We start from the raw sequence: 576716 nt of genomic DNA, 5'->3' as shown, positions 1-576716 counted from the left end.
CAAAGCAAAGAGTTTGGTTATACACTCTGGCAAAGAATGTTGCAATTTGGGTACTTCTAGGAGAAATGCACCTGTAAGAGCATTAAAAATGATCTGTTCCACACTCTCTGTTTACTAATGTGGCAGCCAGCGCTCCTAGTTTAAATGACTTTACCATGTTCACAACTGGATGGTGGAAATCAAGTCTCCAGGCTTACCAGTTTTAACCACCATGTTTATTTTTACTTTATCAATAGTTGAGAAGTTATGCACAAAGGCCATTTACTGTTTCACTTGCTGTTTATCTTTGATTTTGAATTTTTTCATTCAATGAATGTGCATGGTAAGTGCTAGGAATTCAGGAGATGGACATGTTTGGCTAATGAGTTATACTTAACCTAATTACAATGTTTGTCATTAACTTCCAAGGCCCAATAGCCTGATAATGTTGCCAAAAACATAGCATGGTGGGAATTTACTTATCTTTCTAGGTCTGAGGTGTGATAACAAATTTTTGATCTGCGTGTGTGCTTATGCGTGTGTGCTTATGCGTGTGTCTCTGAGAGATATTTTTAATTAATTAACTTATCAAATAGAGAATACATTCTTAGAATTCAAAAAGCTCAAAAGGTACACAGTGAAAATCCTCCTTTGTGTCTCCCACCTACTCAGTTCCCTTGCCCAATGGGCAATCCATGTTACCAAGTTTTTGTGTGTCCTTTTAGAGATATTTTATGCATATATAAGCAAATACACATACTCCCCTCTCCATTTTTACACCAATAGAACACTAAACATCCTGCTCTGCATCTTTTTTTAAAATATATATATCATGTTAATAGGTATTTATAGTATTTCTGGACCTCTCCTGTCATCTATTTCATTTTCCTGCAATGGTTACAGAGAAGAAATTTCTATGCAGGAGAGTCCTCATTTTAAAACTTCATGATATCCCATTGTTGTTTAAACCATTATTTATTTAACCAGTCTTCTACTGATAGACATTTAGGTAGTAGCTAATCTTTTACTATTACGAAATTGTGATGCATTGCCATTTCACATGTGTGCAGGTATATATATAAGTAAATAAGTAAATTCATAGAATTGGACTTACTAGGTCAAGGGGTATGTGTATATTATTTTAATGGATCTTAGAAAATTACATCCCATAGATTTTATGCCAGTTTTCACTCCCACCAACAATGTACAGAAAACCTTGTTTTGCCATATCTCCACAAATACATCATATTATCAATAATTTTGGAGTTTTGACAATGTATTCAGTGTAAAATTGTATCTCAGTGAGGATTTAATTTGTATTTCTTACTGTGAGTGAGATTGCTTTTATATGTTTAAAAATCATTTTATTTCTTTTCCTCTGAACTATTTTCTTGTTTCCCATTAGGTTATTGTACTTTTATACATTGATTTATAGAAGCTTTTCATACATTATATAAATTAGCAATTTGTTTATGATATGAATTATAAAATTTCCAGGTCTGTCATATCTCTTACTTTGATAAGGATGATTTTTACCATACAGAAATGTGTTTTGATTTTAACATAATGAAGTTGTGAATCCTTATATTATGACTTCTGGAGTTTGTGCCGTATTTAGGAAGGACTTTTCTCACTCCCATATTATTTTTGTTATTCTCTCATTATTTCTTCTCATAATTTTGTGCTTTTATTTGTATATTTTTAATTCATCTGGAATTAATTTTGGTGCATTTGTTGGGTACTGTCCCAACACTATTTTTCCCTTACTGAGCAAATGTCATTTCTCTTTATTCCTACAGTATAACTTGAATCAAAATAGTGCTCCAAATATCCAAATGAAATCAATATTGACTGAATTCCTATTGTGTGCAAGAGCATACTTTCATAATGTTTTCTTTTTAATTTTCCCTTTTTCAAAACAAGATTTTATTTAATTATTTGTGAGAGAAGGGGAGAGAGAGAGAGAGACATGAGCAGGGGGTGGGGCAGAGAGAGAAAGAGACTCCCCACTGAACAGGGAGATCAGGGTGGGCTCGATCACAGGATTGGAAGCAGACCCTTAACTGACTGAGCCACACAGATGCCCCTTTAATTTTCCTTTTTAAAAAGAAAGGAGACAAAATTTTAAGTCTTGAGATCCAGGAACTTATTTTAGTAGAGAAAACAAACAAACAAACAAATCTTCATTCAACAATTTCCATCTCTTGCTATCAGTATGAACTGTTTATAATCATATTCAGGGAGACAACAAGCTAGTTCAAGCTGCAAACAAAGAAAACACAAATGGTTCTTTTTAGGTATGAGACCTCCTCTGTAACCAGGGCAGGGAAATGAACTAGATGACAGGAGAGATCTTACATACCACAATATCTACAAAAGTGAGACGCTGCTGTATAAAGGTAGCAGTGATAGACACCATGTAAACATTCACTTGAAATAATGCTTATGGGCTCAAAATGGATCAGTACTAAGAGATTTTAAAATAAGGCATTATCTTTTTTTTTTTAATTCCAATGTAGTTAACATAGAGTGCTATACTTATTTCAGGTGTAGAGTATAGTGATCCAGTAGTTCCATGCATTTACTCAGTGCTCATCAAGACAAGTGCATTCCTAATCCCCTTAACCTATTTAATCCACCTCACCACCACCTCCCCTCTGTTAACCATCTGTTTGTTCTCTGTAGTTAAGAATCTGTTTTTTGGTTTGGCTCTCTCTTTTTTCTTTTTCTTTTCTTTCTTTCTTTCTTTTTTTTTTTTTTTTTACCTTTGATCGTTTGTTTTATTTCTTAAATTCCCACATATAAGTGAAGTCGTGTGCTATTTGTCTTTCTCTGACTGGTTTATTTTGCTTAGCACTATACTCTCTAGCTCCATTATTCATCTTGTTGCAAATGGCAAGAGTTCCTTCTTTTTTATGACTGAATAATATTGCATTTTGTGTGTGTGTGTGTGTGTCACATCTTCTTTATCACTGTCAATGGACACCTGGGATGCTTCCATAATTTGGCTATTGTAAATAGTGCTACAATAAACATAGGGGTGCCTGTATCCCTTCTCGTTAGTGTTTTTGTATTTTTAAGGTAAATACCCAGGAGTGTGATTACTGGATTGTAGGGTAGAGCATTGTCTTTAAAATATACTTTCCTTGAAGAGTAAATGAAACAAGTTGGGATTGGGAGGGAGACAAACCATAAGTGACTCTTAATCTCACAAAACAAACTGAGGGTTGCTGGGCAGAGGGGGGTTGGGGGGGGGTTATGGACATTGGGTAGGGTATGTGCTATGGTGAGTGCTGTGAAGTTTGTAAACGTGGAGATTCACAGACCTGTACCCCTGGGGGAAAAAAAATATATATATATATGTTTATAAAAAATAAAATTATAAAAAAAAATATATATACTTTCCTTTAGTATAAGAAAGAACACCATAAAGACTGCAAACCTCAAACCTCAAAAAATTCCAGTTATATAACTATTAATAGGAACTCTATGATTGTGATAGCTATTGATGAACTGTTCCTCCAGCCTTCCTTTACTATAGTCTGGAATCACTGGTTATATTACTATTTGACCTAACAGCCATCATACTATTAGCCTGAACCTACTAATCGTTTGATTTTGGGAACATTGTTAGGATTCATACCCTGGGAAAGGCTCTATTAATACTCTATATTGTAGATTCATAATATACGTGTGTGTGTGTGTGTGTGTGACTAATCCTCATAGAATATTAAAGAAATATTTCTGATGGGGGAAGGAACAGGAATAAAAGAGCTAGTGGGTATGAGTCATTGGCAAGGGAGAGAACAAAATACAATTACCAAATATAGGGATACCTACTCTTTATTTATTTTATTTAAATTCAATTAATTAACATATAGTTTATTATTAATTTCAGAGGTAGAGTTGAGTGATTTGTCAGCTGCATATAATTCCCAGTTCTCATTGCATCAAGTGCCCTCCTTAATTTCCATCAACTCATTACCCTGTTTCCCCCATGCACCTCCCCTCCAGCACCCTCATTTTGTTTCCTATGATTAAAAGTCTATTATGGTTTGTCTCCCTCTCTGATTTCATCATATTTTATTTTTTCCTCCCTTCCCTTTTGATCCTTTGTTTCTTAAATTCCACATATGAGCAAAATCGTATGATAATTATCTTTCTCTGGTTGACTTATTTCACTTAACATAACACCCTCTAGTGCCATCCATGTCATTACAGATGGTAAGATTTCATTTTTTGATGGTTGAGTAATATTCCTGTGTGTGTGTGTGTGTGTGTGTGTGTGTGCTCGCATGTGCGCATACATGCCTCTTCTTCTTTATTCATTCATCTGTCAGTGGACATTTGGGCTCTTTCCATATTTTCACTATTGTGGATATTGCCGCTATAAACATTGGGGTGCAAGTGCCCCTTCAAGTCACCATGTTTTTATCCTTTGGAAAAATACCTAATAGTGCAATTGGTGGGTCATAGAGTAGCTCTATTTTTAATTTTTTGAGGAACTTCCATATTGTTTTCTGGAGTGGCTATACTAGCTTACATTCCCACCAACAGTGTGAGAGAGTTCCCCTTTCCCTGCATCCTCACCAACATCTGTTGTTTCCTGACTTGTTCATTTTAGCCATTCTGATCAGTGTGATGTGGCATCTCATTGTAGTTTTGATTTGAATTTCCACGATGCCAAGTGATGTTGAGCATTTTTTCATGTGTCTCTTGGACATTTGTATGTCTTCTTTGGAGAAATGTCTGTTCATGTCTTCTGCCCAATTCTTGACTGGACTTTTTGTTTTTTGGGTGTTGAATTTGATAAGTTCTTAATAGATTTTGGATACTCCCCTTTATCTGTTATGTCATTTGCAAATATCTTCTCCCATTCTGTAGTTTGCCTTTTAGTTTTGTTGATTGTTTCCTTTGCTGTGCAGAAGCTTTTTATCCTGAGAAGTCCCAATAACTCATTTTTGGTTTGTTTCCCTTGCCTTTGGAGACATGTCTAACAAGAAGTTGCTGCAGCCAAGGACAAAGTGGTTGCTGCCTGTGTTCTCCACTAGGATTTTGATGGATTCCTGTCTCACATTTAGGTCTTTCATCAATTTTGAGATTATTTTTCTGTATGGTATAAGAACATGGTCCAGTTTCATTCTTCTGTGTGTGGCTGTCTCATTTTCCCAATACCATTTGTTAAAGAGACTGTCTTTTTCTATTGGACATTCTTTCCTGCTTTGTCGAAGATTGGTTGACCATAGAGTTGAGAGTCCATTTCTGGGTTCTCTATTCTGTTCCATAGATCTATGTGTCTGTTTTTGTGCCAGTACCATACTGTCTTGATGATCACAGCTTTGTAATAGAGCTTGAAGTCCAGAACTGTGATGCCACCAGCTTTGATTTTCTTTATTAACATTCTTTTGGCAATTTGGGGTCTTTTCTGGCTCCATACAAATTTTAGGATTATTTCTTCAAGCTCTGTGAGAAGTGTTGATGGTATTTTGATAGGGGTTTTATTGAATGTGATATCTACTTTTTTTAAAGAACGTACAGAAACTGATGGTGAAGAGGAAAGGGAGTAATTTACAGTTTGATACTTCCCATCTATAGAAGCTTGAATAATGTCCCCCACAAAAATCATATCCACCCAGAATCCCAGAATCCCAAGATCTTATTTGGAAATAGGGTCTTTGCAGATGTAATTAGTAAAGTTGAGGCCATACTGGATTAATCTGGGCCCTAAACCCATGACTGCTGTCCTTCCTTATAAGAAGAGGAGATAACACACAGACTCAGAGGGAAGGTCGTGTGAAGACAAAGGCAGGTATTGGAGCCAAGAAATGCCAAGGATTGCCAGGAGCCACAAGAGGCTGGAAGAGGCAAGGAAGAGTCCTCCCCTAGAGATTTCAGAAAAAGCATGGCCCTGCCAATACCTTGATTTTACACTTCTAGCTTCTCATATTGTGAGAGAATAGATTTCTGCTGTTTTTAGGCCACCCAGTTTATGGTAACTTGTTATAACAGCTCTAGGAAATGAACACATCACCCTATTGGAACTTAATTCAGCACCCTAAACAAAAGTTTTTCCTCTGTGCATCCCATCTACCATTTTTCAAAGTATGCTATAAAAGAAAATATTCTCTTAAGGTGGATCTTTGGGTTTTCAGGTTTACCAGACCATGTCATAACTTGATACTCCCTAGCTATCATGTCTCTAACATTTTTTTTTAATCTGTAAAATGCAGAGAATAATACTTGTTTCCTTCATGTAGTTGTTATTTTTAAAAGATGAGTTAATATGTGCAAAAGTATTATTTATACTAGAAAATACTATGTAAATGTACACTTGATTATTATGATTGCACATTTTTAAATAGTAATTCCAAATAGGCACCAGCCCAGACTTTTTATTTTTATAAGCTTAATTTCACCCCCAACAATATTCCAAATAAAAAATTATCTGTCCTGATTTCCCTATATAAATTATTATCTGCCTTGAGAAAATTCTCAAAAGACTTCCTTTCCAAGGCTGACTTATTAATAATAACTTTTCTTAGTCATTGAGTATCTCATTTCCTCTATCTTAGAAGATCATGGGTGTCAATGAAGATGCAAAACTCATTTATTCCTTCTTTTAAATATTAATAATGTTTATATGCCATGCACTGTGCTTGGTAATTGAGATTCAGTGTCCAAAAACAAGATAGCAAAACAGGGTAAGGTGATGAGGAGTGACCTCTGAGGTGAGTGGTCTCCAGGAAGGTGATTTTGAGCCAATACCTAGAGGAATAGGAGGAGCAGCCATGTAAAGATCTGGTGACAGAATCTTCCAGGCAAAGAAGAGCACTGAGTGCCCAGCCTGCAAGGTATCAGGGCATCTTAGCATCAGCATGCTACTAAATCAGTAGTATCTGATTTAATTTGTAAAAGATTGTTTTGGCAACTGATCCCAAGTTGTAAAAGAAGAGGCAGGCATGCCCATTAAGAGTTTTCTGGGGATAACAGGGTGGTGGCTTGGACAAAAATGACTGTGGGGTACCAGTGTGGACAGACCTGGACACATCTGAAGGGACAAGCAGCACACCTCATGGATAGATGAAATATTTGGCTGAGGGAAAAGAAAAGAACTCAGAAAACCTGACTCTTTTCATCATAAACAGCCCTGATTGAAAGCAGCCCCACCAGTACATCAAATTCTATAAATCACTGTTGTTCAAATATCTTTCTCCCGTTGGAGTAAATCTGCATTTGCTACTGGAAAAGAGAGACCAATGTAGTTGCGCTCAGTTGTCTCATTTAGGCTGCTCAGAACACAACTTTCTTTAATGGTACACAAAGAAAGAAGTTGTCTATGAGCCCCTGCTCTTTTTAGCGCCATGAATGGCTTTGCCTCTATCTAAATCTGCTAAGGAAGGCTTAAGGGTATTTATCCTACCTCCAATTTTGGTATAGGATAAGACAATTTGGATTATTGTGTTTTTCTGTGTCTGTCATCTGAGAAATGGAGACATTAATGCCCACCCTGCAGAGGTTATCTGACAATTAAATGGAATAACACATGGCTTGGCAACTAGCTGAACTTAGGTAAAAACTACCAATGGTAGTGATGGTGATCAGTGTCTCAGGAGATTAGAAGTAGGTGAAATGGACCCGATCCCACCATCTTGGGATCATCTTATTCCCTCAAAGTCTCTCCACTACTGAAAACTCTTTTTTTTTTTTTAAGATTTTATTCATTTATTTGACAGAGAGAGAGATCACAAGTAGGCAGAGAGGCAGGCAGAGAGAGAAGGGGAAGCAGGCTCCCTGCTGAACAGAGAGCCTGAGATCATGACCTGAGCTGAAGGCAGAGGCTTAACCCACTGAGCCACCCAGGCACCCCTGAAAACTCTTATTATGACTTGAACCTGGGTCTATAAAGGAATATCCTGGGATTTGTAAAGCAATATTGGTTCTTCCACAGCACCAACTCAGGCTGGCCAGGTAACCTCTTGATGTCATTATCTTACTTATTACTAGTTCTTTTTTGAGGTATCGGAATAATTTTTGAAACAGTAGCAAGAAAAAAAAAGTGTTTCCTATAAAATAATGAGCCTTTCTTATTTTGAGCTCTCCTTTGATGCTTGCCACCTCCCTCCCATTATGGCTCTTTGTCCACCATTGAAAAGGCCAGTGTCCTCAATTTGTGCCCAGCTGGAAAGAGCCCATTGAGCTAAAGAGTGCAAAGAAGCAAAGAAATCACACTGAGATGATATTTTCCTTTATGAGACACTTCAATAATCTTAACAGAGAATGCCTTATGAGGTGACCATCAGTTTTAAACATGAAAAATATTTCCTGGCTTTGGGGCAGTCATTATGCCCTTATATTTTAGATGTCACTAACAAAGCAAGTGGGAGGTTTGTCTTATATAAATAACATACTTAATATAAGGAGCAAAAGAGAAAGATAAAAATCACTGCTTCCTAAGTCCTGATAGGTACCGACTCCAGCACATTAGGCAAGAAGGTTGCATTCTTGATCCTGATGCATTACTCATATGACCTCTCTCCAGTTTATTCTATTTTCTCATAATGCCTCGTGATTTTTGTATAATTTTGATACCTTCTTTCATGTTTTTAATCACTTTAAACACACTTACTCTGCAGCCTCTACTAGACTGCTCTATCATCTGAAATTCTCAGAGCTCTAAATAGGCTGTTTTCTTTGTCTACTACTCTCACTCTAGTTTTGTAACATGTGGCTATATCTTCAGCAACACTTTCTCTGTGAAAACCCCAGGTGACCGAAATGAAGCTGTGGCCCTCCAGTGTATTTTGGGGTTTACTCTTGCCAAATGCCATGGGGATGTTACTAGCCCAAGACCAATTTTGATTTTAATTTTTCAGCTTAGAGGTCTCTGAACTTGGTGAATAGTAAAGATAAATCCTCAAACCTGTAAGGCATAGTCACAAATTCTTAAGGGAGACTTTTTCTCACCCATGGGCCAGGAGAAGTCAAGCATCCTTGGAACAACAGATGGTTGTGTCCCCCCACCCCCACCCCAGGTCATCCTTTTAAGGGTCTCAGTTTTATATGGGCATATCAGTTCCAACTTCCTAACTTGCATGGGCCCCTATCCCTGCATGAGTGTTAAAAGCTAATCCCTGCAGTCACTGAGACTGGGGAGTACTCCTCAAGGCAGATTCATGTTCCATGGCTTACTACTCTCATTTCAGTTCCCTCTTTGTGCCTGGCATTTCAGGAGTTGTGTCCTTGCAAGCTTAGCCATTTATTTAAAAGAACATGTGTTCTATTTTCTTTGGAATATCTTAACATTTTTTTATGAAAAGAGCATTTCTGTTCTACCATATGGCTGGAAATGGAAATACTAATTCATTCTTCATAATCTGCAAGGCCCTGAATGAAACTTACCTACTTCCCCATCCTCGTGTTTCACCATTTCCCTTCTCATCTGTGTCCTACTCACACGAGGGTTCTTTCAGTTCTTAGAATATACCTCACTCCTTCTTACCATAGCAACTTTGCTAGTTCTATTCCCTACTGCTAGAATACCCTCACGTCTTCCCAGTTCACTTTGACTTCAGATCTCAACATAATTGTGCAATGGCAGTCATCTAAGTAACTTTCCTCTGATATATGTGTATATTGGCTCAGATATGCCCTCTCCCTATTATACTTATCACTGTTGTGCTTTTACATTTATTTTTGAAATTGTTTTTTTTAATATCTCTTTTACCTACTGGACTGCAAGCTTTGTGAAGGCAGGTGCTATGTCTATTCTTATTTAACATTTTTATTAGTAAGAGTAACACTAACTGCTACACTGATGCTAACACAAAAACCTCCTCAGTAACTTAACAACGTAAGAGTTATTCTTCATACCATAGTCCAGTGTGGGTCAGGCAAGTCTCTTCCAACGGGATCCCAGAGACATAGGTTGCACCACTGTCTTCAAAATATTGCCGTCCAAGTTGCAATGGAAGGGAAAATATAAACAATAAGATGGAAGGTTCTTATGAGCCAGGCCACGCCTGCCTCACTTCCACCACATTCTCTTGGCCTGAACTCAGTCACAGGCCCTATAAATTACCCAGGAAGAAGAAGAGAAAATGGTTATCAGCAAGCACTCAAGTCTCTGCCACCCCACTGTATTTTTAGTAAAGGACAGTCCCATACAATAGGAAGTTCTCAACAAGCACAGATTGAATGAATCAACAAATGGATAAACAGACAGATGCAGAGTGGATAGATGGTTTTGTTGACAATGTGTAGCTCACTGATTCAGCTAGTCTGTAAATTCTTTGAGTATAGAGACCATATCAGTATTGCCCATCATGGAAGAGAAGTTTGGGGCACGTAGGAGAAGCTCACACAAGAATAAATGATCACCACTACTTGTAGGATTTCAGGGAGGAGATGGACTGCTAGTAGATCATCCAAATAGCGTATGGAATGAAATTGGAAAAGCAACTTAAGTGAATTTGTAAAGGCATAGAATGAATGGGGGGAAAAAGTAGAAGAAATGACAAAGAAATGTCAGTATGTGTGTAGCTAAGAGTAACAAGGAAAGGAATCAATGGAGAAACTAGCAGGAATCGCGCCTCCCCTGGCTAGTGTAGCAAAATACTGCATCTGCCGAATCCCAGACTCCATCGTTTTCTCTTTCGAGGTATTACAGACTTACACCTAGGAATAAGGATGCCTCTTTAGTGAGATTGCACCTTTTCCCTTCCTATTTTGACCCTTAGTGTTTAAAATGCATAAAATGTGCCCAGGAAGTATGTGTTTGGCTTGGCCAGAAGTTAGTGCTCCGGGAGGCTTTTTGCCCCTGACCATGCAGAATGGTAAACCACACTAGTTCCAGCCCCAGCTGTCAGGCCAGGATTTCTCCCTAGCCCTTCTCCAATCAATACACAGAGCTGCCTGGTGCCGTCGGGAGGGAGCTGTATTTTTTAAAAAATGAATGAAGTAGAACAGCCAAAATCTTTCCGTTCTTTCTGGTCTTCTCTGCAGCTTTCTGCCCATGGAGAGGGACCACTGTGAGAGCTGCAGAGGAGCAGCATGAGGGTGCCACCCTCCCCTGCCCGGAGAAAGGGCCAGGGTTACAAAAGTAGCCAGCCCTACATTACGGGCTTCTGAAATGCACTGTCGGAGTTAGTGACCGGGGAGCTGCTCTACCTCTGGGGCTACAGCAGTGCAGTGAGCTTTAGTGGATCAATACTTTAGTCTTGTCATGCTAATTGCTCATTGGTTGACATTCATGATCCTTCCTTGCTCCCTCCCTATGTAAACTCTTTACAGCTGGAACAGCGAGATGCAAAAATCCTGAACCTTCAAAGCCAGCTCCTGCAGAAGAGAGAGGGCCTGGCAGCTGAGGTATGGTGCTCCCTCATTTTTTGCCCCCCTTTAAAAAGCTTCATGTGTGTCTGCATGTGATCGTATGATAGGGAGACGCACGAAGAGATGCCTGGGGTAACTCTTTGCAACACATAAATGATACTACCTTTTCAGAACAAAACAATATCTCCTCCCCTTTCACTCCTCCCCCTCCCCCTTAAAAACCCCAGAAACAGAAAAATACACGCCCCTTCTATGAGTTTGGTTGCAACCGTTCTTCTGCTTTGGTGAATGTGACACCCTCCACCAGCTCACAATGAACATGTACCTGCACAGTCCTCTTTGCTCCCAGACTAGGGCAGGTCAGACTGAGCTGCCATGTGTGTGTGCTTGTGCATGTGTGTGGGTTTGTATGTGTGATCACGCCTACCATATTGGCTTCCTGTCCCTGGGACATCAGCTTTTCCAGCTAGCTGAGCCTGTCCCCACAACCAGTTGCCACCGAGACCACCCCAATTCCTACCCTGTGATCTTCAGGCCTGTGCTATGCAGGGTTTTGTTAAGCCGTTTAGTATTAATTGATTTTTTTCCCCATTTTTTTCTTTCTTTCCCTGGGCGGGTCAATAGCTGGATGCTTCAGGAGCAGAGGATCTATCAACGGCAGACCAAGCAAGCCTAGGGAGACGCGGGCAGACTTGGAACGAAACCCAGCCAGCTCCAGCCGCTCCGACAGTACTTGGTGGCCAGAGAGTCGGCAGCAGGAAGCATGAGGCAGGAAATTACCCAATCCTTGAGGTCTGGTAAGTTTCCTCACTTTTGGGAAGTGAGGCAAATGATAACCAAGTCTTTCTTTCCTTACTCAAAAGAGTCAGCAGCATTTTTGCTGATTTCAGTTAATAAGCTAAACATAAAATTGGGACATCCCCAGCAGAACTGGGAAGATGGAGGGGTTGTGAGGGAGTTTGCAGGGTAGATGAGGGCTCACCAAACTCCGGTCCTAAGGTGAGCCACTGTGGCCAAGCAGACGTCCTGGGTATTGATCCCTGCCTCCTGATATTGATTTCCTCTTGGGGCCAAGAATGGGGTGGACCTACAGAGGACGAGAGGAGAACCCACGCCCTCCCAGAGGCCCAGGCAGCCCTAATCGGTGATAACAGTGTTAAGTGGTCAGCCTGGAGATGAGGTTTGCTCAGATCTATTGATCTGCACTCCCCTGGGACATAAATCCTTCTGAATTTGCTTCCATGACATAAATATTTATAATTAAAATAGCTTAGGAGCCTCTTCCAGGCCCAGGGAGAGTGGCCTATCCCAGGGTGGGTGTGATATCAGTCTCTGCCATCTCTGTACTTTGTACGCTCTTCCCACTCTCCTATCTGTTTACTTATCTCTGCTTTCTCTTCTGAACCCTATTTCGCTCACACTCTGAGTGACAGGTACAATGTCTCAGACTATCAGAAGCCAGGAAAAATCTATTCTTTCTGAATGCTGCCTCCAGCTGAGTAGGGAGTGCTGCTCCCCCCAGCCAACGCTACACAGTTTCATGTGCATTCAGGAGCCTGGACTCAGAAAGGAATGGGCTGTTTTGGGGGGAGTAAGAGAAGGACTTCTTTAGTTGTCGCTTTGTTCTTGCTTTCCTTGGGGTAACAGATCGGATACAGTAACAAACAGCTTTTAACCAATGCCAAGACCCTGTGTTGGCTCACTTGCAGTTAAATCTAGAAGAAAAATTTGAAGGGCCTCATGCTCCTATTTCTCAGCACCTCATAAATCTAAGCTCACATGAAGTGACCAGAGCATCCCTTACCCTTGATAATGGGGGGGAAAGGATGCTGAGGACTTATTTGGAGGCAGAGCCCTTGAAGCCAGCTGGAGAGACCAAGACCATTGACCAAAGCTTTGTCCAGTGCAAGGACAACCTTATAAAGGGTTGAAACCATTTGACTTTAATTTTTTTTAAATTTGAGTAGTACGGAAAATGGTTTTCAAAGTCATTTGCTGTGCTTCCTAAACCCATTATCGCTTCAGTGTCCAGGATACAAATCTGTTCACCCTGAATCCATCATTTGTTTGATATCCAGGGTATAATCTTTTCAGTTCTGGAACTTCTGACTTTCTATCAGGTGTCTGTCTTGCTTCAGTGCTTATATTTTGAACTGTGTATCTTTGTGTGTCTGCCCTTAGCAGGTTTCATTAATTTGTAATTGATGCCGGGGCGCCTGGGTGGCTCAGTGGGTTAAGCCGCTGCCTTCGGCTCGGGTCATGATCTCAGGGTCCTGGGATCGAGCCCCGCATCGGGCTCTCTGCTCAGCAGGGAGCCTGCTTCCTCCTCTCTCTCTGCCTGCCTCTCTGCCTGCTTTGTGATCTCTCTCTGTCAAATAAATAAATAAAATCTTTAAAAAAAAATTTGTAATTGATGCTTATAAAACTGTTTAAGGACTTCTGGATCTTATTCGTGTTGAGGAGGTATGTTGGTGGGTGTGTACACACTGTGTAGGATATGGGGAGAATGCATTGGGTTTTATTTCTCCTCATTTCAGAATGTTTAGTCACTCCAGTCCATTTGTGTTGAGTTAATAAGTGTATGTCTGTGTATCTCTGCGCAGGTGTCTGTACTTGGAGGGCAATGAGTATAAGCAGGTTAGAGTGGTGTCCCACATTTCTCTTGCATTTGCATTAACTATATCTTTCCCAAATGCATATTAACCTTTACTCTTTTTTTTTCTTTTTATTCAGAGATGGTAGTTTCAGAACTCAGATCTAGCTCATTTGTCTCTTTTAGCAAATGATTGAGGGTGAGGGACTATTCCAATTGGCAGGCAGGGTCTGTATTTTGGACTCCATTTGGCTTAGATAATTTATACAAAATACAAGTCTAACAGGTATAATCACAACAGGCTTGACTTGAGAATGTTTCCAAGCATACTTGAGGTTGAAAAATACTTCAAGCTAAAAATGGAAGAATGTTCTGGTTTGTAACTTGTATGCCTCTGTGGTAATGGAGAGAATTGGAATGCAGTTCTCTTTGTTTGATTTATATGGCGAGACTCAGAATGTGAAAGGTGTATTTTACTGTAGAAATAAACTTTCAACCTTGACCTAAAGAATAGAAGACTCAAGCCAGTACTTAAATCCTTCTCTGCTAGGTTACAATGAAAAGCATAATTAATAAGAGTAGATTTATTTTTAGACAGAAAAATCCTGAGATTTGTGTCTTTCTCCCATTGTTTGCGATATTTGTCAATATGTGCTTTCTTGATTCCTCTGAAGCACAAGCTTATTTGAAGAAAGTGATCTAAATTTTAGAACTGAATGCACTCCACTAATTAAATGTGTTTCTGTGTGATCTTAGTGCCACGAAATCTAAATAGCACATACATAAATTCATTGCTGTCTTGTGCTACTGTTCCTACAGGTCATATCTGAAAGCTTGTTACCAGCCATAGGGAAATAATTATTATTATGGAATAATCCAGTGGCTTAGGAGACCAAGCTTCCGTGTCTTCAGTCTTATAAGAATTCAACTCTTATGTTACAGATATATGTCATATGCTACATCTGCCTTTTATATTTCATATATATAGATATGTTTTTCAATCCCATTTGTCTTAAAGGTTGTATATTCAAGTACTTTTAATGCAAGGATAGAAACATTTCACTGTTATTTCTACATTCATAACATAAAATGTCATGATATTGATATTTCACTATTATTTCTATTCAAAAATGTATGTATTATGTTTCAAGCCTTTCTGAGTATCTTGATGTACTCATTTGACCCTTAGAGCAAACTTATGAAATAAGTTAGAGCAGAGCCATTACCACCATTTTACCAATAATAAAATGCACAAGGTGACACAGATATGAGTATCAGACTGGGGTCAATTACCTGAGGGTATGGACCCCTGATCAAGTGCTCTTTCCTAAGTTACCAGCTGTCTCCACTAATATTTGATAAAATTTTAGCTTATTCTGTACTCCTAGCACCTATCACAAGCATTGAAATGTATATAAGGCAAACATTGGTTGATATTAAATGATTGCTAACGTTCTGCTTAGGCAAGAAAAAGTAGTAAATAAGTACTTCAGGCATCTTTCTTTGGCCCTTATCAAACCACAGTTGGCTACAGAGTCTGACGCCATGACAGACCTTTCTTGTTAGACTCAGAATTTCTGCGAGTTATTAATATGCCTAATCAAAAGTTTTGCTCCCCAGGAACATGTCCCTATGAAAACACAGTGAGTATTTATTACTCAGTTCACAGAACTGACATGCACATATTTAGTCTTCATACTACCAGTACTTGCTTTTAAAGAAACATAATGTATAATTTGAAATATCAAGACTAAGTACTTAAAATCAACCATAAACTTTTCATCTTACCAAAATAACCACTGTCCCTTTCCCCAACCTTCTTACTTATTCAGGGGTTCTTAATCTTTTCTGTGTCATGGACCCTATTTCCAGACTGCCATAGCCTTGAAGACTATGGACCTCTCCTCAGAATAATACTTTTGAATGTATGAAATAAAATGTATAGAATTACAAGGAAACCAATTTATACTGAGATTAAGTTATCAAAAGATTAAAATCATTTAATTGATTTCCAATATCACTGTATGTGTACTTTTTATTAAAATGTTGATATGGTCTAGTTGTAGATCTATTACTGTAATTTTGGGATGAATAAGATCCAGTGGTGGAGCTACTGCTGTAATTTTAAGGTAGTGATGAATATTAGGGATATTTTGAAATTACCCAAAATATGTAATATGGATATGATATGAAAATAGCTGTGATTTCTGTTGGTGACATTGTCACTGGTATTATTAATATTATTTTAGTGTTTCCTACAGTTATAACTAAAGGAGATGCTAAATATGGTTCACTATTAGTGAAAATAAAGGTGTGATTTTTTTTTTTGTCTTATCTAAGTTTATAGACCTACTGAGCTCTATCCATGGATTTATTAGGAATCAGAGGATGTCAGGTCAAGAATCCCTACTTTAGGGGCGCCTGGGTGGCTCAGTGGCTTAAGCGTCTGCCTTCAGTTCAGGTCATGATCTCAGGGTCCTGGAATCGAGCCCCGCATCGGCTCTCTGCTCAGCAGAAAGCCCAATTCCTCCTCTCTCTCTGCCTGCTTCTCTGCCTACTTGTGATCTCTCTCTCTGTCAAATGAATAATAATAAAAAAAAAGAACCCCTACTTTAGCTACTTTCTACTCATTTTTCAAAACTCAACTGAAGCATCATCTCTTCTAAACAATTTCACCAGCCTTCCCCCAGGAAGAATAAACTGCCACTTTTCTATGCCTTAAGAGCACCCACAACCTCTCTAACTAACACTTAGCACATCACAAGATTCACATCAATTTACTTCTCTGTCCCTCCTAAAGAGGCCACATTCCTGAGGGCATGGCCCAAGGCTTACTACCACCACCTACCACGAATTCTGGAACATAGCAGGGGTGCACTAGATATTAAAAAGGAGGAGGAAGGAAAATTCAAAGACAAGGGAGCCATGTATCACAGAAAATTAAAATTAATAGAAAATTAAAGTCAGTAGGTTGAATGTTTGCTTGAGCCAGATTTTCCATCAGTGACACCTTTATATCCCAAGCAGTAAAGATGGCCATAGGGACCCTGTTCTACTTCCCTTTTAGTGCAACTCTTGATTTATAGCTTCCTAAAATATAATAATCCTATATTAAGAATATAATAATGATAACATCCTAGTTTCAGACCCATTTTTTAGCTTTTTGTTAGTACAGACAAGGGAAAGTCGGGATGGGCGTGAAGATAGAGGGCTTTCTTCACATCCTGAGATTTTAGGGCTTTCTCAGTCAAATGTAAAAAGCCAGGGAAAAAGGTTTTGATTTTAAGGTACAGATACAAATGAATAAATTCCCCCTAAAACTCTATGTATTAGAAAATGATTATGAAAATTTCCTTGGAACCTAGAGCATTAGTAATAAAAGCCTCTTAAGTCCTCAACACAAATGCTTTGTGTAGAATAAGCATAGATGTTTATACATAGAAAGGTACACTTTCAGACATGCACTCAACTTCTTAATATTAATGTCACATAAAAATCAGAATTTATTCATGCATATTGACACAATTTTGTATGCACCTCTTGCTTTCCCATAATAAATACTTGCTATTTCTACCCAAATGAATGGGTATTCACATATCACTGTGAGGCTGCATATTTCTTGGGTCCAAGTTGATTTTTATCGACAATGGACTTGTTTATTACAGGAGGAAGAAGATAGAAATCAAAATGAAGATAAAATTGGAAGACAATTTATAGCCATTTTTATTATCTAGTCTTCCATTCAATATTCTTGTGCATGAGCGCGTGTTGTACCTGAGTCATTGGTTAACAGTTCAATGGCTTTCAATACCCCTCTATAGAATATCTTACTGAAATATACTAGCTAACCACAAATTTAGATTACAAAATTTAATCTGATTTAATATAAAGTACTAAGATCTTATCTTGGGTAAACCTCATTTCACCCCATCATTTAATAAGACACTGATCCATGTGCATTCCACGTATCCTACAAGTGGTATCTTATCAGGGTCAGTGGTGAGTGTCTATGGAACAGACACCTAAATATCCTGTGGACCTGACCCTTGTTTCAGTATTCACTTACCTTCACCCACTGAAGCAGAAAGTTGAAAAAGCAGTATTGAGTCCTCCATTCTTAAACAGAGTGTTGGTAGAGCAAAGAAGAAAGACTGGCCAATGACTATGGTGATAGATAGGGAGAAGTAGCTTGCCTTGGAACTGTGGGTCAAAGAACTAATCTCAATTCATCAATCCCTATTTGAGTCTCCTCACCTTTTGAAAGGAATTCCCCACAAAGCCTTAATTGATATTCTTGTCACTAGCTTTCCAAAGGTCCATTGCTTATAGCATGCTTTTTTACCTGTTACATACCAGCTTCTCCCTGATTCTATCATTCTTCTCTTTTGTTATTATTATTCTGCTCTCCTGTTCTCCTTACTCTTTCGAAATATCTTATATTTTTAGTTCACTGTTGCTCCAAATTTACTGATTTGGCATATAACCCTTAAGTTCTTCAGAAGGGAAGTCTACATAAATCTAAAAGGTGAGGAATATTTTTAGCAGGCAGACAAATGAATCTAGATACACATTAAAAAAAAACAGGCCAGGGGCGCCTGGGTGGCTCAGTGGGTTAAAGCCTCTGCCTTCGGCTCAGGTCATGATCCCAGGTCTGGGATCGAGCCCCGCATCGGGCACTCTGCTCGGCAGGGAGCCTGCATCCCCCTCTCTCTCTGCCTGCCTCTCTGCCTACTTGTGATCTCTGTCTGTCAAATAAATAAATAAAAATCTTAAAAAAAAAATAGGCTAGACTTACTTTGCAAATAAATACAGGCATTCATAGTTGATATGATTATGTTAGAATTACAGCAAGAATTTAATATTTATAATCACCCTTAGTTAATGCAACACAGTAGATATCTTTCCTAGGTAGAAATGAAAATATGGTTCTGGAAACACAATTCAAACAAGCAGAACAGGAAAGACAGCTTAAATACTATACCATATAACAAAAAAACTTCCGTTATAAAAAAAAAAAGGACCTAGGCCAAGAGATTGTTAACAGAATCATATCTTGAGATAAAGAGATTGCATAAAGCAATTTGCTTAGGAATTTGACAATCAATAGAGATTATTTTCAATAATCCTCACTTTAAAGATTTGAATATTTTAACTATTTTCAAAACAGAAAAAAAAGGTGTTCTTAGTAATTATCAACTATTAAAATGTAACCTCTGTGCCTAATAATATAATGACTCAAATGCAAAGAGAGAAGAGCTGAAAGGATATAGGGGATAATGGAGCCAAGAGCAAGAGGCAGCTTTAAGGATGGATAAAAGACAAATCATTCCAGACAAATGTGATCACTCTTTTAAGTCGCATTACGAGATTAATGGATGAAGGGAATGCACTAGAGGTAATATATATGGATTTTACTAAAGCATTTGATACACTGCTCCATGAATTTCCACTTGCAAAATTAATTCAAATTGGGTAGAATATGTGCATGGTCACATAGATTGAAAATTGGCTGAAGGACCATAAACAAGGAGTAATGACAAATGGTGGTTCCTCACGTTTAGGTGGGAGACAGTGTCCAGTGTATCTCTGAGGACTGATGCCCACTTTGGTATAATAGAACCACCTCACTAATGATCCTGAGAAGGGGAAGGAAATTACAGAATTCACAGATTTTGACATAGGAAGTATCATAAACCAAGACACAATTAGAGCACAAAAATAAATAAATAAATAAATAAAAATAAAGAGTAAAGTCAAATAGAGGTGATACTTAACCTCTTTCCATGACTTAATAAAGGATTGCTAAGAAAATAGTTATATACAATTTTCATTTTCATTGTTAAAATGCTGATTGGGGAAAGTGTATTTCCTGTCATTAAATAAGATAGTCCTTTATTCAGTGAGAATCTGAAATCCGTTCTCCTGTGTTCTCCAAATTTTAATTCATCTAAAGAATTCTTAGAAATGGTGAAGGAGCAGGGAGCCTCAGTGGTGCTGGTAAGTTCCGACATTGCAGTAAGCAAGGCTCAGGTCATTATCTCAGGGTTGTGAGATCAAACCCCACAGCAGGCTTTGTGCTCAGTGCCTGGTCTGCTTGAGATTTTCTGCCTCTGCCCCTCCGCCCACTCACACACACAAAGGCACATGCACTCTCTCCTACTCACAAATAAATAAAATCTTAAAAAAAAAAAAAAAAGAAATGGTGAAGGGACAAAAGAGGTAGATTTCTAAAGAAAGAACTTAATTATGTTGACTTATGTGCCTAAACATTGGGACATTAGTAATTTTCCCAAATATGTGATAAGTACAGGGCAAATAATCACCTTGAAAAAACCTTCAACTTATTATAAGATTCTTTCTGACACAAATGTTCCCAAGTACCTCCTTGATAACCGTCAGGACAATCTTATTGTTGTTTCTGATGTTGTTGTTGGAATTAAAACCATATAAAATGTCATCGTTTAGTAGCAGAATGAACTCTTAAAAAGTGAACTGGATAAAATTTGATTTTCCTTTTATGGATAGCAGGGTCTTAATTATAATTAAAGCCCTTTTATGTTTACCGTTTCATCAAATCCTCTTGGCCACCCCAGAAGGGAGGTATTATAATCTCCAATTTACTGATGTGGGAACTGAGGCCCAGAGAGGATAAATGACTTGTCTAAGGCTATGCCATTAACAAATAACAGAGTCAGTACCAAAGCCTCAGTTTTATGGACAGCTAGTCTTGCAGTCTTTCTACAGTTTCCCATGTTTATGCCATGGAAGAGACCATCTCAGAAACCATACACCAGGGTATATGGTGACTTTAACTATTCATCCTGTGATAAATCAGATCATGTGATGAAAATGACCAAGCATGGAGTCTGGGACATGAAAGTCACTTAATAATGTATAGCTCCTTTTCTTTGCTTTTCACCCTACTTACAGTGTCTTTATCCAGCAAGCAGTTATCAAACTCCTAGTGAGGGTGGGCACTGTCGGGCTGTGCACATCTTAATCCTTCTTCTTAGCCAACTTAATTCTTCCTCTGAAGCTCAGGTCTCCCAAGTGAGACCAAAAGTTCCATGAGAGAAGACCATGTGTCTGTCCATTCACTGCAGTGTCCCCAATATCTGGCCCATAATGAGGGAGACTTCCTGAGCTAGAGAGAAAACACCCTGCCTCACCCTTCTGAAGTTCCCCTGAACTTTGGTCAGGCTCACATGTCTGCATAGCTTCATCATGTACCATGAAGTAAAATGGCCTATGACCCCCAGCCCACACTTAAAGAAAAGTCTTGGGTAGGAGATTGAGGAAGCTGGACTACGAATGCACTTGTGAAGTTGTTTTTATTTCTCTTCTGCCATATCATCTCTGTGGCCTTTATAGTCAAGTCTGACAAGTTAATCACCAGCAGCTGACTACTGGAACACCCTTTGCTGAAGGGTGGAGACAGATATTCTGCTTCTGTACCCATTGTTCAGCCTCTCCACAGAAAGCTCTATTGAGGAGTAACAACAGCCCACAGCTTTGCAGCTTCCGGACAGTCTGCTTTCCTGCAAATTTGGAAGGAGAATAGAGTATTATAGAAAGCTTGGTGTTCATTTGATGAATAGGCCAATTGTAAGGACAGGTCAAGGGGTATGTAGCTTAGGTAGTAATGCACAACATGGATGTCCCCATGCTTAAGACTGTGGCCAGGGTAAGGACCTAACCAGGGCCACCCTGTCTAGCTGTGTACATGACTGTCACATCCCCACATCCACTCAGTTACTGCCCTTAACCCAACCCTGCCTGGAAATGTACTACATCACAGATATTTCCACATACAATTGAATTAGTTATATTATATTCAAAAAGAATACCTTTGTCATTCCCAACACTCTTCTTCCACATTAGGCTTATTGCAGTTGGGGAGTACACCTGAAGTCTTCATTGAGGTGTCAGGCATAATTTAGCACTGGGAAATGAATTATGGGATTGCCCTTTAGGAAAAGGCTGGAAGCTCAGCCCTGCCTGTCAAATAGGTCCCTGCCTTATAGCGAACTCTGCAGGTGAATGAATCAGTATTTGGCATATCAGCATTTCATAGAGCCTCCATGCTAATGTCTTTTTGAAATGAAACCGAGAAAGCTGTTAACCTCAGTTAGCCGAGTGTCCCCTCTGTGACCGGGATAAATCATCAATGTAGAGGCTGAGAACTCTGTTCTCACTGCTTTGGGGAATGAGAGCCAGGGCTGTGGAGAGGCCGATGAAAGGAGCCTCTGGATCTCAGAAAACTAAGTAAAAAGTCTTTCTCCCTTAAAAAGAGAAAGAAATATTACTTCTCCTTACCTCCTGATTTAGTTATTCTAAAAGGATTTTTTAATACTTTGATTCAATTAGATAGCATACCCTTACTTATCCTTTTTTCCAAACTTTTGATCTCTTCTTCAGTGAAGTCCCCCCAAAATATTGATATTTCATTATAGCATATATGCATAGCTATATAGATAAATATATATGAAAATATAACACAAAACGATATATAATTTTATAATAGCATAATAATATATTTAATATATTACATATATATTAAGTATGTATATTAACTCCTGGACTGTCTCACAACTGAAAACCTAGTCTTAACTGCCAGAGTTGCTATGGTCAGCTGCCTATTCCCTCCTATTCTGACTATTCTATACTACTTCTTGAATATTTTCCCAGAGTTCAGATTCAAAACATCTATACACAATCCTCCCATCAACCTGTGAAGCCATTAGCTCTGCTTTTACATTTGAAGAAACTGGGGTGCAGAGAAGTTAAGGGATCACACCCAGAACTTCTGTTACTAACTTCTTTGCAACCAACAGTGGCCAGATGAACTGCCAGAATACTCTTTAACAAGCCAGCGCAAACAAAAGGTTCGTGACATGGGCTTTCAGGCCCCTTTTTGCCCTGAGGCCTCCTGACTGCTTCCTCCTCCAGATGTCCCAAAGGGAAGGCTGTTTGATTACCACATGCATCTTCAACCCTTAATATTTACAATCAACTGTACAATTGTTTTTATTAGTTGCAGGGTGCATGTTATTCTCATTTTCACTTTTCCTCCCTGACTTGTATCTGAATTAGAAGAAGGAAAGATGCCTAAAGTTAAGTAAGGCCTGTGACGTTGAGTGTTCAAGAGGAGCATGGGGCAAGATGCTAGAAGGATTCTCAATCAGCAAGAAAACAACATCGGTTAAGTGGACTGCAAGATTTTCAGAACACTAATGATTCACAATAAATTACACTCGAAAATTTCTTACATCCTAGGAAAAAAAGTTAAAAACATCAATTGTAAACATGGCAATAGAATGCCCACAGTATTTAATGTTAGGGTTGGAAAGGAAGCTTGCTTCTTTGCTCCTACCAGTCTTTGGCAGGAGGGGGAAGGGATCAGAGTGGGAAGGAAACTGGCTTGTATTGACAAGTTCAATAATTGATGGGATATGAGATACAAAAGTTTGAGGAGCACCATAAGATACAACTTTGTCATTTTACTTCCAGAAGTTCATTTAAAAAAAAAGAAGGAAAGCCAATGAATCACTTAAGAAGCAGTTAGTAAAAGTTTATTGTGCACACATCAAAAAGACAGTTTGTAAACCAGGAGCACTCAAACCAAAACGTGGAATGAGGCTCAGAGGTATATTGTTAGAGAGCAACTTGTATAGTAGGAAGTCAGTGAGTGTTTATTCTTTATGTGATTGGTTACAATATTAGAATTTTCTTAAATGAAAGGGAATTGGTCAATGATTACCTCATATCAATTGGGGGGAACTTTTTAAGTTTCACTTAGGATTTTTAGAGGCATAAGTAAGAAGTGACGCTGGTTAAGTCAACCTCACTTTTCTTTGCCAAATAAACTAAATTGAGCTTTTCTTGTAAAGCTCACTGGTTTCGTCTGCTCAGGGTATTTTCAAATTTGGTTGGTCTTTGTGTTTGATTTTGACAGTTCCCCTCTTCTGGTCGTGGTCTCTGAGAGCAGTAGCATTACTTCCGGTTACCACTGTTGATGTAGTCAACTCAGGTCTAGGAATCACTTACTTATTCTCTGTTTCCTTCAGAATAGTTGCCAGGCTGGAGGGACTTGCAGTCTTCATTGTTTAAGCAATTATTGTTGATTTCATGCAGTTGCCTGATCCTTATGGATACCACTTACTATACAAGTGGCTGCCAAAAGATACTTAACAATGCTAGAAAGTATACAACTCACTAGCAGGAATAATATGATGGCTATAAGGAGAACAATAGCCAAGGACTGAATAGTTCTTCAGAGAAGAGATTCCCAAGAGCCAAGTTTTAACCAACAAAACAGGTCCATGAAGAAGGTGTCACTTATTTGATGAAAAAAAAATTTTTTTTTTAAAGATTTTATTTATTTGACAGAGAGAGATCACAAGTAGGCATACAGACAGGCAGAGATGGGAGGGAAGCAGGCTCCCTACTGAGCAGAGAGCATGATGTGGGGCTTGATTCCAGGACCCTGAGATCATGACCTGAGCTGAAGGCAGAGGCTTAACACATGTAGCCACCCAGGCACCCTAATGAAAAATTTTTATCTGGTCTTTTAGATCCTTTAGATTTGGGGTAATAATGCCTAATATGTCAACATAAAAATAACATTTTTTTCTCCAATTATAGCACATGCACCTCCTTGTTGAGCAATCAGGGCATCGGGGACTCTATTTTTAAAAAATTCTTTATTTTTATTAACATATAATGTATTATTTGCCCCAGGGGTACAGGTCTGTGAATCGCCAGGTTTACACACTTCACAGCACTCACCATAGCACATACCTTCCCCAATATCCATAACCCCACCACCCTCTCGCTACCCTCCTCCCTGCTGGCAACCCTAAATTTGTTTTGTGAGATTAAGGGTCTCTTCTGGTTTGTGGGGACTCCTATTTTAGAGTACCACTGAAAATAAACTATTTATTTCAGTTTGTACTGCTTGAAGAACATTTAGAGCATCATTAAAGCTTTTCTCAAAGTTGCAGAAATATTAACAGGTGATTTTTCTAACTCATTAACTCCCAATTGAGGAAAAAACATTCCAACAAACATATGAAAACCAGAGCTTTTTTGAACAGTAGGATTTGGAAACTCACAGGAAGCTTGTTACTTCATATATATATATATATCATTTGAAATTTAAAATCTGGCTAGCATTCAAGGAGTCATATTTAGTCCTTTGGGTACAAGATTATCCTAAACCACAGTATCCATAACATTTCAGTGGGAAAGCTTTGTATATCTTATTACCACAGAGGATGAATAAACCAATAATATTAAGAGAGTTAGGGTAGATCCTTTGACCCACCAATTAGGTAGGCATCATGATTATTCCTTGCCATGAAGCAGGACCACATGCCCATCTTGAATGGCTGTGGTTTACATTTAGATAGGAACAAAAAACATTCCTATGAATTTCATTTAGCAGTCCATGTATCATATCATGGATGATAAATGATTGATTTCTTTTTCCATTGGTGCCCTGAATATTGGTCTATCCAATAAGTGAAACCATTATTTGCTTTACATTATGGGATTGTGGAGGCATTCCATTTCCCTACTTATTTTTCACTGAACCAATGTACAAAGTTCAGTCATTTCCTTGATGATATAATTAAGGGTATTGTTATCATTATCTAATTTTAATTCTGTATTAATATATGTAGAAGTCCACTCTTCCTCATCTAAATCAAATACAGTGAGTCTGGAATATTCCCGCAAATGAAGTCTAGTACAATTTTCTATGCATAGTGAAAGGTTGCCAGCAATTAAGTTTACAGTGGTCATGAGCCAGGCCTTGGCTCTCAAGCTTTTTCCCAATGCCCTATTAATTGGCCATAAGTATTAGCTGAGTGGCCAAGGGAAGAATACCAGACTTTTGCATAAAGCCATTTTCCTTAATCAGTCAATCTAGGAATGTATAGCAGCTGGTTCTAATATTAACTGGGTGTCTTCCTGAGCATTTAAATGGCTAAGTAACTTGGATGCCTGGGTGGCTCTGTTGGTTAAGCATCCAACTCTTGACTTTGGCTCAGGTAGTGATCTCAGAGTGTGAGATCCAGCCCCAACTCAGCTCCACATTGGGCATGGAATCTGCTTGGGATTCTCTCTCTCTCTCTCTCCCTCTACCCCTCCCACCACCCCCCCACTCATGTGCACTCTCTCTTAAAAAATGGCTAGACAACCAAAAATAATTTTGGTTAGTAAAAGAAGTTATTTGCTGGATGTTAGACTTTAGTGAGTGTTCAGTCTAGGTGAGGAAAATTCCCAACATAAAGAGAACCATAAGTTTAAACATTTTTTAAATTGACATATAATGTATTATTTACCCCAGAGGTACAGGTCTGTGAATCATCAGGCCTACACATTTCACAGTACTCACCACAGCACATACCCTCCCCAATGTCCATAACCCAGCCACCGAATCCCTACTGCCCCACCCCCCATCAACCCTCAGTTTGCTGCATGAGATTAAGAGTCTCTTATGGTTTGTCTCCCTCCCAATCCCATTTTGTTTCATTTTTTCCCTCCCTAGCTCCCATGACCTCCTGCCCTGCCTCTCAAATCCCTCATATCAGAGAGATCATATGATAATTGTCTTTCTCTGATTGACTTATTTCACTTAGCATTATATCTGCTAGTTCCATCCACGTCTTTGCAAATGGCAAGATTTCTTTTCTTTTGATGGCTGCATAATATTCCATTGTGTATATATACCACATCTTCTTTGTCCGTTTATCTGTTGATGGACATCTAAGTTCTTTCCATAGTTTAGCTATTGTGGACATTGCTGCTATAAACGTTCAGGTGCACGTGTCCCTTTGGATCACTACATTTATATCTTTAGAGTAAATACCCAGTACGTGATTGCTGGGTCGTAGGGTAGCTTTATTTTCAACTCTTTGAGGAACCTCCATACTGTTTTCCAGAGTGGCTGCAGCAGCTTGCATTCCCACCGACAGTATAGGAAGGTTCCCCTTAAGTTTAAACATTTTGAGTTAGTTTGCAAGACACTAATCACAAAACAATTGTTCTAAAACTAAGTCTTGAAAATAAATAGGAATTCTGCATATATTGTTTTGTGATGTTGGGCAGAAGTTGTCTATATCATGCTATCATCTACTTCAGGGAAAGACTTCTCCCTGGAAATCTTTAATTTTAAGTCAGTTGGCAAGCCAAAAAGTCTGGGGAGCTCTCTTTATTTATTTTTTTAATTTAATTTCTTTTCAGTGTAACAGAATTCATTGTTTATGCAACGCACCCAGTGCTCCATGCAATACGTACCCTTCATAATACCCACGACCAGGCTTGGGGAGCTCTCTTTAAATGAGAAACATGGACCCAAGGTTCAACACCCTATAATTTAGTTACTGTGTAAAAAATGAAAAGAACTTATGATAGCCCTTTCCATCAAGTTTCAAGTGCCATTTTTCTCTGATGTTCCTTCCAGAATACCCAGTCTCCATGTTCCAATATATGGGATACATCAAGCTATTGCAAATACGTTTTTGAATATTGTTTTAGTGTTTTAGAGCATTTAGTCATGTCAGAATTTATAAAGGCAAAATATGCATGGGGTTCTATCTTAAATGGCATAGGTTACCCAGTGATGATTTCATAAAGTGTCAATTTATGTTTCCCAAAAGGTGTTGATCTTAAAATCATAAGAGTGAAGGATAACACTGTAAGCCATGTTAATCTTGTGATTTCAGTGAGTTTTGCCATTTTCAATTCCTGAGTACCATTGGTATGTTCAACCTTCCCTGAAGACTGAGGATGATAGGAACAATGATAGCGCCACAATGTTTGAATAACCTTGTTTAATTGTTTTATAACCTGTCCAGTAAGTTAATCCCTTAATCACTTGAAACTTCATCTGGATCTCCTCATACTAGGAAAACATGTTCTAATAATTTCTTTGCCACAGTAGCTACAACAGCTTTCCAGCAGGGGCAAGCTTCTACCCATCTAGAAAACAAATATACCATTACAAATACATATTGATAACTCATAGAAAGAGGCAATTGAATGAAGTTCAGTTGTAAATGTGCCAATGGTCTGGATGGTAGGGGAGCAACCCCTCAAGCTACTTTAATAATTTTCACTGGGTTATATGATTGACAAATTAAACATTGACTATAAATCTGTCGTGACAATTTAGGACAATCACTCCACCAAAATTTTTTCATAATTTGTGTCATTTTATCAATTCCATGATGGGAAGTTGTGTGAAGTACTCGTAAGAGTGGCAATTTGAGAGATTCAGGAAGTGTCAGAAGACCATTTGGACTTGCTCAGAATCTGTTGTTGTTGTTGTTAAATTTACATCCTTCTTGGTGCCGTTTTTGTTTTTCAGTGTTTGACACAATTTTTATATGTTACACAAGTTGTCGTAAGTAACCAGATTTGGATCTATCTTACAAAACTCATTTAAAGTACAGAATTTGGTTACATTAGGAATTTCTTGAGTAACAGCCTTAGCGTGAACATCAGCCATGGCATTTCCTTTATACTCAGAGTCTGATCAGCAGTTATGAACTTCGATTTTGCTTATAGCTATTTGTGAAAATAATAACAGCAGAGAGATCAGCAATCTGAGGACTATTTCTTATGGGCATACCATTAGATATTAAAAATCTCGTTTCTAGAGCATGCCAAATGCAAGAGACCACTCCAAAAAACATGCCTGCTCTCTGTAAATATTTGCAGTTTTTCCTTTTGCTAGTTCACATGCTTGAATGAGGACAAATAATTCTGCTGGTTAGGCTGAGTTAAACTGAGAAAGGACTCTTCTTTATAATACATATTGTATAGTTACAGCATACCCACCTTGATATTTCCCTTCAGAATTTTGACTTAAGAACCATTAACATACCATACTGAGTCCAGATTTGGAGTTTCTTGTAAATCTAATCTAGGAGTCAGATCTTGAAAGACCTTTGTCAGGTAAGGGTAAAGGGTAGCAGGGTTTAAGGATTTGCAGCAAAGAATATGCAGATCTGAAGGAGACAGGAGTAGAATGTCATGATACTCGAGTAACAGAATTGCTGAGTATGTTCAGTGTTTAACAAACTCTATAGCATGAGGAACTTTCAGATATAATACACTTCCTTGAATAAGTTCTAAATAGGATTCTACAATTTTAGCAGCTACAATAACTACCCTTAAGCCATTTGGTTATGCCCTGCCTACCATGTCCAATTATAAACCATAATAAGTTATAGGACTTTTTTTCCCCCATGTTCTTGTGTAAGGATTCCCAGTGCCTGCCTATTACATTCATAAACAAAGAGCGTCAAGTGTATAATCAGGAAGCCCCAAAGCAGGAGGATTTTGTAAGGCTTGTTTGATTTCAGTAAAGGCTTTCTCATATTTTGTTTCCCAAGAACAGTTTTTCCTAAATGTTACTTTTAGTCAGTTCATAGAGTGGAAAAACCATAAGGAAAAATTAGGGACCCTAAATTGGCAATGTCCTGCAAACCCAAAGAATCTTCTAAGTTCTCTCTTAGTCCTAGGTCTGGGGTAACTTTGGATGGTACTTATTCTTTCTGGAGGCAGAATGATTCCTTTTGCTGTTAAATCATGATAAAGGTAATGTACTTTTTCCTTGTGAAAACTGAAGTTTATCTCAAGGGGCCTTATGGTGTTTATAAGGTAGCTGTTGCAATACATATTTTGAGTCAATTTCTGAGTTCTCTCTGGATGAGGAACAAAGAAGTAAGTCATCTACGTATTGAATCAAGGTAGAATTTCTGGAAAATTGTGGTGTACTTAAACTCCAATGTTGAACTTGGGATAAATATGAAGGGGCTTCAGTAAATCCTTGAGTGAATATACTATCCAAGTATACTGTTGATTTTTCCAGTGAAAGCTAACAAATACTAACTTTCCTTATCTACTGGGATGCTAAAGAAGGCAAAACAGAGCTACAACTGTAAACCATTTACATTCAGTTGGAATATTTGACAACAGAGTGTTTGGGTTGGGTGCCACAGGAAACTTTGGAATACAGTTTTATTTATAGTCCTAGCATCTTGTACAAATCTCCACTCTCAACCATGGGGCTATTTTTATGGGTAGATAGGAGTGTTGCAAGGACTACTGCAGGGAATAATTAGTCCCTGACTTATTAAATCTTCTGTTATAGGGATGAGCCCTTGTATGGCTCCAGGTTTTAAAGAGTCTTGGGGCAATTTTGGAAGCAGTTTAGAAGGATGAATCTGAATTTTGTTTAAGTTTGTACCAAAATATATTCAAATAATCTCTCATCTGTTTCTGGTTTATCATCATTTCTTTTTCTTTTCTTTCTTTTTTTTTATAAATTGAAGTGCAGTTGAGACACAGTGTTACATTGGTTTCATGTATCCAACGAGGTGATCTGAAACTCTATAGGTTATGCTATGCTCACCACAAACGTAGCTACCATCTGTCACCATACAACACTATTACAATACCATTGACTATATTCTCTATGCAGTATCTTTAATCCCTGGGACATATTCATTCCAAAACTAGAAACCTGTATCTCTCATTCCCCTTCACCCATTTTGCCCATCCCTCCAGCTACCTCACATCTGGCAATCATCAATTAGTTTGTTCTCTATATTTATGGGTCAATTTCTACTTTTTGTTTATTTGTTTGTTCATTAGCTTTTTTCTTTAGACTCCATATGCAAGTTGAATGAATCATATGGTATTTGGCTTTCTCTGACTATTTCATTTAACATAAAACTCTCTAGGTCTATCTATATTGTCACAAATGGCAAAAATCTCTTTATTTTTTATGCCTGAGTAATATTCCGGTGTGTGTGTGTGTGTGTGTGTGTGTGTGTGTGTGTGTGTATACACACCCCATCTTTTTTAACCCATTCATCTATTGATGGACACTTGCTTCCATATCTTGGCTATTGTAAATAATGGACTAACATAGGATGCATGTATGCTACAATAAACATAGGGGTGCTTGTATCTTTTTAAGTTAGTGTTTTCAATTTATTTTGGGAAAATACCCAGTTGTAGAATTATTGGATCATATGGTATTTCTCTTTTTAGTTTTTTTTTTTTTTATTTTTTTAAAGGTTTTATTTCTTTATTTGACAGAGAGAGATCACAAGTAGGCAGAGAGACAGGCAGAGAGAGAGGGGGAAGCTGGCTTCCTACTGAGCAGAAAGCCCGATGCGGGACTTGATCCCAGGACCCTGAGATCATGACCTGAGCTGAAGGCAGAGGCTTAACCCACTGAGCCACCCAGGTGACCTCTTTATAGTTTTTTGAGGTATCTCCACACTGTCCTCCTGATCTGAATTTTAATAGTTCAGCACTCTTAATTTTTCCCATATCTGTGAAAGAAGAGGCCCATGAGAATGTTAGGGAATTTGGAGAGGTATACACTATTTATGTTATTAAGGGGTTTGTTATCCTCTTCAGAATAATCAATTTGGACTTGTAGAGCACATAATGTTTCAGGATCTATTGAGTCTGGAAATTCCAAGGTTATTTCTCCTGGGGCAAAAATTTATTTGGCCTCCAAATTTGGAAAGTAAAGCTCTTCTTAGGAGATTTATAGGAGCTGTGTCACATAACAGAAAGACAAGGCTTGCAGAGGAGAGGCCAAGGGTAACAGTTGGGCTCTGCTAAAAGAACCCTTTGATTTTGATTGGACACACCCATCACTGAAACATTTTTATTAATCCAGGGAAGTTCTTGATGTATCATGCTGGGGTTTAAAGTCACTCTGGTATCTACTAGTACGGTACGATTTCTCCATTTATTTTACGTTCTATTTCACCCTTATGATTTGTAGGCATTACTAGGATAGCTTACTGAGTAATTCCTCCAAGACCTGTCAGTATTGATAATCATCTTGGAGATCTGATGGTATGTTCCCACTAGTTGGATAATTATGTTGTTTGAAGATACAATCCCTTTTCTATTGTCCCTTCTGTCTGCAGTATCTACAGGTATCTTTGTCAATAGGGGCAAAATTAGTTCTAAAATTTGATTGAGGCCCCTATAGTTGCTATAATTGTAGGGTCATGAGCTTATTTGCTTGATGACCTCCACTGTCTAAAAATTATTTCAAAATACTCAGCAAGATGTTGGAGCTTAGAAAGGGGAGTGATCTCCCATTCTAATTTATGCTTCTTTAATAAATCATTAAGCTCAGGGCGAAGCCCATTAACAAAATGAGCAGACAAGACAATATTAGCTTTAGAGTCCCTGAGACCAGAATGCTGTCTAAATATTTTTTCTAAGCAAATTTGGAAGTCTGCAACGGATTCATCCCTTTTGTGTTTATAGGATTGTATCATAGCCCAATCAATTCTCTCACAGGAAAAACTCTCATATAGCTTCATGGAGCAATTAATCTAACTTTCTTTCTCTTTTTATTCCATCTTTAGAGGCATGCTTTGTGGGGTCCTCAAAGTCTCTAGAGGAGTCCTAATATGCTGCATGAAGCCATCTTTGGGCATCTCTTGGACTTACCACCATGTGAACAAATTGGTACAAATCAGGGAGCCCAGGGTCATAAGCTCCAAAAAGAATCCTAAATTCTTCTATAAATTTAGTTTGATCCTTCTTTGGTTCTTGAAAATCCTTTATAATGGCTTGGAGTTCAACTCAATATCATAGCTTAAGTTCTGCTATTGCTGGGACTCCCAGTTCATGGGAAACTCTTACACTCAGGGCCATCAAATAGTTAAATTGATTATTTCCTTTCCTCCATATCAAAGACCTTATGTCCAGGCAGGAACTTCAAAGCCTTATCTAAAGAAATTCCCAAGGATCCCTCAACATGGCATAGTTGAGAAAAGAGTTGGGGACAGGGTAGGTTGATGCTATGGGTGAATGGCTGAACAAGAATGCTTCAAACACAGATGACATCTGTCCTATTTGCTGACCACATGGTTCTAATTAGATTGGTACAGAGTGAATTTATGACTCATCTTAGAGGCAGGTTTTACCTTGGACATTTGTGTTGAGTTTAAAAGTGTTTGTTCCATTTCTTTCTACATTACATAGCAATGTAAAAACACCTGCATGTTAATAAGCGTTAAATATTAAACAAGTCCCCTTAAATATAGCAATAAAAAATATGATAGAGTTGTAACATTCAGGTTGAGCTCATTTCATTTACCTATGAAATCATAAATAAATCTTTAATTTTTCTTACTTTACTACTTATAAAGCTATGTATTTGTGATGTATATTCACAATTTACTTGTAATAGAGAACATCAAGAATGGAAGAGTTGTAAGTTTAAAACACATTGCATCTGTACTATCTTAGAGACTTAATGCCACTGTTACAACCATACCACTTTCATCTTGTCCTCCATTAACTTACTAGATGTGACCAGTTATTGCCTCCTAAACAACCAGAAGACAGCTCTACAAGGATTTAAGATTACCAGAAGAGGGGTGCCTGGGTGGCTCAGTTGGTTAAGCTCTGCCTTTGGCTCAGGTGATGATCCCAGGGTCCTGGGATCCAGCTCCACTTCTGGCTCCCTGTTCAGTGGGGAGCCTGCTTCTCCCTCTCCCTCTACCCCTCTCTCCACTCCCTCTCTCTCTGCCCCTCCCACTAGTGTTCTCTCTCACTTGCTCTGCTCTCTCTCTCTCAAAAAAAAAAAAAAATTAGAGATTACCAGGAAAATTTTTCCATGATTCTATTAGGATTAAAAAAAAAAGGGGGGGGGGGTTGCTTCTTTTTCAATGTCTAACCAGGAAAACAAAGCACTTCAAGTATTTACAAGAGGGAATTTAATGCAAGGATTTACATGGGGGAGCTGAGACACCAGTGGGGGTAGGGCAGTTAACAACAGCAGGAAGCCACTACCCTACTACAGAGACAAGAGGAGGAGGTGGTGCTATCAGTGTTCAGGGACTGGAATCGTGTCAGGCCTATGGGGTAGAGCTGGAGCTACAGAGGAGACACAGTTGCTGCTGGAGATCCATCCCAAAGCAGAAAGGAAAGGGAAATGTGCTTAGTTCCTCCCTCCCACACTACGTTCTCCTTCCAGCTTCTCTCATTGGCCAAACCTAGCTGGTAACCAATTGACTTTAGGGCCTAGAAATACATTCTGCAGGGAGTTCTCCTCCCAGCTACACAGAGCAGAACAAGGGAAGAATGAGAAATGGAAGTGAACAGTAGGAAATAATCTAGAAGCAAAAGAGAAGCCTCTCTATAGATGAAGACCTGCACTTTGGTCTTTAGTAATTATTAAGTTGTGTCTCTCAGCTATCAGGCTTGAGTTCCTTCCAGTGTTGGTTAGGATGGGTCTATACATTAGCCATCCTTACTGCATATCAATGCATGATAAACATTATTAGACTCTGCAGGACAAATAAAGAAAGAGAACACAGCATCCCTGATTAGATGTAATTTACTCTTATATCTTCCTCCCTGAAAGAGGTAAATCCTAAAAGAGTAGGTAAAATGTTTCCCAGAGAGGAGATAAGAAGAGTGTTTTAGGTAGAAGGAATAGCCTAAAGAAGTGGTAAAAATATCTTGCATGGCACGCAAATCTCCTTAGGTGGAATCAATTCTGAATGGACTTAGGTGACAGAGAAGTGAGTAGAAAACTTTGGAGGACTTTAAATTTGATCAATAGAGAACACAGTAAACTTTCCATATGAAAAATGTATTGAGTTTTGCTGATATCAGAAAGAATACTAGGAAGCTCTTGGCATATCTAGTCACAAGGCAGAGAACCAAATGGTTGACTGTGAAGAGGCATCCTACTGCGGTATTTAAGAGCATAGGTGCTGAAGCAAGAATTCCTGGGTTCAAATCTCAGTTTTACCACTTACTAACTCCTTCTCTGAGAGACAAAGATATAATCGTACTTACCTTGCAGGGTTCCAAGCATCAATTTTGTACTTGACACATGATAAATGTTAGCTATTATTGAAATCACATTAGAGGATGAGCTTACCAAGGAAGGAAGGGAGAAAGAGTAAAATGCCCTTCAGGCAGCTCCAATGTATATTTGGAACCTTTTGCAATCTAAATTGTGGTTGAAATCACTATGAATGCATAAACTTACTGCACGAGTGAGTCTAGAGAAAGGAAAAACAGAGGGCCCAGGACAGACAGAGAAAACAATAGAAAACTCAGTCAGAGAAATAATAAGAGAATTCTGTGGACCAGCATATTAAAACCTCAGAGAATAATAAAGCCTCACAAAACAATGGCCGCTCAGCAGGATGTTGAAAACCCTGGATGGATGTCTTCTCTTGAGTTTGCTAATTGCTTCTCTGCTTGCTCTGTCCTAGGCATTACCATCATTTCTGCACATTGCAGCATTTTAAACAGGATTACTGGACTAAGAGCCAATCACAATATTGTATAAGTGTCTATCACCAGTGAGCATTAGAAAACTGAAACATTTTTTTGTCCACAGAGAGTGAGTGTACGTCTCTAAATCTTCCAAGGGGATTAATTTGGCAATGACAAGAGGACACTTTTCATGGGGTACAAGATTCACCTTGACTGGTACCAGTTTCCCTGCTTCCCACTGGAGGCTGAAGACAGTAAGGAGAGATGGCTCACAATATGAAACCATTTCCAAGAGCCACAAGGCAGCCAACATTATTGCACATGGCCTGGCATCAGCCTGATAGCAGCTCTAGCTGAGGCTGCATATCCATATAGCAGGTGGTCATTATGCCTGATTTGGAAGAAATAATGGAGTGCTCATTTGGGGGTGGAGGTAAGGAAAGGAGATAAGAAAGAGAGAGATGGGAGGGCAAATTCACTGTAGAGTTTTGGTGGTTCAATGTCCATTACTGCTTAAAGAATGGGTGTGTAGAAATCCAATTGGTAGCAACTTGGAGAATGCAAGAAAAGTATGACCTCATTGTTTCTTTCTGTGTTTCTCTTTTAACTCCTTCAGCAGTAGTGTTAAAGTGCTTAGAGGAACAGAGGCCACTAGGAATAGGAGAGGGGCTATGATCTTACCAAAGGGGTCAAAGAAGCTGGGTTTTGCAGGCTATGAGGCTGTGCATCATAGCAAGAGATAGCCATTTCATTTATTTTCCTTAAATGACTTTCAGTTCTTTGTCTATATCCATCACATAAGCCAATAATTATTTGTTTGAAGAAAAGCCCAGCAATTGTTTAATTTCTCTTATAATTGGGGGAACTATGTACTTTATCCTTCAAACCTTCTATTGAAAGGGGTTACAATGGATATTTTCACTGGGACAGTAACCATCAAGTGGGTCTTCCCAAACTGATTGGAATATGTAATCCTTCTACTTATAACCCATTTCAAAATCTTTTTAATTCAAATAGCATTGTCATTAAGGGCACAGACTTGAGCCAGACTCACTAAGTTCAAATCCTGGCTCTGCTGGCAACTAACTAACCATGTGACCTTGACAAGTCACTTAACTCCTCTACAGTTCAATACCCTCATCAGTGAAATTAGACAAAATAATTGGGTCTAAGTACCAACTGGTTAATATGTGGATAGGCACTTAAGGTGACTCCTGATGGACAATGTGAGTTGAGTGTTTATTGTTCTTGTTGGTTTTGGTTTTGGGGTTTTTTGGGTTATTTTGGTTGGATTTTGTTGTTGTTGTTATTTTAGACTCTTAAGGATAAGGAACCTAATCTACAGACCTGATACCTGCCTTCTTTCTCCATGCCTTGACATGGATGGACATTTGGCAAGTATATTGAATGAATAAAGGAGAGAAAAGAAGGAATGTGTAACGGAAGAAAGGAACATAATTTTTATCCTTTACTTTCCTTTTTTCTTGATTCTTTATCACTATTTTTAGGTTACTTTGAAGCACAAGGACACTGATACCCACTCAAAAATTCTTTCAAATGCCTATTCTAGCCTTTACTATATCCTTGGGTTTGAGCTTTCCTGTCATTATCTCGCTCATAACCAGCACTGGTCTCACCCTACCATCTGCTTTTCCACCTGCCTATCTCTCCCATGCTGTTAAAACTTAAAGGAAGAAGTTATATCGGATATTAATTAATTAAAATTAATTTTGTCAATTAATACTATTGCTACCACCTCAAGTAGGCTTATTAGCAATCCTTTTATTCACTCTCTATCATATTCCCCAAAGATATCATCTTTCCTAACCCTTAAACTTGCAACCCTCTCAGCCACACCTCTCTCTCAGGAGGTGACCTGCTTTCTGCTTTATGGAGATGAGACTCATGAACTCCTTCAAATTCCCTCATTCCACATCCAAATGATTTATAATCCTTCCCATTATCATTTTGCCTACCTCAGAGGGGAAATTATCCCAAGTCCTTTCCAAGGCTAATTCTTCTCTCTCTATCTGGATCCCATTCCATCCCTCTTCCTTCCAGAGCTCTGATCTACCAGTTATCCTGCTCTGTTTTGTTTTTTTTACAACTCTCCCAAATTCTCGATTTCTTCCCCTTTGGATATTCATATGCTCATTTATTTTTCTACCTTAAAACAGAAAGGACAACACAAATCCTCTTATCTTTCTCCTAGTATTCATTACCAAACCTGTCAAAGAATAATCTATCTGGGGGCACCTGGATGGCTCAGTGGGTTAAGCCTCTGCCTTCAGCTCAGGTCATGATCTCAGGTCCTGGGCTGGAGCCCCGCATCGGGCTCTCTGCTCAGTGGGGAGCCTGTTTCCCCTCTCTCTCTGCCTGCCTCTCTGCCTACTTGTGATCTCTGTCTGTCAGATAAATAAATAAAATCTTTAAAAAAAAAAAAAAAAGAATAATCTATCTGTCAAAAGAATTTTAGCTTCTTTCACCTATTCATCATTCCTAAACCTTTCCAAAAGGATCTATCACACCACTAGCTTGAAATTACCCTCTCTTAAGTTACCCTTGACATTTTAATCCCTATAACCAATGACTCTTTCTGGGTCCTTGTCCTACTCAGGACAAGGTGTCTTATATTGCGGATCACCCTCCCCTTCATGCATTACATTCTCTGGATTCCCTGACTTGGGTTGATCTTGGTTACACTCTGTCTCTCTAACTTCTTTGCCTCTTCCATTTCCTACCCCTCAATACAGATGCTCCCCCAATACTCAGCTCTTTCCTTTACGCTCATCCATCTTCTTTGGTGATGTCAACCATTTCCAGGACTTTGACTATCTCCTCAGTGCAGATGGCCCCAGACCTCTATTTCCAGCCCAACACACCTCTCAGGCTGCAAGTCCACAATTCCAGCATTCTGCTGGACTTCTCTGTTTGCTAAAACCCAGAATCTTTTTCTCAACATATTCTTCCAAACCTATTTTACCTCCTGGGTTTCCTGCCTCTGATATTGGCATCTCTATCCCCCCATCTCATCCTCTAGACTTCAAAGTTCAAATTATTTTCATGCCTCCTGCACCTAAATAGTCTCCAGATGCCATCAATTCTACCTCAGCCTCTCAAATCCATAGCTTTCTTTTCATAACCACTGCCACCATCCAGATGTCACTTCTCATCTCAAATATCGCAACAGCCTGTTAGCTGTTCACTTCTTCCCTGGTCTATTCTTCCAGCTCATCCTGAATCTTCCATCACTCCCTTTCCCAATAATGCTTTATAGACTACAGATAGTGGCCTAAACTCCACAATCTGGGCCTTCTTATTTTCCAAAGTGTAACTCCTACTGTTGATCTTTATACACACTTTATACACACTGCTCTCCAGCCAATCCAAACTTCACCTTTCCCACTGCTAAGCCACATCTTCTTTCTTCTTGTATTAGTTTCCTAAGGCTGCCATAACAAAGCATACAATAGGTGGTTTAAAATAATGGAAATGTATTCTCTTACAGTTTTGGAGACTCAAAGTCTGAAATCAAGTTGGCAGCAGGGCTATGTTCCCTCTGAAGGCTCTAGGGGAAGAATCCTTCCTTGCCTCTCCTAACCTCTGGCAGTTGCTGGCAATCCTTGGTGTTCCTTTAGCTTATGAATGCATCACTCCAGTCTCTTTCTGCCTCCATCTTTATGTGGCCTTCTCCCTTACCCAGGAGAGAGTCCAAATATTCCTCTTCTTATATCGACACTGATCATTGAATTAGGACCAACCCTCATCCAATTAGACTTCAACTTAACTCGGTTATATTAACAAACTCTATTTCCAAATAAGATCATGTTCACAACTTCTGGTGAATAGAACTTCAACAATATCTTTTTGGGGGACACAATTCGACTCATAACACTTCTCTGCAGAGATGGATTTCTCCCTTCATCCAATTCCGTCTGTCAAATCCTATTGCTTCAGAGTCTGGTTGATTTTCATCTCTGCCATGTGGTTGCTCATAATTCCCCTTCACCCCCTCCCTATAAATAACATGGTATTTTCCCCCTTTAATAGCATAGCTATTTATGCACATTTTCTCTCTGCTGCTAAATTCTAAAGCTCTCAAGACATAGGACACATACGTCATTCATCTCTGTAGCCCTCAAAATGCCTAGCAGAGTGCCTTTTGTTTATGAACTCACCCAGTTAAATAAAATAAATTTCCTTATACATATGAAGTAGTGACTGTTCTGTATTTTTTGCCACTTAAAGTAGTTTTTCACTTTCATCATTAAATCTAAATGTTGGCCAGGCCCAAAGAATTTCAATTTAGACTTACTTTTGCATTAAAATATTTCAACATTAGTAACATATCTCTCTCTTATTTAACTTGATGCATCTTTATTTTTTCTATGCATCAATCTATTCCTTGGACTATTTCGAAGTTAATATTGCAGGTGCCATGAATTCTGTTGGAATCTAATCATCTAGCATTCAGAAGATATATTGGGGAGTGGTCTTGGGAGCCTAGCTTGTACATTCAACTTCAGCCTTATAGGCAATATGTTGAGAATTGAATCAGCATGGTGAAACACAGGTTCCTTCTGGCCCAATTTATATGTTTAAATATATAAATAACTCTTTGGGGTGCCTGGGTGGCTCAGTGGGTTAAGCCGCTGCCTTCAGCTCAGGTCATGATCTCAGGGTCCTGGGATCGAGTCCCGTGTCGGGCTCTCTGCTCAGCAGGGATCCTGCTTCCCTCATTCTCTCTCTCTCTCTGCCTGCCTCTCCATCTACTTGTGATCTCTCTCTGTCAAATAAATAAATAAAATCTTAAAAAATAAATAAATAAATATATAAATAACTCTTTAAGTTTGTTATAACCAGTATGCTATTCCTAATCCCATAATACTTTATTTTTGCTTCCTTCAGATTTTAACTTGGAGAAGAGTGGAATAATTCATGAATGCTCTTATATCTTAATCAGAGCATATATATATCCTAGTTTTTTTTCTGGAGTTGCTGCATAATATATATGGCTTCCTCTCTGTGTGTAGATATGTGTGTGTGTGTGTGTATCTGTGTTTCTGTGTACCTATGTGTCTGTGTATATTTGTATATATATATTCGCAGAATGGCTGGAATCTGATTAATCTTCTAAATAAGCTGAGCACAAATGCAGTGAGCGCATTCTGATTCAGCTTCATTCGAGGAGGACATGGTTCTCTTTTTAATGCATATTTGGGACTGACAGAATTACTAAGTATCAGCAGTCATGGGGAGAAAGGGAGAAACAAGTGAAATGGTAGATTGAAATGGTGTTTAAGGGCCAGTTTCTCTGCATGTGCTCACTCTACAGAAAGGGTCCTAGGGGCTATGGGGAAATAGGCAGCCTCTGGGCTGTGAGCTAATGTGGCACTGCTGCTGTTTGCATAGCTGCAGAGCCCTAGGAAGACCTGGGAAAGCTAGCTCAAATTCCAATGAATATTTACAATTACACTGCTCCAGAGCCGAATGCAATCACAGCGCTCCAGTCTACAGGTTTTATGCATCAAAAGAAAATGAGAGGAGAGCTGCAAAAATGGAGTTGCCTTTGGAGAGACTTATAAACACAGATCTCACTGCTTATGGCAGAACTAAAATGCCTTATTTCTGATAGGAGCAATTTATTCTTCGGGCACCTTCCTTGATAGTAGAAAGCGCCTGACTGGGTTTTGAAGTGAGAAAGTCTTCAGTAGATGATTTTTAATTCCAAGCAAGAGAAAGGGATGGAAGGAATCATATTACATAATTTTGATTTTGTTTTCTAACAGAAGACCCTAGAGAGGAGTGAGAAAATCCCTAAGCTGGTCACAAATTCCATCTTCTTTCAGTTTGTGTTTTTATTCTATTCTCATAGCTTGTCCTTTATTCATAGAGCAGCCCTGGGAAAAGCTGCCATCATTTTGTGCCCCCAGTTTAAAACCTTGAGTAATTGATTGCCAGTAATGCATGCAGCCCCTTGCTCATTTTTTCTCATAAGATTTTGATCCACACCAAAGATCTGGAGAGAACTGAGTGGGAAAAATTAGTCAGAACCATTTGGACCCAGTGAGGCAATTTTTAACTTTCAGAGGCACTGGGGTGGATGAAATTGAATGTTTTAAAAGGACTCCATCAGAACCTGGTTTTGTGGTTCAGCTGACTAATCTTTTAGACTATTAAGATTTATATTGGATTACTATTTGCTAGCAGCCAGGGTTGTTGCACTAAACAGAAGTCTTCTCTACTACCCATCCATAGTTTTACCCACTTATCAGTCCATTTTCTCCCATCAAGATGCTACTGTCTCTCATCCATTTATTGGCTTGCTTACTCCTACTACTAATCCACATAGCCTTTCACATATCTATCCATCAGTTTACTTGTATATATCCATGCTTGGAGCAAAGGGAGGGAAGAGTGGTGTGCCTATATTAGTGTGATTAGCCATTGGTAAATCTGAGAAAGCATGTTTCCTTCTCCAATTATAGTTGCTTAGATTCTTAGTTGCTTACAGACACTAGGGGAAAGGAGAAGCTTTAGATTCCCATGACCCTCACTAGCCTTCCCTATTCTTTGTTGTAAATTAATAATATTTTGATAGTCATATATAACTGTTAAGCAAATACAGCCTTAGGGTACTCTGCCTTCCAGTTAGACTGCTGCCTCTAAACCTTTCCTTCAAGGAAATTCTGTAGCCACTAGAGTTATTTAGTAAGTCCCTACTATATGCAAAGCAGTATACGGTCTATGAATGTGCAACAGGTGTAAAAATATTTGTAGTAAAAACCCATGGATGTTGTAGTACTGAGTGTAGGTTGAAGAATCATCTTAAAGTGATGTGATTGATTGAGTTGTTACTCCTATGATCAAAGTTGTATTACAAGTTTGTTTAGTGACCCCAAGAGACTATGCATTTGTTCCAACAGTGCTACTATTGCCCAAAATATTTGGGTCTTCTCTTCTGGAAAAGTCCATTACAAATTTTAAAGTAGGCAATAAAACTGAATAGGCTTTTTTTCCCAAAGGAAGTCCACAAATAGCCAAGAAGTACATGAAAGAAATGCTCAACATTATTAGCCTTTAGAGAAAGACATACTAAAACCACAATGAGATACTACTTCAGACCCACAAGGATGGTCATAATTTTTCAAAAAGGGGGAAAATAATAAGTTTTGGCAAACTTATAGGGAAATTGGAACCCTCAGACACCACTAGTGGGAATGTAAACTTGTGTAGATTTTAGGGAAAAGGTTGATAGTTCTTCAAAAAGTTAAAGATAGAATTGCCATATGGCCCAGCAATTCTACTTCTAGGTGTATGCACAAAAGAATGTGAAACAGGTATTCAGGGGCACCTGGGTGGCTCAGTCAGTTAAGCATCTGCCTTCAGCTCGTGTCTGATCCCAGGGTCCTGGGATCAAGCCCACATTGGGCTCCCCGATCGGCGAGGAGTCTCCTTCTCCCTCTGCCCCTCCCCCAGCTCGTCTTCACTCTCTCAAATAAGTAAAATCTTTAATTAAATAAATAAATAAATAAATAAGACAAATATTTGAACAAAAAGTTGTATGTAAATAGTGATACCATCTCCATTCACAATAGCCAAAAGGTGGAAACAACCCAAATGCCCATCAAGAGATGAAAGAATGACAAAATGTGGTATATCCATATACTGAAATATTATTCATTCATAACAAGGAATGATACATGCTGTAATATTAATGAAACTTAACATATTATGTTAAGAAGACAGTCGCCAAGACAACATATTATTCCATTTATATTAAGTTTCCAGAGTAGACAAATCTATAGAAATAGAAAGTTAATTTCATGGTTGCTTAGGGCTAGGGAGAATGGGAATGGAGGTGTAGGAAAATAGAGAGGTGATGGCTAAAACGTACAGGGTTTTTCTTTGTAGACATGAAAATATTTCAAAATTATATGTGATGTTTGCAAATATCCGTGCATATACTAAAAAATAATTGAATTTTACACTTTAAATGAGTGAATTATATGGTATGTGAATTATTTCCCAATGAATCCAGTTTGTTTGTCTTTTTAAGGAATCTCGATCCTCAACATGCCTCTCAAACTCACAACCCCCAAATCAAGAGTTGCATGTTCTACCAACTAAACCAGCAGGTGCCCCAAATATGCTTTAATTTTAAAAAGCAATTTGTAATTCATATGAAAAAAAGTATTAACCCGTTACTTTATGGTAATATTGGTCCTGCCCAATATTTTTGGATAAAGAATAGTATTATCCATCTTGTTCATTTACTTATTTCAGATGTTTGTTTCCAACTGACTTTTAGCTATTTTTAGACATCCAATCTACTATCAAGTGGTACACATTTGCTGACAATGATAATATCCAAATTAATGAGCAGAGGTCAGGAAAGAACTGCCCAGAGGGAAGTTCCTGAAGTTTCCACTTTCATCTGAGAAATAAATGGATTATCTCTTTAAATGACTTCAGAAAGAGCAACTGTCATTTGGAGCTATAAATTCTGGTGTGTGTGCTTTTTAAAAAAGTTCAGACTTCACATATGTATGTGTATGTTAGTATACCCATATTCTTTGTAATAGGTAAAATATATAGTATGTGTGTCCAGTCTTCAGTTTGTATCAGAGCAAGGAGAAGGAAAAAGTAGGGTGTTTTTTTTTTACCACTTATTCATTCAATAGATGTTTATTGGACTCCATTTATTTGGTACAAAAATCGTAAGACAAATTTTTCAGGAAAAGCCCTTAGCTGATTAGGTGGAGATAGTCCATACTTTTTATAAACTCCAGAATTCAGACCAAAGGATAGAGACCAAATAATAATTTAGTGCTTAAGAGCAAACTTTGTAGGATAGTCAACAGAGGCTAATGTTCCCCTGGAGAAGTTCTTTGGCAAATATTTTTTAAAGCTCCTAGAAATGCCTTTGACCAGCAGAATATCCAAAGGTGGTATAACTAACTGTCTCAGCATTAACTTCTGTATAGTTGCTGTTGACCTACAAAGAAGATTCCATCTTTTTAGGCCCATAGTTTTAGGCCCTCCGACACTAGTACCCTGTAACTTTTATGAAAATGGTTCCTGTTGACCCTATTAACTGATAACTTATTTATAATACAACAGGAGAGGATGTTATAGGTGTTGGTAGAGTCTTTGAAATCCTCTCCACTGTGCTAATGATCTATGGGTAAAAAAAAGTCACTTGTATATTTCTATAGAATTATTTTAGGTTTTTGTCATTTTTCTTTCTGCTAAAAATATACTAAGTAAGTCATAATAACTAGCTAACTAATTGCCTCCCCTACTGATGTCCAACTTCTATAGCAACTGGGTTTGAGTGGAAACTTAGCCAGAAAATGATTTCTGTGAACTCAGGTGAAACTCTAATGATACCACCACATGAGAGAAAAACTGCCACCATCATACAAAAAAAGTTAGCGCAGAGCAAATTGATATCTAAGAGAGGCCCTTTCAACCTTGCAGGGAATGGTGTTTTCAAAAGTTTGGAAGCGACTATTTTATCTGGTATTGTTTGAATGTTCAGATGCCCCCCAGAAGGACTGACAGCATTTTTTCTAACCTTGAAATAGACACTCAATGGAAATAGGAAATAATGAGATTTGCCTGTACATCTCTGCTAATATACCAGTACTCACTAATGGCTAATACATCCAAGATTTAGTTCCTTGGTTGACTTGAATCCTCAACCCACCTATTAGTTTGTATTGGTGATACAGATTTTATTAGGGGATAGTGTGACTTTTATTGTTTTGGGGAAAAATTGTTATTTATTTACAAAGTTAAAACCTACTTGGATTCCCACCTCTTGATAACTATTGGTCAGTTACCTCACCCTGTTATGTTTATATGTACATTTATAAAATAGATATAAAAGACATAAAATGATACCCAGAGGAATAAAGGAACCAACATTTGTTGCAAACATACCACATGCCAGACACTATGCTTGTTACTTCATTTTAATCCTCAAAATAATGGTACAGTCAATAAGATTCCCATTTTCACAGACAAGCAAATGGAAGTTCAGAGTCATTCAATCTGTGACCTTTGAGAAATGTGGTACAAAGATTCATACCAGAGTGGAAAGCCAAAATCCTTTTAAGTTTCAAGATCCTACATGCCCACCCCCTTCCCACTCCTTACGTTTTGGATCTCATTAGCTCTATTTTTTCACTCTCCTCCAGCCCTGCAAGCCTGCTCCTATGTCAGGGCCTTTGCAATAACTGCTCCTCTAGAAGGCCCTGACCCATGTCTAAGTGGCTTATCCCTTCACCTTCTCATGTCTTGACCCAAATGCCACCTTCTCAGTAAGGTTTCTCCTGATCATCCCACTCACTCTCTACTCCCTATTCCCAATCTTTCTTACCCTGCTGTTTTCTTTTCCCGTAATCTTTTCCTATAATGTTATCTTCATTGTCTGTTCCCTTCACTACAATGTATGGTCCACTAAGACATCGATTTTTTTGATAACAGTTGACGACACACAGTGTTGTATTAGCTTCAGGTGTACAACAGAGTTATTCAACAAGTTTATACAGTGTGCTATGTTCACCACATATATATCAGTACCATCTGTACTGATACATTGCTATTGGAATATCATTGACTATATCCCCTATGTGTCTTTCATTCTCATGACTTATTTATTCTACAACTCAAAGCCTGTATCTTCCAGTTCCCTCCACCCATTTTGCACTTCACCTCCATCCCCTCTGGCAACCATTTGTTTGTTCTCTGTATTTATAGGTCTGATATGCTTTTTGTTTGTTTATTCTTTCATCATTTTGTTTTGTTTTTTAGATTCCACTTAAGAATGAAATCATATGGTATTTATCTTTCTCAATCTAACTTATTTCACTTAGCAAAACACCTTCTAAGTCCTCCGTCCATGTTGTCTCAAATGACATGACTTCATCCCTTTTTTATGACTATGTTATATTCCTGTGTGGGGTGTGTGTGTGTGTGTGTGTGTGTGTGTGTGTGTGTGAAGGGGAATGATAACCCTTTTTGCTAGTCACCCACAGGCTTGGTGAGTGATCTGTGGTACTGGGCAAGCATGGAAACAGAAGGCCCAGGAGGAAGGAAAAGAGCTCTTACCTCCTCTGCGCACTTGCGACTTTGTAGGCCCAAAGAAGAGGCCCATGCTCTATTTGGAATTTATAGTCTTGAGGGATGAAAAATAAATCTAAGCTTGGCTTACATTTCTAGATGGTTAAAATTCAGAATTTCATAATGAATAGTCACAAGGCTTAATGGATTTTGTGCTATGCTCCTACTGTTGGATATTTGTTGAAATTCAGTGTGGAACTAATTCATCTCTGAAACCCATCTTAAACTTTCTAATAACCCATAAGCCTGTTGGAAGAAAGCAATGACAGAAAACAGGTTCTTATCATTTCATTGGTATAGTTCTTCATAGGCCTGAAATGAACTCACTTTTTTCACTTTATTAAAAATCTTTTTTTGGCTGACTCAGTATATAGTAAAGAAAAGTAGCTAGATACAAAACCTTGAAAATAGTTAAACAAATTTTTTAATGCACAAGCTATCTAACTGCTTCTAGACTTTTTTCAATGTGTGTATGTGTGTGTGCATGTTTGTATGATTATATACTAGAATGAAAATCGGTAAAGTTGTTATTTCTAAATTGTAAGATCCAGGATGATTTTTATTTTTTTAATGTCTGGATATTTTTCAAATTCTCTACCACAAATGTGTATTGTTTTTATAACCACAAGAATAATTAATTTTATCAGTAATTTTTAGAAATTTTACATCATTTTCTTTGAAGATCCATACAAAGTATTCCCTATATTCACTATATTTCTTTGAATCTATTTCCTTTTTCTTAAACCCTGCCATGATTCTAGCAGCTGAAGTGTTTTACTAATTGTAAAGATTTTTCCACATCAAAAAAAAAAATTTAAACCACAAAACCATTTATTCAGTGATTTTTTTTCCTCCAAAAACTAATGAAAATGCGTATCCACATACCCAGTATATTTTTTTAAGCTTTGGAGAATTGATCCATAACAAATACTCCCTCCCTCTATCTCCCTCCTCCCCATATATTTATCTACTCTATGACTTTTTAAAATTTCTTCAAGTATTTACCAAAGGTTTCGAAGTAACATCTAAACTACTTGTCTCCTTAACTTACAGTAGAAACAAAGAATACAAAGACCAGCTGGGAGAGAATGAAATGGATGCACCTACTTTCAAGCCCAGGCCTTCAGAGAGGTAAAACACATACTCAGTCCTTCCAGTAGATTCCAGAAAGAATGTGGATAACACTTCTCTTGATCTTTTTTTTTCTTACACAAATTTAATACTTTGATCGCTTATAACCAAAAAGCAGTATTTAAAGAAATAGCACAGGTCACCTTTATTATAGATAGCACAGTTAGCAAGATACTACCTTGAGTAGCTGTTTAAAGAGATCACACTTCAAAAGATAATTGACCTAAATTCTCCTTCCTGATCTGCACTCTGGTGAGTTTTGCCCATGTGCAGCCCTCCCAAGCATCTCACACAAGGAAGAGATACAGTAGGGTCCTAGGAGGCATGAGAATATAGGCCACTGTGATTAAAACTAATTCAAATATTATTTTAATCCCTGTGTTTAGTTTTCTAAAAATTCTCAACCTCAGTGGGTGTGTAAGGGCTGACAGCTCCACTATGGAAGGTATCAGAAGTTGGTTTATAGAGAAGAACACTTTAAAGTGATTACACCTGTTCTGGTCCCATTTGGTTGGGGTGTGATGAAACGGAATTCTCTGTCTCTACTTTCAGAGTATTTGTTATGATGTGAATTATGGGCAACAGTATAAAATACACATACCTAAAGGAAGAAATTTTACCAAGAGAAGCCTAATGTTACCTAATCTTTTTTTGTGAATCTCATAAAGATCACCAGCCTAAAAACTTTCTTTTGGCAGATGTTCACTAATTCAGTCATGTTATCTGGCAATGTTGACATTCCAAGTGCATTTTGTTGCTTTGCCCCCTTGGTGTATTTTAACTTATCAATTTAAAGGATATCTACTAGGAATATTCTTAGGATAGTTATGCAGTTGGTTCTTTACAATCTACAAGAACACCAATTTAAAGTTTCATTGAACATGCAACATATTTACCGGTTGTAGAAATCCTATCAACATCAACTACCCATTGTTCCAAACATCTCTGGAACAAACTGGAATCAACAAACATCTTGAGTACATGATCTTCCTGGAGTTGTTTTTGTGGCTTTCTCCCATTATTTTGGGAAATAATCTTGTTGCTATCATTTAATACTTCCAGAAACAGACTTGGCATTGAAGTTCTGATTCATTTATAAAGTTCTGACCATATGTCATGAATCATAACTTCCTGCTTCTTACATGGAGGACCAACACAGATGTTAATTTGGAAGATGTTTTTATTACCTAAGTCTGTGTGTTAGCAAAGAAAGGCATGAGAACCAGATTCCTAACACGTATTCATATTTCTGACAGGTGTCCTTGTATTTGCAAGTGTTCCCATTGTGTCTTTCTCAAACAAAACCTTAGCCATTCTCCTTAAATTTATAAAATTAAACAGAATAAAAAATAGAAAGAGATATACACTAAACCCCTGATACCTAAAGAGTGGAGAAGCCAAAACAAAGGTGAAATGGGGAAACGGCTGAGGAAAGGAAATAAAATCAAGCTCCTGGAGCCTAATATTGTATGAATATGAGCAAAAACCTATATGAAGTCACTTAATAATGAGGTCAAGAATGCTGAATAATTTAACATACCCTTGGATCTTGATTTGTGATTGTCCAAAACTAATATTTCACAGGCCACATTGCACCCTGTCACAGACTCCTATTTCTCCTTCAAGATAATGCCCAACTTTTAATAGACCCAATCTGGTGGAAATTACCTAATTGGCCACAGTCACTTCAACTTGAACGTGACACTTCGGACATTCTATAGTCACAAGGATAAGTTAGGAGCGTGGGCAGCAGACTTGCTCTTTGTGGTAATTGTAGCTGAAGCTTGTGCTATCACTGAAGCTTATTATTTTGCAAGTTGTACACTCAGCTCTTTGTAAAAATTGTACTGTAAGGAAAAATCCCTGAGGAGGCTTCTTTTCTCTACTAGTTCTTCTAACATCCCGGATGAGGATGACCAAACAAAATGCTATGTGATTGTGTTTAAGTGCACATAACTACATGCCACCTGATATAATATCTTAGTACTATGGATTAAACAGTTCCTTAAGTCTCTGTATTCTTTCAGTTTTGTGTTTATTCAGCTAACCAAATTATTGCTGGTGAATGACATTATTTAAGAGAATTCATCCTGTGTCTTGGGAAAAATTTGTGTACCTACCCCTTCATCAAGCAGGTAAATGAGGAATGAGAGGTCTGTTTCTTTTTTTTTTTTTTTTTTTTTATTTGACAGACAGAGATCACAAGTAAGCAGAGAGGCAGACAGAGAGAGAGGAGGAAGCATGCCCCCCACTGAGCAGAGAGCCTGATGCGGGGCTCAGTGCAGGGCTCAATGCGGGGCTTGATGCAAGGCTCAATCCCAGGACCTTGAGATCATGACCTAAGCTGAAGGCAGAGGCTTTAACCCAGTGAGCCACCCAGGCTCCCCAAGAGGTCTGCTTCTAACTAGCATTGTCATTGGCCTCCATTCTTTGCTTAAGCATCGTGCCTATGAAGACAATAAGCTCATTCCTACACAGTATGAGTGCATCAAACAGTAGACATCTTTCTCTGGTTAGTAATTCTTTGTATTTTCATAACGTTTTACAATTTCAGAAGGGTACATCTTCCCTCTCTCCTTCTCTTCCTTGCCCCCTTCCTTCTGTGTTCATTGAGTGAATAAGATGATCTAGGTCCTATGCTGGGCACTGAAGATACACAAATAAATGAAATATAGTCTCTGTCTTCAAGGAACTCCCTGCCTAGGAAGAGTAAAAGTAAGAATAACCAATTAATTATAGTCTTATGCAATGAGTGCTCTAACCATGTGTACTACAGAAAATGCCAAGAAGTCAGGATGCTGCACAGAGAAAGTAACTTTGGGACAAGATCTTGAAGGATGAACAGATGTTTACAACTGAAGAAGGGATGATGTTGAAAGGGAATTGGGGAAGTTGTTGCCTGAAGCAGAAGGGACAGTAGCTGTGAGGACATCAAGCTGTGAAATACATGGCTAAAATGGCAAGTGAGGCCGGATCAGAATGAATTTTATGAGGTTTTTCGAAATAACAGAAAAAATACGTACACCAGTCTCTGCTCCTGGTTCCTGGCACAGAGTTCCTAAATCCCCTGAGATTTCCTAGACAGAAGGAATGTCTTTTGTTCTAAAGAGGTGACTCTTGGTGGGCTCATGGATAACTTCAGATTGGGAGCTGTTCACTAGAGAGACCAAACCTTGATTAGGAGTTTGGGACTCTCAGACCCACCTCCAATCCTCCAGGAAATGGAGTTAATGATTGATCTAGCATATGTGATGAAACCACCATTAAAAGTCCCAAAAGTAAAAAATAAAATAAAATAAAATTTAAAAAAGTCCCAAAAGTATGGGGTTCACAGAGCTTCCAGGTGGGAGACCACATACCAACTTCATGGGAACAGAAGTTCCTGTACTCAAGACATTTCCAGACCTCACCCTGTATATCTCTTCATCTGCCTGTCCATCTGTATTCTTCATCATATTCCTTATAATATAATAAAAGAGTAGAGGTAAGTAAGTGTTTATCAAAGTTCTGTGAGGTGTTCTAGCAAATGATTGGACCTACGGAAGGGGTATAGGAGCCTTCAACTTGTAGCCATGTTGGATAGAAATTGTAAGTAACCTAGGGACTCACTACTTGCAGTTGGTGTCAGGAAGGGGAACAGTCTTATGGGAATGAGCCCTTAACCTGTGGAGCCTGTGCTAACTTTGGCTAGTGTAAGAATTGAATTGAATTATAGGACAGTCATCTAGTGTTGGGGAATTGTTTGGTGTGAAAACCCCACATATCTAGTGACAGAAGTGTTTGAGAAGTGTTGTAAGTGTGAAAAAAGGAAAACACAGAAGAGTTCTAGACACACTTATCCAGGTGTTTGAACAAGTCAACAAGCTCCTTTGGGTACAGAGTACACATAGTCTATTTAACAGTTCTGTATGCAGCAATAATTTTATATTAATGCTATTCTCCTTTTAGCAACAATAGTCCATTTGCCACATACCGTGAATATATTTTTCCCAGTCACTGGGTGCTATTAGCCAATGAAAGCTAATATGACAGACTGTAGTCTCCTCTCTCAACCAATGAGCAGCAGTGTAACACTCTGCAGCTGTTCTTACCCAATGAGTGCTCTACCATACTATCGCCAGGTGAGTGTTTTCCCCACCCGTGGTTTTTTGTCTGCCATGATTTCTCTTTTTGTGATTTATTTCTGCTCTGAGAAGCAATTTTGATCCATGTGGCTGATAGGAGATGTGCAAGTGCTAGTGCTAGAGCAAAGAAATAGAGTATCGTGCTGGGTGTTCAAATACAAGTGTAATAACAGCTCAAGTGAATTTCAAGGAAATGGAGAGAGAGTAAGAATCAGCAGACAGTTGCAGACTGGTGGCCAATTTTGAGATGGGCAGCATATAGGGTAGGGCATCTTGGGAGGACTACAGGACACCTGCACAAAACCTGGCTGGCGGGACCATGTGACCTCAAGGAATTTGGAGGGAACAAAGTCGCTCTTATCAGCCATTGCCTTGATACTGGGAACACCTCTTTAGGGTCTATGCTTTCAGGACCATGTGCAGCACTAATTCAGGTAGTGCACCCCCACCCCCAACCCAGTGCAAATGAAAATCAATGAGGAGTTCATAGCTTACTAGGTATTCCTCTAGAGCCAGGCTATCTGGGTTTGAAACAGCTCTACCATTTTTATCAGCTATATCACCTTGGATATTTAAACTTGCTGACTTCAGTTTCCCTCTCTGTAAAATGGGAGTAAAAATACTACCTACCAAATGAGGCTGTTCTGAAAGTGGAATAATATTTCTAAAGCACTAAGAATAGTGCCTGGCACATAGTAAATGCTTGAAAATATTTGTTATTATTGTTATTATTACCACTATTTTCTGTCTATAAAATGAGGAAAAATGACTAAATGATCCCTGAAGTCCCTCCCAATTCTAACATTGCCTGAATTTGCCAATCTCTTTTATCCTAGGAGAAAATTGTAACTCAGAGGGTTTGACTACCCACCCCTGTGCCCACCGAGGTTACATTGGGAATAAGGAGTAAGCTGTAAAATCAGAATTGGAACCCAAGTCTTACAGCCCCTAATGCTATGCCTTTTGTGTCCTTCCCTGTACCAAAAACTAAATAAAGCATCACCCAGCTGGATGTCTCACTGCTTAATCTCTCCCACTCTTGGAGTTGCATCACCTCAAGCTACTCTGTTTTGTTGTAGTGTTAATTGTTTGTTTTTGTTTTTGTTTTTTTTTATTCCAACCTCTTCCATCCCTCTGCAGATCAGGAAAAGAAGTGACATTCTTGGGAAACAAAAAGGGATTTGTTGCATTAGAAGAAATAAAACTGAGCACGATGTTAAAATGTTCCTCTCAGCATTTACAGCTCAAGCACCTGCTGTTGGTCTCCACCATTAGGAGACTTATCATGCTTGCAAGGCAAGTGGTCCATTTTCCATTCACCACTGCACTCAGTTTTTAGAAAAGCCAAGTCCCTGGATGTGGCCCTTTGTCTTACTACCTATTGTTCTTGTTCTATATGGATGGAATTCTAGTCATATTTTTTAACATTTCTGGTACAATTTTGGCAATGCTGCAAGGACTGAGTAGAGAAGGGAGAGAGAGGGAAGAAGGGGGAGGTGGAAAGAGAGATGATGACAGGACACATTCCCAGCAAACTGACCTATCTAGTGTCAATCTTGTTAATTTGTGCTTCTGTATTTTGTCCTACAGTTTTGAAACCCATTTACAATGTACCCAGGACTCTGGTCTCTCATTCCTAGGAATGAAGTGTTCTTTTGTTTATCATCTTTTTTTTCCTTGTCTCTGTCCACTCAAATATTAGAATAGTCATCATTCTTTTAACAGCTAAAATATCTGTGCAGGTTTTTAAAAAATAAGTATTTTTCATTTGACTGAACTGATTTCATCAGAAAAGGTTAATGTGATCATTTTGATTTGCAAAATTTCCCCCTCTTTTTATTTCTTCCACATTTGATTTTGAGCACACATTTAATAATTTCTGGTAGTTTGTGTAGGTTCAGCTAGATATGCAGAGTAGGTTCTCAACAGTCACAGAATTTTATTATGACCAAGGAACCACTATTCTATAAACACGGAAAATTGGAAATTATCTCTAGAGCTGTTTGTTAACGAAGTCGAAGGCTAACCTTTAGGGCTCATTAAAATTCCACTGATGAAAACTCTCTCTCTTTCATGAATCCATCCCTCTGTTACGAGTGCTGGTGTGTGGAAATTGGTCTGGGCCCTCCCCTTTTGCCCTCCCCTTTAATCTCTTGGTCAGGTTTAGGCAGAGATTTTTAAAGCTTATAGATTTCTCTTTCTCCTTCTCAGAGTATGTGTTGTGAATCCAAACAAACACGAATGAGTCTCTGAATGTGTAACTGTTACCGAGTCCTACTGACCAGGCAGGCAGTCCTGAATCTGCCATCCTCCATCAATAAAGGAATGAAGTCATTTAGGGATAATTAACAGGGGCAAAAAGAGGGATATGTTCTCTGTACCAGATGGTAGAAATAAATGTGAAAACAAACCTCCAAATATAATGCACAATTGATGAAATGCATTGAGTTTTTTTGTTTTTTTTTTAATGAATCTATTTTAAAAATGACAGTCAGTTAAAATGCAGTCTTATCAAGAGATCCCTGCCCGGTAACAGCAGCCACTCTCCTGTCCTGCTGGCGGATAAGACCCTACAAATCCTCCCAAAGTGCTGCAGCATCTATGTGCAGAAGAGCATTTGAATTCACTTGGTACCTCTCTGTATACGGAGGATTCTATTGATGCCACATAGCATCACTACTACTGTTGATAAACAGATGGAAAATAATTGTTTATGGAATTTTTGTTTTAATCGCATTACGTGTTTGGCAGGGAGATCCACCTAAGTACACAATGTAAAGCCTGCCTTTGATCTAGGCCCCTTTGGGGCATTTTCCACGACTGATAAACTGCTTCTCTGAGTTCATAGGCAAATGATAAAAATGATAAAAAGAAAGAAAAGGGAAAAAGAAGAAGAAAGCCAGGCACCAACCTCCCATTTGAGTATTTGTCTCCTTGGAGCTAGCCAGGCTTGCAGTCATGCTGACGACTCAGCACACATCTCACCCAGTTATACACCCACACAGGGCGCAACATGAATGCCCTCAGCTCTCACCCCCCCTTTTTCCAGTTCCCTCCTACCCTTTGCACACAAACACACACATGCTCAATGCAAGAATTCATATGCTCTATCTTTTCAGACATTCCTACTGCCTTTAAATGTGGCCTCATTTAGATCCTTACATTTATCAATAACAGCCCTTACACATATTTTCCTTTTACCTTCACGCATTTCTTAGTTAGCATTAATTATATTGTGGTCTGATAGAAATCAGAAGCTTTCTTGTAATGAAAATGAGTGTTCTAATTGTGAAATATTTTGTCTACTAAATATTCTGCTGTAAATTAGCCCGAGTAAGCCAAAGGCAGAACAAACTAGATTCTATACAGAATCTAGTATAGAAAATTTAATAGCCACTGAAAGAAAGACTTCTATAGATTCCCATTTCCAAAGCACAATCCCCACCTTGCCTTCTCTTGAGATGGTTGATCAGACACTTCCCTCCCTTCTTAGGAGAAAGAGATCTGAGGAGGTTTTAAATTCTTGGATGGATTTTTTTGTTTGTTTGTTTGGTGGATTTTTTTCTTCTCATTCTTTCTCCTCTGCAGAATACAACTAGTAAATGATTGGATCTTTGACAGAACAAAGGTATTTTTGATGGGCTCTGTAATCTAGTGCGCTAATGCGCCCAGTCCCCTCATTGTCTTGCTGTCTGATCCCATCCCTTCTGCCAGACAGTCACTGCGGGATGAGTCACTTTTAATGTCTGATAATCAAGGTGAATTTTCAAAAAGCTGCCATTTTGGAATTATGCACTATATCACAGTGTCAGGGACGAGAGGAGGAGGAAGGATGAAGGAAAGGCTAAGATAGACACCTACTGTACATTGAAAGAACTGCAGTACAGAGCCAGCACTGTGCCAGACAAGATGTGTCTGGAGGGGCTAAGTCGATCAAGGCGTCCATAATGAGAAGGAAACTATGTTAATTATAAATTAAAAATAACTTCTATGATAATGAAGATTATATGCACAGGAGAAAACGTCTTAGTTAAAACAGACTGCAGGGATGGAATTAAGCACCAGCCATTTGGGGGCATGGATTCTGTACCTACTGAATCTATTGCAGTCCATTAAATAACCTAATACAAACTTACATTGGAAAAAGAATAGAAGTGAATTGTGGCTGTCTCCGTGGATGCTGTATTGTCTGCCATCCTTATTTAAAGCAACATCAGCTAAGGGAGGTACCTAGCAAATGAACACAGCCTCCCTGCATCTTGGGAGACTGGATATTTCTGGAATCATTTAAAGGACCTGAACATTTTTCCCCATGAAATAGCAAGGGAGATATTGGAAACCCCTGGTAAACAAAGGCCAATCAAAACATTCTTGCAAGACTTCGGCTATTATATACATTGGTCACTGTCTTCTCTAAGGTAATTAACTAAACCCACTGTTACGTATTATGATTCTGAAATATTTTAAAATTGTTGTCATTGTATTAAATGGTAGGATAGTTGAAGGAAAAGGATATCAGAATAGCCTGCTATTTCTGTTTATTATTCAGATAAGCGAATGCCTATAAATAGAACCAGAAAGTTTTGACTAGGGAAATGCTGTCCTCGTTACAGCTGGGAGGTGCTGGGGCGATTTAAAGCTGAAGCTTCAAAGCCTTGTCCTGCTTTATAAAAGCATGAGGGTTTTCATGGCTGTTTCAGTGACCAGTCAAAGTCTGCAGGTGCTTTATCTGTCCTGGGGCAGGGAGAGAATGACATTTCTGAGAATGCTATTTTATAACTATGATGAACACTTACATATTTCCTCTAACAGAGGTATTTAAATACCTGCATATCTTCTTCAACACAAGTTATGTTTACAGATTATTACACCTTGTTATTGTCTACCAAGGTTAACTAGTCCATTCTCTCCCCATTCTCCACTTCTACCATCATACATACACATGTACACACACACATACACACACACAATACCTTAACAGATGGCTGAAAAAAAATATTTAGCTACCATGCTATTTTCATATATACAAAAGATTAGATATACAGAAAATATATGAGATAAAAGTGACCCCTTAGAGATATTTGGGTACAACCCTAATTGTACTAAAACTACAGAGAAGTGACTTGTCCAAGGACACTCAACCAGAGAATGGCAGATGCCAGGCTAGCATCCAGGCGGCTAACTTGAAAGCTGGCATGCTTTCCACAGCAGCATGCTCTCTTTCCATTAAAAGAATCAGGTCTCTGCAGCTTGGCTAAACAGTGATTAATGCACAGATGTCACAATGAAAAAAGAAAAACCTGAGGAAGAGATAAGAATCATATACATTTTCAACCATGATACAAAGGAATAAAATGGAAAATGGTATGAAATGAAGAAAGGCAAAATGTTAATAGAACATCTATCTAACAAAACGATCTGCCTAGTCAGGAATTCTATTAGAAGGCAGAATTGTCCTTTAAGGAAAGTGGTAGAGACATTTGAAACTAGCCAAGAAAGCAAACGTCGCTTGCAAAAGTCACACTGCTCTATTTCTCTCTATATATTTTCATCTGAAATATTAGAACAATTCAGTCATATTCAAGCATGGTTTCTCACTGTAGTCACTGAGATCCTGCCTAGGTTCTGTCAATTAGGGACAGCTAAACCAGCGTATTCTTTTCTTCTCTAAAATCTAGATCCTTAGAATGTACAACCTACCTTGCTCTCTGAGGAAAGATCAACCTGAAATGACCTAATAGGGATTTTTGCATCTATAATTTCCCTTTTGCCATGTTCTGTCTCCTGTTAAACTAATCTCTGTCTGAAACATTCTGCACACTTTTATTAAAATACCTCACTGGTGTTTGGGGGCTCTAAGGTCCTGAGCATGAAACCCCTGCCCCTACAAGCATGATGTCCCCTATTTTAATGTGAAACCTGACAGATTCCTTCACAAACACTGTATAACAATAGGAACATTATCAGAGATGCTAGATAATAATAATGATAAACCAGACATAACTATAAATGAGGACAGGACCTCCCAGTAGCTCTGGTTATCCTTCTACAAGGAGCTAAAGAAGGCTGTGCTAAGAATTAAAAAAAAAAAGAAATCCACCTCAATGAAGAATGTGTTTTAACACAATGAACAATCTTTGGTAGCTAAAGGAAGGGATCAAAAGATTATCTGGGAAAAAATCTTAAATAAGATGGAGGATGGAGATGTGATGGTCAATAGACAATGGAAGTTTAGAAAACAAACTGTGATTCCTTCAAGTATCAAAACAAGTAGGCTTTCATAGTCTCTCTGTTCCTACTTTTTGATTCTGGAGAAGAAAAAAATGAAGAACGTAGATCTGGCTGGTGGGGTAAACACAGAAACATGTTATCTGTTTTTGCTCTGAAGAGGTATCAGGAGTATTAATGGGACTTCTGTTTCAACGGCACTGTTAGGAATAAGGTTTCTCAACTTCAGCCCTATTAACATTTGGGGCTGAATAATACTTTATTGGGGAGACAGAGAGGCAAGAAAGGGGATGTCCTGTGCATTTTAGAATGTTTAACACCCTCGCTCCCTTCTACCCACTAGATGCCAGTGACATCGCCCGGTTATGACAACTAAAATGTCTCTAGACATTGCCAAATGTCCCCTCAGGAGCAAAATCACCCCTGCTTGAAACCACTGAGCTAAAGGGAATGGGTCTTATTTTTACAAATAGACTCAGCTATCCCATGTTTTGGAGACAATCTTTATTTGTACAACAAAACTCATGTTTCTGATATGTTCAAAACATGGCAGGCACTTCATGGTCTCTGATATTGCCCATGGGTTGACTAATTATTGGTTTTCCCACAGAACTCAGAGCTCAAGATACCTGTAATCAAGTCTAGAGGGAGGCAGTTCTCAAAAAGAATTGAACATTTGATTTTTGACATATAGAGTCACCTAGGATCAAATAGATACAAAGCCAACTACATTTTGAAAAAGATTACAAACAAAATAGTTTGAAAGAAATTAAAGACCTAAATAAATGGGAAGCGATCCCATGGTCATGGATTGGAAGATTTAATATTGTTAAGACTGCAACACTTCCCAAAGAGCCCCCACCTTGGGTTTTTTATTTATTTGTTTGTTGATTGTTTTGTTTTTGAAATAACAATTATGACAAAAATGACTTTGAAGTTCCCAGACATCTGTAGAAAACAGGCCAAGCCACAGTAGAAAGCATATTCTTTGGGATAATGGGAGGAAGGGACCTCCCAGAACCATGGAGAACAATGAACTAGGAAGCTCCTCCAGGAAGCAGAACAAGAGCCCAAGTAAAGAACAGTCCCTACCCCTAAGGGTACTTCACAATGTCCCCTCACAAAAATCTCAAAATTGTTGAGAATCAGTGACAGCTCTATGATTTCTGTTCCTTCCCTTTTTAAATGGGAATATTTATTTTACTTACCCTGTCTCTCCCTCTTCCACCACTATGTACTGGGCATGTGAAAGCAAGTAATTTGGCTTATTAGTTCACAAGTGTCTGGACCAAGAGGATCCATATGAGATCCAGTGCTTTGAGTTTTGAAATGTGATTGACTGAGACTTTGAGTGTTTTCTTTAAAGAAAAGAGGAAAGTATGTTGCATGTAAAAGAGAGAGCAAGTGTTTGTCACCAAAAGAACAAGCATATTTTACTACTCTTCTCAATTATTTTCTGCCCTTCCCTATGAAATGATTATAAATACTCATTTGCATTTCATTTTCTCTTTCATTTTCAGAGTTTTAGCACTTATACATATGGGTGACCATGTCTTTGACATTAGGGTCGGACATAAGACTTTCTTTTGCCAAGGAAATGTGGATAGCAGTGATGCATACAACTTCCCAGGAGAAGCGTAGCCATTTTATGGCTCAATTATCACTTCTTTTCCTTTGTCACTTTGTCCAACATGAAAGAATTGAATGGGCATCACCAACTCAGGTCAGAAATTTCAACGGAGGGAATGATGGCCATGATCTTGATAATGATAAGGACTTGCAGGTGAGGCTTTTTAAAAATCCATCTTGTTGCTCAAAGAATTTCCTGATTTCATTTTTGCTAGTTGGAAATTAAAAACTAGTTGAAAAATTGAAAAATAGTATTTTTCAATACTATTTACAAGCCACCAAGTTCTTTCTTGGGCCCCCTCTTTCTTGTATTGCCTTGTTAAATGTAGAAAATAGAAACTAAATCATACTAGTAACTTTCTTTTTTTTTTAATTTTTTAAATTTTTATTTATTTATTTATTTATTTTTATATACTAGTAAGTTTCTGTTTCTTATCCTCTTCCCCTGAATCCACAAACCAGGTAGGTAGATGATCTGCCTTCCTAGAAAAGTCAGACTTAAGCAATGCAGTTTTTTTTAAATTAAAAAACAGAGAACTGGCAGAAAATGCATTTGATGAAACCCTATGACTAATATCATACTAAGTGGCTAAACACTAAGTGCTTTCCCCTTAAGATCAGGAACAAGACAAGGGTGTCTGCTCTCACCACTTTTATTCAACATTGTATTGGAGGTTCTGAAATCCAGGGCAAGTAGGCAAGAAAAAGAGATAAGAGGCACCAAGTTTGGAAAGGAAAAAGTAAAACTATTATCATTTTCAGATGATATGATCTTGTACATAGAAAATCCTAAGCAATTCACAAAAAAAGCAACTATTACAACAGTAAACAAGTTCAACAGTGTTGCAGGATGCAAGATCAATATACAAAAATCAATTGTATTGATATACACTAGCAATGAAAAATCCAAAAATGAAATTACAAAAAAAAATTCCATTTATAATAACCCCTGAAGGTTTAAGTCAAATAGAGCTCATTCTTTTCATCCATTATTGTTTGCCTTTTTTGTGGATCCCTCCAGTGCTCATTTAAAATGGTTTTACTTAAATAAGAGTTTTGCTGGGTAGTTTGGATTGGGGGATAGGGAGGTTGGCATGTATATGTATGGTTTTGGTGGAGGGTGATTATCTTAATGTAGAGTTTTTAACCTATATCTTTATAAGTAGAGGGTTGTGTGCATACCTGATTTGTAAATTAGACCTCATATTTCCCTTTCGCAAGTTCTAGAAATGGTTTACCCTAACATTTTGGGAGTCAGTTTACCAATATAAATTACTTTGTAATCTTTTATATTTTGTTACAAGTCCACCTGGTAGGGTTAATCACTGTCTTCTGTACAACGTCTGTACCTTCTACAAACTCCTATTTCTGCATATCCCCACCATTTTGTAATTATTTGTATATGTGTCTGTTTCTGACACCAGACCTCTGAAAACAAACACAGCATTTTAACTTTGCATCCCCAATGCCTAGAACACATTCAGTGCATGCTTGCCATCCTGACCTCCCACTTCCATAGGATTTCTATGTTTCACCTGCTTGAAGGCTGTCTTCCTGAAGTCTTCTGTCCTCCAAACTCTGTATGTCAGTCCCCTCATATTACAGGTTGATATATAAATTTATACACATCCTCTCCATGTATTATATCCATTTCCTTATTTCTGAACTTATCACTAACCATCATTTCACCATTGGTCATAATGAAAACAGCCCATGAGAGTCATGTTAGATGTGTCTAGTAATGGGATTTAAAGCCACAGTATGAGAATAGCTTATCTGTGAACAAGATTTTCAAGGTAAGAAGTAAAAATCTCTGTCCATCCTTTCACTATCCTAGCCTCATCAATATTTCTTAGCCCCTTTAACCTAAAACAATAGTGGAACAGAGAAGCTGAGATCTTCCATCTGCTGTTAAGCACAGACTATACATGTCTTTTCAGAGAGAGACAGCTGCCCTTGTATTTAGAATAAGGACAGAAAGAAGCCAGCATACAGCTCATGCTTGATGGATATTTATTGTTCAATATAGTCTAAAGGAACCTGCCCTACCACTAGTGTTTCTATCAACTGTGACTATCAGCCTATCAAATCAGACATCATTATAATTGATTGAGATCTGGGTGGGATAGGAAGACATTCTTAATGGTTGATTGACTGAAAAATCCATCACTAAACAATGTACAGTCAATGTTATAGTCACAGCTTATATATTCTCTGATGAGAGTTTTTAATCCACATAGCCATTGTTTTTCTAGAGGTTGACTTGAGGCTCACTGGTTTGATAGGTATTTTCTCATAGAGATGGTCTCAACTTGACCTGATGAGAGATGGAAGTTTTTAAAGACCCACACAGCCGAATGTTTCAGTCTTTGAAAGAACGATACATGAATATTAATTAACAGATTAGTGTCTTCCCATCAGTATATCTTTGTGAGAAAAGTCTTTGCCATTTATCTTGAGTAAATCCTTTGAAACAGTGCTACTCGACATGTGGTCCATAGACCAGTGCCAGTCTAACAACTGTTTGTTACTGGCTCATGATAAGATAAATACAAAAATTAAGAATGAGCATTTAGAAAATGTTCTAACAGCTTGACAGCATAATTTTATGTCTGGATAAAAAGCAAGCCAGGTATTTTGTATTTCTTTTACATTTAAATTTTTCAGTATTAATTTTATCATGGCTTATGAAAATATTAGTCCATGTTGTTTTGTATATTTTTTTAAAAAATGATCTTTACCATGATAGTTTGGGAAACACTAATTAAAATACCATGTCTCATCTCTGCTTGTTTGCTAGCCTTATTTGCTTTATTTTAATCTCCAGACTTTATATGATTTTATACTCTCTGCCATTTTCTCTGAACATACAAAACTTAGACCATCTTCTCCTCTTTAACCTGCAGATAATAGGCATATTAAAGAAGTTTCGGTAACACCTTTATTTGAAGCCCTTAGTATCTGGGGGTTTATTTGTAGTCATGAAGTTTTCTAACCATTTTAACAATTTATTTATAATTTAGGGGGTAGAAAATTTTGTCCCTGTTGATTATAACTTTGGCTCCTGGAATTATCAAGCTAGAATAGACTTTAGTAAGTGAATCTTTCTCTGACAGGTTCACAGAGACCAGGTGGTCCTTGGAATGCTAGAGAAGTTCTTCTTAACCCACCATGCCCTTCTAGCATTACTAACTTCTGCATCATCTCTGCACAATCCAATAAATGTCGGTTCTCCATGAGTATTATTTCAAGTGAACTGATATATTGTTCATTGTTATATTTCATTTGGTTCTTGTGCTGAGCAGTCAACCTGTCTCCAGGAGAACTATGTTTAACTGATTATGTCTTAACCTATGACATCATATTTTTTTAAAGAACATAATTTGAAGACATTGATATCTATTGCCATTTACAGCTTCTTTTCATCCAGATTGATTATATGCTTATGACAGGGATGTGAGGGATGGAATGGAGAGAGCAAGACCAAAATCAGGAAGACCAGTTAGGAGGTTACTGCATCCAGACAAGAAATAATGAGGGGCTGGTCCAGAATAATGACAGTGCTGATGGAGAAGAAAGGATGAGTGTGAGAAATATTTAGGCATTAAAACAACAGGATTTGGTGACTAATTAGATGTGGAGAGTAAGAACAAAAAGTTGATGATGACTCCCAAATTTTTGGCTTGGGATAAGTAGGTAGTGATGAGATGGGAAGATATGAGGAAGAACAAGTCTGGGGAAGTAGGCAGAGAGAGGAGGTGATGGATTCAGCTTTGAGTACACTGAGTTCACCAACACACCAGCCAGGCAGTTGGATATATGAGTCTGAAACTCAGGAGAACAACCTGGCTACAGATCCAGATTTTTGAACTCATGGATGATTAACTAATTAAAACCATAGAATTGAATGAGAACACCGAGATATGTAATATTTTAAAGTGTCTTAGAACTATTTCAATTTATTCAACTCCCTATTAAAGTTTACAAATTTTACAGTTACGGTTTCTCTATCTTCTCTGTGATAGAATAGAATAATCTAGCTATATCCTAATAGTTTGCACATGGGAATTTTAGGATTCTATGAAAAGTGAAGCCCATCAGAGAGATCAGTTGAAATGTTTCCTAAACTTGGAACTCTGTCTTCTGGTGTAGCACAGATTACCCAACTCTCCTCCTTGTCCAGCACTCATTAACAGATAGTAAAAATACACAAATGTATATATTAGAATTTTAGGTGTTTGCCTGTTTGATTCAATGTAATCACCACATGACCCCCTAAGAGATATCATGAAACTCATTTACAGATGAGAAAAATCAACTCAAAGAAACTACAAGGATGACAAGTGATGAAAGTTGCCGTATTTCAGCATTGTATCTCCAGCTATCTAGTAACACATGCCTTTGGACAACATCATATTTAGGGCCCCACTCTATACTGGTCACTCCAACTGCTGATACCTCTGTCTGCCTCAACCAAATCAGGGACCCCCAAAACCAATTTTTATGGTTCAAAAATTGGCTTTTGTGCTGGACCCTCGAAACACAAATAGCAAACACTAATGGACACAGGAGAGAGAGTCATATTTTAAATGAAGTTTCTTTGTATGTTTGTTTGGTTTTGCCATAAATCTTACTAAGAGAGCATCAAGGAGGCTGGAAATGTTTATCCTTTTTCACCCAGTAATCCTGCTTCTACAAAATTCTCCTACAGAATAGTCAGAGAGGTATCACAAAATTCATTCATAAAGTTTTTTTTTAATTTAACAAATATTTTTAGTGAGCATCTACCAGAGCCAGATACTATGCTATCCATAAGACAGTCTCTGCCCTCTAAGTGTTCCCAGTCCAAAGCATCATGGGAATGCAGTACCCACAGTGACAGAGAATTTGACTGGGTGTCATGGAAACAGGAAAGAGGAGGATCTCACCAACCTGGGGCAGAGAAGGCTTTCTAGAGGAAGTGGTGCATAAGTCTGAGTTGGTTGTATGACTTAGCCTTGGGAAGATGGGAAATAAAGATATTCTAGACAGAAACAACAACATAAGCAAAGTGGTAGGAAAAGATACTACTTCAGGGTCTTTCAGAAATGGACAGTTTGAAGATGTCATGTACCATGTTCTGGGGCCTCATTTTTACTCTGTACGCTTAAAGTACTACCAGTGTGTTCAGGTAGCCCTAATGTTTCTCAGAGAAATTTTAAGGGCCTTTGTCAACATGGCGGGGGTTGGGGCTGGGAATTGGTCCAGCCTCTGAACCCCACCCTGTCACAACACAAGGTCCCCAGGAAGTTTTACTTAAGATATTTTAAAGAAGGTTTCCACTGTTGAAATTTTAAAAACCTTTGATGGGGAATTAAGAGATATCTTTAAACAAGGAACTGACCAGAACAGACGTGCATTTCACGTAGATTACATGGCTAACCACTGGAGGATACTTCTCCCAGTATTATAACTGGAAACAACTAAATGTCCAATAATAAGAGTGTGATAAAATAATAACAATAGTAAGTAGCTGCCATTTATTGAATGTTTATTGTGTGCAGGCACACTGCTAAGCACATATATACTTTACACCATTTAACCTTGATAGAAATCCCATGAGGTGAGTATTAACAATATTTTGTGGATGTGAGAATTGAGGCTTAATGAGTTTGAGTGGCCAGTTTTACATTACCCAGCTGTTAAAGGGTGGGACTGGAATTCCATCCCAAATTTGTCTGACTTTTAAGGGCATGCCATTCTGTCTCCTGAGCCATGATAAATCCATGTGGGGGAATGTTCTTCAAATCTTTGGAATCATTTTTTTTCAAAAACCACTTTAAATTATCTATAGAACAATATAAAATGAAAGCAAAATTCAAATACAAAAAATACATAGAATCATCCCAATTTTATTAAACAATTAAAATGTTAAAAGTATTTATCACTGAATGATTTGACTACATGTAATTATAATTTTTATTGTTACAGCTTTCATCCAAATTTTCTAGAATGAATATATTCTTTAATCAGTGAAAACATAACAAAAATTTATATATACATAAATATATAAGTATATATATTTATACATATACACATATATAAATATATATATGTGTGTGTGTATATATATATATTTAACTTATTCAAGCTGAATTGCTGTTGTCAGTCATCCTCACCTTAGACTCAAGAGGAGGGAGGGGTGAAAAATACATTTTTCAGAACAACAGTGCAAACTATCATGTGTGCAGGGTGTAAGAAAAATCAGTCTGTGCTAATTACTAATCATATAACTTTGAAGTTAAATTCTCTGGATCTCAGCTTCTTTGCCTAGGAAATGAGAAAATTAAGCTAAAGAGTCTTTACAATTCTGAAAAACACTAAATTTTTAAAGACATTTTTTTCTTTTTAGTACAAATGAAATCAGGTAGGAGGCATAAAAGAAATGTATTAAATTTTTCTTGTCGTAGATTTTTATGGGCATTTAAGGTGGATTTTTGATTAGCGTGGCTATTGGTAATATGATAATATGCTCAGGTGCATTCAACATCTCAGCACTGCTTGATGCTTTCACAAAAATTTTTCTCATCTCATCTTCACTTAAACCTTTAGGGGTGAGCATTATTATCCCTATTTTTGCTGATGCAGACCAAAGAGTTCAGGAACTCATCAAAGGTCTTTCATGATATGTTGTGGCCAGATTCAAACCTGAAGGCTCCTTTATGAATTTGTAGAATACTGTTAGTTCAGATATGGAATTATTTGTTTGCTTGTTTGTTTTGTCATTTCAACTACCTACTGTACTGGTTATTAAAAAAAAACATAGTTTCTGTCTTCAAATATTTTGTATTCTGAGAGATAAGTTTCTTTTAAAGAAACAATTGTGAAATTAAAATTAAGAACAATATGTAATAGGGACAAATGGAGGCTTTCGGCAATGTCCCTGTATCCTTTAGTGAGAAGCAAACAAAAGGACATTATTATAAAATTGCAAATGGGGGCAGAAGCAGTCACTTGTCATTAGTGTCAGGGTCATTTTAATGAAAATTAACCCCAGAAATGCTTGACTAAGCAGTGAAAACCTCAGCATCATTTGGACCTTGACAGAACCAGGGCAGTTAAGTCTTTCTTACCTGCATATGAGCTTAAGAGAATAAATCAGTCCAAAGCCACTGGTCATGGTAATTGCTCTAATTATTATTGCAGGAAACACTAGAAAATACCTATGAGGTATCAAAAGATAGCCATAGCCCAGAATAATCTTGTAACCGAAGAATTCCCAGAGGAATGTTCAGACAGTGCTCACAAAGCCTGCATCTGCCCAGCTGGATAACAAAGCATAAAAAAAAAATATGTAGTTTGCCCGAGAGGATGGATTCCATAGCATAGGATGTGGTCTCCTTCTGGGGATGACCCTACTCAGCAGAAATACAGCACAGACAGGAAGAAATTAGGCAGGGCATCTGTGTGCAGGCATCACATTTATTGTGTGATGCCTGCACACAATAAACATCTCAAAGAGTCATTATTGCTAGCTTAGAGACATTTTGGCTCCTGAAGATTTCTACTCCTGGTGTGTGTGTATATGCACATGCACATATGTGCACGTGGCCTTCAGGTGAAAGAACAGTGTGGTGATTTGTTCATCCGTAACCCAGCCTTATTTCTTGAAATGTGACTATCCACCTAGCATTATGGACTATGCAAAGAAGATTATGTCTAAATAAGAGTTCCTAGGATTTTTTTGAGAGGCTTTCAACTTCTAAAATCTCCCACTGTCTTGAGATGAAAGGTGACCCAAGGTGGTAAGCTTGATCTCAGATGGTAAGAGGAAACCAAGTGTTTTGTGCATTGTCAACACTGATCTATCGTCTGTGCATTGTTTGAGGCGTGGTGAAGGGTACATGGTTTATCCTGCTTAAACATTTCTTCTCCAGCAGACTATCTTCTTCTAGGTAGTTAAAGACGTAACTACCTTGAAGTGCTCTAGTTTCTGAGGAGTACTGATATGGGGATAAAGTATGGTAGATGAAGAACCCTGGGCCAGAAATTAGGAAAATGGCTGCAAGCTCTGCCCCTGTGCCTCATGAGAAAACTAATCTACAGGTGCCATTAATTCTCCATTATCAAAAGCAGAATTGTATGTTTATTTACACAAGTAACCAGAACAAGTGAAATAATGTGCCCAAGCACTTATATTTCATTCTAAGTAAAATATAACAAAATTTAAGGAGCCTTTGCTGTGTGCAAGGTACAGGTTCTATGGGAGATATAAACAAGGCATGGTTCATATCTTTAGGGAGCTTGGAATATTGTGAGGTGACAGACCAATGCACCTATTAAAACCAACTGAGGTGTAACCGACATTGTGATAATTGCTGTGAGAAAGTTTATTCAGTCATTCAATAAGTATTGGCAGGCACTGTGAAAACTCTAAAAGCAAATTACTTCTCTCTGAGGTGGGGGAGGGATCATGAAGCTTCACGGAAATGAGCATTTGGGGTGGGTTTTGAAGAAGAGGTAAAAATTTGCTAGGCTGGGATGAATTGAGACAGGTATGTTGAAAGTAATGGAGGTGTAAAAGGCCTGGGGACATATTGGGTGTGCTTAGGCAGCAGTGAGCCATCTGGCTGGGCAAGAGTGCAAAATGTGGAATTAGAAGAGAAGGAATTAGTGAGGGTCACGTCGGAAAAGATCACTTTCAGCCAGATTCAAGGTTGCTTAGTTGAGAACTTGGACTTCATCATGTAGATATCCAAAGGCTTGGGGCAGAGGAGTGATGTGATTACATCTATGCTGTAGGACAAGTCTGTCAGTGGAGTAAAGAGAAGAGAATGGAGGAAAGGAAACTCGGTAAGGGATCTATAAGAGCCCAGACAAGACAGAGTCAAGCTCTTTCAGAAGGGGATGGAAAAAGAAATGAACACACGAGATATGAAGGATGTAGAATCCACAGAAGGTGGCAACTCTTTGGTTATGAAGCCAAGTGGAGGAGAGAGTTGAAGTTGATCTTTCCCACGTGTTGCCATCAGCAGCCCCGCCCTGGGCAAAATATTGGCTTTATTTTCGCAGCTTCGGAGAGTTCAGCACAGTACCCCCTCTTCTGCTGTCAGGCCCATGAGCTCTTATTTCCTTTCCACAGTCAAAGTCTGTCATCTGGAAGGGTGTGAAATTCATCCTGTCTGGTTAAGAGCTTGCAATGTAACCCTTCCCAAGGATTTGCCCTTCAACAGATTTCTAAGCTTTAAGGTAGAGATAGAAACTTTTTAAAAGGAAATTTTGAATATTAGCTAAAAATTTTCCAATGTGTTTTTCTTCGTATATTGTATGCCTTTCACAATAAGCTTTGAAGCTATAGGAGGTAATTCCTTTAACCCCATCCTCTGATAGTTTTCCTATTGCCTCTATCCATCTGGCAGCCCTCCCTCGGCATGTCTTTTGTAGGTCCACTCTTTCCTTTTCTGTCCAGCGTACTCACCAGGTCCTGCTTCTTGGCTCCCACTTGTGATTTGGGCAACTGACCTACAAAGGAGGAATTATTTTATTCTCAAACTTCAAATATTTTCAACTTTGCTTTGGTCCAGCCTTGTTTAATGGCAGGAGTGATATTCAAAATACTGAATAAGTCCTTAAAGCACAATCACTCACCAGTCATAAGAAGCACCAATAGCAAACAACTGTTAGGGTCATATGGGAACATCCAGCTGAGTTTCAGCTTGGAATTGGGCATCTTCCGGGTTATTACACCCTTACAAATAAGAATGGGCCAACAGACCTGTAGTTAAGACTTCCACCCAGTCTTTTGAAAATTGGATTAAGACAAAGTAGGAAAAACAAACTATAATCTATTTCACTACCACTGAATTTCCAAAGGCTACTGTTGCCAGTCTGCAACTGATCCCTGACTATTTCCTAGGCAAGGTAGGAAGGAATTGTGAAAATTCTGTGATGTGATATACCTCCTCAACCTGAATGTTTCTCCTTTGTGCATGGAGTTTTCCTGCTGTGCCTGAGATGCTCTGGAGAGAAAGGAGGCAAAGCTGCTACCAGTTCCTTGCCTTGCTGCATCCCACTCCCATTCACAGTCTAGGCAGCCAGACCTTTGCCCCACTGAGGCTGAGTGGCCTTGCAGGCTGGCCTGTGTCTCATTATCCACTCAAGATTATTCACTCCCTCTTCTATCTGAAAGATCCAAATAATTTTAAATACCTCCCCTCAGGCTGCAGCTGTCTCCAGAAATGAAGTTCTGATTAAATTCCTACTGCTCCTTTAAGGGCCAACCTAAATGTCACCTTTAAATAATAACAACTGACATTTACTCAGTGCTACTCTGAACCAGGCCCTTTGCTAAGGGCATCTAGTGGATTTTCTCCTTTCATCCTCAAAACAGACCTCTGAGGTAAGTACTAGTATTATTCCCATACTACAGATATGGAAACTGAGAGGTTAACTTACCCAAGGTCTTCCTAACTAGTAAGCAGGAGAGCCAGTTGTCCAATGTCTGGGTCTTCACTGCTCATATATAGCAGGCATTCAGTGTATGACCCAAAAGATGGGCACAGTCTCTGCCTCCCTTTTGCAGAGTGCTCTGATCATGTCCTTTACAGCAGCCTGCACATTTTCACGGATTTACCCAGTGCTATCCTTCCAAACTCAACAAGGCCATCATTATGCGCACCACCGCCCCCCAGACCTGGTACTGTGCCTGGCATAGTGTGGGTATGCAATAAATATTTGCAGAAGGAAAATATCAAGGGACAAAGGAAGAGAAGAACAAAAAGGCTTTCTAGTTTGGGGATAGAACAATACAGTGACCCAATATATACTTTTGAATGAATAGAAGCTGTGTCACTGAGATTTAAAACACCAGGGTTGCAATCCCAACTCTGCCATTTACTGGCCCAGCAGCTCCCATGCATATCACTTTCCTTTGAGCCTCACCATTGGTTGTGTTGTTGAGTAAGAGATACACAGAAGGGATTGACATATTTCACATCGTATAGAGGAACAGGTAGTCATTACGGATACATAACATATTGCAGAGGACCAATAACCGTTTTTGAGTGATTAGGCCAAATGGTTGTATGTCTAAACAGTAAAATATGATACATGCAAGTATCATCAGAAACATCTATTTTATGTCTCGATGCCGTCTTTACGGAGATGTGCATCTGTTTATATTTCAAATGCAAATGCATTTTGCTATTCCTGGTCAGAATAGTTCAAATGTCTCTTCTTTTGTCGCCCCCGCCCTTCCTGCCTCCCCAGCCTATGTATTCCTTCCCCACGCTCTCCCTCCAACACCCTTCATCTGCCTGTCACTTTTCAAAGACAAGCTCCTCAAGAATGAAATCTCTGCTTTCTTTGTTTTCCTGGTTTCCATTTTGTATCCTAAAATATTCACTTGAAGTTCCGCTTGACAGACGTCCCTAATCTAATCTCCACGTCTGCTTTCTAATTTTCACAGTCAGGATAAAACAAATAGGTTGGAGTTAATTGCCGGAGCAGCGGGCCGGAGCTCTGAGCTGTGATTTATGAGCTGAGTGCAGGCGCTCTGCAACACATTTTTCTTAATTTATTTTTAATGAGTCTCTCAATTAATTTTCTTGGAAACATCTTAATGATATTGGAGGCGGGTGTTAATGAGGTCTGCACCAGCTCCTAATTTTGCATATTTTAAAGTGCCTAATGTCATCTTGCACCCTTTCTTTCCATTTTAAGAAGAGTTGAGAGACGAGGGAGATTATTGTTGAATGGAGAATTTTCACTCTTCATGCTTCAGTCTTTGCATAACCTTTCAGACTTTATGGGCTTATGGTGTGTCTCAGAGCAATCGCATGCTTCTTGCCACCCTCCCCTACCTGCTCTGGGCTCTTGGAGTCTCAGAAGCTGCTGCTAGAAGGGGAGAAAAGACACAATTCCCAGAAACTTCGAGTTCTGGGGAGCAGTTAGTAGCCCTGAGTGACAATGCCCAGAAAGTACTTTTGCAAGGTGGCCTGACATTCCCTAAAGCAGTCAGTGAAGAGAGGAAAATAACAGTGGAAGAAACAACTCAAGGGGTGTCTTAGCATCTGGCCATTTGTTCAGAGACCCTGCTCCCCTCAATGTGTCTACAGAGTTCAGGACAAAGTGCTGGAGCACGGTTGGTCTCTGAGCCCTCTCTGAGCCCTTTCAATTCCAAAGACAGCCTCCACTAAGTCATCATTAGTCTTCATTCTGTATTTGCTAGTTAGAGTTTATTTTCCTGATTAAATAGTCATTAAATGCTTATGATAGAAAATTTGGGAAATGCAAAAGAATGGATCAAATGAGGGAAAAACAGTTTCTAGTGCCTGAAAACAGCCACTATTAAAACTGTGGTGTTTCCTACTAGACATTGTTCACTTTCTACTCATGGCTTTTGGTTTTATTTTTACAATTGTGGTATGCTGAAGATCATTTTTTCTCATTTAATATTATAAGTAGCAAACTTCTTTCAAGCACTTTTAAAGGCTGTTTAATATTCCATCTAACATATCTGTCATCATTTACTGTACCATTCCACTGTAAGCATGCAAGCTAATTCTCAAACTATTAACACGAATACTATTGTGATGAACATCTTTGCACAGAAAGCTTTTTTTAAATAGGGAAAATTAATTAATTAATTAATTAATTAAAAAATTTGAGACTGTTTCTTTGGAAGAGCCTGAGGAATTACAGATTTAAAGAGTATAATCCTTTGTAAGGCTCTTGATATAGTTAGTTTCCAAAGAGTTATGCCAGTTTACTTCCAACAGTAATACATGAGTATGTCTATTTATTCAAACTTACATTAGCATGAAGTGGTACAATTATAAAAAATCTTAAGTAATCTGGCAGATTTGATTGCATTTCTCTTAATTCCTCTACTAAGTCCCTTCTTTGGGTAAGGTTCCAGTGAAACCAAAAGCTGATTTTACTAGGGAACCTCCTGAATCATGAACTTGATGTGGCCAAGACCCAGATTCCTCTCTTGGCGTGTAGTAGAGACTCAACAAATATGTATTAAATTGACTTAAACACAAAAAGGAAAGCTGAGGATATATCTCTGAGTGTCCTATTTCCATCTGAATCTGCCCAATGACCCCTCCATCTCAGTGTCCCCAAAACTGAGTGCATGTCTCCACACCTCACCTTTCCCATCTTGAGTGAAGTTGCCCCCATTGAGCAGACCCCGGAGGCTCCAGACATGGGAGTCGTCTGCAAAGCAGCCCTGTCCTCACAGCTCCCAACACAGGTACTTTAAGTCAGTCAGCAACTCCTGTGGGTATATTTTCCCCCATCTTCATGGCTACCTCTTCTGTTCCATTCCCACAGTCCCATTTCAGACACCTGTCTCTCACCTAGACTAGTGCAAAAGCCTCCCAGTTGTCTTCTGCCTACAATATTTGCCACTGCCCTTTAGCTCTTTAAATTGCCAGGGCGCTGTCTTTCTAACACAAGCAAAAACCCTATAGTGATTCCTTTCTTGTATGCAAATCTTAGACTAAAATCCTCAGTATGTCATCATATAATTTGACCCCTGATACATTACTCATTTCTCAAATATGCGATGTACTCTGTTCAAGCCATTTGCTAAGCTCGGGATGCCCTTTTTCCAGCTCCCATAGAGCAATTCCATGCCACTTACTCCATGAAGCTTATTTACCACTATGGCTTCTGCTTGGTGCATATCTCACACATGGTAGATGCTTAGTGAACATCTGGTGTAGGGACAAGACAACTATAGAAATGTGTTTCCTTCAAAGCCTTTACCTACTGCACTTTCTGGATTGTTTTACCCTCTAAGTTAGATGTTTATATTTGAAATTTTAAAGAACCCTTTAAACCTGGGGGTTAGATATTTATATTAAAAATTTTTAAGAATATTTCAGCCTGGGAGAAAATAGTTTTTCAAGGCACTTCTGTTTTCTGGTAGACTCTTTTGATTTATTGTTGGACATTTCTTAATTTCTGTTAAAGTGTCTTTTGAGTGTGTTTCCCACTGATTCCTTATGCTTAGTTTAAGTGTTGTCAGAATATTCCCTGAGAAAAGACCACAGATTCTAGCTTTAGGGGATAATTGGTTCAGATAAGATACTGTACCCAGATGCAGACCTTAAAATCTAGTGGCCTTAACAGTTAAAACAGGATCTTTCAAGCATTATGTTAAAGCTGAAGGATTTTTTTTAAAGCTTTCTGACAAATAGCAATAATTTACCTACAACCATGAGACTCTGGTCTCTGACCCCAAATATTTATCAAATAAATTAATAAACTATAAGTGAAGCTCTGACATCAGAAGCATTGCTTTTGAGATACTTTTAAAGCCTCAGATTTATACAGGGAGAGAACAGAGCTCACCAGTGGATGAAAGCCAAGATGAGCAGGCAATATCAATAGTTTTAGATATGATGTTGAAGATGGCTTGACATTGAATATGTTATCATAACATTATTATTATTTCTAATATTGGCCTCTATATTTGAGTTAATAATATAATTATATAAATCCTTCATTTTATTTTTAATGTTTAAGATTTTCTAGCAATGTATATTAGTCATGATAGATTTTGTTATAACAAACAACCTCCAATTTCAGACATATGATGCAACAAACATTTTTATTTTGCTCACATAATGTTTAAGGTAGACATTTTTAGTAGAATAGTACTTCCAGGTTATCTCCTTAGTGACTCAGAGATCCAGGTTCTGCTGTCCCCTAGGGCATTCCTGGAGTCCTTCTCCAGGTCCTCTGCACTGAGCTGGCCAGTGAGTAAAGAGAGGTCGTATGAAGGGTTATGTTGCGCATTTCAGAGGTCAGGTACATTAGTGGCATACCTCATCCCTGTGGTGTGCCAGAGCCAGCCCATGACAGCTCTCAAAAGAGCTACCTATTAAATTTTCAGTCATTTTGCGAGCTGGTTGTTAAACACAAACATTGGATTTAAAATGAAATTACATAAACAAATTTTAAAAACAAATTAAATGAAAATCAAAGGTAATAATTATTCAAACTTCCTATTTTTCTACATTTTACTATTATTTATGCTTGAGATTATTTACGTCTCTGGTATCTAAAATTGGGAAGTGCTGTAGAATACTACAGAATGGTTCATCTCTTCCTGACTCCATGTTCAATGCCATCATGTTGGGTGTTTGAAATAGACAATGGTAGGGATACTTACACCACAAAAATTGGCAAACCCTAGAAATTAGGGTTTGGCTACTATTTTGTTCATTATCTAGAGACTTTAAGAAGTCATAGAGAAAAAATTAAAATCCAGATTAATTAAAATCATTTTGTATCTCTAGTCATTACATTATGAACAGCACAAAATACTGAAGAAATATTCTTCTAGTATTTGATAACTATTAACCGATTCATCAAAGAAGTTGCCCACATTACTGATGAACAAGTAAATTCTGACATATGTCTTCATTATTTCACTTACTCAATAATGGGAAAGAAGATAACCAATATTCATGTTGGTTACACTACATTCATCAATTGTAACCATAGGTTGGCTACAATAAAAGAGTTCGGTAGAAGTCAACGAAAGCATTCAAGAGAATCAATTGGCTATATGGAAATTACAGTAGATTACTGTATAATTTTTAAATGTAATTGTTATATTATTAATAGTAAGCAATGTGCTATACATCCTTTATATCAACAATTTATAATAAACTCAAGTACCTATGCACATCCTGTATTATGGAGAGCCCATTGTTAAACATTTACCACTGCCTCTACCTAAACTCTATTGACCAGAACTCCACGGCATGGTTTCACCTAGATACAGGGATTGCAGAGTAACTAGCATAGCTACATGTCCAGGAAGAAGAGAACTGGATATTCATGAGCACTAGCAGTCTCTTTCACAGTCTATTCTTCTGGTCACAAAGTATCAATTCCTTTCTTCTTCCAGCATGGAGAACACACTCACCCAAGGGGGACAACCCCAAGTCCCATCCAATAACTACATTCCAGCTCAAAGTCCAGCATCTCTCAATGATCCAAATTCCTCTTTCAGGTCAGATGTAACTCTTCTTGGCCTGGCAACCAATGAACTAAAAGCAGTTATCTTCTCTCCCTACCTCCCAACCCCACCCCACATACTCTAGTGAAGCAGGGCAAGAACTATAATTAAAAATTCCTGTCAGAAAATGAACACAAAGGGGGTATGCTACAATCACTCATTCTTAATAAATACTAGAAACTTATGGGGCTGGCATTGTGAAGGCCTTTTATCCTGACAAGGACCCAATTCTGCTTCATGGGAGGAAATCTCTTGGTCTGTAGGGTTCTGCTTTCTGCTTTGCTGGGGAAACTAAAGATGTTTTGTGTCTTGAGCTTCTTTAATCTAGACTCCTGTTTTATTTAACAGTAAAATGCTTTCAAAAACTAGTATAGGATTCTGATCTCTTTTGCTTCCCAGTCACTTGAGTGAGACAATAAATCACAACCAACATTATTTCCTAGAGATGATTTCAAAACTGCCTCATTTTTTTTTTGCTTCTTTGTCCTCATGCCAGTCTCTCTCAATTTAATGGCAACTGGCTTGAAGCCATCTGGAACCACTTATGGGAAGATCAGACCTTCAGTCTGGTCTTTGCCACAAGCTGTGTTGCACTGAGAGGTGTCACCAGGCCTTTGTCATACATCCTCTACTGTTTGGGATAGAGGAGCAGTGAGCTTTTTCAACTCTTTGACTTTGCAAATGCCTGGGCTCTTTTTAATCCCATTTATTTTTGCTTTACAGACCTGCTAATTCTCTCTTGGGTTCACCTCCTTCTTATAACGATAGCTTAGCAAAGGCAACCAATAAAAGTCAAAACCATTACAAATAGTCTGTTTTCTAGACTCTTCTTCTAGAGTTTCCAGCTTAGGAGAACTTATGACTACTAGGTTGCCACCAGTGACAGTTTTATCATGTTTTACCGCTATTTACCATGGGTTTCATCTTTCTGGTCATTTGTAACAGCATCCTTGTCACTCACTGCTTGACCACTAAGCCAGTGCTACATGCTTTAGTTTTTTATCAGCGCAGCAGCTCACTTCAAGAAACCAACTTCTATTTTAGTCAAAAAAGGACAGGCTAAACTATGGTACAATATCCTAGCCCCTTAACACAATAAAATTTGTTCTGCCTAATGGAAAGTTCATGCAGGTTTTTGTAATAGGGCAGCTCTCTTGCAGGTACCAATTCTGGGATACCAATTCTTCAATCTGGTGGCCCGATGTCCCCTGAGATTCCCTGGGAATCCTCAGCACCGTATACTCTGTACTCTGCTCACCAAGAAGGAAAGAAAGAGTGTGGAGGACACTGTGGGTGATTTTAAGGGTCAGGCTTTCAAGAGAGATATATATATTAATCACTTCCACACCTCCTCCAAGCCACTCAATCACATGCTTTTACCTAGATGCAAACAAATACTGTAAACAATATCATCTATATTATTATTATCTTTATCCACCTCCTGACCAAAACAAAGATCTTAAGATGCCTTAAATACCTTCCTACTTTCTTCCACCCTTCTTCCCTGTTAGGGGGTTTTGTTGGTTGGTTGGTTGGTTGGTTGGTTGGTTGGTTTTTGTTTGTTTATGTAGTTAGTATTTATTTAGTTTACCAGCATGTTTCACTATTTTTTGCTCACTGTTGCTTTCTGCATCCTCTTCTCTTCTGGTTTAATCTACCTTCTTGAAACAATTTTCTTTATTTGTTCGTCCAGCAGGGTCTAAGGCAAATAAATTCTTACTCTTTATATGTCTGGAAATGTCTTTATCTCACCTTGCTTTTTGAATGATAATAAGTCGGGTAGAACATTCAAAGTTGTCAATTATTTTTCCCTAAGCATTTTGATGGTGGTCCTATTATCTTCAGTTTTTTTGCTCTTTCTTCTGATAGTTACCTCCATATTTATAAAGAGTGTGTTTAATGACACTTTGTACTTGCAGTGTTAGAAATTAACCAGGGGTGCCTGAGTGACTCAGTCAGTTAAGCGTTCAAATCTTGGTTTCAGCTCGGGTCATGATCTCAGGGTCATGGGATCAAGACCCATGTCGGGCTCTGTGCTGGGTGTGCAGACTGCTTATGATTCTCTCTCTCCCTCTCCCTGTGCCTCTCCTCCCTTCTCTAAAAAGAAAAAGAAAAAGAAAACAAAAAAGAAAAGGAAATTAACCAGATACTTCATATTATGATAAATAAGAATTTACTTCTCTTATTCCACCTTATATCACTCCTATTTTTAATTATGTATTTAATATTTACAACAGTGTGCTTATGTTAATACTGTTCACTGTTAAGCCAAATAGTAAACTATGATCACATTTAAATTGAACTATGATCCAAGTTCTAGTACTGGGGTATCTGGGTGGCTCAGTCAGTCCTGGGACCAAGCCCCACTTTGGGCTCCCTGCTCAGCAGGGAGCCTGCTTCTCCCTCTCCTCCTTGCTCCTGCTATCTCTGTCTCTGTCTCTGTCTCTCTCTCTCTCAAATAAATAAATAAAATCTTTTTTTTAAGATTTTATTTATTTATTTGATAGACATGGATTACAAGTAGTCAGAGAGGCAGGCAGGGAGAGAGGAGGAAGCAGGTTCCCTGCTGAGCAGAGAGCCCAGTGCGGGGCTTGATCCCAGGACCCTGAGACCAGGATCTGAGCTGAAGGCAGAGGCTTTAACCCACTGAGCCACCCAGGCGCCCCAGATAAATAAAATCTTAAAAAAAAAAAAAATTCCAATGCAACTTTGGGATTTTCTGATAATTTCTGTTTGCTCTTTATTTATATGCACAGTTGGCCACCTACTTATCATTGACCTTTCCCCTCAAATGCTTTATATTAGGTTTGCATTCAACTCCCTCGCATTAGTATCTATGGCTGTGTGGCAAATTGCCCCAAAACTTTGTGACTTAACACAAGCAATTTCTTATCTCAAATTTCTGTGGGAAAGGAATCAGACTTGATTCCTTTGGCTCAGGATTACTCATAAGGTTGCAACTAAGGTGTCAGCCAGGACTGATGACTATTTCAAGGTTCAACTAGAAGATGATCTGTTTCCAAACTCATTCAAGTGGTTGTTAGCAGGATTCAGTTCCTCATGGGTTTTGGCAAAGACCATTCCCCAGTTTCTTGCCATTCTCCATTGTGCAATTTACAACATGGCACCTTGCTTTCATCAGAGAAAGAGATGGAGAATAAGATGGAAACCAGTATCTTTTTATACCCTCATCATGAAAGTAACATTCCCTCACTTTTATTATATTCTATTTATTAGAAGCACATCACTAAGTCTAGCCCATCCTAAGAGGGGAGAGTTTTACAAGGGCATGACTACCAGAAATCTGAGATCATTAAAAATCATTTTGGAAGCTATCCATCATACCCTTTTATTTTTTTTCATGGAGTTCTCTTTCTCCTTCTTCCTCTAATCTAGACCAGCCAATCTCTAGTCTTGCTCTCAGCCAACATCCTGAGAGTTCCCTTTACCATTTTTCTGTAATGGATTCTTTGTTTCCTAGATCCCACCATCTCCTTTCTTGGTTGACTTTTTCTTATTTTAGGAGAGCATATCTACAACTACAGATCCCTAACAAAGGCACTGAGAAGGTAAATTTTCTAAGTTTGTTCATATGTGAAATGTATTTGTATTAATTATATCTACTATTTAGTCAGATATAGAATTCAAATTTAAAAATCAGGATTTATAAGACCTTACTTATTTTTCTTCTAGCATCAGTATTGCTGTTAAGCAGTCTTATCTCTCATCTCTCTGTAAGTGACCAGTTCTTTTATCTTCTCTGAAAATTTTCCAGATCTTCTCTTTATCCCCAATGTTCTGAAATTTTATAGTGATATTCTCTAGTAAAGCCCTAGTCTTCATTTATTATTCTGAATACTCTGTGCACCTTTTCAACCTGAGACTCATGTAATTTTGGAGAATTTTCCTTGTATAATTTCTCTGATGAGTTCCTATTTCCATATTCTCTCTTCTTTTTCTAGAATTCCTATTCTATTCTAGTTGTCCTTCTAGATCAGGGGTCAGCAAATGTTTTTTGTAGATGGTCAGGTAGTAAACATTTTAGGCTTTGGATGCCATATATGGCCTCTATCACATATTCTTCTTTTTCTTATATATATAATCTTTTACAAATTTAAAAAGCATTCTTAGATTAAGGGACCTACAATAATAGGCTATCACTATATTTGGTCTGTGGGCCATTAGTTGCCAAGCTCTTCTAGATAGACATAACCTATGTTTCTTATCTGTTCTCTCATATTTTCTATTACTTCTTCCTATAATTTCTGGGTGATTTTCTTGGTGTTACATTCCAACTCTCCACCACATTTTTTTATTTCAGAAATTCTATTTTTAAACTCAAAGAACTCTTTCTTATTGTGCAAATGCTCCCTTGTATAATAACATCTTTGCTATGGATATAAACTAGAGGTTGTTTCTTTCTTTTTAAATTTTTTTTTCTGTTCCCTACATTATCTCTATTTCCTTCATGTTCATGTTTCTGTTTGTCTATTTTTGTCTCTTTCTTTCCATTTAGGGGTTTTCTTAAAAAAAAAAAAATAAGTCCTTGCCTGTTCTATTGAAATGTGAGATTCTAAACAGAAGGAGGACTCTATTTAGGAATGGGAGCAAGGCAACCAAAGGATTTTACTTTTGGGTTACCAGATACAGAATGCTAGTGTGAGGAAGTCTAGTCTCTAGGGCCATTTAGTTTATCCAGAGAAAAGATTTCTGATCTCTTGCTTAAAGGAGAGATGTGTTGCTGCTGGTGTTCTATACATTGAGACTAGGGGGTGGGAGGAAGATTAACTCTTCTACTCCTTGATTTTATTCAATACCTGTGCTAAATCCCTTTATCCAAATCACCCTTGAAATTAAGTTTAGACTATGGCTTCTTTTATTCGATAAATGAGTCATCTCATTTAGTCATCTGCCTCCTAACTTCCAAAAATCATTTAATTTTCTTATTTGTTGGGTCACATCTTTCATTGTCTTCCTATAGTGGATTTATATCTTTTTTTGGATTTATATCTTTTTAAAAATCCCTCTATCATCATTTTAATAAGGTCTTAGATGTAAGCAAAGATAAACACACATAGTTAATCCACCTTATTTAATCAGGAGTCCAATATATCTTATTTTAGGATTTTAAGACTACCTTGGTTGAGTGAAATGTCATTTACTGAGATCTAGAAGCCTGAGAATTCTTTAGAATAAGAGATCTGAGTATTGATATCCACTAGGTGAGAGTGGTTCCTCATTGTCGGGCAAAACATTTACTGTATTATGTGACACAATACAGAACATTTTTCACTTACCACTCAGACTGTCATGAGCAGAAAATACTGATTATGACCTAACCTACTTTATACTTGAATTTTCTGTAGTCCACTTCTGTCACATAGGTTGATTTCACATGTACTTTAGATCCCACCTTTAATGTTAGAGCAAGTGAGTATTTTTTCATTGAGTTTGTTTTGCAGGGAGATTTATGTTCAATATTACCACCACTTTCATAAAGCACATTTTTAGAAGATTGGATGGAATATTTAGATATTTCATGGTAACCTCTATTCAAAAACTTTAGTGAGAATCAAAATATTGAACCCTTCAGCCTTTAAGAGAAAGGAAATTCTGACACATGCTGTAACACGATTGAAACTTGAGGACATATGCTATGTGAAATAAGCCAGTCACAAAAAAGAAAAATATGTGTGGTTCCACTTATATGAGTATGTACCATAGCCAAAATAATAGAAACAGAAAGTAGGATAGGTCAGGGCTAGAGGGAGAAGGAACAGGTAATTATTGTTTAATGGGTATAGAGGTTCATTTTCACAAGATTAAAAGACTTTTGGAGATGGATGGTGGTATAGGTAGCATAAAATAATGAATTTATTTAACAACACTGACTTATACACTTAAAAATAATTAAGATGGCAAATTTTATGTTCTATGTATTTTACCACAAAAATAACTTAAAAATAACACTGAGTTTTATATCATATCATTATTAAATTCATCAATAAATACTAATTGAGTACCTCCTATGTACTAGGCAGTGTTACACGTATTGAAGAGTCAACAATTAACAAACTAGACACAATCTCTTCCCTCCTAGAGCCAATACTCTAGTTGGGAAAGGTAAATAATAAATTACTAAGTATATAACATAAAGTAGGGTAAAGGAAGATGAATGACAAGCATGCTATTTCTTCGTATGATCAGGGAAGCCCTCTCTGATTAAGCAGCACTTTAGCAGAGAGAACTGACTGGTTTTCATATCTTATTCCATTTCCAAAGAAAATTTATAATTGTGAGTTAACCAAATACCCACCCCACCCCCCCCACACACATATACACACAAAAGAGCTACATTTGGTCAAAGCTCTTAAATTTCAGTTACTCATTGTTCTTATGGTTGGTATTATCACTACTTGAGTATTCATCTATGCATTCTCTTCTGCTTTTAGCCCACGTTATTTCATTATTTCTATTCACATTAACAAATATTTCCTGACATAGACTGAACTTCCCATCCAAAGAAATTCATCTGCTTAAGTTGATTATCATTCACCTATAAGGATTAGGCATTGTTTTCATTTTCTAATTGAGGAAACTGAGGCACAGAGACTTTCGCACACGAGATTTTTCTGGAGAAACCACATGCAAACTTCAGCCACCTAGCTCAAAGTCTTCTCTGTTCCATAGAACCTAAGTCACCACACTGCTGTGGGGACTGATTAGGACAACTTCTCTGAAAGCACTTAACATATCCTTAAGCACATTGTAGAAGTTCTTTTCTCGTCAGCTCCTCTTACGAATAACTGACCCTTAGGGTGATAAAACCACCCCTTGCCTCCCTTCCTATTTTTTAGAATGATTTACCTAGCAAAGGATCCTTGGCAGACATTTTCCCTTCTTCTTTGATTTCTAGACCCCAGCACATGGTAGTAGGTATCTTGGGATTTGGGGCACTGAGAGCAGTTGGCCACTGAATCATTTAAGTGAGAACGGCCATGAGGCCAACCTAATGTATCCTTCGTCCTATGAACTCCTGGATAACATTGCTCTTGCTCTAGTCGGAAACACTTCACCTTCTCAACACTCTGTTTTGTTCTGTGTCACCATTGGGAGACTCAGTAGCCATGGAGGTGAAATTGACCCTGTTTTCATGCTCCTTAAATCAGAATCCAAAAATGGATTCTTTTTCATCCCTAGTCAAACATGACGCTCTTTCATTTCAATTAGCAAAGCTTGAAAAAGAATATTAAGCCAGGAGTAATTAAAGCAGAAAGGATTCCTTGCTTACCTCCAGTCCTCCTCCTAATTGAGGATCTGCCATGTCCCCCAGCAGGGCTGTGAAGTTTGGGTTCTTGGGAATTCTGATGCCTGGGGCTTTGATGTAGCTCTCTTTTTAAACAAGTGACAGTTCAGGAAGCATAAGCTTCCAGGAAGGATTTATTTAACTTTTTAGAGTCTAAAAATTAGCTGCACAAATCAGACTTGTCTATGCCCAACACCCAACTTGTTCACTTCAAACCCTTGCTTTTTTCTCTCTGTAAGTGGCTTTCAAAGCTCCTCCTTCCCTCCTACTGGGGAAGGCCACCCCCCTTCTCCTCTATGAAACAAGTATTTGTTCTGGCTGATGTGCTAGAATCTCTACCAAGAAGCAAAGCAACCCCCTACCTGCAACTTCTTAAGTGTCATTGCATCAGTCAGGGTCCTGGCAGGAAACAGATTCCACTCCCAATGGTACAGATGAAAAGGATTTAAGGTAGGGGCTACTGAGAGAGGAAGGGACAGGATTAAGAGAACAGGCAAGGAAAGGTGAGATGCCCCGGGACTGGCAATAGCAGGAAATTATTACCACCTCTGGAACAGAAGGAACAAGAGACAGACATAGTGTTACCAGAGCCAGCAAGAAGTGGCAGTGACCCAACAGAAACTGTCATCATGGAACGAAGTGACCCTCCCAGAAAGTCTAAAGCAGGGAAGAAATGCCCCCCTGTCTCCCAGGCTCCTGCATGTGCTTCCATGGCCCACCCAGACAGGGCAGTTAATTGTCACTGCTTGTGTGTGGGTCTTGTTTCCCCACTTTGTGTGTAGTCTACCTGAAAGCCAGTAGTATGTCTTCTATTTGTTTTGTATCTCATGGGTCTTACCCTAATAACCTAATAGGTCTTAACCTAGTAAATGCTCTTGTTAGATTTTTTAATATAATTAGATTGTTATAACATAAAAATATAATTTAGAAAAGATTTCACTAGGTATTATTATCATATCATATGTGTAATATATAGGGAAATCTCTTCTTTGGGGGGATTTTATATTTTTTTATTATTGAGATTTATTTGATATATAACATTGTGCAAGTTTAATATGTAATGTATCAATTTGATTCATTTATGGATTGCAATATGATTACCGCTTTAGCATTAGTTAACACCTCCATTGTGTCCCATATTTTTGTATGTGGTAAGAACATTTAAGATCTAATTTCTTAGTGACTTTGAAGTATGTAATAGAGTAGTTAACTATAATTTTTTCTTCAATTATATTTTTATACTATAAGAATTAATTATACTCAAATAATCTAATAAGAGCATTATATTGAGCACTTTTATTGCACTTTGCTTTATTGAGCTTCACAGATAGTGCATTTTTTACAAATTGAAGATTTGTGGCAAGCATTGAGCACATCTTTCAGTGTCATTTTTTCAAAATTTGCTCACTTCATGTCCCTCTGTCACATTGTGGTAATTCTCACAATATTTCAAACCTTTTCATTATTACTATATTATTTTTGTGGGGTTCTGTTTTGTTTTTAGAGAGGGAAAGATGGGGGGACAGGAAGGGGCAAAGGGAGAGGGAGAGAGAGAGAATCTTAAGCAGGCTCCACACCCAGCAAGGAGCCTGACTTCGGGCTCCATGTCACAACCCTGAGATCATGACTTGAGCTAAAATCAGAAGGTGGGTGCATAACCAACTAAGCCACCCAGGTGCCCCTTGCTAATAAATATAGAGTGATAACCCTGAGAATATGTGTGGGGCATCATTGTAAGTCAGTGAGTGGAAATAGAGCAGACCCTTTGTTGAAGAAAAGTAAAGAAACAGCACAGCCACTGAGAAATGACAGTTAATGGGCATGTTTGGCCAGGTACAATATGCACATGACTTTCTGGACACAAGCACTGTTTAGAGAGGTATTTGCATGGCCTGTTTTAAAAGGTTAAGTGAGGAGGGGTGCCTGGGTGGTACAGTGAGTTAGGCTAAGCATCTGATTCTTGGTTTCGGCTCAGGTCATGATCTCAGGGTCATGAGATCAAGCCCCGTGTCTGACTCTGCACACAGTGCAGAGTCTGATTAAGACTCTCTCTCCCTTTCCACCTTCCACCCTCTTTCTGTCTAAAATAAATAAATAGATCTTTAAAAAAAAAAAAAAAGTTTAAGTGAGGAGAGGAGAGAAATGTCATTTCCAAGAAGAAGGCTGACCAGAACTGAGTGCCCAGGCCCAGCTGGCTCTGTGGAATCTATTTAAGAACAGAGATGTGTGAGAGAAAAGAGACAGCACTGATGAAACATGGAACTAGGACTCTAGCAAATGGTCTGTGACTCAAAAAGGATTTTGTTACTATTTACCTTTAACGTTTTGCAGTCTGGATTCCTGGGTTGTAAGCATTGCTCTCTCACTTTGGGGCAGGGACACGTCACTGTGCCATGGCTGGCTTGCCGCTTAGTCCAGCCAACCAAAGTGTAGGACCCTTCAGTGCTTCTGACCCATCTGGCATGAAGGTTTGAAAGGTCTATTCCCTTGTATTTAAGAAAATGCTAAGGCATGTCAACACATGCTGGCAAAAAACACTAGATCCCTTCTGCATCAATGACAAAAAGCCACAAGTAACATAGAACAATTAACTTTGATTATCTTTATAAGCAGTGTACGCTTTTATCCACAACGCATTTTGGATTGTAGGCTTGATTTTTCCTTTGCCCCAGATCCTTTCGCAGCCATCTTTCCCTGCCAATGGTTGGCATGCCTACCAGAAATGCAAACTAACTTAAACTTACCTTTGGGCAAACACAGTTAGATTGGAAATTGTATATTCAATTCAATAACCTTTCGGGAAAAAAAGATTAAATGAACGTCTGTATGGATTAGCAAAGGAGAATCAAGTCTAAAGGTCTCCTCTATCATTTAAAGAAATCTTGGTTGACCCTGCTGCCCCTTCAGTTTCGCATGTGATTTTTCTCCTTCTTTTGGCTGCCAACATTCTCAAGTAGGTGGCTACATCTTCCTGCCTCCTCTTCCTCACCACGCTTTCCTTATTTAGTCCCCAAAAAGCTGACTTTGTGGCACTTGCGAGGGTTAAATTTATGTGTCAATTTGACTGGGTCATGGGCTGCTCAGACATTTGGTCAGACATTCCGGGCATGTCTAGAAGGGTGTTTCTGGATGAGGTTAAGATTTGAATTGGTAGACTGAGCCAAGCAGATCACCCTCAGTGTAGGTTGACCTCAACCAATCAACTGAAGATCTAAAGAGAACAAAAATACTAAGCAAGAGGGAACTTCTCTTGCCTGAGCTGGGACATTGGTCTTTTCCAGACTTTAGACTCAGACAGAAATGTCTGCCCTGCTTGGGTCTTAAGCGGGTTGGCTTTTGAATTGGAATGTATGCCATTAACTCTCCTGATTCTTAGGTTTTTGGACTTAAACTTACATATCAGCTCTTCTGTGTCTCCAGCTTGCCACCTGCAGGTATTGGAACTTCTTAGTCTCCATAAATGTGTGAGTCAATTCCTTATAACAGATCATATGTATATAATATATACATTATATATAATAAACCATATCTATAAATATGTATTTATATACATATGTATGTGTGTGTGTGTGTGTGTGTGTATAATTGATTGTTTCCCTGAAGAACCCTGACTAATACAGCACCACTGAAGCTGTACTCTAAAATGTCACCAGTGGCCTTCTAGTCAGGTTCTATGGGCTGATCTCTACCTTTCTCTTTGTTGATGTTGACATTCACTGCTCTGCCCACCTCTCAGGGGCTCCTTCTTCCTCTCCCCATTTCTTGGTTCTCAGTCCTGCTCTCACAACCTTTTCCAATTCTCACCACTGCAGCTCCCATTTCTCTACTAAATCCTAACTCTGAGTTTCCTCTACCTTCCAGCCCAGTATCTCTTGCCACCTATTAGCCACTGCTCTTTAATATTTCCATCTCACCTAAAATTCAGTGTGTCTATCTTCTTTCTCCCAAAATCATCTCTTCCTGTGCCTGAAAACTTGTGTCTGCTTCCCCTACCCCAGGATCCAATTAATAATCACCAAGTCCGGTTGGTTTTTCCTTTCATTTCCAGACACCCCCTTCTTTTCATTTCTTGTGTTTCAATCCTATATGTGCTGTCATTCCCGCAATAAGCTTTCATTGGCCCCATGCCTTCAGCCTCTCTTCTCCTTCCCCACTGCCAGATTAACAGTGGCAGACATTACTTCATTATGTCTGTCCCCTCCTCAATCACCTCTAGTGACTCAAGACAAATCCCAGACTTCTTTGCTGAGCCCCTAAGCCTCTCTGCCATCTGACCTACCATTGCAGATTGACTATCAGGACAAAATCATACTCCAGGTAATTGGAGACATACTGCATAGGATTGCCTTCCTGACATGCCTTATATTCCTTCCAACCCTGAAAATTATAGAGGTGCAAAGAACTTGTATTTCCCCACTTAAAACCCCCTTCCTACATATATTTTTAAAAATTTTGATGTCACATGTGTTCTGGGTGAAAACTGATTGACATGAAGTTTACTATAAAATTTTAAGGAGCCATTTAAAGGAGCTAAACATTTCTTAGCCAGCTTTGTGTTTGTTCCTATTATCTACAGTGACCATTGCAATAGCCAGTTAGCGAAGAGCAGTACTTTGGGAGATGGTGCTTAATAGTGTGGGCTCTCAAACACCCTAGGTTTGAATCCTAGTTCTACCACATATAGGCTGTGTGGACTTGGGCAAATCCCTTAACCTCTTGGGGCCTCAGTTTCATCATCTGCAAGATGGAAATGACAGTAGTCTCCAAAGGACTATCATAAGGCTTTACAGAAAATGGTTAGACCAGTGTAAGTGCTCATCATACACATTCTCTGAGTTTCAGTCATTATTGCATTGTTACTAATGGTGAGCTGCCAATGCGGTATTGGAATTACCCTATGGAGCTGCCCTTCTAGAATATTAATATCACAGCTACGAGTGAGTGGGCATCCTGCTGCTCCCCTGGCCTTGGCTCACCTCCAACAAAAGTTGTAAATAGATGTAGGTCATGGAGACCCCTTACCTGGAGGCACTTCTGGTTCTGCCTATTTGCCAGCCACTCTATAAGAACTTTTATCTTATATTAACTATTACCTATTATCTATTAAGTATAATAGATCTACTATCTATTAACTATTATCATATAAGAACCTTATCTCATTTCAGCCTTTCAACTACCCATAAAATAAAACTGAGGCTCTGAGAGACTAAGGAATTTTCCTAAGGCTACATAGACAGAATTTGAACTCAGATCTAGCTGTGTTTTTTCTCTTGTGCCTCCAGATTTGTTCCATCTCTGCCATACCCTCCACTCACTCTTCACTTACTTCCTCAGAACTCCGCTCCATCTTCCAATAGTGAGCAGTTATCTAGTGAGGACATTCATTCATTTTTGGTTGATTGGAACTGAGGCAACGTGAAGCTGTGAAATTTCTTTTCTGACTCAATGATTGTTGTCACTACACCTTCCACCTTCACAAGCAGTCACCCTAGAACAGTGGAAAAGGAAGAGATTCAGGTCCTCAGAGTACCTGATGCTTCTAAAGTTCACCTGCCATGGGACATCAAGGATGATAGACAGGGCTAAGCTGTGATGATTCCTGCCTATCTTGAGCGAAAGAGGCTCAGAGAAGATAGACCACAAAGACATCATGGGACTTAAGTGTTAAGTTACCAGTCTGAGGACAGTCTTCCTGGTTGTACAAATGTTAAGTGAAGTCACCACCATGGCCAAATAGTGGATATGACTTCTGCACCTACGATTTGTACTTGTGTTTCTTACAGCTCAAATGTATGATTAACCCAACATTAGCTAATGGGAAAGGTTTATAATTACTCTACACAGTGTCACTAGGATATGCAATGCAGTTTGTGAAGCCGTTTCTTATGTGCCTTCAGTGATTCTATTGTCATTACTGAGTCAGTCAGGACAAGATCAACAAAGCTGAGGTAATAAACCCTGAAATCTACTACCTTAACACAACAAAAGCTTTCTTCTTGTTCATGCAAAGTCTGAAATTGGGGGTCCTCCATGCAAGTGCCTCAGGGACCCTGTCCCACTTTGTGGAGACATTGCCATCTCAACAGGAGGTCCCTAGAGTGAACATGGCAGTGAATAAGAGAGCATAGAGGAGGCACATTGACTCTTAAAGGCCTCAGCCTGGAAGTGACATACATGATTTCCACGCATACTTCAGTGGCTAGAACTAGTTACATAGCTCTACTTAATTGCAGGGGGCAGAGGAATGTCATCTTCCTCAGTGAGGAAGAAGAAGAGGAGAACCAGATGTACAAGCATACTAGTAATCTCTGCCATCATATTTACATAAGAAACCACCAAAACATAAAATCAGAGCTCCTCAAACGTGTGATGAGAACTCTTTTTTATTAACTGTTTTTACCTATAAAAGTAATACATCTTCATAATAAAAATAATTCAAAATCTACAGGAAGGTATTAGGTGAAAAAGGGAATTCCCCTCCTGTCTTATTCTTACCTCCTCCCTTCTGGTCCTTCCCAAAAGTTTTCTGTATATTCTTCCTTTTCTGTATATTGTTTTTACTCAATAATGACTTAGGTAGCTTTTCATATCAAAGCACATAGAGCTACCAGCTTTTTTTTTTTTAAGATTTTATTACTTATTGACAGACAGAGATCACAAGTAGGCAGAGAAGCAGGCAGAGAGGGCGGGGGTGGAGGGGGGTGGCCGCCCCTAACAAGCTCCCTGCTGAGCAAAGAGCCTGATGGGATGTGGGGCTCAATCCCAGAACCCTGAGATCATGACCTGAGCTGAAGGCAGAGGCTTAACCCACTGAGCCACCCAGGCCCCACTTCCAGCTTCTTTTAATTGCCTAGTATAATCAACCCTGGTTAATGAACATTTAGGTTGCTTTCCATTTTGAACTATCATAAATCATATCTCTGCATAGTTCAGTGGATGTAATATATGCTAAGGCAAATTTCTACGTGGTAGAACACAGAGTCAAAGGGTGTAGACATTTTATATCTTGAAATCTACTGCCTAACTGCACTCTCAAAAGGCAATAAGTAGCAATTTTTACTTAACAAAAAATGATGAGCCCGCATTTAAATATTGATGACAGCAAGGAATTTTTGTGACTTTTTCTGGGCATGACAATGATATTTTTTAAGTTTTTATCTGTTAGGGATAACTACTGAATTATTTCTAGGAGAAATAATACAATGACTTCGATTTGCTTTAAAAAAAATTGAGCAAAGAAGTAGATGTGGGATGGATGAAGCAAAAATGGCAAACTATTGATCATTGTTGAAGTGGATGATTCATTATACTCTTCTCTCAACCTTTGTATGTATTTGATATTTTCCATAATAAAAAGTTAATTCCTGGGTCACCCGAGTGGCTTAGTTGCTAAGTGTCTATCCACCTTCAGCTCAGGTCATGATCCTGGGGTTCTACGTGGGGCTCCCTGCTCGGCAGAAAGCCTACTTCTCCCTCTTCCTCTGCCGTTCCCCTGTTTGTGCTCATTCTCTCTCTCTCAAATAAATTTTAAAAAGTTTTTAAGTTAATTCTTTTTTTTTAAAGATTATTTATTTATTTATTTGACAGACAGAGATCACAAGTAGGCAGAGAGGCAGGCAGAGAGAGAGAGGAGGAAGGAAGCAGGCTCCCTGTGGAGCAGAGAGCCCGCCCAATGTGGGGCTCGATCCCAGGACCTCAGGACCCCAGAACCCCGGGGGTCGTGACCTGAGCTGAAGGCAGAGGCTTTAACCCACTGAGCCATCCAGGCATGACTTTAAGTTAATTCTTATGTTTATTCTAAGAGGAGATGTCTGAGAGGCTTGTTACAGTCCAATATAAACTTCCTGATTAAAGTCAGAGGAGCCCTGTGTGAGAGCAAGTCTCTCCTGGTTAGCCAGGAGGAGCTAGAGAGAGATGGGGATTTAGGATGAGGAAAAAAATAAGAGTTCTAGAACAAAGAGAAGGAGGACCTTGCAGAAGGAGAAGAAGGAGAGAGATTGCCAGTCCTATCCATCACCCCCTCCCTCCATATGAACCACACAGAAACTCTTGCTTTGAAGGGTGGAATTGCCCCCTGGACATGTAAGACTATACACACTGGGGGCTGGTAGATGACAGGGAGTAAAGAGGGGGAAGCAAAGGGGTAGGAGAAAGAGAAAGGGAAGTTTTCCTACTGAACACGCAGCAGCACCTCCCTCAGTGAAGCCATTTAGCATGCCAGGGAGCACCTGAACTTTATATTCAAATTCCAGGTTCAGATCCCTTCCCAGGCCAAGCAGGTGTGCTTATCTTCCCACTAGTCCACCCAAGACTGTTCAGAAATCAACCGGAATCAAGCTGATATTTCGATGATTCCCCTAGTGTTATTAAATTCTACATTCACAAGTTAGGACCATGTATGTATGATTTTTGTCTATGGGTAAATCTATATGCCCAGCAGGAAAAAAAAATAATTTCTATATGTGAGAGAATTCTCTGTTTTGAAGTAAGAATATGAGCACTTAGCATAGTGAACCCAAGTACGGTTGGTGATTATATCCTCCTATGGCAGATTTATTACAGAAATGACTAAATCCAAGGACTATCTTCTCTTAGCGTCTGAAATGCTGATCTCTAAGAATTCTATGAAAGAGATACTATAAATAAAAGAGTCCTGCACATACATTTTCAGAACGTCATGAAAAGAGGCCACTTTGCAGCCAGGTGACCACAGACGTGTGCTCATCATCTGTGCTATACTCTGCATTTCCAGCATTGATCCCAGCCCTGGAATTGCATCATGCCTTTTTGTATGTGTAATAAGAGCCAACAAAGTGGCCAAGGCAAGAATGTGTTGGGTTCAATCTACCCACAGCCATCCAGGATGCCCACAGGGGTGTGTTTTCATCCTTAACATCTAGTGAAATTGGACACACACTTGCAGTTACTGTAGGAGACGCTACAGAGCCAGGGTTGGGGGGGGATGTCTTGATGGGAAACTGATTATCTTTTCCAAAAGGAGTCATCCGTTCAATGCTGATCCATGGTGGGGGATCCACTCAACATGTGGCCAAACAATTCTTCCAGTGACATTCGGCCTCTGTGCTACCACAGTGCTGTACTTCAGTGGTACAAGAAGTAGGAAATGTCATTCATTTCTAAAGAGTCAGATCACTTTTAAAAATTAGAGAAAAGAGTATTTGAAAGCTAATCTCCTGTTTGTCATCTCCCCGTGAAGCTTTCCACTTCTCTTTCTCCTCAGCTTTAAGCCCTGGTCCTGGGCCAGAAAGGCAAATTCTCAGCCCATAAACACTGAAAATGACATCTAGACAGTCCTGGCCCGTATGCCTGTCAAAGTAGTATGTACTCTAGTTTGCTCTCCAATATGGCGGCCACTAGCCACTATGGCTCCATAAATTCAAATTAATTAAAATTAAGCAAAATTTTAAAATTCAGTTCTTCAGTTACACCAGCCACATTTCAAGTGTCTAATAATCACCTGTGCCTCAGGCTACCCTGCTGTACAGAGTAGATCTAGAAGATTTTCACTATCACAGAAAGTTCTACTGGGCAGTACTGCTGCTCTGATGTCATTTAAACTGGTATGATGTCTTTGAAAGGCCCCAAAATCCATTTGAAGGGAAATGATGGAAAATGGTAGATCAGGCTGTAGTCTGGGAGCATAGCTATGTATACACCCTCTCCTCTTTTATTCCTGTCAAATTTTATCAGGCTTATACATACATCATCTCAGAAGAGAAGTGTCCTGAGCGTTCATAGAGTTCAGAGAAGCAAAAACTACTTCCACGTTGGGAAAAGGAGTGAATCTCAAAGGAGGAGGAATATAGTGGTGGAGGCAAGACTATCTCAAGCAGAAGGAAGGGCCTGGGCAGAGGCACAGAGATAAATAGTTTCTTCCTTGGAGGACAGTGCTTCTCCTCTCTCCCAGCCACCTGTCCTAGGCTCTCGCCCTGCCAGCTGGCTGATTACCTCAGTGCACTGTGCCAAGTAGTGGGGGATGAATGTCTACACCAGTTGTCCTCAGTGGTGATTAAGGGTCAGTCATAGAGAAGAGAATTCACTTTAACAAGTTAAAGTGGGATATCAAATGACTTACAAAATTACAAGAAAACCTGAAGAGACAAATGCTAGGTGGAGCTGTCAAGAGTGACTCCAAGCAAAAGACCACCAAGGAGACTGCTGCTTGGTTTGTGACCAGGAAGCTGCCATGATCAGAAAGCAGTACAGTCAGTAAGCGACCACCATTGAAAATCCCAACACAGCCATAAAGGTGCTGTCAGAGAAACAACAGCCCCAGAAAACATGGGCACTGCCCCATGTCATCTTCCACAATTCATGCTGGTATATCTAACGAGCAGAACTTAAATCACATCCAGAACCCTAGGTGCCTTTGCACCTAGTGAATAAAAGGGAGTATGGAAAATGACAATTGCTAGCATAACATAGCAAAACAGGAAGGAATGTTAGAAGTGGGAATCTGTTCTCCACCAACCTACCATACCCTCATACCCCCATAATTATCACAGATTAAACTCCAGGATAGTTACAGCAAATTTCAAAGGTCAAAACCTGAGACCTATGGGAAGACTGCTAAAAGTAGAAAGCAGGAAATAATACTCCTGTAGCCACATTAACAAGAAAGAAAAATCTGGAAAATATTTTAAGGGTCCTGGGTATTCTTTAGAAATCAAGAGTTCCAGAACTATGCAGCCTCTTTGCTGGGATGCAGTCATTGAGATTCCCAGCTTTCTGCAAAGCACTGCAATGATCAGTGGGGTTGTACAGCATCCCACCCAGCCACACACTGATGAGGACTGAGGCAGGCTATTTTTAGGGTGAATTTCCAAGTCTGAAAAACACTAGTAGGAAGTTGGCCCCCAGCCCCTGGTTTTGTTTGTCATATCAGTCCCCGCTGAGGAAAGCAAACAGCAGGTAACTGTAGAACACACCTGTCTATTGCAGCTGTTTGATGTTAGCAGGCTTTGATTGTCAACCAAGCAATTTGCGTAGGATTTGGAAACAAAGGAAGGAGATTGTCAAGAGCCAGAGGAGCAGGTGACCTGCAGCATGCCTATGTGCTCCCAGCAGTCAGGAGGAGAATGCGTGAGTGAGAGATTGGCACCAGAGGTAGTGCACTTTGGAGAAGTGACAGCTTCCTACAGGGAAGTAATGGGGGTCTCCGCAATGAAGTGCCAACTCCCTATCCCAACGAAGGCTTGATGTCACCAAAGTCCATGCTACTTGTAAACAATTCTAAGGAGTATCAGGGTGGGGCCTAGAGGAGAAAAAAAAAATGCAGGGTTCTTAGCATGGCTAGTGAAAAACTTCAGTAAGGATTCCAGCTGGATGCTAGCCAGATGGTTTCTAATCTATAATGACCAATTTATTATTTATTTATTACTGCCCGTCCTTCAAGATCCAGCTCAAATCCCATATCAACTCATTCATTTACTAATTTGTTCCTTTGTTGATTTGTTGGTTTAAGTGTCTCTACTCAGCCTACTCTATCTCCTAAGTACAAGGGCCTAGTCAAGGCTTCCACAGCAAGATGAGTGAAAGAGATGATCTTCTCTCCAAAAGGAAGATAAAACATGAATAAATTGTATTAGGTATTGGGTATCTAGTACTAGAAACAAAGTGGTGTGAAAATTCCAGGATAGGAGAATTAACTTTAGTTTGGTGAAGGAAAATGAAGAAAAGGATTTGGGAGACCTTACTGGAGGAAGCCAGCTCTGTGAAAACCTTCATTAGCGCCTCAATCTTGGGATTCTGTCTCTCTGAACTACCAGGGTATTTTGCCACTCAGCCATGACCTGCTTTGTAGAGTTAGTGGCCTTTCAATATATCTAGTCATTTAATTTATATCTGACCAAAAATAATGAGCTTTGGAAAGTATTTTTTGGGCTCTACACTGGACATGGAAGCTGTTTAGGATTCTTTCTCCTCCTTTCCCTCTGCCCCTCATTGTTCATGCTCATGCTCTCTCTCCCATTCTAAAAATTTTAAAAAAAAAGTCTTTTTTAATGAATTGAGATAAGGTATACAAACATATAGTGGGTAATTGATAATATTAGCCCTTTCCTGGGATGGAAATAACCCCAGAGGTAAAAGTAAATAAAATTCAAGACAATCCGTTGACTGAATTCATTGTTAAAGGATTGGTTTTGGCAACTTTGCTTGTGTCCTTTATTATTATTTATTTTAGAGCCAGGCCCTTGTGTATTCCAGAAAAGTGTTTGTTATCATGTTGGAGATTATTTTTCTAACAATCATTATTTGTTCTTAACTATCATATTCAGAGGAAGCACACACTATTCTAACAGAATTAGAAACCAGATGTTAAGTGGGAAGTGTTAGAGATCTCTTGAACAACTGTTGGGAATGAGGAGTATCTATAATGAAAATGTGGACATAGTTCCTCTAACTTTCACACCTCTCAAACTCCAATTTAAATTTAAATCCAAAATGCATTGTTCTAAGGGTAACTGTTCAGCATAAAATTATGATCTCAAATTAGTATCTCATCACCCTCTCAAGGTAAAGTCTGTGAACTGAGAAGACAGAGCCAAATGTCAGCTTTACACCAGACATTTCCAGGCCAGTACAGAAGCTGCGCTGGGTAAAGAGCTGGAAAAGCAATGACGGACTTACAAATGAGGATTCTATGGCAATCTGGGGAGCTCTGTAAATCCATCCCATGGGTGGGATGGGAACAAGGAGTTATTCAGACTGTGAAACAATAAAAAAGCAATAAGTATATAGTTAGCAGACAGAGAACCATAACCCAGCTAAAGCACCCAGGGACCCCACAAAGGACAGTCTCTGTGTATATCACCAGCAGCATACAGAATTGGGACCCACAGGCTGCTCCTCTTTTCCTCAGACAGTATGCTGTGACCCAAGGCCTGAAAGAGAATGCCCAACTAAGACATGTGCTGATTCCTCCCAGCAGAGCCCATCACTAGTGGACAGTTGTCTTGCCTTCCCCAATGCAAAAGATGGGGAATAGAATACCAGATATGGTAAATTCTAGATGTACATTAACTCTTCATAGGTATTCCATGGAAGACAAACTGCTGCGCTGCCACACAACAAAGAATTATCTGGCCCAAAATTGCAGCTGTGCCAAGGTTGAGAAAACCTGGTCTAGATGTACCATGCGTGAACTTCACTCTGAAGTCTTGCCCCTTATGTAGACATATTGTCAGGTCTCAGGGAGCAAGTCCATTCTTCAGCCAGAACTCACAGACATTTCTCTACTTCTCCCCTTCCTCTTCTCTCTGCTCCCCTTTCACTCTTCCCAGCTATGAGGAAATCTCTCTTGGGTGCTGGGAATCCATCTGCCTTTATGTTTCTTCAAGACACTAGGCTTGTGCTCCCAAATCCCCTCTCCAAAATTGACAACAGACCACCATGGGCATTTGGTATAGGACAGCTCCCGTCCATTCATTATTGACACTTAGCATCTCTAGCCCCTAGAGAATAAAATGAGGACAGTACCTTCCATTCATTTAAGCTACCAATAAAACTCATGACATGCATTTCCAAAGCCCTTTTTAGGGATGCTAATACCCCCATTGGAACATTTTCCCTAAGAACTTAAGCTTTAGTAATATGCAAGCCACAAAGACTTTCACCTGCCTCGTGACATGTCTCCCCGAAGGCAATGACCAATCAAATTACTTGTTTGTAGGAAAAGAGGAAAAGAAAGACAAAATAGATTAATATATTTAAGTAGTATCCAGCCACATTCTGGTTACTTTCTGCAATAGAGGTTCATAGGATCCATAGAAACTTAGAGCAGTACATGTGTTAAAACTCTGGGGGCTTTTTTTTTTTTTTAATCACAAAGTAATGTATCCATCAGACTCTGAACCCATTTTTGGCTCCATCCCGTACCACCAAGGACAAGGTAGGGAAGAGGTTCTGAATGTGGGAGGCACAGCAGAGGGTAAGGATATCTGATACTTCCATTACCCCAGAGAGCTGAAGATGCAATGGTTTATATTTTGGAAGAGTCAACTTGACAACATCAAAACCTCAAATGGCACCTTCACTCTGAGGCCCACTGATTCTTAGGAAGATTTGTATAGCAGGCTTCCTGCAAAGGGGAACTAGACCTACCTTCTCATTTGCCACCAGGATCCACGATTCCCAAGAGAGAAGATGAATTGGGTTGGGTTCCCTCTGTCTGATCTGAAAAATTCTAGTGAATAGAATCCACACTTGTGAACAGAATCAGAGGCACTTGTACTCTTCATGCTCAACCTAGAGATGGTTATCCTCTGCTCAAACACCAACCCCATCCATTCATCTATGGGCCGGTTCTTTCCTAAGATACAACCATAGCAAATTGTATAGAAAGGAGGCATTTGGGGCCATTTTCCTCAGAAAAGGCAGCACTCTTGCCCTGAGCCTGTCCATGGTGTGGAAAGAGTACTGCACCAAATATCCTGAGATCTAGATCTTATCCTTACTCTGTATGATTTTGTCCTAATCCCAACTTTTCTACATCCTAATTTCTTATCCGTAAAATATGCCCCACCTGTATCATAGGGTTGCTGTGCAGTTCAAATGAGCTAATAGTTATGGAAGTACTTTGGAAAGCTGTAAGAGCTATAATAATGTTATTCCTTGACTACAGATTAACGAACATAATAAAATTGCTATTGCAGGTATTAGCATAATAGCACAGATTGCCCTTCCCTTTAATGAAATTCTTCAAGGATAGAATTCTTGGACTTTTTCCTGATGTTCTCACACCATCTTTCTTCAATAGGAGGCCATGAAGCTCACTGGTCCCAGGATACCTGTGTATGGGTAGAGGGTCCAGAAGCCACTCTGCCTAAAGAGACATTGCTCGGATACAGATCAAATATCCTCCTGGAACCTTTCAAGGTTCTAACTGCTTGAACAGCTCTAGCAAGAGAGGCAGCAAATATTTTAAACTGATAAGTGGGGAAGTGATGCTCTAGAATAAATCAAACCCATTTTGATTAGAAAACATGTTCAGTTTTGTGAATACCAGCAAAGTTTGCCAGTTACAAGGACAGGGCTTCCCCTCCTAGCCAGGGAGAGTTCAGGCTAGTGTAAAGTCCCTGATTAAAGCTAAAGGGTTGGCTCTCTCTGAGGACATCCCACCCCCTTGCCCTATGGGCAGGCAGGTGTGGGGTGAAGGTGTTTGGCAAAGACCTTCTAAAGGCTCCGGCACAACAAGACAGGCGTAAAGCCATGTGTGCGACCAACAACTTGGCATGTGGTTTTCTCTCTCCAGATCTAAATGTCACCTTGCTGATATAAAATCCATTGCAGTAGCTCTCTTCATTTCCTCTCTGGCTATTTTTCTCTTGCAGGCTCCATGAAGATTCTCCATAGCCACCAAGCCCTCTGCGTAGAGTCAACAATGACCACCAGCAGGCTGTCCTAATTCCATGCTGCCATTCCCTCTCTGCTCAACTTCTCAGCAAGTTTCCTGTGGCAGCACAGCATTAGAACAGTGTTACTAGCTAAGTAAGTGATTTCCAATTACATTTTCACCCCCTTATTAGAGTAAACCACCCCCTTAAAGGAAGCAACTGCAGAAACTATGTCCCCCTCCTTTTTTTTTTTTTTTTTTTTTTTTTTTCATATGATCCCTATGGTTTTAAGTTTCCTTTTGCTTGACCTTCAGCATTGGGCTTTCTAAGGGCTGGATGCTGCTTTGTCTTCATTTGGCTATTAAAGCAGGTTTTATGTCTTTTTTAAAGTAACATTCGTAAAAATGGGGCAGTCATTGGAGAGTAGGACCATGCAAAGTCTCAGCCAGGGAGGACACCACCTTGTGTCTCAGAACATAGGCAGACCACTGACAACACCTGAACAGACAGGGAGAGGTGACCTTGGGTCGGAAACAAAGAACTGGGCCCCGGAAGCATGCTTCTTAACTCCCCACAACAACACAGCAACTCACCCTGGGAAGAGCAAGAGCACAGAAAACAAAGGCTCATTTGGCATCTCTGATATCATCTTTGGAAGTGAATAAGACAAATAACTTAAAAGGGGCAGGGGAGATCGATGACGCTGCTAACTTGAGACCGTCCATATGAGAGACTCTGATTTATCAACCTTCATAAGAGCGGATAAGCTCTGAAATGAGTGTTCTGTGATCGGCCGTTGTACCTCCTGCTAATCTGTGTTGTTCTCCTGGTTGTGGGGGTGGGTAAGGTGTATGTGTGGAGGGGGAAGGGACTGTGCAAGGACAGAAAATACCCACTTTGATTCTATTATTCACGGATCCACCAGTTTGCCCTCTTACGATGGGGCTGTTCATTGTGCCATTCCAAGGTGCAGCCCAGAGCCGGTGGGAATTCTATTTCAGAACGGGTTTGGGGTTGGGGGGGCAGCTATTCCTGAGAGTGGAGCCCGGTCATTTTTTTTTCACCAGTATTATTATGAACCTGTGCTCCTTGTATTAGCAGAATGGAGTCAGAGAAACCGTGCAGCCATTCGGAAAGGAGGAGGGGAGTTCTCCCCAGGGCAGGGGGACGCTCGGGATCCAGCAGGGAGAGGAAAGCTATCATTAAAAATAAGAATAAGAAAATAGAGCTGTAAAGTGGGCGAGTAGCCGGGCTGAATATTGGTGCGGAACAGTGTCTGAGCACTGGCTGGGGCTGCCTGAGTAAGATTAAAATCTGCAGGGAAATTTTGTTCCTTAGCACTGGCAGAAATTAGGAATAAATTCAATTGCATTCTGCACAATAGCTGGAAGCGATTGAGGTTAAGTGGCCTTGCTCTCTGATGTGTTAGTGTTACTGAGCGCACTCTGCCCATGTGACTCTGTGCAATCTGCTCTTGGAACACGTCGCCATGGCAACTGATGATTTCTATTACAGTACATTCAAGTTCACATTCTAGGCCTGTCATATGCTTGGAAATTTCCAGTTAAAATATTTATTTATGAAAAAGGCAAAAAAAAAAAAAAAAGCCACCCCCCAGACTCTTTTCAGGGATAGAAAACAAAAAGGTAGACCCCAGTGCAGAATGATTTATCTGCAGATGGAAAGAGATTACTACATTTTCACTTAGCTGTTGCCACCAAACAAAAAACTCCCCATGGGGTGGCCAACTTAGTTGCGGAGGGGGCAAGTTGGAATCTTACCTACTGTGGTTTGTGTGCAGGTGTGATGTCTGAGTGCAAAGCGAAAGAGTCTAAGAATCAAAGTTTCCACTTCTCTGAGGCTCATGGTTCCAGCTGCAGCTTCCCACTAAGGTTTGCACTGCTTTATCTTAGTCAACCCTCGGCCGGGAAAAAGCTGCACTCACCCCTCAGCCATGAGGAAGGGGTAAGGAGCTCTCTTCATTGGGTGGGTCATATTCTGGGGGGCCCAGATATTCTCAAGCTGACCCCAGGAGAGGAGAGGGCAGCCTGGGACATACCATAGCAGACTGCTCTCTCATAGAAGCCATAACCGTGTTCCCCAATGGAGATCTGTGAAGATTTCTGTGTATACCTCCCAGGCACTGCCCACGGGGCCGCAGGGACCCCCAGCCCTTTCATGAAGGCTGTTTAGGCTTGTATACGCCCCCTGGCTTCTCCCCAGAGAAAGACAGTCAAGGGTTAAACTAAACCCTTCCTGAGAAAGCAAGCATTGTTCCTTTGCCATGCCACTATGTGGGGAGAGGTTGCTAACAAGCCCTCCTGGCTTCCTCTACTTTTTCCCCTTAGTCAAGCATATTAAATATGTTAATAAAAGATTCCTTAGTGCTTTTACTATCAGAAGTTTCCAGGTGGCTGTGATGACCCTAGGTGCCCAATTACCTGGTGAGGGCATCCCATGACTCACAGATGGTTCTCTCTCGAGCTATTAAAATCTCCAGATTTTTTTTTCTTACATTGTGGCTTCTGCTGTGTCTGACTGGAATTGAATCATGATTCATAGCTAGAACCCACTTTGTCAGTGGGGCATGGTTTTCTGAATTTTCCTGATCCTAAGAATCACTGGGTTACTTGTTTAAAATACATATTCTCAAGGGTATTCCCCAGACCTACTCAGTCAGAATCTCCAGGAAATGGGCCTGGGAATCTGTGTTCTTACAATCAAGCAAACTTGAGCGGCGCTGTACTTGGACTGTGACCCTATTAACGATATTAGGGCTATTTTTCAAAAATTATCCCACTGGCATACTCCTAATGTCTCTGTATAAGGCACGGAGCCAGAAGTCTTCTGGGAAATCCTTAACCATTACTGATGTCAAATGTGACCAAAAAAAAAAAAAAAAAAAAAAAAAGGCAATATTAGAGAAACATAAAGAATGGATTGATGGCTGTAGTTCTGGAGACTCCCCAGTGGAAACATGGATGAATTCAGTCCTCTGAATATGAAAGTGTTTTCTATGCCACGAAATAGTCATCCCATGTATAAGAAAATAACTTCTTAAAACTCAGCTTCACTAATGCGCCAACCTAACAGCTCTAAGAAAGTAGGGTTGTGCCTGAAAAACAGATGAAACTGTTCAGGGCTGGGGTGGAGGCAAATCAAAGGGTTAAATATGTGTCCCACTCAGCAGCTTTGTCTATGAGGATTTACAAGGCAGGTGTGATGTTTACAGATTGCTGACTGTGCACATAAACAGGTAGCGGAGAGGCAGAATAAAAGATGGCAGCAGCGAAGCCGGAATGCTAACCAGCCAGGCGTGTGTGCTACCTTCAGCAGAGAAGGCACCAAGCATAGATGTGGCCCCTGAGCCCCCTGCTCCTAGCAGAAGTGAGTGGTGCCTCGATGTGCAACTCTGTTGAGGAACTCTAGGTAAAGACGTTGGTGTCAACACCACTCAGATTGAGGGTTCTCCCAGATCTGGAGGCAGGGATTGAAGAACTTTCAGTTGATCTGTTGATCCAAAGGGTGAGTGGTCAAATCTGAAGGTGGGCACTTGGAGAAACTAGAGCAGCCATGGTTAGTTGCTGAATCAAGTCAAGAGTTCCAGAGAGCTCCTTCACACACACATACACCAGATTCTGTAAGCTCTGAGAGAAAGAGACAGAGGGAGATTTAACATGCTCTTCTGGAGCCTGGTTTCTTGGATCCAGAAATCACTTTTTCAGATTCCGTACTGAATTACAGACCTGTAGGCCCCTATTCAGCCAAGTAAACAACAGGACCCAGAGCCCAGAATGGTTCTGGCCAAGCCTAGCTCAGGCTGTGGCCTTTGTGTAGGGTAGCAGCGTCACCTAGTGATCCTGTGGTTTAAGTACAAGTTCTTTCCCTGAGAATTGTCCAACTTGATCCAACTATAAAGAGATCAATTACCCGTATTAATGAGTGAGAATCATAGTATATATAATCCCTGACTGGTGATGACCGCCCCCCATTCTGTATTTGTTTAGCTTGACATGCATTCTGTGGTTGTGTAGCACTTGGGTTTTCCATCAAGTAACATAAAAAAGAGGATGACTAAGCTCCTGCCAGGCCAGCTGGGTGGAGGAGGAGGAGGGTTTAGCAAGGTTAAAGGGGCCTGGGTCCTTGTATCAGTTCAGGTCCTCCAAGAAGCAGATGCCGAAATAAAGTTAGAAACAAGACACTTAGTGCGGTTACCATCCGTGAAAGATAAAGGGGAAAGGGAGTGGGAGTAGGCAGGGAGAGACTTCAGGCCACAATGCAGGTCAGACATCTGTGAAAAGAAGGGGAAGGAAAGAAGATGGGGTAGGAAGAGCTTCAGAGTGCTGTGCTGCTGGAGAAGGGCTTGGCCAGCCAAACAGGGCAATCTGGTGCAAAGATTATCTGCAAAGGAGTCCTGTACTGGCCAGAAAAGGTGGGCCCTGGTACCAGTACTGTGCCTGGTCCCTGGCCAGGAGCTTCCCTGGAGATGCTCACAGATAGAGGCTGTCAGCTCACTGCATTCCTTATGGCAGGTTCTCTCTTGAAAGGAGACCTGAGCAGCATGACTCTATGGCTGCTACAAACTCAAAGGGAAGCTGTCTCAAAATCAGATATTTGCCAGCAGATCCCCATGTCTACAAATGGACACTATCGAAAATGGAGTGAAGGAACACTGTGGAGTGGTGCATCTAAATTGATGAGTGTAAAAATCAACAAATGTTCTCATCGCATTAACAAATGTAAACTAGAAAGAGAAACTCTTAGCAGCATTTATTAATCTTGCCTTTCTAAACAGCAAACTGCCGGACATCCATGGTGTGTTCTCTGCCTAGGAAACCAAGATCAATGTCAACAACCTGGAATACAAACAGCACTTTCGCTTCTTTGTTGAGGATGGATTTGGGTCTGAAAATGTCTATATCCTGCCCAAGGCATGAACAATGACCTCACATCCATGCTGACTCTCTCCCTCCTGTCAATGGTCTTTGATGATGTTGACCGTGAGACGCCACTGCCCTGGCAATATGACCTGATCTCTGTATTTAAAAACATTAAGGAACTTGTTCAAGTTCAAGGATTTTCAGAAATCCAATTTGGGTGAATTAGGAAATCCAGATAGCACTACAGGCAAGGGCACAAAGTTTTCAAATCACAGTTAAGCCACAAAGGGCCAGGATGCCTTGAATAAAAAATGCAAGGAGCCCCTTGACAAAGAACCTTGAAAAGATCTAAGGTCGGAAGAATGCCCACTGTGGAAATAGAGAAAGGTTGAAGAAGAGCCCAAAAAAAAAAAAAAAAAGTGAATGCACAAACTCTTTCTAAGGACTGTCAAGAAAAGAAAGGTAAGAGCAGCAGAGAAGACAGAATGAGTTAATACCACCAAAGAGGTTAAAGACAAGGAAAACGGGCTAGGAAGGGAAAAGCGTGGGCAATGAAGTGGCTGGACTAATGAATGAGAAGGCGAGTGAAATTAATGATGACTGTGAGTGGCAGAGATACCAAGCTGCTCTATTAAATTGGTCTTTAAAAAGAAAAATAAAGGAAGGGAGCATAGATAATTAGGAAGTAATGAAGACTTTAAATATGGATGTTGAAATAAACCAGGTAAGGGAATACTTGGAATCATGGTACAATATGTAAATCAGCAGGTCCAGATAGCACACATTCCCCAGTCTTAAGGGAATTAGTTAATGAACTTGCTGAACTACTGGCCATTATTTTCAAAGATTCCAAGAGACCAGGGATTTTAAAATGAAAATATCTGACCAGTCTTATACCAAATTAAAAAAAAAAAAAGGCAGCTTTGATCATTTTTTTTCAAATTTTTATTCAAATTCTAGTTAGTATATAGTATAATGTTGTTTTCAAGAGTAGAGGCCTTGATAATTATTATACCTGCTGCTGTATACTCTCCCCACTTTATGAGGATGTTGTAATGACAAATGGGATTAGAAATATTAAACTACCCGGAGGAGAACCTGGGGTACGTGGGGGTAGCCGGTATTAGTTTTATGATCCAGGCTGATGGACTGGAGCTGGGATATATGATCAAGTACAATACAGATATTTGACCTTTTGTTCATGGAATGCATATGGGGGTTGTATGATTATATTTTTGTTTTTTAAAGCTGATATAAAATCAGTTTACATCTCCAGAGAAAAAGAGAAAGAAAGCCTTCATGCTAGTGGCCCATCTATGATGCAAAAATCTCTAAGGAGGGGCGCCTGGGTGGCTCAGTCTGTTGAGCATCAGTCTTCTGCTCAGGTCATGATCCGGGGGTCCTGGGATCAAGCCCCGCCTCAGGCTCCCTGCTTCTCCCTCTCCCACTCCCCCTGCTTGTGTTCATTCTCTCTCTCCCTCTCTCTTTCAAATAAGTAAATAAATAGATGGATAATGGAGTACAGGCAGTATCAAAAGTCTCCACACTTTCTCTTTAATAAATAGACTGCAACACATTATTCTTTAATTTAATCAAAATAATTAATACATTATTCTTGTAGAAGAAAACAAACAATAGATAAGCAATAATAATAATCACCTCAAATCCTGCCACGGCTCTAAGTTGGATGTATTTGCATCCATAATTTTTCCCGTAGAAATAAATATAAAAGTTATTTTTTTTTATTTTGTTTTTTAGAGAGAGAGAAAGTGAGAGCATGTGAGGAAGGGAGGAGTAGGGGGTGTGGAGGGGATAAAGAGAGAATCCCAAGCAGGCTCCATACTCAGTGCAGAGCCCAACGCTCTGAGATCATGACCCTGAGATCATGGCATGAGCCAAAGTCAAGAGTCAAACACTCAACCAGTTGAGCCACCCAGGCATCCCAATATAGAAGTTATTTTTATAAAAACTGAATGGGTCATGTATGTAGGATGGCCTATATAAATAAAATATAATTGGGTTTTTTCCCACACACTATAATACACACATGCTTCCATTATCTCAAATTGCTGCATAGTTGTTTAACCAACAACTTCTGGACATTTAGATTATTTCTCCCTTCTCTTTGCTATCAGTAACTCTGCAGTTAACATCCTTAAGCAAACATCTGCATATATGTACTCTTTTCTTCCATTAGAATAAAATCCCATAAGGGGAATTGCCAAGTCAATTGTCCTTTTTTTAGGACTTTTGTTCCATACTGCTAAATTACCTTCAAGAAAGAAGGCAGTTAACACTCCACAAACAATAAGTGAAAATGCCAGTTTCCCCAGTGTGCACACCAACTGGATTTAACAAATATTTTAATCTTTCAATTCAATAACATTTTAAACATCTTATAATAGTTTAATTTGGATCATTAGATAGAAAAAAACACCTGAGGAAATGTGTATATTTTCTATCCTGGCCTTAAACAGGGTTTAAGTTTGGAGGAATTCTCTTTTCTCTCCCCTTCTCTTCTTTCCTCCTGCCTGCCTGCCCACCTGTGACTCCCTTTCTTTTTGAATCATACCCGCATTGACACATTTTTCATAAAGTTGGGTAAGAAATTCAAACTATTGAGAATAACAGCACAGCACTATCTTATCAAGTTAAACTTTCACAAGCCCATGAACCAAGCATTTACATTAGAGAAACACTTGCATAAGCACCGGAGAATGCCCAAGAATGCACACAGCAGCCCAGCTCCACGGTAACTAAGGACCCAACAACAACTAACTGTACATCTCCAGCAACAAGGATAAATAAACTGTGCCACAGCCCCACAATAGACTGTCATAGGGCAGTGAAATGTATGAACCACAGCTCAATAAAACCACACGAATGAATCTGTCAAGCAACTTTGAGTGAAAAGAGCCAGTTGCAAAAGGGTCAACACAGTATGATCAAATTTTTATAAGGCTCAAAAGCCAATAAACTTAAATAACATATTGCTGGGGGGCACCTACATATATGATAAAAGCATTTTTTTTTTACCAGATAAATAATAATCATGAAGTTTAGGAAGTGGCTATCTCTGAGGGGGAAGGCGGGGTCAGAAGAACAAAACAGAGGCAACTCTTGGATGCCACACTGGAAATGTTTCAGATCCCGATGGGATCACGTATAGCACTTGATTGTTCTGTTTCATAACTTGCATAGATGTACTAAGCATCAAATGTGTCAAGCACAGAGAGGTGATTATGTATTGCACACTTACTCGTTAGCAAATTTTATTAGCTAATATGTCAAATAGTCCTCTGATGTCCCCAAAGAGCACAAGCAATTTCTCACTGCTAAAACTGGGCCCCATACTTTACTGGCTGGGTTCCTGCCCCTGAAAATACAGGACAGAGCCTCTCCTGAGGATTCCACCATCCCCCAGAGAAGGGGATGTGTCCTCCCACCTCAAAAGGAAAATTCCCTCCATTCTGGAGAATCAGGAAGGGAGAAAAATGAACCAGAATGTACAATGGACACAACTTCTAGAGGAATTCCCTAAGGCTTAGGGCTATGACCTTACCCATCTTTTCTAAAAATAGATCCCGAATTCTGGTAAATGGTGAGAGGAAAATAGCCTATTTTTAAAGGAGATGTCCTAAATAGCAATGTCATTTTGCTTAAGCAATGAGCCAAGTCGCTTCTAATGAGGTTGTGGCATTACTGGAAATAAGAGATATATTTAAATAAATAGTCCATACATTACCCCAATAAATCACTTGAAAAATATTCTCAAATGTACTAAATGTATTTTTAGTGGCACATGCCTGACCTTTCGGGAAAAAGAAAGACAATGCTGGAACATTTTGAGAATAAACATTTATCCAAATTAGTAGTCAAGACACCAGCAAAATTGTTTTACATTTTCTTAACACCTTTAACTATGCCCTATGCTTCAAGAACAATTTATTTTTCCTACCTTTATTAAAATACATATTCTGTCTGTAAAGTAGCAGGAATATGAGATCAGAAACTTTTTTGATGACCCAATGAGAAATCCTATAATGGTCCTATCACTGCAAGGCCTCAGGCAGGATGAATATATGTATTTGCAACATTTCATAAAATGACTTGCAGTCCATAAAATGTTAGTTTTTATGACTGTGTTTCCGAGTGTTTTAAAATCAGTGCCATATTCTTTTTCTATAATATTCACAATAAAAATGTAAATAAAACCCATTTATTCATTCAACAAACACATTCTGAGAACCAGCTCTCTGCCTGGCACTCTGCTGGGGACACGAAAGTCTTCTCTCAAAGTCCTTGTAGCTTAGGATGTTTTATAAAGCCCCCTGTGTTAAATCGCATCTGACCGTCTATATGTTATGTTCCACTGCCTGAAAAATCATAATAATTAATAATAATAAAGTAGCAATTAATAATAATAATTAATTAAAATAATAATAGAATAAGTTGTTCTCCAGCCACAATTTCAGGTTTAGGTTTGGGGGAAGAAATTCCAAACCTCAAACTTACTCATCCCCCATGCTTCTCCTACCCCACCTCCCTCTCACCCCTCCCTCTCTGCTTTTCCATTCTCTGATCCTTAGCTAAGCTCTCTGGCTTCCCTTCTGTTCCCTTTCTTCTCTCCCTCCCCTCTTTCCTTTACTATAAAACTTGTAGAAAAACATTCACACCACTCTCACCTCCTAGAAACCTCTGGTCAGCTGTGGGCAATTTCAGTCCTTAATTCTAGCCACAAGGTCACAGAGGTCAGCAATGGCCTCCTCATCTCCAAAATAATGGCCTGATTTTCTCATCTTACTTCAACTTCTGTAGCAGCTAGCTACACCATGGACCCCACTGTCATTTCTCTGCCTTCTCCCCTTTAGAGAGATCTTTTTACTGGCTTTCTTTCTGCAAGACCCTTCTCAGCCCTCCTAGCCAGTTCCCTTCTCTTCCCATCCCTCGAGTGTTGGCACTTACACCCCAAACAGCACCCTCACTTACCCTGCTATCCTAACCCCTGGAAGTTCTTCTCATGTGCCACATGGAATCAGACAGAGAGGATCTTGGACAAGCTTTTCCCTTTGTCTGGAATGCTGACCCTAGAATACTTATATCACACATTCCCCCCTCTCATCTTCCTAAATCCCACTCATCTTCCAGGGTCTAGGCTTAAAAGGAAGGCAACATGTAGTGATGGAGGGCATGGAATCTGGAGCCAGACAATGGGGGTTCAAATCTTGACTCTGCACTGATGAGCCATGCAACCTTGGGCAAGTTACTCCTTAACTTCTTCAACTATAGCATAAGATAATAGTAGCTGCATCCAAAAATTATTATGAGAATTAATGAATTAATTTTTTTAAAGATTTATTCATTTATTTGAGAGGGAGAGGGAATGAGAGAAACTAAACAGGCTCCCCCGCTGGGCGCAGAGCCCAATGCTGTGCTCCCTCCTACCACCCTGAGATCATAACCTGAGCTCAAATCAAAAGTCAGACGCTTAATCAACTGAGCCACCCAGGTGCACCAATGAGTTAATATTTTTAAAGTCTTTAGAGCAGTGCGTGAAACATAGTACCATGTATGTTTGGAGGAGAAAAGTCAACTCTAAAAATATTTTCCAAATGCTGAAGCCTTTAATCACCCATTACCAGTCTACTTATCACTATATATTGTTTTTGGATAAGTGTTTCCTTATACTCTGAGCTCCCTTGGTTAGGGATCCTGTCCCAGTCACTTTTGGATTCCAGCCTAGCACAAGGCAGCTCTCAGCAAATATTTGTTGAATAAGCGGAAGATCAGAAACGATGAGTTTTCCACAGCTACCGATCTTTATAGCAACTCAGAGATCATGAGCCTAGAATTTCCTTGGGAGGAATTTTGGCAGGGGTGAGGGTGGGGTATTATTAGGCACGAGCACTTTCCATTCCCCCAGTTTCTTCAGCCCTGTAAAATGATCAGGTGACAGGAGGCATAGTAGTGCCAAGCCGGATTAATCCAAACCAGAATGGCACACACAGTCCTTTTCTGTATCACATCAGTTGAGTTTTATTTTCCATCCTTCATACCTGTTTCCTCCTCTGTGTGTAGTTAATGAACTTTACATTTAAAACAAGAAAATCCGGGGCGCCTGGGTGGCTCAGTGGGTTAAGCCTCTGCCTTCAGCTCAGGTCCTGATCCCACGGTCTTGGGATCGAGCCCCACATCGGGCTGTCTGCTCTGCAGGGAGTCTGCTTCCTCTTCTCTCTCTCTCTCTGCCAGCCTCTCTGCCTACTTGTGATCTCTGTCTGTCAAATAAATAAATAAAATCTTAAAAAAATAAAATAAAATAAAATAAAATAAAACAAGAAAATCCAATAAAACACAAAAATCACAAATCAACAGTGCTTTGTTCAAGAATATCCTATTTAATCAAGAAAATTCCCCCAAGTAATACACTCAGTTCAGCCCCCAGGGGCCAGGTGGTGCTGGGTGCTGTAGGGGGAGGGTCAGGGAGAATGTAGGAGAGAAAAGCTGTGCTCCCTTCCCTTGAGGCTCACAATGCCATGTAAGATAGAATACACCATCCCCCTCTAGGCAAGCATCTTTAGAAATCAAAGATGTTCCCATAACCTACTAATGCATCTGTGCCTTTAATTAGCCCAATCGAGCATATAACTCGGTAAAAATCTCTCACCTCTTCTGTTCCTTTCAACTAATTTCTGAACATTCCATTTTCTAGTAAGCTTTCACTGCATAACAAGCAGTAATGAAATGACCGATATTAACCCATTGTTAGATTAAACAAAGTACATCATTGGCTGATAGCATTCTATATTATTGGGGTTTGAAATGGGTCCCATCCTATGTTGCAAACATTTGGTATTTGCCTAATGAGACCATTCTTGTACCTACAAAGGAAAAAAAGACATTGTATTAAAACATTTCATATTAATGACAGCATGTTCAGTACTTTCCGCTCACAGCCACATCTGTGGGTGAGGCAGGTTTCTTGATATTAAATGCTGCAGTTGGGCCCATATTCTTAGCAAGATGTCTGATTGGCTACTCCCCAAATATACCTTAAATTGGCTTAAAATAGAACAATCACATGCTAACCTGGTAGCATTAGCAACTCTATTAACAGCCAATTTCACATCCACACCAGAGGGAGTAAAAGGTAATTTGCTCATTATCAACACCCTCTGGCAGTGGAAGGAAATGACTGTTCATTAAACAGTATTTTCCAACATAACAATAGCAGCGCCCCTATGTAACCACCTCACTCTCCCTTCTCTCCACAACTGGATTTCGGGAGAATGGCTACAGGAAAAAGACCAAAATACAAATGGGTTTGATACAAGTAGTCTACCTGCCAACTCCCTACTCCCCCCCCCCATCCAAAATCAGCCCTACCTTCACCACACTTCAACCCTTTAGGGTTATAAGTGAAATGTTGGGCAAATAATCCTACAGGGTACAGGATGGATCCACTACAACAGAAGTTGTGTAGATCGAAAAGTTATCCAACTCTCCATTACTTAACTAGTATCTCAAACTACTTTAACCTAACCCAGTAGAGTGTGGACAGTTCTTGGAGCCTACTATAAGCAGATCTAATCTGTAGACTCACCCAGTGACTGAAAAAAATAAACCACTCAAGAAATACAGTATTGTCCCAATGGCGCAATTTTAAATCTCACCCTTGGCCAGGCTTCATTTAGTAAACATTTCTTTAGAAATGAAGTTCTTTTATTTGTTTGCTTTTATTGGTGTTTAATAAACTCCAGTATGATGTGTTTATATATTTGGGTATAATATTATACTATTGTAGTGACAAATTACAGAAACAGATTTCATATCTATCACCTCTGTTCAGCTGGCTCTTTTTATTTGAGAATAGTCATCTCCTGATTCTTGTCTAGCTCTCTGGGCCTTCTCTTCTTCATACCTTTGTCCACCCTATCTCCTGTACACAGAGGCCAGGCTAATCTGCCTGAAGCAATTCTTGAGATGTTACTCCCCTACTCAAAATTGCCTCCCTGTTGCTCCCTGTTGCCTCCCCATTGTTTCTAAATAAATTCCAGACTGCATTCTAGCATCTGAAGCTTTTCACAACACTGCCCTCCCGCTTTTCTAGCTCTAGTTAGAAGTTCTCATTTCTCCCCGGTATCCCAGAATACAGCCCATCTGCCCTTATCAGAGTTAAAGGTAAGACCAAACATACCACCTCCAGAAAGTCTTCTTGGATTGTTCCAAAGGAAAGTGATCAAGTACACCTCTGAATTACAGTAACCCTTTGGGATAGTCTGACAATTCAGAGTGGATTACAAGGGGGCTTCCCCTGGAACTTGTAAATGAGAGAAAGATTGTTCTAAAAGAGCTTGAACCATACCCAGAGTCACCTTAGAGAGACAGATTAGTTCTGATGACCTGACTGTACCAGAGTATCCTACTTAAGGAAAGAGTTATCAATCTCATGATGCAGAAGGGGGAGAAAAACATAGTCCCAGAGGGAATGATGTCTGGACCCCTCCAGATGTTTAGGAGGGATGTCTAGGACATAGGGAACTTAGGTCAACAGATTGACAGTACCAGTCCCATTGGTACTGGAGACAGTTACTATCTGTCTTTGCTATCTGAGACGTTTACATGATGTTGTCCTGGCCAGTTGCCATTCAACACTATACTCTTGAAGTGTCCTTAGTTCTGATTCTGTCACCCCAAACCTATTTGGTTTCTGATGTTTCTGATGTTAGTCAGAGAGGGTATGTATGTACGTCCATACATGTATGGACTGCAAGTGCTCCAGCTCCCATGATAGTGAATTCTCACTATAAAGTAGTTAGTTGGCTCTTTATTCTTTCAGTAAATATTACTGAGCATCTACTCTGTGCCAGGTATTTGTCTACTCACTTGAGTTAAGATGGTAAACAAGAAAAATACAGTCTCTTGACCCTTGGAGTTTATAGTATAGAAGGAAATACAGACAAGTACACTTAAAATTCTAATATTGTGTAATGGCTGCCTTGTTAGGGATGTTCAGGGGCTAAGAGTGGGACCACATGCTTGGAGAAAACACCTAGGCTTTGGGAACCAGAAAAGGCTTTGTAGATAAAATTATATTTACCCTGAGTCTTGAGGCACCAGCTGAAGTTAGCCCAAAGTTGATGGGAGGAGAGAAATATAATGATACATATAACTCAAGCAGATGGGCAAAAGATTTAGGGTATGTCTGAGAAACTAAGCATAGGTCAACAAAGCTATAGTGGGGAATACAAAGAAGGGCACGGAGGGTCAGGAAAGCAGGACACAGGTCAAGGAGGGCCTTATAAACCATTTTAAGAATCTTCCTATCATGAGAACAGTGGAGAATTATTGAAAGGTTTTAGGCAAGTAAATGACATGATCATATCTCTAATTGCTGGGGAATAGGCAGGGTCATTGGGGATGAAGAGAAGAGGGCCAATTAAGATTTATTTAAAAGATACAACAGGTAGGACTTGGTGAGTGGTAGGATGAGAGAGCTGGGAGTTGGTAAGAGAGAGGGGGGGAAAAAAGGAGGGAAGGAGAGAGAGAAGATTCAAGATGGTGCTTGCATTTCTGGGCTTGAACAGATGGAATGAGTTGTGGTACCTTTCACTGAGGCAACTTGTAACAGTGGTTCAGAGCACAGACTCCAGGTACTGCAGAGTTGGATTACCTGGGTTTGAATCCCTGCTTTACCCCTTACTGCTGTGTAGCCTTGGGTAAGTTACTTAGTCTCTCTGTGCCTCATTTTCTTATCTATAATGAAGATAACCAGAATACCTATCCATAGAATCATCATGCAGATTACCTGAGTTAATGGTAATGTGCTCATAATAAACGCCTTATATGTTTGTTAAGTAAATAAAATAGGTGACACAGGAGGAGTAACAGGTTTGGAGTAGAGGATTATAAGCTTAGTTTTGGAGATGTTGAACTGTGGAAATCTGTGGAATAATCAAGAATAGCTCTCTAGACAGCAGTTGCATATATAGGTCTGGAGCTCCAAATGGAGATCTGTGCTAGAGATTTTGTTCTGGGAGCAATTTCGTATAAACAGTAACTGATATCAGGACAAGGGAGAGAACAGATCAGAGAGGATATGAGAACGAGAAGGACAAGACAAGGGAGAGTCTTGAGGACAATTTCAGGGCATAAGAAGTACTTTACTTGCGAAAAAAATTGAGGAGCAGTCAGAAAAGCAGTTCTCAGAAAACTAAGAGGTTCTCAGAAACCAAGGACAGAAAGTGTTTCTAGAAGCTGGAAGTAGCCACTGGTGTCAAGTTTGTCAAATACAATTAAGACACAAAAAAAGCCCACTGGATCTGACAAGTTTGACCTCAGCCAGTCAGAGTTGCTGCCACTAGGTGGGGATGGAGGTAGGAGAAGGGGGTGGAGGAAAAATAAAGAGACAGCAAATGCGAACAATTTATTCATCGTGGGGAGTGGGGAGTAATGGGGGGAGGAGAGAGCAGACAATAGGTGGAGGTCAGCAGAGGGTTGTTGGTTTTTGTTTTTGTTTTTGTTTTTGTTTTTAGCATAATAGAAGATACTTGAGCATATTTAAATGCTGTTATGGGTTGAATTGTGTCCCCCAAAATTCATATGTTGAAGTCCTAAGCCCCAGTATCTGATAATGTCACCTTATTTGGAAATAGGGTCATTGCAGATGTAATTAGTTAAGATGAGGTCGTACTGGAGTAGGATGGGCCCCTAATCCAATATGACTGGTGTTCTTATAAAAGGGGAATTTGGAGACGGACATGCACACAGAGAGAGCACCATATGAAAATGAAGTCTGAGATGGGAGGGGTGTAGGCAAACCTCCAGAAGCTAGGTGAGAGACACAGAACAGATTCTCCCTTCCAGTCTTTCTCAGAAGGAACCAACTGTACCCACACCTTGATCTCAGACTCCCAGCCTTCAGAACTATGAGACAATTAATTTCTACTATTAGCACCTATTTTCTAGTACTTTGTTACACCAAACCTAGGAAATTAATACGACTAAGTCTCCAGCTAATGGGACATTCCACTGTTTACTTAATCAGGGTCCCAGCAAGAAGCAGATGGCATGCTCAAATTGAGTAATTAGTGGAATGTTTTATCAGGGAACCATATATAAAGGCATGGACAGAGTATAAGGAAGCTACATGTTATCATACAACGCCCAGGCAGAGTAAGAGCGGGCCTTGACCATCCCCAGACCTCAAGGGCCAAGGATGGAGCAAACCTAAACTGAAATGGGCAACGGAGCAGCTGTTTAGAAGGACCCTGACAGAAGTGTGACTCCAGACTCAGTCACTGCTGGGGAGATACCAGGGCCAGATCTGAGGTCATATGTGCAAATATGGCATAGCCTTCCCTCCCTCTGATCCCCTTGCTGGTGCTCCATATCCACCAAACCAACCAGAGGCCAGAGGGCAAGTGAGCAGCTTGATAGGCCCACAGGTGCACCTCACTGGGCCAAAGCAGAAGAGGTAGAGTCTAGAAGAGGCAGGGGTGCCTGGGTGTCTCAGTAGGTTAAGCATCTGATTCTTGACTTTACTCCAGGCCATGATCTCAGGGTTGTGAGATCAGGCTCTGCACTGGGTGTGAAAGCCTGCTTAAGACTCTCTCTCTGTCCCTCTCCCACTGTCCCTCCCACCTCCCTTCGAAGAAGAAGAAGAAGGAGAAGGAGAAGAAGGAGAGGAGGAGGAGGGGGAAGGAAGGGAAAAGGAGAAAGAGGAAGAAGAAGAAGAAGTAGTAGTAGTAGTAGTAGTAGTAGTAGTAGTAGTAGTAGTAAGGGGCAAATGGAAACCCAGACCAATCCCTTTTCACACCTTGGAACCGCTTGACTACATTATATATTCAAATGCTTAAACTTTTAAAATGCTAATAAGAAGAATCATTAGAAAGGGAGAGGTTGCAGTCACTGGGCCCCTCACTGCGTGAAGCCCCTATGGGAGGGAAGGGGGCTATTTTATGGTTCCAGTACTCTTGTAGTTACATTTGTCATTGCTCATTTCTGCTTCACCTAATGCATACTGGCTTCTTTGCACTTTTTAATTACTGAATAAATTAATATTTATAGTCTCTATTTCTCTTAGAAATATCCGTTGAGAGGAACTTTTTCTACTACTCACCTTTTGCCTATGTGAAGTGACTGAGGTGTATCTCTCTCTCCTAGGATACCTTTGAGATATGCCAGTGAATGTACCTGTAACCAGAACAGGTCTGGTTTAAAATATGGGCTCATAAAAGACAGCAAGTGACTCCAGAGAAGCTTCTGTTTATAACACAATCGGTAAGAATCATTTCTTTTATCTATGATTATAGACATTTATTTAACTAAACCTACTACAAAAGACTATATTATCTAAACTAGTACAGGTTGACTTGCTATGGCTTTTATATGCCTCTATAACCAATGCTTTGTTTCAAGGGGAATCTTAATTCATTGCAGAAATTAATGCAATAATCATAAGAATAGTAAGTCTTTTTGTAACAAAGGCTGATGTACACATGTTCATAACAGTTCATCTTTGGGTTTTACAACATGAATAATTTTTAATTCCACAAAGTAGCACCAGATATGTGGCAGGCTTTGAGTCCTTCGCTTGGCTTTTCCAGGTAAAATTAAGGAACTGCTTTGTGACAACCCACTTCAGCAGTCTTCAGCTTCTCATACCATAATTACAGCAGCAATCTTCTGGTTACCTGCTTCTTGAAGCAGAAGAACCAGATTTGGAAGTCACTCTTACAACTAAACTATCCACATGAATATCTTCACACTGTATTGTCTCTGGTGGGGGAAAAAGGATGTAATAAAATACAGAAACTGTCATAGTGGGAGGAGAAGTTGCTCGTGGGGAAATCATTTGAGGAAAATCAGAACTGAGCTTTGACCCAGTTTCTCTCTCTCATGAATAATGGGATTAAGAGGATGAGCTAGAATAGGCCTCAGAGATCACTGAGGACAAAGGAGGCAACCAGGTGAGTGGAAGAAATGACCTCTGGCAGAAATTCAGCCTTCAGGATCTTTCCAGGTGGACACATCTGAGAGCTGGACAGCTTTTGGGGGGAAAAAAAACAAAAAACAAAAAACCTCATGAAGTAACGAGAAAAAGCCATACATAGCTGAGCATTTTAATTTAAAAAATAAATAAACATTTATAAAAAAGCAAAAGATGGGGGGCCTGGATGGCTCAGTTGGTTAAGCATCAGACTCTTGATTTCCGCTCAGGTCATGATCTCAGGGTTGTGGGTTCGACTCCTGCATCCAGGCTGGTTCTGGGCATGGAGATTGCTTAGGATTCTCTCTCTACCTCTCCCTCTGCCCCTTCCCCCCTGTAAAAAATAATTAAGATATTAAAAGGTAAAACAAAAAGCAAAAGATAAAGTGGAGAAGCGGAGAGTACCCCATGGCCCAAGATGTCTTCCCACAAAATGCACTTCCATAAATGGTCCCAACTGGGTATTTCCAATGTTTTAAAAAGTCATGCGCACATGCTACACCACACCCATCAAAGTTTCATGCCTTCCTTTTGTTTTGGAGACAGAAATTCCCTTTACATCCTCCTTGTTCCCGGAACCATGGGAGCGCTGGGGTTCACGGCTTTCCTCCTTCCTTGCCCCTTGTGCGGTTGATGCACTCTCAGTTACAAAGCGCTGGAGTGCTTCTGCCTTCAGTCAATCCGTTTAGCCAAAGGCCTCTGATTTGTTCACATTTACTACAACACAGACAGAGGGCTGGAGGATTTTTTTTCTTTCTTTTTTTCTTCTTCCTTTTTTTTTTTTTTCCACTATTGATCTGGTGCTTTAAGAGGGGAAAAAATCTCCTTGGCTGTCTAAACACTATTGATCCCTGCTTGGGAGTCGCAGCAGAAGTGTAGAAAGGGCGTGGATGAATTGAAATTTCATTTCCGACAACTTGTTCCTGTTATTTTTACCCTTTCGGACCGGGAGAAACACGTTGCTGCTGCTTCAGTCAATGTGGTCGATAGCTCCACAGAGAAACTCAACACGGCTTCTGCCAGAGGTTTGGCAATGAGACATGATCTTGGATTTGGAGTGTATGAAACTGAAGGATGCTGGCGAAAAGCACGAGGTCTTAGCCAATGGTCTGGGACTTGCTTGGACCTCAAGGGAGCTGTGGCTTCGGAGAAAAGGTTTATAGAGACAACAACATTCCTGTTTGGGAAAGGCCCTGAGTGGCCTCACAAGAAGCTTCACGGTTAACCGGTGCCTGCTTCAGACCCTTGGCTGGCTTTCTGTAACAAGAAAAGGAGAGATCCTCTCCAGCCAAAGCTGAATTTCAGGCCTCAAAGAGGAGCATCGTGTCGCGCTCTTACAGGAGGTTGCTCATTACCGTCTGGAAAAGGACTGATGTAGAAACCGGAGCTGCAGGCCTGCAGGGAACTGGGTGTTCAAGGGCACACATCTGCAGCCCGGAGCCTCAGGAAGCACTCCCACCCCGTCAGAACGCTGAGTAGATGTGGTTTGGTGCCAACAGCACCAGCTTTGTTCTTACTTTTATGAGATGTTCAAAGAACACAGGAGAGAACCAGGCTCCTTCGTCCTAATGGCAACATCTGGCATTTATGTAGCCACACACCTTTGATCCTTAAGCATCCCAAAGCACTTTATGAACTGCTGCAGTGCTAATGGTCATAGCAAGCACCTTACTTACAGTAAATGTGGTCAAATATTCCCCATATTGGTTCCCTCTTCTCAGTTTTGCAGTGTACAGAACAGTCCTCCATTCTCGAATGAACAATTCCAGTTTGGATCTCAAGCACCAACTTTTGTGTGTCTTTTTTTTTTTTTTCCATTTTGTTCAATACTGTTTGCCCCCCCACACACCCTGCTTCTTTTTAACTAAAAGTACTTCATAACCATTCTTAATAAACAGTACTTCATTTACAGTTCCAATTATTTTATAGGCCTGTTTCTGCTTCTATCCCCATCCCTCCCATTCCAGAGAAAGATGAAAATGCTCTTTTCTCCTGGGAGCCAAGAATCTGCATTGCGGATGAGGTTGCAAATTCAGACACAATAAACAGAATTAAGAAAAACTGAGCTGGCATTTGACAGAAATTGTAAAATGACACTCAGAAATGTTGCTCTTGTGGAAATTACTGATATTAAAATATAAATCAGTGTCTTGTGTTTCCCGTAGCACCAGGGGCTCTATTAGGTTATGCAGTTTGATTGCTGAGCTGAACCTAAGAGACTTGGCAGTTCCATGCTGAAGTTATCCCAAACTATTTAACCCCTCTCCTGCTGGAAAGAAGGCATCCAAGCAAATGCCAGCTAAAAACATTGCTTCCAAAAGGCCTTGGTTTTTTCATTGTACACTTTGAAATCTGGGAGAGGGTATAGGGGGCTAACATGGGAGGAGAGAAGGTAAGGAATTTAGAAAATCCTTTCTCAAGGCAAGAATCTGGTTGCATAGTACCAGGACTAAGACAGACTAGGACAACTCAAAAAGCAGATTCGATGCTAGAAAGGGCAAAGGAGAACAGAGCATTACTTTTTTTTTTTAAATATTACCCCTGTTATATATGTATAACTTTTTAAATCCCCACAACAACCCTATAGGGTAAGTACTGTTACTCCAGTTTTTTCCAAGTGAGAAAACTGAGACTCAGAAAAGGTAACTTGCCCAAGCTCACATAACTGGAGTCAAAATGTGAACCGTGACTCCATAAATAGGCTGGGGCAAGGAAGCAAAAAGATGAGTCTGGAGCATCTTGAAGGGCCAAAAAGTAAGGAAGTACTCAAGAAAGGTTGGGGGCTTGTTGAAATGACCCAGGGGGCACCTGGGTGGCTCAGTCGGTTAAGTAGCCAATTGTCAATTTTGACTCAGATCATGATCTCAGGGTCCTGGAATGGAAACCTAAGTCTGGTTCCATCTCAGCAGGGAGTCTGCCTAAGATCCCCTCTCTCCCTCTCCCTCTGCCCCTCCTTCACCCCTCACCCCATGTGTGTTCTCTCTCTCTCTCTCAAATAAATAAATAAGTCCTTAAAAAGGAAAAAAATATATATAGGAACCAAACTGAAAGAGCTCCCAGTGGCCAAAGTTGGAACATTTGAGCAACAAAATAAATGATGATATTAAATTATAACCCATGGAATAAAATAGATAGCCATGAGTTCATACTGCTGTAAATAAATAAATAATTAAATGGGAGAGAAGGGGCAGCTCTTCCTAATGAAGAATTCCAGTGAATAAATGTAGAAGGAGTAAAGGAAATAAAAAATCCCCATTAGGACACTGCAGCAATAATTGTTGCAAGCAGGATGCACCTTGCTAAAAATAGTAGGTGAGAGTTTCAGGGAAAAAAAAAAAACAGGATATTTATATGCCCTCAAAGTATCTCCCTCCCATCTTAAGACATTATTAATTATAATGGAGAAAATAGTATAACTGCATAGTGGATAAACTCAATAAACAGCAGCATAACCAAATGACCAGTGTTAACATCATCAATAACAAGACATACTAACATTATGTCATATTGATGCTAACATTGGAAAGTTGGAGAAAGGGTATATAGGATCTCTAGACTATTTTTGCAGCTTTTCTGGAAATCTAAAATTATTTCAGATAGGTCTGTATGTTCCCAGTTTTTCACGAGAATAGACCGCTGTTAGCTATGTGGGGAGACAAAGCAAATCACAAATAACCATAATAAAGGAAGGTGGTGGTGTGTTAAAAGAATTGTAGATAAAGTGCTGTAAGCATATGAGGAGGTACCCACCTGGCAAGGCTGGTGTGAGGATTAATTCTGTTATTTTATGTCTATAACTGTGCCTGACATATAGTAGTTGCCATACAAATGTTCATAGTACATGTGGCTGAAGGGAAGATGACAGAAATGGCAGTTGAGTTGAGTCTTGAAGGTGTGTGATTTTCGGACAGGCAGAAAGATTTCACATTTAAAAGGAAAGATACTGAACAATCAGGTGGGAGAGTGCTTACCATGTCAGTCAGTTATAGTGGCAACCAAGATTAGAGGAGTGTGTGCTTCAACAGAGAAAATTTTACTAAATGGTATGGGAATATTGCTGGTGTCAGTAGGCAGATCTCCACTCTGGATCTCCCTGCTCCATATAGCAAGTGGAGAAAGAGAAAGAGTGAAAGCAAAGAGTTGATGTATCAAGAGAAACCCAAGTCAAGTGTCAAGGAAAGGAAGAGGCATTTGAGAAAAATATCTGTTCACAATGGAACAGGGGTTCTAGAATGTATGGTAGAAGCAGCTTGTTGAGGTGTTAAAAATGGGGAGTTGTTGAAAGGTCTCTCTGAGAAGAACATAAGGATACTTTGTCCATTTATTTGCATTAGATTCAGCTGCATGAAACAAAAAAATAACAGAGACTTAAGATAGAAATTGCTCTCTGAATGGTGGTTCCACAGCATTCGAGGGCTTAGGCTCTTTCTGTTTTGTCTCTATGAGCATCTTCTCCGGTTCCAAATGGTTGTTGGGTTAAATCAGCGTTCTAAACCATCAGGAAGGAGGAAAGAATGAAGAGCTGTACACTACTACTAACTAAGAAGATTTTCCAGAAATTTCCCACAGTATTTCCTTATACATCTCAGTGACCAAAACTTAGATGTGCAGCCATAACAAGCTAGCTACAGAAGAGGCTGAGGTAGGTAGTCTTCTATTTATTTATTTTTATTTTATTTTAATTCCAGTGTAGTAAACATACAGTGTTATGTTAGTTTCAGGTGTATAATATAGTGATTCAACAACTCCATATATTACTCAGTGCTCATCAAGGTAAGTGTACTCTTTTTTTTTTTTAAGATTTATTTATTTATTTGAGAGGGAGAGCATGTGCATGAGAGTGAGGGGAGGGGTAAAGAGAGACCATCTTTCAAGCCAACACCCTACTGAGCAGAAACCCCATGGGGCCTGATGTGGGGTGGAGGCAGCAGCCCCAAGCAGGGCCCTATCCCAGGACCCATGAGATCATGACCTGAGCCAAAACCAAAAGTCAGTTGCTCAACCAACTAAGCCACCCAGGTGCCTCTTCACCAATTTCACCCATCCCTCCACCCACCTCTCCTCTAGTAACCATCTGTTTGTTCTCTATAGATACGAATCTGTGTTTTGGTTTGTCTCTTTTTTTTCCCCCTTTGTTCATTTCATAGCCTTTTAGATGAGCACATGGACACCCCAATAAAATTAAGGCTCTGTAATGAAGGAAGATAAGGTTGCTGGAATAGGTGATTGATAGCCTCTGTGAAAAGTATCAAAGAAGATAGTCATGGGGAGAGAATTTTACCTGTGACAGTGAGGCTGATAAATCCTGGAAACACTGCCCTTGTTCTTCCTGGACCCTCATTTCTTCCACCATTACAAAGTCTCCTTCTGGGAAGACCCAACTAGCCATGCTTCCTCTCCAGAAAAGCCTTGGTCCTGGGGTTGGACTATGACCCGATCAGAGACCTTGGTGTCAAGTTCCTATTCATTAAGTTATGGTCCAGAACCTCAAACCCTGGCAAAATCATCTCTAGTGTCATCTCCCCCTACCACCTTCCCCTATCAGATATGCCCTACATGATTAAGGAATATCTCTTTTAGAACTGAGTTTGGAGGGCGCCTGAGTGGCTCAGTGTGTTAAGCCTCTGCCTTCGGCTCAGGTCATGATCTCAGGGTCCTGGGATTGAGCCCCGCATCAGGCTCTCTGCTCAGCAGGGAGCCTGCTTCCCCCTCTCTCTCTGCTGCCTCTCTGCCTACTTGTGATCTTTCTCTCTGTCAAATAAATAAATAAAATCTTTAAAAAAAAAAAAAAGAACTGAGTTTGGATCCAAAGAATAGACCCTGTTCATGCTAAGCTTCTGCACAATATGGCTCCATCCAGGCATTCTGGGTAGGAATAATTTATTATACAAGGAGCATCCCTATAAATTCATGGTGTTCACGTATTTTTTTAAATATTATTTATTTATTTATTTATTTATTTATTTATTTATTTATTTGACAGAGATCACAAGTGGGCAGAGGGGCAGGTGGGGGGGCGGAGGGAAAGCAGGCTCTCCGCCAAGCAGAGAGCCCAATGCAGGCCCGATCCCAGGACCCTGGGATCATGACCTGAGCCGAAGGCAGAGGCTTAACCCACTGAGCCCACCCAGGTGCCCCTCATATATTTTTAAAATAGAGGGAGCATTGAACATTCTCTCATTATTTTAAGAATTAAGAGCCCTGGAATTGATCACACTTTTTTCATTGGTAGGGGGTGGAACATTGGAGAAAAATCTAAAACCCAATAATAACTTATAAAGGAACAACTTATGGCTGAGTGTAGATAAACCTACTGGTTTTGATTAACCCCCAGGGATAATTTTAATTTTATCTCCTAAATTTTTTTCCAGTGTTACTGAGATATAATTGACAAACAGCACTGTATAAGCTTAATGTGTATAGCATAATGACTTGATTTACATATATCGTGAAATGATTATCATAATAAGCATAGTTAACATTTCATATAGATACCAAAAAAAATGCTTTTTTTCCTTGTGATGAAAACTCTTAGGATTTACTCTCAACTTTCAAATAGACTACAACAGTGATAATTATAATCATCATGTTGTACATTCCATCCCCAGTTCTTATTTCTCTTATAACCATTAGCTCATTTTTCTAAGGCTAGTAGTCCATCCCTACACCCAGGCAGTTGGTTACCAGTTCCTTGGGAAGAGAGCCAGCATCAGCAGTCTGTGGTTATGGCATTAGTGTAACCTCATGTAGGTAAATGGTGTATGAAACCCTAAAACGTGTTTCCCATCCTGCCCACTCAACCTGCACTTCATCAAATTCATTCACTTGTACTCTTTTTCTTTCCTCTCCCAAAAAATAAACAAAGCCTTTCTGAGTTAGGAAAAGGGAAGGAGAGGGGAATTTGAGCATAAACAAGAGAATTAGACCCTGGTGAGATTGATTAGGAGGGCAAGAGTCAGGGAAACAATAGAATCCCAGATAGGCTTAGCAAACCAGGGGCAAAAGATACTTTTGATCAATACCAGGAATGGGGGACAGAAAAGTGAGCAAGATCTTAATTAGGATCCTATACCCTTTCTCTCAATGCCTTTCTAGGCAAAATGCAGAAATGTTAAGGCGGGCCTAAGAAGAGAGGGCCTGAGACCAATCTGCTGTGTGTATGTGTGTGTGTCTCTCTGCATTGGAAGCATCCTTGGAGAATGAAAGAGGGTCAGCAGCCCCAAAGCCCACAGTACGAGGAAGATGCAGTACATGCAGCCTGTTGACCAAGACACAGACATCTCAGCATACTCCAGCTGGGAGAGCTGGAATATGACCATGGACTAGAGCCACCTCCAATGCCAGAATCCAACCTAGGACCCCGGAATTTAAGTGTCTCTGAAGAGACCTTAAAAAGGTGAAAGGAATCATGAACTGATTATTTTCAACCTGAAAACAATGGCACTTTCTCAGAAATAACTAAGATTCTGCTTTCTGGCATTCAAAGAAAATGGAGTTCAGTAACCAGGTTGAACAATAGAAAAATGTTTGCTTTTTCTTTGCACACTTGAGTTCATACCTGCTAAACTAGTCACTCATGTAAGGTACAGTGCTAGGTGTTTCTTGGGAATCTATAAGGTGCTCTGAGTGTGGGCTGAAGCCTACCCGGAGGCACAAACATCTCTGAGATGCTCTGACCAAGTTTCTGTTTTCGCTACAATCAGTTTTGTTGTTGTTGTTGTTGTTTTTCTGGTCACAGCTGTCACCAAGGGAAGGCCTGCTGGAAGGATAAAAGGAGCAGAACTTTTGAATACAAGAAAGCAGTTCCCTGGGCAGATGCAGCAGAATTGGATATGCCAGTAGAAGAGAAGAGGCATGAGGAAGTGAAGGTCTCAAAAGAGATGCAGGAGATAGCACCACAGAAGACACAGAATAAGCGTTTGAGAAGAGAGAAGACATTCAAGTCCTAGACCCAGAGATCAGAATCCACAGATCAGGTAGGGAGCCCCTCCCTCTGTAACGAGTTCTCTCCTCCACAAAATATCGGTCCCGCCACACCCCTCAGAGAATGTTGTGAAGGCTCACATGACCATTTTATAAAACATTTGAAGCTCCCTCAGAGCATGCTTCCTTGTCCATCTGGCAAAGTATACTGTCAAATGCATTGAAAATTTATCATATAACCCTTCCATTTTATTCATCGTAAGCACTTTCGAATTGCCCACTGCTGTTGTTAATGACTCACAGGATTCCCACATCTCCTTCATGGAACACAACTTAGTTCCCTCTTTTTTTTCTTCTCACTTACTTTACTTAGTAAAGCCCAATGTCTTTCCATGCAAATAAGAGAGTCTCTGCTTCCATTTTTCCTTCCAGATACTTTAGGCCTTTGCAACCATAGCTATGTAACTCCGTAGCTGATGTTATCATCACAATCTAGACAGTCATTTTTCTGTCTTGGGATAAGATTTCACCTGGTTTAAGAGTCATCTCTTGACCATCCTGTAGGTCTTCCTGTAGAGGAATATTATTCTCAAGGATATATTTGTTCCATTCCAACTTTTGTATGATGTTTGGGCTGAATTCATGGTTCCAGCTAAAGAAAGATGTGCATCAAGATAGAACGTTAAATCAGTGAGCCTTAGTGCTAGAAAAGTCAATGGTCATTTAATACAACACTTGCACCCACCACCCAGTTTATAGAGCCAGAAACAAAGCCTTGGAGAGATGAATGCTTTTCTTTCCAAAGGCTCCTTCTTAACTTAGGTGCTGAACAAGGTTTAGAAGTTTGGTGGGCTAGTGCTCCCGTTTACTGTTTTTAAACCACACCATTTTTAATCTTCTCATTTGTGTAGTGCTGTAGATTAAATCTTTGTGCCCTCCCAATTCATGTGTTGAAATTCTAATCCCCAAAATGATGGTATTAGGAAATGGGGACTTGGAGTAGTGATTAGGTCAAGAGTTGGGAACCCTCATGAATGGGATTAGTTCCCTTATAAAGAGACTACAGATCAGTCCCTTGCCGTTTTCAGCCATATAAAGTCACAGCAAAAACAAAACAGAACAAATAAAAACAAACAAACAAACAAAAAACAGCTGTCTCTGAAGTGGGTCTTCACCAGATACTTAATCTTCTAGCAAACTGGTCAAGGATTTCTCAGTTTCCAGAACTGTGAGAAATTTCCGTTGTTTAGAAGCTACCCAGTTTGTGATATTTTGTTATAGTAGTACGACCGGCTAAGACACCCAATGTCGACATCATCTGTGACATTCACCATTATTTCCTTTAAGGCATAAAGGAAGAAGTCAGGCATAGCCATGTGACTTGTTTTGGCCAATGAACTATGAGCAGAAGTGAAGTGTGTCAGCTTCCGCTTTAAGAACCTGTGTGTTCTCTCTCTGCTGCCGTGGCAACAAGCAACATACTAGAGGAGGTTCTACCAGCTGAGGAGAATGAAGAGCAGCCCCAGCTGAGTCATAAAGGACATGTAGCACAGTGAGAAAGGAAATTTCATGGTTTTAAGTCACTGAGATTTGGGGGATGTTTGTTCCTGCAACATCACCCGGCCTCTCCCAACTGAGTAGGCCTGAGCTAAATCCCCACTCCCATGATGCATCTCTGTGCACAAAGACTAAAGAGAGTAAACAATGCAACACACCAGAACACAACCCCACAAAACATTCCAAATTCCATGTCTCACCAGCATTCTTTCTTCCTCTTGGCTTATATTAGGGGTGGAGGATGTGGTTCATTACAAAGAATGAGTATTTTGATAGCTTCTCATTCTTGGAACTATTCTGCAGGTAAGTGCCTAGTGAAAATTTCTTCTAGTTGTAGAGTGAAAAACATAACAAATTAGATTACTTTAATAAGTGAGAGCATTATGACCTGAAAAGCATTATCATGTACCTAAGTACACACATACATGTGCAAAAAACTTTGGTTTTCCTTGAGACTTTTTATATGGATAATTCTCAGCACTCTACAAGTTTCATAACTTTACAAGCACCACATTACAGTAAACTGATGCTTTGAAAAACACCACATCATCAGGTATCTCCAAAGTAACAGTTACAAATTAATGACAGCTTCTCAAGAAGTAGTAATACAGCTCATGTGACCTTGGGTAAGTCACTTAGCCTCTCTGCACTAGTTTCCTCCTTAAACAAGTATCTTAATAATAACTACTTCCCAGGGTTATCTTGAGAAAGAAGGTGGGCTGTGCACGTTCTGTCTGATTCATAATTAGTACATAATGTTAACTATATTTGCGCCATTGAATACTTATAACAGAAAGTAAGATCATCTCAGAACTTTTGCTTTCCAAGAAACTGTGAATTCAGAAATGTTTTAGTCCACCAAGTGTTGGTTTTGGGAAAAGATGTTAAACCCTTAGTTCTGTCTGTCTGGTGAAGGTGTTAACACACTTTTGAAAACACAGATGGACAGACAAGTAGGTATTGCTAACAGTTCAGGAAATTTTTCCAAGCTCCCTGCTGAGAGCATGGATCCAGATGGGAAAATCTTTAAAAGTCCAGACTCATTTCTACTTTTACCATCTTAAATTCTTGGACTTTTGCAGGTTTATAACAAAGCTCAGAAAATGCTAAAGCTTAAAGGAGAATTGAGAGGTGCCAAGGAAATGAAAGATGAGGTAAGGCTCCTAACTATCCTACACGCGTGGAGTTGAACCTGTGTTACAGTGAACTTCTTTTTCAAGTTTCATGATTCAAAATTCTAAGAATAACAATCCCAGAATATCACAATCAGAGGTGGGCAGCAGATAATAGTGTTTAAAAGCCCAGACGTGAGCTAGGATGGGTTGGGGTTCATATATAATAGTAGTATAATATTAGGCATGTTACTTATCCTTTGGGAGCTTCCTTTCCCTTATGTAGAAAATATGAATAATTAACACCTATCTCAAAGGTTTGCTGTGAGGATTAATAAGATACCATATGTAAAACACTAGTTCTTGTGATGTAGGAAGCATTTAAAAGATAATGACTATTGTTGCAAGCATTGTCTCTTTAACTGGAATGATATGGAAATGGAGTGTTCTAATTAGTCTAATATTTTGGTCAAACCATGTTTACCTATTCCCTGACTTGTTCCAGAAAGCATTTAAGGGGGATGTTTAGGGTAGTATAGGATTGTCCCACATGACCTATGCTTTCAACAGACCCCCTATCAAGAGATGAATACTTTCTAAAAGAGATGTTTCAGCTCCTTTCCTGCTGGATTACTGGAGGGAGCTGTACAGGATTTGCTGCATGTTCTGCAGGGAACAAGGATTTGGTATGGATTTTCTAGAAGGGCATTTCTTCATTCAGTTGATATCTTTGGAGCACCTTCAGTGTGCCAGGCATTGTTCTAGAGGCTGAGGATAGAGCAGTGAACAAAAGAGAGAAAGATCCATGTTCTCGTGGAGCTTACTTTCTGGTAAAATAATTTCTCCCAAGGATATGATAGAGAAAAGTACGTAGCAACTGCCCAAATGCCAATAAAAATCAGCCCATATTCCAGAGGTGGCAGACCACTGCCGCATGCCATGTGTATCCTAACCCATATATTTAGGTAGTGTGCCAATTTTTAAAGAATTTAGAACGTAATAAAATATACTCGTTCTTCACTAGATGAACAAAATTGGTTCCAGAATTTTTGCTCACAGGCAAAACCTTGTATAAGTGCCCATTAACTCCCATTATAAGTAATCAAAAACTGCTATGTTTCTATCGATGGTAAAATAAACTCAAAAATCAAGTTAGTAATATTGATAACAGTGCTTGAAATTACTATAGATAACTGTAAACTCTTATTACATAAGTAAAATGTAAAGATTCCTGAAGCAATGATGATTTTTAAGGTTTTATGCTTTTTAAAACATACCTCTGGGGCATCTGGGTGGCTCAGTGGGTTAAAGCCTCTGCCTTCAGCTCAGGTCATGATCCCAGGGTCCTGGGATCGAGCCCCGTATCGGGCGCTCTGCTCAGCAGGGAGCCTGCTTCCTCCTCTCTCTCTCTCTCTCTCTGCCTGTCTCTCTGCCTACTTGTGATCTCTGTCTGTCAAATAAATAAATAAAATCTTTAAAAAAAAAAACAAAACAAACAAAAAAAAATACCTCTCACGAGAAATTGATACATTCTGAATGGATGGTAGTAGTGGTTAAAAGTAGTTTTCCATTGTTTATTAAAGATTTGCCTTTATCCTCAGATTAAAAAAAAAAAAGATAATTTCCCACAGATGATGACTTTTATGGTGTCATTGGTTGACTCCTGGAAACCTCCACCCAAGCTCTCTTGTTCAGGTACCAAATCCTGAGGGACTGCTGCCATCTTAAAAATTTGTAATGCTCTTGACTTCTGAGAGTGCTTGTGAGTCACAAGCCTCAATTTAACATCAGCTTCCTCCAAGAGGAAGCGCGAGACTATGTGTCAATACTTTGAAGTCTAGAGCAAAATTTCTTCCTATCCTTGGAAATGTATGTTCGAGAAGGCATGCTCTTTGAAAAAGACCAGTTGAATCAATACAGAAAATTTGCTTCAGTAAACAATCTATTTTCTAATAACTATCATGATTGCAACCGCAGTACGAGCACTCACCACTTTGCCAGCACTTGGTGGCTATTGCTGATGTCACATGCCTTTAAGCAGTAACCAGGTCCCAACCTCATCTAAGCAAAACTGGGGTATCTAAGAGCATCGCTTGCATAAGTGAAAACTCACCTAGAAGCAGAGGCTTGTGATTTCAGCCATCATTAATGACTTCAGATCTAGGACAGGATCAGATGGTGCCTGAGGGTCAGTATTATGACTCTCAGCTCCTCTCACGCCCCAGTACTGGTTACAGAGCTTTGACTGATGAAATGTCAGATTAAATCAATTCCTGCCGCATATTGATACTCAAAAGGCATCTGTCTGGAATTTAGCCTTCATAAAATAGATAGGATTAGAAATAGTGTACAGTGACCTCTGTGCAAGATATTAGCAAGAAATTAGGTTTACTGGAACCTCAGAAACATTTGCCTCCAGAACACTCTGGTGATCTGAGGTGAGCGCATCCTCTTCTTAAAACTGCCAGCAGTAAAAAATACTTTGTTTTGCATGGAAGTCACTTCCTTGTTCTCCTAACATTTTCACACCTGTTCTGATAAATTTTTTAAAAAACCCTTATGATTTGGACTTTCAGAATGAATGGTTAGGCTTTGATTTCAAAAGCAAATTTCATTTGACATCCAACAAAACACATTTGTTATTCAATTGGTTTACAGAATCCTCAAAGAAAGAATTATTTATTCCAAGCCTCTTGTTTTCTGAATGAAGAAATTGCCTCAGAGACTCTGAGTCAATGCTAATGTCCAAATTAGATGAGATCATCTACATTAAAGATCCAATTCTGAAGTCCTGTTGGTGCATTAGAATGGGACCAAGCAGGCTTCTGCTCAGAAGACATCTAAAACTGAAGGGAGAAGGGTTTTTTATTGGCCTGACAGAGAGAGGGCATTTAGCTTTTAAGTTGGAGAGGCTCAAGTTGTATATCATTGCTACTTTGTTAATGAGTCCACAGTGTGTCAGGCTCCATATGGAACAATCTGGTGACATGGTCCTCACTTTAAAATGCATATATTCAGCAGTAAGGCAAGAGTATAGAACACTTGACACTTCCATAGAACAGGCATTGTATTGTCACCTAATCTGCTCATAGATACTGAAGAGTCCTGGGGCGAGAAGGAAAGAGATCCCTAGGGTCCCAACCCCCAGAGAGCCTCTATTCCCTATTCCCAGTGTGGCAGCAATGAGAAAAGGAATTTAAAGTGCTAGGATCAAGCTGCTGCTCCTTGTCAGGTCAAGGATTTTGTTTTCTAGTTAGAAAACAGTGTCCAGGGGCACCTGGGTGGCTCAGTGGGTTAACGCCTCTGCCTTCAACTCAGGTCATGATCCCGGGGTCCTGGGATCGAGCCCCGCGTCGGGCTCACTGCTCAGCAGGGAGCCTGTTTCCTCCCCTCTCTCTCTCTGCCTGCCTCTCTGCCTACTTGTGATCTCTCTCTCTGTGTCAAATAAATAAAATCTTAAAAAAAGAAAAGAAAACAGTGTCCATACACCATTTTTTAAAGCTACTCTACACACATTCTCTTAAGAGAGTCCCTGGTAAATTGTAGTAATGGTAATTACATGCTTGAGGCAGTTGACATCCACTGTTATTTTTCTGAAAGTGAGGAACAAGGGACGGGAGCAAGAGAGGAAGAGAGAGAGTTTTGAGATAATGAAATCCTTTTAATGACAGAGCCATGCCGTTAACCTAATTAAACTGTAAAGTGGTAAAAAAAAAAAAAATCCAGGTACTAAATGGAAATGAAGAAATAAATCAGCTGAGACAGCGGCACTTCTGGGAAACCTTCTGAATTCCGAATCTGACATTGTGGTGTCCGATTCTCGTGGTTATCCTCTGGCCCCCTCGGCCTTGCGCAGAGGTCTCTTAAACTGACCTGTCCGGTAAGGCTTGATTTACAATGTCCATATCAGGTCTCCAGCTCCCCTGGGAATGAGAGTTATGTAGCTCGTATATTTAAGAAGCCAAAGCAATCAGTGGGGATATGGTGGCAGATCATTGGCTATAGGGTCAGAAGAGCAGAACTCTTCTCATTCTGCTGCTAACCAGCTAGGGGACCTTGGGCACTGTCGTTTGGATCACTTTACCATTTCTGTGCACCCATGGCTTCTGTGTACTTTTGCACCTGAAACTCCCTTAGAAGAATTGCCTTTGGGCTAGTGGGGTCACTTTCCTCATAAGAGCAGAGAGCTGGAAATCCTTGGGAGCTTACATCCCACGAGGCAGCCCTTAGCCACTGACTGACTGATAATGAGTCTGACAGCCCAGCTTTTGCAACTAATCAAGACAAACTCTGAAGTGTAACTTTCACCCCAGAATTCCCTCTGGGATCAGGCTGAAGCTACTGTCTGCAGGACTTTGTCTGAAATCATGCCCTTCACTGGTTTCTCCCTCTTTCCTGTCCTGCTTTCCTCCACTTCCTTGTTGATTTCTCTTGGGAGTGTTTCTTTAATAGATGCCAGGAATCTTCACCAAAGAGCCTGCTTTGGCTAATCTAATACAAGGCAAGCATCTACCATAAAAGCAGCTGCCTCAGCTCCAGCATCTAAAACTCAGAGGTGGTAGGACCTGCCCTCTTGAGTGTTATGAAGCGTCTGCACAGTGATAGGACTAAAGCACTGGACAGGTTCACAAAGGGCTTCTTCATAATTTCTTTTCATACCGTTAGCACCCAGAACACTGGGAGTGGAAGGTGGCATCCTTCTGTGATGGGGAATCCACTTTCTTACCACAGCTCACCCAAATTGCTGTGCGCCACACACTCTATTTTGATCTTGATCATTAATTCCCATTCTGACCTACCTGTAATTAGCTAATCTTTTCACTTGTAATCAAAGGCAAATTATCTTATGCAATCAGTGATTTTGCTTGTATTTTCCTTCGTGTACATCTCCACTGAAAAGCAAGCACTAGGTTTACAGGGAAGGGAAGTCTTTTGGTTTAGTGGGTAAGAAGAGAAAGTTAAGACACTTCAGAATCGACATCAACTCCATCACTGATTCACTGTAGTCCTGACAAGTTCATTTGACATCTCACTATGTTCATTTCATCGGTGGCAGAGCCATTAATATTTATAGACAGTCTGCTAGGTGCCTGGAATTATTCTAGGCACTGACTTCCTCTTGAAAAACAGGGGAAGTGTCTGTGATGTCCCCACAGCAGTGGGTGAAGATTAATTAATGTAAATAAGTAATTGTCTGAATAATGCAGAGCGCTCAGACACCTCGCAAGTGGATACTGTGTAAATGTTACACTGGGTGAGTAATAACAGCTAAGAGTTGACGGACAAATTTCCAGCAAATTTAAAGTCTCTGTCAACCAGTTAAGTGAACGAAAGTAAGCATTTTCTTGATAGTTTATAATTGATGCTTTTGTTTTTCTGACTGCCCAGGCTGGGGAGAGAGACAGAGAAGTGAGCAGCCTGAACAACAAGCTCTTGAGCCTGCAAGTTGACATCAAAAATCTGCATGATGTTTGCAAGAGACAGGGGAAGACCTTGCAGGAGAATCAGCTCTGCGTGGAGGAGGCGATGATGAGCGGCAACCACGTAAGGGATTCAGCAGCTGCTACCCACTTCTGCTCCCTCAACTTTCACCTCTGTTCCCTTAGGCAGAAACAATCACAGAAAATTCTTCCACTAGTCATTCAAGAGCATTGATTGACCAGGCAATGAGAGAGAATTAAACACACTTACACTACAAGACACACACAAAAACCCCATTCCTGCCCTCAAGATTTTTCCATTTAGCTATCTCTAAGGTCATCTACATCTGAGGCCCTGTCTTTTCCTTATCTGGCCTTTCACACCTGGATTTGCAGCTCCTGAGGCCCATGGCCCTGAAAAGACCAAATCATAGTTATGTAAGGAGAATAGTTCTCCTAATGGATTTTAGACAAACTTCTAAGTCAACCATGAAAATCACAACTGTCCCACTTGCTCAGAGGTGTCACTGCTCATCAGTGCAGTAGGTGATCTTGGTTGCCCCATCGGCAGCTCTCAGCCTACAAGCTTTCCTTTTGGATGCAGGAACCCTGTCACAAGTCAAGCTCAAATGCAGAATGTCTAATGCCCGCAAAAGCAGTCCTCTACCAATGACTGATGGGGAGGTGGTTAAATAACCTATCACTCTTGCCCCTCAGTCATGGAACACCCCAGACATGCTCTTTCCTGGTGTTCCTCAACAGAATCCTACGTCAGCTGCCCACCGTGGGAACTAGCTTCATAACGTGCCCTTCTGAGACTCCCTTCTTTTCCTTGTCTCGTTTCTCCATGGGCCTTCCTGAGTTTCCCAAGATCACTTCCCATGCAAACTCCTACTTGACACTCCGTCCCTTGTCAGGGCTTCCTTCCAGAGGTGTGGGAGCCCAGATACTCAGTAACACTTGCCCTGCGCATGTGTAAACAGTAGCACGATCATCTTTTTTGATTAATACTTAACTGTAGGCTAGGGAGTTCATCAGCTGGGGCAACTTCATGTCGGCCGGAGGTTTTCTCTCTTTGGAAATTCTAGTGCTAGGGTCTTTAAACCAGTCACTAAATGTATCCCCATAAGCTGGGGAGACAACCGGGAAATATTTTCCTGTAGTTCTCTAAATCTTTGAGTTTGAAAGAATGCCTTACTTGCAGCCTTCATTTCCTTTTAGGGACTTGAGTCTTTGGCAAACATGAAGCAGGAACCAGTTGCACAGCCCTGTCACCAGACCCCCAAGTTAGCCTTAGCTGCTGTGTAAGATTCCACCGTCTTCCACATTTGTGGTCAAGGTTCTGGTCTCTCTTAATTGTGTCTGTTAGAGTTCTTCCAGGAATTACCACCTCCCTTAGAAACCACAGATTGGTCTTCTGCAATGCCCTAAAAATGCCACCAACAAAGCAATTCCACCTTATCCTACTGAGCTTTTCTGTCCTTTCCCCCAGGAGGTCACAAACAGAAAAATCCATCGGTTTTCCTAAATGGATCTCAGGAAGAATATTATCATAATTTACTTCTTCTAAATATTAACATTTTAAGATATTTTCACCATTGCTGTCCAAGTTTATTTATTCCCCCAGTCAGGGAAAGCCATGTGGCTTATAAATGTACCTAGCAACTTGGAAGGAGAAAGGCATTAAATCGCATTTTATTATTCTAATTGCCCAGAAGAAGGTCTAACAGCTTGAAATAAGCTTTAAAACAGGCTCTTTTTTTCCTGGCACTTAGTGCAGAATTTAAATTGCAGACTATGCATACAAATACACAATTAGATGTAGACTTATACTCATCCACTCAGAAAATCCCTGCAAGATCTGCCCTCTACAAGGAAATGTAATGTGGGAACAGAGGGGAAACCCAAGACTTTCTGAAATTTTTGACTAATATCTAACAAGGATCTGGAGAAATGAGGCAGAGGTCATAGTTCAGAACTACAGTTAGGAGAGAAAATTAAAATACTACATCAGATGTTATGTGTAAGTACAGGGATGGCAGGCAGGGGGTGGGTAACCTTGTAAACCAAGAATATGTTATGCTCCAAAACCCAGAAACAGAGATAAGATGAGGGGGAAGCAAATGAAGTACTAGGGTTCAGCTTTTACAGGGCACTCCCCCCTCACGTGCCAGCCCTGAGCTTGCCCCACCTTGAGGCGGAATGCCTCCTTAAAAATTGCATATCACATGCCCCAGGGTAGTCCTGGCCCTTCCCAGGAACCAAAGAGTGCCTCAATTAAAGTGAAAGGAGAAAAGAACAACGGAGATATCATAATATAAGAATGAGCAAATTAGAAAAAGAAGGATCTCTCTGAGCAATTGACCAGACAACTTTGGCCCTGGTGGTGGCCTGGGGAGAAAATCCTGATATTTAGTACAGCCCAGATTGTCAAACTCATCTTTGAAGTGGATGAAGGACACTGTTCTTAGCATTACACTATGTAAAGAAGTTTGATTTCTGAAGATAAAAGTCACTGGTCAAATATGGGTTAATATATCCTTGATGGAAATTATGACACAGAAATATCACTTTGAGTTATTAGGAATGAAAAAAAAATTTAATGGAACTGCTAAATGCAATGTCAGATATGGGATTGGATCCTAGAATAGAAACAAACAAACAAACATTAGTGGAAAAACTGATAAAATCCAAATGAAGGTGTACTTTAGGTAATAGTAACCTGCCAATGTTAATTTCCTAGTAGGACAAATGTACCATGATTACATAAAATATTAACCTTAGGGAAAGGTAGGTGAAGAGTATATGGAAACTCTATCCACTACTTTCGCAATTTTTCTGTAAATCTAAAATTATTCCAAAATGAAGAGCTTTCCCCCGCCCTTTAAAGGGACTCTCTGGTAAGCAGAGATCACAAATGAGAAAAATGTCTAAGTGATGAAGATGTATCCAAAAGAAATGCACATCACTTAAACACCTAGTTCTACACTCTACCAATATAAGAAAGTACTTGGTAGAGAATGTAAAAAGTAACTGATAAACCTATCTAGTGGTAAAAGGCTAAACCAGGGTTACAGGGAAAATATCTCACCTAACACCTCAAAGATAGGGAAGGAAGTTCATGACAATGACTGGGGAAAGATGAGACTTTCAGTTCTTAAATGAAGGGGAAAAATCAGCAGGGATCCAGTTACCAGAGCAATGCCAATCTGAGACAGAAGAGAGTTAGCACAAACTAGAATAGGGAATAAAATGGTTAAAAAGTATTTTGAAAAGCCGGCTTTAGGCAAATCAGCAGGACCTGATGACATACTTTGAAGAGTACTTAAGGAATTGGCAGGTGTTATTACATAGCTGCTAGCGATTATTTTTGAGAACTCAAGAGGATAAAGAAAGTCCCTGTAGACTGAAAAAGGGTAAATGAAGTGCTCATCTTTTTAAAAAGGGAAAAAGGACAATCCTGGTAATTATAGACCTGTCAGCTTAACTTCAATATCAGGGAAAATATAGAACTTAACATCAATCAATTAGCATCAACTTGAAAAGCACAAAGTATTGGGTAGAAACCAAAGTGACTTCTCAAAAGGCAAATCATGCCAGGCCAATTAATTTCCTTCTGTGATCAAGTAGCCACATAGGCAAGGAAAGAGCAATAGCTATAATCTCTTTGACCATAAGTATGGCCAAAAAATTGACTAAATAGGAGAACAAGTTCCTACCTGTGGCCAGTGCTCTCCATCCTTTAAGACAGTTCAGGCCTGGATAGAAATTTATCTGAGAAACAAGATGGGCCAGCCTCCAGAATCAAGTCCAATTCTAGATGGTAACTTCAAGAACTAACCTCACTTCTAGAAGATTACTTCCAACTTGCTCATTTTCTCCAAATCTCAGTTTAAAGGTCAAAGTAGAATCTAATAAAATGTCTGTCTTCCCTGGAAAGAAAACTTTTAAAAAGGGAGACAAAGAAATAATATGAAATGTACTGATGCCTTTATCACAGTGCTCTCTCGCACATATATATGAGTGAAATGTAGGTTTAATCCATAGCATGTCATTTTCTATTCATTTACAACTAAGAAAAATAATCTTTTGAGTACTTAGCAATAAATAAGTAGAAATTAATAGGTCTCAAATAAGTCTAGGCATTTCTCCAAGACTTTGAAACTTGGTTTCTCTAAACTCACAGGTATCTATAGTGCACAAATGTTTAAAATTCTCATCCAAGGAAACTCTAGATTCTCTGCATATGTGAGCACTTCTTGGATCTTTATTACCAGAAAGATTTGGTCAGGTGCTGTGTTTGCCCTGTACTGGAAGATTTGGATGAACTCTCATCATCTGGCTGGTCTATCATGTTTCCTCAAACCAAAATTAAACCCAAAATATTCATCATGACCTCTGGGGAAGAGAAGTTACAAGCAGTTCACCAGTCTCACTGACAGGTCACTAAGCTTTATACACATAGGAAAAGACATGTGCCTTTTAAGCAAAGAACAATTACAAACACACCTAAGAACAGATGATGTACCACATACTAGAAGGGGAAGCCCTAAAGAAAGGGGTTTTCAAAAAAAAAAAAAAAAAAAAAAGCTCTTCTTTCATTCTTTTGTATAATGAAGAGAAAACAGGGAGATGAAAATAAGGTGAAGCTAAGAAAGAATGAACAATGAAGAGACCACATTTAGTTTTCAACTGAGCCATGACTATCCATCAGTGGAGAGGCAGGTCCAAATCATCAGTCATACACAAGTCCTTGAGGGACCAAGAATCCAGTTTCTTAATTGTCAGATATCAAGTCAACTTCCACAAACCCAAGAAAAACAGAATTTAAGCATAATTTGTTAAGGATTTTATTGGGTATCTGCTTTACTAAAATAAGTCCTCTGAATTAGCCCTACTCCATGATGTTCACTCCTTTGCTTTAGTCCTAGCCACATTAGGTATTTATTCTTGACCATGTTTTTTTTCCTAATAGTCTTTTTCCACCTCCCAGCTTACCTGTATATTCAGAAGACTTGAGATGTTAAGAACATCCCCTATACACAACTGTGTGCATGAACACCCACACAAACGCCACTCCCAAGTCCCTTCACGGATGAGTTGTGAGAATAACAACACTCTTATCTTGAAAAGAACAAGAACATTTAACTAAAAACATGTAATATAAATGTTGGCAATTACAGCTAAACAGAGTAAATACAATAATAAGCATTGTTTAAGAAAGAAATATCATTAGCTTCTATCAATCAGAGAAAGACAATTATTGTATGATCTTACTGATATGAGGAATTTGAGAAACAAGACAGAGGACCACAGGGGGAGGGAGGGAAAAATGAAACAAGATGAAACCAGAGAGGGAGACAAACCGTAAGAGATTCTTAATCTCAGGAAACAAATTGAGGGTTGCTGGGGTGGAGGGTGGGTGGGAGGGATGGTGTGGTGGGGTGATGGATATTGGGGAGGGTGTGTGCTATGGTGAGTGCCGTGAATTGTGTGAGACTGATGAATCACAGACCTGTACCCCTGAAACAAATAATACATTATATGTTTAAAAAAAAAAAAAAAAAACTTCCCTCCAGCCACATACACCAGATATTCAGGCCAAGAGTTCAGCTTCTCTTTGCCTAGGATTTCTTGTTGGTGATCATAGTGGTCCATTTTTCGTCTTCTCATTCAGAATGAACTGACACAATCAGCTGTTGTCTTTCTGGTTCTGAGCTCGGCTGAGCCTCCCTTATCTTAAGTGAGCCACTCCCACTCTATCTCACCAGAGATTTTCCCTCTTTTCAGTCCAAGCACTGACAGAATTACTCTCATTAAGACTGTATCTTCATTTACTCAGACCAAAATTTTGGAGTCATCCTGCCTTGGATGACCATCATTCCCTACCATCCCACATCCAACAGCAGCCAATCCCATGAGATCTGCTTTCAAAATATATCCATGATCCAACCATTTCTCCCAACTTCCAACTTGGTCCATGCCACCATCACTTCATGCCTGGATTCTTGCAGCAGCCTCCTTGCTGGTCTTTCTGCTTTCATCTTTGCCCCCCTACAGCTGACTTTCAGTAGAATAGCCAGTGTGTACTTTGTAACACCTAAAGGACATCATTTCACTTGTCTGTTCACTACCCTCCAATGTCCTTTTACCTCACTGAAAGGAGAAGTTAAATTCTTTAGAATGGCCTACATGGCCCTAAAGGAGTTTACCTCCCTTTCTGTTCTCACCTCATCTGGTACCACTCTCCCCTTTACTCTCTCTGCTCCAGCCAGAATAAACTGGTTCCTCAGACAAGACCAGGCACCTCCTACCCCCCAAGTCCTAGCACTTGCTGTTATCTCTCCCGGGAATGTTCCTGCTATGGATCCCCACCAGGCTCCTTCCCTGCCTCCTTCAAGTCATTGCTCGAATGTCATCTTCTCAATGTGGTCTCATGAAAATACTTAATTCAGTATTACAGCTGCCTCCATGCAAGCATTCTTCATCTCTTTCCCCTGCTTTACTCTCCTCCATAGCACTTTTTCCTTTTAATATACTACATAATTCACTTATTTAACTTGCTGCCTCCCCCCTCTCCATAGATACAAACTCATGAAGGCAGGGATTCTGTCTGTTTTATATACTTCTATATCCCCATTACCTGCTACAGTGCTTGACACATACTAGGAGCAATATAATATTTGCTAAACAAATTAATTAAAGGAAAATATCCCAGGGGCCCCTGGGTGGCTCAGTGGGTTAAAGCCTCTGCCTTCGGCTCAGGTCATGATTCCAGGGTCTTGGGATCGAGCCCCGCATCGGGCTCTCTGCTCAGCAGGGAGCCTGCTTCCTCATCTCTCTCTGCCTGCCTCTCTGCCTACTTGTGATCTCTCTCTGTCAAATGAATTAATTAAAAAAAAATAAAGGAAAATATCCCATCCATACATGGCTACTATGTTAATGCTCATAGCAGCAATATTCATGATAGCCAAAAACTGAAACAATCCAAGTGTTCATCAGCTGGTGAACAGATAAACAAAATATGGTATATTCATACTATTCAACAATAAAAAAGAAGAAAATACTGATTCTTGCTATAGCTTGGATGAACCTTAAAACATTATGCTAAGTGAAAGAAGCCAGACACAAAAGATGACATATTATACATCTCCATTTATATGATATGTCTGGAAAGGGCAAATCCATAGAGGCAGAAAGGCTCTGAGAGATTAGTGGTTGCCTGGAGCTGGGGTAGGAACAAGAGTGACAAATGGGCAAGATGGAATTTTTTGAGGTTATGGAAAAGTTCTAAAACCGGATTCTAACAATGGTTGCACAACTCCATAAATTTTCTAGAAATCATTGAACTATATACTTAGAGTGGTTAAATTTTGTGATATACAAATTTACTTCACTAAAACTGTAAAAAAAAGTTAATTTTTAGAAAGTTTGAAAGTACTCTGTTAATGAGGCCAAGGCCACAAATTTCAACTTGATTGTGGATTGGCAGGAAGAGATCTCCCTGTTTCTCTCTCTCTCTCTTTCTCTCTCTCTCTCTCTCACACACACACACACACACTCAGCATCTACAAGGTCACATCTTCCTTCAGGAGGAGACAACAGAGTCAATGTGCCTGAACAATCTCTGCCTCCCATTGGCTAGCACTCCAGAAAGCTGTTTCCCCAAGAGCCCACCCAAGAGTTTGCCCTTTTACCTAAGTGTAAATCAATTTTAGCCCCAAAACTGACCAGAATTCCATTGTGTTCTAGATCAATTGGGTTATCTTTAAATGTGAAGACCAAAAAAAAAATCACATTATTGTGTGTATCTTTATGTTACTTTCTAGGTCCTTTAGGTGTATGTTTTTTCTTCTGGCCTGAGTAATATGAGTGGTAGATCTAACTAGTAGGAAAGAAGTAGGATTTTTTTCTTCTTTCAAATCCTCCTTACAGGATGGAAATACAAAATGATGTTTCAACGTAGATAGAGTGAAAGGTTTACTAAATGCCTGTGGATGAAAGGATGGAGAGATGGATGTCAATGGTTGAACAAATGAAAAAAAATCAAAGAATGAATGCATTCTTAATGACAACCTAAAGGTATTTCCCCCCATATATTCTATCTCAATTGCAGAATAAGAAACAAGCATTAGCATTCCAGGAGTCACGGATGGAGTTTGAGCCCAGTAAACAGTGCCATCTGAGACAACTCCAACAACTCAAGAAAAAATTGCTAGCCCTTCAGCAAGAACTGGAGTTTCGCACAGAGGAGTTGCAGACTTCTTACTGTTCCCTCCTGCAGTATCAGTCTGTCCTAGAGAAGCAGACTTCTGACCTGGTTCTTCTCCACCATCACTGCAAACTGAAAGAAGATGAGGTATAGATAGAATAACTATGGAAATGTCTCCTAAGCCCAGGTACCCACTGAAATCAGGCCACACCTGCTAGAAAGCAGACACTGGCCTTACAGAAGAGAGCTTCTCAACATCTTGAGCAGGTTTTATCAACTTCCCCTCTTTAACTCGTAATCTTTTTGAAGCTGAACAGAGAAAACTAAAGAGAATGGCATAATTGGGTGAGAGCTCCAGTATCAGTGTACATGGGACATGTGATGTGATGTGTGTGTGTGTGTGTTGGGGGGGTAATGCTTATAGGTCCATCATTTCCACCCTATTATCATTGCAATTTAAATGCAAAAGAGTCTAGGTCTCTGAGGGTTATAAAAAAAGGTATAAAATCTATTAAATGAACCATTTTTAGAAAAACCAGATTTTGATAATATAAAAATTCCTAGTGTTTGGATAGCTGATAAGATAACCAGACATTGAGTCTGAGTCAATCACTGAGAGTACCAGATCGGTAATTTTTTTCAGGCTGGAGTTTTAGATCATATAGACTCAAGTATATTCTGAACATTCATTTCCATTCATGTCCCAAGATAGTATTTTTTTTAAACCAGAAAGAGCATCCTTGTGGATTCCCAAGTAAATTCCAAAGACCAAAACTATAGAATTTAAACCAGTTAAGCAATGGTAACACTAGCAGCAGTGAAACTATAGGTTCTAAGTAGTGAGACAGACAGCCTCCCCGAGCATTTTCTTCTTTGCCTTTAGAGATAAAATTCCAAGGACTGTCTAAGATGGTGCTGTTGTTTAACTAGTAATTCCAGGGGCTTTATGAGGACCTACAGAATGTAGAATTTTTTAAAAGGGAATGTTATGAGAATTTGCTGAAAAGGATTGGAAGGGAAAGAAACAGAGAAAAGAAGCTATCTTATGAAGTATAATTGAGGGCAAAGCCTATGAACATAAACCATAGTTTAATAAAACTAAAGCAGGGTTGGGCTAAAACTGACCAGTTCTTAAACAAGAGTTCAGCTTGGATAGAGCAACCCTGAATTAGCTGGGATTCTATTTGGCTGCATGTAACAGAAAACCCCAAGGTAATAGTGACTTTAGATAGTTTATTTCTCTGACATATAGAAGAAGGCTGGAGATAGATGGTCTAGGAATGTTACAGGAATTGCATGTGTCATCAAGTACCTAGGGTCCTCCCTTTTGGGTCTACCATCATCAGCTCAAAACTTCCATTTTCTAGATCTCCTAAGGTGGCTGCTAGAGCTCCAGCCATCACTTCCTTGTTGCAAGCAGGATAGGGCAGGGAAGGAGGTGGGGCGGGGGGAAGACATGCTCTTCTCTTTTAAGGACACTTTTCAGAAGTCCCACACAACACTTTCATTTATGTATCGTTGGCCAGAGTTAGTCACGTGGCTTACAGCGAGTTCTTAGGAAGCCAAGGAAATGTATTTCAGTGACATGCACTGAGGTCCCAAATGAAGTCAAGTCTCAACTACTAAGGAGGAGAGGGATAATTGATGTGGGATCTGGTAAATAGCAGTCACTGAAAATGATCTCAAGCTGGGAAAACATTGGAAAAAATTACTCTAGGCATTCTGCCAATTTTCCCCAACACTTTGTTGCACAGTAGCATCAGGCTTCTGTGTAAGGCTGGATTTCCCAACAGCAGAGCCTAAGACAAGGAGATGAATGTAAAGTAGTCAATTCAAGAGGTGATCCCAGAGGGAGAGTGGAGAAGTGAGTCAAAGAAAGACAGGAACCCTATAAAGAAAATCAGTATTAAGAGCACTACCATGGGCACCTCGGATTCAGCCCCTCTGGAGAACTGGAGGAGGTACTGTACAGCATGCCTCACAGTGATCCCAACTCACCACCCAGTCATTGCTTGAAGGCTGCTCCTGGGTATATTAACTCCCCCATACTTGTAACCTGCCTTGTCTTGCTCCTCTGCGGGAGTGGGCTCCTGAGGCCAGAGCATCCCTCAGGAAAGAGTTGAAGATGCTTGTGGTTGGAATGGGTTTAGCATTTAAAGGAACGGTGAATGCCTCCAGAATGTGAGAGAGTCACTGATAACTTCTGTTATAAACATTTGAATATAAAATATTCTTTCTGTCTTCCCCTTTTCTGATCAGCACCTCAAACTAAGTGACCTCTTCCTACGAGGAACTTCAAATGGCAGGCAGCAAGCATAATTAGCTTAGACCGACAGAATGAGTTCTATCCAAATTCTACGCTGAACTATTTGAACCAAAATGAAACCTTCCCTGATGACCCTCCTGCTCTTAACTCCTTCAGTACATGTAAATCTGGCCATTCGGTTGACCATAGTCAGCTATATATAGTTATTTGCCAGTTATAAATCATACCTTCCCCAAATTAAAGAGTTTGTAAACTCTTTGAGGGAGGAGCCTATGTCTAATAGGTATATATCCCCAGCACCCAAGACATTGTTTAAGAGCACTCAATAAATATCTGTTGGTCAACTAATCAATCAATTAGCTGAAGATTAGGAAGAGAACACAAGCTAAATAAGAACTGTCCAAGTCCCAGAGGAACTTGGGGTTGTTCCCCCTCAATCTCTTAGGAACTTTACTGTGTGCATGAGGGGTTCCACATTTTCTAAATTAGTTCTCTAGAGAATACCTAGAAAGGAAAGAATATGGGCATTTCATGCCTTTAAAAAAAATGGAGCTATATAGACTCATTCCTGCTAAGCAACTAACAAGTCCTTATTGACTTTTTACTACATGCCAGACAGATGGGAAATAGATAATGGTCCCCGCCTTCGAGAAGCTTACCATCCAAATAGGACAATCTTTTTGTTTTAATCTCTAATCGTTAACATTCTGATATTATATATTGTAACTTTTAAATCTGTGCTGGGCCTATTCTGTACTTCTAAGTTTCTAGTGAAGACATAAGACTCCTCTGCATGGGGTCCTTATAGCCATACCCTTTCCTCATTAGATGTTTCCATGAGTTCAATGCGGTTTCATTCCTTTACCAACAGGTGATTCTCTATGAGGAGGAAATGGGAAATCATAATGAAAACACAGGCGAGAAGCTCCATTTGGCCCAGGAGCAACTTGCTTTGGCCGGGGACAAGATCGTCTCCCTAGAAAGGAGTTTAAGCCTCTACAGGGATAAATACCAGACGTCCCTGAGCAACATCGAGTTACTGGAGTGCCAAGTGAAGATGTTGGAGGGGGAGCTCAGCGGGATCGTCAGTCAGGTAGGTCTCACACCAGGCCACTCTGCCTAGGAGCTCCAGCAAGTGGACATGCTCCCAGGTGATCACCGGGTAACAGTCCCTGCTTTCTCTGAGGGAAACCCAAACCTCCAACCAGATGTCGTTCCTTCCCTTGAACTTTGTAGCCCCCAGCTTTCAACTTCCAGCCTTCACAACTCCTTTAAGATTCCTCCCTAAGAATTTTGAGGCTCCTTAATTAATATAAAGTGCTACCACTTCAAATAAGGCAAAAATCAAAATACCAAATGGGCTCCCAAATCTTCCATGTTCTCATGAGGTTCTGGCTGGGGGGCTCTTCTCGGTCACAGGACTCATGCAAAACCGTGACTTAAGGATCAAACAGGAGGTGAAGTCCATGAAAGATAACAAAGCAGAGCAAAAATGCCTGAATCTTTCTTTTTCTTTTAATTGCTTTTTTTAATTACAGAAGTAATATAACAATGTAGGTTCCCTAGACAGAATCACAGAAATTAAATGTAAAAGTCTGCTTTCAGCCTCCTCTACCCTACTCTCTTCCCTTTAGATAATCATTTGAATAATCTGTTGGGAATCTTCCTCAGTCTTTTGTTATACAGTTACATATATAAATAGTTAGGGTTTTCTTATTACATAAATGGGTCATTTTATAAATGTGGTTCTATACCTTGCTTTTTAAATGTATTTCTTGACAATTTTAGTAACTACCTTATATTCTATGGTATGACTATACCATCTACTGACCTATTTTGTCTATTACAAACAAGATGTAATGGACATCCTTATTCCTACGGGATAATTTCCTGAAGTGGGATTGCTGGGTCAAGGAATACGCTTATTTTTAATGTCAAAAGATACTTCTAAATTGAATGCCAGAAAAATTCTACCAGTTTACACTTTTACCAATAATAATTAAGGGAACTTGCTTCCCCACACTCACATGATATGTTTTTAGTCATTTTAAGTTGTGCTAAATTGATGCATGGGGAAAAAAACAAAAAACACAAAAAAACAAGTTTCCTCGTTACAGTTTTCATTTCCTTTCATTCTAACAGTTGTGGGTTGGGTTCCCCCAGGAAGCAGACTCTGACACAGATTGACATGCAGTACATTTTTTTAGAGAGAGCCCTTGGTATCAACACCTGTGAAAAGAAGAAGGAAGCAGGGAGCAAAGGGAGAAATTGAGCTGTAATGCAGTCCCAACAAAGGCCTCAGCCAATCTTGTGGAAGCTCTGGGGCTGGATGAACATACAAAGGGGTCCCAAATTAAGGAGAAGGGAGCTGGCCTTCTTCCTCCATGTTGATCAGTTATGGATGTGATCTGCCCCTACGGAGAGGCATGACTTGGAGCAGAGCAGTTTTCTTCAGCCCAGGCAATCCCCAGAAAGGGCTGAGAGCTAAGGGTTGTCTTGGGAAGCACTCCCAACAGGGTAAGTTGTTGGGGAAGTAAGTCTTTCATTGCTGAAGGGGACACATCATAGTGCCCACCACACTAACAAAGTATTGAGCACTGTTCATAAGTGTATCAGTCAGGTGGATTTCTTCTTGATGAATTACTTGTTTAAATCCTTAACCAGTTTTATATTGGGTATTTAGTGTTTCTTGTATTGACTTATAGGAGCGTCTTAATATATTATAGGTAATAATGCTTTACTACATATGTTACAGATATCTTCTCCCAGTTTGTAACTTTTCATTTTACTTTATTAATGGTATTTGTCACCATACAGAAATTTTTTAATTTTTATGGAGTTGAGTCTTTCAGTCCTCCTTTATAGATTCTGGGTTTTTTTTTTCCTTTTTTTTTTTTTTTAAGATTGATTTATGTATTTGAGAGAGAAAGAGAGCAGGAGAGGGGCAAAGGGAGAGGGAGAGAATTCCAATCAGACTCCCCACAGAGCATGGAGCCTGACAGCTGGATCTCATGACCCCAAGATCATGACCCAAGCCAATATCAAGAGTCAGCCAACTGACTGAACCACCCAGGTGCCCTTAGGTTTTATTTCTTGCTTAGGAAGGCCTTCTCTACCCTTCAAGATTACAAAAGTTTACCTCATTTTTTTAGCACTTTTATATTTTTGTATTTCTACGTTTTTAATCTTTAGTCCATTTGGGATTGATATGGATGAATAGATCGATTAGATAGTCAGATGATAGATGATAGATAGATAACCTATATAGATAGATATAGATATATAGCTATAGATACACATAATTTTATGTTTACCAAAAGGTGTCTCCAGCTGTCCCACTTCTATTTGTTGAACACTTTCCCCACTGATTTGAATTGCCAACTCAGTATTTATACTGATCCCCATGTACATGTGGTTCTTTCTGAACTCTCTTCTTTTGATCTATTTGCCAGTTTTTGCACCAAGATCACAGTTTTTAGTGACTTTAACTGATATGTTTTGATAGCTCCTTCAAACTAGGTCCTCCTTCCCTGTTCTTGACTTCCAAATATTTCTTGGCCACTTTTGTACATCTTTTCTTGGTGAAATTTAGATTTATGTTCATTTACTTTCAAGTTATATATTAATTTAGGGGAATTAGCTTATTCTATGGGACATGACATGCTTCTACTTTTATTTAAGTTTTCTTAGGCACTCTTCAATAGGATTTTATACTTTTCTTTATAGATTTCACATATTTCTTGCTAAGTTTACTCCTAGATATGTTATAGTTGTTACTGATTTTGTGAATGAGATTGTATACATTTAATTTTATTAACTATTTCTGATGTATAGGAAAACTCTTGTTCTATCACCTTATTAAAAGTCTCTGACCAGATTTTCAGTGGACTGCTTGGTATTTCTAAATTGCTTTCCTTCTCAATATTCATACAACTTATTTTGCATCTTACTGCATTGACCAGGACACCCCAGAACAATGCTGAATTATAACATCCTTGCCTTGTTTCTCATTTTAAAGGAAATGGTTCTATTATTTCACTAATAAATACATTTGTTCTTGGCTGCTTGTTAATATTCTCTTTCAAGTGGAAGCGTGACTGTCTATATGTAGTTTATTGAGAATTTTTGTCAGGAATGAATGTACAAATTCATCAGATGTTTTTGTTAGCAGCTATCAAGGTTATCATAGAGGTTTTTCCCTTTAATGAAGTGAATTACATTAATAGATTTTCATTTATAGGACAATCTCTATGTTCCTGAAATTAACTTTACTTGATTGTGATATTTTATTTTATTTTATTTATTATTTTGCTTTATTTTAATAATAACAATATATCATTATATTACAATAAACTGCTATACTAAATTGCTTAAAGTTTTATTTTTTGTATCTATTTTCAGAAATGAGATTAGTTTGCTTACTCAAATCTTTGTGCTCTCATCTCATATTGGTTTCTGGATTATGCTATACTAAGATAAATTAGTTAGAAGGTTTTTATTTCTCTTTTAATCTCTGAATCTGTTTATATAACATATAAAGTATGCATTTCTTTAAGATTACAAATAAAACCAATTTTTAATCATTACTTAAACAATATACTCCAACTCTTCTAAATTCTTGGACTTTTGCTTATTAATTCTTCCAGAAACAATTGTGAGTGGCTAGGTTTCTCAGTATTTACATGTCTGAAAAAGATCACTTCATCTTCATTCCTAATTGCTAGTTTGGCTGGGTATATAAACTTTCAGGAACACCTTCTTTAACTCTTTGAAGTTATTGCTACATTGTCTTGTACCATCCAGTATTAAAGAAGAGTTGTTAGATTTTGATGTTTCTCATTTTTGTAAGTTGCCAGTTTTATTTCTTGGAATTCTGGAGGGTTTTAGACTCAAGGTTTCTTAGTTTATTTTTCATTAAGCCTCTCAACATTTAACTGACCCTTTTAATCTGAAGATCGATAATTTCTTCAACCCAGGGAATTTTTCTTCTGTTACTTTAAAATTAATTTCTATTTTTCATCCTGTGGTATTAAAACATTGGACCTGTAAGGGCTCCTGGGTGGCTCAGTTGGTTAAGCATCTGCCTTCAGCTCAGGTCATGATCCCTGGGGTCGTGGGATTGAGCCCAGCATTGGGCTCTCTGCTCAGCAGGGAGCCCTCTTCTCTCTCTTCTTCTGCTTACTTGTACTCTCTCTTCCGATCTCTATATCAAATAAATAAATAAAATCTTTTTAAAAAAGACATTGGACCTCTAGATATCATCTTCTTGTTCCTTAACTTTTCTGTCATTTTCCATTCTTTTGCCCACTTACACACTAACTTACTTATAAATATATTATTTATGGTCAGTTTTAGATTTCTCTCTGACCCTTCTACAGCTTGCTGATGGGTAGCTTTCATGCTTAGTGAACATAAACTATTTCTAACTTTGCCTGGAAAAACCCAATTAAGGAAACAAGTTTAATGGGAAAGATCTACTCTCCAAACTGTAACTCTTCCCTCTTTTCTGGCTATCTAAATCAGTTCATTCCATTGTTGATGCAGACCCATGTGCATGTAGTAACCCTCATACATGATTTCAGATGACCTAGAGAAAGGCATTTTTTTAATTTTTTTATTAATATATAATGTGTTATTAGCCCCAGGGATACAGGTCTGTGAATCGCCAGGTTTACACACTTGACAGCACTCACCATAGCACATACCTTCCCCAATGTCCATAACCCAACCACCCTCTCCCTACCCCCCTCCCCCCAGCAACCCTCAGTTTCTTTTGTGAGATTAAGAGTCTCTCATGGTTTTTCTCCCGGGAAAGACTTTTTTTTTTTTTGAGAAAGAAATTTTTTTAAACGGTTCTAGGAAAATGGGCATACTCATGCTAATGGGAGTGTCAATTGGTATAATTTCTTGAAGGATAATGGTGTGATATCTACCAAAATTTTAAATATGTCTTAGCAGTCCTACTTCATGAATTTTTTTAAAGAGTTTATTTATTTATTTGACAGAGAGAGATCATAAGTAGGCAGAGAGGCAGACGGGGTCGGGGGGAAGCAGGCTCCCTGCTGAGCAGAGAGCCCGATGCCGATGCCGATGCTGGGCTCAATCCCAGGACCCTGGGACCACAACCTGAGCCGAAGGCAGAAGCTTTAACCCACTGAACCACCCAGGCACCCCCCTACTTCAAGAATTTAATCCAAACATATACCAGAATAAGTACTCAAAGACTTATGTGCAAAAATATTCATTTCAACTTCATTTTAGAAAAAAACTTGGAAACAACTAATATTCCCATCAATAGGAAATTAGATAAACCCACTGAAAAGCAATTTAAAATAGCTAAAAGTACATATACTAACCTGGATATATTTCTAAGACATCTTTTTGAGTGAAAAAAATCTATTTTTATATTTTAAAAGGCCAACATAATATCATCTGTATTCTACAGATTCCTTATTATGTATGTAAGTGTATAGATAAAGTTCTAGAAGTATATGCACAAATTGTCATCTCTGGAAAATACAACAAGTATGGGATTAAAGGTAGTACAGTCAAAGAGAAATTTAGACTTGCCCACAATGTTATACTGTTTTAGATAGACCATATATATATTACTTGTGCAATTTGATATTAATTTTAAAAGAAAAATCAGATAAATATACAAGTAACAATATGGAAAATATCCTAAATAAATTGTCAAGTGCAAACATAATGTTAGAATAGTGTTTTGGAAGAGTTTAATTTGTGTAGGGGAAAAAATAGAGGGTTATATACATATGCATATATGCATATACAAAGATGCATAAAATATCTTTGGAAGGATACCCCCCGAAATGGTAACATAGACTGGCATGGAGGAGAGGACTTGAGTCATGGAGGGTCAAGAGGGAGGAAGACTAACTTTACAGTATATTCTCTTGTGAACTGTTTGAACTTCTAACCATGCGTACGCACTTGTTAATTTTTTCTTTTATTAAGAAAGCTGTGATTCACATGTGTGAACATGAACTTTCAGAATGTAGATCTAAGAGATTTTCCATGCACATGGCATTCTGAAGTTCACTCAAATAGTATGAACAAAACCAACTCATTATTTCCAAATATCCCAGGAGACTGAGAATAAGGGTGATCATTCAAAAGTGCGTATATACACATCTTCCTGCATGATTCAAGAGCATCAGGAGACCCTGAAACGACTGTCTGAAGTCTGGCAAAAGGTCTCTGAACAGGATGATCTAATCCAGGAACTTCGAAATAAATTAGCCTGCAGCAATGCTTTGGTAAGTGACTTCTAGAATATTTTTCTAAGAGACCAAAAATAAACCCATGAAGAAAGAAAGGAGGGAAAAAGAGTCACCTAAAGTTATTTCTGTCAGCAAGATTGCTTAAATGTCTTATAGAGACCTGCCCCTACCTTTTGTTCATCATCTCCATGGTTACATGCCCCCAACCCACACTAAGTTTGAGATTCTAAAGAGACTTAAAATCTATCACAACAACTTAAGTGCTCATCAATAGAGAAATAGTTGAATAGATTTAAAAAAAAAAATGGTTAAAGAAACAGCCATATTGTAGAATGATATGCAGCCAAGAAAAAGGATTCAGCAGACTGTAAGAATTAAATGGGGTTGTGAGCTATTGTTGAGAAAAGGTTGCAAAATCCTATGTATAGATCAATTCCACTTTCATTTTTTAAAGTCTTTGATTATAATATAGAAGTACATACCATAAATTGCCAATAGTGCTCACCACCCCCTACTAGAAATGAGAGTGGAGAGTAAGTGGAGAGATTTCACTTATTTTTTTGATGCTTGGGTTTTGTTTGAATTATTTTAAACCAAGAACAAAAATTTCATAATTTTTAATTTTTTTAAGTACATACACATCCATGCATTCCATAAAAACTTCCTTCTTTAATACTTGAATTTTGAATCCCATCCTCTGATAGATTAGATGTCTTTCCATCACAGCTTTTAAAGAACGTTCTGCCTCATAAGCTGGAACACACAGAGGTCCAGGAAGGAGTCCAAAATGTGGCCATTGGCAGACTCAGACAAACCACTGTCTATGCCTTACTGAGACTTGATGTAAGATTGAGAACCTAATTCTTTCTCTGTTGCAACCCCACAGGAAGTTTGTGATGAATTACTTAATATTATAACAAACTTAGGCTGAAAAAAGGAACACCTGCCAAAATAGTACTAGTAATAATCACATTACATTGATCATTCAGCATAATTAACCCACACTCATTTGCAGGTTCTAGAGCGTGAAGAGGCTTTGATAAAATTACAAGCAGACTTTGCTTCCTATACAGCCACACACAGACATCCTCCTAGTTCCTCAGAAGATTGTGAAGACATTAAAAAGGTGGGAGAGCTTTTGCTTATTTGTGCCCGGGGGGTGTCAAGTTGAGTTGGGTTTGATTCTGGGTTTTCTTGCTTATTTTTTATTTTTATATCATATGTTTATATTTGTGTGAACTAGACTGGCCCTGCTACAAGCATCCTGTATGTAATATATGCCAAGTCCCAGTGAATGTGTCTGGCAGTATTCAGTTTTACAGCCCAAGTTTGGAACTGCACCTGCTTCTTAACCCCCTCTCAACAGTATGTCCAAACAAGACACAAACTGATTGGTTTGCTAGGTTCAAAAGGACCATCCAGCTTTCTAGTTTCTAATTGGAGTTGAAAAGCACCAAATTTAGGGAAGCCTATTTATTCAAATTCAGTCCTTAGAAAACTCGATATTTTCAAAATTCAAAGCCATCTCAAAAGTTGATTCTAATAGTGAATAAGCATCTAAACCATGTAAACAAATAGCAAGATTTGACCAACCAATAGTCAAAACTCAGCTCAGTGCTCTCCTAGGTGAGATCTTTTTTAAAAAATTTTTGTTTTTATTTCAGTTAACATACGGTGTTATATTAGTTTCAAGTGTACAATATAATGATTCAAAATTCCATAAATCACCTAATGCTCATCATGATAAGTGCACTCCTTTATCTCCATCACCTATTTAACCCATCTCTCCACCCACTGCCCCTTTAATAACCTTCAATTTGTTCTCTATAATTAAGATCTGTTTCTTGATTTGTCTCTCTTTCTTTCCCCCCTTTGCTCATTTGTTTCTTAAATTCCACATATGAAGGAAATCATATGGTACTTGTCTTTCTCTGACTGATTTATTTCACTTGGGATAATGCTCTTTAACTCTATCCACATCGTTGCAAATGGTAAGATTTCATTCTTTTTTGAGGCTGAATAATATTCCATTTTATATATATATATATATATGTATATATATATATATATACACACACACACACATATATATACGTATTTATCACATCTTCTTTACCCATTCGTCAGTTGATGGACCTGTAAGCTGCTTTCATAACTTAGCTATTGTAAATAATACTGCAGTAAACATTGAGGTGCATGTTTCCCTTTGAATTCATGTTATTGTATTCTTTGGGTAAATATCCAGTAGTGAGATTGCTGGCTCATAAGTTAGTTCTATGTTTAAGTTTTTGAGGAAACTCCATAGAGTTTTCCACAGTGGCTGCACCAGTTTGCATTTCTTAGGTGAGATCTTGTATTAAGTCAGTCATACCTGAACCTGAAGTCCAAGGCAAAGCCAGCCACCTGAGGCCATACTGTGCACAGGCTTGCTAATCCTGAAATAGCAGCAAAGGGGGTATGGTCTCTTCAAGGGTCCTTTAGTGCAGGGACACAGACTCCTCTTTCCAGGACTTTCTGATGCAAAAAGTTTGAATGAATGAGGAATCAATATTGAATTTTGGAGTTCCTCCTTGGACATCTGTCAATATTTATTTTAAAGGTCAGTACCATGTTATTCACATCCTCACCTACAGCAAGACCTCCTAACACTCCTATTTTTTTGTCTGAAAAAATGTCTTTATGTCTCCCATACTCTTTTATTTTTTGTATAGTGGCTAAAAACACATAGCATTAAATTTGCCATCTTAATCACATTTAAGTGTACATTTCAGTCATGTTGAGTCATACTTCCACTGTTGTGCAACAGATCTCTAGAACTTTTTCATCTTGCAAAACTGAAACTCTATATTGACCAAACACTAATGCCTCTTTACCATTCCTTTTTTTAAAATGATGCAGACTTCCCCAAGAAACAGCATACACTTTTCCCTGCCATTTTATGTGTCCTATCCAAAGCTTCTGTGGTACCTGGATATTCTATTAAGAATGGAACTATCCAGGTCACAGTTAATGCCAGAACTCAGCTGGCCTGGCATAGAGTGAGACTTTGAGCCCCCATAGTGCCCATACCTGGGTCATATGGAGACTGCCCTGTATTTCTCCAGCTTCCCCCACCCCGTTTTCATGCTGCAATCCTCCCTTACTGACAACTCTGAATTCCCATAACTATCCCCTGATGCCCAGATGACTGACTGCTCCTCCTCAGCCACGTGTTCTACCTTCTCTTAGTTATAGCCCATTCCCCTCACCTTCAGAGTAGAAGCCAAAGTCCTTTCCCAAGGACTACAAGGCCCCCAAGATGTGATCACCCACTAACTTCTCACCTCGTGTCCCCTACTCTTTCCATCACTCACCCCTCTAACCACATGCCCCCTCACCATGTTCTCTCTCTAGTCTGGCCACTGGCTAGCTCCCCTGTCTGCAGATACCTACAGATACTACAACACTATGACATGGCTCAGTCCCTCACCTCCAGCAAGCCCCTGCTCAGAGGCACCTTCTCAGTGGGGCCAAACTCTCCATTCTGTTTCTAGACGCAACCCTCTCCCCCCCCCATACACCTCTATTCTCCTTTTGCTGTTCGGTTTCTTCTATAGCACGTATCAACTGTTAACATTTTCTACAGGTGACCACTTATGCTCTTTATCTGTCTCACCCCACTATGAAGTCAGTTCCATGGGGTCAAACATTTGTTTCTGTGTTTCTTATTCTACGGCCCCCAGCACCTAGGACAGTGCCTGGCGCATAATAGGTGTTCCATCAATGTCAATTGTTGTAGGGCAAAAGGAATGGTGGCTTTTGTACACATTCTGCATGAGGGTGATAAGTCTGACGTATCCTTTTTAAAATTAATTTAATTTGTTTAATTGAGATACAATTGACATACCCTAAAATTCACTATGTAAAGTATACAATCCATTGGTTTTAAAACAGTCATAAGGTTGGGCAACCATCCCCACTAATTCCATAATATTTTTACTACTCTGAAAAGAAACCCTGTATGCATGAGCAGTCATTCCCCCCCTCCCTCTTTCAGTCCCTGGCACCTACTTCTCCCCTCTCTGTCTCTCTGGATTTGCCAAATCTGGACAGGTGGCATTTTAGAAAGCATTCTTGCCCCATGTGCTCATCCTGCCCTGGTCCTATCTTACCTGCCCAGATACTGAAGCACTTGCAGGAGCAGAAAGACAGCCAGTGCCTACACGTGGAGGAGTATCAGAACCTAGTGAAGGACTTGCGCATGGAGCTAGAGGCTGTGTCAGAGCAGAAGAAAAACATCATGAAGGGTAAACCCGGAGTGGATGGGGTGTGGGGGGCAGCAGGGATAGGCAGAAGGAAGCTGGAGCCCTCCTCTGAGTAAGGAGCACTCTGTCCCTTCCCGCCATAGACATGATGAAGCTGGAGCTAGACTTACACGGGCTGCGGGAGGAGACCTCTGCCCATATGGAGAGGAAGGATAAGGAGGTTTCCATCCTGCAAAGGCGGCTGCAGGAGCTACAGATGCAGTTTACGGAGACCCAGAAGCTGGGCTTGAAGAAAGACAAGGTAAGGCAAGAGGAGCTCTCTGGTTAGAACTGCCAACAGGACAGGTGTGAGGCCAGACCTGGTCCAGGGCGGGTCCTGGAGCTCTGCACCCAGTGGGATTGCCTGGGGGAACATCAACACATGAGCAATGAGACTGCAGGTGCTTTAGGCCCAGAGGCAGTTCTGAGCACTTCTTTGGGACCTCTCATAGCACATAATAAATAAATAAATAAAACCATTATCCAGGGACCTTCATAGAGATGTTGACTCTACAAGAGGTACTTTCCCAGCCTGCAAGGTAGAGAGATTGGGACACACTTGCATTGTTCTTTTATGCTTTTGTTTATGCTTGATCATGGAAAGAAATGCTTTAAATATTGTGTAGTTCTTATTAAGAACTTCAAGTGAATTTCAGTGTATAAAATTACAAATACCTTATGAATTTGCATACAGGCAGTTTGAAAATATTAATGGAACTATGCCCTAGAAGATCTGTAGTTCTCAGTATAAGTCAACGTCCTGGAAAAGCCTAGGAATAGAAGTAAGGACAGAAATGTTGTAAAACCAATGCAAGCTTATACAGTCAGCGTACTTCCAACTCTACACTTCTATCAGAGATGGCAGAAATCATCCAACTGCTTGACTGGCTGGCCATTCAATCTCCCTATTTGAAAGTTCAGGGGGGATCCATTAGTCAAAATGGAAGTGTCTGGAAAGATGACCACATGCAGCCAGGAGTCTGGGTAAACAATTCTGAGTCATTCATATATTCATTCAACCTGTATTTTTGAGCTCCTGTGATATGCCAAGCACCACTCGAGGCATTAAGAGTATAATAACACATGCAACATCCTTATTCCTCTGGAGCTTACATTCTAGTACAGAAAGACAGACAATAAACAAATCACAAAACTAATATATAATGTAATGCCAGGTACTGATAAGTTCCTGTTTCACACAGGGTGGTCAGGGAAGGCCTCTGTGATAGGGTGACATTTTGGCAGAGATTTGAATGAAGTGAGGGAGCCACCCAGGCAGAGGTCTTCAGGAAAAATATTCCAAGCAGAGGGAGTAGCAAGGGTGAGAGTCCTCAGGTGGGAATCTGCTTAGAATATTCTAGGAGACAAGCTCAAACCAAGAGCGTTAGGGGTGGCTGGAGGTGAGGTCAAACCAGACCATTAGCATCCCAGGAGGTTGCTGGAAGGATAGTGACCTTTTTCCAAATACATGGAGCCAGCAGAGGGCTTTACAGAGAGGCAGAACAAGATCGGACTTAGCCTTTCAGAGGGCCCCCTCTGACTGCTGCGTTGGGAATGGACTGACTTAAGGCAGGAAGCGGAGGTTGGAGATTGTGTGATATCCAGGCCAGAGAAGATGGTGGCTGGAGAGGGCTCAAGATAATCTGTACCCGACTTCCATGGGTAGCTGCTCAGGCCTCTATCAGTGGTCACCCTTTGCTTTCCTCAGCTCCTCCAAGAGAAAGATGAAATGCTGCATGAGCTCGAGAAAGAACTGTCACAGGTTCAGAACAGCCTCATGAAAAAGGAGATGGAGTTGGAGAAGCAGCAACGAATGACAGCAGAACTTGAAAGCACCATCCAGGAGGTGAAGCAGGATAAGTCCAGGGCAGAGTGTGGGGCCCTGCGAGCTGAGATCCAGAAGCTGAAGGACAATCTCGAAGACACCCAACAGCAACAGAAGCTGGCCGGTGAGGCCCCCAGCAGACGGGGTCCCCACCACACTTCAATCCCTCGCTCGGGGGTAGGGCAGTCCCCCCTCTTTCTCCAAACGGCCACTTCCTGCTCCTTTCCCCACTCCTCACTGCAGACCTTGTCACGATCTCATGGCACATCTCACAGGGATCGCAGTGCCCTCCCGAGCTCCTTCACCGCCCTTAACTGGGAAGGCGAACTGCTGAGCACGCACGCCTGTTGTTCTCCCAGCAGCGTCCTCTAGAGTTCCCCTTTCGCCATCACAGGGAGGCCAGGGCGCGGAACTTTGCTTCTGTGCTCTGCATTCCTCCCCAACTTCTCCAGGACCTCCGTCACACAATTTATTCTTCCCTTCCTTTAGACACCTTCTCTCCCCTTTATTGCCTCCCAACACATTCTCTCCTGCATAGCCTGCGCTACGGATCATTTCCTTGCTGCTCTGCTGAAACTGCTTTCTCAGAGGTCATTAATGACTTCTTTCCCTGGGCATGGACTTGCCCTTGGGGGGATGAAAACAATCAGAAGTTAGGTACTGGTGATGGTTGCACATCTTTGTGAGTATTGCAGAAACCACTGACCTGTATGCTTTAAAGTGTTTAATGTTATGTTATGTGAGTGACATATCAATTTTGGGGAGGAAAGGTCCATAGTGTGGCCTCCTTCCCCACCTTCCTGTAACTGTGTGTGTCTGAGTGTGCTATTGGCCTCCCTCACTCAACAGTTGTTTCCCATCTTTGGAGATCAAACAAGTCTCTTCTTCTTTCACAAATCTCATTCCCTCCTCTGACAGTAGTCATCCATCCCTTAAACTCTGCCTTCCCGCTTCTAGTCTCATTCTTGGGACAACTCCAAAACCTAGAGCCCCAACCCTTACTTGGCACCTGTGGTCACTCTTGTCTCTAGAGAGTAGCTCCACCTGGGCAATCCACCTTCCCCTCTAACCCAGCATTCCCCAAACTGAACTTTCTCTTCTCTGCTTAGAAAAGAAATTCCTCCTCCTTCTTCCAAGGTATATCATTATTCCTGTATTGACACCATCTTTCGTCCGGTATCCCAGGCTGAAAAATGGAGACAAAGGTGATGTTTAAACAGAAACAATAATAGAAACTTTAGGAAGTCCTTCTCCTTTCAATACATTTCAATTTTCCTAAAATAATCTTTTTGCCAGGTCTCTGCTCAAGAACCCAGTAAATTAACTCTAAACATATCTCTCTGGCTTTCAGAATCCTCCAAAGCCCCCTCCTGTCCATGCACTCACTCAGCAGTCTTCCAGCACTCCTTGCCACTTTCCATCCCAGTCAAACCAGTCTCTTCCCATCCTCTTCCCACCTGCCTCCCCCATTCTATTCCTGTGCATTTGCTCTAATGTTTCCCCCATCTGGAATTCCCTTCCTCCTCCTTATTCTCAGGCCCAGCAGCATCTCTGTTCCTCCGTAAGTCCATCCCCAACTGTTCTCACCCACACTGATCTTGTTTCACAGGAGTTCACGGTGAGTGCTCACTTGATATGACTGGGTTTTCTAGGTCGTGTGGGCTGGTTATGTCTCCCTCACAAGACTCTAAACTCCATTAGGGTCAGGATTTGTCCTTAATGACAGGATGAGCCACATAAGAGATACTGAGCAATTTATATTGATTTGTTTAACTTTAGTCCAGAAGCAGTCTACGGGCTGGGGGATAGCTGAAGACAGATGACTTAACAGAGCTCTTTAGGAGTGATAATGAGATGGAGAGAAACAAGGACAGGTTGCAAATTGAAGTAGGTCACAAATTGAAGGAACAGTCTTTTTAACTGGTCTTATCTGAGAGTCAGATCTTCACACATGCATATTCCTTCTCCCACGCACATGTGTCTGGCTTGTCTGCTGGGTTCTGTAGCTCAGCAAGCCTCCCAGTACAAAGAAGAGACCCTTCTGGCAAAGAATAACCTGGAGGATGCGCAGAGGAAACTGCAAAGCTACCTTTTCCTGGAGAAGCAGAAGACAGAGACCATCCAGGAGCTGCAGAGAGAACTTCAGAAGCTGCAGAAGGATTCCTTGATGGCTGGAGAGGAACTCGCCCCCAACAGGTACCACTGTCTCACCTCCAGGGAGAGGCTCTGTCTCTGGTGAGCTGGTCTGGACACGGCAGCAGCTCTGCCTGGGACTGAGACAGCAAGCCCCGGGCATCCGGCTCACAAGCTGCTAACGCAGACCCTGGAGTCTGTCTTCCTCTTGTCGCCATTTTGCTTTAGGAAGCGGATAGAGGAGCTGACATTGGAACTCTCTGAGACCCGGAAGAAGCTTGAAAATTCAGAAAAGGAAAAGAGGCAGTTCCAGAAGACCACGACTGAGCAGGAAATGAAGCTGAATGAACTGCTAGACCATCTAAAACTCCTTCAACACCAGGTATAACGGGCAAGTAGGCTGCCAGCCCAAGCATCTGCTCTGCTTGAGATTAAATATATTGGTCTTTATTGGGGAACATGCTACTACCAATCCATTCAAACTAATTTTCCAGCATTTGTGTTGGAAGGCTAAGCCAGCCTATTACCTCTAGTTCCCACGACCCATAATAAGCATTCTCAAGGGCTAAGCTTAAAAACAGTCAGAGGGGGCGCCTGGGTGGCTCAGTGGGTTAAGCCGCTGCCTTCGGCTCAGGTCATGATCCCAGGATCCTGGGATCGAGTCCCGCATCGGACTCTCTGCTCAGCAGGGAGCCTGTTTCCCTCTCTCTCTCTCTCTGCCTGCCTCTCTGTCTACTTGTGATCTCTCCCTGTCAAGTAAATAAATAAAATCTTAAAAAAAAAAAAAAAAAAACAGTCAGAGGACAATGTTCAGTTTTTTTTAATAGGATTCAGAACCATCCCTGTCAGTCATTTTAAAGTCCTCAACCTCTGAATTATTCTTTTTGTGCTTTTCTAAGATTTTTTTAACTTTATTCAAAGAGGGATTTTTTTTTTTATTGTGTTATGTTAGTCACCATACAGTGCATCATTAGTTTTTGATGCACTGTTCCAAGATTCATTGTTTGCATACAACACCCAGTGCTCCACGCAATACATGTCCTCCTTACTACCCATCACCGGGCTCACCCATCCCCCAACCCCCATCCCCTCTAAAACTCTCAGTTTGATTCTTGGAGTCCACAGTCTTTCATGGTTCATCTCCCCCTCCAGTTTTCTTCCCCCATTCACTTTTCCTTTCCTTCTCCTAATGTCCTCCATGTTATTCCTTTTTATGGGGAAAGATTTGGTAAGTGGGAGAGAAGGTTGATGCTGTGGGAACTAGATCTATAAATAAAATAAGTTGGTATATCTAATTGAATCAAAAAATATTGCTGGACATCTGAGGAAACTTTTTTATTATCCATGCTAAATAACCAATGGGTTGCCCTCATATTTATCTCAGCCATTCTCTTTGTCTGGGGAGGGGTGGGTTGTTTTGTTTTTTCAAAAATATACAGCCTAAGACTGTCTTTCAGGCCAGTCTTTTTAAACAAAACCAAAAAAAGGCAGGATTTTTTTATTTATTTGAGAGAGCAAGCAGGGAGCCTGATGCAAGACTCAATCCCGGGACTCCGGGATCATGACCTGAGCCAAAGGCAGATGCTTAACCAACTGAGCCACCCAGGTACCCTCTTTCAGGCTAGTCTTTATTTCTCAGCACAGGGAGCAAGGCTCTGCCAAAACCAGTCTAACCGAGGAGCTTCAGGAGGTGACAAGATTACTGGAGGAGAAACGGGAGCAGTTGAAAAAGAGCAAAGAACAGGAGAAGTTGCTGGAGCAAGAGCTTGAGACATTCCGACAGGAGGAAAAAAGGAAAGAAAAAATGGTGAGAAGGAGAGTCCAGGAAGAGCTGGGTTCATAATCCAGGGCAAGACTTGAGCCCCACTGAGCCTGGCAGGATATAGAGGCAATGGGTGCTCAAACCTCAGAAGAGAAGGGAGGGAAGGTAAGAAAGGCAAGGTAGAAGGAGAGAGAAGGCCCAAGACACCACAGGCTGCAGAATGGAGCTGTGGGTGTGGGAAGGAGGAGCAGGCTGCTCTGGGAGTCTGAGGTAACACCTCTTTTCTGGGTTTTATTCTCTAATGGGGGAGCAGACAAAGGAAAATTTGCGGATGTTGGAGGAGGAAAATGAGAATGTCAAAGCACAGTTAATGCAATGTTCCACGCAACTGGAATCCTCTCTGAGCAAACAAAACGCCTCCCAGCAAGTCATCCAAGAGCTAAACAATGAGGTGAGTTGACAGAAACCCTGAGGGAGTGCAAACGTGAGTCCTGTGACCCTTGACCTGAAATCAGCACTGACCTCTCCTCCACCACGGAAATGCAGCTAAATGCTCAGCCCACGTGTATCTTGTGGTGCCTTTAGCTCCACTTTTCTCCTTGAAGTGGGGGTAACCCTTCCACAACCATTTGCTCAGCCAAAGAAATATATGTGGAAGGTCTTATTTGATATCTGCTGGATCTCCCAAACTATCTGGGCTTTGGCAGTGATATTCCACAGCAACATTTCAGACCAGAGTTGAGTGAGTCCATTGTTGGGGGCAATTTGCTAGGGAACACTGCCAAAAATAGTGCCAAAGCACAGAAAGGGCATAGAAAGGGAGACAGCTATTTGTCATTACACAAATAAAAATGACAGAAAAGTGTAAATGGCATCTGACATATACAAGGCACCATGCTTGAAGTCAGTCATCATTTATTGACGGTCTACTTATGCCCTTCACATGTCTTCCATCTGCTTGACTTCCAAAAAGATAGACATTACCCTGATCCTCATTTTGCAGAGGAAATAAAGGCTGGGGCTCAAGGTAACCGATGAATAAGCGATGAGAGGGACCAGCATTTGAACCTGGATCATCTAGCTCAAACATCTAACCTCTTTCCCCTTCATCATGAATGGCAATACTTTCCCTAACTGCATAGATTTCATCCTTCTGCAGAAACAAATATAGCATCTTGATGGGTGGATTCTGTGTTACAAATGAAAGCAGCTCTGATTCCTTTATAATTTAAGAAGAAAATATGTTAATCTTAAAATAGTATGGACTATGCAAAGTAGAAGAACAGCACTGTGAATGGGACTTTCTATGATGATGGAAAAGTTCTGTATGAGAGTTTTCTAATATACAGTATCTACTAGCCATATGCGGCTGCTGACTACTTGGAATATGGCTTTGTATGACGAAGGAACTGAGTTTTTAATTTTAATATTAACTAATTTTAGTTTTATTTAAAGGTAAATAGCCTCATGTGGCTAGTATCTATCATATTAGATATCACAGAAACTGACATTTCTGGAGTTTTGTCCTCTAGAGATATAAATCTCTCCTTTGCTGTGGTCCAGTGCTGAGGTCTGAGTCACTGAGACCCCTCCCAAGGAACCTCCCTGAATATAAGGGATATTATACCTAAGTATTTAATATGGACATATTATCATGTTTGCCAAAAGAAAGATAGCCGTGTAAAGGTGGAAGGAAAAGCACTCATTTCAGAATTCCTTTGAAGGAAATCGGGAGACCGCAGGGATTTTTTGGTGTGTATAAGCATGCTCAACTTTTTAAAAGCCTACCTCAAATATAGTAGATGTATTATCAGTTGAAACAGGTTATTGGAAAGAGGCTTAGTTTTGCATTCTAAAATGCATTTTCTTTCATCAATATTCCATATCTCAATTTTTAAAGTTACCAACTGAAGGCAATAGATCTTGAGATTTTTTTTTTCATCTCTTTGATTCTAGGACATTTTTCCACTACATTTTATAATTAATTACTGTTAATAAGAAAGCTAATTTATTTTACATATTTATTCTGTATTTGGACTTCTTATTGAATTCACTTCTAAGCAGTAATAGTTTTTCAGTTACTTCTCATGGATTTTCTGAATAGATGATTGTATCTCATTTGCAAGCAACAACAGTTCTCTAAGTCTTTGTAATTTTTTTTTTTTTGCCTTATTGCATTGCACAGTACCTACAGTTTGGTGTTCAACAGTAGCATCCTTTTCTTGCTTTAATGTTAATGGAATCCATCTGTTTTGGTATGTGTGTTCTTTGTAATATGGTGAATAAAATTAATTAATTGATCCTAATTTTGGCCCATCCTTACATTCCTAGTATGAGTCCTGACAGTGCATCATGTATTACTCTTTTAAAACAATACTTGGAACGTTCTAGGAAGTAAAAAAGGTCAGTATGACTGGAGTGCAGTAATCAAGGAGGATATGGGCATAGGATGAGAATAGAAAGATAGGTAGGGGTAGCATTGTGGCCTCTGTTAAGCAATTTGGGGTTTTATTCTAAGAGCAATAAAAAGACATTGATGGTATTTCCTTAAAGGCACTGGAGAGGTGATTTGAGCTAAGTTTTCAAAACATAATTCTGACTAATGTGTGGAAATATATTGCAGAGAGGGGTAGGTATAGAAGTGAGGGATCTGGGGGGGGTGGAGTTATGGACATTGGGGAGAGTATGTGCTATGGTGAGTTCTGTGAAGTGTGTAAACCTGGCAATTCACAGACCTGTACCCCTGGGGAAAAAAATATATGTTTATAAAAAATAAAATTTAAAAAAAATTAAAAAAAAAAAAAAAGAATGCCCTCCAGCCTTTTGGCTCAAGCCACTGTAGTTTCCATTTTCTGAGATGGAGACACCGAGGAGGAGCAGGCTGGAAAATGCAAATCAAGGCTTAGATTTGGGGCATGTTATCTTTAAGATACCTGTTAGACATTCATATGAGAATGTTCTAGGAGGTTGGATATAGAACTCAAGTTCAAGGGACAGGTCGGATTTATGGATGTAAATTTGGGAACCGTCCTCTTAAGGGAAAAATGACATTTCATGAAATGTGACTGGATGAAATCACTAGGAAGAGGGAGCAGATAAGGAGGAGAAGACAGCCAAGCACCAGCCCAGTTCAAATAGAGATTAGGAAGATGAGAAGAAGGGAGCAGAGACAGAGAAGTAGCAGCTAGTCAGGTGAGAGAAATAAGAGACAGTGCCTCACCTCAGAAGTCAAGTCAAGTGTAGGGTATTACAAAGGAAATTGTCCATGGTGTCAAAAGCTGCTGATGTTTAAACAGTGATAGTCTGTAAGCGGTAGGACCTAAGTGTTACTTTCTTTTGTTTTAAATTTTCCCTTCCTAATAGATATCAGAACAGTGGTTGCCTAGAGTAGGAAAGGAGGTCATGGAGATAGATAGGAAAAGGCTATCAGGGAGCTTGCTGGGTGATGAAAATGTTTTATATCTTGACTTGGGAATGGGTCACACAGGTGTGAACACTGTTCAAAACTAATCAAACTGTACACTTAAGATCTGTGTGTTTTACTATGCGCAAATTACACTTCAGCAAAAAATAAAAATAAATTCTATTTTTCACAAAAAAAAAAAAAAAGAAGAAGTGAGGGATCTGGTTAGGATGTTATTGCCATTCAAGCTAGCATAGCATCAGTGAAGACAGAAGTTAGCAAATTGATGATGTGTTTTGGCAACGGAATTGACCAGACTAATGATGGACTGAAGGTGAGAGGAAGCAAGGAATCAAAGATGACTTAGTGAAACTCACCCATAAAACCATCTAGGCCTAATGCTTTTGGCAAGGGAGAGAGTACATCTTTATAAGAACTTTTATTAAAACTCCTTGATTGTATAATTTACAAATATCTATATATTATAGATTTTTAATATCTTTCTCCAAGCTAAACCACTGATGTTAGAGAAGTTTAAAATAAAGTCTCCAAACTCCAATGGACTTTTTGTTCATAATGGCCTTCCCAACTTACCTCTTTTCTCCTTAAAAAAAATACTGCTCCTTTCTTCCCCAGATTTCCCTATGATTTTGCCACTGCTTCTTTGTCCCAGATTATAGTCCACTTTCACTCCCAAATAAACCCATATTTTGCAGGAAATTTTTAAAAATAAAAACAATAAATAAATAATACAAATAATAAATGACATATACTTATTACATATAAATAAATAACACAAAATCAAATAATTAATTAAGCTTTTGTTTTAGCTTTTAACATCCCTGTGATTTATGTCACCACCTTTCTTTATGTTATCCCACCTCTGTGATGACATTTCCTGATTTGGCTACCAATTATCAAGAGCTTACAGTGAATTGCAATTTCTTCAGTGATTCCTCTGGTTTATTGGGCAGACCCAGGTGACTCCATGTTTTCAGAAGTTCCCAAAAAAGATGCATTTCTTTTTCCAGAAGACCAAATTATTTTATCTTTAGGAATGGTTTCCTTCCCGGCACATGTAAATATAGAGTCAAAAGTATAATCTAACACTTCTCATCTCACCATTTTCTAGAGTTGAAGATATTCAAAATTCCATGTAAAAAAATAAATAAATTTCAAGCCTGGAGCAGTTACTGAAGAAAACCCAAATTAGTGTGTTTCTGTGTAGATGGCCACATAGAGGATGTGGGTGTATTAAAATAGCAAAGAACAGATAAAATACCAAAGAACAGAAGTTGGAAGTAGATCTCTGCCCTGTACTAAAAAGTATTTAAAAACATGTCCTGTTACTTAGCATGTTCATGACCAAACTCACAGCTATATATTAATTTTTACCTTACTAAGCCCTTTTTACCTATATAACTTCATTTGATCATCACTAAAATTCTATGAAACAGTTGAAAGTAACTGGTTTGCAGAAGAGGAAACTGAGGCTCAGAGAGATTAAGTAAATGACAGAACCACAGCCTCTAACTGCAGATCTCAATTCCTTTTAACTATAGCATGAATACTTATCACTAAGTTTAAGACACCGACTTCAGTTTTTAAACATGTTTTATCAGAACTACATGTTCAGTGCATCCCTAATTCCAAACATTGCCATAAAAATATTTCATTCAGTCAAAAACAATTATTTAGTATTTACTGAGCACATATTATATAACATGCCCTGAGCTATAGGCAGTGGAGATACAGCAGTGAAGGAAGCACATACAGTCCTGTTTTCATAGTGCATCAAGTATAGTGGACTAGGTCAGGAACTAAGGAAGGTATAAAATGTACAAATGAAATATTGTATCATGGTTCCTGACCTAGAACTGAATTCCAGATCCTTATTAAAGGCTATAGATTCTGTGAAAGGGATCATTCATGTACTTAATACATCAAGGCCCAGTACTGCCAGTACTCCTTATATGGGCGGGGGGGGGGGACCCGCTAACTTAGAAGGGGAAGTGTGGGGAGAGGCATATTGAAGAGCCTGGAAAGGCAGCTGTTCTTTTTATAACAGTGAGGGAGGGGTGGGGGCTTTATCACAGACTGCTCTGCATGTTAGTGCAGAGAGAAGAGAGCCTCGCTCTTGTCCATTTCCTGTAGACACAGAGAATTCCTCTATAGGCATGAACCTTGATAGTGATGTTCTCCCTCCTAAAGCTAGTCCTTCAGAAGGATGCCCTAGAGAGTCTGCAGGTCCAGCTGGAGAAGGCTGTGCACAAGGAGAAGCAATATCTGCAGACCATGGTCACTAAAGAAGCCTATGAGGAACTGTCCCGAAAGTCAGTCGCGTGCCAAGATGACCTGACACAAACTCTAGAGAAGGTAAGCCACACCCTCTCTTCTCCAGGCCTGTTTGGGGCAAAGAAATGTCCGAGTAGCATGGAAAGTGCAAGAGTCAATTCCCCGCACAACTGGCTATCACCAGGACCTCTGCAAACTCTTGCCTGAGCTAAGATGTCCTTCCAGGGAAGGCCTGCCTCCTTGTAGTGAGGCTTCTTTTGGGGGGAGAAAGGGAACACAAAGAACGAGGCCAAATTGAACAACTCTTTCTGCCCACAGATGACCCAGGGGCAAAGTTTTCCCAAAACCTAGGTTTTCTGGGCAATTTGTGCTCCACCCAGTGCTGATCGTGCCTAGCTGATCAGTTCAGAGAAATGGAAAAAGAGGACATGGTGTAGGGGAATGAGGGTGTAGCAAATCAACCACTGTCACTTCCCACCCCTCTCTGGGACACTAGGCAAGTGACCAGGTGTCTGTGCTACCCTGAACAAGGGATGAGGATGGACTGGAACCCTTCTCCATTCAGCACTCAATAGAATGGGCCACAGAACTGTGACAGCCATTCTTATCCCCTTTGTCTTTATGGAAGCTCAATCATACGACCTCAGAGACCAAGAGCCTGCACCGAAGCTTGGCACAGGCCCAAGAGAGGAAAGCTCAGCTGGAAGATGAAATCCTTGCTTACGAGGAGAGGATGAAAAAGCTCAACATGGAACTAAAAAAACTGCAGGGCTTCCAACAGCAGAGTGAGCTAGAGGTGAGGAACAGCCAGGACTCTAGGCTGTCTTCCTGTTCCAGGTCCCCAGGGTTTCTCTCCTCTTGCCCGGAAAGTCCTTAGTGCAGAGCCATTCCCTTTGACTGAAGGGTTCCCTTCACTTGCAGGCTCAGGGAGCTTCAGGCAAAGGCTGTAACAGTCAGAGCAGGCGCGCCCTCTGCTGGTACTGGAAGTAAAGTGCCCCCGCCCCCAAACAGTCTCCCCCAGTCAAGAAAGTTGCTCTCCTGCCTTGTCACAGAGGCTCCGGGCTCAGGGCGGCAGGGCGGCCAGCCGGCCAGCCGGCCAGCCGGGGTCTCCCTCCTTACTTTGTGCCCCTGAGCAGGTTCAAGCCTTCGACAAGAAGCTGGAGGAGATGAGCAACCAAGTGTTGCAGTGGCAGAAGCAGCACCAGAGTGACCTCAAGATGCTGGCAGCTAAAGAAGAGCAGCTCCGGGCTTTCCAGGAGGAAATGGCCGCCCTGAAAGAGAACCTCCTGGCAGATGAGAAGGAGGTGGGCACTCCTCAGCTTCTGGTCACTTCCTCCCAGACCTCCCAGCCCATCCACGACCACCTGGATACTAGACCAACCTTGGTGGGGATGGGAGTGCCTAAGAGCAAGGAAATGATACCTCCAGCCCACTCTATTCAGTACAAGGTAGGGTCTGGGTGCTCTAAGGCCCACAGCAGTTGTCTCAACCCAGCTGTCTTCCTGTGCCTTCACTGATAGAGATAACGAGCAGAACAAAGGCCCATTCCAGAGAAGAGTGCCATCTCCCTGTCAGGTATACCAGCTGTCCCTAACTTAGATAACCCCCAGGGCAGTCCTCCTCCAGAACCCATCCTGACATTTTCACTTACTCTGCAGTAGAATCTGCTAAGAGATCTTCAAGCATGCCTTATGCCCCTGTCCCAGAGCAGTGAAGTTCACGGCGGGTGGCCACAGGATATCTTGGTTTAGCCACAAGGCCTTTGCTTGCATTAGAAAAAAAAGGCATCCATTCCTCAAGATATTTTTTCTTCCATCTGTTAAAAAATTGGCTTAACATATTGCTTTTTTAAAAAAGCAAGATGTTTTAATGCCTTTGTCCAAAAATCATTATTGTAAGTATACACATCTACTTTGTCTCTACTATAAACAGTGCCCTGCTCAGTAATGTCACCTTTGTGTGCATGCACTATTGGAGGTGAGATCCTGCTGTGGCAGGTCCAACTCTGGCCTAGGGGTTAGACAGCAGAACCAATGTTTCTTCTTCCAGGAAGAAAGAAGAGACCTGATTTGGGAGCAGGGAGGTGACAGGCCTGTGCTTCCCACCCCACCCCCTAACCATCTCATTTTCTTCTCGTACCAAAGCCCTCTAGTGTGCCCCAGCGGTCTGTGACTAAAGACACCTGTAGGCTACGCCGAGAGAATGATCAGATTATGTCCAACATGGAGCAGTGGGCAAAAGAGCAGAAGTAAGTAAGGAATTAAAAAGAAAGCCAGGGTTCCAAGGCTTGGGCTGAGCTGAGAAACTGCACATATGCCAAAGAATAGTGTCACATTCACACACACACACACACACACACACACACACTGCCTTCTAGGGAAATGAATTCAGTGATAGCCCACATTCAGGAGCTGGGAATCAGATGGAGGGGCCTCAACTTTTCAGACAGAATCGGGAAGACCTGCTGACTTAGAAACAGAGCAGCTCCATGATAAAGAAGATGCTTTGCTGCAGGTCAAATTTCCTCTTCCAAACCTGGAATCTGGCTTCCCTGCCTAGATCCCTTGAACTCACCTGAGATCACGGTGATTTTGCCTAGTAATTGAGAACGGAAGGTTCCCTCAACTTCCAGGTACTAGGGAGGCTCTAGCTCTGGGAGTGAGTGATGAGCTGGGGTCTGGGGCTCAGCAGACGCCTTACTGAGAACACCAGCCTCTCAGCCAGCCAGCTTGTGCTCTTCTCATGGGGGTGTGGGAAATTTCTTTTATGGATTTTATTACAGGATCGCCAATGAGAAACTAGGAAACAAGCTCCGTGAGCAAGTCAAATATATTGCCAAGCTGACCGGTGAAAAGGAGTAAGTCATCCCACACCACCCAGGCTGCTGCTTGGGCCCTAAGGAGAAGGGTCAGCCACAAGCCAGCACTGGGTTTATCCTTAGATACATGCATCTGATCTCAGGAAAGTGCTGATACTATGGAAAGATTCTGGGTCATGAGTCTGCATTTATGTGACCATGGGCATATCACTTCACCTCTTTGGGTCTTCCCTCGTCAACAATATGGAAAGGGGTTACTAATCTCTATGCCATGCCCCTTCCCACTGTCACCTGCTGTGATTCTCAGAGGACCAAAATGCTAAGAAGGAAACAGGAACTGAAAGGCAGGGTAGAGGCTAAGGTGCTGTAACAAAGAGACCTCCAAATGAAGGAAAATAGAACATGGAAGAACCATCCCTAGGAAGTGAACAGTCCAGGTTGGTGGGGTTCCTCTGTCCCACGTGGTCATTTGGGGACCGCAGTTTCTTCTACTTGTTGCTCCACCTTCTCCTGTGGCCATGCTTCATCCTTATTGTCAAAGGTGGCTAATCAGACGGTAGTATAGGAGGAGTGCTGGAAGTTTGGGGACAGAGAGGAAAGTATGGATGTCTAATATCAAGATTTCAGAGATGGTATAGTCACAGATAATGACAAGCTTTAGGGCAGTGGTTCCCAACCCTCTGTCAGGGAACACTTAGAAAATAACCACATTTGTTTGGCACAGTGGAAGAATTTGGGATGTGTTATTTGAGACAAGTTGACCAACCAGTGGCTGCCCCAAGAACTGAGGGTGTCCACATCTCAGCACACCTGGAGCCCACTCATCAGCCTCAGGTGGAAAGCTCTGTTCTGAGCTGTGACCATAGGATGGTGGGAGAATTTAAGGAGAGAACAAGATCATTGGAATACAGAAGTCAAGGAACTGAGAGGCTTGGATAGAATGTACAGGATGTTGCTGTTGTGGGAATGCTGACAGGAGTGGACCAGAGAGAGCCAGGGAATGAGGGCATGGTGAGGACCCCACCTCCAGGTCCAGTGGCATATGGAGTGTGGCAGTGACATGAGGGGCTCCATGGGTGTCTCCAACACTGGCCATGTTATAGAGAGCAAGAGGGCAAAGCACAGGCCCATGGAAGTTCAGAATGAATACTTTGATTTCCCTCTAGAATAGACCACGAAATTTTTCACTTGGACAAAACCATTTTCTGAAAGGGATTAGCTAAAAAAGAAATTGTAAACAATCTGAAGGTTACAGAGCATTTTAGAAAAACAGAACTTTTTCTTATAGTATGCCAAGTTCGAGGAAGTTCTGTTTCACAAAGAACTCATTCCTGAGTTTGAACCTATTTAAAGAAAAGCCATCTTTTAATAATAATAATGACACAAGTAATATTTATCTGTTACATGTGTGAGGCACTGTTCTAAGTACTTTATATGTATTAATTTTATCTTTATAAGAACTCATGAGTTCAGTACCATTAAAATTCCCATTTATGGATGAAGAAAGAGAGGAACCCAGAGGCTAACTAACTTGCCCTTTGCCTCATGAATAGTAAATGGCAGAGCCAGAATTCCAACTTGGGGTGTCTGGTTCCAGAGCCCATGGTCACTGACTGCTCTTGACATTGGTTTGGAGAAATAGGACCATAGAGCCCCAAGAGATATGCTAAGTTCTTTCACCTCACCTACATCACTGCCACCATTTCTTCATCCATAAGATGGGGACAAGTTACTTACCCAAGCTCTCAACAGAGCTGGGATTCCCTGGGCTCTTAACCTTCTAGCAAAGGGAGGGGAAAGAACTTGGCTTTGGCATCAGAACTGGATGAGAGTGTTTCCCAGGCACAGCCGGTCCAGGCACATGGGATTTTTCATGATAGCCTTCCAGCTCTTCAAATCAAATTTCCATCATTTGTCAAACTGGAGCTTTATATGAAGCATAGAAGGCAGATCAGACTCAACTGTCCCCATCTGACAGATATGAAAACCAGCCCTGAGCTGACATAACGCAGTGGCTCAGAAGTACTGGTTTTGGGCCCACCCTGACCCTGGGCCTGGCCTTCTTCCAGGGGATGCACATAGGCCTCCATCTCTATGGAACATGAGAGCACCAGCTCTGAAAGGACTTGGATGTCACTGGCCCTCCTTCCTGTTGCGCCTTTATCCGCCCTTGATAAAGTGGGGGAACAAAGATGCTACAGCAGACCAAACAACTCCTGTCCTTCTCTCCTTCCCCAGCCACCTCCACAATGTAATGGTCCATCTGCAGCAGGAAAACAAGAAACTGAAGACTGAGATAGAGGAGAAGAAGCTGAAAACCGGGCACCCAAGGCTATACACCAAAGCCCTGGGCCCAAGCAAGACAGAGCCCATACAGAAGGGAAAAGTGTGTGCCACCTTGGGCTGGAGGGGTACGACCCAGGACATGAGCCAAAGAATGGACATCACCAAGTTTGTTGGGATACCCCACTGCTCAGGTATGTCTGCCATTTGTCTTTTGCTACTTCCATGATATTGTCTTTCTTAGTCCCATGGTTCAAAAAAATAGCAACAGCCTGATATTATTTCTTAAGAAGAGATCATTAGATTGGGAATTCAAAGTAGGAACTGGGGGACAGAACTTCTAGCTACTCTGAACCAGAGATCACTCTTTCCTCATTTGTTGAGGGAAGAGGTGAGTGAATTAAGGCTCGTTCTCATCTAAGACTCTTTGATGATAGCCAAGTGCCTCATATCTCAGACCTATCCCTTCCCCTGACCCTTTTGGGAAGTGTGGGGACAAGAGGGAAACAGCCAGAATAAACATCTTCCTCCTATAATGTGTTTTGAAAACCCAACAAGAACACCCTGATCCCCTGTATAGCCTGGATCCATAACTACCTTTTCTGTCACCTATAGACCCCATGTTACCCCAAAGGGAAGAAGTCACCCCACAACTGAGCTGACCAGCCGTGAGGCCAGTCCTTGAGGAATCATCTCATTAATTTCTCCTCAAATCAAGATTGTCATTTCCTCCCTGTTCCCTCAGGTTCCTCATATTGCTAGAATCAGCACCTTGCCCTGAGCATCACTTCCACGTACGTTTTTCAGAGGACAGTGATTTTCCGCCCCTCTCTCTTGACCTGGATCAGCTCTTACAGGAATGCATCAAGGTCCCTGCCTATTTTGCAAGCTGCTAACATTTTATTGAGTTTTGTCCACTTTCTGCAGTGGAGTGAGCATTGGAACCATACTACCATCTCCAGACCCAAATTCTAAAATAAAGACATGAGCATAGCAGTCTCCGTGAGCTCTTGGCGTCTTGCAGACATCTCTGCCCCCTCCAGCCCACAGCAACATGTTCATCCCTGTTTTCTCTGGATTCTAAAAGACATAGTGTCTTTCATATATACGGGAAAGCCATAATTCTCAAAGCAAGTTTCTGGATTATTTGGATTAGTTTTTAAACCAACAATAGATAATTAGCTCCCCCTTTATTTTTCCTATGTGCCTGGAATGCAAGAAAAAAACCTTAAAAAACTCAAAAAGGAAAGTAATCCCGAGACCCAAAAGAAAGGCAGAGACATGAGTGATGCATTTTCTGAACGGAGGAGGGACATAGCTGTCTGCTTTCTTTCCGCCATATTGCATTTCTCCTTTAACAATTTTATTTTTCTCCCCAGCCAGCTCAATACAATTCCATTACAACAGACTCCAAGGACAGCTAAACTATTTTATTGTGGTAGGATTTTGTTAAACTGAATACATGTCTGGAATTTATATTCTTGGTCTGTAGGAAATTAGCTACTAAGGTAAAGTAAGAGAAAGAAATCAAAGAGTTTGTGTCCGGGGGTGGGGGGCGCGGGGGAAGTGAAGAAACCCACTAGCTGGTAAAGATTCTTAAATATTCTTGCCTCCCTCCCCAGCCAGACAAAAGCCAAGACATATTACATAACATTTCCCTGCCAGTACTTGGCAAGGGCAAATAAAGAAAGTGCAGCGTTGGGGCAGGAATGATGGGCATCTCTGGTAGTCTCTGCTGCGACAGTTGTTGTCTGATTGCTTGTGCTTATTTTTGACTGTGTATCCCCATCAGGTTTAGAGTAAGGATATATTTTCCAGAGGAAACAAAAAGTGAAGAACCTGGTACTAATGAAATGATGTCCTGCTTCTAGCCTGTGGCCCATTTATTCAAACAAAATTTCAATGTCATTAAAATCCCCAATACAGTCTACTGGGGGAAAAAAAAGCATTTTGTCCCTATATTTATGAAAATGTATCATATTTACTGGCTGGACAGTAGTAGCTGGATACTTTGAATGTGGTACATTTTTTTCAAAGTTATCTTTCACTTCTTGTGGGGTCATTCAACCAGAGCAGGGCAGGTAGTGAGCTATAGGGAGCAAAGGAGCAGCAGAGCTAGAAAAACATGAACATGTCACCTAGCCCTCTGGCCTAGCAAGCCCAGCCGGGGAGATCTGATGGGGTAGAGGGGTTGAACTTAGGGAAATGTAGTTTCTCTAAAGATAAGGCAAAGGCCAGAAAAGCTAACCGTAATTCTTTAAAAAAATAATAATAACCAAAGGGGTTTCTAAAAAGTAGTATGAATAGCTAATAATAGAAATGGTCTCTGTATGATACAGTAGTGCTGGTTTCATGTCATTATACATTTCCCAAACCCATGGAGTATGTAACATCAGGAGTGAACCCTCACATAAAGTCTGGGGTCTGTGGGATAATGTGTCAATGTAGCTTCATCGAGTGTGACAAATGAACTGGTTAGGTAGAGGATGTTGTTAGTGGGGAGGCTGTGCTTGTGGCAGGTTGGGGGTAAGGGGTAAATGGGACGTCTCAGTACTTCCTGCTCAATTCTGCTGTGCACCTACAACTGCTCTAAGAAGAAACCAAAGGAAGGAAAGAAAGAGTTACAAAGCTAGGACTAACTTTAACCAAGGGGATTGTCAGTAAAGTGCGTGCTTTGGCCACCCAGTGGGAAGATGTCACTAGGATTCTGATACCTGGGGCCCACAGAATCCTTTGCAGCAGATCCTCTTCTGCCCACCGGAGTATAACTTCCTCCCCCAAGCTCAAGAAACCCAGAGCAGACATCAGACACTGCAACCTGCCTCTCTTATAAAGGGAAGGAGGAGCTCTCTGCAACCACCACGGTGCCCCATAAGCACTTGGCTTCTGAGGCTTCTCTACACAGCCCAGCTGAGGAGGAGGCTTCCTGCCATAGATAGGACCTGGCAAGCAAGCTCTGGGGTCCCTAGAATGAGCCCCCATCTCACCCTGAATTCCTCAAATGCTGACATCTTTAATGTGTCTAAAGTGCCATTACCATCAACTAGGCATTTAAAGAGAGATGCACATGACTGAGAGCAAGAGGAGGCCCCCATAAAGATGTCCAGTTCAGCGGCCTCACTGTTCCCGCACACCAGGAAGCCTGAAGGCCAGTTTCCAGAGCCCACTTCAGGGCTGTTGTCACAGACATGCTTTTTTTTCTCTGGGGGCAAAAATTGGTTATTATCTGAGGAAGAGTGTTAAGAATCAGAGTATAAAGCTGGAAGGAATTTTAAGGTGGATCTGAATGGAAAAGTTCCATAAATTAAAGAAAACATTAGAGACAGAATTCCAGAGAGACTCTTGTGCAGAAGTCCCAACGCCAAAGAAGATTCAGGAAGTGCTGCTCCGAGGCAGGGACCCTCCCCAAACAGCCTGTGGCACCTGTATGTATTCCTTGTTTTTAAATGAGAAGGCTGGGTTGACCCATTGTTTTCATAACCTCTGGCTTCATTTTTGTGACCTAGGGAACTTGAAGGTAAGCTCGTGGCCAAGGTCACAGCCTCTTACTAACCAAGCCATATTCACTGGAACCTCAGTTTTTGCCCTGTTCTGTTGCATCCCTAGCCCAAGTCTGTAATGAGATCACATACCCAGCTTGCTTCTTTCCACAGAGCAGGTAGACACGTTCTGCTAGCCCTCCCGATGCCAAGATTAGAAGCCTTCCCAGAGGAGCAGCCAGAAGCCCTCTCTTCAGTCCAGAGCCATGAAAAGTCAGTTTCTACCTGAATTCCCAATAAAAGCAGTTAGAGGTAAAAAGAATGGAAGTAGAGGTGGTAGCTGGTGCTGGCTGGTGAAGCCAGGCTTCCAAACTCATCCATAAAACTGACTTAAATTTTAAATCTACATCCCAGGGACAATGTGAGAAAAGGAATAGAAGTAATAGTGAGCAGCACGACCCAAGAGGCTGGAGCTGAGTGCAGCTGGCCTGCGTTCAAGGTGCTGCTGAGCCCCAGGCCAAGCCCATCAGTTAGCAGCTCTTCAGCCCCAGCACAGAACCCTGTAAGCAGCAAGCCTGGCAGAAGCCCCATCCCAGGTGATCAGAAAATAAGGGCCGTGGGTGATACAAAAGGCCAAAAACCCAAAAAGCCACCTCAGCAGATCAAGGCTGCTTCATAAGAAAAAGGACTAGATGATCCAGCAATGATCATCTTTTATGTGAAAATCAATAGGCAATGTCTTATACTATTTTTGCCAACACATCACCCTTCCACATGCAGAGCAGAACTTCTGCCATCCCGAGCAGTAGAGCCACGAACCCACCCCTGGGGAAGGGCACTGGGCACACGGCTGCTCATCAACTTCCCGCCTGGCCCCTGGCCAGCCTTGCCTTGCCCACCAGCCTCGGGAAGAGCAAGGCACCCCCAGAGTTCAACCTGTCCAGGGCCCCAGGCCATTGTGCTTCCCTGTAGCCACGTCCCATCTGCCAACCGCCTCAAAGAGGCACTACCCAGAGAATAGAAATAAGGCGAGCCGAGGTTTTAGAAGGATCCACCCAAGGAAAGTCAAGTCGGAGTCCTGCCCATCTTCTTACCTATTACGTGATTTAGGGCAGTGAGGGAAAAAGGAACAGTCTGAAATGCAATAACATTTTACAAACAATAAATTTATTTCCAAATCCTGAATTATAACCAAATTACAATTCCCTCTAGCTCTATTTTGCTGCTTTACACAGAATTTAAAAAGCCATAGTCACAGCCACGTCATTTATACACCAAGCATCCCGGGAATGGTTTATTTGGATACGATGGGTCTGGCCCCCTCTCACGGCCCTGGCCTCTCTCTGCTGCTCTGCACCCAGGCCTGCACTGAGGAACTACTCCTCCCCGTTGCAGAGCTGGCCCCTGCCGCAGCCTCCCCCAGGGGCCATGACATACACAGAGGAAAGTGCGCAGATGAAGGGGTTTGGTGACGGGCCCCAGGTGCTCTAGCCATGGGGCTCAGGACTCCATACATGGCTGCATCCTCTGCAGACAAAGCCTCAGCTCAGAGCCCAAAGCGGGCTGGTGTGCGGCGAGGGGTCATGGGTTCGCCTTGCTCCTTCCGACCTGGAGTGTAGATCTTTGTAGACCTGGAGACACAGAAGGAGGGATGAGGAATCACACTGCTGCTCACTCCAACCAGGATGCCCAGGAGGATGGGGAGCCCAAGGCCTTCCTGTTACTAAGTGGTGAGTAAGCAGGCTTTGGGACTGAAAAGTCTTCTCCTCCAGCACATTTCCACCCCCGGGGAACAGAATAAAATATCACCTCATTCTGATATCCACCAAGGACTGTTGGGAGGTAGCTCTTTAAATAATTCCTTTAATACCTCCTAGGTGAGCTGTGGAAGCAGCCTTCCAGTCACCTCACCAGGCTGCCACTCCATCTGTCTAATAAAGAATCTAACTGGCCTTTGTCCCCAGGTGCTGGCAAGCGAGAATTCTACCAATTCTACCAATGAACCACCCATGCATTTGTCCCTGGGTCTTGGGAGGTCATCTCTAAACCCGTGGGATTGAATGTTACTGTTACTCCCAGTGGGCCCTCAGACCACATCTAATAATTTCTCCTAACGAGATGATTCAGGATGTTTCAGGGCTGTAATGTGACCTTGTGGTATCAGCCCAGCCTCTGTGAAAAGGAGGCGGCTGGGGAGTGAGTCAACCACATGGATGTTTACTCAACCATTCACGCCCATGAATGACCCCAATAAAATGCTGGACACTGAAGCTCTGGACATGGCAGCTTCCCTGGCCAGCAGTGCTTCTGTGCTTACTATCACACCCCAGCACGCCAGGAGGGTTGTGGGGCCCTGAGGACAATGGAAGCTTCACATGCGGGACTGTCACAGACCTCATTCTCTGCGTCCCTCCATTGGGCTGGTTCATGATTTGTATCCTTTGGCTATAATAAAACTGTAATCATAAACACAGTACCTTCCTGAATTCTCTGAGTTATTTTAGAAAATTATCGAACGTGGGAGAGTCCTCGGGGACCCCCAAATTTGTAGCAAATTGGTCAGAAGTAAGAGTGACCTTTGGCAACCCCCCAACTTGCAGCTGGGGTCTGAAGTGAAGGCAGTCTTGCAGAGAACTATGCCCTTCACCTGTGAAGTCTGAGCCAACTCTGGGCCAGCAGAGACACAGAAACCAAGGCTCCAAGGCTCCCAGGCTCCCCTCCCGTCCCCACCGTGATTTCCAAGTCCTCGCTTGTCAGTGAAGCTGGAACTTCTCCAGCCAACCACAGGCCATAGAACAACATGACAGGGACCAGGAGTTGCAGACATATCACCACCGGAGACAGTGTGTCTGGAACTCCTCCCATGCCTCCATGCGGGACCGGTCAACTTCTGTCACCATTCAGCCCTACACTCAACTTGTCTTAGATCGCAACCCTGCGTCGGGACCTGCTCGGTCTCTCGGGCTGGTCCCCAGAGCCTCCCACAGACGGGCTCCATCCCAGCCAGGGTTCCGAGGCTGAAGCTCACCGGACACTGCCCAGGGGGCTGCGCTTCTCCTGCTCTTGCCGCCGGGCTCGCAGCTGCTCCTCAGCCAAGGCCATCTCCTCCTCCATGGCAGAGGCCTCCTCTTTGGCCCGTCGGCGGTTCTCCTAGAAAAGTGAGAGATGGACCGGGGACCGGCAGGTGAAGAGGCCTCATCCACACTCTGCCACAAGCCAGGTGCTGTGTCCTCTGGGTCAGCTTCCAGAGCTGGGGCCATATGGCTCTGTGCCCCAACACTAAGGCTGCCTTGTCTTTTGAGGCTGAAGCCTATTCTCCTCACTGAGTCAGGCCAGACACTGCACAATTCAGTCCGAACCCTGTCATGCCTCAGCACTCCACTCAATTCAGTAAGTACTTTCACTCTCTTACCAAGTGCACAGTGATGCCGAGAGGTACAGGAAACTAGGGAGATATGACCCCCTGACTGGGAAAAATACGCACAAGGAAGAAGTGCGCCAGCCCAACGCAGACAGTACTGACAAGAGTAGAAGCAGGAGCCCTGCCACCTTCCATAGCCCTGAATCCCAGCTCTAGGCAGTCGCTGTCCATGGACAGTAAGAACACGGGGAGACGGAGCAGCAGCTAGAGAACTTCTGCTGGCGGGATCAGAGAGAACCACTGATCAAGCTTAGCATCCTCAAAAGTGGGACAACCAGACCTGATGTGCTTCCGGACAAGATCTAGAAGGACGTTCACAACACCACATGCATTTACGCATCTTTGCCCAAAACAGCTAAACCTGAATTCTATCATGCCTTGAGATTAATTTCTAGTTTATAAAATTAACATGGAATAGAGGCACAAGTTAAACACCATCATGAGAAAGCAACTAACCAAATACAGAACATGGAAGATTCTAGAAGTGACCTGGTTTCTCCAATAAATCAATGCCATTATAAAGAATGGGGGCAGAGCATGCTCTAGAATAAGACTTAACACATGTAACAATTAATTGTCATGTTCAGATCCTAATCCAAGCAGATCAATCATAAAAAGTTATCTTTGGAATGAAAGGAGAAATATGAATAGAAACTGGAAACTTAGATAACATTAAGAATTAATTCTGTTAAACGGTAATGGCACAAAAGTTACATTTTAAAAACAAAGTGACATTTTAAAAACAAGTTTTAAACAAGATGCTTACTCAAGTTTATGTTGGTGAAATAATGTGTCTGAAAGGCACTTTAAAATTTTTCCAGGAAAAAAAATGAGTGTGCGGAGGAGGGTAGGAATAAGCCCAACAAGACTGACCAATGTTGATCATTATGGCAAGCAGGTGATGAATTTATGATGGCTTCCTATATTGTTTTTCATGCTTTTATGAATATCTGGACTTTCTAATAATAAGTTCTTTGTTTTTTTTTAAAGGCCTGGGTAGCCCAGTTGGTTAAGCATCGAACTCTCAATTTCAGCTCAGGTCATGGTCTCCGTGTCATGGAATCGAGTCCAGCATTGGGCTCCGAGCTCAAGGCAGAGTCTGCCTAAGATTCTCTCCCTGTCCCTACTCCCTCAGAATAAGTAAATAAAATCAAAAAAAGAAAAAAAAAAAAAAAAAGAATAAAAAGCTCAGCCAAGCAAGCAACTGGAGCAGATGGGGCAAATCTAACAGACCAATCTGGCTTGATCCCAGCTTATTATATTGTTTGATTTTTATTATTATAGTGTTTGAGAAAGACGTAAGGAAGGCAGGAGTCAGATGATGACATGTCTTCAATACCAGCCTAAGCAAAAAATGGGTCCCACCCATGGAGACAAACAAAACCTCCATGGAACCTGCAGGGCCCTTACCTGCCGAGACTTTCCCGCCTGTTTCACACTGTAGAACATGGGGCCCAGCTCCGCCAGCCACTCTCCATCCACGGCAGTCACACACTGCATGTACTCCTGCAAGCGGAAGGATCACAGAGTGGTCACCACAGAAGGGCCAATACTTTGGGCTGTGCTTTCCACAACAGTTCCACAATTAGGGCCTATGTGGGAAGGGACTACCCCCAGCCCTCTGAGGCTGAAAAAGGCAGACATAAGCCCTAGACACCAGAATTTTAATCCTTTCTCCCATGGAAATGTCTCCATGCTTGAAAACATGCCCTCTGTATCCAAGAGAAAAGGCCTAGACCCTCAGAAAGCCCTTCTCATGACACCAAGAGGGGTTGCTTAACCAGGCAGGAAGCAGAAAACAATCTACTGGCGCAGCTGAGGCCACTGTCATCTAAAGATTAATTCTACATAAGTCTCCCCCAAACCCAACTGAAAACCAGTCTCTCAACTCTCCTCAAAGCAACTCACGTGGCCTCAAGTCTCCCAAGCTCAAAGCACATACTGGAAGGCAAGGAAGGGTTACAGAGGCCTGGCCCAGCCAGGTAAGCCTACGTCACGCAAGCTGTGTCAGAAAAGACTCACCTTGGTGGTCATGACCAGCTCGTGATACACTATATAGTCTGGGGTATAGCCCATTCCAAAGAGAGAGCTGGTGGGGTGCAGGTGGCAGGGCATCCCTGTCCGGATATTCACATACTCCCCAATTCCCTAGGGAAGAGATAGAACAGGTAACCACAGCAAGAAATCACACCTCATGTGGGCAACCACTGCATCCCTTGTCTTGACACAGGGCCTTGGTGGGTAAAGCCCAGATCTGTAGGACTGGACAATGAGAAAAAACTTTGCTCTGGAACAATTACCAGGCCAGAAAGGGGCCACAACCAGACTTCCCCTGGCTCACCTTGAGCTTAGCCGCCTGGTGGAAGTAGGCTGCACAGATACACTTCCTGACGATGTCCCAGTCAGTGCCACACGAGGCCAGGCTCATCCGCTGCTGCACCATGATGTCTTTGAGCTGAGCCCGTACCTCCCGGACCTAGAGCAGGACACGGAGCAGAGAAGGAGCGAGCCCTCCCCTCTTGCTCCCTACCACCCCTCACCCCAACATCCTGCTCAGCTAGGCTACTGCCCCTACCTTCCGCATGGCCTTGGCATGGATAAAATGATCGTTACACCAGATGGTGGAGTAATTATTATTCTTCCACTGCAGGTAGACATTCAGGTAGGTCAAATGATCACTCTCGGGGACAGCAAACTTCTCCCGGATCTGATCGCTCTCTTCCTCTCGGCCCTAGAAAGGAAAAAGGACTGTTACTCTGAGCACAGGCAGTCCAGGCCCTCGGAGAAGACCCTGCATCTGCCTGCACACACGTCGATATGTGACCCTGACAACATGTAACGTAGCTTATAACAAAATATTTAGTCTAAAACACGAGGGCTGAGACACAACTACACTGGAAGATAAAAAACGCTCTTGCCAATTCCCAAATCACTCTCTGAAAACCCCTCGTGTAGCCCAGGCTTTCCCTCACCCCAAACTGCTTACCAGAAAACAGCAAGATTATTCTTTGAAAGTTCTGACTCCTGTCCCTCCATCTCATGTTAATAATACAAGAAGAAACCAGTTCCCTCTAGTCCTTCCTCAAGCCCCATGACTTGCACTGCGGCCGCTGGGGTAGAAGCACGGGACACCACGTCCCCACCTTGGGCCTGTAGAAGATGGCCGGCACGGAGAGCATAGACACGATGAGCAGGATCTCCGAGCTGCAGCCCATGTCACAGGACACAATCAGCATCTTGGACAGCGCCGGGTCCAGGGGGAACTCCACCATCAGCCGACCCGTCGAGGTCAGACCACCTGGGAAAGGGGCAAATCCAGACATCAAGGGGACGCAGTGAGGTCAAGATAGAACCCCATCTCTCTCCCAGCCGCCGGGGCCCACGCACCGGTGTTGTCCAGGGCCCCGAGGATCCAGAGCTGATACATGGAGTTGAGCATGTTGTCCTCAGGCGGCGGGTCCATGAAGTGGAACTGCAGCAGGTCCTGCACGCCGAGGGACTTGAGCAGCAGCACCACGTTGGCCAGGTTGGTCCTCTGGATCTCAGGCACCGTGGTGGTCAGGAGCTCGTTCTTGTAGGCGCTCTGGGTGTAGAGCCTGCCGGGGAGGAGAACAGGCCCTGCTGAGTCTCCAACAGGCCCAACGCCTGCGCGGGCATCTCCCCCAGGGGGGTGAGCCATGCTGCTCAACTCTCCCCAGTGCCCACACCCCGGAAAGGCTGGAAGAGCTGAAAGCCACGGGGATGGAGACTAACTTCCCCTTTCATCCCGAATTTCCACCCATTCAAAATTCAGTCCCGCCAGCTCACCCTTCTGCTGGAGTCTCCTACACGTGTTTTATTTCTGGAACCAATGAGCCTACACATGTGTTTTATGTCTGGAACCAATGAGCCTGGGACTAGAATCATGGCTTGCTTTTGTTTTCTTTACAGTTTTCTGTACTTTCTGGATTTCTGTAGTGAGTATTTCTAAAAATTAGAAGCAATGAAAAAGAAAACTCCTGCAGAAACCCATAAATCTGTTCATATCTACCCTTGAAGGGAAGTGCCCTGGGCTCTACTGCCATTCAGGCTACCTGAAACCCAAAGCCGCTCACACCTCACAGGTGCCTGGAAAGGCTGCTGCTTCCGCTCGGCAGGGGATGATGAGAAGACCAACGGGTGGCAGTCCTGCCACCAGTGCCCAGCCTCAGGGATCCTGGGGCCAGCATCCCTGTGCGGGATCACAGTCCAGCACCCACTGCCCCAGCTCCACACACCGCAATCCCGGTACTGCCCCAGAAAGCAGGCTAGCACAGGGCTCCTACCTGAAACACTGACCTGGGCCCGTCCGGCCAGCGCGCCCCGACCTCTGGTTGGCATTGGCCTGGCTGATGGGGTAGATCTGTAGAGCATCCATGCCAATCCTGGGGTTGAAGACCTTGGGAGGGGAGACAGTAAAGGGCTGATAAAAGAGAGAGCAAGGGCAAAGGAGAGGCAGCTCTGAGACAAAGACAGCCCAGGCTGCTACATATCACAGACCATGGTGTTTTAGCAATGCCAGCGGCCATCTTTTGAAGCCAGGAAACTTAAGAAATCTCCCCGACAAATATCAGCTCTGTAATATCTACTGAGTTACTAAATCATCTACTTCGTGGTGTTATCACTAGGATTCAATCGGTCAAGTGCATGGCAAAATCAGCACTCAAATGTTAGCCTGTGAAATAGTACCAGCACTTCTGAGTCCATCTTGCCTCTATGGGCCAAGGACCCAGGGCCTGCCCTCCCCCAACTGAGTTACTGTAACGTTCCAGGGCCCCAGGGCCCGTGTCTTTCCTTACCTTTAATTTGCAATAACCAGAGTCAATAACAAACATGATGCCATCGACAGTCAAAGACGTCTCAGCAATGTTGGTGGCAACGATACACTTCCGAACTCCATCTGGAGCCTAGAGGCGGGCAGGATGTACAGGGGGACAGGCTGTAGGCCTGCAGGTAGGAAAGACTATAGGGGAAAGAACACCCCCACCCCTGCCAGAAAAGTAACACCCTCTCTCTCTCTTGGCCTTCCTGGGGAGAATCCAGGGAGACCCAAAAGTGGGGACCCAGGACAGACTTTCTTGCTATTGCACCTTCTGGAAGATTTTAGCCTGGAGGTCGGACGGTAACTGGGAGTAGATGGGCAGCACAGCCAAGGCAGGTGCATTTTCCAGTTCCTCCAGATGTTCCACAATCTGGTCTGAGGTCACCTGAGAGCAGAAGGAGGAGCCATGAAACACCAGAGCCCCTCACAGGCAGGGCACTACCCATTCATCACAGTCATGACCAAGGCACACACCTCAATGTCCTCTTGGCCAGGCATGAAGATAAGGATGTCCCCAGGGGCCCCTGACAGGTGCACCTGTAAGGACTGCTTCACTGCGGCCTCCACATAGTCCTCCTGCGGGGTCTGCAACACCAGCCAGGGACACAGTCAGAGGGCAGTTATCAAGAGAAATGCAGGCTGGCACCCCTCTGGGAACCGGTGGCCAGTCACTGGTGTGGGGCTAGAGAGTGGGGTATGTTCAGGGCTACAGACAGGGCTGGGTTCTCATCAGAGATCAGGACTGGTTCAAAAAGGAAACCTCAGTACCTTGCTGAAGAGAATGTCAACAGGGAAAGTACGGCCAGGGATGTGGAAGATGGGAACATTCCCAAAAAAGGCAGCAAATTTCTCTGCATCCATAGTGGCTGACGTGACGATGAGCTTCAGGTCTGAGCGCCGAGCCACCACCTAAGAGAAAAGGTCAGTGTGAGGCTTCCCCAGAGATTCGAAACCCTCGGCACCCAACACTACCCCCAAATGAAACAGAGGCCGAAGCTAACGGACTGGCACATTAGACTCTTAAGAATCCTGAAGCCTGAAGCCAGGAAGCCAGAGCCAAGAGAACCAGGAGTACTCAGCTGAGCAAGAACAGAGTCAACTACAACACCAGGTCTGAGCCCGGCAACCTGGAGGCCTCAGGGGACACTCTGGCCTGTCAGAGACCCCTCAGCCTCCCAGGCGAGAGCCCAGGCCCACCTGAGTCACTACCAACAGCGCACTGCTCAAAGCCCCAAGGGCACAGATGGCATGTACCCCAAAGCCCTCACCTCCCGGAGCAGCCCAAAGAGCACGTCAGTGTTGAGGGAGCGCTCGTGGGCCTCGTCCATGATGATGGCACTGTAGTGATCCAGGTCCGCTTCCCGGAGCGACTCCCGGAGCAGGATCCCGTCCGTCATGTATTTGATCAAGGTGTTTTCTGACGTGCAGTCTTCGAAGCGGATCGCGTAACCCACCTGAACGCCAGAGAGAAAGGGCTCAGAAGCCCTGGGCCCCAGGTCACGGCTGGCACACCCTGTGCTGGGTCCAGGCCTTAGCAGATCAGCTCAACCAGATGGAAGCCACACGGCTCAGCCCTCACGCCCACTCACCTCCTCACCAAGGCTTCCCCCCATTTCTTCACTGACTCTCTTGGCCACAGACATGGCAGCCACACGGCGAGGCTGGGTGCACCCGATCATCCCGTAGTCCGTGTAACCATCTTCATGCAAGTACTGCGTCAGCTGAGTGGTCTTACCGCTCCCTGTCTCTCCAACCACGATCACGATGCTGTTATCTCTACAAGGGAGAGAAGATGAAGGGCAAGGCATGCTTAGTGGAAGGCCACGGGGGAGCCTCTGAGAAGATGGCGCCACCTCCTATGCCCACATCACTATCCAAGGAGCATGCCCGCTTGGAAAGGTGGATTTCCCTGGGATAACGGCCCAGAACCGAGACGCCTCCTAGAAAGTCTAGAAGACTGGGGGGGGGGGGGTGTTAAACAAGTGAACTGTAACAAAGCAATGCTGTCTTGCCTGCTTTGGCCAAAGAAGCCAAGAGCACCTGTATCAGGTAAGAAAAAATTCTTCGTGTTCTCCATCAGATGCAACGCCCCAAAGCAGAAGAGCTACTGAGTAAATTCAAGGGACAAAGGGGAACCCGACTCAACAGTGGCCGTCCCAGGCCCGGGAAGGAATCACCTGATGATAGTCAGAAGTTCCTGCTGCACAGCGAAGATGGGCAGATACTGTCGCTGCTCCAGAATGGACTTCTTCTTGGCAAACTCGCTGCTGGCTTCGCTCTTTTTCTTCATGTGATCTGCAAACTTCTGCTCTGTCCTGAAAACACAAAGGAGCCCCATCACCCTGCACGATTTCCCACGCTGTTCTTCCTGACCGGGCTCCTGCCCTTGTTCGGGCACCCCAGAACGAGAACTACCTCAACAAGACACAAGAAGGCTCTGAGACACCCGCGCAGCCAGGCAACCTGAAACGCTGCTCCTGTCCTCTGCCTCAGGGACTGGCACTGCTGTCTGAGAAGCCACAACATACATGACACCCTCAGGTACAGGGCTCAGTAGGACACGCAGGAGCTCAAATTAGCAAACGGGCCAAATCTCAGCCCTAAAGAGCTTGCCCTCCAGCTCGGGATCTCGTACAGAACACCAGGGGCGGTTTTGGCACGATGCGCAAAGGGCTGAAAGGAGGACACGAGGCCACAGTGTCTGGTCCCGGCTCAGACCTCTTCTCTCTCCTCTGGGCAGGACAGCACAGTCTGAGCAGCTTCATTTTCAAAGAATTGTGAGAACAAACACACCCACTGAGTCCTGACCAACAGCTTTCATTGAAAGCACGCAAGTATCTCACACACGCACACAGGCCTAGACTCAAAAGTACATTGTGAGTCTGCCCAGACTGCACGGCAAAGAGAGAGCGGTTCAGTGTTGCCGAAGTCCGTGCCTCTGCCACTCGCCCTCCCCCGAGAGACTGGACCCCTGGCAGGCCCACCCCATGGGCATTTCCACCATCACTCCTGGTCAGCTAACAGTCAACGCCTATGGGACTACATGAACTACAGGCTAACAAGGGCTGATCGGTCGTACCGACTTCTCACTTGGGTCATTTCTCACAGGGGTACAGAGGACTATTCACTCGGATGCCACTTCGGCAAGACCTTAGAATGTTCAGAGAACAAGACTCACCAGGGACATTTGAGTCCAGTCACCTACCCAAGCAGCTCTTTACCATCTGTTTAAAAACCTCTATGAACAGGGATGTCTCTCTCTGACAAGACAATCCTTTCAACGTTCAAACCACTATTAAAATTCCTCTTTCCGTTAAACTGAAACCTAAGGGGGCAGACCCCACCCTTCCATACTGAACATCTGAAACACAGTGAAGCAGAGTAGCTAAGATACTGGGCTCCAAGTCCCGCTGTCCAGGGATCATCATCAAACCACCATTTATCAGCCGGGTGACCTCAAACCAGTTAACCTCCCCGGACCTCATCTGCTGCACACAGGACACGGGAAGGACAGCACCTACCCCCTGGGACTGGCACGAGACCTCTGGGCCTGAGTATGTGTGAGGTATTCAAGGCGGCAGGCAGGGGTGGCGCCACAGCAGCAGCAGTGGAGGCAAGAGGAAGACTATCTAGGAAAACCCGCAGATGGTAGAAGAGAAAGACCAGGAGGAGGGGACCAGAATGGACCGCAAGACCCGAAGTGACATGATTTTCCTATTCAGAAAACACAAATTCTATCCATTCCCCAGCAAGTGTCTTCGTTGGATACAGCCTGTTGCTGACCAGGACTCCTACCTATAGTCCACTTTACCGTCTTCTGTCAGAGCTTTATCTGGCTCTTCCTCTTTTTTGACACCCATGATGTCTCCTAGCTTGGTTCCAGCCAGCTCCCAGTGTTTGTGTTGAGCCTGAAAAAAATACCAAACATCATGTAACACGATTTCGGTTGAGGGAAAATTAATCCCACTTGACAAGACGCCGCACCCAGCAAGTGGTGAATCCCCACAAGGCAGCAGTGGTACTGAGCCCGCTTCCCCATTTCAGCCTCAAGCTCCCCGAGCATCAGGCCCTGTGGTTGTCTTCACTAAGGCGTGGCGGAAGAACACAGCGCCCTCCTCCAACGGCTTGCTCTTGCTCTGGGAGGGTCATCGAACTTCCAACAAGAACCCTACCTGGCAGATCTAATACGATTTTTCTAAAAAGAAATAAGACCAAAGAAAACAAAAAAACCCACACCCACAAGAGACAGCCCAACCCCCAATGACAAGAAACCAACCTTTTTCCGTTCCTTCTGTTCCCTGTGCTTCCGCACTGTCTGACTGCCTTTTCGAGCAATAATGGCCAAGTCAGAAGTGGCATCCTTGACTGGAATCACCGGCTCTGGCTGCAAAAGGTTGAGGAAAAAGAGAAATTCCCCACTAATGGTTAACTCAACAGGAAGGTCCACTGCATAGCAGCCCCAGGAAATGGAACAGACTGCTACCCCATTAGGCAAGGGGCCTTTTTTCTCCTCTCTTCTTTTTTCACTTCAGTTCTACCTGAGCTGGCTTCTCTCCGCCCCCGGGAGCCTCACCTGCTTGGTGAAGACGATGCGCCCATCGAGAAAGGGAGGAACCAGGTTGTGCACCATCAAATGCACTTTGGCCGCACTGTCCTCCTCGAAGTCCTCGTCCACCTCCAGCCGATGGACCACCCCGCTGGTGAGCATGCGGTTGGTCTCCCAGCGCTCGTTATCCTGTGACAACACAACAGGAGGCCACGCTCAGACTGCAACCAAAAGGCATCCTGAAAGGTCACTGGCAAGTCCACTCATCAAGTCCTGACAGAAGGGCCAGGGGATGCCAGAGAGATGTCCCGGGCTTCTGTACCCTGCAGCTCCTCAGAAAGCAGAGTTGCTGATCCCAAATCATCAGCAGTATTTTTTCTAAGCAGCAGCCCTTTATATCTAGGTCAGAACCTCTATACAGACAGACACGTGGCGAGCGTCCCAGCCCCAGTCGGAGACACCAAGAACACTGAACCAGAACCCACCCTATCAGTTCCATCCACGGCAGCCCTCGAGGAAGGACTGCAGAAGAAGGAAGTTAGCAGCTGGAAGTTATCTGAAGCCCACCCCTCTTCCGCCTCCAGAGGTACAGCGACACCGGGTACATCAGTGACTGGGAGGCGAGCGGTGCCACCACGGCGTGGCCCCGGCTCCAGCTGAGTCGGCTCCGACTACTGCAGGCTGCCCACCTCATTGATCTGCCTCCGCTGAGCCGAAATGCGCTTCTGCTTCTGCTTCTGCAGGTGCTGCTCCCTCCTTCTCACGTAATCCTCAGAGGAGCAGGCCAGGGGGTTGTGGAACTCGTCGTACCCCTCATCCATCATGTACCAATCCCGGTCCGCTTGCTGCAACACAGGGGACAAGGCAATGAGAACAAGGGGCAGATGGAGTGTACGTGAATGACAAGGCCAGAGAAGAGATGTCTGGGAAAAAGTCACTGGTGGGATGACAGGGCCAGGCAAGAGCCACCCTACTAGGAGATGAGCCATCTAGAGGCGCGGACTCGTGACGGCACTTCCTACATTTACCACACGGTGGCACCAGCACTCAACTAAAAACTCGGGTCCGCCCCGCGTCTGGTGAAGGAGCTGGTGCAGGAGCCTGTGCCTCCGTGAACCGATTCCAGGGCCTCAGGACTGACTAGGGCTCAGCTCCCAAGCCTGCCCCGTGTTAAGCTCCCTCACCAAAGTCCAGTTCCACTGGACTTCACTCACGACCCACTCCCTACGCAGGGCCACTAGCCCTGGTTCAGTCCCTCAAAGATGTCAAGTTTTTACCCTCTGGTCATCTTCCCACTGCTGCCGTTCCTCTTCTGTGTCGAATGAAATTCCCTCTTCACCATCCTCACGTCTTCCTGAAGAAGAACACGTAGCAGGTCAGTCCCAGTGACCCCAGTTTATCCCCAGCGGATGCCTACAGCCCTGCAGAGCAACACTACTCCCGAGTCCAGCTATGCTCAACCACACTGGGACAAATCATCCTGCTTTCCTGCCTCCTCCTCCCTCCCCGCCTTACCTCGGCCCCTGGACAGACGGGGCGTGGAGCCCAGGTGTCTTCTGTCATCGGCCCACTCGTTGTATTTGTAGGATGGGGTTGGCAGAGGTGTGTCGTCTGAATACCTGCTCCGCACGGACCTGGGCAGCAGTAGAAGCAGCAGCACTGAGCAGTCACTAGGCTGAGCGTGTTCCCCAGTGGCCATCTGCTTTCCCAGCCCAGGCCCCTTTGCCCTCCTCACGTCCACCCTTTGCCACCCACCCAGAGAAACTGGGCTGCTCTGCCCAGAACATCACCTATCCCGATCACGACTGGACTGTCGATGGCTCCGCTCAGAATCCCGGTAAGAAGGTGTTGGAGACGGGGATTCCCACTGTGAGCGTCTTGAGAAGCCATAGCCACTGTCCTCTTCCTCCCAGGCAGACCTTGAAGGAGTAGCTGCATCTGAGGCCACAAAGAACACAACCACAGGAAACATCTAACTTAGGTTCTAGAGCTGTCAGCCAAAAGTCAATTCCCCAAATTTCTTTCTTCTGCTATGCATAAACTTTATATCTATTTGTAACAGGTAAGATGGTTTGGACAGTTTTTAAATATACCTGGATTTTAATGGTCCAGTTTTCATGGGTTTATAACATTTTTCTCTTTTTTAAAGTATGTTTATTTGAAAGAACAGCCAATTTCTCTCAGCAAACATACTCCTCATGGATATAAATAATTATTTTTAATAAATCCTCTTCTCCAGCTCCCTATTCTTTCCTGCCATTCAGCCAACTGGCCTATCAGCTTAAAGGACCAGATCCGTCTCGCCAGGTCCAGGGCGTCCCCTGACTCAGAACCAAGTATTCCTAGAGGTTCATAGTGAAATCAGCAATTCTGACTCTGCCCACAGCAAATCAACTGAGGACAGGAGTCACTCGCCCCGCCTTTTATACACTCGACCCCTCACAAGTCACAAGCGATGTCTCAGTCTACCTTTTGGTCGGTGTCTCGGGCTCTCCGGTTCATTTCTTCTGCTGCGCTCTGACCCTCCATCTCGCTCAGATCTGCTGCTGTGTCTGCTTCTATCCCGCTCATCTGCCAAGAGCCACACACAGAGCTTAGGATATATGCGTCCCATCCTAATTTCCACCCGTCTTCACCCTGGAGAAAGGACAGGCCTTCCCACTCACTCACAGGTGCAACCTGCACTGTTCTAATGCGATCCATGGGCTCCTGAAACTCACATATCCCCATTCTCTCAAGGGGAAAAAATAGTTACTGGCTAGAAAGTTTCAAACTCACAGTAACAGTTATTTTCCTGCAAGAATTCAAAAAACAATAGTTACAAGTCTACAGTGAATAGCTGTTTAATAATTACAAGTGTATAAGCTATAAAACTTAAAACAACACTAAGCAAAGCCAGCATTGGATTTTATGTCTAGCTTTGCTCCATAGCACTGTCCTTTCTCTGTCACTGTTGTAAATTCTCACTTCTTGTACATATTACCTGTTATCACCTGTATCACCAACTGTAATAAAACGAGGAGCACACACTCAAGCAAAGCAGCTTTGTTGCAAGTAATAGTTCTTAGGCTGCCTGCTATTCCTAACCCTGACACAATCAAAACCAACAGGGCTCCCTAATTATTGGGCATTAGAAAAACTCCTGCAACAGGAAAGAGGCTGACGTGTTAATTCCAATGTTTAACCGGGCTGCTCTGCCCAGAATATCACCTGTCCCAGTCACGACTGGACTATCGATGGCTCCGCTCAGAACTATATGAATGATGCCGACCGGTTACCTCTGTCTCTCTTGCGGTCACAGTCTCGATCCCGTGATTTCTCTTTCTTCCGATCCTTTTCTTCTTTGGACGAGGCATAGACACCATGCTCCCGCCGCTCCCGCTCTCTCTGCCGACTGCGTTCCCAAAACTCTTCACTCACACCACCAGGATGGGAGGGAGTCTCTACCCGAGCAGACCGATAATGTCTGAAACAGGGAGGGCAACCGGTAAAAGGCCCTTCCATGGGAGAAAAACCTTGCCCCCAGACCTCTGGCTGGCTGACTTGTCCTTTTCCACTTTATCTCCCTGCAGGCTTACTTATGGCAACCACCCAAAGCACTTCTAACCTCCATCCTCTCTTCTTTAGTCGCCTTTGAATGTTCCCCACAAATCTGAAGAAAACACCAATTCCTATCTACCTTCCATATTACAGAATCATAATAAAATCATGAAGATCTACACATCCAATTAGAAAACAGACATAAAAATGAGATGCTATTTCCTAGCCTCCATTCTCATTCCCTTTGGGTCAACCCAACCTACAGCTTTTACCTGTCTTTCCGGCTGTGTCGGCCAGCTTGGTCACTGCCCTCCTCCTCAGCATCCCTCTGGTCATCCTTGCTCTCCTCCCAGTCCTTGTAGGAAGAGATTCTGGACTTCTTCTTGTCCTCCCCATCATCCTTCTCCTCTCGCTCCCTTCGTTTCAGGGAAGCTAACAAGTCCAGTCCCAGCAATGAAGGGCGGGGGGCGGGAGCCTTGAAAACATGCTGCTCACTGGCTGCACTTTTGGTCTTACAAATAAGACCGCCAACCTGAGAGTCCATATCAGTTCCTTCCAATCGATGAATCGAGGCATCCTCACTGGTATCCTCCATGACAGGCTCTGGGATGTCTGTGGAAGAAAGACAACCCATTTTGTACTGGATGTAAGAGAAGGCTCAACTCTGCTATAACCCAGGACAACCAAAGTTAGAAGTATATTCAGGGGATTAACCTCCCCATCAAGACCAGGCTTTGTTTAGCTACCTCTTGCCAAGACCTTTCCATTAAGTCACTGACAATCTCAAAAGATCCTCTGACTCCTACCCCAGCACACATCAGAAACACACACACACACACACACACTTGCACACCCACCAAACACCAGGATCCAAGGGATATCATCCAGGCAAGAACAGAACTTACTAAGGGACACTTGCTGGAACATAATAGCATCTAGAAAGGGATTATAGGGGAAACACCACTAGATTTTAAGTCAAAATCCTCAGCTAGAATGCAAGATTTTGACATTTTCTACTTATATGATTGTAAGCAGATAACTTAATATTTGGTTAGCCATAATTTCTATATCAGTAAAACAGAAATACTTTTTGCTTTATCTAATCCATGGAGTTACTGTGAGAATTAAATACTAGAGTGTATGTAAAAGCTCTCTGTAAATATACAGCATTACATAAATGTGTTATATTATTTTACTTACTGTGCTCCTATATACCAGCTGGGGCTCAAAATTTTCTACCTGAGTTGTTCTACCTCTCCCTCCCTTTAAACTACAGATACAGTAGAGTAGGCACATTGGTGTGTCAAGCTGCCATCCATGTGATCCATAAACTAATGGCTTTTTTGGCACCAGTTGTGTTGTGTAGAAAAGAATTACCTCACAGCAGTTGAAATCTGTTTAATAACAATCCACCTTCTCCAAAAATATTGATGAGAAACACTAGGTTATGAAACGGTGTTCATGAAAAGTATTAAGGTGATTGTAAGATTTTCTGGCACTCAACTTGTAACAAATTCATCTTTACCTCCCATTACACACCATCCATTTATAAACATACACTGATTCCTGCGTGCTTGGGTAACTCCCTTTTCAACAAGTCAGTGAAGCAAAGTAACTGTCAAGGTGTAGGGTACCACCAGAATCCAGAATGTTTTGCCCAGCAATAATTAACACACACGGCTCTATAGAGAAATAAAGCCAAACAGACTGAACACATAACATGAACATACACAGAAGAGTTGCATTTTGAAAAATGCCATCAGGCACAAGAGAAAAGGGAGAGCTGCATATTGGTGACATCTGTGTGCATGAGAGGATATCTAAATAGGAAGGTAAACACATACATGTTTTGTCAGCAGTAGTCTGAACTAGAAAATATACCCCTATAATGGGAAAAAAGGGAACCTCGTCTGTCTTGCTGTTGCTGTCCCAGTGCCTAGCAAAATAAACGTTTGCTGAATAAATGGATGAATGAATTTAAACAGAGTAATGGAGAACGGGAAACCAAACATTTCTAGAGACAGCAAAGGTACATACCAACAGCCCAGGACAAGGCGTCTGACAAAACTTAATTAGCTGCTGAGAACAAATAAGGAGTTAAGGGGCTGGATTCTGGAGAATGATTAATGACAGAGAAGCCACACAGGATACAAAAAAAAACAATTTTGAAAAACTAGATTTACTCATTCAACAATTTTTCATTGACTTCCTTCTGTGAGCCAGTTGCTGTTCTGGGCAATAGGAATAGAAGAGAGAACGAACAGACAAAAATCCTCGCCCTCTAGTCCAGGAGATCACCTAATAAAGATACAACTATGACAGAGAAAAGGAAGACACAGGATCCCTACTCGTGCTCGGACTCGGCCTGGGAGGGGGCTAAAGCAGAAGCCTGAGGAAGGGTGCAGGGTGACCCCTGGACAGCATCCCTGCACCTCCATGAGGCCGCGCCATGCAGCTGGATCTGACCAGATCAACGAGAAAGGATGGGGCAGAGCTGACCCGCGCAGCATCCCTAAGGAGAGAAAGGCAAGTTGGGTGACAGGGACGAGACTTTGCAAACCCGGGCAGGAACCTGAGCGAAGGACCGATATCCGCCGCCAGGAGCTGCCATGATTAGGGAAGGGCAGGTCAGGAAGGAAGAAGGGACACTCACCTCACCAAGCTCGACTCTCGGGACCTTCTGTCCCAGATTCTGGGGCGCCGGCACCACCACCCCTCACTCAGAAGGCCTTACAGATCCAGACACCAATCTTGAACGCGGCCATTATTGTCCCATAACACCTTGCGCGATCCCTTCTATCCGTCCAAAGATACCATCGAGTGCAGCCCGGAAAACGCCTGCTCTTTCTTCCAAGTGTGAGACAGAAAGCGACCGAGCACTCAAGGCTAGAGTGTCCTCCTCTGGGACTTTGATCAGAGACACCGCCGAGTCTCGTTGCGACCAATCACAATTAGTCTGAGAGGCGAGAGGAGAAGGAGGGTGAGGGAAGGAGGTCGGTCATGTTTACTAAGGGCGGAAGTGACTCTACAGCTTCCGGCCGAAGCCGGGCAAAGTGGGCGGGACTAGAATAACCACTTCCGCTTGTTGGACTTTTGGGAGCGACAGCAAGTTTACCTACTGCGCCTGTGCGTTCTCTTTTTCCGTTTCCGTTTTCTCGAGCGGTACGCGGAGAGTTGCTAAGCAGTAGTGGTTGGGTTGCTGTGGGTTAACGCTGGAAGAGAAGATGTCGCCGGCGTCCCAGTTTGTTTGAAGACGGTTGTGGACAGTCGTGAAGTGGAAGAGAGGGAGGTGATTGTACAAATAAAGTAAGTATCGTTTTCCGTAGCAGTTATGGGCCAGGAGTAGCCTAGCCACAGGTTTCGTTAAATATATGTATATTTATGTCGAATATTTTGGAAAAAGAAAGACGCTCTCTCCGATGTAAATAAAATCCACCTGTCCACTCGCAGGCATAACCACTGATGGTGTTTGGGGAAATTTATTTCCAGTTGTTTTTCTATGCAAATGTATACATTTGTATTACAATTAGGTTTTGTACAGCAGTGGAATCACACTTAGTATATTGTTTTATAACTTCTTTACCATGAGAACTTTTCGGTATCTGACATTTTCATTTGTATCACAATATTCAGTGGTCGTGTAATAGTATGTTGCAGGACTGTACTATCGTTTATTTTTCCAGTCCCTTTATTTTAGGCCATCTAGGGTGTTTCCAGTTTTTCATCACTGAGATTATGAGAATATTTTTTTCTGCATCAATTTTTGTGAACGTGTCGAATTAAGTCTCAGAGATGGAAGTGTTCCTCGGATTGTTTTCTTCCTAGAAAAGTTTTGCTCCTCTGTATTACAGCGGGCACCATGAAATGTGTGTCTGTTCACGCTCTTGCACTATTGTTTCGCTTTACCAACTTAATGGCTTTGTCAAATAATCTTCTAATTTGCTTTTGTTTATTATTAAGCTTAACTTTTCAAATATTTTTGTGCATTTGTACTTCTTTTAGTGAAGTTTCTGTTGGTATTTTTTGCTATGAACATATTCTTAGGTGTGGCATCAGTTTTCCTCTCTTCCCTCCAACATTTATATGGTCCCCTCACCCCGCTGAATAGCTTTGCCTTCCCCTCACTTCCTTCTCTTTGTCAGTATCATAGTGGGGGTGCTATTTGAATTCTTGTGGAATAGGTAGGTCCATCCGTTCTTTGACTTTCCCCTTCGTAAGTAATTTGTTCTGCTACTGACATTTGATGAGGTCCCTTCTGGCAATCAACTTGCCTGTTTAAAGAATGACTTATTATGGGAATAATTTCATTTCCTATATGAATTTTATTAGTTAATAAATATTAACTAATAAATATTAGTTAATAAAATATGACTTCTCTCTCTCTCTCTCTCTCACACACACACACACACATATGCACACACATGCACACACACATAAAGAAATCCTCCCTTTTCATAGCATTAACCTACTTTGGGACCAGATTGAAAATGTCAGGTTCTCAATGGAGTTTCTTATGGATGGACTCAAAAATAAAGTTCCTTTCTTAACCATAAAAATAGGTACTGATTATAGCAGAGGGAACACTGCACTAGAAATTTGGTGACTTGGATTCTAGTCCTTGTTTTAGCTAGAATCAAAACTGTAAGTAAACAAGTCTATAAAATGAGGGAATTGGATTGGATCCCTTCTATCTCGGTGTTTTATGACTTGTTTCTTTTTTGTGTAGGGTTGTCCCACACACCCTTCTTAATTGATTTGTTTGCCATGTGGTGAGGTAAGGCATGCACCAAGAATCTTGAAGCCAGGACTTATGATAAGACTCCCATCAATAAAAGACTTAAAAAGTATGGTGCATGCATAGTGGGGCGCCTGGGTGGCTCATTCAGTTAAGCGTCTGCCTTCGGCTCAGGTCATCTTTCCAGAATCCTGGGATTGAGCCTCTTGTCAGGCTTCCTGCTCAGCAGGTGAGTCTACTTCTACCTCTCCCTCTGCCCCATCCCTGTGCTCATGCTCTCGCTCTCTCTCTCAACTAAATAAATAAAATGTTTAAAAATTTTTTCTAAATGTATGGTCCATGCACGAAATAGTATGTTGTTGTAACAACATGTGTAGAGATATAGAAAGGTCTTCCCATGTTAGGTGAAACACTCCAGAGGGCAGAAAAGTGGGTAAAGTATGTGTGCTGGACATCTGTCATTTGCCACTCCGGCTGCACTCTTCCTCTTTCTCTAAACTGGGATCAGGAGACTGGGCTGCCTTCTGCATCTCCACTGCCATCTGGTTCCAGTTTGAGTCAGCCAGTGGGCACATTAGCAGGAGATCAGAGGGAGGGAGAAGAGTGGCTGCATCCCTTCACTGCAGGCTGACCTCCTATACAAGGACCTTCTGCACCCCGTGGTCCCCACCACAAACTTCTCCCTCCCGTGGCCCCTTCAGGCCTAGGGGTAGGAACAGCACCCTGCTCTACTAGCTGAAGTACAACACTGTACTCTGTTGTTTTCCTATACACTGCCTTCATGAAAACCTCTTTAAATGACCAAATTTGAGAATGCCATCTTTTTCCTGCTGGCACGCTGGCAGATAGAATAGGCTATTCTTGGGGTAAAAGAGGGAAAAAACAGAGGAATGCGTATTTGTATTTTCCTGTAAATGCATAACAAAACTGGAAGATACATGAGAACCTAATGAAAGTATCTATGTGGTGTGTGGGGAAAGATAGGCTAGTAGGAATGGGGCCAGTAGAGGGCACACAGGGGGAGGGAAATTTTTCACAGCATACATTTCTACATTGTTTCTTTTTAAGCTGATGGACTTGCCACCAGTTTGTGCGTTTAGTGTTTTCCTTTTACTTTTTTGATACTGTGTTGTATGAAACCATTTTTTCCTCTGGGAATAAAATATACATATAACCTACTCCAAAAATAAAGTTTTTTTTTTTTAAATTAGGACATGTGCACTTAATCTGTCTTTAAATATTGCAGCTGTATTTCAGGACTGACAGGATTACTATTAGGATTTCTCAACATGAGCTTCCTATTGCCCAAGCTAACTAGCAAAAAAGAAGTAGACCAAGCAATACAAAGTACCGCAGAGAAGGTGTTGGTCCTCAGGTTTGGGAGAGACGAGGATCCTGTCTGTCTGCAGCTAGATGATATAGTAAGTGAATTTTTTAAATAAATGGGTTTTATTAAAAATCTATGTATTCTCACTTCAATACCTATAAAGTACATGGAAGGGAGCAGCCAGGCCCAGGGACACAACTTTTCACTTGTTGGCACGCTTTCACTGGCCTGAGCTGAGCCCGCAAAGCTCTTACTATGCTGAGTCTGTCCTAGATGTCCTTCTGTAACACCAGCCATCCAAGTTCAGTTTCACCAACAAGGCAGTGAAGAACCAGAAACACTATTAACAAGCATCTGTGAACATTATTTTACTCGGTCCCCACAACAGTGGGAAAATTACTCTCCCATGGTGGGGGCTAAGTGCCTCACCTGAAGAGCTAGGGTTTGAACTTCGTTCTCTCTGCCTGCAGATAAGCTTTCCTAGCATGTTGCCTCCAGTGTGTGCCTGATGATCTCTTGTTTCATAACACATCTACATACTCTGATGAGCAGAGAGGGGGCTATGAGACAGAATAGGTTTATTCCTGTCTGTGTTTATTATGGAGAGAGACTTACCCCAGAACTGAGATCTCTTCCCAGCATCTCTGTTGCTGCCACCCACAGTGTGAATCCCGTATAAGAATATTTAGTATTGTGACTAAAAATGAGTGTGTTAACATGAATGTGTTAACAAAAATGATGTGTTAACATGAGGGGGAAAGGGGCCAGAGGATTATACCCTCAGCTGTAGAGGGGTCGGAATATCACTGAGCCAGGCTGCCCGAGTTCAAGTCCCAGCTGTACTGCTTACTAGCTATGGGACTAGAGGCAGGTTACCTCAGTTTCTTCATCTAAGAAATGGAGACTATAAAAACCTCATAGGAATGTTGCACGGATTAAGTGAGTTAACAAGTATAAAGCACTTCGGACACTTAGCACATAATAACGGCCATGCAAGTCTTCACTATTTTATTACAATTATCATTCATGGGGGGATTGGAAGGGAAGAGATTTGAGGGAATTTCAATGTACAGTACATAGTTCTGAGTTGTTTTTGTTTAAGTGAACGTGGATTTTATAAATTCACCAAAAGTTTATAAAAACTTTTTACAACCAAAAACAGATTTTTTCTTAAAAAAAAAGTGGGGGGGGATGAGTTCAGTTTACCCAGGGCCCTCTCACAAGTCTACCAAAGGAAACTCAGACTGAATGATAAGATTATACTGTGTCTAATGTGGAACTCAGGAGAGATTCTCGCCTCAGGAATTTCGTTCAAACAGAATATTCGAGTAAGAAGTTTTCACAGAAGAAACCTTAATTGCCTCTCGTATTATGACGTATATGTCTCTCTCTCTCTTTGCAGCTTTCTAAAACCTCTTCTGACCTGAGTAAAATGGCTGCTATTTATCTGGTAGATGTGGACCAAACTCCTGTTTACACACACTATTTTGACATCAGTTATATTCCATCTACTGTATTTTTCTTCAATGGGCAACATATGAAAGTGGATTATGGGTAAGTCTGATTGACTTGCAGTTACTGTAGCGGTGGGAGTTGCTTTTACACAAGTAGTTGCCGTAACTCACCTGCCTGCCTGAGCTGCTGCTGTTTCCTCAGCTGGGCCACTCATTTGCTATGTGAAATGTGGGTGCAAAAAAGAGTGTTTCCAGTGTGACTGGCAGATTTTAACCTCTTGCTGAAGCATGAAAGAATTGTACGATTTGGGAAGCACTGACCATCCTTCAGTATAGAAAATACAGAACAGCTTTTTTAAAAGTTTCCCAGAATTTCATTTAAAACAGAATAGGTCGTTGTATTTAAACGTCTGGGATTGGTTGGCTACATTTGGAAAGAAATGTTCCAGCAAACTAAGACATGCTTCTCTCTGCCCAACTGTCCCGTCTTCTGCCACTCAGAAGGTTTCGAAAACATTCTTCAACCAATTTTGTCAAGAATAAGCACTATGAAATCTTTAACACCTTCCACTGCATCCAGTCAGCATCCTAATACTTAGCATGTATTTTCAGCCCATCTGTGGTTGTTACCATTTCCTGCTGTGGGTGAGGTGTTTGCTTGTCTAGATCTGTGTTCCTGTTTTGCCATTCTCTCTCTGAGCGTATGTTAAATATTACTTGTTTTAAGTATTTTAAAGCTATTTATTCTCCTAGGGTACAGTTAAGTATTATTTTGGTGCAGTCTTTTTCAAGGGTGATTTATGACACTATTTCCCATCTTAAAAGTTTATAAAATTTGGGGGTACCAGGGTGGCTAAGTCAGTTGAGCATCCGACTCTTGATTTCAGCCCAGGTGATGGTCTCAGCATCATGGGATTGAGCCCTGTGTCAGGCGGGGAGCCTAGAGTCTGCCTAAGACCCTTTCCTGCCCCCAACTCATGCACTTTCTCCCCAAAAAAAGAATAAAAAAACCAGCAATTGTATTTCCAGGAATTTCTCTGAAGGAAAAATAATCATGAAAGTGGGCAAAATTGGCTGTGTGGATATTCATCCCACTATTATTTAGAAAACAAAATACAGGGGCGCCTGGGTGGCTCAGTAGGTTAAAGCCTCTGCCTTCAGCTCAGGTCATGATCCCAGGGTCCTGGGATTGAGCCCTGCATCGGGCTCTCTGCTCAGCGGGGAGCCTGCTTCCCCCTCTCTCTCTCTGCCTGCCTCTGTGCCTACTTGTGATTTCTGTCTGTCAAATAAATAAATAAATAAATAATCAAAAAAAAAGAAAAATACATAGAAAGAACGTAGATGTCGGGGCACCTGGGTGGCTCAGTGGATTAAAGCCTCTGCCTTCAGCTCAGGTTGTGATCTCAGGGTGCTGGGATCAAGCCCCACATCAGGCTCTCTGCTCGCCAGGGAGCCTGCTTCCCCATCTCTCTCTCTGCCTGCCTCTCTGCCTACTTGTGATCTCTGTCTGTCAAATAAATAAAAATCTTTATAAAAATAAAAAAACATAGATGTCCACAGAAGGACACTGGATATCAGTTTCATATAATGTTGTGGATGTAAGTTTAATGACTTTGAAAGAAATAGGTTATATGTTAGTTGGGAAAGCACATTACAAGATAGTTTGCATGATATAATTGCCATGATTTTGAAAAAGAAATGCATCTGTGCACACACGCGCACACACACACATTGGAAGGATGTACTGAAATGCAGCCTCTGGCCTCACTAGTAATTTTTTTTTTCTAAAAAATTTCTACAATTAACATAATTTGAAGTTTGAACTAGTAAAAAAAATAAAAAACAGGGGCTCCTGGATGGCTCAGTGGGTTAAAGCCTCTGCCTTCAGCTCAGGTCATGATCTCAGGGTCCTGGGATCAAGCCCCGCATCAGGCTCTCTGCTCAGCACAGAGCCTGCTTCCCTTCCTCTGCCTCTCTGCCTACTTGTGATCTCTGTCTGTCAAATAAATAAATAAAATCTTTAAAAAAAATAAAAATAAATAAAAAATAAAGATTTCATACTCACCATTCAAAAGTATCCATGAGGGGAACTCCGAGACGATGACCAGTTAATGGACTTTCCATAGTGAAGCTGACAGCAGCAGCCACAAACTATGCCCAGGCCAGCGTCCAGGGAGTTCTACTGGAGAAGGAGCTAAGAAGTGATTAAAAGAGATTTCAAAGTGGAGGCTCTTCACGTGATAGGGCTCACATGCCACCCCAGTGGCTGATGGCACTGGTTTTAGTCCTGTATCTAATGGGCCCTGTAACTGCAAACAAAAATCAATGTCAGGCTTCATGTCTTAAGTGTCCCCGATGAGAAGAAAGTAACAGAGCAACGATTCATTTTGTTTATCCTGAAGGTCTGCCACGAGTAATCGCCAGAAGTTCTGAGCGAGCTTGTTTTTCTCCCGCGCTCTCTAGGTCTCCAGATCACACTAAGTTTGTGGGAAGTTTCAAAACCAAGCAGGACTTCATAGATTTGATTGAAGTAATTTATCGAGGAGCAATGAGGGGGAAACTTATTGTCCAAAGTCCTATTGATCCCAAGAATATTCCCAAATACGACCTTCTCTATCAAGACATTTAGCACATTCACTACTCAAAGTTGAAGACAAAGGCACATGTTGAAGCAGTACCTGAATCCGGCTATGCTGTCTTCCTGGAGTCCTTCAGAAAGATGCTCAGCATCCCAGCGAAGAAGAGGTCTGACTCGGACAGAAAATCCCCCGTCCCCGAGTAGAAGGCCATGCTGGTCCCGTGATGAGCAGCAATGCTGAAATGTCTAGTTGCTGCAAACCTCCGAGCAGTCAAGACAACCGTGGTGCGTTTTCCCAGCGTGATTTTTTAAGTTTATATTGTACTTCTCTTTATTCCTTAAGATAATACAGAATCCTTTTCAACATTACCTACTACTGTTTAATTACGTTTATGGGATACACAAGGAAAATAGAAAATTTGTTTGCACAGGAAGAGAAATACTTCTTTTGTGCCCTAAGTGTACACACACAGGCTCCCCCTCGCCCATTACTCCACTCAGGTATTTACTGCGTGACTGCGTGCTCTCCCATCTCCAGTCCCCGTTATCCCTGTTTCTCTTGGATAAGTGATTCTCTGCTGATAGTGGGCAAATTTGTTTTATTTTGGAAACTTTCTAGCTTAGACTTTTAAAATAGTATCCTGGTTTGCTCATTTTACTAGTTTTTATGTTACAAAATTGCCCAAGAAATGAGACCTTGAACCTTTACCATCCAGCACCCAGTTTGAGCTAAGCAAAAAAATGAACTACCTGTAGTTAGTAGGAGCAGGTTTCTCCCAGAAGCCAGAGTTCTGCCTCTCTCTGGGGCAGAGAATTTCGCTCCAAGGACTCAAGACTGGAAAGAGATGCCAGAGTTGTTAGAAGAAATAACATCTTTATGGTATTTGCCCCTTTTAATAACTTGATGAAGAATTCTTGCTCTTCTGGCATCCCCAGCATGACCTGCCCTAACCACTTGGGCAAGTCACTGCTTCTCTCAAAACCTCATAGAGCCTCTGGATCCTGACTTTCTAGAACAAGAGAAGAGGTGCAGAGCCGGAGGGCCAGGGGCCAGGCAGGATCAGCCAGTTACGGGCCTCCTGGCCAGCAGAAGCCGGGTTCTGTGCGGGCCAGCACTTTCACTGCAAGTACGTTCCCCCTTCACCAGCTGCTACCCTTCCGAGCCTCGTCTGCAGGAAGAGGTGGCCAGTGACGGGGCACAGAAGGAAGGCTGCTGGGGGCTTTGGTGTCCTTCGCTGATGAAAGGAGGGAGCCGTCGCCACCTCTGTGTTCTCCCCCTCTCCCTGCGCTGGTTTTCCTGATCCGTGGGACTGCAGCAGCCATCCTAGGACCATGAGGACCAGCATGAAAAGTGAATGTGCGGAGAACAATAAGACCCTGGGTCCCTACTGAGGTTTTGAGCCTGTGAGTAAATACTAGACCTACCTCCCTCCAGACCCCTGTGAAAGAATAAAACGTCTTCATTGCCTCTCACTGTTCGTTGGACTTTTTTTCAGAGCCTAAGTCACACAGTATTTGACGTGGAGTAAGTGCACAGATACCAGCAAAAACACAATTTGCAGGGCGCCTGGGTGGCTCGGTGGGTTAAAGCCTCTGCCTTCAGCTCAGGTCATGATCTCAGGGTCCTGGGATTGAGCCCCACGTTGGGCTCTCTGCTCGGCAGGGAGCCTGCTTCCTCCTCTCTCTCCGCCTGTCTCTCTGCCTACTTGTGATCTCTGTCTGTCAAATAAGTAAATAAATCTTTAAAAAAAAAAAAACCTCACAATTTGCAATGTAAAATTACCCTGTCTCCTCTCCTCCCGAGGTGTTCAGGGAATGTTTCTCTGAAGTCCCGATTTGTGTCCTTGTTCCTACCTTAGTTGCTTTCCATTCTGCAAGTACCGATTGAGTTCATACTGAGTGCCCTGCCCTGTGCCCGATGCTCCCTAAATACAAACAACCCCTGCTTCGCAGAGGAGACGAGGCTTGCCCCTCCCGGAGGGAAGGAGATGCTTGTGTGGAAGAGGAGGAGCATTTCAGGAGAGGGCGCCAGGAGCAAGAAGACCCGATGCTGGAGACAGCAGAGCATGTTCAGAGAGCTGCACGGAATTCAGGGTCCCTGAAGCTCAGGGGCTAGCCCAGGAGGGCAGGAGGTACTGCTGGGGAGGAAGCCAGAGAAGACAAGTGAATGGAGAAAATGCCAAAGGCTTCCTCCTGAATAGTGGCCAGAAGCCACTTAATGCAACCAAATAATTCTTTTAAAAAAAGATTTTTTTTTTTTCCAAGAAAACTTAGTGCTAAAGATAGTACCAGAAGGAAAAGGCATAACTGTATTCTGAGAGGCATTCTGTTCATGTGTGTGCAGTATGTTTCCGCTTCTGGCTCTTCTCTCTTTCACAGGTTTTGGAATAGAGGTGTAAGATCTCCACTGGTCCACTAGCTCTAAGGGGTTGAAAAGTAACTGACGGATGTCCGGATGTGCGTGTGAGGACAGCTTCGCAGGGCAGGGTGGGCCCTGGTGTGAGAACAAGGACCTCGGGGCGTTTTACACCAGTGAGAAAGAGAGGCCCTATTTTCATGTGACAAGAGGTTATCTTGATGAACGGTCAGTGTCCTAAGGGCTTAAATAGCCAGGAAGAGTGGAAGAAGTTAGAAGAGCTTCCTGCTTACAAGGGTTCTGAAACCATTCTTCTGGGAGACCCTTAAGAGCAAGAGCCTGTCTTCGTGAAAGGGAAGACTCAGGTGGCTTGCATTTGGCTCCTGGTAAAGGCTGGGTTTCTTCCACCCTGGGAAAGCCTACCCTACTGAGGAAGATATCTGTACCTCTTTACCAAGTTCCAGAATGTTGGTAGGGACATTAGAGATGATCTGGTTCGAGCCGATCAGAAAGGAAAGCAGGGACTGAAGGCCCTTGGCAGATGTACGGCTGCACTGCGATCTGGACCCAGCAAGTCCAGAACCGCTCCTGCCTTTACCGCATCTTACTTTGTTTTCTGAAGTACCGCTGTGTGGGGAGCACATATAGTAAGATTCCGCCTGGGTCAGAACCTTCATCTTTGTCCGTCGTCTTTGTCCCACGGTGAGCTAGCATCTTCCTCTTCAGCCCACACGCTCCTCTTGCTTACTGCCCAGAAGCGAGAGAGTGCGGGGCAGAGAGCTGAGGTTTGGATTCAGACAGGCCTGGGTTCGCGGTGGGTGACCTGCTTACCAGCCCCCTGCTTACCGGCCGTGTAGCCGTAAGCAGATCACTTGCCTTCTCCAAGTCTGTTTCCTTGTCTCTGAAACAAGGGTAACCGTGACCTTTCTGAGGCCTGCTGTCTGGTCGGCTTGTGGTCACTGAGGGTGACCCCAGCACAGGACAGTTCTGTGCCACCTTAGGGGTTTGTGGTTGGCTTGGGGTGGTTTCTGCCTTGCCCCAGTATATAGCACCACTTAGCTGTTGCTGCACAATAACTAAGGGAACGGCCTGGACTAAAAACCCACAGAAATGACTCAAAAGAAAGCTCTTTATTGATTGACTCCGCACCACTTCACACCAGGTTTTCTCCCCTCCACTCCCATCCACTTTCCCCTCTTCCAGAGTGAGTTCTTACCCTTGGGCAAGGGCTGCCAACAGTCAGTGTTAGTTGCCAGCAATGGTTTCCTGAACCCAGGCCAGAATGGAGGGCACCTTCACGTACACGCCGTACTCAGCCACAGTACAGCTCTTATCAAAGCTCAGGATTCCGGCTGCATACCAGGTGTCCTCATCCTGGTCGTGCACAGCAAAGGCGCTGCCCGCGTCCCCGTAGCAGGTGTCTTCCTGAAACTTGGACATGCCAGCGCAGAAAGTGTGCTCATTCAGTATGGGCTGCACCCCCACGGGGCTCTTGGATGACTTCTTTTCGGGCACTGTGCTGCCTTCATAGTGCTGGACACAGTTGTCTTGATCGGCCACAGGCAGCATGACGTACTTGAGTAGCTCGGTATACTTAAAGTTGGAATTTCGCCCCCAGCCAGACACATAGCCCACACGCCCAACTTGTGCATAATCTTTGGAAGGCAGACAGATGGGCATTACCCTGTCATCAATGGGCACCTTCTGTTTGAGTTTGATGAGCCCGATATCTACCTTGGAGTAGTCAGGGTGGAGAACCACCTTTTCAACCTCCACAAGCTGGTTTTTCCCCACATAGAGTGTTAAAGTAGGGGCGATGTCTTTTTCTTTCGCATCATCCGTATGGCCCAGGAAGAGATTTTTAGCTGTGGTCAGCAGCCATCGCTCGTTGATCAGCGTGGCCCCGGAGGTCAGATTATGGTGCGAGACCATCTTGGCCTGCCAGGGAAAGCTGCCTTTGGCATCCACGGATCCACCCATGATGCGCTGCACCTGGTCCACCGGGTTCTTGGGCTTCCCGCATACTGTCAGGGAGAGCGAGAAAGTCAGGAGCGGGAGTGTGAGTCTCCCGGTATGGGAGAGAGGGGGACGGCGGGGCCAGGTGCTGCTGTCGAAACTGTCATGTTGATTTCTACACAGAAATATCGACGTGCCTTGCCTTTACCACCTGCTGCTCTCATTTCCACAGTTAACATTTTAAAGCGGTTCTAGTAGTTCTGCACTAGAACTTAGTGTAGTTAGTAGTAGCAGAAGAGGGCAGGCAGAATCCTCTGGTCCCAGGAGGGACATGGAAAGAGCAACATCTCTTCCTAATAACAGGAAACAAAAGTCCTAACCCCTTCTGTGGATTTGGCTTGTTTCTGTCCTCCCACAACTCGTTCTTCCTGCTTTACACTTGACTCTGGGCTCCCTGAACAGCTTACGTGAACATACAGGGCCTCCTGACCCTAGAGGCCAGGGTAGACAGTGGATTCAGCCAATATCCTGAAGGTCTAAATGAGCAAGATCCTTAGTGAACTTTGCTGGGGAGTGTCCTCACCTAAAAGCTCGCTTATCAGCCTGACCACTTGTGGTTCTCCCCGGTCCTGCATCTTGGCTCTCATGTGCTTGAAGGAAACCAGTCGGGAAGGATGCACCTTTGGGACCTTTCGATCGAGATGCCTGCCCGTGCAGGAGACTCTCAACACCCACCCTCGGTCAGCTTCCCAGGGCTCCTGGCTTCCTACCTGCTTCGCATTCAGGCAGCTTCTCTCCAGTGACCTTGTTTGTCCAATGCTTCTCACTGTTCAAGGCGTACACTCCTGAAACAAAAAGAAATGAATCAAAAGAGAAATGAGTCTAGACTGAGCATGAGGAGGGATGTGTTTAAAGAGAATTAGAAAAAGAGGAGAAGGAAGGGGAGGGAAGAGGAGGAAGGGAGGAGCGCTGTGCTAGAAGCCAAGGGCTGGGGGTCCGGTGACACTCCGCAAGACAGATGTGTGGTGGCAGCGATGCCATACAGACTAGCAGTGGGTTCAGATCCTGACCTCTCCCTCTTCCAGGCCACCTGATCCTGAGCAAGTTACTCAACCTCGCTGTGCCTCATCAGCACAATGAGAATAGTAACAGGACCTCTTCCTTGGTGGGGGCGGATGTCATGAAAACTCCATGAGCAAATACATGTGAAGCACTTTGCGCACGGAGCACAGTGCTAGGTCAGGGCCACCTGCCATTTTCACTAGTGCCACCCTTGTTTCTTTGACCACGTCTCCTTTGGGAGATGTAGATGTCCCTCTCGGGTGGGCAGGCTACATGGCATCGCCTCCCCTTCACAAAGGGGCAAACTCGAGGCTGAGTTCATTTTCCCAAGAGGCCACAGTTACTGGTGACAAAACCCTTATTAGAATCTACCTCTTCTGGTTCCAAGGAGGACATGTCAGCGTTCTGGCCCATCACCCCTGGACCCGCTCATCACAGAAAGGCTGGGGCAGAGGCGGGTGTGGGGACACTTGTCCAAGTCTTACCGTCTCCTTCAGTGCGCAGTCTATAGAGGGGCTTACACTGGTAGCGAACCAAGTGCTCCACGTAGCCATTTTCAATCTCCGGAGGCTTTGGAACACTGACCTCTGCAAAGAGAAAATCATTGGAGGAGGAGGACGAGACTCGGAAACCGATCCCAGGGACCGAGAAGTCCATTGAGAAAGGCTGCTGTGCACATCAGCCACCCTCCAGCTCAAATGGAAGCCAAAGGGAAAGCCACCCCCCCTCTATCCCGGCTCCCCAGAGTTGTCCACTGGACTGAAACACCAGACATCAGGACAAGACGGAGGAACTGGCTCTTCCCGAAGAGAGGGTGCAGATCCGACAGGGTTGCAAGGAGGCACGGCAGTGCTGAGACGTGAGGCTCCCACCCGAACCCAAACACCTACCTGCGTGGTCTGTGGCCTCACTGCCAGTGTCCGCTGCGCAAAGCTGCCTGCAGAGCAGGAGGGCAATGACCGCTCCCAGGGCTCTGCCGAGAGAAGACAAGAGTGAGCACCTGGCCTCCCAGCCTCACACCCGCACCCCCGGGCACCCACACCCCTCCCACTGGGCTGCCAGAGAAGCAGCTATACGGAAGTGCTGGCACCAAGAAGCGGCCGCCACCCCCATCCACACACACACTCGGGCAGCTCCTCAGTATGCCCGGGTTCCAGCGTGCTCTACCCCGCCGGGAATCCTGCATGGGCTTCCGAGAGGGACCGCCAAGGTAGGAAGGCATGTAGATCTGTGGGCCTCAGTTTCTGGCGGCATTTAGGAAACGTTGAATTGCCAGACGTGAACTCCCCCGCAAAAAGAAGCCTCCCTCACTGCACCCCTGAGGTCCTGGGCCACGGGGTGCTGCTAATAAAATGTGGATAACCAGAAGATGGAAAACGGGTTTCTTATGTTATTCTCTTTACTTTTAAAAATTTTCCATTTCCAAGATGTTTTAAATATACACAATTTAAAACACTTGCATGGTTTTCCTACTAATGACAATTTGCCTTCAGGAAACCTCAAAATGCCAAAAAGGGTTCCCGGCAGATAACGGGCTTCCTGAGAGCCGGACTGTGGACACCAGTGCCCCGGGCCGCACTCACCAGTTCCCCATCTTGCTGACCGAAGCCAGCTCTATGGAGAACGCTTGGCTATGTGAAGTTTGTAGTCGTGCGACTTCAACATTTCAAAAAAAAAAATTCTTCTGTTATTTTGATAAAATCTCAGTGCCTTCATTGGGTCATTTAAATGTGTCACCTTTGGTCCTATACATTTTTAAAAAATGAGAAAATCTGTTAATAAATATATTTAAATTGCCAGAAAGCCTACGATGGGAGCTGCTGGCAAGCATCCCCTGCAAAGGTGAAAACTTTGTAACCTCTAGGAAAGAGCTATCCATTAGAGTAAGTCGCATTCTCACGGATGCAGAAAAGCAGAAGATTGAACACACGAAGCCTCTTAAGTTGCTCTAATTTAACGCATCTGTCCTATTTCTTTGGGATTGTTTTGCATCTCCCCTTTGGTTTCTCTTATACCTGGACTGTCCTGGAGGTAAAGGCTGTACACAGAGAAGGAAGCAGTCAACTAGAGAAAGGGGGGAGAGTGGCAGAGCTGCGGACTCACCTCATCTTCCGTTTGTCCTGCCTCTGGCAGAGCAGTGCTGTGGGGGCCCCTACCGATGCTTTTATGCCCCCAGTATCTCACTCCACCCCTTCTCGATGTTGTAATTCCTGTGTCTACACAACTTTGACCTTGTTAATAAGGTCATTGCATTTTCCAGTAACAGAGCCACAAACAACATCCCTGTTCAGAGTGGAGCTCTTGCTTCACACCTGAGTTTCCCCGGTTTCTTTACAAACCCCAAAGAAGCCTGGCCACACTCTGACCCCATGTGGCTGCCAAAGGGTTTCCCAAAATCGGCCACTGTGTGCAGGACTGGGTCTGTGTCTCTTTGTTTTGGAGCATTTTCAGCACTGAGAAACAAAGCCCTTCTGTGAGTTATTTTAAACCCATTATAGACACTCCTGCAACCTGGCTGAGACAGGGCTCTAAAGAAAACATTTCCTTTTCACAATCATTTCCCCCACCAGTGTTGACATCTCCCTATTGCATAAAATTTCTCCAACGCTAAAATCAGTAAAACGTAATTATTGTGCCTCCTCTGATAGCTCTCTGCAAGAAATCACAGAAAATGATTAAAGCTCTAGTGTAGGGTGGCGCAAACCATGCTACATGGCAGTGTTTCTCCTGTTATAATCCTGTAATTATTTTTTATAAGATTTATTTACTTATCTGAGGGGGAGGGCAAAATGGGTGAAGAGGAGAAGGAGATACAATTTCTGGTAAGAGACAATAAGTCATGGAAATAAAAGGCATGGCATAAGGAATGAAGTCAGTGATATTGTACAAGCGTCGTATGGGGACAGATGGTAGCTACACTCACCGTGAGCACAGCATGGCATGTAGAGATGTTGAATCGCTGTGTTGTGCATCTGAAACTAATGTAACATTGTGTGTCAACTACACTCAAAAAAAAATTTTTTAATAGGGGAATGGCCAAATAACATGGTGTATTTGTATAATGGAATACAGATCTTCCTCAGCTTATAATGTGGCTGGGTCCTGATAAACCAGCTGAAGATGAAAATATTGTAAGTCAAAAATTCATTTAATACGCCTCTCCTGCCAAACGTCATAGCTTACCCTGGCCTGCCGTAAATGTGCCCAGAACAATTACATTAGCCTACGGTTGGGCAAAATCATCTCATACAAAGTCTATTTTATAATGAAGTGCTGAGTGTCTCATGTAATTTATTGAATACTGTACTCAAAATTAAAAATAAAATGGTTATGTGGGTAAAGAATGGTGGTTAAGTGCATTGATTTTTTTTACCATCATGATCATGTCACTGACTGGGAGCTGTGGCCACCTGTAGCTGCCATCATCACAAGAGAATGTCATCCCGCATGTCACTAGCCTGGAAAAATATCAAAATTCAGAGCACAGTTTCCACTGAATGTGTATTGCTTTCACACCATCATAAAGTCAAAAAATCAGAAGTCAGGGGCAAGGAGATGGGTGAAATAGGTGATGGGATTAAGAGGTACAAATTTCCAGTTATAAAATTAATAAGTCGTAAGGATGTATGTACAGCAGAGGGAATATACACAATAATACTGGAGTAGCTTTGTGTTGGACAGACGGTACCTACGCTTATCATGATGAGCATTTTATAATTATATAAATGTTGAATCATTATGTTATATACCTGAAACTAATATAATGTTGTATGTCAACTATACTTTAATTAAAAAATTAAATATACATTAAATATAAAGTAAAAAATATTTTTTTAAAGGAGGAAAAAAACTCACGAGTTAAACTCTCCTCAGTCAGGGACCATCTGTATTATACATCTAAGAGAATGAATGAACTGTGAAAGAATGTGGATAATCATAATTTGGAAAGAAAATGGCAAGTTTCAGGAGGTTGTAGTAAGAATGATATCACTTTGGGGCGCCTGGGTGGCTCAGTCAGTTAAGTGTCTGCCTTCAGCTCAAGTCATAATCCCGGGGTCCTGGGATCAAGCTCCCTGCTCAGCAGGGAACCTCCTTCTCCTTCTCCCTCTGGTCCTCCCCATGGCTTGTGCTCTCTGGCATGCTCTGTCTCTCCGATGAATAAATAAAATATTTTTTAAAAATACCAGGGTGCCTGGGTGGCTCAGTTGGTTAAGGGGCTGCCTTCAGCTCAGGTCATAATTTCAGGGCCCTGGGGTTAAGCCCAGCATCAGGCTCCCTGCTCAGCAGAGAGCCTGCTTCTCTCTCTTCCTCTGCCTGCTGCTCTGCTTACTTGTGCTCTCTATCTCTCTGTCAAATAAATAAATAAAATCTTTTTAAAAAATGATACCACTTTTCTAGAGTTCAAACCCAAACATACCTGGAAATGGGTTCTTCTGTATAACACCAAAATCACAAGTAACAACAACAACAAAATAGATAAATTGGGCTCCATCAAAATTTAAAATTTCTGTGCATCAAAAGACAATATCAAGAAAGTGAAAAGACAATCTGTGAATGGGAGAAAATATCTATAAATCATAACTCTGATAACAACTTAATATCCAGAATATATAAAGAATTCCTACAATAACAAGAAACAATCTAATTAAAACACAGGCAAAGGATTTGAATAGACATTTTCTCAAAGAAGATATACAAATGGCCAGTAAGCACCTGAAAAGGTGTTCAACGTCACTGGAAAAGTCAGGAGGGAAATGCAAGCCAAAAACCACTGGATGCCACCTCACACCTGCTAGGATGCTACAACTAAACACACACACACACACACACACACACACACATAAGGGGCACTGGCTGGCTCATTCTGTGGAGCGTGTGGCTCTTGATCTCAATTATTGTGGGTTTGAGCCCCATGTTGGGTATAGAGTTTGCTTAAAAATTTTAAAATTAAAATTACATAAAATGTGTATATAAAACAGGTGTTGGCGAGAGTTTGGAGAATTGCTGGAGGGAATGTAGAATGGTGTAGTCTCTGTAGAAGACAGTATCATGGTCCCTCAGAAAGCTAAACATTGACCCGGCAATTCCACTTCCAGGTATATACCCAAACTAATTGAAAATAGGGACTCTAACAGCTACTTGTACACCAATGCTCATTGCAGCATTACTCACAATAGCCCAAAGGTAGAAGCAATCCAAATGCCCTTCAATAGATGAATAAAGTGTAATTTTTTTTAAGATTTTATGTATTTATTTATTTGTCAGAGAGAGAGAAAGCACAAGCAGGCAGAGGCAGAGAGAGAAGCAGGGTCCCCGCTGAGCAAGGAGCCCCACATGGGACTCGATCCCAGGACCCTGGGATCATGACCTGAGTTGAAGGCAGAGGCTTTAACCCACAGAGCCACCCAGGCACCCCGATAAAGTGTAATTTTTGACACGTGCTACAACATGAACAAACTTGGAAAATATGCTCACTGAAAGAGACCAGACACAAAAAGACAAAAATTGTATGATTCCACTTATGTGAAATATCTAAGAGAGGCAAATTTACAGACACAAAGCTGATGAGAGGTTACCAAGGATTGGGGGAGGGGAGAATAGGGTATTATTGCTTAATGGGTACAGAGTTTCTGTTTGCGGTGATGAAAAAGTTTTGGAAATAGTGGTGTTAGTTACACAACATTATAAATGTAATCAATGCCATTGAATTGTATACTTTAGAATTGGTAAAAAGAGAAAAATTGTATATACTTGATCTCAATAAAAAAATTCATGAAAAAAATAAAGTTCTTTCTCTTGAGACCAAAATCTAAAAAAAAAAAAAAAAAAAAAAGGCAAGCATAGATGCCAAGGAGACAAAAACTGTATTTTTTTAATATTTTAGTAGAATGGAAAACACAAAATGTAGTGTTACTTCTCATAGGGAGGCAAGAGAAAGGCATAAGAGAGAATCATATAGATAAATTATGTTAATGATCCAGCTTTGGGCTGGGTGATAGGTTCATATATGTACATTTTATAATTGTACTTTATTAAAATACATATCTATGTGTCAAATGATGTTTAAAAAAATGAAGGGGTGGGGGAATCACCTGACAGACATCAAGAGGCAAAGCCCAGGCCCCTCCTTCCAGAGATGTGCTCCCATGAGTCTGAGCAGAGTCTGAGAATCTACATTGTAAGTGGCCATAACTTCTCCCATCCTGCATATCTGCTGTGACATGACTGCAGCTCTGTGGTCCTATGAAGTGGAGGGAGAGATTTTCCCTTGGGGCTGCAAGGGCCCCTTCTAGAAAGAAAACATTTCTCACCACCACTGGAGAACAAATGCTTACCCATGAGGTGCATGAAAATTTGCATTTGCCTGTGAACAAAACCTAAACTCTATTACAGCTGTCCCTTTTGTTGGGCAACCTGGGAGGGTTCACAGCCTCTCTTCCTTGGGCATCCTTTAATAACTGGACAACCAAGAGTATCCAGCCCAAAGGCCTTCTGTCTTAATCGGGAGTTTGGGTGGGACACGATGAGGAGGTGGCAGCTGAGAAGCCACAGTGTAGCCGGGTGCAGGAAGTAGTGAACACATTTTGTGATGAGAGCAGAAAGCAGAAAAGCTTGAAGGATTAATAAAGCAGGACAGCAGTTGACAGAGATACATGAAGAGCAGACTTCTGATTTTGGAAGGATAGTTGTTAAAAGTTTATTTTGCCATTATTGAAGTCTTGAAATTTTGCTTGCTACAGAAAAGTGCAAATAAGAAAAAAGTCTTCCCATTATTTTGTCACCCCAAGACAAATAACCACTACCAACACTTTGGTGTCACTTCCTTCCAGACTGTACATATTGCTACATAGTTTTGATAATTCTTTATACAGATGTTTTGTGGTCTGCCTTTTTTACCCAGTGTAATAGGTGTTTTCCACACTGTAGCAAACACTTTTAATGCCACATCATATTCCTAACTTAAGGATATGTCATATATACTTTATTTCTTATTTATTTTTTTTTAAGAGAGAGAGAGAGAGCGAGCATGGGGACAGGGGGCAGAGGGAGAGGGAGGGAGAGAATCTTAAGCTGTCTCCATGCCCAGCACAGAGCACTATGAGGGGCTTGATCTCACAACCCTGAGATCATAATCTAAGCTGAAATCAAGTCTTGAGTTTAACCAACTGAGCCATCTAGGCGCCCCTCTTATATACTTTAAATATTCCCTCATTGTTGGGACTTTAGGATGATTCTAATTTGTTATAAATATCTTCCATAAGTTCAGGAAAGTGAGGTAGGAAACCAGGCTAATTTTTTTTTAAGATTTTATTTATTTGACAGAGATCACAAGTAGGCAGAGAGGCAGGCAGAGAGAGAGAGGGAAGCAGGCTCTCTGCTGAGCAGAGAGCCCAATGCAGGGCTTGATCCCAGGACCCCGGGATCACGACCCCAGCCGAAGGCAGAGGCTTTAACCCACTGAGCCACCCAGGTGCCCCGAAACCAGGCTAATTTTATTCCATATGGGTAGACAGTTGATCCAGCATCATTTCCTATAAACATCAAATCTTAAGTGTTCAGCTCAATGAATATGTATGTATAATAACTGCATAATCCACACTCAGATCAAGATACAGAATATTTCGGGGGCATCTGGATGGCTCAGTCGATTAACCATCCAACTCTTGATTTGGGGTCAGTATTGGGGTTGAAAGATTGAGCTCTGCATTGGGCTCCAAGATGGGCATGGAACCTGCTTTGGATTCCCTTTGCTCCCTGCCTGTGCCGACTCAGGCACTCTCTCTAAAAAAATAAAAATAAAAATAAAAATCATGCATTTTAAATGAACAGAAGTATAGAAGTACTTATTTTTATTAAGTCTTAGCTTATTTAGTTTTTAAATTTTATGGTTAGTAATTTTTTGTGTCCTGATTAAGAATTCTTTGCCTGAAAATTCTCCCAAATTTTATTCTAGAAGTTTGTTTTGCCTTTCTCATTTACCTCTATAATCCATCTGGAAGTAATGTTTGTATATGATGCGAGATGTTCAAGTTCATCTTTTTCCAAGTTAAGCATCATCCTTTGCCCCTAAATTACAGTGGCACCTTTGTTAGAAATTAGGCGACTGTAAGTGTTGGTCTCTTTCTGTATTCTGTGTTCTTTATTCTCTTCCATTAGCCGATTTATCTTGTCCTGAGTCAATGCAACTCTGTCTTCATAAGGAACTTTATTGTAAATCTTTCTCTCCAGTATTATGAGTGTTGCAACTTTATTCTTTTTCCTCAAGATTGTCTTTATGGACTATTCTATATTCTAAGTCCTTTGCATCTCCTAGAAGTTCTGAAATCAGCTTTCAATTTTCACAGAAAGTCCTGCTGGGATTTTGGTTGAGAGTACATGAAATCTCTAGGTCAACTTGGGGAGAATTGACATCTTAACAATATTGAATATTCCAATCCATTAACAAGGTATATGCCCTCATTTATTTAAGTTGTCACTAATTTCAGTGCCTTGTACATTTTAGGGTCGATGTCTTGCACCTCTTTCATTAGCTTTACTCCTAAGTGTTCAGTTCATATGGCTATTATAAATGATATTTTCATCTAATTTCCTAATTGTTTATAATGAACATAGAAAAGTACACTTGATTTTTGTATATTGAAATTATATCTAGCAACTTGGTAGATGCACTAGTTAAATCTAATAATTTCATTAATCTAAATTTTTTAGGTACATAGTCATGTCATCTGCAAATAATGGCTCTTCTACTCATCTTTTCTAATGTTTATATCTTTTATTTCTTTTTCTTACCTTATTGCACTAACTAGGATTTTTGTTACAGTGTTAAATAGAAATGGGGAACAGGCATTCTTGTCGACTCCAAAACTCAGGGAGGGAAAAGACATTCAAAATTTCACTCTTAAGTGCTTTTTTGTTTTGTTTGTTGTTTTTTGTTTGTTTGTTTGTTTTTGTAGATATTCTTTATCAGATTAAGGAAGTTCCCTTTTGGAAAAAAAAATATTTTATTTATTTGAGAGAGAGACCATGAGGAGGGAGAGGAGGGGAGAGGGAGAAGCAGGCTCCCTGCTGAGCAGGGAGCCCGATGAGGGGCTTAATCCCAGGACCACCCTGAGATCATGACCAGACCCCAAAGGCAGACCTAACCAACTGAGCCACGCAGGTGCCTGTAAGGAAGTTCCTTTCTATTCCTAGTTCATGGAGTTTTTTTTTAAAACATAAAGAGGTGTCAAATGTTTTTCTTTATTCATTAAGATTATCTATTTTGTTAATGTAATGAATTGCATTGCTCCATTTTTGAATGCTAAACCAACCTTGCGCTTCTGGAATAAACTTCAATTTCTCATGATGTAGTATAATTTTCAAATATTGCTGGGTTTGATTTGTTGATTATTTTTAAGGATTTTTCCATCTGACTTCATAAGAAATATTGGTCTATAATTTTCCTTTCTTGTAATATCCTTATCAGGATTTAATATTAAGTTGATGTTGATCCCTTAATGCAAGATGGGGAGTGTTCCCTATATTTCTATTACATGAAAGTGTTTGTGTAAGGTTGATATTATTTTTTTTAAGATTTATTTATTTATTTATTTGACAGACAGAGATCACAAGTAGGCAGAGAGGCAGGCAGAGAGAGAGAGAGGAGGAAGCAGACTCCCCGCTTGAGCAGAAAGCCCGATGCGGGGCTCGATCCCAGGACCCTGAGATCATGACCTGAGTAGAAGGTAGAGGCTTTAACCCACCGAACCACCCAGGAGCCCCAAGATTGATATTATTTTTCTTAATTGTTGGGAGGAATTTTCCAATGATGCCATATAGGCCTGTGGTTCTCTTATTGAAGGACTTTAAATTAGAGGGGGCAGAATGGGGAGGATCCAAGGTGGTGGCACAGGAAGATCCTGAACTCACATCCTCCCATAGACATACCAAATCTACAGCTACATATGGATAATTTCCCTTTGAAAACTAAGTGAACTGCTCTCCAAAACAAAAGATTAAAGGACCACATCAAGATGGGTAAGAGAGACAGAGACAAAAAGCCCACCCCTAGCCCACAAACACAATAGGGAGGGACTGCTCCAGGCAGATAATTCTCTCAGAGGAGCAAGAGGTTGATGCTGTATATCATACACTCCAGCCTCTGATATCTGCTCTAGAAATACAAGACCTAGAATATAGGACTGGGAAAACCCATGGGGCTGACATCTGGAGGTCCCAAAGTGCTTTAGAAAATTGAGATTCCCCTCTTGGAGGTCTCTCTCACACAGAAAAGAACAGCAAAGACCCAGCAAAAAACAGCAATTTGAAAAGCACCTACACCATACGTGAGGGAAATTTATTTGCTGATCTGGGGACATTGCCTGCAGGGGCAGGGGACAGGTGAAATGCTCTCTGGAGATGGAGGTAGGGGAGGACACCATTGTTTGCACTCTCTCCGCATGGTCTACTAGCACAGGCAGATGAGCTCAGAGGCAGCACTTCCCACTCCATAGCTAAAGTCTTCAAACAGGTGGTTGTGACACTCTGCTGCCCCTGGCTTAAGCTGGCAAGTGCAAGAGGTCATGGCATCTCCTGCTTTCAGTCTAAAGCCAGGATCTGTGCAAAGACAAGGCACTATCCTACTGCATTGCTAAAGCCCATGGGTGAGCAAAGTCAAGATATTTTAGTGCTGCCTCTCTGAAGCTACTAGTGTGCCCCAGCCCCAACACTCTCCAGCAGCCTTGCCAAAGCCAACAGGCACATTCAGCCCACACAGGGATACCCCTGATTTCCTGGCTCTGGTGGCCAAGAGGACTTGTGTTCCAGAGCTCAATGGGACTGTAACAATCAGAAAAACAGCTCTTGGCAGGCCACAACCCCCAGAGCACTGCTCAGATGGCAGACTGGAACATAATCCCAGTCTTCCTGTGAGGAAGCCTATTTCCTCAACCTAGAACTTCAGCTTGAGGTACCTGCATCAGGTTTCCCATGAATCTAGAGGCTAAAGAAGCACTCCCAGGGAATGTAAGCAGGGAGACACCATCCTTCTGTACCCCCTTGGCCTTGCTACAGTTCAACAAGACTTCCAGAAAGCTAATACGCTCATCTGGAGCCCTGATTTTTTGCAGTTGTCACCCAGAGGACACCTCCAGATCTCCCGGTCTGGAAGGCAGCAGAGATTACAATTGCAACCCCACTGGTCTGTGTATATATGAATGATTTAAAAACTGCTTCCTTAGGATCTGGCTGCCAATCAATCTGAAACCAGGTACTAAGTGAAATTCCTCCTCTTGGGTCTCTGACAAGTCTTGGCACACCCTCTATAATGGGGTCATATGAAGAATAAATCAGGCAGTTTAGACAAAGATTCATGAGAAAACCAAGATTTAGGGCAAGGTTGAATGAGAAGGATAATCACCTAAACAAGGCCACTCCTTCAAGACAAAGAGGTAGATGTTTTGCCTAATACATACACACAAACACAAAGAATCAAGCAAAATGAGGAAGAAGAGAAATGTGTTCCAAATGAAAGAATAAGATGAAACCTTGGAAAAAGACCTTAATGGTAGACAGATAAGTAATCTACCTGATGAGGAATTCAAAGTAATGATCATAAAGAAACTCACCAAGCTCAGATGGAAAATGAAAACTTTGGAAGTACCAAAGAAGAAGAAAAGGAAGAAGAAGGAGAGGAAGAAAAGAAAAGAAAAAGAAAACGTAAGAGTACCATATAGAAGTCACAGAACTGAAGAATACAAAACTGAATGAAAAATACATTAGAGGGGTTTAACAGCAGACTGGATAATGCAAAAGAATGAATCAGCAACCTGGAAGATAAAGCATGAAACTCACCCAGACAGAGTAGCAAAAAGAAAATATAATTTAAAAAACAAGGGTAAGTTAAGTGACCAATGGGGCAACATCAAGCAAAATACCACTTGCATTATAGGGGTCCCAGAAGGAGAGGAATGAGAGAAAGTGTCAGAAAACTTCTTTGAAGATATAATAGCTGAAAACTTCCCTAACTTAGAGAGGGGAACAGTCTAGGTCCAGGAGTCCACAGGGTTCCAAAAATGATGACCCCAAAGAGACCTACACAAAAATACATTATAATTAAAATGTTAAAAGTTAAAATTAGGGGTGCCTGGGTAGCTCAGTGGGTTGGTCCTCTGCCTTTGGCTTGGGTCATGATCTCAGAGTCCTGGGATCGAGCCCTGCATCAGGTTCTCTGCTCGGCGGGGAGCCTGCTTCCTCATCTCTCTCTGCCTGCCTCTCTGCCTACTTGTGACCTCTCTCTCTGTGTCAAATAAATAAATAAAATCTTTAAAAAAAATTTAAAAAGAAACTCTTAAAAGCAACAAGAGAAAAACAAATTGTTCTATACAAGGGAAACCCCATAAAGCTATCAGCAGATTTCTCAGCAGAAATTTTTCAAGCCAAAAGGGAGTGGCATGACATATTCAAAGTGCTGAAAGGAAAAAGCTTCCAACGAATACTCTATGCAGCAAGATTATCATTCATATTTGAATGAGAGAGAAGTTTTCCAGACAAACAAGAGCTGAAGGAGTTTGTTACCACTAAACCAGCCTTTCACAAAATATTAAAGGGATGTATTTAAGCCGAAAAGAAATGGCACTAACTAGTAAGAAAAAAACACATGAAAGTAAAAATCTCACTGGAAAAAGTAACTATATAGTAAGGGTTGGATTAATCACCTGTAAAGCTATTAAGAAAGTTGAAAGACAAAAATAGTAAAATTAACTAAAACAATAATTAGTTAAGGGATACATAAAATTAAAAGATAAAAAGTGATATGAAAAACATAAAAAACAGGGGGAGTAAAAATGTAGAGCTTTGGGATGTGTTCAAATTTAAGTTGCTATTAACTTAAAATAGACTGTTATAAAATAGGATAAGATATGTGAACCCTCACAGTATCCACAAAGTAAATACACAAAAGAAAATGATAAAGGAATCTAAACACAACACTAAAAGAAGATCATCAAACTACAAGAGAAGAGAGGAACTACAAAAACAGCTGGAAAACAATTAACAAAATGGCAATAAATACATATCTATCCATAATTACTTTAAATGTAAATGAACTAAATGCTCCAATCAAAAGATATGAAGTGTATGAAAGGATTTAAAAAAAAGACATATCTATATACTACATAGAAGAGACTCACTTTAGAAGTAAAGACGTGCAAAAATTGAAAGTGAAGGGATGGAAAAATATCCCATACAATGACAACAAAAGGAAAGCTGATGCAGCTATACTTGTTATCAGACAAAATAGAATTTAAAACAAAGACTAATGGAAAACAAAGAGGGGCACTACATAATGATGAAGGGGACAATCCTATAAGAAAATATAACACGTATAAACTCATATGCACCCAATATAGGAGCACCAAAATATGTAAAGCCAACATTAACAGACCTAAAGGGAGAAACTGACAGCAGTGCAGTAACAGAAGGGATTTTAACACCCCACTTATGTCAATGGATTGATCACCCAGACAGAAAACAATAAGGAAACTTCAGCCTTAAACAATGTAAAGATATATACAGAATATTCCATCCAAAAGCAACTGGGGTCCTCAGTCAGTAGAGCATGTGAGTCTTGATCTTGGGGCCATGAATTTTAGCCCCACATTGGACATAGAGATCACTTTAAAAGAAAAAAAGAGCAGCAGAATACACATTCTTCTCAAGTGCACACAGAACATTCTCCTTGATAGATCATCTTTTTGGCCGATCTATGAGGAGCAGCAAAGCAGTTCTAAGAGGGAAGCTCACACCAATAGAGGTCTACATCAAGAAATAAAAGAAATATCAAATAAAAAATTTAACTTTACACCCAAAGTGACTAAAAAAAATTAATGAATCCCAAAGTTAGTAGAAGGAAGGAAATAATAAACCAGCACAGAAATAAATGAAATAGAGACCAAAAAGTCTAAAAAGAAAAGATCAATGAAACTAAGAGCTGGTTCTTCAAAAAGAAAATCAACAAACCTTTAACTAGAAGACCAAGACCAAGAAAAAAAAATATGGCTGAAATAAATAAAATAAGAAATGAAAGAAGACATGTTATACCTGTCAGAATGGCTAAAATCAAAATTATAAGAAATAACAAGTGTTGATGAAGATGTGGGAAAAAAGCACTTAATACAGTATTGATGGGAATGTAAACTGATATAGCCTCTATGGAAAAGAGTATGGAGGTATTAAAAATAGAAATAACATTTGATCTAATAATTCTACTATTGGGTACTTACCCCTAAAACACAAAAACATGAATTTGAAAAGATATATGCACCCCATACAGCATCGTTTACAATAGCCAAGATATGAAAGCTACCTAAGTGTCCATTGATAGACAAATGGATAAGGAAGATGTGGTGTATTTATATGCAAGGAAATATTATGCAACCATAAAAAGGATGAGATCATGCTATTTGAGACAACATGGAAAGATCTAGAGGGTATTATGCTAAGTGAAATAAGTCAGAGTGAGAAAGACAAATATCATATGATTTCAGTCATGTGGCTCTAAGAAAAAAGGAATAAACAAACAAAAAGTAGAATCAGACTTATAAACACAGAGAAAAAACTAATGGTTGCCAGAGGGGAGGTATGGGGGAATGGGAAAATGCGTGAAGGGGAGTGGGAGATATAGGCTTCCAGTTATAGAATGAATAAGTCACAGATATAAAAAGCACAGCATAAAGGAGTATAGTCAATGATATTACAATTGTGATGTGTGATGACAGATGGTAGCTACAATTGTAATGAACATAGCATAATGTATAAACCTGTCAAATCACTATATTGTACACCTGAAACTAATGTAACATTGTGCATCACCTATAGTCAAAAAAGAAAGGGAAGTAGGGAAGGAAGGGAAAACTTTTTTATAAAAAGATACTGATGGGGGTGCCTGGGTGACTCAGTTGGTTAGGCATCTGTCTTCTCCTCAGGTCATGATTGCAGCATCCTGGGATCAAGCCCCACATCAGTCTCCCTGCTCAGCGGGGGTCTGCTTCTCCCTCTCCCTTTGTGCTTATGCTCTCTCTCTCTCTTTCAAGTAAATAAAATCTTTTTTTTAAGACATTGTTGAAAGAAATTGAAGAAGACACAAATAAATGGAAAGATATTCCATATTCATGGACTGGAAGAATTAATATTGTTAAAATGTCCATAGTACCCAAATGACCTACAGATTGAATGCAATACATATCAAAATTCCAATGGCATTTTTCACAGAACTACAACAAATAATTCTAAAATTTGTATGGAACCTCAAAAGACCCCTAGAAGACAAAATAATCTTAAGAAGAACAAAGCTGGAAGTATCATGGTCCCTAATTTCAAACTGTACTACAAAGCTGTAGTAATCAAAACAGTATGGTACTGTCATAAAAACAGATACATAGATCAATGAAACAAATTAAATAGCCCAGAAATAAACCCATGCATATACAGTTAGAAAATATACAACAAAGGAGGCAAGAATATACTGTCTTGTCTGAAGACAGTCTCTTCAATAAATGGCATTGGGGAAACTGCAAGCTAAACGCAAAAGAATGAAACTGGAGCATTTTCTTACACCATATACACCAATTAACTCAAAATGGATTAACTCAAAATGTGTAAGACCTGAAACAGTAAAACTTCTAGAAGAAACATAGACAGCAGGCTCCTTGACATCTGTCTTATGAATGTTCCTTTCCATACTGATATATTTTTTTATCAATTCTGATGATCCTTGCCTTTTAATTGGAATGTTTATTAGTGGGGCACCTGGGTGGCTCAGTGGGTTAAGGCCTCTGCCTTTGGCTCAGGTCATGATCCCAGGGTCCTGGGATCGAGCCCCGCATCGGGCTCTCTGCTCAGCAGGGAGCCTGCTTCCTCCTCTCTCTCTGCCTGCTTCTCTGCCTACTTATGATCTCTATCTGTCAAATGAATAAATAAAATCTTAAAAAAAATGGAATGTTTATTAATTTATATTTAATGTAATTCCTAATAGAGCTGGTTTCAAGTCTACCATTGTACTATTTGTTTTATATTTAACCCATAATCTTTTGTTTCTTGTTTCCTGCCTTTTTTGTATTACTCAGTTTTTACATTTTTTTCTCCCTATTATTTTGTTATATATTCTTGTATTATTTTTCTCATGGTTATCCCAAAGATTTCAAGATATGCATCCTTTAATTATAATCTACTTTAAGTTAGTGCCTTTGCCACTTCCCAAACAATATAAGAACTTTACAACAATTTAATTCTCTTTATCTTCTCCCATCCTTTATGTTATTTTTGTCCTATATTTTACACCTGTATATTATAATCCTCATAAGCATTTAACTAAAACAGTTGCTGGCAGGTAGATGTGAGGCCATTTGAAATGTGAATAAATAGAAGCTAAGAAGACAAATTCAGTGTTGTGGAAATTTAAACAAAGGGACAAATTCAAGAGAATTTTCAGAGAAGCAAATTGCAAAACTCAGTAATTAAATATGGGGAAGACAAGGCTTGAAAATGACTCAGGGGGTGCCTGGGTGGCTCAGTGGATTAAGCCTCTGCCTTCGGCTCAGGTCATGATCTCAGGGTCCTGGGATCAAGCCCTGCATCAGGCTCTCCACTCAACGGGGAGCCTGCTTCCCCCTATCCACCCACCCCCACCTGCCTCTCTGCCTACTTGTGATCTCTGCCTGTCAAAGAAATAAAATATTTTTTTTAAAAAAGAAGAAGAAGAAAAGAAAATGACTGAAGATGTTAAACTTGAGACTCAGGGAAGAAACTGATGGATACATATGGACTGGTTGGGACTGGGATGCTAGGGTTTGGGTGGGAAAATAAAACACTGAGCTCAAGTTTTAAAATGAATTTTATGTGAAATCGAGGCCTAAAAGAGGACCACTGGAAACATGACCAAATTGGGAAGTCATCTAAATATAATACCGCATTTACTGGAAATTGTGTGAGAAATGAGTTTATCAGGGCACTGAAAATAGAAGAACTATTCATTCATTCATTAAATCTTTATCAAACATCGACAATGTGTCTAGGTGTTTTAGGTGCTGAGGATGTAAGAGAGCAAATCAAACAAAATTCCTGCCCTCCTGGAGCTGACATTCTAGTAAGAAAATAATGATTAGTGGATGGAGTTGGAAGGACATCATGAATTGAGACAGAGGAGTGCACCATATACTATAAGTAGAATCTGTGAGGATGCTGTCCGTGAAACCTAGGAGTTGGGAAAAGGCTTGAATAAGGCAGATATACTGTACTTTAACAGTTCTCAAACCTTGCTGTACTTTAAAATCTCTTGGGAGTTTCTGAAAAATCCTGATGCCCATGTCAAACCCCATCCCTATTATGTAAAAATGCATGCTGGTGTGCGCCAGTCATTAGGATTTTTTTTTTTTTTTAAGATAGCCAAAGTGGAGAAACTGGTGAGGAGAACAAAGACAAGAGAAGTGTAGGTAAAATTAAATCTCCTTACAACTTTCAACCCACTGATAAACACGTGAGATGTGCAGAGCCTGACATTGTTCAAGGAACTCATGCTGCCTTCATCACTACAGACTAAAAGTGACAGTATCTTGACAAAAGCCAGACTTCCAAAGCTCTGTCGACATTCCCCCGCCCCGTTGAGAAATTCCTTAGAAACTTAAGTTATCTCTACCCACCCTTCCTCCACAAACTTGAAATACATCATCAGTCACTCCTCACAGTTGCCAAGTGCAGCTCTTTCTGCCCACTGGTCCTGTCCCTGTTCTATCATAAAAGCAGCTTTTGTGCCATAAAACATCTCAGGAATTCTTGACCATTGCCCTCGACCTCCCCACACTGGGAACCATGGCCACATTTCATCAAATTTAATATGCTATGAATTATAAGCCGGAGGAAACCCTGCCAATTAAACTTGGACAAAATGCTTAAGATGCCATCAATTTAAGATGCATGTCAATTTCAGAGATGTTAAAAGTGGCAAAATAACATTTCAGAATTGATGGAATCCTGTGGACACAAGTGCCATGAGCAACCATGGAATGAGAACCACCAAATTCTCCCGGGAGTGTACATGACCGTAGTGAGCGCTGAATTCGGAACAGCACATGTTCAAAATTTCAGTTTGTCTCGATAAGAAAATTAAACAAACATGTTCCCACTATCCCTCCTCTTTCTCATTTATCTCGGTTATCTCACTTCCCCTCAGCCACTAGGGCCCAGGAATGATATTCGAGATCCCACTGTGCCTGGAACACAGGCATTGCTTCCTTTGTGTCACCAATTCTCCTCTGAAAATTGCGTCACTGACAGGTGTACATACTGATGTTCTGAGTTTTTAAAAAGTTTCTCAAAAGTAGCATCAACCCCCTCCGCCCCACCCTAAAAAGCATCAATCCTGACTCTTTATAAATGAGGAACTGCTAAGTTCCAAGATTTTAAATCAAATATTATCCTCAAACCAGCTTCCTATCAGTAAGACAGCCAAGCAGAGCTGGTAAACCCACAGAGTCTGTCGAAACTTCAAATATAATCTGCCAGTATGAAATTGGTCAGAGGTCAAAGGTGTGAGGATATTGTCCAAGTAAATTTGAGGATCAAATTAGCTTTATTATGTGATTCATGAATCAGGCAGCATCCCATCTAGCAAGTAGAAAACCGTGCTCTGAGGAGTTGTACAAAACAAGGGTTTTTATAGGAGAAGGGGGAGCAAGGAAGTTATTAGCACAAAGAAACAAGGAAAGACTAAGAAGGAAGAGAGGGAGGGAGGGATTGTTTCTGGCCAGGATATCTTCTTTAAGGGGGGAAGGGAGCAGGCAGGGTTTTCATCACACAGATGATCTCGCCAGTGCTGATCAGGAAATTTCAGACTGACTGTTAAAAGGTCACATTCCTGGAAAAGGTTGAAACTGTAGTTAAGTTTTGGTTTGCTGTTGTGGGGGATGGGGGGGTGACTCCATTTGGGGCTTGTTTTTCTTTTTTAAACATTATTATAATCATAATAATCCCCTTGTATGCACCTCCAGAAATTCCTAGCACGGACTAAGTCAGCACACCCATTTATGGAGACAGCAGACTGGAACTGGGGCAAGGACCGCACCAGCAAGCCCCAGTAAGTGCGGACTGTGGACAGGATTTCAACGCAGAGCCGCAAGCTGAACCGAGAGTCGAGGACCAGCACTGCGTTAGCGCCTCCAGTAAGTCTAGACTGACTGCATCTTGGAAAGCCAAGGAGATCAGAAGCCTGAGGCAAAGAGAGTGGAGCCCGCATAGAGAAGAACTCGCTGGCCCGTGCAAACAGGGCGAAGGAGACTCAACTCCAAAGGGGGTTCACAGGCTCCACATCTGTTTTTTGTTGTTGTTGTTTTGGGGTTTTTTTGTTTGTTTGTTTTTTGGGTTTTTTTTAAGACTTCATCCATCTATTTTACAGACAGAGATCACAAGTAGGCAGAGAGGCAGGCTCAGGTGGTGGGGTGGGGGAGTGGGAAATAGGCTCCCCACTGAGCAGAGAGCCGGATGTGGGGCTCCATTCCAGGACCCTGGGATCATGACCTGAGCCGAAGGCAGAGGCCTTAACCCACTGAGCCACCCAGGTACCCCTCCACATCTGTTTTTTAGGGAAGACCCTAAAGTATTGATAGTCAAAACAGGAGAAGCCTGTGGCAGCAAAGTGGGGGCTTCTTCTGAGCAGAGCGGTCCCCAGCCCCACGCCCTCCCCCCCGCTCTGGTACCCCCACCTCACCCTGCCAGGCCCTGGGGGCATCACCTCCAGGAAGCAGCCAAAGACCACGTGGGTCATGGCTGCAAAATGCATTAGCAAACACACCAAGGGAACTGCCTAGCGAAGCATTTGGGAACTATGTCCCCAGAGTGCCAGCCAGATTCCGGGAAGAGTTGAGCCATCTCTTCTGGTCCCATGACAGATCTCTCCAGAAGGAGTGGTGTTAAAACTCGGCAAGAAATTAGGGATTGGCATAATTATGGCCCCAGGAAATTGTCTGAAATTAGTCCTAGCCACACAGAGAAATCACGGCAGCTGCCTGAGGCTCTGCCCCCAGGTGACTCCTCTCCTCTAGGGAGGCACTGGGCTCCTTCCACTGTTTCAGAGTGTGTCCCACTGATGAAGGTCTAGAACCTAGGTGAGGTTCGGTGGGATGAGGTCCAGAGCCGATGACCAAGAAAGAATTCTTGAGACATCTTTGGTGCAAAATGGTGGTTTATTAAAGCACGGGGACAGGACCTGTGGGCAGGAAGGCTGCTGCCCGGGATTGTGAGGGATGGCAGGTTCTGTACCCTGCGGCTGGGGGAAGGTGAGGGAAAGGGAGGTTTCAACGGAGATTTCATATGCTGAAGAGAGCCTACAAGGTGCCGGGACACCAAAGGTCTCCCGGCTTGATCAATGTTGTCTTTTAGCAAGCTATTAACATCAAGATAGTTGGGAGATTCCTATCTTGCAGGATTATGATCTCTGCAAGTTAACTATTTGTTTCTTGTTTATGGCAGTCAGGGGTGCCTGAGGAATGCTACACATATTACTGAGGGGAGCGGATGGAGAGGGGGTGCAAGGTGCCAGCTTTTGCTTTGTCCTCAGTCAGCCTCCTGCTCCCTCATCACCACTGGATTCTTGTCAGTTGTGTTCGCATTTGTCTCTTCTGAGACCAGGCAAGATGGTAAGAAAACTCAGTGGTCTTCATCCCCATCATGCAGCACAGCCCCAACAGGAAGCAGAATCTCGGGAAATGATGGTTGGGAGAATGAGAAAGTGATAGAGCAAATGAATGTGGGTCAGACTTCTTCTCTCTCTGTCTCTCAATCTCTGTCTTTCTCTGTCTGTCTGACTCTCTCTTATGCACACATTCTTTCATTGGTTCTACCAGAGTCTCAAATATAGTTGAAATTCTGCCCTAACCAAAATGATTGCTTTTGGGTCCCCAGACTTGGGATCCACACTTTTTGCTTTGTTAAGGTAGGAAGATGTGACTGCATTCATTAGAGGACTGTAAATTCAACATCCAACAGAGTGGTCAAAGCTCAAAATGCTTGCCGATTTCTCAAATAACCAAGACCGAAATGGCAACGCCAAGGTTAAGAGTCTTCCCCATGACTGGGGAAGGGCTGGGGGAGTTCTTGCCGCTGCCGGGAAACTTTTGGACCGTCCTGGCACAGCTTTGTTCCTGGACCCACCCAGTCAGCCCTAGCGAGTAATGGGAATCAAGTGGCGCGACCAGACGGCCTCCACATGCTGTGACTCCTTGTGTTTCCCATGGGACACTTCCCAAATAGAGTGCTTGAGCCCCAGGAAGCCTCTCCTGGGCTGGCAGGAACGCAGAGTTGGCATGCTTACCGCATCTCCTCTCTAAAAGCCCTGCCCTTTGGAGCCTTGGCCCTGAGTCGCTGCTCAGGTTTGTGTTTCACAAGCCTGCTGCACGCCAGTTCCAGGTCTTCCCTGCTCTGCTCCCGCACACACATGTGTCCCCTGCCATTTTCCTACACGGAAGCCACGCTAACTTCACTTCTCACATTTATAACCACAAGGCTCTTAAAGAACATTTTGCTGCCAAGATTCAGTCAACACTAGAGGTTAGGTAACATGATGGTCTGGCACCAGCAACCCACATCTGCAGGAAAGAGAATTTTTTTTTTTAAGATTTTATTTGTTTATTTGACAGAGACACAGGGAGAGAGGGAACACAAGTAGGGAGAGTGGGAGAGAGAGACACAGGCTTCCCACTGAGCAAGGAGCTCCATGCGGGGCTCAATCCCAGGACTCTGGGATCATGATCTGAGCCAAAGGCAGATGCTTAAGGGCTGAGCCACCCAGGCGCCCCAGGAAAGAGAAATCTTGAAATATGTCTTAGCCAAGTAGAAAGCAGATAACATATCTCACAGGCAAATACATTACAGTAGGCTTTCATCCGGCCTTAGCATTAAATTTGGCAACCTATGAAAGAAAACCCCAATAACAGAGACTTAAGCACACAAGGTTTTATTTTCTCAAAAGAAGTGGGCAAGTAAACTTACAAAGCTGGTATTGGAAATTCAAAGAAGCTCTTTCCAGATTTTGCCTCTGTAATGACCCTGATTCTCCGTTGTAAGGTGGCTGCCAGAGCTCCAGTTATCATACCCATGTTCCAGGCAACAGAATACTTCCCAGAAGTTATACACAATACTTCCATTTATATCTCTTTCAGTAGGATGTGATCACATATCCACACCCAGATGCAATGCAGCTCAAAAGCTAAAATATAACCTTTATTTTGGGAATAAATATAGAATGTAGACCTGTTTACAAGCCAACTGACCTGATATCCTCAGAGGTTATTATTCTAGATTTTTTTAAATAATTTTTATTTTTTTATTAGCATATATATTGTTAGCCCCAGGGGTACAGGTCTGTGAATCACCAGGTTTACATACTTCACAGCACTCACCATAGCACATATCCTCCCCAATGTCCATAACCCCACCACCCTCTCCCTACTACCCTCCCACCAGCAACCCTCAGTTTGTTTTGTGAGATTAAGAGTCTCTTATGGTTTTTCTCCCTCCTGATCCCATCTTGTTTGATTTTTTCCTTCCCTACCCCCCAGCCCCCCCCCCCATGTTGCCTCTCAAATTCCTCTTATCAGGGAGATCATATGATGATTGTCTTTCTCTGATTGACTTATTTCGCTAAGCATAATACCCTCTAGTTCCATCCAAAAAGATTTCATGTCTTTTGATGGCTGAGTAGTATTCCATTGTGTATATATACCACATCTTCTTTATCCATTCATCTGTTGATGGACATCTAGGTTCTTTCCATAGTTTGGCTATTGTGGACATTGCTGCTATAAACATTTGAGTGCACATGCCCCTTCGGATCACCATGTTTGTATCTTTAGGGTAAATACCCAGTAGTGCAATTGCTGGGTCATAGGGTAGCTGTATTTTCAACTTTCTGAGGAACCTCCATTCTGTTTTCCAGAGCAGTTGCACCAGCTTGCATTCCCACCAACAGTGTAGGAGGGTTCCCCTTTCTCCACATCCTTGCCAGCATTAATTTTAGCTATTCTGACTGGTGTGAGGTGGTATCTCATTGTGGTTTTGATTTGTATTTCCCTGATGCCAAGTGATGTGGAGCACTTTTTCATGTGTCTGTTGGCCATCTGGATGTCTTCTTTGCAGAAATGTCTGTTCATGTCTTCTGCCCATTTCTTGGTTGGATTATTTGTTCTTTGGGTGTTGAGTTTGAGAAGTTCTTTATAGATTTTGGATATTAGCCCTTTATCTGATATGTCGTTTGCAAATATCATCTCCCATTCTGTCAGTTTTCTTTTGGTTTTGTTAACTGTTTCCTTTGCTTTGCAAAAGCTTTTGATCTTGATGAAGTCCCAATAGTTCATTTTTGCCCTTGCTTCCCTTGCCTTTGGCAATGTTCCTGGGAACATAGGAAGCAGTTGCTGCGGCTGAGGTCAAAGAGGTTGCTGCCTGTGTTCTCCTCAAGGATTTGGATGGATTCCTGTCTCACATTGAGGTCCTTCATCCATTTTGAGTCTATTTTCATGTGTGGTGTAAGGAAATGGTCTAGTTTCATTTTTCTGCATGTGGCTGTCCAATTTTCCCAACACTATTTGTTGAAGAGTGTCTTTTTTCCATTGGATGTTCTTTTCCTGCTTTGTCGAAGATTAGTTGACCATAGAGTTGAGGGTCTATTTCTGGGCTCTCTATTCTGCTCCATTGATCTATGTGTCTGTTTTTGTGCCAGTACCATACTGTCTTGATGATTATTTTTTTTAATAGCTTTTTAATAGAGCTTGAAGTCTGGAATTGTGATGCCACCAACTTTGGCTTTCTTTTTCAATATTCCTCTGGCTATTCGAGGTCTTTTCTGGTTCCATATAAATTTTAGGATTATTTGTTCCATTTCTTTGAAAAAAATGGATGGTAGTTTGATAGGGATTGCATTAAACGTGTAGATGGCTTTAGGTAGCATAGACATTTCAAAATATTTGTTCTTCCAATCCATGACATGGAACATTTTTCCATTTCTTTGTGTCTTCCTCAGTTTCTTTCATGAGTACTTTATAGTTTTCTGAGTATAGATTCTTTGCCTCTTTGGTTAGGTTTACTGTTCTAATTTTTTTTAAAAAGACTAAAGAGACACATAGGTGTCTGTGTTGACTGTGGAAGGTATTTTGATTGACTGTGGAAGGTATTTTGAAGACAATAGGGAAAACTGGCATATGGACTGAATGTCAGAAAATATTTGAGAATCATGGCTAATTTCCTTAGTTGTGATGATAGAATTACTGTTTCATAGGAACATGTCCTTATTTTTAGAAGCTGCAGGCTATGAAGTACTTAGGAATGAAATGTCCTCACATGTACCACTTCCCTCAAAATGGTACATCAAAATACAATATATCAATAGGTAAAAATATCAATAGAGAAAACATGGAAAAGATAGTAAGAATTACTGAGCCTAAGTGTAGGGGGTATGGATATTTATTACACTATTCTTTCAATGTTTAAATTGTGTCTAAATTCCTTGTGATAAAAATTAGGTGAGAGCAACTCCCCATTTGGTTTGGCACAGCCTCGCATGAGATTGGCTGCCTCCTGGCAAAAGGGAATGATGTTCCTTTGGACACTCTTGAGTCACTCTGTTCAGACGGTCTGCTAGTGGGTTGGCCCCACACAGTCAGCCAGGGTGGATTCCAGAGCCTGTGAGTGTGGAGAGAGAGGACTATATCTTGGCCCTTAGCTTCTCCAAGGGCCTCCCCCCATTACCCAGGATAAAGCATAGCAACAAGCGTCCACAAATGCCATCACCCACTTGAGATAACAACATGACAGGAGGTAGAAAATGAATCTACTATATAAAATCATCATCATATAATGTGAAGGCATCAGTGGTGTATGAAGTCACTGCTGGGTAGAGTAGAATCTGTCCTCCCTCCACCATTTGTAGCCATAACATCTGTGGAGCATTTCTGCCTCCTCATCTGTAAAATAAAGATCATGACCACTGCTTCCCTTGCCTCACAGGGCTGTACAAGGGCCAAAGGAGATATTGTGTGTAGTTTTCTGTAAACTTACAAATGTACAAGATTATTATCCAGAACTTCTTCATCCCATGAGACTCCCATGCAATCATCCACAGACACCATAACCAAATGAAATTTTTCAAAATTCTGCTTGTAGTGGTTTAGAAGTATCTCCACAAATTCTTTGGTTTTCCTCCTTCAAAAATGTAACCATTTTTCCCCTCTGTTTGAGTGTAGGCTGGACTAAGTGACCTGCTTCTGACATAGGGTTGCCAGATAAAATAAATGATACCCAACTAAATTTGAATTTCCCATAAACGACAAATAATTTTTAGCATAGGGGCGCCTGGGTGGCTCAGTGGGTTAAAGCCTCTGCCTTCGGCTCAGGTCATGATCCCGGAGTCCTGGGATCGAGCCCTGCATCGGGCTCTCTGCTCAGCAGGGAGCCTGCTTCCTCCTCTCTCTCCCTCTGCCTGCCTCTCTGCCTACTTGTAATCTCTGTCTGTCAAATAAATAAATAAAATCTTTAAAAATAATAATAATAATAATTTTTAGCATAAGTATGTCCCAAACATTGCATGGGATATACTTATACTAAAAGTTTATTCATCGATTATCTGGAATTCAAATTAAACTGGGCATTCTGTTGCTTGTGTTTGTTAGTTTTGCTAGAACCAGCAGCCCTGTTCTAATGACCAGAATGAAGCGGCTTAAGTAACCATTTATGACTCTAACACTGTATCATGAAAGGCATTGCAGCTTACACCTTGCATTCCTCTCTTGCATGACTCACTCTGGGGGAGCCAGATGCCATGGTTTGAGGATCCTTGGGTAGTCGTATGGAGAGATCTTCTGACTCATCCAGCCAACAGCCAGCGCCTCCTCCCGAGCCACAGGAGCGAACCATCTGGAAGGGGATCCTCCAGCCCCAGCTAAGCCTCCTCTGACTGAAGCCCCCACCAGCGTCCTGGCTGCAGTCTCATGAGAGAGGCTGAGCCAGATCCACCCTACTGAGCTGCTCCTGAATTCCTGACCCAGAGACGCTGTGTGGGATGAGAAATCATTGGTGTTTCAAGCTGCGCCATTTTGGAGTTTCAGGCTCAGCCCTGGCTGGCACGGAGGTGTCTACAGAAGGTTCCCCACCTTTCCTAGGTTCTGAGCTTTGATCACCAAACTCCATTCTACTACTGTATTTCAGACCGATCAAGTGCCCAGGACAAGTATCTCTGAAGGCTTTTAAAAAATTAATTCTACACAGGGGGAAGTCTATCCATTAAAAGAAGATGAACATTTTTTTTAAGTAGGCTCCATGCCCAACATGGGGCTTGAACTCACAACCCTGAGATCAAGAGTCATATGCTCCACCCACCGAGCCAACCAGGAGCCCCCAAAGAAGATGAACTTTTTTGAAGGCAAAACAAAGGGAAAGAGGTCTAGTAATGCTTTTCTGAGGTCCTATGAGGTCCTTTACCTGCATTAGAAGGAGACACTTTGGCCCGGAGGCCCAATTCTGCTGATGGCTGGCTGCCTGCTTTGGGGAAGTTACTTAATCTCTCAATCCCTGTGTTTGTTCGTTAAATACAAGCATAATAATACCCATTTGTAGGACTTTTGTGATGATGATAAATATTTAAAATAATCTTCATGAGGCAGGTAGGAAGTGATAAGCACTACTTCACTTTGTCCAGCCCTTTGAGATGGACAATGTCCTTTTCCTTTTACATGTGGGAAACTGAGGCACACAACAGTAACATGACTGCTCACAGCAAATAAGTACCTAATGTGCCGGAGACACAGTACACTTCTTTGTAAAAGCTGCGTAAGGATATCATTTAATCCTCCAAACCATTGTTTTTCCAGGTGAAAAGACGGGGCATGAGCAGGGATAGTGAGTCTCCTGAGGTCGAGCTCTGAAGTCTGTGCTCTTCCCCTACCACAGTTAGTCATCGAGTGAACAGCACTCCCTGGGGGGGTCCTCCCCCTGGTATTATTCGCAGCCCCACAGTGTCCCCCAGCAGGTGCTTCTGGCTCATGGGAGCTCCTAATTACTGCCGCAGGATGGAATGGGCCAGACACCTGAATCAGAGACCTTCATTCATATCTGGTCCACAACCCAGTTTTCGGGGACTGGTACAGCATCAGCTCAGATTTTAAACAGGCAGATTTCTGCCTTCTCTGAGCCAATGAGATGCTGGCCGGCCCTCCTGGGTGGCCAGCCAGCTGGAACAGAAGAGTACAGTCTCTTCGAGATGGGGCCTGTGCCCTCCCGCCTACACCTGAGAGCAGAGCTGATGGGCCCCCAATGTCCTGCACACTCGCTCTTCCTGCCAAGGGGCACTGATTGAATGCCACCAGCAACCTCCTGAGCTATCCAAGTCACACCTCTGGCCCTGAGATGAAGACGAGCAAATCATCTCAACTATGGGTCTCAGTCTCCTGCTTGGCCTCGAGAACACCTTTCTGATGGGATGTTTTCCTGCTCCCGTCCTCATGGATAACTGGACGAAAGGTACTGGCTAAGGAACCTGAGCCAGAGCAGCCCGTTGGAAGGTCGGCAGAGAAGGGCTATTTTTAAAAACACTGGATGCGTGTGACTTGATGGACCTTCCCCTTTGAGGGAAACCACTGCTGGAAGGAACCCCAGCCCCTTCTGATACAGCACTGTGCCCTCCCGTAGGCCCCACCAGCCGGAGGCTGACCCGAACAGGTAAGAATGAGAACCCAGAGAAAACTATTCCCCTTCTGTTTTCCTTCCCTGTGGTCTGACTTAATGGAAGCCTCTCTCTCTCTCACACACACACACACACAGAAACGGATGTGGCAGTCAGTCTGGCTGCAGCCGAAGGTGGCTTGCTAAACCCACAGTTCCTGTTTTCTTTGTCCACAAGGAAGAGACATAATGTAAGCTATTCCCAGGGAGAAAGTAGAGAAGGAAGAACAGCTTATTCCCGACCCACAGTTGGAAAGTCACATGTGGGGCAACATAAGAGGAAAGGGTCCCCTCCCTTACAAAGCTGGAGAGGAAAGTGAAACTTGGCAAACCTCTCCTAATGGCAACTTAGTAGTTAACTATCAACAATGTAAGTGCCTCTAGCCTTCGCCCAAGCGGTAACGCTTCTGGGAGTCTACTTTACAGAAATTCTACTAGAAGAACAAAAGATACATAAACCAAGACACTCACTACAGCACCGTCTGTGATGGGAACAGTGAAGACAGCCTACACACGCCATCAGTAATCATTGGTGTTTCTACCCTGTGGAAAACCAGAGTTCTGTCGGAAAATGCATGGTAGATCTTAAAGAACACTGAAAAATTCCATGACGGAATAAGCTTTAACTTACTAACTGCTTATATTTAACTAATGTGAAGTTGACCAGGCCAATTATGCACAAAACATAAAATATAAGAGTGAACAATGTATTAGCAAATGATTTTAGAAACTCGGAGCACCATTCCACTCAATGATCCCGGGCCCCGAAGGGCTACCTGGGCATCGTCAGTCTATGTCTCCTAGCACAGTGGGCTTCTCTGGGCTCTGAGCAACATTCTGAGAATCAAGAAGAATCCGTACTCCTTCTCTCACATGGCCCCTGAGCGCAAGCCAACTCCTTACTCAAGGGAGAAACAGCCACCTGTGCAACTGTGCTAAGAGACAGAATGTCTGTCTCCAACCGAGAACCTTCCAAAGGGTAACTCTTCCTGATCCCTTCCCTTTCCCAAGCAGCTAGTCATAAAGCCATCAGGTGGCACAGAACAAGGCAGGTGCCCGCCATGGGGCAAAAGACAAGCAGGTGACACAGAGCATGGAACCCCATGCAGAATGAGGGGGCACGTCCACAAAGGCAGTGGAGGGGGCACGCGGTGAGGAGCCTCCGAGTCCCTGCCAACCAGGAAAGTGAGCACAGAGTCGACAGGCCAACACAGGGATCAGAGCTTCAGTAGTGTATGGAGGATGTCTGCTGTGGGAGCAGCCTGGAGCAGGTGTCAGAGCCGCAGGGCGTTAGGAGGGCCAGGGCGGGGCGGGGCAGGGGGTGGTGGTGGTAGAGGGGCCTGGCCCCAAGCAGGGAAAAGGAAGCCCACACTCTGCAGAGGGTAGAAACCGGGAATAAGATATACATGAGAGGATGGGCCAAATAAGAAAACAGAGTAAGTGTTAAGAGAGCCAGCGTTTCCATTGTCAGACGGGAGTCACAAGTATAGGGAGGGAAGAAGCTAGAATGAACGTTGTGATTTGGGATTGGAATTGAAGGCATCAGTCTGAACTCATTGTCTTCAATATATAGAAGTCTGTGTGTGTGTGTGTGTGTGTGTGTACGTGCTGACACACGTGTGTATTGCCTAACTGGAGCAGCAACCCCCCCCTCCCAGTGGCAACAAGCACTGCCCCCATGTAGATCTTGATTTTTTTTAAGATTTTATTTACTTGAAAGAGAAAGAGACAGAGCACAAGCAGGGGGAGGGGCAGAGGGAGAGGGAGAAGCAGGCTCCCTACTGTGCAGGGAGCCCAACTAGGGGCTCGATCCCAGGACCCTGAGATCATGCATGACCTGAGCGGAAACCAAGAGTCGGGGGCTCAACCAACTGGGTCACCCAGGCGCCCCAGTTCACAGTTCTGTATCAGTAGTTGAGGCTCACTTGGATTCTTTTTTCTTTTTTAAAGATTTATTTAGAGAGAGAGAGAGAGCCCACAAGCAGAGGGAGGGGCAGAGGGGAGGAAATCTTCAAGCAGACAAGCAGACGCTATACTGAGCAGGGAGCCCACTGCAGGGGTCAATCTCAGGACCCGAGATCATGACCTGAGCTAAGATCAGGAGTCCAGCGCTTAACTGACTGAGACTCCCAGACACCCCATCCGCTGGGTTCTATGCTCAGGGTATCACAAGGCCGGGACCAAGGCGTTGGACAGGTTGGGTTCTTACTCAGACCGTTTGGAAAGAATCTGCTTCTAAGCTCACTCAAGTGTTTGGCAAAATCCAGCTCTTTGTGGCTGCAGGTCTGACATCCATTTCCTTGCTGGTTACCAGCCAGGGGCCAACACCTTCCTTCTCATGCCCCCAACCTGTCTTCAAAACAGCAACACTTTGATGCTTTCTGATACTTTCGATCTCTCTGATGTCTTCTTCCCCCAGAGAAAACGCTTGCTTTTCATGGGGCTCATGTGATTAGACGGAGCCCACCTGGATAATCAGTCTTCAAGGTGGCTCCAACGTTATACCATGTAACTTAACAGCCATGGGAGGGATAGCTTATCACGTTGCTAGGCTCCAGAGATGAGGACAGGGCATTGGGAACCGGGGGAGGCATTTTAGAAATGCTCCTACTACACAGCCCGTAGAGGAAGTGACGTGTCTGTGCTCATCTCCTGATTTTTGATGGTTGTGTTGCAGTTGTGCAGCGGAATGTACTTGTTTGCAAGAAAGCCACACTACAGTATTCAGGATGATGGAGCATCAGACCAGCAATTTACTCTCATAGGACTTGGTATTAAAAAACAGTTCTTTTGGGGCACCCGGGTGGCTCAGTGGGTTGAGCCGCTGCCTTCGGCTCGGGTCATGATCTCGGAGTCCTGGGATCGAGCCCCGCATCGGGCTCTCTGCTTGGCGGGGAGCCTGCTTCCTCCTCTCTCTCTGCCTGCCTCTCTGCCTGCTTGTGATCTCTCTGTCAAATAAATAAATAAAATCTTTTTTAAAAAAAACAGTTCTTTGTATTATTTTCCTAAAATTATTCTATACATGTGTGCACAGAGAGATAAAAAGATAGCTATGAATATATGTGTTTGTATATTAAAAAATTTTTCTGGAAAAATCTATAAAGATTCAAAAGTTACCTGTGATTACCTCTGGGAAAGAGTTACTTACAGGGGAAAAGAGGTCCATGACTTTTATTTGGGGGCTATTTTTTTTAAAAAGAGAAAGGTCTTTGAAAAGGACAGCACGAGACAAGCTGCTGGTTTCGTGGCAAGAAAGTGAGCCGACACAGGAGGGCCCAGCTGAGGCCAAGATTCAACGACAAGGCAACAGGACCCATCAGCACCATTACCATCCTGGGCCTCTTGTGGAGCTTCTGAGAAATCGAATTTAGAATAAAATCCGTATTGAGGTGATGGGAACAAAGGTAATTTCTTGCCAGCTGTGAAGGTGCACCAGACCCCAACAGCACTGCCCAGACAAGGTTTCCAGCTTCTCTCCGCCATTTGCTTTTCGGTATTGAAAAGACTGGTGTTGCTCAGTCTCTTTAGTTAATGACACACCTCTTTAGCATCTTGTCTAAAGTCTTCAAGCACCTTGAGAACCTGTCTGCCCGATGGCACCCCAAGTCACAGATAATAAAGGGGACAGCAAGCACATTTTCCTGTGATGGGTTGAACTGTGTCTCCCCCAAATTACTATGTTATATCTTCTAACCCCTAGACCTCCAGAGTATGCCCTTATTTGCAGAGATCCTATGTTTACCGAGGGAATCAACTTAAATTGAGGTTGTGGGAGTGGGGCCTACTCTGACATGATCCGTGTCCTAATAAGAAAAGCTGAGGACCCAGATTCACAGAGGGAAGACAATGTGCAGACAGAGAGAGGATGGCCACCCACAAGCCCGATTCTTGGAACTTTGTGTCTGAAGTATTTTTAAAATAAAGTGGAAAACTTTAAGTAAATAAAAGTTAAGATAGAATGAAAGAGAATCAACCTCGTCAGAAGCCCGGTGCAGACCCCAGACAGCAGAGGCCCATGAGGACCTACAGTATCAGGGCAAAGCCCAGGGCCCTCCAGGTAGGACTGTGATTTAAATCAGGTTTTAAATGGCTTTATTTTTTCCATGATTTTTTTTCGTGGATTTTTTCATGATTTTTTCCTTCAAATATTTAATGTCCTTGCAATACTAATGGGATTTGAGTCTAGAAAGAATCATTAACACAGTTATGGTTCAACAAGTGATTAAAGAAAGCCATGCATTGGTTCTGGTGACACTCATGACTGGCTTTGACAAAAGTTGGGCCAGAGGAAGGGCTCCTGTGGGTTGGGGGACGTTGCTCTCCTCTCTCAATCCAGCCACAAAGACCCTCCTGCTTTAGTGAGAAGATTCCAGATAAGGCTTGCCACGGACAACATCCTCACCTCCGATGATCTGCTCCAATGGCATCTGTGATTCTGGTAAAACCCTGTTCCCTGGAAAAAGAGAAAACAAAGCAATTTTAGCAAATGATGAAGGACAGCTCCTGCTCTCACTGGAAGCCCATGTTCACTATAACTGCCCCTGCCTCTGTGTCCCCCAGAGGCATGCCTCATGCCTCCTCTGTGGTCTTCACCCAGGAAACTAGAGGAATTTCCATCTAAGTCTTCACACTGGGAAGAGAATCAATGTCAAGTATTAACAGCTCTCTGACCTCAAGCCAATGTTACTGAACAGGGTAGCTGCCCAAACTCCTCAGACCCAAAATAGCACTGTCTTGGAAGTTAATCTTGAATTCCATGGCCCTGTTTGTCCTTTGTCAGAGAAGCAACACAGTCATCTTGCCCTGTCTGTGTGTGTGTGTGTGTGGTTTTTTTTAAGATTTTATTTATTTATTTGACAGAGACACAGCGAAAAAGGGAACACAAGCAAGGGGAGTGGAGAGGGAGAAGCAGGCTCCCCACCAAGCAGGGAACCCGACACAGGACTCGATCCCAGGACCCCAGGACCACGACCCGAGCTGAAGGCAGACACCCAATGACTGAGTCACCCAGGGGCCTCCTTGCCCTGTGTTTCTCAATCCTTTTTGAATGAGGAATAAATAGAGACAGTGAATAGCATCTCCTTCACTTGAGTCTTTGGAATTGATGCCACATTTAAGTTCTCCTATTTCAAGCCACCCGTGGCCCCACTCACTTCAAAAGGCCCTCCAGTTCCCGCTTGACCCTGCCCACCACGGGCGGTCCGCAGTAGGTGAGGGCCGTGTAGAGCTGCACCAGGGAGGCCCCCGCCCGGATCTTCTCCAGCGCGTCCTGCCCGCTGCTGACACCACCGACCCCAATGATGGGGACTCCGCCTGCACCGAAGCAGATACAACAGCATCAGGACAGGTGGGCAACGCGAGACCCTCAGTGTGCCTGCCGCCCTCCAGCCCCTGCTGAATGCAGTTCAGGGGTCCCTGATTCAGATCAAACCCCAGAGCCTGGCGAGCCTCACACAAGGGTGAAGACACAGGGACCGAGTTCTTGCCTTTGGTGAGCGCGTACATCTCCCGGATGGTTTGGGTGGATAAGTTCCGGAGGGGCTTCCCACTCAGCCCTCCAATTTCAGAGCGCAGGGCACCCTGGAGGCTGGCAGGGCGGCTCACTGTGGTGTTGGTGACAATCAGCCCATCGATGCCCAGCTGCAGTGAGAGACAGAGAGAAAGCCCTCCAGTCACGGCCGGTAAGAACCACTTACTTTTGTCCTGCCCAAGGCCCCTAGGTAATAAGTGGTGGACTAGGATGTGAACCCAGGATTTCCAGGTTCAGTCTGTGTTTCCACCACTCTCCTATGACACAGGGACCTGGGGTCACACTGGAGACAGTGACAGAATACCCCAGTCTGACCCAGGCTGCAAGCGCTAGCCTCAGACCCCTTGCTGGATGAATGTGGGAGGGAAGAAGTACAGGGAAAGGACTTCTCCAAACATTCGCTTTGTATCCCGTGTTGAGTTACATCATGACACATACCAAACCAGCTCTCACCATCACAGAAAGGAAGCCGCACACTAGCCCATCTGGCCAGATGCCCCCAACCCACAGGCAGTGAGGGGTGTCCCAGGGCCCAGCCCGACTCGCACCTCTTTGACCACGCTGGCGATGTCCTCCTTGTCCTGGGCTGTGAGGTCAGGTGCGATCTTGACCAGCACGGCTGGCTTGCGCACTCCCTGCAGAGCGTCCCTCTCCTGCAGCACCTAGAGCAACATGTGGCCAGAGACGGGGTCCCCTGAGGCCGCAGCCCCCAGTGCACAGGACTGCAGCCGCACATCAGCTCATTCTCACACGGAAGCACCAGCAACATCTCCCTTTCCGGAAGTAAAGCTCTCAGTTATGCCAAGGACCCCATGAAGATGAATCTGATTCTCTTGAACCAAGGGATCCCCAAGATTAAACCCCTAGTGTTGTCACTGGCATTAGCTAATCTATTGAGGTCTACTTAGACTTTTTTTCCTAAAAAGTTAGTAATTCCTAACAAGGAATTACTGTCACAAATACTATTCATTCAGTGTGCTCATTGCTAGGGACAGAGACACCCAGGCCCCTGTTCTCTCAGACCTTATGGTGTAACAGCAGGGACAGGTGACTGAGTCATTAATCACTGTTGAGCGTAATCAGCGTTACCAGAGGGGATTACAAGGATAGAAGGGGGCCCTATCGGTCCAGCTGCTAAGGCCCGCTTCTCGGCAGTGATGCTGAAGCTTCCCTCTGGAGAAAGAACCGGAAAGGAGTGGGCCGGAAAGGCGGCAGAACGGAGCCCGGACATGTAATTGCCTACCTTAGTCAGCAGGTGGCGCAGCTCCGCCTTTCCCTGAAGGCTCCGCAGCCCAGAGGTGTTGGGACTGGACACGTTCACTACCAGGTAGTCAGCCAAGGGGCCCAGGACACGAACCCCCTCCGCGTAGTCCGCAGCTGCGTCCACCGAGGTTTTATTCTTCCCCAGGTTTATTCCCAGGGGCAGCCCCTCTGTAAAGATCGCTCGTCAAGATTTTGTCCCCAAATGCCATTTCCCGTGTAACAAGCTCACGACGTCCTCGACTACACGGCTGGCCGTCCAGTGAACAGCCCTGTAGGTCTTGACCTCTGCACGGGACCTTCCCGGACGGGTGGGCAAACACCACGACAGCTGTGGGTGCTGCGGCCGGCTGACCCAGAGGCGCTCACCACCTTGGCGCAGCAGTGTCAGGGCAACCACTAGCTTGTTTTACTGCATTGTGCCCTTTTTCTTTTTTAAAATTTAATGGAAAATGGAGCATTTCAGAGTGCAAATACTAGCGATAAAAAGCTAGAGCTCATAAATGTCACATGGACCGTTGGAAATCCACAGACATGTCAGAAGGGGCAAATGTTTACACTCAAGGGCTGTCTGCTGGCCTTGAGTCACATGACCGGGTGGGCGGTGGTGAAGAAAAAAGCAAAATTCAAGAATATGTCTACAATACCAGAAAATGTTTTCTACTAATCATGCCTAAAATATAGAGGTATAACTCTTTAATAACTTAGAATTTCAGCTCTCTGAGAAGGGATTCCCCCTCATAACTAGGGTGAGCACTCATGCCAAGGCTCCAGGATCCAGCCTATGGCTGGGCATAATTATTAATGCCTGCACCCTTCGCTCTCCAAAATGTCTCAATTTGCACAGTAAGTACTAAGCCAACCACCTTAAAAACCCATGGGATTATCGAATTGCATTTTGGACTTTAAGAAAAACATTTCAGAAACCTGCTATCCATCAAAGCAAAAGGTTGTCTGTACTTCTAAGCGACCACCCTATCTGCAAAGGTCACGGATACCGCAGGGGTGCTCACTACTTCTTCCAGCTGGTGATTGGGAAAAGACCTGGAACTGCAAGTGAGCCCTCAAAATGTGTGTCAGGTTGGTGGGATCAAACAGCAGCATCCCACCTTCTCATACCCTAAACTAGTCACCCTTTTAATCACCAGCTTTAAAGTAAATATACCGTGGGGGAAGGGAGGTGAGGAGGGGGTTAGTGTTCAGTTAGACAAAAGTTCCACAAGGCCTCCAGACTTCCCAAGTCCAGCCTCCACCAAGCCAAGCCATTTGTAAGCTGATTCTTCCCTGAGCAGATAAGCTGGCTTGAAAAAAAAGCATCCCTTTCGTGCAGCTAATGGATCCTCCATCAGCAGTTAGCTACCCAAAGGGCTAAGACTTTGAAGTTAGATATTCCTGAATTACTCCATCCTAAAAGGGCACCGCAGCTTTTGCAATTTCTGTTCCTTAGAGAACAGAGAACACGAGGCTAAACTCCTGAAAAGAGGTCCAGAGGGACCCAATGAGGAAAATGGCCACAGCCCCACACAATCTCAGAGGGCGACTGGGAAGGTATGGGGAGGACAAAATAGGGCTACACACACTTACAGGCATCCTGAGGGACAGCAAAGCAGAGTCCCCAGAGAACATATGGAAGCATCCCTGAATGGGGGTTTCTGAACAAGTCATAAGGATAGTTTCCCAAATGCCAGGATCAGCTCTCCCCAAATAGGAAGGAGTATGAGTAATTTTAATGGCCTTCTTTATGCTTCTCTGTATTTACTAATGCTTCTATAATTAACATGCATTATTTATATACACACAAAGGGACCATAAAGCAAGATGGAGGAAGATGGCGCTCAAGGCCTGCTCAGGTCTTAACCACCCATGTGACCACAGAGGAGCCGCTTTGCTTTGCTCATTTACAAGCTGCCCCAGTTATGATATAACCCAGGTTATATAACGAGGCAGAAACTGAGTCTTTGCTAAATTGTAAAATTCAGTTAAAACCTTGGCAGCTGTGATAAAGTCAGGAAAATTCCCTAGTTCCATAGTGTTTTGTTTTGTTTTTTCCTATTGCTCAGTCATGTTTATTTCACTAGGAATGTTTCTGACGTTTCTCCCACAGGTTTCCCTCCAATAAATGAAGAAAGTCCCTCGAGAGCACACCCCCTTTACCTTCTGTGAGCCTGGCCTGTTTCTCCTGTCTGGCCCGCAACCTGTGTTCCACCACCGAGAGTCCATGACTGTTAAATCCGTATCTGGAGAACAGAAGTGGGAAGAGAGGGGACAAGAGAGGGGACAGAAGTGGGAAGAGAGCCCTCAGCCAGAAGGCAGAGACTTTGGCAAGATGGCTTCAAGGCCATTTCCACTATACTTCTGATTTTTAGAAACAGGAAAAAAAAAATCAGAGTCAGTTCTTAGACTTCCAAAGTCTAACCTCTGGAACTCCTACAGAACTTGCCAGAACACCATCAAACACAGAGGGAAAGATTTAAATTTATAAACAAGCCGCTCTAGTACCTAGCACGGGCAACAGCCCAGACTCACCACATAGCTGCCCAGATCTGTCTGGGTCCGGCCCCACATAGCTGCCCAGATCTGTCTGGGTCTGGCCCCTACTCCTGACTCACTGCTCCTCCCACCAAGAGGGGCCTCTCTGACCACCCCATCTTCCACCTCCTGCCTGCGCTCCACTAATGCCTCCCGGAGAAGAAATAATAACCAACACTTATTGGTTAAGCCACTTTGGTACCTGCAGCCAAAAACACTGAACAGATACAGAGGCACCTGTTTTGTGGACTTAATGAATGAATTACTCCATTCATGCGGCAGGTGTTTACTGGGCACCCACTCCGTGCCTCCCAGACCGAGGAGGCTGAACACACAGGCTCTCCCCCCTCAACCACTTCTCGCCTATGGATTCTGCGAAGTACCATTGTCCTGGTGCCTGCAGTTTTCGTGGCAGCTGAATCATAAACAAATCTACCTCGCCTGGAAATACCAATCCCAGCCTGCAATGCAACGGAAAGCCAAGAACTTTGCTTCTAACGTTGGAAAATTTCCCTGAAACAAGCATGATGAAACAGGATGTGCGGCCAAATAAAATTCCCCAAGGCAGTCTTCCAGAAGGCCATCACCAAGCCCAAAGATGCTGATCAGAATCTCCCAAGGAGGCTCTCAAAACTCTGATACCAAAAAGTACAGACTTTTCATTTTCTGGGTTCACTGTAGTGAATATTGCCCAGGGCTTACTAAGAGAAGGGCTTTACACTAGAAGGCTCTCTCTTACTAAAAGCAGCTGTACATGTGGACTATTAAATTTTCTAGTTTACTAAAGGCCAGGGCTACACGGTCCAATGCAAGAACTGCCGGCGACATGCACCACTGAGCACCTGAAATGCGGCCAGCCCAAACTGAGCACGCTGTAAGTCACATGCACCCTGGATTTTGAACACTTAGTTGTTCAATGAAAGAATGAAAGAAGGGAAATAGCTAATTAATCATTTTTATTTTTATTATATGTTAAAATGACATTTAGAGTACATGATTTAGAGTTAAAGATAATAACCATAAACAATAACTACATAGAACATATTATTAAAATTAATTTCACCCATTTTTTTATCCTATTTTACTGTGGCCACATGAATATGTTAAGTTACACGCAGAGCTCACATTCTATTTCTACTGGACAGTGCTGGGCAAGGGCACTGGAATAATAATGGGGAAGAAGCACAGACTCTAAAGTCAAGTTAAGTCTAAATCTGTATTCAAGTTCTCCCGCTTATGATCTCCAGATTATAGGTAAGTCATGTGGCTCTCGGAGCTACAGTGTGTGTGTGTGTTAAAGCAGAATACCAAAACCTGTTTTTCTGCCTGCACACAGGAGATGCTCAACACAGCTCCTGAACATTCTAAATAGCAAAAAAATGTCCACACTGTAGGACAGAAAAAAACCGGCAGATCTTACATCGCCGAGTGCCCTGCGGAGAAGGAGGCCTCCCCCGTTGAGCTGTTCACCTACCTGTTAATGACGGCTTGGTCCTCAGGGAGGCGGAAGACCCTGGGTCTCGGGTTTCCTTCCTGAGGTTTCGGAGTCACGCTGCCTATCTCAACAAAGCCAAAGCCCATCTTGTAAAGTCCGTCCACAGCTTCCCCATGCTTATCAAATCCTGCTGCGATTCCAACTGGATTTCGAAACTTATGGCCCAGGACTCTCACTTCCTAGGAAGAAGGAAACAAAGCCAGACATACACGGGCTATCCTGGTGTTTCTCCAAGGGCAGACCACAGCCCATCTAGGTGAGAATTACCTATAGAGCTTGTTAATCAGAAGGCGTTCCGAGAACACCTACCAGCATGTCAGAGTCTTGAAACGTGGCACGAGGAAGGAGCCCCAGGGAGGTGATGCGAATGGCCAGCCTGTGGGCTGACTCGGGGTCCAGCAGCCTCTGCATCGCCGGCATCAAGTGTTCAGCGTAGAAATGTTCATCCCCCATGGCTGTCAGGTAGGAAGTGAAGAGAAGTCCCCCACCCCCCAGGATGACCACAGCATCCTGGGCCCGCTTCTGGGGGAGAAAAAAGGCCCATTTAGAGTACCACAAGGCAGACTGCAGTAAATTCTCTGTGCCCTTTACACCATACACACAGGACATAAAGACATGTCACATGAAGAAACATCCCCAGCCTTCTGCTAACAGTGGTCTCCTTCATTTCTAGTCCTGCTCCCACATTGGCCTCAACTTTTAGTGGCTTTATCCACACTTCTTCTTCTTTTTTTTTTTTTTTTTAAGATTTTATTTATTTATTTGACAGACAGAAATCACAGGTAGGCAGAGAGGCAGGCAGAAAGAGAGGAAGGGAAGCAGGCTCCCTGCTGAACAGAGACCCTGATGTGGGGCTCAATCCCAGGACCCTGGGATCATGACCTGAGCCGAAGGCAGAGGCTTTAACCCACTGAGCCACCCAGGCGCCCCTGTATCCACACTTCTAACACTCATCGTGCCCTGAAGGACTCCAAGCCAGAGGTTTCAAGAGAGGCAGTATCGCCTCCTAGGGGACCTGTGGTAGGCATTTTGGAGGACTCTGTAAAGGCAGACATCCTGCATTGTTGTAGGCTTCAGACAGATGAATTGTCCCTGTCCTGTATGACTTTTGAACGTCTTACTGACACTCAGTATGTACAAAATATCTATTCATATTATCTGAGCCTACAGTCCACCACATAAACACAACTATCTCCTGCACAGACTTTTCCAGGAATGCAATTCCCTCAATTACTGAGGGACAACTACACTGTTTTGCACAGAACATTACCAAGGATTGTTCCCCATTTCAGAGATCTCAGGAATGGTATAGTGCTTTGCTTGGGTGTTTGACAATAAAACATACCTGAGAATTTTTTTTAAGTTGTTTTTTTTTTTTTTTTTGACAGACAGAGATCACGAGTAGGCAGAGAGGCAAGCAGAGAGAGAGGGAGAAGCAGGCTCCCCGCTGAGCAGAGAGCCTGATGTGGGGCTCGATCCTAGGACCGTGGGACCATGACCTGAGCTGAAGGCAGAGGCTTTAACCCACTGAGCCACCCAGGCACCCATATACCTGAGAATTTTTTAAAAGATTTTATTTATTTCTCAGAGAGCGCCTGAGCACAAGCAGGGGGAGTGTGAGGCAGAGGAAGAAGCAGACAGAGGGAGAAGCAGCAGGCTCACCACTGATCAGCCCCAATGTGGGGTTTGATCCTAGGTCGCTGGGATCATGACCTAATCTGAAAGCAGATGCTTAATCGACTGAGCCACCCAGGCGTCCCTGAGGCACTAGAATTTCTAGAGACTTAAACACCTGACTATATCTCACTGAGTCATGCCATAGCACATGCTGAAATGCATGTTTTATTATAAATTCCTTCAATTTCTCTTTTATATTCCAGTTAGGAAATTAGTTGAACTTTTAAAATAATACAAAGACCACATTATATATAAATTCTACTTCAGGATAATAAAAGCAGTTGCAAAATATTTTTTTAAAAGGAGCATCAGGTCTTAATGAGTCAAGAATCACAATCTTATTCAAAACGTGCTTCATAATGCTTTTTCTCTGGTTATCACTGCCAGGTGATGAGTCATTCATTCATTCAGTCAATCATCTGCCCAACAGTTATAGAGCACTCGGAGGAGTGCTCCTCAAGGAGGACAATCTCAGGAGGAGACAGTCATTGGTCAATGATCACGCAAACATGTAACTGTGAGGATTGCTATGAAGAAAAAAACGTATAAGGTAATAACAGAACCTCGAGGTGGAGGAAGGCTTGCTTGAGGAAGCAACTAAAAGCTGACATCCAAAGGATAAATAGGAGTTAACTAAGAGTTTCCTGGGGGCTCAAGAAAAAAGTGTAAAGGTGCTCTCAGTGGCAGAAGGTAATGAGATGCATCCAAGGAAGAGGGGAAGGAGAAGGGCTTGTTGGAAACCAAGGAATAAGGAAAAGGACGACTTAAAAAGAAGCTGGGGAGATAAGCAGGGACCCTGACCAGAATAAAGATTTGAGTTTTGCTCCCTACATAAGTTAGTGATGGGGTCAGATCTGCCCTTGAGGATCACTCCCAGCTGTTAATATAGAGCAAGTATTTGTTGTCTTGCTTCTAATCTCCAGCAGATTGTAGGAACGCCCCTTAATGTCAATCAGCAAGTATCTGGACGCGGTTCACAAGCCCCCGCCCCAAAATTTCATATAGAAGGGTTGGGGCCGTTGCACGTTGGATCCTGCGCACGGTGTTAGGTGGTCATGTGTTCACTATACGCCCGTGTGTCAGGGTCAGTAAAAGTCTGGCCCACGTGCGTTGGCAAAAACCTGCATCTACCCAGACTGGAACGTGCTGTTACGCGTGTTAATGCACACGCACTGGCATTTGCAGGTGCCTCCACACACGCACAGACGTAGCCGGGGGCCCACGATCTCGGAGCCGAAACCCGTCCACACCTCGCTCACGTTAGCCCTCTATTCTCCTCTTGCCCCACACCTCGCCCGCACTACTATCTACTGCACAGCCCACTTTCTCAACTCACTTTGAGCTGCCTCCACGCCATGCTCCTTCCGCCTCTGGACCCGCCTCTGGCTCATTTCCATTGGAGGAGATGGCTGTGAGCCCTCCAATCACCGCCGCGCAGCAGCCACTTCACCAATCGCCGGGCAAGAGGGTGGGGCCGGCCTCCCGGCGGCGGAAAAAGCCTCGCTCCGCCCCGGGGGCGTGGCTGGACGCCGACGCGCGCGAAGACGGCGGCCACGCCCCTTCCGCCCCAGGCGCTGGACTTGGTCTCTGAGCTGTGCGGTGCTGTGGGTTGCTGGCGTTGGGGGGTGCACGTCCCCTTTTTCTGGTCCAGCGGCGTGGGCGAGAGACCTCGCATGTGTAGATCTTCAGTTCCAAGCAACCCGCTCACCAATATCATGATCGTTTAAATTGAAAGCTCTCGGTAAAGCACGTGTTGGGAGTATGTATCAGACACCGTAAATAGGGAATGAAAGACCGCACTGTGTAAGATACCCGAGTTGACTTCAGAGAAGATTCCATCAGCACCAGGTTTCACTTAAAAATGTCTAAAACGTATGTATGTACGTAAGTATGTGTGTTAATGAAGGTTTTGGGAAACCTAGGCTTTGCAGCAAAGTCTTGCTCCCCTACGATTCCACTGCGGCGAAAACCTGGTGGACTCTATTTAGAAAACTTCCATATTAATTGGATACTCTTTTTCCTGGCATTTGAAGACATTTCAGTTTTTTAGTTTCCAGTTCCCAGTACTGTCTCCCAAGTGCCCATCTCACCCGCCCCACACAAAATTACTTCTTTCCCCTTTTAAATACTTGACACTTGCCATGCATTTACTTATGTTGACTCCTGCTGAGATGACCAGTCCCTCTATCTCAAGATGGTCAAGTGCTGGGAAAAATTTCTTCCTCATCTGAGTCTTCATAGATATATGCTGTCCAGTGGCACTCTCGTTATTAACTACAATTGTTAGGTCTTCCCCCACCCCACCCCCCAGCTAGACTGTAAATGTTTTGAAAGTAAGGAACATAACCATATTTATCTTTAGTTCTATGACCGCATTGTTTTTCAAACTGAGGGAGGAGTGTATTCTTGGCATAGACACTTAAGAGAATATTGGTTACTGGTGTCTTTCTGTAATGATTTTTAAAAATAATATTAAGTATCATTTGGGCCATTTGGACAACCACCTGAACCCTGAAACCTACCAAGCTATTTCAGTGCCCACATTTTATTGTATTCATTCTCATATTTTGGTACCAAGAAAGAAAACTGGCTGAAATAAACGATGGATGGCTTGCAGGTGAAGGACAAATGACATGCTGTATGAACAAAGGTTTTTCAGCAAGTTAAATAAAGAAAAGTGGTGAGAATGGATTTTTGCTACAGCATGAGATAGCGTGCCTGCCAAATCAGAACAACCTATGTGGTCATAGCTTGTTTCTCTGTCTGATAGCTATTTAGTGCAGCCCGTTTTCATTTCATTGGTTTTCAGCTGTTTGTATTTAATTTGTATTCTTCCATCAGATATTTATTTTTTGGTTTTTATGATTGTGTAAGAGCTGTAGCATATAGGTTATGCCTAGTTTTATGTTTGAACGTATTTAAAAAGCAGAATACAATAATTTAAATTTGTCCTGGGGTTCTGTAAGAATGGTTTCCTTTAAAACACACACACACTACATTTCTTAATTTTTAGCAACATTGACTTAGCTATTCCACATCTTCTATTCCTTTACAGCCTGGACTTAGCAAATAGCTATTGTAAAGCTAAAGGCACAGCTGGTTGTGTAGACACAGGTGCGGGTGCTTTATAAATGCCCATTGCTTTATTGATCTTTGCTGTTTGTTTTCAGCTCGTAGGGACTTCACCTGGGTTCTTAAAAACAAAAACAGAAAAACAAAAAGCCTTGTATCTCCTTCTCAAATTATTCCCTCTTCCTAAAAGAATGATACTAATAAATAAGACAAACCCACCAAGAATATATTTAAAGGACCAGTCAGCTGCTGAGCCCCTACACTGTTCTTGCTCACAATTCACAGAGAAAATGTTCTTCAGGGGAGGAATCTGGCTTTGGTTATGTATCAGAACAGGTGTCATTCTAGGAAATGAGCTAAATATCCCAGAGCGACATGGTACAAATCATTGTTACCAACTTAACAGGTTTCACTGCAGCTACGAGGAAGCAGAAAATCACTGCCGTGTCCAGGGGGGACACCTTGCTTACACTTGGAACCTGGAAGTCCAGAATCTTCTCTGGGACTCTCTAGAGGAAGGGAGTAAGTGGTGGATTGGGCAAAATCTAAAGCACCTGGGAAAACATCAAGAGAAAAACAACTCAGGTAAGGCTCTGAGATGAGTGTTTATAAAAGAAAAGTCCTTACTTTTATTCTGGAACAGGAGAAAGAAAAAAAGTTAAATCTTTCCGCTTTTGTATATAGAAAAAATCAGTCGCTTTACTTCATTACCACAGTTCCTCTGATATATTTATATTTTGGGGCTTTAACCTTTGATTTGTCTGTGTAGAAAGACTGTGAGATTTTCTCAGAGTTTATCAAAAGCTAGCATACCTGATATTTCACTGAAAGTGCTGTGTAGGATTCTAAAATGGGAAACTTTTTTAAAAATATATTTTATTCATTTATTTGAGAGAGAGAGAGAGCATGAAAAGGGGGAGGGTCAGAGGGAAAAGCAGACTCCCTGCCAAGCAGGGAGCCCGATGCGGGACTCGATCCCAGGACTCCAGGATCATGACCTGAGCCGAAGGCAGTCCCTTAACCTACTGAGCCACCCAGGTGCCCCTAAAATGGGAAACTTTTTATGGCCACTTTGTTCCTGGCAAATATCTCATCATTCTTGGCTCCAAGTTTCCTAATTCAGAAGCCAGAAGAGAAATTATTTGCCTGTTACCTTTCTTACAGAGATATTTTCAAAGTCATGCACTGTAATATTGTGGTCTTGGAGAAATATCTAAGGCCGTTTTATAGGACCATCATCTTCACTGAAGTCTAGGTAAATTAATACAAAGCCTTGTGATAAAGAGCACCTAATATGAAAAAATAAATTATAATGTGTGGGCAGAGAGAAGCTTAACTGTTTCAGTGTTAACACTTTTCTGGAGGCAAGCAACCTTAGCTTGACATTAACCTGACCTCCAGAATCCTGCAAGTCTTCTTAACATCTAAAAATCCCTTTGGAGGGAGAGGGTGGTTGGGTTATGGACACTGGGGAAGGCATATGCCGTGGTAAGTGCTGTAAAGTGTGTAAACCTGGCGATTCACAGACCTGCACCGCTGGGGCTAATAATACATTATATGCTAATAAAAATAAAAAATTTAAAAAAATAAAAATCCCTTTGGAAACGTCCTTTATCTCATCCCCTGACCGAGAAATATAGGTTAGCAATCATCCTTCAAACGTATGGCCCAGTGATAGCCATTTAAATGGTCTTGTAACTAAGATTTACTACACAGTAGAAAATGACCCCCTCAAGGTCCAGGAAACCTTGCTTTCAAATTACTTAGAGACTTCCCTAACCCTTCCCAATTGGAAAGAACGTAGTCAGTCACTCTTCACAATCCCAGGGTAGCTCTTTCTGCCCTCAGGTCCTGTCCCAATATTTAATAAAACCACCTTCTTGCACTGAAGATGTCTCAAGAATTCTTTCTTGACCATTCACTTCTGGACCCTCAATAACACATCACATTTGGGGGATATCCTAAGTTCCATCTCTTAGAAGCTAGCAAAATTTGGTTTTCATATTTACTTTGAAAAAAGGTTGATTTTGGTGTCTGAGGCTCATCTGGGTCTGGTCTTCCTATGGCAGGTATCGTGGGTCCCTGGCCCCTGGAGCTGCCCAGCTGCACTTACATGTCCAGAAACTCCAACTGGATCTCATCAAAAGTGGACTTGTGCCCCCTGGAACATTCTTTCATTTGCCAGGCTGGTAAGTGATGAAGCCCCATCCCACCAAATTCATAATTTCTAGAAACTGATTCTACATAAGGACAGCATGCAGACGTATTGGTTAAGGAGTCTGTTCCATGAAAGGGAGATCTATGCCAAGTGACATCCAAAGGAGGAGGCAACAGAGGAAAGAAAAAGCCTGGTAAGTCCAGCTTGACAAGAAGTGGTTTTTTAAGAAGGAACCACCCAAGAGGAGAATGCTTAAGAGTAGATGTGTGTCCTAGTCCTGTCTCCGGGGCAGATCATGGACATTATACCTCAAGATTTACTTAAGGGTTTGGTTAAATGAAAGGAAAAAAAAAATGGGGGTTGGGAGAGAATGTGCTTAAGGAGGTTTCTTGTCGCAGAGTCTGTGAATGATAGCGCAAAGGATGCGCTGTCATGATCTTCATGATACTGACTGGAGTGAGAAACTCTTCATCTGGAATGACTTTCATATACATCCCACTCTGGTAGTTAGACCTGTGCCTGATGTTGCTTTCGTTTCTTGACTTGGGTGATGTGGGAGAAGGGGTCGCAGTAAACTCTGTTTTCCTCACATGCACCCGCAAGCCATTCGGCACTTGGGCTTCAGAGGGAAGACCACAAAAGCAAAGGAGGAAAATAGAATATTGGTGGAGGAAGATGAGAACGTGAAGGGTGACGAGGCTGTTGTCATGTCGGTTTCCTTCCGCAGGAGTAGGCGATGAGAATTGTGTGCCTGAAGTTGGGTGTGTGGTTTTTCAATCTGTGTTTCTCATGGTGGGTGTGTCCAGCATTATTCTTAGTTCAGTGAATTCTCGAGGGCCTTACAATGTCGCAGTCTGAGTAAAAATTTTGTTCCACTTTAAAAAGTCACAGATAGGGGCGCCTGGGTGGCTCAGTGGGTTAAGCCGCTGCCTTCGGCTCAGGTCATGATCTCAGAGTCCTGGGATCGAGCCCCACATTGGGATCTCTGCTCAGCAGGGAGCCTGCTTCCTCCTCTCTCTCTGCCTGCCTCTCTGCCTGCTTGTGATCTCTCTCTGTCAAATAAATAAATAAAATCTTTAAAAAAAAAAAGTCACAAATACATTCTTATTAAAATATGACGCATCTGGGAAGCCTGGGTGGCTTGGTCAGTTAAGCGTTTGCTTTTTTCACTCCGGTCATGATCCCAGAGTCCTGGGGTCAAGTCCTGCGTTGGGCTCCCTGCTCCGCGGGGAGTCTGCTTCTCCCTCTGCCTGCTGCTCTTTCACACACACACACTCTTGTTGTGGCTGGCGCGACAAATCGACCAGGAACGTGAGGGTAAGAGGATGGTGAAAAGAAATTAATAGACAGAGATGGGGGCAGGAGGAACACTGAGGATGATGTCCAACAGTGCCGATTTTATTCCACATCTTACAATCATTTATAAGGCAGATCACAATAGGAGTAATACATCAGTACCTAGTCAGATGACCACAAGTTTCTATAACAAGTTTATATTAACTACAAGCAAACCTCGTGATGCCAGGTAGTCTCCGCTAAAGCCATTAGCGAGACAATCAACCAGGGAGTGGGAGTGGGTTACGGGAGGTACAGGAACAACAAGGACCAACTAAGAATTCATGACCCTGACCACATTGTTCCCTCTGTAGGGAGAGTATGTGGGAAGTCACGTAGGCAAGCGCACAACACATAGCACAGACCCTTTCTCAGTGTTACTCAACTTTCCTGTCCTTGACTTCTTATCAAGGTGTCCGGACTTTGAAGGAGACACAAGTCAGGGCCTGGTTTGATCCACAACTCCAACCATGACGTAGCCTCCAACACACTCTCTCTCTGACAAATAAAATTTTTTAAAAAAAGTTAAATATTAGGGCGCCTGGGTGGTTCAGTGGGTTAAGCCTCTGCCTTCGGCTCAGGTCATGGTCTCAGGGTCCTGGGATTGAGCCCCGCATTGGGCTCTCTGCGCAGCGGGGAGCCTGCTTCCTCCTCTCTCTCTGCCTGTCTCTCTGCCTACTTGTGATCTCTGTCTGTCAAATAAATAAATAAAATCTTAAAAAAAAAAAAAAAGAAACATCTATGGGTTCTTGATAAAACAGAACACATTACAATATTTGTCTATTATAAGGAAAAAAAAAGATCCCCTTCCTCAGATGATACTGAAAGGACCCTGTATTTCAGGGTAATAAATTTTTGGCTTCCAGCTTCTCGTTTTCCACCCTTTCAAGCTCTCTGTGATACGCTTGCTGGATTTTGCTTTGATAGCACTGTTGTTGGTGAGGCCAAGGTTGTGAGGCCAGTCTCTGCGCAAATCAAGTGGTCCTGTGTTTGTCACAAATGTGAGTGTGCCACCTTACAATTGTGAACTGTTTTTCATCCTTACAGGAGGTTATTGGGCCCAAATCCTCTCCAGGATAGGAAAAACAACCCTTAATACAGCCTAAATGATGATGATTTTCCATTCATTTTTCACTCTTCAAGAGTTGAGTTTTTAGACATTTGCACCTACTCTTGGTTTTGGAGTGAAAATGCATTTTTCTGATATTATCACTCATGTACTTGCAAGAGATTACTGCTCTGGAATATGGAGTGTTCGTACAGCAGATAATCTTGGGCAAAAAGAATTCTAGAGGCATCTCGCTGAGTCAGTGAAGCATACAAACTCACAACATCTCGGGATTGTGAGTTTGAGCCCCATGTTGGGTGGAGATATTAATTACACATAAAATCCTTAAAAATAAATAAGTAAAATTTTAAAATATAAAAGTAAAATCTTGGGGAAAAAAACAACAAAAAATGTTTTGAAAGAGAATTCTATTCCATTATCTAAGCCAACTCAGCAAATTCTGAACTTGCAATCCCATGATGAGATATAATGTTTCTGTGGTTGAGAGCTCAGGCTCTGAAGTCAGATGTCTGAGTTCATGTCTTCATTCTGGAACTTTCCTGTTGTGGCCCCTAGGCAGTCCTTCAGAGGACTATTATGAGGATTAGTAAGATAATACAAGTACAGTATTAGAACAGCGCCTAGCAGTATTACTGATAATATTATGAAATTTCTCTTTTTTGTGTAAAGTTCATTACTGCTTCTAAATAGCATCACATTCCTGTCAAAGGTCATTGGATATCTTGGAGATCCAGTATTGCTAATTATCTTTAAAACTAAAGTATTGGCACGATGTAATTGCTTAGTATTCAGAACTAGCCATTGTTGGGGCACCGGCTGGCTCAGTCAGAAAAGCATGTGACTCTTGGTCTCCAGCTTGTGAGTTCAAGCCCCATGTTGGGTGTAGAGATTACTTAAATAAATAAAAAAAGAAGAAAAGAAAGAAGAAGGAAGGAGGAAAGAAAGAAAAAGAAAGACTGCCTTTTTTTTTTTAAGATTTTTTAAAAATTTATTTATTTGACAGAGATCACAAGTAGGCGGAGAGGCAGGCAGAGAGAGAGTAGAGAGAGAAGCAGGCTCCCCGCCAAGCAGAGAGCCCGATGCGGGGCTCGATCCCAGGACCTTGATCATGACCCCAGCCGAAGGCAGAGGCTTTAACCCACTGAACCATCCAGGCGCCCCAGGAAGAAAAAGAAAAGAAAGAAATCGCTATTTTATTGTGAACTTAAGAAGTGCCTCTTCAGGGCACTTGGATGGCGCAGTCGGTTAAGCATTCAACTCTTGATTTCGGCTCAGGGTCGTGAGATGGAGCCAGCCTAGGATGCTCTCCTGTGCCCCTCCCCTCTCTGCTCCTGCACATGCTCTCTCTGTCTCAAGGGAGGAAGGCAGGCAGGGAGGCAGGCCTCTTCCAAAATAACATGTTGGTGGGAGAAGTGTTTGTAAATTTGTTCCTTAACATTCAAGAGAGAAGCTTAATGTTTCATATTATGAAGTATTGTTGCCCAAAAATAGAGAAATGTAAATTAAAACTGAGATACCATTTCCCTCCTAACACATGGGCATGAATCCACAAACTTAACAACATATTCCATTGGCAAGACTGTAGGGAAACAGATACTGCCCTAAATTGCTAATGGGAATGCAATAAGATACAGTTTTCTTTTTTTTTTTCTTTTTTTCTTTTTTTTTTTTTTTTTGATAGAGATCACAAGTAGGCAGAGAGAAGAGGAAGCAGTCTCGATCCCAGGACCCTAAGATCATGACCTGAGCCGAAGGCAGAGGCTTTAACCCACTGAACCACCCAGGCGCCCCAAGATACAGTTTCTAAGGAGAGGGATGTTTGGCAGTCTCTAGCAAAATTGCATGTACGTCTACCCTTTGACCGAGCATTCCTGCTGCTGGGAATCTATCCCAAAGTTACACTGACAAAAATATAAAAAGACACATGAATGAGACTATTCATTGTGGGTCTCTTTACAACAGCAAAAAGGTAGAAACAGTCCACAGGACACTGGTTGTAAAAAGAAATAAGGAATGTCTCTGTGTACTGCAGTGCGGTCATTTCTGTGTTTTTTTTGGTGGAGAAAAGCAATCTGCAGAACAATGTATGGGATGCTACTTGAATCTAAGAGGGTGATATGAACATAGGTAAATATATGCCTAACACACGCATGCGTAAGCATAATAGAAAAACAAAAACTAATGAAAATGATTACTTGTTGGGGAGGGAGGGAATAGGGCAGAAAGGACAGAAATAGAATTTAGATCTTTCTGAATGTAACTGGTTTCATAATTTTGACATTGGAACTCTATAAATGTTTTACATAAATAGAAAAAAAGTTGTTTTTGTTTCTTAAAAATGAGGAAGAAGAATAGGAGAGGAATTGGATGTAGCAAGTTTAGACAATTTTTAAGGTTAATTTTGCTCAAGAGCAGGAAGGAACTAGGGCAGCAGTTCATGAGGCAATGTGAATTGGTGGTTTGTCTTAAGACAGAAGAAAATAGTAGCCAGGACAGTGTCCTTGATCTGAGCTAGTGTGCAGCTAGAGGGGTTCGGTTTGGGTAGAAGCGCAGGGAGCTTGTTGGAGCAGGACAGAAGGTGGCATCTGTGGGTGTGGATACTTGCTGGTTGGGGGCAGATTTGGTGGCAGGACTCTGGAAGGGACCTTAATTCCTTCCATTTTCTTTTCCATTTTCTTAGCAAAAAGTAAGGTTATGACCTGCCTTGAGGGTAAAGATCAGGAAGTCCCTCATGAAGTGTTTCATGAAGGTACAATAGAGAAGGACATGGGAAGGAGTCCTCTCAGGAGCAGAAGCACGAAGAGACCCAGGGGACACAGTATGATCTGAATAGAAGTGAGAACTAGTCAGTGAGGTGGTGTGATTTTGTCAAGCCATGTTGGGCAGCATGTGTGAGAAACAGCAAGTCAACACAAGGAAGCACATTCAAGAACGTTATTGTTCACCTACTGAGCTCTTTTCTCCCTACCGATAGGAATTACACACTACGAGGAGAATATTACACTTAGAACGTAATTTCTTAAAATGAAATTAATTCTGTCCTCTTAGTGTTGACCGAGTCAGTGGGCCTCATTTTGTGATATTGGGGAGTAGAAGGTGTTGTGACGTTAAGAGCAGAAGAGCTCCTTGACAATTCCATTGTTCTTAAAAAAAAAAAAAAAAAGATAGTAATCTTTCATGGTGTTGTCTTGATTACCATGTACGTGCTGGTGACAGCTATTTTACAGACTTAGAGCTAGAGCTACATACTAGAAATTATCTTTTCCACTGGCCTCCAAATAGATGCCTTTCCAGACCAAGATGAAAGACTTGGAATGAATTCTCATTTACACGGGAGACCCGAGAAGACAAGAGGAGAAGTCCCAATAATGAGAAGCAAAAGGACCGCAGGTAATGTGTAGTGAGATCAGTTCCTCTCTGGAAGGATCAGTTAATGCTCAAGTGTGTCATCCTTTCATGTACGCCATCAATATTTGTTATGTTCTGTTTTGTCTGATCTCATTATTGGAGTCTTTGCTCTCACAGATACTTATTTTCTTAATGGGCCTTTGGCCATTAAGAGAGGGGAAGCAGGCTCCCCGCTGAGCAGAGAGCCTAATGTGGGGCTCGATCCCAGGACCCTGGGATCATGACCTGAGCTGAAGGCAGAGGCTTACCCCACTCAGCCACTCAGGTGCCCCAATAAATAAATTATTTTTAAAAATAAAGAAATAACAAAACAATAATTAAAAAGGAAAAAAATATCTGCATGGAAGGAAAATAAAAGTAGGAACTGTATAATCTATAAAATTTCACATTCAAGAAATTTCTCAGCCTTTTTGCCTTTGCGTCCTACATAGAAACCTTTCAGTGGTTGTCTAAAGATAGATTTACATTTACTTGACCCACTGAAAAAAAGAACTGTTTCTAGTTGTATGAAAGAGAACAAGGATGAAGTCAAAAATCCCTTAAGTGAGAATTTTCTAAGAGATGTTCTACAGAATAGTAACCAATATTGCTTAAAACATTTCCAGAAGGAAAGAAAACAAAGATTTTTTGACTGTAGGACTTCTCTGTCTTTCACCTGGCCAGACCTAACCACTTCCCACCAGTTTCACAACTATCACACCATAGTCTAAACCACCATCATCTCCCAGCCGAACTTGGCATCTGCCTCCTGCTCATCTCTCCCTGCTTCTGTCCATGACCCTTTTCTGTCAGTTCTCACAACAGCAATCAGAGGAGCGATCTTTTACAACACAAGTCAGCTCACGCTGCTGTTCCTCAAAGTCCCCAATTGTCTTCCCATCTCATTCAAGGTAAAGTCCTACTCTTCTCCATTGCCTGACATATGAATGCTCTCCCCGGTCCCATCCCTCATTCCCACCCCCAAACCCAGGATCTTTCTGATCTCCCCTACATCCTAGTTCTGCTCATCTAGCTCCTGCTCTTCTTTAGACAAACCCATCAGGCTGTGACCTCAGGGCCTTTGCACTTCTCACATGCCTGTCTCCAGTATATTGGCTGAGCTTTCTCCCTTTATTTCAACTCTCAGCAAAAATGCTGTCTCATACCTCTGAGTACCCTATCTGAAGCACACTGTTTCCTTTCATCTGTTTACTCTTACTATTTTTCTGCATGGCACTTATTTAATACATAATATAATTTGCCTCCACCATGAAAATGGAGGCTCCATGAGGGCAAGAACTTAGTTTATTTTGGTCATTGCTATATCCCTAGTTCCCCAAAACATTCTTTGGCATGCAGTAGATGTTTAATTAGAACTTACTGAATGGTTGACAGTAAATACACTAATGTAAATTGTGAATCTTTTTTTTTTTTTTTAAAGATTTATTTATTTATTTATTTATTTGACACAGAGAGAGAGAGAGACATAGAGAGGGAACACAAGCAGGGGGAGTGGGAGAGGGAGAAGCAGGCTCCCTGCTGAGCAGGGAGCCCAATGCAGGGCTCGATCCCAGGACCCTGGGATCATGACCTGACCTGAAGGCAGAGGCTTAACGCAGGGAGCCACTCAGGCACCCCTAAATTGTGAATCTTAAAGAGGGTAATATTGTATGCCACTTTTTCAAAACTGATTGAGCACTGGACCTTTTTGAGAAAAATACCCAGTATTACCTCATGGGACGTGGGAATGCCAGAATAATTTTGTAAACTCTGCCTTAATTTTCACTTGGTAAAATCAGATTCAGCCTTTTCTTTTATGTACCTTTCAGTCCAAGATCCTGTGTCTTTCCATCAGCCCATTTCCTTCAACACTCCCCACAGTCACACGGCGGGTCATGGCAGTGACCTCAGCGCCTACCAGCCAGCCTCTCCCTGGCACGCTGGAGCCCACCAGACCGGAGCTTGAAACACAGTCCGGGCAAGCTGTGGTCAAGGTGACCTCAAGCCGCAGAGAGGACTCCCAGGCAGAGGTCTTCACCACTAACCTACAGATGTCACTTCGGGACGCATCTCATCAGGTAAGTACAGAAAACAAGAGGTCACCCTGGGGACCTTTGTGACACTGCGAAAGTACTTCTTTTCTTTCCTTCGATTTTGGTGATGCTTCCAGAATAGCTGTGTGAGGAAGGGGCCCAGTTCGCTCTCTACCTCTGAGCAGAACCGTACCTCAGAGGACCTGACGGACCAGCGTTTGCCCCAGTGAGAAGCAAGCAGTGAGCGAGTCTGTGGCAATAGTCCACAGTGGATTCCATATCCCCCTCGGGATTTTAATGTCTTATTTTTATTTAATGCTCTTTAATTTAGTACTTCAGATGGGGAGGAAGTTTTGTCTACCTGCCCCAATTTTCTGGCACTGGCAAACACTTCTGGACTGTTCTTCCTACTCACCATCCCCACTCTCCTTTCTCCTTTGTTCCCTTTTCCCCCATAAACTTCAAAAAAAGCAAAGCTACTTTGATCATGTTGACTGAAGAAAATCATCCTGCCTCTCTTTCCCTATCATTTTTTTTTAAAGATTTTATTTATTTATTTGAGAGCGAGACAGTGAGAGAGAGCATGAGCGAGGAGAAGGTCAGAGGGAGAAGCAGACTCCCCATGGAGCTGGAAGCCCGATGTAGGACTCGATCCCGGGACCCCGGGATCATGACCTGAGCCGAAGGCAGTCGTCCAACCAACTGAGCCACCCAGGCGTCCCTCCCTATCATTTTTAAAAAGATTTTTTATTTATTTATTTGACAGAGATCACAAGTAGGCAGAGAGGCAGGCAGAGAGAGAGGAGGAAGCAGGCTCCCTGCTGAGCAGAGAGCCCGATGCAGGGCTCGATCCCAGAACTCTGGGATCACGACCTGAGCCGAAGGCAGAGGCTTTAACCCACTGAGCCACCCAGGCGCCCCCCTATCTTTTTTTTTTTTTTTTTAACACAAGCCTTACTTACATGCCATCTAACATTTTCTTGCTCAAAGATAATCCTGTTTATGCTGGATCTGCTTCCAGCGGGAATTGGAACTAGATGTTCATTATTGTTTCAGTTAGTACTATGTCTCCTGGCAGAAAAACTCAACCCAGTAGCTTACACACAGAGTGCTTTGTTTTCCTTAAACAGAGAGAAGTCTGAAGTGTAGAACACCCAAAAAGGCCTACAAATAAATTATGAGAAAATTAAGATAATTTATCAGTGTTGCTGAATACCAGATCAATATCAATAAAGCTAATTGTACTTTTACATAGCAGCAGCAATCGGTTAGAAAATTAGATTTAAAAAAAAAAAAAAAAGCTAGAATAGCAGGGGCTCCTGGGTGGCTCAGTCACTTAAGCCTCTGATTCTTGTTTTGTTTTGTTTTGTTTTGAAGCCTCTGATTCTTGATTTTGGCTCGGTCATGATCTTAGTGTCCTGAGATGGAGCCCCGTATAGTTGGGCTTCACACTCAGGTGGCAGGGGAAGCCACTTTGGAATTCCCCCCTCTCCCCTGCCCCTCCTCTGCTCCTTACATAGGGTTGCTCTCTTATAAAATAAAATTAAATAAGTTAATTAATTAATTAATTAATTAAAATTAAATAGAAAGTACCTAGGAGTAAATCTATCCAAAGATGGGCAAAACCTCTATGGAGACAACTATAGAGCTTTATTAAGAGCCATTAAAGAAAGGCGAAGTGAATGGTGAGATCTACCATGCTTCAGCCCAGCTCTGCAACATCGCCCAAACCGTCCTCAGTGTCCTTCCTGGCGGTAGGTAGAAGGCATTAAATACGACCTGACCTCCCCTGGAAAGCATGCAGTTTCATGGCCCCTGGGTCTCACTCATACTTTTGTTCCTGCTTATTTACACCTTGGTCCCCAAGTATGGAACCGCAACTGGGTGGTCCTCAATTCTAAGATCACTCTGTAATTGATCTAACTTCCTGCAAACCCTGTGCATTACAAATAACCCTATTCAACTGTATGGCTTACAAGGGCTGTATCATGGCTGACTTTAAGGACTCTAACTCCTGAGCCCAGCTGCACAGAGTAGGCATTTAATAAAGATTTACTGAACATTGGCTGAACCAAGCTGCAGTGGGCTGTTCTCTAGAAATGGCAGCAAGTAGCGGGTATAAACAGAGATCATCTCAGGGTGGGACTTCTGGTTCAAAAGCAGTAGACTCTTAAAGAGTGGTTATTGTATGACCTTGGTATCTATTCCTCTATAAGAGAGGTAAAAATTCTATCCATTTGCAGAAAAGCTTCTGAAAGGAGTAACTGTTACAGGGAGCTTGTGATTCATGGAGTTTGTCATGTTAACTCTTGTTAAAACAATGTCTCAAACTACTAACGTGCGGTCATTTTCTATAAATAATTCTGGCAAAATCCTTCATCCCCAACAGGTCATAAACAAGAAAGCAGGGAACATGAGCAAAGTGATTTATGGTTTGCAAACTCACAGCAAACTACAGACAGCTTGTGAAATGCTCCAGAAACTGACAGCCTTTATCCCAGGAATTTCTAAGTCAGCTCAGGTAAGCATAGGGTGATGGGGAGGAAACAAGTTAGGAGAAAGGGGGAAGCAAAGCAGAGACAAAGTATATAAAACAGAAAATACAAAATCTGGAGATGGTGCCCTGTGCAGAATTTCGCCTTATGAACTATTTCTTAGAGACTCGATATATTTGGCCAGAGTATTTATACCTTTAACTCTGAAGATGGTGAATAAATAAGTCAGTAGTGACCTTCTCAGGTATGCTGTGTTTCTTTTGTTCATTTATCAGGTTACTGCCTTTCTGATACATTTGTTAGACATCACGGGGGACAGAAACAGATCTACTCCTTGGCCAAGATAGAGCAGTTCAGCTCTGAAACAGACAATCGGCCTTCAGTGCGCTGTGATATTTGCATCTGTGCCTGCCACAGTTATTCTCAGGAATTATTCGTGCCTGGCTCTGCTCCCTACACATAAGTAAATTAAGGGACTAGGATCTGTGAGCATTTTCATTTTTTCTTTTCCATGCCTTTTATTTTCAGATATTCTGCAATAAACCTATAAATGTAATCTGTGTTTATTTGGGCTTTTTCTTTTTTTCTTCCTTTCTTTTTTTCTTCTTTTTTTGAGAGAAACAGAGAATATGTGTGTGGGCCAGGGGCTGGGGGGTCAGAGGGAGAGAGAGAGAACCTTAAGCAGCCTCCATGCCCAGTGCAGAGCCCTGACATGGGAGCTCATTCTTAGGAATCTGCGACCGTGACCTGCGCCAAAATCGAGTCAGGCACTTAACCGACTGAGCCACCCAGGTACCCCTATTTGGGCTTCTTAATTATGGTAATAACGCATGCTCATTATTAAAAAATCTGAAAAGCATATAGAGTTATAAAGCCAAAGCCCTCACCATCTTTGTCCCTCTTGCTAATCCCATTCTCTAAATGTAGTCACTGTTACCAGATTATTACTAATTTGTCATGCATATCCTGCCAGACTGTTTTCTATGCATGGACAAGTTTGTCATTTTAACAACAATGAGCTTAAAGTATACAAATGTTTCGGCCTCTTGATTTTTTTTTTTTTTTTAACTTAATGCTGTGTCATGGATATCTTTGTGTCATACACATAAATGAACGAGTCATTCTTCATGTGCATTTGGACATGTTTCATTTGTCCACCCTCAGAAACAGCATACTACCCATGAACATCCTTGTCCTTACATCACCGATTACTTATGCAGATGTTTCTGGGGAATAGAGTGCCAGAGATAGAAGCAGGGTCTCTTGCATTTTCAATAGATGACAGAATTGTCTCAACAGGCACTGTTCTGGGGCACCTGAGTGGCTTAGTTCGTTGGGCGTCTAACTCTTGATTTTGGCTCAGGTCATGATCTTGGGGTCATGGGATCGAGCCCTGCTGAGCATGGAGCCTGCTTGGGATTCTCTCTCTCCCTCCGCGCCCCCTACCCCACGTGCCCTCTCTCTCAAATAAATAAATAAATAGGCACTGTTTTACATCCCTACCAACCATTGTCCATGCTCTCCCAATTTCAAAGGCAAGAAAAGAAAGAAAAGGAGGAGGGAACATTTTATTGATTACTGAGGACATTGAACATCATCATATGTATTGATTGACATTGTGTCAATCACCTCTCAGTTGTTTCTTCGTGTCCTTTGTCCATTTTCCCTCCAATGGGTTGTTTGTCATTTTTTCTTACGTGTTGGTAAGAGAGCTTTATTTACTATTGGTGTTGACCTTTTGTTATTTGTGTTGCAAATATTTTGTGCCCAGGTCTTATTTTTCATTTTGTCTTTTGGATCTTTTTTTTTTTTTTTTAATGCAGAAGTTCTTAATAAATGTTACTTTGAAAACAAAAACATTTCAAAACCAAAATAGTCATAGCTACAGTGGATAGTCTGTCAATCTGCTTATCTTCTTACTTGTTTTGCGTGAGAACAACCTACCAAAAGGAGAATTGGGGTTTTCTGGTTCATTTAGAATTTTTCCTGCTTTCTATAATAAGTCAATCTCGAAGGCTTTTGAGGCCCGAGTTTCAAGGGATAGTCTCCTCAGTGTTCCAGCCAGTACTGCCCTTTCCCTTTTTTAAGCTTAGTTTTATGAATTAGCTGTTTGATCTACTTACCACTCCGGGAGGGTTCTGTCAGTTCCTTAGAATAACATGAAGTACGAATCCTCCCTATAGGTAACACGTAATGTATTTTCTTCTCCTGCCAGGTTGTAATAGTGCTTTTTTATAAAAATGTGTTTGAAATGCATAAAGAACATCGAACTCCTGATGAGAAGAGCACAAATAAATTCAAAACAGACAGAAACAGCTCAGGCGTGTGTGTTTGCTTCCTTAAACTCCCAGGTCAGTGTCCTCAGTCCACTTGGTGACCCGAATGGGCAGTTACCTGGGAGCGCATATGAGAGCAACAGCAGTCTGGGCTTCGAAAACCCCATGACTGTCTGCCTCATTCACTCCCTTGACGATGTCGTGGAAGCTGGTGAAGCCAGTCTGCAAAGATCCAAGCATGACATTGAGCAGGTAGGTGCGGGAGATGCTCATGTTGATCTCATTTTAGAAACTTTTTTTTTTTTTAATTTGACAGACAGAGATCACAAGTAGGCAGAGAGGCAGGCAGAGAGAGAGAGAGGAGGAAGCAGGCTCTCTGCAGAGCAGAGAGCCCGATGCGGGGCTCGATCCCAGAACCCTGGGATCATGACCTGAGCCGAAGGCAGAGGCTTTAACCCACTGAGCCACCCAGGCGCCCCTCATTTTAGAAACTTTTTAATCGTCGGGGCGCCTGGGTGGCTCAGTGAGTTTAAGCCTCTGCCTTCAGTTCAGGTCATGATCTCAGGGTCCTGGGATCGAGCTGCACATCAGGCTCTCTGCTCTGCGGGGAGCCTGCTTCCTCCTCTCTCTCTGCCTGCCTCTCTGCCTACTTGTGATCTCTGTCAAATTTTAAAAATCTTAAAAAAAAAAAAAAAGAAAAGAAACTTTTTAATCATGAGGCCCCTGTGTGGAACAGTCAGTTAAGTGTCCAACTTTTGATTTTGGCTCAGGTCATGATCTCAGGGTCGTGAGATTGAGCCCAGCGTCGGGCTCTGTGCCCGGTGCAGAGTCTGCCTAAGATTCTTTCTCCCTCTGCTCCTCTCTCTCACTCCCTCTCTTTAAAAAAGGTCCAGGGCAGCTTATATCACAGGACAAAGAAATATGTCTTTGGGTGGCCCTCTTAGTTGATACAAAGGATGTTGAGTCTTTAGCCCGACTGGAAGTACTTTCTATGGGTCTTTTCCAAGAATGTCACCTTTCCTTAAGTCACCATCAAGATCTTTGTTCCCTGTCCAGCCCCTCCAAAACCATTATCCACTGAGGTTACTCAGGTCACATAGTGATTTCTTCTAAATGCAGGTAGAAAATATGCTGGAAATGGCCTTGCTGGCCCTTGGAAAGATCCAAGAAGTATTTCTACAGCAGAACTGGGTTTCTGAGTCTTTAGTGACTATGACCTCTTCTGTTACTACTCTGATGCTGAGCAGGTGACAGAGGAGGAAGGGGGAGAGGTTCCTTTTAGGTTTTTTCCCCTAGAAAACACACAGAAATTTATTTCACTTTAATTTCTTCTTCCTTAGCCAAAACATGTCAACCTGGCCTCTGAGCTCCTACAGTCTCTGGTCCCCAGCACCTGTGAGGTTAGTCTTTCCATCAACCTCAGCTTTGCAAGAGCTCTTGAACAGACACCGGGGAGTTAATGTCCAAATGAGTGTGAAATTGATTCTGATCTGATTAGAAATGGGATTGATGCTGCAGGCATTGAATGCCCCATGAAGGGTGTGCACCGGGAAATGTAAGCTCACCAGACCAAACAAAAGAAGGCTGGGTGCCCTGGATCTCTGTTTCACAGTGGTAGGAATGGAGGCCTCTTTTTTTTTTTTTTTTTAGATTTTATTTATTTATTTGACAGAGATCACAAGTAGGCAGAGAAGCAGGCAGAGAGAGAGGAGGAAGCAGGCTCCCAGCTGAGCAGAGAGCCTGATGCAGGGCTCGATCCCAGGACCTTGAGATCATGACCTGAGCTGAAGGCAGAGGTTTTAACCCACTGAGCCACCCAGGCGCCCCTATTTTTTACTTTTGAGAGAGAACACACAAGCTGGGGGAAGGGGCGGAGGGAGACGCAGACTCCCTGCCGAACAGTGGGCCCGATGCAGGACTCAGTCCCGGGACTTTGGGATCAGGATGTGAGCCGAAGGCAGATGCTTAACTAACTGAGCCACCTGGGCACACGGGAATGGAGGCCTCTTAAAAATGATCCACGGTAGAAGTTGGGAGCATTAAACAGACTTTGGGATTTGACAGTTTCTGGGTTAGGGTTTGAATTGATGCATATACAGGGCGCCTGGGTGGCTCAGTGGGTTAAGCCTCTGCCTTCGGCTCAGGTCGTGGTCTCAGGGTCCTGGGATTGAGTCCCACATTGGGATCTGTGCTTGGCAGGGAGTCTGCTTCCTCCTTTCTCTCTGCCTGACTCTCTGCCTGCTTGTGATCTCTTTCTGTCAAATAAATAAATAAGATCTTTAAAAAAAAAAAAAAGTTTGAATTGGTACATATACAAAGCTGGGAATACCTGGGTAAGTATGGACTCAGTATATCAGCTTAGCCGCATCAGTACATTGTATTTCTTTCAGCGCTTACCTGACAAACAGAAGTAAGATTGGTGCCTTATCCGGGAGAGCAGAATACTTACTTCCTAGTAATCATGAATCCTCCAGGTATAAAGGTGTAAAAAAGTAATAATAATTCTGAGGGTCCCAAGTAAATGACTCATCTTCAATTAATTCTTCCCATATGGTGTTCTAATGAGAAATATTTCACTTAAGATATTAGCAAGGGGAAAAAATCCCAACATTTACTTTAATTATGGATACCTGACACCTTATTACCTATAGGGGTGTTATTTCTAAAGATTTTCTGAAGATTTCAGCAATGGATGAAACCGAGTTCTCTTGTCTCTAGGTAACAGGACTAGCTTTCAATCCCTTCAGGGATTTTGATGACAAGAACATTGTTGGAAGCATCGGAAGTGTGTTGCTAAGCTCTAATCATAAATTGTTCCAAGTCGATGACTTAATGGAAGATATCGAGGTATGACATGATTATTAGGGAATGAAATAGAAGGGAATAGGAATTCTTGGAGAACAGGATGGAAGGAAGTCATTTGAGATTCACGGCAGTCCCATTGTTTGATTATTCCCATCTCCACTGGGGAGCTTCTACAAGGAGGTTACTTTTCCATTAGGAGAAGGTGTTTTGGTCTGAGATTGTTCTTGTCCCTTCATGCCTGGCTCTTTGTTACCTATTAATACTCACGGAGGAAGACTTAGGAAGTCACATTCCATTTTCGCTAGAAAGGAGACTGAAAGGCGTCAGTGGATGGACCATCATGAACTTGAAGATTGATTTACTGTCTCCTTCTAGATCATGCTGTGGAGAAATGTTAGCATGGAAAGCCATCACACCAGCGTCAACGTGAGCTCAGATCATTTTATTATTGTAGTGAACATCACTTCCCTGGAGAAATCCCTGATTGTATGCATAGAACCTGAAAGTCGCCTTTTAATGACACTCTACCTGGGGTTCCAGTATCAGCCGAACCACACCCACTTTGACCTGAACGTCACCCTTCCAAAGACTCAGGTGTGGCAAAAAGGTAAAAGCCCCAATCAGAAACTTACTTTTTTTTTTTTTAAGATTTTATTTATTTATTTGACAGACAGAGATCACAAGTAGGCAGAGAGAGAGAGAGAAAGGGAAGCAGGCTCCCTGCTGAGCAGAGAGCCCCATGCGGGGCTAAGTCCCAGGACCCTGGGATCATGACCTTAGCCGAAGGCAGAGGCTTAACCCACTGAGCCACCCAGGCGCCCCAGAAACTTACTTTGAAATCTTTGAAATGCATTTTCTTCTTCCTTTTTTTTTTTCCTTTTTATTTTGAGGTAACTGTGGGTTCTCATGCAATTGTGAAAAATTAAACAGATCTGTATCTCACCCAGTTTTTCCTACTGGTGATGTCCTACTTAACTACAGCACAATATCCTCACCAGGAAATGACACTGGTACAATGCATTGACCTCACTGGGATTCACCAGTGTTACACGCACTCGTGTATGTGTGTTTATTAGTTCTATGGAATTGCATCATGTGTGTAAATATACATGACCCTGAAATGCATTTTTTAAAAAGATGGATTGTGGAATGGATCGAGATCTATAGGTGATAAAGCAAATTTAGTAAATTTTTTTTTTAAAGTTTAACTTATTTAAGCAATCTTCACACCCCATGTGGGGCTCAAACTCTTGACCCCAAGATCAAGAGTCACATGGTCTTCTGACTGAGCCAGCCAGGTGCCCCAAGTTCAGTAAAATGTTAATTATAGAATCTGTTCGGGGATTATTTGGGTGTTCACTGTGTAATAGTCCACTTTCTGCATGGTTGAAAATTTCCATAATGTTGAGAATAAAATTCCAGCACAGTGGGTTATGTCTATATTTCAACCTTTATTTCTAATCTTGGGTTTGGGTAAGGACAGAGATGTCTCAGTAGGTCTTGGTGTAATACCAGACAGACTACTTTGTGGCTTAGAATAGTTAAGAATTTCTGCAATACATAAATAGGGCCTGGATATACTCGACCGAGAAACATAGTCACCAGATATCAACTTTAAATGTAGTACTGGGGAGTCGGGATGGGGTAACGGGGAGATGGGCACAAAGGAGGGCACGTAATGTGATGAGCACTGGGTGTTATTTAAAACTGATGCATCACTGAACTCTACCCCTGAAACTTGCGATACACTATATGTTAATTTAAAGAAAAAAATTATTCTAAAGCTACAGGGAAGTCTTAAGAGCTAAGCCTTCGCATTTAAAAAACAATGGGATGGGGGGAGTCATCGGAATGGATAAAGCATGTCGTAGTCTCCTTCTGTTATGGTCTGCCCAGGCTGAGTGAGCTGCCTCTGGCTCTCGTGTCGGCCTCACTGACACAGGGCTCACCGCTGCAAGGCTCTGTCTGTGCTACCAGCGGGCTCTCTCCCCATTCGGAGCACGTGCTCCCATCTTCCGTGCCCATCTTGACAGTATCATATTTGGAGCTGAAGGGGATCTTAGACAACCTCTGGTCCAGAGTCCTTGTCTGAAAAGTGAGAAAGCTAGGGAGATTGTGGGACTCGCCGTAGCCCTTCCCAGCCACCTGGTGACAGAGCCGGACCTGGAATCAGGGCTCTTTCCTGCAATCAGTCTGGCTCTTTCCATCATTGCTTCATTTGGGGGCTTCTTTTGCTCGCTAGGTCTTATAGCTACTCATTGTGATGGATGACGATTTCATTTTTCTAAAATTCATAAAATCCTGACCCGTTAGACCTAAATCTTCATTCGTCAAAAAAAATACCAGTTTCTTATTGGAACAGGAGTGATGCAAAGCCCCAGGTTGTATCACCAGTCATTATCTTGAAAATCATTTGTGGGGCGCCTGGGTGGCACAGTCAGGTAAGCATCCGACCCTTGGTTTCGGCTCGATCATGAGGTCAGGGTCATGGGATCCAGCTGTGCTCAGCATGGATTCTTCCTGAGAATCTCTCTCCCTCTCCCTCTGCTCCTCCCGCTCATAGTGCACTTGTGCACACGCTCTCTCTCAAATGTTAAGAAAACAAAATCATTTGTTAATTCCAGGCTTAATCATTTCCCTATTTGTAAAATAATGATAATAATACATCCTTCATAAGGAAGGTTCTCATGGTACTTTTGTCCCATTTAAAAGGCAACTAAGCGGGGCGCCTGGGTGGCTCAGTGGGTTAAAGCCTTGGCCTTCGGCTCAGGTCATGATCCCAGGGTCCTGGGATCGAGCCCCGTATCGGGCTCTCTGGTCAGCAGGGAGCCTGCTTCCTCCTCTCTCTCTGCCTGCCTCTCTGCCTGCTTGTGATCTCTGTCTGCCCAATAAATAAATAAAATCCTTTAAAAAAAAATAAAAGGCAACTAAGCATTGTTCTTGGTTCTCAGCTGAGGAATATACGTGGGTGCTGAGCCTAGAGAGCCTGCGGCACGGGACCGGCACCTACCATGTGATGGCCACATGGAATGAAAACAAGGAGAGCACCCACCAGACACCCTCCCGATTCTCGGTGGTGACGGCCGTCACACAGTGTTATTTCTGGGACAGCCACAACAGCATGTGGAAGAGCCGTGGATGCCACGTAAGAAGCCACGCCACTTGCTCTTTCTCTACCGCCTGCGCTGGCATGAAATGCAGAGCATCTCCTACCTTGTTTGTGGGGGAGGGAGCCTAGAAAGAAAAATCAGCAGACGGGAAATAAGTCAGCCTGGGAAAACGGAGAAGGAATCTGTGTAGCGGGCCAGGACAGTGTGCCTCTTTGGAGCTGGCTTGTGCCCCATATGTGTAATTTCTTTCCTAAACTCAGTCCAGGGTGAGTCTGACAGTTTTAGATATAGTAAGTAATATGCAGGAGTCCTACAAATATTAAATATGTGGTGGGTAAAAGGAAAACTTCTTGCTTAATAAAAGAGAACTTTTAGGGGTGCCAGGGTGGCTCAGTTGTTAAGTGTCTGCCTTCAGCTCAGGTCATGATCCTAGGGTTCTGGGATCGAGCCCCATATCCGGCTCCCTGTTCAGCGGGGGGCTTCTTTCTCTCTCTCTCCTGCTTCCCCTGCTTTTATTCTTTTTCTCTGGCAAATAAAATCTTCAAAAAATAAAAATTAAAAAGAACTTTTATAAAAATAAGCTAGCAGAGGCATCTGGGTGGCTCAGTCAGTTAAGCATTTGCCTTCGGCTCAGGTCATGATCCTGGGATCGAGCCCCGCATAGGGCTCTCTGCTTAGCGGGAACCTGCTTCCCCCTCTCTCTCTGACTGCCTCTCTGTCTACTTGTGATCTCTGTCTGTCAAATAAATAAATAAAATCTTTAAAAAAAATCTTTTAAAAAAAATGGCACTCTGCATTTTCACGCTGATGAATTTGTGCGATCCCGTCTGATTTAAGTCCTGGTTCAGTTGCACAAAGACTGTGGTGCAAGGTTCTGGAAATCATGAGGCTGTTCGTAAAAGAGCTGAGAGGGGTCATTCACATGGGAATAGAGGGAAAGAGGATGCTCTGGAAGGCACTGACACCATTCATGGCCTTAGCAGAGATTTCTGGAAGATCTGGAGCAAAGCCTTTCTAGCAAATCCTCTACCTGGGAGCCTGTTCAATGGCAGATTCTGTTGTAGTAAAAGAGGGTGGGACCTGAGCTTCTGCCTTTCTAACAGGCTCCCAGGTGATGTCAGTGCTCCGAGTTGCGGAGACGGCACTTTGAATAGCAAGACTCACCCAGCAGTGACCCCACTACTCACAAAAAGCACCAGGGGGTTTCCTGCCTCCTTGAGGACCTGTACAGCGTTTGGACCTCCATGCAAGGAACAGAGCTGCCGGAGTCCTCCCAGGGCAAGAGATAGACCCGGCACCCAGAGCTTGACCTTGTGGCATGGAAAACAGTCAGTCATACTGACACACGAGTGTTGTTGGGCATGCTTTGGGTCTCTGTGTAAATGGTACCATTTGTACCATCCTTCTTTAACTTTTTTTTTTTTTAAGATTTTATTTATTTGACAGGGAGAGAGAGCACAAGCAAGAGGAGTGGGAGAGGGAGAAGCAGACTCCCTGCTGAGCAGAGAGACCGATGCGGGGCTCAATTCCAGGACCCTGGGATCATGACCTGAGCCAAAGGCAGATGCTTAACCGACTGAGCCACTCAGGTGTCCCCTTTAACTTGTATTTTTCACTCAGCATTTATGCACAATGCTATTATCTGGCTCTGACTCATTCATTTTAACTGCTAGAGAATATCCCATCAGTAGAGAGTAGTAGCCCTCTACTTCTTTGTTTATATGTTCTGCTGTTACTGGACATAGACAGGTCATTTCCGATTCTTTGGTTATGAACAGCAGCGACGGAAACATTCTTTCTCACGTCTCCTTGTGCGCATGTGCAGACTTCCCCTGGGGTCTGTGTTCACTCCTGGAGTGGCTGGAGGCCGAGGCTGCCAGATCGCTCTCCGCTGCTTCCCCCGGCCTCTGCGACCACCAGCAGTGAATACGCAACCCGGACAGTTTTCCCTCTCAGAACTGCCTATGTTTGTGTTTTATGATTGTCCCTTCCTTAGCATTCTGTTCAGTTAGAATCAGCGTCTTGATTCTAATTACAGGTTGGGCCACAGAGCACGGTTTTGAGGACGCAGTGTCTCTGTAACCGCCTGGCCTACTCCGGCAGCGACTTCTTCATTGTGCCCCGGACCGTGAACATTAAGGACACGATCAAGCTGTTCCTTCGTGTGACCAACAACCCTGCTGGGGTGTCTTTGCTGGCCAGCCTTTTAGGATTCTATATACTCACGTGTGTGTGGGCTTGGAGAAAGGATCAAGCAGACATGCAGAAGGTGAGACATTGATTCTAGAAGCTTTGCCACAGTGTCTTGAGTGTGTTGAACAAGATGGAAAAAACCCTTGACCTGAAGAGGCTGGTAGCGTGGTACTTTGTGGCATAGAAATTCAGGGGGGACTTTTCCCTCATGTCTCCTGTCTGCTTAGCAACTTAATGCTCTATCTCCTTTTTTTTTTTTTTTTCTTTTCCTTTAGTGGTGGTTGAACCCTCCTGTGTTTTGTTTAGGTTAGGAATCACACAGAACATCTAGAGAACTTAACCAAAATCTAATGCAAGTTTGTCTCACTTTATACATTTGATATAAATTAATGTGGAAGTGAAATGATAATTTCATGTAACTGTGATAGATAAGAAACCTGTAAGGAATCTCTTTTTTGAACAACAACAAAAAGTCCCTTGATGGCATCCTCTTTTTTTTTTTTTTAAGGATTTATTTATTTATTTTAGAAAGAGCAAGTGCACGGGGGAAGGACAGAGGGAGAGGGAGAAAGAAACTTAAGCAGACTGTGCGCTGAGTACAGAGCCCTTTGCGGACCTCCATCTCACAATCCTGAGATCACAGCCTGAGCTGAAGTCAGGTGTCAGGTGCTCAACCAACTGAGCCACCCAGGCACCCTGATGACAGCCTCTTCTTAGCATCCATTGCATGTGTTTTTTATTCGTATGTTTTCTTACCCTTGGAAATTCTAGAATACATGCCATCCATTTCTTTGTTGCTATGGGTGAAGAGTTGCCAGTTTTTGTAAATAAAAACATAGGACACCCAGTTAAATTTGAATTTCATATAGTGAATGCATTTTTAGTGTAAGTGTGCTCCCCAGTGATTCATGTTTATCAGAGATTCACACTTAACTAGGTGTCCTCCGGGTTGTGTGATAATCCTGGCTGCATGGGAGGGAGGTAGAAAGATTTCGAAGCCCAAGACCTGATCGGGGATTCTGTGACTATTTCATTTTCTAGGCATAAAGCTGGGTCTTCCAGCCCTCACCGCTGTTCTGTCCCTTGGGTCTGCTTGTTTACCTCCCACTTGCAAGTCCCCCTTGCTCTCCGTCGGGTTGTCGAAGCTGGACCGCTCATCCTCCTGCTTCTCAGGCCAAGATCCTTCTTGGTTCTGCTTTCCCTGCAGGTGAAGGTCACTGTCCTAGCCGACAATGGCCCCAGCTCTCAGTTTCACTACCTGCTTCAGGTCTCCACTGGCTATCGAAGAAGGGCTGCCACAGCAGCTAAGGTTAGTGAAATGAGTGGTCTTCGGCCTTGGCTTGCGTCTTCTAGCGCACAAGATGCGCTCTGACCTGATGACACCCCACCCTCCAGGAGCACATTAGGAGCACAGGTCCTGGTTCTAAACTGTATGTGTGTAGAGCCCGCTGAGCTTGTCCAGCCCCCCAGCGACTTCACCTTCGTAGTTTTCTCTGTCTCCTCCTTTCCCCTGGATAAACTCAAGGGGTCATGTTAGAACATCCTGCATTTTATCTTTCCTTGTTGTGTTTTAGGTGGTTATCACCCTTTATGGATCAGAGGGACGGAGTGAGCCCCATCACCTTTGTGACCCCCAGAAGGCAGTCTTTGAGCGAGGGGGACTGGACGTCTTCCTCCTCACCACCCAGTCCTCCCTCGGGGAGTTGCACGGCCTGCGGCTCTGGCATGACAACTCGGGGGCCAGCCTTTCTTGGTAAGTACCTGTGTCGGGCGGCCTTGTCCTTCCTTCTCTGTTGATTCCCCCAGTTTGGGGGCGAGACCAGCATGCCACCGCCACTCAGAACAATAACACTTTGGGCGAAATCATAACAAATGACTAGTAGATTTAAATTTCAAAGCATCTACAAAGGTGAAACTCTGAAAAGAAACAGGGAAAATTAACAATATGATTCTGTGTGGATGGTAAAGTGACAGGTGATTTTTTTCTTTTATTTTCATTTAATGGTGTCATGATTGTGAAGACTGAATCATGTCAATTTACTGCCCAAAGTGTTGTAAATGAGAAGAATCCCTACACATGAAAAATATCTTTATTTTTTAAAAGATTTTATTTATTTATTAGAGATAAAGAGTGAGCAAGTGAGAGAGAGAGAGAGAGAGAGTATAAGCAGGGGGATGGGCAGAGGTAGAGGGAGAAGGAGACATCCCACTGAGCTGGGAGCCCAACACGAGGCTTGATCCCAGGACCCTGGGATCGTGATCTGAGCCAAAGGCAGACGCTTAACCAACTGAGCCAGCTGGGTGCCCCAAAAAATATCTTTGAAGAGTAAACTTAATAAACGACTCTTCACTAAATACACTTCTGGTCAAAATTAAGAGCTTCAGAAGAGAGAAAAGGAGGGCAGAATCCTGATGTGGGACAGGCCCAGGGAACTTGTGAGGAAAAGGGTCAGTGATGAGGCCATGAACGTGACATGCGTGAAGTCCACGTGCTTCTGTTCTTCCTGCCGCCGCACTCAGAACGAGACTATTGACCGGAGTTAGGAAAACAGAAGGGAATGGAGCCAAAGGTCTAAGGCACAGGGACTCTGATCAGTCAGTTGCTGAGTGTTGCCCACTGCAAAGAGTACGCTCCCTGCCCGAAAGCATTAGCAGCAGGAGTCTCTCTGCGCTACGCGAGGCCAGTCGAGTCTAAGCATTTGCTTGCTGCTTCTCCTCTGTTCAGGCATCTACAAAGAGCTTGGACACTGATTGCGGTTTGATTTATAAAGGGGAATAATGCATAATGGGCCCCTGAAGAGATGCATAATGTCGCTAGTCATCAAAAATGCAAGTTAAAAGCACAGTGAGAGCACTGAACATCTGTCTAGAATGACTAGAATAAAGTCTGACAAAATCGAGTTGGGGTGACGTTGGGAGCCACTGGAACTTATGCGCCTCAGGCAGGAGCACACAGCGGTGCAGCCACATGAACGGACGGTTTGGCAGGGCTTGTGAAGGCCAACAGACATGTATGTACCACATGACCCAGAAATTGCACTCCTAGGTGATCACCCAAGATCAATGAAAATGCACGTCCGTTCCGGGACTTACACACATACATTCATAGCAGCTTTGTTAATAGTCATCCAAAACTAGGAACAGCACGCGTGCCCATCAGGTGAATGAAGAAACAAATGTTAGCACGTTCACTAAAAGGAGTACAGCCCACCAACACAAAGAACAATCTACTGATACAGTGACGTGGGTGAATGCCAGAAACATTTTACAAAGCAAAAGAAGCCAGACACAAAAGGAAACATGCCATAGGCATCCACATATATGAAATTCTAAAAAAAGCAAACTAGTCTGAGGGACAGAAAGCAGATCAGTGGTCACCTGGGGCTAGGGGTGGCCCTCAGTGGGGCTGACTGGAAAGGGGCACAGGGAACTTTTGGGAGTGATAATTTGATGGTGGTGGTGCTTACACAGTATTTACATTTCTCAAAATGTGTTGAACTGTAGAGTGTACAGAACCCAGTATGATGAGAAGTCATTAATATGAATGTTGAAGACCAGTCCCCACCTGCCAGGGACGCCCCTTCAGGCCCTGGTGACAGAAGACAGAGGCAGGTGGGCTGTACGAACAGGCGACTGGCGTGTATGAACAAGGAAAGTTAAGGGAGACATACACACACTGGAGTGTTCCCGAGTGACAGAAGGCTGCATTCTGGTTTTGATGCATGAATTCCCTTAGAGGTCAGGAAGGGAACACTTGGATCAGCTCTTCTCTCTTTCTTTAGTTCTTGCCTCACAATGAAAAGAATCCATTTCCCAACAGGGCAAGATTACCTCTTGTTGCAGCAGCTGGTTCGCGCCCACCACCCCCCCCCCCCCGTAACATACCTACCTTCATTTTACCGTAGGTATGTAAACCAGGTCACTGTCAGTGACCTGGCAGGTGAAAGGAAATGGTACTTCCTGTGCAACTGTTGGCTGGCGGTGGAACTCGGAGAGTGTGAGCGTGACCAGGTCTTTGTGCCAGTCTCAAAGAAAGAGCTCTTTTCCTTTAGGTATTGGTGGGAAATGGTGGTCTGCAGGTGACTGTGCTCGTTTTTCTTCATTCTTTCTGCTGCTCAGATGGGATAATGCCAATTGACCTGTCTTCAGGTTTGCTGATTGTTTCCTCTGCCTGCTCAGATCTGCCGTGGAGCCTTTCCAGTGAACTTTGCATTTCAATGCATGTATTTTTCAACTGTGGGCTTTCTGTGTGGTTCTTTTAAAAAATAATTTCTGTATATTTACTGATGTTTTCTATTTGGCAAAACGCCATTCTCATTCACTTTCCTTTAGTTCTTTAGACATGGTTGTCTTTGGTTCTTTGAACACATTTAATATAGCTGATTTGGGGGTGGCTGGGTGGCTCAGTCCTTAGGGGTCTGCCTTCATCTTGGGTCATGATCCCAGAATCCTGGGATTGAGCCCCCCATCGGGCTCCCTGCTCACAGAGAGCCTGCCTCTCCCTCTGCCTGTTGCTCCCCCTGCTTGTGTGTGCTCTCTCTCTCTCTTTCTGTCAAATAAGTAAATAAAATCCTTTTTTAAAAAAAAATAGCTTATTCGGGGGTGCCTGGGTGGCTCAGTGGGTTGAGCATGTACTTCAACTCAGGTCGTGATCCCGGGGTCCTGGGATCGAGTCCCGCATTGGGCTCTTTGCTCGTTAGGGAGCCTGCTTCTCCCTCTGCCTGCTTCCTCCCCTGTTTGTGCACGCGCTCTTGCTCTCTCTCTCTCTGACAAATAAATAAATAAAATCTTTTTTAAAAAGTAGCTTATTTAAAGTCTCTTCCTAGGGGCGCCTGGGTGGCTCAGTGGGTTAAGCCGCTGCCTTCGGCTCAGGTCATGATCTCAGGGTCCTGGGATCGAGTCCTGCATCGGGCTCTCTGCTCAGCAGGGAGCCTGCTTCCCTCTCTCTCTCTCTCTGCCTGCCTCTCTGTCTGCTTGTGATCTCTCTCTGTCAAATCAATAAATAAAAATCTTTAAATAAAAAAAAAATAAAAAAAAATAAAGTCTCTTCCTAGTATATCCTGTGTCTCGACTTCCTCAGGGACAGTGTATTTATGGCTGTGTATGTGCACACACACATGCATGAGTGAGATATACTTTGTTGTTTCTTTTGGTGTCTTGTGATCTTTTGTTAAAAACTGACCATTTTAAGCCTTTCTCAAGAAACAAGAAAGGTCTCAGGTACACAACCTAACCCTACACCTAAAGGAGCTGGAGAAAGAACAAGAAAGAAACCCTAAACCCAGCAGGAGAAGAGAAATCATAAAGATCAGAGCAGAAATCAATGAAATAGAAACCAAAAAAACAATAGAACAAATCAACGAAACTAGGAGCTGGTTCTTTGAAAGAATTAATAAGATTGATAAGCCCCTGGCCAGACTTATCAAAAAGAGAAGAGAAAGGACCCAAATAAATAAAATCATGAATGAAAGAGGAGAGATCACAACTAACACCAAAGAAATACAGACAATTATAAGAACATATTATGAGCAACTCTATGCCAACAAATTTGACAATCTGGAAGAAATGGATGCATTCCTGGAGACATATAAACTACCACAACTGAACCTGGAAGAAATAGAAAGCCTGAACAGACCCATAACCAGTAAGGAGATTGAAACAGTCATCAAAAATCTCCAAACAAACAAAAGCCCAGGGCCAGACGGCTTCCCGGGGGAATTCTACCAAACATTTAAAGAAGAACTAATTCCTATTCTCCTGAGACTGTTCCAAAAAATAGAAATGGAAGGAAAACTTCCAAACTCATTTTATGAGGCCACCATCACCTTGATCCCCAAACCAGACAAGGATCCCATCAAAAAAGAGAACTACAGACCAATATCCTTGATGAACACAGATGCAAAAATTCTCACCAAAATACTAGCCAATAGGATTCAACAGTACATTAAAAGGATTATTCACCACGACCAAGTGGGATTTATTCCAGGGCTGCAAGGTTGGTTCAACATCCGCAAATCAATCAATGTGATACAACACATTAATAAAAGAAAAAACAGGAACCATATGATACTCTCCATAGATGCTGAAAAAGCATTTGACAAAGTACAGCATCCCTTCCTGATCAAAACTCTTCAAAGTGTAGGGATAGAGGGCACATACCTCAATATTATCAAAGCCATCTATGAAAAACCCATCGCAAATATCATTCTCAATGGAGAAAAACTGAAAGCTTTTCCGCTAAGGTCAGGAACACGGCAGGGATGTCCGTTATCACCACTGCTATTCAACATAGTACTAGAAGTCCTAGCCTCAGCAATCAGACAACAAAAAGAAATTAAAGGCATCCAAATCGGCAAAGAAGAAGTCAAACTATCACTCTTCGCAGATGATATGATACTCTATGTGGAAAACCCAAAAGACTCCACTCCAAAACTGCTAGAACTTGTACAGGAATTCAGTAATGTGTCAGGATATAAAATCAATGCACAGAAATCAGTCGCATTTCTCTACACCAACAATAAGACAGAAGAAAGAGAAATTAAGGAGTCCATCCCATTTACAATTGCACCCAAAACTATAAGATACCTAGGAATAAACCTAACCAAAGAGACTAAGAATCTATACACAGAAAACTATAAAGTACTCATGAAAGAAATTGAGGAAGACACAAAGAAATGGAAAAATGTTCCATGCTCCTGGATTGGAAGAATAAATATTGTGAAAATGTCTATGCTACCTAAAGCAATCTACACATTTAATGCAATTCCTATCAAAGTACCATCCATTTTTTTCAAAGAAATGGAACAAATAATCCTAAAATTTATATGAAACCAGAAAAGACCGCGAATAGCCAAAGGAATATTGAAAAAGAAAGCCAGAGTTGGTGGCATCACAATTCCGGACTTCAAGCTCTATTACAAAGCTGTCATCATCAAGACAGCATGGTACTGGCACAAAAACAGACACATAGATCAATGGAACAGAATAGAGAGCCCAGAAATAGACCCTCAACTCTATGGTCAACTAATCTTCGACAAAGCAGGAAAGAATGTCCAATGGAAAAAAGACAGCCTCTTCAATAAATGGTGTTGGGAAAATTGGACAGCCACATGTAGAAAAATGAAATTGGATCATTTCCTTACACCACACACGAAAATAGACTCAAAATGGATGAAGGACCTCAATGTGAGAAAGGAATCCATCAACATCCTTGAGGAGAACACAGGCAGCAACCTCTTCGACCTCAGCCGCAGCAACATCTTCCTAGGAACATCGCCAAAGGCAAGGGAAGCAAGGGCAAAAATGAACTATTGGGATTTTATCAAGATCAAAAGCTTTTGCACAGCAAAGGAAACAGTTAACAAAACCAAAAGACAACTGACAGAATGGGAGAAGATATTTGCAAACGACATATCAGATAAAGGGCTAGTGTCCAGAATCTATAAAGAACTTAGCAAACTCAACACCCAAAGAACAAATAATCCCATCAAGAAATGGGCAGAGGACATGAACAGACATTTCTGCAAAGAAGACATCCAGATGGCCAACAGACACATGAAAAAGTGCTCCATATCACTCGGCATCAGGGAAATACAAATCAAAACCACAATGAGATACCACCTCACACCAGTCAGAATGGCTAAAATTAACAAGTCCGGAAATGACAGATGCTGGCGAGGATGCGGAGAGAGGGGAACCCTCCTACATTGTTGGTGGGAATGCAAGCTGGTGCAACCACTCTGGAAAACAGCATGGAGGTTCCTCAAAATGTTGAAAATAGAACTACCCTATGACCCAGCAATTGCACTGCTGGGTATTTACCCTAAAGATACAAACATAGTGATCCGAAGGGGCACGTGCACCCGAATGTTTATAGCAGCAATGTCTACAATAGCCAAAGTATGGAAAGAACCTAGATGTCCATCAACAGACGAATGGATAAAGAAGATGTGGTATATATATACAATGGAATACTATGCAGCCATCAAAAGAAATGAAATCTTGCCATTTGCGACAACATGGATGGAACTAGAGGGTATCATGCTTAGCGAAATAAGTCAATCGGAGAAAGACAACTATCATATGATCTCCCTGATATGAGGGAGAGGAGATGCAACATGGGGGGTTAATGTGGTAGGAGAAGAGTAAATGAAACAAGTTGGGATTGGGAGGGAGACAAACCATAAGTGACTCTTAATCTCACAAAACAAACTGAGGGTTGCTGGGCAGAGGGGGGTAGGGGGGGGGTTATGGACATTGGGTAGGGTATGTGCTATGGTGAGTGCTGTGAAGTTTGTAAACGTGGAGATTCACAGACCTGTACCCCTGGGGGAAAAAAAATATATATATATATGTTTATAAAAAAAAAATAAAATTATAAAAAAAAAAAACTGACCATTTTAAATATATTTTTTAAAGATTTTATTTATTTGTCAGAGATCACAAGTAGGCAGAGAGGCAGGCAGGTATGTGGGGAGCTGGCTCCCTGCTGAGCAGAGAGTCCGATGCAGGGCTCAATCCCAGGACCCTGAGATCATGACCTGAACCGAAGGCAGATACTTTAACCCACTGAGCCACCCAGGCGCCCAAAACTGGCCATTTTAAATAATGGAATGTGGCAATGCTGGAAATCATATTTCCTTTCCCTGCCCCAGGATTATGTTGTTCTTAGTAGTTGTTATTGTTATTTGGTTAGTGACTTTTTCTGAATGAATTCTCTGTTCATCATGGCTTGCAGGTGAAGTTTCTGCTCACTTTAGTTTCATGGTGATTTAATGTTTAGACAGAGATTTTGTAAATGCCCGGAACCAGTAAGCCTCCCAGTCTTTGCTGGGAGTTTTGTGTGCGTGTCATGGCATCCCTTCACCACTCTCCCTTCCCCCACCCACAAAACACTTTTAATTCCAGTTACCCTACACGAGGCAACTCCCACCTGTGTACTACCTTCTTCCAGACCTGGAGCCCAGAAATCCTGTGACTTCCCTGCTTAACACCATTTTTTCTAATTCCACTTCTCAGAGATATTTATCCTGTTTTTAAGCCCAGCCAGTATGTGTTATTCTTTCTTTTTGTAGCTTATTGATGGTTCCTCCACATTTGGAGTAGAGCAGGTGCTCAAAGTGTGAATTTACCAAACTATCTTGAGTGGAAACCTGATGCAAACTTTTGTAGAGCAAAAGATTTATCAAAACTCTTAGGAAGTTTTAAAAAAACAGTTTTTAATTTTAAACTCTCATACAATATAAATTAACCTTATCCTCAAAAACCTCATGTCCAGTGGTGCCTGGGTGGCTCAGTCATTAAGCATCTGCCTTTGGCTCAGGTCATGATCCCAGGGTCCTGGGATCGAGCCCCGCATCAGTCTCCCTGTTCAGCGGGAAGCCTGCTTCTCCCTCTCCCGCTCCCCATGCTTGTGTTCCCTCTCTCATCGAGTCTTTCTCTGTCAAATAAATAAATATTTTTTTAAAAAACCTGGTGTCCTAACATCACAAAGGAGTCCCACTGCCATGTCATTTGGAAGCATCTTGATAGGGTATCAGATGGTGGCTGAGTTGTCACAGTGAGCTTGTGGCTGGACAAAATACATCTTTGCCTGGGACCCCATCAGGATGCCAACTCACATCTGTCCTGTTCTCATTTATCTTCTTAGACACCTGTTCTCGTCCCTCATTGTAGAGAAGCTCACCCGGGACCATCTGTGGCTCTCGGTCTTAACTCGACATCCCTGGAACCGGTTTACGAGAGTCCAGAGACTCACTTGTTGCCTGACGTCGCTGCTGTGAGACATGGTGGTCAATGTTATGTTCTGGAGGAGAAGCAGCAGCACAGCTGAGAGAGACAAGCCAGGTGCGGGTGAGCCTGGCGTGGGGTGTTGGTGGCGCGCAATTCTTTCACTGTATCACACCCTCCTTCCTTTCAGGGTCAGAAACAGGGTCCTGAGGTGCCTTTGTTTTCACTTTGCTTTGAATGCTCTAACAGACTTCCACCCTGTTCCCGTTGATGAATGAGTGAAGCAGCCTTGGGAACGGCATGTCAGTCTTAGCCTTAGATGTCCTGTCCCTAGATAATGTCCATGAGGATGTCCTGTCTTTGGATAATCATGGCTGACTTGCCAAACAGGTACCTAAAGCTGGGAGGGCAATGACTGAGATGACTTCAGCTCTTGAGGATGAAGGCTGCTGTCATGTTCTTCTTCCAGTGGGTCCGTTCCCTGGGACCTGGTCCCAGCTGCTCACCAGCGTCCAAACTGCTGTCCTCCTCTTCCCCGTCAATCTTGTAATTGGGCGCCTCTTCCCGCTGATCCAGCCACACGAACCCCTGCCTCCCTTTCCTCCCAGCCAAGCCTCCTGCCTCCCAGAGGCTCCTTTTGAGCCTCTGTCTCTCACAGAGGTGGCTGAGGTAAGCCTGGTGCCTAATTTTATAAGTAGATGGCAGGCCCTGCTTCCACATGTAGCGAGAAAGGTCGGTGGAGAGGATCTCCTAGAAGGCTTGCGGGTCCTATTAACCTTGGCAGCTTTTCCCTAAGTCCTGTGCCCTGGGCCATGATGCTCATGCCCCCTCGTCTCTCTTAATATACTGAGGACTAGATGTGAGTCCAGAAGGTACTACTCTCCAGTTTTCAGTGGTGATGTTTGATCCAGCTGTCCCCTCTTTCTTTCTGTAATCCCTCATAAAACTAGTTTTGAAGCTACTGGGAGGTGACTTCTTTCTGAGAAAGGAGAAAGAAAATGAAAAATAAAGGTTCTTCCCACTGAGCATTCACTCTCAGAGTAAAGAGACGACCCTGCCATGTATAACTGCTATCAGTCCCGGGCGAATGTCAGACTGACTTTTCTCATCTTGGCTCCACATTCAGGAATTGAAGGAAACGGTGGGATTCCTGCTCAGGAGAAACACCTACCTACTCTCAGAGTGGGAACAATCTTTATGGGCGTCTCACAGCATTAACAATACATATGTATTGCCCCATGTATACATTCTCAATCTTAAAAGATACTGCCAGTCTTCTCCTTATTGTACCAACTAATGCTCCCATGAGCAATGTCTGAGTCTGCCCACATCTCCAACAGCCCGGTGCAAACTGGTGTTTTCAAACAATACCCGGGGCTCTGGAATAGATGAGAGGCTTTGTTAAGTGCCCTCGTGAGAAAATGCAAGTCATAACTGAGGAAGGTGCCGTTTTCCACCTCTCATTTGGGCCATCCTTCCCTCTGCCCTTGCCGTTCTTCATTCCGTCCTCCCCATGCTATGGTTTTGAACATAAATCTGTATTCTTCCCCTGTTCAGAACGTCCCATAGTTTCTATCGTACTTCAAATCGCAGACCCTTTCCAGAGCTTACAGGGGACTTCCCAGAGCTGTCCCTGGCTACATCCGGGCCCTCCACTCCTCCCCCTGAACCCTCCTCCACTCCCCGTCAGCCGCGCAGGCTTCGGTGCCTTCCCACATGAGCACGTTCTCACCTCAGGGGCCTGGGATCCTGCTGATGCCCTGAGAGATCTCCGCACTGTGGCCTCTCTCACAAGCCACTCCTCAGAGAAACTGTCTCTAATCCTTCCTTACCAATGAATAGCACTGTTCCCTCCCCACCACTCTCTGTCCCTCATCCTACCTAATTTTTGTTCTTAGCGCTCTCATGCCCTGGATAATGTTTGGGTATTGCCTGTCTCTCTCACTTCTCAAATGTGCACTCCCTGTGGACGAGGATGCTCTTTCATCCACTCTGCTCCTGGCACCTAGAGCAGGGCCTGGTGTGAGCTCAGTACGGACTGACTGAGGGGCACCTGGGTGCCTCAGTTGGTTAAGCCTCTGCCTTCAGCTCAGGTCATGATCCCAGGGTTCTGGGGTCGAGCCTGGCATCGGACTCTCTGCTCAGCAGGGAGCCTGCTCCCCCCACTCTCTCTCTCTGCCTCTCTGCCTACTTGTGATCTCTGTCAAATAAAATCTTTAAAAAAAAATGTATTCAGGTCTTTTGCCCATTTTTAAATCCGTTATTTTTGTGATATTCAGTTGAATGGGATCCTAGGTATTTTGGATATTGACCCCTTATTAGATGTATGGTTTACAAATACTTTCTCCCGTTGCATAGTTTAACTTTTTACTTTGTTGGTCTCCGGCACTGTGCAGAAAGTTTTTTGTTGTATTTTCCCTTGTTTAATTTTGGTTTCTGATGTTCTCTCCAAAGAAATGCCAAGACCAATGTCAGGGAGCTTTGCACCTGTTTTCTTCCAGGAGTTTTACAGTTCCAGGTCTTACAGTTGAGTTGGGAATCCATCTGGAACTGATTGTTGTATGTGGCATAGGGAAAGGGTCCAGTCTGATTCTCTTGCATTCAGGTATCCAGTTTTTCCAGTCTCGTTGGTTGAAGAGACCGTCTTGCCCCGCTGTGTATACTTGGCACCCTTTCCATAGAGGAGTTGGCCGTAAATGCGTGAGTTGATTCTGGCCTCCCCATTTAGTTCCATCATCCTGTGTGTCTGTTTTTATGCCAATAGCACACAGTTTTGATTACAATAGCTTCTGTAGTGCGGTTTGACATTAGGACGTGGGATGCCTCCAGCTTTTTCCTTTTCAAGATCACTCTGTCTCTTTGGCATGTTTGGTGGGATTCATACAGATTTTAGGATTGTTCTTCTATTTCTGTGAAAAAAATGCCTGAATTTTGATGGGTATTGCACAGAATTTGTAGATCACTTTGGGTGATACGGACATTTTAACAATATTCTTTTAATGCATAAACAGGGAATATCTTTCTAGTTATTTGCGTCTTTATTTCTTTGATCAGTGTCTTACGGTTTTCATTGTACAGACCTCTCACCCTCTCAGTTAAATCTATTCCCAGATATTTTCTTCTTTTTGATACTTTTGTAAATGAGATTATTCTCTTTCTTTTTCTGGTAATTCGTTGTCCATGTAACAAAATGCACCTGATTTTTGTGTACTGATTTTGTTTCCTGCATCTTTACTAAACTCATTTATTGGTTCTCATGGGTTTGTCTTTGTCTTTGTTTTTGTGGCGTTCTACAGGGTTTTCTATATATAAGATCATGTTATCTGTACCCGGGATCATGACCCAAGCCAAAGGCAGACGCCTGATGACTGAGCCACCCAGGCGCTCCTTTGTGCATCTTTGGAAATCGTCATGTGATTTAATCCTTTGTTCTGCTAATGTGGTGTATCACGTCTACTGAATTGTGTATGTTGAGTCATCCTTGCAACTCAGGAGATAAACCCCACTCGGTTGCAGTGTGCAATCTTTTTAAATGTACTTTTGAACTTCATATGTTTGCATTTTGTTGAGGATTTTTGCATTTGTGTTCATCAGGGATACTGGCCTGTGATTTTCCTTTCTTGTAGGCTGTGGTATGAGGGTAATGTTGTCCTCATAAAATGAATTTTGAACAATTTCTTCCATTTTAATTTTTTTTAAGATTTTATTTATTTATTTGACAGAGATCACAAGTAGAGAGGCAGGCAGGGAGGGGGGCGGAAGCAGGCTCCCCACTGAGCAGAGAGCCCAATGAGGGGCTCAATCCCAGGACCCTGAGATCATGACCCAAGCTACAGGCAGAGGCTTAACCCACTGAGCCACCCAGGCACCCCTCCATTTTAATTTTTTGAAAGAATTTGAGGATTGATGTTAATTCTTCTTTAAATGTTTGGTAGAATTCACCCATGAAGCCATCTGGTCCTGGTCTTGTCTTTGTTGGGAAATTTTTGATTAGTCTCCTTATTTGTTAATAGTCTGTTCAGATTTTCTATTTTGTCTTTATTTAGGTTTAATAAGCTGTGTGTTTCTAGGAATTTATCCATTCTAAGCTGTCCAGTTTGTTGGCGTACAGTTTTTCGCAGTAGTCTCTTATAATCCTTTGTTCTTGTGATACCAGTGTTAATGTCTACTCTTTAATAATTTTATTTGAATCCTCTTTTTCTTGGTTTAGCCTAAAGGTTTATCAGTTTTGTTTGTCTTTCAAAATATTTTTATTTTTGTATATTCTATTTAACTTGTCTTTATTTCATTTATTTCTACTCTAATCTTTATTATTTACTTCCCTCTGCTAACTTTGGGCTTAGTTCTTTTTTTACTAGTTTCTTGAAGACCAAAGTTAGCTTGTTTAGTTGAGAGCTTTCTTTTTTTCATAAAATAGGTGTTTATTACTATAAAATGCCCTCTTTAGAACTGGTTTTGCTGCATCCCATAAGTTTGGTATGACATTTTTATGTGCATTTTTGTTTGTCTCAAGGTACTTTTTAATTTCCTAACTTGACCCATTGGCTGTTCAGAAGTGTGGTGTTGAATTTCCATGTGTTTGTGAATTTTCCAATTTGCATCCTGATTTTGATATTGATTTCTGATTTTATACATTGTGGTCAGAAAAAAAATACTTGATATATATGCTTTCAGTCTTCTTGAATTTGTGAAGACTTGCTTTGTGGCCCAATGTAGGATCTATCCTGGAGAATGTTCCAGGTATACTTGTGAAGAATGTATATTCTGGTTGAATGGAATATTCTACATATATCTTTTAGGTCCATCTGGCTCATAGTATTAACTTACTGATTTTCTGTCTAGACAGTCTATCCATTTTTGATAGTGGGGTATTGAAATCACCTACTGTTACCGTATTGCTATCTATTTCTTCTATCAGGTAACATTTACTTTACTTTGGTGTTCCAGGTTGGGTGCATATATATTTACAATTGTTTTGTCCTTTTTTTTTTTTTTTTAAAGATTTTATTTATTTATTTGACAGAGAGATCACAAGCAGGCAGAGAGGCAGGCATAGAGAGAGGAGGAAGCAGGCTCCCTGCTGAGCAGAGATCCCGATGCGGGGCTCGATCCCAGGACCCTGAGATCATGACCCGAGCCGAAGGCAGCGGCTTAACCCACTGAGCCACCCAGGCGCCCCTGTTTTGTCCTCTTTATGAAGTGAGCCCTGTATCACTTTATCATAAGTGACCTTCCCTGTCTGTTGTGACTGAGTTTCACTGAAATTCTGGGTTTTTTTTTATTTTGTATAGATTTTATTTATTTATGTGTCAGAGAGAGGGAGTACAAACCGGGGGAAAGGCATGCAGAGGGAGAGGGAGAAGCAGGCTCCCCGCTGAGCAAGGAGCCCAACATGGGACTTGATCCCAGGGATTGTGACCTGAGCTGAAGGCAGCCACTTAACCAACTGAGCCACCCAGGCACCCCTGAAATTCTGTTTTTTCTGTTATAAGTTAGAGCTACTTCTATTCTCTTTTGGTTGCCATTTGCATGGGATATTTTTTTTTTCCAAACCTTCAGTTTCAGCTTATGTGTGTACTTTAAAGTGAGTCTCTCATAGGCAGTATATTATTGGATCTTGTATTTTTACCATTCAGTCACTCTGTCTTTTGATTGAAGAATTTAATCTTTTGACATTTAATTATTGATAAGAACCTTCTATTGGCACTTTATTATTTTCTGATAGTTTTTTCAGTTCCTTTGTTCCTCTTTTATTCTTTTGGTATCTTTGTGATTTATATTTTTGTAGTGGTATGCTTTAATTCCCTTCCTTTCATTGTTTTGCATTTATTACAGATTTTGCTTTACTGTTATCATAAGGCTTATGTAAAATATTTTATAACATCTGTTTTAAGCTGAAAACAACTTAACTTTAATCACATAAAAAGCTCTACATTTGGAGGTGCCTGATTGGCTCAGTCAGTAGAGCATGCAACTCTTGATCTCAGGGTTGTGAGTTCAAGCCCCACACTGGGTGTAGAGATTATTTAAAAAAAAAATAAGATTGTTCTGCCTGTACATTAAAACAACAACAACAACAACCTCTGTGCTTTTACTTCTCCTTTCCTTGTGCTTTATGTAATTGATGTCCCATTGCCTTTCTTCCTATGCTGTCATTCACTGATGTATTATTATAGTGGTAGTTATTTTTAACACTACAGTCTTTAACTTTTATACTAAAGATAAAAGTGATTTACACACCACTACAGTAGTACCAAGCTCTGAATTGGACTATATATTTACCTTTACCTGTGAGTTTTATACTTTCATGTTGTCACACAGCCTCCTTTCCTTTCAGCTAAAAGAATTCCCTCTAGCATCCCTCGTAAGACCTGGTGGTGATAAACTCCCTAATCTTTTGTTTGTCTGGGGCTGATTTTAGCTCTCTTCACTTCTGAAGGACAGTTTTGTTGGGTATAGTGGTTTGGGTTGGCAAGTTTTGTTTTGTTTTTTTTCTTTCAAGTACTTTGAATATATCATTCTACTCCCTCTGGCCTGCAAGATCTCTGATGAGAAATCTGATAGCCTTTGGGGGTTTGTGTGTGTGTGTGTGTGTGTGTGTGTGTGTGTGTGTAAAGTTATTTTTTTTCTTTCTGTTTTCAGAATTTTCTGTTTTTGACTTTTAGCAGTTTGGTAAACAATAAAGTATCTCAGAGTAATCTTCTTTGGGTTGATCTGACTTGGGGTCCTTTGTGCTTCATGTACCAGATGTTTCTATTTTTAACCAAAATTTGGGACATTTTCAACTATTCATTTCTTTAAATAAGTTTTCTGCCTCTTTGTCTCTCCTCCTCCTCTGAGATTCCCATGATATGTATATTTTTCCTTTTGACAGTGTCCGGAAGTGACAGAGGCTTTGTTCACTCTTTGTCATTCATTTTTCTTTTTGTTCCTTGAACTGGCTAACTTCAAATGACCTCTCCTCAAGTTCACGGATTATTTCTTCTGCATGATCAAGTCTACTGTTGAAGCTTTGTATTGAATTTTTCAGTTCTACCATGGAATTATTCATCTCCAGAATTTCTCTTTAGTTCTTTTTTATGGTTTCTATTTGTTAAAATTACCATTTTGTCCCTGCATTGTTTCCCTGACTTCATTTATTTGTGTTCTCATGCTTTTCACTGAGTTTCTTTAAGAAGATTATTTTGATTTCTGAGGCAGTTCGCAGACCTCTGTATCTTTGGAGTCATTTAGTGGAACTTGAGGAGTTTCCTTTGATGGTGTCATGTTTGTCTGATCCTGATTCTCTGTGATCTATATAGTCTTGGATTGGTGTTCATGCATTTGAAGGAGCAAACACCTTTTCTAGTCTTTACAGACCAATTTTGGCAAGTAAAAACCTTCTTCTGTCAGTTCCCCAGGCTGATGAGTTACCTCCAGAATCTAAGTTGATCAGGGATGGAGTTAGGTCATTTGGCTGTGGTTATATCCACAGTGGGGTCCACAGTTTGTAGGCCTGTTACCAGGGGCTTGGATAGTGTGGATCTGGTCTCCTCTCTGGGTGGACAGGACTGACTGCAGAACCTTGTTCAGTGAGGCTGGCACCGGGACAAGGGTTGGAGTAGAACAGGCCTGTTACCAAATGCAAAAATGAGTGTGGCTCCCCCCAGATTTCTGGGAGGGCTCCTGCTGGGTCGCTGGGTGGGTCCCTGGGCAGGCAGGATGGGCCCTGGACTGTGGCTGAGAGGGACAGGAATGGAGTCCCCAGGCTGTTCAGTATCTATAGCCAGGACCAGTATCTACAGACCTGGTTCTGGAGGGATGGATGAGTGTGTCCCCCACCAGGATTGCTCCCTGACCATGGCTGGAATGGTCTGGAGGCAAGTTAGAAGTTTCAGGATCTGAAGTCAGACCAGGTTGGTAGGCTTATCTCCAGTCACATTGATAGGTGTGTCTCCCAGCTGGTCTCTGGACTAGCAGGACTGCTCATGGACTGTAGCCAAGAGGGGCTGGAGTCCAGTTAAAGGCCATTGCAGGATCTACAGACAGACCGAGTTTGGTGAGCTTACCTCCAGGGACTTTTGGACTGTGGCTGAGAGGGACTGGCACTCAGAACTAAGGTCTAAAGGCCTGTTATCTGAGACACAGGCAGAAGTGATTCCTGGGTCCCTTGGTGTATGGTGCTGTAGCCAAGTCCACAGGGGCAGAACTGTTTCTGGGTCTGTTATCAGGACCATAGGTGGTGAGTCTGTCATCTGGGCATGGACGTGCCTTCTCAGAATGGACTTTGTCAGTCTTGGACTCCACTGGGGTTTCACAGTTCCCTACCTTTGGATCCCAAGGCTCCCACAAAGGCACTTTCATCTGTGGATTACTGTTGCTGAGAGGAGACACAAGCAGGCCACCTCCTATTTCACTGTCATGCTGATGCCTTTCAGTTGATTTCTCCTGATTCATCTAGATCACCTATGTGTCCTTTACAAATGATGACCATTTCACTTCCTTATTTTTATGCTTATTTCATTTTCTTGCCTGGTTGCATTAACTAGAAAGTCCAAATATGTTTTTTTAAAATAGTGGTGAAAGTGTGCATTTTTTGTTACTAACTTAATAAGGCAGTTGTGAAAGTGGTTTCTTGTACTCTTTTTGTTAGGATTTATTGCTGATGGGAACTCCTTTCTTCTGGGCAATGTCCTGCTTCGTCAGATTCGCATCTCCTTCCAACTGGAGTGTCTCCCCAAGAGCAAGTGAAGTCATCTCCCCAAGGTCAGGAGGATACAGAGAACTATGGAGTAAACTGGGGCCTGCCTGATACAAACGTCACAAAATCAGAGAGCATTTGGCATTATCAGAATCAAGAGATAGCGGGGGGCTGTCCTGTCCAAGGGGAATTTGCCACCTACTCAGGAGGAGGGTATGTTGTGAGACTTGGGAGAAGCTCCCGTACTGCTATCAGGTGAGGAAGCCTAAGCCCTGGACAGGAGAACCAGGACACATCCCTTCTTAGGACAGTTACTGCTGCCATAATGGTGCTCAGTTGTCTGTGACACTTGTAGACACTTCTTTTCTTTTTTTTTTTTTTTTTAAGAGAAATCTGACCCCCCTCCAAGATCTTATTTATTTATTTATTTGTCAGAGAGACAGTACAAGCACAAGCAATGGGAGAGGCAGGCAGAGAGAGAAAGGAGCCCAGCGTGGGACTCAATCCCAGGACCCTGGGATAATGACCTGAGCCAAAGGCAGACGTTTAACCGACTGAGCCACCCCAGCGTCCCCCTTGTGGACACTTCTTAGACTTTTAAGGAAATGTACCTTTTAGTTTAAAAATTCCTTGTTCAACCTCAAACTACAGATATGTTTTGGTTTGGCATTTTGCCCAAACTCATTTTTTTTTTTTTTTTGGTCATCTGGGAAAACACCTTCCAATCTCAATTCTGGTATCCCTAGTTTAGGCAAACTATAATCTTTAAATTTAAGAGGAAGCATTGCCTTTCATGAGCCATAATCAATGCAAATATTCACAGTCAAATTTCCAGAGACTTTAGAGTGTTTTTGTATGTGTATGTGATAAGAATTTTTATCATTATATATGCAAAAGCTTAAATTACCTCTTCGTTTAAGTTTACAGCAAGAATTTGTTCAAAAACACGGGAAGTCTGCTTTTCCCTCTCCCTCGGCAGCTCCCCTGGCTTTCTCACACTCTCAAATAAGTAAAATCTTAAAAAATAAAGAGAAGCATTTAACATTTAGAAGTGGTGGAGTAATAGCGGTAGGTGTTAATTCTACCCTAGGTATTAAACACCAAATCCATTCTCTTGAACATTTAAACCTGATGTGAATGCTCTTATGAAAACTTTCATCTTTATGGACCTCTCAATTTCTATCTGTGTGAACTAATACTAGTGAAAGTTTGGGGATTAGTAATAGTACTCTGTAGGCAAACGATATTTGGGAATGTAGCTTTGCGACTGGCACGTGATATTGGAAATGCCAGGCCATTTTTCTCCTTTGCGGGATTGAATGGAGAAAGAAGCTGACCCTGTCGTTCTGTTTTCCCAGAGTTCTGCAGCATCTTGAACAGAGCCACTGGCTTGACCATTGCACCAAAAGCCTCTTTGTGGAATTTGTGGTCTTCAATGCTAATGTGAACCTGTTCTGTGTAGTGACCCTGATTTTGGAGTCCAACAATGCAGGTACAGAGGTCTCTTCTGTCCTGACCTGGGTATGTCAGGAGAAAGCTCAGTTTCTTTATTTTGTACCATTAAAAGACAGTATTTTAGTTAAAGTTATTATACATAATTTTAAAAGTCAAGTAATTCAAGGCAAAAATGAGCAGTCCTTTCTTCCTCCTCACCTCATTCCCCTTTCCCAGAGAAGGCTACCGCCTGCTTTTTTTTAACTGGTTCTTTGGAAAAAAATGTTTTTTAAAGATTTCAGTTATTTATTTGACAGAGAGAGACACAGCGAGAGAGGGAACACAAGCAGGGGGAGTGGAAAAGGGAGAAGCAGGCTTCCTGCTGAGCAGGGAGCCGGATGCGGGGCTTGATTCCAGGATCGTGGGATCATGATCTGAGCCAAAGGCGGATGCCTAACTGACTGAGTCACCCAGGCACCCCATGCTTATTACTTATTTCATGCATTTTCAGTTTTAGGTACTATTTCTTCCTATGATGCTGAGCATTTAACTTTCTTATACTCATACACAACACACACACACACTTTTCTCTTTCCATGTTCTCCAAATATAGTAATAATTTATGGTTAGTTTAATATTTCCATTATTGTGATTATCTAAATGATTTCTCAAAGATGAGCCATGTAATTGTATTATAGTTTCTTTTCTTCTACAACATTTTCCTTAGAGTTTATAATTAATTTCTTTTTTTTATTCCATTTGGTTGGTTTTGCATGAATCTATGATTGATTCACCTCCAAACTCCTCCTGAAGTAAAAATCTTTCTGTTCAAAAAGTATCAAGCAACCTATATTTTATCTTTTCAAAGATAAAAGGGCCTCTCTGGGGCCCTCCACCCTTTCGGTACAGTTCAGATTGGTTATTCTCTGGGTCTGCCATGCAATGCTCATCCTGGATTCTCCCTACAGTATCATTCTGGGGATGATCTTGACATCTCCCCTCTGTTGGATCTTCTTTCTCCTGGATCCCATGTTTTCCTCTCTGGGTTTACTTCCTCATTTTGCTGGAGCATATCCTCTGGGAAATTACTGAAAGCGTACAAAAGAAGTAAATTTTTTGAAGACTTCCAGGTCCAAAACTATTCTTACTCTGCCATCACACGTGATTGCTCATTATTCTGGATACAGTTGTTTTTACAGAATTTTGAAAAGTATAGTTCCATTGCCTTCTAGTTTCTCATGTTGTTAAGAAGTATGATGATGGGGACATCTGGGTGGCTCAGTGGGTTAAAGGTCTGCCTTTGGCTCAGGTCATGATATTGGGGTCCTGGGATCAAGCCCTGCTGGGGAGCCTGCTTCTCCTCTTTCATCCACCTGCCACTCTGCCTACTTGTGCTCTCTCTCTTTTTCAAATAAATAAATTTTTTAAAAAATGTATGATGCCCCCAATTCCCAAAAGTTTTTAGAATTTTCTTTCTCTTCCTGGTGAGTCCTTTAACCTGGAAATGTGTCCTTAGGTTCTGAGAAATTTTCTCACAGATTTCTATCAATTTTTTCTTTGTTTTCTTTGTTCTCTTTTTCTAGTATTCCTGGCATTTTGACATTGGGATGCCTAGACTGATCCTTTTCTTTCTTTATTTTTTTTTTTGCTTTTCCATCTTTTTCTTCTAGTTTCTGGGAGATAAATTTAACAAGTGGTTTGGAAGTTGAAGTATTCATCTTGATAATTTAATTTTCAAGAATTGTATTTGTCCTCAATATTTTTTTCATAGTATCCTGTTCTTTTATGGACATGGTATCCTCTCAACTCTCTGAGGATGTGACAGGCTTTGTTGTTTTTTTTTCTGCTCTTTCACTTTCTCTAATGCCTCTGAATTTCTTTTTTTATTTGTTTTGGTTTCCAGTTGTCAGTGTTGAGGTTCAATATGTGGCTGTTTTATCATATTGAAGACAGAGATAGTAAAAAGCAAATAAATGCTAGTTAGAAGCTCCCTGTTCATAGAAAGAGCTTGTCAGCTGTTCCTAATGTCTTTCTGGCAGTTTCACATACAAGGACCCTCCAAACCCCTGCTTTGAGGATGTCAGCCTTGTGGACTTCTCTGAGACTGTTGAGAAAAAGGACTGGGAGGCATCACCATGCAGTATAAAAACTTTCTCTTAGAGGTGCCTGGGTGGCTCAGTTGGTTAAGTGTCTCTTGATTTCAGCTCAGGTCATAATCTCAGGGTCAAAGATCCCCAAGTTGGCCTTTGCACTGAGCTTGGAGCCTGCTTAGGATTCTCTCTCTCCCTCTGCCCTTTCTCTGTTCATGAGCACACTTTGTCTCTCTCTTCGCTCTCAAAATAAAATTAAGAACTTTCTCTTAATTCTTTCCCAATAGACCACTACTTGCAAATAGACCTATTGTCCCTGATTTGGGATTCTCTCTAGTTCAACAATAGGAAATAAACCTTTAGTTTTAGTGGTGGAAGGCACGATGAGTAGCAAATACCTAGTTGTGAATGGTGAGGGAGGAAGTCTGGGATCTAACTGCTTATGTTCAGACTTGGGATGAATTCTATTTCCAGTTTCATCTGACCTTACCTTCAGAAGTATCTAATGCCAGCAATTTTCCAGCCTTTCTGGGCTTGCTTCTGGGTTTTCTACACAGCTGACTTTGCCTTTCCCTTTCTTGAATCTGTTATCGGTGTCATTCTTCTGTTTACTGGCTTCCAAGAGTTTGTTGCTATCATCTACACTCCTTTTCCTTCAGGTTTTTTTTTTTTATCCTGTCACTATCATTATAGTGGCATTTTATGAGATTAGAGAGACACTCATATATTCAGTTCCCCTACCTCTAACAGGAAGTCTGTCCTGATCAAACTTCCTCTTTATTCTGTTCCCAGAATCTGCCCACTAGTATCCTTCCATTTACCACCAGGTGTCACTTTTTTTTTTTTAAAGATTTTATTTATTTATTGGACAGAGAGAGAGAGATCACAAGTAGGCAGAGAGGCAGGCAGGCAGAGAGGAGGAAGCAGGTTCCCCACTGAGCAGCGAGCCCAGTGCGGGGCTCGATCCCAGGACCTAGAGATCATGACCTGAGCAGAAGCTTTAACCCACTGAGCCACCCAGGTGCCCCCAGGTGTCACTTCTGATCAGGAGTTTTATACTTAGACTTCTACACTTGTTCTAAATGAAGTATGAAGGCTTCCTATGGGTCTTCATAGGGTTTTTTATTGTTAGGAAGTACCAAGCCCCTCCCCCAACACACACACAAACTTCAAATAGGGCTGAAATAAACATGGGAAAGTCCCAGTCTTAAGATCAAACAATATGAAGTAGGAATTCCTTTTATTCTTAAATGTACTTTATACTACAAGGGGTACATCTTAATTCTAGTATTTTGGGGCTTTATGAAAATTTAAATTCACAAGACCTTTCATGATTTTAGAAGCAACCACCTCACTGTCCTTCTAGGTAGAATCTGAGGCTTTTTAGTCTATCCTTCTCTAAATGTGTGAGTATTCCCAGGATACTGTGAGTATTCATCGGGTATTAGGGCTTTACATAAATTTACTTTTAGAAAGTAACTACATTTGAAATGGCTCAAAGCACTATCATACTAATTTCTCAAAATGTATTTTAAATAGCTTTAAATTCCATCTTCCCCACGCTTCACATTGCAGTCCGCTCTCTACCAAACCTTATATGGAGAGGGGGTACAGAGTCCGTGTATCTCTGCACCTGTTCTCGCTCGACCAGAGCAACACCTGTTAACAGCTGTGAAGTCACAGACTGTGCCCTCAAGGTGGGATCACGAGTATATCTTCCCCTTCTACTGACTGGTGCAAACAGTGCATTTCTCCAGTAGTTATGCATGTGTGATCTGAGTTAATATCCCTGACAGATCTAGAGGAAATACCAAGCGAAGTGTAGAGGTTCGAGAACATTTGGAATAGATAATCCGGTGGGGCACCTGGGTGACTCAGTTGGTTAACTGTGTGGCTCTTGGTTTGGGCTCAGGTCATGATCTCAGGGTTGGGAGATTGTGCCTCACATCAGGCTCCAGGCTCAGCAGATTCTGCTTGGGATTATCTCCCTCTCTCTCTGCCCCTCCCCCCCCCTTCAAATAAAATCTAAAGAAAAAAAAAAAAGATAATCCAGCAATAGTTGCACTGATTTTAAAGAGTTTGAAAGGAAGAGGGCGTAAGTTTTGAAGACTCCTGACTCTAGGTGTTCTTTGCTGTTTTCAGGTGCGTTCTTCCCCTCACTGAAGCTGGACACTTTAACTTCCCTTCAGGCATCAAAGGAGGACTTTGCCTGGTCTCTCATCTCGCAAGTCATCTATTACCTACTAGTCTGTTACTATGCCTTTGTACAGGTGAGAAATTCTCAAGGTTGCCAGTGTTATCAAGGGAGCTCCACAATGTTATTACAAGAATTATGGCTATGACTTTGGTCCCTTCCAGAGCCTGAATTCAGCTAAAGGCTGACTGGCTTTCCATGAAGTAGCTCTGTAAGTTTTCAAGAGTGAAGGAATTAACTCTGTAAAAAGAATATTATTTTGGGGGCGCCTGGTTAGCTCAGTGGGTTAAGCCTCTGCCTTCAGCTCAGGTCATGATCTCAGGGTCCTGGGATCGAGCCCCACATCGGGTTTTCTGCTCAGCCGGGAGCCTTCTTCCTCCCCTCTCTCTCTCTGCCTACTTGTGATCTCTGTCAAATAAATAAATAAAATCTTAAAAAAAAGAATATTATTTTTTGTACGTTGTATTATCCCTCTATAAGCTAACAGCAAGAATTGAAAATCTGATGAACGGAGCAAGTACTCAGTACAAGTAGTGGCACCAAAACAGAATCCATCTTAAGACAACACATCTTACTTTCAGGCTTGATAACTAATTTGAAAACCATTTTAAATTTAAGCAACAGGAATGAAATAATGTGTATCCAATGCAGGTTAGAGAAAGCCGGCTTTTCTATAAGCAGCAGCTCTGAGTGACTACAGAGCAGCACCAAGACCATAACCCATCGTGTTCAAGTTGGATCTGACAAGGGCCCAGCTTAGTGTCTTGCCAGGGTTAAAATGCTTCATTAGGGAAAGACCTGGCTAATCCTCAAGGCAGGCAATAGTGACTGTGTGTCTCCTTTTAGGGTCATTGGCTGAAACAACAGAGGTGGAGGTTCTTCTCTAGGAAAAGAAACATTCTGGACGTGAGCATAATCCTCATTAGCTTTGTCCTCCTGGGTCTTGACATGGAGCGTACTTCTCTGCATAAGAAAAACATGGCACGATACCACTATGACCAGGACAGGTAAGACAGAGCCTGAGGAGCACAGGCTGTTCCTGTTCAATGTCTAAAGTTTCCCAATTGCGCACAAGTTTCTTTCAGACTCCCCTTCCTCTTCCGCTGCTCTATCAGACCTATGTTTGTATGATACCAGAGTCAAATACAGAACTCAGACCAATGTCCACAGTTGAGAAAACAATTAACAAGTAACCATATACTGCTCATCACATTGGAAAGCTCTCTGCTTTCATAATACTTAGGTATGTGTCTGTCAAAGGTAATGCATTTAAATTCCATATAGCAAGGACCTAGAATTAGTCATATTTTGCACACTGGCCAAAGAATAAAGCCTGAGGCATGACAAATGATCACCCTTTAAATAAAACCCAGTGCATTTTTTTTTTTAAACCAAAGGGGGTTGTTTTCTGGGTAGAGATGTCCATCCATTAGCTTATCCATACTGAAGAGATGTTCTGGTGCCCCTTTGGACACCTTCTGTGGTCTTTCCCATGGGGAAGAGCATCTATTTCCCAGACCACATATTGCAACGTGGTACTTTACTTTTTCAGTGGCCAACAGTGTGGACTGCTGATCTGTGTAATGAGAAAATATCCCAGGTCATCCTTAGAGGGCCATTTTTGCAGGGACAGAGTTTATATGGTGTTGACAGTTGAGGTCCATCTTGCTGCATGGCACTGTCTAGGTCTTAGACACTAAAAACAGTTGTGATCAAGAGCCAACTTGCTCTATCTATGGGAGTCTTTCCAAGTAACCTAGTTGCTGCAACACGAGATTATGTTTCTCACACAACACTCCTCCCTTCTAGTTTATCAATCATCTCTTTAAGATTTTGTCAAGCATAAGCACGGGAGTGGCAGGCAGAAGCAGGCTCCCTGTTGAGCAAGGAGCATGATGCAGAACTCCAGCCCAGGACTCTGGGATCATGACCTGAGCTGCAGGCAGACAGAAGCTTAACCGACTCAGCCACCCGGGTGTCCTTATCAATCATCTTTCTACTTTCAGCACTGTTAAACCTATTAGATCAATCACCCCCCAGAGAATACAGGATTAGAGTGCTACAGAAAACAGACTAGCATAATGACACATCTCATTAGGCTAACTCCTCTCCTTTTGAGAGGAGGGGTTTAACTCAAACCACAGCAGTAGAGGAGGCTGGCCTGGATTGGCGGGATGAGTCTGGAGTAATCTGCTAGAGGTTTTATTTCAGTATTTCTTCAGCTCTCCCAAGCAAATACACGGCCTTTTGCCAGTGCTCTCACATCCACAAGTACTGGAGGCCATGCTGGAGAGTTCTTGCATCAAGTATTTGACCTAATAGGACTGTCAGAGCTGCTGCACTCGAGCAGGGGAAGCAGTGGAGAAATGGATGGCATGCACTTCAGCGGTTAACTGTCACCCTTCCTTGGCACAGGTTCATCAGCTTCTACAAGGCAGTGAAAGTAAACCCAGCCATCATTCACCTCATGGGCTTCCTGGTTCTGTTGGCAACTATTCAGCTTTGGAACCTGCTGCACCATAACCTCAGGCTGCAGGTCATCGGGAGGACACTTGGCAAAGCCTGGGACAAGGTGGTGGGCTTCTTGCTGGTCATCCTGATCCTGCTCACAGGCTGTGCCACTGCTGTAAGCCCTCATTCCCCAAAGCTGTGGCCTTGGAATCACATTGCTTTCCAAGAAAGCACTATACGGCAAACCATCAGTTCAAGTTGGCAATGAATTTTGGAAAAAAAAGAGTATGAAAACTGGTTTTTAGTTGTAGTTCCACACTTCACCAGGAGTATGGCTTAAAATCAGACATCTGTCTTCTCTCCTCAAATTTAGCTCACAGCGTGATGTGAAGGCCAAATAATCAATATGAACATGCTATGTAACTATAAAATAATTTTAAGGCATTGTGATTTGAATGGCCACTAAGGCACGTCTATGATTTCCATCCCCTTTGGTCCTGTGTTGGCTCCTTATGAAGCCAGGAGGGAAAGAACTGACATCAGCCCTACTGCTGTCTGTCCTCTGATTAGTCTTTCTCCTTTTCAGTTTAACCTGCTGTTTGGTTGGAGCATCTCTGACTACCGAACTTTCTTCAGCTCAGCAGTGACTGTTGTTGGCCTCCTACTGGGAATCTCTCATCCAGAGGAGGTAAAAACCCCCATCCTGGCTTCCCTGCAGGATTCTATTTTGTCTACAAGGCAAGAATTGCTTACAATAGCAGCCCCTTCTGTGCCACTGCACACTGGAAAAGAAGAGTGTAGATCCTCTGCCTTCCCATTCTGTGGTGCTACCTATGCATTCAACGTTGGGCTATTACTTTCAGAGATATGTCCCTTTTTCAAGCACCTAATTCCAATTTCTTCACTTCTTAATCTTATTGCCAGGACGCTGGGCCTGAATTTAGGTTCTCGTCACCTAGCCAGATTAATATTTGCTGCTTCTTTCTCAGTAGCCCTTTGAAGTATATAATGAAAGTGCCTTCTAAAAAAATTAAGGAGGTACAATTCCAGAACAAAAGCCACAATATTTCTGTTCATTATTCTCCCTCAAGAACTCCCAACACAAATCCCTATCCTATATAAAAGAAACAGGAAACCCAGATCAGGATTTGGAGCCCTAGCATATATAGATTTGATCAAGACAGAAAGAAAAACTATAATTTACATTAGTGAAATTGTAAAGATCTCCATGAAGTTTAACCTTCTGAAAATCTAGAACTCAAATGGGCAAGTTTACATAGTTTCTTAACATAGTTCCTAATGTGGGAAGTTCTCATCTAAGATCTGAGAAAGACCTGTTATGGTTCTGGGTTCAACCGGGGAATGAAACCTTCACCCATGGAACACTTTATATACTAAGACACTTAAGGAAATAATAAAACAATGAGCTTTTGCTAACACCTTTTTGTCTTTAAAAAAAAAAAAAAAAAAGCCTTCTCTAATAATATAATGTGAAGGGAAAATGGAGTATACTTACTGGGAAAAGTTTTGTATCACAAAGATGGTGAAAGTTGTCTGGTTGACCTAGAGTAGCTATAATTAAGCAGTATCTGATCATACAGATGTCCATCACAGTGATATTTATTGTAAACATTCATCCTCTTAAGTTGTTGGGACTGTTTTTTATGTTGTTGTTGTTGATTTGTTTTTAATAGTACCCTAGTGGCAACAGTGAATAAGCCAATACCAAGGGAAAATAGACATTTGTTAAAATGAACACATAAACTAAAATACTCTTACAGAAACTACCATAGTCCCTGTATTTGAGAATGATCACTTCACGCTGAAAAGTAAAGAATGGCAAAACCCAGTACTTACTTTTAAAATATAACACCCGAAAAAAAAAAAAAAAAAGCCAGTTTTTTATGGTTAACTTCTTAAATTTTATTGGAATGCTCCTTTGTTTATAGAGGTTCTTAGAATGGCAGAGACAGTTTTTATGATTTCTGATGTTATTCTTTCAATGTGCTTTTGCTACTCTTTCAAGCTTCCATGCTTAGATATATTTTCCAGAGCTGCCAAAACTCGCATGGGCTTTGAATCACTTATAATTCTACTGGGACTTACCTGTTTTCTGGTGAAAGCAGAAGTCAATTATCTTAAGTCAATTATCTTTATACCCATTAAGTCTGTCATTCATATTCTTCTGTCCACTCAAAAGCATTTTCCTTTTTATCTGCTTCTCTCCCTACTGTCTACCAAATATTTTATGTGAATATATCGCAAACATTATAGTATATAACTTCTACTTTAAAAATATGTTAAACTGTCAGTGTTTAAAATCAAAACATTGTATTGTCCCTTTCCAGGTTATTGCTTTAGACCCAATCCTGGGATCCTTTCTGATTCTCACCAGTGTCTTCCTGATGCTACTTGTGATCATTAACCTTTTTGTTTTGGTGATTCTCATGGCCTTTGGTAAAGAAAGAAAATCCCTTAAGAGAGGAAGGTAACACTGACTCGGTAAGTGAAATATAAACGTGTCATGATTTTAGCCTTATAAAAACTCAACTGTTGCTGCTCCTGAGATCACAGACTGACCTAATGCACAGAACCAGCTCAGTCCCTTCATTATCTCCATAGCTCGGGCAACCATTTTAACAGAACGCCCAGTTTATAGGACATCCACAGTCTTCTAAATAGCTGTTCCTCAACTGTGATGTAGCAGAAACGCTCCAATGCCTGACAGTAGATCATTACAGGAACAGTATGTTTACCATTAATCCTAGTTTTTAAATCTTTTGGTCCATGTCCCCTCTCAACAATGGCATCAATTTTAATTCCCTCACTTTTCTCCTTTTGTGTAGGAGACAACTTTGAAAGAAGCTGAACGGATAGAGATGGTGCTACAGAAACTCGCCAGTTTACTAAGAATCCAGCGGCACCAGGACATGTGAGCAAACAGCCATGACAGCAGCGGGCAGTAACACTGCGGCTTTAAAAGATGGACTATCTCGGGCGCCTGGGTGACTCGGTCGGTTAAGTGTCTGCCTTGAGCTCAAGTCATGATCCCAGGTCCTGGGATTGAGCTCATCTGGCTCCCTGCTAAGTGGAGAGCTCTCTTCACCTCTCCCTACCTTTGTAGGGTATAGTTTAGGAAATTACTGGTTTAATACACTGTTAATCTTGTAGTCACTGAGGAGTCAAAGTCTCCTTGGCAGCGGGTTCTTGGGTTTACGGACCGCCGTCAGGAAGGGGTTTACACCACGAGAGCGATACAGGGTAATCCAGCTCTGCGGCCAAAAAGCAAGAAACAATCACCACCACTGTTTTCAGCATGGCTGTAGGAAATACATAGGAGTCAGAGTTGAGCTCACTGCAGCTCATTAAAATCAAAGATATAAGTGTGAGGTTTGGCTAACGGGCAGCCCTGTTCCCAAGGACTAAACAAGCAAACTCAAAAATGTTCCCCGGGCTTAAATACAGAACTAGAAATGGACTGGACTCGCTGCTGCTTCAGACGTACACATTACCCAAGGAACCAAAGGTAAGCTCTGGATTATGCCCAGCATGGGTCACTTACTTAAAATACTCTCCACTAAAATCCAAATTTGTACCTCCTCACTTGACCAAACAAGTGGAGAAAGCAGGGCACAGAACTTTTAACTTTATTATCAGCTACTGAGCTATGAGATACAAACCAATCAAAAACATTAAAGTTGGTTGAAACAGGTGTGTACATGTACACTACACAGAAGCCAGCATCTTGTCTTCTGATCCCAGAGCCATCCCTCCAGGGAAGGGTGGCTGCAGCTAGGGGGTAAAGGAACACGTTAAGTTACAATAGTAAAGAGTCTCATCCACCCAGGAAAGTAGTCAACAACCACAGCCACATGTTTTATGGGCACCAAAAACTTATCTAAAATCAGTTTTTAAAGGTTCTCTTAATCATAAAGTTTTCAAATGAAAACAGGAACCCCTCTTCTCCTGTAGGCATTCCAGCTCACTACCCAAGAGATTTGAGTACTTCTATTAAGGCAACTGGAAGCCCACCTCAGCCTTGAATGGTGACTCTGCCCGGTATGTGACCTGTCCTTCGTTTGCCAGTAAATGCAATCCAACAGAACATGCTATGGGGAAAAACAGGAATTTATGCAGTGCTGCCCTCTGGTAAAAGGGGAACACAGCACTCAAAGCAAAAGGCCACGGAGGGCTCCCTGAGAATCCAGTAGAACTAAGAGAAGCTTTCAACTTTCCAAATTAACTTCGCAACTGGATCCAGGTAGGACAGTGCCCGGCAGCAAGGAGTAGTGTATATGCCAATGAGCGGACCCAGCTTCCGGGAACTATTACAGTGGCGTCCAGAGTCAGTCTCTCCCATTCATAGCACACCTTTGCTTTGATTCTTGCTCACCAAAAATCCCTCTGTACAGAGGGGTTTGTTTCTAAGTCTAGAACTTCAGCACCGAGCTGAGAGACTTCATGAAATATTCTTCTGTGTCCAGCCATCTTTGGCAGCTCTCCTCATAATGCTTTCACCTTCTCACTCCCCTGTGGAGGGACACAGAAGCCAGAGTCTTCTCTGTGATGGGAGAAGGTGATGGGAGAAGCTGGGCTCACACTCACGGGAGCTGGACAAAACCAGCGGCCCAGAGTCCGATGCTCTGGCCTCATAGTCGCTAATCATTAGTCTCTTAGTAGCAGTAGAGAACTGGAAAGCAGCAGAATTTAGAGCAGGAGAGCCCAGAGGAAGAATGTACTCAGTGATGGTTAAGAGATGAAAAAGAATTTCATGGAGATTATTACAAGGAGAAACAGCTCAGTCTCAAATCTCAAAGCCTGCAGGTTGCCTGGTTTAAGAGACCTAGGTTTTCTTTTTCAACTCCTCAAATCTCCGGGACAGATCATCAAAGTCAATGTCCTCGGATGCTGAGGTGTTGGCACCAGCAGATGCAGTTGGTAGTGTGTCTGGCACAGATGGCAACTCCGGTAGTACAAAGTTGTCGTAGGTATCCGTGGGTCGGGAAGGGGGCTTTGCAGAGGCTTCTGGCTTGGGCCCAGGACCTAATTAAATTAGGGTAAGCAGCACAGTGTTACAAACACTAGAGAAAAGTGGCTCAGATCCTCAAAGCCCACAATCCCCTTTGGCAGAAACAATGAAAATACAGGAGACAACACTGGTTTTTAGAAAATGATTAATAGTTCTAAAGACCAATAAAAATTTCCAGGACAATACCTACATTTCCTTAATGGAGCTGAATCCTATCTGTTTTACTTTTCCATGGTGAGAAAAGATTAAAGGGAAATTCTAAGTGTGGTACCTGGGATTAGGTACACAGAGCATTCGCTCAGATTCCCCTTTCGCAAAGATCTGCTACTAAAATTCTGTTGGAATGAGCCACTCTCTGTGGCTTAGGGGGAAATTTTTTTAAAAGATTTCATTCATTTATTTGACACAGACAGTGAGAAAGGGAACACAAGCAGGGGCGTAGGAGAGGGAGAAGCAGGCTTCCCGCCAGGCAGGGAGCCCAATGTGGGGCTTGATCCTAAACCCAGGAATCATGACCTGAGCTGAAGGCAGACTCTTAACGACTGAGCCACCCAGGTGCCCCATGGGGGAATAATTTATTAAAAATGTTTATGTCCTTAACTGTTTCATGTAATTGGATCTGAATTACCAGTCTTCCATTTTGTATTTTACAAAATCATCCCCCCATCTCTACCTACTGTACGTTTCCATTTCTAAGTTCTAGAAAAGGCAAACCTCAACTAGTTTTAGAAAACAAGAACAGTGAGGTCCCTGAGTGGCTCAGTCAGTGGAGTATCTGACTCTTGGTTTTGGCTCTGGTCATGATCTCCGGGTCATGGGATTTAGCCCCATGTCAGGCCCCATGCTGAGAGAGGACTCTGACTGAGATTCTTTCCCTCCCCCACCCTATGCACACACATGTTCTCTTTCTCTTTCTAAAGATAAAAATCTTTAAAAAAGAAGGGGGGGTACCTGGGTGGCTCAGTTGTTAAGCGTCTGCCTTTGGCTCAGGTCATGATCCCAGGGTCCTGGGAATGAGCCCCGTGTTGGACTTCCTGCTCAGCAGGAAGCCTGCTTCTCCCTCTCCCACCCTCCCACTTGTATTTACTCTCTCACAAATAAAATCTTGAAAGAAAGAAAAGAAAAGAATATTGTTTGCCTCCAAAGCAGAGTGTGAACTGATGGAGTTGACTGGAAAGGAACATAAGGGAACTTTCTGGGGTGATGGAAATGTTCTACACCAGTTTTACTGAGATTGTTGTTTATATAAAATTAAAACTCATCAAAATATACCTCAATAAAACAACTATCTCCAATTTAAAAAGTATCCCCCTACCCCAACCCTAGTTTCCATAGTCCTGGTAATGTTTTATTTTTTTGAGCACACGACCACAGGAGCATGCTTGTTCTCTGAAAATTCACTGAACTATTCATTTATGGTTTTATCTACTGCCCCCTCTTTAATGATCAAGTTAAAAAATATGTTATGTATACCTAGATAGAAAGATAGCCAGATGGATTGAATGATCAATCTCTTTTGGTATTTCTAGGTACAATGGAAACTGAAGTAGCAGGAACATGAAGAACTTGAAGTTGGAAGAAAAACTCTAACAGAAAGATACTGTCTTTTTGGACAAGGGAAATCCTAAGTTCTATCTGAACCTACTACACACTGCAGAGGACAGGGCATGTGGGTAAAATGCCACAAACATGAACACTAATTCTGAGCAGTAATGAGAAAACAGTAAAGAGTTCAGCACTGAGGGTTTCTGATTCATACTCACCAACAATCTGTGCAGAAGAGACATTCTTATCAGCATTAATGTCATCAACCTGAAATACAAAGATTGTTACTAGGGGAGAAAGCAACAGCATTACTGGACAAAGTACTCATACTGGTATAAGCCCCTGTGTTTTCCAAAAGCTAAGCTGCTCAGCAGAAGCAACAGAACCTGCTCCAAAGAAACTGCCCCTCCACCCCCTGTACTCCTTCCTTCTCTTCCAATCAGATTCCATGTTAAACTCTTAACCACCAGGCAGAGAAAAAGAAAATTCTTACCACACCATAACACCTCTCTTTGATACCTTCACCTTCTGGGCAGAGAGAAAGCACTAACCCACTGAACGCATCTCCAAGAACCAAGTCCTCAAATACTGAAGATCTTCTACCTCATTCCTAGAAACAGTTGTGGGCAATGCTTCAATGCATGCAAGAGCGAAACATAAGAAAACCCAGGCCCAAGGGAAAACCAAAGGAAAGAAAACTAAAGTTCAGGAACAGGGGGATCTCACAGCAAACGCTCTACCAATTTGTTTTCTCTGTGTCTCAAAAGGCACATAGTAGCTGAGGAAACAAGGCTGACAGAAAAGGAGCCCTCTAATTCTGAATCAAAGCTGTGCAATCACCAACAATTCAACTCAAGGCATGATTACCATATTTATAACAAGTTTCATCTATAAGATGAAAATGTAAAATTAATGCTACAGACTGAAATACATTAACTGGACACTTCAGTTAAAAACAAATCTGGCCACCACTCCTTTACACAGTGCTGAATTTATAAAACTGTATTTTACTTATTATGATAATCTAGCAACAAGACTATACCAGCTCAATACAATTCTCTGCCTCGTTAGTTAAAAAACAACAAAAAAAACCCCAAAGACTAAGTAAGTGCCCTACTAGAACTTTCTAAAAGATCAGCTCCTTCCTGATTCCTGGCTTAATTGCAAACAAAGCATTGCCACCAATGATGCCACCACTGCCACCACCGCCGCCCCATTTCCAGGGTAATGTTAAAGCAACACAAAAATCCAAAGCAAGAGCAATGCCGTAACTAGGAATTGATCAAAACTTTGCCTTCCCTGTGGCCATTATTTTGCTCTCTCTTCATGGGATTCACTCTCCTGCTGCTTACAAAAGAGGTTCAAGCACTTACAGATTCATACGATGGGGGAGTTGCTGGTATCTGAGGTGGATGGATATTGGGAAAAGCCTGATAAGTCCCCACTGGCAATCCATTGAAATCCGACTGCAAGTGAAGAAAGGCGAGATGAGACACAGCCCTATTTTGCAATTTCTGAGATTTGTGTATGGTAAAGGAGAAATACCTACACATATTCAATGTGAATATTCAAGATCTATCTTCAGTATGTATATTATTCAAAACCTCAAGAGAGAAAAAAATGCCCAGGATTCCAGATTTTTAAAGATCTATAGCCAAAGACTAGTCTTCAAATTACTAATCAACTGCTTTGATGTCTACAAGGGAAGATTCTAATCAGACCTTCCTATTACTAGTAATGACCTTTACCTTCTTGTCTACACAGGCTTTTCTACCTGGTAATAAGTAGTAGTCATTTTTGGAAAGAACTGCTAGTATGCCTATAACAGATCCCAAAGGTATTCCATAAACCTACAAGAAAAAGTTTCTCTAGCGTCATCTCTATTTTCCCACATCATTAACAAGACTTTCTCCAAATCCTACTATTTTTTCCACAAGATAATCACTAATACCAAATGTTCCTACTTCAGAATCTTCTTGACAACCTACAACTCTTTTGAGTGTATTCATACATCCAATGTGTCAGCTTCTGTTACATTTTCCACAGTTTACACCCATGCTTCTATGAATACTTACTGGTCCCTTTGGAAGTGGGTAGGAGAAAGGAGTACTTGGAGAGGGCATGGGCATAGGCATGGGCATAGGCACTGGTACTGTTCCATCAGGTCCACCAATTGGTGCTGCGAAACCACCTCCTCCTCCTCTTCCGGGGCCCCCTTTCTTCACATCATCTGTGAATCCAACATCAATAAGATCTGTCTCTACCCCAGGAGGAGCTTCTGCCTGAGAAGAAGAGGAAAAACCCATATCATTAACCCACACTGCAGGTCAGGTTCCCCCAGTAGACGACTCTGAGATGGAGACCAGTGTGGAGGAAGCTTACTGGCCTAATCCCTTGGGATAAAGACCTGTGGGGAAGTGAAGGAAGCAGGGATGGGCTGCCATACAGTCACAACAACTCCTAATTCCTTAAGGAGCTCTGCAGCTGCAATGGACCTGTAACAGGTACCCCTGACTGGGACAGTCCTTAAAACCCAGTTACTGAATACAGGCTGTCCCAGAGGTCAACTTTGGATGAAGCAGCTTTCTTCTGAGGGCCACTGCTGGAGTGTATGAGCCACTAGTCATCAATATTTTCAAGAGCTGGGGAAATAAATGCTTTTATCCTTAAGTGTATATATCTGGGATGGGCATGAGTTGTCTGAGCAGCACACCAAAGAACCCACTACAACCCACTGATCTTAACTGAATCATTACTATTTGTATACTTGCCCCCCCTTACACTGTAAACCTCTTCAGGACAGTGATCTTGTTTTTATCTCTGTATTCTCAGCTTTCTGTGCACTGCCTAACACAGCACAGCAGGCACCTAACAATTAGTTTCGGAATCCATTTAGGGTCTTGGGGCACTTCTTGCTTCAATTCCTTGAACTTCATCGAAAAGCAGCAATAGTGCCATTTTTGTATTTGCATCAAGGTTTGTACCTTTTCTAAGTGCTTTCCAGTCATTCATCTCATTTGATCTTCAAATACTCTTCGAGAAATGCAGGCATATTTATCATTACCCAAAAAAAGCACTAAGTGGACAAAGGCTTAATCTCCCACACACAAACTTGAGCACAAAGAACATGGTTATTTTTTAAGAAAGTGATATCCAGAGATTCATCTCCCCCTCTGTACTCTGTAAGACTATACTTACCATGACCACAGAGTCAGGCTCATAGGGCACATTGTAGTTCTTGGCAATTTCAATCAGGTATCTCTCCACCAGGATTTTAGGTGGGGCTTCCACACTCAGTTTGTGCATTAGCTGTTAGTAAAAGACCCAGGGTTAAAATATATGCCAATTAGCCTAGGTCTAACCTGACTCACTTTTAAACTCTGTTCCTCTTATTTTACAGGTATATTGAGAAAAAAGGAGGTTCTGACCAGTTAAATGATTTTTTTCACTCATGAAGCATTATTACAAACCCATGCCCCTCGCATGGTCTCGGGTTACACATGACACAGGTGTTGGTAAGACTGATAATGCCACCTTCCACATCTGAATTCATCCACTCTTCATCACCTCACTTCAACCTCCACAAATCACAAAGGGCACAAAGAACTGGGGGCATCACAATCAGAAGTCGAGGGAAGAGGTAAGGAGTTGACTGCACTACCAGACTGAGAGCCTTCTCACCCTCACTATAAATATGCAGCCCTAGACTAACTCAGCCATACAGTAAGACCCACTACAATCAGTGCAAGAGAACATGCCCACACCCTGCCTACTCCATCTTGTTTAACAAGTACGTTCATTACCCTGTCATTCACAGTTCCAATCTGGTTGGTCCTACATAACTTGCCATATTCCTTGCTATACTTGGCACAGAGCTGATCAGCAACCTACAGAGAGAAAAGAACAGTAAATGAGGGTACAAACCATTCTTACAGACTGCTTCAAGCTTCCTATCAACAGTAACCATGCTTCTATTACAGGATTTCAAAAAAAGTGGGGCCTGTAAAACTTTAGGGATACGTATTAATTCATATTTATCTACCCATCCACTGAGCTATAACTATGTGCCATATTCTATCATAAACATTATGACAGATGCTATAATACAATTAAAAAAGACACTGTTCGTACTCTTACAGTCTTATAATCTCTGAGGAAAGCAGTCATTTATCACACAAAGATATAAATGCAGTGTGACGCCTGGGTGGCTCAGTGGGTTAAGACTCTGCCTTCAGCTCGGGTCATGATCTCAGGGTCCTGGGATCGAGCCTCACGTCGGGGTCTCTGTTCAGCAGGGAGCCTGCTCCCCCACCCCCCCGCCTGCCTCTCTGCCTACTTGTGATCTGTCAAATAAATAAAATATTAAAAAAAAAAAACAAAAAAATGCAGCCATAGTAAGTGTCACCAAGGGAAAGTACACCACACTGTCAATAACTTAGAACAGCGAAATTAGATTTGATCAAAAAAGTCATGTAAGGAGGTGTCTGGGTAGCTCAGTCAGTTAACCGTCCAATTCTTGGTTTCAGTTCTCAGGTTTGTGGGATCAAACCCCGCCCTGGGCTCCTTGCTCAGCACGGAGTCTGTTCAAGATCTTCTCCCTTCCCCTCCTACCCCTCCCCCTACTTGTGTACTTGCTTGCTCTCAAATAAATAAAATCTTTAAAAAAGGAAAAAAAGGAGTCAGGTAAGGCTTCCTGAAGAAAGGGATGCTCCGCTGAGATGTAAAGGATGACTAGGAGTTAAGAGGGAAGACGAACATTCTAGGAAAAGAAAACAGCATGTGCAAAGGCCTCTGGTGGAAAAACAGGGTCAATCCTCAAGCCGAATTAGAGTCATTGTTGAGCCCCAGGGAGGAGTGTGATAGGAAATGAAGAAAGAAAGGCACAACGGGACAACAGGAGCACATAATGCAGAGCCATGTTAGGAACTGTTCCTATCATAAGAATAGCAGCTACTAAAGGGCTTTAAAGCAAGGGGGTAGAGACAGGATCAGATCTGTGATCTGAACAGAATCCTAAGCTGTTCGATGGAATGCTGAATAACCTAAAGGAAACCAAAAGAGGTGGAGGAAGAAGATTCAAAAACTATAACAGCCCAGGCATGAGAAGCCGGGCACTGAACTGGAGTGGTCCCAACACCTGAGAGCTCAGTGAGGAGGCATTCATTGTTTAGTATGTGGACCTGGTACTTTCGATTTGTCATTTGTCTTTAGAGTAACAGTTTTTGGGGGTGCCTGGGTGGCTCAGTGGGATATCATTTTTTAAAATCTGTAAGTTTTTTTCTAGTACTCTTAGGAGTTCATCTTTTTAAAATCATGTAATTCTGTTTCATCCTTAATAAATTTTAATACACAGGAAGAATACAGGAGAGATTACAACGAAACTGAGGTTGGGATGCCTGGCTGGCTCAGCTGGAGGAGCAAGCAACTCCTGATCTAGGGTCATGAGTTCAAGCCCCATGTTCGGTACAGGGATTACTTAAATAAAATTTTTAAAAAAAGAGACTGAGGTTAAAAGTCTGTATAAGAGGGGCGCCTGGGTGGCTCAGTGGATTAAGCTGCTGCCTTCGGCTCGGGTCATGATCTCAGGGTCCTGGGATCGAGTCCCGCATCGGGCTCTCTGCTCAGCAGGGAGCCTGCTTCCCTCTCTCTCTGCCTGCCTCTCTATCTACTTGTGATCTCTCTGTCAAATAAATAAATAAAATCTTAAAAAAAAAAAAAAAAGTCTGTATAAGCAGCAGCTGCCTCTGGGGCACCTCGCTGGCTCAGTCGGTAGAGCACAGGACTCTTGATCTCAGGATCATGAATTCAAGCCCCACATTGAGCGCAGAGCTTACTTTACAAAGAAAAGTAAAAGCAGCAACAGTTGCCTCTACTCAGAACTCAATAGTTACCAGCCCTACCAGATCAGAATACAGAAGGCTTACTCTCTGGGGAGGTTAGACTAAAGGGATTCTGAACTCCAAGCATAGCAGAGAGCAGAGACACTTAATGACAACAGAAAAATTAAGTGTAAATCTTCTACAAGAGAAGAATGAGACCTTTGGCTTCCTTCTCCTTTGGTGCTCAGAAATTCTGGCAGCCAGCCTATACCCTTGAGGTAAAGGGTATAAGGAAATGACCAGACCAAGGGGAAAAAAACTAGTTCCTGATACTCTGGAGTTCCCTTAAGAAAGGGCTTACATCATTCAACAGTGAAAGCATCTGTCAATAAGCCCCACCCAGGCACACAAGAGGTTCCAAGCTGCTTTATAAATGCCTCACTTTTAAATATAAACCAACAACCAAGGGTCACCAAACTTCGTGAAAAGCCTCTATGACAAAATAATCTAAAACAAAGGAACAGAAGGAAACAATCATTACAGGAACAAGAAAAGTTATTAAGAAACTAATGTTCTCGGGCACCTGGGTGGCTCAGGGGGTTAAGACTCTGCCTTTGGCTCAGGTCATGATCCCAGGGTCCTGGGATTGAGGTCCACATCAGGCTCTCTGCTCAGCAGGGAGCCTGCGCCCCCCCCCCCGCCTACTTGTGATCTCTGTCAAATAAATAAATAAAATCTTTAAAAAATATATTCTCAGTTAAAAGACATTATAGCTATATGAAACAAAAGCAACAGACTATTAAGTATATACTGAGAGAATTTTTAAAAAGATCTCAAAAGATACATCAGGAGATAAGACTGAAACAATATACAGAATGAAACAAAAAAGGCAAAAATGAAAAAATAGGAGAGAATAAACTGAATTTATATCCTGGCAGTCAGTGCCATATCCATGTTGTAATGGGGAAGGTTTTTTTTGTTTTTTTTTTTAAAGATTTTATTTATTTATTTGACAGAGATCACAAGTAGGCAGAGAGGGAGGCAGAGAGAGAGAGAGAGGAGGAAGCAGGTTCCCAGCTGAGCAGAGAGCCAGATGCGGGGCTCGATCCCAGGACCCTGAGATCATGACCTGAGCCGAAGGCAGAGGCTTTAACCCACTGAGCCACCCAGGCGCCCCGTAATGGGGAAGTTTTTAACGTCTATCTCTTTTGCTAGATTTTAAAGCTACAAGAGTGGGGTTGGTATCATATTTTACTCACTACTATACCCTCAGGTTCCACCTAACTTGTAACATACACCCAAAGAATATCTGTGGAATTAATGAATGAAGCAAAGCATCTTTCTAGCTTTATTGGTTTAGAGTTAAGAACTGTTCTATTTGAATATACTTAAGTAACATTACACTAGAAATAAAACAAAACTGGAGATACACGAAAATTTGCTCCTTAAAAGAAATTATTCAAGTCTCAAAACACTGTTCTATTGCATTATATAAGTCCTGAAAAGGAGGTAGAGGCAAATTCATAAAGCCCATTTCAAAGACAGCACGTAAAAGGTACAAAATAATCTGGTCAAAGCAGAAGTGATTTATATTAACCAACCTAAAAATACGACAGACTACAGACATCACTGAAACTCACTGTACTCACTATTTTCAACTCAGCCACTTCTGACTGGAGCCGAGGAGCAGCCCATATCAGCGTAGACACGGATTCAGCCAGACCAGAATCTAGTTCCCTGGTTAAGGAAAAAAATTAATAAAATACAATATTCTTTGAAACAGGGGCACCTGGATTACCCAGGTCATGATCCCAGAGTCCCAGACTCGAGCTCCATTATCAGGCTCCCTGCTCAGTGACGAGTTTGCTTCTCCCTCCCCCTCTGCTCCTCCCCTGCTTGTGCTCACTCGCTCTCATTCTCCCTCAAATCAACAACAACAACAATAAAATTTTTTTTTTCTTAAGATTTTATTTGCAAGAGTAAGCCAGAGAGAGCAGAAGCTGGGGGCGGGGGGGGTGTGTGCAGAGGCTGAGCAGGGAGTCCAATATGGGACTCAATCCCAGAACCCTAGGATCATGACCTGAGCCAAACGCAGATATTTAACCAACTGAGCCACCTAGGTACATCTAAGTAAAATCTTTAAAAAAATAAAAATTCTTTAATACAAACCAAAAAAATCCTAGAATTTGTATCATATGCTTGATAGCCTCTAAAGTTCTTTCATGAACCTCACTGGACTCTCACAAATAATTCTAGGGCTTCTAGCCTTATTCATCATCCTACTACTTCTGGGGAAATTAACTGACAAGCCCAGGGTCACAAAGCCAGGAAATGGTTGACCAAAGACTCAAACTTAGACCTTTTGATTTTAGAGTCCTTATTTTCTTTTCAGTTGTCTACATGGAGATCAGGCCTTCCAGTAAAAGTATTAGGAAAAAGGTACTCAGGTATGTGAAGTAGTCCCCTAGTGCTATTCCCCCACATACAGCAGGAGACCAGTACTACTCCTTTCTCAAATTCCCTTTCTCAAAAAGATGATTTGATCTAGGTCTTCAAAATATCTTATTTCATTTCATTACAGTTATACAAGGTTAAGTTCTAGAGACCTGCTGAACAACACTGTGCATGTAGTTACCAATACTATACTAAGCACTTAAAAACGTGACAAGAGGGTGCCTGGGTGGCTCAGTGGGTTAAGCCGCTGCCTTCAGCTCAGGTCATGATCTCAGGATCCTGGGATCGAGTCCCGCATCAGGCTCTCTGCTCAGCAGGGAGCCTGCTTCCCTCTCTCTCTCTGCCTGCCTTTCTGCCTCCTTGTGATCTCTGTCTGGCAAATAAATAAATAAATAAATCTTTAAAAGAAAAAAAAAAGGTGACAAGAGCAGAGGAGCGCCTGGGTGGCTCAGTTGGTTGAGTGTTAGGCACCTGGTTTCAGCTCTGGTCATGATCTCACAGTCTTGAGATCAAGGCCCCTTTCACGCTCAGCACTCAGCAGGGAGTGTGCTTGGGATTCTCTCCCTCTGCTCCTCTACCCATCCTCCCACCCCCGCACCCCCCGCTGGCACATGCATGCTCTTTCTCTCTAAAATAAACATACACCTTTTTTAAAAATGTTAAGAGGGGAGAGATCTGATGTTGTGTGTTCTTACACACAAGTTCTTACACACAAAAAAGAGTGTGAGGCAGGGGGACACAAGGAAACTTGGAGGTAAGAAATGTTTACTGCCTTGATTGTGGTGATGGTACACAGGTATAGGCATATGTTCAAACTCATCAAATTGTACACAAATGAACAGTTTTTTCTATAAATCATACCTAAATTAAGATTTAGAAAAAAAAGAGAGAGAAAATATCTTACTTCATAGATTGGATGAGGCCAAACCGAGCCAGTAGCAGATCACAATACAGCTCCAGAATCTCCATGGCCTCCACAAGGTAGTCTTCTCTGATAATGTGCTCCACTCTAATCCGAGCTCGTTCATCCTTCCCAGCAGCCAGATAGTCAGCAATCTCTTTCCTTGCTTTCTGGGCCAGTTCCGCTAAGGCACAAATCCCATCCAGTCACATAACAGCAGTACATTGGGCCCTGGTCTGCAGGAGACTTCTACCCCAAGAGCAAAGTGGGTGTTTCTAGTACATCCTAGCTCACTTCTCTCTTAGCAAATCTGGTCCCAACTCATCAGGCTCTAGAATTTGCTCCTTTGTCTAGATGAGAATATTACTGTTGCAGCCAGAAATTTCTACCTCAGGAGTCATGTTACCTATTCCCTGCAACGGAGTGATTCAATCTTACTTGTCACAAAGAGCAGCCATAATATATCTAAAGCTTAAAGGATATGGAATCCGTAAGACTTCACAGTACTAGCCTGACAGAGCCTGCCTGACAGAGCCAGAAACTCAGTGACATATTTTGGGAAATAAAATATAAGGCAATCATGCATTACTCACTTTTTTTTTTCTCTAACAGTTTAAGACGGTTTATGACTAATCTCAAATTGACTCGTAAACGCTCAGCTTTAAATCCAGAGCCCAGCATGCTGTGCTGTTCCTCCTGGAAAAAGAGAATGCACAGTTACTACTTTTAAGTTGAAATTATTCCAGTTACAGGGTGGATTAGCTGACACTATAAACTAGAATGGTTTTCTAATACAGGCAAAACAACATGATCTGATTCACAGCCTTTTTTTTTTTTTTTTAAGATTTTATTTATTTACCTGACAGAGAGAGAGGTCACAAGAAGGCAGAGAGGCAGGCAAAGAAAGGGGGGGAAGCAGGCTTCCCGCTGAGCAGAGCAGGGCTTGATCCCAGGACCCTGAGACCATGACGTGAGCTGAAGGCAGAGGCTTAACACACTGAACCACCCAGGCACCTCTGATTCACAGTACTTAAAGATCATTTTGGTTGTGTGGAGAACTAACTGGGAGAAGGTAAGGCAGAGCTAAAAGAACTTAGTAATGGATAAAATGAATATCTATGTATCGGTGTAGAAGTGGGTTGATAAAAAAATAAAGCAGCAGCAGCAGGAACGGCTTCTATTCCTCCCAAAAATCTCAGAAGGGCAGTGATGAGGAAAGATTATCAAATTTAGAACCAAATTCAAAAATATTCTCCCACTAGTTCCTCAAGTCCTTCTACTAATTCAAGCTAGTGCCTAAGATCATAAAAATATTAGTATTTACTGACATACAAAGAAATATATAAAGGAATGAGAAGTCCAAGAAAAAAAAAAACTGCTCTATAAAATTTAACAAGAGGCTATTTACCAAAACTCTGAACAAACAGCAAACTTATAGTCAACAAAACCACTCCTCTCCACCCACAAGGGGTACACCATTGTTCATGCCATACTGAGACACACAAATTCTACGCCTCTCAATGAATCCTGGACTTGAACTTCAAAACGTGTAACATCCAAACAAAAGTTAGGTCTAACAAACTAACCGATAAACAGACAAACCAAAAAAGATATTCAATGTAAGGAAAAACACTAGGGATATTTGTCCACTTGTGCAAGAACCACTAAAAAGAAATATCGGATGTATTCTCCTTTTGTAAAATTGCCTCCAGAAGCCTTTATACATTAAATAATTAACCTAAGTCTCAGTTTACAGTGGGCTTGTATATCATGAAATATCTAGGATCCATAACTGAATTATGTTCAATCCACTCAACAAATATTTACCGAATATTTCTACATCAGACAATAGCTAAATGCTGAAGATTTAAGAAAATAAAAGGGGGGGGGGTACAGTCCTTCCCCTCAAAGGAATTTATTCTATGGACAAAAACAGCTAAGAAAATCTGACAACTATGATACTATTTGGTAAGAGATGTAATTTTAGAGTTGTTTTCAACTGAAAGTGACTTTGTGCCCCACATGGGACATCTGGCAACGACTGGAGACATCCTGGGTTGTCATGACTGGAAGGGATGCTACTGGCATCTGGTGGGTAGATGCCAGGAATGCTGCTAAACATTCTACAATGCACAGGACAGAACCCCACAACAAAAAAATTATCCAGCCCAAACGTCAGTAGGGCCAAGATTAAGAAAGACACCCAATCTCAGAGACATGACAGAATGCTTTCCAGGAGAACTAAAGTCTAAGTTGGGTCCTAAAGGATAAATTATTTGTAAGGTAAAAAGAGGATGTGACTACCTCAGGCAGAAGTACCAGAGAGAACAAGAAACTTTCAGAGGAACACAAGGTTCAGTACAGCTGAAGAATGGCATTAATTACAGTTTATGCCGTAACATCGCTCATAATCAAATTCAAAACTTCAATTTGACAATTATTTATAAGAGAACAGGCGCTGTGGTAGGTTCTGGTGTTAACTAGATCCAGACAGTATCCTTGTTTTCAAGGCCTCCATAACCAGAGATGGATGGGAGACAGAAAGCCAGAAAAACAGTAACTGGGACTATCATTTGCTATATGAGGCACTGGGTCCATGATCAACCAGCAACTGAGTGGTATAATGAAGAAAAAAATCTAAGTGCATCCAAATCCAAAACCGAAGTAAACAATCTTAGTCATACACTCCTACAGCACTTTAGTACAAAAATTTTAATAATATACATTGTTTAATCCCTTTCAACAAATACTCATTGAATGTCTACGGTACTGTGACTGAGACAGACACACAATGGCACTGAAAAAAGAGACATGGTTATTGCCCTCATGGAGTGAGTTCACAGTCTAGTTAGAGAAAACTATCACCTCAGTAACTACAAAATAGTAAACAAGTAATTAAGTGGTGCTCTGGAGCTTATTATAAGCTTGACCTCTTTGGCCACCTGCTTGGATACTGTTTCAAAGATAAAAGATAACAACATCAGGGTTCTGGTAGAGTCACAGGTATGACAGAAAAATGTCAAGATTTCTCTGTGGTTCTTAACTAATCTCTAAGCATCGATTGTGTGATCCATCAATATACATGAGAACAAAACTTTAGTATTATAAATATTTTCAAGAGGCTTAAAAACATACATTTTGACTTATTAATTCTACTCCTAGTAATTTAGCCTAAAGAAACAGAGGTTCGGGGTGCCTGGGTGGCTCAGTGGGTTAAGCCTCTGCCTTCAGCTCAGGTCTTGATCTCAGGGTCCTGGGATCGAGCCCCTCATCGGGCTCTCTGCTTGGCGGGGAGCCTGCTTCTCCCTCTCTCTCTCAGCCTGCCTCTCTGCCTACTTGTGATCCCCCTATCAAATAAATAAATAGATAAATAAAAAAGAAATAGAGGTTCATTCAGACTTTTATATAAAAATATTTATCAGCACATTTTTAAGACCAAAAAATTAGAATAATGAATAAATACTGCTTATTAAACTATAGTATATTTGTGATGGAATTTTATGTAGCCACTAAAATTTTTAAAACGTAGTTACTGATGAGAAGATATATTAAAAGGCAGGACTACATATATGAAGTATGACCCCAAATTCTGAGTTTAAAAATGCAAATATATGGGACACCTGGGTAGCTCAGTGGGTTAAGCTGCTGCCTTTGGCTTGAGTCATGATCTCAGGATCCTGTGATGGAGTCCCGCATTGGGCTCTTTGCTCAGCGGGAAGCCTGCTTCTCTCTCTCTGCCTGCCTCTCTGACTACTTGTGATCTTTCTCTGTCAAATAAATAAAATCTTTTAAAAAATGCAAATACACATATAAACAAAGGCAGAAAAAAAGATTTAATTATCACTATATGTAAACTCTTTTCAAACCCAGTAAGTTAAGACTAACAGTAGAGCTAATATTAAGAACAAAACCCACCTCAGAAAGCCTATAATTTAGAATTTCTATCAAAAGACAAGTAATAATATAAATTCCTTTGTCTCCTTAGAAAAACAAAGTATTAACTTACCAGAAAACACTAATCAAGATCACCTTATCATAAACGGAATATGTGTGGAATCTGGAAAAAAAGAAAAAACACCACCCACAAGCTCACAGATAAAGAGAACAGACTGGTCGTTGCCAGAGATAGGGGGGCAGAGGATGTCAGAAACGACAAAGAAAAAAATAAGTATGGTGCATTACTCAGCACCAAAAGAGTGCTTACAATTGTCCAGTAATTTAGGACCATCTCCTCTGACAAACAAACATTTAAAAGAGAGTACATGCACACTGTGTGCGAGCCTATGATAAAGAGCTAACACAAGAAAAGGAGCACAGAGGAGAAATCTCACTGGGTGGCAGGCCCTGCCCTTCATATCCATCAGCTCATCTGTCTCACCACAGATGAGTAAGGGCAAGATTTGGGTTCAAAGCCCATATCCAATATTACCCACACAGGGTAACCACTTACCAAAAATATTACAACTGTGATTAAAAATGTAAACATGGTCTTGATATCCCTAACTCAGATGCTCTTCCACCGAGGGCCAGTGCAAGGCGAGAGCTATGGAGAACATCCATTCTGCCATGGAGCTCTGGGAAGCTTCCAAGAAAAAGGATGTGCACTAGGCTTGAAGTGTGAAGAGGACTCTGTAGACCAGCAATGCAGCAAAGGTTAACAGAGGCTTGATTTTCAATGCTCACTTCTGTTCTTAACAGCCTTTGAGTATGCCATTTAACTACTCTGAGCATCATTTTCCTTACCTTTAAGATGAAAGCAATAGTAGGTATCACTAAACAAACACAAGAACAAACTAACAATTCCTATCAGGCACTCTCCTATGCACAAAGCATCAACCACATGCCTTAGCAGAAAGCAAAATAGGCAAGAAAGTTTGTGGAGGACAAAAGAGAAAAACTAGCAGCAGGTCTAATACGGATGTAAAACCACAACCAGAAACCCAAAAGTCCTCTATCTGTAAGAAGCAAGCATCCAAATGCCCAGACTCCTAAGAAGGAACATTAAAGTGCATTTGAAATGCACAAATGCAGTCTTGGAAAGGGGAGAAGAATGTTAGAAGGGAAGGGGGGGTGGGGAGTCCTTTAAAAAACTATGTGAAGGGGAAAAAGGGCAAAAGGGAGAGTTCTGTCAGGAATAAGAAACATTTAAAAAAAAATCAAAGCAGGGATGCGTGGGTGGCTCAGTACGTTAAGCATCCGCCTTGAGCTTAGGTCATGATCCCAGGGTGCTGGCATCGAGCCCCACATCAAACTCCTTGCTCAGCAGGGAGCCTGCTTCTCCCTCTGCCTGCTACTACCCCTGCTTGTGTTCTTGCTCTGACAAATAAATAAAATCTCAAAAATAGATAAATAAATAAATAAAGGACCACCTGGGTGGCTCAGTCAGTTAAGCAGCCGCCTTCAGCTCAGGTCATGATCCCAGGGTCCTGGGATCGAGTCCCACATTGGGCTCCTTCCTCAGCGGGATGCCTGCTTCTCTGACAAATAAATCTTTAATAAAATAAAATAAACTCAAGGGGCACCTAAGTGGCTCAGTGGGTTAAAGCTGCTGCCTTCGGCTCAGGTTGTGGTCCCAGGGTCCTGGGATTGAGCCCCACATCGGGCTCTCTGCTCAGCAGGGAGCCTGCTTCCCTTCCTCTCTCTGCCTGCCTCTCTGCTTATTTGTGATCTCTGTCAATTAAATAAATAAATAAAATCTTTTTTAAAATAAATAAATAAAATAAACTCAAAGCAAAAACAATACATCTCTCCATTTCAAAAAAAAAGCAAAAGTTAAACAGAAAAAGAGCAAAGCTGATTAATACATTAATAGATATTTAGGGAAATTAAGTTTACCAAAAAAGTTAATTTATCAGAATAGGTACCTAAAGTGAGCTAGACACTGAAAGACACATGTTAGGTAACAAAGGAGTGGTTTTAGCATCATGAAATGCTGGAGGGTGTAAAGACATTTTATTTCACATATTTGCCCAAGATGGTTAGTGTCTACAAATGCTCGTTTTGAACCACACTTAAACAGCCTGGGGAAGAAAAAATTCGAAGGCATAAGAAAATGGACTCTGAAGAAGAAAAGTGCTAAAATTCTCTGAAAGAGGCGCTTAAACAAATGTTTTATGCTGTAAATAGAAACCCAATTCTGTGATGGAAATTGAAAATACTGAGGTGTGGCAAAGTTGTTTATATTTCATGCAATCTTTTAGCTGGGGATGTATGGGGAAGAGAAACTCCAAAAGCTACTGTAAACCTGTGGAAGGCATATAAAAATAAATCCAAATTACTAATTTTATCATTCAGTAATAACATTTTTTTGTTCAAATCTTAAGCAGTAAATGAAATCGCAGGGCCTATTCAGGGACTCTTAACGATCAGGGTTCAAGCTGAAAACAGATTAGCATCCCCAACCTGGGTAATCGGAGAAGAACAGACTATGTACAAAGGTGTGGGTAAGGTTTAGAGAAACCAAGAAAGGACAGTGTACTGCCCCAGAACCACACATCCAGGCTTGAAAAGACAAGATGAAGAAGTGAAACCTCCCAGGGGTAGCTATATGAAGAGGATCTCCAGACAGGAATCAAGGTCATTGGTAGAGGCATGCAGACAATTTGCAGCAATCTGGCAGGAAAGGAAAAGGGAAATAAATACCTAGCCCTCATTCCTCCTGCCCTCTGGTCTCCTGGTACCTCCCATTTACCCCCAACTGGAAGGCAGAAAGCAAAGGGGCCTATAGACATAGTGCACAAGAGTGAGCCTCCAGGGACATGTATCAGAGGAAGGATGCTATGTGGCTCTGGAGAAGAAGGTATTAAGCATAAAGACTATACACACACACACAACACACACACACACAGGAACCTAGATCTCTACCAAAGCAACCCCAGATTTATATTGCAGTTAAGATTTCAGCTAACCAGAGTAGAAAACTGAAGTTAAATGAGTTGCCTAAAAAAGGAAAACTGTGGGTGCACCCAGATGGCTCAGTCAGTTGAGCAACCAACTCTTTGTTTCAGCTGGAGTCATGATCTCGGGGTCATAGGACAGACCCCTGTGTGAGGCTGCACACTCAGCAAGTCTGCTCCCCCTCTCCCTGTATCCGCCCCCCCCAACCCATCGTGTGCACCTTTTTTAAAAAAAAGGTAAGGGTGCTTCAGTGGCTCAGTCGGTTAAGCCATTGTCTTTGGCTCAGGTCATGATCCCAGGGTCCTGGGATTAAACAAATTCCACATCTGGCACCCGGCTCAGTAGGAAACCTGCTTCTCCCTCTCCCTCTGTAGCTCCCTCTGCCTGTGCTCTGTCGAATAAATAAAATCTTAAAAAAAAAAAAGTGTTGGAAAGGAAATGGAAAAAAACTTGAGACCCTGTGTACCACTATCGGTGAGACTATAAAATGGAGTACCACTATGGAAAAACAGTATGGTAGTTCCTTAAAAAACTGAAAATAGAACTACCATATGATCCAGCAATCCTGCTTCTGGGTATATATCCAAAAGAACTGAAAACAGTATTTCAAAGAGGTATCTGCACACCCATGTTCCTAGCAGCATTATTTATTACAGCCAAGAGGTGAAAGTAACCCAAATGTTCACTGACAGATGAATGGCTAAAGAAAACATGCTGTTTATTTTTGTTTATGTACTCTGACACATATATAATAGTAAAGTCTGAGTCCATTTTGTAGCATGACAGGATTTCCTTCCTTTGCAAGGGTAATACTCTATCAGTCTAACAGTACTCAATAAAATGTATGTCTTTTTTTTTTTTTTTTAAGATTTTACTTATTTATTTGACAGAGAGAGATCACAAGTAGGCAGAGGCAGGCAGAGGGAGAGGGGGAAGCAGGCTCTCTGCCGAGCAGAGAGCCCGATGCAGGGCCCAATCCCAGGACCCCGAGACCATGACCCGAGCCGAAGGCAGAGGCTCAACCCACTGAGCCACCCAGGCACCCCTAAAATGTATGTCTTAATATGTAAGGTAATGTACACATATACCTTAGGATCTCACAATCCCATTCCTGAACATAAACCCTCAAAGAAATTTGTAGAGAGCCATGAAGACACATGTATAAGGATCCTATAGTAGTAAGAAGGTGGCAGAACATTATGTGTCCATTACAAGAGGACAAATAAAATATGACAAGTGCATACAGCAAACTACTATGCCGCAGTGAGAATTAATGAACTAGCTATACTTAGAGCAACATGAGCAGTCCTTAAACAGAAGCAAGAGAGTGATGGATGTCTCATTCAGCTAAGTGTCCAACTCTTGGTTTCGTCATTCAGCTAAGTGTCCAACTCTTGGTTTCGGCTGAGGTCAGGATCCCCAGTGTCAGGAGATCGAGCCTCTAGTCAGGCTCCAGGCTCCGTAGGGTGTATGCTTGAGGGTTCTCTCCCTCAACCCCTCCCCCACCCACAGTCTCACTCTTGCAAATAAATCTTTAAAAAAAAAAAAAAAAAAGAAAAGAAAAAGAAACAAAAGATACAAAGAGGAGGGCACCTGGATGGCTCAGTGGGTTAAAGCCTCTGCCTTCAGCTTGGGTCATGATCCCAGGGTCCTGGGATTAAGCCCCACATGGCGGGGGGGGGGGGGGTGTCTCTGCTCAGTGGGGAGCCTGCTTCCCTTCCTCTCTCTCTGCCTGCCTCTCTGCCTACTTGTGATCTCTGGCTGTGAAATAAATAAATAAAATATTAAAAAAAGAAGAAAATGATATAAAGAGGAAACAAACGGAAACTTTAGAATTGAAAAACAAACAATAACCAAGGTAAGAAACTCACTGATGGGCTCAACAGCAGGCTGGAAATGACAGAGGAAAGAGCCAGGGCACTTGAACATAAATCAATAAAAACTATCCAATTTGAAAAAGAGATTTAAAAACATTTCCAAGTGAAAAACGTCCCAGAGGTCTATAGGGCAATAGCAAAAGATCTAATACTTATGTCCTCAAGAGTTCCAAAAGTGGTACCAAAAAATCGTGAAGAACGACAGGCTGAGGGGCACCTGGCTGTCAGTTAAGCATCCAACTCTGGATTTTGGCTCAGGTCAGGATCCCAGGGAACCCGGCTCCACACTCAGCTGGGAGTCTACTTGAGATTCTCCCTCTCCCTCTGCCTCTCACCCCGCCTCTGCCACCACTTGTACACAGGCTCACTACAAAATTAATCCTAAAAAAAAAAAGAAAATTGTATGCTGAAAACTTCCCAAATTTAGCAAATGGCATAAATCTATAGACTGAAAAAGCTTAGGGAATTCCTAACAGAATAAACCAAAAGAAATATATGCCCAGATTCATCATCATCAAACTGCTGAAAACTAAATTTGTAAAATACTGAAAGCAGCCAGAGAAAAATGCATTACTTACAGATGACCTATTCAAATGACTACAAATTTCACATCTGAAATCATAGAGACCAAAGAGAAGTGTAAAAGTAGTTCTAAATTGCTGAAAGAACTGTTAAGCACAAATTTATCCATTGAAAAATACTCTTGAGAAATGAAGGTGAAATAAAGTCATTCTCAGATGCAGGAAAACTAAAGAAGAATTTGTCACCAACAAACCTGCTCTTAAGAAGTTTTTCAGGCAGAAAGAAGTGACACCACAAGGAAATCTGGAATATTAAAAGAAAGAAAGAAACTGAAAATATCTATAACTTACATTACAGATATAAATATCTTGGAGGAACACCTGGGTGGCTCAATTGGTTAAGCAGCTGCCTTTGGCTCAGGTCATGATCCCAGGATCCTGGGATCGAGTCCCTAATCACTCTGCCTGCCACTCTGCCTGCTTGTGCTCTCTCTCTCTCTCTAACAAATAGATAATTTTTTTTTTAAAGATTTAAAAAAATATCTGGGAAATATAACAGATGACTCTGGAGTGTCTTAGGATGTCATTTTTTATAGTTAAAAGCAAAACTAGTAACACTGTCAAATGGAATTTTCAATGTATCTAAACACGTAAGATAAACGTAACATAATGGGATAAAGGGGGCAGGGTAAAGTGATCTATATGATGTTTCCATATTCCACAGAAGTGGTAAACTACTGACTCTAAGTACAGCGTGAAAGTACACCTACTGTAATCCCTAAGTACAGAAACTGCCCAAAAAATGGCCCACCCCATATACTATCAACAAGAAACTCACTTTGATATGATAAAATGAGTATGTTAAAGGTAAAAGGATGAGGGATGCCTGGGTGGCTCAGTGTGTTAAACAACCAACTCTTGATGTTGGCTCAGATCATGAGCTCAGGGTCGAGATCAAGCCCCACACTGGGCTCCACACTCAACACAGATCTGCTTGTCCCTCTCCCTCTGTTCCTCCCACCACTCACACAATCTGCCCCCCGAAATAAATAAAATCTTAAGGGGTGCCTAGATGGCTAAGTCAGTTATGTGGCTGCCTTCAGCTTATGATCTCAGGGTCCTGGGATTGAGCCCTATGTTGGGCTCCCTGCTCAGCAGAGAGCCTGCTTCTCCCTCTGACCCTCCTCCACCCTGCTTATGCTCACTCTGTCTCAAATAAATATAAATAAATAAATAAATAAGTTGGGGTGCCTGGGTGGCTCAATCAGTTAAGCATCTGCTTCCGGTTAAGCCTCTGCTTTTGGCTCAGGTCATGAGCCCAGGGTCCTGGGATGGAGACCAGAGTGAGGCTCTCTGCTCAGTGGGGAGTCTGCTTGTTCCTCTTCCTCTGACCCTCTCCCCACTGACATGGACATGCACGCTCTCAAATTTAAAAAAAAAAAAGTAAAAGGATAAAAAAGATCTATCACACACTCATCAGAAGAAAGTTAAAAGTTTTTATTTCCCCCCTCCACTCAATTCAGTATAAGCTTCCAGTTATAAAATAAGTCATAGGGATAGAAATGTACAAATTAGTTAATCATACCGTATCACATATTTGAAAGTTGGGGAGAGTAGATCTTAAAAGTTCTTATCACACACACACTTTTTAAGATTTTATTTACTGGGGCGTCTGGGTGGCTCAGTGGGTTAAAGCCTCTGCCTTCGGCTCAGGTCATGATCCCAGGGTCCTGATCAAGCCCTACATCGGGCTCTCTGCCCAGCAGGGAGCCTGCTTCCCCCTCTCCTCTGCCTGCCTCTCTGCCTACTTGTACAATCTTTAAAATATATATATATTTATTTATTTGACAGAGAGAGAGAGAGAAAGCACAACAAGGAGGAGCAGGAGAGGGAGAAGCAGAATCCCCTGCTGAGCAGGGAGCCCATTGCAGGGCTCAATCCTAGGACCCTGGGATCATGACCTGGGCTGAAGGCAGACGCTTAACTGACTGAGTCACTCAGGCGCCCCCAAAAGTTCTTATCACAAGAAACAAATGTTGTTAACTATGTATGATGTTGGATATTAACTAGTCTTACCGTGGCAATCACTTCACACTATACACAAACACCTAATCATTACATTTTTATACCTGAAATATGTTTTATGTCAATTATAAATCAATTTTTAAAAAGAAAGTTAAAGTTAATTAGAGCAGCTATATTAATGTTAGACAAATTAGATTTCAGAGCAAGGAAAACCAGGGATTAAAAAAAGGAGTATTATATAATTATAATTATATAATAATAATAATAATAATAAAATATAATAATATAATATAATTATTATTATTATATCTATAATTATTTAGAGATAGAGAGAAATCACCAAGGAAATATAACAATCCTAACAGTAAATGCACCTAACAAACAGAGCTTCAAAAATTACGAAGCAGGGGCGCCTGAGTGGCTCAGTGGCTTAAGCCTCTGCCATTGGCTTGGGTCATGATCTCAGGGTCCTGGGATCGAGCCCCACATCAGGCTTTCTGCTAGGCAGGGAGCCTGCTTCCGCCTCTCTCTCTCTGCCTACTTCTGATCTGTCAAATAAATAAAAAATAAATATTAAAAAAAAAATACGAAGCAAGAACTGACAAATAGGAAAGAAGAAATAAATCACTAATTACAGCTGGAGACTTCAACATGCCTTCACCAGTAATTGATCAAACTGGTAGAATATCAGCAATGATATACAAGAAATGAACAGCACAAACAACCAAACCACCAACTATATCTCAGTGATAGTTACAGAACACTGTACCCAACACAGTATAATACAAAGAACATATTTGAATGTATACCATATCCCAGGATACAAAATAACCTTAACAAAACAGAATGGAAATCACACAAAGTATGATCTTTAATCATATGGAACTAAACTAGAAATCAGCTAACAAGATAGCAACAAATTTCCAAACACTTGAAAATTAACACACTTCTTCATAATCCACAGATCAAAGAGGAAGTTGCAAACAGGGAAAAAAAAAAGGTTTTAAAGGTTTGAACTGCAAGAAAATAAAAACATTGTAACCTGTGAAATGTAGTTTGTTTTTTTTTTTTTTTAAAGATTTTATTTATCTGACAGAGATCACAAGTAGGCAGAGAAGCAGGCAGAGGGAGAGAGGAAGGCAAGCAGGCTCCACACTGAGCAGAGAGCCCGACGCGGGGCTCAATCCCAGGAATTTGGGATCACGACGAGAGCTGAAGGCAGAGGCTTTAACCCACTGAGCCACCCAGGCGCCCCCTGTGAATGTAGTTTAAAAAACAGTACTTAAGGGGAAATTTACAACACTAAATGCTTATATTAGAAAAGGTCTCGGGACGCCTGGGTGGCTCAGTTGGTTGAGCAGCTGCCTTCGGCTCAGGTCATGATCCCGGCGTCCTGGGATCGAGTCCCGCATCAGGCTCCTTGCTCGGCAGGGAGCCTGCTTCTCCCTCTGCCTCTGCCTGTCATTCTGTCTGCCTGTGCTTGCTCTCTCTCCCTCTCTCTCTCTCTGACAAATAAATAAAATCTTTAAAAAAAAAAAAAAAAAAAAGAAAAGGTCTCAAATTAGTAATCTAAGCTTCTACCATAAGGAACTGTAAAAAGAACATTATTATAACCCAAAACAAGCAGAAGGAAACCATAAAAACAAGGCAAAAATTAATAAAATTGAAGAGGAAACTAGAGAAAAAGCAACAAAACCAAATGCTGGTTATCTAGAAAAAAACCTTTTAATTGTTTACTTATTCCTGAGAGAGAGAGAGAGAGAGAGAGAAAGAGATATTGAGAGAGAGAGCAGAGCAGGAAGGAGGGGCACAGAGAGAAGCAGACTCCCCACTGAGCAGGGAGCCCAAAGCGGGGCTCAATCCAGGGACCCCAAGATGTCCTGAGCCAAAGGCAGATGCTTACCCGAATGAGCCACCCTGGCACCCCAAGATTTAGAGGCCCTCTCTAAACTGACACAAAGAAATAGAAAATGTAATTACCCCACATACGCAACAAAAATTGAATCTAAAATTAAAAACAATTCCAAAGGAAAACAAAAGAAATTCAGGCCCAACTGGCTTCTCTATTAAACACTTAATACATCAATCATCTATAGAAAATTAGTACCAGTATTACATGAACCCTCACATACTTCGTAAGGCTGGTATGAGAATTAAATGATAAATGGACTCTTAATGTGTTTTAGGTTGAAATAAAAATGCTTAAGATATGCATTGTATCTCTCCTCCCCAGCTTTAACTTTTTTCATTAACCAGTTTCAAAGTCACTGGAAGACTTTAACTGTATATAATCAGTATAGCTCCTTGAAGTCAAAGTTTCTTTTTTTTTTTTAATCAAACACTATTTCTGTGGTTCCATTGTTATTCCCACACTAGTGCTTTGTACAAAGCTGTCACTATTGTTATTCAGTAAGAAATTTAAAGAAAAGTAATATTTTTTTTAAATTCCACCAACTAACATAATTTAGTTTTGTTTTAAATTTAAGGAAAGAAAAATAATTTGCCAAAGTATTTTGTAAACTTCAGTTTTGAGTATTTTTTTTTTAAAGATTTTACTTATTTATTTGACAGACCAAGATCACAAGGAGGCAGAGAGGCAGGCAGAGAGAGAGAGTGAAGCAGGCTCCCTGTGGAGCAGAGAGCCTGATGTGGGGCTCAATCCCAGGACCCTGGGATCATGACCTGAGCTGAAGGCAGAGGCTTAACCCACTGAGCCACCCAGGCACCCCTCTTTTTTTTTTATTAGGTTTTTTTAATTTATGTTTTTAGTAAGCTCTACACCCAACCTGGAGCTCAAATTCACAACCCAGAGATCAAGAGTAGCATGCTCTTCTGACAGAGCCAGCCAGGTTTGGAAGCCACCAAACCAACTTTGGAAGCCTCCAGGTTTCGAGGATTTTCAACTTTCAGAAATTAAAAAATGAATCATTAAAGACAATGACATGGGGCGCCTGGGTGGCTCAGCTGTTGGGCGTCTGCCCTCAGCTTGGGTCATGACCCCAGCATCCAGGGATCAAGCCCCAGACCAGGCTCCCTGCTCAGCAGGGAGCCTACTTCTCCCTCTCTAGCTCCCCCATGCTAGTGTTCCCTCTCTCACTATCTGTTATAAATAAATAAAATCTTAAAAAAAAAAAAAAAAGGGTTTCATCTGCCTTCAGCTCCAGTCATGATCCCAGGGTCCTGGGAGCGAGCCCTGCACCCACCTTCCTGCTCAGTGGAATAGTCTGCTTCTCCCTACCACTTGTGCCCTCTCTCTCAAATAAATAAAATCTATAAAAAATAAAAAATAAATTTAAAAAAGGACAGTGACATTAAACCACAAAGGTAATAACTAAAAATCTATCCTAAATAATTATCAATATATGAAATAAAGCATTAGACCCCAAACTAGTCTAATATAAAATATCACTTCATTACCGTTTCAGGACTTGAACCTGCTTCCAAAGCTAAATACCATAACCTCTGTACTTGGCATGATTAGGAATAATTAATCTAAAAATTAATAAAATATTCTGGTCAAGTTACTGTTTTATACATACACAAACATCTATATACATAAAAGAAACATATATATGAACAAATGTATATGTGAATACATGTACACATACTATGTACTAATACTGTCCAATAACTCACTTAAAATTCCTTTTATTATTCAGAGGTTATTCTTAAATGTTATGCACTCACTCACCAAATGTTTACATGTACTTCTACCAAGCACTGTGCTAAGCCACCACAGACAGGTAAATAAGACCTAACCCTAAAGCTTTCAAAGAGTTCACAATCTAGGAGAATGACATTAAAAAAAAAAAAAAAAAACTGTAAGACATGTAAACAACTATAACATAAACCCTATGAACTAGTGATTACAAAAGCAGTTCTCAGTATTCTACCTAGTTTATGGATAGACGAACCTCTTGTTATTGCTCTTCTCAGATACCGTATTTTTTTTTTTTTTAAACAAATTGGAAGGTTTGCAACCCTGCATCAAGCAAGTCTATCAGCATTGTTTTTCCAAAAGCATTTGCTCACTCCAGGTCTGTGCCACATTTTGCTAATTCCCACAGTATTTCAAACTTCTTCATTAATATTACATATGTCATAGTGATCTGTGATCAGTGACCTCTGATGTTACTATTGTAAAACTGTACTGGGGTGCCACCAATGTCTCCAACGTAGGACAATGTACTTTGCTGAGAAATGTGTATGTTCTTTGCTCCGCCAACCAGCTATCCCCCATCTCTCTGCTCCTAGTTAGGCATCCCTATTCCTTAAGACACAAGATGGAAATTAGGCCAGTCAATAACCCTACAATGGCCTTGAAGTGTTCAAGGAAAAAGAAGAGTCACGCGTCCCTCACTGTGAATCAAAAGATACAAATGATTAAACGTAATAAGGAAAACATGTCAAAAGTGGAGATAGGCTAAAAGCTAGATTTCTCACACAGGTTAGTCAAGTTGTGAATGCAAGGGAAAAGTTCTCGAAGGAAATGGAAAGTGCTACCCCAGTGAACAATGGTAAGAAAGTGAAACAGCCTTATTGCTGGTATGGAGAACATTTCAGTGGTCTGGATAAAAGATCAAACCAGCCACAACATTCCCTTAGCCAAAGCCTAATCCGGAGCAAGGTCCTCTCAATTCTACAAATTGAGAGAAGAAAGGAAAGCTGCAAAAGAAAAGCTTGAAGCTAGCAGAAGTTGATTCATGAGGTTTAAAGAAAGAAGCCATTTTCCATAGTATACAAGTGTGGAAGGTGAAGCAAGTGCTGATGCAGAAGCCACAGCAAATTATCCAGAAGGTGTAGCCAAGATAATTAATAAAGGTAACTATACTAAACAGATTTTTTTTTAAGTGCTCCATGCTCAACACAGAGCCCAACATGGGGCTTGAACTCACAACCCTGAGATCAAGACCTCAGATAAGATCAAGAGTCAGATGCTTAACCAACTGAGCCACCCAGCCACCCCTAAACAACAGATTTTAAATGTAGATGAAACAGCCTTACACTGAAAGGAGATGCCATCCACGATTTCCACAGCTCGAGAGACCTCGATGCCTGGATTCAGTTTCAAAGGACAGGCTAACTCTCGTTAGGAGCTAATGCATAATGCAGCCTGTGAATTTAAGTTGAAGCCAATGCTCATTTACCATTCTGAAAATCCTAAGGCCCTAAAAAAATTATGCTATGTCTATTCTGCTTGGGCTCTATAAATGAAATAACAGAGCCTGAATGACAGCACATCTGTTTACAACATGGTTTATTGAGTATTTTAAGCCCACCAAGACTTGGTATTCAAAAAAAAAAAGATTCCTTTTACAGTTCATTGATAACACACCTGGTCACCCAAGAGCTCTGATGGAGAGGTATGAATGAGATTAACACCGTTTTCATACCTGCTAACAAAACATCCATTCTACAGCCCATGGATCAAGAGAGTAATTTCAATCTTCACGTCTTATTATTTAAGATATATATCCTACGTGGCTAGAGCTGCCATAGATAGTGATTTCTCTGATGGATTTGGACAAAGTCAACTGAAAACCTTTTGGAAAGGATTCACCATTCTAAATAACATTAAGAACATCTAATTCATGACAAGACAGCAAAATACCAGTAATAACAGGAGTTTGGAAAAAGTTAATTCCAATCTTCAAGGATGATTTTGAGGGGTTTTGGACTTCAGTGGAGGAAGCAACAATAAATGTATGAAGAGCAAAATAATTAAAATTAGAAATGGAGTCTGAAGATGTGAGTGAATTGCATGACAAAACCTTGATGAGAAGTTGTTTCTTATGAATGAGCAAAGTACTTGGTTTCTGGAGATGAATTCTACTCCTGGTAAGGATGCTGTGAAGATCAGTGAAATGATAAAGAATTTAGAATATTACATAAACTTGGTTGATAAAGCAGCAACAGAGTTTGAGACTCAAATTCTGAAAGAAAGTTCTATGGTGCATAAAATGTTATCAAACAGTATCATATGCTGAAGAAACTAGTCATGAAAGTCAACTAATGCAAAAACTCCATTATTTTCCTATTTTAAGAAATTGCCACAGCTTTAGCTTCATCCAGATCAGTCAGCAGCCATCAACATGGAGGGAAGACACTCTACCAGCAGAAAGGTTACAACCTGCTGAAAGTTCAGATGATGGTTAGCCTTTTTTTAGCAATATTTTTTAAGTTAAGATATGCATGTTGTTTTGTCAGACATAAAGCTACTGCACACTTAACAGGCTACAATGTAGTATAATATTAATTATTATATGTACTTTGAAAATAAAAAAAAAAATTCGGGGTGCCTGGATGGCTCAGTCTGTTAAGAGTCTGCCCTCAGGGGCGCCTGGGTGGCTCAGTGGGTTAAAGCCTCTGCCTTCAGCTCAGGTCATGATCCCAGGGACCTGGGATGAAGCCCCAAATTGGGCTCTCTGCTCAGCAGGGAGTCTGCTTTCCCCTCTCTCTGTCTACTTGTGATCTGTCAAATAAATAAATAAATAAATCTAAAAAAAAAAAAAAAAAAAAAAAAAGGAAAAGTCTTCCTCCAGATCAAGCCATAATCCTGGAGTCCTGGGATGGATCTAGCCTGCATCTAGCTCTCTACTCAGAGAGGAGGCCTGCTACTCCATCTCCCACTGCCAGTCCCTCTGCTTGTGTTCTCTCAAATAAACAAACTCTTAAAAAAAAAAAAAAAAAAGGTAAACAAAGAGTCATTTAACTCATTTTATTGTGATATTCACTTTATAGTGGTGGTCTGGAACCAAACCCACAATATCTCCAGGGTATGCCTATACTGATCTATTTTTATTAGTGTACCACTATGTCACGTGCCCTTCCTGGCTCTTCCCAACTCCTCATTTAATCCCAATCCTTAAATCTGGAACAACAAACCCAGCTAGTCCCTCTTTCATCATTCAATTCCGGGAGGCTTTTCTCTCTCTCTCTTTTTTAAAGAGCCTCTTAAAGAAGGATCTCTTTATTCCAAGTAAGAGAAGGTGTAAAACCATGGATTGAGTCTTTCCTCACATTATTTGGAGGAGGAAGGTGAGACTGCCGCAGCTCACACCTGCTGCCCAAAACTGTGAAGCTGTCCAGCAGTAGTAACCCTGAAAGCTCTATTTATAGTTAAAAATAGAAAGGGGGAAAAAAAAGGTGTGGGGCAGCCAGTTGGCTCAGTCATAAGTGTCTGCCTTTGGATCAGGTCATGATCTCAGCTCTCTGCTCAGCAGGGAGTTTGCTTCTCCCTTTCACTCCTCATCTCTGCTCTCCTTCTCTCTCTCAAATAAATAAAATCTCTCCTAAAAAAAGAAAGAAAGCAAAAAAGATCCTGAAGTCCTAAGAAACAAGCTTTAGAGTATGTAGCTCCAAAAGTGCCAAGTGGGGAAGGGTGGAAGCAGAGTCAATAGTGGCTAGGATGATATTATGCCGTATAAAGGAAAACTTTGTATTTGAAACATATTTTACTTTTCTTGAATACTTCTTCCCTATAAAATAAATGAACAAATTTAGGTACGACCACTGTAAGGAAGCTATGAAGAGGTAACATAAGAGTACAAACAAGCTAGAAAGCATTTCTAAGTTAGTATAGTCCAATCCTTAAAAACTTTGAATAGAGAACGCCAACTTTACTGTATTTTCAGTTATCCATTATCAAATCTTCGCTAATCAAATTAATCAAGATTAAATTTAATTTTTGATCAAGATTAAAAAGTTAGTAAAATGAAGGGCCACAAGACCAGCAGCATCATGCATAAACTCACAAGTACTGACTACAGAAAGCAGAGACCACCAAGATATTCTGAAAGAAGCTATAAATACTGAAATGTGTATGCATTATGAAAGTATTTTTGTCTTATTTCAATAAAATTAAAATAAAACAATTATAGAAAAGTCCCTGAGTATATGTTTACTCAGAGTTTTTCCTCATATTTTACAGTTGTAATCATGGACTCTGACACTACTGAGTCCTTTAATCACGTGACATAGTATCTGTTATGTTACAGTCTTCAGCTTTATTTTAATGGCTGTCTAATATTCCATAGTAATTTTTAAATTAGCCCCCCAACTTCCTGATATTTATCATATAAGGCTGAAATCGGTATTCATATATATACTACATTTCCTATATTTGAAGTTACTTCATTAGACTACACCTTATTTTGTAGTTTTATTTTTTAAATCAGAATAGACTACATACAGCTGGGACTTGACTCTAGTCTCTTTTTAAAGATTTTTATTTATTTTTTGGTCAGTGAGAGAGAGAGAGAGAGCACAAGCAGGAAGAAGTAGGCAGAGGAAGAATCAGCCTCCCCATTAAGCAAGGAGCCCAATGCAGGACTCAGTCTCAGGACTCTGGGATCATGACCTGAGAGGAAGGCAGCCACTTAACTGACTGAGCCACCCAGGTGTCCCTTGAATCTAATTTTAAAGGAATGAGAATTTAAGTAGACTAAAGTTGGAGATTCTGGAAGCTCCTGATCACTTAGAATCCCAGAGGCACTAGAACAGAGTAAAAACAAGTAATTTGGACAGAATAGTAACAGTACTTTAAAAAATGACAGGACTCAGAAACTGGGTGACTTTAAAATGCAATGTTAACATTAAAGTTTCAAAACACTCTTATCTTCTAAGAAAAGGATATTACCAAGTCTTTTATCCCCTTTAGATGTGATTCGGAGAAAGTTGTAAAAGCAAAATTTCCCACAGACTACTGGATTGTAGGTAAAGGAGTCAAACGCTTCTACATGAATACACACTCACTCACATATATCTCAACTACTATTTTGTTAAATACACGCACAAGGAGAGATATAAACAAAACTGGCCCTGTACTGATCGTTGTTGAAGCTAGATGAGGGAATTCATTACTCCTTAGTCTACATGAAACTTTAATGAGAAGTTAAACTCACGATGCAAAACAAAAAATTACAATCCCCGATAGGAGTTACTTATGTGCGGCTTTTAATTTTACTACTGCAGAGAATGAAAGCCGCTGTGTCTTTCCTACTGCCTACTTGTAAACGGACCCTCCCATGGATCCTGATCCTGGCAAAAGTTTACGCTGCCGAGTTTCGAGTCCTCAGCTCCAGCACCCCGGAAAAGGAGAGCTGAGAACACAAAGAGGAGAGAGGCAAGGACAGGGCCTCGGGCTCCTCACAGGGGTTTCCCATAAGACACGGAGGAGTCTGCGAAACCGGGCAAAGACCGAAGCTCGCTTATGCTAAAGAGAAGAGCAATCTCCTCCGGCCAAAGGGGGAACCGCCTCAGGAGGCCGCCCCGCCGGGTACAGGCGAACGGACTCTCGCGGTCAACGCGGACCCCGACCTTTCCGAAGTCTCTCTGGACCCGTGGAAACGGCACAGGGGTGTTATCGAGACCGCGGGCCGAGCGCTGTCACCAACAGGAGCCGAAGCCGAGGCCGCGGCGTTTCCGCCTGGGCGGAGACTCCTCGAGGCAGGAAGAACAACAGGAAAGTTTCGCCGCCTCAAGTAGCCAGGACTAGCAGTATCCAAGCGGGTCCCGGCCCTGCCAAGCCCCCCGCCTCAGACGGCCTCCCGAACCACGGACCACCGGCCTGACCTCCGGCCTGACCCCAAACCCAGGATCCCTCCCTTTCTCCTCGCTTGCCACCTAAGGCTCGTCTGAATCCCAGACTAGGGACTCCTAAACTCGGAGCGCAGCGCGAGGAACAAAACAAAGACCCTTGACGCGAAGACTGCCACACTCACCTGCCTGAATCCAGGCGTGAAAACGGCTGAGAGGAACCTGGCACTTAAAGCTCAGCATCCAAAATGGCGGCTTGCTCAGCCTCGGCACAAACGAGCGCGGGCGGAGGGATCTGCGGGACCAAGATAGCCACGCCCCCCTCCCAGAGATTGGCTGCGCGCCCGCAGCTCCCGGAACTCACGTCCTGAGGGGCTGGAGGTTCCTACATCCAGCTCCCTTTGGAGCCGGCACGATGGGGACTACTTCCCGCGGCGGAGGCATGAGTGGTGACGCGCAAACACGTCACGCCACCTGCGTGGACACGTCACGCCACCTACGTGACGATGGTCATCTGTCAGAGGCGCACCCTGGGTAGGGCAGGTCTTACCGTGGGCTCGGAGAGGCGGGCGGGAGTGGTTTGTTCTCTTGCTCGTTGCCCAGTACGTTTTCCCGGATTTTTCCAGTCCCTCGAAAAACTGGCTCCAGTACTACCTTTTGGACACCCGGAGTTACTCCCTGAAATTTGCTCCCGTCCTTCTCTCAACTCCAGTCGCCCTAGGAGCTTGCCCCCAAGTGTCGGGTTCTTTGCTCCAGCGGCAATGACTGAGCAGGTTTCGATTCTTTAGACGCTGTTTATCCAACCCTTCACCCTAGTCCCTTAGTTGCCCTCCATCACTCCATTGAGGTCCTCCAATCGCTCTGCTCCTCCTTTAAACAAACCTGATTGCTCTTTCGAGCCAAATCTCCAGTCGGTATTATTGAATTCACTAATATTTCCTTAACAACACGTTCTACGGGAATTTACCTTATCTCTATTCAGAGGAAACTTTCACTTAGTTTTCTTTGTTTTTTGGTTTTTGGTTTTTTGTTTTTTTTTTTTTCCACTTGAAAACCGGTCCTCAGGTCAATGAGGGAAGGGGCTTCCTCGGCTCTTGACCTCTAGGAGAGGTAATTCTGCCCCCTACTGTAGAAGGCTGCATCTACCGAGACCAGAATTGGTTTGGGAAATTGTAACGCGGTCGTGTGACAAGAATGGAGATATGCTTAGAAACAGCGTGTTTTTGTAACCACTTGAAATATTTCCTTAAAAGACCGGTTCCAGAACTTCAAAATACAGTGTTTGATTCTTCTAAAATGTGTGTGTTGGGGGAGAGATTTCCCCTGTAAATGGATGCAAATATAATTGAGTCTGTCACGCACTAAGATAATAGCACCTTAAAAAATGGAAGTGAGGAGCGTATGGGTGGCTCAGTTAAGTGTCTGCCTTAGGCTCAGGTCATGATCCCAGGGTCCTGGGATGAGTACCCCATCAGGCTCCCTACTCGGTCGGGAGCCTGGCTCTCCCTCTCCCTCTGCAGCTCTCCCTGCTTGTTCTCTCTGTGTCTCTTTCTTTCTGTGTGTCAAATAAATAAATAAAATCTTAAAAGAAAAAAATGGAAGTGAGATCGGACTGCTCGAATTTAAAAAAGCATTAGAGACACTGCAACCAAATATAATGTGTGTGGGTCTTGTTTAATGATTCCAACAAACCAACTAGAAAAGACATTTTTTGAAACAACCAGGGAAATTAGATTATGGACCAGGTATTATATGATACCAACTAACCAAAGAATTGTTATTTTGTTAAGCATGAAAATGGCATTGAGAATTTGTAAGAAAATGTCCTTCGAGAATTTTTTTTCCTTTGAGGAATTTTTAAACGATAAATACTTTACATTGGGGTTAAAATGGGGCAAAAATCTTGATGATCATTTAATTGAGTGAGTTATTATTGTACAATTTTCTCTACCTTTAAGTATGTTTTAAAATGTTCATAGTCGGGGCACCTGGGTGGCTCAGTGGGTTAAAGCCTCTGCCTTCAGCTCAGGTCATGATCTCAGGGTCCTGGGATCCAGCCCCGCATCGGGCTCTCTGCTCAGCAGGGAGCCTGCTTCCTCCTCTCTCTCTGCCTACCTCTCTGCCTACTTGTGATCTCTGTCTGTCAAATAAATAAATAAAATCTTTTTTAAAAAATTCATAGTCAATAAGTAAAAAGGTGAAAACAACCCAACTGTCCGTTGTCCAATGACCAATAAAAGATGGTACATATATGCAATGGAATATTATTCATGCTAGAAAAGAAGGAAATTCTGATACATCATCTACAACATGGACAAACCTTGAAGCTATTATAGTATGTGAAATAAGCCAGTCACAAAAGGACATAACACTGAGTAATTCTATCTATACAAGGTCTCTGAAGAGGTCAAATTCAGAGAGGGAGAAAGTAGAATAGTGATTACCAGGGGCTAGGGGAGGGGAACGAGGGAAATGGTTCTTTAATAAGTACAGAGTTTCATTTTGGGAAGACAAAAAATTTCTAGAGATATATGGCAGTGAAGGCTACATGACAACGTGAATGTACTTAATGTCACTGAAGCATATAATTCAAAATAGTTAAAAAGCTAATTTTTAGGTTATATATATTTCACCACAATAAAAAACTGTTCAGAACAAAAATTTTTAAGTCCTTGTCATGAGAGAGATTAAATAAACAGGATATATGCTAATCATTTAAATGCAAAATATGGAATCTTCTATAAGAAAACTGGCTCTAATGAAAAGAGACTAATAAAACATAATAAGCAAATGAAATACATAAAACTCAATTGGATCCTGGTTAGATAAAAAAGGATACTTGGGGAAACAATTTAGGGAATTCAAAAATGTTTCGAATATTAGATATTATGAAATTATTGTTTATTTTCACAGGCAGTAATAATTGTAGTTGAGCAGGGGAGTCCCCTTATTCTTGGAGATGCATGTTGAACTGTGTAAAAGTAAAGGATCATGGTGCCTGCAACTTACTTTCAAATTGCTCAGAGAAAAAAAAAAGCGTGTGTGTTTTTATACTAAACTATTATATACCTCCATGGGAAATAGTAGTTTTCCCCCCAAAACTATGAGATTAAGCCATGGTCCCAGCAATAAATAAATATATTCTGATTCTGCTCTTCATTTAGTTTCAAAGAGAATAAAGAGTGAATTTAATACCTTCTCTTTTTTTAAGAGAAAAATGTTTGTTTTTACTAATTTGAGAGTGCATGTGTGGAGTTTAATGAAAGACTCCCCATGCCATTTTTAATTTTTTGGAAAATATTATTAAAAACTTATGCATTTTTTATTTTAAATTTAACACAAATAGGATAATAACATGCACACTATTCAGTAAACCTGCTTTTTATTTTTATTTTTTTTATTAAATATTTTATTTATTTATTTATTTTAGAGGGGGCCATGTGAAACTTGATCACACAGCCCCAAAATCATGACCTGAGCTGAAATCAAGAGTCAAGGACTTAACCGACTGAGCCACCCAGGCACCCCTAAACCTGCTTTTTATATTTAATATATTCTGCATACCATTTTTTAAGATTTTATTTTTAAGTAATCTCTATGCCCATGTGGGACTCAAACTTAAAACCCTGAGATCAAGAGTTGCACACTGTACTGACCAAGACAGCCAGGCACCCCATTCTGCATATCCTTTCTGTCAACATGTATGTCCAACTTTAACCATGGAAGCAGATATACCATTATTTAGCCAATCTGTTACTAATATTTAAGTTGATTCCAATAATTGTTCTATAATGTGCTATAGTGAATAACCTTCTAAGTATGTATATGCACACATTCAGACTACTTTTCAGACAGATTCTTGTAAGTGGCATTGCTAGGTCAAAGGGTATGCATATTTAAAAATCAGATTCCCATGTTACTTGTCCCCCAAGATTCATATGTTAAAGTGCTAACTTCCAGTATCTCAGAATATGACCTTATTTGGACATTGAGTGTTTACAGAGGTAGTCAAGTTCAAATTAAGTCCTTAGAGTGGGCCCTAATCCAATATGACTTACCTATATCCCCATAAAAAGGTTAAATTTGGAGACAGATGCACACTCAGTGAGAACACCAAGTGAAAATAAAGATGGAGATGGAGGTGAAGCATCTACAAATCAAGAAACACCAAAGATGGTCAGCAAACCACCAGAAGCTAGGAAAAGGCTTGGAACAGATACTTCCATAAAGCCCTCAGAAGGCACTATCCCTAGTGATACCTTGATCTAGGACTTCTAACCCCTAGAATCACGAGACAATAAATTTCTGTTGCTTAACCAGCCCAGTCTGTGGTACTTTGTTACAGCAGACTTACCAAACTAGTATAAGCCATTACCAGCCTTCTCTCCCAAAAGGTTCTATTATTTTATCCTCCTATGATAGTGTAGGAGAGTGCCCATTTTCTCATACTCTCCAATTATGGGCATTGTCAATCTTTCTAATCTTCTTGAAACAAGAAATTATTTTAATTTGCATATCTTTGAACCTTAGTAAGATTGACTAGTTTGTAAATACTGGGCTCATTGTAGTTTTTTGCCCATTTTCCTAATGGTGCAGATAAACTTATAAAATACATTTTTTACAGTAAAGCATAAATAGCCAACCACACATGCACGTGCGCATACATGCACACACAGCTGAAAAAAGTTTTGCAATAAACATTAAGTCTCCTTCCTCTGCCACTTAGTCTTTTAGTCCCTACCTCTAGAAATAGAATAACCATTGTTACCAGCTTCTGGTGCCTGTGAGCAAGTTACTTTTTTTTTTTTTTTAAAGATTTTATTTATTTATTTGACAGACAGAGATCACAAGTAGGCAGAGACGCAGGCAGAGAGAGAGAGAGGGAAGCAGGCTCCCTGCTGAGCAGAGAGCCTGATGCAGGACTCGATCCCAGGACCCTGAGATCGTGACCTGAGCCAAAGGCAGAGGCCTAACCCACCGAGCCACCCAGGTGCCCCTGAGCAAGTTACTTAATCTCTCTGTGCCTCAGTTCCTCATCTGTAAAATGGAGTAATATCATCTACCTTAATAAAGTTGTCGTGAGGATTAAGTGTGTTAATTATGAAAAGCTCTTAGAACAGTGTATTAAATAGGTAATGTTAAATGCTTTCAAAATCCTTCCAGTGATATTATATGTGTGTAAAACCACATGTATATACATACCCTTTTTTTAGACATGTAGTAGCATACTATGCACACTACACCATAACCTAAACTATAACATACATTAAGATAAAAGTTCATATCAGTAGTTGTCAATAATTCTCATTCTTTAAAGGACTGCATAATCCTCCAATATATATGTACCATAATTTTTTAAGCACCGATCTATTGATGGGAATTTAAGTTATTTCCAGTATTTTGCCTCTGTAAACAATGCTGCAATGATTAGATACTGGTTTGCATGGACTGTATTTAACAGGTAAATTCCAGAAGCATAAGGATCGAAGGGTAGGTATATTTTTAACGTTAATAGTTATTGCCAGATCACCCTTGACAGAGGAAGCATCAATTTACAGCGCCACCAGTGTGTGAGAGTTTCTAGTTCCCCATGCCCTCATTAGCACAGTGTGTCTGGATAAGTTTGGATAACTTGACATAATTGCAACCTTACTCAAACCATGAAAGTAAAGATGAGTGAAAAATGTCACGGAGCCCATGTCTTGCTGAAAGTGAGATTCAGGGGCGCCTCGGTGGCTCAGTGGTTTGAGCCTCTGCCTTCAGCTCAGGTCATGATCTCAGGGTCCTGGGACCGAGCCCCGCATCGGACTCTCTGCTCAGCATGGAGCCTGCTTCCCCCTCTCTCTCTCTGCCTGCTTCTCTGCCTACTTGTGATCTCTGTCAAGTAAATAAATAAAATCTTTAAAAAAAAAAAGAAAGAAGTGAGATGATTCATTTAGAAAAATTGCTTCCTACCCAACAGTTGCTTCAATTCACCATTCATCACCTGTATTCTGTCCTAATTATTTAGATCCTAGAGCACATCAGTGTAAATCATACCACACCAGCCAGTTATCCAAACAGTACCTCTGTCCATGGCTGAACAGACCAGTTTCATTCAGAAGCAAAACATAATTGAAAAAATCAAACTGACTCACATAATTTTTCTTGAAAATTCTGTTTTGCTCTCAGGATAAAAATTAATGCATAACATGTCTTTGGTTTACTAACCAGTAACTCTTTTTTGTGTAAATGATTATAACTAGAGGCCATAACAAAAACCTGATACAGTGCTTGAACGCAGTGGAATAAGGATCCCTAACAGGCCTGCAGGCCAAGATCAGGAAGGGCTGTTTTTGCACACTCCCTCCAGCTAAGAATGGTTTGTGCAGCAGTGATGAATTGTAAAAAACAAAAAACAAAAGGAGAGAAGAATATGTGACAGACTCCTTATGTGCCCACAAATAAAATATTTATTAACTGGCCCTTTATGAAAAGTTTTGCTGACTGTTGCAATAGAAGAAAGTACTATACATTTTGTACGAGAGAAGGGAAAGATGACGGGCAGAGAGTAATTTGTCTTTTTTCCTTTTTTTTTTTAAAGATTTTATTTATTTATTCCTCAGAGAGAGAGAGAGAATGTGCGTGTGAGCACAAGTAGGGAGAGCAGCAGGCAGAGAGAGAGGGAGAAGCAGGCTCCCTGGTGAACAAGGAGCCTGACAGGGCACTCAATCCCAGGACTCTGGGATCGTGACCTGAGCTGAAGGTAGACACTTAACTGACTGAGCCATCCATGTGTTCCCCCCCAACTTTTTTTTTTTTTAAAGATTTATTATTTGAGAGAGAGAGAGACAGTCAGGTGAGGGTCAGAGGAAGAGAATGCTAAGCAGACTCTCTGCTGAACATAGAGCTAACTCAGGCTGGAACTCACAACCCTGAGATCATGACCTGAGCCAAAATCAAGAGTTGGACGCTCAACTGACAGGGCCACCTGGGTACCCCTTGTTTTTATTCTTTTAAGCATTAATATTTAGAAAAGGGAAAGTTTTGGGGCACCCATGTGGTTAAGTGTCTGACTTTAGCTCAACCCTCAGTGGGGAGTCTGCTTGTCCCTCTACTTCTGCCCCTCCCCCACTTGTCCTCACTCTCTCAAACGAATGAATTCATAAATAAATAAAATATTTTAAAAAATAAAAGGGAGGGGTGCCCGGGTGGCTCAGTGGGTTAAAGCCTCTGCCTTCAGCTCAGGTCATGATCCCAGGGTCCTGGGATCAAGCCCCGCATCGGGCTCTCTGCTCAGCAGGGAGCCTGCTTCCTCCTCTCTCTCTCTCTGCCTGCCTCTCTGCCTGCCTGTGATCTCTGTCTGTCAAATAAATAAATAAATAAATCTTTTTAAAAAAAAATAATAATAATAAAAGGGAAAGTCTCAGAAATATAAAATAGGGACCAGTCTGGACATTTTCATAGGCCTATAGAAAAATCAAGAGCATTTTTTAGAGCACCTATGGGATGATTTCTTCAGAGAACTTATTAATATCATTAATTGGGGCTACATACAAATATTAAATATTTCTATGGTATTTTTCAGTTTACAAGTTACTTACAAACACATTATTTCAATTTGAGGCTCATGACATTCCTATGAAGCAATGATGGGTCAGAAGTGATTGTTCATTTTTATAGGAAAAAAGTGAAGCTCAGAGCTACAGTGATCAGTCCAAGGTCAACAGTAAGCACCAGGGTCAGATCTTGACCCAGATCTTGAGACTAGTCTTTCTGTTATATACTTTCCATTATCCATAATGATTCGCATCCTGGTTTTACCTCAGGTTTTACCTCAAATTCATGCATATTGATTTCATCAACAAATGAAAAGAAAAATGCATTAAGTCATGATTATGATTCTGATTTGGGTTCATATACAAGGTCAAAAGAGAGTTCTCAAATCAGATTGTTTCCATAGCATTTATCATCATTGCAATCATCCTAGAAAATTTAATTTTTTCTTAAATGACTCCAAAGGGATGAAAATATAATCTAGATTCTAAATATAAACTCAAGGGGTGTCTGGGTGGCTCAGTAGGTTAAAGCCTCTGCCTTTGGCTCAGGTCATGATCTCGGGGTCCTGGGATCAAGCATCGGGCTCTCTGCCCAGAGGGAAGCCTGCTTCCCTCTCACTCTCTGCCTGCCTCTCTGCCTACTGTGATCTCTGTCTGCCAAATAAATAAATAAAACTCATTAAAAAATTTAAAAATACATTAAATATAAACTCAAAAGTTAAAACAATCTCCTTAAAATATAAGATTTATATCCAGACTATATGATACTGGCATAAGGATAGACATATTGATCAATGGTATATAATTGAAAGTCCAGAAGAAAACCCATACATTTATGGTCAACTGATACTCAACAAGGATAATAAGACAGATCAATGGGGAAAGAATAGACTTTTCGACAAATAATTCTAGAAAAACTGGATATCCACAAGCAAAAGAATAAACTTGAAACTCCCTGTCTCATACTTATGCAAAAATTAACTCAAAATGGATCAAAAACTTAAATGTAAGAGCCAAAACTAGAAAACTCTGAGAATACATGGATGTAAATCTTCATGACTGAAGACTAGGAGGTGGCTTCTTAGATATGACACCTAAATCACAAGCAGCCAAAGAAAATATACACAAGTTGGACTTCATACATAAAAATCGTTGGTGCTTCCAAGGACACTACCAAGAAAGTAAAAAGACAGCTTACACAATGGCAGAAAATTTTGGAAGTCACAGATTCTCTAAGAGTCTAGTCTAACCAAAATATTGAAAAAACAACAACTTTTAAAATCAACACTGTAAAGACAAAACCCAATTTAAAAATGGGCAAAGGAGTTGTATAAGGCATTCTTCAAATGGTCAGTAATAAGCACATGAGAAGGTGTTCAACACCCTTAGTCATCAGGGAAATGTAAGTCAAAACCACAATAAGTTGTCATTTCACACCCACTCCAATGGCTATAGTAAAAAAAGAAAAACAATAACAAGTGTTGTCTAGGATGTGGATAAATTGGAACCCTCCTACATTGCTGGTAGGAATATAAATTGATTTAAGCAGAGAGCCTGATGCAGGCACTTTGGTAAACAGTCCAGCAGTTCCTCAAAAACTTAGAGTTATCATATGACCCAGTAATTTCACTCCTAGGTATATACCTAAGAGAATTGAAAAAATATGTTCACTCAAAAATCACACACAAATATTCACAGCAACAGTATTCAGAAAAGCTGGTAAGTGGAAACAACACAAATATCTATCAACTGACAAATGGAAGTAAAATATAGTATATTCATACAGTGGAGTATTACTCAGCCATAAAAAGGAACGAAGTATTGGGGCACTTGGCTGGCTCAGTTGGTAGAGCATGTGACTCTTGGTCTCAGGGTCATGAGTTAGAACCCCTATGTTGGAGGTAGTGTTTACTTAAAAAGAAAAAATCTTAAAAAAAAAAAAGGAATAAAGCACTGACACAATGGATGTTAACATGTACAACATAGATGAATCTTGAAAACATTATACCAAGTGAAAGAAGCAGACACAAAAGGCCCCATATTGTATGATTCCATTTCTGTAAGATGTCCAGAATAGGCAAATCTGCAGAGACAGAAAGTAGATGAGTGATTTCCAAAGGTTGTGGGGAAGAAGAGTGGGTAGTGACTGCTAATGATTATAGGGTTTCTATTTGGGGCAATAAAAATGTTTTGGAATTAGATTATGGTGATGTTGCACGACCTTGTGAATATACTAAAAACCACTGAATTACATACCCTAAACGTATGAATTTCAGGGGTTCTAGCTGGCTCAGAAGGTAAAGCAGACAGTTAATCTTGGGGTTGTAAATTCAAGCCCTGTGCTGGGTGTGGAGATTACTTAAAAATAAAATCTTTACCAGGAAAAAAAAAGTGTGAATTTCATGGTATGAAAATTTTATCTTAATAAATGTTTAAATGAAGTTCTTTAAATTATCTTACCTATACTATTGTAAAGCCCTAGTGAGCTCATTGTAGAAGTCAGTAAATATAAAACAGATTAGGAAGATATTTCAAGGAAAAGTTTATAGAGTTGAAGTGGCAAAATAATAGCACAACTGAGTTGACTGGGAAAGTAGAAATAAAAAATGAAGCTGAAAAAAAAATCCATGATTAATGAAAAAGTATTCTAGATCCACAAGTTTAGGTGAGAACAGAGGAAAAAGAAATTTTTATTATTATTATTTAGTAATTTTTCCCATATTTGATTATAACCCTGAGTCACACCACCTCAGAGACACAAGAAGGTTATAAGAATAGCATTATTATGATCCTATTTTATTTGCAGCTCAAGGAGATAGAACAAGCTGCCCAGCTTCACACAGTAACTTAATGATGAAATTAAGAAATTTCACTGAAGGCTTTTTCCTAATGTTTTACCTGCTTGCTATTTTCATGTTGCAAATATCATCTATGTCAACTTTAAAGTGACATAATAAAGCTATATTGGCATCGCTCAGTCTAAACTCATCAAGAATTACTGTTAAGTATGAAAGCCAATGTTTATTCCAGCTTGCATTCTTTTTTTCCCCAAGTTTTTATTTAAATTCCAGTTAGTTAAGAGACAGTGTTAAATTAGTTTCAGGTGTAGAATTTAGTGATTCAACGCTTACATACATTACCCGGTTGCTCATCACAACAAGTGACATGCTCCCTAATCCTCACCCCCTGTTTAACCCATCACCTCCCCCTCCCTATACTTAGGAGTCTGATTTTTTTGGCTTGCCTATCTCGTTTCCCCCCATGATCATTTATTTTGTTTCTTAAATTCCACATGAGTGAAATCTTATGGTAGTTGTTGTTCTTTGACTTATTTCTCTTAGCATAATACTCTCTAGCTCCATCCATGCCACTGTAAATGGCAAAATTTCACTCTTTTTTATGGCTGAGTAGTATTCTAGTGTGAGTGTGTGTGTGTGTGTGTGTGTGTATACACACTACATCTTTTCTTAAGGTTTATTTATTTGAGAGACAGAGAGCATGTGCATGCATGAGGAGGGGGAAGGGCAGAAGGAGAGAGAGAGAAAGAACCTCAAGCAGTCTCCCCACTGAGCACAGAGCCCGACTTGTGGCTTGATATCACGATCCTGAAATCATGATCTGAGCTAAAATTGAGAATCCAACACTTAACTGACTGAGCCACCCAGTCACCCCACACTACATCTTCTTTATCCATTCATCAGTGGACGGACGCTTGGGATCTTTCCATAATGTGGCTATTGTAGATAATATTGCTATAAACACTGGGGTGCATGTATCCAAATTAATATTTTTGTATCCTTTGAGTAAATAACTAGTAATGCAATTTATTCCACCTTGCATTCTTATATGAAACCGTTTTAAAAACTTCTGGTTAGATGAGACTATTCCACTTTCTGGTTATCTGGGAATTAAAATTTAAAATGAAATTAAAATGTTTCCTTAACTGAAATTAAAGATTAATAATTTCTACCTAAATATCCCAGCCACAATAAAATGAATGAATGAACCTATTTACCACACAATTGTGAAGAACCTGAGTTCCTTCAATATAGCCATTCTCTCACATTAAACACAAGAGGCAGAAAATAATATCATCTCATTGGAGACTTATGGGAAAAACATTTTGCAAGAACACTTTATGCAAATACCAGGACTTGTTGCTTTAAAAACAAGTGTCAGCCTCTTCATTAGCTCTTCTGCCTTCCTGGGGCCAGGAATCACAAGGACTATTTGCGTAATGCTTTCATATCTTCATTTTACTAAATCCTCTGTTTACAACAGCCCTTTGAGAGCAGAGGTTACGAATTATTACATTATTATCCAATTTACATTTTGGGAAGCAGAGGTTCAGCATGGGGACTTGCTCAAAGTCACAGGCTGGTCAGTGGCAGGGCTGGGATTCAATTGAGGCTAGATCTTCTATTACCAGGTCCCATCTTTTCACCGCATCCCCTACTTCAGGTAAGCTGTGTTAGAGGCAGTCTTAGGCATTCCACAAGAAGACAGAATAAAAGGGGGAAAAGGAAAAGCAGTGAGGAAATAGGGATGATGACAAGGGAAGGAGGTGTCTTATTGGGAAATTAGTCTAACCACTTTCAATTGCCCCAAATGCCCCTTAAGTGGCAACCGTGCCAAAGTTACTCTGCTCTGTATCTTACGCCCCTAGGTCTACAGCTACTGTTATTTCACTAGTTAACAATCATGTTGGAGACTTAAACGCCTAAAAGAAATGTAAAGATTTTTCTCTTCTGAGATTCTGACAGCAGAATTTGGCCCCTCCCACAAAGGTCCGTGGCCCCTAGGTCTCGGTCACATTAAATACCTTGGGGGTCGCAAAAACCGCGAATTGTAGGGGGAACCAAGGGAAGAGGGTTTGGGTTGGGGGAGAGACTAAGGTTGAGCTAAGGCGAGGGGGAGCCTGCGGTGGAGCTGTGGTTGGGGGATGTGGGTTTTGTGGCTAAACTCAACGGTGGGGTAAAAAACCAGTACCGGAGGTGACTTTCAGGTCCAGGAAAGGATAGGGGAGCCAAGGGGCTAACCTGGATGAAGAAAGACAGAAGAGGAGGAGAAGCTGCGTGGTCCCCGGGGCGCGAGGATGGAGGCGAGGCCCCCCTCACACGTCTGTGATTGGATGCTCCCTTAAGTTCCGCCTCCCCAGACCCCCCTCTCCCCTCAAGCCCCGCCCACGCCACCGGGCGCGCGCCTGGGGAGCGGGGAGGGGGACCAGCCCTGAGAAGGGGGGAGGGGGAGAGGAGAGGCTCGTGCACGCGCCTCACTGGCTGCGGGTGCGCGACCAGCGCGCTCCCGCCGCCCGCGTCGCCATCTTTTCCCCCTCCGTCTGTCTGTCTGCCGTTGGCTTTGTCCGTCTGCAGCGCCGCCCCTCGGCTCCCCGCCACCGGCTTGGCTCGAAGCCGCCCTCCGCCTGCCGGGGCTCAGTCCCGGAGAGCCCCGGCCCGGCCAGTCAGAGCTGCGGTCCGGGGCCCATTGTCCGGCGGTCCGTCTGTCCGGAGGCGGGGCCCACGGACGCGGAGCGCCGCAGAGCGCCGAGGCGCCGGGTAAAAAGAACCCCGTCTCCTTCCCCTCCTGGGTTAGGCTGAGGATGCAGGGGCTCCTCGCCCTCCCTCTTGTTGCCGGCTGTCGGTCCTTTTGTCTGTGTCTGGGGAGGGGGCTCCGGCTTGCTCTGGCCGGGGGGCGGGGGCAGCCCAGGCGCGGACGCTCGCCCAGCGCCGGGTTCCTGAGATGAGGCCGGACCCGGCTGGCTCCCCACCGGCCGTTCCTCTTTCAGTCCCTCTGGCGGTCTCGGGCGCGGGAGGGGCGTCCGCGCCGCCGCCCTCCCGCGGTGGGCCCAGGTCGGGCAGGGCCGGGCACAGCCGGGGCGGCCCCGGCGTCTGACAGGCTGGGGTGGAGCCGGGGGAAGGGGAGGATGGGCGTGGGAGTGCAGACCCGGGTGTCAGTCCCGCGTCGCGGTCTCGCAGAACGGCTTCTAAATTTAGATTTCTGAGAAGACTGTGTCGTCTGAGGGTTTGTCTGAGCCGCCTCGGAAGACCTCTGGCTTTTGTCGATAATTCCTGGGAATCTACCTGTGCTCATGCTTGAAGAAGCCAAAAGGACCATCTCGGTACACATACTCCAGACCAAAGAAAAGTGGGAACAGGGTCAGTGAGGCAGCTACGTGACCGGCTTTCTTGTCCTCTCCCTTTTGGCAGATAAAAATCACTGGGATTCAGGCGAGTTTACTTTGCTCCGTGGGAACTGCACCAGAGCTGGAGGTGGGAGTGCACCCTCTTTTTTTTAAAGATTGGATTTCACCTGTTTTTTTTCATGCTCAAGTCTGTGGTGTGTTCTGGAAGCTGCAACCTAACACCTGTGGGAGAGCAGGGATAATGTTAAGGGGAGATGTTGGCCCCCCCTCCAAAGGACTCATAACCTCTGTCTAAAGACAAAGCTTCCTTCCTTTTTACATAGAATCCCTTGTAAACCTGAATCTCACTGTTTACCTTTCTTCCTGTCCCATTTTTTCTTCCAGATGGTGATGTTCAGGCGGCTCTCCATTTACATTTTTGTGTTGGTTTTAGATTCGGGTTTGGGAGCTGAGGCAGTGTTAAAAGTAAAACTGAATGCGTGATCTTTAAGGCAATGTGTCTGTGAATTTTAGCTTTTACTGCCTATAAAACTGTTGTCTAACTTCTGAGATCTTGCTGTATAGTCAAGAATGCACTTACATTGCTGTTTATGTGTGTATGTACTTTCTTTTTTTTTATTTTCTAGAGTCCACGACTCCACGGACTTTCTTTTTTTGAGGGAGGAAGGGGTGTTTTCCTGTTTTTCCCCTTAATCCCTCAGGTGTGAAGTCTCATTGGGTACCATCTGGTCAGTTCCCCATTCGGCCACTAGGAGGATTGTGAAGTGGAGTGGACACTGCCTATTTAAATATGCAGATACTCATCTGTGTTTCTGACTTGTAGCTTTAGTATTGAACTGTTGCCTCACCAAGATGATCTGAATTGAGCCTGTCTCAAGTTATTTGGTCTTCATTTGGAAGGATCGTCATTACTTTTATCTCACAGTTTCAAATTCTAATCTTGGTGAAGAGAGAAAATTTAAAGATTAGTTAATATTTCATTTTTTCCCTTATATAATAGAGAGGCGTAGTTCTGCAAATTTTAGGAAAAAATGATAGACAACCTGCATTTTATTCAACTTTCTACTTTGTGATTCCACAGAGTTATAGGAAAAGACCCAAAGTGAATATGCCTTCACTGCTTCCATTAATAAAGTAACTACTTGATTAGAAAGAAATGACCTAGGCAAACAAAACTTAGAACAGGAATACACACTGCCCTCTAACTAGTTAACATTGATTTTTACTGTATGCCTTTGGAGTTGGGGTTGTTGGTTGTTTTTTGTTGTTGTTTAATTTAAGGTCTGAAAAAGAACTATGTTTGATATGCAGATATGATAGAAGACTGCCCGAAAGCTGCTTCCTTTGCCACTTCCTGTGGAGGCCTGTCTTTGCCATTTGCGGTTTCTTTCTTCTTTTGGTAAGGGGAGGCAGGATCTGATTACAGGTCTGAGGTCCTTTCTAGCTACACTGAGGAGTTAGTTGGCATAACTGGAGATGAGTCTTACTACCTGCAGTGCCAAGTATAGTTAGCGGTGCCTCTCATAAGGCCTTGTAAGGCATTGAACTACTTGTTTATTCAATGTAAGTACAGTTTGAAAATGCAGGAACTGAAAGAAAACTTAGAGGGTGATCAGATCCATATTCTTGTCTTTGGTAGGAAAGACAATCTCTCTTTTTAATCTGTTTATTCACTGTGCTTTCATAGAAAATTTCACAGTTTTCACTACTAATCCATTTCAGACTCTCTAACAACACTTACTGCTGGGAAAGTCTTTCTTAAAAACTAACCAGGAACCTCCAGGCTTAGGTATCTGTTCCCTCCAATTTCAGGGAAGCAGATGCAGGTCTCTTCAGCACTTCTCATGTGGGGAGCTTTTCTCTTTGTTCTTCCCACTCATCTCTTGCTACATAGAGGCTGAATTGAAAGGAGGCACTAAAGTTATTAAATTTGACCGCCACTCCAAAGCATGTGAGCAGGGCCAGATTGATGTTCTACACTGGGGTGTTGAATTAGCAACAGTGTGGATGGCATCTGGCTGTTCTGGTGAGAGCTCATCTTCAACATTGGAAGCTTAATTGGTTTTAGTGCCCTGTCATCCACAGTGCTCAGCACTGTGCGTACCCCACTAGATAAAGGCTCCATTTTCCATGTTGATGTCATTTATAGATGCCTAAAATTTTGAGACATTTCCTGTCTCACAGGGATGGGATGCTTTATCACCTCCAGACAAGATAACTTTTGGGAAAAAACGTCTGGAGGCTCCCATTTGTGCAGATTGCAGGGCCTGACTTCCAGTGGGCGTGTAATACGTGAGCTGCCACCCCCTTTTGCTTCCTTTTGCATTCACAGGGGTTATCCCTTTGAGCCTGCAGTGCTTCTGAAGCTGTTTGCCTGGGTTTTTTTGCTTCCTTTTCTATCCTCTGATCTTGATCATGATCACTTAATAGTATTCTGGGTTCCACAGATAGATTTAGAGTGAAATTCTCTAAATTCTTTGAAGGAGTCTCCTCTTAAACTTCTTGGGATCTTGATGTTGTGCTAGAGATCTATTCATTTCTTTCTTTTTAAAATTCTATTATTTATAACTGGTGAGTTTTATATGCTTAATAACTATTATTTAAAGTCTTCTTTTATCTTTAATTTTGTCTAGTTTCTGGCAGAAATGACATGTGGTAACAATATCCTTTTTATTATAGGTCAGCATCCTACAAGGAGGTAGTAACATATCCAGTTGTGAAACTGGGAAAGGCCAGAGCTCTCGGATCAGGGAAACATGTCCCGTCGGAAACAGACAAATCCGAATAAAGTTCACTGTGAGTACTGGGTTTTGTCTTCTGGAACCTGGGTTCATTAAGGGTTGAAATGAGAGAGTCATCTGAATTTAGGGGAAAGGCTCACACTAGTTCGTGAAGGAAAATAGGGTTAAAGAGTTTGAACAAGATTTTAAAATGTGGTTGCTGGAGGTGTTAGAAATCTGTTTTAGTAGATGTACTTGATCATATTAACAAACCTTTATAGGATATCTGTACAAAGCCTTGTGCTAGATGCCAGGGCAATAAAACAATGTAAGGATATATAAGGCTATAATGTAGCCACAGATACATAAAATAATATCTAAAAACACAAGATAGTCTATGCTGAGTGCCATATAGGGGTGCTGTAGACTGTGTGTACGACAGAAGTTAAGAAGAGGGAGACAGTTCCATGGACTGAGGAAGGAGAGAACACTTCATGGAAGAGGCCCTAGACTGTGAACTTGAACTGGGCCTTAGAAGGTAGGAAGTGGATTTTTTAAAAAAAGAAGAAGGAAGAGATAAAATCAGTAGGGGAAATCATGTGAGCAAAGATATAAGGGGGAATGCACAGGGGCGCCTGGGTAGCTCAGTGGGCTAAGCGTCTGACTTGATTTTGGCTCGGGTTGTGATCTTAGGTCGTGAGATTGAGCCCTACATTGGGCTCCATGCTCAGCTTGGAGTCTGCTTGGAATTCTCTCTCTCTCCCTCTGCCCCTCCCTCCACTTACACTTGTGTTCCCTGTGTCTCTCTTTCTCTAAAATAAATAAATAAAATCTTAAAAAAAAAAAAGGGATGCATATGTTCAGGCGATAAGGAGACTTTGTATGAAGCAGAAGTTTTATTTATCCAGATGTCATAGGACACAAGATGAGGTTGGAGATGTTAAATTCTATTAGAGGCCTGAAGACCAGTCTAAGTTCATACTATATACTGTGGACTATAGGGAGGTACTGAAGGTTTTAAGCAGAGCATGTGGATTGACATTTAGAATGTAGTGTTTTGGGGACTATGAAGCAGAATATGGGATGGATCACATGAGAGAAAGACTAGTAACAGGAAAACCAGGTATGGATTATTGCCTTGCATTGTTTCTCACCAGTTTTATATGTATGTTTTATTTCATCAATTAGACTACAGAATTCTAGAGAGAGACTATGTCCTTTTTATATTTCCTGCTATTCCTCTCTACGTCTAGCACTGCTTATAATAGAAGATATTCAAAAGTGTCTCTTTAACAACATAACTATGCAGATTTGATGGAATTAACCAGTTTCCTATATGATCTGGGCAGATGAGCATCCTCACCCAAATGTTTGAAAAAGAGCCAGATAGCACCCTATTGTTATGGAGGACTGACTAAATAAGGTACAGCAACATCTGAAGAGAATTCAGTGGCATGATTACGACAAGTAAAACCTGTTCTTGAGGAAAGAACTCTACATATGAGAGAATACATTAGTCAAGGAGTTTAAGATAAGAGGATTAAAATTTATTACAAACACACCGGATGTCAGGTACTATGTACCATATTGGGTAACTTCTAGAGAGAGAGGAAACAGTGCGAACAGAGGAATTAGGAGGACTTCAACACTGTATGGGTTAATGAGATTAGGGTGGCAGACCTCCATATACAATAATTCTTCAACTTAAGTCTTGGGAAGGTTTTATAAGAGAACAACTCTGATATTTCTAGGAGTATATTCTGGAATAGGTGGCAGTGGAAGTCTGCTTAATACAAAGATGAATGAGTGGTTTAGGCAGGGTTTAGAAATTGCTGCTAAAACAGTGGAAATGGGGTAGGCCTGAATGTGAGGACTGTCAAGAGCAGTATCTCTAGCCTAGGTAATCCAACCCAGAGGTTTAGAAAGATAGTCTTCTCTCTGGTTGAAAATGAGTATTAATAAAAGACACAGATGTGACCCCAAGAAGGCAGGGCAGGAAAGGTACTTTTAGTAGAGATGAGGTGTTCACAAATAAGGCAGCCACAGGAGTTGGGCATTTACCTGTAAAAGCACCTGTCCATAAAGACTTGGTTAGATTTAAGGCGAGTAGCTGGCGGAGATGATGGCATGATTGTGATAAGGCCAGGGGAAGCCAGTGAAGGCCGATATGTCCGTGCCTGTGTCCACAGAGCTTACATCTGACCGCTGACTCTATTCCCACCATAGCCGAATGCAGGATGAGCTGGCATTAGGTCAGAAAACAGAGGGACACACAGGCCATGGAGAAGAGAGTATCACACATACACAGTGGCAGAAATACCGTTTCCAGAATGCGTGAACAGCGTCTCGTGGCAGAGTGGGTGGAACTGTGCGGGCTCTGTGCTGGGGACCATTAGAGGGCTGTGAACAGAAATGTTCACCTGCTACTAAAAAGCAGACCCCCGGGGAAGGGCCGTGATGCATTTGGGTAGGGAACCGTGGAGGCTTCTCAGGTAATGGACTAAGCCTGACTAAAGAAGAAAAGACACTGAGGTTTGCTGGCGTCTCAGGACTTTCTACCTAATGACTATGCGGGGACTGAAGCCAATCCTACCTTTTTCAAAAGGGCATCTTCTCATTGCCCATGACAATAACGGCAAGTAGGAATAGGTAATTTCAGTCTTCTGGCCACTGGAGTCTCCTATTTCCTTGCAGTGAAATGGAACCAGTCGAATGTATTGAATTTAATGCTGTTCATCTATTTAAAGTAAATGGAATGGACTCAAGGTCTGGGAGGTGAGAATGTCTGCACAAGCTTTGCTGAAATGTTAAAGCCAGTCGGCACTTGAGTAGAGTAATGGCTGAGCTCCATTACATCTGCCTTCTGGGAAGGAGATTGTGTGGCATGAAGCTCAAAGCCTGCCTCAAAGAATGTATTAAGAATCCCACCGCTGTAGCCTGACAGCATTTGTCAGATCCACTTTAGAAGCCAATGGGCAGGCTGCGCTGGCAGTTACTCGGCTTTCCTCAGGACTGTCTCTGTATCTAAATTACTGTCATGATTTCTCCTTTCCCCAGAAACATCCAGGCATACTCGTGTATAGTTTGTTCAGTTCATTAACAGATTTGACACAGAGCTTTCTGAATAAAAGCCCAGAATTGTTAGTCTCAGAGAAACTGTGGATGGACTGTTAGACCTTCCTCATCTCACCTCCTTCTGAGTACAAGTTTCTGTCAGCTGTTTCTAGAGAGGTTGAAAATAGAGTCCCTTAATACACTCTCATTTGGTGTGTTTATGCCAAGCAAACCACTAAGAAAAGGAAAACTTTTTTTTTTCCTTAAGAAAAACTTTTTCTTAAGACACTTTTGTTTTCAGATTGCAAAGTACAAACAAAACTAAAAACTTTGAACTTCAGTAAAATCTTCTCAGCTTTTATAGACAAGTAGGAAAAAAAGCCTTTAAAGTCCCTTCTTTTCCAAAAAGCACAACTTGTTTTGTCCTTGTTCGTTCTGTCAGCATCCTTGTGAGGTAAATGGCTGTGTTCCCAGCATGTGGTAGCACCTTGGGTTTTAGAGACTGTCAGCTGGAATGGAATCCTAAGCTCCTCATTCCCAAGATGAGCTCATTTTTTCTGAATTTGACATCTACTCTCTTAGAATTTTTTTTAGCTGCTTTGCTTCACTTAATTTTAGTCAGCCAGAAATTGCATTTATTTAATTGCACCAAGGACTCAATACAGAGAATTGTAAAATCTTTGCCTTTGTAGTAACTTTCATCCCAGCCTTCTCATCTGTTCTACAAACGTGCTAGAATGGCCTTGTTCTTGTCTGGTCTGAAAAACCTTAGCCAAATCAAACAGTATTTTGATTTCATACCATCCCCCTCCGCCAAAAAAAAGAGCTAGCACCTTCATTTTTACTGTAGAGCTTAGACGACTTGTTCTCAGCTATTAATAGACAAATAAATACCTATGTTAAATAAGATGGTTGCCCTACATTAATATCTAGGGACCTGAGGTTTTTTTTTAACCTACTCCAATAGTCTCAAGATAGAAGGAAATAATAATTCAGCATTATAAAAGCAGGCAATTATGTAACACTTCTTAAGCACCTGTATCTCTATGGATCACATTTGACTTGAGTTATTATGACACACTTTTAGGTATGTAAAAGGTATCACTATCTTTTTATGAAAGGATAATTCTGGAGAGTGGGATTTAGAGCTTAGGTAAATAGTGACTACTGGAGGATCATTCATGTACCTTCTCCTATGAGATAAGCCAAAATCACTTTTCTAATAATTTTTATATATTTTGCTTTATATTGATAGGAATAGCCCTAAGGAATAAAGTTTCCATTGGCCTTTGTAAGTCAGGAATAGAACCAAATAGAAGAGCATAGTTTTTCTTTCCAAACAGCCAAAAAGGAATAACAAAATTAATTTATTCCAACAATCCTAAGTGAGATTGCCAGCAAAAGTCCTAGATAGGGACATCTTCTAGATAGACTCTTCTCTGTCCTGTGAAGGCCTAAATATTAGACAACATCAATAGACAAAAATGTTGAGCTCAAGTTTATGGGTCTAAACTGAATTACTAGTTGATCTGGAAAGTCATCCTTTTAGATGCCCTTTTACTAATCCAATGGTAATTACCCTTGGTAATTAAGGGGGAAAAAAGTATTCTTCGTATGTCATAAACCTAGTTTGTTTCCGAGTAGGTTTCTTTAGAGATGAGAAGTGTCACTGATGAGAATGGTCTGCCCCTTGATAATTATCTGCTGTTATATAATATGTCCCTTAGGGCCATTTCTGCCCATAGTTTCCATGTCCGGAAGCATGCATCTATCCAGAAGAATTCAGTAACTAGTCCACTTGGCCATAGTCTTGTCGTTACAGTACAACCACCATGAAGAAAAGTATTTTCCTTCTGCAAAAAGAGTGAGGAGGTGCTATAATAGAATTCACTGTTTGCCTTCTCTAGCAGTAATTTATACCCAGTTTGTGATTGTGATATTTTAAAAATGGACTTAAAGCTGCTTATTTTTCTTTTACTGGAGGGCTTTGTGGCTAGAAGTTCACTTGAACCCTCAACACCTCTACTCCCACTCACAGTATTGATCAGAGTAGCCCCCGCATGGTAACTTACCACAGGGTATCAGAACCCTCAAAATGATAGGTCTCTTTGTCAATTACTGGCCCTGAGAATGTTTCTTTGGTATTTGAGGTGTAGCATCAGACTCTTATGGTACAAAGGTAACATTATCGCTATGATCAGTACCATTCTTCTCACAGAGATAAGTGTTTGTTTTCAGCAAAATCACTCTGATGAACCATCTAACCTTACATCTCTGCTTGAAAGCAGTTTAAAATACGGATTTTAGAGCTGTACAGACCTCGGTTCAAATACTTTGCTTTCCTATAAACCTGAGTTTTCTCTTAAGTAAAGTATGGGTAGGAAGAATACCTAACACATAGAGTTTTGCAGAGAATCTTTAAGATAGAAATTATAAAGCACTTAACATAGAGCCTGGAACTAGGACATGCCAAATAGTAATTATTAGTGTTTAACACTTAGCATATGGGTGCTCACTGAATTTTTGCTGAACAGATGCCTAAAGTGAATCACATGAAGCCTACTTCATGTCAGTTCTTTCATTGCCCAAGGACTTATAGCACAGGTCAACTGACCATTTCTCCTACCTCATTGTATCCTGTCTTGGAATCTGAGCCTGTTTACTTTCCTTTCTCTCCATTAAGAAAGCGCCTGGCCTATTGTCAGACATTTCACTGGGCTTTTTATTAGTCTCTCTTGGTGGCTGGAGAATGGGGACTGTAGTTTCCACTCTGACTGAGATAATGGAAACCTCGAGAAACCCAATTCTCTTTTCTCCTTCTGCCTGGCCTCTTGGAAATAAAAGAGCACTTAAATGTTAACTCTTCAATAACCACACAGATCCGAGGCAGAGTTCATCGAAAGTAAATGCACAATCGAGGACAGGTCCAGGGCTTTTGGATATTCCATACAAGAAAAGAAAAAAGAAAACAGACCACGTTGACCAAGGAAACTGATAAAATATTGTTGCAAATTGGTTGCTGTCTTTCAGGGAGTTTGTTCCTCAGCAAAAATGAGTTCATGTATTACTTGTTCTTTTCATCTACTATTCGGCCAGTTGTTGATTTGCTTGCGGTTAATTCTGATAGACACAGAAGTAGAGTCAAGGAAGAACTTCCAGAGCATGTCTTGGAAAGAAGATGGCTACAGATGAGATTAGAGAGATTGTTATTGTAAGGGTTAGTTGAAGCACTTGTTTGTAGTCGCAGCTAGACACTGAGCCAGGGCCATGGTGTTAGTATACTAAGAATCAGAGATTGTGCCCAGATTTGTTGCCCTATCTTTATCATCCTCTCACTTTGCCTCTTCTGCCTGTCTCGCCAATCCTGATGGAAGGTTATAAATGGAATTGAGATTCTGAAGTTAAATTTGTAAAGTAGAAATTGATTACCTTTTGAAAGGAGTCAAGATTAGGAGGATTTAAGCGAGTGATGCTTTCTAGAGCATCTGGCTTACTGCCCGGGAAGAGTAGCGGTGCCCAGAAGTCCAGGAGGCAGCAAGCTGACTTAGTGATGGATGACCCCACCATGGGGTACCTGCCTGTCTCCTACCTTTGAATGGTCTGACTTTCCAACCAGCTTCCCTGGGGATACATGCTGCCCAGCTGGTGGCCTGACTATTTTTCCTTGTGACCACCAGGGGATCAAGTATTTGCTGGGCTAGAAGAGCAAGCCCGCCAGGCGATGATGAAAACTGATTTTCCTGGAGACCTTGGCAGTCAGCGACAAGCTATCCAACAACTAAGAGATCAGGACTCCAGTAGCAGTGAGTTCTGCACCTTCTGGTAATGACTCAGGGCAATGGGAGAAGAATTATCAGAGTGTGTGTGCTCTGGGGATTGTGCATGGGGGTTGGGAGGAAGATATGAAGAAGAAGATTTGTGGATCCTCAGTGTTCCCAAAGATGTTCTAAGGTGTATGAGCATATGCTTGTCCAGAGAGAGGACAGGTTTGGTATTATATATATATTTTTTAACTCATGGACTGCTTATTTGGTGCAGTACCATACAGAGATAGGTTTGTGATGATTGTGATAGACAGGGGTATAGGGATTATTAGTGCTCAACCTGTCCCTGAGTTAGGTCAATTGAAAAGAATCTCTGTCTCCTAGAATCTATTTACTCATAATTAACAAAATGTAAGAGTGGCATTAATGAAATTTTTGCTTGAGATTTCATTATAACGTTATATAAGAGGATTTCCTTGCTAATGAGATTATGCATCATATAAAGTGCTGAAGTCAAAGTCAGAGCACCTGGCTGGCTCGGTAGAACAGGCAGCTCTTCATCTTGGAGCTGTGAGTTTGAGCCCCACAGTGGGTGCAGAGATGACTTTAAAAAAAATTTTTTTTAATGGAATTTTTAAAAAGGAGTAAATGTTAAAGTCAAGGTCTTCCCACACCAAGTCCTAAGTAAATCCCTGGAAAGAGATGGAAAGACAGTGGCTGGTAACTAGCTGAGCCTCAGACGTCATCTGTTCGTGAGCTGCCTGATCAAACACATTTCCTAGAATGATCTTCTTACTTTACTAATCACATCCATCTGATATTGGTTGGTATTACTGTCAATTCAGAGTGACATTTTTAAATTTTTCTCCACATTTGGGATTGAAGAATAAAGAAGAATTCAGCACCTTCTAGGAACTACAGTTTCCACTCTAAGTAATAACTTAGCAACAAAAAAACAATAATAATCTAGCATCTAATAGCGAAGAAAAATGAACCAAAGATTTCTAGAAAACCTGTGGGAGCTACCAGTTTGAGTAACAGGATAGGAATGGCAACATCTAGAAAGTCTAATAGGCTTCCATTCTGGAAAAGCTGCATCATCCCCCTAGATGGCATACTTATTTTGTAAAAATCATTTTAGTAGAGAGATACGTTTGGATTTTTTCATCACTCACGTAATGTGTCTGATACAATGTTGTCTTAGACTAAGTTTACAAACATTCCAAATAAACTGGTGAGAAAATACGGTATGATTTAATCTGTTCCAGTCCTTCGTTATTTAAATGAATTGAGATGAAAGCTTCGGGCTAGGGAATAAGGCATACAGGGCCCAAATACAGTCCCCCAAACAAGTAGAATATCTAATAGAGACATATGTAACTACTAGCGGATGATTTGGTTAGATTTTCTTATGAAGAAAAGGAATATAATCAGTTTTGCCCAGATGCTGGTGGATTTCAGAATTACACAAGGTAGTAGTAGAGAGAAGACAAGAAACGCTGTTAGCTGGGAAAGCTGAGTCTCACAGGTGGAAGTCTACCTTGTATTTCTCTTGCTCATAGTCAGGCCCAGGAATCCAGGATCTTAGTGTGGTTGGGTTGGGGTTGGAGTCTCACAGCTTACCTAGACTTGGCTTCTTCTTGTGATCTTCAAGGTACTAGCACTTCTTTTTTTCCCTTTTAGGAATTCCCTTTTTTATTGTGTGTGTGGTTTTTTTTTTTAATGTTTCTCCTACCATTTTATAAGGAATAGGGGAAAACATCAGCCCAAAAAAACCTTGCAGATTTCCCCAGTCACAGGCAGACCACTCCCCCATAGCCACATCCTACCCCCTAAATGAAAACAAACTCAGTTCTTACTTTAGTCACAAGAAAGTATATTTCATCCTAAAGAATGGCCTGTTCCCTTCACTTAATACAGTCAGTTATCTGCCAGATAATCCAGAGAACCAATAGAAACAATGGATTTATTTAGCCTAGAATTCTGAGTTACTAGCAGAGGAAGAACACCCTGAGTCAGGTAGCATAACAAATGGCCTAAGGTTGGTTGCTGTGCTCTTTTTTCCACTGGACTGAACAAACCTTTCCCTATAAGGTGACATTACTACTACCTCCTTTCTTGAAAAGAGGAAGAAAAAAAATAGTTGGTTTTTCTCCTTAGGGTTTGTTGGGAGAGAAAGGATTAGTGGGACTCAGAATAGAATAGTACATGTGATGCCATTGGAAAAACTGTACAGGGGGGTTATGGAGAAAAGTAAGTAATAGAATCAGTGAGAAGTGTGGGTAAGGCAGAGTTCGTGTGCTGTGGGAATGAGCATGGTGTGAGGTGCGTGGGAGGTGTGATTTCAAGTATGAGATGTTTGGGAATTGTGTAAGAATTATTTTTAGGATAACGTACAGGGCCCAGTAACTGTTGTCTAATGCAATTTTGCCTGAGATTTTCTCTTTAATGTAAATGGCATTATAAGCAATAGCTATAGCTCTTCCAGCAACATGATTGGTACCCAACTATACCAACTGTACATTGATACAAACTCCATTGTGGAAGACTTGAATATGTTTTCCATTATAGCTACAAACTCTAAGATGGAAAGCAACTCAAGATGTATTCATGCAAAAATCAGAACAAGTGACCAATTTGTATGTTCTAGGTGACAGTGAGGGTGATGAAGAGGAGACCACACAAGATGAAGTTTCTTCCCACACATCAGAGGAAGATGGAGGGGTGGTCAAAGTGGAAAAAGAGTTAGAAAATGCGGAACAGCCTGTTGGTGGGAATGAAGTGGCAGAGCACGAGGCAAGTGACAACAGCTCCCGAATTCAGGACCCCCAACCCTTCTACTTGGCTCTGATGTGCTTGATTCACAGTAACGATCTTGCCTCTGGTGGTCTCCTAGGCCCTCATGTGAAGAGTTTCTTCCTTCACAGCTCCATTTACCCAAACCCCACACACAGCTCTCATCACACCAGCTTTCCTATCCTTCCACGTATCACTAACCCAGGTACAGCTTCCCTGCTTCTTTCCAGACAGAATATCCACTTTTACAAGGACTATTGAAGAGTACACTTCAGTAGTCCTTGTAAAGGACTACTGAAGTGTACTCTTAAATATGCTTGCAAATATAAGTCAGAGTGTTACCTGCGGTGCCAACTTCTCTCTAATGTGTTTCCTGAGGATTCCTGCAAGAAGCACAGCAGGAAGAAAGCGAATCTTCTCTCTGCAGAGTTTACTGTGGGGAGTGGGGGATAGATCAGCTCTCTTAGGGCCGCCCTGTGTCCTCAGGGCAGGAAGCCTTGGGGAAAATAAAGATAGGAGTAAATGTGATTCCCTTTCCCTATTACTTTTCCCTTCAGTCCATAATGGGAACCTAAGAATAACATGTGATATCAGGTTGTGTTCCTTTTAACAGGACACCCTGTTAAAAGAAGTAGGGGCAGGGCAAAGAGTGGTAAGCAGTCTTAATGAATTGCCTACTTGTTGAATTGCAGGTCACAGGGAACTTGAATTCTGACCCCTTACTTGGACTTTGCCAGTGTCCCCTCTGCCAGCTAGACTGTGGGAGTCGGGAGCAGCTGATTGCTCATGTGTACCAGGTACGGGCTGGGGAGCCACGCGCTCCAGAACACGAGTGCCAGCACCTTGTTTAGCCTTTGCCTCCAGCTCCCAGGGGAACCTTGGGTTGTTGCTTCCAGTAAGACTCCACTCTAGTCCCCAGAATGTTTTAAAGAATAAGTGGAATGTGTTGGGTAAACCTGTTCTGGGTTCCCAGACAGACACACTCTGAAAATTAAATATATTTTTTCCAAATTATTTAATGCACTTTTGTTCAGTTATGTATTGATTAGGGGTGGGTGGAGTAAGGGCAGAGGGGGAGAGAGAATCCTAAGCAGGCTCCACACCCAGCATGGAGCCCAGTGCAGGGTGCAGGGTTTGATCTCACAACCCTGAGATCGTGACCTGAGCCGAAATCAAGAGTCAGACCCTTAACCCACTGAGCCACCCAGGTGCTTCAATGCATATTTTAAATAGTGAAATAGAAACTAATGCCTGTTAATAATGAGGCCTTGTTTTAAAGAAGAAAAAATGAGTTAACATAAATGTTTCTATAATACTAGAAAAAGTGTAAATGAGGGGATCAGAAGAACACAAGCTTTTCATGCTCTTTTCTTCTCTGATCCAGTTGCAGAGCACCTTTGCCTTGTGATTTGTATTAGAAAGGCGTTAGCACACATGGCAGCCTGGGTTTTACATAGTTGGTTCATGAAGGGAGGGCTTTCTTTAGAAGATTGTTTTTCAGAGGATTTAAGAAAAGGCAGGACAAAATGCTTTTGGATACCAGTCTTCCTAGCCAGCTTCTACACTTGGCTTTCATTGCTCCCTTAATATGCACCTGTACCTGCACTGTGTGAGGCTACAGACATAAATTATCCCATCCATGAATTCTTTGCAGGTTTTGAAGAGGGCTCTGTCTCTGGAGCTCTGTTGTTTACAAGTCAGCCACATGTTCCAGAATATAGTCAAAACTGTAATGAAATCTGAACAATAATCAGATTGGCCTGGCCCTTCTAAAGGGCCGTTAACAGAAGAGACTCTTACTTTTCCAGGTGCTAAGCAGGGAGAATTGTTGCAAATCCCTGTTCTGAGACTAAGGAAAAGGGACATTTCCCAGAGAGCAGTTTCTAACTGGGTGTAGATTACTTTAAAGGAGGCCTGAGCTGACAGATGAAGGCTCTGTTTTACAGCACACTGCGGCAGTGGTGAGCGCCAAGAGCTACATGTGTCCTGTCTGTGGCCGGGCCCTAAGCTCCCCGGGGTCCTTGGGTCGTCATCTCCTAATCCACTCGGAGGACCAGAGGTCTAACTGTGCTGTGTGTGGAGCCCGTTTTACCAGCCATGCCACGTTTAACAGGTTAGCTGGTCACCTAACCCTCTTGCTCTGGGAACAAATTATTGGGTGTGGGTTCCGCTTTCCCAAATCAAAAGAAAGGCTAGAGATAGGTAATGCAAAGGTGACTGACTCTGGAAATACAAGTAATGAAGCCAAGAAATATATCCGTTCCATTAGATATCCCCAAAGGGAAATGAATTCTCATTTCTTTCCCTATTAGAGTAATATTTTCATCTACAAAGATATTGGGGGGGCAGTCCAATAACATTCATGATAAAGCTTAGAGAAGTTAGAGGGAGCTAAAAGGCCCCTGATGTGAGGACACAGTCTGTACTGTGTCCCAGGAAGGCTGGAACTGTGTGAATTGTGTCCTAGTTAAATTTGCCTAGGATACAATGCAGAGTCGGCCAGGGCAGGAGGGGTTGGGCCAGTGGACTCCCCTAAAGACAGCCTCTACCTTAAGAGGGACCACCATTTCCACAGTAGGACTGCCCTGCACAGCTCTTAGAAACACCACCAGCCAGCTGGAATGAACCCTGCACATTTGTGGGGGATATCTGGCAGGTGGCTCAGTCTCTAACTCCGGGAGGGCTTTAAAACTTGGTAGACCACCCAAGCCCAGAGAAGGTATGAGGTGGGGGAGGTCAGAGGTCTCCCAAGTACTCAAATCTGACCCCTAGTGGTGAACTTGGAGCAACTGGCCTAGTAGGACAAGCATTAAGTCACAGCTGTATACCTGAGCCTTGCTAGGAGACCCTAACAACCCCAATTTTTGTATTCCAGTGAGAAACTCCCTGAAGTACTTAATATGGAATCCCTACCCCCAGCCCATAGTGAGGGTCCCTCCAGCGCTGAGGGAAAGGACATTGCCTTTAGCCCTCCTGTGTACCCTGCTGGAATTCTGCTTGTGTGTAACAATTGTGCTGCCTACCGGAAGCTACTGGAAGCACAGACCCCCAGCGTTCGCAAGTGGGCCCTACGCCGACAGAATGAGCCGTTGGAAGTACGGCTGCAGCGTCTGGAACGAGAGCGCACAGCCAAGAAAAGTCGGCGGGACAATGAAACCCCAGAGGAGCGGGAAGTGAGGCGCATGAGGGACCGTGAAGCCAAACGCCTGCAGCGCATGCAGGAGACAGACGAGCAGCGGGCGCGCCGGCTGCAACGGGATCGGGAGGCTATGAGGCTGAAGCGGGCCAATGAAACCCCAGAGAAGAGGCAGGCTCGGCTCATCCGGGAGCGGGAAGCCAAGCGGCTCAAGAGGAGGCTGGAGAAAATGGACATGATGTTGCGAGCTCAGTTTGGCCAGGACCCTTCTGCCATGGCAGCCTTAGCAGCCGAAATGAACTTCTTCCAGCTACCTGTGAGTGGGGTGGAGTTGGACAGCCAGCTCCTGGGCAAGATGGCCTTTGAAGAGCAGAACAGTGGCTCTCTGCACTGAACCCGCCTGCCCTCCTGCTCACCCAGGTCCACAGGGGTCTGTGCTGCAGCCAACTCAAAAGGCCTTGTCCTTACTGCCAGAGGAAGGCCTGGGTTTGCTGCAGGTGAACCTAAGCACCTCTTGCATGTGGGAGCAGGATGATGGGGTCAGCAGGGAGCTGGATTAAGGCAGCTCTGGACGAGGGAGTAGGCACTCCAGGGAACTGGACTCCCAGCCCACTGCTGCAGGGCATGCTTATAGGACTATGGGGCCCAGTGCGGCCCACGGAGTTGTGAGGGCAAATAAATTAATTTTATCTTTACTGGCCTTTTTCTGCTTTTCTCTCCATTTCATTATAGCAAATGAAGTGATCTAGGAGAGCCCTGGGTGGAAATTTTAGGCAGGGACTTCTGGCAGATTGTCTTCTGAAGGGAGGGTGCTCCTCATTTTAGGCAGCCCAGAGATGCCTTGTTTGGGCTTTTACAGGTCAGTGAGGCATAACTATGACATTAAAGAAAGGACCGATGCTAACTTTGTGGGTCCATTCCCACAACCCTAATGAAGATCATCTATGGTCCCAAACACCACTTAAACCTAGCTTACCTTTTCCAAACTCAGAAGCAGACGCCTTTCCTCCTAGCTGGCATTTTCTTTTTTCTTTTCTTTTTTTTTTTTAAGATTTTATTTATTTATTTGACAGAGAGATCACAAGTAGGCAGAGAGGCAGGCAGAGAGAGAGGGAAGCAGGCTCCCCACTGAGCAGAGAGCCCGATGCGGGGCTCGATCCCAGGACGCTGAGATCATGACCTGAGCCGAAGGCAGAGGCTTAACCCACTGAGCCACCCAGGCACCCCCTAGCTGGCATTTTCTAAAGAGATGCAGTATTCAGGCTAGGTATTGGCTACTTTTCCCAGCAGATTTCAGTTTGTCAAACTTTAAAAACTCTATCATAGATAGTAGTCACCTTCATTTAGGAATATGTTCATAGAAACAGCTCTAATACTAAGGTCTATAGTACCGAGGAGCTCTCGTTTGAGAGAAGAGATGATCCATCTTTTTATTTATACCCCAGAGCCAAGATAGGATAACACCCATTGAGAAAAATCCAGAATTAAGGTGAGACGAGAGCTCAAGTTGACAGCGGTCAAAGCCAGAGCAAAATGACAGTTTGTATGTCTGCCAAACCAAGGAGGAGACAAGAGCTGAGGTCATTTCTAAAAAGTGTCTGTGATGGTACAGAACAAGTACAGAACTTTCCTTAGCCTGCACCAAAGATTGTGTATAGTTTAGATAATTATAGATCTCAAGGTCCAGAAGGAAGTGCCCTAGTTAACTTGTAGCCAGAAAAATAACTATGCCAGGAATGTGGACCTCTTCCAATATCATAACAAGGAAACTTGGACTCCTCTCTGACCTCCATAGGTTTAAGGCCATTTAATAGTGTTAACTGACCCCCTTCCCACCACTGAGCTACGGTTAATTCCTACCAGGCAGGCTGAAAGATTTCTGTTCTGGGAAAACAAAAATTTTAATAAGCTTATTCAAAAGTACTGGACATTTGAAAGAAAGTACTTAATTGAGTCAAATGTCTGTCTCTCACAGAGCTCCATACTGAAGTCCTACTCGGGATGCCTCAAAATGGTTGAGCACTCTCTATGCATTAAAGATTATTCTGAGCACATTACATGGATTATCTCCTTTAATCTTCCCAGCAAACTAGGAGTTAATACAAACTCAGGAGCCCAATGCCTGGATTTAAAAAGCTACACTGTCATTTAAAAACTAACTTTGGGCAAGTTACTTAACCTCTGTCTTGGTTTCCCCAAACACAAAATGGAAATAATAGTATGAGCAACAAATGACTATCAATCTATAATATATATAAATATATTAATATGATATAGTTATTAATATATGTAACTTAGGATGGTTTGTGGCACCTGGTAAGTACTCAATGAATGTATCTGAGTCACACTCCTATATCTGAGTGTTTCACCTCTTGCTACTGGCAAGCTTTCTAGTTTAGAAGCAGTAGTTTAGGAACGCCTGGGTGGCTCAGTTGGCCTTCGGCTCAGGTCATGATCCCAGGGTCCTGGGATTGACTCCCGCATCAGGCTCCCTGCCCAGCGGGAAGCCTGCTTCTCCCTCTCCCACTCACTCTGCTTGTGTTCCCTCTCTCGTTCTCTCTCTCTAATAAATAAAATATATTTTTTTTAAAAAGTTAAAAAAAAAAAAAGCAGTAGCTATGATTGCAGCTGATGTATTCCAACAATTTTTGGCAGCATTCCTGAGGAAAGAAAAGAATTGGAGAAAAGGCCAGCAGTGAGGACATCTACAAGCCCTTGAGATTGGTGAGCTCACCACATGAAGATGGACACTATTAGCCATTACAAGCTCTCCCATGAAGGGCTTCTATCCCCCACCCAACAGCCACTGTCTGAGGCTGGGATAAGAAGAAGGCGCAAACACCAAAAGGAAAAGCTAGTAGTTTATATAGATAGATATATAGATATATAGATATTGATATATATTGTGTTTACATAGTCCACAAGTTAAATGCAGGTATCCATAAGAAGAGCATTAACAATAAAAATACAATCTGTGTGTAGCCAAGTACAGAGACTTAAAATGGTAAAACAGCAAAAAGGATCTCACAAAAGTACAAATATACAGTACAAATTGATTTATTTAAAACAGTTACAAAAAAGCACAACAAAATAGAGATTATCCTTAGAATTATTAATGCTTTGTTAAAGATCAGGTAGGATTAGAGGGTAAGAAATGGTACTGGGTGGGGGGAGCACCTGACTAGTTCTAAGGCTTTAGATACAATGCAGTTGATTACATATTAATTCAGCCATTACATACTGGGGATAGTAGTTGGGGGATCAGTAATTTATCTACAGGGAACTCCTACACAAATCAGATCCATCCAGACCTCCCCAGTGCAGTCCTTCTTTACTCCTCAGGACCCTAAAGCCACCCGATGACAACATTCCCACTTTCCTTTCTCCACCCCATTCCCTATCCATATATTCTTCCCTCCCCTAAGGTGCTGTGCAAGCTGAGAGCAGTCTGCTCTCTGCAGCTGGAACATATACTGTTTTGGCTACAGGGATCCTGTGTGTGACTAGGAAGGTTGTAGGGGACAGCCTTATTTTAATACTTCAAGTTTGCCACGAGTACAGTCAGTCTCTTCCCAGCACAATCCATATTCTTTTGAGTGTGAGTATCAAGCAAATGAGGGATGAACCCTGCCTTCAGCAATACCAGCAACGCACGAACCACTCACAGCTCACAACTACGTGCAAACTCCCCGTCCAGGGAGCGCGCGTAAAACCACGGTATCCCCAGCTCACTCCGTGAAGAACCTCAGTCCCCGTGACAGTCATAAAGACAGAAACAAATGCTTGCAAGTTTGACAATAGGTAAAGGCACATGGGCTGCTGTCATACACACTGCAGACAGGAACCCAATTTGAGGCCATCTTCACTGCTGGGCATTTGCAGTAGAATGGCTTTGGGATCACACAGACTTTGAGTTTGCAACCTACCGGGGGAGGATCTAGGCTTAACAGAAGAACTAATAAAGAAACCTTAGTGTGAAAAGTGCATTTATTACTACTGTTCCTGCTGGGGAGGCTCAGCAGGGCAAACCGCACCACCTCTCCTCCTTCCACCCCAGGCACTGTGCATAGTCTGCAGGTAAGGAGAGAGTGCAGTCGACTCTAGCATCTCGAGGGCCAGCGTCATCCGAGGCCCAGATCAGGTTTCTGGCCCAAAGATGGACCCAAGAGTTGAAAGAGCAACTGATAGCTGCAAAGACCCAGATGCTTATTTTATTATTGCATAATGTGGGAAGCCCTCCCGAGCCCAGGGAAGCTGGACGGTGAAGGCTTCCCAGCAAAGGGCTAATAGGTTCCTGGTCAACATCCAACCTTGCACAGTCCAGCTCTTCAACTGTAGTGTACACTTCTTCCCATCTGGAAAGTATTGTAGCTTCGGTGTGGTTTAGTAAACTTAGCCCTAGGAGGCCAGCAATCTCCCTAAAACTTGGCCTCTACCCAATTTACTTGCTCTTAAGACTGTGACCTCATCTCCATGGCCAGTTCAGTTAATCAGGTATCTTTACTCCAAAGGACCCAGGCCCTTTCCCAGTCAGCTCATGTCCACCCTTCATCTCCAATATGATCATTCAACTCTCCAATGTGCCTGCATGTTGCAGGTTTAAATCATACCACCACCCTGTTTCTCTCCTATGATGTCCACTGGTAAAAATAAAACTAAACCCCACCAAGGGGCTATTTCGGTCAAACTTCAAACCCTCTTCAGTCCCAGAATCCATGTAACTGGAGCCAGATGACCCTCACCCTACCATGCTGACAAAGGCCCTAGCCCAGTTCCCCATCATTTATTTTTAAAAACAGGATTTAAGATACCACAAAGGAAAGTTAATACATAGAAAACGCCCACTAATAAGACCTGTTTGCTTCTCCCTCAAGACAATCAGGTGTTTGGAGCCTAAGGACTCCCGACAAGCACTGAAGCCACATCCCTTTGGATTCACCAGCCCACCAGCAGCATTTCATACTATCCCTATTCAATATGACTTTGCTATAAAGTAACACTTGCACAGTTAAGAATGGACAGGAAGCCTGGATTTCCTCTATATGGCCAGACATGGAAGGAGAGGGAACTATAAAGGGTAGCAGGCAGGACAGTGAGCAGACAGCAGCAGTGGCAAAGCAGCACAAGAGCAAAGCCCTTGGTGTTATGACCAACTGGGACCAAGACTGTAGAAGGGTCAGTCCAGATCTGCTAGGGCCCCTCCCACTGGGTGTTAAGTATTCAGCTCTGAATTCCCTTCCCCCATGCCACCACCCTCCATGCCTCCCCCCAACCATGTGCACCATGTACATCTTGATAGGAACAATGACCCAAGACTTGGACGTATTACCCATCCTTTACGTGATCTCTACTCCCCAAGTGATACGGGTATTCCTGGTCAGTCCGGGAATTTCGCTTTCTCTTCCTCAATTCTGGGAATTTCCTACCACTGACAAGGGAGTGGCTCTGGCCTTCTTCAAATGCCCATTTCCCAAAAAGCTGACAGCTTCCCACTAAAATGTTCACTATCTCAAAACCACTCGTAGGTCTCTTGCCAACTTATGAAGTTCCCTAAGGAAGAACAGACTACCACGGGCTCCTCTTAGTTCTCATACCTGAAAGAAAAGACCGAACCGGAGGGAGAAGATAAGCGGAATGCCACAGCTCTGACCAAGATTTAGAGCACAGACTTCTTTTCCTGGGAGCCCATACTTTACAAAAGACACCTCTGTAGCTTAGCAAATCGAGTATTAAGATGTTACATACACATGGCATGGTACTAGAAGAGTTGGTGATACTCCTTCACCGGCAAGAGACAGAAGGGGAACAGCAGCAGAAAGGTCAGGGCCCAACCTGCCAATGTGCACAAGATGTTCTCTTCCCAGGATTAAGTGGAAGTTACCAGGCTGAAAAGTGGAGGGTCACTTGGTTTAAACTACTGTCTGGTTGGACATGGGTTTGCTCCCATCAGGAGGAAGCTCAACTGGTGTCCTTGGTGGACAATTCTTGAGTACACACTGTGTGCATGCCACTGTATCCAGTCGGTGGGCCTTCCTATGAGGGAGATTTCTGAGAAACCCGTGCAAACAACAATCCCTAGGAATGAGCTGATCACAGAACAGGCAGAGATGAGGTCTTCTCCCAGGGCTATTGTCTGAGAGGATTCCTCAAAGACTTAGCCCCACAGGCCCCCTCGGTAGGAAACAAGCCAGAGAAAGCAGCATTCAGAGAAAATGGGGGACAGAGCAGGGAAAGGTGAGGATCCCAAACGCATACAAGGTTGAGTGTTCACCGGAGTTGGTGTTTGGTTCGGAGGTGACCCAGAGACTGAAGTACTCACAGTCAGGTCAGCAGCTTCCTTTGGATGGGCCTCTGAAACCTGACTGACTGCTCTCTAGGAATGAAACAGTGGTGTGTAGGGCTTGTAGCAAACAAGCCAGTCTCAGTCACTTTGTTCCCCCAGGAGAACAACCTTTAGCACCTGAACACTAAGAATGACTCCATTCTCAGAACTCCCCCTCCCCCCAGGAGGTAGGTAAGATTATTTATCCCCATTTGGCAGCTGGGGAGGAAGTGAAAGAGCGAGAGGTCACAAGACTTGCCTGAAGTCCTTGACAGAGTAGAGATCAGACCTCAGAGGTTTGGGACTCCTGATGACAGGCAAGGCCTCGGCTAGTCCATGTACATTTCTGAACGAAATGCCAGGATCATACACTGAGAGAAGCCTCATCAGAGAGCGGGGTGGACGATACCCTGAGTTGCTTCAAGAGTCTAAAGACCCCTGAAAAACAAACAAAAAACCCACCCACCCACCTGAAGGCTGGTGGGGGAGCCTAATTCTCAATACCCAGTGGAAACCCACAGTCCAAGCTGATGCTAAAAGTTGTGAAGAAAACGTGGACTTTAGACACAAGGGGGGGCAAATGCAACTAAGACTGAGAATGCTCTTTGCAGAGGAACGCTCCACCACAAAATGAGACCTAGGAGACTTCAGGTACTGGAAACTTATCAAGACTATCCCAGAACCTTAGAGATGGCTGTGGGAGGGGCTGGCTCGGAGAAGCCTGAATGCTGACAGAAGGGGGAATAAGATGGGAGGGGCTGTGTAAAAACACCAGGATGCCCACTGCCCAGCCAGGGGTATTTGCCCTGACCCAGGGCACAGTTCCCTTCTTGTTTCTCTACCAAGCTGTTCAGCTGCAGAAGAGGAGGGGACATGATTATGAGTTTTGAAAAACAGGGAATATAACTGAAGAGGAAATCAAAGAGACCCCCTCCACTCCAAACACTAGAGGTCTTGGTCAGAGTGGACAAAAACAATTTTGCAGAAGGGGAAAGGCAGTGCAGCTACAAATCGGGCCCAGGTCAAGACACCATGCAGAGGACAGGGCGGCAGAAGGGCTGGGGCAGCGCAGGCACTTAGGCACAACATAGACAGAGGAGGAGAGTAGGGGACTGGGGACAAAGGTCCACTGGTTCTTTCAAAAGTCACCATTACCAACTAGAAATTCAGTACGATTTCGAAGTAGGTCTGGCATGCTGGGTACAAGGAGCTCTGCTAGGTCAGCTACCTTTCCAGAAGCCCTGCCTAGAGCCCGGTCACCTGGCCATCAGGTCTTTCTCCCAAAGTCCCCTAACTGGGTCCCTGCCAAAGCAGTACTTCACTCTGAACCCTGGAGGGGCTCCTCTTTCTTCTGGTGCTAGAAGCCTTGTGGGAGGAACGGTGGGGGAATGGAAAGGGCTAAAGCACAGGATCAAGCCGAGTCCCGCAGACGAGTGCTCCTCCCCCACAAACCCACAGACATCTGTAACAAAATCACCCTTTAAAGTGCACAGCTCTCGAAAGAAGAGTTCTGGGTGGGAACCCTCTTAATCCCGATCATGGGGCTTCCTCCCCTCCCACCACAAAAAAAGGAAAAAAACTTCAGACAGTTGAACTGCTACTATAAGCTGTGGATCATCATTTTTGGCTCTTTCTTTGCTCCCTCCCTCTGCCACCTGCCCCCAAAGCCCGACCTTCCCCTTGCAGGAGCTAGGGATGAGGAGGAAAGAACAGGGAGGCCCTGATATTTGGAATGTTTCTTATCCTGTGTGCACCCCCCATCTTTCCTTAGCTCAGGCCTGCTGCTCCCCATCACAGCACCCTCTGGGGCTGCCCTGAAAGGATGCCATGGGGTAATGAGCAACAGACCCTGCCTTGGGAGGCTGCCTTCAATGCCTCCTCTTTCCCCCCCAATCTCACTGCCAAGAGAGCCATTCCCTGCTCGGCATGTGCAAATCCTCTGCCTGCTCACGCTGAGGCCCAGCTCTGGGGTAAAGCCCCAGTCCTGGTCTGGGAGAGAGGTTCATTTTCCTGCATTGGAACGCCCTTCGATGGACAGCTTTACCTCCTGCGGAATGAAAGAGGGACGGAGCAGTGCAGCCCGCGCCTCCTCCCCTTGCATGCTGTATCTTTGGAAGCTTGGGGCTGGCCAGCAGGCCTGAGCACCAGGCTCCGGCTGTGAGGGCTCTACCATTTGGGGGCCCTCACCTGGCGGCTGGCTCTTCCCCTCACTGTCACATTGCTCTCTGGGTCCCAAGACTGTCCTCTCAGGCCTTTCTCGGGGGGGACCCAGCTGGCCTGGGGGAGCACAGCTAGCCTGAGAAACTGAGTTACTGTTCAAGCTCTGTAAACTGATAGAGATGCAGACATCTCCCACCTGCAGCCGATGGCAGGGCAAAGAGAAGAGCTGTGCAGTCCGCCCAGGGCTGCAGGACGACCAGCCCTGGCCATACACAAAGAAGGGGTGCTCGGGGGGCACCTCGATGCTCACTTTGCTCTGCTGCTCACCAACCACAAAATGCAGCATGACAAATCCAGGCCACTGGCTCTCCTGAATGTCCACGACCGTGCTAGAGTCAATCTTCAGCCCCCCACTCACTTCGGCACTGCGCACAAAGTCCTGGGTCTGGAGGTCCTCCACCCGCTTCAGCTCCCCTGTAGCCAGCTGGATGATGGCGCCTTTCATGAAATGGGAGGGCAAGTGGGAGGAGGTAATGGGGGGTGGCGTTGGCTCCTTATCTGGGAAGGTGGCTCTGGCCTGCATGTCCAAACTTGATGCCACCAGGATCTCCGAGCCCACGGGCAGCAGACCTGGGTCAGTTCCAGTGGGCACCAGGTTGCCATTGGCTACAACCATTGCTTTGGGTAAAGGTCTATGTTTCACGGGTTCTTGATGGGATTGAGGGTAAAACCCTCGGGCCTGATTTTTCTCGGCCATCTCTGCTGGGTTCCTGGCTGACCCTCGCCCCTCACCCTGATGGTCAGGGGTATGATGCGACAAGTTGAGGGGGCTGGGCTCATCCTTCCTCTGAGCTGTCACCACACGATAGTCCTGAGAAGCTAAAGTGCCAACCACCCGCTGGACCTCGAGGTCGGTGTCTGGGGTCCCTCGGTGTGTCGGCACTGCCACCTCCACCCGTGCAGTCTGAGAACCTGAAAACAACTGTCCATCCACCACACATTCTACCACTGGCATCAGTCCCTGGCCTTCACTCTTGCTGTTGGGGGAGTCGAGGGCTTCGCTTTCCCGTCTTACTAAATTTCGTTCTCGCTGTCTCTGTCCGTTGGCAGCGGCTGCTTCCAGAGCAGACTGGCCCTCCTGAGGGGTAAGAAGCGGGCTGGCACCTGCTGGAGGGGTTTCATGCAAAGTGTACCCAGCAGGTAGCCTGGACATCTGATAATAAATGGGCATCCGGCCTGGAGCAAGGTCCAGTGGCTGAGTACTCGAGTGATGGGGCAACTGCCCAGGTGGGGAGGTGGCAGAAGGGGCTTTGCTGAATGAGTGGGCTGGGGATGAAGCCTGGGGAGGCGGAGTGGCTCCTTCTGCCAGGAGTGAGGCATATGGCACAAAGTGTGGAAGGTGAGAAGTGGCGAGGTTGGCAGAAGGAGAAAGGAGGGGACCTGGTAGGAAATTAGGTGGCACGGCATAGGGAAGGCTATAAGGAGACCCGATAAACTGCAGAGAGGTGGACGGGAGTTGAGCATAGTGGATTGGGGGATAATGGATTCCTGGATGTTGAATCAGTGAAGACGCTACATTAAATGTGGGGGGCAAAGGGCTCATGTTCACCACAGATGGGAGGCCAGTTGGGGAGAAGGTAGCAGGTGGCACAGCCACCTTATACAGCATACCATACTGGTCCACCGTCAGACCAGTGATGGCCTCAGCTCCATCACCCCCCAGACTGACTCTGGCTCCTGCCTGGCTCTGCCCGGCCACCACAACCCCTCGGGACCATTCAGAGGCATCACTGGAGGGTGTGTGGTTAGTTGAGCAGCTGGTAGTTCTCCCCATATCCTCGCTGGTCACGGGGAGGTCTCGTTTCTTTGGTGGAAGGCATTCCTGACTCCTCTCATGAACAGGTTTCATATTGCTTTATGGTGTTCCTGGAGCCTGGAAGGGGTCGGCTTGCTCCTTGGGGCATCAGAAGGGGCTTCTCTGTGGCTCCCCTGCACCCCTCTCTGCTGCTGGCTGGGGCGCCCACATCTGCTAGGGAACAAATCAGAAGCAAAGAAAAGTAACCTAGGGGCGAACCAAGTCAAAAGAAGTAGCAGAAACTGTGCCCACAGAGGAAGGTGTAACGAAGGGGACTGTGGGAAAAAAAGGCACAATAAAGGGTGCTACCCTCCCCTCATTCATCCAGCCCAGGACATGAAAGAAACAGCCAGGGAAACCACAGAGAGCTACAGGAACAAACATTCAACAATTCGTAAACAACCTGTGAGCTCTACAACCCCAGAGAGACCAACAGCTTCATGATCAGGTGTGCCACTGATGGGGACCTTGACTCTTCCCAGCCTTCTCCCCAAAGAGATTTGACCACATGGTTGTTGCCACTGGTTCTTTTTCCTAAGCTTTCTCCTTTTGTCACCAAAGATTACCATGCTATCTCCTTTCCAACGTATGACCTCAACCTCACTTCCTTTCCCCAGCCCAGTTTGGGTTATGATCTCACCTTTCCCCATCCCCCCATGCGAGGCCTGGTTAAACTCTCATCCTCCTTTGCCTCATATCACCACTACCTCAAAGACCCAAGTGCCAATGGAAAAAAAAGCATCTTCTGTGCTCCATGAAATACTACATTCAAACTTGGGCCCTATGGAAAGTGATTGTACTAGTGTGTTCTATAATGTATTTGTTTCTGCTCTTCCCTAAACAGCAACAAAAGTCTTCTGATCACATATAGACTTCCTCCCCCCGCCCAAGTCTGGAAAAACTTCTTTCTTCTCAGTAACCACCTTCAGTGTACTTTCTTCATTCATTCTCTTTTTTCCTGTGTGTTTTCTTTTGCCAATGGCTCTTTTTCCACTGTAGGTCTGCTCTAGGCACCACTTCCTAAATTCTTCTCCCATTCCTCCAAACCTGTCTAGGTCTCTATTATTCATAAGTTCTCTCCCCCTTTTCTCTTGCTGTCACCTTTCATACATGCGTTTGTCCCTGGTCATAAAGTACCCTTTTGGTCCAAACATTTCAATGCATGAACTTTGTCACCTATTTCTTCCAATCAAGGCTCCAGTTCTTTAGATCTGGATGTTATACTGCTCTGTTTTTCCACTGATGAATCCCAGTGTTTCTTCTGGCAACAAGGTATCCAAATTTCCCTCTATTACCTGAGCTTCCAGTAGTGCCTCTGAGCAGCTGTAGTAAGAAGCAGTGTCCTCCCCGCTGCCTTGGGAGCCTAGAAGACAGAAATAGGAATAACGTAAGCAGGAGTCCAGCCTCTCGCTTCCCCAGGGTCATCAATGTAATTCTAAAGCCACAAAAACATTAAAGTCCATGAGTCCTTGCCTCATGCTCTGCTCCAGAGGTAACAGCACAGTTATCAAGTTTCTAGGCATTTGAATAGAGAAAAAGCTATCTGTTAAGATCTAATTTGTGGAAGGACATCCCTGAAAATATTTTTTCAAGGTGTGTCAAGTTTCACTGTTTTCCTGAATGTTTTATTCTTCATTCTCTACCTGTACTTATTCCCCAAAGGTTAAATATACCACCAATCCCAATTTCAGGTAAATATGCAACTAAAAATGTAAGATTCAACATTATTCCCATGTGAACAACGGGAAGCTGGAAAAATCAACTGTGTGGATTTCACCTTTATTCAGGGCTGATGAAAACACAGATGTCAGGGCGCCTGGTTGGGTTCAGTCGTTAAGCATCTGCCTTCAACTCAGGTCATGATCCCAGAACCCTGGGATCAAGCCCCACATCGGGCTCCCGGCTCAACAGGAAGCCTGCTTCTCCCTCTCCCACTCCCCCTGCTTGTATTCCCTCTCTCACTGTCTCTCTCTGTGAAATAAATAAATAAAATTTTCACTGAAAAATACAGATGTGAAGGTTATTTAAATGAAAAAAGTGCCACTAGAGGAAAAAGAACACTTATTTATGTTTCTGGGGCAGAAAAAGAGGTCAAGGGGGAGTCACTCAAGGGGAAGCCTTATTAACAGATTTTCAGGATAAAAGAAATAGGATCCTGTGTGTGAGTAAAATTTTCTGAGTGACAACTTTGTACCAAGTGTTGAATCAGGTGTGACAGAAAATGCAAACATTGCCTGAGTCCTGGTAGCTATTAACAATGGGGAAAAAAGTTCACATTAAAGTATCAGTATCTGAATCTACACATGCCAGTAACATCAAGCACTGAAGAAAAGAGCCTTAATCTCTGACAACAGATAAAGCAGTACTGACCAGTACTCTGAGAAACTATCCATTGTTCTGTCCAAGTCCTACAGAACTGCAAGCCTCTAACCAATCTGAAGCAACATTTATCTCTTAAGACTGACAAGGTGTGTATGTACAAGAAAAGGTGATGAGATAGGAAAACAAGGGGGAAAGAATTCTCAGTTCCATAAACACAAATTACACAGTGGGAGCAGTTCCAGTAATCGAAAAAACAATTAGCTTTCTCCCTCATTCGCAGCAGAAATTGGGGTCACATCTCCAATCCTGAATGATCTTTGCTTCCTGCAATTAAAACCTTAAGGGAAACCTGCCTCTAGGTTAGCCAAACACGGCCGAATAAAAAAGGCAAGAGGTCTGAAGGAATGACAACAAAGAGCCAAGTCTGTGCACCAGGTTCCAAGAACGCAAAACACATTTCGGAATCTGAAACCTCGGCCTCAGGAGGGGCTTGATGAAGACTTCTCAGAAGGAAGATGCAGCTTGTGACCCCAACCGAGCTGGCGGGGAAGGGAGTCTGTTCCGGTGAGCTGCCAACGCTGCTAGTGAGAGCCCAGAATCAAGAAAATGAACCCAAAATTCGGTGAGGGCGAGAAGTACGCCCGCCAGAAATGAGTGGAGCTTGGAAGAGACTATGGGTTATGGCTTCCCGTGATCCTGCAATCCTTGCTTCAACAAGGGTAGGGCCCGAAATCGGGAATTTAACGTTTAGGGGTGGGGAGTCGATCCTTGAAGCAGAGGAATAGGGACAAGGCCCCGCAGGCGATGCTTCCTTGTTTGGGGGCCCCTTCTCGCCCCCAAAGACTCGGACACCCCGGCCCGCGGGGACACAGCCGCGGGGGTGCCGGGGCCTGAGGCCGCCTTCTGGGCCGGGCCGGAGAAAAGCGCGCGGGACTCGAGGCGCGGCCTCTTTTGCTTTCCCGGTCCGCGGTTCTCGGGCCCCGGTCCGGCGGGGCAGTGGGCTCCAGGGGCCACTTCCTCCTAAGCACCGAGCCCAGGCCTGCTTGGCCTCAGTGAGGCCGGCCCAGCGGCCCCCAGGTCCGGAGACACTCACCGGCCCATCTCACGGCGCTCTTCGGGCTCCTCCCGCTCGTCCCGGAGCCGCCGCGACCGCGGCCGCCGCCATCCCCGGCCCCGGAGCCGCCCCACACCCAGCGGCCCCCCCAGCCGGGCGCCCGGAGATGGCGTCAAGTGCGTTCCGCCCCCGTCGCTGGAAGATGGCGTCACGGCCCAGGCCCAAGAGCGACGCCCAGGAGTCCCTGGGAAGGGAGGGAGACGGCCCCTAGTCCCTCGCCCCTCGGCCCCAGCGCCCCCGTGGTAGGAAAACGGGCTCCTCCCCGCGGGAAACAGGGTCACGTGAAGAAGGTTGGGGCGTCTCTCTCGCCCTGACCCCACCATGACCCCTGCATTCTCTCTATGCCAGTAAATTCTGGGGGTTCCCAAACAGCCTTGGGGCGTGGCCAGCTGCGACCCTCATTTCCTGGACTTTCGAGGCCTGACAGGTGAAGCCTCCTCCTGGGAACTTCGGGGAACCCCAAGGGACCCCTGTCCAGGAGAGTAAAAAGATGCCCCTGGAGACCCAGAGTGGAGATGGGGGAGCTCTTTGAGTTGAGAAATGGCTTTGACAGGGATGAGAATGGACGGACGGGATCCAGGATCTAGGAGGTGTACCAAGTAGTGGGAACTTGAGAGGTGATAGGAGGGGGTTCAGTACAGTGGGAAGAGGACTTGACTACTCGGTCAAATACTAGGTCACCATTCATTGCTAATTAACGAGTCACCTTCATAGTAACATGAACATCTGATTAACAATAAGTGAACAAGTGAACACCAGTCAAATTCGTGGTTTGGTTGAAACCATGTAAAAAAAAGTTCAGCATACAGACAGAAACAAACTAAACTGAGGAAAAAGTAAGTTTAACTATCAGAGAGATTGGATCTGAGTGGGGTTTTTCCCCTTTCAATTTCTGCAAACTCTGTTCACTAAATAACAATTGATTTTTGTTTGATTTTAAAGATACTGACTGGGCTCTGGTCCCTGCTCTGTAGCTATTGGACCTTAGGAAAATCGTTTTACTACTTTAGACTTAGGTTTCTGCTTCTTGCAAAATGAAGAGCTTAAATTAGATGAAGGGATAGGAGTAAAATGTAGATAAAAAGAGCTCTTTATAACCATTTTAAGTGAAAATATAAGCAAATACGTACAGTATGAAATCATGTATTTAATGAAAAGACATTTATGTATTGTACAGAAAAGGAATGGAAGGCTATGTAACAGCTAGTTAACACTGGTTATCTCTGGAGAGGAAAGTAGCATTGATTAGTGACCAAAAGATACAAAAGGGACTTATTGTTTGGATTTTGTATGAAAATATTACATTAGAAATATTAAGATGAGTAACTTAAAATACAAGTAAAGTTTATGTTTTCTAAGATTCTTTCTAGGGTATCAATAGACCTCAATTTTGGTATTTTCTCACCTGGATGGGCACAAATATCATCAAAATCATTGAATGCTGCCACACACATGACTTACACCAGTGGGTGAAACACTGAAGCTACTGATCTATAACCACCTAATTAGTATTAGTCATGACAGTCATCTTCTCCCTCAGTTTGGCCAAGAAGGAAGTCTTGTGGTTACTCAGTGATTCCGTTTTAGCACTAACTGGAATCTGGCTTCTAATTCATTAATTAGCTCACCAAATTTGCATTAAAACTACCAAGATTTTTTTTTTTAAAAAACTGCCAGGATAGACAAGCCTATACTATCAATCTATTTATTTAATTTTAAAGATTTTATTTATTTATTTGCAGAGAGAGAGAGAGCACAAGCAGGGGGAGGAGGAAAGGAGGAAGCAGGCTCCCCGCTGAGCAGGGAGCTGATATAGAACTTAATCCCAGGACCCTGGGACCATGATGCTTAACCGACTGAGCTATCCGGGCGCCCCTTTGCTCTTTTTTTTTTTTTTAAATCGGAGAGATATACATACTGCTTGCTGTCTTTGCCAATTGTTTCCATATCGATAAATTCAAATCAATATAAAGATAGAGATAGAGACCCTTTGGATCATCCAGGTGTATTCAAGGATAACCATTTCCTCCTAGATTAAGGTATACTCTCAGAGAGTTAGTGTTTCAGACATAATTGAGAGAGCAGACACAGGTAGATGCAAGCAAAAATAATTTTTTGGCTACCAGCCATTAACATGATTACATAGCGCAAAGGCATGTTTGTTTTAAAGACAAAACCAACAAACAAAAAAACCCCAAAAAACAGAATGTTCTGATTGGTGAGACACAGGTGATTCCTGGTTTGGTGTGGCAGTCCCAAAAGAGTGGGTCATATCTCTGCTGTATTCTCTTCTAGAACTCTACTCCAAGCAATCTTCATGTCTTTGTACATATTGACGGTAGGAAGCTCCATAGTGACAGTTTGATAGGAGTATTAGTAATAAGTAAACTAACATGTTTTTAGATTTAAGACGCTAAAATAACAAAAAAAATTCCCTCATTTCCCCCATAATCTGTATCGTTCTCTGGAATCTGGATAATTCCCTATATAAGTTATTTATAGTAAGTAAACTCAGGGTCTTATTCACTGTAACTGACTCAATGAATAGTAATTGAATGAAATTTCACAAATATATCTCAAACTGCAAGACTCTCCATGCTGGTTTTTTTGCTCCCATTTCCTCATTTCTACCCTTACCTGGTTTTGCCTATTTGTTACCTGTTTTCAGTCTCTGTCATCTGAAAGTCCTTCATTTTCTTTCGCCAAATTTGTTTGTTTAATTTGCACAGAGTTTTACAAACTGATGTAGTGAAAGGAGGTTTGTTGTTTGTTTTTGTTTTTGTTTTCATTAAAAAAACATTTCCCTGCTCCATAAAAGGAGATTTTTAAAGGTATTTGAGACATTTGGGAACTGAAAAAGTTACAACTCAATCTGTTTTGTCTACCTCTGCTCTTTCCTTGGATTCCCACTGAATTCCTTTGATGTATGTAGAATGAATTTGTGCGATGGGAGATTTTTAGCTACTCTGTTGAGAGGGAAACAACAATGACCACAAAACCCTGCTGGGCTGGTTCTTCTTCTCCCTAAACAGGCCCAAGTTTCAGACCAGCTCTCTGTGTTGCCTAGTTCCTCATTGGTGATTTTTCTACACCTGTCGTACAGGCAGGGCCTATTCAGACAACTACCCCAACTCTTTTTCAATGTTATGGGATCAAACCAGAGAGAAGAGCTGGTAACTTGGGAAACTATGTGTGTCATAACAAGAGAAATAGGTGGTTTTTTCATACTGTCAGTCTCTTCACTTGTATTGCTCAGCATGTAAATGTGTCATTGTAGGGAAGAACTTTATCTTTGAATTCGGATGGCAGAAACAACAATCTCAAGTGTAGGTTGAAGTTCTAGAAATACTTGGCAGATTTAGCTTTCCCAATACATGTGTTGGTGCCTGGTATTAGATGGTTTTTCAAAAGCTTTTCTAGATGCCCAAATGTAGAAATGTGCCATTTTCAAGCTTCTGTTTTGTCTACTTCTCTGAACAATGCCGTGTCCTTGTTTCCACATGCTTTTAATGTTATATACCCTCTCCAGATTCCAGTGGGGATTTCCCTTTCGAATTCATTAATATTTTATTTACAAGGAGGTCTTGGAATTTCTCTGTAAGTGACTAATACATCCTTTGGGGAAGGGAATCTTGATCTGCTGTTTGCTTCCTCAGACACTTGCCAAAGGCTTTCATTTTTATCAGAAACTTCCTGCACAACTCTGAAAAGTTGCAGTCAGAACACTGACAATTGAAATAAACCAAAAGAAACCTAACCCTTACTTGGATTGTAGGAGTCCTATCTGGGGAGTTGGGCCACAGAGAAGGCGTACATTTAGACCATTGCTGAGCAGACAGGAATTCCTTACAGGGGCCTACTGAACAAATAAAATAGATGTGGAAAAATTAATGCCCCATGACACTGATAACTCTTCCTCTGTGAAACTGGCTCGGCAAGGTGATTTGTGAGCTGCTGTGCCTTGTGGTGGAATCATGTTCATCTCTGAACATGAACATCTTCCAAGGCAATCGCCCTTCAGGTCAACTTTCGACTGGTTGTCAGTAGCCTGAAACTCCTGGAAAAAAGGAAAAGTGAGTGAACAGTTTAGACAGCACAACAAGCTGCTTCTCATCACTGAGCACTGCCCTCCCACACCCCATAGATCTCCTGAGATGTTACTTAGCAATTCTGGAATTCAAAGGAATGTGGCTGACTTGTGGGAATGATGATTATAGTGATCAAATCACTTAAAAGTTTGCAAAGACTGTTCTGTATCTTGATGGTATCGGTACCAGTATTTTAGTTTTGCAAGATGTAATCCCTGCATGAAACTAAGTAAAGGGTACTCTGGATCTTTATTACTACTCACAAACTGCACGTGAATCTACGATGATCGCAAAACAAGAAGTTTAATTTAAGAAAAATTTTCCAAAGATTTCAAATGTAAGACAATGTCCAGAATCCTGGACTCTTCTTCATCAAAGTAGAGAACTTTATCTAGTCAAGCCTTTTCAAATGTGCAGGTGCTATTAAGTTTGAGCTGAAGGGGAAATTTTTCTGGAAAGGCTTCCTTATGTCTTTTTAACACGCCAAAAAAGAAAGAAAGAAAGCCATTTCTTCTGTCAGGTGACAGCTCAAGTAGTGTTAGACCCATGAGCTGGGGTAGTAGCTGACAAGTGTTGTCTTTTTTCTTTGAATCCAACTTATTTTCTGTTGCCTCTTGTTCTTTCCTCATTTCAATGGGTCACATGAACCGTTAACCCCTCAAAAAACTGAAAAAACAAAACAAAACGCAAAAACGATGATCTCTGATTATGAGGAAGGTTCAGGTAAAACAAGTTTTGCCTGTGCATGGAATTTTCTGAGTGCTCCTTAAATAGCACTATTTACTATTGAATTAGTCATCTGTTGGTGGAGAGGCAGCTGTTCCTTAAACTTCCAGGTTGATTTTTGGGCATTCTTGAGACAATAGGGGCCTAAGAAAAATACCTTAAACAAAGAAAATTTAGGCAAGCCCAGTGGTACCCATCATTGTTACTATGAACCATGATGATGACATTGGTGGTATACACAGAACTTGTGAATTTTCAACTGCATGCCCGTGTGTCCTCTTATTTGATCCTGGCAATTCAGTGACACATATAATTATCCAAATAAATTATATCTTTTTTTTACAAATGATGTGTAAACTTGGAGTGCTGGAGTGATTTGAGGTAAATAAAGCAAATTAGCCCTGTCTTACCTAAACTTAGTACTCTTTAGAGGGAGACAGTTATCTTGACTTTCTATCACCCCAGGGTTCTATTTTTTTCTTTTTTTTTTTTAAGATTTTATTTATTTATTTGACAGAGAGAGAGAGGTCACAAGTAGGCAGAGAGGCAGAGAGAGAGAGGGGAAGCAGGCTCCCTGCTGAGCAGAGAGCCCAATCCTGGGCTCAATCCCAGGACCCTGGATCATGACCTGAGCGGAAGGCAGAGGCTTTAACCCACTGAGCCACCCAGGCGCCCTCCAGGGTTCTATTTTTAACATAAACTATAACCTGGGCACACAATAAGTGTTTGCCAGTATTAGTAGTGGTGTAACAACAATTCAGTATTTAACTGAAACAAGTCCAGTTCTACTGTAATTTCTTTTCCCTGTGACATCTAAAGCAGAGAACAGTTTCCTACTTTGGACACGGCTAAACAGACTTTCAAGCCCTGAGCTTTGTGTTTATTTCAGATTCAAAGTAGTCTCATGTCAAGATTTGCTTGCAATGACAGAGTAGCTCTGTTCCTGATTAGAAGGTGAGCATGATTTGGTGAACAGATGGGTTACATAGTTTGGAGGCTCAGGTTTTCCCAATTTGTGAAATGCCTGTTTCCCCAGGCTCAGTCATCAGTTGATAAAACAAGGTGGTAAGACTTATCTCAGTGGATTGGCCTGGGACAGGTTCCATTTGTTACCTCCCCAGCATGACTCAACTTGTTCATTTTTTTGGCATACTGTGGTGAAAAAGCACAGGAACTTGCAGTTTGAAGATTTGGCCTTGTTCTAATTCAGTCACTCCTAAGCATGTGACCACTGGCAAGCCATTTAACCTCTCAGTATCTCAGTTTTCTCAGCTGTAAAATGCAAATAACAATATGAGCCTCACACAAGTGCACAAGTGTTGCAGGGGTCAAATGGAACTGTATATATGAAAGCAGTTTCTTTTTATTTTATTTTTTTAAGATTTAATTTTTAAGTAATCTTTACACCTAACATGGGGCTTGAACCCACAAACCTGGGATCAGGAGTTGTATGATCCACCAACTGACCCAGCCAGGTGTCCCTGAGGACAGTTTATTATTTTTTTTATAATTTTTTAAAAAGTATATTCATTTATTTTTCAGAGAGAGAGCACAACAGCGGGAATGGCAGGCAGAGGGAGTAGTAAGCTCCCCATTCAGCAAGGAACCTGATGTAGGGCTCGATCCCAGGACCCTGGGATCATGACTTGAGCTGAAGGCAGACGCCCAACCGACTGAGCAACCCAGGTATCCTGAGGACAGTTTTTTAAATGCAAAGCACTTCATGCATCTTCTTTTTTAAATAACCTTTTTATTATGGGGGGTGTCTGGGCGGTTCAGTCAGTTAAGCGTCTTTCTTTAGCTAAGGTCATGATCTCAGGGTCCTGGGATTGAGCCCCACCTGAGACTCTGCGCTCAGTGGGGAATCTGCTTGTCCCTTTACCCCATCCCCACTCTTTCTCTCTCTCTCAAATAAATAAAATCTTTAAATAATCTTTTTATTACAAAAATAATAATTGTTCACTGTGGGACATTTTAGAAAAGCAGGACAAGCTGAAAGGATAAAACAAAGACCACTCATCAAAGCACCCCCTAGAGCAATAGGCCTTCAACAGGTGTCAGAATTAGAGAGCTTGTTCAAACACAATTTGCTGGACTCCCTTCCAGAGTTTCTGATTCAGTATTTCTGGGGTGGGCCCCAAGAATCTGCATCCCTAACAGGTTCCCAGGTGATGCTGGTGTTACTGATCTGGGGACAGCCCTTTGAGAACCACTGACCTAGTGCAAAACACTGATAACTTTATATATGCATATACAGTGTATATTTTTTATTGTTTTTATTAAAACACTGTTTCACCCTATCGTATAACCTGCCTTTTGTATTCAACGAACTCCACTTTGTACATGCATTTTTCTGTACCTGTGCTTCCTGCTGCTACCGAGCTGGCCTAGAAAGCAAGGAAAGAGATTGCTGACTATCTGGCTGCTGGGAAGGGTGCATGAGCTCAGATCTGAGTGGAAGACATTATCCGAGAAGACTACCTCAGGGAGGCCATGGAGATCCTGGAACTATATTGTGATCTGCTGCTGGCTTGGTTTAGCTTGATCCAAGCCACAAAGTAAGACCTGTGGAACTTGAACCATTTGTTAGGCTCAAAGGGGTGAGAGAACATCCTTGCCCCATAGTGAGGAAAAGGGTGGGCTTCAACTTGTTGAGACTGTGCCAAAGGACTTTGTCTCTAATTTTTATAGGAAGAAGTAATGCTGTTTGAAGAGACTAGGTCAGTCCAAAGAGCCATTTTTAGAATCATATGGTTGTCTTTTTCCCCCTGAGTTTGTAGAAAAGTGGGAAAATGCAGACAAAAAAAGAATCCATAATCACCAAGTCTGGAGCTAAGAATTTTGGTGTATTTCTTCCAGTCTGTATATGTATTTCTGTATTTATCTATGTTGCATAAACACATTGTGTGTGTGTATGTATAGTTATATATACCTATATGCACATATAAGTATGTATTCTAATTTCAGTTAAGAGGAATTATTTGACATATTTTGAATATTGTCCATGGGCTACCTTTTATTTATTTATTTATTTATTAAAGATTTTATTTATTTATTTGTCAGAGAGAGAGAGAGGGCACAAGCAGGGGGAGTGGCAGGCAGAGGGAGAAGCAGGCTTCCTCTTGAACAAGGATGAGGGGCCCAATCCCAGAACCCTGGGACCATGACCTGTGCCAAAGGCAGACGCTTAACCAACTGAGCCACCCAGGCTCCCCTACCTTTTTTTTTTTTATATATTTTATTTATTTATTACAGGGAGGATGTAGGAACAGGGAGGAGGGGCAGAAGGAGAAGCTTAATCCCAGATCCCTTCAGGGATCATAACCTGAGTTGAAGACAGATGCTTAACCAACTGAGCCACCCAGGCGCCTCCATGGGCTTCCTTTGAAGCAGGGGCGGGGGTGGGGGGAGAAACATAAAACCCTGTGTCGCCTAACTTTGTGATTTTCTTAGGGAACTGGATTCTGGTCTCACTGAATCTGTGACTGCACTAATCTGGACAGCCCCGCCCTCCAGTCAGAGGTACCTGAGTTGAAAATAGTAAGTCTAGGGGTGCCTGGTTGGCTCAGTGGGTTAAGCCTCTGCCTTTGGCTCAGAATATGATCCCAGGGCCCTGGGATTGAGCCCGGCATCAGACTCTCTGCACAGCAGGGTGTCTCCTTCCCTCCCCCACCACCCCTTCGCCTCTCTGTCTACTTGTGATCTCTCTGTCAAATAAATAAATAAAATCTTTTTTTAAAAAAAGAAAATATTAAGGGGCACCTGGGTGGCTCAGTGGATTAAAGCCTCTGCCTTCGGCTCGGGTCATGATCCCAGGGTTCTGGGATCGAGCCCCGCATCGGGCTTTCTGCTCAGCCGGGAGCCTGCTTCCTCCTCTCTCTTTGCCTGCTTCTCTGCCTACTCGTGATCTCTGTCTGTCAAATAAATAAATAAAATCTTAAAAAAAAAAAAAAAGAAAATATTAAGTCTAATAGTTTTCACTGCCTGTGCTACGACTGTAGGTGAGGGTATCACTAGTGCTTCTTGTTTGGAATTGTGGGATTAGTTCGAGGAATCCTTTTTTCTCTTAAAGGACAATGATAAAAGTTTTTTCTCCTGCTAGTCTTTAAATGAAAAAATGGTTTTCTTTTAATGTCAATAATAGATACAAATAAATAAACCTTACCTAAAAAAATAAAGCAAAATTTGAAATTGGATTTCTTTTGTGTGGAGACAGGAATCCTAATTTATAAGGTGTTTACAATTAGAGTTTCTAAGTTTAACATTTATCAGATATTTAAAAACAAAGAAAAGCACTTGTTAAATGTTGCTGTTGCTGCTGTTTTGATGCTAAAAGAATGTAATTTCAATGAGGTAATATGAAAGTGATTTTTGCTCTTTTGGTAGTTCTTCATCTCAAGCAAATTTGCCATAACTTGATGAATTTTGCCTTTATTTCTTTCTTGATGATGGTTTGCTCCAGGTATCTAATCAGCTGCGTGCAAAGTACAGCCAAGAATATGGCCAGCTGTGTTGAACCAACGAGATTGGAACTGTCAGCTCTCAGGTAGTACTCTTACAGAGACACACATTTTTCTATGTCAAGAAATCCAGAAAAAGAACACTTAATTTTCTGCAGACTGCAAGATGTTTAGAAATAAGTTTTGCATTGGAGGCAGAGCATTTTAGATTAGGGAACTCAGATGCTTATCAAAAAACTAGCCTCAAGCAAGGTGAGATGGTTCCTTTATGAAGAAGGCATAGATTTTCCTAAATGAAACTGGCCTAGTGATATGAAGGAAGTTAATAAACTTAGAAGCTTCAGCTTTTGGACATCTTCCATCAGGACCACACACATAAAATTCAGCACTGATATTCAGCTGAGACACAGAGATCTGGCTGCAGTGTTGTTTAATGCTGGCAAATGCTCTCAGTCTCTAGCGTGTCCAATTTTTTTTAAAGATTTTATTTATTTATTTGACAGAGAGATCACAAGTGGGCAGAGAGGCAGGCAGAGAGAGAGGGTGGGGGGGAAGCAGGCTCCCTGCTGAGCAGAGAGCCCTAGGATCATGACCTGAGCCAAAGGCAGAGGCTTAACCCACTGAGCCACCCAGGCGACCCCAGCGTGTCCGTTCTGATTGGATGGTGCCCTGCTGTGCTGGTTGCTGAGTGTGTTGTATCACCTCTGACAACTCAAATACGTATAAAGTCAGAATTCTCGAGTCAAAGTATTTTTTATTATGTTTATTTTCTTCCTCTTATTTTACTTGGTCTGAGGCTCTTTCATCCCAGGAGAGTGCTGCCATATTACACAAACTAAACCCTTTTTGTTTCCGAATTTGTAGATATGTGTGTGACCAAGTCTGTTATGTTCTTTATCTTCTAGCTCATGTGAAAATTAAATGTGAACACTCTACCCCAAGTACTAGTAGAACAATACCTGATAGAAATTGCTGAGAACTATCATGTGTCATATAAATCCAAGACAGCCATTATGGTGAGTACTTTCAGAAAGGGAGACTTGACTGACAGCTGAGATTTTTATTGTGCACCAGAAGATTTTTTTTTTTTCTGCTTAGGAATGTGGCTTTCAGAGGAACCCTGGCAGGAATGTAAAGCAGGTGACATTTGCACCTTTTCTCTGCCCACATACTTTTCCTAACAGAGCTCGACTTCTGCTGTCACATGACCCTTATAAGCTGGTAACATCGGAGTAGAAAACAAAGATGAAGTTATCTTTAGAATGTACTTGTGTAAAAAAACAAATAAAAAACAAAACACGGGGCACCTGGGTGGCTCAGTGGGTTAAGCGTCTGCCTTCGGCTCAGGTCATGATCTCAGGGTCCTGGGATCGAGCCCCACATCAGGCTCTCTTCTCAGCAGGGAGCCTGCTTCCCCCCTCTCTCTCTGCCTGCCTCTCTGTCTACTTGTCATCTCTCTCTCTGTCAAATAAATAAATAAAATCTTTTAAAAATAACCACACACACACACACACACACACACACACACACAGAAGTGTGTTAAACATTTTTGTTCTTAAGATCTCAATTTTATCCCCCCAGAGATAGTTTGCATTTTAATAAAGGGCTCTTGGATTAAGGGCTGCAAGATCCTAGAGTATAAAGCACTCTCTTTTGGTGTTGGTTAAGAGTATGAGTTCAGTAGTGAAATGGCCTATATTCAGATCCTAGATTCACCATTTATTAACTTTGAGACCTCGGGCAAGGGGCTTACCCTTTCAAAGACTCAGTCCTCTGAACTTTAACGAGGGAGATGATCGGGGCGCCTTGGTGGCTCAGTCGTTAAGCGTCTGCCTTCTACTCAGGTCATGACCCTGGGGTCCTGGGATCAAGCTCTGCATTGAGCCCCTCATCAAGCCACCCATCGAGACCCACATGGAGACCCACATCGGCCTCCTTGCTCAGCAGGAAGCCTGCTTCTCCCTCTCCCACTCCCCCTGCTTGTGTTCCCTCTCTTGCTGTGTCTTTCTGTCAAATAAATAAATCTTAAGAAAAAGAAAAGGGGGATGATCATAGTTAATAATTGTTACCAAGTCTCATAAGTTCATTGAGATTATTAAATGAGCTAATATGAATAAGGAAGTTAAATGCAATGCATGGCATATAACCAATGCAATCAAGTTTTGCTTTTTGTCATCATCACTGAGGGTGGTTTAAGCTTCCAGAAGGTAGTCATGGAGTGTTTTAGGGCAAGAGGGATATCCCTGTAATGCCTTTGAATTGCTGAGGGAGAAGAGGAAGCAGACTCCCCACTGACCGGGACTTGGGATGGGGCTCAATCCCAGGACCCTAAGATCTTGACCAGAGCTGAAGTCAGACACTTAACCAACGGAGCCACTTAAAGGCCCCATTCCATTGGCTTTTAATTTCACTTACAGTAACAGGAAGCAGCTTTCCTCTGACCAAGGATGCTGCCCATAGGCACTCTCATCTCTTCTCTCTGCCCTCATTCTCTCTGTTCTCCCCTTTGTTTACTCTGCCTCGGCCACACTGGCCTCTTCCTGCTTCTTCAAACACACATGCTGATTCCCACCTCAGGACCTTTGTACTTCCGGTACTCTGTGTTCTCTAGCTATCTGCCCTCTCCCTCGCTTACTTCCTTCAGGTCTGCACTTACATGTTCTCTTCTCTGAGTCCCTTCCCAGCTACCTTCTCTGAAATGTCCACCTCTTCCCTCTTTTCTGCTTTATGTTTTTTTCTCTATCGCTCGTATCTCCAACATACTGTACCATTCACTTAGCGATTTTGTTTATATGTTTTGTCCCCTGGAATATCAGTTGTATATGGACAGGGACATCTGTCTGTTTTGTTTACTGTAGCATCCCTAGCCCTGTGTGGACTTTACGTTAGGTGGTCAATGGATTCTGTCAAACGAGGGAATAAATCCAGACTTTGCCACTGCTAAAGCTTGGTGAACTTTCTTGTAGATCTATCTATGCATATTTATGTGTAGCTCTTAATCACTGAGGTACCACAGGGTGTGACCCTTAAAACGTCGTCATTGAAAGAGCAAGAAGCAGCTTGTGGGCCAGAGGCTCGAAGCCTGCTTTAATGGTCATTGACTTATACTAGAGTCTAAACTGTGTGAGGGTAGGAACTATGTCTCTTTGCTCACCACTTCTTCACCTGTGCTTCCAAGAATGTTTGGCAGATGGTAGGTATTACAATAAACAAATGTGTGATAAACTGAGAACCCAATGTGATTCTTACCTTCTTGCCTCAGGAGGAAGCCCCGACAGACCTGGTCAGTATTGGATTTACTGAGGATGTCAAGAAAGGTGCCCTTGGCAGAACCAGTGGAACTTTAGCAAAAACCGGTGATCCCCTCAAGGCATCACCAGTATGTGTACTGGGGCCCTTTTCTATGAGATCCCCGGCCCCTTGTTTCTCACACCTTCCTCCTGAAAGACAGGTCAGTACAGAAATGGGAAACTGAATCTGGAATGCTAGTACCAGTAGTGGTAGAATATATTTCTACATGGGCTTTTTGAATGGTACAATAATCCTTGTGAAGTTTTTAAGGCCAGGGGGCATATTTACAGTCATTTAGCTGACATTTGATGTGTTTTTATGCTGAACTCATGAGACATAGGCTGATGGTCTTTTATCATCATCTTGATAATACCACAATATGGATGCAGGGACATTTTTATGAGCTGGACAAATCTGAAAGTCTTTAATGTACAGTGATTTAGACTCATGTTTCAATATTTAATTTATATGTGGTGAAAACAATTTACTCTCTTATTGAAAATAGTATAAAAATCTCAGAACTTTGTATGTATAAATCTAGAAAAATCAAATAAATAGAAGTTCAGGAGCCATAGACATTAATATTCTTTATTCTCTGTTCCTTCAGTATGAAGTAAAGAGAAATTGTTTTTATTCTTTTTATCTTGCTAGGCATTTCTGACCCCATGGAACTCTTTTTTAAAGATTTTATATTTCAGACATAATTTAGCTCTGATCTTCCTTGTTGAAATTTTTGTCTGAACCGCACCTTGTGTACTGCTCAGCTTCCAGTCTTGGAATGCAAGGACTCTGATTTAAAATAAAAAAGAGTTATAATCTCTAGCTCCGTCTATGTCATTGCAAATGGCAGGATTTCATTCCCTTTATGTCTGAATAATATTCTATTGTGTATATATGCCACATCTTCTTTATCTTTTGATGGGCACTTGGGCTGCTTCCGTATCTTGGCTATTGTAAATAATGCTGTTATAAGTCATTCAGAGAAAGACAAATACCATATGATTTCACTCATATGTGAAATTTAAGAAAAAAAAAGCAGAAGGAAAAAGAAGAGAGACAGAGAGACAAACCAAGAAAGAGTCTTAACTATAGAGAACAAACTGATGGTTGCCAGATGGGAGGTGAAATGGGGTGTGTGAAATAGGTAAGGGGGATTAAGGAGTGCACTTGTTGTGATGATCACCAGGTATTGTACGAAATTGTTGAGTCGCTGTATTGTACACCTGAGACTAATATAACACTTCATGTTGACTAAATGGAGTGAAACTAAAACCTTAAAGAAGAAAAATAAAAATGAAAAAGAAAACTTTATCATGGAAACTTTAAACATATAGAATATTAGAGAGAACAATATAATGAACTTCCAGGTACCCATCAATTTTAACAGTTGTCAACATTCTGCTTCTTTTATTTCTTCTATCTCTCTCCTCCTGACACTTTTTTTGTGTGTTGGGAAGAAGGAATTTAAAGCAAATCTCAGACGTCATATAATTTCACGCATAAACAATTCAGTATATATTCAGTATATATATTCAGTATATATTTCTGACACATACCCTTTGTCTTTATAATATAAAACAATGCCATTATGATGCACAATACAATTAAAAATAATTCCTTAATATTAACTCCTTAATAAATCCTTAATACTCAATATACATTATATTTTATTTATTCTCAGAAATATATTTTTTACAGCTTTTTGTTGAAATAAAGATCCAGAAAGATCCAAAAAGATCTACACACTATATTTGCCGATACATCTTTTAAATCTTTTCATCCTAACACTCCCTTCTTCCTGCTTGTCCTTTTCTCCTCGCCACTTATTTGTTGAAAAAAGGGTCCTCTGACTTTATTAAACTGAATCATCTTTCACAAGTAGCATCTCCAGGCTTAAAGATAAAAGATTTCCCAATTCTTATATGAGACCACACGTGTAAAAAGAAGCAAAACTCATAGTCACTCCTAAAGCTAATTTCCAGAAGGCATAAAAAAATAAAAATAAATTCCCTTTCACAGAAAGGAAGTTTGAGGGTGATTAAGTTAACTTAAGTTAATTATATGAAATATTTACTGAAGGCTTACTATGAAAAATTGCGTGTTTGGAACTCAAACCAATCATATCCCAGTGGTCTTTTTTCTTTCAGAGTGACTCCTATAAGAAGAATGATTTGTTTCCTTCACTGGTTCCTAGTAAGTATAGGGAATGCTGGTAGAAACTGGAATTGCTTAATATATGTTGAAGTTTTCCAGTTGTTATAAGACTATTCCTTGGGGTGCTTGGGTGGCTCAGTCAGGTAAGCATCTGACCCTTGATCTCAGCTCAGGTCTTGATCTTGGGGTTGTGAGTTCAAGCCCCACATTGGGCTCCGTGTGCTCCACTTAAGAAAAAAAAAAAAAACTATTCCTCCATAGGTGAGAGAAGGTTATTAGTGATTGATTAGGAGTACAGTGGGTTCCTTTATAGTAGCTAACAGTTTTCAAAGTGTATATAGATCTCTGAGAGATCTTTAACACACACACACACACACACACACACACACAAAGGTTTTAAAACCACTACCACACTGGATCATCATGGCACATATTTTGAAAAAGTGTTCTTTTTTAAAAAGTCCAGTTTGAAAAAAGAAGGTCCAGATTGCCCTTGAAGCAAGGGCCAACAAAATGTCACTGCTACCACCGTTTGCATGCTGGGGGAGTTGTCTAGTTCTCCAGATTATATGCTGCCCTCTCGAAAGTAATAATAGCCTACTGTCTTTAAGTCTGGGATTTCTTTCTGGAAGACTGTATTATTGTGACTTTGAATTATATTTATTGAAATGAACAGGTCAGGACTCAACCCCCCCAACTTCTCCAAAGCCAGAATCAAGATCCAGGGTTGGTTTTGTTGACTTTATGTTGCCTGATTTGCCCAAAGTAAAACCTCAGGCAAGCCTATCCATTGACCCTCATGGTTCTGAGGAAGTTGATCTTGAAGATCTTAACCAGAGACTTGAAATGCTGAAAAAGACCACATAATTCCTTGGTCTTGGATTGGGCAATTAATTTTGGGGGCATCAGAGCTCTTCAGCACATTTTAATATGGCTACTCATGTGTGGGTCTGAAGTTTTCTCATTTACAATTCCTTCCATCTCTCTTTTTTTTCATTTATTTTTATTTATTTTTATCCTTCCATCTCTTAAAGTGTGTGGTTCTCTGTAATAATATGTATGTGTGTCTGTCTGTGTATACACATATAATTATTCATGTCTCTTAAAATTCTATAAATCTTAAATGAAGATTCCTGACCTAAAGAATTTTATTAATTACAGTCAATAAGCTCTTGATTTCTTCTGGATCCTTATTTCTCTCATAATTATCACTTTTTCCAGGGAGGCAGAATGGTGTGTATTTAAACCCTGCACTTACTAACTATAAGACTCCTCGGTAAATGGTACCTTTGTCAAATGTGCATGAGAGAGCAAAGAAACTAGAGAAATATGTGTCTTTTAAAAAATGAGTATTTGGGGGGTACCTGGGTGGCTCAGTGGGTTAAAGCCTCTGCCTTCAGCTCGAGTCATGATCCCAGGGTCCTGGGATCGAGTCCCGCATAGGGCTCTCTGCTCAGCGGGGAACCTGCTTCCCGCCCCCCCTCTCTGCCTGCCTCTCTGCCTACTTGTGATCTCTCTCTCTGCCAAATAAATAAAATCTTTTAAAAAAATGAGTATTTGGGGGGCCTCCTGGGTGGCTCAGTCAGTTAAGCATCTGACTCTTGGTTTTGGCTCAGGTCATGATCTCAGGGTTCTGATCTTAGGACTGTGGGATCAAGCCCTTCAGTGGGCTCTGCACTCAGCATGGAGTCAGCTTGTCCCTCTTCCTCTACTCCCGCCTGCCATCTCTAAAACAAACAAACAAACAAACAAACATATAAATAAATAAAATCTTTTTTTTAAATGAGTATTTTATTTTTTTATTATTTTTAAAAGATTCTATTTATTTATTTGACAGAGAGAGATCACAAGTAGGCAGAGAGGCAAGCAGAGAGAGAGAGGAAGAAGCAGGCTCCCTGCTAAGCAAAGAGCCCAATGTGGGACTCAATCCCTGGACTCTGGGATCATGACCTGAGCTGAAGGCAGAGGCTTTAACCCACTGAGCCACCCAGGTGCCCCTAAAAATTAGTGTTTTAAAGAAAGAATGTGCAAGCTTAGAGTGAATGAGAGCTGCTATCAGGAATTAAAAGATATGGTGTATGTAAATCCCTTTAGCACTTAGTAGGTGCTTAATAAATGTTAGTTTCCTTTTCAAGTTCTATTATTTGCTAAGTTCCAGTGGGCTAAATATTAGTGACTCTATGAAACTGGATAAATGAGAGGCTGAGAAAACAAATGGTCAGAGTAATTATTTTGTATTTTGTACAACTGTTTTTGTTTTTGTTCTTAGCAGCCTCCATGCCCAACGCGGGGCTCCAACTCACTCTTGAGCTGAGATCAAGAGTTGGACGCTTAATCAACTGAACCACACAGGCACCCCTGTTTTTCCTTTTAATAGTCTTTATGTTTTAGAGCAGTTTTAGGTTCACAGTAAAATGCCAGATTTTTTTTTTAAAGGTTTTTATTCATTTACCCACGAGAGAGAGAGAGAGAGAGAGCAAGAGCGAGAGTGCATGCACACAAGCAGGGGGAGCACCAGGCAGAGGGAGAGGGAGAAGCAGGCTCTGCTCTGAGCAAGGAGCCAGTTGTAGGACTCGGTATCAGGACCCTGGGATCATGACCTGAGCCTAAGGCAGTTGCTTAAGCAACCCAGGTGTCGCCTTTTTTTTTTTTTTTAAGATTTTATTATTTGGGAGCGAGAGCACGAGTAGGGCCGGGGAGGAGTGGAGGGAGAGGGAGAAGCAGGCTTCTTGCTGAGCAGGGAGCCCAATTGAGATCATGACCTGAGCGGAAATGGAGAGTCAGATACTTAACCAACCAAGCCACCCAGGAGCCTCCCATTTTTATTTTTTTTTATGCTATTTTATTTTATTTTTTTAAGGATTTTATTTATTTATTTGACAGACAGAGATCACAAGTAGGCAGAGAGGCAGGCAGAGAGAGGAGGAAGCAGGCTCTCCGCAGAGCAGAAAACCCATTGTGGGGCTCGATTCCAGGATCCTGGGATCATGACCTGAGCGGAAGGCAGAGGCTTTAACCCACTGAGCCACCCAGGCGCCTCCCATTTTTATTTTTATTTTTATTTTTTTAGAAGTATTTTATTTTATTCTTTTTTTTAAAGATTTTATTTATTTATTTGACAGCAAGAGAGATCACAAGTAGGCAGAGAAGCAGGCAAAGAGAGAGGGGGAAGCAGGCTCCCCGCTGAGCAAGTAGCCCAATGCAGGGCTCGATCCCAGGACCCTGAGATCATGACCTGAGCCGAAGGCAGAGGCTTAACCCACTGAACTACCCAGGCGCCCCCCACCCATTTTTATTTTTTAAAGATTTTTTTTTTTAATTTAGCCAAACTGATTAAAAAAAAATTTTTTTTTTTTTTTTTGAGAGAGAGAGAGTGCGAGCACATGAGTGAAGGCTAGAGGGGCAGAGGGAGAGGGAGGGTGAGAAGCAGAAGCAGAAGAAGAGGGTTGGATCCTAGGAGCCTGAGATCATAACCTGAGCCGAGGTCAGTAGACCCAGGTACCCCCAAATGAATATTTATTTATTTATTTATTTAAACTAGAAAGAGAGAGCGCACAGGTGGTAGGGGCAGAGGGAAAGGGAGAAGCAGACTCCCCACTAAGCAGCAAGCCCTATATGGGGCTCTATCCCACCACTAGGGATCATGACCTGAGATGAAAGCTGACGCTTAACCAACTGAACCACCCTGGCACCCCCAAATTAATTTTCATTTTATTTTATTTTGTTAAAGATTTATGTATTTATTTGAGATAGAGGGACAGAGCATGAGCAGGGGGAGGGGCAAAGAGAGAGGGACAAGCAGATTCCCTGCTGAACAAGGAGCCTGACCCATGTGAGGTGCTATCTCAGGACCCTAAGATCATGACTTGAGCTGAAATCAGGAGTTGGTCACTCAACTGATTGAGCCATTCAGGTGCAGCCCCCAAATTAATTTTTAAATACAATGATTGATTATGCAAAATCTTTATACAGAATCCCATTTTATGTGTCTAGGAGAGTTTACATTGCCCCCTTTGCAGGTGACAAAGTGATACCTGTAAACCAACTTCTCTCTTTAAAAAAATCAGTTTGATCTTGAATGTCTCATTGAAGGATTTCCCCCTCCTCGTATAAAGCACGTTAATTCAAAGACTATGGGGTCAGAGGGAGGATCTTCCAAATCCAAGGCCAAGGGACTCACTTGCACAGCAAGCGGGCTGCCTCTCCTGTGGAGTATAGCGCCTCACTCTGGCACCTGTTTGAGTCCTAGATCATCCTCTAGAATGTGTGAGCAGGTTGGTGGAGGATTTTGGTGTTTCCTTACCTGGGTACAAGGAAATTGCTGCATCAGCTGCTGTATATGTCTCAACACTTCTTGGACTTCCCAGGCTAATTTTATTTTATTTTTGTTTTATTTAAAGTAGGCTCCATGCCCAGCATGGAGCCCAACCCAAAGGCTTGAACCCACAACCATGAGATCAAACCTGAGACCATGAGTTCAAGATCTGAGATGAGATCAGGAGTCAGATGCTCATTTAAAAAAAAAAAAAAAAGTCAGATGCTCAATTGGCTGAGCCATCCAGGTACCCTTTCCCAGACTAATTTTAAAGCAAATTGTAGGTATCTGGGTGGCTCAGTCAGTTAAGTGTCTGCCTTCCGCTCAGGTCATGATCCTGGGGTTCTGGGATCAAGCCCAGCATTGGGCTTCTTGTTCAGTGGGATCCTGCTTCTCCTTCTCCCTGTCACTGCTCCTGCATGTACACTCTCTCTCTGTGTGTGTCAAATAAGTAAAATATGTATATTAAAAAAAAGCAAGTTGTTGATCTGCCTGATTTTAGAGGAGTAAGGATAAGGCTATGCACGTAAAGGAAAACAAAACCAATTTACCATGGAATCTTGTAGGCAAATGATGGTGCCCATATTAAGGAACTAAAAGTACTTGAGTAGGAAATGAGTCAGAAGCCCTGCTGTGTTTCTGGATAGTGCAACCCTCTCTGGTGGTCACAGTTCTGTCTTCCCTAAACTAAAGAATGGCACTATTTCCTCAGGTTGGGGTTTCAGTTGGTTGCAGTCTCATATCTGGTGAGAGTTTTCACTCCAGAAGTGCCAACATAATACAGAATCACTTAGGGACGCCGGGGTGGCTCAGTTAAGCGGCTACCTTCAGCTCAGGTCATGATCCCAGGGTTCTGGGATCGAGTCCTGCATTGGGCTACTTGCTCAGCGGGGAGCCATCTTCTCTCTGCCTGCCACCCTGCCTGCTTGTGCGCTCTCTCTCTCTCTGACAAATAAATAAGTAAAATCTTTTAAAAAAGATATAGAATCATTTACAAGCCAAGTATAAATATTCTACAAAAAAAGAAAATATTGTGACATAAAACATCTCGAGTGGCACTGTGGACTGCCTTTTTAAAAAAAATCTCTAAAGCAAAGAATTGGGTTGGCTGACCCTTGTATCCTATAGACTTTGAAGGAACATGTAGTAGATTTCCTGCTGGTTTTGGTAGGAGGTTAAAGAGCATATGGAGTTGGCTCTTAGAGTTTCAGTTTTTACATCATTTCTAGCTCTTTTGTCACAACTGAAAAATTAATTCCTAAACCCTTTTCTCAAGCCAGGATAAATTGTGAGTAGGGACCATGCTTAAAAGAATTGTAAAAATGCTTTTTGTGAAAACATTACGTAAACAACAGAGGGACTAATTTCTCTCTGACTTTCAGGCTTATTTATAGATTTGGGTGACTCAAAAGAGTGGAGCTGCCTCACGTCACTGTCACTATATTTCCTACAGGGTTGTATCTCCTTCACTCTCCTTTCTTGGCTGAGGTCTCTGGCACGTGGAGAAGCAGGAAGGGTTCCTTGTGAAAGATGCTCACCACATTTCTGCGGGGAGAGCTTTCCCTATCTGCTGTAAAGATCATATGGCTTCAGCTGCTGATACTGAGTCATTTAAGAACCTCACTGCATCTAAGCCCAAAAAAGAATATACCCCCTCACCCCACCCCCCCCCAGATACCAGAGATTCCAAATGACATGCCATGTCTTCCAAGACACTTCTTTCACTGTTCTGGTGCCCCATGATCTCTCATTTTTCTGCTTCTTTTGGGGTTAGGACTTATCTGCTAAGTGATAATATCATTGACATTTTTGTGTTAGAGGATATTTTAAAAACCTAGCTTGCCTTAATGAGATTAAGGAAGGTATGACAGTCTCTTTTGAAATGTCCCTTACAGGGACGCCTGGGTGGCTCAGCTGGTTAAGCATCTGCCTTTGGTTCAGGTCATGGTCCCAGGATCCTGGGATTGAGCCCCACATCAGGCTTCCTTCTTGGCAGGAGTGTCTGCTTCTTCCTCTGTGCCTTCCCCTGCTCGTGCTTGCTCTCTCTCTCTCTGTCTCTGAAAGAAATAGAAATCTTTAAAGAAAATAAAAAAAAGAAAGAAAGAAATGTCTTTTACAGATTCTGTGCACCCAGGGCAGTATGATGTAGTGAAATATAAATCTTTAAAAAAAAAATTGAAAAAAAAGAAAAATGTCTCTTACAGATTCTGTGCACCCAGGACAGTATGGTGTAGTAAAGAGACTCAGGCAGTCCATTTATTAAATGACTGCTATGTAGACTAAAAGAAATATACAGTTAGTCCTCACTTTTCAAAAGGTCACATTAGACTGCCTCACTTTTATGAATGACCTACATTAGTACCTGTTCTCGCTAACCAAAGGAAATCTGAAGATTTTCACTTCCACAAAAAAAAAAAAAAAAAAAAGTGAAAATGGCACTCAGTGTTTGTTTCGCAGTCAGCATTGAGGCAGCATGCACACGGAGCAGTGAGAGTGTCCCTGCCAAGTTTCTTCCCTGAGATCTATGCTAAAATTTAGGTAAGATTTTTCCTAGAAAGACCTTATATTTATTGAGCCCTTACTATACGCCTACCCCTGTTCTAAGTTCAAGTGTATCAGCTTATTTGATAATGACACCAGCTTTAAGATGCCAATGCTACTGGCTGTTATTAACTCCATTTTATAGATGGAGACATCGAGGTTCAGAAATCCTCAGAAATGTGAAGTAACTTGCTGTAGGTCACACAGTAAAGAGAAGAAGGGCGGTATTTCAAGCCCAAGCAGTCTAGCACTAGAAACCAACATTTTTAACTGCTATAGTATAATGCCTCTATGGTTTACAGGCTCCCGAGGAGCAAATGAATCAGTGCGTATGAAAACACTTTTGTGAGTTGTGAGACACAATGCACTACTGTTACTTGTAGTGGACAATCAATAAATGGCTTAGCTGAATTGTTTGGTGGCACAAAAAGTATTTATACTTACATTGTAATGATCCTTGGTACTTTTCAAAGTGCTTTCACACATTTGATCTCTCGGGATAATAAGCCACTTTGAATCCATTTTGGAACAAGGCTGGTCATCAATACATGTGGGGCCGCTGAAGTTACAGGCCCAGAGATGGGAAACACCTTGCTTACAGCAGGAAGTCAGTAACCCAGTCAGGACTGGCACGCGAATGATCCGACTCCTGGCTGATGCCTCTTTAGTTTTGTCCTTGGTTTTTGTTGTTATTATTTGTTAAACTGAACATATGAGTTGTTAGTAATAAACAGAACTATACAAATAATTATCCTTTCTCCCAGCTGTTTTTTCTTCCTACAGGTTTTGCTAATTCTTTCAAGATGTTGCTGTATAAAAACAAAAATCCCCTGGGGTGCCAGTCTGAAGAGCATATGACTTTTGATCTCAGGGTCCTGAGTTCCAGACCCACATTAGGTATAGAGTTTTACTAAAAAAACTAAATAAACTTTAAAATAAATAAATAAAAACAAAGATCTCCTTTAGGACTTGGATCTGTACAACTGCATTATCTTTTTTTTAAGATTATTTATTTATTTATTTGACAGACAGAGATCACAAGTAGGCAGAGAGGCAGAGAGAGAGAGGAAGGGAAGCAGGCTCCCCGCCAAGCAGAGAGCCTGATGCAGGGCTCGATCCCAGGACCCTGGGATCATGACCCGAGCCGAAGGCAGAGGCTTTAACCCACTGAGCCACCCAGGCGCCCCTGTACAACTGCATTATCTTATAAGAACTTTTTTCTAAAAGGCAAGTCTTTTTTCCCCCCAAAAGTACAGCATGCTCATTGCAAAACCAAAATGTAATAAAGTAAAAATCCTCTCTAATCCCACCATCCAAAGGTAAATATTTTCACATTTTAGTTTTGTCCTTCAACTTTTTTCTGTGTACATACACACTTTCTACAATATTATTATAATGCCACTTTGTAATGTTTTTTCTAATTTGTCATACCATGATAATGAAGATAGAACTAGAGATTCAGTTTTATTGGCAGCATAGCATTCTGTTTTATTGATGTGCTGTAATTTATCTGAAACTGAGGATTATGCTTGACTAGACAGGGAGTAAGTCGTCCCAAACTTTAATGGCTAGCCACAGAAACCAAAGCTCTTAGGATAATGATGACCATGCTCTCTACTGGGTCAATTGCTTTTATTTTTTGTTGCATTGGAGGAGTTTGGTAATTATAAGTAAAAAGATACACGGAGGGAGTTTACATTTTATACTGTTTGTCATGTTCTCTCTAATGCTCTGCCACTTGGCATGGTACTAGAAAAGTTCCTGCCTCTTTCTTAGGAAGATAGTTTAATTTTTCTTTTGTGGTTTGCAGTGGTAAACACTTAAATTCAAGCTCAAAGCAAATTTTTGTGATGTTGCAAACAAAATACCTTAACTGCTTTGTAACCTGCGAGGTTTTTTAAATTTTTATTTTTAAAAAGATTTTGTATATTTATTTGTCAGAGAGAGAGAGAGATAGCACACAAGTATCGGGAGCGGCAGACAGAGGGAGAAGGAGGCTCCCTGCCGAGCAAGGAGCCAGTTGCAGAACTCGATGCAACGGACCCTGGGATTATGACCTGAGCCGAAGGCAGATGTTTAACCAACTGAGCCACCCAGGTACCCTCCACCTAAACTGTTCTTAATGTGTTCATGCCTAGCTATACTTCAGAGGAATATTTGTAGTGACATCACCATGTTCTCTAGTTTTATGCTACTACTGAGTAGATGCATGATCCAAGGCTGAACTGTACAGTAGTGCTTTGCGGGGTATGAGGCAACTGAATTCCATAAGCTTTCTGTTCCTCAGACCATTTGGACTGATTCTACCTTGAGTGTGGATGTGGGGGGTGGGTGGGTGTGTATTCTTTTCTAATTCAGAAGGTGGCACCATGTTGCAGAATCCCAATGTGGGAGGGGCTGGGAGGCCTTTGAGTAACACTTTCTGTGAGCCTCAGTCTCATTAAAAAAAAAAAGATTTTATTTATTTGTCAGAGAGAGAGCAAGAGCGTGCACAAGCACAGGACAGAGGGATAAGCAGGCTCCCCGCTGAGCAAGGAGCCCTGGGGCTCTATCCTAGGCCCTGGGATCATGACCTGAGCCAAAGGCACCTGCTTACCTGACTGAGCCACCCAGGCGCCTCTGTCTCGTTATTTGTAAAACTAAATTACCTATGCTTGTCTAGTCTGATTTAGCAGGTTGGTGGGAGGGTCAAATTAGAAAATTAGGAAAATGCTTTTATAACCAATGTGGTATCAATACTTAATAATAAAAAAATGGTAATTACTATTATCATGCCCCTGGGCTTTGTTTCCAGTCACTTCGTAAGTCCTAGTAGTTCAGGAGTGAAATTGTATAGATTGACCGCCTCAATTCAGTCTTTTTTTTTAAAGATTTTATTTATTTGACACAGAGAAATCACAAGTAGGCAGAGAGACAGGCAGAGGGAGGAGGGGAAGCAGTCTTCCTGCCCAGCAGAGAGCCTGATGTGGGGCTTGATCCCAAGACCCCGAGATCATGACCCAAACTGAAGGCAGAGGCTTAACCCACTGAGCCACCCAGGCTACGCTTCAGTTCAGTTTTTAAAAAAAGATTTTATTTATATGAAAGAGAGAGAGGAAACAGGAGCAGTGGGGAAAGGCAAAGAAAGAAGAAAACTCCCCACTAAGGTGGGAGCCCTCGAAGGGCTGGATCCCAGGAACCCAGGATCATGATTGGAAGGCAGAGGCTTCACCCATTGAGTCACCCGGGAGCCCCTCCTCAATTCAATTTTTGGAAAATGTTTTGAAATCTCCAAATAAATGTACCTAAGGAAAAAAGCACAACCTCCTGTCTATAACAGGTCCTAAACTCAAGATGTACGGTTAGTACAGTTCTTTTTAAAAAAAATTTTTTTTTGTTTATTTGACAGACAAGAGATTACAATTAGGCAGAGAGAGAGAGAGAGGAGGAAGCCAACTCCCCGCTGAGCAGAGAGCCCGATGCGGGGCTGGATCCCACGACACCGGGATCATGACCTGAGTCGAAGGCAGAGGCTTTAACCCACTGAACCACCCAGGCACCCTTGGTTCGTAGTTCTTTTTGGCATCCAGCCAGGTGCAGTACTTTATTCATTTTCACGACTACTTTACTGCCAATCTACCTGAAGGACTTTAGTTTAGGTAGGTCATCTTTCCCTTAAATGGGCCAAGGTATCATGACCCTCTTTACTGTTCACTTGGAAAATACTTGAGTCAGGTGTTAGTAATTATTTATCAAGCCAGGAACTGTCTCGGTAGACTGTCTTTGGCTCAGGTCATTAGTTGTTGGAGAAATGGTCAGAAAGCCCACTCTGGAAGGGTTTTAACCCTCACTAGTCCAAATCCTTTGTTTTTACATATGAAGAAACTGAAGCACTGAGAGTTTAAATGATTTGTCCAATGCAGGAGATTGAGCGATGGTACTGGAACTGGAATCCATTCTAATGTATCATTCTCTAATCTAATCTAGAGAATCCGAGACCACTTGGAGCATGTACCCGAAGTTAACCTAGAGAGAAAGCTAAGGTCTCAAACACAATAGGAAATAGTTTAGGATATTTGTGCATTAAGTCCCAGCGGCCACCTGCCTCGCCTCGCCCACCTCCTCAGCCACCTTGGTAGCCCCACCCTCTTCAGGTGGCCCCGCCGCTTCCTGGTATGCCCAGCCTGCTCCTCCCCCACAAGCGGAACCAATATTCGGAGGCTTCCAGAGTCAGCCGGATCTTTCTCTCTCAGACTCTTCGCAGCGGTGACTCGGCAGCAGCGTCTCGCGTCATCAGTGACCGCCCCGTACCTTGCTACGCTTTGCGTCGCTCTGCCAGGAGCAGTCACCTCCTCCTTGGCAAATAGTCCTCGGCGGGGTCCGAGTTCTTGGATAATAGGAGAGGAGGGGCACAAGAAGTTGCAGCCAGGGAACACGGAATCGGCAAGAAGAGGAAGACAGGGACCGCAGTTTCTGCTATACTGTGTGAAGTTAGTTAAAAACTTCCTCCTTCCTAAAAGGATCCTTCCGCCTGCAGTCGCGGTGGTGAGGCCGAGGGAGCCGCCATTTTGGATGTTCGGTTCCTGCTGCCACTGCTGCCGCCGCCCCCGGAGCTGCTGGTTTCATTCGAGGTTTCGGGCCGGTGAGTGTCACTCGCGGCGCTAAGAACATATTGCTTCTTTTGCCCCATGCCTGCCGGCAGCGCTCGGCCGGAAGCTTTCTGTCAGTACCAGAGGTCCGGTCCTGGGCTTTGGGGGGTGAGAAGAGAGGACAGAGGCTAGCCCAGGAGGGGCCCGGAGCCCCAGGGGCTGCTCCGACTTCTTGAGGGCCAACCCGAGGCCTCGGACAAGGAGGCTCCGCGCGCTGCTGTCTTCTGTGCTGTGGCCTTGCCCGGCCAGTGCGGGCCTCTTTTGGACCCATTGACTTTCTCGGGCTTCGATCCTCTTTTGAGGGCTCATTCAGGGAGCCTGGGGTTAGCGGGGCGGGTCCCACCCGGCGGGTCCCACCCCCGCGTGTCTTCTCTGAGCCACGTATCAGCGTTCTTGTATCTTGTACTCGGGTCATGTCTTTCGTAGAACTCTCTCTAGCTCCTCATAATGCTCAATTAATCGCTGCCTGCTCTGCAGTGCCGTCCTCTTAGAACCGGACATTGCCCTCGCCTCTCTCTACCCTTCCAACCAACTTCTTTCCCAATTTTTAGGGTCCCTCCCCCACTCCCTAACTCAGCTGCGAGTGCCCTGCTTACCCTTCTCTCAAACTCTTGATCTTGCGGACGGTAGTTTCTAATAATTCTCCCTATTTTCTTGACTGTCTGGAAGAGTCGGGACGATTGGTTATGTTTCCCTGTTAGGGTTTGATGAAGGAGAGCCATCGAACCACTCGCTTAGAGTATACTTCAGCAGTGAATGGAAAGCTGATTAAATGGCTTTGCGGAGGGGTGTAGGGAGGAGGTTGTCAAATGTTTTCTCATTTGTGAATTCCCTTCTTGTGCTGAAGACTTGGCTTTTTGGTGCTTATTGACACTTATGTATTTGTCTTGGTGTTACATATCCCTGGGCATGAAAATTGCCCGAGAAGGATCTTAATCCGACGTCGGCAGAAAGGGAAGTTAACTTTTTTGGCTGTTGTAAGGACTAGTTTAACAGAGGAGAGGAGTGAAGATTTCTTAGTGATCTTAACTTGCAGGTTATGATCTTTGCTGACTGATTCTGAAAAATACTTAAGTTGACTGTGTGTTGAATTTTGGGGGGGTTAGTTGAATTTTGAATATTCACTTCTGCCGTTCTCCCTTAATACTTGTCAGACTATATACCTTAAGTTTTGGTTTAAGAATATAGCCTCTCCAGGTATCTATAATCTCACCACTTTTATGCTGTTCTTAAAGTATGTTTGCATTATGGCATGCTTGAATAAAAAGTATTTCACAGTAATTCACTGATTATTTCCTACATTTCAAGTTAGGCGAGTGTGATTGAATCACCTCTATTTCATCTCAGCTTGGGTTTTTAAACCTGCTGAAGAGAGCTTATTTGAGATTACAGCCTAGTGACAGTTGAAATTTAAATTTGTAACTTAATGGACTCCTGTAGGGGGATGAAGAGGAAAGTGAAAAAAAAATGTATAACTTGAACTTGGATCAAACCTTTTAATACTTCTAATCCATGTCTAAGTGCATTATTCTTATCACCATGTAGATAAATTCCTGTACTGGTCATATGATGTCTCAGTAGGAGACTGAATGTTTTCATTGTAAATAGTGTTCTTGTTATTTAAAGAGACTTTTCAAAACTATGTTAGTGTTTCTGTATTTACTCTCGGGATAGGGAGTTTCTCTTTTGGATAAAGGAACTATCACACCTCTGAACATCTATGGAATGCTTATTCATTTAATAAATATCCCCTTGTAATTGTTACTGAAATGTTCCATTTCTGAGTTACATTTTTTAAAACAAGGTTATTGGAAGAGCTATCGGGTAGATGTTACTTAACTCTGTTCATTTCGTGGTATAAGGTATTGATAGTCAAACATTATTCATTCTTAGGTGGTTTGCATTCATTTGGAAAGTGTCCTTTTGCCTTACAAATTATAACCAAAATGCTGTTTAGTGCACTGTTGATTGATCACATATTTGAATGTCCAGTTTGTCTAGGGTTGTAGGATTATACTTGAAAGAAACATTATTGTTAAGGAAACTTCAGTTCATTTTCTTTTGGGAGCAATTTCTTGTTCCTTGATCTGTTTCACTTTTACCAGTTCTAGATTTGAACTAAACGTGAATTTTAGTTTATTTTTTTAGTGAACTCTACCCCTGACTTGGGTGGGGGTCGACCTCAAAAACCCTGAGATCAAGAGTTGAATGCTCTACCAACTGAGCCAGCCAGGTGCGCCTTGATATTAGAGTGAAACTATAAAGTACAAAAATTGTCAGCAATACCTTGGTGATAATCTGCCCCCTGTTTATTTTAAAACGTAGTCTTGAAATTAGTGATGTGCAAAACAAAAGTCCAAGTTTTTTATGATTTATTTATTTGGGAGAGAGAGTGAGAGAGCATGCACACAAGAAAAGCTCCAGAGCAGGTGGAAGGGGCAGAGGGAGAGTGAGTCTCAATGAGTCTCTGCACTGTGTGTGGAGCCCGTCTTGGGGATCCATCTCACCATCTTGAGATCACAGCCTGAGCTGAAACCAAGAGTTGGATCTTAAGCCAGCTGTGCGTCCCAGGCACCCCCAGGTTTTTTTTGATTTATTTTTATTTTTTTTTTAGAGATTTTACTTATTTATTTGAGAGAGTGTGCACAAGTGAGGGAGCAGAAGGTGAGGGAGATGCAGACTCCCCACGAGCAGGGAGCCCGATGTGGCAATCTGTCTCAGGATCCTGGGATCATGATCTGAGCTAAAGGCGCCCATTAACTGACTGAGCCACCCAGGTGACACCAGGTTTTTTTGTGATTTATTAAAAGTCTATACGTATTGAAAAAGTTGAGTATTTTCCAAAGATTATTTTTAATTAAAAAAAAAGTATTAGGAAACTACATACCAAAACAGATTTTCGAAATGCCTAATCCCCTTATTTGCATTTGATGAGGATTTAAAAATTTTGTGTATAAAGCAGGACTTAATTGAAAGCAAAACTTTAAAGCTCTTAGATTTAGCTTCAGAGAATATAAAACTTTTACTTTACCTTTCTATAAACTGGAACTACTTGTTTAGCTATATTTGGTCCTTAAAATTCTTTCATTCTCCGCTTTATCAGTTGTTGTGAGTTCTTGATTTTGGCGTCTTCATCCCTCTGTTACTTTTACTCAGTTCCTTTCTTGCAGGATTAGGTTTAAAGCAACAACTAATTTTAAAATTAAGAGAACATACAGATTTATTTAGGCTCTCATATTTCTGGGTGTATAGGTTTTTTAAAAGTTGTATCTTGGGGCGCATGGGTGGTTCAGTGGGTTAAGCCTCTGCCTTTGGCTCAGGTCATGATCTCCGTCCTGGGATCGAGCCCTCTGTCAGGTTCTCTGCTCAGTGGGGAGCTTGCTTCCCCCTTTCTCTCTCTGCCTGCCTCTCTGCCTCCTTGTGATCTCTGTCCATTGAATAAATAAATAAAATCTTTAAAAAAAATAAAGTTGTATCTTTGTCAGAAAGTACTAGGATTTTTCCATTTGCCTTTTTGTATAGAAAATTTTGTATATGTGAAGACATTCATTTCTATCTTGAAAATATACATAAGGTTTTTTTGTTTGTTTTTTGGGTTGGGTTTTTCCCCCCCCCCCCCCTCCTTCACTGAAGGAGTAACAACACAGTTTGGCATGGAGGAATAATTTAATTTGGCATGAGTCTTGGTTACCAGAACATCTCTTGTCAAAGTTTGAAGGGTCCAGAATTGAAAAAAACCCTCACACTTGCCAGACTTGTCAGCATTAACTAACACTTTTGTATAAAAAGGGCAAGGTGTAAGATACTGTGATTGCAATGAGAAATTATTTTTCATTAGGTACTTAAAAGTTTTGTTTCATTTTTTGGCTTGCTTAGACAATTGGAGAGACAAAGTTGTGTTATAAATGTTGTCAGTGAAAAATAGGTTTCAAAAGGAAAAAAAAGTAATTGTCTTTTAAAAGATGATGAAAACATACGTGACCTTTGCACTTTATAAAGAAATAAAGACGTCTTAAAGGCAAGTAGTTTTTACCTCCTTTCTCTGTTGTTGCAGTGCAGCAATCACAGTGTAACCTGATAGGCAGTTGCATTGCTCACGCATCTGTCTTGTGTTTTACTGAGCATCCTAGGCTTTTCAGCTTGTTTGGCCTTGCGGTTCATGTTACGGGTTTTGGGGAAGAGCAAATATGAGAAAGACATGATTTTAGATCTTTGGGATTGTGAAATATTTGCACTTCCCTCACAAACCTTTGGTTTAAAAATGAGACTGATTAGAATAGATGATGTACACTATTGGATTAAAAGATCTAACTTTAGTAAATAGTCATATAGTTGTACAACTCAAAAGGAGTTCCATTAGTGTGTTTACAGCTCATTTTAGTGAAGCTGTTTACTAAATGTCACTGTTGGGAAATTATCCCATTTGAAGCTGAAGAAAAGGAAGGGAAGTTAATTTTTAAAAATTCCTTTTTAAAGTCTGCACAAAGGATTTGGTTCCCTTCCCACTTTTTGATATTTTTGAAAACGTGATCCTTTTAAAATGTGGTGAAAAGAGGGGTGCCTGGCTCGCCCAGTTGTTAAGCATCTGCCTTCGGCTCAGGTCATGATCCCAAGGTCCTGAGATCGAGCCCCACATCGCTCCTTGCTCAGCAAAGAGCCTGCTTCTCCCTCTCTCATGCCCCCTGGTTGTGTTACCTCTCTAGCTGTCTCTCTTTGTCAAATAAACAAATAAGATATATTTTTTAAAAATACGGTGAAAACATTGGTTTGAGAATAATATTTTTGTAGATAGTAGGTTTTGGGTATGATTTATTGAAGGTAAGCTGTTGTGAGAAGAGCTTCTTTTTCTGATAGTACTTTGGATACGTGATGTTTTTTAAATATGTGTTTGTCTCTACCAGTGAAAGTTGGGCTTTACATTTTCCTTAGAAACATTCTGTGATGTAAGTTAGTAAATGGTGTTGACTATTTAAGAAAGTAGAATTAGGGAAGTAGTTTACTAGCAATTAGTTGTATTATTTTTATTTACACATACTGAACTTCATTTATTTTTAAACTTTTAAACGTAATCGCTGTTACACCCAAGGTGAGGCTTGAATTCAGCGACTCCAAGATCAAGAGTTGCATGGTGTATGGACAGAGCCAGCCAGTTGCCCCTACACACACAACTTTTTTTTTTTTTTTAAATACTGTTCCTCTAATATTTTATGTTCTTTCATTTTCTTTGTACCTGTTCTACCTATACCTGGAATGCTTTTCTTTTCTCCCTTCTCCCTAGTGAATGTGTTCTTCCTTCCTCTCTACCCCCAGGCAAAGGGGTGTAGCACTTTCTTTAAAGTCCTTCAACTGTCTAACTTTCCTTGAGTTTTCAGAGGACAAGAACTATCTAATTTATGACAAAACCATAGTACATAGCACAGTGACTGGCCCCTAGTAGCTACTCCATGGAATAGATGTTATGAATGAAAATAATATGGAAAAATTATTCAGGTACTCAGATATATGGTAACTGGTTGATGCCAGAGCCAAAAGCAGTCAGGGTCCTGAGTTATGAGAAGCTACTGCAGGTCATTCACTTATGACCTGTAGAGTTGATGTCAGTGAAGTTTATTTTCACATTTAGAAAACATATATGAAACCTCATATCTGTGTCCTTGACAATATTATTTAAATGTTTAATTTTGAAATTGGCATTGTTCTTTTTTCTTTGTGATTTACTCAAACTCTTTTGCAAAAGTTTGAAGTGGCAGCAAAGAATCCCACTCTTCCCCATTTTCTTTCTTTTGAATACTTAATATGTAACTCATTTTGCTAAGGAAGCTGATAGTAAGTTGAGAATGTCAGTCTCCCTCTCCCCCCAGTGGAAATATGTCCATGCAGTTCAATGAATTGTTTCTGATTCTCTTCTCCTGTTTGAATAATATACTTTTATAGTGCTAAGAGTTTTTTAAATCTATCTTTTTAATTTACAAAATAATAGGTTTCCATTATGATAAATGAAAAAATCTAAAAACATATTTAAAGTTATTAATTTCTCTCAGTCTCTTCATTGTTATTACCCAGCTATTTTATCAGGTTATGGGTGTTCTTCAGTGTTTCTCTCCATGCTTGGTCAGGTGTTGTATATAGTAACCTAAATGTGCACATTTATAAGGATGCTTTATTTTTACAAAAGGGACATCATACTTATTATATTACTCTGTAACAAGTTTTTCTTAACACATCCTGGTTAGTAAATATAATTCAGTTTTGTTTTTTAAACATCCCTGTTACGTCTCATAACATAACTTACTCAAGGTTTGTTTTTTTTTTTTTTTTTAAGATTTATTTATTTTTATAAAGATAGAGTGTGTGGGGAGTGGGATGGGGGAGAGGAGGGGCAGGGAGAGAGAATCCTTAAGCAGACTCCCAGCTGAGCGTGGAGCCCTGTGTCAGTCTCAGGACCCTGAGATCATGATCTGAGCTGAAATAAAGGGTCAGATCTTAACCTGCTGAGCCACTTAGGTGCCCCTATTCAGCGATTTTCTTAAGGACATTTAGGTTGTTTCTAGATTTTGTTAATACAAACTATGTATTTGTAAACATCCTTGTACCTGTCACCTTATTTGCTGCAACTTTTATTTCTGCAGAATAGATTCTCCAAGATGGGATTTCTGGGTTAAAGGGAATATACTTTAAATGTTTTTATTGTCAGATTATTCTCTAAGTAGGTTGTCATTTCTACCTCCACTAGCAGTGGGTTTTCTGTAGCATCACATCCTTAGATGTAAATAATTTAATTTTTACTCGTCTGCCAGATGATGAATCTTCTTTCAGTTTGTCTCAGTTTTCCTGGCCATTATTAGAGCTAGCCTCTGTTGATAATGTTTTTTTTTTGTTTGTTTGTTTTTTCTGTTTGAATTTCCTTTGTTGAGAATTTTCTGTTCATGTCCTTGGTTCATTTTTCTTTTAAGTTGTTTTTCTTCCCCCCTTTTTTTTTTTTATCTTGTAGGAATATCTTATGATATATTAATTCTTTGTTGTATGACACATGTATTTATTCATCTGGAATTAACTTTTTTTTTTTTTTAAGATTTTATTTATTCATTTGACAGTGGGAGAGGGAGAAGCCGGCTCCCCACTGACCAGGGAGCCCAGTACGGGACTCGATCCCAGAATTCTGGGATCATGACCTGAGCCAAAGGCAGATACCCAACTGACTGAGCCACCCAGGTGCCCCTGGAATTAACCTTTATAGGATAAGAAGCAGTGGGTCTTATATGGTTTTCCTTTGTATAGAGAGCCGGCTACATGAGGATTAAACTGTCTTTTTCTCAGTGAATTGAAAGCCATCTTTAAAAAAAAAAAAAATTTTAATTATTTGAGTGAGAGAGAGTGAGAGCATGCCCAATCAGGAGGAGGGGCAGCAGGAGAGGGACAGATTCCCCACTGAGCAGGGAACCTGAAATGGGGCTCTGTTCCAGGACCTTGAGATCATGATCTGAGCCAAAGGCAGACACTTAACCAACTGAGCCACCCAGGCGCCCCAATTAAATGCCATCTTATATGTTATGTTCCCATATATGTTTGCTCTATTTCTGGTTCTTTTTTTCTCTTTACTATTATTTTACTTTTTGAGTGTAATAGTTTTATAAAGAGTTACCCTATGTTAAGAAAAGCTCCTCTTGGGGCAATTGAGTAGCACAGTTGGTTAAGCTAAGCTTTGGACTCTTGGTTTCGGCTCAGGTCATGATCTCAGGGTCATGAGATCAGGCCCCGCATCAGGCTCTGTGCTTAGTGTGGCGTCTGCTTGAGATTCTCCCTCTTTTTCTACCCCTCCCGCTCGTGCTTTCTCTCTCTAAAATAAATAAATCTTAAGGGGAAAAAAGAAAGAAAAACTCCTTTCGCTGTACTTTTTCATTTTCTTAACTATTCTTGAATATTTATTTTTACATCTGTTGACAGAAAATAATTCTGTTGAGTTCAGTAAACCTCACAAAAAGCCCACTGTTTGGAATTGCAGTATATTCACATATTAATCCTGAGAGGACTGACATTTTTAATGACCAAAATTTTTCCTTATGATGAATTTCCATTGTTCAAGTCCTGTTTCAGTTTTAGGTTCTTCAGTAAAGGTTTCATAGATTTGACAGTTTTCTTTGTGTAGTTCTTTGCCTTTCTTGCTAAATTTGTTCCTGGGCATTTTATAGTTTTTGATACTATTGTTAATGAGACTTTTCCCTGTCTGCTTCTTTTTTTTCTTTCTTTCTCTCTCTCTCTCTCTTTTTTTTTTTTTTTTCAAGAGAGGGAGAGAATCTTAACACGGACTCCAGGCCCAGTGCAGAGCCTGACATAGGGCTCTATCTCATGACCCTGAGATTATGATCTGATTTGTAATTAGTAGTTGGATGCTTAACTGACTGAGCTACCCAGGCACCCCTTCCCCCATCTATTTCTTTCTTTTTCTTTTCTTTTTTTAAGATTTTACTTATTTATTTGACAGAGCAATAGAGTGAGAGCACAAGTAAGCAGAGTGACAGGCAGAGGGAGAGAGAGAGAAGCAGGCTCTGCTGAGCAGGGAGCCCGATACGGGGCATTATCCCAGTACCCTGGAATCGTGACCTGATCTGAAGGCAGCTGCTTAACCAACTGAGCGACCAGGTGCCGCCCCCCCCCCAATCTATTTCTAACTAGTGTCAGAAACATGGGTTAAAAATGAATTTTTAATTTTTAATTTTTATTTTTAATTTTAAAAATGAATTCTTTAATTTCCTGTGGACTAGATCCCCCTCCCCTCCTTTCTTGGTATCCAGAATTAACAGAAATTGGGTTTGTGAAGAATATTTAGGGAAACTTCATTATTTTAGTATGAAATCACTTTCTAGTGATTAGAAATAAACTTTCTAATGTTCTCCTGTAGAAAATGCCTTTAGGTAAACGTGACTATGCCCTTCCAGGATGAATACTAATACTGTCTTCTTATTTTGAAAGTTCACAGTTTTCCTGATTTTTATTATTTTGAATTTTTGAAGCAAGATTTATTGCTGAAATAAACATTTATTATTTATAAGATATTAGAAAATAGGGGTACCTGGGCGGCTCAGTGGGTTAAGCCTCTGCCTTTGGTTTGGGTCATGATCTCAGGGTCCTGGGATCTGGCTCTCTGTTCGGTGGGGAGCCTGCTGCCCCCTCTCTCTCTGCCTGCCTCAGCCTACTTGTGATCTCTGTCAAATAAATAAATAAAATTTAAAAAAAAAATAAAAGCAGAAAATACAGAGAAGCTAAAAAGGCATCTATATTTATACAAAGCACAGATAGTCTATCTCTAACATTTATTGTACCCTATGGGGCATAGCTTAAAAAACAAAATTTTTGTTTTGGGAATTTTGCTACAATTCTTGATATTTGTGGGCTCTTTAGAATTTTTTTTTTTTTTTTTTTTTGCCAATTTTAGGGTTGAGAGTAGAAAATTGCTTTTCTTTCTTTTTTTTTAAGATTTTATTTATTTATTTGACAGAGATCACAAGTAGGCGGGGGAGCGGGGAGGGAAGCAGGCTCCCCAACGATCAGAGAGCTCAATATGGGGCTCAATCCCAGGATCCTGGGATCATGACTGGAGCCGAAGGCAGAGGCTTTAACCCACTGAGCCACCCAGGCGCCCCGTTTGGCCTTTTAAAAAAAAAGATTTGTTTCTTTGTTTAGAGAGCAAAAGAGTGCTGGAGGGGCAGAGGAAGAGAGACTTCTCAAGTGTACTCCCTCCTGAGTGTGGAGCCTGATGTGGGGCTCAATCCCAGGACCCTGAGATCATAAGCTGAGCCAAAATTAAGAATTCGCCACCTAACCAACTGAGACACCCAGGTGCCCCTTATTTGGACTTTATATTCATGCATCTTATGCAATTAAATTGTCCAGGAGGCATATTTGCATTTATATACATCTATTAAATTCTCAGTTTCAGTGAATTTTGATTGGATAATTTAAAAAAAAGATTCCTGTAATTACTGTGTCATTTTAGGCAGAATTGAGCTTAGGACTTCTTAGAGGAATGCCAGCTGGCTGCCTAGACAGAGTGTGGTGGTATATTGATGTGGTCACACATTTCACAGTCTATTCCTTAGCCTTGAAGATGGAAAAATTCCATTTTAGTATTTATTTTGGGGGTGATTTAGCCTAATCAAACTCACTGATGTGAGTTAGAATAAGTGTTGTAATTCACAAGGGGCTGTGCTTTTATCCTTAATTACCTGTGATTTCCAGGGCTCCCCTTTCCTTATGTGTAGGAATTTGGGAGACAAGCTACTTGGAAAGATGATTGATAGTTACAAAGTTGCATTATGAGCCTGAAGCCAGAGCATATAAAGTTGAATGGTCTTGAATGTTTCATTATTCTAGGCCCCTGTGAAACCCAATGAAAGAACAATCCCTGTCCCACATGGTGTTTACCTTTGCAGTGACCAAAATACTTATCCCCAGATACAGTCTCTCTTGTTCAAATAGTGATGTACTAACATTGCTCTCCCTTTTTCTTCACTCTGTAAAACATTTCCCTTCTATAAGCAGCACACTTCTCATACAGGGGAGATAGATGTGCATTGCTTCCCCCTCCCTGCCCCCAGTACTCAGAGGAATCCGCTGAAACATAAAAAGGTGAGAAGATCTGCTCTCTGGTTAGCAGGAAGCCTGCTTCCTCCTCTCTCTCTCTCTGCCTGCCTCTCTGCCTACTTGTAATCTCTGTCTGTCAAATAAATAAATAAATAAAATCTTAAAAGAAAAGAAAAGAAAAGAACTGAAAAGAGCCCATTTAAGTCAGAGTAATGACAGTTGCTCTCTATAAGATATATTGGAAAGTTAAAGTCTGATCAAAGCTTAATACTGTTGATCAGTCTGGTGTAAGCTTTCTTACTAGTTTGGTCAGTGTTTTCTAAGTTGTAAATGCATTAACCAATTCAGATATCATATACAATAAAAAATTTGAAATAAGGCTTATCTGTGGAGCATAATCTAAATATACATATAAATATATGTGGAAAGGGGCCCGTGGGTGGCTCAGTCAGTTAAGCCAACAGCTCTTGATTTCGGTCCAGGTTATGATCTCAGGGTCGTGGGATCAAGCTCTGCACCAGACTGTGTGCTCAGTCTGCTTGTTCCTCTCCCCGTCTCTCATATAAATAAATAGATAAAACCTTAAAAAAAATAAAAGTATTGTTGTTATTAATTTGAAAAAAAAAATGGCCATGTGGCAAATGTGGGTGAGAGAGCACAGTAACTTCTTCTGTAGGGTTTTGCCTAGTGTTAACTTAGGTCCCTTGAGTGTTCTTAGCCATACTTAAATCTGTAACTGGATGTTATAGGGTAATCACTGGCAAAATTAATTGAAATCTAATTTCTTGAATCTTTTCTCATTGTTAAGCAAGAAAGACTTCATGTACAGATTTTGTGTTGGTTAGAAAAGGAGGTAATTTTAATATTGAGAAATTGCTTTTAATTTAGGATTTTTTTTTTTTTTTTTTTTTTTTTTTTAGATTAGAGCTCACATAGCTTCACGTTTGGGGAAAGAAGGACAACATACAGCAGGAGCCCCAGCTATTTGGTTATATGTTCTTAACTGGGCTGACAGTGGTTCTGAGCTTAAAGCCAGGTAGTATGAGCTGAGAAGTAGAAAAAGAAAGTTAACTGAGAGGGTAGAGTAGAGGACTGCATTGAGTCCTGATGCCTTCCCTCCCGTTGCTGTTGGTAAGTAGCCAGCGCACTTTTACTTTGTTTGCTTTGGAAAGGACAAGTGCATTTTCTTTATTCAAGACTCTTCTAGCATTTAGGATTCATTTAAATACAGTGTTTCTCAAGTTCCTACCCTTAGGTAAGGGGAATACAGGGATGAATAAGACTCACAAGGATCTGGCCTTTAGGAGCTTATATTTGTGTGGGAATAATACACATTTCAAAGAAAAAAAGGTAATCTTGGTCTGAGGTTAGTATTGCAGTATGAGTAAAATTTTTATCAATTAAAGAGATTTGTGTGGTGCATGGGTGGCTTAGTAGGTTGGTCATGGGTGTCTGCCTTCAGCTTGGGTTGTGGTCCCGCTCTCCTGGGATTGAGCCCTGTGTGCTACAACTGTGTGTGTGCTCATTTTCTCTCTCTTTCTGTCTCCCTCAAATAAATAAATCTTTTTAAAAAATATCAGAGATTTGTGGAGAGTTTGGAAAATAACCATTTTCTCCATTTTGGAATAAAGTTTAGGAGAATTGGAACATATACAGTCATTTTTTTTTTTGTCTTTTGTGTTTCTTTTTTTCCCCTATAGTAAGCATTCACGATTTTGGTTATTTTTTGGAGATATAAAGTAATTAATTTAGCTTAAGTTCCAGAACCTAATTTTGTTTACATTTTGGATAGAAACATTTGAAATTAAATTCTCACTTGCTTGTGTTCTCTTTATTTTTCAATGTTTTTTATTTTTTATTTTATTTTTTTGAGAGAGAGAGTGTGCGTAGGTTGGGTAAAGGGAGAGGGGCAAAAGGTGAGGGAGACAGAGAATCCCAAGCAGGTTTCATGCTCTGTGTTGAAGCAGGGCTCAATCTCATGATCCTCAGATCGTGACCTGAATCAGGATCAAGAGTTGGATGCTTAGGGGCATCTAGGTGGCTCAGTCAGTGAAGTGGCTGCCTTCGGTTCAGGTCAAAATCCCTGTGTCCTGGAATCGAGCCCCACATTGGGCTTCCTGCTTAGTAGGGAGCCTGCTTCTCCCTTTCTCTCTGCTGCTCCCCCTGCTTGTGCTCTCTTGCTGTCTCTCTCTCTTTCAAATAAAATCTTTTAAAAAAAGAAGAAAAAAGTTGAACACTTAACTGACTGAGCCACCCAAGAACTCCTCAATGTTATTTAACAAATAGCCATTAACGAAATAAATACATTTATCCACAATCTCTGTATTTTAACAAGTTGGAATTTTAATTTTTCTGTGTTCCTTTCCCATCTTTGCCCTAGTAAGTATTTTAGGACAAAAAAGGACATTTTATTTTTACAAAATGTACCCACTATGTAAATATAAAACAGGTGGACACATAGGCATTGAATACAACTATTGAAATACTAAATGTAGGGCTCAGTCAGTTGGGCGGCTGCCTTCCGCTCAGGTTGTGATGCCAGGGTCCTGGGATCGAGTCCTGCATCTGTCTCTCTGCTTGGTGGGGGGTCTGCTTCTTCCTCTCCCTCTGACTGCTGATCTGCCTATTTGTGCTCTCTCTCTCTGTCAAATAAATAAAATCTTTAAAAAAATACTAAATGTAATGGACAGAAATAATTATAGTGGTAGGCTGTATGGTTTTTTTCCCCCCAAAGATTTTATTTATTTATTTGACAGGGAGAGTGAGAGAGAGCATGAGAGGGGAGAAGCAGACTCCCTGTGGAACTGGGAGAACGATGCGGGACTTGATCCAGGACTCCGGGATTATGACCTGAGCCGAAGGCAGTCGCTTAATTAACTGAGCTACCCAGGCACCCAGACTCTGTTTTTTAATTAAAATTCTTTTTTTTTTTTAAAGATTTTATTTATTTATTTATTTATTTGTCAGAGACAGAGGGAGAGAGAGTGAGCGAGCACAGGCAGACAGAGAGGTAGGCAGAGGCAGAGGGAGAAGCAGGCTCCCCGCCGAGCAAGGAGCCCGATGTGGGACTCGATCCCAGGACGCTGGGATCATGACCTGAGCCGAAGGCAGCCGCTTAACCAACTGAGCCACCCAGGCGTCCCTAATTAAAATTCTTATAAAAAAATTTATTTGCTTGTCCTAGAAAGGACAAGCAAGGGGGTTGGCAGAGGGAAAGGGAGAAGCAGGCTCCCCACTGAATGAGGAGCCTGATGTGGAACTCGATTCTAGGACCCTGGGATCATAACCTGAGCTGAAGGCAGCCACTTAACTGACTGAGCCACTATGGTGCCCCATAAACTTTTTTTTTTTTTAAGATTTTATTTACTTACTAGAGAGGGAGAGGGGGAGAACATGGCAGGGGGAAGGGAAGGGGCAGAGGGAGAGGGACAAACGGAATCCCCACTGAGCAGGGAGCCCAGTGCAGGGCTCAACCCAGGACACTGAGATCATGACCCAAGACAAAGGCCGACACATAAGTGCCTGAGCCACCCACAAACCCCTTAATTAAAAAAAAAAAAGATTCTATTTATTTATTTGAGAGAAATTGCGAGCGGGGTGGGGATGGTGCAAGAGGGAGAGGGCAAATCAGTGTCCCTGCTGAGCAGAGAGCCTGTTGAGAGGCTGATCCCAGGACCATGACTAGAGCTGAAGGAAGATGTTTGACTGACTGAACCACTCAGGCACCCCTGTAGTGGTAGACTTCATATCTTTCTCAGTCTTGGATGGGTCAAGTCGTTAAATTAATAAGAACAGTGTCTGAACTATACTATATAATTTTTAGAAATTGTTCCACAGGTATAATTTTTTTCATGTGATTGTCATCTTAGTTTTAAAAAACAGCTTTATTGAGGTATATCAATATTTAATGTCTGTAATTGGATGATAAATGCATTATGGATTGAATTATAAATTTCATAATACACATAAATGCACTAATGTACATATTTAATTTATATAATTTGATGTTAGGATAAAATTTTATATTAAGGTTTTTCTGTCCTCTGCATTAAATGCTAACTGTTGATGTTATTATTACCATTTCTTGATAAATTAGGGTCTTACTATAAAAACCAATTACAATACTCTTTGTTATTTAATACTCTTAAGACTTTAGGGAGACTTGAATGCTTTTTGCCAGTATACTAAATAGGCTCAGATTACTATGTTGTGTGTGTGTATTTAAGATAAAGACTTTAATTTTGGATTTATAAGAAATGATAAATTAAGGTAATTATTATGGAACTCAAAGGCAGAGATTTGCAAGTGATTAGATCTTTTCCTTTTGATTAATCATGGAAAATTTTTATAGGATAAAAATTATGATTTAAAGGGCACAAACTTTTAAAAATTATGGTAAGAATGCAAGCCGATTTCTACTCTTGACAAATTTTCAGTTGTGTAATACGGTATTGTTATCTGTAGGCACAGTTTGTATAGCAAATCTGTAGAGTTTATTAATCTTGCTGCTGTGATGTTTGGATACTTGTTTCTGCTAAATATAGGTTTTGTTTGCATTTGCTGCTGCTGCTGCTGTTTCTTCCCTTACTGTTAGATGACACTTTGGCGACCATCAGTGTTCTTCCCTTAAACAGCCTCTATCTCCTGGTTCCCACTCTCCTCTGTTTCCTCTCTAGTTTTCTAATTTGTAAATTAGAGCCTGCAAATAGAATAAAGTAGTTGTTCTACTATATTGATGTGATACTCTTCTGTATTGCTCCATGAGGTTATAAGATGTATTTTGAGTTATGTCCTGTTTAGCTGAGTCATCACTATACACCATATTCATCCTTTATTTTTAAAAACAGGATAGTTCGTTGTTATTACTAATAATAGATGTTTAAGCTACTGTATTTTAAGGAATCTTGTGGTTTTGAGTATTTTGAAAGGCAAGTAAAAATTTTTAAAAAGTAAGGAAATCCTCAACATTATATTAAGAGCCAGCCAGTAGGTTGTGTTTTCCAGTTTATGAGGTCTACAATAGTCACTACATAGATTAGATGTATTTGAATTTAATTTTTATTTATTTTATTTTTTAAAAGATTTTTATTTAATTATTTGTCGGAGAGAGGGGGAACAAGTGAGCGTGCATGCACAAGCAGGGGGAGCAACAGGCAGAGGGAGAAGCAGGCTCTCTGCTGAGCAAGGAGCTGGATGTGGGACTGGATCCCAGGACCCTGGATCTCAGGACCCAGGACTGGATCATGACCTGAGCTGAAGGCAGACACTTAACCGACTGAGCGACCCCAGGCACCCCTGAATTTAATCTTCTAATACGAAATATTTCGGACATAAAATATTTGGAGGATAAGGATAAATATTCATTTACCCACTACCTACTCTCAGAAATAAAACACCAGTATAGCTGAAGCCTCCTGTGTGTTACTCTGTTCCTCATCATATTCCCGTTTCCAGATGTGCCATTTTTTGGTCTGTGTTTCACGTGCATGTTCTTACTCTTACTGCAGTTTTGTATCTCTAAAGAATAGGTTCTTTTATACATTTTAAATCTTTATAAAATATTAGTACTATATCTTTCTCTACCTTATTTTTGCTCAGAATTAATTTATTCAAGGATAGTGTATAGAACCAGCCATTATGTCCAGCAGTTGTTTAGTGCATACTATGTTTGTGGCACTGTGCTAAGAATTTTAAATGTATTCTCATTTAATTCTTGTAACAGTCCTTTGAGGTGGGTACTCTCCCCATTTTACAGATGAGGAAATGAAAGCTCTGGGATGTTAAGTCATTTGCTCAGGACACACAGTTGGCAAGTGGTAGAACTGGGATTCAAACTCAGGTGATTGCACTCCACGGTCATCATTTTAAACAATGATTAGGGTCATTGGATTCTGAAATTAAACAAAAACAAAAACACAAGGGTTCTTCTTAATTCTTTTGGTGTTAAAATCTGATGTGACCAGACAGGAGGCTGTAGTATTTATTTTTTCTCATTTGGTGTGAATATTCATATATGTTGCTGCAGAAATATTGTTTGATAATGGAACTGCTGTCCCAGACATACTAGGCGAGTAATGACCTATAATATATGCACTGTATTACCTTTCTAAAATTCAGGAAATTCTAAGTTTTGTTCTTAAAGGTTTTGGATGAGAAATTGTGGACTGGTACTGTGCTGTAGATCCCTTTCTGCATGGAATTTTGGAGTTGCTGGTTTAATCAAGAGGGCACTTAATTTTGCAAAAGAAAAATTTTCTAAATATATTGAATTAGTTTGGTCATGAACACTTTAGCTTACCATAATTATAATTTTCTGTTCTGTCACTGGTCAGCCGAAACATCTTGCTGATTTTTTATATTGCTGGAATTGTAAAAATCTGTTTTCCTCACTAGACTTTTGAATTCTTAAGGTTAGAGATCATGACCTTGGCTGTTGCCAGCATTTATTGCAATGCCTGACATAGAGAAGGCTCAGCAAATATTTGTTGAATGAGTAGTTGGCAACTTTTTGGTATAATGTGTTTCCCTATTTCTTAGGTCATCTATGGGATAGTGTGACAAATTGAATAAGGAGGGAAAAAGAAGAGATGCATGAAGCTAACTTCTGAGTCCATATTTTTTTTTTTTAAGATTTTGTTTGTTTATTTATTTGACAGAGATCACAATTAGGCAGAGAGGCAGGCAGAGAGAGAGGAAGGGAAGCAGGCTTCCTACTGAGCAGAGAGCCCGATGGGGTGGCCGGGGATGATTGATCCCAGGACCCTGGTATCATGACCTGAGCTGAAGGCAGAGGCTTTAACCCACTGAGCCACCCAGGCGCCCCATGATTCCATATTTTTTTACATTCTCCCTGCCTCCTTTGAAATGGATATAAATGATACCATTTATGATATTGTTTTCTCTGTCAGCTGTAGTTAATGGGTCCTGAAGTGTTAAACTTTTTTTTTTATTTTCTTGATTGAAGACTTTGATCCTGCTGCTTTCTGAATTCAAGATTCTCAAAACTTAATGCCCATTTTTAAAAAATTGGGTTTGACTGCCGTGTTTGGAGAGTTCCTTTTTATAGTCTGGTTACTTTTATAGTCTGGTTACAAGTCCTTTGTTGGATTTGCATATCCAGTCTGTAACTGGTCTTTTCATTTTCTTAACAATGTTTTTCATAGCGCAAAAGTCTGTAATTTTTTATAAACCCAGTTTTTAATTTTTTTTTCTTTTATGGGTGTGACTTTGGTATAATGTCTAACCCCAAGTCATAAAGATTTTCTCTAACAGATTTTTATGGTTGTATGTTTTGTGATCCATTTTGAGTTAATAGTTGTGTAAGGTATGAGATTTAGGTTGAGGTTCAGTTTTTTTCCATATGAATGTCCATTTGTGTGTGTTTTGATACCATAGTATCACCTAAGTATCTTTTTAATGGTTGTGGTGATATCCCCTTTCCTTACTGATACTGGTAATTTGTGTTACTTCTCTTTTATCATCCAGCCATAGGTTTATCAGGGTTTTTTTATTTTTTGTTTTTTTAAGATTTTATTTATTTATTTGACAGACAGAGATCACAAGTAGGCAAAGGGGGGTGGGGAAGCAGGCTCCCTGCTGAGCAGAGAGCCCGATGCAGGGCTCAATCCCAGGACCCTGATCATGACCTGAGTCGAAGGCATCAGGCCTAACCCACTGAGCCACCCAGGCGCCCCCTATAGGTTTATCAGTTTTATTAGTCTTCTCAAAGAACTGGCTTTTTTGGTGCTGTTGACTTGACCTAATTTCTGTTTTTAATTTCATTGATTTCTATTTTTTATTATTTGCTTTTTTCCTACTTCTCTTAGATTTATTTTTCTTTTCCTAGTTTCTTAAGTAGACCCTTAGATTGCTTGAGATGTTTCTTCTGTTCTGACAGAGACGAATTTAATCCTGTTCATTTTCCATTAAGCACTGTCTAGGTGTGTACCGCATATTTTAACATGTGTTTATATTTTTGTTCAGTTCCATGTATTTACTAATGTCCCTTGCTATTTCTTCCTTCACCAATGGATTATTTGGGAATGTATTAGTTTCCAGGTCCATGGAGGATTTTCCAGTTAGCTTTCTGTTATTGATTTCTAGTTTAATTCTGTTAGTGGTCGGAGACTGTACTTTGTTTTATATGATTCCAATTCATTTAATTTATTAACTTTTTTTTTTTTAATGACCCAGGACATGTTCTATTTTGGTGAGTGTTCTGTGTGCACTTGAGAAAAATGTATATTCTGCCATTGTTGGTTGAGGTGTTCCATTACTGTTGGTTAGAGCCAGTCAGTTGATGATGGCATTCAGGTCTTTTGTATCTTTGCTGATATTCTGTAATTTTATCATTTACTTAGGGGCCCTATTGAAGTCTCCGTTATTGGGGTATAAGCCAAAACGAAATTTCTCCCATCCTTCTTTTCCTGCTTCCTGGACCGAAAAGAGAGGGTTTTTCTTAGAGCTCCTTCTCCGTACTTAGTGAACACTTCTGGGTTTTGGGTTGCCATTGGATCTAGGCTGGGCAGTACTGGAGGAAAAATGACAACTTCTTGGTATTTTGAAAGAACTTCAAATTCTGCTCTCTTTCTCAAATCTGCTGTCATTTACTTTTCAGAGTCCTTGGGTATGGTATGCGTTTTATCCAGGATTTATAGTTATGGTCAGAGGGAGAGACAGGGGTCTCCATGAAGTGTGTTTACTTCATCCTCCCTGGAACTAGAACTTTTTGTTTAGTTTTGAACTTAGACTATATTTTGAAATACACTAAATTCTTTATTCTGTAAATTAACTTTTTCATTCATGCCTAAGAGAATTTCTTATGATTAAAAAAAAAGAAATAAGTAGAAGTAAGTTGTCACAGCCAAGGAAAAAAAATACTGCTTTTCTCTAGAGATAGCCTGGTGCTGGAGAAGGAGTGCTGATTGGGGGAATCACAAGATGTGAGTCAGGCTAGTAATTAATTCTTTGACCTTGTGCAAGGTAGTTAACAGCCTGGATCCTCAATTTCCTCCATAAAAAGCTAGTGGCATAAACTGTCTGTCTGTGATCCTCTGGCTGAGCTGAGAAATTGCTCCAGGTAACTTTTCTCTCAGCAGGCTTAAACTCTTGTGATTTTTTTACCCTGCTGTTGGCTTAAGTGTTTCGGAAATAGATTTAGGCTTTCTCTAATAGTCTTGTTTGCTTTATAGAATCATTCAGGCCTTCATAGAGAAAAGTTATTTTCCAGCAGAGTATTACTAATTGACCTTGATTTTTTTTTTTTAAGTTCCTGTAATCTTGTTTTGTTCACACACCAAATTTGGGTTAATAATAAATAAGATTTTTTTTTTAATCTTTTTTTAGATAATCTTACACCCGTTGTGGGGCTCAAACTCACAACCCTGAGATCGAGAGTTGCATGATCCTCCCACCAAGCCAGTCAGGCTCCCCAAATAAGATTTTTTTTTCAAAGATGTATTTATTTATTTGAGAGAGAGAGAGAGAGCTTGCCTGTGCATGAGCAGGGTAAGGGGCAGAGGGAGAAGAATACCCAAGCAGACTCATGCTAAGCACAGAGTCTTGACCCAGGGCTGGATCGTGATCAGGAGCCATGAGGTCAGGACCTGAGCCGAAACCAAGTTGGATGTTTAACTGAATGAGCTATTTATGAAAAATTTTAGGACTTAAATGCTTTGTTTATTGAACCTTTTTGACTTTTAAAAAGCTTTTGATTGTGAAAATTTCTAATATACATAAAAATAGAGAATAATAGAATGTAATTTCCTGTAGTCATCATATGCCCTCAGAAGTAATCAGTGTTTTGCCCGATTTGTTTCATTTTTTCCCTCCTCAGTACTTTTTCCCCTGGAGTATTTTGAAACAAATCATAGCAATCACATAATTTTATCTCTAAAGATAATGTTCATTTTTGAAGTACTGAGAAGAACTCTAGCCTTGGAGTTCTAATTCTTGGAGTTCATGTGCTAGTTCTGTCCCTTACCACTTTGTAATCTGAAGTTGCATAATTGCTCTGAGGTGAAGTTTCTTCATGGGCAAAGCAGGAATAATGATCTCTGCCCTTACTTCAAATGGATTAGAACAAATGAAATAATGAAGATAGTGAATGTATGAACCTTGAAACACTAGACCCATGGTATTTCTATTAAAAAGTAACAAAATATTGTACAGGTAGCCTTATACAGTTTAGTACCTGTGATTTTAAGAGGGCCATAGGGAGGAACATACCAGTACCTAGAGAACTTTTCAAAAAAATTGCCAATATACTATCCCTGCCTTGAGAAGTGATGCTATAGTGAACTAACGGGACTGGGATACCTTCCTGGTCTGTGCGATTAGAATAACTTTGAGACTTACTGGTTTAATGATTTCACAGCTTATATGTACTGAAGATGATGGTAATGATATTTTAATCTAATTAAAAATTTTTTTTTATTTTTATGTATTTATTTGACAGATCACAAATATGCAGGGAGGCAGGCAGAAAGAGAGGAGGAAGCAGGCTCTCCGCGGAGCAGAGAGCCCAATGCGGGGCTCGATCCCAGGACCCTGGGATCATGACCTGACCCAAAGGCAGAGGCTTCAACCCACTGAGCTACCCAGGCGCCCCTTAATATAATTTTTTAATCATTTTTCTTAACACTGTTGAGGTATAAATACATACAACAAAATGCACTTGTTTTAAGTGTTCAGTGAATTTTGAGATGTGTATATACCCATCATAAACATTTCTGTCACCTCAAGGGGTTTCCTTGCAACCCAGTCTCCCATCCCCACCCTCAACACGAGACAATCATTGATCTTTTTAGCATCACTATAGATGAGCCTACAGTGTCATAGAAGTGAAATCATACAGTGTGTACTTTCTTGTTCCTGCTTCTTTTGCTTAGCATAATGTTTTTGAGTCTCTTCCATGTTGTGTTGGTTCTGTTTTATTCTGGAAAGTATTCATTTATGTGGGAATACCCTTATTATTCACCAGTTTATGGACATTTGAGTTGTTTCTAGTTTTTAGTGATTATAAATGAAGCTTCTGTGAACATTTGTGTACAAGTCTTGGTGAGAACATATATTTTTCATTGCTTTTTGGTAAATACTGAGTGGATTTGCTGAATCCTATACTAAATATATATTTAATTTTATAAAAAATTGCCAAACTGTTTTCCAAAGTAGTTGAACCATTCCATTTTGCATTCCATGTGAAATTTGAGCACTGGTGTTATACGTAAATAATGAATCGCCGAACGCTACATCAAAACCTAATGATGCACTACTATATGCTGGCTAACTGAACATAATAAAAAAAAATGAAAAAAGTTTTACATCACTGTCAACACATGGTATGGCTAGTCTTTTAAATTTTAGCCATTTTAATGGTGTAGGGTGATATCTTATAGTTTTAATTTGCATTTCCCTGCTGACTAATGACGTTAAGCATGCGTTCATGTGTTTATGGCCATTCATATATCTTCTTTGAGAAGTGTGTATTCAAATCTTTTACTCATTTTTAAATAAGATGTCTTATTGAGTTGTAAAATTACATATTTTGAATACATGTCCTTTGTAAGATCGGAATTTTATTTTTTTCTTTGTGGCTTGCCTCATTTGCATCTTTTGAAAAGCAAAAGTTTTAACTTTTTGTCAAGTCAGATTTATTATTTCTTTCGTATTTTGTGCTTGTTATATATGACATCGGTGCTTAACCTAAGTTCCCAAAGATTTCCTGCTATGCTTTCTTTTTTTTTTTTTTTAAAGATTTTATTGATTTGTTTGCTAGACATCACAAGTAGGCAGAGAGGCAGGCAGAGAGAGAGAGCGGGGGAGGGGGAAGCAGATTCCCTGCTGAGCAGAGAGTCAGATGTAGGGCTGGATCCCAGGACCCTGGGATCTTTACCTAAGTGGAAGGCAGAGGCTTAACCTACTGAGCCACCCAGGCGCCCTCCCCCCCATGTTTTCTAATGGAAGATTTTTAGTTTTGGCTTTATTATTTAGGGCTGTGATCTGCTTTGAATTATTTTTTTGTATATTATGTGAGGTTAGGATCCAAGGTTAATTTTTTTCTCTGTACAGATACATAGTTGTGCCAGCACCATTTATTGAAGGAATACCCTTTCGCCTATTGACTAACCTTGGTCTCTTTAGAAAATCAGTTGAGCTTTTATGTAGGTCTATTCCCAAACTTTTTCTTTTGCTCCATTATTCTCTGAATCTGCACTTAAATTCATCTCCGCATTGTCCTAATTACTGTAGCTTTATAATATTTCTTGAAATTAGGTAGTACAATTAATCCAACTTTGTCTTTTAAAAATATTTTTTTTTTTAAAGATTTTATTTAGCAGAGAGAGACACAGCGAGAGAGGGAACACAAGCAGGGGAGAAGCAGAGGGAGAGGGAGGGAGAAGCAGGGAGCCCAATGTGGGGGTCAGCCCTAGGACCCTGGGACCATGAAACAAGCTGAAGGCAGACGCTTAATGACTGAGTCACCCAGGCACTCCCCCCCCCTTTTTTTTCTTTTTCCTTGTTTTGGCTATTACAGGTTTTATTACTGTTACTATTACAATTTTAAAAATACGAGAATATGACTCTAGTAGTCTTATCCTCTGAGATTGGTTTATTATTTTTTCCTCATCACAATTTCCAGAGAGTACCCAGTGTACTGAGATGATTGTTGTTTCTTGGAAAAAGTGTTTAAATCTAATAATTGGTCTTGTAATCTCTATTTTGTTGAGTTGAACTTTGTATTCATCTGATAATTTATTGTGTTATACTGAGTTAGCAGTTGAGCATAAAATATTTGTCTTTAAGGTTGGGCATAGACTTTTTCTTAATTACTTTAAGGATGGAGTCAGGATTTGGATTTTTTCCTAAGATATTTTGATAATAATGGTGGATTTTTAGATATTGGTATATTCTGTGTCTTATCTTGCTTAATACTTAACACTTTTGTTTGTATTCTTTCCAGATATTTACTGAGTTGAGTTTGTATGTAATAGCTTTGCTGGAGCTTTGTATCCTTGGACTTAGCAAATCTTGAATTCTTAAAAATAAGAAATTTTTGTGGGAAGTTGTGTGAATGGTTTTGATAGTAAAAAAGTGAACATTTTTATTTAATGTCTTTCCATATCCAGAGGATGCCAGCCCCCATCAGATTGCGGGAGCTGATCCGGACCATCCGGACAGCCCGAACCCAAGCCGAAGAACGAGAAATGATCCAGAAAGAATGTGCTGCAATCCGATCATCTTTTAGAGAAGAAGACAATACATACCGGTGTCGGAATGTGGCAAAATTACTATATATGCACATGCTGGGCTACCCTGCTCACTTTGGACAGGTAGGCTGGGCTGAGACCACATCTAGCAAGGGTACTCTTGTTTGAATGACAGTAGCTCAGGGAGGGTCGGTCAGTATTTTCCTGTCAGGAAAGACAGGATACTTTTCATAGTCATGTAGTCTGATCATTGTGGAACTGAAGGTAGATTTGAGAAAGTTGCAGACCTGGAAAGGCATGATACTGCTGTCAGTTGTGCTTTCCATTGGGAATCTCTCATTATGTGGATTAGAGTATGTTTTGATGGTGGCAACTAGCTTGCTTTAAGGATTAACCAGTAGGTTGTGTTTGGTCGGTCAGAGGGGCTGGACAATAATGAATATTTAAGAAGTATTTGCTAAATGTTTCCTTAGCTTTATTCTGTATGCACAATGCTATAAGGAGGACCACTCAGAACAGATGTTTTTAAGTAAAAGAAATTAAGTGGTTGCCACATAATGGCATTTATGGATTTTGTTGTAATTACCTCATTACTTGATTCCTATAGCCACTGTGCAGGTCTGCCTCCTGATTTTCTGCTACACACAAATGCATATTACTAGATACAGCCAGTTTAAGCTCTGAGAAGGGTATTCTTGGTGATAAGTGCTTTCTTCCATCCATGTTTATACATGTTAAGGGGGATTGAGTCACAGAGAAGAGTATAGCGGGTTGTTTTTTAATTCTTATTAATGCTATTAAATTTTATCTCACTGAATTTAGGAATTGTATTACATGCTAAATAGTCTTTTTAAGGAAAAGACTACAAAATTGAAAGAATGTACAACATTAGGAGAAAAATACCACCCATGTTTCCATTATTCAAAGATAACTATTGGTTAATGTTTTGATATATTTAATTTACCTGGAAAGGTGGACATGTTTATCTTTTGTTCAGCTCAGTAAGTCCAGTGAAAGGAGATTCCCCACCTCTGAATTAAAACAAAAGAGTAATGGGATTGAATCCTATCAGACTGACTTGGGTTAGTTTTATGCTTATCTTAGGGCTGGGAATGAGGTCACTTTCTCTAAAAATACATGATTGAGAGTGGGAGAGCATTAATTTCCCAAAGGAAGATTGAGATGTTACTATCAGAGGAAAGGAGGACCACCAGGTACTAGGCAAACAAAAACTCTCCTCTGAGTAAAACACGTTATATGCTTTTACCACATCAAAAAGTGATCCAAGTGGTTATACATTTAGTGAATGTCATAGTATAAAGCAAAGAGATGTGTATATTTTTGTTGGTTGATTTTAAGTAGACATATTTAGGTTAGATTTACAGAAATCTATTATGTTGGGCTCTAAAAGATAGTCAGGGGTGGAGGTGGGGAGACTTTTTAATCCCTACATTCAGAAATAACCATTGTTATCATCACAGAATTAAAGGAGTTTTTTAAAGACCAACTGTTGAATTTAAAATCATATAATAGATTTAACACTGATATTTCATTTTGTGAAAGATACTCTCTATTTCTAAGAGTCATTACTATGTAAATAAAATATACTTTCCAACTTTACTAGATGGCATTTTTGGGGGTGTTCTGGAATTTAATTATTTGATAAAACATTTAATTCTTAGGTGGAAAGTGTTAATATTCAAGGAAACTGTACTAAAATTTTGGTACCAAAGAAAAGATTTTTCCGAATAGGGATAGGAAATCATAATTTTAAGTCCCTTACTCTGTTTCCTTTACTTGAATAAGTCAGGGCCCTATCCAAGCAGTAATTTGGTATCCTGCGCATCAGAATTTCCTTTCTAATGTACCCATGAAAAGATTCTTATCTAGGTTCTCTCACTTGCATGTATGAATCACAGTATCATTTTCATTTAATTATGTGTAAAAACAGCTACCGATTATTGCATTTTATTAGACTTGTTAGACTTGTGCTGTTCATTATGATAGCCAGTACATGCATAGCCACCGTTCTCTTGAAATGTGGCTAGTTCAACTGAGGCGAATATTCAAGGAAAATAAATTTTTGATGGGTATTTGATGCAGTTACTGGAAAACTTTTAAATGTTTTCGACAGCTTGGGTATGTGAATCTACTTTATCAATTGTAAATTTTATGAATCTAAATATAGTTAAAATATTTCTGATGGATATGTAGTATACAAATTGAGATGTGCTGTTAAGTGTAAAATACATACTGTATTTAGAAGCTTTAGTACAAAAGAAAGTTGTAAAATATCTAATAATTTTGTGTTGATTATATGTTAAAATGATATTTTAGATATATTGGGTTAAATAAAATCTATTATTCAAACTAATTTCACCTGTTTCTTTTTACTTTTTACTGCAGTATCTAGCATGATGCTGTTCAATAGAAATAAAAATATGAGCCAGATGTAGAATTTAAAAATTTCTAGTAGGCACATTTGAAAGTCTTTCAAATTTTACAGTAATACCCACAAGATAGGTAATGTCCTCAGATTGCTGATGAGGAAACTGAGATTCAGAGATTAAGGGACTTGTTTAAATTCACACGGCTAGCAAATATTAGGGAGAGGATTAGAACTCAACTTTGCATAACTCTAAAACTGATTCATTCTTTGGATATGTTTAAATCTTTAAATAAGTGTATTAACTAATTACTTTAGCCCTGACTTACTGTACAGAGGATTTGAGGTGACATTCATTACCAGCATCTGTTTAAAAAAAAAAAAAAAGGATAGTAGAAAATAAGAGTTGAGAGAAGGAAGAATTCAGAATCCAAAGTCACTGTACTTGCTGTTGGTGAGGCAGGTAAGCCAAGAAAAAGAATTCAGTTATGTGGTTGTTATAACCGGAGTTTAAGAGGATGACTACGGGAACCAGGATATATATATATATATATCTCCTACGATGTACATGTGTGTATCATACTTGTAATATATATCCAAATGTTGGTTTCCTTTTGTGTGCCCTTCTAACTGGGTATCAGTGAGAACGTCTAGCTCATTGCTTTTTACACAGCAGGGGTTTATGAAGTTGAAGAAAAATCACAGCTTAAAAACAACTGGAAAGTAAATATAAAGAAAATCAGTGAACAGCTAAAAATTATCGCAGTCAGACCTTTGGGATGGAAGATAGGGAGAGCAAGGAGGTTGCTGTTGAAAAGTCAGTTATGAGTGTTGTTGAAAAGGAAGAAGCTGATAGTGAAAAATACAAAATAACTGCCGTCAGAAGAAAACATAGCCATCGTGGGCATTAGAGATAAGGAATGGACATAACTTTGTAAGCTCTTACAGCATTACAGGTGTGCACCATAATCGTTCATTAGGAATTTATATGTCTGGCTTAAACACGACCCAGAAGTAAAGTTGAGTATCTAAAAAAGTGGGTAGATTGCAGGGGTAAAATATAGTGGCTTGGGGGCCAGATTCTTCCACAGATGTGTTTTGTTTTGCACAGTATGTTAAATTTTTTGAATTTGCTGCTGACATAAAAATCAAGGAACTTCTCATGGAAATCTGGATTTTTAGTTTCTCTTAGAAAATCAGTAGGATTTGACATCACTGGATCCACATTTTGCCATGGCACTTGTAGGCTGGTGACCTTTTCCAGGCTGGGCTTGCATTGTCTATTTCTTTCCTGTCCCAGCCTGGCCTGCTGTACTCAGTTACCCGTCCATAGTAGTCTTCCCTTCCATCAGTACAGTGTAGTAGTTCACTTCCTTATGTTCTTTAAAGTTTTTCCAGTGTTCTCTATAAAGTCTTACAAATCTTTGGTGAAATTTGTAGGTTCCTTGGAGCTCTTCTTCCTATTGCAAATAACACTCTTAAAACTTTAATAATTAGGATTTAGATATACAGAAATATAGTTCATTTTGCTTATTTATCTCCTTAGCAACATTATTGCCTTTGGTTCTGAGAGTCCTTGTAGACTCCATTGCTTCCATATAATCAGTACTGTTGTCTGTAAGCATTGGCAATTCCCTGACTTTCCATCCTTAGTCATTTTTTTTCTTTTTCTTTACTAGACTGTACCTGTAATTGGATGGTGATAGTAGGTGTCTTTGTCTTGAGCACTGTTAAGGCCAGATTGTGCCCAAAATAAGCCTGAACTCTTACTGTGCCAGACAGAAAACAAAAACTATAGAGGTCATGGTAAAAGGTTTAGTAGCCACCAGAAGTAGCTTTCTGTTGTGCCCCCAAATAAGAAAATTTGAGCATTAATACGAGTAATTATAATTGAATATATCAAGTAAGTTTATATCAGTGAGTTCATAATTTTTTTTTTATCCTAAGTTTTTATTTGAGAGAGAGAGAGTGAGCGCTCACAAGTGAGCAGGGAGGGGGCAGAAGAAGAAGGGGGAAAGAAAGAATCTCAAGTAGACACTGTCCTGAGCAAGGAGCCTGACATCGGGCTCAATCTCACGATGCTGATATCATGACCTGAGCCAAAATCAAGAGTTGGATGCCTAACTGATTGTGCCACCCAGGGGCCCCAGTGAGTTTATAAGTATTAAACAAATTTTTAAAAACTTCATTGGTCAACTTTGGAGCATATTAGGGTCTCATTTTGAAAATTGGTAAATAAAAGGAAAGAAACATTTATCCTACCTTTTTTCGTTTTAAGATTTTATTTACTTATTTGACAGAGTTCACAAGCAGGCAGAGAGGCAGGCAGAAAGAGAGGGGGAAGCAGGCTTCCCGCTGAGCAGAGAACCCTATGCGGGGCCTGATCCCAGGACCCTGAGATCATGACCTGAGCCAAAGGCAGAAGCTTAACCCACTGAGCAACCCAGGTGCCCCTATCCTGCCTTTTCTACCAGTAGTAGTTCCTTCCGAAGGAATTATTGGTAAGTTCCTTCCAAAGGAACTCTTGATAACCCAAGGGTACATATAGAGAAATTGCTCCTTAGAGGAAAAGCCCAACCAATAAATGAAGAAAGAATAAAAGAATTAGAATATTACCATTTTGTAATTCCTGGTGATCATCATTGATACTAATGTCACAAAAGAGAGACAACCACCAGAAATAATTATATACTTCTTGATGAAAGTTCATACTACCACCTATGAAGTGTATTCGCTAAGTCAAAACAAAATAAAAACTGAAAAACCTGAATCTGATCAAGAATCTTGTCCATTTAACAAGGGGCATTCATAAGAGTTCATTGCAGCGTTTTTTCTGATATGAAAACATTGGGAATAATCTTTGTGTCCACAGAAAGAATAGGTAAGTTGTGGTATATTCACAAGTGGGATAGTATATTAGCAGTGAATATAACTAAATTACAATTTCTTATCTGAATATGAGTAACACTCAAAGACGTTGAATGAAAAGAGCAGGGATGGGGCACCTGGGTGGCTCAGTGGGTTAAAGCCTCTGCCTTCAGCTCAGGTCATGATCTCAGGGTCCTGGGATCGAGCCCCGCATCGGGCTCTCTGCTTGGCGGGGCTCTCTGCTTGGCGGGGAGCCTGCTTCCCTCCTCTCTCTCTCTGCCTGCCTCTCTGCCTACTTGTGATCTCTTGTCTGTCAAATAAATAAATAAATAAAAATCTTAAAAAAAAAAAAAAAGCAGGGATATGGTATGACACTTACATAGCGCTTAAGACATTAAAAAATAATTGTCTCAACATATGTAGTAAAGGCATGGGGCATGGCAATGATGAGCAACAATTTTGAGTTCTGGTTACTCCTAGGATGGAGAGAAGGGAAATGGGACCAAGGCAGAGTATACAGAGGGCTTCAGTTGAATTTGTGATACTAAAAAATGTAAAATAAAGTGAGTAGGTTAAAATTTAAGATTTGCTAAAGCTGGCTGGTGGCTTAATGAGTATTGCATGATTTTTGTGTATTTTTGAGTGTAATATCTCATAAGTTCATAATTTTTCTCAAGAGGAAAAAGGGGATGCAATAGCAATGTTCAGTATTTTGTGTTTGTTTTTCCTCTTTGCCAAAAGAATGAAAAAAACAACCTGGTCTCATAAAGATTTTTATGTTGCCAGACTACATAGTGCTAAAGCAGTTACAAGCTTATTCTTCATGTGTGTGTGTATGTGTGTGCTGTGTGTATAAACTAGAAAGTTATTTCTGAATATTAAATAGAAATAAAGGTAATTTTTAAAAACCTAACCAATCAGTTGCAGTTCCATTAATAAATAATTGCATATTTTCATCAAGGTGATTGTTCACATCATAAAGCTTAGATGTTAAATTTAAAAGCAAATGTATATATGCATTTGACCTTGTGGGAAATTGTTCTGAAAGCTAACAAAATAGGTGTAGATTCTTTCAAGGGCAACCAGATTAAATGTTTATAAAGGGCAATATTTGTACTTGCTTTAGAACAATGTAACAAGGCCAAAAACCTTTCTTTTAAAAAATTGCTTTGAAATTCAGAAAAAATTGGAATATTGAGTCAGAAAACAGTGTTTACCTGAAACCTACTCCATCAGGATATTTTGGGGATGATCTACGTATTTCACCTACATATTTCAAAACTCTTCCAGTTGATTTTGATCAGTCAAGTTTGGAAACCACTTTCTTAAGGCATTATATTTATTCCAAATGGAGCCGGTAACTTCACTCTCTAGGCTTGCTAATGGCTGCCTGGAATGTTTCTGCTGAGAAAAATTCTTAGGCCACTTCAAGGGTCAGCTGTAAAGAATTAGTGACTACTGTATTTGCCTTGAAAGTAAAGAGTGGAGGGCAGCGTTAAGGTTATCTTTATGATGTGACCCAATTAGCTTAGTGAAGAGGAGACTGAAGCCCAGGTTGTTGAAATAACTTGCTTAGGTCTCTTAAGCTAGAACCAGGAGTAGGGCTTTTAGGTCAAATAGTGTCTTTCTGTTCCAGTGTGTTACATAAAGGGATAGGAATCTTTCTCTGATGTTTTCTTACTGTTTCTCACCTTAAATGAGTGCCCTTCCTAACTTGTTTGCATAGTAGCTTGTGCTTAATTGTCACAGTGTGTATATAATATATATATATATATATATATCCTACGATGTATATGTGTGTATCATACTTGTAATATATATCCAAATGTTGGTTTCCTTTTGTGTGCCCTTCTAACTGGGTATCAATGAGAATGTCTAGCTCATTGGTTTTTACACAGCAGGGATTTATGAAGTTGAAGAAGAATCACAGCTTAAAAACAACTGGAAAGTAAATATAAAGAAAATCAGTGAACAGCTAAAAATTATCGCAGTCAGACCTTTGGAATGGAAGATATCTGGGAGAGCGAGGAGGTTGCTGTTGAAAAGCCAGTTATGAGTGTTGTTGAAAAGGGAGAAGCTGATAGTGAAAAATACAAAATAACTGCCGCCAGAAGAAAACATAGCCATCGTGGGCATTAGAGATAAGGAATGGACATAACTTTGTAAGCTCTTACAGCATTACAGGTGTGCACAATAATCATTCATTAGGAATTTAAGTTATTTTAAAAAGGCTGATTGTTCCCATTTACTGAGTTGTATTTTCATAAGATTTTTGGTCTTAAATTCTCAAAGTCTTTTCATAAAACTATTTTAAGACTCAAATGCTTTTTTGTTAATTTTTGAAATTACATGTTACTCAGTTTGGGAGAGGGAGTAATTGCCCTAGGTTTTTTCCCCCTCCTTTTTAATTGTATTATTATATTAACTTTTGTAACCACAAATTAGATAAAAGTTCCTTTTATCCTGCAGTTTTAAACTTTTTCTTTCTAGCCCAATATTATTTATCTTTGGAATAGATAATGACAGTTCATTAATGCAAAATTTAAAAGATAGAAAAGAATATATGATGAAAACCTTGCTTTCTGTTCTCTTTCAGATACTTAGTTTCCTGTTTTGTTTTGTTTTTAAGATTTTATGTATTTATTTGAGAGAGAAGGAGAGTGTGAGCGAGAGCACAAGCAGGGGTAGCTGCAAGGGGAGAGGGAAAAGCAGGCTTCCTGCGCAGCAGGGAGCCGGGTGGATAGATGCAGGGCTGGATTCCAGGACCCCAAGATCATGACCTGAGCAGAAGGCAGAGGCTTAACTGGCTGAGCCTATGAGGCGTCCCTGCTTAGTTTCCTTTTTATAGGCAACTGTCTGTGTCTATCCTTCCAGAGATACTTAATACATCTCTAGGCAATGGAAATGCCTACTCTACTGTAAAATACATGTGTGCAGTGTCTACTTATTAATCTGTCTTGAAGATGAGCCCACGTCCCCATTCTTTTTTCCAGCTTTTTTGACGTTCTCATTCTTTTTTGCCAGCTTCTTTGACATACTCATGGTAATGTATCTAGCAAAGTAGTCCATGATACTTTTTTTTTTCTTAAGTTTCTATTTATTTGCGGGGGGGAGAGTGCAAGTGTGAGCACAAACGGGGGGGGGGGCAGATGGAGAGGGACAAACCAGATTCCCTGCAGAGCCAGGAGCCCAGTGTGGGACTTGATCCCATGACCTTAGCCGAAGGCACACACTTAACCAACTGAGCCACTCAGGTGCCCCATATTCCATGATAGTTATGGATCATAATTTATTCACACTGATGCCTTATTAATGGACACTTATTTCCGGTCTTACTGTTTATTTATTTAATTTTATGTAAGCTCCACACTCATTGTGAAGCTCAAACTCAGGACCCTGAGATGAAGAGTCACATGCTCTTATCAACTAAGCCAGCCAGGTGCCCCTCCAGTCTTACTGCTTAAAGCAGTACTACAAATCACCATTATTTTACACGTATATGAAATGTAAAGGTAGTGTAAGTTCCTAAAAGTGGAATTATTGAGTCAAAGGATATATGTATTTGTATTTTAGATAGGCCAGGTCTTTCTGGCTACAGCTTGTGCCACTTTATAGCCATTCACTAATGTCCTCACTCTGTAATGACAGTCTAACTTTGCTAATATAAGAGGTTAAAAAACTGTCTCACTATGGTTTTCATTTGCATTTCTTTTTCTCTTCCAGTAACTTCACTGAGACATATTTTGCATATCTTATAATTCACCCTTTTCAAGTGTATGGTACAGTGATATGTTTTAAGTGAATTTACCTACTTGGGTTTGCTTTTGTTTTATGAGGAGGTTGAACTCCATTTCCTATGTTTGAATTATTTTTGTTTTCTTTGAACTGTCCATATTCTTTGTCCATTTTTATATTGAGTTGTTGGTCTTTTTATTTGTTTTTTTTTTTTTTAGTTATTGGTCTTTTTGAAAATCAGTTTGTAGGATCCTGTTATATAGCATTTCGTGTCTGTGAAACAGGTTGGAAATATTTCTTCCACATTTGTCATTTGTTTTTTTACTTTGCTCAGGGAGTTTGGAATAAAATCAAAAGTTATTTTTTATCTCTGTCGTTGTGTGAATATAAAAGCTAGACTGTTTTCTGTGGTCTTAAAGCATATGTTAGATTTGTAGGTTAGCAATGTTTCAGGTGGGATTTTCAAGTAGCTTTAAGTGAGATGGAGTAGAACTCAATTTGAGGTTGTTACCTAAGGGGCAGAAACATTCAATTGATTTTACCATTTTTCTTCTGTAACTCACACTAGAGTTGCCTATTTAGTGGTTGCTGCTCAAAAATGGATGCCTTCCCCTAGTATTTCCCCCAAAACCCCATTGTTCATCCCTCCATCTTTTTTCTTTTTCCATATCTGAAAACTTTGATAATATTCTTAAAGATGAAACACAGTGCTTTCTTAGCACTATTGCTGGCCACTAACACCAGTGTAGAGGATGAGAATTAATCCTCAGTGGAGGATGTTTTTCAAATGCCATTTCCAGTCTTTAATCTTGGATTTTCCTCTCAAAATTTGCCATCTTCGTAAAACAAATGTATATTCTTAAAGTCACTGTACCAATGGGGAATATTGAAAAGAATTAATTTAGTGTTTGTCCCTTTAAGTTGTAGTTTTTTTCTTCATTTTTAGGTAAGTTTTAAGTAAGTGTCACAAAGAGCAACAAATTGTACTCTCAAGTCATTGATGACTTTTAGTGTGACTATCTTAAAACTTGGCCTAAAAAATACAGTGTCATATTAATGCTTAAGAATAAAGACAGACTTCATTAGTTCATCTTAATAACAAATTTTTGGATAATTTATTTGCATAATTCCTGGTATTTGTTAAAGCCACGATTCAATAAGGATGATTAAAAATTTCAGTCATACCTGAAACTCTTTTAGAACTGTGTTTTTTTTCACTGCTTAAATATTCATTTTTAGGATTCTTAAATGGGAAGGTTAAAAATCCTTCTGTTTGAAAAAGAGTAAGATTTTCTGATAATATTTTAGCTCCTGTTCTTTTCATTCACCTCAGCAGTGATTTTTCTGCTGAGATTGTGAAAAGGACTTTATTCATTTTTTTTTTATTTCAGAAATTGTTTTTTAAAATTTAAATTGAATGCATAGAAGGAAGGGAAGGGTTGTTACGTAATCTGTCAGTTTCAGAGGCATTTCAGTTTCCCTTCTGGATCCTGGTTATTCTTGGAGGCTTTGATTTGTTCATGATAGTATAGTCATTCTGTTAACTTGAGGTGTTTTTAATGCAGATATATCAAGAGAGCAGTTTTTAAGTAGCTTAAAACAGTTTTATTTGCAAATGCTTTTATTTTCCTCAATTTCACTTTGGAACTTACAGGCAAATTCAGGGAAATAGTCTCATGATTTTAGACTGTTCTATACAGGTCTGCATTTGAACCCCTTTCCTTGGGATACAATGATTCTAAATGGGAACATAGTTTGCAAAACTCTTGGAGTTTTGGAGTGTCTAACTTAGGTACACGCTTTGAAAACCCTCACTATCGAGGGGATGTTTGGCCTTTTGCATGTCAAGGTGGAGTGATAAGATGATTGTGATATTCAAGAAAGGCTAAGTATTAAGACGATCTATTTAACTACAAAGAGTCTTAAGCTCTGAGAATTTTTATAAATTACATAAAGAAAAAGTCATATAAGACATTTTAGGTTTATTCCACTCCTGAAATTTCCTCTAGCCTTTTTTTTTCCTCTGTATTTTTATTCCTCATATGATAAAGTCTTTCTTCTGCCTTCTCCGTGGTTCAAGCCCTAAATGTAGCACTTCCCACATCATACTAAGGTTAGTTGTTGTCTCTTTTTCAGTTGTATATTCTTGATGTTTAAGATAGTATTTAGCACTTTAATGTATTTCCAGTTACTGAGTTTTTTGATATTCAAAATAGAAAAGACCATAAACGTACCCATAAGATAGGTGCTCATTTAGTACAACTGGGGATTAAATTAAGAATTGGGTTTATTAATATTCTATAATAATACTTTATTAATAACTACTTACTTCAATCTGTGGAAGTAAGGTAAACCTCACAGATTATATCATAGGACCTTGCCGAGATGATCTATTCCAGAACTTGGTATCCTATCATCAGGATATCTCAAGATCTTAGGTGATTTGATATCTGCTTATTTCAGCTATCCATTGACTCTGCGTTAAAAACATTGCTTTCCTGATTGTGGTAGCAATTCCTTAATTTATTTTCTTATTTTAAAAAATTTGCAGTTGGAGTGCCTCAAGCTTATCGCCTCTCAGAAGTTCACAGACAAACGCATTGGCTATTTAGGAGCAATGCTGCTGTTAGATGAAAGACAAGATGTCCATCTTCTCATGACAAACTGTATCAAGAAGTAAGTCTTTTCCTTCTTTTAATAACTACTTTGTGCTTTTAAAGTTTTCTTACAATATGACATTGAGAGCTTCTGTTTATTGACTTTATTTACTACCTAGAATATATTTGAATTGCTCTTATAGTTTGTGTATAAAGAAGATAAACAAAGGATTAAAACTTCTGTAGGGCAATATTTATTATTATCTTTTAAGATTTTATTTATTTGAGAGAGAGAGAGAGTGTGAAAGCACATGAAAGCAGCGGGAGGAAAGGAGAGGCAGAGAATCTCAAGCAGATTCTGTACTGAGTGCAGAGCCTGATACGGGGTCCATCCTATAACCCCGCGATCATGACTGGAGCCAAAATCCAGAGTTGGTCACTTAACTGACTGAGCCACCCAGGCGCCCCTGAAGGGGGTAGTTAAATGAAGGCATTGCATGTACAACATCTTCAGGCATAGGACCACAGTTTAGCAATGAAACAAGAATTTGGACCTACATGGAATAGAAAAAGCATTGGTAAATCAGAGATTTCTTGTATTTCCAGGACCTTGAATACCATGAGTAATGAAATTTTACATTTATTAAAGAATTACCAGTATATGTTCTGAGTAAATACCATTTAAAGGTAAAAGAAGAGGTTTTGCTTGTTAGTGGTCTAATTCCAGATTTTACTTGCATGAAATTTTACTTGGGCTTGTGAATTTTTGTGTGTCTTTTTTCCCCTCTAATGGGTGCTTTACTAGTCTAGTCATGCTTGTTTAACTTATAAACTGAGGAATGCTTGCTATACAGAGGAATTAGAGTAGCTGAGCAAGGGAATTAGCAGTTCTTCCCAGCATCCTTCTTACATCAAATGTTTATTCGAAAGTTGTGGAAGTTCTGGTGGCATTATTGGTTAAAGGTACTTTTTGGTTTGTTTTAGTTTGGTTTTGGTGTGTCTATTAGTTTAATCTCCTTTGCAGATTTCTTTTTCATTTGTAGTATTTGTTTGACAGAAAGTAGATGCAGGGGATATAGGTAATCACGTTTGTAGTTATTGAACTCTTACACTTTTATGTGGTCAATAATGTTCTACTTTAAAATTTCCCAGTGGATAATGGGAAATCCCAAAAGGAGAATTACGATTTGCTTATAAATATACAGGGTGTCATGTAAATACATTGAGTCTGTGAACTTAATTTTGGGGGAATCTTAATTTTGGGTCTTGAAATAAATACTAATGAAAATACTAAGTTGATTCATGTATTCAACAAATACTTGTTGTATACCTGCTGCGTGCCAGGAGCTGTTATAAGTTCTGGGGAGGGAGAGTGAAAACAATTGGCAGAGATCCTTGGTGCAGAGGTTACAGTCTTCATGTTCAGCATGACCCTTTTATACCTTTACTCTGGCTAGGCCTCTGAGAGTTTCTTTAATTTTGGTTCTTGCATGCTCTGTTGCCCTTATTACTTAAGCCTTCAGTCACATGCTGATGATTTGGCAGTCTGCCTAGCAGCAAGTTCATATTAAAGAGTTAATACCAAACTCAAGTGTAGGTTTATAGATTGATAAAAAAAATTGAAGAATGAGGCACATAGGCAAGGAAGAAATCTTTTCTTTGAATTTTAATGAGACCTAACCAGGTCTCAGATGAACTTTTTGAGAGAGAACTAATAGTTGGGAATTGATCTGGCCCCTTAGTCAAAGCTCAAGTTAAAGGACTTCGAGTCATTTAGTTTTGTTTTTCAAAAGTATTTGTTAATGAATGGGTTGGTTGGTTTTGTGAGGTTTTTTGTTTTTTGTTTGTTTTGCTTTTGGTTTTTATTATGGGGCATCATTGTGTACCAGTGGTTTTTATGTTTAATAATGAATATTTTCCGGGATGCCTGGTTAAGCGTCTGCCTTTGGCTCGGGTCATGATCCCAGGGTCCTGGAATTGAGTCCCACGTTGGGCTTCTTGCTCAGCCAGGAGCCTGCTTCTCCCTCTGCCTGCCGTTCTCCCTGCTTGTGCTCCCTCTCTGACAATACATAAAATCTTAAAAAAAAAAAAAGAATGTTTCCCTCATTGTTCATTGGCCTAGAAAAGCTCTAACCAATTGAAGATCTTGGAATCTTTAAAAATTGGATTCGATATTTTAAGAGCTTGCATTATGCAAATGTTATTAATCATTGAAAAATGAATGAAAAGTCAGCTAAATATTCTTGGAAACTGGGAGCCTAAATGGGAAAGTCATAGTTAAGACTTAAATATTATTGGGGCATGTGGGTGGCTCACTCGGTTAAGTGTCTGCCTTCAGCTCAGATCATGATCCCAGGGTCCTGGGGTTGAGCCCCAAATCAGGATCCCTGCTCAGCTTGGGGCCTGCTTCTCCCTCTCCCTCTGCCTCCTGCTTTGCCTGCTGCTCTGCCTGCTTGTGCATGCTCTATCTATCTCTCTGTCAGATAAATAAATAAAATCTTAAAAAAAAGAAGAAAAGATTTAAACATTATTTTTACCAGGAAAAAAAAATACTCTTTTGGGAGAGAGAGGGCAAGCAGGGGGCGGGGTTGGGGGAGGGGTAGAGGGAGAGAGAGAGAGAGAGAGAGAGAGAGAGAAACTCTTATTTATTTATTTATTTTAAAGATTTTCTTTGTTTATTTGACAACACAAGCAGGGAGAGTAGCAGGCAGAGGGAGAGGGAGAAGCATACTCCCCACTGAGCAAGGAGCTCAACGTAGGGCTTGATCCCAGGACGCTTGGATCATGATCCGACCTAAAGGGAGCCGCTTAACCCACTGAGCCACCCATGTGCCCTGGAGAGAGAGTCTTAAGCAGTCTCCATGTCCAGCTTGGAGCTTGACTCAGGGCTTTATCTCACAATCCTGAGATCATGACCTGAGCCAAAATCAAGAATTGGACACTTAACTGACTGAGCCACTCAGGTGCCCCTTATCAGTCATTTTTATCTTAAATATTCAAATTGCTAAAAAGTAGCAAACATGGCTAATTTATACTTTACTTTCTTTATTCAGGGAAGGTTAAAACCATTTATTATTTCATTTAAAATTACCAGTAATGAACCCCTTACATGTTAACATAAATAACGTTTTTAATGAAAAATTATTTTCCAAAATAAAATAATTCAAATGAGAAAAACAACATTATTTCATGTTTTTTTTTTTAATCTTTAAACATCTGGCCTAATGGAAGACAGCCAGATGTCATACTTGCTTCTACATTCAATTTCTTGTGTTGTTTTGATTGAAGTATATGAAGAATATCCAGCCTTTCACAGATAGTTGGATAGTTAGAAAAAGGAAGAGGACTTTAATAGCCTTTCAGATAACTGGATATTCTTCTTTGATACTATACCAAAACTCCATAAATGGTAGTTCCTTAAGGATTAGTTGCAAGGTGGAATTTGAAACCATATTAGTGAAGTTTGGTACTTTGTTATATTAAACCCATTGGTCCTCTTGCACTTGGAATCTTTTACTCATGTATGCATTTGTAACACCATGCCTAAGTCACTTGGGAAAAATTGGCTGAGTTGAAGTATTAGTAGACTACGAAGTTCATCATGGCAATACGAATTATCCAAAATTCTAACTCTCACTTCAAAGCTTGGATTTTATCATTGGCCACAAGTATTGTCAGTTGTTGCTCTTGATAGGCCAACTTGGCTCCTTTTCCAGAAGATGTCAGCTACATACCCAAATCTTAATAATTATGCTTGTCTGTCAGTTATTTTTCAAGTAAATATTGTATATATTTGAAAAGTTCATAGTTAGAGGTGCCTGGGTGGCTCAGTCGGCTAAGCGTCTGCCTTTGGCTTAGGTCATGATCCCAGGGTTCTGGGATCGAGCCCCACATTGGGTTCCCTGCTCAGTTGGGAGCCTGCTTCTCCCTTTCCCTCTGTCCCTCCTGCTCGTGCTCTCTCTTATCTCAAATAAATAAGAACAGAAATCTTAAAAAAAAAAAAGTTCATTGTTTAGCTTGCACGTGAGCAGGTGGTTTTCTCTGAGATTGCCACTTGGGTGTGCAGAAGTTCTTTATGAATACTTCATATTTCCTCACACGATATTAAACAGTACGCATCTGAGTCAAGATTTAGTAAAGCTGGGCTTCTTTACTGCTCTGTCACAGGCAGTCTTAAGTGAAACAGACTCATTCCTTCCCTCCTTCCTTCCCTCCCTCCCTCCTTCCTTCCCTTCCATCCATCCTTCCTTCTTTCCTACCCTCCTTCCTTCATTTGTCTGTGTGTGGCAGTGAATACAATGACCACTAGTACAGTTTGGTGCCACTACTCTGCCAGTAATTTTCTCCACCACTGCTTTTGCATCAAGTGCAAATGTCAGTATAGTTGGCAAATAACAAGTTAGTATTGTGAAAATAGTTTGGCTGTCCTGGACAAGAAGTTGATTATAATATATAGATGAATATATATATATATAGATGAATTTACTGGTTCAAGCTTTTTAGTATTTCAGCTTTTTATGAAGGTATACTTCCTGACTGGTTTGTAAATAATTTTGTACAGTTATCAATGTCTATTAGAGATAGGATTTTGTATATCTGTATCACCAGATACTGGGCCTCACCATAAATATCTAGTTTAGTTTGTTAAAGGTTGTTTAATTAGCTAATTTTTCTAGTTACTATTTTTTTCTTCTTTTGAATACACAAAAATGTAAAAATTAGGGCGTCTGGGTTGTTGAGTTGTTAAGTGTCTGCCTTCAGCTCTGGTTATGATCCCAGGGTCTTGGGATCAAGCCCTGCATGGGGTTTCCTACTCAGTGGGAGGCCTGCTTCTCCCTGTCCCACTCCCTGCTGGTGTTCCCTTTCTTGCTATGTCTGTCTGTCATATAAATAAATCTTTAAAAAAAATGTAAAAGTTAATGTGACAGCAAGGTAAATATTATACCATAAGGTTAGAGGTTTCAAAGTATTTCTCTTGTGATATTTAAGTCACCTTAAATGCTCTAGTAGAGGTGCCTGGGTGGCTCAGTGGGTTAGGCCTCTGCCTTCAGCTCAGATCATGATTTCAGGGTCCTGGGATCGAGCCCCACATCGGGTTCTCTGCTCAGCGGGGAGCCTGCTTCCCCCTGCCTCTCTGCCTACTTGTGATCTCTCTCTCTCTCTCTCTGTCAAATAAATAAGTGGAATCTTTAAAAAAAAAAAAAAAAAAACTCTAATAGGGGGGACTGCTTTTTGATTTTTTTTTTTTTTTAAGGTTTTGGTTGATGTATGTATATCTTGTCATTTTTTTTTTAGTAAATACTAGTAGAGTGTATTAAATTTTTAAAATTTTTATTCTTTAGAGAGAATGTGCATGCGCCAGAGTGGGATGGGGGGAAAGTGGGGGTATAAGGGGGTGTCATGCAGGGGGAGGAGGAATGGAGGGAGAGAGAGAGAATCTTAATTGGGCTCCTCACCCAGTGTGGAGCCCAGTGCAGGGCTCGATTTCACAACCCTGAGATCATGACCTGAGGGAAATGAAGAGTCAGACCCTTAACTGACTGAGCCACCCAGGCGCCTCCCCAAATCTTCTAAACATATAGTTGTGCTTCACATTTCTGTCTTTGTTGGCTTTCACTTTCATTGGTTTGCTGAATTTTCTGAAGTAGTTTGTCTTCAATGGATAACATATTGCTGAATTTCTGTTACTTTGGTATTTGGAAACACGGAGTTGTAAGCCTGTAGGAGGCACTGTAAATCAGTTCACTGTATTGGTAATTTGTAATAAGTTAAACATATTTTTGCAACAAATAATCTTATTAATTATTTTTCTTATTGGACAAATTGTGAATCATTCAGAGTTGCCTCATTAGATTGTGAAGCTTCTGTATGGGGAGCACAAGTAAAAGCATGTTCATTTCTACCTTTTTCCATTCTTTTGCAGTGATCTTAATCATAGCACGCAATATGTACAGGGGCTAGCACTTTGTACCCTTGGCTGTATGGGCTCTTCAGAGATGTGCAGAGATCTTGCAGGAGAGGTAGAGAAACTCCTGAAAACCTCCAATTCTTACTTAAGAAAAAAGGTAACTTTTAATGAAACCAAATGTCTGCATTTGGATCAGGGACTATTATGGAGATGGGAAGGCAAATTATTTTTGAGAGCTCTTATGATGATATAACGTATCTTTCTTGGCAGTAGATATATTTTAAATGATTATATATGAATCAGGTGTTTGTAAGTCAAAATCTGTCTTTATACTACTTTTTTGGAGGTCTTTTTTTTTTATTATTAATAATTAACTCCAGTTGGTAATTGTGAACACTTTAATTCTTCTCTTAATTTTCCGTTTTTCAAGGGAATGATTTATAAACAAACAAATGTTACTGGATATCCTAGATACCTAATTACTTCCTAATTTGCGAGATTCTAAACAGTACTAAATAGAGTGATAATGAACAGAACTTTAAGAATTTACTTTTGTCCTAATAATTAGTGCCCATGTCTTTGTATGAGTGACTTTGAATCTCTGGAAATGCAGTTCCATTGGGACCTACATAATTATTAGAGAATGATCTAGAACATACTTTATAAATTGGTGTGTCTAAATGGAATAGTAATGGAAGACAATAATCTTATTCTCTTACTTGCTTTTATATGTTGATGTAAACATTTATGTTTTTTAAAATTGTGCTTGAACCTTGTAACCTTCATAAACAAAGGGTGTAAAATGTAGAACTTAGAAGACGCAAACACTTACTATTGCCTGGTTGTCATTCACTGTGCCGCCACATTAATGGTGTGACAAGGCCCAAGCTGTTTTCTAGAATCATGGACTGTTGATGATGATTGTGAACCAAAGTCAGTGCTTTCTTTTAAAGTATGAGTGGGCTGTTCTTGTTCAAAAAGTACATTATTTCATGAAATAAAACACTTCTGTGGATTGGAAAAAAAAACTTTTTTCCCCAAATGTAACTTGGGAAGAATTAGCTGAAATCTTTTCTTGTTACTATATCTATTTTGTTTGTGGTATTTTACTCCAGCAAATAGTATTTATGGGTACTTTTGATATGCGTAATCAAAATCAGTCTTTGTACCTTTTTTTCCAGCAAACAAGCCAACACCATCTTTTCTTCAGTAGAGACTAGCTAATTATCAAATGATTTTCTTAATATCAGCAGAGAATGAATTGGGGAAGATAATAGGTATTATTAAAACTAACAGTAGTAATGTATCTTTAAATTTTATAGTGTTTTTATAAAACCTTTTGGTCATCTTAGAAGAATGAGTATCACAAATGGAAGTCTTTATTTTTTACTTTGTAAAACATAGAAGTTATATTTAATTTGTTTGATAAATGCATGTTAACCATGGTCTAGTCTAGGAAGTGTTTGTCCACTTACTTAGTAATACATGAACAAAGGGACAGCTGAGCTAAGAGTTCTCATTAATGAAATAGTATAAATTAGAAAGTCCTGACCAGTTAATATATAATAAATCTGATGTCTCACTTCTTTGTTCTTTCTTCATAAGGTGAACTAAATGATAAGGCTTTTGTTGGTATTTTTTGTAAGACTGGTTGCCCTGACTTGGTTGAAATAAATCTTTTTCCTTTTCCTTCATAGGCAGCGCTATGTGCTGTTCATGTCATCAGGAAGGTTCCTGAACTTATGGAGATGTTTTTACCAGCAACAAAAAATTTATTGAATGAAAAGAACCATGGTAATATGATTTGGATGTGCTTGTGAAGTACTGAGGGAAAGCAGGAAAGAGAAAGGGCTTCAGGGAGTTTTGGCTTTCTCTTTGAGTGCAGTGGACTTGCCTTTTTGCTGTGCTTAGACACTTTGCCAGGAAGGGTTGATGGGTCAAGTCTCACTTTTCTCCAATCCTACTTTTATAATTAGAGATTGATTCCTTCATAGTAAACTTGGTTTCCATTTTCAGTCCTCTTTTACTATATTAAAAATATTATGTTAAGTTACTAATACTCAGTGTAATGTACAAATGATCCTAGCCTTGATTTTCATATCTAAAACACTTTGATTTCCTAGCTATCTTGCCCTAGAAAAAAAAAATACATATTTTTATTACTTTGTGGTAGGAGTATAAAATTTATGAAAATCCTTTAGGTTACTTGTAACAGGAATTTTAATGGGTACTTAGATATATTTATATAAAACTTGAGAGAAACTAAATGGAACGTGGCAATTTTTTCCCATACTTTTATTCTTATTTTGAAGTCAGTGAAACAAGTTCTGAGTAAAGAAAATTCATTTGTCCTACTAAATGTTAAGAGAAAAAATGGTAAGGTATATTTAATGTGATTAATTCAGTCCTGTGCCTGGAAGGCTCAAAGTAAATTTGTTGGACAAATGAGTGGTAGGGTACTTACTTTTTAGTAGTGGAAACTATTGTGAGATTCTTTTTACTCTGGAACAAGTGTATTTACTTTGTCATCCATAATTACCTTGGAGTTTTGATTCATTTTATCTGGAAATTTAAAAGTTTTTTTTAAGATTTTTCCTTTTTGAATGATCAGATCTCAGCTAACAGCTCTTTAATAAGTACAGGGCAGATGATACCTAGCTTATAGTGACTGTGAGTATTTCCTTACGGATAGGCTCAGATGGAGAGACACGTGTGTTGGTTATCATTTTTTAGCAGTTATCTTGGTTACATAGTTTAAAATATTCTGATTTAACTGAGTTGACCAGGCGTCTGTTTAATATTTCCTTTGTATTCACCTCAGTGCTTAGCTTCTTTGGGAGATTAAAAACAAAAGTAGCAACTATCTTTTTGGAATTGACCTGCAGAACTCAAAGCCCTATTCTGTGGAGTTGAATAACATACAGCCTCATTTTAGTTTTCATTTGCTCTTATCTTTCAGGTGTCCTTCACACATCTGTAGTCCTCCTCACAGAAATGTGTGAACGAAGCCCAGACATGCTTGCACATTTCAGAAAGGTAGGTACCATTCTGTATGCCTAAGCCTTTCTTGATTGAAAAACAATTTTCCTGAAGAGTACATGATTTCCTCACTTAGGAATTTTCTTTTGAAAGGAAGTTATGGAGCTGAATAAAGGACTTGACCAGCCCTGCTGTGTGGTAGGGCTGGAAGCCCGATTTAGGCATAAAAGAACTGGCAGTAGTACAGTGTTTTCCCTTTCATAATAGAAGTCTCTCAGTGTTGGCACACCTACCAGTCTCTCATGTGCTTTATCTGCTGTTTTCACATTGAAGACAGGAAATGTAACTTGAGGTCAAATTACAAACAGGAATTGTGTGCATGCATGCATGTGCGCGCGCCTGTGTGTGTATGGGTGGGTGATGCGGTGTGTGTTTTTAAAGGCAGTTAATTTATTTTGTTTAAGGTGAAACCTGCAAAGTGAAGTTTTACGTTACTTTTATGTAACACAGGGTCACCTTCTGTTCATTTTAGACTCTTGACTCTGGTAACTGAAGTCTAGCTCTCTTAGGTTCCCCCCTCTCTTTCTTACAGCATTCTAAAGTGGAAATTTTTGCTTTTTTCACTGGCTTTTAGAAGACGGTAGTAAGGATGCCTGGGAAAAACTGTACTTTGGGTAGTTACATGCATTTAATTCCTTTTTAAAGTGCTGATCACTCGATAAATGGGGCTTATTTTGTATTTTAGATCTAACGAGGCTCTAATAGCATTTATTTTTTTGATTTTTTTTTCTTCTTAGATGTTCATGTCTTGATTAAATTATTGTAAAATAGTATGAGGCCTGTATCTGTCCCTAATGCTTGCTTTGTATGTTTTGTTCCTGTTGTCTGTTTGGAATCCTGCTGTATGTTAGAATGAAAAGGTAAGAATTAACCCTCTTTTAGATGGTGCATGCTGGCATTAGGTCCTTAGTAGCTTTTGTGCATCCATCCACAAATGTAGCTTTTTAAAAAATAAACTAATGCTGAAGCTGTGCTTAATACTATGAGTTATTTGTTTTAGCATTTTTGGCTAACTCCCGAGTCCAGTTTTTGTCTTGTCACTTAAACTCTTCACTCCAAAGTCAGCCTTGGATTTCAGTTGCAGCCTTTCCTGAATTCTAAGCCTCCTTCTCTGCCTTTTCTTCATATTCACTTGAGAAACTTTGAACAGTTTCCCAGTGGCTTTGGTGATGGCAATTCCAGATCAGTTTGGAGCCTTGGCACAAAACACTGCTTCTTTTTGAAGTAGATATTTTAGAATCATGTGTGGGTAACCTCATACTTTATAAAAAGCTCTGTATGTACTTCTGAGCTCTCAGTCCAGACTTAGAGCTTTTATTTCTCCCTTACCTGCACTTACTCTTTCCTGGAAGTTTTGGGATATTAAAGGATTATGGGATAGAGTGGGTGGGCATCAACTGATTTTCATGGCTGCAGCGTTTCCCTTTGTCATCTTATCTTGTTTGTCTTGTCATAAGTTTTAGTGACTTGCGTTTTTGTCTGAAAAATAAAGCTGGGTTCCAAGAATTTGTCTGCTAAACATTTAGGCATTTGTGCTTTTTGTCCCAGGACAATTTTATGCGGTGTGCTGGTCTTGTGTCCGTGAATAAAAAAATTTGTGAATTTAGTAGCCCAAGGAAAAAAGACTTCTCTAAGAAATCAGGTTAAACAGGTAATTAGGGATATGTGTAGTACAAAAAAGGAGGCCATTGGGAAGTATGCAGGCTGAGCCACTTTTTGTGCAGAGCCTGGTAACTAGGTGATCCCGGCTTTATTACATGTTAAAAGCAGTTTACAAATTTATATTATTCTTCCCACTAATACAAATCTGTCCACAGTTGACAGATTTAATGGGGATTCTGTTTAGAATTTACAGGTCACCGTAACTTAGGTTTGTTTTAATCTTGGAGTTGTCCAAGTTAGAATTTTGTTTAAATGGCTTATGAATCACCTAATTCTGAAGTGTTACAGCCGAACTTCTTTAAATCCATACAGATTATATTCTCATATTGAAAAGTGGCCTCAGTGTTGTGAGTGCATTCCTTGGCCTTTGTTTTGATCTTGATCCCCTTTTAAAGTTGAGGCATAAGGAGGAACAGAGCCAGAACACAGTGAGAAAAAGTCATTGAGTTGCAGCAAATTGGTTGGGGCTGTTCTGATCGCCTCCAAAAGAGATGTGATTTGCTTCACTTTGGACACTTGTTTTCTTAATTTTAGGTGATAGAATTGTTTATGTAGCTAAATTGAGTTTTTAGTTGGAGCCCAGAAAAGTTCCCATTGTGGGGCACATTTTGGAACAGGGTTTAAGATTAAGTGCTTAATAACATTTGAAGCATTTGAAAAAAATACTTTGAAGTTCAGCTTAGCCATAAAATTGCCTCTACTATATGTTATGACTCTAGTGGACAAAGTAAAGGAAGGGCAAGAGGAGAATTCCGACCATAAGGAATACATAGTTTCATTAACAAGATGAGACCAAGTAGGCAACAAAGTGTGTATAATTAAGTGCTGAAATAAAATTTTACCGAAAATTGTATCTTATGAGTTAAGAATAGGGAAAGGAAATTATTCACGGCCTTGCTATCTTCTTAAGGTGAAAAGTACAATTTTTTTATGTGTCTTTTCCACTTGGTCAATGTTGGAGGCTTTTGGATTCCCTGTTGTTTGTTGGAAAAGAATAGAACTAGCCTTGTCTTAAGTTTTTTCTCTGTTTGAGATAGTATATCTTAAAACTGTAATTTTAATAAAATTACCAGTATTTTTTGGTGATAATGTTTTATATTCAAATGTTTGAGTGAATAAAAACCGAACATGTTTGTGTTACCGAGATATGTCAAGTTCTGTAGAAGTAGAAATGCAGCGTGCCCTGTAGACATCTGTTTGACTTGATTCCCACAGGCTTTCTGACCTCCTATTACTTGTAGTCTCTTTGCATATATAACTCTAGGGTAAAAGCGTCATTTGTTTTTAATTCAGATAAAATACATATTCCGTCTTGAGTTCCTGGCCTAGGTACTCTTAAGTTCTGTTTATCAAGCATCAGCAGTATACCAGCGTATGGTATCAGTAGAATTTTCTTGGATTCAGACCCTTGCCCCCCTTTTTAATTAGGCAAATTACCTGCCTATTCATGAGAAATTCTTCGATGTTCACTGTTTGTTTGATGCATTTTTCTTCTCTGCAGCTTGTGCCCCAATTAGTTCGTATTCTAAAGAACCTCATCATGTCGGGATACTCACCAGAACATGATGTTTCTGGTATCAGTGACCCCTTTTTGCAGGTGAGGTTGAAAGAAAATTTTGGAGAAATGAATTTAATACCTTTGGAATAAATTGTTTCTTTCCTCTTAAGTTTATGTCAGTAGGAATTTGATAATTAACTGATTAAACAAATTACATTAATAAGTGAATAGTGACAGTTCTGTACTGCATTAATAAAATAAAATTAGAGTTGTACTGTGTAATATCTATCGCATAGAGACTTGACTTATCAATATACTAAAGCTTTGTAGGTGGTGGTATCCTTTAGCTGTGGAGTGATGAAGTGTGGGTTGTCTAATTACCTCATTCAGACTTAGAAGTATTTACTACTTCTCTAAAGATAATGTTTAAAATTCTTCTGTTTGAATTTTGACCATTTCTAATGAGATCTGAGACTTCATTTAAGTTATTTGAGTTTATACCAAGTAAGTTCCTTTGTGCCAGGTGTAATTTGTTGACACTAATCATATTTTGCACATTAGGTACGAATTTTGCGGTTATTAAGAATTTTAGGACGAAATGATGATGACTCAAGTGAAGCTATGAATGATATATTAGCACAGGTGAGTAGACTCAGTCTGTGTTGTATAAAATCTTCATTGTAGTGTAGTGGGAGTAGAATGATGGTGGTTAGATGGAGCAGTATTTATTTGTGTCTCCTCATTGGTGGCTGTAATCATTCACAAACTGTCTCTTGTTACCTCTGGATATTTTTTGAAAGTGTTATTTTATCACTAATGTACTGCCCACTTGTGACTTTTCAGGTTGCCACAAATACGGAGACTAGTAAAAATGTAGGAAATGCTATTCTTTATGAAACGGTTTTGACTATCATGGATATTAAGTCAGAGAGTGGACTGCGAGTAAGTCTTTTTAAATCTTTCCCTAAACATTTCAATTAGAATAAATAACTTAGGCTTGAGTACTGTAGAAATGAATTGCATTTGGAAATTAACTTTAGGAAAGTGATGTGGAATGTATAATGCTGTGTTTTGGGATCTGAAGTATCATTCCCTCCATTGAAGGCTTTTAATATTGATTACAATAAAGTTTGGGAGCTCTCAGGTATAGTTAGATATACAGATACTGTTGAGTGAAGGAAACATTTCAAAATAAGCTTTTTATTAGAGCCATGATTTGAATTGTATTCATCACTCCAAATAAGACATCATATTTGAGTTACTTTGTTTTTCTTAAATATTTGTGGTTTTTTTTTTTAAAGAAATGTACACTTAAAGTAAAAAAACTAAAACAGTACCAAAGGTGTGTAGGGAGGGAAATGTCTTCCTGTAGCTTTCATGTTCTCCTAGTGGGGAATATGGTTACCCTTTCCTCATGTATTTTTTCAGAAATCTGAAAATGTGTCTGTACACATGTATTTCTTCTCTTCCTCACCTTTTGAAACTTTTGGCAGTAATTTTAGACTTACAGAAAAGTTGCAAAAATAGTTTAGAGCTTGCACATACTCTTCACTCAGTTTCCCCTAATATTAACATCATGCATAACTAGAGACAATTATCAAAATTAAGGAGTTAATATTGGTATCATGCTAAATTACAGAATTTAGTCAGCTTCCACCAATTTTTCTACTTATGCCATTTTTCTGTTTGAGGAGCTGATCTTCGATTCCACTTGTATTTGTCATGTCTCCTTAGTGCCCTCCAGTCTGAGGCAATTCCTCCGTCTTTCTGTGCCTTTCATGACTTTGACACTTTTGAAGAGTACTGATCAGTTACTTCGTAGAATGTTCCTTAGTTTGGCTCTCTCTGAAGTTTTCTCATGATTAGACTGAGGTTATGCTTTTTTGGCAAGACTACCACAGAAGTGATGTGCCCTTCTCAGTATCCTATCAGGAGAGACATGCTTTCTGTTTGTTTCATTACTGGTGATATTAACCTTGGTCATTTGGTTAAGGTGGTGTCTGTTGTGTCTCTCCACTGTATTGTTATTTTTTCATTTGCGATTAAAAATAGTTTGAGGAAGATACTTTGAGACTTTGCAAACACCCTGTTCTCAGACTTTTTGCCCACCCATTTTAGTATCCATCCAAGAATTTTTTTTTTTTAAGATTTTATTTATGTGTTTGACAGACAGAGATCACAAGTAGGCAGAGAGGCAGGCAGAGAGAGAGGGGGAAGCAGGCTCCCTGCTGAGCAGAGAGCCCGATGAGGGGCTCAATCCAAGGACCCTGAGACCATGACCTGAACCGAAGGCAGAGGCTTAACCCACTGAGCCACCCAGGTGCCCCTCCATCAGAGAATCTTTTCTACAGTAGTTATTAGGGTGGTGTTCCAGTGACACTTTTCTATTTGCCTCATTTTTTCCTCATTAAATAATTGTAATTCCTCTGTAAGGAGGAATTTATTCATGAATTTATTCATTTTTTCAATCACTTAATGATATAAGAATCGCTAGTTCGTAGCCTTGTAAGAAACAGGTTTACTAAATACAGTCCAGTATTTAAATGTATACAGTTCTTTTTGTCCTTATCGTTCCAGTATCTAGATAACTTAACCAAAGTAATTTAGGTTAGTTCTCTTCCTCTCCCTCCCTTTCAAGCAAAATGATAACATATTGTATAGATTGTCCTGCACCTTACTCTTTTCACCTAACATTATCTTGGAATTAGTCCATATTCATGTATAGAGACCATTCTCATTTAAAAAAAAATGGTGGAATATACATAATATAAAAGTTAACCATTTTTAAGTCTGTAGTTCAGTGGCATTAAGTAATTCACTTTTGCAACCAGTACCACCATGTATCTTCTGAACTTTTTTGTCTTCCCAAACAGAAACTTTGTACCCATTAAACAATAACTCCATTATTTCCTGTCTTCAGTGCCTGGCAACCATCATTCCACTTTCTTTTTCTGAATTTGACTATTCTTGATAACTCATAAAAGTGGAATCATAGAGTATTGTCCTTTTGTAGTTGGTTTATTTCAGTTAGCATAAAGTCTTCAAGGTTCATCCATGTTATAGTATGTGTCAGAACCCTAATGGCTGCGTGATACTCCGTTGTGTGGATGTGCTATAGTGTACCTAGCAAACTTGCTATTAATGGACACTTAGCATGTCCCAGTCATTTGTGATTACAAATAGTGTTGTAGTAGATTCTTGTGCATATGTGCAAGTGTGTTTTTCAGATAAATTTCTATAAGTGGAATTGTTGAAGCAGAGGAGATGTTTAAAATATGTATAATTGCCAGAATTTTCTCCAGTGAGGCTGTGCCAATATTATTCTTCCACTAACAGTATAAAAACTTTAAAACATAATCTTCTAGCAATTACTTTTGAAAGAGTATGATTTTATGAGTTTGCCCTCAGATTTTTGTTTTGTTTCATTTTTGTTTTTTGCTAGCCATCTATAGAAGTATCAACTATCACCTTTAAATAGTTTGTACCATCAGGGGTCAGGAGGTGATCCTTATACAACATAAATGTTTAATTTTATTAGATTTTTAACCTGTGTTATTTCTCTTTAGGTCTTAGCCATAAACATCCTTGGTCGTTTCTTATTGAACAATGACAAGAATATTAGGTAAGTCAACTGGAAAATATCTTGTATCTTGGTATTAGAAACTCAGTGTTTTCAAGAGTGATTTTGCTCAAGATCGCATATGTACTGAGTGACTTTTCTAGAACTTCAACTCAGGATTTTTATTTTTAAATTTTAAAACTTAAAGCTACTGTTTTGTAAAGAATTTGAGGATTTGGCTCATGACTTAACTTTTACTTTGGTTTACAACTGTCAGCATTAGGAGTCAGCAGACTTTTTCTGTGAAGGATCAGATGGTCACTATTTTAGGCTCTGTGGGCCTTAGGGTCTCTCTGGCAACTATTCAAAATCCTGTGTCTTGGTATGAAAGCAGTCATAGACTATGTAAGTAGTGAGTGGTTGTGTTCCAATAAAAATTCATTTATAGAACCATGCAGGATAGGGCTAGAGTCTTGTAGGTAGAAGCTGTGGCTTGCTGACCTCAGCTCTAAATTAAGAAGAAAAAAGTAACATTTTGCACTGCAGACCTGGAATGTGTTTGTGAACTCCAGCTAATTTTTTTAAGTAGATTAATTTATTAAGTATTTTATTTTATTACTTTCCTTCATGTATTATATCTTCACCCTTTTTCCCGTTTTAATCAGGAGAAAATATTCTTTCTTATGTGAGCATTTAAAAATGTGTAAATAATCATTGTGGTACCCTGAATTATCTCCTCCTTCTAAAAGAATTTTTAAATATTTGAATCTTAAACTCAGATTTTTACAGGGGCAGTTTTGGTACCAGTATCAAATAAAAACAAAGAAAATACAAATGGTACCATTGAAATAATTTCCTCTTGTGTTTTGGGGCTAAGGAAAGGCGTACTATATGCTTGTTTTGTTGTACTACTTGGGAGAATTTGGAAGAATGGAATCAGTCACTTTTAGAAGTTTAAGTGGACTTGACCATGAATGCAAATCTAATAAATTCTCGTGATTACCACTACTTAAGATTGTAGTGTCTTTTATGCCTTTAAGGTGTTACTATTACACTAATTCTGTCTTGACTTTTAAATATTTAAAGATATATAGTCATTAGACATCTTCTTTGTCATTATTTAAGTAGAGAAGAACTATCCTGAATTTTACATTTCATTTCATTTCAACTTTGTTCCATCCAGATATGTAGCTTTGACATCTTTGTTGAAGACGGTGCAGACAGATCATAACGCAGTACAGAGGCACAGAAGCACAATTGTGGACTGCTTAAAAGATTTGGATGTCTCAATAAAACGGTAACAGATTACTGATCGTTCTCTGCTCTACCCCCTACCTGATAACTTCATAATAGTTCTGAGAATGAGTATGTTGCCATTTGTTTATTTAGTCATTATTTTCACAGTTGAACTCTGCTGAGGAAATCCTTTTTAAGAGAGGATCGGCAGGGGGAAGGTTAGATCAGTGAGAGAGGCCAATAAGGAGTACTGAAGTGCACACTGCAGTTCTCCTTGGTTCCTTGTACAAACAAACAGGTACATATATAAGCTGGGGAGAGGTCTGCTTAACAGAAATACTGTGCTCTGTGTGCTGGAGGATGAAAATGCGGAGTGATCCATCGGCTAAGTGTTTTATCACAATGCTGAAACTCAGTTGCTGACAGCACACATTTTCCCACAGTACTTATGCTCTGAGATACTAGAAGCAGCTGTGTTTTTTAGAACAGTGCATCTAAGAATGACTGTTAGGCAGCCTTTGAAAAGGCATAATTTTTTTCCCCAGTGGAATAACTCCACTGAATCTATGGGAAGAACTGAGGGATGTTTGGAAAACCTCGTTAGAGTTGGCCTCAGTGAACTTTTGGTTGTGTGTTCAAATCCAGAATAAATTAGATTTGAAGTGATCTCTGAAACCATTCATTTAACAAATATCTATTGATATTGAGTTCCTTTTATTTTCAGAGAGCAGATGCTACGTGCGTGAGCAATGTAAAGACAGACCTAAACTCAGCCACCATAACTCACCTAGTGCTTTGCACTGGATTTTTTTTAAATAAAAAAAAAATTTTCTTTTAAAGATTTTATTTTTTTTAAATATATTTTTTTAATTTATTATTTATTTGCCAGACAGAGATCACAAGTAGGCAGAGAGAGAGGAAGGGAAGCAGGCCTCCTGCTGAGCAGAGAGCCCGATGCGGGGCTCCATCCCAGGAACCTGGGATCATGACCTGAGCCAAAGGCAGAGGCTTTAACCCACAGAGCCACCCAGGCTCCCCTAAAGATTTTATTTTTAAGTGCTCTCTGTACCCAATGTGGGCCTTGAACCTACAACCCTATAAGAGTTGCATGCTCCAGCAACTCAGCCAGCCAGGCACCCCAGGGTTTTTGTGTGTGGTGGGGGGGGGGGTGCTTTGCACAGGGCTTATAAGCACCCTCTCAGTTGATTCTCAAAGCAAGCCAGTGAGATAGACTAGACAATTACTTCTGTCCCCACTTAACAAATTAGTTAAAATACAGTCCCACAGGAATCAAATGATTTCCTCTAAACCTACCCCTGTAAGGGGCAGACCTGGGAATAGAAATTATTATTGTTTTTTAAAGATTTTATTTATTTGACAGAGAGAGAGATCACAAGCAGGCAGAGAGGCAGGCAGAGGGGGAGGGGGAAGCAGGCTCCCTGCCGAGCCAAGAGCCCGATGTGGGGCTCAATCCCAGGACCCTGAGATCATGACCTGAGCTGAGGGCAGAGGCTTTCACCCACTGAGCCACCCAGGAGCCCCTGGGAATAGAAATTAGACCTTCTGACTCCTATTGTGTTGTTTCTCTATTGCTCATGACTGGGATTTGCATTTCAAAAGTAAAAACTGTGTCTTCTTGACAGGCTGTTTAAAGCTAAGAGCTGAGACTCTGCAGCCCGAATGCCTCATTTCAAATTTTGGCTCTGTCTTTATTAAACTTGCTTTGGTCACTTAACCTTTCTCTGCCTCAGTTGTCCCATATGTAAAATGCAAATGCAAGAGCACCCACTCCAGAGGCGCCTGTTTGGCTCAGTCGGGTAAGCAGTTAAGCATCTTAACCTACCTCAGGTTGGATCTCTGGGTCCTTGGATTGAGCCCCACGTTAGGCTTTCTGCTCAGTGGGGAGCCTGCTTTTCCCTCTCTCTCTCCCTCAACCTCTGCCCCTCCCCACCCCTCATTCTCTCTCTCTCTAAAATAAATCTTAAAAAAAAAAATGAGCACCCACTTCAAAGGGTTATGCAGGATTAACTGGATTATTATATGTAAAGTACTTAAGCACTGTACAAGAATTAGCTATTATTGTATCCCTGTAAAGATTGAATGTTGTTCATAGATTAGCTAAGATGAAAGTATTTCTTACTTATTAAATTGGTATTTTGAAAGTAAATTATATACCATGTTTGAAATTACTGACCAAATATGAGAAGATGCATGTAGTAATCTTCTAACTTTTGCATGTCAGACATTTCCATTTTGCCTTGGTTGCCAAATTCGATAGGCAGTTACAGAAACTCTTATTTGCCAGCACAGCACATGCCCTTTTTCCCTTTTCATGGCCCTCATTCTCTCTTCTGCCCCGCCGGCCCCTGCCAGCTTTATTGAGAAAAAAATTAACATAAACGTTGTGTTAGTTTGATGTTTACAGGTGCATTGATTTGATATATATTGTAAAATAGTTACCACCATGGCATTATGACACCTATGTTATACTATATAGTTACCATTTCTTTTTTGTGCTGAGAATAGTTGAGATCTATTCCCTTAGCAACTTTCAAGTATATAATACATTTTTATAATTACTAATTTTTGTTGTCATGCTCTGCATTAGATCCCCAGAATTTACCCATTTTATGGCTGAAGTTTGTACCTTTTGATCGACATCCCCCCCCACCCCGCCCCAGACCCTGGTAACCACCATTCTAGTCTGTTTCTATGCTTTTGACTTTCATAGCTTCCAGGTGTAGGTGACATCATACAGTATTTGTTTTTCTCTGACTTATTTCGCTTATCATAATACTTTCAAAGTGTGTTTTTATTCCAATTTTCTGTATGTCTTTTGATGTAGACTCTTACATGATCTTTGAACAGAAATGGACGTAATAAAAGGCGAACGTGGTGGCTTTATCACGTTTTTAAGGAATAATGCAAAGGGGTATCTTTCGGTAATAGTTTTGTTGCTTCTCTTTTTGAGCCTTTTAAGTATTCTGAATTTCAGCTTCTTAGACTGTTGAACCCAAACTGCATTTTTGGTCATAGGTAGTGAGTGTATCTTTTAGAGCTTTTTGAGGAAAAGTGTTGAATGAAGATTCAAAATGCTAAAACTAACCTTGTTAACTTTAGTTGTCTTGTGTACAAAGATTGCGATCACAAGATCATGGAAGGACATCAATATATCTGCCAGTACTTGATGTTCAGAAACAACACACCTGGGTCTTTGTTTCGTTCCTGCTATAAATATCATAACTTTTTTTTTTTTTTTTAATGTTTTCCCTCTGCAAGGCGTGCAATGGAATTGAGTTTTGCCCTGGTAAATGGGAATAATATCCGAGGCATGATGAAGGAATTACTTTATTTTCTGGATTCCTGTGAGCCAGAATTTAAAGCAGACTGTGCATCTGGAATCTTTCTTGCTGCAGAAAAGTAAGATTTAATTTTTACATTTAGTGGTAAAAGATGCTTGGAACTTTTTGAAAGCATCTTTACAACTTGGGGAAAATGTTGTAAACCTCTTTAAAATGTGTAATGTTTATTTCAGCTTCCCAGTTGGAAATTTGCTTCATTAGAAGGTCATTCTAGCCAGTACTTAAGTATGCTAAGACCAAAAACAGCCCACTTTTTTATAAAATGTCCTCTTATATCTGTTCTTCAACTTCTCATCTACGAAGAAGAGAATAGAGAAGCTTTTGTTTGTTTCTTTGTGGGTTTTGGGTAGAGAATAGAAAGACTATAGCGTCACAGCATCTAAATTGTGATTCTGTGTAAAACTTTTAGGAAGAAGTACCTCAATTTTAGTAGTATGGTTATTTCTCCTCTCTGCACTGTGAATTTAAGGAAATGAGTTTCTAGTCCTGGTATTGCCTGGATCCCTTTTCTTTCTTCTCTGTCCTCCTGCTTTGTCTTCGTGATTTGTTTTCTGAAAAACTGGAGATGGAGTCCCATGTCTCAGCTCAGTAGCTCGTGTTACAGTTATTATGGGAAACATCTGAGTTTGTGTACCATTTCATTACCCTTTGAAATGGGGGTAGCTGCTAGATTTGAAGGTAAGATTTGCCCCAAAATAATCACTTTACCAGTAAACCTAAAAAAGATTATAGGACAGGATTTTTGAAAGTCACTGAGCACAGAATATAGTTCACAGGTTCCAATAATTTCATCTGGTGCCATTATTTCCCCAGGTATGCACCTTCCAAACGGTGGCACATAGACACAATTATGCGTGTTCTGACAACGGTAAGTACTGCTTTTTTAGTCAACATATACCAAGTGCAGGATGTGCTGGTTAATGAGGCAGACAAATCCCTTGTTCTCAGGAGGGTTTACATTCTAGTTCTAGGGGGAGAGATAGGAAATTCATGGAGAAATACATACTATCCTGTTAGGCAAGAAAAAAGTACTACGAGAAACAGTGAAGCAGCATGAAGGACTACAGCAGTGGCAGGAGAGAGTGGAATATGGGGGCAGCGGGCCAGTTTTTTTTTAGGTAGAGTAGTCAGGGCAGGTCACTCAGAGGAGGTGATACTTGAGGAGAGAGCTCAGTGAAAGGAGGAGCCATGCCAAGGTTTGGGGGAACAGCAAATGTTGCAAAGCCCTTGAGTAGCAGCAAGTGTGGCCTGCTTGGAGGCAATAAGAAGGCAAGTAAAGCCAGTAGCATGAGAGGCAGAGAATGGTAGGACTGAAGCAGAGGCTAGGTTATATAGGGCCTTCGAGGTGTTTGGAAGCCATTGGAGGGTTTTGAATGACTACATTTATTCTGGTTTTACAATTACAGATTTATAAGTTATTCTTTCTTTGGCAGTCTTCCAGAGTTTTGGAGCATCTCTGTTTATCATTGAATTAATAGGAATCAGAGATTTAACAGTTAAAATGAAAGTGTTGTGGCATATAAAGAAAACATAATTACCTATGTTTAATTGCTGTGTCAGAAATAGATACCATAAAGGGAAATTTTCACAGGTTCAATTACATTAAAATTCAAAACTTGTAAGGCAAAAGGAAAAAGCCTACAGAGTTAAAAGGCAAATGACAAGTGGAGAAAACCACTGTAACATATGACAGCATGTTAATATCTTTAATCTATAAATAGTTTATAATTAATAAGGAAAATCAAACACTGTAATGGAAAAATTGGCATTTGAACAGACACTTCACAAAAGAAGAAAGAAATGGCTAGTTAACATTGACAAATACCCTTACTAATAAAGAAATTTTACTTGTAAAATTACAAGGGAGATATCATTTTTCACTTGTCATACTTTTTAATCAAATTCTTAGTGGTAGTTAGAAAATAGAGAAATAGGCAGTACCCTCCACTTCGTATTGGGTATAAAATGGTGCCATTTTTCCAGAGTACACTTCCAGAAATCAAGATTTGGCCCCTTAACTGACTGAGGCACCCAGGTACCCCTACTTTATACCTTTGAATTCAGTCATTGTCTTTTTAGTAATTTATCTTAGAAAAATAAAAGGACAAGTGTACAGAAACATATATACAAAGATATTCATCTCAATCTTGTTTATAATGGGAGAAAACTGGAAATAAATACAAGTCTCCAAATGGGCATTGGTTAAGCAAGTTATGAAACGTGTCTGTAGGAAGGAATGAGATCGTTAAAATTACCGTGTGTGTATTTGTTGCTGTGGGATTCTGTTTTGACATGCTGGTTTGCTAGTTTACTTGAATTAACTTCATAAAAAGTTAACGCACTAATGAAGAAATTATATTTTAACAAAAGCTGTGAATCAGGACACTTTTTTTTAGTTTTTATAAGGCTTAAGAGAAGAGAAAAGTAAAGCTCTTGAAGAAAAATGTCAGTGCTTCATTCTTTTAATTTTTCCAGTTGACTTCTATAGTCTTACTACAGTCCTATGATTTTTCCTCTTTAACCTGTTGATGTGCTGGATTACATTAATTGATTTTTGAATGTTGAACTAACCTTCCATACCTAGAATAAATCCAACCTGGTGTGGTATGTAGTTCTTTTTATACATTGCTATGTTTGATTTGCTAATAGATTTTTTTAGGATTTTTGCATCTCTACTAGTGAGAGATACTGGTCTGTAATTTTCTTTGACCTCTGTGTTACTTAGTTGTGTAGTCTCCGAATATTTTGGGATTTCTTAGCTATCTTTGTGTTACTGATTCCTAGTTAAATCTTATATGACTTTTATTCCTTTATTTATTTATTTTTTAAAAATTTTTATTTATTTATTTGAGAGAGAGAGAACACAAGTTGCGGGAGACGGGCAGAGGGAGAAGCACACTCCCCAGTGAGCAGGAAACTTAACATGGGGCTCGATCCCAGGACCTCAGAATCATGACCTGAGCGGAAGGCAGACTCTTAGCCAACTGAGCCACCCAGATGCCCCTGTCTTTTATTTTTTTAAATTTGAGATCTTTCTGGGGCCGCTGCCTGGCTGAGTCGGTAGAGGACGTGACTCTTGATCTCACTGTCATGAGTCTGTGCCCCAAGTTGGACATGGAACCTACTTTAAATAAATAAATTAATTAATTAATTAATTAATTAATTAATTAGAGATTTTTAATGGCCCAGAATATGGTTTGTCTTGGTGAATGTTCCATTTGAGCTTGAGAATAATGTGTTTTCTGCTGTTGGATGAAGTGGTGTATAAATGTCAATTAGATCATGTTAATACTTTCTCTTATTTAAAACACTACTTTTTTCCATTAGGAAAGAAGAATGTAAAACAGTTACTTATTTTTTCACTTCTGTCCATTCCTTTTTGACCATTTCCCCAAACTTCTCTCTCCTCTGGCTTTGTGTTTTTTTAGCAGGTGTGGGTATCCCAATCACATGGGGTTTTTTTCTGTTTCTGTTTCTCTCTTTCTCCTTTCCCTATTTCTCTTTCTCTTTATTTCTCTTTCTTCTTTTCCTTTTGGTCTCATTCTTCTAGGTCAGATCTGGTCCTCTGTCCTTGATCAAGGTGGGCTGATAGGAGGCACAGGTTCCACTGTTTATAGTCCTGCACAGCTTGGTTATCATAATCCTCTGACAAGGCCAAGGTTTAGTTTCCTCAGAAGTTAAATAGCTTTACTTTGTTGCATGGTTGCGAACAGTACCTCAGATTCTACTAGTCAAGAGGACATTAGAGAGACCAGGTTTGTTTTTGTTTTTAGTGTGCATGATTGAATACAAAATATTTCTCCTTTCTGGGATGAATGGTTCTTTAATTTTTATAAACTCTAGTTTTCAAAGGACAATGTGATATTTTAAATAAATTGCAGTTTTAAAAAGATCACTATTAATTCTTATTTAAAATGCTGCCTTTTAAAAAATAAAATAAAATAAAACAACATGCTGCCTTTTGGGGTGCCTGGGTGGCTCAGTCAGTTAAGCATCTACCTTAGGTTCAAGATCATGATCCCCAGGGTCCTGCTCAGCAGGGAGTCTGTTTCTCCTTCTGCCTCATCCCCCACTCATTCACATGCAGGCGTACTCTCTCTCTCAAATAAATAAATAAAATCTTAAAAAGAAATTTTTAAAAATGCCACCTTCTGGACTGCTGATATACACTCCCCTCTCCATCCCCCAGAGTAATGTGGCTTCTCTAGCTGGCCCATATGATTTTAACTGTGTTGGGGAGTTGTGAGAGGGACAGGTTGTTGTAGTTAAGTTCCCAGTGAATGTACTTCATACGTTTTTGAACTCTTAAACCTAATCTGTTTTGATAAAGGTCCTTTATATTTTACTTTTACTTTGACAAAAGAGATTTTTAAATTTTTTATAAAATTAATAAAATGAGAATATTCATTTAAATAAGAAGTAAGTCATTTGAATAAGTAAAATTGAAGTTTGAGCTGTGTATAAACCTGAGAATTGGAACCAGCTTTATCTCTGAGGATGCTTTGTAGTCGTCTCTTTTGAATAAAAGCAATAGCTTTTATTATCATTATGGTGTGTTTCTAAGGGTAACTGCGTTTCCTTTTAGGCAGGAAGCTATGTTCGTGATGATGCAGTCCCCAACTTGATCCAGTTAATAACCAATAGTGTGGAGATGCATGCCTATACTGTCCAGCGCTTATACAAAGCAATTCTTGGTGATTATTCTCAAGTAGGTACTTTCTGCTTTGGCGGGGAAATTGCCCATTATGTTCCTAGTGTGTTCTTACTATTAACACTCCAGATACATATTTCTTGGTTTTGACCTTTATGATTAGATGACGTGTGATTTACATTAATCCTTGCAAGTGATTAAAAGCCTTTGACAAAAGGTGACTTTCTTTTGACAGCAACCTTTGGTACAAGTGGCTGCGTGGTGTATAGGTGAATATGGAGATCTTCTTGTATCAGGCCAGTGTGAAGAGGAAGAACCTATTCAGGTACTCCTTGTTACTCTTTCAGGTGGGGGGAAATAGTAGTTTTGGTTACAGGAGGATAGTGTTTAATGAGGAGTTGAGGTTCATTCCTAAAAAACCTGTTAAAGAAGGTAATGCCAGAATTATATTGGGAAACTTGCCAGTTTTTGAGATGGAACTTACTAGCCTTATGTGAGATTTTCAAACCACCTGCAGACTGACTCCCTGCTCCATTCGCCTAAAATACATTGTTTCTCCTACCCTGTGGCTTGATAAGAAGAAATGAGACATATCTATGTCTGCGTTTGCTTATTAAAAGACTGGCTTTAGGGGCACCTGGGTGGCTCAGTGGGTTAAAGCCTCTGCCTTCGGCTCAGGTCATGATCTCAGGGTCCTGGGTAGAGCCCCAGGTCAAGTCCTCTGCTCAGCGGGGAGCCTGCTTCTCCCTCTCTCTCTCTGCCTGCCTCTCCGCCTACTTGTGATCTCTCTCTGTCAAATAAATAAATAAAATCTTAAAAAAAATATATCATATGCTTTCACTTATTTGTGGAGCACAAGAAATAACATGGAGGACATGGGGAGATGGAGAGGAGAAGGGAGTTGAGGGAAATTGGAGGAGGAGATGAACCATGAGAGACTATGGACTCTGAAAAACAATCTGAAGGTTTTGAAGGGGCGGGGGGTGGGAAGTTGGGTGAGCCTGGTGGTGGGTATTATGGAGGGAACGTATTGCATGGAGCACTGGGTGTGGTGCAAAAACAATGAATTCTGGTACACTGAAAGGAAATTAAAAAAAATAAAAAATTGGGGCGCCTGGGTGGCTCAGTGGGTTAAACCCTCTGCCTTTGGCTCAGGTCATGATCCCAGGGTCCTGGGATTGAGCCCCACATCCGGCTCTCTCTCAGCGGGGAGTCTGCTTCCTTTCCTCTCTCTCTGCCTGCTTGTGATCTCTGCCTGTCAAATAAGTAAATAAAATTAAAAAAAAATTAACAATTAAAAAATTAAAAATTAAAAAAAAAGACTGGCTTTAGGAGAAGTTGTGACAACAGCACTTGAACTCTATTTATCCTTTTATTTTCTTCCTTTACTTCTGCCCCTTGAAACTAATATAATGTGTCTTGCAGCCCCCATTGGGTATTTTCCACTCTTTTGTTTTTTTAAACCTCCCTCCTACCTGCCTCTGATTGATAAATCAGCATGGACACTTAATAGCACAGATTGTGTTAGAAGTTTTGGTAATGATGGTAGGGTTGTCTTTCTGGTGGCATCCTGTGACTTGAAATCAAATTTAGATATCTACTATTAGAAGTCATCCTATTTTTTTTTCCTTCCCCAGGTAACAGAAGATGAAGTGTTGGATATTTTAGAAAGTGTCTTAATCTCTAATATGTCCACCTCTGTGACCCGAGGTTATGCCCTCACTGCCATTATGAAGCTTTCTACTCGATTCACCTGTACTGTAAAGTGAGTATGGAGAAAAAGTAGAATGGACATGTTATTTATAATTTTTAAAAACTCTTTTGTTACGGAAAATTTCAAGCAAAGGCAAAAATAGGATAGTAAAATGAATTTTATATACCTGTTTTTCCATGATAGTAATCATTAATTTGTAGTTCATCCTTATTTTATCTATACTTTGCTCCCTGTTACCCTCACACCCCGCCATTTATTTTTTTGAAGGTAAAAAGTTATGTTTTTAAAATCTGATTTCTAATGCCTTTTCTCTTATTCAAAGTTAGAGAAGTCACTTCCCTATATAAGGGTTCTGGTTTATTATAGTATTTTGAGATGTCTGAAGAGGAAGAAAATCACAAAGGTTTTGGTGGTCAAATGTTTACATTCTGCTCTTCACTATTTTGAATAAAAGTCAGTTGGATTAGTTTCCCAGCCAGATATATTTAAGGCAAACTTAGTTCTCTTAGATTTTCTGTAAGGCCATGTGAAAAAGGGTATTTTTTACTAACTCTTTAAATTGTGAACGAGAGGAATTCATTGTTAGGTAATAACGTTTTGGTGATAAAAGCTTATTTTAAAGGTGTTGAGAGAATGAACATTACATGCTTCTTTTGTAACAGATTAATAATTGGTACTTTTTTCTAGCAAATTTTAGGGATGGGACATTTAACAGACAAAATCTAACATTACAGTTAGAACAAGTACAGTGGTACACGATGGTGTTGAAGTGTATGTTGGATGAAAGAAGACAAAGGAAAGGGGTTTTGTTTTTGAAGACATGTGAATTAAGGAAAGAGGAGTGAAAACTCTGGTTTGTTTGTTCTCTCTGCTTGTTTATGAACTTTCTTTTGGGTATTTGAATTTGTTTGTCATTTTATCCCAAAGCCGAATTAAGAAAGTGGTTTCAATCTATGGAAGCAGCATTGATGTGGAACTCCAGCAGAGGGCAGTAGAATATAATGCACTTTTTAAGAAATATGACCATATGAGGTAAGTGAAAGAAGCTGAGCAGTGCATGTGGCTGTTAGCATCCTGAACACATTGTCATGATAATCCACAAAGGAGACTTATTCCTTGTGCTTGATTACCTGGACCTCACAACTCTGTTTAGTCCTAATTGCTTGACTGCTCTTATTTGTCTGTCCTCTATTCTGCCTGCTCTGTAAAGACTCGAGTCAGCCGTATCCTCCTATTCACCTTCTCCCCTTTCTTTTGGCGTGAAATGTTTGCTTCATGTTCCATTTTATTGGGTTAAGAGGTGGGAGTTTTGGTTGGTTTGTTTTCTTTTTTTCAACGGAATCTCATTCCAGTATATAACTCTGTGACACACGATCTTTTTTTCCACTTCTGTTATGCAGTGTCTTCTTGATTGGAACTTGTTAATTCCTACTTATTTACCTTTCTTTCATTCCAATTTCTCTACCACCAAGAAATCCCAGTCTCTCGGGATTTAGGTATACAGTTTGTCTATTCAAGGTTTCTTGCCTGCCCTTAATCCAGCCAGGAATTTAGGTCATGTATTCTTGTAATCCACCTTCTATTTTAGTGTGTGTGTTACAGGGTGGGGAGGGGAGATGGCTGTCCATATTTGACTCCAATATAGTAACAGTGATTGTCTTGGGTAGGGAATCTAGGTTAACTGCCTAGAATTTAACCACTTCAGGTTCTTCCAGGTCTGCCCTCCTTGAGAGAATGCCTGTCATGGAAAAAGTGGCCACAAATGGCCCTACGGAGATTGTGCAGACAAATGGAGAGACAGAACCAGCTCCACTAGAGACCAAACCACCACCCTCTGGGCCACAGCCCACCAGCCAGGTAGCTTTTCACTTGCTTATCTGGGAATCCTCATGATCTTAACAGTTCCTTATAACCTCTCAGCTGATTCCCTTTAGTGTTCCTGGATTGATTGATGGCTCTCTTCCTTATTTTTAAGTGTTGAAAGAGCTTTGCCTTCTTTGCAGATTAGACAAATGACTAATGAATTGATGTATTATTTCCTTGTATAGGCCAATGATTTATTGGATTTGTTGGGAGGAAATGATATAACACCTGTTATTCCAACTGCACCTACAAGCAAACCAGCTTCTGCTGGTGGAGAACTTCTTGATTTGCTGGGAGACATCAACCTTACAGGTGAGACCAGACTGGAGTTACTTAATGCCTTGGCTGGGGATAAAGGCCTTAGGGAAAAACTACACTGAACATAGACTTTCTGGCATGTGAAGCAGTTATAGAGGGGAGAAGCTAAGTGAGAAGTAGGAATGGAATCTTAACATCTGGGATGTAAACTGCCATGCTAGTATTCTAGAGCCAATTCACAGGGAATAAAGAGTCCAATTTTTAATTTTGGGAGGATAAATTGCTCTCCTAGTATTTAAGATAGAAAGGACTTTCTCTTTCAGGCTACAAAAGAAATATATTCCAAGTCACTTCTGCTTTTACTTAGTGTCCTAAGACATCACTTTTTCTATGTTTCTTTCTACTCATGATCAGCTTTCAGTAGCCAAGGCCATTTGTGGAGAGTGGAGAGACCTGTTTTCCTCTCACCTTCTTAATAAAACAATGGAGGGAGAAAATTGTCCATGATGATAATATTCAAACATAACTTTTCATTTGGGAACATTTTTTTCTTTTCTTTTCTTTTAAGATCTTATTTATTTATTTGACACAGAGAGAGAGATAGTGAAAGAGGGTACACAAGCGGGGAAGTGGGAGAGGGAGAAGCAGGCTTCCCGCCAAGCAGGGAGCCCTACGCGGGGCTCTATCCCAGGATCTTGGGATCATGACCTGAGCCAAAGGCAGATGCTTAATGACTAAGCCACCCAGGTGCCCCTGGCACATTTTTTTTTCTTATGTTTGTTTGTATGTAGTAGACATTAGTGATTGTTGATGTATTCAGTAACATTATGAACCCTGAGTCCAAACGTATCACTGTAGCATATAATTTCTATCTCAAGTGATTTCTTTAAAAGTATAATGGTGAGTTACTGCATATATGACCTCAAATAGAAAGTAGCCATAGGATGAGGATTTTGGCTGCTCATCTAGACAAGCTACCAGAGGCTAAATGATTTTTCCTAACACAGCTTCTTCCCAGAGCTTACAATTTATATTTATGTCTTAACAAAATTTCAAAATGTTACTGATGTGTACTTTTGAGTCATTCCCAGATAGTTTCACATCCTCAGATGCCATAGCTCTACTGGATATATCAAAAAGCAAAAACAGCCCCTTGGTTAAAACATAGTGTAGGGGCGCCTGGGTGGCTCAGTGGGTTAAGCCTCTGCCTTTGGCTCAGGTCATGATCTTGGGGTCCTGAGATCGAGCCCCAAGTTGGGCTCTCTGCTCAGCAGGGAGCCTGCTTCTCCCTCTCTCTCTGCCTGCCTCTCTGCCTACTCGTGATCTCTCTGTCAAATAAATAAATAAAATCTTTAAAAAAAAAAACACCAACCAAACAAACATAGTGTGTAGATGATTCAATTACTTATTAATGTATTAGCATTTCTGTGTTAGTTCATACTCTTCACAATTATAATTTTAGATGGTTGTCCAATATTGCATTAAAAGGTTTGCATCAGGGGCGCCTGGGTGGCTCAGTGGGTTAAAGCCTCTGCCTTTGGCTCAGGTCATGATCTCAGGGTCCTGGGATCGAGCCCCGCATTGGGCTCTCTGCTCAGCAGGGAGCCTGCTTCCTCCTCTCTCTCTGCCTGCCTCTCTGCCTACTTGTGTTCTCTCTCTCTGTCAAATAAATAAATAAAATCTTAAAAAAAAAAAAAAAGTTTGCATCATTATTTAGTTTGGTTTTTTTTTTAAGATTTTATTTATTTATTTGACAGAGATCACAAGTAGGCAGAGAGGCAGGCAGAGAGAGGGGGAAGTAGGCTCCCCACCAAGCAGAGAACCTGATGTGGGGCTCGATCCCAGGACCCTGGGATCATGACCCGAGCTGAAGGCAGAGGCTTTAACCCACTGAGCCACCCAGGCGCCCCACTATTGGATGTTTCGTTTCAGATATTTCTTGTAATGAATGTCTCAACAAATATCATCATTACATTGATTTTCTCTTATTTTGGATTACATTCTTAGATCAGGTTACTCAGTATTTCTGGTTCTGTTTAAAGTAAAGATGGGAGGTGCCTGGCAGGCTGAATCGGTAGAGCATGTACCTCTTCATCTTGGTATTGTGGGTCCGAGCCCAGCTTGGATGTAGAGATTACTTAAAAATAAAATCTTTTAAAATAAAAAAGGATGGGGGTACCTGGGTGGCTCAGTCACTTAAGCATTAGCCTTCAGCTAGGGTCATGACCCCAGGGTCCTGGGATCAAGCCCAGTATGGGCCTCTGCTCATCAGGGAGTCAGCTTCTCCCTTACCCTCTTCCTGCCACTCCCCCTGCTTCTGCTCTCTCTCTCTGTCAAATAAATAAATAAAATCTTTAAAAAAATAATTTAAGAAGGATGATAACTACTTTACCTTATGAGCTCTTTGTGAGGAATGGTGGCTTATTCAGTACATACAGGACACATAGTAGGCACTTAGTAAATGTTGTATCTTTTCCTCAGTAGCATGTGGCTACCAGTTTCACTGTACAGTCATAAGCATTGTGTATTTTCATTTTTTAAAAAACCCTACCAGGTAAAGATTGGCCCTATTATTTTGTTAAGTTTTAATTTTTTCCATCACAGGGATAGTTATATCTATCTTATATCTATCTGTATATCTTATATCTATCTGTATACCTTATTGGTAATGTGCTTGACTATACTTGCTGTGGTGTTAACATTTGTTTTAGCTTCTTAAGGTTTGCTTAACAAATATATTTTTGCACATGGATTTCTTTTTTGAATATTCCTTTTGTATCTTAAACTCATTTATCAGGAGGGTTTTAATGTTTTGTTTTTGTTTTTACTTTCTTTCCTAGTGTTACATGAAAAAGCAAACTGATAAAACGTTAAAAGAGCCTGGATTTTCCTTACTTAAATATATTTTCCCATTTTCTTTATTGGGTTGGACATTTTTGAGGAATATATTCTTTAAGCCATCATTAATTACAGTCCTGTATTGTAATGCATAATCATTTAAGTAAGTGGAAATTAGGAAATAAATTTAGTGTGTCTTTTTAGGAGAACTGGAGCAGTGAGTTTTTGTTGTTTCCCCAAACTACTTAATGTTCCCTTTACAGGAGAAAAGAGCTAGTGTCTGAGGGACTTAGGGACCCATAATGCTTGCCTGTATATTTTGAGTAGCCTCTGATTTTTCCATGGGCATGCATTTCTGAAATTGTTTTGAAAATGGAAATTATGGGAAAACTACTAGATTGGAGTTATAAAAGTTAGGAGAATTACATGAATATTTCTCTGTATACCTTATTGGAAATGTGCTTGACCATACTTGCTATGGTGTTAACATTTGTTTTAGCTTCTTAAGGTTTGCTTAACAATATATATTTTTACCTTCCTTGCTAATTTCAAATGTCACTTTTTTTCTCATGTACTTGGGTATTTTTTTTTTTAAGATTTTAACTCTCCTTCACTTTGTTAATCCTTTTTGAAATGGTATATTTTCAGATAATTTCATAAGTAGTTTGAAATCTGTTTACATCTAAAACTCCTTATTTCACTGTTTTCTTATGCCTTTTCTTGGAATCCTGATTTCTCTCAGTTCATGGTCATTTTCTATCACTTGCATGATCCTGAGCTTGTTCTTATTTGGAAGGATCAAATGAAGATGGTAATTTGGTGACTTCTTTCTTCTAGTTCATACCACCTCTCCCAGGGTGTCTGTGCATGTGTGTTAAAATTTTTTGATGTGGTATTTAACATCTATATAGTTTAATAAATGTCTTGATCTACTTAGCTTATAAAATAAAATCTTATTAAATTATTATTAAAATATCATTTTGCCTGCCAGGTGTTGGCAGTGTTTGGAGATATTTTTGATTGTCACAGCTGAGAGGATGCTGCTGTCATTTAATGGGTAGAAGCCAGGGGTGCTGGTAAATATCTTTCAGTGCACAGGATAGCCCCCTACAGCAAATAATTAGCCTAAAATTTCATTAGTTTTGAGGTTCAGGAACTTTAGTTTAGAGGTATAATCATGTTCAACTCTGTTGTTGCCAGATTGTTCTCCAGGTTGTTTGTACTAGAGTGCCATCTCTACAGCAGAGAGTAGAAGTAGATTCTCTTTTTACTCAGTTTCCCTCTTCTGTGAATTTCTTGTTTATATCTCTTAACATTTTTTAAGTTGGGTCATCTTTTTTCTTACTGATTTGTAGAAAATATTTATAATTCTGGATACTCATTCATTTGCCATTTTGTAGCAAACATTTTCTCCTGCCTGTAGTCTCTCTTCCTATTTTATTATAGTATTTTTTAAAGTATTTGAATGTTTAGTTCTTTCCCTTTATGATTTGTTCTTTTTTTTTTTTTAAAGAAATATATTACTTATTTATTCAGAGAGTGCGAGGAGGGGGAGGGACAGAGGGAGAGGGGAAGAGAAAATCTTAAGCAGGCTCTGCACTCAGCATGGAGCCTGAGGCAGGGCTTGATCTCATAACCCTGACTGGAGGTGAAACCAAGAGTGGAACATTGCACTGACTGAGCCACCCAGGCACCCCTGGTTTATGCTTTTCGCAGCTTGTTTAAGGAATCCTTCTCTTAATGTGAGATGTAACAATCTTCTCCTGGGTTTTTTGGGTGTTTTTTTGGTGAGCTTTGTCATGCTGGTTAAGATTGACTTACCACTGGAATGTTTCATTTAGGTGCTCCAGCTGCTGCTCCTGCCCCTGCCTCAGTCCCACAGATATCCCAGCCCCACTTCTTGTTGGATGGGCTTTCATCACAGCCTCTCTTCAATGACATCACTACAGGTACTGGTTATTATCACCCTCAGTGAGAGGTAGTTATTGAAGAAGAGTATTCTGTGAGCATTAAGCTGACTGCAGTTAGATTGATCTTCCTGTGCTTTCCAGGAATCCCCTCCATCACAGCGTACAGTAAGAATGGCTTGAAGATAGAATTCACCTTTGAACGGTCAAATACCAACCCTAGCGTCACAGTGATAACGATACAGGCCTCCAACAGCACAGAGCTGGACATGACAGACTTTGTTTTCCAGGCTGCAGTACCAAAGGTACTACAGTGTCTTCTTTGCCTTTTCCATGCATTTAATAAGGGATATACTTTAATGTTTAGACGTTAAACTAAATTTACAGATTTAACCCAAATTAACAATAGTATGTTATGGTTCATTGAAGCATGTCATTTTGAAAGCTTTTTACTTGGTCAGAAATATGCTTACAGTATAAAGAAAGGACATTCTTGTAATAGCTAGTGAGACTTACAGCAGAATCCTGCAAGGTGGTCTGGTAATGCTCAGGCCATAGAGGATGACTGGGATTTAGTAATTCAGTGGTTAAAACCCTAAAAAACACAAATTCTAACATGGAATTAAAATTCATTAAGATGTAGGACTTTATCTCTTTGGTATTTTCTTCTAGTTACTGGATCAGAATTTAAAGTTTTCATCTCTTGTTATTTATTTAAGTGAAAGAAACATTTCCTTCTTCGTTAACATGTAGTTTAGTATTGATACAATGACTGGTTATATTTGTGAATTGAAGCTTTGTTTATACCAAATCTTAGTTTAAGGAATATTTATGTCCTTTGAATAATGAAAACTTTTGTATAAAGAAATATTGTAAATGAAAAGTGGACAAAATTTTTCTATCAAAGACAAGATAGTAAGTATTTTAGGCTCTATGGTTTCTGTTGCATCTACTCATTTCTGCTGTTATAGTGGAGGGAGAATGCCATAGTTAATATATAAATGAAAGAGTGTGTTTCTGTTCCAATAAAACATTTACAAAAGCAGATGTTGGGTCATTCTTGGCTGATGGGCCATGATTTGCCAGCCCTTGTTTTAGGCTAAACTAATCTAATCTTTGCAGTGACATGGGAATATGGCATTCAAATGACACATTTCTGGAAATTGAAAACTTTTCTTTTGTTTGCGGTTACTGCTGACTTTACAGCCTCCTTTACTTGCATTTTTTAGCAGCCATAGTCATGTAGATGTTTTTATAAGCAGTAGAGTTGGGGTAGTTTCAGTACTAGTTGTATGATGTTAAACAAGTTTCCTAAACTCTGTGCCTCAGTCTCTTCATTTACAAAGGAAGGATGGTGGCAGTGATTATCTACTTCCTGGGGTTTGTTTGAGGGAAAGATGAGTTTTATGGGCTATGTACTGTTTTAAGCACTTTTCATATGTTCATTGCTCAGTAAATGTTAACTGCTGTAACTTTGGGTTTTATACTTGTTATTCTAGGCTGTGCTCTAGCAACATAGCATCTCTGCCACTAAAGCATGGCCTTATTTTTGGTGCTGTTGTACTATTTAATACCTATTTGCATGTCATGATGTATCTTGAACTTCAAAATAATCATATTTCATAGATTCTACCATTGCTTTTTATTATCTCTGAAATTGAGATGCATTTTAAAATTGATTATCATAGTTTAGTTGATGGCCTTTAATTTCTTCTCAGTGGTATATAAAATAATGGTGTGAAAAATAATGGTATCTTCTATTTGATGAAATAAATGTAAATAATAATATTTCAGCTTACATAATCTATCTTCACAATAGAATTATAATAGGACCCAACATAGTAAGTCTTTGAGTTGATACTAAATCTCTTTACTCTTACAATTTGGTCCTAAGAGAAGGCTGGATAGACTTTCCTCCTCTTGTCTTCTGCCAACCCTGCTCTCTACCTGTCTCTTTCTGTCTCTCTCCACCTTTCCCTTTTTTTTCCTCTCACTCTCCCCTCCCCCCTTCTCTCCCTCTGTCGTCTACCCTCTGCCTCTCTTTCCCTCTCTCTTTTCTCTCCTCACTCTCCATTATTTTAGAAGGCCACACTTTCAGGAAAGATTTTTTAAATCTTAGTATGGGGTGCCTGGGTGGTTCAGTCAGTTAAGTGTCTGACTCTTGATCTCAGCTCAGGTCTTGATCTCAGGTCATGAGTTCAAGCCCCACAATGAGCTCCACGATGGGCATGGAGCCTACTTAAATTAAAAATAAAGTAAAATCCTAGTATGTAGAATAGCTACATACATACTATATTGTGCTAACAATTATGGGTTCCCTGTCTTGCTGATAACACTTTTATCTCTCTCCTATGTAAACAAATAAAACCCACCAACACTACAAATTATGATAGTTGGGTTTTCCAGGTCTTTTGCTGTATAGGCTAGCTCTGCACGAAATTGTTCTTTTAAGACCTTTGACCCCAGTGGGGGAAATCTTGATGTATTCCACATAGATATTAACAGCTTGGCTCTTTACAGCTTTTCCTTAACTCTGTCAGGTAGCCCTTGACACATTCCGGATTATGTAGACTTGAGAAAACAAATGTTTAAGTCTCCATTTCCCAACCATGGAAATCAACAACAGCATAAAGGCCTGTAGTTGGTGATTGGTATGCTGGTTTGTTATTTCTGGAAAGTGTTTTTTCTTTTTCATTTCTTTATAGCTTTTTTTTTTTTTTTAAGCCACATGCACCCGTTTTTCACCTGCGTAGTTGATCAGTTACTATTAAGCGAGGTTGCCAAAACAAGAATTGGTCACCTTTTGAAAAGTGGTAGGCTAAAGTTCCTTTTGCCTGAAAGAGGAGAGTGGCTCATTGCTAGTTTTCATGATCAAAGACCTAACTGTGGGGTTTTTAAAATAACATGAAGGTTATAGTCAGCCCACATACTGTGAATTGCTGATATCTGGAAAACAAACAGAATGTAGTAGTAGGTGAATCTGTTACTTGAATAATTATCCAGGTGTCTGGCTTTTTTATTTGTTAACATCTCTGACATGGTATTGAATGTGTTATTTTTTTCTGAAGAGTGCCCTTTGTTCCCCACAGACATTCCAGCTGCAGCTTCTGTCTCCCAGCAGCAGCATTGTCCCAGCATTTAATACAGGGACCATCACACAAGTCATTAAAGTTCTGAACCCACAGAAGGTGAGTAGCACGTTTGAAGACAGTATCTGAGTGAGGGGTAAGCGTATTTCCTGGAATAAAATTCTGCTTCGTTTCTCTAGGATTTTTTCTGACTCATAGTTGTGGAAGAAATCTGTGAAAATGTCTAGTCTAACCTCTTCATTCTTTTGTAGATAATAAATGTAGCTTAGACACTTGAAATGGTTTAGTGGCAGCATCCCTCTTTTTTGAGAGGGAGAGGGGACAGAAGGGGCAGAGAGAATCTTAAGGAAGATCCACGCCCAGCACAGAGCTCGACGAGGGGCTCGATCTCACGACCCTGAGAGCATGACCTGAGCTGAAGTGAAGAGTCAGACACTGAACCGACTGAGCCACCCGGGCGTCCCTAAGATACAGTTTTAAGGACTTACTTAGAGGCTTCAAAGTCTAGTTTTTTGCAAGAGAAGAGGGAAAGCTTAGACATTTTAATCCTTATTTTTTTTTTTAACTTTAAGATTGATTTATTTATTGTAGAGAGAGAGCAAACGTATGAGTGGGGGGTGGGGAGAGAATTTCAAGCAGACTCCATGTGAACACAGAGCCTGACTCTGGGCTCCATATCACGATCCGGAGATCACGACCTAAACAGGATCCACGAGTCAGACTGCACCACCCATGTGCCCCTTAATTTTTACACAAGTTGCAGTCTGCTGTAAGAGTATTTGTAGAACCCCGTCTATCCATATTTACTACTGTGATTATTAAGAATGCCAGTATAAGTGGAGGTATTTTTAATGAAGCAGCCAAGTGAAAAGTAGCTTTAGAAACTGACATTAAGCAGTATTTTCATTATATCTTCTCAAAGAAGTAAATTGGCTCCACTTTTAATAGTAACCAATTGGCTAGTTTCTGTACAGTTTCTGTAAATGGCCCAGAGGATTTCTTCACCTTGAAAGATTTCTAGCAGTGTCTCATAATCCCAGTATGATGATTTCTTCTAACATTTTGCCTTTCCTCTGCTACTCACTGGATTCTGAGTATCTACCTATAGCCCAGATTCCTTTGATGATCTGACAAAGAGTAAAAATTTTCTTAGTGCATTAATATTTGAAATCTGCCACATAAAATTAAAAGGGTGTATAATTGAGTTCTCTTAAAATGACTTCTGTTCCCATAGTTAACTTTTTTTCCTTTTATGTCTTGGGAAGAAAACAAGTTTATGTTCACATTTACTATTGTTTTTATACACAAAGCAACAGTATCTCTGGATGTAGAGCATTAGATGAATATGTTTACCTCATTTTTCCAGGAAGTCGGATGCAAGGGTTGAATCTTTTTGAGAAGCACTCAGCCAGTGTTACTTTGAAAACGCTACCAAGTGGTTCTGTCCTGTTAATGCAGTTCTAAGATGGAAGCTGATGATGTGTTCTGGAAGGGCACTTTCTCTGCTCCACTGCACGATGTTGGCTGGAGGACTAGGCAGGAATGCTGGTGGTAGTGGTTATTTGCCTGTGTGTCATTTTTAAGAGACAGCTTTCCTCTTAAAAAATTTCTTTTCTCTGGATTAAAAGACTATCTATGGACCACACAGATTCTAGAGATTTCCTTTTAGTGTATAATTTGCAATTCTCTGTTCTTCTACAGCAACAGCTGCGAATGCGGATCAAGCTCACATACAACCACAAGGGCTCAGCAATGCAAGATCTAGCAGAGGTGAACAACTTTCCCCCTCAGTCCTGGCAATGAGGGCCCGGCACCATTCTCATTCTTGTCCCACTCAATCAAAGGAACTCTGGGAAGGAGGTTGTGATTGCTGGCAAGTCCCCCCCAACTGTACCATGGGCATGAGGAGCTGAAGAGAACTGTTGAGGAGGATTTTCCTGAAGTTACTGCTGACCTTGAAGCATTGTCAAACACGAATCTCCTCTCCTCCAGTGTTGAGGCCGGCTGCTTCTGGAGGCTGTTTTGCACTCTTCCTCCTCCTCTTCTCCTTTGTCCGCACTTCTCCACCCCTCCCACATTTACAGCCAGAATCAACATTCCCTGGGCCCCTGAGGAAATAAGCAGCTGGTCTGGAGGAGAGGACTGGAATCCATGGCAAGAAAACACTCACTCTGTCTCTGCAGCAAAGAGTTCCCCTTCTTTCTACTGTGTTTCTCTGTGGACTGGGCGAGGTGGGGGTTTCATTCCTCACTAGCTGGGTTACCATCTTCAGGCGCTTTTTACATCAGGCACTCAGAATGAAAATGTTAACAGTGGACATTAGGGAGCCCTGCCTTTTTCTACTGGTTCCCCCAATGTTTGAAAGAGGCATTAGGCTCCTGGTAGCCTTTTCTGTGCATTGCTGTATACACACAGACACACATGTGTATGTATGTTTGTTACCAAGACCTGGGCAGACCTGGAGAGGTTATTTGTAAACACTGGACGGATGCAGTTAAAAAGAGCTTTTGTTGAGATTTGGCATGAAGGATATGGTGCTCTATTTGTAACAGAAACTCCCAAGGCTCTTCCAGCTCCCCTGTCTCTCCATTCTTTAGCTGTAGTTATGAATACTCTCCCTGATTTTCAAAATTGATTCCCCTGAAAGTGCAAAGTGGACAACTTCTAAAAGATATATTAATAGTTATTAATGCCCCTATCCCCGCCACAAATTTTGAAGTTTCTCCTAAGCCCATAACTTGCCTGTTGAACTATGGTAAATGGGTGGAAAGAGGAGTTCGCTTTTTAAGATCAGACTCCTTAACAAAAGCACCTTTGCCCATAGGAAGAGTGAGTATCAGACTCATCCTAGAGCATATTGGAGTCATCTTCTCCGTTACTCCAAACCTTCCTTTTTATTTCCTGAGCCTGGCTTGGACCTTGGCATTCCGTTTGAATTCCTTCTTCTAACTGGAACATTTGTGTTGTATCTGTAACACTGGCACTGAAATAAAGACCACGCGGTTAAAGAAATCTTTCCTATATTGTACTTTATGGTGTTGGAATGAAGCCTTGTAGCTTCCTTGCCCCCTGTGTGAGAGGAAGTCTTATGAACACCACAGGGTAGGCATATCCTTTCCTGGGTCTGAGAAGTTGGTCTCGTGAATATCAGCATCAAAGACCTGAGGTCTGGAGCTTTTTACACTAGGGAGAGTGCCGAGTGCTTTTTAGAAAGGACCCTTGTGTTCTCAGACCTTTAACACTGAGTTGCTGGAATGAGGTAAGGTGACTCCTGTGGCACATGGTGAATGTACTGTGTACATTCGGGTGCACGGGTGCCATGTCTGACGTACTCAAGAAGAGAGGAAGAGTCAGGCCCTCCTTGCTCTTAGAATGTTCGCAATCATTACTGTATTGAGTACAGTATAAGGACTACTTTGGCTTCGGTCTTAAAATCTGGGTACAAATCTCTTCCTCCCCCCCGCCCCTCGTTTCACCAAGCCTTTACTTAAAATCTTCAGTGTCTTGTCAGATCTAGCTCTGTATCAGATGCTAGATTATTCCTAACATTTGACAAACCGGGGTTGAACTAAAAGGCTCCAAAGGGGAAACTTTCTGGTCTTGTTTGTAAACAAGAGCAAGATTTGCTAAAACTTACTCTGCTAGATAAATGGTTGAGTCAAGAACAGGATATTATTTGGTGCACAGTTTTCAGTAAAGGCAAGTGTGGATTAGAGAGTGTTTCAGACAACTTGCTCTGCCTGTGCAATGAAGAGTAGCCTTTCAAGGTTTCTTTGCTGACTGATTTCATTGGATGGATACTTAATGCTGTGAAACATGATAGGATTAACATAATATTGGTGGATTTCTCGAATAGAATTTATCTAACATTCCTCTTTGGGTTAGAGGCTTTATTTTTCTCTCACGTTAATAGTTGACCAGCTCAAGTTTCTTCAGTTGGACTGAATTGAATCTCAGAAACCTGCCAAAGTCCATGCTATGAGACCGTGCTAGCTAGTGGAGCTGGAAAGGGTCTGCCTGTTGTAGGAACAAAGCGTCTCTGTGGGTGACTGTAGTTTTGAGGTGGAGTGATGTGGTTCTCCATTGCTTTGTCTAGACGGGATAAAAATCATGGCCTTAACGCAGAGGGTGCTGCCTAGAATATTTGAAGTGATTTTGGAGAGTTGAAGCTGAGCACCACACTGAAGAACTCGCGGCCAGAAAGCTGCCTAGGATCCTGATGGTTGTGACGACTCTTTCAAATGATGGGATCTTTGAAGGCTTCAGCGTGCCTTAGTTTCTAGGATCAGAATTAGTTCTCCTCATACTTGGCCTTGCTGCTAACAGGAGAAATCTCTTACTTTCTATAAATACTTACACATTTCAGCAATTTCTTTCCCTGGGATGACCATGCAAGGGGGAGCAAATTTGGATGGCTATTCAACGTCAGAGCCATTGTGAGGAAAGAGTGATTCCCATGGCTGTCTTAATAACCCCAGGGTGATGAGCAGTGAGCCTACACATACTCGGACAATTTCACGTGCACTTTGACCTCATTTCCCCTCCTCTTTCAGAGTAGTGTATCCTCTCACTCCCACCCCTCCACCCAAGCAATCCTAAGGGAGAACTCATCTAAGTAATCTCAAAAAAACTGTAAGAAGGGTGCTCTACCCGAGAAGCTTCTCCCATAATGCTCTGGTACCGTTACCTTGAGGTGATTGGGACAGTCATAGAATGTTTTATGCTGTGTGTAGTGATCATCTGTTCATTTTAAGGTCTTTCTCATTTAAAGAAACATTCCCCAGTGTAACTTTCGGGCGGGGATTCTTTCTCTCAACTAGGTTAAAGATGTGGTTCATACCCTTTATTTGTCCCATTCATATAAGAAAGTAGACATTTAAAAACTGTTCAGCACTAACGGTTTGAATATTTCCATCTACTGTATAACATGCTTTTCATTTTTATGTTCTTCTAGAAGAGGTTGGAAGTTAGGGGAATACTGTTTTGAGGTTCAACTTTATTATTTTCCTCATTGGAAAATACTTGGGCCATGAGAACTAGGGGGAAGAAAGTTTGAATGTGTCTTATTTTTTTTCTAGTGAATGTATTTTATCCACATTGTCCTAAACCAAGTGAGAGCTAGAGAGCAAAAAGTGGATATTCACGAATTAGTGGTTGGTGGAGAGGTGGTCCACGACTGTATACTCACTCATGTGTTTGGGAGTGGGGAGGGTCACTGAACAGCGCAAAGTCCTGAAGTTTAAAACACATTGACCAGCTTTGGCTCAGGAGGGTGGGGCTGCTTGTGGAAGTGGAAGTGGAAGTGAATCACTCTTTTTCAAGCAATAGTAGTGAGTGGGGCTCCATCTGCGGGGATCCAGGACCCAGGACACTTAAACAGAAGAACGTGCTGAAGTAGCTTGCACAGTTGCTTCGTGAACTTCTGTGAGGCTGATTCTGGCTTCAGGATGGAGCGTCCAAGTTCTTTTTTGTTTTTGTTTTTGGAACCTGCTGTTGCGCTTTGTGTGTTTTGTTTTTGTTTTCAGTTTGGGGGGGCTCGCTCATGGGAAAGAGCTTCTGGACTCTTTCCTTTGTGAACTCCCACTGTGTCCCTGTAAAGTCCCTTTTCTCTCATAATTGTTGTAAGTTACATTTTCATTAAGCCCCATCACATCTTCTTTACTGTAAAAATATTAAAAGGCTGTTTCTAAGTGGGACGGCTAATTCTAATTATTGCAGACATATTTTTGAGATGTAAAAAGAAATTTAAAATTAAATGATAAGTCTTAGAGGCGAGTGAGGAATAAAATGGATGTAAACATTTACATGGGATGCATTAGAATTCTGCTGTGTGTATTGTCTTTTGGTTGAAACAAATTATGAACAGTGACTAATAATAAAAAGTCAATACTCAATGATTTAAAATTTGCTTCCTTGCTTCTTACAAGTAGATTAGAGAAGCCTTGAATGAATTCTTATCCCAGAGCTTTGGGCTAAACTTACTGACCTGTTAATGTTCCTTAAACACAGAAATCCACCTAGAAGAATTTGAACATTGTAAAAAAAAAAAAAAACTTGTAGTCCGTACCAGTCAAAAAGTGCAATTGGAAGTTTTTATTAATGATTATTAGCTCATGCTGCTCCACATGGGTGAATTAACAAGCAAAGCAAAGAAATCGTATCAAAGTGAAATGTGTATTTAGAGTTGGTCATGGGGTTTTAGTTATAAGCTATTTGTAAATTGTTTAAGTGTATCTGTGACTGGGAAGAGCAAGGTTTAACCAGCCAAAATGAATTCTATTTCAGGATCTATTTTAAATGAATTCTTCTGGAGAAGTGAGAGTGGTTGGATGTCGGAAGCTATACGTTTTCTGTTACTTGGGTGAACCCTGATACTCCCTTGATTGAGAAGGGGGAGGGCGTGAAAGCCCCCTAAGTGAGAAGGACAAGAAGTCTCAGCATTAATCTAGTTTTTGCAGAAATGCTCTTTGGCACTGATAAGTGACATTTCTGTTATCCTATATGTGGTTTAGTTAAAATTCATCGTTTCTAATATTAAATTTAATTAACATGTTCATCTGCATGTAATTTCCTGTTAGAGGAAAATATAAAAGCTACAGTAGAAAAGATTAGCCAGTAATAGACTTCAGGCACTTAGTCAACAATACAGTGAATAGTGTTCAGAATTGAACTTCAGTCCAGAAGGACTGAATGAATTTTTATCACTTCTAAGGGTTTTCCGTGCTCTTTCCTCCCCTAGTTCAGTTGTCCCCATATTTTGAAAATACATCAAACACTGAGGCCAGGTAAATACTACCTGTTTCTTTGGAACTAAAATAAAGACTGTCTAAAACCGGGGTACCTGGGTGGTTCAGTCAGGTAAGCATCTGCCTTTGGCTCAGGTCATGAACATGGAGTCCTGGGATCAAGCCCTGTCACAGGCTCCCTGCTCAGCGGGAAGTCTGCTTCTCCCTCTGCTCCTTGTCCCACTCTTGTGCTCTCTCCCTCTCAAATAAATAAAATCTTAAAAAAGATATCTAAATTTGTTCAACTTGTGGTAAAAAGGAGAATAGGCCTAAAGATGATTTTGTGGTCATTAAAGGAGTGGGAACTAGCTATAAATAAGTGAATGTAATAAGACCTTATGGCTCTTCTACCACATTTTTTTTTTTTTAAGATTTTATTTATTTGACGGAGATCACAAGTAGACAGGCAGGCAGAGAGAGAGGAGGAAGCAGGCTCCCCGCTGAGCAGAGAGCCCAATGCGGGGCTCAATCCCAGGACCCTGGGATCATGACCTGAGCCGAAGGCAGAGGCTTTAACCCACTGAGCCACCCAGGCACCCCGTCTTCTACCACATTTTGACAAACTTTTCTTCTCCAGACTTTCTTTTGATTTTGTAGTGAGGATTAGGAAAAGCTCCTGGGATAAAGCGTGTGTGTGTGTGTGTCCTTCCCTCAGGTGGAGAGAGACGTGTGTGCAGCTGCTTATAGGAAGGATACAGAGAGGAGACAGTCATGACTTCTCTGTCTCTTGGCTTGATCTAAACAGTGATTTTTGTGTAATGATGAACCTGCAGTGAGGGCAGATGGATTTTTGCACAGAAATTCCCAGAGGATTTTATTTTTAGGGTTAGTCTCAGCTGTTTACCATTTCCAGAAATTATAGTTACATAACCCTTGGCATACATTAATGCACACTGCCTTGAACTGGGGAAGAACATGAATATGTGACCTTTGAAACAACATAAAATGTTAATGGCAGTACATGATTTGGAAAGAAAAAGGAGAATCCAGTTGGTTGATTACTGAACTGGATCTTAAAACACAAGAGACCTTTAAAGAGTTGCATTGTAAATAATTCCCTGGAACATCTGGATTGGTAGTTTTTTATTTTTTGTTTTCCTTTTGAAAGAGGTACTACTGTTTTTGATGAAGAAGTAGTAACTTTTAACATACGCTTATATTCCGAATTTATGCATTAGCCCTTATTCCATTCATTAAAACACCAATCTACCACTGCTATTCCCCAGCATGAACTCAAAATGCTGGCCCTGGGATAAAATCCTTTCCCTTCAGGTGATTAATCAATAAAAAACTTACGAGATCCGGAAAATGTAATGTATAAAACCTCAAGAAACAGGCTTTTACAAACACTTAATTCTGAACCACATTTTGGTCTTTCCACTGTCTCTCTGTCCTTTGTCAAAAGTCCAGTTCTCTCCCCATATGGGTGCCTATAATTTATACACCAGTGTTCTTGCTGGAAGAAGTTACCCAGTAAGCATGGAAATGGGATTTCAACTACTTTGAGTAGCTTCCTTGAAAGTAGTTTCAAGTATATATAGCAGACTCATAAAAGTCATTTTTAATTTTAAAATGACACAAATGAAGACTATTGGAGATCGGAGTTTTGGTATATGCAAAGTAGCTCATGTGAAGGGAGAAAGTAGTGACTAAACTTTTTGTACAGAGTCAGAATCTACAAGAGTCAGATTTTGTCCAGTAATCTGAAAGATCTCCAAGTGGTTACATATCTTATAGTAGAGAGGGGGCATGGACTGTACTGTTAGATCTCAAACTCTCTTGTCCTAAACCTATAGTTAAAATATTTTAAACATAGTTGTTATAGACCAGGCAAGCTGGAGCAGTGGATAAGGTGATACTATTTTTACCAATTCAAAGCTCGGGGAATTACTGATTTTTTGCTGCTTAATACCTCCCATGTTGCTTGAAGATTCATTAACACCTTTTTAAGAGGGAAAGCCCCCAAATCCAGAAGTCTAAAAGGTTATCCTGGGAAAATTTAAAGTAGAATTTACAAGAAGAGAACACTGAGGAATCGAGTGAATCTTAGATTTGGAAAATCAGAATTATAATGGCTATTATGGATCCCTACTAAGCACTTTGTATGCATTCACAAAATCTAGGTAATAACTGCTAGAAAGATACTAATTTCTATTTCACAGCTGAGAAACAAAGGCTCAAATCAAGTAAATTGCACAAGGGTATAGTAAGAGGTAAAGCTCAGATTTGGAATCAGGCTGCCCGACTCCAAATTTGGCTGACTGGCTAGCCACAAAGTACCGTCACTGCAGGAATTAAAATAATGAATTAGAAATTTTCTGAATTAGCCTTGCAAATAATAAAATGGCCTTAGATTATATTGCGGCTTGAGGCAGAGGAAAGAATTCTGATACTTCTACCAACGGAGGAGAAGAGGGAATTAAAATGTGGCTGGGAGGTGAGTTGACATTTTGTACATGAGGTTGGGTCGAATTTGCTAAAGAACATCGTGAACATCTCTAATAAGGAAAAGGCCTTGCTAAGGTGCATATTCTCAACAATCCATTCAGTGGCTTTGCATGTGAAAGTGACAGGCCAGTTCTGAAGCAGAAAGAGGAAACGTCTGGGAGAGGTAAGTTAGAAGAGCCACCCTCAGCGGAGGGCAGCGCTCTGTCATTATTAACAGGTGCAGACCCCCACCTGTCCCTAGTCCAGTGGGTACTTCGGAGGCGGGGATAGCAGTAAATAACCATCCCGGTGCCTCAGTCCTTCAAACCGAGGGCGGCGGGGCGGGAAGCGCAGGCCCAGGCTTGCGGAGGCTGTCGGCTCCGCCCGCGGGGTCGACACAGCAGCCCAGCCAGGATGCGGCTCGCACAGCCTGGGCCGCGCCGGGCCCGCAGCTACGCAGGTCCCGCTGGGCTGCGGGAGGGGAGGGGCGGGGCCCGGGGCGGGGCGGGCGGCCGCGAGGGGCGGGGCCGCGGGCTGCTCGCGCGCGCCGCCGAGGCTTCGCGCGCCGTCGCGCCGGCCCGGCGTCCCTGTGCAGCCTCCGCCACCCATGGGGGAGGTGGAGCCGGGGCCCGCGGGCCCGCTCGAGCCCCCGGAGCCGCCCGAAGCGCTCGCGAGCCGCCGGCCAGGCGGGATCCGGGTCCTGAAGGTGAGGCGAGCGGGCTGGGGAGAGAGCAAGGGCGGGGAGAGGCCGCCCCTGCCCCGCGCGGTGGCCGAGGCAGCCGGCGACCCCCGCGACGCGTCAGTCTGTCCGCTTCGCCGCTCGGCTGTCCCGCAGTCCGGCTGGGGGCGCCGCAGCCCCCGCCGAGGCCTTCACGCCTGGCCCCCACCGAGGCCTCGGCCGCCTCCGTCTCCCCTCCGCTGCCCATCCCTGGCCGCGCGCCACCCGCCTCGCAGGCCCACGCCTTCGGTCCGGCGTCCGCCCGGCTGCCGCCGCCCACCCGGCTCCTCCGGGACCCGGGGGCCCGCCTCGGCTGTCCTCGGCCTCGCTGGGGGCCGGCGGCCGGTCGCCAGTGGCCCGAGAGCGTGGCTGGAAGTACGCAGGGGTTTCTCCCCGGACACCTGAAGACATCACCCCAGCGGGAGGATGGCGGCGGTGATTGGCCGGGTGCTGCCGTGTGCTCTAGGCTGCGCCGGGTGGAGCGGGCCGACTCTGCCCTCGGGGCTCACCAGCGAAGTTAGGACCCGGCTCCCCGCTCCGAGGCGCCGGCCTGTAAGCTCCACCTGCCCGCCCGGACAGAGAATCCCCGGAGGAGCTTAAGCTCGGGGAATCTCTGGGCGTGTTGCAGCAGGGAGGAGGGGTTTGGCAAAAAGGGCATTCCGGTTTGCGGGAGCCGGGCTAACAATCCAGGGAGACGGTAATGGGGGAGCGATTATGCAACAGGCAGCTAGCGGGGTTTTGGGGCAGGAATTGGGGGGAGTAGGAGGAAAATGAAAGCAGATGCTGGCAAGGCGGGGAGTGGAGCCTTGAAGGGAATGACAAGAAGTTTACATGCACAAGGAATGTAGGGTCGGCAGGGGACAGTAAAGATGGTTTAAAAGGAGAGGTTCTGGGAGACTAACTGGATGGAGTTTTCTACTGGCCTGTGAAATAGTTGGAGAAGAATTTTTCTGTAGGTCAAGTATATAAACGAGATGTCCTTCTGGAGATGAAATAGAATTCCTTCTAGAGTTTTAGAAGAGGAAATCAGCAGGATTTAAAACTTGCCAGCGAGACGGAAGAGAGGAAAGAAAATTAAGAGGTTTTGATGTCTTTCAAAACTATTTTGCAACAGTGAAAATACATGATGTTAAAAATACATTAATTAATAGCTGTTAATTGGAATTAAGGGTGAGCACTGTATATTAAGATTATTTGCAAGACACTGCTAAGAGGGAAACACTGAAAAAAAAATAGATGTGAAGGATCTGGTGAATCCATCCATGAAACAACATAAAATAGAACTCCGTGAAATAGAAAACACTTTTTTTTCTGCTGTTACCTCCCAATCTTAATGCAGTGACTTAAAGCAATAACTTCTCATAGTTTACCTTTACTTCTGCATGAAGCTTGTACATATTTATTTTAACTTATTTAGCCATAAGTTTTAAGTCTTATTACTTTAAGGCCTTTAGATATTTATTTAAAACTGTAAGGTCATCAAATGTAAATTGTGAATGAGCTTTAAAAAAAATGCTGTGCTGCTCTGGCTTATCAGGAAATGGCAGGTCTGAGAGATAGGTAATGCCCTCTGGCCTAGAAGATAAACAACCTTGGCTTTTTTTTTTATAATAACTTTTTGTGGGGGAGGGAGTGAATTGTGAGATAGAAGGAATTGAGATAGGAGGCTCTTGATTCGAGGGTCCTGTCTTCCTAGACGTATGAAGTGGTCAGATTTACCACTGGTTCCCTGGGGCTCCAATCTGGGGACGGTTAGAAAGATACCAGAAATTGGTCTTGAGTATGGTACTGAGTTGGTGGTATGGGAGGCCCACAGTGCCCTTGTGTCTCTTGCTTTATTGCATATGGTCAACACTTAAGTAATCCTTGCATGTAAATGGGACTGGCTTTGGAGAATAAGTTCTGTGTGTTCTACATACAGAAGTTACGTTAAATAGCTGAGTTGTTGAATTTTGTGCTAAGTGAAACTGGAAAAGGATATCTAGGTAAAAGTCATAATCTCCTACTTGTTCTTTGAAGACCCTTTGAAAAAGGCTTATTTTATTTTGCGATGCTTTTTTACTAACTACGAAGTCATGAGCATCATTATTGTCAAATAATACAGATCTTCATAAAAAGGCTAATATAACTAAACCAGTATAATTTAGCCAGATTAGATCTCAGTCCATCAGTATGTGGTATTGAAGAGTTTGAGTCAAAATCTGCTCCCAGATTTATTTAGCAAGTTGCTAGTTAGAATGTACCCCTTTACTGTTGTTGGAATATGATATTTGTGATACTCTTAAGATTATTGGGAATACCTGTGAAGCATAGTTTTCCAGATGTTTGTGACAAGTTGGGGCTTAATTTTTTACTCAGACTGTAGAAGACATGAAGTTATAACTGAGCAGCAAGTCCCCTGAGATCCATTTTTGTCAGTACTAGTTCCAGGTTTTTATCCAAGTAATGTGTTTATATGGTTTTTTAAAAAAATCAGTGAATACCAAAATGATTTCTAATGAACGGAAATATTCTCCTTATCTCATCCCACCCTTTTGCAAAACATCCTTAATATATATATTCCTAAAGATGAGCCCATATTGTTTTAAAGTTCTAAATGCTGGAGCAAATCTCCTACGTTACAGTATTTCACATTCTCATAGAACTCAGTGAGTAGGGAGAGTTACTTGACCAGACTCTGTTTTTCCCATACATATCTTAGAGTTAATTGTATGTGGGCGTTTAATAGTTTATCACCTTGATCACAGCCCTCATATGTTATTTTCATTTTTAGAGAGTTAAAAGCTTAAGACTGAAGTGAGTACTTAATTCATGGCTTACTTTAAAGACTTGCACTTTCTGAATATAATTAAATTTTTAAAATTTTATTTATTTTTTTTTTTTTTGGAAGTGGGAGAGTATGGGGGAGGGGCAAAGGGAGAAAGAGAATCTCAAGCAGGCTCTGCTCTGGGAGACTCTGGATCTTGAAGATCATGACCTGAGCTGAAATCAGGTCAGTCGCTTAAACCAACTGAGCCACCCAGGTCCCCTATTTAAATCGGAAATGTGCTCTTTTACAGTTGTTTGATGTGAGTTGATTATAGATCTGTTCCCTTTTAGAAAAGTTTGTCCACAGATTTACATAAAAGTAAGGGAAGCAACAGAATGTTCTTAATCTAGCAGTTTCAGTGGAAAAGTGATTCTAAAAGGTGAGAGTCTATCAGCGGACCCTGATAGACTGGCCTTTCCAGCAGTTATCTGATGCTTTTCGCAGTGGAGAAGGAAGCGCTAAGTAATTCAGCAATAGCGAATAACAGCTGAACAGTCCATCTAGATTGTCACTGGAAGGCTATGCTTGCTTGGTGTCTAGGCCTTTTAAATGCCCATTGAACAGGTTTAAGGGAATGATATCTACTAAAGGTCTAACTCAACAGTTTATCTGCATGGGGTCTGGAATATATCATATAAATAGGAGATACATTCTTTGACCAACAACACATGTGTTTCAGTAAGAAATTTATAGTCTTTTTTTCCCCCCAGTGCAAAAAGTGTTTTTATTAAAGCAGAGGGACAGAACCCATGGGCAGGAAGAGCTGCCAGGGATTTATAGTCTTAAGGGAAATATAGAAACACTTTTTTTTTAAGACTTTATTTATTTGAGAGAGTATGAGCAGGGGAGGGCTAGAAGGAGATGGACAAGCAGACTCCCTGGTAGTTAGAGAGCCAGACATAGGGCTCTATTCCAGGACCCCGAGACTATGACCCCAGCCAAAGTCAGATGCTTAACCAACTGAGCCCCCCATAAATACATTTAAAAATGACTTTCAAAATTTTTTGTTCCCAAAATTTTATTTATTTATTTATTTGAGAGAGAGAGAGAGAGAGATAGCACGCACAAGCAAGGAGAATGGCAGAGGGAGAGAGAGAAGCAAGCCTGATGTGGGGCTGGATCCCAGTACCCTGGGTTCATGACCTGAGCCGAAGGCAGATGCTTAACTGATTGAGCCACCCAGGCGCCCCTAAAAATGACTTTTAAAAATCCTCCCAGAAGAAAATTCATGGATGAACTAATAAAACTTCCTGGGATTTTCTTGACTTTTCTAGGATTGAGAAGATCATTGGGCTATTATTTGACTTGAAAAAGTTTGTTTTTTTTTTTTTTTTTTAAGATTTTATTTATTTGACAGAGAGAGATCACAAGTAGGGAGAGAGAGAGGGGAAAGGAGGCTCCCTGCTGAGCAGAGATCCCGATGTGGGGCTCGATTCCAGGACCCTGAGATCACGACCTGAGCCGAAGGCAGGGGCCCAACCCACTGAGCCACCCAAAAAGTTTTTTTTAAGAAGCTTTTTGGTGGCAGGGGTGCCTGGGTGGCTCAGTGGGTTGGGCCTCTGCCTTCTGTTTGGGTCGTGATCTCAGGGTCCTGGGATCAAGCCCCACATCAGGCTTTCTGCTCGGCAGGGAGCCTGCTTCCCCCTCTATCTGCCTGCCTCTCTGCCTACTTGTGATTGCTGTCAAATAAATAAATAAATAAAATCTTTAAAAAAAAAAAGCTTTTTGGTGGTTTTGTGGTATAGTATCTACTTGCTCTCTCTTATTGGCAGGGAGCAAAATTTCTCTCCAGTCAGTGCAGTATGCAGAGCTTCTTTGTATAAATGTTGCTGTACCTTATGGAATACAGTTTTGGATGGGCCAGTTGATCTTTTCCAAAGACTAAAAAATAGGGGATATTTAAAATTAGGCAGTGATTAATTGTATTCAGTGGCTGATATTACTGAGACAAATATGATGGTCTTTGTCTTTTTAAAATAAGTACTTGAAATCCCTTTGTTAATTCTGGGATGTTCAGCTTTGAGAAAATGCTCTTGTGGTCAAGAGAGAGACCTAGTTCCTACTTGTAGCTGGGGTTTATCCTACTTATCTAAAGTTAGAATCAGTAATAATCCTTAATGGTTTTGAATAGCTATATTCAAATCCTTAATATCTGTAAAATGATGGATTTACCTGTTATCCTTAATTAATTAATTTAAATGTTATTATTATTATTATTTTTTAAAGATTTTATTTGACAGAGGGAGAGAGACAGTGAGAGAGGGAATACAAGCAGGGGGAGTGGGAGATGGAAAAGCAGGCTTCCCACTGAGCTGGGAGCCGGATGCGGGGCTCCATCCCAGGATTCTGGGATCATGACCTGAGCCGAAGGCAGATGCTTCAACTGAGCCATCCAGGCACCCTCTGTTATCCTTAATTTAAACAATGAAGCCATTCTCACTCATAATTTTCTTTCTTCCCACGTGGAAATGCCTTCTCACGTTTCCTTCACTTTTCTTTATCATCTTAGAAATTTAAATTTAGGTGCCACAATTATCCTCAAATACTTAATCTCAGTAACTACAACAGTAATATTTGCTTTATTTATAGGTATTTCTGACTTCGAATGAGGATTAGTAGCAAAAGTCTTATATTTACTTTGTGGTTGGTAAAAATATTTTAGTGTTCTCTGTAAAAAAAGGAGATTTTTCTCCTCAAGTTTTGTTCAACTTCTTGCCAGAGCAAATTGAGCTATATTACAGACTGATAATATATTCTGTGATTTCTGTGAGTTCTGCATGCCACTCAGGTATTAAGGCACTATAATAGATTCTCAGTGTAGAAGGGAGGAAGAAATATCAAATGCATGATTAAAAACCATTGTAGGGGCGCCTGGGTGGCTCAGTGGGTTGGGCCTCTGCCTTCGGCTCAGGTCATGATCTCGGGGTCCTGGGATCGAGCCCCACATTGGGCTCTCTGCTCAGCGGGGAGTTTGCTCCCCTTCCTCTCTCTCTGTCTGCCTCTCTGCCTACTTGTGATCTCTGTCAAATAAATAAATAAAATCTTTAAAAAAAAACCCCACTGTAACCCCCAAAGGACTAGAAGACATACATTCAAGATGAAGAGGTTCTCCTATGAAGAGAGTAGAGTCACTAATTCTAGCTGTCCAGAGAAAATGGGGATGGGATACATGGAAGGCTCCATATGGAACACGAGAGGGTGATGTGAGTAGAGTTTTGAAGTCCATCTAGTCAGATGGGCAAGACGGGGAAGGACATTTCAGACAAGTCACAGAATTTTGCACTCAGGATGTGTTTAGGGGAGTTACAAGAAGCTGGGTATGACTGAAACAGTGACAGGTAACAGAGAATGATGCTAGAGAGGTATGGCAGTGTGTTAATGGAAATGCCTTTATATCAAGGAACAGGGGCACCTGGGTGGCTCCATCAGTTAAGCATGCGACTCTTGATTTCAGCTCAGGTCATGATCTCAGGGTTGTGAGATGGGGCTACAGGTGTAGGGCTCCCTACTCAGCAGTGAGTCTGTTTGTCCTTCTCCCTCCTCTTTCCTGCCATGCCCTTCCACCTCCCTCCTCTCTCTCTCTCTCTCTCAAATAATTTCATAAATAAAACCTTTTTTTTTTTTTTAATTTTATTTATTTATTTGTCAGAGAGAGAGAGGGAGAGAGAGCGAGCACAGGCAGACAGAGTGGCAGGCAGAGGCAGAGGGAGAAGCAGGTTTCCTGACGAGCAAGGAGCCTGATGCGGGACTCGATCCCAGGACGCTGGGATCATGACCTGAGCCGAAGGCAGCTGCTTAACCAACTGAGCCACCCAGGCATCCCTCATAAATAAAATCTTAAAAAAGGGAACAGAACTGGCCCGTCATGAAAATAGAGTAAGTCACTATTGATCTTTAGAGATTTGTCATGTTGCTGTAGCATTTGTTTTTGCTTTGAAGTAACCACCGTATGTGTGAATTTCACATACCTAAATTATCAAACGTATCACTAATTTTTTGGAAACATTAGAACAGAAAGAATATTTGTGCAACATTGTGTTATTTGTGATATGAGGCAGAGGGTCAGGACGCTAGAGAAACTTCAGTTTGCACTGTAGAGACATAAACAAAAATGTTTAATGCGGGATTGTTTCTAAAAGTGAAAAAATTAGAAACTAAATGCCATCAGCAGGAGAATGGAAAAATTGCAGTGTATTCATATAATGAGATACTACTTAAATGAATGAGCTGGGCGTATTAGCGTGACCAGTGTTGAACCAAATAAAAAAAATGTCAGTGTGAAACAATGTTAGGAAAAAAAAAAAAAAGAAACAAGTATGTTAGGATTTAAAGTTCTAAATCATGGAAAACAATTGTATTCAGTTATAGATATGTACAAATATGGCAGACATAAAAATGCACGGACTGGCGAATAGGAAGTACACCAGAGTGTTTCTGGGGAGAGAGGGAAGGAAATGGGATTGAAGTGGGGTATCAGGTGACTTCAGCTGTGTATGTATGTGTGTGTGTATATATATATATATGTATATATTCTTATATGTGTGTAAGACATGTAAGTCTTAGATGTAAGAATGTATGTTCTTTAGAATAAGGATCTGAAATAAATATGACAGAATATTAAAATCTGTGGAAAGTAGGTAGTAGGTACACAGATAATTTTATTATTCTTACATTTTTATGAAAACGTAAGAAAAAGAAAAAGTCAGACAGAGTGACGGACAGGCCACGAACAGCTGGCAGGAGAGGAAATTGTTTTCCAGCTTAGGAATGGGCCGTTTGTGGAAGGCCCCAAGGCCGGGTGGTGCGGTCGGTGAATAGAGAGTGGAAGGGTGGGGTGAGGCCCGAACGTGGCGAACTCAGCCAGACTTTCTAGCTAATAATTTCTTTCTCTTGATGTTTTTTAGAGAAATATGAAACGCAATGGGAGCAGGAATTGTTTGAATAGGCGGAGTAGGTTTGGTTCTCGAGAAAGAGACTGGCTGAGAGAAGATGTCAGGAGAGGTTGTGTGTACCTGTACGGAGCGGACTCGACCACTGCCACCGCCAGCGCTTCTGCCTCCGCCTCCTCCGACTTGCATCTGGTTCTGTGCACTGTGGAGACGCCAGCATCAGAGATCTGTGCTGGAGAGGGAAGGGAAAGTCTTTATTTACAGCTTCATGGGGACCTGGTCAGGTGAGGTCTGAGTTTTACCCCTCTAACTCCATTATAGTGTAAATAATCTGTGTTTCTGCTTGGAAGTGGGCTGTAGGATTTGACTGGTGCTTAGAACTGACAATGATTGTGGGATCACTTGGCTTGAAATAAGATTTGTGTTTGGAATGGTGAAATTATTATTTTTGAATTTAAAAGCAGTGCATGAAGGAAAATTTGATGGTTACTTCATTTGGATTACACCACAGGTCAGATATCCAAATTTAAAATAAGTATTTTGTTTTTTAAGATTTTATTTATTTATTTGACAGAGATCACAAGTAGGCAGAGAGGCAGGCAGAGAGAGGGGGAAGCAGGCTCCCTGCTGAGCAGAGAGCCCCATGTGGGGCTCGATCCCAGGACCCTGAGATCATGACCTGAGCGGAGGCAGAGGCTTTAACCCACTGAGCCACCCAGGCGCCCCTAAAATAATATTTTAAAGTCGTTTAAAAAAATAGGGGCACCTGGGTGGCTTCGTCAGTTAAGCGTCTGACTCTTGATTTTAGTCAGGTCTCCATCTCAGGGTTATGAATGTAAATAGAATGAAATTGAAATGTATAGAAGGAAATAGAATGAGAAGGATATATGCTCATGCATAAATATGTTTATATGTAAATTTTAAAATTAATGGTGCTATATGCAGCACATTATTCTTTTTAAGATTTTTTTTTTTAAAGATTTTATTTATTTATTTGACAGATCACAAGTAGGTAGAGAGGCTGGGGGTGGGGGTGGGGCTGAACAGAGAGCCCCATGCTGGGACCCTGAGATCATGACCTGAGCTGAAGACAGAGGCTTAACCCACTGAGCCACCCAGGCGCCCCTATGCAGCACATTATTGACTTGAAATCTTTTAGAGATCTTTCCATATTAATATTTATGTAATTTTCATTTATTTAATGGCTGTATAATACTCTGTTTCATGAGTCTACCATCGTTTTAGCCGATCTGCTATTAAGGGACATTCGCATTGTGAGCAGTTTTTCACTTCTGCAAGTGGTGTTGTAGTGAATATCCTTTTACCTATGATATCTCTTCTGTGTACAAGTAATCTGTTGGATGAACTCCTAGAAGTGGGATTGCTGGTCAAAGGCTATATGCATTTATAATTTTGATGCATATTTTCAGATTTCTCTTCATAGAAGTTAAACTTCAACAAGTAATATAAAAGTAAGCCTATTTTCCCCTTAGTTTCTCCAGAACATGTTAGCATTAAATTTTATATATAAGTATAGACACATACCCATGCATGAGTACATACTTGCTTGTGAGTAGAAATGATTGTCACTGGTTTTTAGATTAGGGAATTGCAAAGTTAGCATTCCAAAGACGAATCTTTTGTCAAGCCTAATGACTTAGATTTTTGCAAATCTGATAGAATTTTGTTATTTTTGTCATTTTAATTTTCATTTATCTTAATGAATGAAGTAGAGCATATTTTCGTAGGTTCAGGTGCCATTTGTGTTTCTTTAAAATCTTTTATATGAATGTGAAGGAGAGTATTCTCAGAATCTTTTACTGTGCTTATGAACTCTTTGCTTCAATTAGAAAGAAAATGACTATTAGTTCTTTGAATTAGATGTCAAATAAGAGTTTAAAGTGACTGACCTTTCTCTCCTCCCTCTTCCCTGTAATAAATAAATGTCTTGAAACAATTCAGAGCCGTAGACTCAGTACTCTTGAAAGTGAGAAAGGAAGCTCCCACTTACACCTCAGAATGTGATAATAATAGTAACACCTTCAGCTGAGCTAAAAATTGATGTCATTTTAAAAGTCTAAATTGAGGTTTACTATGTGTTCCTTTCAGGATTTGGACTAATTCCTGAAAAAGTAGATTAGCATTTGAATGTTTTCCTTGTTCACTAGTTAACTACATTTCCTAAATCTATTTGCAAAACGAAAGGATCAGACTGGGTGATCCTTAGGCTTTTCTAAATCTTAACACTGATTCTGATCTAATTTTATCAGGTGGAAAGCCTTGACCTACATTATAGCTGGTAGTGATTGATGGAGTTCGTGTATTTAAGCCTAAGACCTACTCAGTTGTATACTAATGTATTTGTATAGAGAGGTACGAGAAATGTGGAGAAACCCCCACCTGAATTAGCTTGCTACTACTAGTTGTGTAGTGAAGAATCCACATGTGAAATAATATACTTTAGTGAATCTAAATTACTTAAAATGGAGAGTGGCCTTGATAATTTTGTAATGAAATAGGTCTTCATAGATCTAATTGGTTAGAAAATAATGGAAATACTATTGAACTGCCATTGGAAAGAATGAGTATGTTTTCATTGCTTGGAGCAGCTTAAGAGGTGTCACTCAGCCAAAGAATGACACCTCTGGTGATGATGGTAGATTTGGGCTGACATCATGCTTTTTTTGCCAGTCCTCTGTGCTTAGTTCTTTATGTACATATTCTCATTAAATCCTCAGAGTAGATCCAAAGGTGGTAGCATCCTTTCTTTCAGATGAGGGAAAGTGAGGCTTTGCAAGAGGTCCGGTAACCTGTTCAAGGTCAGGCAGGTACTGCCAGGCAGTTGGAATGTCTCATTGAAAGTAGGTGGTGGACTTTGTTCCAGGAAAGGCCCTCCTGGAGACGAAATGGTGCTATTTAATCATACTTAAAGATCTTTTTTAGATATCTTACTCAACTGTTACTGCTTGAGTTCAGTCTTCTGTTATCTAATCGGAGGAATAGGTACTTTCTTTGTAATAGCCCATGAGATAGTTGACAATCTCAGGCGCTATCTTTTTTTTTTCTCTTTACTGGATTGTAACATGTAGTCACTGTAGAAATTCTGGCAAATGAAAAAGTATAAAGAGAAATAATCTTCAGTGCTTGTGCTTTTTGTAGAGTACCTCATTTAATCCTCACAATGATCTTGGGAGGTAGGGTACTATTTTCATTTCATCGATCAAGAAAATGAGGCTTAAAAAGGTTCAGCCTCTCACCTAAGATCACTTGTGGGGTGTCAGGGGGGGCACCAAACGTGGGGCACTCAGATCAGGTAGAGGCCGGCAGTGCTGGTGGTGAAAGAATTCACCCCAAACAGAATAAAAGAGATAAAAGTTTATTGAATACACGGCAAGGAAGCAGTGAGCAGACTAGCAAAGGAGAGGCTGTCTGCCACAAGGCCGTGGTGAGGGGCCACAGGTATAGGGTGGAGTGAGTATGGAGACAAATGGAATTTTCCCTTTTTTGTTGATCTTAGGAGCTGTGCCTGGTTGTAATTGTTCATTTAGGGCCTATGGTTATTTCAGGGTGGGTCACTTAATGAGCTTAGACATCGGTTTTAATCTCTACAGGAAATTACATTTTACAGAAATGCTACTATAACTTATTTAAAAATTGAGAAATAATAGGCAGTGATGATTTAGAGCTTGGATTCTGGAACCAGAGTGTGTGGGTTCAAATCCTGGCTCTGACAGTCACTATGCAAGTTGTATGATACTCTCTATGCCTTAATTTACTAATGTGTAAAATGAAGGATGATTCTATTTACATTATAGAGCTGTCATGATTAAAATTAATTACACCTTATGAAGATCAAATAAATTAATACTTGTAAAGTAGTGCTTTTTTTTTTAAAAGATTTTATTTATTCATTTATTGGAGAGAGAGAGAGAGCACAAGCAAGCAGAGAGAGAGAGGAGGAAGCAGGCTCTCCGCTGAGCAGAGAGCCCGATGCGGGGCTCGATCCCAGGACCCTGAGGTCATGACCTGAGCCGAAGACAGAGGCTTTAACCCACTGAGCCACCCAGGTGCCCCTAAAGTAGTGCTTCTTAAACTCTAATGTTCACCTGGGAGCTTGTTAAGTTATAGATTCTGCTTCAGAAGGTCTGGGATGGGGCCTGAGATTGTGTATTAAGCTCCTAAGTGATGTGCCTCACTTAGAGTGGAAAGGAAGTAAAGTGTTTATGTCTGTCACCCAGTCTGTGACACCCAGTAAGTGCTCAGTGAGTATTACCTACTTGGTTTGTTTCAAATTACTCAACTCTTAGAAGTGGTGTTGTGATGACTAAACCTTAGCTCATGAATCCTTATATTGTTTTGTTTTGTTTTTTAAAAGATTTTATTTATTTATTTGACAGAGAGAGACACAGCAAGAGAGGGAACACAAGCAGGGGGAGTGGAAGAGGGAGAAGCAGGCTTCCTGCTGAGCAGTGAGCCCGAAGCAAAGTGGGGGCTCAATCCCAGGACCCTGGGACCATGACCTGAGCTGAAGGCAGACGCTTAACGACTGAGCCACCCAGACACACCAGAATCCTTATATTGTTGATCTCCCTAGGCTCCACGCTAGAAATGGGATTGCTGGGTCGAAAATTACCGTGTGTTTTTTCTAAACCATCCATGACTTCCTTCTTTCCATACTCTTTTTTCAGTCACGGATTTGTCACTTCAGTAAAACTGAAGATTACTAATTTATAGAATTGTAGCACTTGAAGAAACCTGAAAGAGATCATCTACTAAGGAAACAAAGTGTACCCAAATTAACGACCCCCCCCCCGCCCTCTCCATTCAGAAATATATGTGGGGGCAGTGTTTGCTGGTTGTCAGAACTATTAGGGAGAGTTACCACCATTTAGGGGGAAGGGCCAGAAAGGCTTAATGTTCTCAGTATGCGGGATAGACTTGTACAACCAAGAATTGTCTTGCCCAAAAGACCAGTAACTTCCTAGTGGGAATAACTGAGAGCATTTCCCTTTGTTTCATAAATGTGAAACTGAGGCCTGGAGAGGGCTGGTGGATAGCACGTTCTGGCTGCTGCCTGGTCTGCCGCTGTCCCATTTCATTGCTCTTACATGATGACACTTGGTTTGTCTTTTTTATTGAACCGTTTAAGTGAGAACTGACTCACTAGTGAAGTTTAGTGTAGTCATTGCCTTCTGCCTGAAAAGTTGTAACAAGATCATTTATGACAAAGTGGAGTGCCCCTTGGCTCATGATCATATATTTACTTTTATTCTTAGTCATCAAATTGAGTAAGATTTCTGTGTTTGATAGACTATCTTTTTAAGATAAGTTAGGAGGCAGTAAGATGTTTATAACAGAAAATACCCTTGGGGTTTGGGATCCTGCATTTTGATTACTTTTCTGTCACTGACTTGCTGGGTGACCTTGTACAGGTCACTAAAACCTTGTTTACCATATTTTGGTGGTGTGAAAGTAGTGTGAACAGTTCTCTTTCAGGATACATACTGAGCTGATTACTGCTGAGGAAGGAAAAGATTAGTTTTGTTTTTTGCTTCATTTTTCTGTGCTATTTTAAAACTTAAAAATTATCTGTTATACATTAATTCATTTTTGTTTTGTTTTTGTTTTTACATCATAATACTGCTGATATCAGCTTGTGTTCTATAGTTGTTGATGGGTCATAGTTTAATTGGCAATTTTTTTTCTTTCATAATGGTTATTATGATATCATTTGGTTTACTGCAGTACAATTCTGGTACTAACCACCCAGACCTTTCACACACTTCACAAGTTAAAGACCATGGTCCACAGTAAGACTGCTGTTCAGATTCTAGCCACACTTCTAACCAACTGGATAAAAATTTGGGAGTTCCCATGACCCTTTTAGGTTTAATAATAGTAGAATGATTCAGACTCAAGAATGTGTTCTACTTATGATTACAGTTTTAGTAAAGGATAGTAAAGGGTACAAATCAGAACTAGCCAAATAAAGAGACACATAGGGTGAGGGAGGTCTGGGAGGGTCATGAACATAGAACTTTCATGCCCTCACCCTTGTCATCCTCTCACCATGTCTCCTCTTGTCACTTACCAGAAAGATCCATGGAACTTCAGTACATGTTTTTATTAGCATTTCATTGGGTAGGCTTGATTGGTTCATTGACCTCATGCTTGGCCTTCAGTCTCCAGCCATGTTTTCCTTCCCTACAGTCAGGCTAGCTCCAAACCCCAGCCTTTTCTTCACTTGGTTGGTCTTTATGGTGACCAGCCCGCATCTTGAGTCATCTCATCTGTGAGGGGTGATGCCAGGGGCTCAAGAATGACTAAGACACTCCTATTATTCAGGAAATTCCAAGGCTTTAGAATCTCCCCCCAAGAATCAGGGATGGAAGACTAGTGTAAGATTCTGTATTATACAATGATGCACACAAAGGTAGTGTATCTTTCAAATGACATATTAGCCTGGAATACAATAATTTTTTTTAAAGATTTTACTTATTTATTTGACAGATAGAGAGCACAAGTAGGCAGAGAGGCAGGCAGAAAGAAGAGGAAGCAGGCTCTCTACCGAGCAGAGCCTGACATAGGGCTTGATCCCAGGACCCTGAGATCATGATCTGAGCCGAAGGCAGAGGTTTTAACCCACTGAGCCACCCAGGCGCCCCATAGCCTGGAATACAATAATTTTAAAACATAACTCTTTTGGTTCTTTGGTGTAAGTTAACATATGAAGTGTTTTGAGCTCTCTTCTGGATAGATTATTTTAACTATATAAAATAATGTGGTTTACCCAAAAGAAACTAGGATTTTTATTGAAACCAGCACACCTTGATGCCACTATGTACTCATTGTGTGATTCTGAATCTCACTTTCCTTATTTGCAAAACAGACATAACTTTATAAAACGTTAAGCACTTTTCAGCATAGAGTCAGGCATGGAGTAGACATTCATTGAAGTATCCTTAGTATTGCTGTTTGTATTAGTATTATCTGTATTATTAATTTTTTTTTAAAGATTTTATTTATTTGACAGACAGAGATCACAAGTAGGCAGAGAGGCAGGCAGAGAGTGAGGAGGAAGCAGGCTCCCCGCCGAGCAGAGAGCCCGATGTGGGGCTCGATCCCAGGACCCTGAGATCATGACCTGAGCCGAAGGCAGAGGCTTTAACCCACTGAGCCACCCAGGCGCCCCTGTATTATTAATCTTAACATTTGCAGATTTTACCTCTATAGGTAGCTAGAGATTGAGTTGTTGTTCTTGTTCTTTTTTTTTTTTTTAAATTTTATTTATTTATTTGACAGAATGAGAGAGAGCACAATCAGGGAGAATGGGAGAGGGAGAAATGGGCTCTCCGCCAACCATGGAGCCGGACGCAGGGACTCGATCCCAAGTCCCCAGGATCATGACTTTCTTTAGGTGGGAATGTATAAACAGGGTTTCAAAGTCTACAGAGCCCCTTTTGGAAGGAAATTTGATCATGTAAAAAATGCAGAATTAGGATGTTTCCATTTCTCTTGATTTTCTAGACAGAAATTGAAAAATGGAGCTGGTGAGATTTAACCTGAATATATCATTTCTTGGTCTTGGCTATGTGATCATTATATGGAATTATGATATTTAAGTACATCGAACTCTGTATCTAAAAATAATAGCAGAATTTACATTTATATTAGGAGGGTGTCTTGGATACCTCATAGACCCTTGAGTTCGGAAAGACCCTAAAGATCATCTGGCCCAATCTGATTCTTTAATTTTAATTTTTATTTATTTATGTATTTATTTTTTAAAAGATTTTGTTTATTTACTTGACAGATAGAGATCACAAGTAGGCAGAGAGGCAGGCAGAGGTGGGGGGTGGGGGGAGCAGGCTCCCTGCTGAGCAGAGAGCCCTATGCGGGGCTTGATCCCAGGACCCTAAGATCATGACCTAAGCCGAAGGCAGAGACTTTAACCCACTGAGCCACCCAGGCGCCCCTTTAATTTTTTATTTTTTTAAGTAGGCTCCACACGCACCGTGGAGCCCAGTGTAGAGCCTGAACTCACAACCCTGAGATCAAGAGTCGGACACATAACTGACTGAGCCACCCAAATGTGCCTCAACCTGATTCTTTCAGGAGACTCTTATCTAAAATTCCTGTGACAGGTGGTTCTCTAGCCTTCCATGAGCTATTTTGAGAATCAGTCTCTTTCATTATTGGTCATCTCTAATTATTAAAGTTCTTCCTCATTTTTGATCCAGGTTTACCTGTGCAGCTTTTCATTGTTCCTAATTCCATTCTTTGGAGTGATCCAGAATAAGTCTAATCCTTCTTGACAGTGGAAGAGAGAGATAGCTCTTTATGCCTTTGTCTTCAAGTTAATCCTTCAGTGTTCAGGTTACATGGCTAATTGACCGCTCCAGAATACAGCTTATAAGAAGTCCTTCTTACAGGGATGCCTGGGTGGCTCAGTCAGTTAAGTGTCTGCCTTCGGCTTAGGTCATGATCCCAGGATCCTGGGACTGAGTCCCACGTTGGGGTTTCTGCTCAGTGGGGAGCCTGCTTCTCCCTCTGCCTGCCACTCCCCCTGCTTGTGCTCGCTCACTTTCTCACTCTCGCTCTCTCTCTGAAAAATAAATAAATAAAATCTTAAAAAAAAAAAAAAAAGAAGTCCCTCTTACAATACATCCTCCTTAGAAGAATTCTACCACTGTACTGGGAAAGTGCTTAATATCACTGTAATCCTTTGTGAATTTTTATTTTGTTTGACTAGAGATTGGTTGTAATTGATGATGTTTTTATTCTGAAAAGTTAATTTTTTGTTTCTATTAAATTCAGTATTTATTTGTCTTTGTAGGGTTTTAATTCTTGGTCATACCTCATGTAGTAGTTCTGAGTTTATGGATAAAAGTCTGCACTGAGCAGTCGGGAGGGGCCAAGTAGTTGTTTTATTTTTGTTTATTTTTGTGCTCATCAGTATGATTTATATTCCTAAATTATCATTTTTTGTGGGCTGTTCTGATTGGATGGGGGCTGGTGGTGTGGCCAGTGGAAGAAGTCATGCAAGGCAGAGCAAAAGAGGTAGAAGTTTATTGAGTACGCTGCAGTGAAGTAGTAGGCCGGACAGCAAAGGAGAGACTGCCACAGGTGATGGGCAGAAGTTGTAGTTATAGGTTGGAATGAGGGAATATGAGACGTATGGAATTTTACCTTTTTTGGTGATCTTAAGAAGTATGCCTGCTTATAAGTGACTATGGTCGATCAGGGCCTGTGGCTTGATGAGAGCCTGTTAGTGTCAGCTTGGTAGTTGCTGTGGGCCCTTTTGCCTTGCTCAAGTTTCCATTGCTGAGGCCTGTTGCCTGAAAGTAGTCTCTACAATTTTGGTAGTTGTTTACATTCAGCTTTGTAGTATTACTATTTTCATGTTAGTTTTACTTAAATCTTATTGCCAATAGTATTTTCTACTCCTTTCACCATAAAACACAGATGTCCTTCATATCTTTTTGCAGTGATGGGAGGTGTATCATGTTTCTTGTAATTAATACAATTCTTAAGTTTTCTATTTATTTATTTATTTTAAAGATTTTATTTATTCATTTGAGACAGAGAGAGCCCAAGGAGGGGGAGAGGCAGAGGCAGAGGGAGAGGGAGAAGCAGACTCTCTGCTCAGCAAGGCTCAATCCCAGAACCCTGGATAATGACCTGAGCTGAAGGCAGAAGCTTAACCAACTGAGCCACCCAGGTTCCCCTCTTTTTTTTTTTTTTTTTTTTAAGATTTTATTTTTAAGTAATCTCTACACGCAATATGGGACTCAAACTGATGGCCCTGAGGTCAAGTATCACACACTCTACTAACTGAGCCAGCCAGGCGTTCCTAAGATTGAATCCTTTTAAGACATAAAGACGAATGGCCCTTTAAAAGATTTAATCTTTTTATGAGAGAGAGAGAAGAAGATAGCATGAATGTGATTAGGGGGAGGAGCAGAGGGAGAGGGAGAAGCAGACTCCCTGCTGAGCAGGGATCCTGACTCGTGGGACCCTGAGATCATGACGAGCCAAAGGCAGATGCTTATCCCACTGAGCTACCCAGGCACTCCTCTTCAAGACCTTTTGAGCACACATGTGGTGGTTTCCTATACTTGTTTCTTGGTTATTGTTTCAGATGGGGGAGATAATTCTGTTTTTATTCTAATTAAATAAAATTTCTAATTTAAAATTAAAATTCTAAGAATTTTTTTGCGTAAGTCATCAGTGTGTTATTAAATACTATTATATATAAGATGTTTTGCTGAACACTTTAGTTACTATATAATATCTTGTAAGTAAGTATATTTAATAACAACTCGGTGAGTTAAGTACTATTGTATTCCCATTATACTGATGAGGAATTTAAGACAGGTTGAATAAATTGTCCAAGGGCACACAGCTGATAAATAAATGGCAGAACTAAGACTAAACCCAGGCAGTCTGACTTTTGGAGCCTATACTCTTAGTGACTGTATTGATTTATAACTATTTGCTTTCTGATAAAACAATTGTAAAAGGGCTGTCTTGTGTTATTACTGATGTAGTCCCTTCTATCAAAATATGCCTGGAAGGTTTTTGTTTTATATATATATATATATATATATATATATATATATATATATATATATTTTAAAGATATTATTTGTTCATTTGACAGAGACACAGTGAGAGAGGGAACACAAGCAGGGGGAGTGGGAGAGGGAGAAGCAGGCTTTCCCGCTGAGCAGGGAGCCTGATGCAGGGCCCAATCCCAGGACCCTGGGACCATGACCTGAGCTGAAGGCAGAGGCTTAATGACTGAGCCATTCAGATGCCCCTAAAAATTTTAATATTTACGTATTTTAAGTGTTTTAGGTCTATATGATTTAGAATGTGCAGTGTCACCAGAGGCCACAAATAATTACTAGACATTCTGACTTTAATTTAGCTTTCATTTGGGACCACGTGGTAGAATGATTTCTGGGGAATTATTCACTCCTAATTTTTATGCAAGAATCATCTCTGAAGCCAGTGGAAAACATAGTACCTGAGACGCAGTAGGCAATTCAAAGACTGCATCTCTGATTATGTGGGCAGCTCAAACGACTGAACCACTTAGGCATCCCCATTATTTGGAAATCATTAATTTGAGCTCCTCATTGAGTAAATACCAGTAGGTATACCCCATGTAAACAAAAGCTCTTTGGGGGTCCTCAAAGACTAAAGAGGGGTCCTGAGACCAAAACCTCTGAGTACTTCCTGTTTAGATTAGTTGTATCATCTGATATTAAAGAAAATCTTGATACAGAAGTAAAAATCTAGAACATATTAAAAGATTATAAATATTAAATGAAGCATTTTTATTTCTTACTGAATACTTCTCTTTTGAATTGTGTAAGCAGGAGACTGGAACCTACTGAACGACCTCTTCAGATTGTGTATGATTACTTATCCAGGCTGGGATTTGATGACCCTGTGCGTATACAGGAGGAGGCAACAGATCCTGACCTTGGCTGTATGCTTCGATTTTATGGTGGTAAGAATTCATCAGTGGCTTTCTGAATGTGTTTAATTGCTTTTAGTTGATCATTTGTGCTCCTCTCTGTCTTCAGCTTTTTAAAAGCATTTTAACAAAAGGTGTTTTTAAGCCATTTAACTAGTGTGATTAAAAAAACAATGAAAAGAAGGTGAGTTGTAGTTAAGGGAGACTTCGAAGTATTAGCCAAAACACCTTCCCGTCTTTATTTTTGTTCTTCTTGTTCTAGTGTTTTTGCTGACTTAAAACTAGAATCATTTTATTTCTTTGTCAGAATCTTGATCAAATCATGCTTTTCAGTATCAGTTTTACTTTCTGGTGCCTTATAAAAAACCATGGAGTTCTGGATAGCTCAAGAATGTTGAGAGCTAGGCGGTCATTATCAGATATGACTTGACATTTGATGAATACATTTGTCAAATCTATATATTATGAAATTTAGTGGGCTTGAAATCTAGGATTTCTTTAACTCTTGTTTCTCCTTTGGTGCATTTTTCCCCCATCATCTGTTTTTCACCTGATCACTTCAATAATAAAATTAGACTTATTAAAACTAAATACTTTCTGAATATTGCTTTCCAAATATACATAGTCTACTAATACTACGACTGTTGAGTACTATTGGGTGAGTATTACTGTGTGATTTTATGGTTGTGAATTACCTGGTTTATTACAACTACCTTATGCCATAGGAACTATTATCTTCTTCAACAGATGAGAAATCTGAGGCAGGGAAGTTAAACAACTTGTTCAAGGTCATACAGCTATTAAGTGACAGAGCCGTTTAACACCAAGTGATTTTGAAAAATTTGAATTAGTATGACCCACTTATCAAACAATCAAACTAATAACTGAATGATTAGTATATAGTAGGCAAAGTTATTTACTAAAATTCCCTGCTCTCATTCCTGAAAGTGTCGATTAAATTTCTGTATACTTCTTTTTTTTGTTGTTGTTGTTTTTGGTTGGTGTTTATTTTTAAGTAATTTCTATACCCAGCGTGGGCTTGAACTTACCACTCGAGATCAAGAGTGTCATGGTCTACTGACTGAGCCAGCCAGGTGCCCCTCTGTATACTTCATAATACAACTCTTGTGACATAATGTCACAAGATAGCTTTATTTAATGCACTTCACAAAAGATTTTATGTTTAATTTTTCATCATAACACTGTTTTGTGATATATTCCTTAAAAATTGGTTTTATTTTATTTTATTTCAATTACTTTGTATTCATTGCTAGTTCATGAAAGGAAAATAGTTGCTAGATTGAAATTGAATAGGAAAAATCCATGGGATTTCTGGGTCCATCTCTTGATTTTGGCTCAGGCCATGATCTCAGGGTTGTGAGATTGAGCCCGGTGTCAGGTTCCGCACTAGGCATGGAGCCTGCTTAGAATATTCTCTCTGCCTTTCCCTCTTCCCACCACACCCCCGTCTTAAAAAAAAGGAATTAAAGAGGAAAATTCTTTAGATTAATTTGAAGAGCATAGCCCATTTAAACCTATAAAACTTGGGTTAAAAAAGAGAACAACTTGGATCAGTAACATGTTCCTTTTGTGATTGTGGTTGAACATGAGTTCTGTTTATATGTTTTATTCTAAGGTGAGAGTTGAGCCTGAAAGTGTCAGCAAGCTCCTTTTGAACCACTGATATTGCACTGCACCCAATTGTATATTGCAGGAGTATTGGCCCTAATACAGAAATCTTGCCACCACCTGATGAGCATGATAGCATGCCCAGGATCTTAATATACCCTTAAGAAAATATTTCTAATAGAATCTAAAAGAGTACCAGTTTGTAGTTCTTACTGTGTTTTTGAGGGGAGGGGGTCTTTAACAGAGAACATTTCCAAAAATGGGCTCTATTAATTTAGAGAAGCTAGTATAATTTGAGTGAGAAAATTACGTTTGGGAAAGAGGTTTTTAAAGCTAATTATTTTTGAAACTAGAAAATATGTATAAATGGCACCAAAACCAAAAGTTTAAAATATATATATATATATATATATATATATATGTATTAATTATCTCTTGTCTATATAATGAAGTACCTCAAAATTTAGTAACTTATGGGAGGGCCCAGGTGGCTCAGTTGGTTAAGTGTCCAACTCTTGGTTTTGGCTCAGGTCATGATCTCAGGGTTGTGAGATCCAGCCCTGCATGGGGCTTCAGGCTCAGTGTGGAGTCAGCTTGAGATTCTCTTCCTCTCCTCTGCCCCTCCCTTGAGTCATGTGCTCTTTCTCTAAAATAAATAAATAAAATCTTAAAAAAAGAGCAACTTAGTAACTTAGGGGGCACCTGGGTGGCTCAGTTGGTAGAACATGCAGCTCACACTGGGTATAGAGATTACTAAAAAACATAAATAAACTTAAAAAAAAAACTTTGTGACTTAAAATGATAATAAGTATTTATTATATAGTTTGTGCGTGTCAAAAATCTAGGAGTAATTTAGTTGGATGGTTCCGGTTTGGGTTGCATGAAATTGTAGTCAGTCTTTTGGTTGAAGGTATAGTCATCCAATGGCTTGATTGGGGCTGAGAGAATCGCTTCTAGCGTGGCTCACTCAAACAGCTGCTGGTAGGTCTCAGTAGCTGGTACCCAGCTTTCATAGGATGTCTCAGTTTTTCACTTTATAGACCTCTTTCTAAGGCTGCCTGAGTGTCTTCCTGATTAGGCAACTAGCTTCTGTCAATGATGAGACAGATATGCACACGTGTGCATGCGCACACACACATACACACACACACACACACACACACACACGGAGGCCTCAGTATTTTTTATGATCGAGCTTCATAAGTCACCTACATTATTACCACTTTCTGTTTAGTCGAAGTGAGCCACCATATACAGCCTACCCTCTAGAGAGGGAAATTAGGCCCCACCTTTTGGAGAGAGAACTAGCGAAGAATTTGTGGACCTGTCTTAAAACGATCACAAAAAGTGTGCTTCCCTCTCACCTTGTTCCTCTATCCACTCAGTTCCTGAATCCTGAGACAACCACTGATAGGAGAAGAAAAAATATCTGAAATATCCTCTTAGAAGCAAATAGCTTAGTAATCAGCTTTAAATATTTTATATAGAGTGTCTTTGGTGAGTTAGCTTAGTTAGCATATAGTGTTAATGAGGCCAGGGTCATAAAGGCCTAAGTTCAAACCAGTTAATGTTGCTGTGCTTGCTGGATCTAAAAGATATCCCATACCCCAAGCAGCCATTATGCAAATGTTCATTAGTAGTGTTGCTGGAAAGGGAGTTCTGGGGAAAAGTGAGTTAGTGGAATGACTGGCTCAGTGCAAATTCATGATAAAAGCTGTGGAAATAACATAATTGACTAAAGATGAGTAGGTAGCATGATCAGTCACAGAGATTAAGAGCACATTAATGAACTCTTTATTTGTGTATGAGGAAGAGGAGTCTAGAAGGTGTGATTTACTAGTGAAGTTGTAATTCTGGGGCTCTATGGCTCAGGTAGTATAAGTCCCAGCCTGAACATTTTCTTTCTTTCTTCCTTTCTTCCTTTTAAAGATTTTATTTATTTATTTGACACACAGAGAGAGATCACAAATAGGCAGAGAGACAGGCAGAGAGAGAGGGGGAAGCAGGCTCCCTGCTGAGCAGAGAGCCTGAGGCGGGACTAGATCCCAGGGCCTTAAGATCATGACCTGAGCCGAAGGCAGAGGCTTAACCCACTGAGCCACCCAGGTACCCTAAGACAGTTTTTTCTAAAGAGCATAAGCACAAAAAAATGAAGCCAGATACAGAAGAATCACATAGTATGTTTCCATTCATTTAAAGTTTAAAACCAGACAAAATTCAGCCATATTGTTTACAGATGTGTGGCAGTATTACTATCTGTCCGTCAAAATTTGTTCTTTCCTTCCATAGTAATAGAGTTACAGTTGGCACATGACTGCCCAACTACATGTCACTTCCCAGCCTTTTTTTTTGCAGTTAGGTTTGCACACATGTGACACAGTTTTCTTCCCTGGTATGGAGTGGAATTGCGCTGCTTCTGTACCTGGTTCCTTTTTTTTTTTTTTTTTTGAAGATTTTGTTTATTTGTCAGAGAGAAAGAGAGAGAGAGAGAGCAAGAGCAAGCAGAGGGAAAAGCAGGTTCCCTGCTGAGTGGGAGCCCGATGGTAGGGTTCAATTCCAGGATCCTGGGATCATGGCTTGAGCCAAAGGCAGACACTTAACTGACTGAGCCACCCAGGTGTCCCTCTGTATCTGGTTAGTGCCCTTGTCTTCTTCCATGGGCTAGGATGGCATTCATCAAAGCAGTATTAGAAGTCATGTGTTGTAATGGCAGAGCTGTCATCAGCCTGAGTTTCTTGATAGCGTTGACCTCCGAAACCTGCAGTGTCTACCCTAAGAGGATTACATTTCTTTTGTGTTTGAGCCATTATGTTCTTTTCGTTGCAGTAGTTTAACCTGCTATAACTGATCCAGGATGCATATATAAGTGGCAAAAATAAGAAGAAAGCAAGTAAATGATAATAAAAGTCAGGAGAGTGGCTGATCTCTAGGGTGGAGGGACAAGGACATAATTGCTATAAATACGATTTTTTTTTTTTTTTTAAGATCTTGTTTACTTGACAGAGATACAGTGAGAGAGGGAACACAAGCGGGGGAGAGGGAGAGAGAGAAGCAGGCTCCCCGCTGAGCAGGGAGCCCGATAATGGGGCTCCATCCCTGGACTCTGGGGTCATGACCTGAGCCTAAGGCAGACGCTTAGCGACTAAGCCATCCAGGCACCCTACAAATACGATTTTTGAGTCAATACATATATATATATATATTTTTTTAATTTTATCAAAATATTCCTAAATTGCACAGACAATACTGATATGTGCTTTCATCAGTAGCATTTGAGAGTGCTCGTTTCTTTGTACCTTTGCCAACATCAGTTATTATTGTTAAAGTTAATCTTTGTCCCAGGGCGCCTGGGTGGCTCAGTCAGTTAAGTGTCTGCCTTTGGCTCAGGTCATGATCCTGGGGTCCTGGGATTGGGTCCTTAGCGGGGAACCAGCTTCTCCCTCTTCCTTGCCCTCTGCCTGCCACTACCCTGCTTGTGCTTTCTCTCTCTGTCAAATAAATAAATAAAATCTTTTTAAAAAAATAAATAAAAATAAGCAAAATTTAAGGACAAGTTATAGGCCGAGAAAACATTTTTTTTTACAAATACAGTATGCAAAGGATGTATACTTAGAATACATACACATATTCTTTGGTTCAATATGAAAATAAGACAAAAATTTACACAGAAATATCAATGGGTTATTCAAAGAAGAAGAAATCTAAAGATCCAATGAAAATCAAAGCAACATTCAACCATACTAGTAGTACTCAGGGAAACGAAAATGAAAACAAAGACACCATCATTTTATTTATCATATTAGTAAAACTTTCAAATGCTAATATTAAAAGGTGAAATTGTGGGTAAAGGGGTACTTTGATATACTGATGGGCTATACATTTGTTCTGCATTATTTTAAATGCAAATATTCTATGACCCATTAATTTCATGTTTACAGATCTACTCTGAGGAAACACAGGGGCACAAAGGAGGCGATTTTACTATAATGCTGTTGGCAATAGTCAGAACTGGAAATACTGTAAAGGTCTATCACTAGCAAAATGGTTACATAAATTATAATACATGATATTCAATACTGTGCAACTTAGAGAACTGCATATAGAAGACAGCTAAGGAAAGATCTCCAAAACATATGGTTGAGTGAAAAAGCATGAAGACCACAGCAAATAATGCCACTTACGTACACAAAATATATTTCTACAAATACGTATTAGGTATGAATATAAGTTAGAAAATTCTGAACAGATATACACCAAGTTGATAGCAGTGAATGGACCTGGGAGGTGATTATAAGACACTGAAATGCTATAAGTAATGAGACTGTAGTGGTACCTGGGTGGCTCAGTGGGTTAAAGCCTCTGCCTTCGGCTCCAGTCATGATCTCAGAGTCCTAGGATCGAGCCCTGTGTTGGGCTCTCTGCTCGCAGTGAGCTTGCTTCCTCCTCTCTCTCTCTGCCTGCCTCTGCCTACTTGTGATCTCTGTCAAATAAATAAATAAAAATCTTAAAAAAAAAAGTAGTTTTAATTTCACAAGTTTTTTTTAAAGATTTTTTAATTTTTATTTATTTGACAGATCACAAGCAGGCAGAGAGGCAGGTAGAGAGAGAGAGGAGGAAGCAGGCTCCCTGCTGAGCAGAGAGCCCAATGCTGGGCCTGATCCCAGGACCCTGGGATCATGACCAGAGCCTAAGGCAGAGGCTTTAACTTAACTCTGAGCCACCCAGGCACCCCTAAAACTACATTTTTACAGAGGAAAAATATATGGACACAATGATTACAAATGTGAAAAATGCATATAAAATATGACTAAGATGTGCATAATCATAAACATAATTGTGTAAGGATGGTAGAATAGTTTTTTGTTGTTGTTACTTTTTTTTAAAGATTTGAGAGAGAGAGAGAGAGAGCACGCATGCAAGTGGGGAGAGGGCAGAGGGAGAGAATCTCAAGCAGACCCCCTCCTGAGGGTGGAGCCGGATGTGGGTTCCATCTCAGGACCCATGAGCCCATGAACTGAGCTGAAACCAAGAGTCGGACACTTAACCAACTGAGCAACCCAGGCACCCTGGAATGTTGTTTTTTTTGTTTTGTTTTGTTTTGTTTTTTTATTTATTTACTTGAGAGAGAGAGAGAGCATGAGAGGGTAGTGGGAGAGGGAGAAGCAGACTCCCCGCTGAGCAGGGAGCCCGATGTGGGACTCGATCCCAGGACCCTGAGATCATGACCTGAGCCGAAGGCAGAGGCTTAACCCACTGAGCCACCAAAGTGCCCCTGTTTATTGTTTTTAATTGTGCAGAAGTTTTTTGTTTTTGTTTTTTTTTTTAATTTTTTTTTTGTGCAGAAGTTTTATTTAGTCAGATCTGGTGAGTCTTTTCCTTTAATGCATTTATATTCCTTAACCTAGGTCATAAAGGCATTCTGTACTTTCAGTACTCTAGATTTTTGAAACATGCGTAAGGTAGGGATCAAACTTTACTTTTTCTTTATAGGTAGATAGTGTTTTGTCCTAACAACATTTATGGAATACATCATCCTTTTCCTACTGATTTGAAATATCATCTTTATTATTCTTAAGTTCTTATAAAGGCAGTGTTCTATTTTTGGACACGATAGAGCTGACCAATTTGTCTTGTGCTAATGCCAAAATTATTTTATTTATTTATTTATTTATTTTTAAGATTTTATTTATTTGACAGATGGAGATCACAAGTAGGCAGAGAAGCAGGCAGAGAGTGAGGAGGAAGCAGGCTCCCCGCCGAGCAGAGAGCCCGATGTGGGGCTCGATCCCAGGACCCTGGGATCATGACCTGAGCCGAAGGCAGAGGCTTTAACCCACTGAGCCACCCAGTTGCCCCTGTATAACACATTTTGATAGCTGGTATTGAAGTACCTTATCACTGTTCTTCTCTGAAAAATCAGGGAGATCTCTGGAATCAGAGAAGCCTTTGTGAAGAAGTAGTATTTGAGTTTGTTCTCTAAAAATTGACAGAATTTTGTTAAGCAGAAAGGAAAAGGAGGACTTTGGATGGGAGATTAGACACCTCAGTGTATGTCTTGTGAATCACAGAGAATTCGATTCCAGATTGTTCTGGGTGTTGAGGGCAGTATCAGGAGTTTAGTCATTTGGCAGATGATAGCAGGAAGTGAGAGGATCCAAGTGAGCCAGAGAAGGTGAATCTGGCACCAGTGTGGAGAATAATTCAGATGTGAATTAATAGGGATCTGGAGTGGAGAATGGGAAGGAATTGTTCAAATGAGAGACTTTTTGAAGGGATAATCGGTGAGAGTTGATGACTGACTGAAAAGGGGAAGTGAGGAAGAGAACCTAAGAATTGAAGCTGACACTGAGGTTTTAAGCCGGGGTTACTTCAGGAGAATGTCAGGGCTTGAGTTGTGAGAAGGAGCTGCTTCATAGGGATGGTGATGACTTGGTTTTGGGAATGTTTCATTTTAAGTGGTGGTGAAATGTCTGACAGGTAGTTGGCAATGTGAAACTAGAGCTTAGGACATACCGATCTGGGGGTAGGGTAGGTGGGGATGTTAAAACTGTGGAAATTGTCACGATACCCAGAAAGAATTCTTAAACATAAGGAAAGGAGGCTTAACGCAGGCAGAATTTTCATTATAATAACTAGCTTTGGTTTTATACCCTTGCTGTGTTCCAAGTGCTTTCTCAAGTGCTGAGCACTCTGTATACCTTGTCTCATGTAACCCTTAAAACCTTCTAGGTAGATGTGATTATTCCTGAGAGATTGTCATATGCCCCAGTCAAATAGCAGAGCCAGAAAGCAGATACATCTATCTGCTTCTAAATTTCATCTTTTTAACTTCTAAGATACTCCGCTGTTTAGTTGTTGGAGAGAGAGTTTAGAGGAGGATGAGGATGAGGATTCCATCAAATGAGAACACCTAATCCAACTCCTTGGTCTTAAACTCAGGAAACTAAGGCCTGAAGATGTAAGATTTATTTGGGATCATGAAACCAGATGGTGGACTTACTTTAGCCGCCACTGCTTTGCCAAGTTTTCTAGTGAAATACTTCAAATAGAAGTTTTTTGTGTGGTATGAGAGCCTGTTGTAAATTTGAAATTTGTTGTGAGGTTTCCTATTTTGATCTTTGAATGTAAGTAAATATTTCATTTTCACCTTCTTACATATCTGCCAGTATTGTTTGGTTTAACTTTTTATTTGGAGCTAACTTTGGATTTTCAGAGCAGTTGGAGGGCTAGTACAGAAGAGCTCCTCCCGCACACTCTTCATGCCATCATTTGAACTGTTGTTCCGGTATAAATAGTACTTCCATTTTCTCTGGCTTCTCTTGAGACTTTGTCTTTAATTTTCAGCACTTTGATTATATAGTATCTGAGCTAGAATTTCATTGGGTTTGTTTGGGGTTCACTGAACTTCTTGAATCCATAAGTTTCACTATAATCTTTCTCACTAGAGGAGTTTTCCTGTATTTCTTCAAACCATTTTTCAGCATTGTGCTGTTTCTTCTCTCCCTTTGGCTCTATCCCTTAGTTCAGTTGGCAGAGATTTTGGCCTGCTGCTTGGGATCACATTCACATTTGTATACCTCAAGGGCAAGCCCTGGAGTTCATAGACAACTTTAGGGGGGTCATTTTCCAGATCTCCTTCCTCTTTGCTATTTCCTGGGGTTTTACTTAACCTGCCCTGTTGGACACGTCCTGCAAGGACATCCACACTGCAGGACTCCCAGTGGGACAGGGAGACCAAAAATTCAACAGGTTTCACCGTGAGATTGCACATCTTCCAACCAGCGAGGAAGTCACACCCCTCAGAGTTTTAGGTGCCCGTGTCCCCACTTTTGGGGGCTGGAACTTAATGAAATGAAAATGAAAAGAGGGAAGGGGATGAGGAATTTCTCCCACTCTCTCTGAGTGTTAGGAGACCCCTTTTCTCCTCCTTAAGACAGGACCTGAGGGCATTTCCTAGAGCTCTCTGTCCACACCAGCACCTGCCTCTGATCTTGGGCCTTCCTGAGTCCTGGGCTGGAAGATGTCACAGGAGGAAACAATGAGAAACTTGCCACTGCTTGGGTGGTAATTCACATTGTGTTCTTCTTCCCTAATCTGCGTGCTACTCTTTACTTTTCGGCATCCTTGTATAGCTGCTCTGTGTATTCTGTCTAGGTCTTATAGGTGCATTTAGTGGGAAAGACAGGGTGGAGTGTGCCTTCTCCATCTTAGTCAGAACCAGAATCTTAATGGTGTCTTTTGATTACTTCATTTTAATATAGTCCAATTGAACAGTCTAATAAATTTACCTTTATTATTTTCTAGAAACTCTATTGTTTTGTCTTTCAGTTTATATTCACAGTCTGTATGATTCTTTTTGTCTATCATTGTGAGCTCATGGGCTTGTATGTATTTGTTTTGACTCATTACAGCCATTACTTTTTTTGTTGCTCATTTTGTCCCATTTCAGCTAGTGGGAGCTCTTTACATTGGCCTCTGTCCTTTCAGCATGACCCCAGGAGTTTATGATAGCATTCTGGATTTTCCATTAAGTTCTGGCACAACAAGATGTCCTAAGCTCATCTTTTCATTGTCTGACTCAGACCAGGAATAAACTTTTTCTAAGGACTCCTGGTTCATTTTAATGAAAAATGATATTTAGAGATTATATTCTGGACAGTAGAGGAACTCATTGCTACAGGGTTGCCCTTGATTGTTTTTTTAGCAACTTTTTAAAATTATAAAAACATTACATTTTCTTTACAGAACATTGGATGTATAAATATAAGGAAGTTAAAATTATCTGTAATTTTCCACATAGAACCTTGGCTTTTGAGATTGTGAAACTATTTTTTAATTCGAACTGTTACACATTCCGAATACTTTCTAGAACTTTCTCATTCTCGTTTTTTTGTTTTTTTAAGTAGTCTCCACGCCCAGCATAGAGCCCAGTGTGGCCTTGAACTCAGAACTCTGAGATCAAGGCTTGCGCTGAGATCAATAGTAGGACACTCAACCAAACTAATCCACCAGGCACTCCTCATTTTTTTTCTTTTTTTTATAATCACTTTCAGATCAGAGACTGAATGTCTAGCAAACACTCCAAAATTAATAAAACAGCATGTTATTTCATATGTAAATGACTTATCCAAAACACAACGAGAGTGGTGGTAGATAGATTTATCTGTAATAAAATATAAAGAAATAAGGCCAAGTAAGAACAGACTCAGAATTATATATCAATTGATATAACATCTTTTTCATGTAAACTTTTAAAAAGACTATTAGGCAATTTGAAAACATAATAACTATCATGAAGTCCCATTTTTACATAATTTAGCCTACTTTGTAGTAGGTGATACTGTTAACCAGGGTGGGGGATATAGAAGCCATTGGCATGTTTGGGGGAGAATAGTGAGATTTTTTTTTTTTAAATAGCAGTTTTATTGAGATACGATTCACATAACATTCATGCTCTAAAAGTGTACAATTCAGTGCCTTCTAGTATATTCGGAGAGGTATCCAGCCATAACCACAGTCTAATTTTAGAATGTGTTCATCACCGTAAAACAGGACCCTGTATCCATTAGCATCATTCTCCATTCCCCACTCCCACAGCACTGGCAACCACAGATCTCCGTTCTGTCCTTACGGATTTTCCTGTTCTGAACAGTTCCTGTAAGTGGAATCATACATTCTTGGCCTTCTGGCTTCCTATATTCAGCCTAGTGTTTTCAGAGCTCATCCATGTCGTTGTAGGTATCCGTACTTCATTTCTTTTTATGGCGAACAGTGTTCCACTGTGTAAACAGACAGTGCCACCTTTGGTTTATGCATTGCTCAGCTGCTGGGCGTTTTGGTTGTTTCTACCTTTTGGCTCTTACGAATGATGCTACTCTGAACAAGCATGTGTGTATGAGTTCTTGTGTGGACATGTGTTTTCAGTTCTCTTGGATATAGATGTGAGAGCGGAATTGCTGGAGCATATGGTGGGTCTCTGTTTAAACTTTTGAGGAACTACCAGACCGCTTTCCGCAGTGGCTGCACCATTTCGTGATCGCTCCAGTGGCGTTAGTTTACATTTTTGCCAGCGCTTTCTAATGTTTGTCTTTTCCGATTATAGTCATCCTAGTGGATGTGAACTGCTATCTCATTGTGGTTTTGATTGCATCTCTCTGGTCACAATGAGATGGAGCATCTTTTCATGTGCTTGCTGGCCTTTTATATATCTTCTGTGAAGTAATATCTATTCAGATTCTTTGCCCATTTTTTAATTGTGCTATTCGTCTTTATTGCTGAATTATAGCAGTTCTTTATTCTGGATACAAGTCTCTAAATATGTTCATGATTTGCAACTATTCTCTCCTAGCTGGTGAGTCATCTTTTTACTTTCTTGATGGTGTCTGTTGAAGCATGACAGTTTTTACTTTTGATGAAGTCCATTTTTCTATATTTTCTTTTTTGTCACTTTATTTTTTTAAAGGTTTTTATTTATTTGAGAGAGTGAGAGTGTGAGAGAGAGAACACGAGCACGGGATGGGGCTGTGGGCAGAAGGAGAAGCAGACTCCCCACTGCGCAGGGAGCACGACTCCGGACTCAATCCCAAGGCCCGGGGGTCATGACTTGAGCCAAAGGCAGATGCTTCACTGATTGGCATCCCATGTCACTTTTACTTTTTGTGTTGATGCCTAAGAAACCTTTGCCTGACTTAAGACCACAAGATCTCTTCCACTGTTTTCTTCTAGGAGTTTTATAGTTTTAGGTCTTACATTTAGGCCTATAATCCATTCTGAATTAATTTTTGTATATGATATGAAGTTAGGGATCTGACTTTATTCTTTTGCCTGTGGCTTTCTAATTGTTCAGCACCATTTGTTTTCAAGACTCTTCTTTCCCCATGGAGTTATCTTGACACCCTGCTCAGAAATCAAATGTGCATAAATGTAGAGGTTTATTTATGAACTCTGTTCCATTGCTCTATGTCTGTTCTTACATCAGTGCTGTGCTTTTTTTTTTTTTTTAAGTAATATCTACACCCAGTGTGGTGCTCAAACTCATGACCCCAAGATCAAGAATCAGATACTATACCAACTGAGCCAGCCAGATGCCCTAAGTACTGTACTGTATATGCCAACTCCATACTCCATAGTTGAGTTTTGAAATTAGGGAATGTGAGTTCTCCAGTTTTGTTCTTTTTAAAATTGTTTTGTCTATTCTGAGTCTACCGTACTTCTCTATATGAATTTTAGGATTAATGTGTCAGTTTCTACCATGAAGGCAGCTGGAATTTTGATAGGGATTACACTGCTGTAGATCAGTTTCAGGAGTTTTTTCATCTTAACAATATTATATCTTCTAACCCATGAACCCTGAATGTTGTCCATTTACTTAGGTCTACAACTTTTTTTTTTTTTAAAGATTTTATTTATTTATTTGACAGAGGGATCACAAGTAGGCAGAGAGGCAGGAAGAGAGAGAGGGGAAAGCAGGCTCCCTACTGAGCAGAGAGCCCGATGTGGGGCTCGATCCCAGGACCCTGAGATCATGACCCGAGCCAAAGGCAGAGGCTCAACCCACTGAGCCCCCCAGGTGCCCCAGGTCTGCAACTTCTTTCAACTATGTTTTGTAGTTTTCACTGTACTATTTTCATTTTATTCTTTTTGATGTTATCTTAGATGTAAGTTTCCTAATTTTATTTTGAATTATTTATTCCTTATGCATGGAAATACAGTTGATTTTTTAAAAAATTTTTGTATCTGGGGTGCCTTTGTGGTTCATTTGGTTAAGCGTCTGACTCTTGATTTCTGCTCAGGTCATGATCTCAGTGTCCCGGGATGAATCTCTGTACTGGGCTTTCTGCTCAGCAGGGAGTCTGCTTGAGGACTTTACTCCCTTTGTCCTTTACCTCCCCCTCTTGTGTGTTTTCTTTCTCTCTTGCTCTCAAATAAAAGTAAATCTTTTTTTTTTTTTTTTTTAAGGAATTTTTTTGTGGGGCGCCTGGGTGGCTCAGTGGGTTAAGCCTCTGCCTTCAGCTCAGGTCGTGGTCTCAGGGTCCTGGGATCGAGCCCCAAGTCGGGCTCTCTGACCAGTGGGGAAGGTTCCTTTCCCCCTCTCTCTCTGCCTGCCTTTCTGCCTACTTGTGATCTCTGTCAAATAAATAAATAAAATCTTAAAAAAAATTTTATTTATTTGAAAGAGAGACAGAAATGGAGCTTGAGGGGGAAGGCAGAGGGAGAAGGAGAAGAGGACCCCCTGCTGAGCAGGAAGCCTGATGCAGGCCTTGATCCCAGAAGCTTGGGATCATGACCTGAGCTGAAGGCAGACGCTTAACCGACTGAGTCACCCAAGCGCCCCCAAAATAAATAAATCCTAAATATATATAAAATAATTTGGGAGCGCCCGGGTGGCTCAGTGCGTTAAAGCCTCGCCTTCAGCTCAGGTCATGATCCCAGGGTCCTGGGATCGAGCCCCACATTGGGCTCTCTGCTCAGCGGGGAGCCTGTTTCCCCAGCTCTCTCTCTGCCTGCCTCTCTGCCTACTTGTGATCTGTCAAATAAATAAATAAAATCTTAAAAAAAAAATTGTATTCTGTAGCTTTGCTGAATTCACTTATTGGTTGTAATTATCTTTTTTGTGGCTCACTTAGGATTTTCTATATACAAGATCTTGTAGTTTGCAAATAAAGATAGTTTTCTTTCTAGTCTGATACTGGAAATTGAGGTGGTTGGGGACATCTTTTGGACACGTCTAGCAGACAATTAGATATGCGATTAGACCCAAGGGAAGATTGGGGCAGGAGATAGAATTCTGAGGGCCATGATCATCATTTGAATAGGGCAGTTTGGAGGCTGGAAGCCAGACTGAAGAAAATTGAGTAAATAGGAGGTGAGATAGCAGAGATAGCTCATATAGAGGCACAAATGAGAACAAAAGAGTCTTGAAGGGTAAACTTACAATTTTTCAAAATACAGTTTGTGGACCAACTGCACTTAAACTACCTGGAATAGTTGTTAAAAATACATTTCCCGGGGTGTCTGGGTGGCTCAGTGGGTTAAAGCATCTGCCTTCGGCTCAGGTCGTGACCCCAGGGTCCTGGGATCGAGCCCCGTGTTGGGTTCCCTGCTCAGTGGGAAGCCTGCTTCTTCCTCTCCCTCTGCCTGCCTCTCTGCCTACTTGTGCTCTATCTCTCTGTCAAATAAATAAATAAATAAAATCTTAAAAAAAAAAAATATTTCCCTGGGGGCTCCTGGGTGGCTCAGTGGGTTAAGCCTCTTCCTGCTCAGGTCATGATCTCAGGGTCCTGGGATCAAGCCCCAAGTCGGGCTCTCTGCTCAGTGGTGAGCCTGCTTCCCCTTCTCTCTCTCCCTGCCTCTCTGTCTACTTGTGATCTCTGTCTGTCAAATAAATAAATAAAATCTTTTAAAATAAATGCATTTCCCTGTGTTCCATCCCAAGCCCTGTGGATTAGACTCTCCATGGGTGGGTGTCAGCGTCCCACATTTTAAACTGGACTTACATAGTAAGTCTTGGACACTCCCAAATCGGAGAATCACTGAACTAAAGAAATTCCACAGTTGAGACCGAGAGGGCACGGGAGAAAATGGGAATGCTCTTGTAGCTTTGACATGAACAGTAAGGAGGGTGGAGCTGAAGAGTTAGAAGAGAGAAGAACCAAACTCCCCGAGAAAGGTGGAGTTTGGAATATAGATCCAAGGATTGGCCTCAAATAGAAGGAGAGATGGGTCTCCCCCAGAGCTAGTGTCAAATAGAAAGTTTTAAAGCTTTGAAGTGGTCTAACCCGTTTCCTCAGATCATCTATGGGAAACACATAGTTAAAAGGACGACAGGATGGCCAGGTTCCATAATCAATCCTGTGATAATATCAAGTGTAATGCAGTCTTCTCTCTTCCCAGCTGATTGCTCTTTGCAGCATCTCATACTAGTGGTGCTCCTGTTCATTTTTGTGTAGTCTGGTTTTAGCCATGTTTTAATCAAGAATCTATCTCCTGTCATAATGTGCTGTTTTATTCACTGTGTCTCAGCCTTAGAAAGATTTCTAATGGGGAGGGAAGGTACAAAAAGAAAGAAACTCTTGTATGCACGTATGAGCTTCTGCCACCAAGATTGGGATAGTTGATTGAAGTATTGGCCATAAGCTCTTCCTCACAAGGAACTGGAAAATGGAGTAATGTGTCAGAACTAGTGTGTTCCCATACTTATTAATTTCTTCCGTCTAGAATGGACTCATCATAAGAGTTGCTGTCATTTATTCAGTACTCCTTTTGTTACCCAAAAGTATGCTCAGGACTTTAAATTAATTATGCTAATTTTTGAAAAAGAAAACCTTAAAGATAAGTAGTATTAAGATCCAGACTGTATAAATGAAGAAAGTCAACCTCAGTGATTATATTAAGTAGTTCAAAGAAACAAAGTAAGTGGCAGAACCAGGATTCAAACTCAGGTTTGCATGTCTGGCCCCGAAGTCTGTGATCTTAATGACTTGCCAGATTGCCTTTCTCTGTGTACATGGAGATAGGACTGTGTTGGAAGAAGAATTGACAATTGCACCCAAAATAAAATCTTCCTCCCCGGCCCAACATCCACAGTACCCCCATTGTAAAACTGAAGTGATAGATAACATTTTAGAACTGAGATCATATCTTATGATACGTGTATTGCTTGGTAACTTAAATCTGTAAACGAGGTTGTTGAATATTGGCACACAATACTTTCTTCTTCCTTGTAGGAGTCTTATATACTTGAATGGTGACTTCTGAATGCTGACTCCTGTTCTGTTTTCTTTTAGAAAAACCATGCCAGATGGATCATCTGGATCGAATCCTTCTGTCTGGCATATATAATGTACGCAAGGGAAAGACCCAGCTGCATAAGTGGGCTGAACGCCTAGTTGTTCTCTGTGGGACATGCCTCATCGTTTCCTCGGTGAAGGATTGTCAGACTGGGAAGATGCACATTTTGCCTCTGGTTGGGGGAAAGGTAAGACTCATAAAAATGATTTTTCTTCATTTGTTTGATCTTAATTAAAATCACATTTAATTTTTGGCGTTTTCCCCACATCTTTTTAAAGAAGCCAATATGAGCATTATTAAAGATTGCATTACAAAGTTTGCTTTTTAGAGTTCTTAGTTTTAACCAGAAGAAACCGACTTAGGCTAATTTTTTTTTTTTTTTTTTTTTAAGATTCATTTATTTGAGAGAGAGAGTGTGCAAGCAGGGGGAGGGGCAGAGGGATAGGGAGAAGAACAGCAGACTCCCTGCTGAGCTTAGAACCCAACACTGGGCTCAATTTCATAATCTCATGATTTTACAATCTCATGACCCATGAGATAACGACCTGAGCTGAAACCAAGTCAGATGCTTAACCAACTGATCCACCTAGGCACCCCAACTTTACTTAGGCTAATTTAAGCATAAAACAGGTTTATTTATATCACAGGTTCTCTGGGAGGTCCAAAGCCTGTTCATACCCCAAATTCTGCTGCAGAACCCATTTGTTGATGATACCTCTGCCTCCACTGCTGGGCCCCCATAACACCCGAGTAGACCGAGAATGCTGCCACTTGCAGCCTCCTGCCACATCCGTCCCCAAAACAGATTCTTTCCAGCTTCTCCTTTTTCCCCATTTGACTTAAATTCAGAGTCGTGGGTGGTCACAAGCGCCTCTCCAGCAGCAAGGGGAGTGGAGGCATACCGTTCCTGGTCTGTGCTGGAGAATTCCCCGTCCTAGGCAGGAGTTCATTTGCAAGTCGTTCAAACAGACTGACAGATGACTAGAAACAGGTGCGTTAATATTTATATGAAGCTGTACATCATTTTGTTTCTTTATTTTCCATCTTGAGTATCCTAAAACAGTCTGAATTTTAGAGGACTTCCGTATGAAATGACCTAGTGCATTCATGCTTTGAGATGTCCAGTCTGGCCCAGATGCATAGCGATATCAGTAAATTAGATATATTCAAAAGGTAAATATGTAAAAAGACATAGCTGTGCTATGGAATGTAGAATAGCTGCTGTGAGAGGGTCTGAATCTGAGGGCCTGCTGGGTTCTGGGCCTGAAAGGTCGTGGCAGCCCAGGACTTCAGCTCCTATAAGTATTTGGGTTTAAAAGTCCTCTGCTCATAAGAAGAACCTGGCGCAGGCTTAGTCCTTGAAGCAGGAGATGAGTCGTACTCTGCTCCTGAAGGAAAGCTGGAAAGGAAAAACAAATAAAAAAACAAAAAAACAGCCCCAAACAGCTGTTAACCACTGACTGGAACCAAGTCTTTTTCTCGCTGTGGTTCTAGAAAAGTGGAAGGAACCAGTTATGTGCCCTGTGACCAGGAAGTGAATACGTCCCCACTGAATGAATGTGCACGCTCCACTCTCAACTGGGGCCAGCAACCCAGCACTTACTGATGTGAGACCTGGTTCTGGTCTTGGGAGCTGAAGGACAGAATGAAGAAAATAGGTTAAAAGAAAATGACAGCCCTTCCCATCCCCCCAACCCCACCAAAAATAAAAGAGAAAAGAATACAGCAAAGGAAAGGACATTCAAAGGGAAGTTGTAAGAAATAAGAAATAATGATAAGTGCAGACATTGACAAAATATGATGGTCAAGTTAATATTGATTGTAAAAAGTTGAAATTTTTAAAATATTTTAAGTATGAATATAAACTCTTAAAGCTCAAACTGCCCTGAATGATATTTAAGATATAGTGGTATGTTTGATAAGTAACGTGTGATACAGCCATGGAATAAGAGAATAGAAATACCAAATAACTTTTAAGTTTATTAGGAAAAACCTTAAGTATGAGTGTAAAAATTTTAAGGAAAGCCACTAAAAGTAGAGAGGGAAAAGAAAACAAAACATTCTGTAGTGCTAAAAGAAGGCAGGAAAGGAGCGGAGAGAAATGAATGAAATGATTGGCATGGTAAATTATCACAAATTACAGTGACAGAAACATATAGAAATATATCAGTAATCATAATTGTGATACAAGTTGTCATTTAAAATCCCAGTACTTGCTGTTTATTTTATAAGATTTTATTTATTTATTTATTAGAGAGAGCACGAGCAGGGGGAGGGGCAGAGAGAGAAGGACAAGCAGGCTTCCGGCTGAGCAGGGAGCTCAATGTGGGGCCCGATCCCAGGACCCCGGGACCATGACCTGAGCTGAGAGCAGACACTTAACCTACTAAACCATCCAGATACCCCCAGTACTTGCTGTTTGTAAGAGACCCTACACTTAGAAGGTTGAATGTGGATGGTGGGAAAAGCATGCTAGTCAAATAGCAACCAAAAGAAAATTGGTGTGGTCATATTAACATCATACAAAACATTTTTATGAAAGCTTATCTGCAACAAAGGACTTCTCTCCAGAATTAATAAAGAAATTTTACAACACAGCAACAGAAAGGCAGATAACCTAGTAAAAACTGGGCAGAAGGGTTGAGCAGCTCCTTTACCAGTGAAGATCTACAGATGGCAAATCAGTACATAGGATGATTCTCACCATCATGAGTCATTAGGGAAATGCAAATAACCATCACAGATTCTGCAAACCACTAGGATGACTAAAATCAAAAGACTGATGAGTACCAAATTTAGCAAAGATGAGGAGCAACTGGAATGCTCTCACATCATTGGTGGGAGTACCGTCACTTTGGAAAACAGTTTTCTTATTTCTTATAAACTGAAACATATGCATATCAGATGACCCAGCATTTCTCCTAGGTATTGGGAAATGAACATCTGTCTTCACAAAGACTTTATATGAATGTTCATAGCAGCTGTATTTATAATTGTCAAAAACTAGAAACAACCCAAAATTCATTGACTGCTGGTGAATTAATAAACAAATGTGGTACATTCCACACAGTGGACTACTACTGAACAGTAAAAAAGAATGAACTGCTGATATACACCAAAATGAGGATGAATCTCAAAAACATTATTTTCTTTCTTTCTTTCTTTTTTAAAGATTTATTTATTTATTTTAGAAAGAGACAGCAAGCAAGTGCTCGAGCCAGCAAGCGTGGAGGTGGGGGGAGGGCAGAGGGAGAGGCAGAAAGAGAATCTCAGATTTACAAACCTTTCTCAGTATTTGACATTATGTGAGTATATTTTTCTGTGTCAGATACCCCATAGTAAAATATTTAAAAGTTTATTCTAAAACATGGGCGCCTGGGTGGCTCAGTCAGTTAAGCATCTGCCTTCAGCTCAGGTCATGGTCTCAGGGTCCTGGGATTGAGTCCCACATCCGGCTCTCTGCTCAGTGGGGAGTCTGCTTCTCCCTCGCCCTCTGCTGCTCCCCCTGCTTGTGTGTGGTCTCTCGCTTTCTCTTTGTTAAATAAATAAAATCTGTTAAAAAAGATTATTCTAAAACAATCATTAGTATCTGTTCTTCATTTCAGTAAGATCCTTTATTTTGACGTATTCATTAGCATGCTTTATTACTAGTAAAAAAGATCCTGTTGTGAGATCACAGTTGAGTGTTATAAATATTTAATTTTACTGGTATTTTTTTTAAAAGATTTTATTTTTTTGAGGGGTGCCTAGGTAGCTCAGTTGTTAAGCATCTGCCTTCGGCTCAGGTCATGATCCAGGGGTCCTCGGATTGAACCCCACATTGGGCTCCCCGCTCTGCGGGAAGCCTGCTTCTTCTCCCTCTCCCACTCCCCCTGTTTGTGTTCCCTTTCTCACTGTATTTCTCTTTATCAAAGAAATAATTAAATCTTTTTAAAAAAAGATTTTATTTATTTGAGAGGAGGAGCATGCACATGCATGAGCAGAGGAAGAGGGAGAAGGAGAGGGACAAGCAGACTCCCCACTGAACGCAAAGCCCAGTGTAGGGCTCCATCACAGGACCCTGAGATCATGACCTAAGCTGAAGGCAGATGCTTGACTGATAGAGCCACCCAGGTGCCCCTTATTGGGATCTTTTTAATATGATTCTTTTTTGCTTAAAGTATTTTGTGTTTTTGCCATTCGATTCAGTCTTTACTTGGCACTAGAAACCTAATGATTTACGAGTATAATTTAGAAGTTTCCAGCTGACTCACCAAGATTCAATAGTTATGACATATCAAAGTGAGATGTCAGACAAAGGTGTAAGTGGTTCCATAACTATAGAGACTTCATCTTCATCAAAGCTATGTGAATTGGGTTGTTGGATTTTGGGGGAGAATTGCTTTGAAGAGAAATGCTATTGTGCTGTGAATCCCTACAGCCTTCCTAGCTGGGAATGGCTTCTGCCTTTTTCCTCAAGCCTATTGAAAAAGGTTTCAGCAGGATTCAAGAGAGCTTAATATGGGTCCCTTGCAGTAAGGGGGGGCATAGTGGATTGGTGTCCTGCCTCCTCTGTCCTCCTCATCTCTTGAGGACAGAGATGAGTCTGTCACCAGAGCAGCCAGGTAGCCTAAGAGCCTAGGTCATGCATTGAGATCATTGTGTCTCCTTGGGTTTGTTAGTTTGTGACCCAGATGGGTTGAGAGAGGAAAAGCCAGTGGGTAGATTGATGGATGAGTGGGTGGATTCTCTTAGAACTTGCCTGGCAGGGCCATCTTGAGGGTCAGATAAGCTTCCCTTGAGGATAGGCTGACAGTGGACCACAGGATTCTTTCATGTCTGAGGAGGGAGTAGTCAGCTGCTGGAAGAGTATGCATTAGTGAGGTCAAGTGATCTGTAAGTGAGACACTGTCATTGTTTGGGGTGGGGTGGGGGGGTAACCAAAAGAACCCTTAAATGGACCCATTGTGGAAAAGCATTCCTTTAGAATCTCCTAGGCCCAGAGACCGTGAAATCAGATTATGATTCTCCTTATCTAGTAATAACCTTTGGTCTTTCCTTTCTACTTCAGCCCTGGAGGGGGTCAAAAATGGGAGCTAGCCCAGGGCTTAGTGAGAAAGGAGAGGAGTCCAAAAAGCAGGCCATGGCACCCTTTGCAGGCAGACAGCTACCTCCATTGTGCCCCAGTGTGGGTGGAAAGGGTTGGAACTGCGTTACCTTTGCAGTGGAGACTTTGGCTCTTATCACACGGTCCAGAGACTCCTGTTCTGAAACACGGCATGCAGCCGTGCGTCGCAGCGAGGTGTACTTGGTGTTCCTGTATGTGGAATGCTCCTCGCCTAGGAGGTTCCCACGCCTGGACCCCCTTAGGGTCTTTGCTCACGTGTTACCTCAGTGAGGCCTTCCCTGACTGCCCTTTCTTAATTCAGATCACCCACCCTGTTCGCCAGGCTTTTCTCCTGCTTTCTTTTTCTTGATATTATTCATTATATATTATATTGTGTTATGCTACGTTTTGTCACCATTTCGGTGTTAGAGTGTTTGTCCCTTCTCAAATACAGATTACACTAAGGGCGGGGGCTTTGTGTTTTCCCCCTGCTTGCCCCCAGCGAGCAGAACCGTAGAATGTATTCATGCAACAAATCTTTAATTATCAAATGGGGACTGTGTTGTGACTTACAGAGGAATTAATAAATAGATTTATGCAGAAGTATGCTCCGAGTCCTATTCCTTCAACATACTTCAGTGAAGTACTCCTTTGCTTTTTCTAAATGGCTTTATTGAGATACATTTCTTTGGAGAAATGTCTATGCAAATCTTTTGCCTGTTTTAGAAAACTGAGTTCTTTGTCTTGTCCTTTGCTCTCTGACTGGGATTTTTTCTCTTGGTTCTGGTTTTCGCCCCTCCTCCCCTTCAGGTGGAAGAAGTGAAGCGTCGGCAGCATTCCCTGGCGTTCAGCTCAGCCGGAGCCCAAGCTCAGACCTATCATGTCAGCTTTGAGACGCTGGCCGAGTGCCAGAGATGGCAGCGACAGGCATCCAAGGTGATAAGCTGTCGGACGTCCTGAAGTGGGGATAAGACTGCAAAATCCCACGAGAGATGTAATTTGAAACTGAACTCTCTCCAGGAGAGTGAATTATAATTTTTATGTATCTTACTTTAGGCCCCTCTAAGTATATAATGAATGGAAGAATGAAAGTCCAGCAGGTCCTTAACTTATTTGTTATTTGTATAGTAGAGAAAGCTTTCAGAAGTGTTTGCAGGTACCTCTCGACCATCTCTCTCTTTTTGTTTTCCCCCTTAAAGAATTTATTTATTTGGCAGAGAGACACAGAGAGGGGGAACACAAACAGGGGGAGGGGCAGAGGGAGAAGCAGGCTTCCCGCTGAGCAGGGAGCCGGGGCCTCGATCCCAGGACCCTGAGATCAGGACCTGAGCCGGAGGCAGCTACTTAATGACTGGTAGATGCTCTCTACCATCTCATGAGAGGAATATGGCCTTGAAGGAATTGAGACACAATGAGATTCAGATGACTTTCCCTCAGCCACTGTAGTCAGTGAGAGATGGTGCCGTTCCCTAATTCCTAGCCTAGTGCTTCTTGGTCTTGTATGTATTTAGCACAGCTGTGATGAACCACTTTAAATTTGAACTTACCATGGGATGTGACCTGTGCTCCTGTCACAAAGTATTGTTACTGTATGCTGAGGATAATTACCTTTTCAGCATAATTTCTGCTTTTTTAGTCTTTAAAGATGAAGTGCTCTAAAACTGTGTTGCAGTTTCCAAATTCTCTTGTTCTAGCTATTTGCAGAATTTTAGCACATTTTTCTTGTGGAGCTAAATAGTTGCATAAAGGATGGTTTTCGTATAATGAGATGCCATAAAACATGAGTGACTTTTCCAGTGGCATTTTGTTTGGTTTTTAGACCAATTTTCACAACCCATCTTTTATTAGCATTCTAATATAGAAATATAAACTTGTTTTGGTTTTATTGAATTTTCTATACATACATTGTAGTTGTGATAAAATCTCTTCTGAATAAAACGAGTTTCAATTTTAAGTAGCTATTCCATTCTTTTGACCTTGTAAAGAGAAGTTAATATTTTTTGAGCACCTTTTGCATACTAGGTAGTGTGCTGTGTACTAGGTTATTTAATTTTATCCTCACAACAGATAAAGAAACTGCACTGGTAAGTAGCGAAGCCCACGTGGATACAAAAGGCCATGGCTTTCAATTTCACCCTGTCAGAGTTTTGTATAGTTATTTTGGATCATCTCAACTTCTTGTATGAAATATTAACTTTCTGTCTTTATGATTTGTGTTTTTTTACTTATAGACACTTTAAAACTTACACTGTTGTGTGTTTTGAAGCAGTTTATGGTTTTAGGAAAAAGCAAAAATGAACTGGTTTTTATAAACAACTAATTGGATCTCATTACCTTTTTCTCCTTCGCATTTTTAAAATTAGTGCCTTTTTATGTAAATATGATTCGTTCCTATGCTGGGTGAGAGACATTTGGTGCTAGCTCAGATGGCTCTTCTCCTTGACCCTGTTCAGGTGGTGTCCCAGCGAATCAGCACTGTTGACCTGTCATGTTACAGCCTTGAGGAGGTTCCTGAGCATCTCTTCTACAGTCAAGATATCACCTACCTCAATTTGCGGCATAATTTTATGCAGTTGGAAAGACCTGGGGGCCTTGACACTCTCTACAGGTATGTGAGGAATGGGTTTCCTGACTAACTTATTCAAACCAAATCATGATCACCGTCTTAGTCATCTGTGCCTGGAAGTGAGCATGCTTACCATCGTATATATTTTTGAAAATTTCCCCTCCATTTAGAAGAGGAAGTAAAATTTTTTATCCATACAGTTTTCTTACACCACTACCACCCCTTCCCCCCACCCTTCCCCTCCATGCAACAGAGGATAGATGCAGTTGTTCTGTTACGGAGGCAATGTTGAGCTGCCATTGATCTGGATAATCTTGTTACATAAGTCACTGACAGTGATGCATGATCTGAAGCCAGGGTAAATTGGGAGATTGAGTATATGGCAAGTTTTTGAATCATAAGTATCAAACTTAAATAGCTTTAAGGAAATAGGCCTAATTTCAAGAATTCCATTTTCAGGTTGGGGCTTTTATCTTTCCTGTGTACCCGCTAATGCTAGCTTCTAAGCTTTTTGATAGCTGTGAAGCCTCTCTCTTCTGATCATTTTACTCCTGAAGGACTATGGCCCATATATTTTCCAATTTCTTTGTCAGAATATATTCCCCCTTCCAACCTTCCACCCTTTAAAAGTGGGTGGAAGTGAGTAAATACCTAGTATAAGTAATTGTGTGGGCTTCTAGTGAACACGGGAGAAATTGGAAATTAAAGCATTTAAACTAAGTGGTGATTAAAAAAATAATACATATTGTGGAGCATCTGTGTGGCTCAGTTGTTAAGTATCTGACTTCAGCTCAGGTCATGATCCCAGGGACCTGGGATTGAGCCCAGTGTCAGGCTCCCCACTCAGTGGGGAGTCTGCTTGTTCCTTTCCCTCTTCGTCTGCCCCTCCCCCATTCATGCTTTCTCTTGCTTGTGTGCTCTCTCTCAAATAAGTGAATAAAATCTTTAAAAAAAGATAATATTCCTTGAAATGGCATATTTTACTTTAATATTTCTAGAATAATTTTGAGAAAGCACTGTGATTTTTATCCCATATGATGTGTTACGAAGCTTTTTGGGTATAAGCAAGCCTCTATCTAGTAATGAGATAATAGTTTTAATTATATTAGTATGTAAAAACTACAGAAGCGATAATTTTAAGGAAGTGGGTTTCTAGCATTTTCTTCTCAGTCACTATGAAAATAGGGTTAATGCAGTTTGAGAGCAGCATTAGGAATTCTGAAGTCAAGGCACCAAGCCAAAGGAACAATCAGTACTCAAGGTCAGGACAATTGGAAATCAAAAGTTGAAAATTTGAAAGAGGAGCATTAAAGTGAAGTACCAGACTCCAGTCTAGGAGCAGGTGATACAGACCATCATCGTGGAGAGCACCACGTCAGGCTTACCCCTTGCACTAATAAAATCATTAATCCTCCTGAGTAGAATTGCCGGAGTGATGCCTGTGGATCCAGTGAGTGGTGATACAGTCTCTGGGTAAGACAGTGTAGATGCTTGCACTTCTAGGAACAAAACAGAAGCACTGAAAATTATTATCAGATTGTATTGCAGTCAGACTCCATATCGCGTTCACATTTGTAAGTTCTAAGTGGCCCATTCATTTCAAGTGACATCTGAGTCAATATACTTTCAATATGTAAAACGTTGCTTTTATAATGGGATTTGATGTGTGTTTTCGTTAGCTCTTCCTGTGTCCATGAGTTGGTGAATTGTTACAAGGTTTTTTATATTGCATATGGAAATTTGATAAAGGAAGAGATTTCAAGCATATCAGTATGACTTGATAAAAAATACTTATACCAGCATGGGCTTTTCAAGATTTTGTACCTTTTTAAGGAGAAGGGAGAGGAACTCCCATGGCCCTAGACCTGATTTCCTTGTTGGTATGGAGCTGGGGTTAGGCATCTTAGCGTTCTGTGCTGTGCACGATGTTTGGCATGTGGTGAGTACTCAGTAGATATTTGTGGAACAGATTCTACTGTGGACATTTAAAACAGATGGCTTTTTCATTCATTACTGTAATTTGTATGTTTGCTTTTTAGATTTTCTCAGCTGAAGGGCCTAAACTTGTCCCATAATAAACTTGGTTTGTTTCCTGTATTGTTATGTGAGATTTCTACCCTCACTGAGCTCAACCTCTCCTGTAACGGAATTCATGACCTGCCGAGTCAGATTGGCAGTCTGCTGAAGTGAGTATCTGACTTTTGCTAGACTCATTTTTTACTGGCAGCATCAGGAGCTTGTCTGGCATTCGGAGTGAAGGTAGTCACATGAGCTCTGGCAGTGAAGTGAATCATGTAATTTTGAGGATTCTAGACAGCAACTCTTACTAGCTTGCCGGGGCAACTCCTTAGCCCCTCGGTTTCAACAGCAGAGGCTCTAACTATTTTTGATGGTGGAGGGACCATCCATGGCAGTTATGTGTGTCATTGAGTCTCCATAGGTGGCGTGTTTTATCGTTATTGGATTCATAATAAATTAGTGATATAGTCAGAATATATCTCTCTAGTGCTATCCATTCCAGTTAAAACCTTTCCTAAAGTCTGTTTTTTGTTTTCTTACTACAGTCTTCAAACCCTCTGTCTCGATGGCAACTTTCTGACGACTTTACCGGAAGAATTGGGAAATCTGCAACAGCTTTCTTCCCTGGGAATTTCCTTTAACAACTTTAGTCAAATTCCAGAGGTTTATGAGAAACTCAGTATGTTAGATAAAGTGGTTATGGCGGGAAATCGCCTGGAAGTCCTAAAGCTTGGGGTGCTGAGCAGGATGAGCCATATCAGACATGTGGATTTAAGGTGAGGCCTTTCTTCAGATGGATCTCTGATGGTTTCTTATGTTTGCTCTGTACGAACACTTCTGTAAAACACCAGGATTTTAGAACAGTGTCTGTTGTCCAAACTATAGTAAAGCTTCATTTTTTCACTCAATAGCGGACAGATTATGAGTGAGTTGGGTATACCACACGATACTTTCACAGTATCTTTGACACAGGTTGTTCTGACTTACCATCTCAGCAGCCTTTTATAGAATGCCCACTTCTTCATGTCCTTGTCAGTGTTGGATTTTAGCAGTCTTTTTCCTTATTGTCAGTGTAGTAGGAGAGAATAGTACTTCATTGTTTAAACAGCATTTATGAGTGAGATTGAGCATCTTTTTAATATGCTAATTGGTAGTTTGTATTTTTCCTTACACTTGACCATTTTTCTGTTGAATCATTGGGTTTTTTCTTGAGATCCATTGTATTACAATTAAAATGTTAAAGGTTTTCCTGTCATTTTTTTGTAGGTTTTAATTTTCTAGCTATAATATTTTCCTAAAGGAAGCTGGTAAAAGACACATACATATAAAAGACACATATGCATAGTGTAAATGTACTTTCATTTACACTAAGCCATTGATGTTCGTTGTAAAGAAATAGTAACACAAAAATTTATTGAAATACAAGGGAATAAGAACATGTCTGTGTGTTCTCTACATAGAAGAGAACTAAGAAGCCATTTTCTGTAATTCGCCCTTGAACTATTCCATATAGATACATATTATTTTCCTTTGCTATAATTAACGTGATGTGAATCTTACCACAAGGAAGAGTAGGCAGAGCCCCGAGAGAAAGTATGGCTGCTTCCTCTTGTTTTCTACATGGTACACCACGACCGCTTTGCTTCTCACTAACCTGAAAGTTATGTTCCTCCTCTTGTTCCTTTGGCCTGCTTCTTCATCCCTGCCTAACTTTACTAAGTTTTTAATGATTTGTAAGCGTGGTCCCTCTTCCCTTTCTCTTTAACTTGTATATGTTTTTGCAAGTCTGGATCATCTAAGTTTATAAACAGAGAATCAGGGTACAGCTGTCCGTGCAAAATGAAGCAAGTAGTTAACTTTTGAGTAGTTTAGCAAAGAGAAAGGGATCATACTTCTCTTATTTTTATTTTGGTAAGCACATTTAGTAGAATTTATTTCTAATGATTTCCTTATTTCTGAATATTTAAGGATGAACCATTTGAAAACTGTGGTTACTGAAAATCTGGAGGCAAATAAGTACATCACTCATATGGATCTGCGGGACAATCAACTGTCTGACTTAGATCTTAGCTCCTTGTGTAGCTTGGAGCAGCTGCACTGTGAAAGGAACCAGCTGCGAGAGCTGACGCTCAGTGGCTTCTCCCTCCGAACTCTCTACGCCAGTTCCAACAGTGAGTTCTCCATCCAGCCTCCTGTTTTCTCTCATGTAGATCTTGTCTGAGTTTTTTCTTTTTATATATATTTTTTTTCCTCTTTTATTAAGATTTTATTTTTTATTTTCAATGATTTTATTTATTTATTTGACAGAGAGATTGAGAGAGGGGACAAGCAGGGGGAGCATCAAGCAGAGGGAGAAGTAGGCTTTCCACTGAGCAGGGAGCCCATGCGGGACTCAATCTCAGGACCCCTGAATCATGACCCGAGCCGAAAGCAAGTGCTTGACTGACTGAGCCATCCAGGCCTCCCAAGATTTTATTTATTTATTTGACAAAGAGAGTCACAGCAAAAGAGGGAGCGCAAGCAGAGGGCGTGGGAGAGGGAGAAGCAGGCTGCCCGCTGAGCAGGGAGCCCAATGTGGGACTTAATCCCAGGATTTTGGGATTAGGACTCAAGCCAAAGGCAGATGCTTATAAATGAGCCACCCAGGCACCCCTCATCTGAGTTTTCTAAGAACAGTGGCATCTGTGGTGTTGCTCAACCACTCTGCAAAGTGTAGTTTGAGGTTCGTGGAGACCAGCTTTGTCTTTCAAGTTTGCTGTCAACACTTAAGTGGTTGAGATATGCATAAAAAGTCATTGCAGGATACTTGGATATTCACTAAGGAAGTATAATAGGCATTTTGCAAAATAACGAGGGGTAGGGAGGTGGTCAAGCATGTTCAAAATAGAGTATCAATAATAGGCTAGAAAAAGTGTTGACAAACTACAGCCCAGGGGCTAGATCTGGCCACCACCTGTTTCTGTAGGGCCCACGAGGAAGGGGTTTATACATTTTTTAGTGGCAGGGTTACGAGATCAAAAGAGTAATTTTTACTTGGAAAGTTCTATGAAATTCAAATCTCAGTGAATAGACTTTGGTTGGAACATGCCCACTGTCATTTGTTTACAGGTTACTGGTCTCCCGAGACAGTGGCAGAATGAAGTTGCTGTAAGAGAGACTGGAGGGCCTGCAAAGCCTAAAATATTTGTCACAGGCTTAGCCCTTTACTTTTGCCCATCTCTAGTCTAAAACTTCGTGCTGCTTCAGTTCTAGAATGAGAAGCCACTCACTTCAATAGTGATTTGCTCCAGGAACACTTTTAGGTGTAAAAGCCCCCATATTTGTTGGGGCCATTCTTTTTATGGAGTTTTCTTTACCAAGGAAATTATAATTACTTTTTCTGTACTAAGGAAGGGATGGGGGAAAATGTTGAGTATCACTAAGTGTCAAAGAGTGCAAATTTTGATAATGCCATTGTATACTCAACAAATTAAAAAAAAATACTGCGAAGTGCTTTGAAGATGTGGAGAAGCAGCTCTCACACATTGTCAGTGAGAGGGTCATTTCGTAAAACCCCTTGGGAGAGCAATTAGACAGTGTTAAAAGAAGTCAAAGATGCATGTAGCCCATATTCTGACAGTTTCTCCATTTGGGATATCTCCCAGAAGTCCTCACATCTGCATAAGGTGATGTTCCTTATGGTGAAGAAAAAAAATATGACTATTGATAGGAAGACATATTTATACAATAGAATGTTGCACAGCAATGGAAATGAATGCCCTGAAGCTCTCTGTGTTAATCTGGGCAAATCTTAGAAACGTTATTTGAGGGGGAAAAAAAAAGCATAATTATATGTATACCAAGATAGTTGTTAATCAGATTCTCAAACACACAGAAATGTTGTTTCCTTAGCTATATGTATGCCATAACAGTATAAAAGTACCCGTAGGAGAGATAAAAATCATATTCAAAATGATGTTTACCTCTTGGTATGTGCAGTATTTTAATTCTTTGAAAAGTCTATATAAGGCAGAATGTGAAGATTCACTAAAAGCTGGATGATGGGTGGATGAGTGTTCATTATCCTCTTTTCTGAACCTCTAAAATACATTTTTAGGATAAAAGATAAGGACTTCTCTTTTCATTTCCTTTATCATGCTAGAGAAGTTTCAAATTGTAGCTTAGATTAATAGCTTAGGTCCAAACAGTGTCACAGCTGATGAATGTCCACTTGTGCTGTTTATAGATATTACTGTGAGATGATTGTCTTTCTTTTGTGATGTAAATACTTGTTTTCAGGCCCATTCTCTATTCTAAATGTATCTAGAGAATCTGAATGAGTGGCCCTGCTGGAAAAGGCCTCATTGATGTACACCCTGTCTTAGGGACTGATTTTCTCTCACAGTGCCCTACTAAATGTGGCTTGCTTGAAGTTAGCAACTTAAGGAACCCTTAAGTTCTACAACCTGGAAGAATTTATACCAACAGTTGCAGTTCTGATGCCTCAAAAGTAAAGAACTCAGCTTTGCAAAAGAGGTTATCCAAGTTACCGTAGGAAGAGGAAAAGGCACTCAACCTCACTGGTCATCACGGATATGCAAATTGAAACCCCAGAGTGACACCACTGCGCACCTACCAGAGTGACTAGAATAGAAAAGACTGAAAATGCCAGCATCTGCTGTTGTGGGTGTAAATCAGTGCAACCACTTTGGAAAACCAAAGAATTGTCTACTCTCTCTCTTGCCCTCCTATCTTATACCAGCATAAGTGCTGGTATGTCTGTGTCCACAAAAGACATGGACAAAAATGTTCATGGAAGCAGTATTCATAATTTCATAGTGACCCCAAACTGTAAAAGATTTCAATGCCTACCAACTCTAAAATGGTTAAATAAATTGTGGTATACTTACATAGAAAATTTGATACGGCTGTGAGAATGAGTGAACTACAGCCGTATGTAGTAATAGCACCAAATCTCCCAATCACGGTGTGGAGGAAATAAAGCCAGACAGATAATTATGCAGACTGTGTGTGTTTATATGGATAGGCAAAAATGATCGGTGGTATTTGGAGTCAGGGTAGGGTTGCCTAGCTGGGGAGTGACTAAAAGGGAAAACGGGGGGTCTTGGGGGCAGCTGGTAATGCGCTGTTTCTTGATCTGGGTACTGGTTACCCCATTGGGTTCTGTTTGTAAAAATTCGTTGATCTATACACTTAAGATTGTTGTACTTTACTGTATTTATGTTTTACTTTAATTAAAAGTTAAAATATTGCCAGTAAAAATCCAATCATTATTACTATTTTTTAAGTTTAAAAGCTAAGTAGTCAAGTAGTCAAGTAGTCACTGTTGACTGCCTGAGCTAATGTGAATTCAGATCAGTACATAGGATCCTTCTATTAGTTGTTTTATTTGGTTTTCAGATCAGGATCAGGTAGTCAAAGTTAGTCATTGCAAGTTACCCAGGTTTTTGTCTTCAGTCCATCTCAGTAGATGACATCAGTTTTCTCCCTGGTGATCTCACGGAGCCACTTTGCCCTTGTTTACTCTCAGTTACTTTCTTCTTTGGAGAGTGTCACTAACACCTGTTTGTTTTTTGATTAGGGCTGACAGCAGTGAATGTCTATCCAGTACCCAGTCAACTCACTTCTCTAGAACTTTCCCGGTGAGTGTGTCTCATGAGAGTGGTGCTTGATTCTTAATGTTTAAGAGATAGATGTGGATACTTTGGTGGTTTTGAGGTATAAGAGATCTAAGTACATGGAAATATTTGGATAGCCTGGAGAAGGGAGAAAGGATGAGAGGAGGAATACTTTTAATTGCCATACTATTTCAAGGGAAGGTCCTCTTGAAACAGAAAGGTGCCTGTGAATTATTCTTAAAGTCTGGGAATTTAGAGGGAGGTGCAAACAAAGAAGATCTTTTATCTTCTTCGTGGCAATGATTTCCTTTTTGCTGATTGAAATCAGATAATTCTTGGTTTTTAGTGACTTATTTTTAAATTTTTCTTCTCTTAATTATTTGGTATTCTTATGACCCATGTTGGTCTGATGGTCAGAGAAATATTAATTATATATTAATTATATTCCATTGATGGTCAAGAACAAATATAACTGAGGTATGCTTCCTTCCCTTCATTTCTAACACTGTTGGGCATTCAGGATTCAGTGGTTGAGTTTTATGGTCTGGTGGAGAGTTTGACAACCAAACAGACAATTACAGGGTAGCTTCTTAAATGCCGTGATCATGGAGTGATAGAGCAGGTAGAAGGTGGACAGGGTCCTATATGGTTAGCGTCAAAGATTAAATGAGATACTAAATGCAGAAGATTTGTATGGTGCCTGGGACAAAATAGTCTTTCAGGAAATAGTGACTCTTAGAGCCAGGTTTCTTTTTATTGTTACTTTGTTACCATTATTATTAAGCTGTTGTTCTAGATTCCTTTCCATCCCCTTCTTTCTGTCATATATTCTTAGCAAAACCACAGCATGGGTCAATACTAAGATTTACCTTCTCCTCTGGGCTTGATCATTGCTAAAGAAAATCATACGGACATCACTGTAAAGTCACAATTTCCAACCTCAGCTGGAGCTGATCAGTCTTTTCTCTTGTCGGGTCCTTCCAGTGTCCTGGGCATCTGCTCCATGTGGCTTGGCTTCCCTCCGCTGCTCTGCCCCCCATCTCCTGCGCTCCAGAGCTTAGCTCCTCACTGGATTGGGAAAATGAGATCATCTTAGGCCGTCTCCCTCAGCTTCCTCCCACCTTGCTTGAAGGCATGTAGATTGACATCCATTCTCCACTTCTTTCCTCTATTCGAGTCCAGGCCAGCCTCTCGGCCCGGGCCGGCAGCCGCTCCCCTGCTCCACACCTCGCTCTGTGAGTCACCACTTTCTCCCTTCGTGTGTGGTCGTGGTCTTCCCTCTTCTCCATCCACTCACACTCACACCTCTTCTGTCTTAAAAAACACAGGTACTTGCAGCCCCTCTAGGTCTTATCTAATTCTTCACATTCCCTTTTTGTCCAAATTTCTCAGTAAGTATGTTCATTTGCTGGCTCAGATTCCTCGGTTCCCATTCGTTTATTCCGTCACAGCTTGCTTTCAGCCTTCTCATATGGAACTTCTTTATGTCGACACTGTCATTCCTGCTCTCTTTTCTTCAAGCACGCTTTTTCCTCAGCTGGCTAATAAAATCAGATTTTTTTCATGCGGCTTCGACCCCTCCTGTCTCCTGCGCGCTCTTCTTCCTCAGCCAGCCTTTTACAGGTCCCTTATTCTGGGTCTGCCCTTGCCTGCTACGTTCTCATGCAACAGAGTCTCATTTACTCCATTAGTTCAGCTACCCCTAGCGTCAGCATCACCTAGATCACCAGTCCGGACCCCTTCCAGCCTCAGACCGATGTGTCCAGTTGCGTGTTAGGGATTTTTTGACCTGCCTGTCTCCAAGTACTTCAAACATGTGCCAAGTGAAACTCCTTATTCACTCCTCCAACCCTAGGTTAGCTTGTTGTCTTATGTCTGCTTCAGCTTTTGGGATTAGCATAAGATAGTCCTATGAGATGGACACCACTTGCAACTTACATTTCCAACCTCTTGGAGCCCACCAGTCCTTTCTCGGGATATGATTTTTCTCCCTAGATGAAAAGCCTGAAAATCATTTTTTATTCTTCTGCTCTACTCCCATGTCTAATTCATCTCCCAGTTGCTTTGATTTTTGCCTCCTAGATATTTCTGGAATCCCTCCCCTCCTTTCCTTTTGTCTTACCACCCACTTGCGCCCATACCATGTCTTGTCTGGAAATCTGTAGCAGCTTCCTTTTACTAAAAAAAAGCACCTCAGCCAGACCTCTGAGTATCCACAGGGTGAGCTATTGAAGGTACAACACTGACTGCTTACAGACCCTTCAGTGATCCTCCTGTCCCTGCAGGATAAAGTCACAATCTTGTACACATGATTTACATCCTCCCAGCTTGTTTCCTCCCCCTTGGCTCCATATTTGCTGCTCTGGCCTCACCAGACTGCTTATTATTCCTCACATACACCATGCCCTTTCTTTTCTTCTTGCTGCTCTACCTCATGTTGTCACCTCTTGCTTAGTATGTCTTTGTCATCTTGGGTCAGTGTACAACATTCTTTAGATTCTAACCCAGATGTCGTGTGTCTTGGGGGAGCTGGCCCTGATCCATGTCAGGCAAAGTGCTCCCTTCACTTGGCTGTTGTAGCAGTATCTGCTTCTTTCTGCCTCATGATGTGATCTGTCCATCAGTAGATTCTTTGAGCCTTTGCAAAGCTAAGTATCATCTGAACATAGAATTCCTTGTGCTAACTATCTGCTGTGTGGCCTGGACTCACATTGTGAATGACTTGAAGCTTCTGCCACCACTTACCTTCTGTCCCCACTTCCTCACCTGTGTATTCACTTGGTTCATTTTCTCTACAATTTTCCTTCTCTTCTCCTCCAGTCATTTATTACCTGTGCAAATCCCATTCATCTTTGAAAGTTTGTTTAGAATGCCACTGATTTCATTGTCTTACCTTCGCCCATCTCTCTACTCTGTGCTTTCCTTGGTGCTCGGAGCCTCGGTGTCTTCTTTGAGCAGGTAGCATAATTGATGGAATATAATACATGTTCATGTGTTTGTCTCTCTCTTCCTATCAACAGCATTCATTGAGCGCCTTCCATATTCCAGGTGGCGTGCTAGGGATGCTTTGGGAAGAGTGCTTCTGCCCTCAAGGCGCTCACAGGCTGGTTAACAGATATATTACAGACAAGTGAAATGAGTTCCGCTTGTCATCTTCAGTGATGCCTTTTAATTATTTTCTGTAGAAACCTGCTAGAGTGTGTCCCTGACTGGGCCTGTGAAGCAAAGAAGATGGAAATATTAGATGTGAGCTATAATCTTCTGACAGAGGTTCCCATGAGGTACGTGAGTTTTATGCATCTGTAATTCTTTGCCTAGGTTTGGGTTGCCTTTTTTTTTTTTTTTTTTTAAGATTTAATTTATTTATTTGAGAGAGAGACAGAAGGGGAGGGGCAGAGGGAGAAGCAGATTCCCCAAGCAGTATGCCCAACTTGGGACTCCATTCCAGGATCCTGGGATCACAGCCAGAGCCAAAGTCAGACACTGAATTGACTGAGCCACCCAGGTGCCCCTTGGGTTGCCTTTCAAAGGTTTTTCATTCCTTTTTGTTGTTGTTGTTAAATATTGAGTACTTGCTGAGTGCAGGGCAGTGTGAAGTGTGGTAAGGAATACAGTGATGGCTAATGCACAGGGTTGGCCTGCATGAACTGGTAAGTGGAGAGTTGGGATGACTTGTGCACAGATAACTGTGATAAAATGTAACAAGAGCTATTGGCATAGATCAGGGACTTGATTATGATAATAGATCATTTGTATTGAATAAGTTATTAGGAACTGAGTAATAGTCTAAGAATCTCAATTTTATTATCTTATTAATCCTTTAACCATGTTATTAGATAGACACTTATTCTCATCTCACAAATGAGGGAATGAGGACCTGTCGCGGTTAGGTAACTTGCCCAAGGTCACGCTTGACTAGGAAATGATGGGAGCTGACATTTGAGTGTAGTCGTTCTTATTCTGAAGCCCTCACTCTTCATCATTACGCTGTATGAATCAAATGTTTTAGAAATTCACAACTTTCAATGGTTAGAGAATGCTTCATGAGAGATTTGCATATTCAGGACGACCTTTTTACAAGATGGTAAGATTCTGTATGTGGACGGGGAGAGAAGGAGGTACTAGGGGTGAGTGAGTGGAATATTCAGAAGCACTGAGGTGTAAAAGTGTAGTTGTACCTAGTGGAGTCTTTAAAATAAACTAGAGGCTTGCAGCATAGTAGGTGTGAACGCAGCCTTTGGAATCAGACCTTAGTTCTAGTCCCGGCAATACAATTTCCCACATTCAGTGTGAGATCTTTGGGAAATCGAAGTCCCTTAACCCTTCTGAACTTAATAGTTAAATTGGCTTGGCACATTTTAACTCTAAATAAGTAGTAATTTTTGTTATAATAAATGTTTTTATTTATTACATTCAGTTACAGTTGACCCTTGAACAGTGTGGAGGTTATGGGTCCCGGCCCCCGCAAAGTTGAAAATCCACATGTAACTTTTGACTCCCCCCCCCCCACCAATCAGAGCCTACTGTTGACCAGAAAGAAGCCTTACTGATCACATAAACAGTTGTGTTTTGTATGTTATATGTATTTTATACTCTGTTCTTAAAGTAAGCTAGAGAAAAGAAAACCTCATTAAAGAAAATCATGAGGAATAGAAAATACATTTACAGTACTTTGTTGCCTTTATTAAAAAAAATCTGCACATAAATGGACCTATGCAATTCAAATCCATGTTGTTCAGGAATAAACTGTGTATTAATAAACTCACTGAATTTTGGTGCTGTCTAGACTTAAAATATAAATCAATTTATTCTACAAATTGCTTTTTTTGTTTGTGTGTTTGCTTAGATCTGTGTTGTTTGCTTTCATTAAGTCACCTTTTCCCAAAATGACCTTATAATGACTTCCTGGTGGGTGGTGGGTAAGCATATGGTCATGGCCGCCCTTTTGGCTCAGGTGCTTGCCAGTGAGGAGACTGTCTAGAATAGGCTTCTCTTAATTTACTGATTTCAGGGAGATGGCCAAGGGCATACTCAGAAACTGTGATTTAAGGAAGGTTTTCATTTGTTTCTTTGTACTGTTGCCCTTAGAATCCTTAGTAGCTTGAGTCTCAGAAAGCTAATGGTGGGGCACAACCAGGTGCAAAGCCTCCCGGTGCTGGCGGAGCACATCCCTCTGGAGGCGCTGGATATTCAGCATAACCTGCTCACCAGGCTGCCAGACACGCTCTTCTCCAAGGCCTTAAAGTAAGTGCCACAGCGTTTATTGAAAAGAGAGTCATCAGTACAAACAGTATTGACTTGTCATTGGCATGACCTTTGGAACTCTATTTACAGTGTTTGCCGTGTGGTCCAACTATAGGTGGGGTTGACTTATATGAGTAATTTATAGGAAATGAAACATGGCATGTAGTCTTTAACTCAAGAGTTGAAATAACCATCAAATGGTGAAGAAGTTTTAGTGTTGCCAACAATTTCAAGCAGCTTGGGAAATTTCAAACAGGCTTTCATCTCTGAAAATGAATATATTTATGACCTCTTAAAGAAAAATTACAGCATTCTGATAAAGCTTTCTTGGGCAATTTTCAGCTTTTGCATATGGGAGAAAAGGACATATCAGTAAAGTTAATTTAGTTTTTGCTTCTTGCTTTACCAAGCTATCATCAAGTTATATTCTTAATGTGCAGTGCTTTTTTACTACCTACTTTGAAAACTGTGCATTTAAAGGTAACTTTGTTCCAAAAGGTGTTTTTTGTATTTTCATTGTAAATTAACAAATAGATAGTGTGTCTGCCTGTTATTTCCTGTAATCAGGTTTATCTTATGCATATGTTACCATTAAGTGAAAACTCATTTTAATTATAGTCTTCTGCTATATTGTCTTCAGTTTAGAGATGGAGAAAACAGAGATGAGCATTAGTAATTTAACATAAGGCTATAGGATACATATGAAAAGCGTTTAGCTCACAAGTGTCTGGCTTACTCTTTGGCAGCTTATATATCGCTAAATGTATAATATACTTGTTTGGATTTTCGTAAAAAAAAAATCTTTGGAAATTCTATAAAATATTTGAGGGCACTTTTCTTTTTGGAAAGCTTATATGGGATTTTACTGCAGTAACATTTAACTTGTTAATTAATAAATATTTGTTAGTAATGCATAACACTGCATTTAGCTCTTTTTTTTTTTTAAAGATTTTGTTTATTTATTTGACACGTAGAGATCACAAGTAGGCAGAGAGGCAGGCGGTGGAGTTGGGGGGGAAGCAGGCTCCCCGCCGAGCAGAGAACCCGATGTGGGGCTCGATCCCATGATCCTGAGATGGTGACCTGAGCCAAAGGCAGAGGCTTTAACCCACTGAGCCACCCAGGTGCCCGGTCTTTTCTTTTTTAGCAAGAGGGGAAAGGCTAGAGGGAGAGAGAATCTTGAGCAGGCTCCATGCCCAGCATGGAGCCCATCACAGCGCTTCATTTCACAACCCTGAGATCATGACTTGAGCTAAAATCAAGAGTTGGATGCTTAACTTGACTTGAGTCACCCTCTTTTTTTTTTTTTTTTAAGATTTTATTATTAAGGAATTTCTGTACCCAATATAGGGATTAAACCCACAATCCCAATGTCAAGAGTCAGATGCTTAACTGACTGAGCCACCCAGGTGCCCTCTTTGTTGTTGCTGTTGTGGTTGTTGTTGTTGTTGTTCAAGTTTTTATTGTTAAGCAATCTCTACACCTAACATGGGTCTTGAACCCACAGCCCCAGGATCAAGAATCGCACACGCCACAGACTAGGCCAGCTGGGCGCCCCTCTGCATTTATTTCTTTCCTTTTCCCTCCCTGTTGCATTTAGTTCAAATGACAGTCTGAATAAAATTATTTTACAACCTTAGAATCTGTAGTAAGGAAGCTACTTAGTAGCTATAGCAAACTGTCAATGATATTAATTTAATACTAACTCTGCACAGAGCACTTTCGGGACATATAAAGACATACACATATTAACAGTTCCCTCAATAGCTAAAAAGCTAATTAGGGATGTGAATCACACAATGTGAGGAAGACTTAACACACAACAAGGTTAACAATAATAGTTGTCTTTTATGGAGCACGTTCTGTATATACCAAACACCACGCTAGGCAAATTTTAAAAATCATACCATATGTTATCTGTTAGATTGGTGGAGATTAAAATGAATTATGATATTCATTGTTGACAAAGGATTGAGCAAACTGACTTTCTTATATCCTTCTTGTGGAAGGTATAACTTGATAAAGCTTTTCTGGAGCTCAGTTTGACAATGCATATATACCCGAATCTTAAAGGTGAATGTATCTTTTGACCCTATAAATTCTGCTTCTGGGAATATAGCCTAAAGAAATAATTAGATAAGGACACAAAGTTGCTCATTATGATGTCTCTAATTGCGAATAGGTGCCAACAGCCTATATGCCCATCATTAGGGGACTATCAGGGAATTGTCTAAATAAATACGATCCTATTAAAATCAGACCAAAAGTTCCCTGAAGGGTGTCTTCACCATTGATAAATTTGTAAACATGAGATTCAACAACACCTTTTCTGTGGACAACAGACAGTAGAAGATGAAACTAGGTTAGTTAGAATCAGGCCACTGCAGAAGCCTGGGAACATAAGCAAACCTAAATTCTTTGCTCTCTGCTTTGCTTGCATGAGTTGAATAAAAGGAACTTTGGTTGGGTGGATAGAATCAATTAGAAAAATACTCTGGAGGAATTGACTTGTGTCACAAGTTTGGGAGCAGTGTCCCATAGTGAGATGGGAGGATGGTAACAAATAGCCATAAAGGAAATGGTGATTTCTGTGTGTTGTGTCAGTCTCAGATACTTGAATGCATCTGCAAACAGTCTGGATTCTTTGCCATCTGCTGGCGCTGGAGAGGAGAGTCTGAGTGCTCTGCAGCTGCTCTATCTGACCAACAACCTCCTGACAGACCAGTGTGTGCCTGTTCTGGTGGGCCACCCGCACCTGCGAATCCTGCATCTTGCCAACAACCAGCTACAGACCTTTCCTGCAAGGTGAGCAAATGTACCCGCTGGTCATTTCAGACACTTAGGGTGAAATCTGCATTTGCCAGTCTACCTTAGAGTTCTCTTACTGGATGCTCTTGCTTTGTGTTGAGCAACTTTCTGGTACTGTGGTTCCACTAGTTGAATGAGAAAATCTGTATCTAATTGTTAAATATCAGTAACCAGAGAAGTTGTAGATAAAATGCACTTAATTCTTTGTTCTAAGTACTTAATAATGGTCTCAGAATTTTCAACCTATAAAAGTACAAGCCTAAGAAATACATTCTGAAAACAATGTTTTCTTTTCCCTTGTCAGCTCTGTTTTATAATATATTGTTGAGTCCATTAATTTATTCTTTATATATATATAAAATATATGTATATTATATATAGTATGTCTACTTTATGTCAAGTTCTGCATAAGTACTAGGGAAACAGTGGTTAGGTAACAGTCTCTGTCATCATTACAGTAACTTACCGTCAAGCTGGGGACACAGACAAGTAATGGGCAGTTGCAGTACAGTGTAACAAATGCGCAATGTCAAGAATACACACAGGTAGCTTGCTGCACTGGACGGTCCCTGGGGATGGGGTTGCCCTCCAGGAGGAAGAGATGAATAGTAGTTAGCCAGACTCTACCCACAAGAAAACATAACAGAGCTATTTAATGCTGTTAAAGTTTTAAACAGTATCAGTGGAGAAATCAATATTTTCCAAAATATATTTGATTAAAAGATTTTGGAAAATTTGATGCCAGAAGAATCTGTACCATGAAAGTCATCATTAAAAAAATGATGTTTTCTTTTTTTTTTTTAAGAGTTTATTTATTTATTTGACAGAGAGAGCGATCACAAGTAGGCAGAGAGGCAGGCAGAGAGAGAGGGGGAAGCAGGCTCCCTGCTGAGCAGAAAGCCTGACGCAGGGCTGGATCCCAGGACCCTGAGATCATGACCCAGGCCAAAGGCAGAGGCTCAACCCATTGAAACACCCAGGCACCCCAAAAATGATGTTTTCAAAAATGAAGCCAATAGGGAAATGATGTTTGATATAATTTGAATGAAATTATATGTATCATATAAAATTATGTTTGCTGTAATTTGAAATTATGTTTGATATAATTTGAAAACAAAACTATTTTGATATTCTAATTTTATTTTATAGATTTTTCTTAGAAATGTAATAAACTTGGGGTGCCTGGGTTGCTCAATCGTTAATGGTCTGCCTTCGGCTCAGGTAATGATCCCAGGGTCCTGGGATTGAGCCCACACTGGGCTCCCTGCCGAGCAGGGAGCATTTCCCTCTCCCACTCCCCCTGCTTGTGTTCCCTCTCTCGCTGTGTCTCTGTCAAAAAAATAAATAAAATCCTTTTTTAAAAAAGAGAGAGAAATGTGATAAACTTAGAAAAACTCATAGAGATCATAGTTTTATGAATGTTTATGAAATGAGGTATTTGCAGCTTATAAAAGACAAGCAGGATGAACTTGATGGCTTCCTAAAAGAATTTGAACAATGGCTTTTTAAGTGAAGGCAGAATCTTGGGGCACCTGGGTGGCTCAGTCGGTTGAGCATCTTCCTTCAGCTCGGGTCATGATCTTGGAGTCCTAGGATCAAGCCTCACGTCCCTAAGCAGGGAGTCTGGTTCTCTGTCTCTCTCTCTCTCTCAAATAAATAAAATCTTAAAAAAAAAAAAAGTGAAGGCAGAATCTTAATTTCAGCATGTGAGAGGTCTCTCGAAATCCTATCAGATTAATTCCACTGGCCTCAGATACGTTCCTGTAAAGTGGAAACAACAGACCATTGACAAGTCATACTGGTTTTTGAAGCTTTTGGGAGATAGTGGATGGAATGCTCTGAAGCTGATGAATTCCTCTTAATCTGATGACATTCTTATTGGACACATTAAAAGCAGGCTGATACAGAACTTAAAATACCTCAAAGGTTACGAAAATAGGTTAGAACATAAAAAGTAATAGAAGATTACACAAAATTAGAGTATTCTGAATACAGAGAATAAAACTAAATGGAATTTAGGAGCAGTGTATTAAAGAAAATGTTCTACACTGAATCATAAACCCACTAACAAGTCATCTCCTGAGCAGTGTTTAATTACACAGGCGTAGTCCAAATCTTCTGTTTCTTTTGGACTTCTTTTTCAGAATCTAGTGTAGCTCTGGGTGCTCAGTAAGAGGCTGGCTAAAATAGGAATGCTACATTATTATTTACAAATTAGATCTAAGCAGGGAGTAGTATAAAAGAAAAGCATGAGATTTGGACAGGAGAACATTTTAAAAATGTTAATTTGTTAATTTTAAAATGTTAAATTGTTAAGTTAAAAAAAGGCAAATTATTAAACATATATAACATTTTTTACTTTGAAAAATATAGTTTACTGCATTAAAAAAGACAAGAAAGAATACCCTCCACCAGATTGTTATGAGAGATTATCTCTGGTAGTAGGATTAAAAGATTTTTTTCTGTTTATCTCTACTTTTCAGTTTTTTTTCAATGAGTATGCATTACTATTATAGTAGGAAAGAAAACAATTTGAATTTACTGAACTTATTCGAAAGTATCTATGAATTTTCTAGCAATAGAAATTACTTATGATACATGGAAAGGGCAGGAGATAAATTTTATGTAAGACAAATATGCAAATGAAAATTCTGCATATGCATCTCATTTAGCAGAAACAGTAATTTCAGATTGGTGGTATTATTGTTTTATTTTCTAAACTTCCTCTTCACCTTATAGGACTTTATTTTTATAATTTTTTAATTAATAAATTATAAACAGAGCAGTTTGTAATAATTTAGGTAAAGATGTTAGGCTGTCTGGAGATACTTTGCATGCTGTGTAAAAGTTTTGCTGAGGGGCACCTGGGTGGCTCAGTCGGTTAAGCCTCTGCCTCTGGCTCAGGTCATGATCTCAGGGTCCTGGGATCAAGCCCCGAATCAGGCTCTCTGCTCAGCGGGGAGCCTGCTTCCTCCTCTCTCTCTGCCTGCCTCTCTGCTTACTTGTGATCTCTGCCTGTCAAATAAATAAATAAAATCTTAAAAAAAAAAAAAAAAAAGCTTTGTTTAGGCCCGCAGAACAGTGAGTCACTCACATCATAGTCCCTGGCACGTCGCTCGCTGCGTGCAGAGCGAGCCCTCCTGAGATGTCTACTGAAGGTGGATTATGTGACGCACAGGTAGCTGTAGAGACTTAGCCCTGAAAGGAATCTTAGCGATGATTTAGTACAACTTGTTCATTTCACAGCTGAGGATGTTGATGCCCGCTGACATTAGATCGTGTGGTATTTTGCAGCTAGTTAGCAACGGCCAAGCTAGTCCCATGGTAATCCACTCACACAAGCCAGCACGGATTCAACCTCTTCCCCGTAAGTCAGATAACGGAAAGATGTTCATACCCACCAGATCTAAGAGCTGTAAGAGAAGCAAGGGAAGCTTCTGGCCTTGGAACCCAGTGAGACAGATGAGGCTGAGATTTAGGGAGCTGTCCCCTTTGCTGGCCTCTGGCTGTTTCATTCTGAGCAGCCTTCTGGCAGCGGACCAGGCCGCCGCTGTCACACCGGCTTGGTGGCGGCCCCCTGTGAATGCAGTGTGCTCTATGGTTGTTTCTTTTTCAGCAAACTAAATAAATTGGAGCAGTTGGAGGAACTGAACCTAAGTGGCAACAAGCTTAAAACCATCCCCACGACCATAGCCAACTGCAAAAGGCTTCACACCCTTGTGGCGCACTCCAACAACATCAGTATTTTCCCAGAGATACTGCAGTTGCCTCAGATCCAGGTACTTTTCTGTGACGGAGCAGTGTCCTGCTGGGGAAACGGCAGGTCACTCTCATAGAGGAGAAGAAAGTGGCAGTTTGGGATCACAACAAATTTAATCGATTCCTGGGAAGAAATTATTTCCTTTGAGGATATGGTAGGGGACTTTTAGGGATCTAAGAATTCAGTCTGTGATGTATTTTCTTTTGATTTCCCCATTTTCCTCTCAGTTTGTAGACCTAAGTTGCAATGACTTGACAGAAATCCTGATTCCCGAGGCTCTGCCTGCTACTTTACAAGACCTTGACCTGACTGGAAATACGAATCTGGTTCTGGAACACAAGACGCTGGACACATTTAGGTAGGAAAAATTTTGAAATTGAATCCACACGTGCTTTTAATTCCGTCAGCCATGCCGGTGATCTCCTATAGAAGTCGGTAGGGATCTTGATTCATTAAAGGAAATAGAATGAATTAGGCCATAGAGCCCCTCTATTCTTTTACTTAATTCAGTTATGGGTAGATATTCTATCCAGTAGATAGCCCATTTATATCGGAACTCAGCGTCATGGGTACTGCTCAGCCACACGCTGAATATCTGTACATAGACATTTTAGGTGGCTTGGATTACACTGCATTACATCATCTAAGAGACGATGCAACCTCACTCATTGTACCAAGCCCCAAGCCTTCATTGTATCAGAATATTTAAGTAGACAGTTGGCTAAGGCTTGGAAATCTTTGGATGTGCTTGGTTTTTCATTGAAATGAACAGTACCCATCGCCACAATATTTGGCTGCTGTATCTTCCTCCAACCCTTTTTCTTTCTCCTCCTCCTTAGCCTGTGGGTCAGCACACTACTTTCCTCGTTCTCTCTGGAGATGAGTCTTGGTCTGTCAGTAAATTATTTTATAAAAACACATGTTCTTTGGGGATAGTTTTTGTGAAACACAGAAGCCTATGTGGTCTCATCTTCCCTTCGTGCACTTTCCACAGCCATATCACCACCTTGAAAATTGACCAGAAACCTTTGCCAACCACCGATGCTACACTTACATCAACCTTCTGGAGCCATGGACTGGCTGAGATGGCAGGGCAGAGAAATAAGTGAGTATCTTGGCCATGGAGAAAAATTAAAAAGGCAGCCCCTGACATCTGATCTGGGGCTGAAAGCTGGGCCAAGTTGATTCCTGTGGGACATAAACACATCATAGAATGCCGGCATGAGAGAAGATCCCTCTGGGAGCATGGTGCAGTGAGACAAAACCAAGATGAACTCACAGTCCACAAAATACCGAACATCCCCTCTCATGGCTAAAACGGTGACTGCTACTCTCTCCTCACGCTAATCTTCTTTCCGTATAGATCAGATTCTCTGAGATACCCAGCCATAGAACGACCCCACTTTCCGACAGCACCTAATCTTGGTTTACTTCATCAGACCTTTTCCAAAATGACCCAGCGAAAGCCCAAACCCTCTCGTGGCTTTTTTCCAGCACACCTTTACCTGTTCACCCCAGAGTTCCGTGGTGGGCATTGTTCCTTGCTGCGAGGCGTAATAAGCCTAGTTTGCTCCGCCATAGTTGTGTTCCTGGGGGTCTCTGGCTGAAGGATGTTGACCATACTAGTCCTTAATCACTACTAAAGGAAAATGTTGACTCTTCCCAGCCTTCGGCAGCACCGCAAAGCGAGTATGTACTGCCCATGAGTGTGGCTGAATTCCCCCGTTTCTTATGACATCAGGTCTTTCAGGTGCTACTAATTACCTCATACTTTTTTCACGTGTAGATTAGAATTTACTACTGTTTTTTTCCACCCGCAGTTCATATTTTTCAAAGAAGGGTACCTGGAGAAGAATCCTTTTTACCATAACTTGCTTTGATGGTGGTTTTTCTCCTGTTTGTGTTACAGGCTGTGTGTCTCTGCCCTGGCTGTGGATAACTTTGCAGAGGGGGTGGGCGCTGTATACGGCATGTTTGACGGGGACCGGAACGAGGAGCTCCCTCGCCTGCTCCAGTGCACCATGGCGGACGTGCTTTTGGAAGAAGTACAGCAGTCAACAAATGACACGGTGTTCATGGCTAACACCTTCTTGGTATCTCACAGGTAAGCAGGTGGGTTGAATAATCCCTAACTCGGTTCTACTTTTGGAACGTAAATCTCACTAAGCCAGAAGGTCAGGGTCTAAATTTATAGGTACAGGATCAAGGTCTCACCTTGATCCTTCTGCTACAACTATTCTCTGGACCAGCATGGAGAAATGTGGGGCCTTTGGTCCTTTGTTTATTTATTTAAAGATTTTTATTTTAGAGAAAGAGTACGAGCATGGGGAGGGGCAGAGGGAGATGAAGAAGCAGATCCCCTGCTGAGTGTGGAGCCACACACAATGTGGGGTTCCATCCCAGGGCCCTGAGATCACAACCTGACCTGAAGGCTGATGCTTTTCTGACTGAGCCACCCAGGAGCCCGAGGACATTGGTCCTTTGAAGAGCCTGGGGAGCCATTTGTTTTCCCTGTTGAACCCAGAGGCTGCTGAGGATCTGGAAAATCCAGAAATCGTGTGTAGAAGGTTGATTGTGTATAAGTGCATTTGTACATTTGGGTGGTGTGTAAGCTTTTGTAAGATTCTTCACAGACTCAGTGACCTACAAAAAGTTAATGAGCACTGATCAGATTTGTGTGTTTAGAATACTTCTTATTGGGGATTTACCCATTAATCAGCCACTTAAGGGCAAAAACTATATAACCAAACTATTGAAAATCTCTTAGTAGCTAATACAGCCTCGTGTACATCAGGTGGGCTGTGGGAAGGCCGTGCACAAATGAGAGTTATAACCTTGTTCCATCCAGGTTGAGATGGAATAGCCTGGAGCCCAAGCTGGTATTACCTCTCATTATAACACAAAGCAAAGATGTCTATTTTTCAGTAATGGACTTGAGCTAGGAACTTGGCAAAGGAGGGAGTTTGGGAAAGAGAACTCAGTTTATGAAGCACCCCCAAGAGCCAGGCAGAAGACCAGTCTGTCTTTCTCATTCCATATCTTTAACTTTCCAAACAAGCCAAAGAAATGGGTATTTTCTCAGAAAAATTTCCCAGAGAAATATCTCGCTATGGATCTGCAGTGAGCAAATGACAGAGCTGGAATTTGCAACCGGATCCTTCTCAAAGTGTCTGCTTTGTGCTTAGCATTGGTGCCAGGTGCGAGGGGATGGATGCCATGTGTCCGGGACATAGAGGAGGGAGAGTGGTCCTTCTTTGGAGGACCTCACAGCCTAAGTGAGTGGTTCTCAAAGTGGTGTACTAGGAGCAGCACCCTCAGCACCACTAGGAACTTGTTAGAACAGCAGATTACTGGGCCAGCCCCTTACCCACTGCATCAGAAACTCTGGGGAGGGAGCCCAGCCATCTGTTCTAATGAGCCTGCCAGGTGACTTCTGATGGGCTGAAGTTGAAAGTGACCGAATGAAAAAACAGTCTATGATCAGACACAAGCAGAAGCTGTAGACAAAGATGTAGCTTCACTGGCTCCCCCACCCTCACCCTGTTTGTAAAATCTCTTTTCTCAGTCAGCTGTGCGTGGAAGGTGTGTCCTGTAGTTAAGAGTCTGCCTTCAGGTGACCACCGGGCAGCTGGCTCTTAGTCATGTGGCAGAGAAACGAGGAACACGTGGACACAAAGGACTGCTTCTTACTTGGACAACTTCATTTTCTTTCTTTCTTTCTTCCTTCCTTCCTTCCTTCCCTCCCTCCCTCCCTCCCTCCCTCCCTCCCTCCCTCCTTCCTTCCTTCCTTTCTTTCTTTCTTTCTTTCTTTTTTTTCCTCAATAGGAAATTGGGAATGGCTGGCCAGAAGCTGGGCTCCTCCGCTCTCCTTTGTTACATCCGCCCTGACACTGCCGACCCAACAAGTAGTTTTAGCCTGACTGTAGCCAACGTTGGCACGTGCCAAGCGGTCCTGTGCCGCAGTGGGAAGCCAGTGCCCCTCTCGAAAGTCTTCAGCCTGGAGCAGGACCCAGAGGAGGCTCAAAGGGTGAAGGACCAGAAAGCCATCATAACAGAGGTGAGTCTCACTCTCTACCAGTTGCTTCTGCTTCCTAAATCTACTGAATGCTGTTCTGCATACAGGCAGTGAAGGTCCATTTTCTTCCCATCAAGCCTGGTAAATTGTATCCAATCCAGATAATAGTACTAGAAGACAATCTAATGAATAGTTAATGACTAACAAAAAGAAAAGACAAATTAGAAATGAAAAGTCCTAATTTGTGATCCTTCAGCTGATAGCTAGCACGTAAACTGAATGCAGATGTCTCCCTTGGTTAATTTCCAACTCCTCTGGTTTGTTATTCCAAATAGAAGAAGAAAAAATTCTGCAGTTTGACATCACTGTTCTGAAGTGCAAAGTCTTAAGATATTGTTATTGTTTATATTGTGTCTAGCTTAGTATGCTCTGGTGGTTTGGTTTTGCTTTTTAATAATGAAGCATCAGTATCTCTACTGTTTTATAGCTTGTTTCCTTTTCTAGTAATTAGCATCACATTTTTGCTTTCAAAGAGACTTTAGTAATTGCATGTGAACACTGTTTACTGCAAAAGTGGAATTCTGCTCAGATGCTTTGCCCATTTTTAATTGTTTCTTTGTTGTTGAGTTTTAAGAATTCTTTGTGTATTTTGGGTACAAGTCCTTATCAACATTGCACATACTTTCTCCCAGTCTGTGTCTGTCTTTTCAGTCTTTTTTTTTTTTTTTTTTTTAAATTTACTTGACACAGGCAGAGATCACAAGTAGGCAGAGCAGCAGGCAGAGAGAGAGGAGGAAGCAGGCTCCCTGCTAAGCAGAGCCCGATGCAGGGCTCGATCCCAGGACTCTGGGATCATCACCTGAGCAGAAGGCAGAGGCTTTAACCCACTGAGCCACCCAGGCGCTCCTCTTTTCACTCTTTTAATGGTGTTGTTTGCAAAGCAGAAGTTTTAGTATGAATTTTTTTAAATTAAAAAAAATTTTTTTCTTAATAAGTAGGCTCCACACACAATGTGGAGCTTGAACTCATGACCCTAAGATCAAGAGTCAAATGCTCTACTGGCTGAGCCAGCCAGGCACATCCCAAGAAGTTTTTAGTTGAGAATGAAGTCCTACTTACCTTTCTTTTCTTTCATGGGTTCATGCTTTTTGTGTTTACAAATTCATTGCCAAACTCAAGGTCACCTAGATTTTCTTCTGTGTTATCTTCTAGAAGTTTCATGTTTTAATCTAGGTGGATCTGGTTTTAATTAATTTCTGTGACAGATGTAAGCTCAGTGTCTAGAGTCCTTTCTGCTTTTTGCATGCGGATGCCCAGCTGTTGCGGCCGTATTCATTGACCAGAAAGTCCTTTCTCCATTGAAGTGCCTTTGCTCCTTCGGCAGCGATCAATGGACCATGTGTGTGTGGGTCCATTTCTGGGCTATCTGTTCTGTCAGAATTCTGTGTAAGGATTACCCAGAGGAGATTCCACCCAAAGAACACAAAACCATAAAAAGGGCCATTACAGTGTGGGTTGATATTAAGGAGATTCTGGTAGACCAAGGCATTAGTCTCAGGAAGGTCTTTCAGTCAAAACAAAGGCAAGATAAAAGATAACTTTGTGTTTGAATAATCTCTTTTTCCAGGATTTAGATAATGTTTTGGTTTTTCTTGGGGCGCCAGAGGCAGGCAGGAATTATTCTTAAAGTGTCAGTTTAACCACAGGCATTTATTGTTTGCTGAGCACTTGACTCTTGTTTTATTTACTTTTCACAATAATCCCCATGAAAGAAGTGCTTTTATTTCCATTTTACAGATGAGGAAAATAAAATTTAGAGTTTGTGACAGATTCTGGTAAATGAGACAGCCAAGATTTTTACCCAGAGAATGACCACAGCTCTGAAACAAATATATTGATGACTTTTTAGAGGTTTTGTTTGATTTTATCTTAAAAAGAAATCAGTACAAAGTATTTGGCAGATGACCATTCCCAACCTGCAAAAGAGGATTATTCCTTTTCCTCTAAGTTTAGAATTATATCCGTTGTGACTTGATCTACTATTCATTCCGGGTACAGGCCTTACAGATGAGGTAAATTATGCCATGGAATTCAGACTTGACTTTTCTAGGCTAAATAGCTTTAGAGGTCATTTAATGCTTGCACTACAAAGATTCTCTTAGCCGTTTAATATCTAACTGAATCTTTTCTGTCCCAGCTGTGCCTTTAATGTGAAATCATTTTTAGTGACACACCTCTGTGAGGATACTGGTGATGGAGGGTTAATACCAGCCCTGCTTATTGTTCTTCTAACAGCTGTTTCTCTGTTTAAGGACATGCTGAGGCCTGTACTTCTATGAGAGCCAGTATCTTTTGAGATGGAGGTGCTAAACTTTTCGCCACTTAATTTTAATTGGTTTTAACTCCAGTCCTGTGAACTATTTGGTATAATAACCACATGATACTTTGTCCTTTAAGAATTCTGTACATTCATTTTTGTAAGTCCACTTAAATTATAGAGATCTGAGGAAAAACCATACCTGTCTGTTCTCTTTTACTGTAGAGCACTAGGCATTGTGATCTAGAAAGATAAGAAATTGTGTGTCATTGTTGCTTGTTACTCAGAATTTTGCATTCTGCTTGTCTCCTAGGACAACAAAGTGAACGGGGTAACATGCTGTACCCGGATGCTGGGCTGTACATACCTCTACCCTTGGATCCTCCCTAAACCCCACATATCTGCCACTCCACTTACCATTCAAGATGAGTTGCTGATTCTGGGAAACAAAGCATTGTGGGAACACCTGTCATATACAGAAGCTGTCGACGCAGTACGCCACGTGCAGGACCCATTAGCAGCTGCCAAGAAGCTGTGCACGTTAGCCCAGAGCTATGGTTGTCAGGACAATGTGGGGGCGATGGTGGTTTATTTGAACATTGGAGAGGAAGGGTGCACGTGTGAAATGAATGGGCTCACTCTCCCAGGTCCTGTGGGATTTGCTTCAACCACTGTCCTCAAGGACCCCCCCAAGCCAACCACTCCTTCCTCCAGCAGTGGCATTGCCTCCGAGTTTGGCAGCGAGATGTCCACCTCAGAGGTGAGCAGTGAGGTGGGGTCCACCGCTTCCGACGAACACAACACTGTCGGGCTGGATGCTGGCTTGCTTCCAAGGCCGGAGAGGCGCTGCAGCCTCCACCCAACACCCACCTCCGCGCTCTTTCAGCGCCAGCCTTCTTGTGCGACTTTCTCAAGTAACCAGTCTGACAATGGCCTGGACAGTGATGACGACCAGCCTGTCGAAGGTGTCATAACAAATGGCAGCAAAGTGGAAGTAGAAGTAGATATCCACTGCTGTAGGGGAAGGGATCTCGAGAACTCTCCCACTCTTAGAGAGAATTCTCCTACCCCGTGTCCTGAGGAACGTGCTAGAGGATCGTTTTTTGGGATCCGAAGACAGAACAGTGTGAATAGTGGCATACTTCTGCCAGGGAGCAAGGACAGGATGGAGTTACAGAAGTCCCCCTCCACTTCCTGTCTCTACGGAAAGAAGCTCTCGAATGGCTCGATCGTGCCCCTAGAAGATAGCCTGAACCTCATCGAAGTGGCCACAGAAGCACCCAGGAAGAAGACTGGCTACTTCGCTGCCCCGACTCAGCTGGAGCCGGAGGATCAGTTTGTTGTACCTCGTGACCTGGAGGAGGAAGTCAAAGAGCAAATGAAGCAACACCAGGAAAGCAGGCCCGAGCCTGAGCCCCACGACGAGGATCGGACCGAGCTCCCAGAGGAGTTTGACACGGCCCTGTAACCCTCCCCCGGGAGCCGGAGCGTTGGGCCAGGCTGCGCAGTGTCCGGGTAGGGATCCTACCAGAGGCCCGGTGCCTTTGCTTTCCTAAACCGTAGCCGAGGGGAAGAACTTGGAGCCAAACGTGGTAAGAGCTATCAGGGTCTTGCTCCGGGATAAGCTAATAAACACCATCAGTGTTAAGTTTCACATTTAACCTGCATTGGAATTCCCAGAGTTACTGGGAAGAAAGCCGATGTGGTTCTGTATCAGTCCTACCACCTGCCATTAACCCTTTCTCTCCTAGGATAATTTGAGAATTTGCCTGCCTGGGCAGGAAAGGGACTTTCTCTGTGGAGGAAATAACTGAAGATTGATTCTCTTTACTAATTGCTGCTGATGGATCTCTGTGACAGAGAAATCACCTTCTATCTCAACTTAACTGATGGGATGTGATGTGACTAGTCACATGGCTTTTCATTCTTCTCTACGAGAATACAGCCTTTCGAAATGATGTTTATTGGAAATGTAGAACCAATCAAACCGATAATTTATGTATGTAATGTAATGAGAGCACTTTTCATTGACTGTGAACTTTTTATTTTTGAATCTGCACTCGAGCCAATCTTCTTAGAGGCAGCCCGGCACCTTTGTCTGTAGACAGAATGATCATCAGGTGTTGGAGCATTCTGTGAGGGTACTAAGAAGGGCCCTGGGCAATCTTCGAACTGTTGGAGGGCAGGCTGGGAAAGCTCCTGGGAAACTTGGGGGAGTAGGATCTTTGGGGATGAAGATGGGGAAGGAAAGAGAATTAAGGCTGCTTCCCCGTCAGTCAGAAAAGAGATTTAATTCCTTGACACATGTGACATCTGCCAGGAATTGCCCGGGAGATCACAAGAGAAGTATTTGGGGACTGGCCTCTTCCCACAACGTGTGATGGAGTTGGCAGCCAGCCTCCTCACATGTAGGGCCAAGGCTGATGCTGCTTGCCTCCAGGTAACCTTGAGTGTAGCAGGTGACTCTGCACAGACTGAGGCTGAATGAGAGCAGACGGATGGACGGAGCTCATGGGTTAAGACATGGTCCTTCTCTTACTCTAGAGCAGAGGGATCGTTTCCTAAAGTGTCAGAAATGAGTTCACATCTTTAATGTTGAACAGCGTACGCTTCTGAAAACTGCTTATCCACCTCACATGATTTCGGAGTACGAGGCTCAATTAATAGGAGGAGGAAGGAGGACTGAATTAAGAAAATCCTAAGCTTACAGAAAACCTGGTTTACTGTATTTTTGCACATTCCACATAACCCTAGCAAAATGCAGTCCTTCCATATTTCTGTTTTGTTGCCTTTTCCATTAGAAGACTTAATTAGGAAACTAATTCCTACTTATTCCTATAAAATTTTGACATCGCTTGATTTCACCCGATGGGGAATGTGCTTTGAATTTTTAGAATACTTTAACAATTAAAAAGAAAATAGTGTAGAATCATGAATTTGCTTTATGAGAAACAAAATGTTAAAGATAGGGTTGAGATATATATAGATCTGGCTATCCATCTATTTATATCTTTGAGGGAGTTTTTGAAGTTTTTGTTAAAGCAATAGTAGAAAACCAGATGACCTGTCCACAAATGGTTATGTGTCCTCATCTTCTCAGAGGCCCCACATCCGTGAGAGAGAGAGAGAGAGAGAGAGAGAGTGTGTGTGTGTGTGTGTGTGTGTGAGTGGGGTTCACTCTTGGGGGGTTCCATACCACTCCAGTGGCTTTCTGAAGTTCCCCTCAAGAATCTTGAGTTTTAGTCCCCATATTGTCAGAAAAACTTGACTTCTCTGTATCAAACTACTGGTCAGAACTCAGGTCTTAATTTGAAGTAGGGAAAATAATGATTCATGCAAAGTTTAGATGCTGTTAGAAAAGGGGGAACGAATTGTGTGTTGCTGCCCTATTTTTATATGGGGAAATGGGTGGGGGGTGAAGGAGAAATGAAAGTGAAGAAAAAGCCCAAAATAATAGTGATGGGTGATGTGAAACATCTTGCTACCCGGACAGCAGAATCTTTGAGTTACAAAACACTGATGCTGTCTGTCTGCAGAAGAAAGTTAACTTTGGGAATATACCACTTTCATAGAATAGCTTCTTAACAATAGTTCTTTATCTCTGTGAACCGTTTTCTTGTCTTTGTTTCCCACCCTACTTATTGGAGCTACCATGAAACCCAGTTCTGAAATGACTTTACCCAAAGTAAATGTATTTACTTTTTTGTCAGGAGAACTCTAAAATTCCATATATTCTTTTTACATGGTAGATTTATTTTTAGGAAACACTAGGTTGCATTGAAAACCTTTCATACAGGCTTTCATATCATTAGTACCAAACTACTCTTTTCTGTGACTTCCTTTCATTCATTTCCCTCTATAATTGCTCTGTATTAAAATAGAGGGTAAGAAGGCCATAGTCTGTTACCAAAAATAGATTAGAGAACTCTTGACCTATGAGGTCATTTATCTTTGTGTGATCTGATTAGGTTGTCACATGGTGAAATCCAGGAATCTGTCTCCAGGTGAATGTAATCTACTGCCCAGGACTTTACCCAGAGGATGTTTTCCCCAGGTGGGCAGAGTACCATTGATCTCTAGCCCAGAGATTCTGGCCTCTGGGTGATTCTCAGGTCTCTGTGTGTACCTCCCATTTAATAGAGAACTGTAAGAGGATTTGTGAAAGGGTATCACTCCTGCTTCTGGGAGCAGTTCAGGAGTCCCGTGGAAGAAAGAAAAATCCATGAGTCTTGGCAGCCATGGTATTCTTATTTTTATCCTAATGGGTTGGAAATTCATTTTTTGAACATTTGAATGCCACTATGTCATTACGAGTCTACCGTAGAGTCATTGAGTTGGCACTCCTCATGCAAGTGAGGGCGTTATTATACTACTGTAGAGTGTATGTGTGCAATAAGCTGATGAATTCATTCCTTGGTGTACGGAAGAGCCAACACAAGAGCTTGGTAATCCCTGGGTGCTATTACAGTTGCTTGTAGCGAGTGCTATCTTCCGGGAGACGGAGCCGGTTAGGCGTATCTACTGAATCTCAAACGTTGCTCTTCTTCCCACGTAGACCTTCAGCAAAAGCAGGTACTTGGAAGCCACAGGCTCACCTTCTCTATCTACTCAATAATTATTAATGAAGAGACCTCCATAAGGGAGCATTTGGCTATTACCGATAAATGTACCAATTATTAAATAATTAGCCTCCAAGCCATTCAGTGATGCCCGCAGCATCACTAGAGAACTGTGTCGCGTCCCTTTTTACTTCCCTCCGGGCGGGGCCTTTTCAGACCCCCCCCAGTCATGGAGGCGAGTTCATCTTTCTCTCCAGTTCGTGACGTTTGCCCCGTCGTTGGGTAAGCACTTCCTAGATTGAGAAAAGCAGCTACGGTAAATCCTGCTATTTCCTTCATTTGGTGATCATTCAGTCACGCGGAAGCTCCTCGTATTCTGAATTTTACGCACCTCTCCCAGATGCTCTAGGGTTTTCTCTCACTGTTGCCAGTGGATGTCATCCAGACAGTGAGTTCATATCTTACGGTTTTGTGCAATCGTTGTTGTATTGTAGTCCTAAGACTCATAATAGTGTATTTTTGATATTTTTGAAATGTGTTAAATTTTTTAATTCAATAATACGAGCCAGAGCATGTTGCAGCAAATCTATTGTTTGTAAAAAATAACAATAACAGTGATAATAAATAAAATAAAATGGAATATCTTTTTCATGGCTTTGTTTTAAAATGGAATACCTGTTATTTTATAAATACTTTATTTTGGCATGACACTGTAATTTTCTCTAACTTGTATATAGAATCAGTTTATTAACCAAAAGCATCTTTAGGATTTTTCTTGCCTCCCCCGCATTTATTTATTTATTTATTTATTGCTTTAGAGGAAGATAACAAATGAAACCACATTCCATGACACTATGGAGCAATGAGTTAAGGCAAGAATAAATATTTTCGCTCACCTCTTAAGCTGAAACAGCAATAAAGATTTTTTTATGTTAAGAAACATTCTGACTTGACTTATATGTTTAAATAAATCCCAAAGACCAGAAACAGTCCTTATTTGCATGCAGGCTGTTAGCTGACTAGAAGAAACCCAGTTATAAGTAACTGATATCTCCCAAATCATAGAGCTGGTGATGACACAGAAGGGCCAGTTGGATAACCTAGCCGTCGCATTTGTCCTAAGGTGAGGGTTTGGTGTAAGAACCTTAGCTGTAGGAGTGTGCTTTGACTCACAAAATACTTAAAATCCAGTTCAGCCTCTAAATTATCTCCTCACCACCCTCCCTCCCCCACTGGTTGTCCTCCATAATCTCTGGACTTCCGAGCAAGATTAGGTTTCTCTAATAAAAGCCAAGTTGAAGTCATTTTGCAGGTTTATCCTCCTCATCTGGCAGAATGAACATTTTGAAACCCTGGTGTGTCAGATGTTCATTGAGCTCCTTCAACGTGCAGGGCTCAGGGCCACCATCTGTATGCTCCAGTGCCTCAGCTCTCTGAGACACTCCCCTCCCTACTCCAGGGAGAAGTCAACAACAGAAGTCAAGTCCTCTGAATGTGTTCTCTGCTTCCTCTGTTAGCCCCTGGTACACACAAGAGTATGTTAGTCTCTCAGAACATGTTCTGAATGTATTGGGTAAGTTTTGTCTCTGCTACCTAAAAGATTTGACTAGGGCCACCTGGGTGGCTCAGTTGGTGGTGAGGCATCCACCTCTTGATTTCGGCTCAGATGGTGATCTCAGGGTCATGAGATCAAGCCCCACATCAGGCTCCACGCTGGGTGTGGAACCTACTTAAGATTCTCCGTCCCTCTCTTAAAGAAAAAGATTTGACATTAGGCAAGTTACGTAACCTAAGACTGTTTTCCTCACCTGCTAAAAATGGAAATAACCCCATCTCTCCCAGAGTAACTTATGAGCTTGAACAAGACCGTGCAAATGCTGCCTTAGCCCAGTACCAGGCCTGGCTTATGATGAGCAGTCAACAAAACGTCAGCTGTCAGGTAAGCCACTTAAACCTTCTCGAACCTTCATCTCCTCATCCCTACCAAGTGAACAATAAATCCTGACTTGCCTATCAGACAAGAGTAGTAAATAAGGCTAGGTTTGCTCCAGCTTTTGAACATGATGAAACTGCACAGGTGGAAGGTTATGAGTGCAGTGACGGATGGACTCCGATCCCTCAGGAGGAGGGGACTCTCCGGGGCAGTAGCGAAGCCACCCGGGGCACAGTGCTGGAGTCTGGATAGGCCAGAGTCCCCGTCTGATCAAGAGTAAGACCCAGACGTGGGTAAAGCTCTCACAGGGACATGTCTTGGGGAAGAACGCTAGGTTTGGGGGGCGGGGCAGGAATCTTCTTTTCTGGGGGGTGTGTGAGGAAGGAGCGAGTTCTTTTGACTTTTGACTTTTGCTGCTGTTAAACATCCTACTAGCTGGCGAAAACGGGGCTCTGGCCCATGGCCTCAAGGCTGAGGGTGACAGGGAAGCAACTTTCTGTGGCACCGCGTTTGTACGTTAACCTAAGAATGTGGATGCTCAGTTGATTATTTTCCTCCAAGCTTTACTTCTGCATAGAAGGAGAATGAGATATTTTCCCATTTCTGTATGAGGTTTAGTTTTGATCTTTCAGCTTGGATCGGTTCTATAAGAAGTAACTGTTGAAGGGACTTGAGAGGAGAGGAAAAGGAGTATGTCCCAGGGAGGACAGCAGCTGGAAGGTGGGGAGGAGGAAAAGGAAGTTTCTCCCAACAGCCATTTTGGTATATGTGGAAAGAGGCTCATGTTTGCTGGTTTCTTACTCACTAGAAATTAAAGAATCGGAAATTGATGTCAGAATTGCATTGTGGAAATAAATTGTTTTTAGAAGTGTACTAAAAATTAATTTATAAATAGCTTAACCTCATTTATAGTATGAAAGTAAAACTGTGATGTTACAGAAAAAAAGGACTAGCTGTTGAGCAGCAAGAGGGCAATTAGGGAAAAACTTAATGATAAGGGCGTGTGTATTTCGAGGTGCGTCTGACATGAACTGAAAGTCTGAGGCCGGTCGTAAAGTATAAGAACAGCCATAAAACTTGAGATTAAAATAACTGAAAACTTTATTTTTAATATTCAGTGTTAATGATCTATATTACGTTATGAAAACAATCCAGGGTCATGAGAGTTGACAAGCTGCCTTTAAAGGCCTACTCTGGAGAGTGCTGTCAGGGAAGGCAGAAAAGGGGAAACCTCCAAAAAAAACCCTTCTAGTCTAGTAAAATTAACTGTTCTGTTGAATCAGTTGAATAACGCATTGAAGAAGTTCATGAATTTTATTTCTCTCTGGAAAGGCTTGTATTTAAGAAAATTATAACATATTTTAGGAATGTGAAATCCAAATGAATGGCTTGCAACAAAAACAAGGAGCTTGGAATGCTGGCAAAAACCCATTTTCTCTCAGCCCAACTGTGAGGAGGAACTCGCACACTACCGGCATCTACCTTCATGTATCAGGAGTCCCACCTCCCGCCTTGAAGGGAAGATGGCTCCTGGGACTCAGGCAGTCATGGTGGCTTCCTTCTAGGAGAATCAGACTGTAGCTACTCATTTAGAATTCAGTCATACAGCTGCTTTAAAATCATTCCCCAGGGACCAAATACGGGGAGCAAAGACAGGTTTCTTTCGGTGACTTTAGGTAGTCATGTCAGACAAGAGTATTTCTGCTGTAGCGCTGGGCCTACTACCCTGGACGTGTAGGTCTCCTCTCTCCTGAATTTCTCTGGCTCCTTGGTTCTGTATCATGATCCTACCATCACCGCAGCAGTGTACCCAGACTCTGGATGTTGCTCTTTGCTGCAAAAGGTGATTTCTTTCTTTCTTTCTTTTTTTTTTTTCCCAAGTTCTCAGCCAACGAAGACTTTTCGATAGAAAACGGAGATGATCATGGAGCTCTGCGCTGGTACTGGTGGGACTTTTTTTTTTTCCCTCCAAGATTTTGTTTATTTATTTGTCAGAGAGAGAGACAGAGAGCACAAGCGGGGCAAGAGGCAGAGGGAGAGCGGACTCCCTGCTGAGCTTGATCCCAGGACCTTGGAATCATGAGCTAAGCTGAAGGCACATGCCCAACCACTGAGCCACCCAGGTGTCCTGACGGGACCATTTGCAAAATCAATTATGTGAAAACCACCATTGTCTAACGTGTCATTTGAAAAGACACCTTTTCTTGAGAGAAACAGGGATGTGGACTGCCCACAGAGAAGAGGGTCTCAGACCACAGGTACTCGGGCGCATCGCTGTGACTGCTGTGCTGCGCTTGGCTCTCCTTGCGGAGCCTCTGCTCCCGGTAGCTCCGCAGGGCCAGCACCACGCCGGCCCCGTACAGCAGCACCAGGAGGCAGGCGAAGGTGGCTGCCGCCCCGTCCGTGCCTGCCAACTGGCAGTTCATCCAGGTGAGACCCTTGCGGGCATAGAGCCTCTCTCGTGCTCTGCAAGTGTCCGTGGAATTGATCTGCAAGGCCACGTGGAGGTAAATGCCGGTGCCCACGCCGTAGCTCACCGCTGCCAGGAGGCTGAAGGTGGCCTCTAGGAGGAGCCACTTCCCCGACAGTTCCTCAAGACTTTTGGCTCCTTGGAGTAAAACACTCATAGTGAGGACACCCAGCCCCAGAGAAACAGCCACGCCCCCGTAGATCAGGGGTGCCCGGAGCACTGTGTACTTCTGGTCCAGCTGCCGAACCTGCTCCAGCTCGGTGCCCTCGAATGGTGAGTAGTAGTTGTTCCCAAAGCCGCCACCACTGGTGAAGGTGGCAGTGAATCCAGCAAGGACAAAGTAGGAGGACACGACACACATGAGAACCATGCCATTCAGTATCACCTCCACTATCTGTACCACACCTAGGAGGAGAGAGATTTGGGATTTAACATCGACATCACTCACCCAGAAGAGTCTAGGTTAAACTCGAGAAGTACCGCCGGTGCCCTGCTTTTAAGGACACGATCTGATTCAATATTAACATCCTTGGTTTTGTTTTTTAAACTGATATATTATGTATGTATGGATGGATTTTTAAGCAGGCTCCATGCTCCATATGGGGCTTGAACTCACGAACACTGAGATCAAGAGCTGTATACCCTACTGACTAAGCCAGCCAGGAACCCCAGGTTTTTTTTTTTTTTTTCTTAATATTCACATGTTCAAAAAACAAAATGCCACTCTGGAAAAAATTTTGTCAAGTTTCTTAAAAAAACATATTTATATATATACGTACCGTGTGACCCTAAGACCAGACTCCTAGAGCATTTATCCTAAAGAAAGAAACACTGAAAGTCTACACAAAACTGTGCACATGAAAGCTCACAGGAGCTTTATCTGTCATTGCCTCGTATCAGAAATCTAGATGTCTTTCCGCAGGCGAAGGGTCAGCAGTCAGATGCGTCCATGCTACGGGAAACTCCACTCAGTGGTCCAAGGGAAGGAGCTGCGGAGACACACGACCGCTCGGACGGATCTCCAGGGAATTACGATGAGCAGAGGAAAGCCAGTGTTAAAGGTTATACACTGTGTGATTCCTATTATGTAAGTCTCAAAGCACACAATTTGGAGAGTGAGCACAGACCCATGCTTGTTGGCAGATGGGGAGATGTGGGGGAGCCCTAGCAACGTCCGGCACGGGAGAGTTCTGCCGCTGATCATGGTGGTGGTGGTGATGTGAAGATATGTGTGACCGAATGGCACGGAAGTGTGCACACACACAGACACAAGTGCAGTACAGCCGGTGAAATCCACAGCTCTCCAACGTCAGTGTCCTGCTGCCGGCACCGTGTTCCGGTGACGCAAGACAGGAGCCCCAGGGAACACGGGGTAGAGGGCGCATCTGTTACCATTTCCTGAATCTATAGTTAAAATTTTAAAGTTTTTTTTTTTTAAAAACTAAACAATGACATAAAAAGGAATACACTGGGAAAAATCACTCCTGTCCCTGACCATCCTGTTCTCTGCCCCCACCCACTTTCATTATTTCCTAATATAACTTTCCAGTGTTCTTTCATGCATATAAAAGCAGACTCAAATCTGCATTTCATTCCCCACTTCCCTGCCTTTTTTTTTTTTTTTCACCAGGAAGCATACCCCACACGCTGTTCTGAGTCTTGTTCATTTACTATTCTAGGAGGTGTTTTCAGATCTGCTCCCACAGCGTCCACAAACTTCGTTATGTGGGCTCCGATGCCACTGTGGGGACAGACCGGTCTCTTCAGCTGACCAATACGTGGGCTGTTCACTTGGGGGTTTCTTATGCATTTAAGGAAACGAGAGGTGACTGGACACTGAGTATCTTCTCATCCAAGGTCAGCTTTCATTCATCATTAACAGAGGCCCTGCCTTCTGCTTAGGTGTACTTCTGGAAGAATGTCACCTGTCATGTTCCAGGGGTCAGAGAATAGAACTCAGAGAGAAGCATATGGACCTAGAGTGGGAACGGTGGGCTCCCGTCCCTAAACTCTGCTGCAGGGGATGTTGCCCGGACCAGAAGCCTCACGCACTTCATCTGACAAGGGAAAGTGGTGCCTGCCTGTCTTATCCCCCAGGGCTGGGCTGAGGCCCTGGTGAAAGCAAGTACATGTAAATATTCGGAAAGTCATAAAATGTGAATGCAAACGGAGAGTGATGCTACTCAGTAACGTTTAGACAATGGAAGGGGCTTAGTGAGAGATTCAAGAAATGAGAAAAATTATGAGAAGTGTGGTTTCCCAGAAATCGGGAAGCCTCGCTAGTACCCTGGGGAGTACCATAACATTTAAAAACTGGGCAGTGAAATACCAGTCTCTCTAACAGACTGAGGCACCATCTCCTGGGCCGGGTGGTCCTAACTCCTGCCAGGCCCACACGAATTCCTGGGACGTCTGCGGGACACAGCAGCCAAAGGCTCTGACAGTCAACAAGCTACATTCCTCTAATTTAGATCTGAAATTAACATCAGATCAGAGCTGCCCACTCACCACCCAGGCCCTGTAAGGGACTGGCCACTTGCTCCCCAGAGCAGAACAAGTGAATTGGCCCAAACATCGCTCTACTTCAGGGGGAGCACTTTTCCCCCGCATCCAATACCCTTCTCTGCCTTGGTTTTCCTTCGGCACGCAGGTTAACATCTCACCCCCGAAGGAGACAGGAATACTGTCCTGCTACAAGATGGAGAAACCTGAACGCTTCCTCCTGAGGCAGATTCGGCCAAAACAGTGCAGTCGTGATCCAAGCATGTATCTGCTGGGCTGAAATGAAATAAATCTAGATCTTGTCAACTACCCTCCACCCTCCGGATAGGACAGTTGAGAGGAATAATGGTCTGATGCCGGGTCCAGTGCTGTTGGGTCTGCTGAAGGAATATGGCCACTGAGTACCATCACAGGCCAGGCAGGCCTGGCCTGGCTTAGCTATTAATATCAAACAGCCTCATGTATTTTCTTCTTCGTCTTCTTTTTTTTAAAGATTTTGTTTATTTATTTGAGAGCGAGCACGAGCAGGAGGAGGGGCAAAGGGAGAGGGAAAGGCAGACCCCCCCACTGAGCAGGGACTCCATCCCAGGACCCTGAGATGGTGATGGGAACTGAAGTCAGATATTTAACCAACTGAGCCACCCAGGCACCCCCAGGCTCCTGTACTTCTAACCTTGCTGTTAGCGCAGAAAGATTCACAGCTCTCAGAAGAGAACAGGGGTGATTGCCGGAACCAGCAGTTTATTTTGATGTTAGGATGGGACAAGTCTCTAGAAAGAGAGCAGAGCGAGGGCTCTATAGAGGGAAGTGGAGACCAAAACAGACATGAGATTTTGGTTATTTTTTATGGGGTCTTTTTGGGTGAGGCTGGTTTTGTGGCTGATCATGTAATACCCCGCTTAATTAGACATCTACTTCTGTGTTTGCCCTGTAAATGTGAAAAAAGAGGGGAGCAAATCAAGTTTTTTATTTCTCTAAAATAAAATTGAAACATGCACTCAAGCTATGCTAAAATGGAAAATAAAATCTCCTTCTCTCCAGAAGCCAATACTCTTCATGCTTTCTTATGTATTCTTCAAGAAATTGTCTAATCATAGATAAGCATTTATTTCACTTTCTAAACCCAAATGGAACTCACCTTTTAAATATGACAAGTTGCCTGTGTTTAAGGGTATACTGTTAAAAATGTAAAGAGGAGCATCACCTCCAAGTTAAAATTTTTCTTTGGACTCTTACTGGATTTACGTAAAGCAAAGATCATATTCACTTGTACCCAGAATATGCTGTAATGTTCCTGAAGTCACAATTTAACATGCAGTAAGAACCCATGAAGCTGTCTGGCCAAAAGTTGCATTCTTCGTTGGAAAAGATTTTACATTCTTTTATTCTGGATGGATCCTGAATTCCAGATGTTGGGTTTAATTCTCCGTACAATGGTACATTTACAAGAGGTACAAAACACTTATTGAGTTTTCAAGGTCGTTGGAAGGGGCTTGTTAGAATAGCTTCTTTGCAGCCCAGTGAATGAATCTGATTCCTCTTTGCTTGGCCCACGCCTACCTCCAACTTACAGGCGGAGGCTCCCCAGCTTCCCTACACCCTGCCTGCAGAGCATAAAGGAAGTGAAGGATCCAAGCCCTCAGTGTGGAAAAACTTTGGGGCTCATCTGCTTAAGACAGCTGTGTTTACAAAAGTTTAAGCCGGAATGTTGTCTCCGGTGTATAGGGCTTTCCACCAACTTGGAAGATAAGGTTCTTCAGATTCACAGGGTTATCTCCCTTGAGCTAATCAAAAGTACATTTTGCTACAGCCCGTGCCTTTTCCTCATGGGTCCTGACTTCCAGTTTTGGTCTGTTTCAAACTTTGACTCGATCACCAGCAGAGGACTTGAGAACTTATAACCTCAGAGAAGGCTGCTCTGTGTAACCTGGAGCTTCCCCAGGACACCGATGTTGGCCCCACCCTCTTCAAGTGCAGGCAAGTCCCATGGCCAAGTATTCCGTGAAAGACAGTGGTTCGGAGTAACTTCCACCACTGACATTTGGCGGGTTGGCTTAAAAGGCCTAAAACTCCAACATCTCTGCAGGCTTCTCTTTGAGCTTCCTGACCTGCCGGTAACCTCGGATGGCCAGCACAGCCCCCAAAGCAAAGAGCCCGATGCTCAGGATGGCGAAGACCGCAGCTCCTATATCTCCCCCGTGGAAAGTGCAGCTGAAGCCGCTGTACCCTTTGCTCTGGTACAGCGCCTCCCTCTCTCTGCACACTGGGGACGCATAGGCAGCCGAGAGCTGGTGGAAGTAGAAGTACAGAGCGGGGACATAGGCCCCTGCGATGAGCACGTCCAACAAGCCTTCAATCAGCAGCCATGGGGGGCAGTGCCACGGGACCCGCAGGACGCCCAGGAGGACAAGGAGGCAGCAGAAGGCCATGAGGGCTCCGCTGTAGGCCATCGCCGCAGTGACCGTGGGCAGCTTCAGCTGGTAGAACTGGACGTCCAGCTGCTGTGCTTTCTCCCCGTCGGCGCCCTCGAAACCACTGTAAGCGCCTCCGAACTGGTAGTAGTAAATGCCCCCCAGGCTGGTGATGCCCGTGTAGCCCCCTGTGGAACTGTAAGAAACAGAGCTGCAGGCCAGGATCAACAAGTTGAGGAGCACCTCCAGCATCTGGCAGCAGGCTGCAAAAGAAGGGTGTGTTACCATTTTGAGAGCTGCTATTTCGTATTCGGAGTCGTCCGCCTCGATGCTCCTCTTCCCCGTGGTAGCTCATGCCGCCATAGCAGGCTCTGGGTTCCGCCCCGGTAGGCCCGAGCTGCCCCAGCTGCATGAGGGGCATGAGATGGGAGCAGGGAACTGTGGGCTCTGGAAATGCTGTCGGAGTTGCTCAGAGCTAAAAATAAGAGTAACTCTCAAGGGAGCCTCCCCACGCCGGGGTGCAGGAAGATGGCGGGAGAAATCAGGCCAGCTCCCGGCCAGAAAGAAAGGCATCCTCCATGGAAGGCGAGAACATTCTCTGCCCCACCCCTTCCCTGCCAAAGAGACTAAGAAAGACCAATCTCCTCTTTAGATAACGTTTTGTGGCTTGCTTCGTTGGAAAGAGGAAACTTCTCCAAGTTTGAAGGAAATAACATAGAGCTTAAAAAATACAATGAAGTCAGAAAAAAGCATGGAAGTCATACATCAAAATGTTAACCGTGGTTCACATATATTGGAAAGAGGAAAGATCAAGTTAATTAAACCCACACGGTTTACTGAATTAAAGAAACGTAATGGGCTTCCCTGTTCTTAGATTTCAACTAGTAAGTCTGTTTTACAATTTAACTTTGTTTTCTTTGGTTTCCCTCAAGAGCAAATCTGGGATGTGATTCTATTCGCAGGGCTAGGTTTTCTGGGGGACCCTTGGCTTCTCTGTCTTGGACAACGAAAGAGCTCCAGCTTTTCTGCACAAACTGGCTGCTTTCCTTAAAATCAACTTCATTGAGATATAACGGATACGGAACAAAATGACCCACGTTAAGTGTACAGCTTGTTGAGTTTTGACAAACACAAATGCCAGGTCTTCCGAAGCAAGATACAGAATATCTTCATCTGCCCAGAAAGTTCCCCCAAGAGACTGCTTGTGGTCAATGCCTCACCCTCCTCCTCAGACAATCACTGGTCTGCTTTCTGCCATTAGGAACGATGTTGGCCTTTCTAGAATTTCATGTAAATGGAATCCTACAGTTATGTACTCTTTTGTGTGTGGCTTCTTTTTCCTCAGGATTCTATAAAGCTAGGTGCTCTGAGCTGGAAATTGTATATGCTGGCACAGTCCTGGTAGGTCAGTTGACTATGAGCAGACGGTCAGCAGCTCCCTGGTGGGTGTTTAGAGAACGGGATTTTGTGCCTGGGTCCAGCTGGTTTATGTATGAAGTCATGGTACATCTATCTACACACTCTCCAATGGAAATGACAGACTATCAAGTATTGTCTTTACTCTCTTCACTTTCCTCCAAGAAGCAGACAGCCTTATTATTGTCTTTAATTATAAAAATACTATATACTGATAGGAAAAAATAAAGACAAAAACATATAATGTCACAATTACCTAAAATCCAACTATTTAAAAATACCATTATTTTTTCTTCTGGACTTTTATCATAGTTTATCATTTTTTCTGTTATTTGCTTTTAGGTGAAGAACAGGGTCCTACTCTAGCCCCTATTATATAACCTATTTTTTCACTTAAGAATATAGGAGGAACATTTTTTTTCTATCTCAGCAAATATAAATCTACTTCGTATTTTTAGAAGGTGTATAGAATACCACATTGAATTTAAAAAATTCCAGTGTAAAGGACAATTAGGGTTTTCCCAATGTTTTGCTGTATGGGGAGGGCAGAGCCCCTGCAATCCCTTGTTCCTATTGTAGTTTTAACAGAACCAGGAAAGAATAAGTAGGGCTGGGGGAGACGTGTAATTCAGACTACAAGCTGAACGCAAACATCATGATGTGAACATTGCCAGTCGAAGGGGAGAGAGAAAGAACAAAGGAAAAAAAGAAACTGTTCCAAACAAATCAGGGAGCCAAAGAGGGAGCAGGAAATACACGTTCTTCCCAGGGAACTTGCAACTTCTCAGCCGTCCCTCCAAATAATAAATGAGCACAACCTGTACGTGCATAGGATCCCCTGGTGATCTGACACACACGGGGACAGCTGAACTTGCTCTTTATCTGATCTTAAGCCTCAGCCCCTAAAGATTTTAGTTTCTGAGGGGACTTGCTCATAAGTGAATGTGAGATACATCTCTTTCCATCAGTGTCCTGACTGTCCCACTGAACCAGCAAAGCATGACTTCGGGGTCTCCCTAGGAAGTCAGAGAGGGCCATAGCAGCCTCCCATTTCCACCAGTTTGCTGAGGGAGGAGATGAATTCACTGATAAGGAAAAGCAGTCACAAAAGACCTACTCTTAAGATAGGGGTGGAAATCTTCGGGTGACCTTTATCCAGGCCTGCACTGCCTGCTGGAGAGACAAGTTCCTGGTGTTCAATGGCTGTTTCTCTCGACATAACACCAAGAATTATGTACTGATGTGGGCCTCTGCATATCCAGAGATCTTTATAGGCCCTCCAGGGTTCTGACTTCTAAACCAGCCTTCCACTGTCTTGACTCAGAAACGATCTCTAGGTCCAAAGCCAGACAGCTGGAAGTAGTCAAAGCTAAATCAAGGTGTGTTTTGGTCAGGAGGCCCAAGTCCTGCCCTCTCCTCTTGGTAAAATAATCACAGAGGAAAACATACTTCTACTGAGAAACCTGTTAACGCAGCCTCTGGCTTATTCCCATTATTTTTATCATCAAGGGAAAAAAAAAAAAGGAAAAGAAAGGTCAAGCAAGTAAACCATTTCAGGCCTTAGAGTTAGGCTCTGAGTTTCCACTGCAACTCTTTCATGTAACAGCTGTGTGGCTTTGTTATCTTACTATACCTCTCTGAGTCTCAGGAATTATTGAGCAAATTAGAAGCAACGAGGTTGTGCCAATACATGTAAACTAGAGTGTCGATTCTTATACCTGGATTGCCTAGAGCTCTTTAACGGAAGTTCCAGAGAACCCCATAATCATGTACATTATTGGAATCATCCTATGATACACTTTCAGGTACAAGTTCCTTGATTTCTCTCCCTGAGGCTGAGAAGTTTTCCCCCTTAGTCATAGGCAGCCTAGAAGAATTTCTCACCAAATCACGTGAGCTACAAGGGCTCACTGTGGCAAACCAGATTTTCTTCATTACTAGCAAGGCCAGGACAAGTGCTTGGATGGGAACTCGGGGCACCACACTTGGAGCCGACACATATTATTCACATATTCTGCAAACTGCATGTTCTATAACTATTTTTCTTCCCCCTGTTTGTTCTCAGTAAAACAGGGTAGAACAGAAATTACTCACATAGCTGATATCTAATAAGGTAAGTACTGTTTCACGACGTGGTGTATGTGTGTGAACCTGGGCCTTCAAGGAAGATCTATTTCTTCCTATCTCAGACAACAAATTTTCTTCCTATCTCAGACAACATTTTAAAAGACATCCTGTGGCATGAACTGCTACCGGGCTGCCCCCTCCAGGTGGCTTTCTGTCTCTAACCCAGCCCTCCCACAGCGGGCAGCTCACAGCTGGTTCTTCCTGCGGTTCCACCTGCCACCCGCAAGCATGGCTGCTCGCCTGACTGCCACACATTTGAAGAGAAGCACTGGAAATCTCACTATACTTTTCAGATGTACCTACTTTTTTGGAGGGCTGGGGAATGAGAACCTCATGCAGTTGTATAAATGAAAATGTTAGGAACCCAAAAGGGAAGTCTGCTTGAATTTTCACTTCATCAGCTCAGACCCCTTCTAGAACCATCAGCAAACAGTAAACGGTCACAATGCCTCCCAAAGGGCTTACCTCTCCCAGTGCACAAGTATTTGCATTTATGGCATTCCAGGAGTCCTTCAGCCTCTGACTGGTAATATTCCACTTCCTCTAGTCCAGACCTGGGGTTCGAGGGCAGGTATCTCCCTGCAGTGGGTTCACTGTAACTGAAAACATACGTGGCCATTAGGGGCTTCAAACTCAACAGCTTGTTCAATATTAGAACCCTGAACATCTCACGCTGGCATTAAAGAGACATTAAAGAGATGTGCAGAACAGAAACAGATTTTGCTGCACCATTTCATATTCCAGAGAATTCTCTGGTTTAGGGGCCCCACAGGGTATCCAAACACTTGGCCCAACACTGCTAAGCCACCATGCCACACATCCCTATAATTCTGAGCACTGATTGGATGCTGGTTTGCCCACCTGCTGAAGCTATCTAACCAGGTAGCTGGGAGCCACCTTTGTGAGCCTAACTTTCCATTTCAGCATGGACCAGGCCTTCTTGAAAGCTAATTTACGTTCACAAGACTCTGATGCCCAGGCTGGCATTCTCTTCCTTCTCTTGTTACTTTGCAAAGGGCTGAATCCACAATAATTCTCTAGGCATATGGGTAATACAGATAACTTTGTGTGTCTTCCTGTCTCTCCCTTTTCCTCTGCTAGTTTCGGAACTTTCTTTCCTTCCCCCGCTTTATCCAGCATATCCCGAGCTTTCTACCTGCTGGGCGCCAGGGATCCTTCCAGTGTTCTCATTATGGATCTCTGGGGTTTGAAATCCTTAAACTCTCATGGCTTTGGATAAAGTCCAAACTTTCAGCACAGCACACATGGCCCTGCTCATCTCTCTTCACAACATCACACTCAAAGACCCAACCATAGTGAACTGCTCCTCTCCCCTGGCCCCCAAAGATGACCTGCACTCCTGTTCTGTAGGTCACTGTGGAAGCTAGTTCTCTGCTTGGAACCCCTTTCATTTCCTCTCCCAGTCTTACCATTCTTGCTCCTTTTCTTTCTTCTTTTCTCGATTTTATTTATTTATTTGAAAAAGAACACTAGCGGGGGAGGGGCAGAGGAAGAGGGAGAAGCAGGCTGCCCAGGATCCTGGGATCACGACCTGAGCCAAGGCAGATGCTTAACTTTAACTACTGAGCCACCCAAGTCCCCTCCTTCTTGCTCCTTTTCCAGTACTCAGCTTCGAGGTCAATGTCCTCCAGGAAACCTTCCAGATCTCAGGCAGGGGATCTGTTCTCTCCAAATCTGTTTCCCCCGCAGTGGCAGATTTACCGGTCAGTCTCCTACCAGACTGTGGACACTGTCAGTAGATCTCACCCATTAAGTAATGGAGCCCTGGCCCCTCCACCCTGCCCATTAAATCAAAGTTTATTGTGTGGAAGAAAGGCGGAAATAAATTGTCTTTTGGTTTCAAACCACCAACTGGCTATGAGCCAAAAAAGCAAAAGTAATCCCTTCACTCACCTTGGGTGTGGGGGCGGGGGGCAGGGGGTCGTGGTGAGGGACAAGGATACTGATTTAAAAAGAAACCCAAAATGAAGCTCGGGAGCTACCAATGCAATGTGGTTTTGGTCAGAAACGCACAACAGCTCGTGCCTCAGACTGTATATGGGTATAACCTTTGTCAGAGTTTGGCTAGTTGGTTTTAGATAATGTAACATAAGCTCGGGATAACAGCTTTCCCGCTATGTGGACACAACTGGGAAGAGAACTGAGTTTAAACCTTCAAATCCTACAGCAGAGAGGAGCTTGACTCTACCTTAGAGAAAAGAGCAGGTGTCCAAAACCAGAAGGCAGTCGTCACTCCAGTACCTACTTGTCTCCTTGTTGGCCTGGCACATAACCTGGGAATTCAGCAATATCTGTGGAGCTGGATGGAATGTTTGATGGAAAAAAGACCCAACTCCTGATAGGGGTGTGGAGTCTAGAGCTGACTTTCTCCTCTCCTCCCTTCCACTCCCTCTCCCAGCTCCCTAAGTCTTCCAGGATAGCATGAGGCTTTTACCTCACAAGACCCTACCAGAATCGTCTGTGCTCTAAAAGGCAGGGACAGCCCAGTTTGTTCATTCAGGGAGGTGGGATCTGAAACAGTCCGAGGATTTGCAGGAGGCTGTCCAGAAGACTTCACTGACAACGGTGGGCAATCTCTGCCCTTCAGTGGGGGAATTTTAGGTAGATTCAGTTCTTTGGCTTTAAGAGTAGCTTCTCCCAGCAGTCTGTTTTGAAATGCATATACCCCTACAAGAGGTTACAGATTTAACTATTAACCCTTCACTGGGCTGACCTTATCAGACCCTGACAGGACTTTGGAAGGCTGGTTTTGGAACACAGGACAAGGGTCCGAAGCCCCACGGGGCGGTCCTGTGGGCACGTCTCGGTAGGGTGGGGTGAGGTCAGGGAGGAGCCTCAGGTTAACCCTACCTACCTACCCTCCTTCCCACTCCTTCCCTTTCCGCTCCTGAAGTTTTCTCTTCCTCCTCATCTGGTCCCCGGCCCTTCCACTGCCAACAGGGGTGGTTTCTGCTTTGTTAATCGGGTTCAGATCAAGAAGTGGGGCACCGTAAGGTTTTCCTTCCCTCCCAGGTGTCCTCTAAGACCACAAAAGGGGGAATGGCACGTTCTTCCTTGAAGCCGCCTTCCTAGACCATGGAGTCGGGCGCTGGAGCACCGCAGCGGGGGAGAGGGGGGAGTGTCTCAGACCCAGGCTTTCCGGGTCCCCAGGTCGCAGGGCGCCCCGCAGCCCCACCTCACCTTGCCCGGCCACTGGCTCCGAAGCGCTCCTTCCTCTGGGGCGGTAACTCCGGGGTTTCCCAAGGTGCGGGCCAGGGGGGCGGGGCTGCGTCCCAGGTCGGCCTCCGGGGTCTGTCCCGCGTCCGACTTTGATGGGATTTTTCCCAGACTCTTTGTTCACCGGCGCGAAGGTCCCCGACCCGGTGTCTGTCCTGGCGAGGGTCTCGGTGCCTCTCCCTGCCCCGGTCCCCGTCCCTCCGCTCGCCCCCGTTTCTCTCCCTCCGCCGGTCCCCGGGTCGGTCCCGGTGTCGCTCGGGGTGGCGGTCTCGGTCCGGGCGGAGGTGCCGGTCTGGGTCCCGCTCTCTTGGCCGGGCCCGGGGCTCCCGAGCCCCCGACGTACCTTCCATGGCCAGTTTCCGTGTCCCCGCCCCGGAGCGACCCGAGGGCAACGATCCACCACCAGTTTCACCGGCAGGTGGCCAAGCACCGGGGCGGGGGCGGAGGCGGGAAAGGGAGCGGGAGCGGGGCGGGACGCTCACCTGCACGCACGCGCACTAGCCGCGCGGCGGGCTCGGAGGGCGCTCACCTGAGCGCGCGCGCCGGTAGGGGGCGCGGCTGTGCGTGGCTGGCGTGCAGGCGCGCGGGGAGCGTGTGCGAGGCTGAGGGCCGGGGAAGAGGGTGGCTCGCTGCTCTGCGCCCCGCTCAGCGGATACCCCTGCGCCCGCCGCGCCTGGTCTTCCCTGACGCGTCCTTTCCGTGACCCCGGAAGGTGGGTGGCATAGGGAAGCGAGCTCTGGACTTCCTCAGCCCCTTGGGTGCGCATTCCCGTCGCGTGCCCATCTAGTCACTCGCCCATGGTTCCTGCCCCTCCAGCCATCCCAGCCGTCTCCCCCTGCACTTGCCCTC

General features: G+C 41.5%; 13 protein-coding genes and 1 non-coding gene across 34 annotated transcripts; 8 read left to right on the top strand and 6 right to left on the bottom strand.

The window, feature by feature from the left end:
- The first annotated feature begins 125656 nt into the window (after nt 1–125656).
- PMFBP1 (polyamine modulated factor 1 binding protein 1) lies at nt 125657–171584 on the top strand. The gene is made up of 21 exons (XM_032854048.1): nt 125657–125773; nt 126553–126624; nt 131971–132126; nt 140119–140361; nt 143352–143573; nt 149587–149757; nt 150737–150847; nt 153881–154007; nt 154109–154266; nt 155713–155953; nt 157836–158025; nt 158191–158344; nt 159602–159769; nt 160038–160175; nt 165339–165503; nt 166051–166218; nt 166559–166726; nt 167567–167670; nt 168205–168279; nt 170479–170717; nt 171269–171584. The coding sequence occupies exons 2-21, from the start codon at nt 126574–126576 to the stop codon at nt 171283–171285; spliced, it is 3066 nt and encodes a 1021-aa protein (XP_032709939.1). The 5' UTR covers nt 125657–125773; nt 126553–126573; the 3' UTR covers nt 171286–171584.
- Nucleotides 171585–175147: 3563 nt separating this feature from the next.
- Nucleotides 175148–193545, bottom strand: DHX38 (DEAH-box helicase 38). Of its 3 annotated transcripts, XM_032854046.1 has the most exons (28): nt 193465–193545; nt 193003–193305; nt 190622–190961; nt 190088–190275; nt 189279–189380; nt 188600–188747; nt 188325–188443; nt 188087–188163; nt 187499–187654; nt 186837–186998; nt 186540–186647; nt 186059–186171; nt 184441–184578; nt 183853–184039; nt 183532–183717; nt 183032–183172; nt 182738–182848; nt 182532–182648; nt 182241–182348; nt 181728–181840; nt 180811–181019; nt 180567–180721; nt 179999–180154; nt 179765–179899; nt 179446–179571; nt 178834–178929; nt 177031–177152; nt 175148–175633 (listed from the first exon to the last, which is right to left on the bottom strand). In XM_032854046.1, the coding sequence occupies exons 3-28, from the start codon at nt 190942–190944 to the stop codon at nt 175549–175551; spliced, it is 3681 nt and encodes a 1226-aa protein (XP_032709937.1). In that variant the 5' UTR covers nt 190945–190961; nt 193003–193305; nt 193465–193545; the 3' UTR covers nt 175148–175548. The 3 variants fall into 3 exon arrangements, with proteins under 3 accessions (XP_032709937.1, XP_032709936.1, XP_032709938.1); XM_032854045.1 differs by lacking the exon at nt 193465–193545 and having other exon boundaries at nt 193003–193368; XM_032854047.1 differs by lacking the exons at nt 193003–193305; nt 193465–193545 and adding an exon at nt 192698–192771.
- A 65-nt stretch (nt 193546–193610) lies between these two features.
- Nucleotides 193611–201916, top strand: TXNL4B (thioredoxin like 4B). Its single transcript, XM_032854050.1, has 4 exons — nt 193611–193655; nt 196342–196505; nt 197814–197965; nt 200329–201916. The coding sequence occupies exons 2-4, from the start codon at nt 196374–196376 to the stop codon at nt 200492–200494; spliced, it is 450 nt and encodes a 149-aa protein (XP_032709941.1). The 5' UTR covers nt 193611–193655; nt 196342–196373; the 3' UTR covers nt 200495–201916.
- A 1994-nt stretch (nt 201917–203910) lies between these two features.
- LOC116865687 (haptoglobin) lies at nt 203911–207962 on the bottom strand. Its single transcript, XM_032854044.1, has 5 exons — nt 207921–207962; nt 206708–206790; nt 206303–206404; nt 205526–205600; nt 203911–204823 (listed from the first exon to the last, which is right to left on the bottom strand). Exons 1-5 carry the CDS (start codon nt 207923–207925, stop codon nt 204045–204047), a joined length of 1044 nt encoding a protein of 347 aa, XP_032709935.1. The 5' UTR covers nt 207926–207962; the 3' UTR covers nt 203911–204044.
- A 29625-nt stretch (nt 207963–237587) lies between these two features.
- DHODH (dihydroorotate dehydrogenase (quinone)) lies at nt 237588–247420 on the bottom strand. Its single transcript, XM_032854043.1, has 9 exons — nt 247380–247420; nt 244676–244888; nt 244346–244545; nt 242497–242579; nt 240326–240513; nt 239631–239744; nt 239039–239192; nt 238706–238865; nt 237588–238005 (listed from the first exon to the last, which is right to left on the bottom strand). Exons 1-9 carry the CDS (start codon nt 247398–247400, stop codon nt 237951–237953), a joined length of 1188 nt encoding a protein of 395 aa, XP_032709934.1. The 5' UTR covers nt 247401–247420; the 3' UTR covers nt 237588–237950.
- A 1985-nt stretch (nt 247421–249405) lies between these two features.
- Nucleotides 249406–301413, top strand: PKD1L3 (polycystin 1 like 3, transient receptor potential channel interacting). Its single transcript, XM_032853712.1, is given in 30 exon segments — nt 249406–249700; nt 250280–250330; nt 251185–251304; nt 256960–257067; nt 257890–257975; nt 258864–259142; nt 261487–261618; nt 263944–264120; nt 264988–265115; nt 265209–265341; nt 266587–266715; nt 267049–267280; nt 269625–269818; nt 271822–272052; nt 273184–273285; nt 273551–273729; nt 275882–276028; nt 281626–281822; nt 282175–282374; nt 282832–282933; nt 288371–288377; nt 290338–290402; nt 290405–290640; nt 291744–291877; nt 296052–296179; nt 296950–297110; nt 298519–298729; nt 299141–299242; nt 300903–301042; nt 301401–301413. Coding segments are annotated over 30 exon segments (4419 nt in total).
- Nucleotides 301414–302180: 767 nt separating this feature from the next.
- IST1 (IST1 factor associated with ESCRT-III) lies at nt 302181–335546 on the bottom strand. 6 transcript variants are annotated; one of them, XM_032854037.1, is made up of 10 exons: nt 335524–335546; nt 314896–314998; nt 314306–314486; nt 312597–312684; nt 308932–309015; nt 308327–308437; nt 307204–307410; nt 306502–306594; nt 305347–305395; nt 302181–303597 (listed from the first exon to the last, which is right to left on the bottom strand). In XM_032854037.1, the coding sequence occupies exons 2-10, from the start codon at nt 314981–314983 to the stop codon at nt 303398–303400; spliced, it is 1101 nt and encodes a 366-aa protein (XP_032709928.1). In that variant the 5' UTR covers nt 314984–314998; nt 335524–335546; the 3' UTR covers nt 302181–303397. The 6 variants fall into 6 exon arrangements, with proteins under 6 accessions (XP_032709928.1, XP_032709927.1, XP_032709929.1 ...); XM_032854036.1 differs by lacking the exon at nt 335524–335546 and adding an exon at nt 335345–335469; XM_032854038.1 differs by lacking the exon at nt 335524–335546 and adding an exon at nt 335345–335469 and having other exon boundaries at nt 305347–305353.
- A 12409-nt stretch (nt 335547–347955) lies between these two features.
- On the top strand, nt 347956–365004 carry ZNF821 (zinc finger protein 821). Of its 10 annotated transcripts, XM_032854027.1 has the most exons (10): nt 347958–348252; nt 348691–348815; nt 348904–348966; nt 350151–350238; nt 351519–351635; nt 358291–358416; nt 361028–361173; nt 361866–361970; nt 363120–363286; nt 364049–365004. In XM_032854027.1, the coding sequence occupies exons 5-10, from the start codon at nt 351596–351598 to the stop codon at nt 364701–364703; spliced, it is 1239 nt and encodes a 412-aa protein (XP_032709918.1). In that variant the 5' UTR covers nt 347958–348252; nt 348691–348815; nt 348904–348966; nt 350151–350238; nt 351519–351595; the 3' UTR covers nt 364704–365004. The 10 variants fall into 10 exon arrangements, with proteins under 10 accessions (XP_032709926.1, XP_032709918.1, XP_032709919.1 ...); XM_032854028.1 differs by lacking the exon at nt 348691–348815; XM_032854031.1 differs by lacking the exon at nt 350151–350238.
- Nucleotides 365005–370340: 5336 nt separating this feature from the next.
- Nucleotides 370341–378186, bottom strand: ATXN1L (ataxin 1 like). Of its 2 annotated transcripts, none has more exons than XM_032854024.1 (3): nt 378062–378186; nt 375942–376009; nt 370341–374820 (listed from the first exon to the last, which is right to left on the bottom strand). In XM_032854024.1, exon 3 carries the CDS (start codon nt 374698–374700, stop codon nt 372634–372636), a length of 2067 nt encoding a protein of 688 aa, XP_032709915.1. In that variant the 5' UTR covers nt 374701–374820; nt 375942–376009; nt 378062–378186; the 3' UTR covers nt 370341–372633. The 2 variants fall into 2 exon arrangements, with proteins under 2 accessions (XP_032709915.1, XP_032709914.1); XM_032854023.1 differs by having other exon boundaries at nt 370341–374817.
- Nucleotides 378187–385179: 6993 nt separating this feature from the next.
- LOC116865970 lies at nt 385180–398763 on the top strand. Its single transcript, XM_032854627.1, has 5 exons — nt 385180–385454; nt 386350–386418; nt 387359–387442; nt 392795–392840; nt 398570–398763. Exons 1-5 carry the CDS (start codon nt 385390–385392, stop codon nt 398690–398692), a joined length of 387 nt encoding a protein of 128 aa, XP_032710518.1. The 5' UTR covers nt 385180–385389; the 3' UTR covers nt 398693–398763.
- Nucleotides 398764–403945: 5182 nt separating this feature from the next.
- AP1G1 (adaptor related protein complex 1 subunit gamma 1) lies at nt 403946–482148 on the top strand. Of its 2 annotated transcripts, XM_032854020.1 has the most exons (24): nt 403946–404278; nt 427994–428197; nt 439615–439739; nt 445584–445725; nt 447266–447362; nt 448528–448604; nt 449459–449467; nt 451771–451866; nt 452329–452409; nt 452611–452709; nt 455334–455389; nt 456510–456623; nt 459842–459982; nt 460738–460792; nt 464510–464632; nt 464811–464900; nt 466213–466340; nt 467217–467321; nt 468005–468146; nt 468338–468464; nt 473090–473197; nt 473300–473460; nt 476245–476343; nt 477946–482148. In XM_032854020.1, the coding sequence occupies exons 2-24, from the start codon at nt 427997–427999 to the stop codon at nt 478045–478047; spliced, it is 2478 nt and encodes an 825-aa protein (XP_032709911.1). In that variant the 5' UTR covers nt 403946–404278; nt 427994–427996; the 3' UTR covers nt 478048–482148. The 2 variants fall into 2 exon arrangements, with proteins under 2 accessions (XP_032709911.1, XP_032709910.1); XM_032854019.1 differs by lacking the exons at nt 403946–404278; nt 449459–449467 and having other exon boundaries at nt 427976–428197.
- On the top strand, nt 456910–456994 carry LOC116866018. The gene has a single exon (XR_004382313.1). It is a non-coding gene; the product is annotated as a small nucleolar RNA SNORD71 (small nucleolar RNA).
- A 3880-nt stretch (nt 482149–486028) lies between the features above and the next one.
- PHLPP2 (PH domain and leucine rich repeat protein phosphatase 2) lies at nt 486029–557243 on the top strand. Of its 2 annotated transcripts, XM_032854017.1 has the most exons (19): nt 486029–486162; nt 493888–494156; nt 505260–505393; nt 521776–521966; nt 527676–527801; nt 529319–529473; nt 531471–531617; nt 531996–532226; nt 533419–533621; nt 537032–537092; nt 540254–540349; nt 542157–542312; nt 544917–545117; nt 548737–548899; nt 549108–549238; nt 549875–549985; nt 550790–550984; nt 552706–552937; nt 555526–557243. In XM_032854017.1, the coding sequence occupies exons 1-19, from the start codon at nt 486064–486066 to the stop codon at nt 556678–556680; spliced, it is 4056 nt and encodes a 1351-aa protein (XP_032709908.1). In that variant the 5' UTR covers nt 486029–486063; the 3' UTR covers nt 556681–557243. The 2 variants fall into 2 exon arrangements, with proteins under 2 accessions (XP_032709908.1, XP_032709909.1); XM_032854018.1 differs by lacking the exon at nt 527676–527801.
- Nucleotides 557244–563780: 6537 nt separating this feature from the next.
- On the bottom strand, nt 563781–576293 carry MARVELD3 (MARVEL domain containing 3). Of its 2 annotated transcripts, none has more exons than XM_032854021.1 (3): nt 575832–576293; nt 573096–573229; nt 563781–564579 (listed from the first exon to the last, which is right to left on the bottom strand). In XM_032854021.1, the coding sequence occupies exons 1-3, from the start codon at nt 576215–576217 to the stop codon at nt 563879–563881; spliced, it is 1221 nt and encodes a 406-aa protein (XP_032709912.1). In that variant the 5' UTR covers nt 576218–576293; the 3' UTR covers nt 563781–563878. The 2 variants fall into 2 exon arrangements, with proteins under 2 accessions (XP_032709912.1, XP_032709913.1); XM_032854022.1 differs by lacking the exon at nt 563781–564579 and adding an exon at nt 568043–569350.
- Between the last annotated feature and the right edge of the window lie 423 nt (nt 576294–576716).

Source organism: Lontra canadensis, unplaced genomic scaffold (assembly GCF_010015895.1).
Source record: "Lontra canadensis isolate GAN:19392208 unplaced genomic scaffold, GSC_riverotter_1.0 scaffold8, whole genome shotgun sequence".
NCBI classification, from domain to species: Eukaryota; Metazoa; Chordata; class Mammalia; order Carnivora; family Mustelidae; genus Lontra; species Lontra canadensis.
The sequence above is the reverse complement of the archived record's forward strand: the minus strand, read 5'-3'. Positions and strand labels throughout refer to the sequence as shown.

Bases quoted from the DNA above. Each gene is read 5' to 3' on its own strand.
- PMFBP1 (XM_032854048.1), top strand. From the start codon at position 126,574: ATGCTAAAGCTTAAAGGAGAATTGAGAGGTGCCAAGGAAATGAAAGAT. The intron at 132,127-140,118 runs GTAAGGGATTCA...TCTCAATTGCAG, and splicing joins CGATGATGAGCGGCAACCAC to AATAAGAAACAAGCATTAGC. The intron at 154,267-155,712 runs GTAAGGCAAGAG...TGCTTTCCTCAG, and splicing joins TGGGCTTGAAGAAAGACAAG to CTCCTCCAAGAGAAAGATGA.
- DHX38 (XM_032854046.1), bottom strand. From the start codon at position 190,944: ATGGAGGATACCAGTGAGGATGCCTCGATTCATCGATTGGAAGGAACT. The intron at 184,579-186,058 runs GTAGGAGTCCTG...TTGTGTTTTCAG, and splicing joins GACGGTAAAGTGGACTATAG to GACAGAGCAGAAGTTTGCAG. The intron at 182,649-182,737 runs GTGTGTGCCTTG...TTCTGCTCTCAG, and splicing joins CTGGCCAAGAGGACATTGAG to GTGACCTCAGACCAGATTGT.
- TXNL4B (XM_032854050.1), top strand. From the start codon at position 196,374: ATGAGCTTCCTATTGCCCAAGCTAACTAGCAAAAAAGAAGTAGACCAA. The intron at 196,506-197,813 runs GTAAGTGAATTT...CTCTCTTTGCAG, and splicing joins GTCTGCAGCTAGATGATATA to CTTTCTAAAACCTCTTCTGA. The intron at 197,966-200,328 runs GTAAGTCTGATT...CGCGCTCTCTAG, and splicing joins CATATGAAAGTGGATTATGG to GTCTCCAGATCACACTAAGT.
- LOC116865687 (XM_032854044.1), bottom strand. The intron at 206,405-206,707 runs GTAGGTGTTTGG...TTCTCTTTGCAG, and splicing joins TGAGGCCACAGACCACGCAG to AGGTCAGTGTTCCAAAGCCT. The intron at 205,601-206,302 runs GTAAGACTTGGA...TTTTTGTTTCAG, and splicing joins ACTGCGCACTGAAGGAGACG to GAGTGTACGCCTTGAACAGT.
- DHODH (XM_032854043.1), bottom strand. From the start codon at position 247,400: ATGGCGTGGAGGCAGCTCAAA. The intron at 244,889-247,379 runs GTGAGTTGAGAA...TTTCTCCCCCAG, and splicing joins TGGCGTGGAGGCAGCTCAAA to AAGCGGGCCCAGGATGCTGT. The intron at 244,546-244,675 runs GTAGGTGTTCTC...CCTTCTTCCTAG, and splicing joins TTCAAGACTCTGACATGCTG to GAAGTGAGAGTCCTGGGCCA.
- IST1 (XM_032854037.1), bottom strand. From the start codon at position 314,983: ATGCTGGGCTCTGGATTTAAAGCTGAGCGTTTACGAGTCAATTTGAGA. The intron at 314,487-314,895 runs GTGAGTAATGCA...TTTGTGCCTTAG, and splicing joins ACTGTTAGAGAAAAAAAAAA to CGGAACTGGCCCAGAAAGCA. The intron at 307,411-308,326 runs GTAAGTATAGTC...TCTTCTTCTCAG, and splicing joins AGCCTGACTCTGTGGTCATG to GCAGAAGCTCCTCCTGGGGT.
- ZNF821 (XM_032854034.1), top strand. From the start codon at position 351,596: ATGTCCCGTCGGAAACAGACAAATCCGAATAAAGTTCACT. The intron at 361,174-361,865 runs GCAAGTGACAAC...GTTGAATTGCAG, and splicing joins ATGAAGTGGCAGAGCACGAG to GTCACAGGGAACTTGAATTC. The intron at 363,287-364,048 runs GTTAGCTGGTCA...TTTGTATTCCAG, and splicing joins AGCCATGCCACGTTTAACAG to TGAGAAACTCCCTGAAGTAC.
- ATXN1L (XM_032854024.1), bottom strand. From the start codon at position 374,700: ATGAAACCTGTTCATGAGAGGAGTCAGGAATGCCTTCCACCAAAGAAA.
- LOC116865970 (XM_032854627.1), top strand. From the start codon at position 385,390: ATGGAGATCCTGGAACTATATTGTGATCTGCTGCTGGCTTGGTTTAGC. The intron at 386,419-387,358 runs GTACCTGAGTTG...GGTTTGCTCCAG, and splicing joins GCCCCGCCCTCCAGTCAGAG to GTATCTAATCAGCTGCGTGC. The intron at 387,443-392,794 runs GTAGTACTCTTA...TTTTTCTTTCAG, and splicing joins TTGGAACTGTCAGCTCTCAG to AGTGACTCCTATAAGAAGAA.
- AP1G1 (XM_032854019.1), top strand. From the start codon at position 427,976: ATGTCTTTCCATATCCAGAGGATGCCAGCCCCCATCAGATTGCGGGAG. The intron at 448,605-451,770 runs GTAGGTACCATT...TCTTCTCTGCAG, and splicing joins TGCTTGCACATTTCAGAAAG to CTTGTGCCCCAATTAGTTCG. The intron at 464,633-464,810 runs GTAGGTACTTTC...TTCTTTTGACAG, and splicing joins TTCTTGGTGATTATTCTCAA to CAACCTTTGGTACAAGTGGC.
- PHLPP2 (XM_032854017.1), top strand. From the start codon at position 486,064: ATGGGGGAGGTGGAGCCGGGGCCCGCGGGCCCGCTCGAGCCCCCGGAG. The intron at 527,802-529,318 runs GTGATAAGCTGT...GACCCTGTTCAG, and splicing joins GGCAGCGACAGGCATCCAAG to GTGGTGTCCCAGCGAATCAG. The intron at 542,313-544,916 runs GTAAGTGCCACA...GTGTTGTGTCAG, and splicing joins CTCTTCTCCAAGGCCTTAAA to TCTCAGATACTTGAATGCAT.
- MARVELD3 (XM_032854021.1), bottom strand. From the start codon at position 576,217: ATGGAAGGTACGTCGGGGGCTCGGGAGCCCCGGGCCCGGCCAAGAGAG. The intron at 573,230-575,831 runs GTGAGGTGGGGC...GTATGTTTTCAG, and splicing joins GGAGCCAGTGGCCGGGCAAG to TTACAGTGAACCCACTGCAG. The intron at 564,580-573,095 runs GTAAGCCCTTTG...CTCTCCTCCTAG, and splicing joins ATACTTGTGCACTGGGAGAG to GTGTGGTACAGATAGTGGAG.